Genomic DNA, 495,484 nt, shown 5'->3' on the forward strand with positions numbered 1-495,484 from the left:
TCTGTTATAACCATATTCAGCAATATAAATGGGCATTTCTATTTAATTATATTTTCTTTGAAGTTTTAAGTTCTATTCATTCATTTTCATTCTCTAGCAAACTTACATATATATAAGAAACAGTGCTATCTACCCAATAACAATTGAAACAGAGACAGAGAAAAATTAGACGCTACCATGGATTTTCTCCCATCCACTTCCCATATGTGCAAGTAGAGAAAGAGAGAGATCGATCCAGGGAAGAATTAGACATCTATTTAATCATCTTGATTTTCTTCAACTCCTACATAAGAAATACCACAGTTGCACATTTGATTGCATCAATATGTTTCCCCCTTTATTCAATCAAGAGATACTTGTCTGATTTTTGAGTGGCAGGTGATGTTGATGTGCCACGCTCTATTTTTAGCTGCATTTAAATTATTTATTGACTAAACTTTGTCAAGGAAAACTTGAGGGAGCTGAAAAAGCACAAGGCATATGATTTGTGTAGGTCTTTTTATGTATATAAAATATTCATAATATAGCGGTAATTCAATACCTGTCATTCTTTTGGAACACAGCAGCCATTGATTGATTATAATTACCAATGATTGGTTATAGATGCAATAAAACAAATATTCTTATATAAGCGCTACTGAATAATTTTTTTAAATTTTGTAAATAATAGACCTCTTTCATATGCCCCAGAGTTGAAGAAGTTTTATAGACTCATGAACATGGATGGTGCATCCGTTTCTTCTGATGGATCCAATTAAAAAATATCCCTTGCCATAAAATAATTTCTCCCCAATGGAAGAGTAAAATTTTCAAAACATATTCTTAACTGAAAGCCATAGGAACACAGTGACTCACATGGTTGGGACACTGGGTTGACAAGCAACAAGCTCACATTCGAGACCAGAATGCTGCCATGGGACAGGGTGAGCTTCCATCCTTCGCTGCAGCTCCTGCTGGGTACTTGAAAGGAGCTAGTGGTGGGATTCAAATTCTTTTACTACCAGTTCTGTGGCCATGGCAGGGGAAGGATACTGTAAAACCTCCAGTCAGAGGTGGTATTTGCCGGTTCTCCAAACTACTCAAAATTTCTGTTACCGTTTTTCCAAAACTGGTCAGAACCTGCTGAGCACCATCTCTGAAAGGAGCTCCCACAAGTTTCCCACAAGAGAGGACTTATACATCAAGAATGCTCCCTTCCTCTGTTGGGCAAGTTCTGGGTCTGTCTCTCCAAAATACTCAGTATCTACCTATGTTAAGTCAAACTCTTTAGTCATGGGAGCTGTGTCAAGTAACTTGCTACTCATTGGCTCACCAGTTTCAGGCCAGAAATCTACTAGAGTCTGCTTTCTTCCTTCCGAGTCTGCAGATTCCATTACCAGTTGCATCCATAAGAGGGGAGAAAGGATACAGTCACTGTTCCAAACTTCCAGCACCAAGAAACAGCAAGCAAACAATGAGTTACAAGCATTTAATCTGGGAAGGCCTGGAAACTTGGCACATAACAACCAAAACAAAGGCAGCATTAACCATTGCTGCTTTCCCGCCAATTTAACTCTCCCACACACTTGCGCCTGCCTCACCCACGCGGCTTCCTGATATCTCGAAAGGCCTAGAAGCTTCTGTCGTGCCTACACCATCCTTCTGCTGCCAGCCTGCTTCTCCAGCCGTGTACTCTACCCTCCAGCTGATCGTTGGAATGCCAACTCGTCATGGTAGTTTTGGAACATTATCGCGGCCTCTGACTGCCACACCCTTCCCCAGCTGATTATTGGACGTTTCCTTCATTGCTGTCAGCCTCCCATGCTGTGAGTTTATGTCTTGGCAATGTCCCTGCAAGCCCGAGTGCTGAGTTTTTGCTGGCAGAGGCACCGTGGGCCGGTCCTTTGTTGTTTCCAGATTAGTCCCATGGGCCAGATCTAAGCACCCTAGTAGCCGGATGCAGCCTGGGGGCCTTGAGTTTGACACCCCTGAGTTAAGTCATATTTATAATAGCTCCCTAACCCAAACTTCATTATAAATAAAGAATGTAATACAAATTACAATGTAACATTGAAAAAGTTCTGTAGTCATGCAGTCTACTTTTCTATCAAATAAAATATCTATATTGAATATTTTCTTTTATTCAATTGGGATACCACCTAATTCCAACCAACTCTTATTTTGCAGCAAATTTATAATCAATACACACTGCATAAGCTTAATAAATAATTTGAATGTTATGTTAATTGTTAAAAGTTCACTGGAGAAGGGCTGGAGAATAAATTCAAATAAAATAATTCAATCATGCCCACACTCTGTAATTAAATAACAATCTGGACCAGCAACAAAGAGATATAGGAGATGATTTATCTCACTGTATTATTAACATTTCAATAGGGAATGTCCAGGAGTAATTATATTAGGGTATACGTATTTCTCAAATAAAAGATAAAATAGGTTACATTACTGCAGCTGTATGAAAAATGAAAATTATGGTCAAATGCTCATCATTCTATTTTATATCTGTATAAACAGAGTTATTCAATAGGAGGAAAAAAGGGATGGTTCTTACCCATGGAGAAGTGAATAAGGTGGTCTACTTCCTGAAACCATATTTTGTCTATATATTAATTATCTGAGGATGCATAACATGTACAAATAATACACACAAATCTAGTCACTGTAGTTAGAGTGTACTCAGCACTTCAAACTTAGTATTTTTCTGCTGTGACTATTCAGATGTTCAGCTGTGAGTCATCAGGAAATAAATCATCGCATACAGAATATATAATCTATTTACCTCACTAATATAAACCAACATTTTGTCTTAAATAGCTTTCAGGCTATTGGTATTTGTCATACTTATAACCCAATACTGTAGTGCTTATTATTAAGTTTAACAAAGACGAAAGTCGTGTTAAAAGTGGAACATCTTGAATGAAGTTGAAACAATACTCATGCTATATTATATACTCCTAAACCAGGGCTGTCAAACTCCCGGCTGGCAGGCTGGATACATCACGCGCCGGCCATGCCCATGCCCATGCCCAGTTTAGCAAAGGAGAAAAATGTCACAATACATCACGTGACACCGCCATGATTACATGAGTTTGACACCTCTGTCCTAAACAATAGTAAAATGGCTGTGATTTACATCCACAATATTTAAAGCCTTAAAAATAAAATGAGAGAAACAAAAGAAGAAAGTTCCTGATCCCAAGGTCAGGGATGAGTGCGGGCCAGGAAGCCAAAAATATTTTTCAACCCAAATGCTAAAACAGATGTTAGGACAAGATTCGGGGTAGAATTTTAAAACATTTTAAAAACATGTTTAAATGCTGTTTTCAAAAATGCTGTTTTCCTCCCAGGCATTGAATCAGGAGGCTTTCTGATCCTGGCCAGTACAGGTTATAACCAGGGGTGGAATTCAACCGGTGTAACAACGGGTTCAGTGAGTGTGTGCTTCATGCGCGTGCAGCATTTGCAACTCACCTTCTGCTGAAAGCCCTGTGTATAAAACAGCTGATGTGTGGCAATCTGCTGTGCCGCGCGAAGCAGCTAAGCTGGAAAACCCGGAAATAAATCACAGACTAGAGCCGGGGCGAGTGGGTGGGCCCAACAGCTGATCATTGGAGCGAACCAGTTTCCTCACAGCTGATCTTCTGAGCTATCAGTTTGCCTGAACCGGATCAAACCAGTAGAATCCCACCCCTGGTTATAACAGTTCATGTAGTGATCATTCAAAGTTACAATGGCACAGAAAAAGTGACTTTATGACCATTTCACACTTACAACTGTTGTAGTATCTCCATGGTCACGTGATTTACATTCAGATCTTTGACAACTGACTCACATTTATGACAGTTGCAGTGTCCTGGGGTCATATGATCCCATTTTCTGGCCTTCTGATAAGTAAAGTCAGTTGGGAAATCAGATTCACTTAAAAACCATATTACTAATTTAACAACTGCAGTGATTCACTTAAATGTAGCCAGGAAAGTCGTAAAATGGGAAAAAATTAATAAATTTCTTACTTAACAACATGAATTTTGGGTTCAATTGTGGTCATAAGTTGAGGACTATCTGTAGGATCTTTTTATTTCTGGATTGCCTTTAAATTTTGTTCAGAATTTTATTATTTTAATTATAGACAACTTAGAATCATTTTTGAGAGGGCAACACTCTAAATAGACCAAAGAAATGTACTTTCTGGTTTCTGCTGAATGACAAACATTTCATCCAACTCTCAATATATCTGAAGACATTAAATCCTTCCCATTATATCAATTTCTGATTATCCTATTTATCCTCCATGCCACTAATTGTAATTTCTCTTGCTCAAGTTACCTATTGACTAAAATTCATGCTGTAGCCTCTCTTCTGCTTCCTATCTGATCAATCAAGAAATGGAACAAAAAGAGAAATCTGTAAAGGATTAAATATATTTCTAAAACATTGTGCATATAGCTTCTTGAAGCATAAAATAATATTTTCTTGGGTAATTCATATCCCCAGAGTATGACTAAATAGCTAATTTTTCTCCCACATAGAAAGGCACAAAATGTGTGGGACTAACTCCCAATTCTAGTCTCTGAGTAGAATTAATTGATGAGAGCAATTTCTGAAGTTTTACTGTTTTTATTCGACTGACAAGTTCTTGGCAAGCTAATCAGCCATATTCTACTTTCCAGCCATTTTCCAATCTTCCCTGAAGATTGTGGGTGCCTCAGTTTAGTGTTTCTTCTGAAAAGTTGTTCTTGTGTAATTTAATTTGAATGTTAATTTTTGGATGCAGAAATATTTACAAATCATTGTACCCAATCTGCTCCCACTGCAGCAAACTGCCTGCCCTTACAAATAATCTTTACTGTTTACCTAAAGTATGCAACTATTGCTTACATTCATTGTTTAAACAGACATTGTAAGAATGAAGTTAATTCAATTTTCTTCTCTGTTTTAATCAAGTTTTGTATAATTATGCTTTAACAAGACAATATTTGAAGAATTTGATTTGAAGTAATATCTATAGCGTTTTCTTGTATAATTGCTTACAATGTTATATTGATTTGATTTTTGTTTCTGAGAGATATAATTTGCTATTCAGGGCATTTTAAGGGAAAGATAGATATAAATGTAAAATTACAATTGGAATGGTCTAAGAAGGAAATAAAAATGTATAGACAAAGAAGAACACCATAGCACTGCAATGCCCTCTTTCCAGGCTTAAATTGTGTTTTCTGTTTTATTAGCAGAAAACAGAAGACACTTTGCTGTCTTCCTCTAGCCCAGTGTTTTTCAAACTTAACAATTTTAAGATGGCTGGGGGATTCTGAGAGTTGAAATCCACACATCTTAAAGTTGCCAAGTTTGAAAATGTTGTAGTAGCCTGTTCTGACCCACACCCTTTTCCAACAAATCAAACACAATCCAAAAGGAACAGAAACCTTGTAATGCTTTTGCAAAATAATTAGCTGTGATAAGCACATGCCTTGCCAAACTGTGTAAGACTTGCCAAAAAATAACAGACAAGAAATAATTTGCAATACAAGAATCTTCAAATACAAACTCAGGATACTGGAACATCCATGCGGCTGGAGTTTCAAAACGTCTTTGCCTTCTGCAAAGTCTGTTCGTTTCACAGCTGGCTTTTATCTTCTTGAAGGAGGGCCATTACATTGCAGCCTTATTCCCGAGTCACCCATGCTGTTGTAGCTGCTCTTTCCTCCGAGCAATCCTGCATGCACGCGTACTTGGCACAGGCTCCTCTGTAACCTCCTCATCGCTGCTGCCAGCCCCCACAATCTCTGAAGGCAGCAGTCTGGCCCCTCATCGGAGTCCTCGCTTTCCTCAGCCATCTGCACCTGCTGCCGGTTAACCACAACATAGCCTATCTACCTGGTTGTAGATGGGAGGGATAAAAATGGGGTGAAGCAGGAAGAATCTGCTACATTCACAAACTCTTTTTGGCTCTTATTTTTAAGCTATTACTTACTGGTGCTGGTACATTCTTTCAAGTGTGTATTTCCACAGCTTCTGCTAAAACTCAGCTGTCATTCTGAGTGAATGAACACAATTGTTTTGTATAAACAAAGCTGTTTAGAATGTCTGCTATCTATAAAACAAACACAGGGATCTCTTATTAGCCTCTCCCTGTTCAATACAATTGAATTAGATTTTTATTTGATAAAATATAGAAAATCTTTGGCTGAAATAAAGGCATTGCTACTAATTCATTTGCTATACAAAGTTGTTTTTATTCTTTTGGGCTTCTTCTTGAGATTTTTTTTTCTTCCCAGACAGTAGATATCAAGCCTCAAAGGTCTGTTCAAAGATCACTTCAATATAGGTGATTGATCTCCAGCAACATCATGCATTGCTGTATTTACTGACCACTCTCACACAATATGCTGGGTTAATTTCAACATTAGCCCATTGTTGGAATTGACAAATATTGGAAGACGTCATGAGTGTAAGTTTGGAATTAGCCCTATGATCACTGTGTAAGTACATTTTTTCAATCATTGTGGAAGCTGTGGATGCCTGTGATTTCATTCCACCAAGAACTATCAGAAGGACAACTTGAGTTGCCTGCCTTGATTGAAGTTGAAGTACCCAACTGGTAGCTTTTCTTCTTGGTGAGTTGCCAGCAATGTCTAAGCGGCTGGCCATAGATCTATGACAATTCACCACCAACTCGCCACAGGATAACTCACTGCAGGACAAGAGTTTATGCTAATATCAAAGAAATGGTGGAATAGTATCATTAAAGAAAGGAGGCAAAAGGAGGTACAGAATGAAATGTGAATGACAAAAAAATTTTAAAAAATTATTTGAAATAATTAAATTGAATTATTAAATTGTCCCACGGTGAGATGTTCTGCAGCAAATTGGCCTTGGTGAGTTGTCACATTCAAATTAGTCACTGTCTTTTTTCTACTGGTGGGTAGAGAATACTTTGGAAAAGCCCACTGAAATTAAAAGAGAATATTATTTAGCCCTTGGAGTGAATTAGGAACATCTTTCTTAAATAAGCAGACCACGAATGTTCTCTGTCTCCTGGGTTACTGCATAGCGGGCTACCTAAAAGCAGGGTAATTTGTTTCAAGTGATATTATTGATTTAACATTTTTGTACCACAAACACTTACCTGAATGAGTTTACGTACAGAACATTACATGCTCTTTTTTCCCTCTAAAAACATCTAAGCATACAATACCAAAGCAGTCAGAATCAACATAAATTACACTTAATATTTCTTTCCAAACTTATAGTTATTCACAAAAAAATCAATATACTGTATTTTCCCTGCAGTAAATTACAGCCATGTAAACAATCAATTCAGCAGCAATTAAACCACTTGCTTATTTATTCAACAGGGCTGTCCCTAATTGAACTATATGCAGCACAAGTGAAATAGAGAAGAAGCTGCCTCGTGGCAAATGGAACAGTTCAACTGAGTAGAAATATCATGTTCATAGAAAGCAATATCAAAGACAGTCCAGGAGTCAAAATATAATAACTACCATGCATAGGCTGCCAAAATCCAGACAAACATTAAATGATAGCATAGCAAGAGAGTTTTCTCTGTTTGTTGTCTAACATCAAAGAGAAGAAAATGGCTAAAGTATTTTAGGAAGATGCTTATTCTAATGCTTATCAACCTCCATCTTCTGATGGAGCAAGACCAGCACAGCTAGTCTCCTCAAACTGAAACGATAAAGCCTGAGCTACAGAGCTTCTGTATATCGTAAGAGTTCTACTTCATTATTTATATATAAGCTTTTACTGCTGCAAAGTTGGTAATACGGACATTGTTTTCTGCAACTTCTGCTGCTTGGTGGTGGCTAAAGCTATCTACTGAGTCAGAGAAGCAGCTCTCTAGATTTCAAGAAGTGTGCCTGAAAGCAATTTCTTATGACAGACGAAAAGCTGCCAAATCAACCTCTGAATCTTTTACTAATCATTTCCAGCTGATATGCTTGCATACCACCAACTGTTATTTGACCATCTCCTTGCTGCTGAGGACACCTTTAAGGACTCCATTCTGAAAGTGTGTTTTCTCCCTTACACTGCCTATGTCCTGCCTATAGGCAATGTGCAGTGCCTTGGTGAAAGTGGGGGAAGCAAACAACCTGAAATGATGTTTTTTTGTTTCACAAACTTCTGGTTCAAAAAGGTTCTCCTGGTTCCTATTCCATTTGCTCTGTACTCCTGCTCCTCAATTTTCTTTTGGCTGTGAAGAAGACCGAAATCCCCGCTTCTCTGGCTACCTTTTCTTTTGTAAATGGGTTGGTGGACCAGTTGACTGGTCAACCTAGAAATGAATTAATTTGCTTGCATATGATTTAACTCACACTAAACCTAACTGAAGGGTTGACATAAGTGGAGAGGCAGCTTGGTCTAATGGTTAAGGCACCAGGCTAGAAAACAATTCGCTCGGTACTGGTGACAATGAATTATGTGTCTCAGAGTTGGCTGGCTGTCAGGATTCCAGCAGTCACCCCATTTAAATCATGAGTCTCGAGCCAAACTTCCAAAACTTCAAAGGATTCATTAGGAGTTAACGTGCCAGCACTGCCTGGGTGTAGCTGACTCTGAGACACATAATTCATTGTCACCCTTGACCTTGGTTTTCTCCCCACCCCCTGAGTATATCGTAATTCATATTCTCCAATGGGACACATCCATAGCCAAGAGTCATCAATCATGCTCTCCAGTTAGAATTTTGCATAGCAAAAACTTCAGTCACTTAGTTGCTATCTTTGAAAACATTTATGGAATGCAGTTTCGGTTTTGCAAGTTGTTGCACTGCTCCCCCCTCTCTTTCTGTTGGCAACTCTAAAAAGACCATAGAAATATTTTATGAGTTGACACCCAGGAAGTAGGACAACTCGCCATGGCCAGCTTGCCACTGCCAAGTTGCCTCTGTCGACTCACAGCCACCACCATTGTAGGACAACTCAGCATGGCCAATTCGCCATAGGGACAACTTGCTGCAGGAAGCCAGAGGGAGAGCCAGGCAGGCAAGTGAGCAGGTGGACAGAATGCAGAATGGCGGTGATGTCTGGGATCTTCCCATTTTCCCTCCATTTGCTGTCACTGCTGACACTGGAGTTCCACACCGTTCAGAATTCAGGCCATTCAGGGGTGACACCAGTGTTTGGGCCGTTTGAGGGTGACAGTGGTGTGTGTGAAAATGGGATATGTCTGGCCTCTGCCACTCCCCACCACCCATCCCACCCCAGCCCCCACCTCTGCCCCCGAACAGACTCCCCTACAGAGTCTCCCACACTTCACAGCAACACTTTCTTACAGTCTCCTGCACTTGCCAATGATTTTCAAACTGCTCACATCTGGGAGGACTCTGTATTCTACTTGAGTAGGTGCCCTTTCTTCTAGCAAAAAGCAGGACTTGGTTCAGGGATTAGGTGGTGATTGCCCTGGGGTGAGTCTCTTTCCTTCCACCTTCCCCTCAAATATTGCCCCTTTCCTTCTTACAGAAGTCTCCAGTCAACCCCCGCTTGCTTCCCAGACTCTCTTAGTTATAACATTTTAGGGCTTGCAAAAGTTTGGGTGTGGCTAGGAATAGCACGGAGGGAAGCCATCAATGAGCGATTCAGGAGAGGTAGCAGAATTTTTTTTTTGTTCTTACAAAGGATTTCTTCTCATTCTTGGGGGACTTTTGTTTCTAATGGAGGGGTCACATTTTTAAACTTTAGAAGAGGGTGGTTGCTTCTGCAACACTGCACACATACACATTTCTGTTTGCATTGTCTTTGAATGATGGAATTAAACACTGGCAGTAGTGTTTGGCAATATCCCAGTTATCTCTGATAGAGTTTTCATTTGGTACGGTTCATCTGTGAAATATTTTCCTTCTCTAAAACATGCTTGGGTAAGTATACTGAAAAGAGATCAGCTATATTAAGGCTTTTCATCTTAAAGGATAACCATTCACAACCAGTTGACTCCACTGATAGATAAGAACCTGATGTTTGATGCAATTACAAGGAACCATAGCCCAAAGCCATAGTTGCTGGTGGCAGTGCCTTCATCTCCAATAATTTTATCATAAAGAAAGGATGGAAGGCAAGGATGCATGTCAATGCAGATTAACATCTGCATGATTCTCTCATCCATACAAAGCTATCATCATCAACTGTTAACAGCTCTTGAAATCTGATAATACTGTATTTACTGTAAAGGATGCTTGGTAGTAAACTATGCTTCACTTTAAGGTTTGCTTTTTGTAGTAAAAGAAACCTGCATACTACTGCCACATAAAAAAGACATATCAAACAATAGCTCTAAGATTGAATGATAACAGACAAAATTTAAGATTAAAGTCTCTCTTTCTTTTCTCTCTCTATTACTAAAGTTATTCAAATGGATAATCTTTGATGTAGGATTTAGCTATTGCAATGCTCATTTCCCAACTAATGAACTTTGGCTTCTTTCCTGGTCCTCAAACTACTGTGCCAAAATAATAATAATGAGGGCAGGTATACCATTTCAGTGATAACTGAGTAGTATTACTGAAAGTCACTAGTGTATAAAAGGTTATTAACCATGAACGTATCAAATTATCATTCTCATTTTTAATGGAATAAATTCTTATGTAAATAGCCCTTGCATAAAGAAAATCTGCTTCTTTATAAAGTCATGATTTCATCTTTTAGACGACTTATTCCTCTCATTCTCCAATTCTCCAAGAAAAAAAAGTTCCAGAAACCAAGCAACTGAAAATCAAAATCCAATCTTGATTATGGCCATATGGCCAAGAGTCAAGCTATTCTGGTTTTCGTTCTCTGAGGAGTAAAACATTAGGCATATTTTATTTTTTGTAATATTTGTTGGATTATAAATATGCATATAGAACACAAGCCTCATTTAAATCAAAAGGCAGATTGCCTGTTTTGTGGACCTGATAAGAGGGCTATCCCGACCCTTATAACCAGTGGTGGGATTCAAATTTTTTTACTACAGGTTCTGTGGGTGTGGCTTGGTGGGTGTGGCTTGGTGGGCTTGGTAGGGGAAGGCTACTGTAAAAGCTCCAGTCAGAGATGATATTTGCCGGTTCTCCAAACTACTCAAAATTTCCACTACTGATTCTCCAGAACTGGTCAGAACCTGCTGAATACCACCACTGCTTATAAACCTTTCATAAAGATAATCTGCATTCCATGATAGGAATACTCCAGTGCACCAGTGCCTCTGCCCATGAAGAAGAGCTCAATAGAGTCTTTTAATCAATAAATCTGCTTCAAAAGATTGTAAGAGAGATTTTTTAGTAGGAAACTATACCCTATATTGACATTGGACTATACCGTCCGTCTGCATTGTGTAAGATTCTTGTATGCCATTCTCTTTCCCTTAGCAAAATCCCAGACTGCAATAACGGTGTAAGAACGATTTCACAATTATTGGCAACCATCTTTATCTGTCTCTTATCCTCTCACACAGAATATTGACATTGAATAGATTCTTGGTGGTGGGGAACTTTGGCTTCTTAATGACTTGTAGACTTCAACTCCCAGAATTCCCAAACCAGCCATGGAATTCTGGGAGTTGAAGTCCACAAACCCTAAAGGGGCCATCGTTCGCCATCCTTGCCTGCAGTAAAGCAATGCTTATGAACCACAAAAGCAGGCTGGCTAGGGAATTCTGGGCTTTGAAGTTCACACAACTTAAAAGTTGTTGAAGCGAAGAAATACTAGCTTAGAGCTTTCTTAAGTCATTTTCACAGGGTCCCGACTAGATCGGACTGCTACTAACATTCTTAGGAATAAGTTAACCCACCCCTAAAAAATTGCTTCTAACTTTTTTGTCTCAATTCTATTTTCTCTCAGCTTTCCCGAGTATTTTAAGTAACAGCTTAAAGCAAAGCTGGCTGGGGAATTCTGGGAGTTGAAGTCCTCCAGGCTTAAAGTGGCCAAGGCTGGAGGCCCCTGGTTTAAAGCGACAAGCAGAGTCTCTAAATCTCTGCAGTTATTTACGTCTATCGGGGCGGGGGAAGGGCGGAGGGGGGGGGGAAACGTTCGCTTGGGAAGGAATTCTGACTTCTCAAGGATCCCGTAGGGAAGCGAGCAGGCTGAATGAATCACTTAGGAAGCGACGCGTTGCTAAGAGACCGAGAGACGCGGCGGCGCGCGGCGCTGGAAGTTGCGCCCGGCGTAGCGGAGAGCCCGTCCCGGAGCGCCTCGGAAGCGAAGTCGGGGCAGGTCCGCTTATAGTACCGGCACAGGAACGAGTGCAGACGGTGCTGAACTGGCCGTCGGGGGCTGGTAGGACTGAAGAAGACGCCGAGGAGAGCGGCAGCAGAGCTGATGAGTAATCCCAGCAGGTAACCTCTGTGCGTCTGTAGGGATGGGTGCACGTGCACACACGCACGCACGCAGATCTAACTGCTCAAATAAGCTCCAAGCAACAAACCTGAATGCTTGATGGTATGAGTCGTACTTTGCAAAATGTTGTTATAGATAAATCATCATATAAATATAAATCATAAAAATATAATATAATAATATAATATAATATAATTAATATAATATAATTAATATAATACACACACACACACACACATATATATACATACATATCTAGATAGATATCTAGATAGATAGATATCTAGATAGATAGATAGATAGATAGATAGATAGATAGATAGATAGATAGATAGTAAAACTTTAATTTTAGACAGTCTATTATTGACTTCACCCCTTTCCTAAGAGGTCTGTAGGGGGCATGCATAAGCGCAACAACGTGCCTACCGTCCCTGTTCTGTTGTTTCTTTTCTTACATGTATCCATTGCATGTATTCATAACTATATACTTATACCTGTTATCTTATAATCACTTGACTAAATAAATAAATAAATAAATAAATAGATTTGCCACTGGATGGCATACTTCTCATCCTGCTAACATCGTTAGCAGCCAACCATAGGCAGACCTAAACCAGATTTTAGACAGCATTCAAAGTAGATAATAAAAAAAAAAGCTAAGGAGAAAACAAAAAGACCAGAGCACCTTCTCACTAGAAGTCAATACCCAATAAGTAGAGATTAACATCAGGCAAACAATTAAGCAGAAGAGACTATGCTAATTAAGGAACAAATACTGAGGATTGAGGAACTACCAAGGAGATAACTCACGAGTTGAACTGTGGAGTTGTTGGTGCTCTCTGAGCTTAGTTGTTTTCCTTGCAGGTGTTTCATTATCCAACTAAGTAACATCCTCAGTACAAGTGAGTGTGTAACACTGATTGTATATAGGCAGAGAGAAAACCCCACACTCACTGTGGATGTTACTTCATTGGGTAATGAAACATCTGCAAGAAAGAAAATAAGCTCAGAGAGCCCCAACAACTCCACAGTTCAACCCTGAGTTACACATATATATTCTCTTGTATTGGAACTATATATAATTACTCGAAAATACAGCCAGATCTCAGTTAGTGCAGATCAAAATCCCAAATAGTCTTGCAAAATGGCTGGTAAAAGAACCTAAAGTATTGTTTTGCTTTTCATCCTGGATTGTTGTTGTTTTTCTTCCAGCAGGTTCTGAACAAAGTCTGAAAAAAATAGCTGAAAAGACATGGAGATATTGATTAGGCAGCAACTGTCAGATGCTGAGAAACAACAAAGTAATTTTTTTTAGTATTTATTGTGTAGTAGACTGTTAAAGTTTTCTTCCAGACATTAAAAAAGGGGGTATTTTCCTATAATCAGAAGCATGTTTACAGAGAAGTAAGATCCAGAGAAGTAAGATTCGGGTACTTATTTATTCTTAGTTGAGGTAGACTTTCATTACATAAACTCTTTTGTCCAAGTTCATAATGTTTTGCACCATATAAATTTATGATATATGGGGAGGTGGAAGGTAAGGATAATATTTGACAAGTTAAGATGCGGATCGCTTGTCATAGACAATTGAATATCTATTTACATAATGAATATACAAATTATTTTTTAGTTTCGTTGCATGCAAAGCATTGTTTCCAACTGTCAACATTCTTGGAAAACTCATTTAATCGCATTTCTACTTGACAGAAAAGGTTAGATTTGTTTCCAGTAATTATTTTCAATCTATGCAAAGGTCATACAAATTCTCCTTTGCGCTAGATCGATGTCTATAGCAGTCTTTTTTAATTAGGCAAGACTAATGAAGCATAATGCTATATGTCTCTGTTTGCATGATACAATTTAACCAGTTGCTTGCCAACCACATCTTAGTTCAGTATAGTTTGTAGGCCCAGATGATAGTTTTAGTTTATGCTTCAATGTGTGGTACAAATCTTGAAAATCAGTTGAATTGAGTAAACGGATTAAGGCTATGCAAACGCTTCAAAGAGTGCTTTTCTTTGATGATGCTTCAAATAAGCATCTCTTCAAAGTTGCTTGGCAACAGTTAAAGAGCAAATGTTCTTGTTACTGTGTTTTGTGTGGCGTTTGGATATCCTCTGGCTTGCCTAGAAGGCTACTAGAAGAAATCTTTGAAATAAAGGTTAATGAAGAAAAACTCATTGGTGTTTTTTTTTTTTATAAAAAAACATAATATTGCTTCTGGGGCTCAAGCACGATATTAACTCTCTCTCAGGCTCATTCCTCAAGCTTCTAATTAGCCTTCCTCAAAATTATTTTCATTATCAATATGACTAAATGTTAAAAAATACTTTTCATCTAATTTTTTTTTTAAAAGATGTTGATGCTTTGAAAAGTACTTACAAGTTGATCAAATCAGCACATGATGGAAAATCTGCCCTTGATTCCTTGGAGAGTTTCTCTTTTGACTTATATGTCTTATGTGCAGAACAAGCATATCAGGTAACAGCGCGTTCATTTTCCTGGGGATAGCATGCCGTTTATTAATATTGACTAGATCTTCTTTTTTAAAAAATGAAATACGTTTACTTTTAGATGGGTCTTCCTGAAATAAGCCATGACTGTCTACAAATGTACTTTAAAGGAAAAGCTCCTGTTAACCAATTCTTGGGTAGAGCATATTTGTGCCAGAGCCAGTTATATACTCCTGTATCTACTGACAATTTGGTGAGTATAAGACTGATTTTTATATTGTTAATCTAAAGCAGGGGTGTCAAACTTGCAATGTCACATGACATATTATGACTATTTTCCCCTTTGGTAAACTGGGCGTGGGTGTGGCCAATGTGTAACGCTGATCTAGAGGCTTTTCTTTTGAAAGGGAAATTAAAGGCAATGGCAATTGTAATGCTGGCTGGAGAATTCTGGGAATTGAAGTCCACGCATCTTAAAGCGGTTACTGTTGAGAAACACTGGGTGTAATGATTATGATACACACAATAGTTTGGTTCTTAAATTAAATCAAGGACATTTATGAAAGCATTTTATTTATGCTTTTTGTTCTGCAGCTTTTTATATCCCTGACAAATGTCTTGCATCATTTATATGATAATGTCTGGAAGCAACGTTTGTTTTGAAATCATTATGCCCATGGTTCTGCATTATTAGATTGTTGAAAACTTGGGCTATGCAAAGCATTTGAAAAGAACCAGTGGTGGTATTCAAATAAAGTTGCCACCGGTTGGGTGGGCATGGCTTGGTGGCCGTGCTTTGCATGCATGTACACACTTTGCGTGCACACACGGCCAAACGCACCTTGCACAAGCGCAGAGGTGTTCTAACTTGCTTCCTGCAAGCCTGCATGCTGGTAGTTGCTGCAGCAGCTGCTGCGCGGCGCTATTCTGCACCGTGCAAAGCAGCTGCGCTTTGAATTTTGGCCATAAAAGTGAGTATGGGAGTCCGGGTGGGCAGGCCAACCACAGAGCAGCGAAGAGAACCGGTTCGGTCTCCACTGCTCATCGCCGCTACCGGCTCTCCAGAACCGGTCGAATACCACCACTGAAAAGAACCATTTTCAAAGTGTGTTAGGGCTGACCTCATGGCCATAAGGCAAAGTGTGTGTGCATGCATGGACAACAGACACAGATGTCTGTGGACAGCCTTTGGAGGAGCCACAAAAGTCTGGGAGAACAAACTTGCTTTAGTGCTTGGATTGTCATAGTTTGCAAAGTGTCCCTTTCAAATACTTCACAAATCCCTACTCTGAATGGGATTGTGTTAGTTTAAGTGTGTTAAATAGCATTTGTTATAATAGCATTGTTAATATAATTAATAATATTTATTAATATAGAATTGTCAGGTTCTGCACATGTATAAAATCATATTTATTATTTACACACATATAAAGTAATCGAAGAGACATCCAAAGGTTGTATTGAGACGTAATGGGCATTCTGCTGTAATCTATACATTGTCCCCATTTAATTTATTAAATAGTTTATTACCTACCAACTGATACAATATAAACCAAAGATCCATATATATATATATATATATATATATATATATATATATATATATATATATATATGTGTGTGTGTGTGTGTGTGTGTGTGTGTGTGTGTGTGTGTGTGTGTGTGGCATTCAGCTTTGTTCGGGTATTTTCCCACGTCATTATAGTTGTGCTTTTAAAGTTGTAGCAACGTTTCGGCAGAATCTCATCTGCCATCATCAGGCTTATGTATAGTGTACACACACACACACACACACACACACACACACACATATATGTATGTATATAAATTTTTTTTATTAATTTTCCAAATTTTAAAAAACATAAAACAAAACTTTATACATTGTTATCAACATCAAGACATCTTTTGCATTTCCTCACATTTTTCAGTATATATATTTACTTATTCCTGTACCATTACATCTTACTCTTACTATAAATCAATATCTTTTATCCTTACATCTCATGGTATATTTACATCTTTACATATGCCCTCATTCTTTTCCTAATTGCCATTTTATTTTCTTTTTATTTCTAAACCACTCATACCAGGCATCCCAGGCCCTATAATAAATTGAATCTTCTCTTTTATTTTCATCGTTAGCCTGTCCATCTCTATACAATCTATTAAAGATTGGATCAACCTGGAAAATAGAAGAGCATTGTTGATAGAGGGTCACGACTTGCAGAGAGGGTGGCATATGGGATGGGAAATGTAAACAGCATGCATATTTTCAGAGACACATGATTAAAGATTCATTAATTCGGACATGGAACAAGATTAAAAAGAATCATTATACTAAAATACCGAACTGGTTGTCAACTATGGAAGCACAAATATACCCAAACGCAATGGATCTGGGAAAAAAGAGGAGTTACAAAGACCTATTAGACCCACAAGGAAGATTAAAAACGAGACAAGAATTACAGCAACGAAATATAAAGATAGATTGGTGGCCATACATGCAAATCCAGGGGAGATATCAGAAGGACAAAGAACAATTTGGTTTCTGCATGGAAAAGCATCAATTAGAGAAAATTCTACAAGATATGGAAAAGAAAATGATTTCAAGAATATATAACTTTCTACTAGATTTTAAAATAGAAGAGGAGGTAGTCAAAGAGACGATGGTGGTTGGCCGTAATATAGACCTGAAAAATTGGGAGAGAATGTGGGGATCAAATTACAAACTAATTACATCCACAGCATACAAGGAAAATCAATACAAAATGTTCTACAGATGGCATCTTCCTCCCGCTAGATTGGCAAAAATGTTTAATTCAGGCCCAAATTGTTGAAAATGTGGAAAAGAAAAAGGCACTTATTTTCATACCTGGTGGACATGCCAGAAAATGAAAAATATTGGAATACAATTAGACAATGGATAGAAGAAATCACGAATCAGAAAATTGAATTTAATCCGGAAACTTTTTTATTAGGTATAATAACACAAATATGCAATAAAACAGATAGATATATTACGTTACATATATTAACAACTGGAAGGATTTCGTACTCACAACTTGAAGGAAAAAAGGGTTCCACCAGAAGGCATGGTGATTAAAAAAATAATACATATACATCATATTATAAATAGAAAAGGAATTATACGTATATTTGAAGTATGTAGAAGTTGTGAATTCTGAATAGTTTGGGGTTTGTTGGTACTAGAAGAGTGATATATGAGAGGTTTTATTTTTTTTCAAATACTTACATTTCTTTTTAGGAACAATTTGAAAAATTCAATATAAACTTGCTGAAAGCAATTGATTTTGCATTAAGTGATTCAAGGTAAGATCTTTTTCATTCCTTTCTTTTTGAAGATCATCTTCCTGACTTCATTCAATAATGTGCTGAAAACAATTGTTGTGCTTGGCTAAATAAATAAGACTTACTTTATAGCATGAAAAGCATTGTCCTTTTGTTGGCTTCTTGGCAACTTCTGAGCATGGTTGTTCTGTTGCAGATGTTTCACTACTTCCCTAATGATGATAGCACATCAGTAACAGAAAGAGTAGTCACTTAACTGTGCTTTGCCATAATGTGGTTATCTATTTTATATGCTAAGGCATGGAGCAATAACGAGAATAGTTTAGAAGACCTGAATGCTTGATTTTTAATCACATTCCCATGATAAGCTACTGCTTATATTAGTTAGTTATATTCATTAGCTAGGCTTCAGGTTTTATTTATTTAAAGCATGGCATCTACAGAGGCCATGCAATCATTGATATACAAAGCTTCAGAAAATGTATGTATGTATGTATGTATGTATGTATGTATGTGTGTGGATAGATAGATAGATAGATAGATAGATAGATAGATAGATAGATAGATAGATAGATGAATATTTAATATTTTATCTCTTAGATTGTATTCTCCACATATCTATCTATCTGTCTATCTATCTATCGATCGATCGATAGATAGATAGATAGATAGATAGATAGATAGATAGATAGACAGACAGACATATGGAGAATACAATCTAAGAGATAAAGTATTAAATTAAGATAAAACCATAATAAATTCACCATAATAAGGGGCCATAGAATTGCAGTGGGATATATGTTATAATTTGATATCTAAGGAAGCTAACCATCTAACTGCTTCTGGTGCAGCTGCGTTGAGACATCCCAGCTGCCTTGACATTTCCTGAGGAAACATTCTTGACCTATATGTGTTACAGTTTTTTCCGGAGCACCACATCGTGGGCTCTTGGCTATTCCCCACCTAAAGAACTTTGCCTTAGTTCTGGCATGGCCTGTCCTGATTCAATTCAAGGGGCTCCATATTTTTTGGAACAACTCAATTCCTGGAAATGGTTTTGTTGGATCTGCATGATCTGTTTGGTTGTAGCTATTAAAATTCTCCCGTCTTTCATTGCCATTTTTCATCAGATCATAAGACTGTTATGTTATCCCAAATTGGTTTCCAAAATTTAAGCCTGATGAGAGGTAAAGAACCTAATACTTTATGTATTGGAAGATCTTTAGGAGTCAATGGCATGTTTATCTTACTCCCCTTTTGGACTGTCTGTTGTTGTCGCCTGAGATCAGGAGGGTCAATATTAAAAAGAACATGGAACCAATTGAGTGGTGTGGACTTAACGATTCCAGATACTATTCTCATTGTGGTAATTAGGTGTACATTAATCTTGTTGTGTGACAATTTATTCCCTGTACAGGTGCACAGTATTCAGCAACAGAGTGTACTAGTGATTGTGCCACTATATGCAGTGTTTCTGCTTGTGCTTCCCAGCCTGTTCCCATTATATTTCTAAACAAGTTATTCCTAGTTTTCAATTTTTGTCCAATTACTCCAAGGTTTTCTCCCAATGTAAGGCATTGTATATCAAAAGAAAGTCCTGCGAGCAAGTTGTGGCCCTCACTTTATTAATTGAAGTTGGTTTCCAAAAAGGACTAAAAGTTCCATGGCTTTTATTGATTTGACTGCAGCTTATGTAGTGGTGAGATTCAACCAGTTCTCACCACTTCAGCCGAACCTGTTGTTTCATTGCTAGCTGGCCCCGCCTCACCCTGCCCCTTCCAGTAGTCCCCCCGCACTTCATTTTGGCTCCCAGGTAAATGCAGGGAGGCCTGCTAGGCCCAAAACGGGTTGTAGGAGGGTGCGGCACAGCTCCCCTGTGGCCCCTTTTTGCTCCCAGGAAGCTGCAGGGAGGCCCACTAGGCCCAAAATGGGCCACCAGGAGGGGGTCCCCCCCACGGCCCATTTTTGCTTCCAGGGGGTGCAGGAGGCCAAGTGCTGCCTGTCACAACCCCTGGACATGCCCACCATGGCCACGCTCACCCAGCCAGTCATTAGGGCAGAGAAGCAGTTGGTAAATTATTTGAATCCCACCACTGAGTTTATGACATGGTGTGCTTGATGGTTTGATGCTCAAGCTGAAGAAAACTATTTCATATCTAAAAGTAACAAGCCTTCTGGGGAACATGCTAAAAAAAATGATACTTCACGGTTGCTGTAAGAGGCACCACTAGTAAATCCTTTTCCATTAAGAGTGGCTTGCCACAGGAATCAGTTCTAGCCCCACTCGTATTTAATTTGCATACAAGTGATTTACCAAAAACCAACTTTGAAAAATTGGCTGTGCCAATGATACGGCAATAGCTACCCAAATTAAGAGGTCACTAAGCCAATATTATGAGAAATGGGGGCTATGTCCTAACCCAGCAGTCCTCAATCTTTCTGGCTTTGCAGACTAGTGGTGGTGTGCCAGCTGTGGAGGGGAGAGGGAATGGTTCTGCACAAGCAGCAGGCAAACACACTTGCACGTGCAGCTCCATTTGCACAAGCAGCAAATGCACGTACCTGCTGTTCACATAAATGGAGCTTCGTGCACCAGCACGCACACATGCCGCTCAGACAAGTGGAGTGGCACACGTTAGTGTGCTCACCCACTGCTTACATGGCCCAGTTCCAAAGAGCCACAGCCTTGTACCGGGCCATGGCCCAGGAGTTGGGGACATGAAGGGTTTGCAACTGGACCATGGAAATGGTTGGTGAGCGTGCATGAGCAGCGGGCAAGTGCATGTTCTTGCAAATGGAGCTGCATGCGCATGTGCACGCTTGCTGATCGTTTGCACAAACATTCCCCCCCCCACACTGGTCCACAAAGCTGGAAACATTGGTGAACTGTGCCCTAACCCAAATAAAACCAAAGTATGCACCTTCCACCAAAGCAATCATACAACAAAGAAAGAGTTAAACATATATTTTTGTGGAAAGAGGATAAAACACAACTTTCATCCAAAATATCTCGGAATAATCCTTGATTTACCCCTTACATTTAGCTACAGGTTATCCATGAATAAAAACCCCAATATAATAACCTGATGGTAGAAAATCTTGATAGGAAAATGTCCTAGATCCATTTTTTTGTGTGTATTTCCGTTTGGAGCCAACTAATCTTACATAATAATGAATAATGTATTTTTTATTCCAGATATTATTTTTTGATATATAATGCATCAGTTATTTATTGGAAAAATATAAGACCATTTTTAAAGCCCGGGTCCCTCTACTTTCTTATACCAAGTCTCTCTCAGATTGTGTCTGCACTGAATCATCCAGATGAGGAAGACAAAGATTGGACAGCAAAACTTATGATGTAAGCTGAGTTCCTATTTGGGAAAAGAATGATTCCGTGTCAGTAAAATCAATATGACATATTTTTTTTGTCATTGCACCAATGCTGGCTTTTCCTAGATTATCAATGTCTCCATAGGAAGAAAAGAAGCTGTCCAAGAATTTCTAGTCAATGAGATGCTGGTTTAAATGTAGATTTTATGTCCTATTGTTAACATTCAGCAAAGAGTTGTTAAGTTACAGCTTAACATTGATTATTATTATTGTACATGAAATGCTGTATAATGTCAAGTTTTTGAATCAGAAATCAAGTTAGTTTGATTTGGCAATAGGATGGGTTAAAACTGCCTGCTATAGTTCCAGATTTTTTTTAATACCAATCATTAAGTTATTGGTTTGAATATAACCTAGGTTCAGAGGTGGCATTCTGACCAGTTCTGGAGAACTGGTAGTGGAAATTTTGAGTACTTCGGAGAACCAGAAAATGCCACCTCTGACTGGCCCTGCCCCCATCTATTCTCTGCCTCCCAAGTCCTAGCTGATTGGCTGGGTCTTCTTTTGTTGCCCTACACAGGAGAACGGAGCTGGAAAGCCGGTTAGTGAGATCTTGATGGAGATTTTGCAGTAACCTTCCCCCAGGAGTGGGGAGGGAATGGAGATTTTACAGTATCCTTCCCCTGCCTCGCCCACCAAGCCACACCCACAGAACCAGTGGTGAAAAGTTTTGAATCCCACCACTACCTAAGATACTGTAGGACAGTGATGGCTAACGTTTTCATCGTCATGTGATGTCATAATGCAATGCTCACATGACCACCCCATGCACACTGCACACCTCTGTGCATGTGCACGTGACCAGCACCCCATGCCACATGCCTCTGCGCATGTGTGCGAAAACCCCCGCACGTGTGCCCTGAAGACAGATACCTGAAAATCAGTTGGCAGGGGGCGTGCGCACTTGTGCAGTGGATCTGTTCCAGGTGACGACTTGTGTGCCAGCAGAAATGGCTCTGTGTGCTATTTCCAACATGCGGGCCATAGGTTCACCATCACAGGTGTTGGAGATGACCAGGATGAGCCCCAGAGAGGGTCAAGCATGTCATAAGTCATGAGTCTCTGCATGTCCACAAGAGATTTAAGTCCAGCCCACCTTGAATTCCTCTCTTATCTCCTGCTCATTTCCCTTAATGGCCAGTTGGTCAGATTCTTGTTGAGCGCTTAAGCTTGCAATCAATCATTTGAACTGCCTGGATCTCCTAATTTCCCTGGCACTTGATTTAAAACTAATTTGGTAAGAGATTTAAGGATCTTCCCTTTTTGTTATGATAATTTTTTTCTCATGGGACATGGTTTTTAGTTCAAACTCTATGACCTAAAGCAGAGGTCTCCAAACTTGGCAACTTTAAGACTTGTGGACTTCAACTCCCTGAATTCTTCAGCCAGCTATGGGGGACCCCTGTCCTAAAGTTTGGGTAAATATAATATGTGGACAGAGAGGTCATCCTTTTTGTTCTAACAAAAATGCAGACTAATTAGTCAGATTTCTCAGTAAGAGGAAATGAAAGAAAAGCATGTTTAATTTTATTCTGCTACACTGGACAGATTAACAGTTTTTAAAAACATTATCTGTGAAATAACTCAAATTATTTTTAAAACATGTTTGATAGGATTGCATTTTTTCTTATTTGTTTCTTTTTTACTATTGTGCTTCTGATAAATTAAGTAATGCTTTTTCTGTTTTCTTATCTTCAAAATGAGTCATCACATAAAATATACATGATGTAAAATATACAAAGCAAACATAGCAACTGCATTCTTTAGGCTTTGTAGTTAAGACTATTTTACTTGAATGTTGTATTAAAAAGTCTGGAATAAAAGCTAAAGATTTTATATCCAGTAAATAAGGCAGAAGATCATACATGAATTTCACCTATGCTTTTTCTAAAATAATGGGCTTTAAATAGCTTTCAAATAAGACATATGATTAGTTGGCAATATTTTTATTTGTACAGAAACTAAACTATTGTTACAATAATTTCAAAATAGTATCTTCATTTTCAGTATCTCAAGATTATAAAGTAAAAAACTTTCAAGTTGTCAACGGGCTTTTGTAAAAAAAAAAATAATAAATCACATAAAAGTTGTTTACCTACCAGTATTTTTGAAAATGATATTTAATGGAAACATTTTTTCATCCCAGAGAATTGCTTGAGTGTTTCCTGGATGCTTCCAGAATGGAAGAAGCCATAACCTTTTCATCCACTGCAGCCACATTCATTGAAGAAAATGCGCCAAGTAGATATAAGGATTTATTTTCAATAATGGTAATTTTTGAAAATGTAACAAACAACTTAAATTTTCCCCTTGATGCTAACAGAATCCTAGAAAAGTTGCAGGTATGAAAGGTGGTGTTTCATGAGTAATGAGTAATGAATGCATCTTGCTTTATATCCTTCTAATGGGTAGTTTATGACACATAATAAAAACATGAGAAGTAGGAAACAAAAAAATGAAATAAAAATATAAGAAGAAAAAGGCAAACTGTTAGAAAACAAAACAAATAAGACATTAAAAAGAAGAAGGTGTTGTGTTGTGGTCCGCAGGTGGCCTGCGGAGCTGGCAGCAGAGTCGGGACAGTGAGGAAGAACAGGGGCCAGTTCTGGAGTCTGGGGAGGCTCGGAGGAGGGATTTATGTTTGACACAGGGATGGGGCCAGGGCCATCTGAGAGTTATGTACGGACTCCGGAGCCTCCAGAAGCTGACATCAGTGAGGCAGCGGAACAGGTGGAGACTGTTCCCAGTGCGCGCTTGCGCACAGCTGCCAGAAGGCAAGAACAGTTAAGACAAAAGGGGCGACTCAGGAGTAAGGCTTGGAGATGATTGTCCCTTCCCATAAGACATAAAGGAGGAGCAAAGGGACATGAGCCTTTGCAGGAAGCAACTTTGTTCATTCTGGTCGATTTAAAATCTGAAGCTTCATGTTGACTTTGTGCTGCATTTGGTCTTGTACAGCTAATTGGCAATTTAGTCATTGGTAGCATTTCAAGGGAGACAAAGTTGGGTGATTATCAGCCTTATCCCGAAAGACTGACAGACTTCTGTTTGACTATTCATAAACTGTTCGGGATTCATTACAGGATGTGAATGCATATAATTCACAGCCGTTGAAATAATAAAAAAAGTTTTTGAGAACAGCATGTGGTTGTTACTGTCTCAGGAAGCCTTGGTCAGAACACGTTAAAAAAAACTAATACATATACACATATTATCCCCACAATTGAATGCTGATTATGTTACTATAATATTAGTTTCCCACCCTTATGAAACAGGCCGAAAGAATTTTAAACTACTGAAGAACTAAATTTATTTGCAAGTTGTTAACCTGTCATCTATATTTATAACAAAATAGTTAACAGGAAGAACAATAATAATAAAAAAATAGGATTAAAATTCCAAAAGCCTCTTATAACACATTGTTATTGTAATCAACTTGTAGAAAATTTACCACTACTTCTTAATTATCCCACATCGTCCCATGACTTAACACTGATCATTTTCCTGTTTTCTATAATGATGATATAGTTACTGTAACTGTTTATAGGTGCGTAACAAACTAGTGGACATTGCAGAAATAGAAGACAAGCTTGAAAGCTGTCTTAGTTTGAATATTATATATAAAATTCAAACAATCAAAGGGTAAGTACTAGCTTTTACTCATGTAATTCTTTGGTATTTATATATCTAAAGATAGACTGGTATCTTGGAAATCATAATGAAAAGAAAATGCACAAATGGAATTTATTGATCTGTTAGAATTACATCCTGTTTTAAGTTCAGTAACTCAAGGCAGCATAGGTGGCATTTTTTTGCTCCTATTTTTTTTAAACCTCTTATCTATCCTAAACTGAATTTGTAATGTTTTATTTAAAAAAATAAATCCTCCTGCTTAAAGTATAGTTGACTATTTCAGTCTAATGACTGAGCAAAGTACAAAAATATCTCAACATAAGCAAACTCCATATATGCATAAATCATTAATAGTACAACAATAAAAAATAAGAATACAACGGCCATCTTCTTTCCTTGCTAATAATCAAAGTTATTGTATATCCATATTTCAATGATGGGACCGTTACTGAGGAAGCCTATCTTCTGACCCAAACCCCTGTCATTTCCTGTGGGAGCAAGAACTTATGTAGATCTGCTCCTGATTATTTGACAAGATGGATTTGATTAAGGCATAGAAGTCCCTAGGATGGATGGATGGATGGATGGATGGATGGATGGATGGATGGATGGATGCATATACATAGATAGAAATATTAATCATCTACTAATAAAATATTTTCAGGCAATTAGATAAAAATCAGATTCCAGAAGATGCTTCTACAGATTTGAATAACATATTTGAACTTTTGAAAGGATCTAAAAAGCAAGTAAACCATAATGAAAGGTGAGTTTCATATTTAGCAACATTCTGAAAACTTTAAAAATATCAGTATTTATTATTGATATTGTATCCAGATCCAAAATATAAAATTGATATATATACTTTGTTCAGATATAATTTTAAAACAGTATTTATTTTAATGATTGGTGAGTAATTAGTTATTTGGCCAAGTTCTGGTTTGTTTTCCATCTGTTAGTATACCTATGGTATTCCAAACTTCCTAATAGCAATAAAGAAATTTTCTTTGATTGTGACACATTCTGTGTGTGTGTGTGTGTTTGTGTGTGTGTAAAAGAATATAAGGAAATTGTGTGTATGTGTCTGAATATGAATAAGAGGGGAGATATATATTTGTAGAAATATTTTGTTGATGTACTTGTTTTATTTTTCTTCTTGTAGGAAACCTGTAACTATGGCATTTTTTGCCTTTTTAAATGTAAAATTTGTATTTGCAGGTTTGTAGTATATAATGCTTATATTGTTTTGGATGTATATATTTTTGGTATGTATTTTTGGTGTTCTAAAGAATTTATTTGAGGTGGATGAGTGTTCATGGAACTATTTTTTAAATTCAAGATTTATGCTTTGTTGCACGGTTGAGCATTTCCACTTCCCGGTGCAAGATTTTTGTTTTTTTTTTGTTTTACTGTTTTATGATTGTTTTATACTTTACAGTGAACCACCCAGACTTGATTAAGAATGGCAGCCATGCATTTTTTAAAAATAGATCAACTTACCTAGCAAAAAGTTTTAAACAAGCTTGTTTAAAAAACAAATAGTTTTTTAAGCAAGCAACAACCGTTCAAATTCAAGGACACCAAGGACTGTGCAAAAGATCCATTCCTTCCTGAGAAAGTGGGGAAAACTACAATTTGAATAACTGTGGGTATAAGATACTTTCACCTTTAACACTGGCAGTGGGCTATTAGCTGTTTAATTAGGATTCATTTATCACTGCCCTAAAGTTTCTTATCTAAATGTCTGTGAAATTTCTGTCAAGGTTGTAACCCAGGAAATGAATTTAACCATATAAAGTCAAAAGGTCTTTACTGCCAAGTCTTGATAAAAGGAGCCTGACAATTTGATTGCCTTTTCCTGCTTCAGCTACTCTAGGAAAAGAGTCATTACCTAGGTCAATGTTTCTCACCCTCAGTAACTTTAAAATGTGTGGATTTCAACACACACACACACACACACACAGAAGAATTCTGGCTGGAGAATTCTGGGAGTCAAAGTCCACACTTCTTAAATGTCTATGAAGATTCTCAGTCATCCAAGTCATGGTTGTCATAGAGATGCTTTTTCAAGAGGCAACTGGACTTTCTGGGTTTTTTTTGAGGACGTTTCACTTCTCATTCAAGAAGCTTCTTCAGTAAATTGGGAGAACAAAACAACCACTTTATAAACTCATGGCACAACATAGGAGAACAAACCCATCAGGACTAAATTCAGCAATCCATCTGCATTTAAAGAAAAAGGCCACTTTTTTGAAGACAGCAAACTCCACATTTTGGACAGAGAAGACCTCTGGTTTGAAAGAGGGGTCAAAGAGGACATCTATGTCAAAATTGAATAGCCCTTTCGCAACAGAGGGGGCGGGTTACAACATCATCTATCACCAGCCCACAACATAGTCCTTTAAGCCGTTCCAAGAAGGCTCCACACCCATTTACACCAGTCAGGTGATCCTGATGACACATAAACCTCCAGGTGGCCTTAACAATTCCCTAAAAGAATGTAAATGACCAGTTGTCTGCAAGGAGTATAAACCCTTCCATTCCTACCATCCAGTCAGAGCTGAAGAAGCTTTTTGGGAAAAGAAGTGAAACATCTTCAAAGAAAAACCAGAAAGTCCAGTTGCCTCTTGAAAAAGCACACACGGCATGTCTTAAAGCTACTGAGGGTGAGAAACACTGACCTGTACAATAATGATTTACTCAATGCCTACTGGCTGTCTGGCTCTTTCACTGATTGTCAAAATTACTGTCCAGTGCTTCACTCCAAAATACCAAAACTACCGTGGAACCTCAGATCACAAACGCTCCTGCTTGCGACCAAATCGGGTGGCAAACAAAAAATCCACTCGAGTCTCAGTAGGACACAGACTGACCTAGCCACCACTTGTGATTCAACTGCACACAAGGACCATCGTGCATTGAATATTCTCTTCCCTGCCTAACAAATACCCAAGTAAATTTAATGCCTTCTGTTCTCAGTGTGAACTATTTATCTCCCTGATACCAAATGACTTCTCCACAGAATAAATGATAATTCTCTGTATATTTATCACATAAATCGACTCCTTGTTATGGTTCTGATTTACTCCCTTTCCTGACAGAGTCTTCCAAACATTCTGAAATACGTTCATGATTGAATGAGATTTGCCTCTTTCAAATAATGAGCACCATAGAGAGAAATACCCACAAAATACAGTTGCTGCTTCATGCCACAAATATTAAGAAAAGCCTGATGGAAGGACAAGGCTTTATTTCCCCCTGTGATGTGTCCCATATCTGGGCTGCTAAGCCTTCTCTTGTGTGAAGGGAGATGTTTAATCCAGTTACTTATAACAAGATTATAGTTGCCAGCTTGAAACATAGAACTATTTATTTAAAACTAATATAGTGGGAGAAGAAGAATATAGGATTCTTTTCTTTCCTTTTCTCTCAATTTTGTCACACCTGTCTTAGTTGCTGTGGCTTGGCATGCTATTTAGCAAGAGAAATAAGGTAGATAGATGATTGTTCCAACTTTCTAACTAAATTTAATGTATGTATGTATGTATGTATGTATATCAGATTTTATTTATATTACTGTTCCCTGTACTTCTGTCTTAAGGTAAAGGTAAAGATTCCCCTTGCACATATGTGCTAGTCGTTTCCGGCTCTAGGGGGTGGTATTCATCTCCATTACAAAGCCGAAGAACCAGCGCTGTCTGAAGACGTCTCTGTGGTCATGTGACCAGCATGACTAAACACCGAAGGCACGCAGAACGCTGTTACCTTCCCACCAAAGTGGTTTCTATTTTTCTACTTGCATTTTTACATGCTTTCAAACTGCTAGGTTGGCAGAAGCTGGGACAAGTAATGGGAGCTCATTCCGTTAAACAGTGCTAGGGATTTGAACCACCGAACTGCCAACCTTTCTGATTGACAAGCTCAGCATCTTAGCCACTGAGCCACCACTTCCCTTCTATCTTACAATAAACCAATTGGGGTACTAAATTTGCAGCCACTTTCCTATTTTTCTGTTCATAACTCAACTGAAATCACTTCTGAGTGAGCACTATGTAAAAGTCACTGTTACTTGCTAGTTTTATTCTGATTCTGGTTTGTTTGTTTTTACTTTTGCAGAATTTCTTTGCTGCTAGAATTGGCACGACTTTCTTTGAGATTAAACTGTATAACTATTGCAATGTTATGTTTAAAAGAGTTGAAGAATTATAAAATTCATGTGAGTGTCAAAAAATCCTACCTTGAGTTATATTGCCATGAAGCATCCTCATCACAAAAGATTGCTGGTTGTTTTATTTTACTTGTATATTAATATATTTTTGACAGGTGCCATATAAACAAAAGAAACAAATTAAAAAATCTTTCCAAAGATACTTAGTTGAAACATAACAATGATCAAAGACCAGGAGATACATTTTCCCCTACAAGCACAGTTGTTCTTTTAAAAACAATAATTAGAAATAGAATGTAAAGGAATGTATTTATTGAAAACATAAAGAAATCACATTACATATAATAGGAAATTATATTACAGTTTATCTGGCTGTGTGTGTTACCTTCAGATGGGTGAATAAGATTTTTTAAATTTTATTGGGATATGCAAAAATCTTTTTAAAGAATGGTTTGGAATTTGCATAATTACAAGTAATTTTTTTTGATAAATCTTAAAATAATTAAAGCTGCAATTTTCCCCCAAGTGTTTTTTAAAAATACTTTTAAAAACCTAGTGCCCCCCCTGCACAGTCCTTTTTTAAAGGATATGGATTATCTAATAAATGTTGTTAGGTTTGTGCCAGTGCTTTGGAATCACTCTAATATTATATTTGTAATAGTCACATTATAAATAAAGTGACACGTTTTCAAGTAATGAAATATTTGGAAGGCTTCCCTGGATAAGTACATTCGTTTGGGGGGAGGGCAGGGTGGGCGATATTTTCAGAAGTTGTTTGCCCTTGCTTTTTTCTAGGGCAGAGAAAGAGTGGCTGACTGGAAGAGGCCTAATGATATTAACTTCTAATAGGCTTGCATGAAATTTCCCATGAATAAAGTAATTTTCTAGAATTTGCATGATGATGATGACCAATTAATATCTCATCATAGATCACTCTAAGTCAATAAATTTTAGTTATACTTTGTTTAAAAAAAACATCGCAGTATAGATTGATGGATCAATCCAGAGATTTCTTTTTTTCTTGGTTTTGATTTTATTATTGTTGTGAGCCATCCAGCATTGTGTTTTACCAGATGGGCAGTCATATAAGTCAAATAAATAAATAAATAATTCACATATCGTATACAAAAAAAACACACCCAACCAAAACAAGAAACCAAACTCCAAAACCACAACCAAAGCATATTACAGCTCAATGGTATATGTTAATTAGGCCTAGACAGTATCTACAAAGAGAAAATCTGAACATTTTAATAAAATAATTGAAAGCAACAAAGATTGTTCCTGATTATTTGTATTCTTTAATTATGCTTATATTAATAGGAACCAGGAAGAGAAATTGAATTAGATTGCTTGGAATGTGACTGCGAAGTCCAAGCCCTTGGGCCTAAAATTGAAACTTATACTAAAAGTGTTGTTGAGGTATGTTTATTCCTTAATTGATACTATTCTGTAAGGGCAGACACACTCTCCGCATTAGATGTATAATTTCAGTGTCTGTCTCTGTTGAAATTTAGAAAGCATGAGAATGATCTCTTAATTCAGGGATCCGTTGTTTGTGTAAATCATAAATTGTGCTTCCAAGTTGTGGCTACCAATAAAAAGGCACAAACTATAAAAGTGAAAAAAAAAATAGTGTTAACAGATCAGTCGGTGTGCTATCCCAATTCTGAGGGGGCTTTCGGATTGGGTTCATTAAAGCATTGCTTCCATAATAATTGCAAACCGTATTTTGTTCCTACAGGCTCAGTTAAATGTTATACAGAAACTTGATTTAATTTTGAACCGTGCAATTCGGCTGAGAGATCCTAATATTATTCAAGCAGTATGTACTACCCAATGGAATATCTGCTTACCATTGTTGCAACACAATTTGCAACATCATGTACGAAAACCTCTGTTAGCAATTGCTGAAGTGCTAGAGAAGATTGACAGGTAAATTGGTCTTGGTCTACCTTCCATTTTGTTTTAGATAGCATGATGTCTTTTAGCTTAGTAGATTTAATGATATATCTGATGTCAGCCTGATGTCAGCCAATTTTGAAAAAAATATTAGGAATGGTACATTACGGTTACAAGCCATAGTAATAGAATTGTGAATCTGCCTGTTCCTTTTTATACCAAAAGAATCAAGGTGGGGCTGTTTTGAGACTTTGTTCTTAACCCCACCCCTTTTACAAAACTAAGTTGTCATTTATTTTCTATAATTGCTATAATTACTATATAGGCCAACACCAGCTAATGAACAGGAGGCTGTGATTTCACATTGTTGTGTGTCATAATAGTCAATCTAATTATAATACATATGTTTTGCATAAGGAGGAAAATTTACAGAATATCTTAATGTGTATAATTGAAAATAGTTATGGTTGCTTTCTAGCATGTTGATTTTATTGCGTTGTCAAGTTCATATGGAAATTGCTCGTATTGAAGAAAAAGCAGACAGAGTAGAGACTGCAATGAAACATCTAGAGAAGGCCATCAACCTTGATAACAATGGACAGTACCATGAATACCTCAAAATGGCTTTCCATCGGCTTAGCTTAAATACCATGCTGTATAAATCATTGGAGCGCCTAGAAGACCAAGCAAGTTTGATGATTGAACAGGTATATTTATATTGGATACATTAGAGCAGGATATGTTATTAGAGCATCAATAGAATTGGAAAAAGCAGGACTGCACATGTCTTGAAAAAAAGTTTTCATTTCAAGCTGTTGGAGTGCTCCCACCACCACCACACATTACAATGTTAAACATTGTAATCAGTATGATAAGAGAGAAAGGGTTGAGGTCGATACACATATATTGCTGGGAATCCAATAAATGCCACCTTTCTTCCCCTTGTTTGCCACTGAAATGCCATGTAAGGAAAAGAGGATAGGAAGTGGCTGTTTCCTCCTCATTTTGTTGCTTTCCAGCAGCCAACAGTGACATGCTGCAGCAAAAGATCAAAGCTTGTTGTCATGTGGAAAGAAAAAAGATGAAGGGGGAAAATACTGTATCTTGAAGGGGACATAGCTAATTGGGGTGAGGTCCTGAACAGAAGGAGTCTTTTTCATTGATCATGTTTTGTTGAAGTTTTACCAGTATAATTAGTCCTTCTTCTCTCTAGGCTAAAAAAGGAACCGCAAATGATAGTGTGAGGAAAAAACGCTCTCTGTTGGTGAATGCTGGTCTTGCACTAGCACCGGAGGCTTTTCAGGTTGTTCTTGATAGTGAAAACGAGGCTAAAGGTAATTTAAGTTTTTAGTCTTGGCAAAACTAAGATTTGGATTCAATGAGCCCTTGTTGCAATTGGCAAAATTAAATAACTTCCATGCCAAGTGATTAATTTTTGAGACAGCTCCATTAACAGTGACCTCTCCTTCCCTTAATAATCCATGGCAGCTTCTCACATCTGAATTTGAACTGCACAACATGATAATTACGAGAACAGGAACTCATTTTCCTGCCTCTGGTCTTCACTTCTGGTGGAGTTATTTCACCACTGAACAGACCAGTTATAATTAAAAGTAAACATCGAAGTAATAAATCACATTTTCATGAGGTTTTTTTCCCCTTCACAATCATGAAATTAATTTGAGACTTAATTTAAGATCCTTATGGGCAAAAAGTATTTTCAAAATATTCCACATAAATTGTTTATGGTAGTTCAATGCTATAGGAAAACTGTTCCCTCAAGCCATAAGAAATCCACAGCTTTTCTGCAAACTTTCTGTATAAATTAGAGATGTTTTGATTAAAGAAAGCTGGTAAAAATGTAGATTTGGAAGACTTGAAAAGATGCTGCTTTAAATATTTGTACCATTTAGCAGAGGAATGCTTGACTTCTGAAACACATCCATGTTTTTGTGCATGCATGCGTATATTAACTTTAAAGTGTTTTGTGGTTACAAAAACATCTTTTCCTTTTAATTGTTTGTTATTTACTTATTTAATTTTATTTATTTGGATGACACTCTTACCAAAGTGATTCTGGGTAGTGTACAAAATTGAGGGATTAAAGCCATATAAATAACTCTAAAATCTCAGCCTAATCTAAACAGAAAATAAATGGCATTTTTGTTACAACAAACAAAAACCTGGGCCTCTCTAACTTCTCAGCTCTCATCCCTGGGCAAGCAGCCAGGTTTTAAGTGCTTTCTAAAAGCCAAGAACGTTTTAAGAATTATTCTCAGAGAATATAGCAGCAGACAGTGGGGAAATGGTGAAAATCAGTTCCTGTCACCTTAGTTTCCTTGTGCAAATTGTTTAAGGAAAAATGAAGCACATATCGGATGGCCTAGTTATTGTTTTGTTCTTGTGTTTCCCTATCTTTGAATATTTCCCGTTTTCTAAACTGTTGAAGGGAAACAGAAAAGTAGAAAGTAACATGCTGTAATGTAGCATTCCATTACTAATACTTTAGGTTTCCTAAAACATTTGCATATATCTGATTTTTTAAAAAGAGGTTAAGGAATGAACTTTCTGCAATATAAGGATTCAGGGGAATAACGGCAGACCAGGTTCATTGTACATATTTTTAGTTGGGGTTTTCCAGAATTGGGGAGATCAGTATCAAAGTAGAGATTGTGATTTTAGCAGACAGAATTCAAAACCAGATTTCAATCAGATTATGAACATTGGAAGGGAATCTCCATTTCTGAACTCTTGCACTGAGAAGCTTTGCTGGAACTCTTGGCAACCTGTCTGCAAAAAACATGCTCTCTACTTTGGCACTGATTTCCCTCAGGCCCTGGGTGTGTAGTTGTCTAACAGCCTCCTCTCTGTATATTAACATATATGGAATGTAGGAATAAACATGTAACACTGATAGTTCCAACAGCAGCTACAGGTAGTCCTCAACTTACAACCACAATTGAGCCCAAAATGTATGTTGCTAAGTGAGACAGTTATTAAGTGAGCTTTGCCCCCTTTTATGACCTTTTTTGCCATAAGTTGTTAAGTGAATCACTGTGCTTATTAATTTAGTAACACCCTTATAAAGTGAATCTGGCTTCCCCATTGACTTTGCTTGTCAGAAGGTCACAAAATATGATCACATGACCCCAGGACATTGCAATTGTCATAAATATGAGTCAGTTGCCACACATCAGAATTTTGATTACATAACCATAGAGATGTTTTAACAGTTGTAAGTGTGAAAAACTGTCATAAGTCACTTTTTAAGGACTGTACTGTGTTGGACTGTACTGTAGTTTCTATAGAACTTTTATTTACCAATCCTAGTCCAATACTTCAACTAATTATTGTGAAATAATTGTAATAACAATTCCATGAATCTAACCCAAACTATGTTAAATTTTCTTCCTATTTAGTTCCCCCAAGTAAACATAAAGATCAAGTTAGCTATCTCTGTGCAAAAGCAGAGCACCACACTAAAAATATAGAGAAAGCAGATGGACATATGAAGAGACTAGGACATGAAAATGAAAAAGAAAGGTAATTATGGTTGTAGACAAACATTTAAAAATAAGCTATTTGTGTTTCTTTGTGTTTCTATTTGTATTTGTTGTGTTTCTTAAAAGCTATTTTATCTTGATAAAACTATACCCTGGTGTCCACAATTTTCCTTAGCTTAAAAACCACTGGAGTGTTAGTTAATAAGTATTGTTCCTGGTTTTTTTATATTTTGGAAAGTTGTAATGTTGGAAAGAAATTGTGTACAGGGACTGGGAATGCTGGGCAGAGGTATTAGAAAGGGTATAGAAATTGGATCCAACCTGTTGTTTGAGTCCTCTGAGGAAAATGTAGAGCTGAGTATTGGTCGGGATTGGGGCTCAGAGAATGCCAGCCTGATTGGCTGGGTCAATTGGATGAGTGACAGGCTGAGGCAGGAGAGCCGCAGTCACAGCAAGTCACAGCAAGTGGCCAGAAGGTTCCATGCTAGGACCGGGAACAGATGCCAACTGTTAGCAATGAGAAGGAGGTGGAGTCCATACTTCCTCCTGATCCAAGAAGAGGTAGAGCAGAGAGGAGACAGGCACAATGCCGATCAGCTAGACCAGAGATTGCCAACCTTTTGGACCTCAGGGACCACCAAACTCATAATTTTGAATTCTGGGGACCACTAATATGAATTTTGACTGACAGTGGCTTGCTGACGTTGGTGGGAGAGAGAGGGAGAGAGAGGGAGAGAGAGAGAGATCTGATCTAACCTCCCTCTCTCCCTCCCTCCCTCTCCCTCTCCCCCCCCCTCTCACACACACACAGAAATAGAGGCAGAGGTGGGATTCAAATTTCTTAACAACTGGTTCTGTGGGCATGGCTTAATTTGTGGGTGTGTTTTGATGGTCATGTGACTAGCTGGGCATGGCTTGTATGTAAATATTATAAATATTTATATAAATATTGATTTGTTTTATTGAAAATGGCAACTTTTACCCTAAATTGTCCTCTTAAAAGAAAATGAATTTTTATTTTAAATCATTACTACAGAATCCGCCTATGGTCAGAAATAGCAAAAACAGCACGGAAGCAAAGTGTTTGGGATGTTTGTCGGGCTGCATGTAGGTTTTGTCTCTTGTATGATGATAATCAAGTGATAAAGGTATCAAAACGCAAAAAATGTAAGTCTTGGTACTTGCGTATAGCATAATTTCATAATCAATCAAATAATCTCTTTTTCTGTACAGACGCAAGGGTAGAACCTTTTTATTCACAGGAAGTGCATTCAAATGCCTAGTTGCTTGGACCATTAAGATCTGCAAATTAGTTTATTAGTTGCCATGTGGACGAATGCTTTCTCTCCAATATTCCAAACAATTTACAGATATTCCAAGGACATTCAACTGATATCCTCAAGCTTGTCCATTTACCTTAACTATCATCTTCCATTCTACTTTATTCAGTCTTGCCAATAGTAATAGTCCATCATCTTCTTATATCACATGTCCAAAATATGTGAGTTTTTGTTTGCTAACTATCTCCTCAACTGAAGAGTTTGACTTGGAGGAGTGTGGATACCGGAAATATCATTTTATTTTTTATATATTTGAAAGACATTAAAACATGATATCTGTGAGAATAGGCTTCCTTGCCATAGTTAAGCATTCCTACAGATTTTTAAAAACCTTATTTAAGAAGTGTTAAGGACAAACAATTGAAATGAGTTTAGCAATTTTCTCATGCTGAAAAGTGATGCCTCTCCTTAGAACAAATTTAAAAAACAATAGGTTGTACGGGTGTGGACAGAAGAAAACTACATCAGATATAGTTGCATATCTCAATTCTAATTCCTGAACTAGTATTACTTACATCTGAAATAGACAAACCATTAGTGGTTGCCTTTATTACCACTACCATCATATGACATACAGGTTCTGATTTAGGGGGATGAACATTATCCCATTCTCATAGAAAGTTACCACAGTTCCTGCCTCATCAACTGGCATCTAAATTTATCTAAATATTTCAGTCATGTTTTTTTGGCACCAATATAGAATTGGTTTGCCAATGCCTTGATCTTGTGTATTTTTTTTCCTAAGCGAGTTAGGAAATGAGAGTTAGTTCTCTCATGTCTTTGGAGCCACACCTACCTTCACTCCTGTTGTGAATTACTTTTAGCTTCATTCTTCCCCTTGCCCTTCTCTGTCAGTCTTTCCAGGACTGATGATCCAATTGAGAGCTCATCTTCTTCTAGCATCAAACTCAGGGTCATTGGAGATACCGAGCCCTTTTATCAAATCAAAGTGCTCAACCTCTGGGAAAATATAGGTAGTCCTCAACTTACATTTGGTGATGGTTCAAAGTTACAACAGGGCTGAAAAAAAGTGACTTATGTCCATTTTTCACACTTACGACATTGCAGCATATCCACGGTCACATGATCCAAAGTCAGACACTTCGCAACTGACTCATATTTATGATGGTCGCAGTGTCCCGGGGGTCATGTGATTCCCCTTTTGTGACCTTCTGACAAGCAAAGTCAACGGGGAAGCCAGATTCACTTAACAACCGGGTTACTAACTTATCAACTGCAGTGATTCACTTAACCACTGTGGCAAGAAAAGTTGTAAAATGAAGCAAAACTCACTTAACAAATGTCTCACTTAACAACATAAATGTTGGGCTCAGCTGTGGTCATAAGTCAAGGACTGCCTTGTAGTTTCCAATCAAAGCAATAAAAGAGTATTTGGAATATACATCCTAGTGTTTGTCTTTACTGTTTCAAATATGTAGATGCTCCTAAAGACGTTATCAGGTTTCCTCACTATTAGCAAGAGTTCTGGTGTACTTACCTAACTCTCCTGGCAGATGTTTTATGTTAAGATTATGAAGATTTAAGCAGGAGTTAGATACAAAAAGATCTGGGGTTATTTATTTGTTTGTTGAGGTTATTCATTTACTAGATGTACATGCACGTATGTCTTGCCCTGACTGTTTTTTGAAATCATCACTTGAAAATGTTGGTTTCGTGCTGTTAATCACCATCATTAGTTTATTCTTGTCACAAGGGAAGATGAAAATTTTAGTACCACTGCTAAAAGTGCTTCTTCTTTTAGTCAATGGGATGTGGAAATTTAATAATTTAGTTTGGATGTCAGCAATTTAGATTGCCTTAGAATAGCATTGCTAATATGATCTGGGCTACAGAATTCCACATGAATATTAGATTGCAGCAGAGATACAATGTAAGAAACTCTCTGTGCCCATCTAATTGTTATTGGATTTGCTTTTGCCCTCTTATGCAGGCAGTCCTCAATTTCTGACCATATTTGAACCTAAAAATTTATGTTGCTAAGTGAGACATTTGTTAAGTTAGTTTTACAACCTTTCCTGCACAATTGTTAAGTGAATCACTGCAGTTGTTAATAGCAATAGCAATAGCACTTAGATTTATATACCGCTTTATAGTGTTTTACAGCCCTCTCAAAGCAGTTTACGGAGTCAGCCTATTGCTCCCAACAATCTGGGTCCTCATTTTACCCACCTCGGAAGGATGGAAGGCTGAGTCAGCCTTGAGCCTGGTGGGATTCGATCTGCCAAATTGCAGTAGGAGTAGCTTGCAGTACTGCACTCTAACCACTGCGCTACTGAGGCTCCTTAAGTTAGTAACATGGTTATAAAGTGAATCTGGGTTCCTCCTTGATTTTGCTTGTGACCTCACAAGGTCACAAAAGGGGATCACATGACTTTGGGACACTGCAACCGTCATAAATATGAGTCAGTTGCCAAACGTCTGAATTCTGATCACATGGACATGGCAATGCTGCAACAGTCATAAGTGTGAAAAATGAGAATAATAAGTCACTTTTTCCAGTCCCGTTGTAACTTCAAAGGGTCACTAAATGAACTGTTGTAAGTCAAGGACTACCTGCATAACCTACCACTTCTAACCCACAGAACAGTGTTTTTTTCAAATTTTAAGTTAGCCAATCTTTCACAGAGAATTTCTAAATTGTAAGTTTCACTAAATGATCACACAAAAAGTTATTAAACTAATGCATTTTATGTGTCTTTTAGTAATGAAGAAGAAAGCTAGTATAAGTACAACAGCTGATGAGCCTGAAGGAAATGTATTAGGAGAGTCACCAGTGCCTATGAAAGTATTTTCTTTAGAAAGAGATCTACTTAGAACCTTAGCAGAAGTAAGATGTATTAATGCAGAGGTTAGTAAATTATGCAACTATGAGATACCGTAGTTTTAAGATCCTTTTGTGCATTTGGTACAGGATGCTGATCTTCCTTATTCTAGCTTCTTTACATATGGCAGCTTTTTATGGGGGAAGGGCCTCTGAGAAACTCTGGCCAATAGTAAAAAAAAATGTTCATAACCTTTATGCATGTAGTTTTGAAATAAAGGAATTTTTTTTTTTAATTCTCTTAAGTACTGTTTCATGGGGACCGTGTTTTTCAGACTGACTGTTTTGGGACACAGGAAAATGAAAACTTTAATATCATCATAAGATTTTACATGTTATGCATATAAGGAAAAATCTTTTCTGGTATAAAAAACAGAAGTATCAGAATACTTCTGATTTTGCTACACCAGCTCCTAGAAGTCCCATTCAGTGTGACCAGCAACAGACAAATTATCCATTTATTTTTATTCCGCCGTTATTATTTTTACAAAGAAGTCAAGGTGACCAATATATCCAACACACCTTCCTCCTCCTATTTTCTTCACAACAACCCTGTGAGGTGAGTTGGACTGAGTGTATTACTGGGCCAAGGTCACCTAGCTAGCTTCCATGGCCATGGTGAGACTTGAACTCATGGCCTCTTGCTTTCTAGCCCTATGCCTTAACCACTAGTCCAAACTGGAGTTACATACCAATATGTGTAGAATGCAAATTCCATTGCTATACAGTCTGCATAAGAGCTTTTATAACTGAGTAATTTTTTTCCTAGCATTGGACTACTCATAAATAATGCATCTGAGAATACAACTGAAATTAAGCTTCTATTGCACTTTATATTAAGAAACAAAGACTAAAATTCTTGTTTTGTCATAATATAGGCTTCATTCAAATATAATAGATTAATAATAAATCTTTCTTTTAAAAAATCCCTTTCACTTACATTTTTTTCAACCAATTTGGTTTCCTGTGATATGTGAATATGAAGAACTGATTTGTTGAAACTCACCTTTAGGATAAAGTGATGGATTTATATCCTGAAATATCCACCAAATGAAAGAAAATAAACCCCAAACCTCCAGGATCAGAATGAATATGCTGGAAGCCAATTTAAAATTAATAATGGAAGGGTTTTTTTTCTACTGGTCTAAGCAATGAAATTGAGAAGTGAAAATCCAGCTTTAGCTTTGCTATGGCACCTGTGCATAATAAGAAAACATAAGAATAAGAATAGTCAGTGTCTATCACTAAGAAATGTATGCAGTTTTGATCTTTTTATATTCGTACCTTGATAGTTGTTTTTTATTCTCCTGGTGTCTGTATTTAGGCTACAATTCAATTATTAAGAACAGAAGGTGTCAAGCTCAATGATTATCCTGTCCTCCCTGTAGAAGCAAATACACATGTTTCAGGATACTCTCAACTTTCAACAAGAAATGGAAAAGAATCCGACTGGAATATATACAGGTTGTTTTGAAGCACTGTTATCTGCTTTGATTTTTTAAAAATGCTTTCAAAGACGTAAATAAAGTTAAAGTTAGATATAAATAGATATAGATATATATTTGTTTTCTTATGTTTTTGTGGGTATTAAATGTATGGTATTCAGCTTGCTTCGAGTATTTTCCCGAACAATCAACACAGAAAAATGCTACAAAACTGACAGAAGGTATTAGAAAGCAGAACACAGAACTCCAAGACCAAGACTCAACCAATCAGGATGAAGAAAAAAACCATTCAAAAAAAGTATGAGGCTAGCACCAAAATTTAAAACAGAAATGGCTGCCAAAGCCTGTCACACACGATGAAGATGAACCCAATACACGAGCCTGATGATGGCGGATGAGATTCTGCCAAAACGGCGCTACAACTTTAAAAGCGCAATTATAAAGACGTGGGAAAATACCTAAACCAAGCTGAATACCATGTGTGTGTTTGTGTGTGTGTGTGTGTGTGTGTGTGTGTGTGTGTGTTTGTTTGTTTAGTGACTGTTCAAAATTACAATGGCACTGAAAAAAGTAACTTATGACCATTTTTGACATGACTGTTGCAGTGTCCCAAGGGTCACATCATCAACAGTCGGATACTTAGCAATTGGTTCATACTTGTGACTGTTGCTGTGTCCCAGGGTCATGTAATCACCTTTTGTAACTTTCTGACAAGCAAAGTCAATGGGAAAGCCAGATTCACTTAACAACAAGATTACTAACTTAACCACTGCAGTGATTCACTTAACAACTATGGCAAGAAAAGTCATAAAATGGGGCAAAACTCCCTTAACATATGTCTCATTTAGCAACATAAATTTTGGGCTCAGTCACGGTCATAAGTCGAGACTACTTGTAATTGGTGTTTTGAATTTTGAACAAGTACATATTTCTTTCAAAATCTGGATATGTAGCAGTGGTAGTCCTCGACTTACAACAGTTTATTTAGTGACTGTTCAAAGTTACAATGGCACTGAAAAAAGTGACTTATAACCATTTTTCACACTTATGCCCGTTGCGGTGAGTTACATACATACAGACCTTGGAGATCTTCCTGTCCAATCTTCCTCCCACCCAAGCAGGAAACCCCACGGTCTCCCCTTAGTCTCCCCTCCCCTGGTGCCTGGAAGTTGAAGTAAATTTTGTAAGATTACACTTACTGTTCTAAGAACCTTAGAACAGGAAGTAGCAAATTTATTTTAACAATACTATAGCACCACTATCAAAGACTTTCGCAGTTTACAGGTAATATAAAAACATTTAAAACATTGATTGTACAGACTTCCATGAAAGCAATTTTATAAGGATCACCCAAACATTATTGCACAACAATAAAAATAGAATAAAAATAAAAGCTAAATATGCTACAATAAAATGATAAATTGTGGTTCTGTAACAACTCCATCTTTAACAACTTCTATAATATCAGCAAAGGGGGGGATAGCCTGATCTCTACTGTGAAGCTGCCCTACAACTTTGGCCTTGCAACTGAAAAGCAATGATTTCTTGCTTCCTCTCTTCAAACTCCTGAAAATGTCATATCAGTAAAAGTTTTGCCCTGTTAGAACCGCAGTAATCAAGATGTTACTGCAGTGATGGGATTCAACATTTTTTACTACCGGTTCTGTAGGTGTGGCTTCGTGGGCGTGCTGTGGCTTGGTGGGTGTGGCAGGGGAAGGATATTGCAAAATCCCCATTCCCACCCCACCCACTAACCTGCTTTCCAGGTCCGTTCTCCTGTGCAGGGCAACAAAAGAAGACCCAGCCAATCAGCTGGGACTCGGGGGGCAGAGAATAGATGAGGGTGGGGCCAGTCAGAGGTGGTATTTGCTGGTTCTCCAAACTACTCAAAATTTCTGCTATCTGTTCTCCAGAACTGCTCAGTTCCTGCTGAATACCACCTCTGACTGACTGACCTCTTTATTTGCATGATTTTTAATGAGATGAACTATTAATAATACTCGGTATGAAAGTTAGGGTAATTACGTATATATACATGTATGCAAGTTTATATTGTGTAAATGTAGGAGAAGATAATGTTACGTTTTTAAGATATCCAAAAGACATCCGAGGAAAGAGAAATTTTAAGGCTAGTCTGTAGAAGAACTTTATGATGGTACATTATTTGAAAATAGTTACATTTCATAGATTGAAAAAAAATAATTATTTTCCTGATATACACAATATACACAATGGGTTGTTTTCTGGTTTCCTTTTCTTTTTGGCAATTTAATAATTCAAATTTCTACTTGTTAAGCAACTGGATAAAACGGTTATCTCAGTACGCTATGGAAAACTTTCTGCGAGCTGTCAGAATTGGAGAGGAATTAAATGAAGCCTGGATTGTTCACAACACTGTGGTGTATGTGTTAAATCACAATAAGCATCTGATTATTTCGAAACGGCAAAGAGAACTTGTCGAACCCTTTCAAATTCTTTTCAATGCTGTAAAGAATATTGGAAACTTTGGGTAAGTTCTACAAGAGTTTAGTTGGATGTTTGACGTTTTTAAGGTTCATAATAGGAAAGTGCAACCTTTAATGGGCTTTTGATGTAAGAACATTGTTGGTTTTCGATTCGTAACAATGATGTTAACAGGTGAATCTTTTTTACTAAGGCAAGCCTTTATAGTTCTCCATTTATAGTTTTCCATTTTGAAAAATTTGAAGCTAGTATAGGTATTCCATTTGTTATTATTGCTGGCTGAAGATACTCTGGGTGTTTTTTCACAATGTAGATCCTTAACTGGTCAGATCTCTCATGCTATGTATTATTTTGTCTGATTGTGATACAAACATTTTTAATACATATATTTGCATGAATAATTTTAGTTCCCCCCTTTTCATTACTGTATATTGCATTGTTTCATTTATGATAAGTATATATATTTATATATATATAAGATTATTAGCATTCAGTTATTTAAATAGCTAAGAGTATTGAGAAGAGAGGAGAGAAAGAAAAATGTTCTATTCTAATTGGTTACAATTTAGGAATTGAGTTTAGAACTTGAGCATAAAAAGGTTTTTGTTGCATTATAGAGGTTTTGATCTTAAGCTGATTACTTAATATTAAAATCTTATTTTAATTGAAATATTAAAATTCGACAATTTTGAAATCCTGTGTGTTTGTGTTGAAAAAAAATAGATAAATGAGCAAAAGTAAAAAGGACTATTGGATGTCTGACTCCCCCTTAATAAACACCTGCTAATTTGCAATATTTGTAGGCCTCCTTAGAAGCCAAGGGAATATGTCTTTCTTGCAGCATAATACCTGGTTATAATTTTTTCATCTCGTCCCTCCTTTCTTTTCAATCTGAAACTGTTTATATTCCAGCTGATTACTGTAAGTACCATGCCAATATGTAGACAAAATTTTTTTTCCCACTTTTTACATCTTATGTTGTACTAGGCTGAATAAGCAACAGAAACATAAATAGAAAATATTTAAATAATGAATATGGATCTAAACTAAACATAATTGAACATAAAACAAAAATTATATAAAAGTAAGTATCCAACTACCAATATCCTAGTACTGCTAGTATACTAACATTAAACAGGAAATGAAGGAAGGGAAGGAAGGAAGGAAGGAAGGAAGGAAGGAAGGAAGGAAGGAAGGAAGGAAGGAAGGAAGGAAGGAAGGAAGATCTCTACTTATAAGTCCAGTTTGGTTTAAGTTACTTCTCCATATTTGGAAATAAAATAAAAAAATAAGTTCTATACTCCTACAGCAACAACTGTTAAAAGAAAAAGAAAAATAGGAAGTTCGTTATTTATCTGATAAGCACAGATTTTTTGAGAACCACAAAAGAAGAATTTTCATCCCCAAATTAAAAGATAGAACATTGTTGGATACAATCCTATTTCTTGCTGAAATATATTCCAAATCAAAATATTTTCTTAAATTTAGTTCATTGAAAGGCAGATCTGGGTAAATTGTTATTTTTATCTCCAGGATATTTCAAGCTGGTAGTTTGTCATGAAAGTTGTAAAAGGTGGTGTCTGATGCTGAATTTCAAAAACTATTAACTGTCTATGAGACATTACCATTTTGATGTTAATCTGTAAGCACTCAGTATCTCAAATCTAACATTGGCTGACAGTGAGCCAATATCCTGAATACATAATGCTATGTAAATTAACAACAGCTTCTGCTCCAGTAAATTGCTTCATAAGTGGTTTCTGCTAAGCTACTTATCTGATAGTTTAATTTGCAGCTTTTAAATTATTTATTGTGAAATTGTTCTTTTACAAAAGGTTAAATTCTGAGTTCCTCAGAAATGCTAGTAATTCTTTTCCTTGCTTCCATATGTTTAACAAATTAAAAGGCTTGTGTTTATATATTTTGCAAGGTATCCAAGATATGCCAACATCCAGATTTGCCTCATTAATTCAAGAGAGATTACTTCTTCCTACTAACATGGCTAGTCTAGTGAAGAGAAGGACCAGGGGAAACATGATAGCGGTCTTCCAATATTTAAGGAGCTGCCATAGAGAGGAAGGGGTCAAGCTATTTTCTAAAGCGCCTGTAGGCCAGACAAAGCATAATGGATGGAAACTGAACAAGGAGAGATTTAACCTGGAAATAAGGAAAAACTTTCTGACAGTGAGAACAATCAACCAGCTTGCCCTCAGAGGTTGTGGGAGCATCATTACTTGAGACTTTCAAGAAGAGATTGGACTGCCATTTGTCCGAAATGGTGTAGGGCAGGGGTGTCCAACCTTTCACCTTCCCTGGGCCACATTAGAAGATGAAAATTTGGTTTGGGCCGCACATAAAATAAAATAACAGTAACGATACCTGATCATCCAAAAAAACCCATAGAAAACATAGTTAACATATTAAATTTATTTGGAAATGAAGTTAGTGAGATGTTTTTATTATTAATTATTTATTAAAAATTATTTATTTTTTATCATGGTTTTTTTATCACGTTTTTTTATCATGGTTTATTTTCCGGCCAAATTTTGTGGGGGGGGGAGAAAGCTCACCTGCCTCGCGCCTACCTCTCCTCCTGCAAATGGCCCAGCTGGATGAGGCAGGACTGGAAGGCAGAAGCAGCAGCGGCGGCGGGGGTCGCGGTGGGGGCAGAAGCAGCAGCAGTGGTGGGGGCAGAAGTGGCAGTGGCGGTGGGGGCAGAAGTGGCGGGGGGGCAGTGGCGGTGGGGGCAGAAGCAGCAGCGACGGCAGGGGCAGAAGCGGCAGCGACGGCGGGGGCAGAAGTGGCAGCGGGGGCAGAAGCGGCGGCGGGGGCAGAAGCGGCGACGGTAGCGGCGGCGGCAACAGCAGGAGGTGGCGCTCTGACAGCACTCGCCTTTTCTGTTGCTGCTTGGCCTGGCGCTCGCCTCGCCCCGCCTCGCGCCTGCCTCTCCTCCTCCTCCTCGCTGGCTCTGGCACAAAGGTTGGGGTGGGCACTGGGCCACATTACGAGGCGACCTGGGCCGCATGAGGCCCGTGGGCCACGGGTTGGACAAGCCTGGTGTAGGGTCTCCTGCTTGGGTGGGGGGTTGGACTAGATGACCTATAAGGTCCTTTCCAACTCTGATTATCTATTATCTATTATCAACTGAGATAATAAGCATCAGGGCTCAGTATAGTTCTATATAATCTGGCAGAAAACCATTGCCCCCTCTTCCCTGTCCAGAATTTTAGTTTGATGCATAAGAATAGAGCTGGAATAGAGTTCTTGGCTCAAGATGACTGAGGAGAACTATCTTCATTATTTTACATAGCATACCATTAAAATAATGCTATATCCCAGTTAAAGCAAACTGAGAGTTTGGACATAAATCACTCACTGTTTTCCTATCTATATGAGCAGATTCACCTATAGAGTCAGAGCAAGGTTAAGGTGAAGTCCAAGCATTTTTTAACTCACTATTTTATTTATGAGCAGTGTTTTAAAATATTGGATAGGTCTAATGTCTTTCTATTTCTAGACTCTTAAGTCTGGAAAAGAAAGATGAGCTTTCCTGTTTTTTCAATCCCCAAATTATTTCCCAGGTTCTAATTAATTACTCAAGAGGAAGAAAATACTTTGTGTTCATCCAAAATGCTACTGCTCTTTAATTGCTGTTTAAAAGTTGAATTACATCTGCATCCAAACATTTAAGTGACTTACACCAGCATATAGATTTTATTTGATATCGATAAAGGAGGGTTCCTAGATATTTTATTATAGCCAGCTCTCCCTCTTCACCCATTTTTTGGCTAAAAAATGAATTGGACTTAGTATTTGCTACATTCATTTCTTTAGGGCTATAGTTTATTTATTTGTTCAGCTTATATCCCACAGGTGATAAACGATTATTGTTACAATGATTATCATACTATTTTTTTTCTTTTTCCTCACTTTTTGGTTAAAGCACTTTCTAAGTGTGTTTTTTCCTCTTTCACTATTGATGAAGTACTCTGAAAGAAGGAGCAGTTTTTTGGAATAATAAGCTAAACAATTTCCTCCTCAGTTGTAATATACTACTTTTTATTGTAAAATTGTCTATACTGGTTTCTACATGATGGAGTTTCTTTTTTTCTTTTTGTACCTATGGGCAGTATATTAGGTCTGTTGAGTGTACATGATGGGGATGGAACACTAAGATATAACTGGAAATAGAAATGCTAATTATGGAAGGCTGTACAAATAGGCAGTATTCAGAGACTTGTAATCTGAGGATCGATCTACTTAAACCAAATAAATACATAACTAACGTAACAGATATGTTAGCATATCTGTTACATGTTTGGTATTAATGAATGTGTATCTTAATTTGGCACAGTAAAGCACTTATGTATAATATTAACTTTAAACAATTTCTCTTTTGTTTTGTTTCAGGAATACTACTGTTTTAGTAACATTATGCAATGCTCTGGCAAGAGGGCTGATTCTTCCTTGGATTCCCAAAATTGTTTCCAAAACGGATGAAAAGAAACTTAATGAGGAAGGGCCCGCCAAGCGTAAAAAGACTGCCTTAAAAGGACATGATAAATCATTCACTGCTTTAATTACACCTGTGGATCCAGCTGGAATCCATGATATTAAAGCAGCCGTAGAGGTATATTTCTTATCATAGTGATTTTCTATGAGACAATAAACTATTCATGATTAAATGTCTGTTTCAACCTATGTGAGCAGATTGAAGATGTATGGTTGACTGTTCATCAGAGGTTGATTGAATAAAGTAGCTACAGTTTTGATGTGTGTTCTTTCTTTCATGGAATATGTAAGCATTTTTGTTGGAAGCAGGAGAAAGGGCCGAATGAGGAAATGTATCTACAAATCTTAAAAATTGGAACTTTTATTTAAATCAAGCAAGACTTGAGTGGCTTTGGGTGTTTGGACATTCTTGTGCTGAGAACCTTCCATGAGTGGCACTGCTTCAGATAGACCTGGTGGGTAATCTGGGAGTCCTGAACTCAAAGAGCAGGTGGCAACCAGAAATTTCAACTTGGGCAGAATGCAGCAACACATGCCTTCAATGGCATTAGTTATTTGTTCACATGTAACAACACTATCCATGAGCTGCATTGGCTGCCAGTATGCTTTCGTATGCCATTCAAGATGCTGGTTAAAGCACCATTAAAGCCTTTCATGGCTTAGGACCAGGTTATTTGAGGGCCCATGTCTTTTCTCAGTTGTTTCTATCATTTAGTCTGATCAAGCCCAGTGGCTTGCTTAGAGTCCTGTTGGCTAAAGAATGCCTCTTGGTGGACCAAGGAGACATGCCTTTCCTGCCATAGCACCTATCTTATGGAAAATTCACCCTCCAGAGATCAGGAAAGCTCCAACCTTGCTGGACATTCATAAGGTCCTAAAGACCTGGTTCTGTGCCCGAGCCTGAGGCCCCAAGTGTGTGCAAAGACCCACTTCTTGGTTGTATAAGGGATTTGGGTGGATGTTTCTTGGATGCTTTGTATTTCAGTAATGTTTGTCATAGTTGTTGTTTTATTTTAATTCTGTTTGCTGCTTGGAGTCACTTATTGACATTGGCTGCCATATAAAATGGATGGATGGATAAACAAACAAACAAATGTAGTTATTTATTGGCAAACCAACAATTCTAGTTTATTTGATGGAAGAGCTTTTTAACAGTAAAAAAGATGTTTATTTCTCCATCTCATGCTCCCCAAAATTTGTTCATATGCTTCTGCTTTAGTTTTTTTTTTTTTAAGATAGCATTTATAACATAATTTCTTTAAGGTCTGTGAATTTGCTATGCGTTTACCTAATGGAAGTGCACCTGATGAGCCTGTGCCTATTGCTGTACGTCAACAAGTTATTGCAACTTGGGTAAAAGCCAAACAATTACTTCAGCAACAGATTGTGAGGTGGCATGGATCTGAGGAGGAGGTATCAGTGCTTTCTAACACAGAATATGGGGAAGGGCGGGGTGTTCTTGTATTATAAATTACCTAAAGCCAGGGTGGATAAAAATTGGTGATTTTTTAATTTAAATCAGTTTTTTTAATTTTGATCAAATTTATTTTAATAAAATGCTGTTGGAGTAAAAATCTAAAGATAGTTTTCCATTTAATATACATTAATAATTTAGTTTATTCAGCATGAAATGGAGCTTAGTTATGTAGCATGAGGCTATATATCAGGGATGGGATCCGACCGGTATAACTACCGGTTCTGTCTCTCTGCATCGTGCGAGTGCAATTTATGACCTTCTGTGCTGCCCGGACAGCTGAGCAGCGCTGCGTGCAAGTGCTCAGCGGTTGGAAAAGCCCTTTTTCCTGCTTTTTTAACCACAGCTGTTGCACACAAAGCAGCTGCGGTTGAAAAAGCAGGAAATAAAGGTCAGATAAGAGTCCAGGCGGGCGGGTGGGCCAAAACAGCAGCAGACATAGAACTGGTTCTATATATGTTCTCTGTCTGCTGCTCTTCAGAACTACTGGTTCTACAGAGGTGGACAAAACTGGTAGAATCCCACCCCTGCTATATATTCTGCAATATTGGAACTGTCAGTGAGTCAACAGCGGGTCAGAGGAGGAGCTGCTACAAGTCAGAGGTGACAGTTGTTCTTTAAAAATTACGATTTAAATTGAGTTGATTTAAATCAACTCTACCCTGCCTTAAGCCTAATATAAGTGCATACGCCATGCTTTAGCGTTTCTCTCTTCAGAACCGAAGGAAAGTATGACGAGGTGGCTGCCACAAAGGGGATTTCAGAGATTGAATGCTGCTTGTGAGCATCAAATTGTTTAGCCTCTAACACCAGGGAGAACTAGTTTGAAGAACAGAACTCCAGTCTGGGAATTTCATTGTATATAGATAGATAGTAGATCTTGGGCATGGCTCTATTCTCACAGGGTCTATGATAATTCACCATGGCCAACTTGCCATAGCCAAATGGCCACAGCCAACTCACAGCCAACTTGCCATGGCCAATTCTCTGCAGGACAGCTCACTGTGGGACAAGACTTATGCTAATATCAAAGAATTGATGGAATAGAATCATTAAAGAAAGGATGCAAAGGAAGGGACAGAATGAAATGTGAATGGCAGAAATTAAATTAATCTTTATTTATTGTAAATAATTAAATAGAATTTTTAAATTGTCCCTTAGCAAGTTATCCCTTAGCAAGTTGTCCATGGTGAGTTGTCCACGGTGAGTTGGTTGCAGTGAGTTGGCTATGGTAAGTTGGTTATAGTGAGGTGGCCGCAGTAAGTTGGCTGCAGCAAGTTGTCCTATTCTCATTCTTTCACACATACAGTATAAAAAAAGGTAAATGTTTCCCCGTTCAGTCATTTCGCATGATAGATTGTTCTATGAAACATATTAGAGAAGTTAGGTTGAGCCTGTGTTTGTCGTTAACCTGCAAACTTCTAGAAAAATGTATATTTGTACCTATTTAATATGATGCCTTGTTCTTTGTTGAATCAGTGTTTCTTTCTCTGCAGAGTAATGATGATGGGACAAGTCCCATGACAAAAGTTTTTATTGGCCTGGAAATGTATTCCTGCAATGGTTTGAGCCTTATGGACTTTTTACTTCCCAATTTGTCTCAGGTATATATATGTACTTCTTCATCCTCTTCCTCCTTTTGTCATAAGAGCAGTAGCAGTCGTAGCTTTTTATAAATTGGTTAGAAAGCCACGTCAAACTCAAAACACAGTGGCACATCCAAAACATTAATTATTCTTCTACGTATGTAGTGTGCCCACGAACAGAATGTGCTTAACAAACATTCACGTTAAATATATGAAGGAGAATTAAACTTCAGTTTCTGAGACTGCTACTTTACTGTGGTTCAGGTTAATCAAAGCTTTTTTGGAATACAAAGAATAGGTGTGAAGGATAAGGAAATAAAAGATCTGGGTGAAAAGAGCAAAAGATTCCAGTCAGATGAGTAGTATAAACAGTACAATCAGACCAAGGTTCTAATAAATGTTAGTATCATCAGAACCATGGTCTGATTGTAATCACACTCTCATACAGATGGGGTAGTAGAAAAGGGATATTTCCCCTTTCTTTTTTCTTTTCTCTTCCATAAAGGAATTAAACATCCCTCGAGTTTCCATGACTCAGATAATCAGGAGAGTGGTTTTACATGTTATCAATATTTTGAACCTCTTAAAAAATACGGATTTTTTAAAAAATCTGAAAACATTTTATCCTTTTTAAAACTGGAATAAAATTCAAAGGAGATACATTCCAAGTACTTCTTACTTGGCTCATCTCTCTAATTTGTTTGATTTATGGTAATTATAAACACCTATATGAGATTGTTAATGATCTGCAATGCAGATTCCCAAGCACTTACTGCATCAGTACCATTTCTTTCCCCCTAAGCCATTCTTTACAAAAATGTACAAGTCATTATTCTGAAACATGGTAGACTGGATGTGCTAAAAATTAGTGTTATCAATTCATGACCACATATTTATCCACTTACTTGTAGTTGGTAAAAATGGCTCTGGAATGCAGTTGGTCAGACTCGCTTGTGCAGCTTCAGACCCTGACCAGACTTATGCATTTTGCACATAATCTCCATGACCATGAACTGGTGATAACTTGTTTTCAGAAGATTTTGGAATTAGATAAAATGCCATTTATCACAGATCCAAAGAAAAAAGGAATGTAAGTAGACAAGTCATCTTTACATACTGATTTATTTAAAAAAAAACTTGCATAATTCTTGCCTAGAGAGAAGTACCGATATAAAAAAAGCTGATCTCTTAGCTACAGGTTTCCATCCAGCCCTTTAAAAAAAAAACTCTTCACAATGATCCCTATTTCGTTTTAAACAAATATTGTGTCCCTACCAGCACTGCCTTGGATTAAGGTCGTTAGGTTTCAAGGAATCACGATCAGAATTTGAAGCTAGTATAAGAACTTGAGTAAGTATGGGATCTGGTTTGCCTTCCCTACCATGTTTGTAGTGATTGTCATTTAAACCAAGCTCCTGAAATGGGGATCTTATTGGAAAGAGTGGGACCATTCTTCACATGATTTGAGGGTAATGGAGCAATCTGCATGACATAACCTTTGTCTTAAAAATGCCTTCTTTTCAAAAGAAGGAAGAATTGTGATGTTCCGCACAGTCATTTTGCCACCATATTTAGGTGATGTGAATTCAGGCTTCTTTTAGAGTTCTAGATAGGATTGTAGATGTCCAAATGGCCCTCCTAGTTTGCTAACCAGAGGTAAAAAAGGAGGAATTAATTTATTCAGGTGATGGTATGAGATGCAGAAACAAACTCTGATATCTTATGTCCCACTACCAAGCACCTTACTATTAGTTAGAACCCACCTCATACCAGCTGTAACAGTTGATTTCTCTGAACTCCACAGTGTTATTTTCATATTTTGGTCTTTAATATTATTTTGTGTGAAATGCTTTGAAGCTTTCAGTTAAATTTTTAGATGGAAAGTATCTCCAGATTTCTATAACTTTTAAAATTCATCTTAAACCCAAGAGGGTTTTTCATTTTATCATCTTAATACATCATGAATCTTTCCATTAAAATATCAGTAATTGGAGGAAAACTAGTTTCAGACATTTTTTAAAAAGAAAGGAATTACAGTAAATAGAGCAATACTGACCTCTAATGGATACAGTTATTATACCATTATATTGATGTACAATAATGCCAATTTTTGCCAATTCCACATGGTGTATAGTAGTGCAATATTGCACTGGCGATATCTTAAAATGAAAGCAAGATTCAGACTAAAAGTCCAAGTTAGAAGGGACCATATAAGATGTCAAGTCTGCTTTTCTGCTCAGTGCAGGAATCAGTAAACCCTTCCTGACAACTGGCCATCCAGACTCTGAAAATCTTCATCAACTAGAGGTTCATTGTTCTAGGCAGACTGTTCCATTGTTTAATATATTAAATATATTAATATATTTAATGTTCAATTGATGTTTTCAGCCTATTGGTTCTTATCCGTTTTTTTGTTTGTTTCAACAGAGAACAAATACACATTTGTCTGTTTTTTTTAAAAAAAATCCTCTCAGTCTTTTGCAAGCTAACTATGCTTATCTTCTTTAACTAATCTTCATAGATTTTAGTTTCAGATTCCATATCATCCTTTAATTGTCCTTCAAACCTGCTACAGCTTCTTCAGACTCCTTTAGTTGTCCTCTAAAACCTGTCACAGTTTCTCCATGCTTTTTTTAAGGTGCATAAACATGAAACATGGTAGTAAGTCACTTTTTTCAGCTCTGTTGTAATAACAGTAACTAAACAAACCATTGTATAGTGAGGACGATCTAGTTCATCTGAGATTCTTTGTACAAAGAATTAAACAAAACAATACACATTATGACATTAGCTGATAAAATGATAAGTGGTTTTTTAAATAAAAAATTATCCCCTCCTAATCCAGCCCAAATGGGAGAATGGAAAGTTTTGATTGTCTGTTTCTCAATTCCTGCAGAGTGGCAGATTGCTCTGTTCTGGCAGGGTCTTGAAATCGGAGTTATTAGTCTAAAGTTAGCTTTTGACTTCTTTATGCAGAAGTGATTACAGTGCCAGACAAGAAATGCTGAGTATTGCTTCTTGTACTCAAGGGAAGAGTATAATGGAAAACCTGGCTGGCAAAAAACATTTGCGGGTTACAGCATCAAAATCATTTGTTGAAAGTGCAAGGTATGTTGTATTTCTTTTAAAAAATATCTTTATTTATTTTAATGAAATCTGAATATGAACACCAGCAAATGTATAAATCCCAGGCAAATAGCAACTGTGTATTGAAAGCACTGAAATAAACTAATAAAATCAGAAACTTCATTAACATTGAGCATTATCGTACAGGTGTCACTCATAAAGAATAGAGTGCACCTCCTCATTTAACCATTTAACAATGAAGTAATATAAGTTGTATCAAACTATTTCAGGAGTAGAAACCTTGGTTCTTATTTTTTTCCCCTTAATTTCCCTTTCTGTCTCTCAACCATTAGCAAGTTGCAGGAAAGATCTCATATTGAATTTTAAAAAATAAACCGGGATGAAATTTTGTCTTGTGACTTTTGATAACTTTAGATAAAATTAAAACTTTTAACTTTCAATGAAATATAAAAATAGGTCAAAAGATTAAATATAAAAATATTAAAAATTGAATCAAAATATATATTTAGGACATGGATAAAGTTTAGGAGCTACTAGCTTTTAAAAATTTGCATTTTCAGTATAGAATATTGAAAAGTAATTGGCTTAGTCAATACAAAATTTCTAAAATTGTACATAATGCCTCCGTTTCTTCTTCTTTTTCCACAACAACCCTGTGAGGTGGGTTGGATTGAGACCAAATGGCCAGCTGAAAATCATCCAGTCAGCTTTCATGCCTAAAGGAAGACTAGAACTCACAATGCCCTGGTTTCTAATCCAGCACCTTAAACATTGCCCCAAATGTTTTTATTTCAGAAACAAACGCAAACTTAATAACGTTTATTGACAGGAAACAGTTTCAGAAATCTTTGAAGTGTTGTTAAAATAAAACTGCACTTCATAAATGGAGTGCAAGAGACAGGTCACCCCATAAATTTTGACACAAGGAAAAATATTTGCTAATGTAACTTTTTTTTACATTAGATTCACCAAAGGGAAACTGATGAAATTAAGAACAGATGGCATAATAAGCATAACAAACTAATCTGTAAGAATGTAGAATCTCCTGAGAATAGAAAATAATAATGGGAGTTGATTGTAATTATGGACTACTTGATTCTTTGGGAAGAGAAACATCACCTAATATTATTAAACATTTATCACGGTACTGAAAAAGAAAGAGAGAATGAAAGCTTTACTATTTGTATTGACATTGAGATGTACATGTAAAACCTATAAATAATCTTGATAATTGTTGTCAGCATCCAACAAACAGCAAGTTCTGGAGGGAACTAAGAAATTGGCTTAAATAAATATATTATACTTGTTTACTTTGCTAATCAGGATAATTAAATAATAATTGCTAACTTGTTACAACAACAGAAACGTAAACCATTAACTTTATATGAAATTCATTGGAGAATTTTGGGATTTTATTATGTATAGGAAATATTACAAGGGTGTATTCATAACTGTATATATACTCTTGGGTTTTTTTTAATGAGTCAGTAGAAAATTATTTTAGAAGACAAAATCTCAGGGATGATTAATTACTAAAAATTATCTCTGTTGTATGATTTTGATAAATGGATGGATGATGGATGGATGGATGGATGGATGGATAGAGAGAGAGAGAGAGAGAGAGAGATTGAGAGATAGATGAAAAGAAAAATTAAAACATAAACCTAATTTTTATTAATGGATAAGCCGTTTAATTTAAAAAAATCCAGTGCCTTAATGTTGAAATATATCTAAGAAGGTGGTTAATCAGAATCATTGCAATTGCATTACCTACTGCTTACAACCTGCTACAGCAGGCATGTGGTTTTATTATATTTTTCCATTTATATTTTTTTTAGATATGCAGGAGAAGCAGGAAATCTTAACCTTGCCATGGTAGCAGCTCGAAATTTCTGGAATGCATGTTTACCTTTCATTGGTTCTTCAGCAGACAGGCAGCATCTCAAAGCACCTACTGAAGTCATTCTCAAGAGCATCATTAAAGCATTAGAGGCGAAAAATAAGCAGGTAAGAAATAGCACTTTCCTGCTGGATTCATAGCTAATTTGATTTCCAATACTCAAAACAAAACTGAAACCAGACCAGGAAAATAATAATGTAACATTGTAATCAGAGGTGGTATTCAGCAGGTTGTGACCAGTTCTGAGAACCCATAGTAGAAATTTTGAGTAGTTCAGAGAACCAGCAAATACCACCTCTGACTGGCCCCGCCCCATCTATTCTCTGCCTCCCAAGTCCCAGCTGATCAGCTGAGTCTTTTTTTGTTGTCCTGCACAGGAGAATGGAGCTGGAAAGCAGGTTAGTGGGATGAAGAGGGAATGGGATTTTGCAGTAACCTTCCCCCAGGAGTAGGGAGGGAATGGAGTTTTTACAGTATCCTTTCCTTGCCACGTCCACCAAGCCACGCCCAAAGAACCAGTAGTAAAAAAATTTGAATCCCACCACTGATTGTAGTGTAAAAAGGTAAATAAATAAATTATAATAAATAATTATTAATAACTAATTGTTTTACATAATAAAATAATGACTGACTACCTTTAGACAACCTGACTTTCCCAGTACAATGGGCAATTTTGAAAAGGATTTCAAACCTCTTCTTGATAGTTTCCTATTTTCTGCCATCAGATAATAGATTCTACTATCTCAGGGGTTTCCCCCCTTTTTTATTTTAGAAGTTTATTTTGTTATATTCACAAAATTAACAGTTCAAATGTCAGTGACATCTCTTCCACTACAATCAGCACCTCATATGTTTTTTTAGGAAGCAGACCATATGTTACACTTGCATCAATGGCCTACAGTAGATTTTCATAGCATCAGCCCATCAGATGGGCATTTTTTTCCAGGTAAGTTCTTTTCCACTTCATCTTTTAAACATTCTCTTTATATTTGCTGATGATCTACCTGAATAGATTTTGTAATATTTGAGATATTGTGTTCATGTATTTCAAAGGTGCTGAAGAAGATTTGACCTTAAGAACGTTCTTGTATGTGTTACTGTTCCAAGCACACGCTGACAAAAATGACTGGGAGACAGGCCTTAAAGTTTTAGATGAAGCTATTCAGATTCTTCCTCGCACAAAGCACAGACTGTAAGTTATCTTGGATAGTTTGCAAAATATTCCACTCAATATGCATTGCTATGGCTATGGTTATCTTAAGTAACACAATACCACAGTACCAGGCAGCATGTCAGTGGTGGTATGGTACCGGTTCAGCCGAACTGGTAGCAAAAATTGCTATCAGTTGGGCTGATCCGATAGTAAAAAAAAAGCCTCCCACGATCAACTGAGAGGAGAAAAAAGAGAAAAGTGCAGGATCGGCCCTCACTTCCTCCCCTGCGCTTTTCTCTTCTTTATCCTCTCAGCTGATTGGCGCTGCAGGCCTCAGCTGGTGTGCGGAAAGCTGCGCGTGCGCGCGATCATCAAACCAGTAGTGGAACAGGTAGGATCCCACTGCTGCAGCATATATCATTAAAAGCATTTAAAACTATATATATAGTTTGGGCTATAGGCCTGGGCGCATAATTCATAGCTTTACAAAAGGCCAGTAGGGTCACGCTTATCCTAATATCTGAAGAGAGAATCTTCTAGAAGGCAGGGGCTTTGATGCAGAATTGACAGACACGTTTCTTGTCTTAAGAACTTGTAATATGCCCAATCTATTATCCCCCCCCCCAATTTTGCTTTTTTTCCCTCCAGTTTTCTTTACACATAATGAAATATACAATCTATAGATGTTCTAATAATCCACGAACCGAAGGAATTCCAATGTCATTTTCTTAAGAGCTTCTAATTAATCCTATTCCTTAGGGACAACTTCCAAACACCTGGGTTTAAATGAAAGGGACAGTCCTTTGAAACAGGGATGTTTCCAGGACACTATTAATATCCATTCACTGCACACGTCATCTTCCTGGAATTCATTTATGCCATTTTTATGGTGCAGAGAAGGTTTCTCTTTAACAAAAGTCTATGTTATTAAGAAGTTTCCTCCAAGTTAGTCTTCTTTTGACAATTAAATTAGGCAGTGGATATCCACAAATAGCAGACAATCTGTGACTGAGTTTGTTTATTCAACAAGTAAAAATAATTTCTCCTTCATGTCAAAGCACCATACAGATAGTCCTCAACTTACAACAGTTCACTTAGTGATCATTCAAAGTTACAATGGCATTGAAAAAAAGTAACTTATGAACTTTTTTCACACTTATGACTGTTGCGGCATCCCATGGTCATGTGATTTACATTCAGTTGCTTGCCAACTGATGCATATTGATGATGGTTTCAGTGTCCTGGTGTCATGTGATCATTATTTGCGACCTTCTGACAAGCAAAGTCAATGGAGAAGCCACATTCACTTAACAACTGCAGTGACTGACTTACCAACTGAGGCAAGAAAAATCATAACATGGGCCAAAATTCACTTAACAACATAAATGTTGGACTCAATTATGGTCATAAGTTGAGGACTACCTATATTTCTCAGTAACATTTCCTGCCTTGAACAAAAGCTGAATGTATACAGTACAGTCACAGTATTTAATAGTCACACATACATATTCCTACATACACATTCTCAATTTATTTCCTTTTCATTCCAATGTCTTGAAGTAAAAATGATTTCTCATTGCATTTCAGCAAGCATTTGTAGCTCGACTGTTGCCTAAAACATTCCACGTTGCAATTTTTTTACTGGATTTGTTGTCACAGCTATATTTTCCTCAATGTGGCTATTACTTAGTGCTAAAACTAAATCTACAAATGAGTGCACTTGGAGGTAGCCTCTGTTAACCTGTAGTAACCTCTTTTGAATACTAAATTAGTTTGTATTTATCCCATTGTCGGAATTCTGCTCTGTATAATCCTGAAATTGATATATTAAATTTCTTACACACTACGTCATGCTAAAATTTGGATATGAATGAACTTCATTCCTTCATGGAGCTAAATGTCCCTGCAATTCAAATAGTGACTTCTGATTTTAAAATCTATATGTATAAAAGCGAAATACCTTTCACGCATCCTCACAAAATCTCCAGAACGGTAAAGCCTACAAACTTGAAATTTGACATGTATACTCCTCTTGGCTTCTAGGTGCTCACTAAGAAAGGATTTTTCGAAATGACCCATCAGAGCATTACTATTTCATATATTATTATTAACATTCTCTGATGCTAAGGAGTTCTACTCCCCCTCCCCATCTGAAAAGAAATCTGTTCCAAATGCAAAACACAAGCAGAGCAGAGGTGTTTCAGTTTCAGTTTCACAGCACCAAGCAGCTTTAATACAGAACAGCTAAGCTAAGCCATGTCCAGGCTCCTTGCTGTCTCCTCACTCACCTAGCAAATACTGTTTCAGTTTCCAAACAGCCCTCAGCTCTCACACACTGACAGGATGCTAGCCAGATGAATATCGATGAATGCTGTTAGGCAGAGGCACAATTTTTCCCCCTTATTTTCCTCACCCAAAACTAAGCCCAACCACATAGCTTCGTAGTGAAGCACAGGTACAGAACTAGTACTTTATTAAAAAAAAGTTTTGAAGTACCACTTTGTCAACTTATTAAATCGTTCATAAATACTGACTAAATAACATTTTCCTTCATAGCCCAATTTTTAAGCATATGGTCATGGTAAAGGCAAGACTAGGACGTAATTATATAATGGAAATCCAGAAATTCCGTGATGAAACTGAGGACTACATGTCATATATGTGGCATCGTTTGGCATCTGTTTCCTTTGATATTGTGGGACAATTATCCTGCTACCAAAATGCAATTGAAGTTTTACAGGTTCGTACATATCTTCTTTTTAAAAGATGCTATTAGTTTGCAGTTCTTGATGAAAAATCAATATCTGACAGTGGTAGAAAGAATATAAGCTTTATATAATTCCTAATTCTTGTTTTGGGTACAGTAAACTAATAGGTCTTTCTCCAGAGACTTCCTATCTTCCCTTGGAGAAGATTAGTAGCCTTCTGTGATTCCCCACGTAAACATCCAGGGAGGCCTAAGAATTAATATGGTTAAGGATTTTCATGGCCTTAAGTAGCTGTCCTTGAGACATCTTTGGAGTACCGCGTATTAGAGGCATCTGAAATAGAAAGTCCAAGTCAATGATGTAAACTTTATTTTTGAAAGGTTTCTTTCATGCCATTCCTAAATAGTTTTCCCTTCCTCTAAATTCCTAGTTGTTGTTGTTAGGTGCGAAGTCATGTCCCACCCATCGTGACCCCATGGACAATATTCCTCCAGGGCTTCCTGTCCTCTACCATCTTCTGGAGTCCATTTAAGCTCAACTGACTGCTTCAGTGACTGCATCCAACCACCTCATTATCTGTCGTCCCCTTCTTCTGTTGCCCTCAATCTTTCCCAGCATTAGGCTCTTTTCCAATGAGTCCTTCTGATTAGGTGGCCAAAGTATTTGAGTTTCATCTTCAGGATCCGGCCTTCTAAAGAGCAGTCAGGGTTGATCTCCTCTAGGATTGACTGATTTGATCACCTTGCAGTTCAAATTCCTAGTACTATCTCTAAATTGAAAAAACTGTATGTATCTTAGAGATATATCAAGAATTAGGCTTATACCCCTGTTGCTACATAACGTAATCGAGGCTTTTGGTCCTGACAGACGTTAAAAAAAATACTTCCCTTTTCCCCAGTACTTGGTTACAGCAACCAATAATCTGCAAAGTATTCAGCTAGATTAATTTTGTGATCTCTTCCAAATCTATAATTCCATGATTCTCTGATATGACGTTGCAGTTTGCCTAAAAGCAATGGGGGCTTTTGTATATAGTTAGTCTTTGAGTTACGACCACAACTCTCTATGTTGCTTAAGTGAAACATTTCTTAAGAGAGTTTTGCCTGACTTTAGGACCTTTCTTGCTACACTTTTAAATAAATCATTGCAATTGTTAAGTTAGTAAGATGGTTGTTAAGTGAATCTGGCTTCCCCATTGACTTTGCTTGTCAGAAGGTCACAGGTTGATCACATGACTTTGGGATACAGCAATGGTCATACATATGAATCAGTTGCCAAGAATCTGAATTATGATCACATGGACATGGGGATACTGCAAAAGTCATAACTGTGAAAAATGGTCATAAGTCTTTTTTTTTCCGTGCCATTGTATGTTTGTACAGTCACTTCATGAACTGTTGTAAGTCAAGGACTGTCTGAATTTACATTATTTCGTTTTCTGAAAGGGAATGTGCATCAAGAATTACTCTAAATGTCTGCTCACTGTTTTCATGTAGAAAAAGGAATCTGAATTAAAGAAAGTGGATAATATCTTAGGATTTGCAGAATGGCTGTATTGCAAGCAGTTTCCTCTTAGTGAGGCTATTAAACACCTGGAATGGGCAATAAATATATTATTGTATATCAGACCTCTCCAAAAAAGCCCTGATGAAGAAGGTACATTTTTCTAGCCATCTTCCGGAAATAGCTGTATTTATTCTAGCATTGGGGGTGTACTGTGATATATTTTTTCCCTTTGATATTACAAAACATTTGCATGTTTTTCTCTGTGGCTTTCTACAGGTGACATTTTTCCCCTTTTTCATTTAAACAAAATATTGTTTTAGGCCTGATGATTTCTGCTTTTTAAATTAAGGGGTGAGGGAAATAAAATGAATGCTTGAGATTTTTGGGACTACCTGGAACAGTTGCAGGTGGAGCTTACGAGTTATGCAATACATGTCTGTTACATAAAACATACCAACAACGTGTTTATATTGTTATATCGTTATATAAAATGATACTGACTGATTCTTCATATTTTTTTTATAGAATTAAGAAACCAAATCAGTATTGGAGAATTAAGGAGCATAAAACAGTTAGAAGCCTTATTTAGAGCTTATACAATAATGGCAGTCATTTCTGGCCACGGTTCAACTTTTTACGAGCAATACTGTTTGATGGCGTATGCTTTTGTGATTCGCATGTGGCAGGTGAGATAAGAAAATGTGACTAGAAGACTGCTGAATACATTATGTAAATCTATTAGGGTTTTTTAAAGAACAGTAACTTGAATTCAAAGCACTTACCTCAATCACATTGATCTTCCATAAAGAATTATTGTAGCTTTTAATGAAGATAAGTTATATGCAAGTGTTTTCTTGACATACTTGAATGTCAAGTCTGTTCCAAAAACTTGTTCAAAAGAAATTCCCACTTGTGTAGAATTACAGAATTTGTAATGCTATTAATCTGAACAAAAATGTATCTCATTTTCTGCTGGGTGCTGACATTATAACAAGATTTAATTGGAAACAAAATTACTCTACTTCTTTGATATTTTTATAAGTGCAATTATATTAGCCACACAAAACTATTTAAACTGAATCAGCAAACTTGTCAGCATTAAGACAACAAAGGGCAATGAAGCTTTCAAAATTTCAGTCTTCTAGAGAAAAATGTAACCTAAATTGGAATATATCAAAATGAGTAAATCAGAACACAAATATAACAATGTATGTTAGCAGGAAAATGGTAGATCACTTACTATTTTACAACCTATTGGCTCATCCCAACCAAGGAAGAAAAACAGTCATAGTAAACACTAAACAGGCTTTTAGCCAGAGAGAATGTAGTTTTTGTGGTTCTGCTCTTCATAGAAACCAATGTTCCCCTGCCATTTTAAGAAACGATTTTTTTAATTGCCCCTTAAAAATAGTAAAAATTTAGGGATTCAAAGTAGATCATACTGTACTCATTGGCTCAATTAAGTTTTTGAAAAAGAAATATGAAAGATCCTTTTACTTTTCTAGGAATTTTCTTAAACTAGCTTCTATTATGATACATGGCATTAAAATTTATATATAGAAACTTTTTTGTATGGAAAGTAAAGGCAATCTATAAATGTGTTTTAAAAGGGGGCTTTATTCTCAATAATATTATGTTTTATTTTCCATAACTAATTCAGCATTTAATTGGTTTTTTTTAAAAAAATCCTTGCATTTTTTTTCTTCCCCAAAGTAAATGTAATTATTTTTCAGATATCATTCACAACAGTAGGATTGTTTTTAAAGGCACAGACCAAAGTTTCACCAGCTCAATCAGCAACTCCAAAATCAAAAGACAAAAAAGATGCAAAACAGGTAATGCACCTCTCCCTCAAAAGCTGACATTGTCTTCATATCAAAACATTTCCTCCCATTGTGAGAGTTTGTGGAGGGGGCAGAAAACAATCATATGCTATAGTGTCATCATGCCAATGACATAGCTAACAGACCTGGCACAATTTCATAATTGTGTTTACAGCTATGATGACATCATGAAGCATATGGCTTGTTGCAAATACTGCCAGGTTCCATAAATGTTATTTTATTAAGTAAGAGTACTGTTAGTATTTATAACCCATGGGTAGAGAACATCTGGATTTCTAGGCTTGTTGGTTTACCAGGATTTATCAACATAAATTAGCAGAGTTAGTGCTCAGGATCATAAGGGTGATAATGCAGTAATATCTAGAGAGGTTAAACTTTGACACTTCCATTATTACATTTATATCTGAGAACATATCAGCAGTGAAATGAATGCTTTTTACTTGGAAACAAATGTATACATCAAATGAATGCTGCCACAGAACTTTACATTGTCAAAAACATTCACGAGCATAATCATCACAAATTTGGTAGTGACCATTTATTAGACAAAGTGAGATGGATGCATTCACAGATTCTTATTTATATAGACTCATCTGTCTAAAATTAAACTGAGGCTTGATTGTCACTTTTTTTTGCTGTTTTTGAGCATCTTTTAATTTGTGGAGCATATAACAATTGTTTTATAATTCCTGTAATTGTTTTGTTGTTATTTATAGTATTTTAAGCCACCCAAAGTCATTTGGCAGAAAGATGGATGGCATACAAATTTAATAAATAAATAGCGAGTCTTTTCTTCCTCATTAGACTGAAGGATAAAACATTATCTCCATACTGTTCCCAAATTTGGAGTTTCTATCCATTGAAGAAAGAAAGACAGTAAAGAAAGTCATTTTCACATAGCTAACAGTACTTTTTATTATTATTTCTGCTTGGAAATCCAAGACGAGAAGAGTTGAGATTTATTTTAAGAAAAAAAGCATTAGTAGGACTGAATGCATTATTACAAAAAAATCTATCACTGATTCTTTTTTTTCTCTCCAAAGCCTGATGCTGCTCAGGGTTCAAGCCCTACAAGCCCTTCTAAGAAAGATAAAGATAAATCCCCAAAAGATGTAAAAAAGGTACATTTCCTTTAATGCAGTATTTTGATTTTGTTTATGTTAACAAAGAAAGAAAGAAACTTCCTTAAACATAAGAGTCCAATTTTCAGGAACGCTCAGGCAGTAAAGAGAAGGTGAAAAGGAAGGGGCCAATTGATGTCTTGCCTGGAAATGTGGAGGAGTGGGCTAACTATGAGTGCCCTGATGAGATGAGAGAAGCCTTTAAACAGGACTCAAGTGGCTGTGCTATAAACAGAGAAACCATTTTAGCACCTGTGAGTAATATCTTGCAATAGAACATAATTGAAATTATCTATTCCTCGCTCTTTTGTACTTCCAGATGTGACTTATTTCTGGCTTCTTTTGTTCATTATTATTATATATTGAAGTTATAGTAGTCCTTGTACAGTTCTGAACAAGTTTACTTAAGATTAATAACTACACCACTAAGTGAAGCATTCATTAAGTGGGAAATCACATGATTATGACTCCTTTAAGATTGAACAGAGGTAAGACTAGTCACTTTCACACTTTCAGCTTTTGCTTGGCTCCTAACTATTCCCATGCTCTTTGGAAAGCTTGAATGCCTGAATGCTGTTTTGTACACATTGAAAACAATGCTACTGTGCTGGTAGCCAAGGGACTGGAAGCCAGACATTCTTTATAAACCGCTAACAATGCTCTCTTGAAATCTCTTCCTTTCCAATCTCTCCACTCTGGGGAAAGGGGGAAGCAATTTCTATAGGCAATGTCTCCTTTACTTGACTCCTCCATGCTCCTCCTCATAGAGCAGAGAGATTGAAGAGAAAGAGATTTCAAAAGAGTGCTGTAAGCTGTTTGCACAGAGTACCCAGCTGTCAGCCACAGCCAACTAGTGTGATTGCATTGCTATTGATGTGTAGAAGAGCAAACAGTTTGCTTTCTTGCAATCCCTTTTTCTCCAATCAATCTGCTCAGCAAGGGGAGAAAAAAAGAATAAAAACATAGGCACAAGACAACAGCTACTGTCCATATTAGCGATCACATGATTGACGGATGCTGCAACGGTCATAAAAGGGTGTAAAGTTATTTTTTCAGCACTGTTGTAACTTCAAATGGTCTCTGACTGAACGGTGTATTTTTTTTGTTGTAATATCTGCAAGTTAGTCCAAAGTGTTACATGTGCATGTAAGTAGCAAAGATAGTTTATTTAGTAGTTCAAAATACGAAATATTATTATCCTCACATTTGTGTAAGTACATGTTTACCCATTTGCAAACATTTACATTCTTAGTAGTACTGCCTTTGTGGGATTTATTTCAGGAGCCTTTTTTCTGAAGAAGAAGAATTGAAAATGTACACTTGAGAGACAAATATTGCCATCATAGTGAACTTGTCATTTATTCTTTTAATTTTAGACACGCACTTTATATTATTTAGACCTTTTACTTAAGGAACTACAGTCAATGTCGTGTACTCACATGACTCTTCCATTACTTCACTTGGCTGAAATCATTGCTCACGATGTTGTTGAAAGCAAAAGTCTGTCAGATCTCTACCATCTCAGGTCTGTATTCATTACTTTTTAGTAAATGTGAAGCATTTCAATGTCCTTTCTGGCCACTGATAAATTTTTGTTTGTTTCTTTGTTTGTTTGTTCTTATGGTGGAACATCTCAGCTCATGTTTTTCATTGCTTCAAAGCCCCTTAGATTGTATTGCATGCCAGTAGAATAGTTCTGCAAGTTTAAAGAGACTGGAATTGGAATATTTGCCCCAAGAAGTATTTGTTTAGAAACTTTTATGCTGAATGTTTACTCAACGTATATATTTATTTTGTTTATAACAGTTATCACTCTGTAGGATAAGAAGCTGTTTCAAAATAGCAATAGCACTTAGACTTATAAACTGCTTCCTAGTGCTTTGCAGCCCTCTTTAAGTGATTTACAGAGTCAGCATATTGCCCCCAATAATCTGGGTCCTGATTTTACTGACCTCAGAAGGATGGAAGGCTGAGTAAACCTTGAGCCAGTGAGAACTGAACTGCTGGCAGTCGGCAGAATTAACCTGCAATACTGCATTCTAACCACTGCGCCACAGGTTGTCTTTTATGCATCTAAGACAATCTTCTAGAACTTTCTTGATTCATGGTGTCCTAGCAGTTCAAACTGTGGCTTGCAGTGACTGATTAACTGTTCCCTTTTTAAGTAGTATGTTCCCTGCAGCTATAGAATATTAACTAAAAATAAACCACCTTGAAAATAGTGGGAAAAAACATATGCTGTATGGGGTTGTTCTGTAAGCCATCTGAATAAGAAATGAAGCATAAAAACTAAATTTATGGAATATCTATGTGAAATGAAATATGCTCTTTTTTTTCTTTATAATTTTAATGTGAAATTTTTGAAGAGACTCCAAGGTGCATGAAACATACATACATTTACAGAAAGCAAATACTGAGACAGTTGTGCATAGAGTACAATGCAATGCAGGTAGTCCTCATCTTATGACAATTGGAACCAGAACTTCTATTGCTAAATGATGCAGTCATTTAAGTGTTGCAACTGATTTTATTACCTTTCTGCTGCAGTCATTAAGGAAATCATGCAATCATTAAGCAAGTTGTTAAATCACATGGTTGTTAAATAGGTCAGGTTCCCTATTGGCTTTGCTTGTTTGAAGCCCCCTGGGAAAATCACAATGGTGATCACATGACTCCAGAATGCTGCAATTATCATAAATACTTGCTGGTCACCGTGCTTGAATTTTGATCATATGACCACGGCTACTGCAACAGTTGTAATTGTGACAACCAGTCATGTCAGCTTTTTCAGTGCTTTGAACAATCATTAAATGAATGGTCATAATTTGAGGACTAACTGTAGATAAAACAAAATTCAAACTTTGTTATTTTTCCTTATATCTCTAGTGAATAGATTGGCATTAAATTTATCCCTATACCAATTTTCTCCCTGGAAAATTATTCTTTCAGGTACTGTATCAGCAAATACTTACTGAACCAATTGCAGCTTAGAATTAAAAGTTGCGAAATCATCTTGGCTCTCTTTCTCTTTCACATCACACCTTGTTCCTTTTCTCCTAGTGTCTTAATTCAGATTTTTAAAAGGCAAAGCCTGAAAAACACAGCAGCTGAGGGAATCTCTTCCTGCTGATATGAGCAGTGGCTTATCTCCTCCTAGAAGAATGTTGGGGTATTTGTGTATGCCCTGTCTTTCGTGCTGGGGAAGCAAATGTGAATTCACAACATATCTTGATTTTAAAAGAAATTTAAAATATCGTTCTGGATTAATCTTTGACTGATTAACTGTTCCCTTTTTAAGTAGTATGAGATTAATCTTTGTTTCTTCCAGTACAAGAGAACTGAAAAGTAGCCTCAGCATATTTAAAACATTTAACTTGCTCTAGATCAGGGGTGTGAAATTGGCAGCTTGCAGGCCAGATGCATGATGTGCTGGCCACGCCCACCACAACTCCACAAAGACAAAAAGTGCTGTGATACGTCATGTGACAGCAATGTGACGTGGTGAGTTTGACACCCGTGCTCTAGATATTGATATTTGTTGGCCATTATTTTACCTGTGTCCAGCTATCATCTTGATTTTTTTCATTAGAAATAATAATCAACAGGTTATAGAGAAGAGTGTTAAATTCTTCCAGAGCTTGTCACTAGGAATCAAATCAAGCCTTGATTTAAGATCTACAATCAAGCACCAAGTTTCCTAAAGGGATGAAGAGCTACTAATTTAATTCACTTTAATATGTTGGTCGAAAACTGATCTATTTGAACCCTACTTGCTCCTCTGACAGAATATTTTCCTGCATTAATTCATCTAACAGTTTCTAATGCAAACAATGTAATTGTAATTTGCTGGTCATACTTTATAAATGGATTGAATGATAATTGATTGGATTAAATCCATCCTGGTTTTTTTTTTAAAAAATAGTTGCAATAATAGATCAGCCAAGTCCTCAGGGATCTGAAAGAAGCAGTCTAGAAAAGTGAATAAGGTCACCAAAGTTGGAGCTTACCAATCAATGTTCATTTTCAGTAGTTCAGTGTAATCATATATCCCCTAGGTGGCTTTTCCATTTTTCAATTGCGAGATTAATTTAGAAATGTCAAAGGAGGAAATTAGTGGCTGGCCATGAATACATTCTTGACTTAATTCAAAGATCAATATATTAGCTGAGTCATCACCAAAAATAGTTCAATAAATGCTTTTCCCAGACAGATAGTGGGAGTGTTTCCTCTATAATAGGTAGCTTTTAGGGGTTAGCCATAGGGTAGGCCTCAGAGGACTTAGCTCTAAATTGCCAGAAAGCCACAGAGCTTTGGTTTTTTTAATGATTTAAATTAATCACTGCCAACTATATAATTGTGTTTCCTACTTTGTTTTATACACACACCAATACATAGATATATTTCTCAGGCCTTAATACAATTAGATTGGCTTTGATCCTGACATAATCAGAATTTGACACAATGAAATCATAAGCTAGATTTTATAAGAGCCCTACTGCTACTGCTTTTGAAAATGATACACTGTCATATGCTGGATATTAGCAATTGGTTTTTCATATATGTGTATACCTTCTCATGACTTTCTTATCTACATTCATTTAATGAATACTCATTCAATGACCACTCAAAGTTGTAATAGCACTGAATGAGTGGTATTTATGATGGTCCTCAAAGTTCCAGCCATACCACCATCACCACAGTCCTATGATTGTGATCCTGATGCTTAGCAACCAGATTACACACCTTCCCCCACCCAGTAGCAGCCATCCCTGTTTCCGATGCACTCATTCTTCACCAGCCTGTTAATGAGCCTCCTGGAACTTGTGATTTCCTGCTGGCTTCCCCATTGACTTTGCTTGTTGGAAACAGCTGGAAATTGCAAGGTGATCTCCAACAACCCATGACCCTCACTTAGCAAAGCAACAGAACCGGTGAAGATTACCATCACTAAGTGATGTTGTTATGTGACATCACGCTTTATGACTACAATGCTAGTGACAGAAATTCAGGATCCCAATTACTGTCGTTAAGCAAGGACTACCTGTATTGGGGACAAGCCACTAGAATTGGGCATAAAATTAATTCTTATAACATAACAAAACTCTTGCATTGCCCTTGCAATGCAGAAGAAAACGTTACGATACAATAACTATTCTGTGGTGGAAAAACATGCTGTCAAAACAATGTGATCACTAAGAAAAGCCACCTCACTTATCACATTGTTTGAGACCACAGTATGACCAATACTTTAGTTTAGTTTATTGTCACTGCACCTCGTACAACGAAATCAAACACCATCTTCAGTGCATATCATGACCATAACCATGAAAATAAACACACACATCCCTCGGCCTTCACACATTGAATCGAAAACCCCCGACACCACACCAACACTGCGCTGTACAGTAGAATTCAAAAGAGCTCCTGCCCTGGGATAGAAGCTGTTTTTCAGCCTATTTGTGCTTGTTTTTAATATTCTGTACCATCTGCCAGATGGTAATAGCTCAAAAAAAGGGTTCCCAGGATGAGATGGATCTTTGAGAATGTTTTGAGCTTTCTTAAGGCAGCGGGAGCTATAAAGCTCTTCCAAAGAGGGGAAAGGGCAACCAATGATCTTCTGGGCAATGACATTAACCCTCTGGAGTACTTTCCTATCTGCCACTGTGCAATTGGCAAACCATGCGGAGGTGCAGTATGTTAAAATGCTCTCTGTGGTACAGCAGTAGAAGGTCACCAGCAGTTTTCCATTCAATTATTTTCTGAGAAGTCTCAGGTAGTATAATCTCTGCTGGGCCCTTTTGACCAGGGCTGCAATGTGAGCACCCCAGATCAGGTCCTCTTTTAGGGTAACACCCAGAAACTTAAAACTGGCCACTTGCTCCATTTGGTCTCCATTGATAAGCAAGGGCTTATCAAGGGCTTACTATTTATTCTGGATCCTTAGTCCCCATTCTGATCCATATCAACCACTTCATTTGTAGAATTTGATCAAGCCTTTTGGAAAGATGAGTTAATTACTATCTGTGAAAACTGATACCCTTAGACCAACTATGGCAGTGAGGGCTAATATTTTTGTCATCGCATGCCAAAAGTGTGTGTGTGTGTGCGCACATGTGCCTGCACCCATAATGCAATGCACATGCGGTCCCACCCCCTGCGCATGTGCATGCCCCTCGCACTGTGCACTGCGTGCCTCTGTACATGCATGCGCAACCTCCCATGCTGCGTGCCTCTGCGCATGCTCGACCCACCCCCCTACACATGCGTGCGTCACATGCACCTCCCCCACGTGCGTCTCTCCTCATGCATACACAGCAGATACCCAACAATGAGCTGGTTGGTGGGGGCATGCACGCATACGCAGTGGATCTGTTCCAGGTGACAGTTCACGTGCCGGCAGAAAAGGCTCTGCCTGCTACTTCCAGCATGCATATCACAGGTGCACCATCACGGAACTATGGCAATGTAATCTGTATAGCAGTGGCTATTGAAGTGATTAATTGAAACATTCTAGAGTTGAAATTACCCAGTAATATGGTTACAGTCCTAGGATGTTTCAGTCTATGATTGCACTATATTGCACTCTGTTCACCTGAATATGACTATATTCAAGTGAACAGAGTCATATTCTTGCTATTTTGCTTGAAATAACAATACCTGTAGAGGAAAGTAAGCATTTCTGGCCAAGTAGCTTCATTCTAGCTACAAACTTTGGGCCATCTCAAGTAAGTTGCATAAGGTAAACTTACTTCTTAATCCCCTAAGTTTATTTGAGAGGAGAACAGCAAGACCTTTCCACCCATGTCTACTGGTATGCAGCCTCAGAAGAGTCAACTGCATTGCCTCTCAAATCAAAATTTCCTTGAGCCCATGTCTTTGCTAAAATAATAGCATAAAATTTAACTTTAAATGAATGTTTTGTCACTTTTAGAAGATTTGGGCAACATTCCAAAACTATTGTTGAGCTCCCTGCCATCATTTGGTGAACTTTGGAAAGAGTTCCCCAGTGAGAGCTATTTATTCATATATATGAGGGTTTCTACCTTCAAAACGATCTGAGAATAAACATTTCCAAATGAGCTGATAGTCAGCCCCTTACCTATTCAACAGAGCAGGGGTCGCCAACCTTTTGGACCTCAGGGACCACCAAACTCATAATTTTAAATCCCAGGGACCACTAACCGGTTCTGTGGGCATGGCCTAATTTGTGGGTGTGGCTTGGTGGTCATGTGACTGGCGGGGCATGGCTTGTATGTAAATATTATAAATATTTATATAAATATTGGATTTTCTATAAAAAAGAGCAACTTTTACCCAAAATCAGGCAAAGCAGGCAGGCAGATTGAGTTGCTCACAGAATCACAGATTCATTCAGAGATCTATCTGCCATCAGCTAGCTCAGTCTGTCACATAAAATCTGCTTGCAAGCAAACTCACAAAATTAACTCACAACACACCATGTATGTAAATATTGAATTTTTTATAAAAAAGAGCAACTTTTATCCAAAATCAGTCAAAGCAGACAGATTGAGTTGCTCACAGAATCATTCAATAATCTATCATCGGCCATCGGCTAGCTCAGTCTCTCAAATTTGCTTGCCATGAGTCTGCACTGAATTTGCTTGCAAGCAAACCTTCAGTCCTAAGGGAGGTTCGGCTGTGCTTAAAAGCAGAGCCGAAGATCTAAAGACTATCTAGAAAGCAAGAAATCCAACCATTTTCTGCTTCCTAGCTAATCTAAATCTCCCAGCACAGCAGAACAGGTGATGGTCGGAAGAAGGAAAAATAGAAATTTAGCAGGCAAATTTGCCAGGTAAGGAGTGAGTGGGCGGGGAGGGTTCCCGTGGGCCATGTGGGCGGCGCAACCTTGTGTTTCTGCACAGCCTGGATTAATTGCTTTGGAGGGGTGCTCTGGGGGTGATATTTCTCTGCGGCCCACCAAAATTTTCTCACAGCCCACCGGTCGGCGACAGCTGCAATAGAGAGTGACCAGCACATTTGGCAGTAAATTTTGTCTCTAAGTCAGTAAGTTGGAAATCCCATAGACAACAATACCCATAAGCCACTCATCGGTGTGGGGGGAAGGACTCCTCTTTTCTTTTGGGGATCTTCTGGCTGCCTCTCTACTAGGGGAAGAATTTCTATTTGCTCAGTTTCATCTTTCCATAAGCATTTATTTATTTTCAAGTTCTCATGGATATGCTCATCTAAATATCTAGAAGATGCTAGATTGGGAAGACGACCTAGAAATGTATTGCATACATTTAGTGGGAGTCATTCATGAAGATAGGATGTAATGCTTAGTTTAGAATCTTTATTGTAGAATAAATAATGTTTGAAATTAGGGTCTCCCAAAAATACATTGGTTTATGCCAAGCATATTCCTTTGTAAACTTTAGGTATCAAATAAATATTACCCTTTTGAGAAGTGATAAGAGGGTGGTGGATATGTTGCAATAGAAACCAGTACTTGGAAGCTGCTTCTTCCATATTTCATTGCTTTTTATGTGACCAAGGCATATACAGAAACTCAACTGTCAATGGGTATGGAGTCCTTTGCTGGGAGATGTAACAGGTAAAAGCATTAAACTTTTAAAAGCAGCTTTTCCCAGCCGCTTTTCCACTTCAGTTGTAATCACAGACATCATTGGCTACTTTGGGTAAGTTTCATCTGAGTTTCCCAGACAGGCAGAGATCTCTGTTTGATTCTGACTGTGAGAACTAATTTTGATATTGTTGAAAGTTTTGTGCTGAATAATTTTCCAATTTATTGAAGGTCAAATTATATCGCTTCCTTTAAGCAATGGTTAATAACTCAGCCTATTACATTGCTGCTTTAAAACGTGAAGTCTAAGTTAAATACGATTCTAAATGGATCTAGGAATAATCCATTTTTTTTCAATTAGGCTTCACAATTGAAGTTCTCTCTGCATCTCCTCCTCCTGCTCTTTAAAAGCACTGTTGGCTGATTTGTTCTTATTGGAAACATCACTTGCTCTTTTATGTGGATTTGAATCAATTTTTTTCTTTGTGAGTATATAGTGTATGAGATGTCTCGTTTGCTTTCACAGGCTTGCCAAAATCTGTTTAGATTTAAAAATGTATCAAGCAGCATCTTTCCATGAAAAGGCAGTGGGTGACATCTTTATTAATGAAAAGGAACAAGGAAGGTATGTAACAAATGGCATAATTAAGTGACAGGTTTGTAGTCATAACAAATTGGTATATGTTCCAGTCTAAAGTAGCCTATATGGAGTACTCAGATCATTCGTAAGTACTTTTCCAAAATTTGTTAAAATCCCATCTCATCTCTTTCATACAGTTCCACAATTGATTGCATTAATAAGTTTTATAAATATATAGGTTATTATGCTGGCATGACAAAGTTGAAGAGGATACCATACCTGATAGTAGGCTAATATAATAGAGTTTTGTGTCTATACACCACTTACATTAATATTTTCTTTCCCTGTTTCAGATTTAGACAAGAGATTGCATTTAAAAATGAGAATGCCATACAGGATAATCAAATGGAAAATAAAAATTTTGATTGGACAGAACTAGATATAGAGCAAAGAAAGAAGCTATTTACTGCAAAAGATAAGGTAACCAATATTCCTCTTCTACATACGCATGAAAGTTGCAAGGCAACTCAACCCATTTTTCTGCCTATATATATTTTTATTGCTCTTCTAATAAAAAAGGCAAACTATAAAATTAACTATATACTGTGCTATATACCCTGATTGAGCTTTTAAGTACATATCATTTTAACATAATTAATGTTAACTTATAATTAATGATTTAAAATGTAGATATTTTAAAAAGAATAATTTCTATAATAAATCATTTGCAGTTTTTGGAACTCAATGCAGTTACTGAAAAAGAATTAAATGGGCTTTCTCTCCCCTACTTGTGGATAGAAAAGGCTGAGGTATTACTCCAACTATGTTTATATCAGCCAGCAAGATTACTACTCTCAGAAGCTCATCAAGCAACTCAGGTAACTTAATTATTATTATTTTTGTTGTTAAAAATGCATGTCACCAATTGTTTCTTTTGATTTGTCATTTCCAGGAAATATTTATCCTATAACTATCAATAAGAGGAAAACCTGTGACTAGTCTTACAATAGTAGGTGCACAACTTTTGATCAGAAGTAGCATACCGTAATTGTCAGAAATTCAAGTGACTTGGCCTTGTTTCAGTTTGTCAAATTTCAGAGCTTTTTAAACTTAAAAATAATAATAATAAAGCTGTATCTACAGAATATCCACTGTTTCCCATACAAGGATTAAAGGAATAAGCCTATTTGGAAGACATAGAGATAATGGGTGAAAAATTAATTGAAAGAGGGATTCTGCAAGGATACACAAGATAGTATTGTTATATTAGAACTAGAAATAAACTTAGAAAATGTGAAACAAGTGTGATTAAAATGATAGATAAAATACTCATTGTAATGTAATGGAATGTTTGTTAATAAATAAATGAAATAAAGAGAATGAGAGAATGAAATTAGGAAAAGATGGGAACATTTTAATTATTATTAATGAGTTATAAAAATTTAAGTGAAGAGGAATATTAAAGAAATATGAAAAAAAATGGAAATATAAGTGTTCCTAAGGAAGTATGATATCCCCTTGAAAATAAATGTTAAAGATGTTAAAGATTATAACTAACATTAATAATAGAGAATAGCATAAGTATTTTATTTATTATTGTTATATATCTACTGTCTCTTTAAGAACTTAGTGTGTATTTTAAGAATATACCAAGCAGAATTCGACTGGAAGTTATGTGTTATATTGAATGTTATAATCGTAAAGGCATAAATTGAAGTTTAAATGAGAGTTGAATGGACAAAAATTAAAAGATACAAAGGTGTCATACTCCAATCAGTAACTACAGGGGAAAATTTTGTTTAATGAGAAAAGAAAATATGAAATTGAAACAGGACAGAGAAAAGTATAAATATAATGATTAGAAAGATATTGAAACTTAGAAAATGATACATATAATTGAATTTAGAAAGGGATGAGATAATTAAAAGCAAGGTTGAGAAAACTAAGAGAAGGGAAAATTATTGAGAAAATGTTAAAATAGTAATAAGATATGGAATAGAACACAAAAATGAATATGAAATTGAGTTTGTGTCTGTATGGAGAAGTGATAACCCGGGACCATTCTCAAGGTAGCTGTATAGAAAATTGCAGCTTAAGAAGTCTGCTTTTTTATGATTCGAGTTTCGGAAAGAGTGAATTCTGTGATAAATTGTCTTAGCTTAAGTAAGCTATTCTTCGTTTCCTGATTCAGTTTAATTGAATTTATTCTAAAAAAGTTTTTCATGCCATAAATGACAGAAACTTGGAGATAGGTTCTGAAATCTGTTTTTTGCAATATATAAAGACCTAGAACAAAATGGAATGGAATGGAATGGAACTGCATGTATCAAGCAGACTAAGCACCAAGCATCAGTCCAAAGGGGGCACCATAAAGTTGAGAAAGAAAGAAAAAAATCAGTGAAGATTTATAAAAAAATCTTGTATGTACAAAGGAGGGGAGCACCAAGATTTGTCACTACTTAGGGCACCAGTGAGCCTTAATCCTCCACTGACTGAATGGGATGGAGTGCTCTGGCATGTTATTGATAATAATGTTCCAACTTATGTTTGAAAGCATATTTGAAATCTCTTCTTTTTAGGAAATGAATGATCCATGTGGTATATCACGATGCCTTTATCTTCTAGCTGTACTAGCTAATTTAGAAAAAAACCATGGCCAAGCAAAAGCACTGCTTGAAAAGGCCCGCTTGATAGGTGGAAATGAACAGTTTTGGTACAATAGCACTTTTGCTCTCACCGATGCAATTTTAGGAGACGACCAGGAAATAAATGAAAAAATGGTAAGTAAACAATTCATTTATTTAGGTAATTCAAATATCCAGTAGTGCATTCAGTATGTATCTTACAGTTGAACAGATTACTCTTTTCATACTAACAATCAATACAGGCAATCCTCTTTTAGTAACCACAATTGGTCTGGAGTAAAATGGTCACTAAGTAAAAACCATGTGACCACAACTGTGTTTATGGTTTTACTCCAGCTTTCTGTTGCTTTACAGAATCAGAGGGATATACAGTTTATCTTGAAATATATTGTCAGTATTTTTGACAACCAGTTTTCTCATAGATGCAGGCTTGCCATTTTCTGCAAAAAAACATAAACGTCTTGAGGCCGTTATTGAAGGAAAGACCCAACCGAGAATCTGAAGTGGGTTTTATAATTGCATGCTTTGAAGCCAGGTAATGATTACAAGTTAAGACAGTATTGTAGTTTGGCTTTACTTTTATGATCAAGTAATAATGCAATCCTCCACACGCCTCTTCGGAAATAACATTGCACCCTCCTCAATCTATTAACCTAGTTTAATAAAGTCATACCTGCTTTGAAAATGATGTAGGTGTTTTTTTTAGGTCTTGTGTGTGAGTAGATGTGCTCTTTGCTTTAAAGCAATCCAACTTTTTTTCCCCAGAATTCCACACGGGCCTAGAAAAAAATATTCTTCTGCTTTAAGGAGATAATGCGATGTGACTGTGAAAACAGGAGGCTCTGGATTGAATAACATCTTTGTAGATCCTCCTAAATTATCCTCCTTGTCGATCCTCCTAAATTATCATTAGCAAGGAGGCTTGCCTCAAGTGCAATCACCAGCATCTAAGTCAGGGCTATCAAACTCGTGGCCCACGTGCTGGGTGCGTCACACGCTGGCACGCCCATGCCCGGTTTAGCAATGGGGGAAAAAGTCCTGATACATGACGTCGCCATGACAACGTGAATTTGACACCCCTGATCTGAGTGAAGGAAAAGGTTTTTAAAAAATTAAGATGGCACTTGCAGCTGTGTGAGTGAAGGTTTGCCCCTTTTGTATATTGAACTTTTTTTTGTGTTGCCATAGAAATAATTTCCTGTCACTAGTCTTAAATAAACTGTCACTTGCCTGGATTAGTTCTTGCAGGAATTTTTGGCCAGGTTTTTCAGAAAAGGTTTGCCATTGCCTCTTTCCTAGGCCTGAGAGAAAGTGATTGACCCAAGGTCGTCCAGCTGGCTTTGTGGCTAAGGTGGAACTAGAACTCAGAGTCGCCCAGTTTCTAGCCTGATGTTTTTTTAATCCCTACACCAAGCTGGTTGTCAGCATTGCAGATACAATATGCATAGGGGAATCCTGGACTTTGACTGCACTGCCATGCCAGGCCACTGTCTTATCACTTTTGATCTCACCCGCAAGGGATGCTGTTGAGTGCAGTAACAATATTTTTTTTGTTACACAGGCCATTATATAGAGATATTATTTCTATACAGGTAGTCCTTGATTTATGACCACAATTGAGCCCAGAATTTATGTTGCTAAGTGAGAAATTTGTTAAATGAGTTCTGCCCCATTTTACAACTTTTCTTGCCACATTTGTTAAGTGAATTACTGCAATTGTTAAATTAATACCATGATTGTTATGTGAATCTGGCTTCCCGATTGACTTTGCTCATCAGAAGGTTGCAAAAGATGATTACATGATCCTGGGACATTGTAAGTGTCATAAATATGAACCAGTTGTCAAGCATCCAAATGTAAATCATGTGACCATGGGGAGGCTACAGTGGTCATAAGTGTCAGGCTCCAGACATGCCGCAACATGCGCCGGAGCCCAAGAATGATGTCGGGCGCCTGAGGAACTGCTATTTACCTCGACAACGCCCCAGCCACCACTATGGAGAGACTAGGATGATGTCATCAGGAGGCGACAGGGAGATTGCAGCAGGCTGGGAATGGGTGGCAGCTACTGAATCCAGGACTGAAGGAGAGATGAGCGGTGGCTGACATTCGGAGGAGAATGGCCATGGTGTTGGGCAATGTGGGCACAATCGCAGGATAATAAGGAAGGATAGCAAGCACACAGGTGAAGGGAGCTGCAGATAGGCGGATGTTAGTATAATGAAGGACCAGATGTTAGGCAGATTAGATGAGTGGGAGGTGCAGAACTAGGGTATTTAAAGCAGTGAGAGGCAGTGGCTCTCAGCATTGGCTTTATTTGGAAAAGTTCTTACTTGCTGTTGCATTGTTTGGGTTGCTGGAATAAAGCGTAGATTACTCCAAACTGTGAGTCCTGGCTGCTTTTACCAGGTGGGAGACCAAGTGTGAAAAAAGGGTCATAAGTCACTTTTTCAGTGAAGTTGTATGTAACTTTGAACAGTCAGTAAATGAACTGTTGTAAGTTGAGGGCTACCTGCATAAAGAAATTATAAATAAAAGGTCTGCCTAACTTTCACTTTTGGTCATAGATTTATTTGATATTTATTGATTCATTCAATTTTTTTTCAAACAAGCTGAAATTTATTTTTTGCCACTGAGTATAATATGAGATTTTTCTGCTTTTCTGCTTTTCTGTACTAATTAATTAATTAATTAATTAAAAGTTAGTCGAGCTATTTTTATAGCAATAAGAAGAGTTGCTTAAATATATGTGCTACTATGGAGGAACCCTCTGACCTTATGTTGTTCATATACTCTTCTGTGCAGGAAAGCATATATACAGATAGATTTGGTTAAATATCTCATTAATACTAGTGGTTTTTCTGATGAGTTGGCAACAATATTGCTGGAATCCTACGATAAGTTAATTCACATAAAGAAGATCTTCCTGTCTTATGGATATAAAGATCGTAGTGCTGATGCATTGATGGCATGTGCAAATATTCATGGGTAAGTCCTCAGATAGAATTTTTCATAAATACATGCATATATACCACGATATTATTCATTTTTTAAAGCAGCATTTTTTAAGTAACATTTCACAGAATGCCGAAAGGAACAGAAAAGAGTCAAAGAAATTAAAAGCATGAGGTAAGAAAAAGAAAGGGAATCACCATTCATTTCTTCAAGCTTTTCTATCCTTGTAGGCCAGGCCTGTCAAACTGGCAGCCTGCAAGCTGGATGCATCGTACACAGGCCATGCCCACCCTAGCTCCACAAAGGCGAAAACACAATACGTCATGATACACAATCAAGTTTGACACCCGTGTTGTAGGCTATTTTTGCCTGTTTATATACTTCACACATTTCCTTTTGTTCTTTAAAATTCTCATTTCTCTCTTTTTGAGGATCTTATCAGTTCTATACAAACACGATTCACGTGGTCTTTCCCTTCGTTTCAACCCATTCACTCATCCTTCATGTATTTGTCCTGCAATTCTGTTATTCTTTTTTTGTTTTAACACACATATTTTTAAGCATCCTATTCTTACTGCATTGTTTTGAATACTCCTGAATAGGTAAATCCACACTATAGGCAAAAATCATTTTTTACACACAGCCATTTTCACTTATTTTGAGTAGTATTCATTCTTTCATTTCTTTCATATACCAGTGAATTTCTGGTGGTATTTATGGGTCCTAAAAATTGACATGGTTACGTCTTTATTTTTTTAATATCTTTATTTTTTACATCTTTAGTAAATATTCTACCAAGATACACAAGTTAATTTACTTTTTCATTTATGTACAGTATGACATTAAGTTATTCATTCCATTTCTCCTGTCAAACACAACTGCTTTGGGTTTTAATAAATTAATTTTATAGAAAATGATTCTTATATCTACAATACAATGCAGCATGGCAAATATAACTACAGACTGTCTTCTAAAGGTCATGTACGTATATTCTGGCCATCTCACCCATAAGGCAACTGTATGCTTAAACTACAACATGTGTAAAAAAGAAAACATCGGAAACTCAAAAACTCTTTTTCAATATCCTTTTTCATCTCTTTTTTAAAGCTATTTTAAGTAATTTGATTTTGGTAAGTTAGTATTGCTTATTTGTTTTCTTTTTCCATTCTATTTTATTTAGAAAGGTACTAAATATTCTTTCTGTTTAAAATGTATTTTTTACAGGATACTTGGTAAATATACAGAACTTGCTGCAGACAAGCAGAGCCATTTCATAGATGCATATAGTTTAGCACAATGTGCAGTATCACAAATGGAAGAGCTTTTTCAACATATTAATAATATACTTCCAATTAATGAGGTATGATGTTTATGTATCAGCATCCACAACACAGAGACCATTGCTAAATGGAAATATTAAAGTATCTCAGAAATACAGGATTGTGTAGATATAAACTGAAAGTATGACAGGTCTTCAGTCCCAAATCCAGTTGAAGCAGTCCCCAATTCAATGTGTGATCCAAATGTTAATTTTGATTGTAAATCCAACTTTTCCATTGATAAGAATTGGAAATCAACAAACAGAACTTCTTTTTTTTCTGTTTAATATAACTTTATCAAAATATTGCAGAATCGTCATGTTTTGGAGATCAGTGTGAAATTTCAGACAAAATTACAACATTTTAACAGGTGGATTATTGGCAATTGCCTTACCTGGAAACACCAAACTCACTACTTTTCAGTTTAATTTAAGGTTTTTGGTTTTTGCTAGTTGAAGAGCCCTTGATAACAGAAGTATATGTATATAAAGGACATCCCAAACATTTTAATTCACATATAGGCTATCAATCAGACAATCTGCCTTTTCTCCCTCTCCTCCCTGGGGTTTCTTTTTCTGGAAGAGTACAAAGAAAATGTATCAGTTTTTACAGGCATACTAAACATGCTCACACAATCTACAATGCCAAAATATGGTTTCTGTTGTTCCATGTGGTATAAACATGGAAGCTGTTGTTTAACTTAAGCAGAGCATATTGTAATTAGCAATCCAAAGCCTCTTTTTCTGCACATCACCATATTTAGGATTGTGTATCAGTTCATATTTCGTTTAGTTTACTTCAGTTTAACTCCTGAATCTATCCAAATATGTCTAATTCAGTTTAGGATTGAGCTAAATCTGAAGTACATTCAGGTTCTAAATAGTGAACATGTATAACCACCGGTGATCTTTATCAATATTCAGTACAGGACTTCTTTAAGTTTGGAATTTTCATGCCAATCTTCTTGTGAAAAGTTTGTGTGTGTGTGTGTGTGTGTGTAAGTAAAATGTTATATAATCTATATAATATAGTTTCACTCAGGGGTGGGATTCTACCTAGTCGGTCTGGTTCTATAGAACCGGTTGTTAGGATTCTGTCCAGTTCAGAGAACCGGCAAATCGCACCACTGGCTGGACCCACCCCATCCCACCCACTCACTTCTTACCTGGCATGCACACCATCCAACTTGGTTGCATTAGCCTAATTTTTGGTAAGTTGCTATTTTTCCTTTTATTTTCCGGCCATCAGCTGTTCCTACTATCAACTGTGCCGGGATATTTAGATTAGCTAGAAAGCAGGAAATCGTTAGATTTCTTGCTGTCTAGCTAATCTAAAAGCAGAGCTGAACCTTCCTTAGGACTGAAGCTTCTATTTTTCAGTGCAGACTCAGGTAGCAGATTGCAGAATGGTAGTGTCAGCATTCCAGGAAACCTCCATTCCTATCAGTAACTCCGAGACAAGCATAATCTCAAAAGTACCTTTATTAGAATAGCACCTGGCACATCTGTGGAATTTTGAAACTAAAAGTTTCCCGGACTTCCCACAATGTCCCAACCTACAAACCATCCCCTTTTCTCTCGTTATCACGTCACATGAACCAATCCCAAAGTAAGTTCCTTTTTGTTTCTGCACCACACTCTATGACCTTGAATTAACAAAAGAATTCTATTTTGTCTACTTAGAGCTACTTAATAAAAATTACTCCCTCCCACTTTCTCAAACTATGTGGCAGCAATGAATAAGGATTCCAAAGCTGACAGATAGATCTCTGAGTGAATCTGTGATTCTGTGAGCAACTCAATCTGCCTGCCTGCTTTACCTGATTTTGGGTAAAAGTTGCTCTTTTTTAAAAATAAAAAATCAATATTTACATACACAGTGTGTTGTGAGTTAATTTTGCAAGTTTGCTTGCAAGCAAATTTTATGAGACAGACTCAGGTAGCCGATTGCAGAATGGTAGATCTCTAAATGAATCTGTAATTCTGGGAGCAACTCGATCTGCCTGCCTGCTTTGCCTGATTTTGGGTAAAAATTGTTCTTTTTTAATAAAAAATAATCAATATTTATATCAATATTTACATAAATATTTACATACAAGCCATGCCCACCCAGCCACATGACCACAAAGCCATGCCCACCCAGTCACGTGACCACAAAACCACACCCACAAATTAGGCCACACCCAAAGAACCAGTTGTTAAGAAATTTGAATCCCATCCCTGGTTTCACTGTATAGCTTCTCTTACAGTGAGAAGCACAAGCTTACTAAATACTGTATAAAAAGAGAAAACAACTGCAAAATGGAATACAGAGGAGAAGAAGGTATGTATGCTTTTAGATATATATTAAGATATATACAGTAATATACTGTATACTGTTTTCTCTTTTTATACAGTATTTAGTAGGCCTTTGCTTCTCACTGTGTGAGGACAGCCAAATTGTCAAAAAAACAGAATAGCAGAAAAGTCAGTGGCTGAAAGGAGGCACGGTGATCATGGTTTTCTTTCCTCCATACTTGTGTCCTATGTTTATCTTGATCTTTTCTGAAATTGAGGTTGGTTTTAAAGGGTTTTTTTCCCATGTTTGGTATATTTATTTATTTATTTCAGACTAGAAATATAAATACACCTTTAATGAGAAGACTTGCAAACATGAAGGTGAACTTTGTAGAGATCATTTTGGATATTGTTGTTGTTATCAACATTGAAACAAAGAACAAAGAAGCTAGGGCACATCAAATTGAGCAAATTATTGAGGATTTTGTAAGGTTTACACCTGATTCTGCTTCACGTGAACAGGTATGCCCTTGTGCAATGCGTTCATAATTAATCTCTTCCACATACAATCTGTGGCATATAGAAATCATCATTATCATGGAAGTCTCGCTGAAAACATGAGCAAAACACTGGTAGATTTTTTTTAACGTTGGATCCAGATACAAGTAAGTACCTCAAAGCAGATAGAAGCAGATCTTTCCATTCTTGCTTACCACAGTAGTCCCTCCACCCTTGAAAAATATACATAGCGAATTCTGAAGACTAAGGAATGAGAAAAGGTAAAAACATAGGTAGTCCTCAACTTACAATTATTCATTTAGTGACCATTTAAAGTTACGACACTGAAAAAAGTAACTCATGGTCATTTTTTCACACTGACTGTTGCATCATCCCCATGGCCACATGATCAAAATGGAGGTGCTTGACAGCTGTTTCGTATTGATGATGGTTGCAGTTTCCTGGGGTCATGTGATCATTTTTTGCGACCTTCTGACAAGCAAAGTCAATGGGAAAGCCAGATTCACTTAACATCTGTGCTACTAACTTAGTAACTGCATTCACTTAACAGCCGAGGCAAGAAAGGTCATAAAATGGGGGCAAAACTCGCTTAACAACTATCTCACTTAGCAACAGAAACATTGGGCTCATTTGTAGTTACAAGTCAAGGAATAACTGTAGACAAGGTTGCTATTCAAGCGGGCAACATTATCTGTGAGTCATCTAATGTACTTAATACAAAGGTATAATATATTACATTCAATTTATTGCCATAAATTAAGTATCATCAGATTGAAAAATTGTGGCCATCTCTTGGAAAAGTCTCATAATATTTGGGGAAACCAACCCTGTGTATCACAGGATATCTTCAACTTTTAGGCAACAAACAAAACTACTCACAGAGTACAAATCTATTATTTCCGAAAGAGCAGAAACTTCTGAATGTTCTCAGTGATTTTAGGTTGATGTTATTTTTAAAATCTTATGTGAAACTTACTAGTATAATTGCTGATAGAGTACAGCAGCATTCTCTAGTCACTATCCACAATAAGTAGCTATTTGGGGTACAAAATTCCCAGTTCCATCCTGAGTAGCTAGAAACATGCATGTTGACAATATCAAACTCTGCTAGAGGTACCAGAAAACTGAACTTACTTTTCCATTCTTTCTCCCAATGCTGGTCACCGTCAAAGTACTAAAGCAGTTTATAAGCCATGCGGAAGTTCACAAGTATTTGATCTCATTTAACCAGTGTAAAATATCCTAGTTCAAACTCCTTGCTAAAAAACAAGTATATGGCAAGTACTAAATATTAGGTTTTCCAAAGGTTTTCAGGAATGTCTCTCGTGTGTAATTTTTGTAGCAATACTTTAGGGCTATAGCACTAATTTATTTCTATGTTTGGTAAAAAATTTTGAATGCAAGTGTATTTTAAGCCCTTTTCAACACTCAGATTTTAATCTTTGGATCTCCTTAACAGTTTGTTTATTTTATTTTATATTTTCTGGATTCTTAACAGGCTTGGATCACCCTTGGGCAAACAGCGTGTCATAATGCCCATGCTCAACTTACAAGCCTACCGAGTCTTTGTGTTGGTTGTCCTGACATCAGAGCCAAGTACCTCTATCTCACTGGAAGGAGTCTACATTTCTTAGCTAACCATATTGGGCCTTTTAGTTTGGACATTCAGTGGTGTGAAAATGCAATCGTAAGGCACAGATTACTCAATATAATTAAAGTTCTTTAAATCTCTTTTGTTGGATTATGTGGTTGTGTTGTTTCCAAATAGATTTCATTAGCCATTTTTAGTGCAAGTTTATGATATGTTATATAAGACCCACAACAAAATCTAGTCTCTCCACCAATCAGTATCCGCTGTCTTCTAAGCAGAGGGGCAAGGGTTTGATCACATGATTACAGTCACTATCTTGAATTTTTGAAACCACCGACTCCACACAAGTGCCTCTAGCCACACTCAGTCCATACCAGGCAGTTTTTTAGGGGTTGATTTTTCTTCTGTTTTTTCCCTGACATAATTTGTGGTTTTTCAGCAAGTCTCAAAGTTTTTTTTAGCAATAGACTTCTATAGCGCTTCATAGAGCTTTACAGCCCTCTTTAAGTGATTTACAGAGTCAGCATATTGCCCCCAATGATCTTGGTCCTCATTTTACCAACCTTAGAAGGATGGAAGGCTGAGTCAACTTTGAGCCTGGTGAGATTCAAACTGCCAAATTGCAGTCAGCAGAAGTAGCCTAAAGTACTTCATTCTAAGCACTGTGCCACCCTGACTCCGATGAATCCACTAATACTGCTACCTTCTCTGAGCAATAAGCAAGAAAATTTCATTCCTGAATATTATTTTTGTTGAATAAAATGAGGTTTCTTCAGAAATTACTCTTCCATCTGCTTAGCTATGTGATTGATGAAAAAAAATTCAATGTTGACTTTTACAATTTGAATCTTAACTTTCCAAGAGTTACGAAGCAATTTGCACTGTTCCGAGAAGAATTTGGAGTAATAATATTGAGATGCAGCAAATTATTACTTTCAGCAGTATTTTGATTTCTTGTGCTGAAAGATAAGGAAATGCTTTAAATCTCCTTTTTAAGTGTATCATTTCTGAAAAATGAGTAGAAAGAAAAAGCTATAAAATAACATCATTGGCCACATAAGTCAATGTAACATAGAGATAACTCATTAATTATTGTTGAATTCATTTGTCAAGGGTACTGTGGATTGGTGTTCTGTTTAAACAATCAATTTATTCATTTTCTATTGTTGAATTTATTCAGGATTTAATATGAGCTAAAGCAAATGTAAAAAAATATTCTATCACTGTATACATATTTGCTGTTTATACAAGTAGTTCTGAGTTTGTATCACCTGCTTCTTCTCTTTCTAAAGCACATGATCCATATGTATATTTTTTGAGAATAATTGGTGTGAACTGAAAGCAATATCACTCATATTTAAATGCTCGTAGAAGATTGTATTTATAGCATTCTGCTACACATTCAAGGGAAGGGCCTTCAAGTGTTTTTAAACTTTGCATTGGGCTGCATCCTTTTCTAAAACATGTACATTTCTGTTTGACTATGATTCTTTTATATAATTGTCATATACAGGAGGTGCCTAAAGTTAATTCTGAGAAATCTCCACCACCAGAAGCAGAAACAATAGATGAACAAAATGAAGCCCCAAGTCCTCTGTTGCAACTTACTAAAAAACAGCTCGATGACCACAGGAAAATAGCCAATGAATTAAGGGTATGTTTCATTTAAATTAAGACATATCCTGACACGAATCAATTGTGCTGGATTTACATCTCCCAGTATTTCTTCAGCGATGCTGGTTTACAATTCTGGGAGCTGCAGCTCACAGTACTGAAAGTGTGACAGATTCAAGAACAGAGACTTGTTGAATATACTATAGTAACAATTATAAGCAAAGATATTAATTAATTAATTAATTTAAAAGAAAGAAAGTTGAACAATCAGAAAGGTGACCTATTAAAAATGGCAATTTTTTCTTGCACTGTTTTATGCTTTTCCTGCTCTTTTCCCTGTGTATTAAATCCATTCTTTCCCAAAATAATTTCTGAAAAATGGTTCTCAAATGAGATGAAAACTTAGTGGCTTCTATTTTTCTTCCATAAATAGAGCAAAAAATGACTCAATAGTAACAGCCTGCAAGTGGGAGTGGTGAGGGTAGAACTTAGGTGGAACTATTCATTTCTTCTCAAAGTTATTCAGATGGATTTAGATCTGTAAAGGATGCAATGTAAGGAAAGATGATTTGGCCTGAACATATTGGTGATAACCATGCTACCAAATATTTGTCTAGGATTCAGGAGAGATGTAGTGGAACGTGAAGTAATCCACTAGAGATGTTCTCAAAAGGTTGCCAACCTTTTGGACCTTAGGGACCACCAAACTCATAATTTTAGATCCCAGACACCACTAACTGGTTCTGTGGGTGTGGCCTAATTTGTGGGTGTGGCTTGGTGGTCATGTGACTGGCTGGGCATGGCTTGTATGTAAATATTATAAATATTTATATAAATATTGAATTTTTTTATAAAAAAGAGAAACTTTTACCCAAAATCAGGCAAAGCAGGCAGGCAGATTGAGTTGCTCACAGAATCATAGATTCATTCAGAAATCTATCTATCTGTCATTGTCTAGCTCAGTCTGTCACATAAAATTTGTTTGCAAGCAAATTCATAAAATTTGCTAGCAAGCAAACTCACAAAATTAATTCACAACACACCATGCATTTAAATATTGAATTTTTTTATTAAAAAAAGAGCAACTTTTACCCAAAATCAGGCAAAGCAGGCAGGCAGATTGAGTTGCTCACAAAATCACAGATTCATTCAGAGATCTATCGATCTGCCATCGGCTAGCTCAGTCTGTCCCATAAAATTTGCTTGCAAGCAAACTCACAAAATTAATTCACAACACACCATGTATGAAAATATTGAATTTTTTTATAAAAAAAGAGCAACTTTTACTAAAAATCAGTCAAAGCAGGCAGATTGAGTAGCTCACAGAATCATTCAGTGATCTATCTATCTGCCATCAGCTAGCTCAGTCTCTCAAATTTGCTTGCCGTGAGTCTGCACTGAATTTGCTTGCAAGCAAACCTTCAGTCCTAAAGGAGGTTCGGCTGTACTTAAAAGCAGAGCCGAAGATCTAAAGACTAGCTAGAAAGCAAGAAATCCAACCATTTCCTGTTTCCTAGCTAATCTAAATCTCCCCAGACAGCAGAACAGATGATGGTCGGAAAAAAGGAAAATATCAATTTAGCAGGCAAGTTTGCCGGGTAAGGAGTGAGTGGGCGGGGAGGGTTCCCATGGGCCATGTGGGCGGTGCAACCTTGTGTTTCTGCACAGCCTGGATTAATTGCTTTGGCGGGGTGCTCTGGGGGTGAGATTTCTCTGCGGCCCACAACCGCTGCTCTAAATTGAACTATGATCTTCATTTTTGGGCCAAACCTCATGGGAGTCTAATCCTAACCTTAGATCAAGGGTCCTCAACCCAATTACCAGGCTAAACAAGAGGCTGACCAGAGCACACGCAACTCAACTTTCGTGAGTGGCGGCCTGCCAGCCCACCACTCACACAAATCAAGCAGTGTTCATGCCCACCAGATCATCACTTGCATGCCAGCCTGCCGCTCATGCAGCCCAGTTTCCTTCTTCCCCCCAGCCAGACCCCCAAGCCGCAAAGTTTGGGGACCACTGCCCTAGATGACTTTTTCATTGAAATGGGGTTTCCTCATGAAATTTGGCGAGGATTTCTAGTGAGATGGAATGGAAAGCAAACGTGTCTACTAGGCATAAAGAACCTATAAATTGAACCATGATGTTCAGTTTTGGGACAGGCCTCATGAGGGCCTAACCCTAACCATAGATTACTTTTTCATTTCAAATGGGGTTTTACATGCAATTTACCTAGTATTTCTACAGAGAGTTGAATGGAATGGAAACAGGCCTATTAAGCATAATTTCTAAAAGTAAACAGTGAAGCCTGTTTGGGGACCAGATCACTTGCAGGGGTTAACCCTAACCCTAGATAACCTTTCCATTTCCAATAGGGTTTTCGTATACAATTCACCTACAATTTTTAGAGAGACAGAATGCAGAGCAAAGAGGTCCACTATTCATAAAAAATCTCTCTAAATTGAATCACAGTGTTCTTTTTTGGGAAAGCAGTTTGATGCAAATTCAAACCCTGATAGCAACAATATTTCATATAAAAATCAATATCTTATTTGGAAACATTAAAAGGAGGGTCTTTAAGGATAGATAATCCTTTAACAATCTGGGGAAAATGTGAAAGTGAAGCATGACTGCCCTTTTTATTTAGAATTTACCAGTCTTTAGAGGTCAAACTTACGCCTAGGGCTTCTGCAGAGGCACAGGACCTCCTTGCAGAGGTGGTATTCAGCAGGTTCTGACCAGTTCTGGAGAACCGGTAGCGGAAATTTTGAGTAGCTTGGAGAACCAGCAAATACCACTTCTGACTGGAGATTTTACAGTATCCTTCCCCTGCCACGCCCACCAGCCATGGAACTGGTAGTAAAAAAAAAATTGAATCCCACCACTGCCTCCTTGGTTGGCTATAGATGGAAAAGAGAAACTTTGTGGAAAGCACTGCTTACCACAGATATTAGTTGTTCTTGAAATGAGAAATAGATGGGGAAATGTGGGTTGAGAATTGGTAACTAAGGAAATCCGTTATGCAACCTTGACTTGAATTTTTGTGCAAAAATGAATCAAAGCTATCACTGTAGAACAGGGGTGTCAAACTCAATTTTATTGAGGGCCACATCAGAATTGTATTTGACCTTGGGGGGGCGGCCAGGGGGGGTATGGCCACTCATGTTGAGGGCTACCTGTGCTAGCCCGAGTGCTCTTCTAACAAAAGTGGGCTCCTGAGCTCTGTTTTTGGCTGCGACTGCCTCCTGACGCCCTCTGCCAGTGATAACAGAGTTCAGGAGGGCTTCATGCTGTTTCCAAGGTAGCCTTGCCCCTCTGGGCCAGATCTAAGCACTCCATTGGCTGGATCCAGCCCATGGATCTTGGGTTTGACATCCCTGCTATAGAGAAAGGCTAACCATTCAAATTGCCCAGTTGATTTTTGAAGTGAGCAATATATCTTCCATAAAGGAATGTGTTTCATTCTCATCTCTGAGAGTAACTCCAGCAATATTGAATGTTGTTCTTTTTTTAACCGTATAGAAGAGACAGACGTGGACTTATGAATACATATTTCAGTCAACTGAGGTTTTGCTGCAGTGCATTAATGTTGCAATTAATAACAACCTGGTCGATACCTTGGCAGCTGCTAGTTTGGAAATGGTGGAGTGCTTTGGACAATTTGATCCAGTTTCAGCAAGTCAGTTTTTAGCCCTTTATCAGGTAAGACAAGAACTGTAAATCAAAATAATAACCACAATGTCTGCTACCAATTAAGCTACAATAGTAATTGTAGTTGTGTGCTAAACACAGGAAAAGCTTTGTTCCAACCTCAGAATAAAACAATTCACCTCAGAATGTTCCATCATAATGCTCTAAAAATACTCTATTTTAGTGGGAAAAACCTTGAAATGACCCAGGAATTACACCATAGGGAACAATAGGAAGTTGAAATAAGTTCCTTGCTTTCTCATTTTTTATCCTCTGGTAACAAAAATAAGTTGGATGGCTGTAGATGAGATCGTCTCCTTGGGGTAGTGTTAAAATTGTTTCAAGATTAAAAAAGAAGCACAAATGTATAATATATCGCTATCCCTTTCTATAGTAAAGAATTTAAGAATATCTGTATCGTGTGTCTGTTTTTGTCACTGACCCCAGTTGCTTTTTCTTTGTTAGCTCCAACCAATGACAGCCTGAAAGAAACCTATGCTTCCTGGGTTTTTAGCTAATGCATAATTCAATTCTTGATCACTTAGATTTGGATTGAAATACTTTTATTCCAAACTTGGTAGTAATGTTAAAATGTCCATTCTGGAATCAGAATATTTTTCACAACCCAAACAATAATCAGTTAAATTCATATTAAAATATAAAGGAGCTATGAGTGCATACCATTATATTATGGAATGAAATTACCAGTCTTGCTTGCTTCAACTATAATTGTGTTAAATGTTTATTATTTTGAATATGATGTAAATGTAGTTGAGATCTCTTGATCAATGCAAATCATCTCTCTTGGTTAGCATCTAGAGATCTAGAGATTTAAGGCACATTGTAAGGAACTCTCCAGAAGAGTTAAGTTGCTTTCAATGCAAAGCAAACAATTTAAAATGCTCTTCTGGGAAAATTATCAATGCTTTTCTTCTGAAATTTTCTTGAAACGGAATGAAGGAAGATCTTTAATAATCAGTGTTTACATAAAAGTTACATAATCCTTTTTTTTAAGGTAAGAAAACGGCTAAGAATTATGTATAGGCTGTTCCCTAGAAGAAAGTAAATGGTTGGAAATGTTCTTTATATTTACTGTCAATCTGGTTGAAAATGGTTTTACAATATTTTAATGTATCCATAAATAGCTTGCTTGGGTTTTAAGTAGAAATCTGCTTTTAGAAACATTTGCTTACCTGTTATTAAATCTAATATTACAATCTTCCAGAGTTGTACGGCATCATTGATTATGAAAGAAATCCTGTTAGCAGCTACCTTGAACAGCAGTAGTTCACAGATGGCAGCCATGTTGCACCTACAGCACCACTTACAACAAAGAGGAGAAACAAGTGGCCTCCTCAAAACTACAGAACACAGGTTGACTGCTATATCAAAGGTAACTCGGTCAGTTAAATGAAATTGAGATTCCCACTCAGTTACAGAGAGACAGGTCATCAAAACACTTGTCAGGATGCATAGATGATATCTCATTCTCTTTTCTTACAAATTATTCTGAAAGAGTTCCTTCTAAAAAGTGCAGTTATATTACAATTATTTTACATAAGTAATTGACTGCCTAATTCTATTACTGTGCAGATGTTTTACTGCGTCATTGAACAAGTGGTAAGTGAACTAATATAGTCATTTCATTTTCCAATATTGAAAGGTTTATGCGTTTATACATATTCTTAGTACCCCAAATAGTTTGTCATAATTTTGTAATGAAGTATCTTTATAGATTAGCATATAACTTATAAGTAGTTTTTCTATACGTTTAAGATATTATGCTTATGAGTAGTCCTTGACATATCACCACGATTGAGCCTAAAATTTCTCTGGTTAAGTGAGACATTTATTAAGTGAGTTTTGCCCCATTTTATTACCTTTCTTGCCACAATTGTTAAATGAATCACTACAGTTAATAAGTTAGTAACACCGTTGTTAGGTGAATATGGCTTCCCCATTGATTTTGCTTGTCAGGAGGTTGAAAAAGTTGATTACATGACCTTGGCACACAGCAACAGTCCGATGAACCAGTTGCCAAGCATCCAAATTTTGATCACATAATCATGGGGTTGCTTCAAAAGTCATAAGTGTGAAAAATGATCATAAGTCACCTTTCTTTAGTGCTGTTATAACTTTGGTCACTAAATGAACTGTTGTAAGTCAAGGACTACTGTACATGTTAATCACTGACATATAAATATTTACAAATAAAAATATTTATATCCAATCAAAGAGAATGCTGTTCTAACATTTATGAATGGCATTCTGAACTTTTTTGAAAAATAATTATTCTGTTTTTTGGTAGGCATGGGGAAGCCTCGCTATTTCTTCACATCATTTTAATATCATGAATGAACTGCCAGCAAATTTTCATATAGTTATTCTCCAGCATTCAGGAGACAGGTATGAATATAACAATGCTCATGAATAACTGGTTCAAGCATAAGATTTAAACATGATTACCGCTGAACATCACTACTTTTTCAACATAGTTTCTGCAATTCATGTATTTACAGTTGGGACAATTAATCAATAGAACAACTTGCCTGCAGAAGTTGTGGGTTCTCCAACATAGGAAGTTTTTGAAGAGATAGGAAGAGATTGGATAATCTTTTGTCTGAAATGGTATAGGGTTTCCTGCCTAAGCAGCGGGTTGGACTACAAGACCTCCCAGGTCCCTTCCAACTCTGTTATTCGAATTCTACATACTGATGATGTGAAAAGTTCTGTTAAAAAGCTTCTAGTATTTAGAGGTTTTTATTAGGAATCCTTTCCCATAATGTGAAATACATGCCCTAGGTATGACACTTGCCATACTCCCATTTCAGCTGATACAGCTGTAATATATTGGATAGACTTGTGAAATTCATTCAGGAATACATAGTGTGATGATTAACCACCGAACTTTGTATATATTTGAAGGTCCATTTTACAATTACCAATACTATGGGAATAAACTCCTCCCCATATGAAAGAAACAAGTTTTCCTCCCCATATGAAGAAAGTTTTTGTTTTATTTATGGAATCAGTATAATATAATCATACTGAAGATGAGGGCATATAAGTTGCCAGAAGATGGACAGTGTATAAGTTGAATAAATAAAAAATAAGTAATTTAAGGGTAAGTAGGGCCTTGTAGATCATCCAAAAGGCTTGCTCGATGTTATGCTCACATTAAACTCTGTTAAATAAGCAGAATTGGCTTTCAGTGAGACATATGCCTTCGTGTCATAGGTCTCACACCATTTCTCACAGGCCAATAACATCAGAGAGAATGGACATTATCCAGTGAATAGTTAAAACAATGTTATCTGATGGGCATAGACCATAGATCACATAGTATTTTCACATTGCCATAATTCTGCCATTTAAAGATCTCCCCAGGTACTGAGTTAGGAGAATTCCCTTTCATTTTATTGCCTGTAATTAATTAATTAAATCTATGTATTACTCAGCTCCCAGTGACATGATTTTATTAAGCTACTGGGTTTTTTTAAATTCCTGGTTATTCTTTTTCTATATAATGTATTGGATTTGTTTTTAATTATATATTGCCCTGAGTTGTTCTTGAATTTAGTGGCATTTAAATATAGGAAATATATTCGGATTGGAAGATTATAAGTAATTATAAGTAATTATTATTATTGTGCAGCAACAGGTCCAGACAGTGACTATTCACAAGTACAATGATAATAAATGGTAATAAAAAATAATTTTCTGACCAATCTGTACAATTACCACAACTAAAGCCTTCAGTATGAAACTGATCAAGTTCTGGTCAGTTTTGGTCAGGAGCTGTAAGGTGGCCAGAGAGTTTTTAATCAACTAATTAGGGTTACAGAGTTGAGTTTGTGAACTTGAGTAGCATGTAGCATGTTTGGAAGGGCACTCCAAGCTGCAAAGAAAAGCAGCTCGGGAAGAGATTCTTGGTTTAAGTCATCCCCCCATCCCGTGGGGACAAAAATTGGGGAAAAAAGCAGTTCAGGCACAAGACACTGTATGAAAGAACTTTTATCTCAATGAAATGGCAGCAATCGGCAGTCTTTGTAGGGTGTTTCTTTCCCCCTCAGTCATGTGGTTTACTTAGCAACCATTTCACCAGAGCCATCCATTTCACCACGACCAGTTGCAGCCACCAAACAAGAACTATTCGTGTTCAGGAAAATAAAGTTACCATTTTTGTTTCTTTTGATAGGTCTTTATTGTATGGCGCTGTGCTTGAGAAAGTAAGGTCAGCCAACCCTAAAGAGCAAAAGGAACACCAGAAGGAAAAAGGTGGGAAGGAAAAGGGTGGGCAACAGAAAGGAAAATCTGCTCAACCAACTTGTAAGTATTTCTAAGTAACGCAAACACAATTGCATTTTTCTGCTGCACAGTTGCACTGAGTTAAGTCACACATGAGTATTTGGGTGATGAAAGTACAGTTTCTTAGCAAGCAAAGTATATCCTGGTGTTTACGTCTTCCTTTCATGCCCCCACTGATTGACAAGAATCTCAGTATGATTTTTTTTTCTGTAAACATTGGTACACAGCCCCATCAGATTTGTTTGTATAACCACATAATAAAGTTAACTCAAACTTTGAAAATTAATTTTGCCTGGATGAATTATTTTCTCCCTTGCCTTCCCTGTTCATTTCTGAACCAGGGAAATAATTTTCATGGCAGCCCAAAGTAGCCTTTGATTTATTCCCACCTTCATTTTAATTATGGAACTTATAGCTTAAAGCCTGAGTTTAATGGATTCGTTTGGACAAGAAGGCATCCATTAAAGGTGTGTATTGGGTAAATCCAGCTTGCATTGTATGCATGTTCAAAACTGAGAAAGTGGAAGAAGCTTCAGAATGAAGATGTGGGCTTAGGCAGGGGTGACTTCAGAGTTGTTAATAGGCAAGATACATACCTTTTGTTGGAAGGACAAGGAGCTCTGTTAAACTGAGATTTTACTGAATTTTAGATCATTTCAATTCCTTGTATCTCTGTTATTTTACACCTAGAAGAACTGAGAGGGTGATACTTCAGTGCTCATATATCCTTCATGATTGTCTATCTAGAAATATAGCTGCTGTGTAATAATAACTAAACACACTTTTATTATTTATCTCTACTACTCATTCATTTCTATGTCTGTATGCTACATAAATGAGGACATGCAAAAGAAAAAATGCATTGTTTTTTTTTAAGACGTTTGAATACATTTTTTTGGTTTGAATTTTTATTAACTGCAGTGCAGGCTAAAGTTGTCCGGAGCCCTGTGAATCCTGAAACATTCTTAAACATTTTGGAAAGAGCTGAGGTTTATAAAGAGGAGACGATGGTGGGTCTTTTGAGAGAAATAGAAGAAAATGAGTTTCAAAGAAAACAAGTGTCATCTGCCAAACTAGAGAGTGTAAGATTTTTTTTTTTAATGGAATACGTAAATATTTCGGCAATTTAGAAGGTGGATTCATGTTGATTTTTTTTTTACAAATAGTATAACATGTTTGAAAAATAATCATGTATTTTACTTTTATTGATGTAATAATATATAACAGTTGCTTATACTGTGTAAGTTTCTGTCCCCAACAGGGATGTGAATAAAGTAGGGAATGGGTTATTCTGTTTTAACTGCATTCTGGTGCGATAAAACACCAAAGTTGGAAACAAAATTTATGCTTGAGTGTTCTGGCCACAAAAACAATAGACATTCAGAAGAAGCACCTCGTTCCCTTGTTTTTTACCCAGAGTCACAAGATTAGGTTTGGTAGTAATTATTATAATTGCTACCTGTCTGCCAACCTATAGAAGAAGCCACTACATTAATGATTTTTAAAAAATATTCTGAAATACGTATTAAAAAGACCTGTAAGGATTAACTAGGGAACATCAACAATTGAAGAAAGGGAAAAAGAACCCTTACAATCTATTATTAGAAAATTAGAGGTTTCGCCATATACAAGTGTAGGTAAAAGTAGAGGCTAACTTTGAAAGTCATCAATTGTAGAGCAAGTTCTAAGAGAATTTTATGAGAATTGCAATTATAATTCTATTTATAATTCTATTTATTTGGAATCATGGTTATTAAATGCCATGCATACATATTTTATTTTTACTGAACAAAAAAGTAGCAAGAGGAAAGCTAACAACACAGAATTATTCTGTTTGTATTTTATACAAACTTTTGGTTTTTTTTTTTTTTTTACTCTTGGGCCTTTTAAATTGTACATGTATTCTTTTAAAATATGTTGATATTATGTTCTAGAATATAGAAGATGAAGAGGGACTAGATTTGGAATCCCTGTTTGAAACGATATTGTCAGATATGGAAGAATATTTGAAGCCTGTACTGTCACAACTTAATCTTTCTGAATTGAGGTAATTAGTGTATATGTTTATACATTTATTGTTTTTTACAATATCCAAACACCGTGAAATTCATATAGAGCACATTGCTGTAATCTGTCCTTGAGGTGCAGTGGCAAGAATGACCTCCCCCAGAAATTTTATATACATATTTAAAAGCGGGGGGGGTGTTTTGCATGGTGTGTGTGTGTGTGTGTGTAAGAGAGAGAGAGAGAGAGGGAGAGAGAGACCTTGAGACATTTACCATGGGAGCCAATTTCTCTCCTTTCAATTCCATTGATTGAAGCCTCCCACTCAGAAGCGTGTGGTGCATTCACACAGCCTGCCACTCCTAGCTTTCTCAGGTGAGCCAAACCATACTCAAGGTTACTGAAAGCCATCAAGGGATATAAGAAAATCAAGGGGTTCCCTTATCCAGGACCTGATGAAGATCTTTCAATAGAGCAACTAGTGTGATTTTGTCTCATGCCCAAATGTGAATCCTGATGAAAGGGAGCTTTATTTATTTAGTGTATGGCACCTGTTAACCAGGGATCACCTCTGTGAAAGGAATTTTTTCGGGTGGTGTTATCTTTATTCAAAGGACACCTGAATGCCAGTAGGCATTAGGGGGAGGCTCCTTTCTTGTCCCTGCGGTTTAATCCTTTCTTGTCCCTGCGGTTTAATCCTTTCTTGTCCCTGCGGTTTCTTTCTCACGGGAATCGAACTGCCGAGTTGCCGACCTCAGTGGTGCGCAAGCCCAGCGTCTTACCACGTGAGCCACCGCCATCCCTGAGAGGGAGCTAATTAACCCACTATGCAATTGAAGTTCCAGCATCTTCTCAATGACTTTCCTTAAAAGGAAAAAGCTACTGGGTCATAGCTATCAAAACCAGTAAGATCTATTTGTTTTTGGTATGCTATAAAGTCCTGAACCTTCAGAGCTCTGAACAGAGGTTCCTCAAGGTTGATAGCTGAGGGGATTCCAACATCAGCTCTGCAGTGAGACCCAGGGCTCAAAAAGGAATCTTGCCAGATAATAAAAGTGGGTGATACATTAACAACCCAAGTTTATGTACAGGCCTTCACAGCCCACCATTGGCAAGGCTCATTCAATTTCATTGTACGCATGTTGTGCATTGACAATAAAGGTTTGAACTTGAACTTGAATTAGGCATCACCCAGGTCTCTCAAATTATCATTACTGTTTGGTGTATGCTGATTGTGGCCCCTACCGTCAATGAGGGAAAAGGAAGGGGAGGAAAATATGTGTACAATTAATGATAGAGGGGCAGAAGCTGCTTGTCTGAGATACAAGTGGAAAATTTCTGGAATAAAGGGAGCACTGATGAAGTAAGAGTTAGAAACACTCCCACCCCCACCCCACCCCCACACACAATTTATGATTTTGATATCAAGAAAAAATGGAGTAGGAGAGAAAACCTACTGAAGAAGAAATAGGAATTCCCAACGCAGGAGGGAATGGTAGGAGGGTTTCAGGGGGAGGATATTTTGTCACCCTCCGCCCAATAAATAGAAATAGAAGGAGAAGCGTAATGCCATTCCTTCCTAAAGTAACAGATAACAGGTTATCAGAGTTGGAAAGGACCTTGTAGGTCATGTAGTCCAACCCGCTGCCCAAGCAGGAGACCCTACACCATTTCTGCCCAATTAAAAGATGTACCTTGTGCCCCCAGGTCCAAATAGAGAGGGAATCGAAAAAATAAACAGGAAGATGGCACAAGGCTGAAGCTTGCATGATGGGAAATAATAAGACTCTACCCAGTTAAAATTGTTTTATAAACATGTAATACTTCAAGTTTCAAAGTCAGAGGAAATGAATGGTTAAATTTCTATTGATTTGAAGAGATGTGAGAAAAGAGCCTAGGGTTTAATTTCTGGGGTGGTGGATGGATGGATGGATGGATGGATGGATATCATTAGTGCTCCTTAAAATTTATATCCTGTGTAATATTGTAAAGATGCGTCCTGCTGTTTTGATCTCCTCAGACGCCAGAGTCCAGCAGTATCTCCAGCTGACTCAGGAAAAACCAGAAAAGGGAGTCCAGGGAAAACTAAGACAGATGATTCAGGGAAAACTAAAACTAAAATAGCAAGTCATGGTATGTGTTATATTTCAAAGCATATTTGGGCACTTAAATAAAAATGATTATTTTTTTAATTTGCATGTTATTTACAGTTTGCGCCTGGGTTGGTTCTTTTGGAACCATTCAGTGACTGAAATTTGGTTTCAAAGAGCAGTCACAGGCCCACTATGCTTACCCTCCAGTTGTACTCATCTGACAAGAAATGAGATTGGAAGCATTATTCTTACTTTTTCTCCTAGCCAAAATTCTGATTCATAGAAATTAACTATCCCACAAGGGTGTTTTGATTCCAGTTTTCCAATTACAAATTTGAACAAAACAATACCCTATAAGGTTGCCTTAATTTAAGGTTGTGTGCTCCTAATAACATTTATTAATATGAAGGCAGAAGAGACTGGAGGTCAAGTTATATGTTCAAATCTGATAATGCATATTAAAATAAAACAAAATGTTGTTATATTTAAGTGGGAAAAGAAATGTTGCCACATAGTTAATTAAATATTTTTTATTGATCCTGTCCAAACAAAGGGGTTTGTAGCTCATAGCATATACTATATTCCCAGAGCTTATCAGACAGGGTCAAAAATTTAAGGTTGAAAACAAAATTAGTTCATTTGAACAGAAAGGAAAATGTCAAAAGAGATTTTATTTTTAATTTTTTTGTGTATGACAAGTGGTTGACCTAATTTTTCCGGTTATCATCAGGTGCTGAAGACATAGGAGAGTGTGTGATTCTATTGGCAGATAAAGATATTCTGGAATTACCTTTGGAAGCTCTAACTATTTTCCAAGATGATGCAATAAGTTCTCTGTCTAGAGATTTCTCTCTCCAAATGGTCTACAATCGGATACGTAAAGACGAAGGAGGTGCAGCTATGTTAACAAACATTTGAAAATATAATCAAAACTTCCTGTACTTTAATTAGTCATCCAGAAATCCTATTTAAGTCTTCCTCCACAACCAGTGGTGTTCATTTGTGTAATTAGATTTGAACATCCTGACGTAAGTGTCTCAGGTTAGCCTTCCCACTTCCCAGCAGTGCTGGATTGAGCAGAAAGGTCTGAAAAGATATTCACTTTTATGTAAATAGAACTTGCAGCATGAGGAAACGGTCCTTTCAGTTCTCTGCTCAGCCTAAAGAACTAAGAGATCAGATCATATGCAGAGATCTCTTTCATGTCTCATACACTTTTCAGATGTTTGCATCCTCTGTAGAAATAGACTACCTCACTAAGGCTAGCATTTCAGATCTTGGTTTCTTCTGATGCTGCTAGAGAATTTAGTCAGTCTATGAGGCAGTGTTGAAATGGTATGTGCTAAATCTTAAAAAGGAGGGTGAGGCAGCAATGCAAGCTTTATATTTATCTGAATGATTTTCCAAACTTTTTAGATTTCTTGGTCAAGAGATCCAACCTGAAATAAAGAAAAATTTGTATCTAGGCTTTAAAAAAACCCCAAGAAGTATGATTGTCAAGTTAAATGGATAAACAAGTCAATAACTTACACGTTTATTGCTTTATTAATATTACCTAACAGTGCTATTGAAATACCAGAATAAAGAGCATGCATGGTCTACAGAGAAAAACATTTTATTTACATGGTGTTTTTTTATGATTATAGATAGTGAAGGAAAAAAGAGTGCAAAACCAAAAAGTGAACAAAGAAGAAGTACAAAAATAGTAAGTATATATTCTGTAGAGTTTCCCTGAAATGTTTAACTAATATCTTCATGCCATTGTCAATATTACATTTATTTTAATAGTTTTCTTTGTTTATTTTAAGCATACCTAATACGGTTAAAGTTACATGTTTTCTTAGCTCCTTGGTTTTGTCTCATTAGGTATATCGTAGCAAATATAGCAAATAAACTTTCATAAGACTGTGAAAATCTCTGTATTGATCAAAACTGCATATGGGAACTGGGTGAAAAGTACAAGCTAGTAGTAAACTATTTTGCTAAACTGGCTAGCAGATTTCAACTCATCCGAAAACATTGCCTATTACAGCAGTAGCAATCTAGGAGTTTCTGTGTAATCTATACATTCCAGAAAAAAAGAGAAAAACTATTCTTCCCTCTACCCAAGACCGCTCAACAGTGGTCGCTGAGATAACGGGCAGCTCATTTTTCCCAATTAGCACATGTATGCACAAACACATTTGCATTTTTTCCAATCAAATATTTGTATAAAGCTATACAAGTGAAATAAATGGTGTAGTATATGTGTCATCTGTTGCAAATATAAGTAATCCTTGCTTGCTGGACTACATCGTAGGAGATAACCAGGCTGAGCCTGAGGGCAGGGTCAAACATATCATTAGTTTGGAGTTGCTATGCTCCCACAAGAGTCCTAAGTCCTGTAACAAACCAAAGAAGGAAACCTGATTTTCATTTGAAATTTCATGTTCAGGAAAAAAATTACATTTTAAACATTTTTGTGAGGGTTTTTTCTTTCCTATTTAGATAATTAATTAGACATTTTCAGTATATGTATGTTTAATAGAGAGCACAAAAAAAGAAAATTGAGAATCATTTGAGGGAAACATAATTTTGCTCACTCAGTTCAGTTCCTCATGAGGTTTGCCCATCTTCAGCCTTTTCTCCTCACTCCTGCCAGTGGTATAACTCTAGGTAAAAATGTGAAAATTCATCAAGAAAATGGAGAAAATCCATCAAGGAAAAAAACACTGGGTTCTTTATCACATATTGAAATACCTGCGGAGAAGCATACAATTATGTTTACTTAGATTAATAAAATAGCTTGGTGCTATTTACTTTCTTTGAATTTCAAATTAGGCTTTTGTTTAGAGAAGTTGTTTTGTTTTTCAGTGGTGGGGCTGTTGCATGCAAATTAAACTGTTTTTTTTTTATTATAAAACAGCCAAGTCTTAACCGTATTCTGCCACCTAATTGTATTTCCATTGATGTCCACAATGTGAAATGTATCCTTTAAAAATAGCTGTTTGTCAAATAAATATCCAAAGAATGACTTTTCATAACAACTTTCATAAATAAGGTTCCCACAGCAGAGAACAATGGATATGTTACTTGGAGTTCCTAAAATGAATGAATGAATGAATGAAATTAAATCAAATTTGAGAGCTAAAAAAATACACCCTTAATAGAGCAAAATGTCTGACTTACTAATGGCTAAATGCAAGGATGTTCCTCATACTATATGTTTATTTGTTATTTTATACTATTTCTGTATACACCAATCATATGGCTAGTTTGCAATAAATAAAAACAAAACTATAAACATATGGCTGTGGTAAACACAACCAACTGTAAAATATAATAGCAGCACCCGCAGTAGATTAAGATCCAGAAATCTGGCAAAAGAAGATCATTTTAAGCTTCCTTCTTGAATCTTAGCAGGGATAAAATTAGAATTAAGATGAAGATACAAAGGTCAAGTGAATGTTAGCTAGCATTTCCAGCTAAGGAAGCATAAATGTGAGGAGTTATTGAGTGTGACCTTTGAATAATAAAAAAGAATTGCTGTTAGGATGTGAAAGGAGGCCATTTCACGATGGGAGAACAGGCACCACAAGCTGGAGTAAGTATGTGGAATGGGAATCTGCTGATCCATACGACTAGAAAGCAGGAAGGAACAAAGAGGATTGCGGGGGCACAGAAGGGGAGAAGAGGATCAGAAGTATGATGGTACTGATGAAATTACATTCACATACATTCAGATAAGTTGGGGTGCCATTAATATTTCTTCGAAAGAGATACATACTCATTGTTGGCCTGTTCTTCAAACCCAGTGGGGCTATTTTTCTGCAATATTATGATTGAGGGTATCTTATAGGTAGGCAGTATGAAAGAATACCCCAGTTCAGACTAGCCCATTTCCCACCTTGGTTATAGATTCTTAATTGTTTGTCTCAGATATTGTGGATCCATATAATGATGGCAGAGAAGACGGTAAGGCTGGTAAAAATTATTTCTTAACCATGAAAAATAAGCCTGTGTTATGCTTTATGCTGTCTTTTTGCAATATCACAGAAATCAATTTTATAGCTAGCAAAGCTAAGACTTAACGTTAAAAATTAATAGTCATTCTTATGCCCCACCCCAGTATAATAAGTAGCGTATTACAAGCTTATATTAAGTTGCCTGATTTCTTGTAGGTGACTAGCAATTCTCTTTATCAAGTTCCCCCTGTAATGGAAAGTGTTTCATGACCTTGGGGGATGAGGGAAAAGATGCGGCTTAGGAAAAAAATCAGACAAGGGTGGGCTAGGGTTGGGGTTCGGGGGGAACACAGGCTTAATGGGTCAGAGAAAGAAATCTGATTGGTCAGATAGTTTAAAGTGATAGTAGGAAATTTGTACCTTCAGACTTGCAAGGTTTTGTTAATAAAGTCTTACAATAAAATAGATTTAGCTTGTCTGGTTATATTTCCTGACTGGTTTTCCTCATTGTAATGTGGGCAAGTGATGCTCACGCCTTCTGTGTATTGCTATCCAGTATGAAATCAAGCATTACAAATCTTCGTGCAGGGATCTAATTTTTGTGTGCTTATTTATAAGCCTGCTTTTATTATATTTTTAATTAACAATTATTTATATTTAAACTTGGAAAGTCTAACTAATGCTAATATCTTTTTTTGTTAATTATATAGAAGTGGAAAATCCTGCAAACAATTTTAGAGGGATCCTAGAAAAATTTGAGCCATTTACCATTCGTTGGGAAGGCATAATGGGCGATATACACTTTCCAAGGTACGTACATTCATCAGGAATAGGTGAATTCATTTCTGTTTATTCCCATTTTTTTTTCATTTTTTGCGAATCTGTTTAGTATCATTTGCTGAAAACCTGAGGGGTGTTTTAAAGGTTTACATTAAAATATATATTTTGGGGGCAAATTTTTACAGTCATGTATTTTTGTTTGCAGTTTATCCTAACAGACATATTTAGGAAGAATTTTCCATGATGATACGCCTCATATTATTTTTGTGAAGACAGACTGCTCTTGCTATCTGTAGTTCTATTTCTCACTCTTTTATGGAACCACAGTTAAAAAAATACAGAGCAATACATTAGTAAATTCCCCAAATAGTGTACAGACCAGGCTTTTGCCCATGTATAAAGTGCCTTTTTCCTAGTCTCATTATTTGTAATTCCACCTCCAGGAGTTATTACGCTAGAACACAATTCCAATTTTTTCCACTTTCAACCAATCCTTTTCCTTTCATCCATTTTTAATTGGTGAACCCCACTGCAATATTTGAAAAAGGATAAATTCAGTATGATACCAACATTTTCATTTGTCCATTGATTTTAGAATTAAAGACGTTTGCATTCATATGTGAACCCCTAAGAGATTTCTAAAAAAAAAAATAGTCTTAAAATAACACAGTGCATTTTTAACGGAAAGAATCACAATACTTGTTATCAATTTTAGTTTAAAAATTTTCAAAACTCATGTTGAAATTAATAGGATTCAGGATACCTTAGGATACAGAGTGTTGCAGTCTTTTATGACAAAAGCACTGAAGTGGACCTTAAGAAACCCAATTGAAATAATATGCTATAGAAATATCCAAATAATGTTTAAAGCATATCCATCTCTAATGCTGATATTCTATGACATCTCTAAAAATTTAAGTATAAATTGCTTTTCATCCCGTATTAACTGTAGCAGTATTCTAGACTGGCTGGAGTAAACAATTTGGCATAGCCAGGTGAACGAAACCTCCTGGGTCGCCTTGGGCCAGCCACTCTTTCTTAACTCTAGGAAGAACACAATGGCAGACCATTTTGAAATCTTCCCAAGAAAGGTGCAATGGAGGGAGGGAAAGGGAGAGGGAGGGAGGGGAGAGAGAAGGTTGCAATGAAGGTTGCATTTGTTACAGTACTACCACACTTTGTTGTGGTTTTCCCTAAATAGAAAATCATGTTAAAATTTGATATTTTCCTCCCCCTGCAGTTACACAGAGTGGGAATACATATTGAATAACTGCAGTATGCTTTTTTTCTCTGCAATGGCAAGATTCCTCGCCCATGTAGCACTTGACAAGCTAGTTGCTATGAACATCCCAGGTGATTCACTTAAGCCTAAAAAGGCTCTTTTCTTTCTCTTTGCAGAATGTATTTTTTTTTAATTGATTCAGATGTATTATTGTCAGTGTTTCTATTCCATGCAGTCTTCAACTAATGATTACCTGTTTAACAAGAGTCCAAAAGTACAGCGGCCTTGGAAAGGGTGTAAAGCACTTCCAGTCATCTTAAAACATTCTGCCGCCGTGCCCCCCCCACCCACCCCCCATGGTCACATGATCACAATCTGGATGCTTGGCAATCTATTAGCACTTAGGGCCTGTTGCCAAACACCCTGCAATCACGTGGTCGTCATCTGCAATCTTCTCTACCAGCTTCTCTAGAAAGTCAGTAGGGAAGTCGGGGAAGATTGCAAGCTGATGCCTCCTGTCACAGACTTGAAATTTCTCCCTCCCCCCCCCCACCCACCCCAGAAGGCACTAAGGAATTACTGCAAGAAGGGCTGCAAGAACAGAGATCCAATCCTGGAGATCTGAGCCCTGTTTCTACAGCCTCTCAAAAGAGTTACCCCTCCACGCACGAAGGGGAGGAGAAATCCTTCAAAGGGCTGCAAAATCATGTCCCAAAGATTTGAGCCCTGTTTCTGCAGCCCTTTGGAGGCCTTGTACACAGAGGAGAAGGGGGCTCCTTTAAAGACCGTCAGAAACAGAAGTCCGATCCCAAAGAGCTGGCCCTGATTCTGCAGCCCCTTGAAGGAATTTTCCTCCATGCATGGAGGAGAGTGAGACTCTTCCAAAGGGCTGCAGAAACATAGGTCAGATCCCCAAGATGGCGGTCCTAATTATGGTCATAAGCCAAGGATTATCTGTATCATCTGTGTGGTGGTTTTGCTGAAGCAGCTTAACGTTAGCTTTGTCCATTTTCTGCCTCTTCTCTCCTTCTCTCTCACTTCAGCTGACTTCCCTCTTTCTTTCTCCAAAAGGAAGAAGGAATCCCTGTTTGCAGAAATACAGAACAAGGAAGAGAAAAGGAGATAAAGGCAGAAGTTTTTACATGGGTTGGGGGAATGGAGGATACTTTGAGATGAGAGCGTGCAGAGCTAAATCCAAGTAAAATGGACATTGTGCTTCCTTTTGTGATTCCTGGAAGCTCTGACCGAGTTTAACTGTTGTGAAATGTTGCTCCCAAATTATGTTGCTTCCCATAGGTTCCTTAATTTTGACAATTGTTTCAGGTCCTTTTTCCTAGGCTCTGTTCTGTTTCTTTCTTCCCAGTCTCTTAATAGTTTTCTATTTGCCCAAGGTCACCTCTGTTACTTTCTGCCAAAAGATGTCCTCCCTTTTTTTTGATGTCCCAGGCATACCACAAAATTCTTGAGATTCCTTGATCTTTAAGAAAGGCTCAGGAAGAGTCTGCCCTCAGGTCTTGAGATGCTCCTGAACTGACCTCAGCTTTGCTGTTTCTTTCTTCCTCAGAATGCCAATTGATTATACTTTCAGGACGTGTGCATTCCAAACCAAGTCTTATACGATTAAGAAACCAAGATGAAGGAAGAAGGTAAAATCAATGTTACAACATATATCTTGCAAGAGAAAGGAATGCAAGATTAAAGTTACATTAAGCCTTACATTTTACATTAGATGTAATTTAATATCCATCAACATACTTTTACAACATGTCTGTTAGCAATAGCAATAGCACTTAGACTTATATACTGCTTCATAAGCGGTTTACAGGGTCAGCATATTGCCCCCAACAATCTGGGTCTTCATTTTACCTACCTCGGAAGGATGGAAGGGTGAGTCAACCTTGACCCTGGTGAGATTTGATCTGCCAAATTAACAGATAACAGATAATCAGAGTTGGAAGGGACCTTGTAGATCATCTAGTCCAAGCAGGAGACCCTACACCGTTTCTGACAAATGGCAGTCCAATCTCTTCTTGAAGGTCTCAAGTGATGGCGCTCCCACAACTTCCGAGGGCAAGCTGTTCCTTTGGTTGATTGTTCTCACTGTTAGAAAGTTTCTCCTTATTTCCAGGTTAAATCTCTCCTTGTTCAGTTTCCATCCATTATTCCTTGTCTGGCCTACAGAAGCTTTAGAAAATAGACCCTTCCTCCCTGTGGCAGCCCCTCAAATATTGGAAGACCGCTATCATGTCTCCCCTGGTCCTTCTCTTTACTAGGCTAGCCAAGCCCAGTTCCTGCAACTGTTCGTTGTATGTTTTAGCCTCCAGTCCCCTAATCATCCTGATTGCTCTTCTCTGTACTTTTTCTAGAGTCTCAACATCTTTTTTATAATGTGGTGACCAAAACTGGATGCAGTACTCTAGGTGTGCTCTTACTAAGGCTTTATAGAGTGGTATTAGTACTTCCCTTGATCTTGATTGTATCCGTCTGTTAAGACAATTTAGGATTGCATTAGTTTTTTGGCGGCTGCTGCACACTGCTGGCTCATATTTAGCTGGTTGTCCACTAAGACTCCAAGATCCCTCTCACAGTTACTGCTATTGAGCCTGGTTTCACCCAGTCTATAAATTACCAGTCTATAAATTGGAGGCAGCCTGCAGTCAGTAGAAGTAGCCGGCAGTACTTCACTCTAACCACTGCGCCACTGCGTCTCATTTTAGGTTTGCTTCTATTGACAGTTAAATTTCTCACTCCTTTTTTTCAAAATTGAAATTTCAGGGCTGATATACTACATTACACAAATAAGCTACTACATATGCATCCTTAAATTTACCCCAGAAGATCTGCTATCATCCAGAGTAGAATTGAAGCATTATAGAAACATGTACCTGAATACATTGTGTCATGGATACCAAATTGCTATTTGTTTATACTTACTAAAATATTGTTTTCATCTGTGACTTAAACACATCTAGATATTCTATGAACAATTTCTCATAATGATCTTCTATTACACCTCGGGAATAAACTACATGGAATAAATAAAATGCTTTTACCTTGGAATTTCAGTTTTGAACACTACAAACCCAGACAAAATATATGTGTTCTGATTGTTTTGAGGATTGGAACAAAACTTAATTTAATTCACTGTTTTAATTCCAACAGCAGAGCTTCAAATTCATCATGCTGGTTTTCAGTGTTACATTCTCAAAACAAAAAGTGTGTTCTGAGAATGTTGTTTTAATTTTTTTTAAAGCACTTGAACTGTCCAGCTTTTGTTCTGATACAGTATTTGTCAACTCAGAACGTCTTATTGGAACATTAAGTGTCCAAGTGAGACACTTTTATTCTGAACAAAACTACAGTACATGTTTCACGCATCTCCTGAACATCTATATGACATGTTACAGCCTTTCATATCTTGCACATCCCATATTTAATCCCCAGTGTACTGATGAGGGTTGGGGTTAGGGTTAAGAAAATTACAATTATGTCTTGGCAGTCTGGCTGTAATGACAAATTTTGAATGCCCTTGTGTTTGCCTTTTTATTAAAGTTATTCAAGAATACTTGTAATTTAATATCTTTTTTTTTTTAGCTCTTTACGCTTATCTCTGGAGAAGACAACTAAAACTGCAATCATTCTAAGCCTTATTGGAGTGCGTTCTGTCATAATCAACCAGTGGTTTACTACCCTGGAAGAAAATACAATGCGACTAGACAGTTTATGTGAAAGTATGTAAAAGCAATCTCAGTGAAAAGCATGATTCTATTACATGTCATTTTGTTTTGATTAATATCTCTAATTTTAGAAAATGAATCATCTGGACTCCTAAAGGTTTTCTGGAACAGGTGATCTTTTTCTTAAAAAAAAACAACCTATGTGTTCGTCATGTATGCTATCAAGAATTCTGGAAACCCTGATATTCTCTAAATCCATGCAGGGCACTCACTGAACAAGTAGAACTGTCATTTACGACCAAAATCACATAATCGCTCTTTCCTGTAACTGTCAATAGTATATAATCTGTAACATTTCCAGAAATGTTTGAACCATGTAAAATAAAATCCAGTGGGAACTTAGGGCTTAGGAAAAATTAAAGGGTTTTATGACGCTTTACACATTTGCTTCACTTTTAGTTGACTGTCAAATTATGGTTTGTATAATAATTGTGGTGAATCCAGGCAAACAGCATGTATAGATTTGAATTCACTATAACCAATGTTCCTGTCCTGTAGCTCTTGTTCAGCTCTTGTTCATGCAGTAGATAATTTTGTTAAATGTTCGTTTAATAAAAATTCACCTTTTAATTTACATAGAATAGAATAGAATAGAATAGAATAGAATAGAATAGAATAGAATAGAATAGAATAGAATTCTTTATTGGCCAAGTGTGATTGTTGGACACACAGGGAATTTGTCTTGGTGCAAATGCTCTCAGTGTACATAAAAGAAAAGATATAGTCGTCAAGAATCCAGAATCATAAGGTACAACACAATAATAGTCATAGGGTACATTAAACAATCAAATCATACTAGGAACCAGTCAATAAAAATTATTAGGATACAAGCAACAAGGTTGCAGTCATAAGTGGGAGGAGATGGATGAAAGGAAGGATGGGAGGATAAATAGTAATAGTAATAATAATGCAGACTTAGTAAATACTTTGACAGTGTTGAGGGAATTATTTGTTTAGCAGAGTGATGGCATTCAGGAAAAATCTGTTCTTGTGTCTAGTCTAATTTATATAGCTTATGAAAAGATAGTAAAATACTTTTACTGAAGACAGTTGCATTATTTATATGCAGCTTTCTTCTTTGGTGGATTCCAAGAACAAGATCTAGGAGAGGTGTACAACTTTTGTGAAGCTTTGATCTCTGGAATAAGTTGGGATTTAAACATCTTGTTTCCCACTTATCTTCCTAGAAGAATAAATGACTGGTTCCTTTTTCTAGTGTACTTAAAGCCTGCCAAGGCAAGATCCATTGTCAGCAGATCTTGCAAATGACCAGTGCAATGGCCATTACTCTTGCCTCTGTCATTTTCAAATGCTAGTTTTCCAAGGAAAGAAATGCTGAGACAAGCATGTACTTGTCTATTGCTACCAGCAATTGATAACAAATCTTTAAGGGCAGATCCCTAACATAGTTGCAATATGTAGGGAGGCTCCCCTGTTAACAGCTCAAGCCAGAATCTTACTTTGTTTTCTCTGAATGTAGGCTGCAAACTTAAAGTGTGCTTGTTAGGAAATTAGCATTGCTACATAAAATTAAATCCAGAAATCAATGTATTTTCTTTCACTAGTTCAGGATGAATGCAGCCTGTTAACTCAGATAAAGCATTACGTTTGAATAAATCGCTGTTTATGCTTTTGCAACAGAGTCAACTGCCACGAATGTGGGGCCATGCCAGCCAAAGTGTAGCCATTTGGAATTTAAGATCCATGACCTTAGAGAATAGATAATGAACAGGCAGCACGAATTTAGGGTTTGGCTCATTTCTAATAAATGTCAAGTGGTTCCTGTATGTCCAGCAATTCCTTGATTATGTCCAAACTCTGGACAGCCATTTCTCAAATCAAGTTTGTACTTTCAAAAATTCTTGAATCAAGTATTTATTTTGCGTTTAAAATCAAAGGCAGAGAATAGTCACAATCCAGGTCAGAGCTCTAAGCTAGATTTGAAGGAAACTCAAACCATTGCCTGCAACTGCTATTTACCCTAGTAAGGTTGTAATACAGGTAGTCCACACCTGTAGTGATTACCTTGTACAGGCAATGTTCATAACTATAACATGATGAAAAAATAACCTTGCAACTATTCCTTATATTTACAACCTTTGCAAGTTGGTTAAGCAAAATAAAGCTGTGAAGTGAGATCATAAGCCCAGTTGTGGTTTCAGTTAGCAATCACTTCACTTACTGAATTGTTATCCCAATTGTGCTCACTAAATGAGGGCTATCTATAAATTGATGCTAGAAAATATTTGTTTACAGGGATGGGAGGTGGGATATTTTATATATAGTAAATGCCTAAAGCCAATGTATTACATGTATAACACTATCTGTTGAATCTGCATATGTTTTATTATGTATGTATGCGAGTCTTAATTTAGCAACTGCTCTTCTTTTATAGATTTCATAAAAGTAGGCAAAACAACTGGACAAGCTGTTCGTATCCTTCAGAGGAAAAAGACGATCTGGGATAAGCCAGAAAGTAAATTGTTTATTTTTATATATATATTTTATTTTTATAATATAAAAGCATTTTCCTGAATTGTACTGTTTGTCCTATGAAATAAAATATACAGTTTCATCCATGTAGAAAGTAGCAACTTGGAGATAGGGACTGAGGAAGCTAATTTCAAAGTACTTTGAACAAAAAATACTCCATCTGTCTTTACACAAAAGTAAAAAAAAAAAAAAACACAAGTCCAGCCTACCAAAAAACAAATACTGTAAAATGAAGATTAGGAATTGTAAGCCAAAATAAGCAAGAAAATGATTAGAGAACACCTATCCATTCTGGATGAGTTCAAATTACCAGGATCCGATGGATTACACCCTCAAGGTTCTGAAGGAATTGGCAAAGAAGCTCACAGAACCACTGAACTATACCTTCTAAAGATCCTGGAACACTAGAGAACTATCAAAGCTGATGGGACTGGGAAAGCGCTGGTATAGTTCCCATCTTTAAAAAAAAGGGAGGGGGGAATAGATCCAGGAAACTAGAGACCTATTAGCCTGACATCAATACCTGGAAAGATTCTGGAAAAAATAAGTACGCAACAAATCTGCAAACACTTAGAGGCAAACATGGGTTTGTCAAAAACAGATCATGCCAGACAAATCTTATCACATTCTTTGACAAAGTGACAAAATTAGTGGACTAACGAAATGCTATGGATATAATTTACTTGGACTTCAGTAAGGTATTTGATAAAGTTCACCACAACCTACTACTTGATAAGAAAGCCATGGTGGTGCAGTGGTTAGAATGCAGTATTACTGGCTAACTCTGCCGACTGCCAGCAGTTTAATCCTAACTGGCTCAAGGTTGACTCAGCCTTCCATCCTTCTGAGGTTCGTAAAATGAGGACCCAGATTATTGAGGACAATATGCTGCCTCTGTAAATGGCTTAGAGAGTTGTAAAGCACTATGATGGAGTGTATAAGTATATAGGTACTATATAAGTGCTACTGCTATTAATAAGATAGAAAAATGTGGGGTTAGACAGCATCACCAGGAGATGGATTTGTAACTTACATTACCAACGTAGTACTTGAAATGCATTATTCAGTCCCATAAATGTTATTTGGTTTCTGTTCATCAGAGATTTCTGTACATTCCGAATAGGTTTTGGTGGTTAGAACAATTTCTGGCAATCAGCTAGAAGGCAGAATTTCCTGACAGATAGCCTTACCGTTAAGCTGGCCTTTGATATTTTCTAGCTTTTAGTTTTGAATTTAGACACTACTTTAACCTTTGCAATAGCACAGTTTCAGGTCACAGGTTATTCTCTGAGCTGATTTTGGAGCTTAACACATGCCATTATTTTGTGATTTCAATAATCTTTAAAACACCAGTGAAAAGCCAAAATGAAAAGCTAATCCTGAATGAAGAAACAATGACCTATCAGAAGAGGCTCAGTGCCTTTATACACCTGACACTGAAATGTAGAAAAAGAATGTAATACATGTGCTCACAACTGTCTGCTGATAAACTTCTCAGAGATCCCTTTTTGGCCACCAATCCCTACTAATACAGCAAAAACAAGTGTCTTTTCCAAGGAAACAGGCACTGCCTTATTTTCTAACATAACAATAATTCTTTAGTTACTAATAATAGTTCTTTAAATCATATCTCTTTCCTAGGTAGATGAATTTTATTAATTATTGTCTGAAGAGGAAGTGGGACTGGGGCTTTATATATAATGCTTGAATGGGTCTGAACATTTATTTATTTATTTAATATCTATCCTGCCTTTCCTTCAGGAGCTCAGGGAAACATACACGGCACAACTTCCTCTTATATGGATATACATTGCACAATCTCACAACAACCCATAAGGTATATTAGATTGAGAGAACCACTGGCCCAAACATCCTTCTGCGGCTGAAGGGAGACTCCTAGCTGCCAGTCCAACATCTTAACCAGGGCTGGGCTGCTGGAGGCTCACAGGGGCCCAGGAGACCCCTAGCTAAGACTCTGAGGGGCTCAGAGAGGCCCCAATAATCTCAGAAAGACCTCAGAAATAACCTCAGAAAGACAAGCAGCGTGAAAGTTCTTAATAGGCTTAGCATTTCACACCTCATAAAAGTGTTGCAAGCTAGATAAACAATCCACTCAGCGCTTGTGAGGGAGAACTATTGAGAAAATCAGATAACATAGTCACTAGCTTCCGAGGGGATTGATTCCCAAATAATAAGAATCATGTAACTCACCAGAAATTCCACTAAGACACCAAGATCCCTCTCACAATCACAACTATTAAGCCTGGTTTCACCCAGTCTTTTATTTAAGTATTAAATGCATGAAATAATAAACAACTTTTTGGTATATATCTTTTTAGGTAATTAGGGCAAAGAAGCGATGCTGAGTTGACCACACCCATTCAGTCACATGCCCACCCAGCCAGTTTTTAGGACAGAGCCCCTTGCTAAAAAAAATTTGAAGCCCACCACTGTATCACTGTATCTTAACCACTGTATCACACACTGGCTGGCTGTTGAAGCAAGCAAAAGTAAACATTCTGAACTCAATTCCACCAAATGCTAATAGAAAAATCTCAATCTAATTCTTCAAAAGATTTGCCTGGGCTCTTGAAATCTCGCTGTCTTAGGATGTAACTCAAATTTTGCTCTGTTCTGGCAGGATCACCTGAATCCCCCGGAGTTGAGAAAGAAGACCAAAGCAAAAGTCCCAGTCAGCCAAACCAGACTCCAATTCATCCTTCGGTTATTGATTCTATTCTATATGGCTTGCCCAACACCATGTTTACGTGATTTGCAATATGTTTCTTTAAGTGCGCTTGGAGTGCGAAGGGAACAAGTTTTCATGGCATTTGATGTTGTTTTTAAGAAGCCAAGAAGCCACTTGGTTATTTTAAAGCAGGGGTCCCCAAACTTGGCAACTTTAAGACTTGTGGACTTCAACTCCCAGAAGTCCACAAGCCTTAAAGTTGCCAAGTTGCGAGACCTCTGTTTTAAAGTTTAAGACTGACAATTAGTTAAACTCTTTTGATTTTTAACTTGATGTTTTTGTTATTCTAATTTCCATCAGATGTTTCAGTTATAGGATGAAACCTTTTTAAAATTGGGTTGCGGTATATGGAAGCCTGTTGTTGTTTTTTTACATTGGGTGTTTGAGGCAAGGTTGTTATAGAAATAAAATTAATTGCTTGAATGGCATATAAGTGATAAAATAGTGATTCATAGAAACACAGAGTTAGTATATTTTAAAAAAATACAAGCCTATTAATTAACCAAGATCATTTGATATGCCTGATGAAACCATATCTATTACACTCTTAAAATTACAGTTCTCAAAATTCCATCTACTTTCTAATTGATCAGACCAAACTTTCAGTCGGTTAACAATCCATCCACAATCACTTCATATAAGTCAGCTGTAACTATCATCGCTATCACTTTTTCCTGTTCTTCAAGGACTCGAAAATTTGCAAAAAAAGAAAGAAAGAAAGAAAAAAGAACTGAATCCACCAGCGATACTGTTCAACTGTCACCACTTTTCTGCTTTTATTTCTAATAGGATACATTGCTGAGGTGATTCAAAACTATGAATTGGTGTGTTCTTCTAGTTCTTTTTTTACTGTATATTGTTATGTTGGTGTGATGTTATTGTTCTGTATTTTGTATTTTGATATGGCCTCACGGCTAATCAATAAAGTGTTATTACTATGGATGGCCGCATACTTACCCAATGTTTGGACTGGATTTGCCATTTTTATCCACCTGTCGAGTCCTTCCAAAAAGATTGGCCGATTTTGCTTGATGGTATTAAAGGTATCATTTGCAGGATGTAAGTTGTAAGATCCAGGAGATGATCTGGACTCCTTTCAGTTGGGTTTCCTGCTGGCTTACAGTACAGAGGCAGATTGATTACATTTGATCACCTGCAGCAGAAATTGGATGGGAATAATGCATCCTTCCTTGTGCTTCTTGATCTCTCAGAAGTTTTCATTACTGTCAATCATGGTATTCTTCTGAACCAGCTCAAGGTTTGGGATGAAGGGACACTGTTCTGTGGTTGTTCTTTCTTTGTGGCCAGTTTCTCTTGGTGTTAAGGAGAGGTTAAAGAACAAAAGTCTGCAGCCCATCACCTATAGGATGCTGAACGTTTTTCAACACTGTCACTCCTTCTGTTTAACATCTACATGGAACCATCAGATGAAGACATCCATCAGTCTGAGGTCAGATATCATCTATAAATTGACTGTACTCAATTATATATCTTGATCCTGGGATAGCCAAACAATAATATTGAAGTCTCAATATCTGGCAGTATGGATGCTTAGGAAAAATATTCAGGCTCCGTCATGGCAAGACTGAGTAGCTGTGGATACCTGGGCCCCCGACTGGAGAATTTTCATGTTTGGTCTTGGATGGGGTTGGACTTCCTTAATCAAGGGTGGGGGCACAATATTTTGAGGGGAGGGTTATCTTGGACTCAAGGCTTCTACTTAAAGAACAGGTGGCAACTATGACCAAGAGGACTTTCACACAGGTAAGTCTAGCGTGCCATTGGCTCCCATTCAGACAGTTCCCTTCAGATAATGGCTCATGACTTTATCATTCTACCAGTGGATTACTGTAATGCACTCTATATTCCTTTAAAGACTCCTGGAAGCTTCAGTGGGTCCAAAATGTAGTGTCATGGTCAGTGATGAGCATACCTAGTTTTGCAATGTAACTCCACAAACTACATTGGTTGTCAGTTGGCTTTCAGTGCAAGTCAAAGTACTGGTTACAAACTGATTTATAACAAAGGGCCTGATTATTTGACTGGCTACATGACTTTAGTTGTTTCTTCCCATATGGTGAGACTGGGCAGATTGGCCATGTTTAGGTCCCATCAATCAAGCAGTGTCATCCAGCGGAGCTCAGAAAGTGTGCCTTCTTTATCATGGTGCCTGCCTCCAATATGCTATTTCCTCATTGGTCCAGATGATTCCCACCCTGATGATATTCAGGAAACTATTAATGATCTGATTATTCTCTTGGACCTTGTGATGGAGTGAAGATTGACCCGCTGCTCCATGGGGTTGGATTGTTTAATATGTTTGCCTTTGGGTTATTCAATATGTCCCTTGGGGGAGGTTGTCCTTTTTAACTTTTTAATTGTAACCCACCCAACATTGTTGATAGTCATATTGCCAATAAATTGCATGCATGTACATATGAATGAATTCATGCTGTTGGAGTTGACTCCCTGTTTTAATTCATATGTAATTTTTTAAAATGTAAATCTATCACATTTTTAATACCTGGTACTTGGTACAATGGTACAACATTTGGTACTTGGTACCATGCCTCAAAGGTGCTTTTTCAAGAGGCAACTGGACTTTCTGTTTTTTCTTTGGAGACATTTCACTTCTCATCCAAGAAGCTTCTTTAACTCTGAGCTTCTTGGATGAAAAGCGAAATGTCTCCAAAGAAAAAACAGAAAGTCCAGTTACCTCTAAAAAGCACCTTTGGAACAACCATGACCTGAATGACTGAGAATCTAGTCTTAGAAAGTATGTATGATTGTGTATGAATAAGATCCCAGTTTGCCAATGGAGTTATCAACTTGGCAATGATTTCTATGGCCACATAACATCCCAGCTATCTGCAGTGAGCTAAATCAAACACTTAGGTATATTCTGCTGGTTCGGATTGGTTTGGGCGAACCCCTTGCTCCAAAGATCAGCTATCTCCAAACCAGTTCACTGCAACAATCATATGGGCCCACCTGCCTGCCCCTGCGCAATACTAATCTTTATCCTCCCAGCTGATCAGCGTGGAAGAGCGGATTGCCACTCCTCAGCTGTGTTACTCCCTCAAAGTAACAGAGCAGGTAAGGACTTTGGCATTGTGTTGACGCATGCGCAGCACGCATTAGGCACGAAGTGCGCAATCACCAAACCAGTTGTTATACTGGCAGCATCCCACCCCTGGTTATGCTCATACATTATATAATTATATTGCATGTTATCATCTTACTTCTGGCTAATAGAAAAAGTAATATCAAATAAAATTCCCAAAACCAATTATGCCCACGTCCTCTCAAAAGTTTTAGAATATTTCTTTCTCAGGAAGTTAGACATGTCTGTTTGCTACGATAAATTGTTTGTGTTTCTTTTAAGACATGAATGTGTCACTGGAAAATGCTACTGGAGGCTCCCCTGCTAGGCTAAAGTTAATTACAACACGATAGATAGAAATAAAAGAGGTCTGTTTCACAGGAGTATAAATATCACAACATCTGTAATATTTTGATGTTTTGAGAGTTTATCTATGGATAGAAATAAATGGAGTTTCCCCTTTCTGCCTGCCCAGCCTGATCAGATAACTATGTCAACCATGTTTCTCTCATCAAATTACCTACTTGAAAGCATCCATGGTTCCTTTCATATTTGCTCTATTTCATTCTTAGATATTCTTAAGCTGTAAAGTTAATTGAATTTTAGGGCAGTTGAAGTTTTGCCAACCTCTGGCAATTTGAGGGAAAGGGGGGCTTACATGAGGAACAAAAAGAATGTTGTAATTATTATGACTCTTGTCCCAAAAGCCACCACGATGCATAATGTCTGCCTCCATCCAACTTTAAGCTCTTGGATGCTGTGGTTTCAATCCATAGGACAAGTTTTAAGTTCATTTAAGCTGGAGACCAAAACGCCTTTACTTGAATTGGTCTATAGATTTTATCATGCCCTTGGTAGAATCAGACTCTGAGGGAGAGGAGGAACAGCCAACAGGGAGTGGAAATGTGGCTCCGGAGGTTTGGAGGAGGCTGGGGAAGGACAGAGGCCAGCTGGGTAGTCAGAGGAAGAACCAGGCCCATCCCCTCTGCATCCTAGGACACGCAGGGAGGAACGGAGAAGGCAACAACTTGGCTTACGAGGGAGGAAGCGGCCATGATCCTCCTCATTGGTTGCAGCTGGGGAGACTAGTTTATAAAAGAGATGATTACAATACAGCGTTGCCAGAAGCAAAGCGTGTTTTATTTTGGGTTGAAGTTATCTTGGTTGGCGTCCTTCCAACAGACTGTGCCTTGTTATCTCCTTGAATTTGGTAATTACTTATCCTGGTCCATTGTGGAAATTTCATCATTGTAGTTTGTTTGGTTTTCTTTTTTCACCTCTATCTGCTCATTAAGTTCAGACTGTATTGCTTTCTTTTGAAGACTATTTATGAGTACTTTTTATCTCCAACTGAGAATTATTGAACAGTGGGGCATTAAAGGACATTTATGTATGTTTTGGATTTTGTTGCATTTGTGTTACATTCCGGGTCATCACAGATTTGGACAGGAGACAGAGACAAACTAAAAGGGGTTTACAGCTTCTCTTTCTGGACATGTGTGCATTACGATATTCATTCAGTTAGCTTTTGATTCATCGATTGTGTTACAACATACAGGATGTGTGTTAACATGTGTGAGGGTATGTGGGAGTGAACTTGGGAGACGGCAGGAAGAGCCGCAACCTCAACAACTGTCTGTTAAATGAAATCTTAAGTCCAAAGAAGGGCTAGGGGAAGAAAGCATTTCAGTCATCCAAGTCATGGTTGTCCCAAAGGTGCTTTTTCAAGAGGCAACTGAACTTTCTTTCTTTTTCCTTTAAGATGTTTCACCTCTCATCCAAGAAGCTTTTTCGGTTCTGACTGAATGATGGGGAATGGAAGGATTTGTATTCCTAGCAGTCATCTGGTCATTAGCATTCTTTCTTGGAGTCATTGCGGCGACTAGGAGCTTCATCTGTGCCCTCAGGATCACCTGAAGAGTGCAAAGAGGTGTGGAACCTCTTTGGAGCTGCTGAAAAGACTATGTTGTCTCATCTTAAAGTTGCAAGGGTGAGAAACACTGATTTATAATCTGGATGATCATGCTGATAACTAGAAAACAGATTAAGATTAAGCAACATTTATGGATAGAAATTAATTTTCAGTCTTAAGAAAATAGTTTCTTGGTGCAGAAGAAGTTTCCAGAAATGTCTGATAATTTAGATAAGACATTTATTACCTAGATTTTTTTCTTTAATCTACTAGCTTCGGTTGCATTTTCCACGTAGATCTCCCATTTCAACCTGCTCCATTTTTAATAGCTTTTCATTTTGTACAATTTTAAATCAGGCTGAAGTTGTCTTCAGCATAATTGTTAACAGATTAAAAATAAAGGCATGTGGTTATTCTTTAACTCAAAATGGGAGATATGTTTGCCTATTTCTTACAACAATCAGCAATGGTCTTTTAAAATGTGGCTCAACCCTGGAATTTTTTTTTTCTGCTGCTCCAATACAGCATGAAGTTTAGCAATAATTGTTTTAGTAAATGACATGAGAAAGTTCAAACATTTATTTTTAGCAACAGGTGACAGGCAAAAATTTATCATTTGCAGCTATTAATGTTGTTTCTTTAAAAAGATTGTGTCAATGCTAAAGCCAATTGGCATTGGGCAACCAAGATGAAGAATGATTATCCATCTATGTCCGGCATCAAGGTATTAGGAGCTAATTTGATAGTCTACAAAAGTTCGTTTTCTTGATGCAGCTGATGCAAAATGTTTAATCTTCCAGAGTGTTTCCCCCCAAAATGTTGCCATGTTTAATAGATGTTTTAGCATTGGCAACTACCCCACTGTCTTCTGTCAGAAAGATGGATGAGGAAAACCAAGAATTTCTTTACAGCCTGACAGCCCTACTTTATCATAAAGCATTGATAAAGAATTATGCTGAGATCCAGGAAACAACCAACTTGGAATCTTGACTTTTGGAGCCTAGATTCCAGGAAATATTTATCAATAATACTGTGGACTTAGGAACATTTGGAAATAGATACCATTTGCATTTATTCTACTGTATACCCTTTAGTATTGTTGTTAGAGGTGGAAAATCTTGGAATATAAGCAGACTTACATAAAGAAAATAACTAAATTGAGCAAATCCGTGTCTCAAGAACAGGTGTGTCGAACTTGATTGCATTGAGGACCGCATAAGGGTGGTGGTTGACCTTGGCGGGCTCTGGGTGGGTGTGGCCAGGGTGGGTGTGGCCACCTCACTCTTGTTGGAGGTACCTGTGGTGGCCCAAGCACTCTGCCAGCGAAAATGGGCTCCTGTGCTCCATTTTCAGCTGTGACGACCTCCTGCAACCCTCTGCCAGTGAAAACGGAGATCCGGCCCATGGCCCTTGAGATCCGGCCCATGGCCCATGGCTACTTCTGCTCTAGGAAGTGAACATTTCTTCCAGCTTTTGCCTCAATAAATTGCTTTTGAGACCCAACCTTCAGAGGATCACTATTAATGTATAGAATCAGAAGGAATACTACCATTTGGGATAGAATAGTTCTCAAAGCTATTAGTATAGTACTATCAAAATAGTATAGATGTCAGGGCTAAAATTCCTGCCACAATTGCAAAATTGCAAATTTTTCTCTGATATAGAAACAACACAATAACAGCAAGAGCAATGCCAACAACATCTCTGTCATCATCATTATTCTATGCTAGACAGCCTTGTGACCTTGGGCTTCCTTTGGTCATATCAGTGGTGCACCAAGGATGGGTTGGCAGGAGTTGCCTACACTGGGTAAAGCAATCCAGAGCTGCTACATGCCTGAAGAGGCTATTTGGAGGGTCTGAAGATCTTGTGAAGATGAAGATCTTATGTCTATGCAAACTCTCATGAATATGTACATGCAAACATGTCAGTTTGCCTGCAGACACGTATGCTTATGCACTCTGGCTTTGCTCTTCAAAGAAATAGCTTTTCTAAAACTTTAGTTTGGGGAGAAAATAACAAACTTGCCTTCTGAATTCAGAAACATAGGAAATAGTAATTCAGTAAACACTTGAAGTAATAAACAATTGAGAAGTATAGTTTACACAAATAAGTGTACACAGATTCAAATAAAAAGGCAATGGGGAAAATCACTTATCTTAGCAGAGAAAGGCAACAGTATTTACAAATGGATTAGGAATAGGGAATGCTAGGAAAGTTATGTAGTTATCACTGCAAAGATTAATGAAGCTCAGTGGACAGCATAACGTTCTCCTCAAATTATCTTTCATCTCTGGCTGCCCAAAGTATTTTAAAGCTGCAGAAATGATAACTAGAAGTGCTCCAAAGCATTAAAATGTCTGACTTTTCACTTAAAATGAACACAATAGCTATTTGCTAATAACACCTTTTTAAAAAAATACCTTTAATATGCATTTTAAAAATCTAGTGCTTTATACAGAACAAAATATATCTCCCAATATATTTAATTAACAAATTTTACTTGGGCTTTAAACTACTTTTGATTTACTAGTGAAACTATTTTTTTTTCTAAAATTTATATAATCCTTGTTCTTTCTTAATAAAAACATACATGCACATATTAAAGAAATACGTTCTGGTCAAAATTACTTAGAAAATAATGACCTTTCCATTAGAAAACCATTGGCAAAATCCCAAAACAAGAATAAAAGCTTCCAGAAATATTTCATTTACACAGCTCTGTTTTTTTAAACCTGATGCTTTCTTTGTTAACACAATAAATATTAAACAATACTGTTTGTGTATTAAAGCCTTTAAAAAAGCTCTCTGAATTATGTATTAGCAACACAACAAATCACATTATCAATTAGCTTTTATGACAGGAATGGCATTTGCCTAATATATTTCAATAAAAAGAAAAAAATTGCCCTGCTTAAACGTATGTAACCTTTTTTAAAAAAAAGTGAACAAAGGGACTCGTGATTGAATTTTATTAATAATATTAAGGGAGAAGACCATTATTTGTCATTTGTGTGAGAAGTGGTCTTCCCAGAATCGTTTGCAAAATGCCAAAGCTTGAACCGTGTGCAGGCTAGAAGAGCAAATAAGATTTGAAGAATGTAATGTTGAGTATTTCCATGCTGCGTTGGTGCAAATGTCCATATTCTGACAAAAGGGTCATTTACCCAAGATTTTTTTTTTCAGATATAAATTAATAGAATCTCTATGGAGATTCTGTCATGGATGTCCCAAAGGTGCTTATTCAAGAGGCAACTGCAGCAGAGGTGGGATTCAAATTTTTTTACTACTGGTTCTGTGGCTGTGGCTTGGTGGGCGTGGCTTGGTGCGCGTGGCAAGGGAAGGTTACTGCAAAATCTCCATTCTCTCCCCATCCCACTAACCTGCTTTCCAGCTCCGTTCTCCTGTGCAGGGCAACAAAAGAAGACCCAGCCGATCAGCTGGGACCCGGGGGGGCAGAGAATAGATGGGGCAGGGCCAGTCAGGTATTTGCCAGTTCTCCAGACTACTCAAAATTTCCACTACCGGTTCTCCAGAACTGGTCAGAACCTGCTGAATGCCACTTCTGAAATGGGCTTTCTGTTTTTTCCTTTGAAGACGTTTCGCTTCTCATCCAAAAAGCTACTTACTTGCAGAAGCTTTATATTCCTTGCAGACAGCTAGTCATTTGCATTCTTCTAGCAAGTTGTTAAGGTGACCTGGAGGTTTATCTGTGTTGTCAGGGTCACCTGAGTAGAGCAAATGGGTGTGGAGCCTTCTTGGAACCGTTGAAAGGGCTGTGTTCTCTGCAAGGACTATAAACCCTTCCATTCCCCACCATCCAGTCAGAGCTGAAGAAGCTTCTTGGATAAGAAGTGAAACGTCTTCAAAGAAAAAAACAAGACAGTCTAGTTGCCTCTTGAAAAAGCAATCTTTGGGATGCTTTTAGGAAGTAGGCTCTGCCACAAATAAGTACATCCAGGTAGTCCTCGATTTACAACAGTTCATTTGCTGACTGTTCAAACTTAAAGTGGCACTGAAAAAAAGTGACATGATCATTTTTCACACTTACGACTGTTGCAGCATCCCCTTGGTCATGTAATACAAATCCAGACTCTTGGTAACTGACGCATATTTAGGACATACTATATGTCCTGGGATCATGCGATCCCCTTTTGCGACCTTTTGACAAGCAAACTTGAGGGAGAGAAGCCAGATTCACTTAATGTCCGTATTACTAATTTAACAATTGCAGTGATTCACTTAACAACTGTGGGAACAAAGGTCGTAAAATGGGGCAAAACTCACTGTGTTATTTAGCAACAGAAATTTTGGGCTCAATCGTGGTCGTAAATTGAGGACTATCTGTACTGTATTATTTCCAATGCTAGTGATTCATTGCAACACTAAGCCTGAGAATTTGTTTTGGTTATCGGAGCAGTCCCATTGCACAGATGAGTTCTTGGTCTGTGCTAGAGGAAAATCACGGACAATGGGCATGCCGCAATCATGGATTATCATATCATCACCTTCATTTAACAAACCCATAATCCCTTGCGGGGTGGAGACTAGGCAACTGAGTGGAGCTCGCAGAGTGTTTTAATGGCCAGATGTCCTTCCTGTCACCAACGTGGAGTTTTGTTCAGCAGATATATTCTCAATATGCGTAGAGAGAGAAATGTCTACCCATAAAACATTCCTATGCCTGTGTTAGTAGTTGCCTTGGAAGGGGGGGAGGGAGGAAGGAAATCTGGAAGAGCAGTGCAACAGTTGAAAGTAAAAGTACATTCCAACTCTTATCTTTAAAAGATTGTAACTAAAATACCAGAGTTTTTGCCTGCTAATATATTTAATTGGAGAACGTGAATGATGACACCCAGCCCATGAATGTGCTCAATTGGAGAATCTGGTTTATGAGTCACCCGGGGGGAGGGTGGAAACAGAGTCACAGGTGACTGTAAGTTACGTAGGCCAGAGTTGGCTTCATACAGGGCAGTGCCAGTATATCGCCTCTAATGAATCCTTTGAAGTTTTTTTGAAGTTTGGCTTGAGAATCATGATTTCATTAGGGCAATTGCTGGAATCCTGACACTAGGATCGAACTCACAGTCTCCTGATTGTGATCAGTGGTCAGGAGTGATCAGGAGTGGTGCAGTGGCCTTACAATAAGGGATTATCATGTGATTCTTGCAACTGCTTCAGTTCAGATTTTATCAGCAAATTTATGTATCACATAAAGGCAATGAGAGGCTCATCACCGGGACTTGTTCTTCACTGGGTTCATCCAGCGGTGGGAGATGAAAGGGAGGTTTCTGCTTGTCACTTTTCTGAGACAGCTAAAAATGCAGCTAGTCCTCAACTTACAACCCTTCATTTAGTGACCATTCAAAGTTACAATGGCAGTGGAAAAAAAGGAACTTACAACCATTTTTTTGCACTTATGACCATTGCAGTGAGTTACATTTGGATGCCTGATAACTGACTCACATTTGTGATGGTTGCAGTATCCCAAAGTCATGTAATCCCCTTTTGAGACCTTCTGACAAGCAAAGTCAACGGGGAAACCGGATTTACTTAACAACCATATTACAAATGGAAGAACTGCAGTGATTCACTTAACAAACGTGTGGAGAAAAGTCTTACAATGGCACAAAGCTCACTTAACAAATTTCTCAGCAACATAAATTTGGGCTCAGTTGTGGTCCTAAGTTGAAGGCTGCTCTAGCCAGCATCTGAAAACTAGGACAATCAAATGTAAAGGCTGCCATAGTTTTGAGATAGAGTTAGTGCAAAGTACATTCACAACTTGTTTGCATGGAATAAGATTTGTATTTTTTCTTATAAACCATCCTCAGCGTGATGGATTGCCCCTGGTATGTTATTTAAAGACAAACACAAGTAATTATCTTCCAATGTCATGGAAGATTTATAAGAGGTCAGTCGGTTTGCCTAAGCTGCATCATTAAAATTAAATAACTGACTGAGAAATTGAAAGAAAGGCTGTGGCTTTAATTTAGCAAATTGTAGATGGCAGCCCCTGGCCAACTTTGTCTCGATTAGAAAACTAAATCAGGTTGGGTCTGGTTAATACAGGATACACCAAAAGAATGGAGACATTAAAAAAAATTGGAACAACTGTAAACTAACTGATTTGGATATGATATTAACGACTGGCTTTAAAGAAAATATCCATAATACAAAATGATTTTTGGAATTTATTTGCATGTAATAGAAATGGATAAGCCAACCTCCAAAATTGCAGCCTAAATACCAGGAAAAATGGAATCTGTTTTAGAAAATAAGGTTTATTAGGTTTTTTCTCCCATGTACTTTCTCTGGCAGCAATGGAATTGTTCATCTCATCCACTCAGCTAGTAACTTTTAGCTTAAAGGCTGCATCATCTGATACCTGTTAGCAATTTTCAGATATGCAAACTTTTATAGTATCATTTAAAGACTTTTTCTTTAAAAGGCTGAGTTTTGGTCTTGTGGATAAGCCAAACACAATTTGGGGGGTATATTTTCAAGAAAACAAATTTGGGCGTTTACACAAGTATATATGGAATTTATTTCCAGACTTGCCTGTACAATTTCCTGAATTTTCTTGGTAAGATTTTTCAGAAGTCATTTACCATTTCCTCTTTCCTAAGGTTAAGAGAAAGTAACTGGCCCCAAAAAACTCAGTTGACTTTGTGCCTAAGATGCTAAAAATCCAGCTTCCCAAATAGTCTAAAACATGTCCTCAACCTGGGAGCAATTAAGGCAACTAGAGATTTTTGTTATCATACATTGTAGCTCGATTCCTATAATGGCTGATTTATTAAGCTGGTAAAGCAGTGAGTCACATAATAAATATTACATAATGTATTATGTACACAAATACATGATAAAGTGGTCACAAGAGGACTTCTGTTTTAATTCTAGTAATTTTTTTCATCGTCATTCTTTGCATGATTTTGAAGAAGAATACAATAAAGTATAACGGTGAGAAAAGCTTTGTGGTGGCGTCTTGGTTCTTTGTAAACGGGAGTTGAATGAGTCTGTGTAGAAGCCGTAAATTAAATTTGGGAGGTGTTGCAAATTCCTCAACTCAAATATCATTGGACAGCTGATCCAAACTATAACAAGTCCAAGAAGATTCCACAATCAAACAAACCCTGATTCAAGTGACCTTGAAGGCACAGATAAACCCCAAGTGGCCTCAAAAGCTCTCTGAGAGGGCTAACAATGACTGCAAAGAAATATAATCCTTCTATTTTCTTCCATGACCATCCTATCAGAACCTATCTTTCCTTTCCCCACCACTATCACCACCACCAGAACTGTTGACATTTCTTGAGTGAGAAGGGAAATGTTTTGTTCTTCTTCCTCGAGGAAAAAACAGTCCAGCTATCTTTTGAAAAAAGCACCTTTGAGACAACTATGACTTGGATGACCAAGAATTTCCGCAGGCTTTATAAGCCAGTTTGTATTAGTGAGTGCTAGTAACAGAAGGCATTTCTGTTACCATCCAGGACCACAGTGAGTAACTTCTCCTTGATCAAGGGTGAGATAGCTGCAAATCCTTTAGTCATACTGGTTACAATTCACCAATTTGTGGCCCTGAGGAGAAAATTCAAAATTCTATCCAACTAGGGGGCTCAAATATGCTCCTCTTGCTTATGTACATGTTGTCAACTCATAAAACATTTTGTATAATCATTTTATAGTTGACAACAGAAAGAAGGGGGGAGTTTCAAAGAGCAGGCAGCAGTGTGGAATCGAAAGTACATTACATTCATATTTTTTTCAAACAGTGATTAGATGACTGAAGCTTCTGATGTGCAAAAATCTAATTGGAGAGCATGATTGATGACTCTTGGCTGTGGATAGGTGGGAGGGGGAAGCAGAATCAAGGGTGACAGTGAATTACATATCTCAGAGTTGGCTACGCCCAGGTAAATGCCGGACGTAGAATGTTACCTTCAAATAAATCTTCTTTAGTTTTGGGAGTGTGGCTCGAGGCTCATGATTTAATTGGAGTAACTGCCAGAATCCTGACACATGTATTACATACAAATAATTGTGCCCCTTTTTTGTATTCTCAAGCCTTGTAAAGAAAGTAATACAGCTGGAAGACACAAGATGCATTTTATTCACGAATGTATTATTTACATTTGTCCCATCATCATCAATCCAGATCTGATGGTTTACATGATATGAAAAATAATTTTAAAACATTCACTTTAAGCAGAAAAGTAAAAACAAAAGGCAAACACATCCATAAATCTAAATGAAAATAATAAAAAAGCAAGAAAATAAAAATGTTTGATTAAACATCTTTTTGGAAAAGCCAATTTTCAGCATCTTCTTGAAGTTGAGCTGGGGCAGAGAGTTGTATCCGCTACAAGGAGGCTACCAAAAAGCAATTCCTTCAGGCCTCAGCTCCTCGTACTTCCCAAAATTGGAGAATTAAGAATAATCTCTCCCTAGATTAGTGTTTTTCAACCTCAGCAACTTTAAAATATGTGTACTTCAACTCCCAGAATGCTTCAGCCAGCTTGAAATTCTGGAAGTTGAAGTCCACGTAACTTAAAGTTGGTAAGATTGAAAATTGCTGTTCTAGATCAGGGCTGTCAAACTCCTGGCCTGCAGGCCAGATGTGTCACACGCTGGCCACGCCCGGTTTAGCAAAGGGGGAAAAGTCCCAGCAGTCATGTGAAACTGCCGTGATGTGAGTTTGACACCTCTGTTCTAGAGGATCTAATACAGGTAGTCCTTTTAGTTAAGCTTGGAATTATGTTCATATTACCAATCATTAAGTCACCATGCCCAAGGGTTTATAGGTCAAATCCAGCACTTGAAATTACATTCCAAAGTCAACTGGTAGTCAATGCCAGGTCCAAAGCCATAAGTTGTCTCCAGCAGCGGGAACCAATTAACACTCAAGCTACTGGATTCTGGGCTAGTTGCAGCTTTTGAGTGGTCCTTAAAGGCAGCTTCATGTAAAGAGTTTCTGGGGTAACTAGGATGTGAATGATGGTTATGAAATATTTGCCACATAATAATTTAATAACAACAATAATAATATAACTAAAACTTCCTCCTCTATTTTATTTTTCGGGGGACAATTGCACATAATGTTAGCTAAAGGGTTAACAAGCAATTTTATGGACATCTAATAGGAAAGGTATCTTACATGATTGAAACTCTTAGCACTGGTATCAGTTCCTCCACTTTTCTTCCTATTCTGTTTTGCATTTTCTAAATTAAAGCTACAATCACATAGGAAAAAAGAAACAGAAACAAGAAAAGTGAACGGCTATATTGCAATTTACATTTGCAATGTTGGATTTCAATCAACTTTATGGCTGAACTTTCCAGAAATTATTTCAAGTTTATAAATACAGAGTGTGCATATGGTCAAAGCCACAAAAGCTATTGATCACAAACATAAATGTGTACCGTGGATAGATGCACAAATACATTCCTGAAAGCACAGTAATTTATAGCCGGTAGATATCACACTTTCAAAAATTAATAAGGGTAATCAACTGGAAAATAATGTGACTATAGACTATAGTGCCTGATTTGATGAAATAATTACTTTGAATTAGAATAAAGAATAGAGAATGGAGGGAGATGAAAAGAGAAACCCAAATGGCTGGGGGGAAAAGTTGTTTGAGAACATCTGATCTATCTTCCTTGAATAATTATTAAGAAATATCTTTCATATATATATAAATTTTAACTTTTCTCCAGTAGAATCTTTTGGAGTTTTCTGCTTTGAAATGACTGAAGACCCTCTGGTTAGACTCGGTCTGACTAGCTTTGCTTAACAAGGTCAGTGCATACGGACTATTTCATTCTACTAATTCAGCTTCAGCCAGACAAGGACAGAAGCATCTGAGAAATGTTGTCAAGTCCTCCAACCCAGGAAACATTTTCTAAATGCCAAAGACGGGTTAAACTATTACAAGAACAAGCACATTATGCCACCTTGAGAAATGGCAATTGTCCAACCCTGTGGATTTGCAGTCTTTTCCAATCACTACACTTTGGACACAGAGGACTTTCTTCTGGGTGCTGAAGTTCAGTATTTATTTACTTATTAGATTTTTATCCTAACTTTGTTACTTAAAAGTAACTCAAGGCAGTGGACATACATAATACTCCTCCCTCCTATTTTTCCCACTACAACCACCCTTTGAGGTGAGTTGGGCTGAGAGACTGTCTGTCAGGAGCACAAAGTCATACCTTAAAAGAGGCTAGAACTCATACTCTCCTAGCTTCCAGATCAGCATCTGAACCACCACAGAAAGCTGGCTCTGAATAGCTGGAGTTAGTCTGTTTGTAACAAGCTGGGAATAGGTAAGAGCTCAAATGGATGTCAATTAAATGCGGTAATAAATCCTGTTAGAAAGTTATTTCTTATCTGTTTTTGTCTTGCCTGCCATTTTGGAATGGAAAGGATAAAGGAAGGCAGAGTTCTGACTCCATCCTCTCAGAAAGTGAGATAGCCACATTGGACAGATCTTGCTTTCCGAAATGGAAAGCCAAGTAAAAGATTATCAGTTACTTCTCTCCTCTTCATTTCTCTGGTTGAAGACAGTCACACCGGCTGTAACTGTGGAGACCTTGCCAAACGCTTTGGTACGTGTTAGCACTCTTCTCTTTGAAATCTGATTCATGTTGGTGTCTTCTGTTTCTTGTCCACTGCACCGGAACAGCCGGATTAGACATTTCTGGAACTTAAAATGAAATAACAAATGGTTACAATCGATATTTCATCAATAAATCAACGTTTATGAGAATGTTCAAGAGGGAAATTATGAGAGGGCAAAGAATGGTAAAGTTCCAGGCACAAATCATGTAATTCAGGGGAGGGGAACTATGGCCCCTTTATGACTTGTGGACTTCAACTCCCGAATTCTGGTATTGTAATTGGATGATTGCAATCCCTTGGACTGCAAGGCGATCAAACCGGTCAGTCCTAGAGGAAATCAACCCTGACTGCTCTTTAGAAGGGCAGATCCTGAAGATGAAACTCAAATACTTTGGCCACCTAATGAGAAGGAAGGACTCACTGGAGAAGAGCCTAATGCTGGGAACGATTGAGGGCCACAGAAGAAGGGGACGGCAGAGAATGAGGTGGCTGAATGGAGTCACTGAAGCAGTTGGTGTGGGCTTAAATGGACTCCGGGGGACGGGAGAGGACAGGAAGGCCTGGAGGAACGTTATCCATTGGGTTGTGATGGGTTGGACATGACTTTGCAAATAGCAACAACAATTGGATTATGTTAAAATTTGGATGTATTTGCTTATGGAATGGCTGTGCAATTTATTGAAAGCGTGTATAAGGAGAGAGTGAATACAAAAGTGAATGCAAAACTATTGGAGGGTTAGTTTGTGAAGTATGACTAGAAAAGCGTTTGGCACAATGAAAGGCTACAGTAGATAATGGGGACCAACATTTGGAAAGTTCAGTGTGACTTTATGCTGGGCAGGAGGTATAAAGGGCAAAAGGGTATAATTGAAAAGGATATGCTTACGGATTTAACAAAACTGCATGATGAATTGAATAGGCTTCAATCATGGAAGACTCTGCATGGGAGTGGTGGAGTGGCCTAGAGGTAGAGATCTTGCCTCACAATCAGGAGGCTGTGAGTTCGATCCCAGGTAGAGGCAGATATTTCTCTCTCTGAGCACACTGAAAATATATCTGCTTGGGAAAAAAACTCCACATTGGTGACAGGAAGGGCATCTGGCCAGTAAACACTCAGTTCCATTCAGTTGCCCAGACTTTACACCTCAAGGGATGATGGGGTCATTAAAAGAGGATGGATGATGGAAGACTTTGCATGAGTTAATTGTACATTAGTTGTTTGAAGATTAATAAAATAATACACATGTCCCAGGATAAGTTGCAGGATCTGATCTGGGTTGGTCACCAGGACCAGAGGTTTGGTCTTGTGTGCTTTTGGACTCGTATTGGAGCTGACCCAGATTGGATCCTGCAGAAGTAAGCAAAGATGAGAAATAAATGAACTGAGAGACAACTTGGTTTGATGATTAAGGCACCAGGCTAGAAAGCAGGAGAGTGTGAAATCCAATCCCTCCTTAAGACCTGAAAGCCAGTTGGGTGACTCAACCTAATCCATCTGACAGGATGGGTGTTGTGGGAAAAAATAGGAGGAGGAAGATGTGTTGGATATGTTTGCCGCATTGGGTTATTTGTAAAAAAATAATAATAATAAAGGTGGGAAACAAATTAAATAAATACATAAAAATAAAACTGGAGGATGCATATAATTTAACTAATGATGATTTTACAATGACAGGAAGGTATGAATAATGTAGTAAATGATGTTAAGATGAATTAGAATAGATTTAGCTATATTTTCTTTTCAGATCACATGGCTTTAATCTCTTTGGCTTATTGCTGCTTGCTCCTTTTCTGTGCTTTGCATTACATTGCTTGCTTCAAAAGGCAATAACAGCAAAATAGATGTATGTATCAAAATTGCACCAGATTAGGGAGCACTGCAACAGTTTCAGCCATGGGTGGCTCAAAGATGTTCAGAATATAAATTAAATGCAACTAAATGTGCTAAAGAACAACAATCACCAACCGGTGGTCTGTGGACCACTGGTGGTCCATGAGAAAATTTCGGTGATCCACAGAAAAATTATTTGCATTTTTTTATATTGCACTAAATACTATTTATCTTTTTTAAAAAATCATATTAGTGATCCGCAGAATTTAAAATTATAAATTTAGGGGTCCCTGAGGTACGAAAGGTTGGTGACCCCTGCTACAGAAAATAAATGGGAGAAACTAAACGAGGCCCAGTGTTTGAAATCTACCTTACCAATACTGGGGTGACTATTCCCTGGTCCCTTTGAATGACAGTTGTTTCCCTTAGAGCCCAGAGTTAATATGCTGTTAGTCAGATTCATCAATTTAAAGAATACGTAGTAAAACCAAGTAGGAACTTTCTTCATGGATTCATAAGAGTTTGTGTTTTTAACTACCAGTACCTGGTTGTTCATAAAGACATAGATGATTGGATTATAAACTGTGGCTGTTTTTGAAAAAAAGGCTGGGATTGCAGCAAGGCGAGGATCCAGCTCAATCGAGGGATGGCTGGTGACCAAGATGGAAAAGGCTGCATATGGAGTCCAGCAGATTAAAAAAGCAAGGATCATAATCACCACCATTCTGGCAACTTGTCTTTCTGGCTTCTGTACGGACCCTAATCTGCCCTGAGCGTCTGAAACCTAGAAAGAAAAGAGAAACATCTAGAAACATCCTGCGGGATGCTTAGATCTGGCCCACGGAGCCACCCTGGAAACAGCAAAGGACCGGCCCACGGTGCCTCTGCCAACGAAAATGGAGCCCAGGAAAGCATGCTGCCCTCCCGGGATCCATTTTCGGCTGCAACGGCCTCCTCCAGCCCTCTGCCAATGAAAATAAAGCTCCATTTTCGCAGGCAGAGGGCTGCAGGAGGCCATCTCGGCTGAAAACGGAGCTCACAAGAGCTGCACACAGTCCTCCTGAACTCCATTTTTACTGGCAGGAGGCCGCCGCAGACAAAAGTGGAGCTTGGGAGCCCATTTTCACTGTCAGAGTGTTCGGGCCCCACAGGCAGCCCCGACACGAGAGATATCGAGGTGACCATGCCCACCCTGGCCACACCCACCCCGGCCCCTTGAGGTCCAATACCACCTTGATGCAGCCTGCAATGAAATTGAGCTTGACACCCCTGATGGGTCAGCAAAGTTAGGGCTTTTGCCCAGCATTCTGATGCAAGTGTGGATTAAACAGCACAAATGAAAATTAGACCCTCTTTACGTGCAAAACCTAAATCAGTCTGTGGCTTACATGTCAAAATTTAGAATAGATCAAGCTAAGGATATTACAGATGCTTATCATCAACCCAGGCAAAACAACAACGCACTAAATGCAAAACAATGAATAATTCAGTGCATATATAGCTTCAATTCTAATGCAATTAAAAATAATAAATGATTGAAATTTGCAAGGCCTCATGTTACTTTTCATAAAACTGCCAGAATGCATAAAGACAAATCAGGGCTAGTTCTTAATAAGCCTATGAGAAGCTTATGTAGGGCTGAGATTTCTTTAAGCAAGACTAGGGATTTCCAGGGTCCTTTTTAAATATAAGATAATAAACTGAAGAATCCTTAACGTGTGATCTTAGACTTCGCAAGAGCTTTGAAGAAATGCATCAGAGTTTGTAATACTTCGTGCTTAAAACATCAAGCAAAAGTTATGAAGGCCCAGGTTCAAATTCTCACTAAACCATTGTTTTGTTTTAGGCATCGATCCATCAGATAGAGTCAGGCTTTTGTAAAATGAAAAAAGGGAGGGAATAGGAAGGGAGGGAAGGGGAGAGAAAAGAAGGAACAGAGAGAGGGAGAAAGGGAGGGGATGGAGGGGGAGAGAAAGGGAGTGAGGGATGGAGGGAAGGAAGGATGGAGGGAGGGAGGAAGGGATGAGGAGAGAGGAGAGAGAAAGGAAAGGAGGAAGGGAAGGAAGGAAGGAGGGAGGGAGAAAGGGTGGGAAGGGAGGGAGAAAAGGAAGGAGAGAACGAAGGAAGGAACGAGGGAGGAAAGGAAAGGAGGGAGAGGGGAGAGAAAAGACAGGAGGATAGGGAGAGGGAGGGGGGAGAAAGGGAGGGAGGGAAGGAAGGAACGGAGAGAGAAAGGAAGGAACGGAGGGAATGAAAAAGGGAGGGAGGAGGGAGGGAGGGAGGGGAGGAAGGAGGGAGGGAGGAAGGGAGGGAAGGAAAAGGGAGGGGGAGGGAGGGAGAGAGAAAGGAAAGGAAAGGCCTTTTCCTTGGTGTTTGCATCAAAATGCATCCAAAAATAAACCATATCCATCTTCTGCCCTTCCATTTCACCAGCAATTAAGGATGCCGTTGGTCCCAGCTTTGCTGAACTGCAACACCCAGGTACCTTAAGCAGCTTGGCCAATGGTAAGGCATGCTAGGGGCTGCAATTCAGCAAGATTTGGAGGGTAACTGATTTCTTATTTGTTAAGCATATTAATAGGATATTCATATGGCTAATAAAAGGCACTTAAATCCATGGAGGTAAAATATATGCACAGCAGTGGTGGGATTCACATTTTTTTACTACCAGTTCTGTGGGTGTGGCTTAGTAGGCGTGGCAAGGGAAGGATACTGTAAAATCTCCAGTCAGAGGTGGCATTTGATGGTTCTTTGAATTAGTCAAAATTTCCGCTACCGGTTCTCCAGAACTGGGCAGAACCTGTTGAATACCATCTGTGGTGCACATGAAGTTCATTTAGCAACCATTCAAAGTTACAATACCACTGAAATAAATGACATGATCATTTTGAACATTTATGTCTGCTGCAGCATCTCTGTGGCCACATGATCAAAATTTCGAAGCTTGGCAACCAACTCATATTTATGATGGTTTCAGTGTCCCAGGTCACCTGATCACCTTTTGGGACCCTCTGACAAGCACAGTGAATGAGGAAGCCAGATTCTCATAACATCCATGTTATGAACTTAACTGTAGTGATTCACTTAGCAACTGTGGCCAGAAAGGTTGTAAAATGGAGCAAAATTCACTTCTCTATCTCGCTTAGCAACAGAAATTTGGGGCTCAGTTGTTATCGTAAGTTGAAGGCTATCTGTCCAGAGGTGATATTCAGCCAGTTCTGACAGGTTCTGGAGAACCGGTAGCGGAAATTTGGAGTAGTTTGGAGAACAAGCAAATACCACCTCTGACTGGCCCCACCCCCATCTATTCTCTGCCCCCCGAGTCCCAGCTGATTGGCTGGGTCTTCTTTTGTTGCCCTGCACAGGAGAACGGAGCTGGAAAGCAGGTTAGTGGGGTGGGGAGGGAATGGGATTTTGCAGGAAACTTCCCCTGGAGTAGGGTGGAAATGGCAATTTTGCAGTATCCTTCAGTGAAGTCACTGTAATTGTCCACTGATTTGGTACTTGCCTAAGATTTCATTCATAAAATAAAATAAACTTTATATTTAACTTTGGGGGCCAGTTAATATTATTCAGGGCATCGTAGATGTCCTGGTTTCTAAGGATGGCATATTAAAGATTACATATTTACCATTGCTAAAATATTTCCCCTTAACACAAAATGCCATGCCTTGAAATTCGTCTTTATTTTGTGAGCTGCCCAGAGTCGATTCAATAGTGAGATGGATGGCATGTAAATTTAATATAAATAAAATAAATTATATTACAGCGTATATTTCTACGGTAAAAAACATTTGCACCTACCTTTCTAAGTTTCCGCATCAGTTTTCCATAGGATCCCAAAATAACCAATAAGGGCATTATGAAACAAGTGGTGAACAAGGTAATAATGAAAGTATGATCGTTATATTTTCCAGAATACCTACGAAAGAGGTGCAAGTAAACCTGTTAGATTCTGTTAGATGAAAAGTGGTCAAGCAAACGCTGCTTCTCTGAACTGCCTTACCAGTTGGGTTCACAAGTGGTCCCAATCTTGCTGGGAGTGTAGCTGCTCCACCCCATTGTTGGAGGGATTGTCCATATCAAGGAGAAAACCCACACAAAGGCTATTCCTAGAGCAGCATGCTTCCCCTTGAAGTGCCAGTTTCCCAGGGGACGGCAAATGACAACATAGCGCTCAAACGCAAGCAAAGCAAGTGACCAAAGGGCAACGATGCCTGTAATGAGAATAAGAGACATTACAGAGCAAGAGAATAGTTTACCCCAGTTTACTCAATTAAGGCCAGCTTTCCAGCAAGGAAACCTAAGTCCAGAATTCCATTTATAGGACCATCTACTCCAGGGGTGTCAAACTCAAGGCCTGTGAGCCAGATCCAGCCTGCAGGGTTGCCCTGGAAACAGTGAAGGACAGGCCCACAGTGCCTCCGCCAGCAAAAACGAAGCTCCACTTTCACTGGCAGAGGGGGGCAGGAGGCCATTGCAGCCAAAAACAAAGCTTGGGAGCCCATTTTTGCTGTCGGAGCACTTGAGTCACCACAGATGCCCCTGACATGTGTGACACCAAGCTGGCCATGCCCACTCTGGCCATGCCAACCGCTGAGGTCAAACACAACCTTGATGTAGACCTCAATGAAATCAAGTTTGATATCCCTGCTCTACACTAAAGCTCTCTTCCGGATGTAACAATACATTGTCTAGACCAGGGTCACCAAACTTTGGGACCCCAGGGACCACCAAACTCATAATTTTAAATCCCGTGGACCAGAGGCCCTGGTAGAATCCCAAAAAAAATCTGCAGGAAAATTCCCCCCACCCCATTTTCCTACCAATCGATCATTCTTTATTTGGAATTGCAGGATACTGTCACCAGCTCCGTTCCCGGGGGGCGGGGAGAGGGGGGGAGAGAGAGACTTTTGGCTTCTTGCAAGGAAAGCAGCAGAAATCTTTCTTTCTCTCCTCTAAATTCCGCCAGAAGTGAGTCTTTGTGAGACTTGTTGCACCGGCACAGCCTCTGGAAGCAGGATGCTTTGCAGGGTCCCAAAGACACATTTCTGGCAGAGTTTGGGGGAGAGAAAGAAAGACTTTTGCTGCTTTCCTTGTGTACAGCCAAAAGCAGAAGAAGAAAGAAGTGGAAAGAAGCAGCCCGGTGGCCAGCAGGCATATGGGGCGAGTGGAGCAAGTTCCCCTCCTCCACCCTTTCCCCCGTCCCCTCACTACCTCGTGTTGTTCACAATGCTAGCAACAGAAACCTTGTGTTCCCGTGGGCCATGTGGGCAGCGCAGCCTTGTGTTCCTATGCAGCCTCGATCAATTGCTTTGGGGGATGCTTTGGGGGTGACATTTCTCTGCGGACCACCCAAATTTTCTTGTGGACCACCAGTGGTCCCCAGCCCACTAGTTGATGACCACCGGTCTAGACTGGTGGCTTATTTTCCAGAATACCAGACAGTAATTTTTCTCAAGCCTGGTTGAATACATCAACAGTAATACTGTAACTTTGGCCACCCAAAGCATGTTCTTTTAGTCCCGAGCCTTGGCTTTTTCCTCAAAACTGATACAAGAAGCTGCCTGGACACTGATCCAGGGTTTCTTGGCCACAAAGCTCTCTGGATAATTTAGGGAGAAATTTGTCCTAGGATCATTACAATCAATTAGAAGGAAATGGAACCCACCTTGATTTTCATCACAGAAAGTTGTGATACAAATCAGTTTACAATATCAAAAGTTTGAAAGCAAATATCAGAGCATTCAAATAGTCTTGTTGCTTCAGTCCAAAACAGTGTGGCTGTTTGGAATGTGAACTGTTTGAAGGTATACAGCATAACCTATGTGCCTGGTTCTGCATGATTCCCAGACTACAACACTGATATACGGTAGAGATGATGTTCAGGCACTGAGGCTTTACGTCAAGGATTGAAGATAGTAATACAGTAATGACTGTAAGGACTGACACTTAAAATGGAATCTTTATTTTGAATTTTCTTTCTCTACCTCCCTCCATAATATTTAGACACATTTCCATGTCTACCGACATCATTGTTCTGATCAACTTTCCTGTCTGATGATATCTAATGATGTTGGTGGAACTGAGCATGTTATTGACAACAGAACATGGAGAAGATCACAGGCATCCCTAACTGTGATGACTCCAAAGTGATAGAACACGCATTGTGACATCACCCACAAAAACTCCATTCTTTTGCGCTTATATTGTGATCAATATCATCTTTTACTGACTCCATAATCCCTTGTGGTGTGGAGTCTGACCACCTGAATGGAGCTGAGTGTTTACTGTCTGGATGCCCTTCCTGTCACCAATGAGGAGTTATATTCAGCAGATATATTCTCAACGTGCCTAGAGAGAGAAATATCTCCCTCTACCTAGGATCGAACTCACAGCCTCCTGGTTGTGAGGATGCTTATGCTTATATTGTGATGACACATATAAATTCACAAGGGGACACAATTGACACCAAAATAATGCAATGTTTCATCACTGCCTAGTCCTATTCCAATGGATACCAACAGGAGAAACCGGGTGCCCTTCTTCCCAATGTTGACATGACACTTCTAGAGCTTCTTCCTCCCTCAATTGTTGACAACATCAGGTCTCAGGATTAGATGGTGAAGCATCTTTCATAGAAATTGAATGTGCTGAATTCAGTAGGTTTCCCTCACCATACGTAAGGTTATAGATTTCTTTTAAAAAAATCTCAACACTTAAATTTACAAAAAAACAACTCCTGTACATTATACATTATTACTGAGTAGGAAAGTTCTACAATGGGATTATCCCTGGACAGTATTTGCAGGGAGGTCTTCTGGGTAAAACTGGATTGAAAAAGAGACCAAGAAGAAACTGTGGCAAATCACTTCTATATCTTTACCAAAAAATCTACAAGAATGTATCCCATAAAGTCACAAAGAATCCAGCTTCACTCCAAGAAGACGTAATTTACAACACAGGATAACCCAATGCTTAATCTTAATCCAATATAATTTTATTAAAACAGTACTATGGACAGTGAAGTAGAACAGCTTACTAAATTTAACCTAGGGAGTAACTGTAGTTGCTAGAAAAGATACTAAGATGATTGGAAAATATGTAGGATCCAGCTTTTTTTTATGTGTATCTTAGATGCAAACTAACTGACCGGTACTTAATCAACTGAGAACATCATAGTTACCTTGGGATGCAATATAATTTGACAAGGAGACACACTTCATAATGATTGCTTCAAATTATATTACAAAAGTAGGCATTATTCCCACCTCTTTTAAAAAACATTTTTTCTTCAATCTTTTAAGAGAGACATCTCTATAAATAAATGCACATATTAAAAAGGGCTGCCTTGCACTATGTACTTTTCTCTGGCTTCAGAAATGAAAACAGTTACTAAGAAATCATTTTGTGTCTGATTCAATAATCAACATCAGCATTAGCAAATGCCAGCTTGGCAGTATTAGCCGGTGTCAACTGTGTACACACTACGAAGTTTGCAGATTGTGCGCACACATGCCTTTTACCTGGTCCATAACCACACAAACTACAGAAGTTAAAAGTGCAAATGTCACTTGTTCTAAAAGGTTGTGAAAAAAACCCCAAACTTTCCACTTACCAAAGAAGGTGACTGCAAAGCCTTCCAGGACGCACGCCCAATGGCCCATATAAAAATAACCCTTCAGATTAGTGAGGAAGCTGATTGTTCCTCCAACCAGAGATACAAGGAAGTCAGCTACGGAGAGGTTCACAATGACATAGTTGAGAGGTTGCCTCAACTGTTTGAATTTAACAGTGATGAAAATGACAATAAAATTTTCAAACAGGGACAAGGAAGTCACCAAGAACATCAGAGCAGAGAGTAGATGGAAATTCCAGGATTCAATGAAGTGCAATGGTTGTGAGAAGGGATCCACCAGTGGGAAATGTGAGGAGGCATCTATCAGCAAAGACCCATTTTCAGATTCTTTCCTGGCTCCATCCATGTCTGTCTTTTACCACAGAAGAGCAAACAATATTAGGAAACTAGTAGTCCATTCAGATTTTATTCCTAAAATAAATAATTTCTCTAGGAGCTTTCTTCTTCTTCTTCTTCTTCTTCTTCTTCTTCTTCTTCTTCTTCTTCTTCTTCTTCTTCTTCTTCTTCTTCTTCTTCTTCTTCTTCTTCTTCTTCTTCTTCTTCTTCTTCTTCTTCTTCTTCTTCCTCCTCCTCCTCCTCCTCCTCCTCCTCCTCCTCCTCCTCCTTCTTTTAAAATCACATCCAGTACATTAGCAAAACGAGATTCCACATGAAAAGATGCTTAGCATTCCAGGGGGTTCAACTCAAAACAAAGAAGCAGAAGAAAACAGCCGGATCTCCTTCGTTTTCTCTCTTTCAACTGTGCTGCCTCCGGACCAGTGAAGACTGAAAGATCAGTAGGGTTTCTGCATCTGACTCTTTCATGCCAGGCATAGCAATGCAGGGATGGCCCCACCAGCATCTAATCCAGTGGAGACAAACCAACCACAGACAAGAAGGGGGCAAAGATCCTTCCCGGGGTCTCTCATCCTGCTTCTCCTCCAAATCTCAGAGACTCGTTGGCTTTTATAGTTTCCAACCCTGGCACTGTTAACACATGAACACCAAATGCTCCCAGCTGAACAGCAGCTGTAGTTTTTAATGGAGCATTATAGCGGAAATTGCTGTGTATCCCATTTTTTCTGTCCTCTTTTTCCTCCGGTCCTGCAAGCCAGTATTTCTAACTAATAAAATTATTCTGGAAGGATACACATGCTTGGAAAAATCAGTCATATCAATGATTACACTACAGCTAACTTTGCAATTTTTAAATTCAATTACTGCAGCATAGCTGCATGGTTAATGAGAGGAAAGAAGAAGATGGTACTCCTCTAACATGTCTGTAAAAAGGTTAAACTATTCCTAGTTGCAATACTACTGTCTTTCAAACCTATTTCAAATGTGTGCATTTTAGATTCCTGCACACCTTCCTGCGATGCTCGATAATACTAGAAAAATTGTCCACATGGCCAAAAGGGAAGATGCTGCTCATTCCCACATTAACCAAGCACTTGCCAGTAAATACACTCCATGCGGTCCATTTCCTCTGAAGGGACAGTTAGTGTGAATGGGTCTTCAATAAGTCAAGACCTTCTCGCTTGAAATTTTTCTGGCACAGGTATGTGGCCTTGTAGCAGCAACGATGGCTCTTAATATTATTTGAGTCGTCTCTCAGAAACCAAGGAAGCAACCTGCCAAGGGAATGTTTGGCTCACTTGGGAGGGCATGGAAATGACAAGCTCAGAAGGATATTAAGGGAAGCATCTTCCAAGGGCTCTGTGCCAAAAATGACAGGTGATACCTTGGATTGCACCATCACAGGGAGAATTGCCGTTTCCATTTCAACCATCTTGGGTAAGAGCCAGTGGTGGGATTCAAAAACTTTTACTCCCGGTTCTGTGGGCGTGGCTTGGTGGGCGTGGCCATGTGATTGGGTGGGCGTGGCTTTTTTTGCAGCCCCCACCCATTTTGGGGAGCTTCCTCGCCACGGTGGAGCCTCGGGGGTGGGGGGGGGTTGGTTTTGCTCCCCTAAAGCTCCTCTAAGCCTCTGGAAGAAAAGGAACAGAGCATGGGAAAGGCTCACAGCACCCCTCCAAGCTCTGTTTTGGGAGCTTCCTAGCCTCAGAAGAGCCTCGGGGGGGAGGGGCGGCGTTTTTGCTCCCCTAAGGCTCCTCTGAGGCTCTGGGAGGCAAAAAATAAAGGGGGGGGCTGAGCTCCTCCCTCCATTTTTTGCCTTCCTGGGCCTCAGCAAGGGGAATCCTGGCACAGCTGATCTTTTCTACAGCTGATTGTCGGGAGGGAAATGTCAGGCAGGTGGGCGGGGTGAGCAAGCATTGGGCGGGAGGGCCACCGGGTGGGGGGGGCGTGGCCAGCCAGAACGTACTACTGATTCGGCGACCCATGGCAAATTCTTGCTACGGGTTCACCCGATCCGGTGCGAACCGGCTGAATACCACCCCTGGTAAGGGCATATTGAGTTGCAGCTAAATCCACCCAACTTCAAGTCCATTTAAGAGTTTCAAGCATCCATCGGTCATAATTAGTATGTCTTTACAATGTTATATTTTAGCTGGAACCAACCCAAACTTTTTAAAAAGGCAATAATATAATCTGAAGGAGTTTATTGATCATCTACAGCTAATGAGCCGAACAGGGAAGTCCTAGTTCAGATCGTAAAGGGTTGTAGGAAAATACAGAGGGGATTCCTTTTGTAAACTTACTCAACATAGCATAAGCATTATAAAAGGAAGCTGGCAGGCAGGGAAATGCTCTATCAGTAAACAACTGAATGAAAAGATTAGCAAAAAAAACTGCAGCTGAGATGCGACAGGGAAGGTCAAAGAGTATTAGGAAGGGAATGCCTGTCAGTATTAATAGAAACCTTCAGGATTCACAGCAAGCAAAGAAGCCAATCTAGACTAGCAGGATGTTGTACTGATCATAGTTCTGAGTTCATGTGCAGACTGCTATCTCATCACCTTCCTTAATATTCTCCACTTAAGGCTGCTGAATCTCATCAGCCTGAGGATAAAGCTAGCTCTTTTCTTTAATTTCGAGATAATTTCATGTAGTGGCAGCAGTAAATAGAACATTCTGGTGGAGTTTTTAGTTCCTCCTTATCTTTTATTCTTAGGTTTCACCAAAAAAAAAAAAAACACCTACATTTTATCCTCACTTGGATGATCTCTGGATGGATGCATGATGGAATTACATGACATGATAGTATGTCCTCACTTCTCTAGTAAAATCCAGGACATACATACTCTTTGTGGAACAAAGGCTACAAGTTTTGGGAATGAATAATTCCTGATTGCCTACCCTCCAGCAATGTCCTCAATAATAAGAATCTATAAGATCCTTATTTGTGGGTCAACAGATATATAGTTTAGTATACCCTATTTTTAAGAGCCAACTTCGCACATGTGTCCATTGATTCTGGAGGTCTGTTTAAAGATCATCTGAATAGGACAGCAAATATATGTTCAAGATCAGTTAGTGAACAGATTATAGATAATAGTAATATCTACAATTGAAAAGAGTAGTAATCTAATGTTCTTGCTTATTACAGCTATAAGATAAAACCTAACAAAGAAAAGCTAAATGTCAGAGGAAGATGCCTATAATAAGATAGGACATAAAGTTTTTATTTGCAGATGGTTCTCTAAAGTTCTAATTTATTATGAAATCCTTATTTTGAAGAGATTTATTTTTTAAAGTGAAATTTTTATTTCCCCACACTTTGATTCATTTTGATCCATTAATTTGGTTTAAGTCCCATTAATTTCAAAAGAACTGATTTCTGATCAGAAACATGTAAGGATTAATTACATTATTAAATCTTTGTATTAAAGGAATGATATGCATTAGAAGTGTTTCACTCTAAGCAGTAAATGCAAAAAGTGATTATTCACTACTCATTGGGGCCAGAAAGATCATTTTTTTTCTCCATTGGCTACACACAGTGAAGATATTAAAATCTTAGCTTTGTGCAATAAGGAGAGTTCCAGCATTGATTTACCAGGTATCCTGCCTTGCTTTCTTTTTCTGGCACTCAGCTGAACTTCCATGGTGAACTCACAGCCATTCACCTCTTCATCTTAACAGAAGAACAAATATAGAGGAATAAAAATGAGTTTTCTGGGGGAAAATGTGAAAAATCCTGAGTGATTGAAAAGGTTTAGGAATGAAGAATAAAGAGAAATTAGTCATAAGATTTGAGAGGGTGACAAATGATACAAATAAATAAGACCAAATATAAACTGGTTGGAATTAAGTGATAAACTTTTCATCAATTCACGTAAGTTACTGAGTCCTGTTTGATTAAGTCGATGGTTGGCAAAAGAAAGTATGGCATCTGACTTTTTAAAAATTTCATTCTCAACAAGTTTCATTGCAATACTGGCTATATTGATGTCTCTTGATTGTGTCAGAGACCCCTCTAGTGGACAATTACAGAATTAGAGAATTAAATTATAGACTATCAAAAGCAATTCTTTATTTTTATATATTTTTTTATTTGTCAATTGCTTACAAGATAATAGGTATAAGTAAAAACAGTTATGAATACATGGATACATATAAGATACATACATACATACATACATACATAAAAGAAACAATAGGACAGGGACTGTAGGCACATTGGTGTGCTTATGCAAGCCCCCTAATTCTGTAGGAACCTCACATCTAATTCTTTTCTAATCTGCTTTTCAAAATTCACAAATCTCTAAAGCAGGGGTGTCAAACTCGATTTCATTGAAGGCCACATCAGGATTGTATTTTACCTCGGAGGGTCAGAGTGGGCATGGCCAGAGTGGGTGTGGTCAGCTCGACATCACTCATGTCAGAGGTGCCTGTGGTGGCCCAAGCCTTCTGCCAGAGAAAATAGGCTCCTGAGCTCTGTTTTCGGCTGCAACGGCCTCCTGTAAGTAACCCTCTGCTGATGAAAACAGAGCTCAAGAGGGCCGTGTGCAGCCTACCCAAGTTCTGTTTTTGCTGGCAGAGGCACCACAGGCCAGTCTTTCACCGTTTCCAGGGTGGCCCTGCGGGCCAGATCTAATCACCCCGCAGGCCGGATCTGGCCCCTGGGCCTTGAGTTTGACACCTCTGCTCTAAAGCAAAACAAAATGAACAGCATTGCTTGTTTGGACAGTTTCCAAATTGCTGCAGCATGTTTCCCATGTATGTTTGTGTGTTATTTTAAAAAATTGAAATATTGACTTGATGGAACACTGTAAAACAAAAACATCCTATTCCTGTTTGTGTTTCCTGAATGCTTATAACTTTAAGGTGCTCTCTAGGATCACATAGAAACCACCTCTCCACCAGATTGTCATACGGCTGTTCGAAAGAGAAGCAGGATCTTTCTATCCTAGTTTATGTGGGGATATAATGGTTCTAAACCAAAGATAGTTTAGCTCAGGGGTCTTCAAACTTGACAGCTTTAAGACTTGTGGACTTCAACTCCCAGAATTCCTCCTCTAGTCATGTTAGCTCAGGAATTCTGGGAGTTGAAGTCTACAAGTCTTAAACTTGCCAAGTTTGAAGACCCCTGCCTTAGCTGTAGAATTCTTGTAACCCCATTCTATTCACCTTAACAAATCTTGCTAAAATTTCTGAGAATCATTCTTAGAAAAGGGTATTTTTGGTTTAGGCAATTGCTAAAAGTTTGACCTGATTATCTAGATTTTTGCAAACCAGAATTGGGCAAAATTAATTGATTGATAGGAATAGGAAACAGAAGCATTTTCCACGGCAATATTTTGCCATACAGTAACTTACTTGAATTAGTTATTTTTGTCTTTCACACTTCAGCATGAAGACCTCCAAGATCAAATGGTGTAGGTATTTAAAAATAAACAAATGGCTAACCAACACACTAAAAGATATATAAAGGCTGGAAAACAATAAATTGTTTTAGGTTAACAACAGCAAACATTTTCTTTAACAAAAAGGACATATTGTTAATTTAATTATCAAGAAACCTATCCCTACTTAATTTCTCCCTTCTAGACATTAACATTGTAGGATTCTTTTGAAGGAAAAGGGAGCAGACCTGTTTTCTTTTTATCCATAAAAATAATCGACTGTATAAAAGGAACAGAACATAAGCAACTCTTTTGTTCTCCTTTAATTTAGTGGAAATAAACCACTTACTAAAAGCTTCAAAACAGTAATGAGACAAGCAAATGCCGTTACATGGGAGGTTTTAGATAGCTGATGTATATGATATGACACAGAGCAAGCAATCCCACAAAACCTCTGTAGGAAGGTTGTTAAATTATCAGTTTTTTGTGAGGTTTCTGCAATTCAGGATGATAATCAGCAGGTGGCACTACCTGCCTCTTATATTGATTCCACTTTTTCCCCAAAATTCAATGATCAGAATCTCTTAACTGGAAGTTCTCCAGTTCCAGAAGCTTGTGGGTAATCAAGAGAGTTGCAAATGATGGCAATCTGGAATAAAATCATTAACCAAAAGGACAGATTACGGGATCCAACTACAAATTACTACAAATTAAATCCATCACATGCAGCAAAATATTTGTTTATTTTTTAATATTTAGTGCAGAGTTAGTCTTCATTGGACTACAGGATGCAGGGAAAGAAGCTTCACATTCTCCCTTCTCTGCCAAAATCCCAATAAAATGTTATTAACAACAAGTTTGTAAAAAGGATAACTACAACCATGGTGCATCTTCTCATTGCCGTGCGCAAAAAAGTGAAAAGTAATCCAACAGTGAATAATCCAGAAGTAATTTAAAACATTTGACTTCATTCAAGCTTTGCATTTGTTTTACATAATTGTATTTCACATGTATAAGTTATTTTTAAAGGCTTTTTAAAACCATCCAATTAAAGATTATGCTGTATATATCAAGCATTCTCAGTGCAACATGCGTTGCAAAGCATACTTGAGAATCTACTAAATATTTAGCCAACTTACCATTTCTCATGCAAAAAAGCATCGGGAGGGGATCCTCTCCTTCAGCATTTTCACTGAGTAAAAACTTTGAATCCCCTACCAGCTGAGCCACACCTGCCCCAACGGATTAGGAACAGTACACCAGATGCTACTCTTCCATATCTTGTGTAGATACTAGGAATAATTAGAATAGTCATATGCTATTAAATATAATACATTATAACTACAATGTATATGTCAATCTTAGAAGTTGAAAGATTATTATGTATACCTAAATAATATTATTATTGTTATTAGTACTTTGTACAAAGTAAACTGACCCAGACAATGTACTGTTCACGAAGTATTTATACATGTTGAAGGGGGGAAAAGCATAAATAAAATTATAATAACACAGGGAAAAGAAAAAAAAGAATAGTTATGCTGCTCTCACATCAATATCCGTGAGGAATGAATAATTATTAAGCAAACCTCCTTCTTTCAGATATGAAACTATCCATAATCGATGTGGTGGCTACTGTAAATCTTACATTAACACAATGAAAACAAGACAACAAGTGAGGCAAGCCAGCTACTTCTTTGTCCAATTGGAAGGAGGTAATGAAGCTCTGCTAGTATTCTTTTGCTAAAAAGAATCGTGGTACCTTACCGAGTTCCTGGGAAAATGTAGGAAGGCCCTCAGTGAATCAGAATAGTGCTTTCTAACCTGGTTAATGATGCTGTGTGCAGCCAATAAAGATTGGATTGGATTAGTAGCTGACCTGAATTTAGCTGTGCTAAACAAGGTGCGCTCTACTTGAATATTTACTTACTTCCAGGGCATATAAAGCTCTCCCATCAGACCAATGCTGAGTGTCACACAATTCCACAAATCGATATAATTTGGGTTAAAAAATAAACAAGGTAAGTGCAATATGTAAAGCAAAGCCACAAATACAATCCATAAATTGAAACACACACAAAGATGCAAACAGAAGCAAAATCATCATGCAAATGAGTCGTATACCAAGGCTTGATGGAATAACTAAATCTTTAGACTTTCGGAATATCAGGAGAAGGGATATTGGAGGACCAACAACTCAAAAGTAAGCTTTCCTGGTTGCTTTTAGAAAATCTCTGAGAAAATATGGAGAGAGCCCACCTGACTGGATCAGGCAAGCAGTGGGAATAGGAGAAGACGATGGGAAAAGTCAGCCCCGAGCATGAAGCAAATAGCATCTTGAATTGTACCAGGAGCCAATTGTCTATCAATGGAGCTCTCCAAGCATTGAGCTTCAAGTAGCACTTGACTCACAACTACAATTGGGACCAGAATTTCCATTGCTTAGCAAGATGGCTGTTAAGTGAATCTGCCTGATTGTACACCCTTTTTTTTTTTTTGGCCACGTTTGAAAAGCAAAATGCAGCTGTTAGATGAAACATGTGGACATTAAGTGACTTTGGCTTTCCCGGTTGACTTTGCTTGCTGGAATGCCAGCTGGGAGTCAAAGTTCTGACAGCCGAAAGCCCCCTGTGGTCAGATCAAATCATGATCACATTTAAGGGCACTTGGCAACTGACATAGCCAATGGCCATAAATATGAACCAATTGCCAAGCATCTGAATTTTGATCATAAGATCGTGGGGATGCTACAAAGGTCATAAGTATGGAAAACGGTCACTGGCAAAGGTGGTATTCAGCAGGTTCTGACCAGTTCTGGAGAACCAGTAGCAGAAATTTTGAGTAGTTCAGAGAACCAGCAAATCCCACCTCTGACTGGCCCCACCCCCATCTATTCTCTGCCTCCCACGTCCCAGCTGATCGGTTGGATCTTCTTTGGTTGCCCTGCACAGGAGAATGGAGCTGGAAAGCAGGTTAGTGGGGTGGGGAGGGAATGGGGATTTTACAGTATCTTTCCCCTGCCACGCCCACCAAGCCACACCACACCCAGCAAGCCACACCCACAGAACCAGTAGTAAAAAAAATTTAATCCCACGACTGGTCACCCATCACATTTTTCAGTGCTAAATGAATAGTCACTAAATGAACAGTTGTTAAGTCGAGGACCCATACACCCAACACGGGTGTCAAACTCACCGCATCCCATTGCCATCTCATGACATTTCATGACATTGTTCCCCTTTGCGGAGCTGGGGTGAGCGTGGCCTATGTGTGATGCATCCGGCCGGCAGGCTACCAGTTTGACACCCCTGCTTTAGAACATAGAATAATAGGGTTAAAAGGACTTTGGAAGTTTTCTAGTCCAATCCCCTCCTGAAGCAGGAGACCCTATATCAGGGGTCCCCAAACTTGGCAACTCCCAGAATTCCTCAGCCAGCTATGCTGGCTGGAGAATTCTGGGAGTTGAAGTCCAGTCTTAAAGTTGTCAAGTTTGAAGACCTCTGCCCTAAACCATTCCAGACAAATGGCTATCTAGACTCTTCTTTAAAACCTCCAGAACCTCTACAACATCCAGACATAAGCATTCCACTGATTAATTGTTCTCAGTCAAGATATTTTTCCTTAGTTCTAGATTGGATTTCTCTTTCTCTTCCACCTGTTACTTCTTCTCCTGTCCTTAAGTGCTTTGAAGAATAGGCCAATCCCTTCTTCTCTGTGACTGTAGACCAGGGGTCCCCAAACTTGGCAACTTTAAGAATTGTAGACTTCAACTCCCAGAATTCCTCAGCCAGCTAGGGAAGAGGAATTCTGGGAATTGAAGTCCCCAAGTCTTAAATTTGCCAAGTTTGGAGACCTCTGCTATACACTGTGGAACCTGATAAAAACCTGGCTTTCCCAGAAGGCCTTGGGGACTGACTCCAAATCAGATTCATTTTTTTTAAAAGAGACTAATTTTCCCACATAATACAAAACCAAAATGAAGAAGATTTTTTTCATTACAGCGTTGAAGATCGACTGGATGAGAGACAACAGTAGGAATACTTTCCAAGGAAATATTGACATACAGTTAGGAGCAAGTTTCAATCCTGCAGACTTAGCGTTCATGGCTGCTTGCTGGACAAGCAAAATCCCGTGATGGAAAATGAGGCTAAAGCACTTCCTCCAACCATGTTCTCAATGCTGTGCTGTTGAACTGGCACAGTTCCAAGGACAGACAAGGCTGGCCTCCATTACTGCACAATGAAGCCCATTTGGGTGAAAGGCCTCTAGGTCACAGAATACAATTCGTAGACAGCTTTAAGCCTCCATATTCCTTCTTTAGGAAAAGAATAGTGAATTCCTGCCTTCTGTACAAATTGCCATAGTTTATCGGTTCTGCAATCAGAAGGTGCAAGATGAACAAGAAGGAAAAGTCTCTGGAATGTATACGCAGGTTTTATACCAGCGGGACAGGAGCTTGCCGATAAAATATGGCATGTTTTATGAAAGCAGAAACTATTAAGACACATCTCTGGAAGAACTAGAGAGAAATTCACAGAAATTAATGCACGTATAGAGGAAGCACCATGATCTTCAATAGGCCTTGTATTTCTAGGGAGGAGAACTAATGTGATGACCTATATTGCAAGGTTTTTTTTACAACAGAAAATAACTCCACCACCTCCACCTCTCCAACACCTTCCAAAAGCTACCTTCAATAGGTTGGTATGGCAACTCTATTTATTTAAATGTCAGTGATTAATTAATCAACTGAAGGTCAACCTGTTAAAAATCTTAAAGTGGATGCTGGATCTACAAAAATTATTATATGCATGTCTTTTTAATTGATGTTATTAAGAAAGAATTAGAGGATAACATCACAGATATAATTACAGTACATAACATATGGCATTTGATACTGTATCCTTAAAAAGACTTTGTAACTGAGTGAAATTGAAACTCACATGAAACTGAATTTATATTTTAACTTCTCGTTGTCATCTGTGGCCCATCCAGAAGTATCTTCCTCTCTGAAGGTGCCCTGGATATGTCTGTGTTTTCACAAGTTTTACCTGGGTGGATCTTAGGTATAATAATCACAGCATTCCCTAAAGTAGATTTTTGTTTATTATCAACATTTGTTTTTATTAACTGCAGGTCTTTTATTGGTGTATTATGTTTTGAATACATAAACTATTCAGGTGGCGAGCAGCTAAAAGTACTTTTACAAAGAACAAATTAAATATTTGAATGTTAAAATATTTTTTTAATAATTTTTTATCTTTCCCAGACAAAAATCTTTCTCCTGAGCCTGAACCACTTGCTCTTAATGCCTTAATGCACTCTGGCTTATTTATCAATACAGCATATTTAAGAAACGTTGCGGGGTCTGGAGATCTTGAGGTAGCAACTCTATAAATTTGCCAACAAATCCCTATGATTTGGTGTTAAATAGTGAAGAAAGTTCCTGCTTGAAAAAAGCCATTCTTGCAGGAAAGAAAGCCTAGGACGCATGACTTCAAAGTGCTTTGGTTATAGAGATGACTGGGAAAATTGTATTCAAAATGACCTGATAAAAAAGAATTGTGTGATGACCCAGAGTGTAACACAAATGTAACAAAATCCAAAATGTAAATAAGCATCCTTTAATGCCTCCAACTTGGCCCCACAGTTCAATAATTCTCAGTTGGAGATAAAACTTATGCAAAAATAGTCTTCAAAAGAAAGCAATATAGTCTGAACTCAATGAACAGATAGAGGTGAAATAAAAAACCAAAACAAACTATAATGAAGGAATTTCCACAATGGACCAGGATAAGTAATTACCAACTTCAAAGAGATAACAAGGTACAGTCTGTTGGAAAGATGCCAACCAAGATAACTTCAGCCCAAAATAAAACACGCTTTGCTTCTGTTTTGACCGTCTCTCTTATATACTATTCTCCTCAGCTGCAACCAATGAGGGGGGTCATGGCCACTTCCTCTCTCTTAAGCCAAGTTGTTTCCTTCTCCATTCCTCCCTGTGTGTCCTAGGATGAAGAGGGGATGGGCCTGGTTCTTCCTCTGACTACCCAGCCGGCCTCTGCCCTTCCCCAGCCTCCTCCACAATGTCCAGAGCCACACCTCCATTCCTTGTCTGCTGTTCCTCCTCTCCCTCAGAGTCTGACTCTAACAAGGGCATGACAAATTGTGTTACCTGGGAATGGGCCATCACGATGAAAACTGGAGAGAAAGAGAAAGCAAGAGAGAAACACAAAGAAAGAGATGGATAGAGTACATCAAGGTTCTCATAGCCAAAGACCTTGGCCAAGATTCGGTAAAGATAAAGGTAAAGGTTCCCCCACACATGCGTGCTAGTCGTGGAAATATTTTTCTTTGTGCTGCTTTTTTTCTTATTTCTTGACCTTTAGAGAAATTGAATTACCAGGTAAGTAATATCCTGAAGAACATAGAATTGTGGAATTTATGAGGGAGAAGGGAATGCTGATTGTGTTAGATGCTTTGTTTGCAGGTAATACACAAGGCCATTTGAACAAGGGATTCCATTAAATTTACTTAGCCGTACTATTGCTAACAGTTAAACCTCAATTTTACTCCAGCAAAGCAGGACCAACGTTTTCTAACAAACATTAGAGAGATGTTTAGAGAAGGAAGAAAATAATGATCTTGGAGACTTTATAAATATATAATAAAACTCAGTATTTGAAGTGCCTGAAAAGTTCTGCAAACCTTTTTGGGACACCGTTTGAGCTTTAAATTCCAGAATGACTTCTCAGGAATTGGCTACCTGTCCATGGCTGTGGATTAGACAGCTTTCTAGCCACTTCACCTTTGGGAAACTATCTTGTGGCCTGATGTTCCCTCATCTTCTCTCACAATAAAAAGTGGCTATGTTCCCCTCTAGGCCCTGCTCTCCAACACTCCTTGGAGAAAGGAAGAAGACGACACCATCTTTTCCTGCGTCAACAAATGAGGATACCTTTGTCTTTTCCACTAAGCAATCTCCGCATGGGTTGAACTACATCAAAGGGTCTTCAAACTTGGCAAGTTTAAGACTTGTGGACTTCAACTCCCAGAATTCCTGAGCTAACATGAGCAGAGGAGGAATTCTGGGAGTTGAAATCCACAAATCTTAAAGCTGTCAAGTTTGAAGACCCCTGAGCTACATCCTCCATCATTCTCAGCTCTGCTTGAGGATTAGGTACCCCTGCAAAGGGATATAAGTGATGTCTTCCTTCTTCAAACTTCTGGGACAGTAAGGATTCCCCAGAGGCTTCAGGCTACATAATAGGGGTTCAATTTTACCTCCACTCCCACCGCTGGTCAGCTGAGAAGCACGCATGGATCCCCCAAACGTTGAATCATTGCTTGGTTGCCTCTCCCAGTCCTGACCAGTCGAAGAAGTTGGAATTAAATTGGATTCTCCAGCATTCTTCTTCCACCACCGTCTCTTTTCTCTTCGGGGGACGCACCAGCCTCCCTCTTCCTTTGGGTCTCTTCGGAGCAATCACGGGTGTGTGTGTGGGGGGGAAACGACAGTCTGGGTGGGGTGGGGGGCGTGGCTGGAGGCATGACGCAGCCTTCGGAAGCGGAGGGAGCCCCTCTGTATCTACTGCAGCTAAAAGCAGCACATTGAAAGCCAGGAGCGGCTCTTCCCGTCTGGGGGCACCTTAAAAAAAACAATGGAGAGCTAGGAGTGTCTCCCATCTCTTTGCTCTCGGAGTAGGATAAATGGGGCAAATGAATTCCCGGAGAAGATGCGGAGCAACAGGGGTCCCCAAACTTGAAGACTTGTGGACTTCAACTCCCAGAATTCTCCAGCTAGACTGTATAAACATATAATAGTACAGTATCTGCAAAAGACCTTCTTGGCAATTTTAAGATTTACTTCATAAAGAAATCTAGTCATCTCTTCTGTTTCTGTCTGCCTTTTGCGTGCCTCTGAGAACTTCGCGCGCGTGTGTATTTTTCTTATTCTTACTCTTTCTTTCCCATCTTATTATGAATAACAGAGGGGATTGTTCGCTGCCGTCACCTGGTTCTGTAAAAGGAGGAACTCGGGAAAGAATAGGAAAAGCGGGGTGGGAGGAGGAAACCAGGATCCTTTTTAAAAAAAAAAGAGAGAGAGAGAGAGAGAGAGAGAGAACTACTCGTGTCCAAGCAAGCTTTGGCTTAAAAATGCCAAAGTGGATTGTCGCAACAATCTGTTCCACACGCGTAAATAAGCATCACACTGCAACTGTGAGTCTGCCATTGGAAAGGCATCAGACTAATAGGAAAACGTACAGCAGCGTTTCCTTTGAACTTTTCCTGACAAGAGACCCGTCGATTTTGTCGGTTGGAAATCCCACGGAATCGATCCGGTGTCCTCTTTCGACATTTCCCCAGAACTGATCACCTCGGACGGCCCCAGATCAGAGCGCTGAGTAGCTGCAGTCGCGGTACTTCCTCTGACTCTGGCCAGAGCTCATAAAATCCGCCAGCCCAAATTCCGCTACAAGATCCCAGCTAAATGAAGCATTCATTGGCTGGCAGAAAATCGGCTCCGCTCAAGTCTATCTCAAGGCACCTGTCAATTGCATTTCATTGGAAGCGTGAACGTGCGTTGGAAGAGGGTGAAATTAAGAGGGAAACGGGGAATCTCTAGAACAGAAGTTTCTCTTCTTTCTTTCTTTCTTTCTTTCTTTCTTTCTTTCTTTCTTTCTTTCTTTCTTTCTTTTCTTTCTTTCTTTCATTCTCTCTTTCTTTCTTTCTTTCTCTTTCTTTCTCTTTCTTTTCTTTCTTTCTTTCTGTCTTTCTTTTCTTTCATTCTCTCTTTCTTTCTCTTTCTGTCTCTTTCTTTTCTTTCTTTCTTTCATTCTTTCTTTCTCTCTCTCTTTCTGTCTTTCTGTCTCTTTCTTTTCTTTTTCTTTCTTTCTCTCTCTGTCTCTCTCTCTCTTTCTTTCTGTCTCTTTCTTTTTTTCTCTTCCTTTCTTGCTCTTCCTTTCTTTTGTTCCTTCCTTCTTTCTTTTACGAGAGGGCTTTGTTTCCTCTTTTTCTCTCTCCCCTCATTCTCCCCTCCCCCCAGGATTTAAACTCCCCCCCAAAAAAGGGGGGGGGTTATAACCTAATGCCACAAGGACACTGGCTTCCGGGGCTTCCGGGGACGCACCAGCCTCCCTCTTCATTGCTTCTGGCGAGCACCCACTCGATGCAGGCAGCTGCGTTTGAGGAGGGGCGGTGGTGGAAACTGCAGTTTTTGGAGACGATAGGAAGGATACAAACGCAACTTTCTGAGTTGAATAGTTAGGATGCCGTGGGAGAAACGGAGAGAAAAAGAACCAACTAAAATATCGGTCCAAAAGTACTATAGTCACCCACTGGTTTGATCGAAAGAAAATATGAGGAGAAGGAGATGTTAGAATCCAGCGAGTTTAATGGCACTTAGAGCCAATAACTGCGGAAGAGTAGTTCTCTATTATGTGAGACACGTGTCTAGAAAATGCTCTTTTCCGTGCAAGGGAGAAAAAACAAAACCTTTGCGCTTATTCACTATCCCAAATTTGGTGGCAACTGGATGTTCCCTTCACAGGTACAATATTGCTTGCGAGATTGGTTCGTGGAAGGCAACAGGTTTAATGTTCCCACTGGCGCACAGTCATTGGATATAGCTATGGCCGGGGCCGCTTTTCCTCTCCACTGAAGACCACCAGCAAATCCAAATAGGTCTTATATAAAGAAGATCTCTGAGGATGGGCTCCTGCACGAATCCAAAAGCTCGGAAGACCGAACTCTGGTCCCGGTGAGCGACCCAGATTAGATCCTCAAATAGGTCTGGTTTTACGTCTGGGTTGCCTTTGCACAATCTTTCTTCTTTTAATTGCTGCAGCTTTTGTTTTCTTTAAACTTCTCCTTCGTCTTGGTCTTCCCTTCTCAAGTCCTTTCCTAGCATTCACAAGTATTAAATATCCAGCAAGGGTCAAGAGAAGCTGCCGGGTTGACACGGAAATGTTCCACTTTAAAAAGCAAGGCGTGTGGATCCTCCACTGTAATTCAGAGGTTTTTGTCTTCAACGCTGAGAAGTCAAGGTCTGTTTCCCCAAGGGTTTGGGGGAAGAACGCCTCTTGGGCCTAGATAGGATTCAGATTCCAATCGGTTCATTTTAAATAAGTGTCGTTATTATTGCTGGTTATGCCATCCTGGACGGTTTAAGTATTATTAGGCCGATTCCGGATCCAGCTTCTAAATAGGAGCGCCAGACGACTGCAGATGGTTACAAAACTCTGCCAGAAAATCTCCAAGAACCCAGCAAGGTTTATTTCTGAGTACTTAGTTAGTTTCAGAAGTGGCCTAAGAAACTATCCCTTGCCTAGGAAGAACGAAAACACAATGTCTTTAAAAAGTCAAAATATCACAAACACCGGGCGTCGTGGGCTGAAGGAATTCGAGGTGTTCTTAAAGCCGGATAGGAAAATGCGCTCAACTTTACGCATTTTGGGGGACCTTATATTTTTCAAATAAAAAAAAAAGTAACGGGCAAGCAGAAACACGTACCTAAGCTGCAAAATAAACTCTTGACTGAAAGGATGGACCAAGAGAAATTTCAGAAAAGATCTCCTCCTCACCCCCTCGTCCTCCCTTTGCTTGTTATTTGGAAAATCAGGCTAAAAATCGAGCACGGGAGGCGGCAGCCCTAAGGTAATCAATAGAGACACGGAATGTGCTATAAAAGGTATTTTTCAGGAAAATTAAAAAAAAAGCATGAACCATCCTCGGAAGCGAGGGGGAAAAAAATCAAGAATGTGTGCGTGTGTGTGATATATTCCATATATAGATATTCCTTATATTCCATACACATACACACACACACACACACATATGGAAACGGTAAATCCACAGATTCCGTTTTATTTCTCTCGGTTTCTTCTGAAAACCGCGAGCTGCCGTGGGAAAAGCCGCGTTTAATGTTTTTAGCGGTCTCAGAAAATCAGAAACGCGGAATGAGCCGGATTGCGGGGGTGGGGGAGGGGGCTTTCATTTGTAAAAGTGGCTTTGAGTAATGGTGCGAAAGGTCTGGAGGACTTTAGTGACATCAACGCCGTACTTATTAATTTTTTTTTAATTTATTGCTTCAACCCAGAAGGGGTAAAAAAAAAAAAAAGCAGCAGCAGCAGCAGCTTACGCCTAACTAAACTCCCATTCCGCGGGATTTATTTAATCGTCGGAAAGATAAATCAGCTGGTAAATTTACAGCCATTTAAAAGTATCCCGACCGACTTTTATCACGGAAGCTTCAAGCAAGCCTCGCTCCCCCCGCCCTCCCGCGGCTCCTTTGCCCCGCCTCCGCCCGGCCCGAAAAGACACGCCGGCGGGGCGGCGGATGCAAAAGCGGGAGAGGAGCCTGCCGAGCCATTGGCTGAGAGCCGCGGCCTCGGCAGAGATCCCGGCCAATCGGAGGAGCGCGGCGGGCAGGTGGCTGCGAGGTTATCAGCGCATCTTGTCCCGAGCGGAGAGTCCTTCGCCGAGGCTCTTTTCGCAGGCAGGGGAAGCTCCGCGGAAGCCGGGAAGGAAAAGGGGGACCGCGCGGCAAAAGCCGCTGGAGGGAAGGGATTCCCCTTTCCCCTTGCAGGATTTCCACTCGGGCCTTTTTCGTCTTCTTTCTCTCTTTCCAAAGCCGCCAGGAAACTGGAGCGGGCCGGGGGGGGACTTTCTCCCGCGCCTTCTTTCCCGGGCGACCGCCACGCCCTGGCCTGAAAACGTCCCGCGCCGGGCGATCGCGGCTGGGCTGGCCCTCCTCGTCAAAAACAAGCGGGACTCGGGACCATCGCGGCCTCTACCGTCCACGTGGGGCCAAACTTGGTGATCCGCCTCGGTTCTCGCTCCTTTCTCTGCGCCGGCTGGGAGGCCGAGGGTTCCGCCTTCGCTTGCTCCGAGTTGGAGGACGGGAAACAGCGGCGGCGGCTCCCTTTTCTCCCCTCATCTCCCTCCCCGTTCCCACCCCCCCGTGCCTTTCCTCTTCTTCCCACCTCCCCCCACCCACCCACCCACCGCCGCCGCCGCCCCCCCCTTGATGCTCCCCAATGTTAGCCGTGGGGCAGATGGAGGCTAACCGCCAGGGCGCCTTCGTGCTGAGCGGTACGCCGCTGGCTGCGCTGCACAACATGGCCGAGATGAAGACCTCCCTCTTCCCTTACGCCTTGCAGAGCCCGGCCGGCTTCAAAGCGCCCGCCCTGGGCGGCCTCAATGCGCAGATCCCGCTGGGCACGCCGCACGGCATCAGCGACATCCTGGGCAGACCCGTGGCCGCCGCTGCCGCCGCCGGTAACCTGCTCTCCGGCCTGCCCCGCCTGAACGGACTCACCGCCGCGGGGATGTATTTCAACCCGGCCGCCGTCTCCAGATACCCCAAGCCCTTGGCTGAGCTGCCCGGCCGGCCTCCCATTTTCTGGCCCGGAGTTATGCAGGGATCGCCCTGGAGGGACCCCCGGCTCGCCTGTCCCGGTAAGGCGGGGTTTTTTTTTGGGGGGGGGGAGAGGAGGCGCTGAGGGGAGGGGGAAGGGGAGGCCGCAAAGGAGCGGAGGCGGCAGGTGGAGATCCGAGCGAGGGGATCGTTTGGGTCTCTCTCAAGTTTTTCCCGCCTATGAATTCGGGCTCCCCGCCAGGCTAGAGACTCGCTTTTACCAACGCCAGCTCTCTGCTCAGCCAGGGCCCCGGGAGGGCTCCCCACCCTGCTCGGATCCCGCCGCCTTGGAAGAGACGCGCCTGGCGCTGTAGCCGTTTCTAGGACGCTTGAACCAAAGGCGGCTCTCGGACGGGAAGTCGCCGAGCTTGCCAGGCAGCGGACTCCGCCGAGGGGGGCTCCCGTCCCGAGGCCCTCCGTTTGGGCTCCTCTTGCTGTCGCCTCCGTTGTCCGTTGAGCCGGGCGGGGAGAGCGAAGCGCTGAGGGGGGCGGGGAAGCGGGCGAGGCGGCCTTTCCCGAAGGCTGCGCGGGGCGGGCGAAAGGCTTCTTTCGCTTGGCGCCACCGAGCCGCTCGGCCTTCGTCCGCCCTTGGAGACGGCAGTTCCGTTTCCTTGGCTTTCCCCGCCGTGGCTGCGGAAGGGGGGCCTGTCGGATCAGCGCGGACCCCCGAGTCGCCCGTTTAGGATTCCGGTGGGGAGACTGAAAGGTAAATTTTCCTGCCGGTTCTCCTAAGACGCAGCTCCCCTTGCGGAGCTGCTCGCTGAGGCGCTCTCTCGGTCTTCCTCGTTTTCAGCCCAGGCTGGGATGGTTTTGGACAAGGATGGCAAGAAAAAACACTCCCGGCCGACCTTCTCGGGCCAGCAGATTTTTGCGCTGGAGAAGACCTTCGAGCAGACGAAATACTTGGCCGGTCCGGAGAGAGCCCGCCTCGCCTACTCGCTGGGGATGACGGAAAGTCAAGTCAAGGTAGGGCGCTCCCGGCCAGGGTGGTGCCGAGCTCGGCTTTGAGGAGTAGCAACTCCAGCGCGGATTCAGAAGCGAGGAGGGAAAGCTAAACGGCACTTACACCTTGCAAAATCCTAAAATCTCCGGGGTCTCAGCCCCAGTGAACTAAAGGGATGGTCTCCCAGGAAGCCAGCAGACTATTAAGTTAAAATGTTCCCAAAGTCGCACTAGCTAGGATTTCACAGCTTGCCTGAATCCAGGTTGTGCCACTTTTGCTGCTGCACTTAAATGAATGTGAACACAAACTACTGGTTTCTTAGATCAAAATTAGGTTTATTGTCAAAACCTTAGGTTTCCTATCAGATACTTCATATTAATGTGCACAGTTCATTCCTGAATGTCCAAAACAAAACAAAAGCAAATCTTGAACTTTGGGAAACTTTGATATTTATCATACATCACATTCTTCATAGCAAAATTTACTAAAACAAAGCAAACGTCCATTGCTACTATTAAATAAGAAGCGTTATGAGGAGGTTAAATGCAAAGGCTGCCTTTTCAGCTTCTCCCCCTGGCTCTAAACTTTCTCTGCTGCTCTCCCCTCCGTGCCCATTTCACCTTTCCACTCATTTTAAGTTCTAGCAATGAGATAAACTGAAATATTTAAAGTCTGGGGGAAAAAAACAACAGACCTTACATAACAACCTGTTGAACTGAAAATAAAATACCTATATGCCAAACCTAAAATATGGATTGGAACCAGATGCTTTACAAATTCAAAGATTATTTCTTCCCGAATATAGAAAACCTCTTTTTAGGCAAAGTTAGTGCCTATGTGTTTTAGTCTTTCTAGAAGGCTGGAATTTCTCTCACAATTTCTATACTATGGTCATTCTGTGAATTAATTGTCCTGAAAACAAAAGAAACAATCATCTTAAACGTTGCCTTATTTTCTAGTATTACAGAAGGCCAAAAAGGGATATTAATACAAACATGACTTATGCCTTTAAGAGGCCATGGGACTTGCTTACTGTGTAGCTAACAGCCTGATGCGCATTGATTCTAGGTGGACCTCACTGTACAGAGATTTAATTCTGAGCAAGTTTTTTTTTCTTATTTAATTTAGAAGAAAGAAAAGCTAACTTTAAATAAAGTTAAGATATTTAGATGATATTCATGAGTGGATTGCTGCTAATACTAAGATATCCAAAGAATTTCAAAGCCCTCCCCCCTGCAAAGTTAGCAATTAATTCCAAAGGGGCTTCTTAGAAAGTAAGCTCTATTGAATTCAGCTGGGTTTTGTTTCTGGGGAAAGTGGTTCATCTGTATTTCAAAGAGGCTTGCTGGGAGTCCTCCTTAAATCAAAGGGGACTTTACTTTGGAGTAAATCTGCTTACAGCACAATTGAAAACCCTCCTATTTGAAAGCAGGGTTCTTAGAAATTTCCTTCCTACAAATTACTAATTTTGGAATTGGTGATGGAATGAGGGAATGGTGTGACCTGGTTTAGAGGCCTGTGCACCTGCACACAGACAAATTGTTCTGCAGGTGTCTTCTGCAGAAGGATTGCAAGGCAGTCAGTTGAAGAATAATTATACCAAGTTCCAGATTCCAAGGGCATAATGTGATTTTTTTAATATATATGATGAGTTTCCACCTAACCGTAGGACCCTAAAACCAAATTTTCTTGGAATTGTACAGGAACTCAGGGGGAAAAAAGATATAGTTGCACAAAAGTGATATTGACACTGTGGGCACCCACATATGATCTTCAAGTCCAGATTACTACACTATTTTAGCAGAATCCTGAATGTCAGGGCGCTGAAAAGTTGGATATAGGGAACCCATTGTAGATGGATCTCCAGGACAATACCTTCTGGTGTTTGTATATTTGCATGGAAATGTCTATTTTTGTGGCTCTGGGGTAGAGCTGGTCATACTGGTAGGGGATTCAAATAGCATATTATCTTTAGCATTAGCAGTCAGGATATTATTAAGCAGCATTTTTTTGCCTTGTGCTCATTTTAAATATCTGATACCTATTTAGGAATAAAACATACAGTTCAAATTTATTTCTTCAAAACAAGCCCTGTTGCTCCTCTATCTAAATCCCACTCGGATTCTGGTATCCTAATTGTGCCCTATTTACAGTTTTGGAGAACCGTCATTTTACAGACCGAAAATCCAAATTCCAAACTAAGGCAATGCTAGCTCAAATTAGAGTGTTTAAAACAGCATGCATTCTTTAAAACAAACAAAAGCACAATTGATAAAATGGCAAAAAATAAATAAAAATCCAGAGGGAATGGAGTATATGCAGTTCTACTTGGAGGATGAACACCCTACGCTGCCTTCCTTCTCTTTCTCCCTGATTCTTGGCTGAGTGAAGAACTTTTCTTTTTTAAAAAATCTAAAAAACACTTTAAAAACTTTTGATAAACGATTAGTAAAATTCATGCCTTGAGTTTTTCTCCATCCTCCCTCCCCTCCCTCCCTCCCTCCCTGAAATTTAAAATAATTTCTTTCACATTTTTAGAAGTTCGTTTATTTCTAGCTATTTGTAGCTTATTCCATTGGCCGGGCTTTCCACCAAGGATGTGTGTTGCAGTTGCGGGCACTGAAAAATCCGGGGAAACCCGAACATCCCAATTGGAGGAGTTTCCTCCAATTATTCGGCGGATGATTCCCAATTCGCAGGATCCCCGTTGCAAACCCCAGCAGGGGACGGCCGACACAGGATGGCTAGCGAAGAACGACGCCTCTAAGCATCGGCCCTTCCTTTAGGGACCCCCTCCCCCACTCCCACTTTGGCTGCAAACTGAGTTCGAGGCTTAAAAAATCTCCCCGAAGGACGCTCGGTGCTGCAACCGTTCCTCTAGCGCGGCTCCTCCTCTCAGCTGTCCCGGCCCCCTTTGCCATTTCAAAGGTTGGAGGGGGGAGTCGCCCCCTGTCACCCCGAGGGGGAATTCTGGGTCGTTTCTTAAGTGCCGTCCGGCTTGGTGCGAGATAAAGAGGGGGGCCCGGAGGGGGAGATGCCACAACCGACGGCTCGTCAGCATTGCCATAAAATGCGGGCCGGGGGAAGCGGGGCCTCGCCTGGGTTTGGATGAAGCCTGGGAAGCGGAGGGGTGGGCAAAGCAGCTCTGCGGGTCGTCCTCGGGCGGCAACAGGCGCCTGACTTTGACCGGCTTTCTCCCTCTCTCTCTGGCCGGCCCAGGTCTGGTTCCAGAACCGGCGGACCAAATGGCGGAAGCGGCACGCCGCCGAAATGGCCTCGGCCAAGAAGAAGCACGACTCGGAGACGGAGAAGCTGAAGGAGAGCTCGGAGAACGAGGACGACGACGACGAGTACAACAAGCCGCTGGACCCCAATTCGGACGACGAGAAGATCACGCGGCTCCTCAAGAAGCACAAAGCGGCCGCGGCCGCCGCCCCGCTGGCCCTGCTCAGCCCCTGCAGCAACGCCTCGGAGCCCTCGTGACTGCGGCCCGGCCCTGACCCTCCCGCCCCGTCCTCTCCGCCGGCCAAGCAGGGTAGTAGTCTACGACAGCCTCGGGACTGGCCGCCGCCACCGCCGCCGCCACGTGGTGTACAGCCCGCGCGTCGGGAAAGTCCTTTCTGTACATATATATATATATTTACTGAATAAGTTATGGCAAGGAATGGCCGCCCTTTTCTCTTCCACCGCTGTCCGTTGCGCAGGGAGGAAAGAAGAAGAAAAGTTATTCCGGCCTTCGCGGGGTAACGCCTGGCTTTCTTTGCCTTCCTGTCTTTAGACATCCTTCCCCCTTCCCACGCCCCCCAGTTCCCTCGTCCCCTGCTGCCGGTGGGCCTCGAAAGAAAGCAACGCTCAAAGCAAGCCGGCTTCGGCTGCAGCCGGGCCGCGGGGACCTTTAAGCTGGCTTCGCGAGGGCCCGGCAGCGTGGCTAGCCAGAGGCTAGGCCCAGGCGTAGCTGCTAGGCGGAGGGCAGCCCCTCGTAGCCGGTATTTGCGCTTGAGACTCTGCTCTCCAGAGCAGCGACCCTCCCCCCCCCACACACACACAAAAAAACCCCTTTTGGCCCGCAGGGACCCGGTTCCATGGAGAAAGGACCGGAGGGGGCAGCATTTTGTGTGCTGCTTCCGATGGGGTTTGGCTTGTTTGCGCGGCCCGGGTTGCTGGCATGTTGCGACCCCTGCGCCAGGGGGTTGGGGACCGCTGCTCTAGAGTGTCATCGTAGGCCCCCTAACTAAGGAGCAACCCCATCTCCCTTGAAGGGGACATGTCTCCTGTCCAACAGGAAGGTAGGATTGCAGGTGATGAACAGATAATTGATTTGGGCCAAACTGGATTGCAGCTGGGTTTATGCATTGGGGCCTTCATCAGGGCTGAGTAAATAGGAGGCGGTTGAGTCTCTTCTGTCCCAGGAGAGTCCAGGCTGCATAACCTTGGTCTACTCTGAGGGGCCCATCTGCACTTAGGTGAAGCCTCTTTTAATTCCTGGGGTGTCCCCTGCAAACTAACAGCTTTAAATGTCACCTGTAGCCTAGAACTTTCATCCCATTGGATTCTAGTCACTGAAAAAGGGGTTGTCCGTAAATGCTGCTGGGATATGTCAGTGGGCTGAGGATGGAGTAGCTGCTGCCTTTGAAATTGTGATTTCCACCCCTCCATTTTCCCCACCCCACCCCACCCCTTTCCTGCTCCTAACAATCAAGCTGTTGTTACTGTTTTGTATATGAGTGGAGGATACCAGCTCAGCTGTGTATATAGAAAATTACAGATTTTTGTCATGTATATTTCTAGTGTAAAGAAGAAAAGGTTTCTTTTTCCCTTTTTTTAAAAAAATGTTGGGTTTGGATGGCTTGGCTTCCTTTGATTTTTTTCTTTTCTTTTCTAAGAGAATGTAAAGGGAGAGAGAACTGCTTCACTTGATTTTCAGCTGCTTTCTGACTCATACAAGTTGGAAAGACTTTGTATGAATCAATAAATTATTTAACAAGCTTTTTTTCTTTGGAAAATATCTGCCTTTGGAGTGTGATGGAATGATGGCTGTCTTGGGCTTATTTCACTGGAGTTTTGTGGGACAGCCCTTTCTTGTGTAGAAACACCACTTCTTTGTAAAATTTGTTGTTTTAGTGGAAATACTTTTGACTTGGATTATTTTCTGTAGAACAAGAAGCATAGAACTGGTCTTTTAATGGGCAGAACACTTTCTATTTTAGAAATAGAAATGAAGAATACAGTACCAGATCGTTTCAAAGCCTTAACTTCCATTTCAGTGGATAGTTCCAGATAAAGCTACAAACTTGATTTAATAGGCATCAAATATTTTATTTGTTAAATATTCAGTCTTGGGAGCATGTTTGCTGTGAAAGGAAACTTTTCTGGGCAATTTTCTCCTGATTAGATGCTAGTTTTTAAAAAGCTTCATACTAGAAAAACTCTTTACTTATGGAGAATAAGTAATTTGGGTATTATATTTCTCAGATCAAAGCCACATAGAAGAAGGAAACCTTTAGATGCAATACAAACATTTCTTCCCAATGACAATATAATATCGCCATTGCCATCATCCTTAGTGAATTTGTAAATTGTTGTCCCAAAGTATTGCCAAAGGAAACATTTTTTTTTCAGGGTTCAGAATGGCTAAATAGGACTATTCTAAGGAGTGATGCCATTTCCATTATAATATCCAACTATTAGAAAACATTTATCCTACTGAATCTCTCACTTATTCTATAATTATTAGGACAGACACAACTATTTGTAGCCAGACAGAACTATTTTTGGACTGATAGTATGATCTGGTATTTGTCTAGCCTTTTTACATAAAATCAGGGGACCAGTGAGTGAGCAGAATCAAAATAAAAATTGAAATTTGATGAACTCAAATTAATTTTACTTTAAAACTGTACATTTAATATGATTGCTTCTCATATGTTTAAAAAGTTCCCCTTCTATCATATTAATTAAACTGTGATCATAACTTTTGAATGGATGCACCTGGAGACGCATACAGAACACATGAAATCAGTGTAAATAACTTGGTGTAACTCAGGCTAACTACCATCCTCATTTTGGTTTGATGTCCATTAAGAGTTGAAATATTTTAATGGGATCAAGTAGAAGAACAAGTCAAACAAAGCATGTTTCAAAGAGACAGACACCGCTGTATGATCCAGTCACCTTAGATTGCAATATTGGTGTATGTAATATGAACCTTACTATACTTGAACAGGCTGCATTGGCTTCTGTGAGAAACATGACCTTTCACGCACTTAGTTCCAAAACAATATAGCCCTTTAGTCATAATGCAGAACTATTAATGCTATTTGGTTAGACAACAAAGCATAAATTGAAATGTGAATACATTTCTGACTTAAAGCTACTTTAGAGCTATATAGTTTCAAACATGTTGCTACAGGATTTTATGTCTGCCATACAAATAATGTGAGAGAAATAATATTGAGGCTTTGGGTTTTGGTGCTGTGCATGCTTATTTGGGAATATGTCCCCTTAAAATGTGAGAGACTAACTTCTGAAATAAGTTATGTGTAGGCTGCATAGTCAGTTTTTTGGTGGAAAGTGCATAGACTTTTTTAAAAAGTCAGAAATTGCAAACAAAATAAAAAAGGGTTAAGGCCTGTCAGAATGAGTGAAGCTATTTTCTGAATTGGCATGTTAGCAGAAAGGCCACATTAGGTTTCAGCAGGAGCTGAGTTGGTTTATTTGAGCATTTGATAAAGTGTGCCTTCTATAATTTGTGACTTTAGGCAGGTTATGTCAATGAATTTTTAAAAGTCAAAATGTAAATACAATACAGAACCAATATAACACGTGGCCAACACAGCTGTTGAACACAGCTTGATGTTGGAGGCAGAAGATCCAAGTGGCAATTCCAATAAGAGTGGTGAAACCGATAATAGAACTATTTGTCCCAAGAACAACTGCTTAAGTTAGCCCATTTCATTTTTCTTGGTGGAAAAGTGGGGCAAAATAGGAGCATTTTTGCTCAATTCAGGTCTGGTTTTAGTTAAAGATCAATGTGCAAAAGGACAATTTACATTAATATTTCTTGTGATTTCATTTTTAATCTCATAATTTCTAATAATTCTATCAACAATGGAAATGTTTACTTTCCTTGTTTTTACAAAAGCACTCATATTTATGCATTTCTAACACAGAGGGCTATTTAAACTGAACCTATTCATGCTTATTCAAAAGAAAGATCAACAGGCTTAAATGAAACTCTGAGGTAAGTGTACATGGATTGTAGTTTTAATTATTTACTTCACAAGGTTTCAAATATATACCACTAAGCTGAACAGATATGTTTCTGAAGAATGCAGTTTGTCTGCTTGAAGTATTTTTATAGCAGTAATGAAACATATTCCCTGAACAATTTAGAAATCATTGAAATATAATTCAACAAATTAAAGGAATACAAAAATATCACAAAGTCTATGTGAAATGAGGTGGAAGAATAAAATGTTATTTTTAAAAGTCAGTGAAAATGAAAACTCATCATACACAAATATGGTATATTTTTATTTATATAAAAATGTCTGTCTGACTGAATGATACATACATATTATAAAAGCAGAATATCATTTTTATCTGAATAAATAGGAATACAATGAACTTTCTTCTAATTGTGAGAATTTTGTTTAAAGAAAAAATACCCAGCCATCTGCAATAGGAGAATGCTTACATTAAGCTTCCTCATGTGTTGTAAAATATGCAGGCTTCCTAGATATACTGATATCTTCATCAAGCTAAATTTTAAAAGCAAGTTGGAAAGGGAACAAGGAAGGATGCTGCAATGAATGACGAAGTTTTCCATAGCTGGATTGTCACTACTGGGACAGTCACTTTACATGGTGGTTCCACTTTTCAAGGCAGACATGGATATGACACTAAATCCATCAAAGCAAGAATATTATCCTATAGTAAGATGAGCAGCCAATATGTTAGATAGACAGAGAGAGAGAGAGAGAGAGAGTCACTTGTGTGATTCTTCATCTTATTGTGACACACTTAAAATTTTCAGAACCACTTATTGCTAACTAAGCCCTTCCTTCCTTCCTTCCTCCCTCCCTCCCACCTACCTACCTACCTACCTACCTACCTTACTGCATCACCAACATTTAGCAACTGCTAAAAACAGGCAAAGCAAGTAATGTGAGCTGCAACTGTTATAGAAACCTGCAAAAAGCTGTGCCAGGAACCTTTCTAGTCCCCCACCTATATGCATGGCCCAATTTCAGCCAATTGCTGCCACCTGCCTCCTAAAAAAAATAAGTGTGGCTTCATGGACTCAGAAATGGTGCCTTAGGCTGAGCTGTATCATGTGACAAGGGCTAAAACATTGGGATTAAAACATTTTCCTATCCAGCCAGTCTTTTGGGATTGTCTCATCCTGGAAAATACTATATTTTTCAGGCAAAAAAGAAAGGAAGGAAAGAAAAAGAAAAGAAAAAAGGAAGGACAGAAAAAGAAAGGAAAGAAAGGTTGCAGTGGCTCAGGAATAGTGCCAAATTAGTTCATGCTGAAAGTGTTTCTTGATGAGAAAGCTACATTTTAAGCATCTGCTGGATGTCAAATATGTTAAAAATTTCTCATTTCTAATGAGGCTCTCTCTAAGCTTCATAATTGCCTTATGATATTGAAGCATTTAGTTTTCTCTTGTTTCTTTTGTGCTGTATTTCAAGTAATGAATGCAAATACGGCCCTTGGGAGGGGTAATTATTTTAGATGAAAGGGCAAAGATGTAATACTGCCTGCACTGTGTACAAGCATTGAATTAAAGAGGAGAGAGAGCCCACGTTTTCATTATTTCTGCACAAAATGAAAATATTTTCACATCCAGTAACTTTTTAGGCCTAGAGAGAGAAAAGATCCCATTTCAGAGGAAGGTTGTATGTAGTACTCATTGGAACTGTGCGTGCTATTTTCCTTCCAGGAACTCTTCATGGTGTTTTCTCTATGAAAAAACACATCATCAATAAACCTATGAATCTGATTGGGTATAAATACCCTGGCATTGCCCCATAGGCTTTATGCCTGAGTATTTGGATCTCCCCAATTGCACCCCAATACTCAGCACTACACCATATATTTTAAAAAGCCTCTCCCTCTCTTTGAAGGAGAAAATTTATTTTGCAAGAAATAAATTCTTAGATTGAACATTAGGGTGGTATCAGTGTCTGTATGTGTCAAGTCTCTAATAAAGATGTAGAAGATTTCTTTTGCTTCTCCAATTCACAGAGCCACAGTTCAGGCCACATATAAATTATTTTGGAGTTAGATCCCATTGGGACTGATTGGCAGCTTAGTAGTGTGACATAGCACTGGCAGGTAGAAATCCCCATTTTCTGAAAATAAGGATCTTTTCCAGCCCTATCTAAAAGCAAGGCAGAACCTCTTCCAATTAATACAATATATTCTGCACTAGGTGAATCAACAGCCTGATATACCTTCATTGTTCTATATAGGTTGGGATGTTTTTCAAGGTATCTGTGCAAATAGATTGCATGTAAATGGCTCTTTAACACTAGGGCTCAAAAATACCCAGAATTGCTTCTATAATGTGTAGCACTGGGACTTACAGTAATATTACTCAGATTTGAACCAACAGCATATTACGCTAATGAGTAATGGAAGCTAAACTTAGGCTACCTTCTCTTTAATGTACAAATTTGAGCTTATCTTTTCTTACATTTTGAAGTTAAAACCTGGAAATAAATTGGAGTTTAGCTCCCCAGCCATTAAGGATACCTTGGAAGATCTAAAAACAATACAGCCCCTGTTCTGCAGGAAAGTCCAATTTTATAAGTTGTCCTAAAGCTAGGATTTGCTCCTGTGACGTGACTATGTTTCAGTTATTCAACTCTGATTATGCATTGCTTGGTTTTGTAGCTCAACATCCCAGTCCGGAGGATTGCAGCAATTACAGGAAACACCACTGTTGGTTTTAAGCAATGTAAAATTGTTTTTAGATCAAACTTTAGACCTGAGCTGGCCTGGATAGGCAAAACTCCTTGGCCAAGCCCATGCTTATCTTCCTAATCTAAAATACAGTTTTGCAATGATAACCACTCCTTTTCCCAAAGTCAACTAGGTCTGAGCCAAGCCTCAAGTGTTACTCTCAACATTAGTTAACCTACATTCGGTGAACTTTAGGCTCACACACTGGTTTGTTAAACAGACCAAACTAGTTTCAGCCTCTCTGGCCCTTTCCAAAAACTGAGAGCCCCTCCACCCTTCTGGAAAACCTGACACTGATGCACTCACTACAGTGAGTGATAGATTGCGCCACTTTTAGGGACATGCTGGTATACAGGTAGTCTTTGAGTTATGACCACAATTGAGCCTAAATTTATGTTGTTAAGTGAGACAAGTAAGTAAACTTTGCCCCATTTTAGGACCTTTCTTGCCATAGTTATTAAATGAATCACTGCAGTTGATAAGTTAGTAACCCAGTTGTTAAATAAATCTGGCTTCCCCATTGACTTTGCTCATCAGAAGGTTGCAAAAGTTGATCACATGTCCTTGAGACACAGCAACGGTCACAAATAAGAACCAGTGGCCAAGCATCTGAATTTTGATCACACCATCATGGGGGAAGCTGCCAAATTTGTAACTGAAAAAAACCGATCATGACACTTTTTTCAAATTTGTAACTTTGAATGGTCACTAAATAAATTGTTGCAAATCAAGGACTACTTTGCTAGTAGTTGGCCTGTTCTGGGTGAGGGGAAGGTGCTGCTTGAGTGGAGTGAGATTGTGACTTAAGGCAGGGGAGAGGGGAAGGAGAAAATAGGCATCTCTGGGGCAAACTCTTTTTTGGAGACCTGCTGATCTGGTGAACTGGAGCGACCTTGGAGGAGAAGGAAACCCACTTCCGCCACAAGGTTGCCTCTTTGGTCAGAGTCTTCTTGACCAGACCCCCTAACTTGGATTATGGCCATTGCAGGGGAAGATGGAGGGGTCCCCTGGCTCATGTAAAGGGCACTGGTTTAGGCAGTGTAGAACAGCCTATCACAACCTTTGAGTCTTTCAGGTGTTAGAGTCCAGGGGTCTCCAACCGTGGCAACTTTAAGACTTGTGGACATCAACTCCCAGAGTTCCTCAGCCAGAAGTTCACAAGTCTTAAAGTTGCCAAGGTTGGAGAGCCCTGTGTTAGACTACAGCTCCTAGAACTGTCACTTCAACCATCTCGGGAGATGAAATCCAACACACCTGGGAGTGTGCTGTCGGGACAGTTTAGAGTTAATGGAATTTGGGATAGTTACTTAGGAATTGTGAGCTGTACCCTTAAGGTACATGGTAAATGTAGTGAAAGGTATCCTGGGTAATGTAGTCCATGTCACTTGACCACATCTGTAATCCTGATTGGTCACTATATTGACCCTTGTTGGGTTGGGGGAGGCTCCCTCACTCTTGCCTGTGACCACCATACTATACCATGCTTCAATCATCATGGGGCGGAGACCTTTTTATCTTTCTACACTACAAGACAGATATGTAAAGGATTGGACATTAAGAACTTCATCACAAATGTGAGTTATGAGGATACCTGATATTATCAATTAAAAAAGACTTTGTTCTGGATGTTTTGTGGAGTGGCTCCGTCTGCTTTACACCATTAAGAGAATAATAAGCAGAAAGGTAGAAAGATAAAAAGGTCTCAGCCCCACGAGGATCGAAGCGCGGTATAGTCTGGTGGTTTCAGGCAAGAGTGAGGCAGCAACGGGCAGACCAAGAGGTTATGCAAAGGGAAAGGAGCAGCGATTCTTCCTGCCGCCGTTTAGCTGTTCTAATGCGCGCCTCTCCTCGCGATTGAGAAAGGCTGGCCGGGCAGCCTTAAAGGGCCAGCGGGGCTATGAACACTTTCTACTCCAGAAAGAGCCTCCCCTACTCCTGCGTGGGCTTAGGCGGGAGGGGTGGGGATGGGGATCAGAGATGCGTTGGGACCGGCTGCCGCCTCCTCTCGCCCAAAATCTTCAAAGCCACCCAATCGCAGGACGGCCATTCTCCCCCGGTATCTTACAGGGCTGGGCGGGCAGGGGAGAGCGAACAGCGACCTGGGCGCCTTCATTTGGGCCGAGCCCCCTTTCGAAGCCCCGGGGCAGGCTGAAGGCCTCCTTGCAGAAGAAGTCGGGCAGGCCTGGAACGCAAACCTGGTTGCGCGGAGTCTCTATGGAGATTCTCAGTCACGGCGGTCCCGAAGGTGCTTGTTCAAGAGGCAAACTGGCCTTCCTGGTTCTTCTTGGAAGGCGTTTCGCTTCTCATGCAAGGAAGCTTTCCTCTTGCCTCTCGCAAAAGCGCCGCTGGGACTTAGTGGCGCCGAGGATCAGCCGCGCTCCTCCTTGGCGGCTGTCATTCCCCGGGGACGCAGGGTCGAAGGGCCTGGCCCGGGTTCGCGTCCAGCAGCGGTGCCCATTGCATGCTCCCCACCCCCCCGCGTCCGTCAGGGCTGCTGGACTACAGCTCCCCTCTTTCCCGACCCACCTTGATGTCGACGATGGGAGTTGCACCGGCTCGCCTCTGCATCGTCTCTCAAGGTTGGCCAAGATTGATGAGACTTTGGATTTTGCAACATTGGTTGCATCGTTGGTTGGAGAAGAGCGATGCTCACGCCCTCCCCCCCCCCCCACCCCCGCCTGCCAGCCTGGGGCCGCTTTCCTCGCACTCAGGTTCATTCCTCCCAAGGGAGAGCTACCAGCAATGCCCGCGGAGGTTATTCCTCCTTCCTTTAAAAACGGAGCGCTGCGAACCTCGGGTGCAATGTGTGTGTGTGTGTTTTTAAGGTAGGCGGGTAGGCAGGAGTTTGCTTCCTTGCAATACGGCAATCCGCTCCAGGGTTCAAAGGCCCTGTTAAACCCCTTGGTTGCTTTTAAGCCAAGAACTTGTGTCATAGGCCGTAATGGCCTGACTCGCACATAACGACGATCCAGACCTCAACGGGGGGGTTTCGCAAGGTATAGTATGGTTTTTAAAAAAAGTTGACGGTCCTGACGGTGCGAAACAGCGGGATTCAATTGCACCGACAATCTTAATTGTTTTGACCTTAACTCTGAACACCGCTGTAAGAGAGAGAGAGAGAGAGAGAGAGAGACACACACACACACACACACTCTCTCTCTCTCTCTCTCTAAAATTAAACGCCACGTCCAGTTGCTGGGTCAATTATTCTGATGATCAGTAAACCAGAGACGGGCCGGGCAAATCCAGACTCTGCACGTTCTGAAACCCGGACAGATGCGGCCTTCAGCCCTTGGCCTCGTTTGCGTTGGTAAACGGCAAGTTAGTGGTCCTCATTAAGTCGTCGTTCTCCGTCCGCATCTTAACATTAGCCTTGCCTTTATTTTCCCCGTTTCCAAAGGGGTGGGAGTCAAATTCGTTTATTCCTGACGAAAATCAGAGAGCGAGAGAGAGAGAGAGAGGGATATATAGATATAGATATATAGATATAGATATATTTTTAGGGCTCTCCCTTCCACAACGATGGCTGTGCGTAATCGCTTCCCCTTTGGCCAAAAAAGAAAAAAAGTGGAATCGTTTCTTCGCCATCCAAAAACCGACTTGGAAGGAAAATCCTTTTCACGTTCAACGATTTGGGCTCGCCAAGACATCGATCCACACGCGTGATGGCTAATTTCGGGATCTAGAGCGGCTGGGCGGAAAAAGCATTTTGGCTTCCGCCTTTTCGCTCCTACTTGGTAGCTGAACGGGCTGTCAATTCCAGGACCCTCAGGGCGCAGCTTCCTCAGTTCGCCTCTTCTGAAAGAGAGAAACCGCAGTTCCCTCCAGACCAACCTAGTGTGACAAACGCGTCAATTTTATATCGGCGCGATTAAGGTGAGCGTCAAGCTTTAGGCTTCCTTTGGGTGCAATATCTGCTAGCGCAGGGGTCTCCAACCCTGGCCACTTTAAGCCTGGCGGACTTCAACTCCCAGAATTCCCCAGCCAGCTTTGCTAAAGTGGCCAAGGTTGGAGACCCCTGCCCTAGACCTGTCCTTTCAATCCAATGCAAACTTTCTCTGGGAGCTGCATGGCACGGGGGTTATATATTACAATAAAACATATACTACGCACGTATTATAAGACGCGTTTTGCTATTGCTTTCACTTCCTTCCCCGGGATGTATTCGAATTCCAGCCAATAGCACCCACGTGCAAACCAAGGGGAAGCGGGCTGGACGCTGGGTTAATTTTCCGAGTTCGCATAAGGCGCTGAAGTATGAACCGAGCTCCCAGGTTTGCCTGACATTCTTCAACTCTACGGTTCGGTATTCTCCTGTGAGCAAGATATTGAGTCCCATCAAAGGAATGCTTAATAGACTCCAGGAACAAAATTTCCAAGATCATCGTGCACAATTAACTGAATCTGGTGTAACGGTCGAAGGGTCAGATTAACAGGGAGGACATTAGGGTGATGTGTAGGAGGTCTATCCTCTTCCCCATTTTCTCTGGTTTTGACTCCCAGAAACCGTTTGTAGAGAAGGGAGGGAAGGAGGAAGGGAAGGGAAAGAAAGGGATTTTAAAAAAGGGAAGAAGGAAATGAGATAGAGTGCAAGTCAAAAAGTAAAACATTTTGTATCAATTGAAGCGGCAACTTCTTGGCCTCGAATGAAGACTGCAACTGTGTATTTGTCCCTTTGATTTCATCGCAGCTTCCTTCCTCAACAGGTCTGCGCTGGGTCGCATTCGTTGTTGATTAATTGAACAGGCTGGTGACCAATTCAATCGATATAAACCGATTTAAACAGGACTCGGGCAGGTCCTTAAGGCAGAGGAAACCAGGGACAAAAGAAGCAGCGCATCTTGATCCTTCAAGTTGTGTGGAAAAGAGCGTTTCGGGTTTGGCTAACATTTTTGGCGGGGGGCAGCCTGTTCTTCAGACGGGGACCTGACCTGATTTTTTTTTTTTAAATATCCCCCGAGTGCTGTTTGACTTCAGCACGTTTCCTTCTAGCGCAGGCGGCAAGTGGCCTCGTTGGCTTCGTTGTTGTTCACAACGGCTGCTTTAATCTACCACAGCAGAATATATATGCAGAATGAGATTTACTCGCATTGAAAGTTTTGCACTGCTTGAGTTGAGATTTGACAAAAATGTCGTTAAAAGACCAGCACGGAATTCACACAATACGCACACAAGTCTGCCAAACTTGGGCTAATCGGCACATTGTGTGAGGATAGCCACTGTTAATCCATAAAGGGGAGTTAGTATGATTGGCAGCCTTTCTTAAATTTTCTGTAGCTTTAATGGGAAATCCGCATTTAGGCTGTAGCCCTTCTCTCCCGGTGGACAATCTTGAGATAAATCCCTCAAAATTTGAGCGCTGCTTTCGATCAGAGATCCAGGGGCTTAAGATCGGGAGAAGTCTAACGCAAACTCCGCTGAAAGCGAGGCTCTGCTAGGGCTGCCTGGCAGGAAGAACCCGGGACCACCCGGCAACTTTTTAGCCATGGGATTAGGAAGACGCGGGTGCATTGTTTCATCCCAGCCAGACAACCGGATAACGTCGGTCAGCTTGTGTTTAAAAAAAAAAAAAGCACGCATCGCCTTAACAACCATCCACGCGATCTTACGGGAAGCCGGTTTCCTTAGGCTGACGCTCGTGTCCCCCCCCACACGTCCCCCCAGCAAGCTGAGTTTGGCTCTTAACTCTCGCAACCTTCCTCCTATAGGTGCGTGGGGACGAGGAGCTCGCACAAGGGAGGAAGCACCGGGCCAGGCAGGGTGCTTTAAAACGAAGCCTTCTACACGCCCCCCACTTTTAAAAAAACAACAACCAATTTTTCACCCCAAAAGAAGACAAGGGAGGCGCAGAAAGAAAAAGAGCCAGACACCTATTGAAACCATGATCATCTTTTTTTTTATTGCTTGAGAACCAGAATGCTCGTTTCTTTCGCAGTGAGCCCGCCACGCACAAAAAACCCACCCCCAAACCCACCCCTCCAAGCCTTAGGCGGCCGCGTGTCGTTCCACCCGCGTCCAATGGCTCCCACTCCTGTAGGGATTCATCAGGGACCCAGGAGGAGTTTCCCCCCTCCTCGTTCTTCTCTCGTCCTCCTCCCTCTTCCCAGCCGCAAAGCTTGATTTGTTCTCCAAAGGCGTCTTCCGACTCCCCCGCCCCGCCCCCGCCCCCGCCCGTTCCCTGAGCTCGGTAGTGTTCCCAATAAATTCGATAGCGCTCCCCGCGTGTTTCTTCAACAGACTCCCTTAATCACCTTTTAATGCTGTACTACGGAGAGCGGGGCTGGGGAGAGAGCTCTCAACGAAGCTTTCCCGACTCTCCTCTAGTCCAGGGGTCTCCAACCTTGGCAACTTTAAGACTTGTGGACTTCAACTCCCAGAGTTCCTCAGCCCGCTGTCTCCAACCTTGGCAACTTTAAGACTTGTGGACTTCAACTCCCAGAGTTCCTCAGCCCGCTGTCTCCAACCTTGGCAACTTTAAGACTTGTGGACTTCAACTCCCAGAGTTCCTCAGCCAGCAAAGCTGGCTGAGGAACTCTGGGAGTTGAAGTCCACAAGTCTTAAAGTGCCAAGGTTGGAGACCCCTGCATCTTAGTCCGAGTCAACAAGCGCTCCCCGACGAGGGGCTGGTCCCTTTCCCTCCCTCCCCGCCCCCCACAAATCCCCGATTCTCGTGTCTGCTCTTCACGAACGTGCTTCGTTTGGCCCCCCGAGCTGCGGGGGGTGGGGGTGGGGGGTCGTAGCCCTGGCCTAGTGGAAGGGCCCACGCCGCATCTTCCCACGGTAAAATCTAACCGGCGCTATGGAGTCGGCTCACGCTCGCCTCCTGAAACGCGCCTCCACACCTGGTCAGCGCTGAGGCCGGGCGGGCTTGCTCCGAAATGAGGGGCAGGCAGGAACTGGGGACGAGACACCCCCGCGCCCCCGGGGGGGGGGAATGTCTCCGTGAAAAGCCGGCCCTTTCTACCGTGGAGGAAACGCATTTCGGGGTGTGTGTGTGTGTGTGTGTGTGTGAAGCGTCCAACAGCCTCCCCTTCCCACGGCGGACCCTGCCTCCCTTTTCCCTCGGGTTGCAAGTTAATCCCGAGGTGAATAACCAGGTGGCAGAATTTCCTGCCGGACAACAGGGATCTTATTGTTGGAAAAAGTCTTATTTGTATCAGGAAAGACAAGACCGTTTGTAATTATAAATTATTTCTATATCTGTGTATATATATATATATCTCTATACACACTCACATACAATATATATATAAATATATACACGTATAGAAAGCAGCTGCTGTTGTGTGATTCAGAAACCATGGAACATGGCAGTATAGTAAATAACATGAGAAAACAAGTTATAAAAAGGACAACAAAACAAAACCTAAACAAAACAAACTTGGATCCTTTTTCCCACCCCCAAATATCACAGGATCAAACAACAACAATAATAACACAGCAGGACTTCTATACAAGGCAATATATAAAATCCCAACCTGGCTTTAAGCTAGGGAAGGGTGCTGAAAACCGGTCTTAACACGGAAAGTGTGTCTACATACATACATGTATACACACACTCATTCCACATTGACCAACTAAAAACACAAACCTCACAGTGAAATCCAAGACGCAAGACGCACTGTGGGGAAAAAAAAAACCCTAATATGAGGATTTTTTTGTAGGTGTGTTTTGGCAACCAGACTGTAGTATAACATAGGCATTGCCATATAAAAATAAAAAGTCCACTTTTGATGACACAAGAATATACAAGACAGTGAGGTATAAGAGATTTTTTGGGGGTGGTGGGGACTTGTGTCCACGCCAGAAATAAGCTAGTGGAGCATAAACAGCCTAAAATAACAAGAACAGTAATAATAATAAAAGAAGAACAGGGCACGCAGGACTGGATGGATGGATGGCTAGAGCTGTCACGATTTAAGCGATGGGCGGGAGTTTGAAGCTTCCTCCTCCTCTTCCTCCTCGCTATAATGAACTTTCCCGAAGTATCTTCTCATGTCGGAGGCATCTTTTTCCTGTTGTAGAATTGATGAACAGCTGTTGCTCTCTTTTCAAAACCAAGAAGACTTTAAAAAAAAAAAAAAAACGAAAGCAAAGAAGAAAAGCAAACAATGCCCCCCAAAAGAGGAGTGGGTGAGAAAGGGGAAAAGGACGCAAAACTAGACCTTCAAAGGGAGGGAAGGGGGAGGAAAGAGCAGATAAGAAAAAAATCTAACGTGATATTTACCACCACGTCACTGCACGACACAACACTTGTGCATATTGGCAATAGGTTTACCTGCCCCAGCGGCTATTCGAAAGGACAGGAACACGGGCTGCGGAGGAAAAAAGAAGGCAGTTAAAAGGTAAAGCTGCCATAGGCTGCACACCTAAATGCTTCTAGGGCTTTAAGTCTTGTGGACTTCAACTCCCAGAATTCTCCAGCCAGAATTCTGGGAGTTGAAGTCCACAAGTCTTAAAGTTGCCAAGTTTGGAGACCTCTGTTCTAGGGGGTGGCCCTTCCCGAGGCGAGGTGCTAAATGGCTTCTCCCAAGCTGGATCCCAGGAGGCAGTGGGGGGCCTGTAGCTGTGCTACTGGGTCAGGGGAAGGGGGTTAAGCTCAGGTCCTCTGAAATCAAGGACTATAGTGGGTCCACTGTAGACATTACTGAGCCTGGATCAAGTTCTGATTTGGCCTCCACCCTTTGAGGTGAAGGAAAGAAATTCCCAAACCGTTTAACCTCACCAGAAGAGAGATCATTCTGTTATTAGTTTAAACCAGAATTTTCCAATAATGAAGTCTGCCTTTGAATTAAGGACCACTATTCGTGACTTCACGGAAGGTTCAAGGAGTTTCCTTGGCAAATATATGGAAGGGGTTTCCCCCGCTGCCTTCTTTGGGGATTCTGTTCCCTGCCCTCCAAACTAGCCTTACCTCCCCTCTTTCAAATACCTGTAAATCTTATCAAAATATGTCTTTTGAAGCACACAAGGCTGCTTTCTGTACCAATGCAGTTTTAGGCAAAAAGTGCCAACTCATTCAAGGATGCGGGCAGCTCTGTTTTTTACTGCTTTCCGAGATGCTTCAGAAAAACCAATGCTTTTCAGATTTGGGGAGAACAGCTTCCAGTAGGCTGTTTTTTAATCATGTTCCTTCACCCTCTTTTTTCTCCCTTTCCAACTTTATCTCTCTATTCTATTAACTGTCCCATAAAACACTCTGAAAAGCGAAGTCTTTTGGCCTCACCCCTCTTCTTTCACCCTACAGGTTTCCTCAAGTCTTCTCCTATCCAGATCGTATTGAAATATGCCCTCAAATAAGACCTAATCCGTTCCCTGGGTTTTATACGAGGGCACTCTTTACGATAGCCCTAGACTACTTCTAGAGTGACAGTTCTGATCAAATGGCAGCCTAGAACTTGTATTTTACACGAATGAATGCTTACGAGGGAGGAAGCGATCCTTGGGTCTCCTATAAAATTTTCACTGTCTGTAAAATTCCATGAGCTAGTTTCTAATACTGTATTAACAACAATAACAAAAAAGCCATAGCATAGCTATACTGTGTCCCCCACCCCCCATGGTTTATTTTCTGTTTTGAAAAAATAAAAAGTTATTTGCATAATTAGGACAATATTACCTGGATTTTTTTTCATAAAAGCTATGTGAATAGTTAATGCAGATTAATTATCATGAAAATAAACATGTCTGCAGGTAACTTATGAATAAGGCTGGGCAACTGCACAAATGCCTGCCAAGAATCCTGCTCAGCCTTCCTTGTTGCACTAGGTCCATATTCTGCCAGAATAACCAGTATTCTGGTTACTGTCAGAGGTCGGTGTCTTTCCAGATCCAATTTACCTGCAGCTGCCCACCCCACCCGATCTGCCCCAAATGAACTGGGGTGTCCATAATAGAAGTAAATAAGATTACCTTGTGGTCCCCCATGCAGACATTTGGTCCTATATGGTCATATACCACTTGCCGTTCATCATTTTCAGACTGAGTGAAAACATAAAAGAAGCTTCTAGTCAGTATTGATATTTTGTGGAAAGCATTTGCCCGGGTGCAGAAACATAGTTATGTAGATCGGTAAACCAAATTAACTGAAAAATATTTTTTTTAATTATTTACCATACATACATGTTTGAAAATAAGGGTTATTAAAATTAACAGCATCATGAGAATGCAGTACTCTGATACGATAGTTTGACTTAAATATTACTTTAGCTATAGATGGAGAAAGCAGTTTGCTTTCAAGGTCTGGGTCTGGATATTAATTTACAACCATATAAGCAACTTAACAGGGTGGGTCATATTTTAACTAGAATTCTGGAAATTTGACTATAGAACTAAATGATCTCTACTTTTAAAGAGGTAAACGTAACTTTGGATTGCTAATGTTAAAAACGATACATTCTCACATTTCAAAACGAAACCAAGCAACTTGCTTCATTCAAGGAAGTTTCTCAATGCACCCATTATTTTTCCAAAGTCTACAGAGCACAGAGTTAAACACCTTCAATTCTGTTACTGCACTGCAAACAATTTCTACTTACTTGTATTTGACTTAAGTCAGCAAATACAAACAGTGAGAAGGTGTAGAACTGGGGATTTCAACAACTCTTCCTGCATTCCGTACTTTCTCCAAAGTTAGCAAAGATTATTGGAGCATCCAGTCAGAAGCTCATGTCAATGTTATTTCACTGAGTGAGTTTTAAAAATTACAGGACTTAAAACTGTTAAAATTAGCTAAAATGAAAGCTTAATTGGAAATGATCAGGTCTCTGAAGATGCAGTCATTAATACATCTTCTATAAAACGCTGTCAACAGATCAAAGCTATTAATCAATTATCTTATGAGATTTTTACTAGTCAATTAATTAACTAAAATAAATAAGGCTGTATCTTAATCCAAGTGACTCTGTTTAGCATGTGAATTAAGGATGAAACTTCATACACAATAAATTGAATTTATTTTAGTATCAAGGCATCCACTTCCATTGTAACCATGTTGGTATAGTAGAAAAACTTGAGTTCAATTGGTTTGAATGGGTTAATTTTAACATAATGTTTGAATTGATAAGGTCATCTAGAGCTGGTTCATGGCTCAGTGCCAGGCCATGGCCCATAGGAATTGGCCCATGCAAGCAGCATGCGCGTGCACGAAGCTGCATTTGTGCAAGTGGCGCATGCACGAAACCATCCCCTCTCCCCCCTCCATTCAGTCTGTAGAACTGGAAAAGTTGGGGACCGCTCATCTAAAGTGTTTTCAGTCCTGTTGTCTTTATCTGAAACACTTGTCAATCTTAGATTTTTAAGCTCCCAATTATTCATTCAGTATTAAAATAGTCATTTAGATGAGATAGGAGCAGCGTTCAAGACATGAGAGCTGCCATGCGGCAAGGTCCTTTCATGTCTTCCAGCTCATGCCGAGGGCATGAAAGGAGTCCCCAACTGGGGATCCCCAGGGCAACAGTAATGTCACCATCTAATCCTTTTAACCAGGAAGCGCCTCAGTGCTTCTGACATGAATGCAGCAACTTAGGTGAAATGGGTGGTGTAGAAATTTCATCAAACAAACAAACAAACAAAGTGTCTTAATTGATTAGGACACTCATAAAACTGATTTATGCATCCAATTTAAACTTTTTACCAGAATAGATATGAACCTTGGTTAAATTTAAATGTAACCTTAGTTAAATCTCTTGATAAAAAATGGAAATAACATAGAAATGGGAAAAAGAGCGATATCACACACACACACACACACACACACACACACACACACACACAAACAAACACACACGCATGTCAGATTTCTTCACCAAGACCCATTTTTAAATAAAGTTATTTGGAATTAAGTTTTGATTTCTCTGGTTCTGGCTTTCAATTAGATGTTGACACAACTACAAGCTTCAAAGAGTGAAAACAGTAACATCAAGGACACTTGTGCCATTGACTTTAGTAGCAGCAGCCGAACATTATTAAAATTATTACTACCCAGTTTTATTTCATTTGGCACTGGCATTTATTCCCGTCTTCCCTTCAAACAGATAATTACATTGCCACAGCTTTTGCTATTGCATCGACCACTCCAACATCTGCTTTGTTTATCCAGCATAATGACCTTGCTAAAGCAATGACTTAAGAGAGAGAGACTGCCTCGCAATTTCTCAGGCTGGTTAAACTGGGAGATAATTAAATCTGGAACCCATAGTCTCTCCCCAGATCTCTCATACATACGTACATGCGCAGCTGTGCTTGCAATTGGTTTACCACCCTAATTTATTTCAAATGATAAACGGTCAAGCTTTCCCTCATCTATAATCAAGTCAAGGTTGACTGGGTAAGAATTTTATATAAAAACAGCCACATTTTGGACTATAAAGTTAAAACTAAATTACTTTTAATGCAGTAGGGAAGCTTAGGGTCACATTTGCTTCCTAGCATGCTTGCCTAGAAATCTGTATCTTTATCTAGCTACACGCGTGTGCGCGCACACATATACAACCGTAACCTTCTGCATTGCATGCATGAACACTTTCTAATATTTCAAGCTCATAATGCCACTGCTATCGGAAGTGGAGATACATTCATCAAAAACGACTTGATAATTTACAAAGGCAGCATCAAATTGTAGATTTTCAAGTGCATAATCTTTAGACAGATAAACAAATTACACTAGCGCATGAACACGCTCCACTCAGCTGAGCATTCATTACACTATGCTCTCAGGCAGTTCTGTGACTCCCAAACAGCGGGCAACCTTTGGTGTGTTAGGGCTCAGCAAGCATAAAATAACATGCTAGGGAGGTAACGGACCATGGCATGATAAATGAGGCTGTGCAAAAGCTGTTTACAACCCATGTCTGTACAATCTGTAAAGCCCACTGTGTGGAGCTGATGGTTATGGCTGTCTACTAATTTGGGCATAGATAAAAACTCTCTCCCTCAACAAACAAATATCAAACAAAACTGCAGGGGCTCACAATGCAGTTGTGAAATCTTATTCTCACTACTTCCCATGTAGCATCTCAAAGCGAGCAAAGTGCTTTAAAGCTTGTTTGTTCACGTATCTCAATTTAAAAATGGGAAATTCAGATTGAGAACAATGACTTTCCCCATTACGTTTTAGAGTCAGCATTCGTATGGTAAGGTTTTAATAGTAAATTTCTCCACATACAAGAAATTTAGCAAGGGAAACTTTTGATCAGTACAGGCAGTCCTCTATTTACAATAGTTCATTTAGTGACTGCTAAAAGTTACAACAGCACTGAAAAAAGTGACTTATGACTGTTTTTCATACTTATAACCATTGCAGCAAACCCCATGGTCATGTGACCAAAATTCAGATGCTTAGCAACTATATCATATTTATGAAGGTTGCAGAGGTCACACAATCACCTTTTGTGAGCTTCTGATAAGCAAAGTCAATGGTGAAGCCAGGTTCACTTAACAATTGTGTTACTAACAACTATAGAGATTCCCTTAACAATCGTGGAAAGAAAGGTGGCAAAATGGGACAAAATTCACTTAACAACTGTCTCGCTTAGTAACAGAAATCTACAGCTCAACTGTAGTCATAAGCTGAGGATTATCTGTCCAGGTCTGGAAAAATTCTCTATGATAATTTTTTATCTGGCCCCGAGGGTTCCAGAAAAAGAAATCCATTCTATGCATTAGTTCCCAGAAAAGAAGAACTTCAGATATGCAAACAGATCTGCCCTGAACTAAATTAGCAGCTCTAGCTACATCCTGAACCATTCCAGCATCTGAACCATATATTGCTGCCATATTAAATACTATTGCAAGAAGAAATTAAAAGCAGAAAGTTATTTCATTAAAAAAGGGAGCAGTTAAATGTTGAGCTTCAAAATGAAGGGTACAAATATCAATGAATTAGAAATCCAGCTGGTACAGAGAACAGCTACATATTGGTGAAGTAAGGTGGCTGTACTCTCTGATAATGTTACCAGCTGCAGTGTCTATGGAAATTCTCAGTCATCCAGGTGATGGTTGTCCCATCCAAAGGTAACTGGATTTTCTTTGCTTTTCCTTGAGGACGTTTCGCTTCTCAAGAGAAATATGTTCAAGGAAAGACAAAGAAAAGGATGAGCATATCCTCCTGAGGAAAGCGATCAAGAAGATATTTAGGTGTCCACCTGTAATGGTGCCTTAAAGGTAAAAACCAACACTTTGAATTGCACTCAGAAGCTTACTAAAAGTCACTGCACAGTCTGCAACACAAATATAGCTGTAGCAGCTTTCCCTAATCAGCATGCAGGCCATTGTTTTCTCATCCATAGGAACTTCTAAGTGGTCTTCAGAGGCAGACCCATTGTACTGCAAGAGTTCATAAATTTTGTGATAAGGGAACAAGTCAAATGTTAGTTATTTGTTAGTTATCCTGAGAATTCAGTTGGTGAAAAAGTAGGATGTGAATTTCAAGAGGGGTCCAGAACTGTTTTTCCTTGGTCACAGCATTCATTATATGAAACATTGTTCTGTTTGAGGTTCATGTTTTGGAAGGCTTTAAAAAATATTGTGTTGACATACTTTTGATGTGGATGATGGAGCTAGGTTGCCTTGGTACATGTTTTTTTTTTTAATTATCCATTTCTATTGTTTATAAACTACCTTGGGTCCATGGAAGTGGATAGAACACAACTAATTGTACAAGAACATATCCAACTGTTTCAAATAAATTTTTACCTTCAAAACAACTTCTTTGGCAGAATGTGACATAAGGATTCTGTCACACCAAGCTGGACATCTAGTGTTCATATATTGCATTCCCTGGCAACAATCTTCACTATATGGATAGCTGGGAAAGTGGGAGAAAACAAATGGAATATCTGTTAGCAATTTACATCCTTTTAATTGCAAGACATCTTTATCAGTCTTCCATTCTATTAAACTATAAAAGCCAAGCAAATATGCAAATGTTTCCCAATGTATTTACTATTCAGTCTCCAACCTTAAACTCTTTTAATGTTCAACACTATTTGGGGTTATTTAAATAAACGAAAGGTCTGCTACTATGGAAATACAACATACCAATATAACTATGCAAGATAGAAAGGGGTATGTATCTTAACATGCCAGACAGGATGTAGTGTTGAGTCTGGGCCATTGGGTACCATGCATTTTCCTTTCTTTCTGGCAGCACTGCTTACCTCTCTATAGGAAAGTTCACACAAGCATGTTACTCAGAGGTGGCATTCAGCAGGTTTTGACTGGTTCTGGAGAACCGGTAGCAGAAATTTTGAGTAGTTTGGAGAACCAGCCAATACCACCTCTGACTGTCCCCGCCCCCATCTATTCTCTGCCTCTCGAGTCCCAGCTGATTGGCTGGGTCTTCTTTTGTTGCCCTGCACAGGAGAACGGAGCTGGAAAGCAGGTTAGTGGGGTGGGGAGGGAATGGGGATTTGGCAGTATCCTTCCTCTGCCACGCCCACTAAGCCACACCCACCAAGCCACACCACGCCCACAGAACCGGTAGTAAAAATTTTTGAATCCCACCACTGACGTTACTGGATGGAGGTTGTTATCTTGAATTTAAGACTAGGGACTTGAAACTGGTGCTTAAAATCAGAAAGCAATTTTAAGAATGTGAACATTTGCTAAATCTTGGCAATTTTTAATCCCTCAAAGTTTGACAAAGAGGACCTTCTACAAGTTCTTTCACTCATTATCTGCAGCAGTGCTAATTGTTTTATTTATTTTTATGTAAGGAGGGGACAATCTTGGGTAACTGACGGCTGCATTTAAACATTTTTGGAAAATGCTGTGGAGTGCAGGAAACATTGCAATCATGTAAAGTTGCTCACATGGGCATAATAGAGATTCTGGTTTTTGCCTTGAAACTGAGAGGGATGGTTGGGTAGTTGTTTTTAAAAAAACAATGGTAAAGAATACTGCTGAGTTTTTAGCAGTTGGGTCACAAAGATTATGTGTGCATGTGTGGGGGATGCACACAAAGCAGGCTGTTTTGTGGCTGCAGGTCGGTCTATGATCTCAGGTAGCATCATTCAAAATTCACATCCACAGCAACCGTGACCTATTATATTTCTTTTAAATTTTTGCTCATCTTTTATTTTCAGAATATATAATCAAATGCACATTTTTTGAAATCCTTTGGAGAAAAGTTAAGGTAAAGGTTTAACAATGTCACAGAAATAGTTTCCAACATATTTAATCAAATTTCACATTTTACTTTATCTGCTTTTAACTTTATGAGAACTTAAATTGAAGTAGACATAGAAAACATGACACACTTTTAAGTTATTATATTAATGCTAAAATTTATTTAAAAGGAAAAAAGGCTGGAAACTGCATTGCAGAAAGACCAAATAAAAAGCATTTAAAATCTAAAATGACATCTTCCTGATTCTTGGAGAATAACAGATCATATACAGTTTAATCAAACCATGATTTTGTTTTACTTGAATTTTATTTTGTATTGAAAAATGAATTCCTTAGGAAGAACATATTAAATTTGAAAATTTGAAACACTTTAACATTTAGTTTTATTCTGGAATCCCTTTCCATAACTTGGGAGTTCATAGAGTTCATGGCAAAGAGACTCGTATTATCAAAATGTTAGTCTCTTTCACATTTTTCAGTTTTGGATCAAGATCTTTATTATATTATTTTGTCTTTACTAATTTAAATCAAGTTGTATTGTAAGTGTTTCTTGACTTACAACCAATTGCTTTGTTCAATCTTACGACGGATCACCCCCCAAAAATACAGTACTTATGATCTGGATGCAAAGTTCCGATGGTTGCCTTTCCCCTGTAGTCACATGACTGCATTTTGGGCATTTGGCTACTGGCTTATATTTATAGCCATTTGCAGCATCCAAAGTCACAGGACTGCAATTTATCTTGTTTTTGTCAGAAATCAGCATTAACTTCCAGTTTCCGGCAAAAAGAAAAGCCCCATAGCAAACAATGGGTTTTTTAATGAAACAAATGGGGTTGTTTTGTATATTCACTCCCAGCTCCACCAGAACCTATCCTGAAAGATAATTTGCATGGGGTTAAGGCTCTGATAGTTGGAATTTATGCCCTAAACAAGGAGAAAGTAACATTAAAAAAATTATGGATAGACTAATGGACATTTTAATGAAATTTGGTGTTGGAATCGAGGGGTTGGAATAGAGTGTTTTCCTACGAGAAGAGAGAACTTCTGAGTGAAATACTAACATTACACAGGATAAATTACAGAAAGTTTTCTGTGACTTGACTTAATTCAGAGCTTATTAATATATGGAGGCACAAATTGGCAATTCAGGAGAGTATATTAATTTTTCTGAAAACACAGATTTTTTTTTCAAAAATAGAAATGATGTGAATTTTAAAGAATTCGACTACTAATGTTCATAAAGTATCTATGTATCACCTATCTCCCCCCATCTTTGCCCTTTTGGACTCCTGCCTCTCTGTTCTCTGGTGCCCCAGTTGACACTTGTTGTCTTGTTGTTCCCGTGCTGACAAGGCATGCTCAGTTTGGCTACTGGGCGGGGCTAAAGCAGGCCTTCAGCTATTTGAAAAAGAGTCAAAGCAGCGCCCGAGCTGCAGCATGCCAAAATCTGATTTCATTATTAAATATTAAGATTCTGGTAGGTACCATATTGCCCCATCCCTATAAACTCCAACCATTAGAAATACAGACAAAAGCTCTAGTTTAATATGGACAATTATCTACATAATAATAGTTAATGTAACCATAATACAAATTTTTCTTGATGACATTGGATGGCAAGAGTTTTGCCTTCAGGCAATAACTCTATATTGTTCCCAAGGTCAAAGTAGATATTATATAAAAAGTGTATTAAGAAACCAGATGCCTCCTTTGCTGCTTGAGAAGCTGTTTCAGTAAGTTATTAGCAAAGAGGGGGTGTATTTTGCTGCTATGCTCCTGGTATTTCTCTAAATGAAACCCTATGATAAAGTGGGATTGTTATTGAGATAAGGAACTAAAAACTGGAATCTACATTCTTCTCTGTCAATTTCTCCAGTTTTCAGGATTCTTGACAAATCACCTTTGAATTTCTTTTGGTGATTGTTCTGAACTTCACTGTTGGAAATGGCTGCGGGTGTAATCATTGGTGTTGTTTTCTCTTGTTCCTTTTTCCATAATGCTGGAACCTCCATGGTGTCGATGCCACCTAATTTTGAAAAGGGTATTGCGAGGTAGTCCCTCATAATGACTTTTCCTGGCATTTAACTGAAGTGTAGACTACTGGAAAGATGGATGTACAGAGGAAGACTAGATAGTCACAAACATCTGTTGATCATCTTGTCAGTAAGATTGTGCAAGAACATCACATTCACATTCTGCCCCTGAGAATATCACTGAATGCTTCTTCTATTTTAAAATAATTGTTGCAGTAAGATCTCTTTCAACAGGCTGAATGAGATGCAATAGGAAAAAAAATGCATGGCATTGCTTATCAGGTAAAAATGTAGTGGGTTTCATCCAGAGGGCCAGTTATCCTTAGGGTAATTCAAGTTTACACTATCTTCAATTAACCACAGAAAGAAAAAATGTATTTGTGAATGGTTTCAAGCTGAGTTATATGCTGTTATATTTTAAACTCTGCTGTTATTAGATTTTACAATGGAATTGCTTTATTTAAAGTGTCACAATTTTAATTATAACTCCTTAGAAGGATTTAAATTTTTAAATAAAATAATTAAATATTTCAAATAAATAAAAATTAAATCAGGGTTTACACTAAGGAATGCTAAGGAATGCTTATTTATATTAGCAAGTGTTTACATAGCAAATTTATATGAAAACTAAGGATAATCAGGAGAGGCACGTTTTTGAAAAACAGAACAATAAAAGTATAAGGATTAAATACATGTGGAAAAGTATTCTAGTTGTTGATAGATTCGAAAAGAAATCAAGGCTTTCAAGGTGAACGTTTTAAAAAAAGATTTGTGGGATTGAAACAGCAAATGCTTTCATGCTTGAACAGAAACTTATTTACCACCCTACTTGGTGTGATATTCTAAAACTGAAATGCATAGCTCTCTACCAAATGGGTTTACAAGCTACACTGCCATTAAAAAGATTAGTTGTGGCAAACAGCCAACTAAAGTATACTGAACGTATTGGAACAAACCAGTGAACTCAATACCTTTTCCACCTCATCAAACCTAACAAGGCTCATTTTCAAAACATATTATGAGAATTCAATTTGCTGCTTCACTGCCATACAGAAGTACAGCTTATTTTCTGAATCTTCGTGGGAGGCTTTGATGATGTAATATTCTTGCTAGCAGAAGCTCTTTGTCTGCAATTTAAGGCTTGACTTTTGCAGAGAGCCTATTAATATAGTTCTGCTTTTAAGTTGTGCATGAACCTGACATAACAAGACTATTCTTTTATGGGAAATTATTCAAATCCATCATATTTGATATTGCTCATCCTTTTCATAGCACTAACTTTCTGAGCTTGCTAGCATTATGCTCCAAGTATAGTTCATAGGTCTGCCAAGAACTGTGAATAAATTAATATAAAGTCTGCAAACTTGTATTCTGAAGTTTCTTTTAATGTTCATATAGTTTGTACAATTGCTATTAATGCATCCTAAGGTCTTCTAGTTACAATGGCCATATGCAGAATTATTGACAACTGATATAACAAATAGAATGAATGTTATCAGTTGAACAGGATCGTGACTTCTGTGGCAACCATGGACCTGTCCCAAATAATAGAGGGCCTCTGCCCACTGGGGACTGAATTTTAGATGAATGGTGTATCTCAGGGCAGCTGTGATGTGATCTGATTTTGGAGGATATTACCATTGCTGAAGACAGATTACTATCTGCTTGTTCTCTTGTTTGCTGGTGCTATGGGAAGTTGGGTCCTGTTCAGTTGGACAGTCTCAGGTGAACAATGTATCCTGTCGGGTTTCTAAAGGGAGCTTAAAGGTATTTCCCAAGGACCTGATGGAAAGCCCAACCAAGGTCTTGGTTACAACCTGGAATAGGAGGATTACCAAGGCCTTGGTCTGGACTGTTTTTATGTAGTCTGTTTCGGTGCACTGATCCCAGGGTGTACCTTCAGAACATGAAACATTAGAAACAACAACTGGAATGCCACCAAAGGAAGACAAAGAATGAATCCAAATGAAGAGCCCGTATTTGGTTCTACATCATGGAGATAAAGCTGGCAAAACATTATTTTTTCCACCATTGTTGCTTTCTCTGAGAATTACACCACAGCCCTGTTTAGAGTGGCTGTTTTCTGCTGAAAGGACAGATCAAAGATGCACCTACAGGTCATTGAGGGGTTGAACTTTTCTCAAGGGTATCTTTAGCTTTTTTTTCTTAGTCAAATCAGCTTTGATTTTGCATTATTTGACTTCCTTGAAAAAAAAAGATACTGGACTACTCTGCAAGGTTATCCAGTGTCATTCTTTCTTCCTATAGATATAAATAAGGTAACATTGCAAGACCTGAATAATTTACAATCTCTTAGCTGCTTTCTTGCTTTTCTTGCTTTCTTGCATATACACATCAATGATAGCATTGAACTTCCGGGACACTTAAGCAAAACATATTTTAAAAAAAGTTAAGTTATGAATTTAAAATGCCTCTCTTTTCTCCTATGTTTTTGTTTTAGCTGTATCTTGCCAATTCACAACGATAACACCCAAATTTCTGAGTTGATTTTTATGAGGCAGAAATCACTTCTCACTAGGGAAGATTCTCCTGACAGAGAGTAGATTAATCACTATTTAAACTATTCCACCATTGGTTAAAAACACTGAAAAGCAGCCTTTTAAAAAATATTAAAATGTTTTGAGGATCCTTGACAGCCACATTTAGGTCAGAGCACAAAACTATGTATCTCTAATTTTTGGCAGCTGTTAGGGTAGCCTGCATACTTAAGAATACATATTCTGAACATCTCAAGAAGGAAGTATTAAAAATCCATGTAAGAAAAAGCACAGAAGAGTAATTGTAATAGAGGTCTATTAAATATTATCCATGGAATAAATAGATAAGTTCTAAGACAGGGGTGTCAAACTTAAGGTCTATGGGCCAGATTTGGTCCACGGGCCAGCAGGGCTGTTGCCCTGGAAACAACGAAGGGCCAGCCCACAGTGCCTCTGCCAGCCAAAACAGACCTCAGGAGGGCCAGGCTGCAATGGCCTCCTGCAACCCTTTCTCTGCCAGTGAAAACAGAGCTCAGGAGGGCCGTGTGCAGCCCTTACAAGCTCAGTTTTTGCTGGGAGAGCGCTCGGGCTGCCACAGGCACCCTTGACACAAGTGATGTTGAACGGCCATGCCCACCCGTCCCCCTGAGGTCAAACAAAACCCTAATGAGGCTGTCAATGAAATTGAGTTTGCCACTCCTGTTCTAAGATATATACACACTATACTTCATAAAATTCCTGGTGCTTTAAAGCATCAAAATAAAAATATCCATAAGCCAAATATAGGTACCTGATAAATATTATAAACCCATCAATAATCCACCCTGGTACCCTGAGTCCAAATGAATCTACAGATAGACCTTTCTGAACACCGAGAAAACTCCATCCAGATGTCTGGGCAAGCAATTCCAAACAGCTGGAGTATAAAAATATCCTCCATAGGAAAAGACACACAATCCATATATTTGTCTATTCAGTGCACCTGATAGTTGAGATTCACCTACAAGCAGAGTTGTCAAACTCCCAGCCCGCAGGCTGGATGTGTCACATGGCTGGACACACCCACACCCAGTTTAGTGAAGGGAAAAAAGTCCCAATATGTCACATGACTCCTTGATGACATGAGTTTTTTACCCCTGACCTACAGGATACCAAGCAAGTAGAATTCAATTGGTTAGTTTGCATTTAGAAAACCATAATAGCCCTTTCTAATGCTCTGTTAGCCAACTGGCCAAGATGTGTATCTCATTTAGTCAAAATCAGGAGGGTAAACATGGCTTGCAAACATGGAAGTTAAGGTACAACGTCTTAAACAGCTGCTGCTTGCATAATACAGATCACCATGGTGACTAAACTAACAAAGTCAAAGGTCGTAAAAAAGAGGTGTGTGCATATATAAACCACACAATTCAGTAGCAAAGGGAAACGAGGGTAAACACAGTCAAAGTTTAATGTAGTACTTAATGCAAAAACGGAGAAAAGATATGAGTCTTTCCTGTTTGGTTTACGACCGTATACTGTATTTCAATAAACTCTCTCACAGACATTGAAAGTAATTCTTTTGAGTAGATCTGTGTAGACCTGGAAGTTCAATTTGACTGAAGTGGCATAGGTGATACCGTAAATATTTTTCTACCATTACAAGTTATTTGACTTCTACTGTGTTGCAATAACCCCAAGCCAGCTGTCCCTTACATAGTTAGCTGCTTTAGCATCATGAGTGAAATGATAATGTTTCTATTTGCCTAACAGGCCAAAACTAGTTTTATTTTCATTATCAGGTAACAAGTTATTTGCTCCAAAATAAAATATCCAGATTAAAAAATATATCTATCACTAAAGCATAGAATTTTGGGAGTGTTAATGCAATACATTGACATATCATATATTTTCCTGAGTCAATTTAGTTGCAATGGCTATTGTAGAAAAGGCAAGAAATGCTGACTATATTATATTTAGAAAATAAGATTCTGTATTCAACAGTATCCAAATAGTATCCAATCTGATCTATACAAATAGTATAGTTCCAGTAACTATATTCCAAGATTTACAATTCAATTACTCATGGGGAAGCCAATCTATGGACAAGCCAACCCTGAGTTTTCGGGTGTATTTTGGCACTAAAATTCCTGGCTTATATTTGAATATACAGTATATGGTAAGACAAGTAATTAAGATATCATTAGATACACCAGTACAATACTACCTCTTATAGAAGAAATAAAAAGTTTTCTAATCTAATATTGTTGTAAAAATCAACACAGCCAATCGACAAAACAAACACTGGACAATTTGTAATATTCATTTTTTCCATCTCTAGTTTCTTATGGGAAAGAGCTGATTACAGATAGTCCTTGACTTACAACCACTTGTTTAGTCACCATTCAAAGTTATGACGACATTGGAAAAAAGTGACTTATGGCCACCATGGTCACATGATTAAAATTCAGATGCATGGAAATTAATGATGCTTATGGCGATTGCAGTATCTTGGAATCATGTGATCACCTTTTGCGACCTTCTGACAAGCAAAGTCAATGGGGAAGCCAGATTCATTGAACAACCGCTTTACTAACTTATTAACTGCTGTGATTCACTTAACAACCTGGGAAGAAAGGTTGTAAAAATGACGCAAAACTTACTTAGCAACTGTCTTTAGTAATGGTAATTTTGGGCTCAATTCTTGTTGTAAGTTGAAGACTACCTGTAGTTCAAGATACAGGATAAATCTTGATAACTCAGATCCTGACGCAGATGGGAGTCAGTTTTATAACATTTAAAATTAAACTTAACTAATTGGTATTTCTTAACTATCAAGGGTTGTAATGGAAGCAGTGGAAATCTAAAGTAACAAAAGGAGTGCCTTCTAAGAAGGAGAGAACAAATTGCTGTATTTCAGAGTAACCTTGCATGATGCTGTTCAACATGACACACAGCAAAAAGAACTGTGATATTCTGTAATTAGAGACATCTGGGGGAGAAATCAGAATAAGTTAAGATGGCAGCTGCAACCATGTGAACACAGCAGGTATATAGTTACAGCAGCTATCTAGACTTTTTTGGATTCTTCTTCAGATGCCCTGTGTTTAGTTGAATAAAATGAAAATACGTTATAGAAGTAAGATTGACAGAGAATGTCTAACAATTCAAAAGTATGTATAGGTTAGAATAAACCAAAGAAATCAAATGTGAGAAGAAAATCCCTAGCATAGATGAGATTTGACCTATTATTTTTTTTATTCTAAGTGTCAGGGCAAAGAAATTGTCAGCTCAGAAGGGGTCTGTTGAAAGAGAGGTGAAAAAAATTACAGAGGAGAGAAGATATCTAAGACATGAACATATGTCCAAGCAGTAAATTACATGACAGCCTAATGCAATGACAAACAAGAACAGGTCACTTTAAGAGAATGATTAATACATGAGATTACTGTGCATGCACACTTATCTTAAAGCAAACCTTGTAGGTGGGTGTGAACCCCTGGTAAGTCAGCTCCTATCTCCTCCATACAACAGCTACAAGAATAATTATAATTAATGGAGAGAGGTGATAACGTTAACAATTGCCCACCTGTATCGTGGCTAACCACAATGTCCTTATTTTGTTTTTCACACCTACTGCCTTTCCATAGTGATTATAGTCTACCAAATACCCATTTCTAGCTCACCCTGAGCTTCCTGTTTACCGAATGTCAAGGTATCAGGCAGCTGATAGAACCTACAGTGCTCAAAAGAATGACAGTGTGTTATAACTAGCGTAGTACAAAATAAGAATACATTAGAAACAAACAAGGCTTGAATTTTGCGGCAGACAAGATTCCTGAAAAACAGGACTTCTCAGGTGTCAGGCAAGTTGGTTCTGACTCCAACAAGCCACAAATAGACTGTGCCAATTGACTGGCTGGCAAAAATGCAAATATAATGAAATCAAGGTATGCTCAGCAAGCACATTGTTAGTTGAGCGCCAACTTTCAGCAGAATAGAGAAGTTCTTAGTTCACATATGGGAAAAAGTTGAACAATTGCATCATTTGCCTCTTTTATGCATACTGGTATAAAAGCAGAAAGCTCTTCGTAAATAATCAATAATTATGACTTATACCTTTGGAAAAATGGGGACATAACTTGACATTAATTAGATATCTTATCTCTGCTCTGAAGCGATTAACCATAATGTTACTCTATAGTCAAGACTATACTATATTTAGCTGAAGCTTCATTGTTTATTTTCCAGCTGCCATAAATTACTGCATGTTCAGAAATTATGACTTCATTGCACAGAAATTATGTACAGAAATTATGACTTCATTGCACAAATTAGGAGTATCATGTCATTTGTATAATTCATGTCATATACACGATGATGTCAATAATGCACCATAAGTCACTTGTTCTTCCGTGAACACCCATATAGATAAACTGTTTTAGCACTGAACTTTTGAAAATGTTCACTATTAGGTCATATGAAATAAGCTAAGATATATTTTAACTGCAGGTACACAACTTAAAAATAGATCATTTAGTCATGATGCTTGCAGCATCCCCCTGGTCATGTGATCAAACCCTTGAAACCTGACTAATATTTATGATACCCTTTGCTAGCTTCTGACAGGCAAAGTCAATGGGGAAGCCAGATTCACTTAACAATTGTGGCAAGAAGGGTCATAAAATCAGACAAAAGTCACTAGCTTCTGACAGGCAAAGTCAATGGGGAAGCCAGATTCACTTAACAATTGTGGCAAGAAGGGTCATAAAATCAGTCAAAAGTCACTTAACAACTTTTTGCTTAGCAACAGAAATTTTAGGTTCAATTGTGGTCCTAAGTTGAAGACTACCTACAATGATGTTCATTATTGCTTTATTCTAGATTAATATAAACCATTATATCCCACTTGTGCAATGAAGCCAGAGAGTTTCCTACAAATAAGACCACTTGTCTAAGTCACTGCAGACACCTTTCTTTATTTTAAGGCCACCTGTTGCATTAGTGCCATCTCTGGGAGTTTTGGGGCCATGACTAGTGAATCATGACATCACTTGAGTGGGTAGCGCTGAGAGGGATTCTGTCTCGCTCTGTCTTTGCATTTTGGGAAGGGTTGTTTTAGTGATAAAATGGGATAAAGCTGAGACAGAAAATGACAAAATTGTCTCAAACTTCCCAAACGTAAACAAAAATGGACCAAGTGGTTTTGTTAATTTATGAGGTTATTTCTAATTCTTTATTTCATGAGAGTTAAACTCACAGCATCTGACATTTTGCCATGTTTTTTCCCTTCACATGGTGGGCATGGGCCTATGCGTGATGCATCCAGTCCGTGGTCCACTGGTTTGACGCCCCTGGTTTATTTTCTTCGTTAACATAACTAGCTGTGAAAAAACTCAATAAAGGTAAAAAAAAAAGTTTAATCCCATCCCTGGAAACTACAAATGGGATGATGGCAGATGCAAAGAGTGTGGTAACTGACTCTTTTTTAAGAATGGAAATAGCACTTTTTACATGATGTTTATTTAGCTATGCATTTCTCTTTTCTTTCATATGGAATACTAGGACTTGAACAATTGTTTTAAAAGTTACAAATTCATGTGGTGATGGATGTCAATTGGGAAATGCCAGGATAATAATTTGGGGAAAAACTTATGAACAATAAAGGATTTTGTATAAGTGAGTTTATTTCTTACAAATGTAATTCTAAACCTGACTGGAACAACTGGAATTTTAAAATACATCATTTTAAACTGTAAATACATTGACTAATATTTAAAACCATTTCTAAAAAAATGCATTAGAATTATTCTTAGTGATATTTATGAAAATGCTGCTAATTTCTGCTTCAATTTTTGGAAGAATCTGAAGTTCACATAGATTGATGTACAAGTAATTGGTTGTGAATTGTTATTCATATATATGAACCAATGTCCTAGATAATCAAATAGTTGTTACATCTAAAAATAAATCACTGCATATCTATTACTGTTATGTTTTACAATCAAAAAGAGAAATAAACAAGTATATGCCATTTGGACTAGTATATTGGAAAATTGATTTTTTTTTCTGGACACAACATTGGATGCTAATGACCATAAGTTTAGGGCTCACTACATATGTTAATTACTTGATTGCCTTATATTGCCTTAAGAACTGTCGACAAGACAGCTACAAATTACATGTAGTTTCCAAATTACTTTATTAAGTGAAATAGAAGATTATCATCATTAATATGAAAAGAGGGTTCCTTGATAGCAGACATTAAACCCTTAAAATTCTTTTTTATACTTCATAATCTTCATAGGAAAAAAAGTAATTTCAGAATATGATAAGAGAGTAGTTTTTATCATATTTGCTATGACAACAAAGGTAATTTTGGAAAATAACTGAACAATACAGCAATTCTTTTCAAAAACAATAATACAAACTTCTGGGTGGAGAATTACCACAAACTGAAAGCATTTAAACAACATAATTTTAAAATGCATCCTTATATTTGTCAAAGGATTAATTTTGGGGTAATATAATCACTTTATGAAGGCAGGCATTCTAAACCCCAAGAGTGATCCATTTCTGGGACTTCTGTTCCACTTTGCTCTGTTCATTTTGTTCACTGAGCTACTTTTGGGAAATAATCTATGTAATTGAGGGTATTTAATACATAGCAATATATTATTCAGAAATTTGAACATTTTAAATCAACATTTCTTAACCTTCAACAACTTTAAGGTCTTTGACTTCAACACATGCTGTAAATCCACAGATCTTAAAGTGGCTGAGTTGAGAAATGCTGGTTTAAATGCAGGTAAAGACATACACAGCAATCCAGGCATATTTGAACATTTTGAAGGATTTATCTTTCATTTTATATTCCATGGATCTTCAAAGGTAATTGGCTGCATGATGCTTATGACAGATTTGTTAGATGAAACAATTTTCAATTCTTTTGAAAAAGTTATTAAAAACTTCCAACTATTTCAACTATACTTTCTTTCTTCCTCCATCTTGAGAAAGAGACTGCCTAGAACTAAATTGCCATTTTCAAACTAGTCGGAAACAAATAAACAAACTGTACAGGTTTGTTTGAATGAATCACAATAGAAACCTGAAATTATTTCATTTTCATTCCCATTTTTGTCAACCTTCTACAGTATATACGAGTGATAGGATATATATCATATATACTTCATATTACTCATGTATTAACCTTAAATTGTGATGCATTGCTATATTGGTGAACTTATAATGTACCTGAGCTTAAGAAGAACACTTGAAATTTTGAGTATCTCAAAAATTCCGATTTCACAGAAAGGCAAACTGATGAGATTTTAGTGGAGATACTCTCTCCCAGTCACCCAAACTCCTCTCACTTTCACACATACATGTTAGGAAATCATAAATCCTGCTAGAACAGCAATCTTGCAGTTACAGAAAGCAAGATCTTGGGAAACTATCTGACAAGGTCTTCTGGCATTGACTGTTTTGTTATTTTGCATTCTAAATGTGTGTGTGTGTGTGTGTGTGTGTGTGTGTGTGTGTGTGTGTTTCTTATGTAGATTATTTTTGGTTTATCATGAGGTATACAACATAGCCAATACAATTTGTGCAAAACAGGTCATTTTCACTTATTCAACGTATCAGAATTTTAAAACCTTGGTATTATTTTTTAATATAGACAATGTGTTAGTGTTTGTTTACAATTTGGGACTTTTGATTTTTCATAAATTAATTTTTGCATATGGAAATGTCTTTGTGTAACATGCAAGACAAATCTATTTCCTATAGAAAACCCCATTCATCCTTTCTTTAACCCACTTACTTAACAAAATAAAAAGTGACTGCAATGTATTAACATATAAATGATTATTGTCACAATGCATTAAAATATAACTGAATCATTTCAACTAAGCATAACTAAATCATTTTAAAGGCAAATTTCCTATGACCTTATTTGTCTTTTTTTAAAAATATTGTGTGTCTGGTATTTGGATAGCATTTGGATTTACAAGAACCCAAATTATTCTGCATAACATCATACCAGAAGACAGGTTATCCACTCATTAATTTCTTATAAATCAGGCTCTGTAATTCATAATCCAGATAATAGTGTGAATCTGTTATATGCCACATATATTGTACAGTATATATTATAACATACTATGATATATGTAGTCAGCTAATATTTATAAAGATAAAATTAGTAGTTCCAGATAATATAACAATTTTTATGTATTGCCAAAAGACCAGAATATACTAGTACTAAATGTGTCAAGTAACAATCAAGACACAGAAAGGCAGATTGGCAATGCTCTTTTCCAGTCATGTCACCTTGTAATTCTTTGTTTCTACTATTAAATATTCATTTATTTGTTTAGATATCTATTTAAATTGGATTTCAAAGACTGCCTAATCTTCCCATTGCCACTCAGGGAATGTAGAGAGAAAAGATGACCTTGAAAAAGATATGCAGATATACAGATTAAACAATGGAGGCTAAAGCATTTTTTAAGAGTGAGATAACTTTAGGAAGCAGTTCAGGCAAATGTCCTCCAAATTCACTGGAGTATAAAGAGGAAGAAGTACAATACAACATTATCAATCTAAATAAAAGTATTTGGCTTTTCTGGGGAATTGATTCTCTGTCCTGATCTATCCAGTGGGTTAACAGGAAGGTCTAGGACAACTTTGTACGGCCAGTTCACCGCCGCCAGCTTGCCACTGTCAGCTCATCTCAGCCAACTCACCACCACCAATACAACCAATTTGCTGTGGGGCGCAACAAATTGACTGTGAGGACAACTCACCATAGGCAGTTGTAGGGAAAGCCGGGCAAGCAAGTGAGCAAGCAGAGTGCAGAGCGGTAGCAGCAGCCGGGGGTTTCCTAACAATGGGAGAGCCAGCTGGCCGAGCAAGTAGACAGAGTGCAGCAGCTGGAGGCTTCCCATTTTCACAACTCTTTTCACCACTGTCCTGAGCTCCGGATTGTTCAGAGTTCCAGTGGTTTAGCAGCAGCCGTGGGCAAGGATGTAGCGGAGGCTGAGTGTGTTTCATTTTCAATCCTAGTGTGAAAATGAGTGTGTCATGGCCTCCGCTGCCTGTTCCACCACTGCTGCCACTCCAAAATGGCCCAAACTCTGAGATTGGTGGCAGTTGTGGTATGTGAAAATGGGAAACTCCCAGGCCCCAGCCAATACTGCTCCGCACTCTGCCCATCTCCTTGCTCGTTCACCACCCAAATCTGCTCTGGCTGTGAGCTGTCCCTTCGGTGAATTGAGCATGTTGAGTTGTAATGTGTTAATCATTGAGTTGCAATGATTTGGCACTGGTGAGTTGGCAGAGGCAACTTGGCACTGGTGAGCTGGTGGCAGCTGCGCTGACCACACCGAGTTGCTTCATTCCATATCAGGGAGGCCTATAAACACAGTATAACAATATAGAACCACCTAGAGAATAAACAAAAGTAATATTTAAAAACTCAGATTATACTTGCAAGTTCACATATTACCCTCAGTCTTAAAAGGCTCTCTTGAAGGACAGCAGATTAGGGACCATGGAGGAAATGCCAATATCAAACATACCATGGGTATATAGAACATTTATTTTAAAATGCAAAATCTAAAAAGTTAAATGGGCTTAACAACCAAGAGCATTTTACCACCAATTTCAGTGGTTAAAAATTAAGCTCTGCACACTCCATGAAATTCAGATACTACAACAAAGATCCTTGTTAATAGCAAATATAGATTAGTACTAAATTGATGCTGATGTGATTTTGCCTAAAATTAAAATTCCCAGAGAAAAAGTAGGATTTCTGATCAAAGCACAAATATCAGATAGGAAAATTCTTGTTACCACTACTTTTTACAAGGCAATGGTGATCTTTTTCAGGTGAATATATGAATGGAGATTGTGAATTATTAGCACCTATGTGTCGGGCACATTGCAGATGCAACCATATAAACTATCCAGTATCACTCCTTATGAATGTTAATAACTATATTATTGTGAGCACATACTTTATTATCCTTTGAATTCTGTTTAGAATCTCTCTCTCTCACACATGCACAACTTTTGCCTAAAGAATCATTTAAAAACATAAATGGAGATGTCTGAAAAATCCAATTCATGCTTTGCATTGCTTTAATAAATTGATTTCCGAAAGAATAGTTGTTATAAGGAACTCAAGCAGTCTTGAGAACTATTTTATTAATTTGAGGCCATTTGATTTTCTCAATGGAAAAACAACTAACTGATTTGTGGGAATGTTTCAGTGTCTACAATAACTTCATATCGTAAAAGTAAATCCAACGGACTTCAGTTTTTAAACTGAAAATTAGATTTGCACAATGTTAAAAACTGAGATTGATGTATACATTCTATACATCAATTTTATTTGATATCTAAATCAGAATACACTACTGGTAATATGGATTGAATTTTTCATATTTTATACTTGGGTGACTTACACTGTGCTGACCACAAGTTTTGTTATTCATGCTTAGCTTGAGTTTAATAATAACTTTTAGTCTTTTAAAGCAATACAATATGTCCAGCTACTCATAATTAATCTTGTTACATTGGAAAATTATCACCTGCATATTATTTTTAAATCCCTTATCTATTACCTTGTATTTCATGCTTTTATCCCTTGTTCCTTTTAATGTATCATTTTAAAAAACAGTTTATAAATCTCTTTCTCCCCTGAAAAAACTATTAGTATAATTTGGAAGGAGAGAAACTAGTAAGTTGATAATACAAATTATGTATTATAGAAAATGTTTAAGCTATTAATCTGATGAATTTTAAGCTATTCATACTTAGTGTTACAACTTGTCTATGAAATTATTTTTGAATTTAGGGACATAATTATACTAATCATCTATTTATACTATCATTTATTTATCTATCAGCAATTTACATTTTCAAGATGATCAATATTAACATTTCAAACAATAAAAATAACAACTGAAAACCACAGGGAGAAAGGAAGATAAAATAAACTACTTGAAAAATAAAGCTAAATAAAAGCTTAATAATAAAACTTGGTGACTTGATGGGTGACTTCCACTCTACAAGTGAAATATTATTACTATAAAAACTGTATATTCACAATGTGTTTTCAGAATGTACTCTTCAACCTTGGATACAAAATAGGTTCTTTTTATTCTTTTCTATATGTTCCTAAAGATGAAAGCAGCCATTTGTATCAGTTTAGTTCCTTATTCAATCAAGCGGCTGTTCCACTCCTTCATGAAGACTTACAGTTGAGCCTACAAGTTTTAATTTGATAATTGGTTTCGCTGTTAAGAAGTTTCACTTAATGTCAGACTGGAATTTGTTCTCCAATAATTCAAGAGCATTATTTCAGTCTTGATTTTGAAACAAGAGAGACCAATTTCTGTGATCCCGTTCAGAAACTTCAAGAGTGCTTTCATTTCTTTCCGCTGTCTTCTTCCTAATTCCAAATTTCATTAATATAATTTGGACTTTTTTCCAGTCCCTTCTATTGAATAGTTTGCATGAATTCATCTTAAAGTATGATGCCTTGAATTAGACAGGTTATACGCAGGGCAGAACATGATTGACTCAGAACAGAACAGAACCTTGTTTCTTGTGATTTGGAAATTATTTCTTTTTTCTCTCAATAACAAGCACTGGAGGGACTAATCCAGGCAGTTGTCAGGAATCAACACTGACTTGAAGGCACAGAAGCAAACAAGTAAACCAACGATCCTATTCTCATACTATTCTAAGAATATGATAGCAGACAAAAGCAAACAACGAAAATGTACAATAAACAAACCAGAAAAGAAAACCATAAGAATATTAAGGGGTCGTCTGTAATTTATATTCAGCAAAACATCCCATACAACTTACTCCTAGTTATATTTGCATAATAAATAGCATTTACAAATATAGATATGTAAAAGTACATTCTGGTTTTGATTAAAAAATGTTGAAATTCTGAGATGGAATCGTATCCTTTCACAGACCCAGTAACAAAAATCCTATAATGATCAGGAATTAAGTTTACTATATTTCAAGGCTATTTTAGGATCAGGATGTTAAGAAATAAACAATTTCTGTATCTCTTTCTTACCTGGGAGGAAATGAAATGTCCAGTTCATATAATTTGTCTTTAAAGACTGACAGCTCTTTGTCAAATTCCAAAAGCTAGTGGAAGAAAAACAGAAGATAACATTAAAATAAATACAAGTTCTGTTCTGCTTAAAAATAAAAATAGTTGAGAACATATGACTTTGAGATTTTGCTAGTGCCATAGTTCATTATTTCATGGCACATAAAAAGGCATTTTAAAATATTATCTAAAAGCAAAACATAGAAAGAAATAATGAAGTTTGCTGGAAATTCTGTAAAGTTTTCTAATATGCTGAGAAAAAAACAACCTCAGCATTAAAAATTACCCTGTTAAATGTTTTTAAGAATGCACAACTTCAGTGATAATAAAGATTAGATCAGATTTTTAAAAGTAAGGTATAAAAGTAAAGTGTGTCAGAAAAATTACACTTTCTGATAAAACAAACTTCCATTCATTTTGTTATTTAGTAATAAAAGGAAAGGTTAAGGGGAAGAAGATGTGAAAATTGAATTTTTTGTTCACAATTGCACCCCCAGGAAATATTTCTATTCAGCTACTTTGAGACAGTTAACCAGTTTTCTCCCGGTTAAGAGAACAAAACATTACACTCATATGGAGACTGTAGAAATCTCAGGAAGGTACCAAAATAGAACCAGTGGAATTATATATTGTAAGCCATTTTTAATATTTATACATAGAATAGTTTGTCCACTATGAAAACTGGTGCATAGTCTAAGCTTGCATTCAAAATTAGTGGACATTTCAATCCAAGAAATATCCTGATGGACAATAATAAATCCCCTCCCTCCCCATTATTCCATACCTAACAACTGGTGGTGAATCTGACATGCAAATGAACGTGTAACATAATTGGCCCTTTGCTGTCTAAGCCACTTTCAGTTTTGGCATGCATGCCATTGAAAACAACACTCCTTATAATACTGGTGTGTTTACTCCCTGTTCATTAATCATGTCCCAACTCACAGCTGTGCTGATACCATTGTATCAATGGCAGAGGTTCCGAATGAAATTAGATTATGTTCTTCTTTCCCCTCTGCTCCCTCATAAATCATTCCTGAAATGTGCAATTAGCAGCTACTTGTACACATTAATTATCTGTGTGAAAAGCAGATACCTGAACCACCTGCACAACTGATTAGCTCCCTCCCTTGTGTCCCACCTATGTTGCTTTCAGTCTCCAACTGCATTGTTCCTGGCCACCAATCTAGGTGGATGTTTGCCAACAGTGGCTATGCACAGATGCCAACATTAAAACCTATTCCTCCTTTTCTTGAATTACTTCTTGTCACAGTGAGCAAAACTATGGTTCTCTAAATGGGAATATCAAAAGTTCAAAAAAAACCAGAAGTTTACAGTGAGATACCAATATCCATAATGAAATTCCCAATCAAATGTCTCAAAGGACACAATAAAATAGTGCAAGTTGTATGCTTCATAAGTGCCTTTAAATCTATTCTTGAGAATCAAAATTGAGGACATCTAAGCACTATTTAATTTTAAGAGTTCAAGATCCCCTGTGACCTTATAATTTAATTGACATCCCACCTTTCTACAATGATAGCTTATGCAAAAATAACATCAGCTTCCCTGAGAAGAAGAGAAGGAAGGAAAAAACCCAAGCTGAATTTAACTAAAACTAACAGAAACCTATAACAGTTTATAAACAAGATGCTACAGACTGCTTAGTAGATGAATACAAATATTTGTATTGTTTCCTTCCCCTCATATCATACAGCTCAGAGTCGATATATCATGGGCAGCATAGACATTTAATATATAAGTAAATAAGTAAGTAAATATCTGATTCAAATCAATTTGACCTGCTTTAATTAAAAAAGTATCACACTGAAGTGATATGTAAATTGTATTAATAAATAAAATTATTCTCTCTTAACTATGATGTGAAAAATAGATTTGGGTTGCTTTCTGTATTAAGACATTTCTAACTCACATTAACAGTGGTTCAAATTAAAGCGGATAATGAAAGATGAAGCTATATTAAAGTCAGAAAGAGCAAAACTATTTGGAACAAGAGAACTAAATCAGGTCAGAATTATGTTACATAGATAAGCATCTTTCCCTTTAATTTCATGCCTAGTTCATTTTCGTAATAGTCACTGTACATTGGTATATGCTGTGTATTTAACTACTAGTATTATCATAGCATAATATGTGATCAGGGTTTATTATACAGTCATGTATGCATGAGGGAAAAATAAAAAGGTACATGCATATGATACATACATGCATCATATAAAGACACATACGTGTCTTGCTTTTCTTCCTGAAAATGGATGGGAAGGAACTTCTCTGACCCTTCTGTTTTTGCTGAAATCCAGCTGCTAAGGCATTTTCCCTCACTGGCCTCACATGTATGAAATGATTTTTTATCTCCCAAATTTTAGAGAAAATATTATTATTAATATCCAAAATATTAAAATCTTCTACAGGATATCTGGAAAACTGCTATACATTTCTCCTTTTTGTAGGCCAGGGAAGTACCCACTTATATAACTATCCCTAAACTCTAGAGAATGCTAACCTTAACATATTTTAATGTCCTCCTTAAGGCAATTCTTATGGAAAAAGTCCATGTGCGGTAAGACTCTTGAGGAGTAGGTGTATTAAATCCACAGTCCATATCTTGATATACTGCATTTTTATATATTTTATATATTTAACCAAGGCAATTCTGATTTTTTCCTCTGTGCAGCTGTTATTATCACAACAAATATAATTCAGTTTTCACGAAAGCGGACAAATTTGGCTATATTATAAAACCATGTAGATATTGATTGTATTAATGGGGTACCTAAAAACAATATCATTACACTGTGTTTTATCCTGTTGTTAATTTGAATTCTAGTCAGTCTAGACCCATGGTGGCGAACCTATGGCATGTGTGTCAGAAGTGGCATGCAGAACCATTACTGCCGGCACGCGAGCCCTTGCCCAGAAAAGGTCTACTGCGCATGTGTGCGCACCACCGCCTGACAGCTGATTGTCGGGTATCTGGCACACATGTACGATGATACACAGGAGACACTCGCGCATGCACAGAAGCGTGCAGCATGGGTCGCATGGCATGGGGGGCTTGTGTGCATTGCCTTCTAGGTGATGGCACGTGAGCACGAGCAGATAAGTGCGCACGCAATTATCGGCACGGGAGCCCAAAAAGGTTAGCCACCATTGGTCTAGACCATAATATAATACTATTACTGTTGCTAATATAAACTTATATATTTGTGTTTATATGCATATGACAATCTTCACCAAATCTTTGCTTAGTGAATATCAAATGTAATTAGCACAGCACTGAATAGCATCAGAATAATTATATTAGAGAAAATTGTATCTTAGCACACATTTCAAATAAGTAGCTTTTGAAGCATATTTTTAAAAATGGACAGGAAAAAAAAGACATTTAGATGAAGGAAGATTGCTTGTAAAATGTAAAAAAAATACAAACAGAATAAACAATGTTCCATAGAACACAATGGTAAAACATACTCATTAAGAATTCCAGTGAACATGGAAAGTTAAATAGAAGCATTGTCTTCCTGGATGAATTCAAAATATCTACAGTGTATGCATCCAGTTTCTTGGTATGCACTTTTTGTTTTGTTCTCTTGATGACAATATTCAAAAGTTGACAGAACTAAGGCTGATAGTATTGAAAATGTAAACTAATAGAGCTTTCAGCTAGTTTCAACATTTTTAATATACTATGGGTAGCTGCTTGTACAAATGTGTTGTATGTTGTATATAAGCTACTGATATTGTTGCAATACAGATGACAGATAACTGGAATACAAATATACTGGCAGCTGTTGGAGCCTACCAAATTTTCAAGTAGTAGCAGGATTTTTTGGGGGGGTGGGGGTGGGGGGGCAGATGCTGGAAGCAAAATTGTTTAAAGATATTTAGTGTCAGCTGCAGGAGAAGTGTTATTAACAATTTCTGCTTTTATTGTTATGTTGTAGTTTTAATTACTAGCTCAGGCAAAAGCATCTGATTTCTAAAGAAAAAGGAAAGAAAACACTTTGAAGTTCGGTTCAATAGATGCCATGACTTAGTTGGAGTCTAAAAACGTTAAAAGCTTTTCTCTAGAAATGTTGCTTCCATGTAATCCCTGTGTGGTCTTTTAATTTTGCAGCTTTAACCCTGTTTAGAGGAGGGTGGTCTATTAGGGACCTATGATGCATGGATACTATCTTTCAGGAAGGTTATTTGAATAGCTATGTCAATGAAGTTCTGAACTAGCTAAATTAAAAATTGAGCAATTACTTGGATCAGGCAAGAGTTGTAATGGTAGTTCAATGTGAAAGTTTTGATCTGTTAACAAAACAATGTGCTTTGTAATAAAACAGTAAGTCTAAAAACAGTAAGCGCAATAGGTTTTTAAAAAGGATTTCCAGCTTTTTAAAAAGGGAATACAGAAATTAAAATTTTATTGGCAAAACTCTTCTAGGATCTAGTGATTAGGCAACATAGAGTTAGTTGTAAACAAACAAACAAACATAAGGAAATCACACACTCACAAAGAATTGTTGAGTAAGAATTAAAAGAAGTCCTGCATCACTACTGATTTCACTTAGCTACTAGACCAGGGGTGTCAAACTCATGTCATCATGTGACGTATCAGGACTCCCCCCACTTTGCTAAACTAGGCGTGGGTGTGGCCAGCGCATGATGCATCCGGCCCATGGGCTTGGAGTTTGACAGCTCTGCACTAGATGAACAGGGTGATTCAGCTGAAGTTATATTCTTAATCCCATTTTTTTGTGTTTTACCATTCTTGCTTCTTAGTGGCTCCATCACTACTGCATTCCATTTTTTATATATATTTTTAATGCACCCAACTCCAAGTGGAATGAATAGCAAATAAGATAGTGAAGAACATTGAAAATAACATCTCCCAAAGCAACTTAATAGACAATAAAATGGCAACTGAGATTTACAAAGGATGTAGAAATCACGATGGAAAGCTTAAAGTGTTAAGAATTCAATGTCAGGAAAATTTAATATAACTGTTAAGAAAGGCTTTTAACATAAATGATCCATATTATATTTCTATGTTGATGCTGCCATATTTACAACTTTTTCTTTCTGAAAAACAAGTGGAAAAGATGCAAGGAAAAAGAATGTAATGAATAACTAGAGCACATTTCTATACAGAAAGTCACTTTATATATTTTAGCTCTCTTATTTAATTAAAAACTCGTATATGCTTTAGTAGGAAATACACTACTTCTTGAAAACTTATATTGTCTTTTCCTCTATTGTGCATCATGAAGATTAATCATAGTATAGAGAAAGTGAAAATTATCTTCATAAAACATCATGTTCCCTGGTTACGTGACTACATTTTGGTCACTTGGAAACCAGTTTGCATTTGCAACTGGTTACAGCTTCCTACGGTCACTGGTTTGCAATTATTTTTTGCTGTTTTCCAGCAGAAAACAGCCAAAAAAATATCAATTTGATATGCTGGATTTCCTTAATGACCATGTGATTTGCTTAATGGCTGTGGTAACTTGCTTTATGACCATCATAAAAACAGTTGTAAAATTGAGTCAGTTCACACGGTGACTCACTTAATGGCTGTCCTGACTTAGGACCAAAATTCCAAGTCTAATTATAGTTATAAATTGTAGACTATCTATATAGCCTATTTAAAGTATACAAGATCTATTGTAGTTAATTGATTCACCAGATAATTTGCAATAATAATAGAGTCACCTTTAAGTGAGATGGATGACATATAAGTTTAATAATAATAAAAACAAATAACAGGAGCTCAACTCTAGCTGCTTTTATAACAGCTTTTGACTGATTGATAGGAGAAAAATCAATATTTTCAATATTAAATTAAATACGAGAAGATAGAAGGGACATTTAACAATTTCCTAAAGGCATGATGACAGATGAGTAAATAATCCCATTTGAGGTAACCCTGGCCAAGGACTGGAACTCCCCATTTCAATTCATTTAATAAAGAAAAGATGGAAATCTGTTATTTGGCTAAAATTTGCTCCAAAATTATCCATTTCACTATATCAAAGGCCTTTTCCATATCCAACAAAGCTATCTTTGCTGATTCCAGTTTTTCCTAAATGCGTATTTCAAATACCAATAAGTAAATTAACAATCTGATGTTTGCCTCCCTTTAAAAAAACTTAGATTGCTCTGGATAAAGAACTGATGGTAATATTGTCTGTAGTCTAAATGCTAGGATCACCATCAACATTTTGGGATCAACGTTTATCAAGGAAATTGGGCTGTAACTTCCACATTGGGCAGAATCTTTATTAATTTTCAAGATCAGAGTTATATAACCCTCATTAAAAGGGGTTAGAAAAGTTTATTAAAAAAGATGATTATAACCCTCTAACAGCTTAGGAGCAAAAAAAGGTCAGCTTTTGTTTTCATATAGTATATTATTTCCTTATGTGTTACTTCCTATACAGATAGAGTAAAAACATAATAATACTTGATATTTGGAAGAGCTATATAATTTTAAAGTGACTAATGCTTTTTGTAATTGACAGTATTTTTAAGTCAAACACACACAAAAAAGGCTGATTTATTAGTTCATAAAATTATTATATATTTTTGCCTTGGACCTCTTTACTTTTCTTGTTACAATTTCAGGTGAGAGGCCAATAGTGTTCAGATCCCATCCCCTAAGGAGGTGCATCGGGCAGGACCTAGGAGAAGGGCCTTCTTTGGTTTCCTCCCTTTGGAACCTCATCCCTGCAGAGATTAGACTGCCCCCTACTTTGACACTCTTTTACAAGGTTCTTAAAGTCCTGGAACCCAGAGTGGAAGCGAGCCCATCAAGCGGCTTATTTGATTGCTTGTTGTTGCCAGAGGGCTGGCGAGTTATGATTTTTATATGTTTTTGAGTCACTGAAAGTGAATGGGCAGCCATATACATTTTATAAATAGATAGATAGATAGATGATAGATAGATAGATAGATAGATAGATAGATAGATAGATAGATAGATAGATAAATATTCTTTCCCTGGAGTTGAGCTAGAATTCCCTTCCAAGTATGTTTCCATGACCTTTCTTTTATGTGATTCAATAAATATCTGTACCCAACATATAAAGGAAATTAAGTTTTAATTTAGGAAACATATACTTCCTTAATTTTTTTTCCCAAATGTTTTTTTTTAAGAATTTTTATTCTTTTTTCATTATTCTTTATTTTATTCTTTGTTCTTTTCCATTAAACATGCAATACTTACAAACATTCTTAACAGCATTTCAAAAAATACATTCACCAAATTCGTAAAAATTCTTCACAATCATATTTCATTTATTTAAAAAAAGTGAATTCTCTTCTTATAATAACTGTTAGTGTTACTGGAACATGATCAGATATTGCAGGAGAACTCACACTGCATTTTTATTTGTCAAATCAATTAAAGATTAAGATATTAGAAATTAATTGCATTGGAAATAAGTCCAATATAGAGTTAAAAATAAGAAACTTAATTTAGTGAATATATGTGGGCCCATCATGAAAGGACACCTCAGATTAATAGACACAATAAGAATAACTAAGTTAAATAATTGGGATTCTTGGTGGCATGCAGGTCCATTAGTTATTCTTTTCTCCATCACTTTGTACACTTGAACCATGTAGTGTAAAAAATTAAGAAAGTGCAAAATATTATTTGCTCAAAGCAAAATTGGTATGTTGAAAAAGAGAGAGGAAAACTGTCTGTTAGATTACTATTATAAACTGATTGGCTAAACTCATGAAAGTATGAACCCTGTACTAGAGAACAACTTAATTCAGTCATTGGAGTAGAACAACAGCAATTATTCATCAAGACCTACAGACCAAAGTCAGAGCACTGTTAGATCACAAGGTGATATTAGCAGCATTTATCAAATCTATCTACAGCAACCACAAGAGAATTCACAGCTGTGGTTGGGAAATTAAGGTTTAAACCTTTCAAAATATTCAAGAAATCTTACAAAAAGTATTCATACACAGCTGAAATAATGGGACCTGAATAATTCACAGATATTGTTTGCAAAAACAATAGGGAAAATATCTAGCGACCAGTTTTGCAGCCTTCGTATCAGCTTGATGATGCTGATAATACACTGAATATAAAACAGAAAAATAACTATGCTTTCTATTATAAGTGATGAACAACATGATGTTATTTCCATCTTTTCCATGCATGGTAAGACTGGTGTATAATGAATGCTCAACTTGGAAAATTCGACACATACAGAAGGAATAAGAAATATTTTAAAGTTTAAAGTTTGACTGTTTCTTATTCACTTTTCTAGAGTTTTAATATGCGCAATCGGAAAAGATACTGCAGCCAGAGACCAGTATTTCGTCATCAAGTTCAATTCCTTTCCTAACTGGCTGGCATTTCATAGTTTCTAGATCATTAGGGAAATGTTGGGAACTAAACCTGGAACTTTTTGAATGAATTTACATACAGAATCAACTTATATTGAGTTATGTCTTTTTTCTTGGATTGTATTCCTCCATCTACCACTCTCCATGGGATCTGAATCTAAAATCTTGTTCTTTGACTACTCAAGGTAGTCACTTAATTTTAAAAAAATCGGTTATTTATTTTATTTTTCTGTTGCCACTATTAAAGCTCTGTTGCCCTTACTAATGTTACTGTATTATAGGATTTTATGTAATGTAAGACAGGTGTACAAAGTTAAGTATCTGTCAGAAGTCTATAATTCTTATAATCTCATTGCCATAGCTTGCATTGAGGTCCAGAAATACTGGAATGCATCTTAATTGCTCAGACCTAGAATTTCATCAAAACATCTTCGCTGGATTTGCTAAAGAAAAGAAAAAGGTAATTTCTATAAAAGAAATTAAAAAAGTAGTTAAGATATGATACAATTTTCTCATGGAACAATTGTGAGTTCAGGAGACTAATATATACGACTATATATACTCTCAAGGTTTTGTTTGTTTGTTTTCCATTCTGTCCCAATCACCCATAATTAGTCAACTAGATGCTAAGCTATAAGTTTTCTTTTAATGTTTATCCTAATTTACTACTTATACATCAATTTAAATATTTTACTTGGCTGGAGACTGGATACTTATCCCTGCTTTTCACCTCTGGGATCAGGGTTCAAGTCAAACTCTGATGAAATGTATTTAATTGTCTTAATCTAGTTCTTAGTGGACAGTATTCCCATTATCTTTAAAAGGGTCAGAGCTAAGGCCATTGGGAAGGGTGCAGCATGCTATATCTTATCTATTGATTAATACGTTTTCAGTGATGCCAGTTCTTTAACCTTCATATGCACCTATTCATATACCTATCTATCAAAGCTTCAAAAATATTTTTGGTTAGAAATCTTTATCTGAACCTCATATCTCATTTGTTCTCCTGTTTTATTTTGATGTACAGTGATATTTTAAAATTTAAAATCTGCTTGCTTCGTTTTTCTTTAAAACAAATGTTTTGATATTTTAAAAATAAAGGTTAATATTTATAAATATTAAATTGTTTTAAGCTCTGGCACGTCATATGCAAAATACAAATTCTATAAACTAAATCACTTTGAAATACTTATATATTCAAAATCTTGCTTTTAATCTATTTTAGAAAAGATATTTTGCCCTCATTTTTTTTCCGGCCTCAAAATGGCAACATTGTATTTTTCCTTTATTTGTACCTATTTCAATTCCATAAGAAAACAGGAATGGCACAAATAAAATATTATGAATTTAAGTCTTCTGTTTTCCCATATTCAAATTCTACAAAAGGGCAGATTTCTCCCACTGATACTAGCCATCAGAATATATGAATGTATTTAAACAAGATAGATAATTTTGTTCTTGTATGATTAATATTATTTTCTATACAACCTAGGTCAACTTTTCACAGAGAATTCTGTGACTTCATATTACTCCAACCATAGGGGTACTGTGCCCCATTTTTTAAATCCCACTCATCTACTACTGTGTACTATAGTATATACAGTATATAATCCAGAAACCGCAATCTAGCACAGAAAAGGTATCTAATGAATTGAACCAGAAGATTGAAAGAAAAAACATCCCTTAAGTAAAACAGATGATGCCAACAGAATCAATCTTAAATGATCATCAAGCTCATCAAGTACAGTATCCATGTATTGTTCAAAATGCATCGAATAAAATATGGAAATTATATATGCCAATACAAAAAATAGTTATATTATTGATATTAAATAGAAAAAGTAATGTTTTTTTAAAAAAACAGGAATGTAATATATATAAAATTCAGGAAGAATTTTATCTCTCAAGCAGCCAGAATTTACTTCTATCTGTTGCAAAAATAGAAAAATCATTTTATAAAATTTATTTGCTGTTGTACATGTAAAGTTAAATTAGAATCAAATTGGCTGCAGAATTTTAAATCCCTTCTTTTCATTATTGTCCCTACATGTCTATATGACCTTTTAAAACTTTTAATGTGAATGAGTAAGTGAGTGAGTGAATGTATGAATGTATGAATGAGTGATCTAAATGTTATTCCAACCAGTTATACCTGGTTAATAGAACTAATCCAGGTCTCAACCATATGCTGATATTTTATCACTCAAAAATTCAACAGCAGGCAAATTCTATGTGTGAAATGGAACTCATACACCAAAAGCACAGAAAATATTCTAATATAAACTCAACCAAAATGCCTCCATAACATACTAATGTTCTTTAACAAGTGATAAATAAAAAATGGTATGAATCAGATTGTTGGTGAATCAATGCAAGGGATCAAACCAATATATCTATGTGACATATTTTGAGGAAGGATAAAACATAGGCCTTTCACCACATTTTGGGGGAAACAAAATATGTTTTAATTGACTTTTAAATGTGAAGTGCAAATACACTCTACTTCCTGCTCTCTACTTAATATAGTTCCCAGCCATACTATAAAGTGTTCTATGGCTTTCAAACCTTTAAATTTGTAAATACTTATAAACTTTTGTATATCAGCAATGTTATTATTAAATTAATCAATTTATTACTAATCTTCATGGTGAACTTCTATTATTTCCTGAAGTTATACCTTAAATGTTTCAGCTATCGCTATCTTGAAAGTCCTTAAATGCATTTACTTAAAATCGACTTTTATATATGTGGAGTTTAAACTGAAGCTCTTGGCTTCATGACAAAGGGTTTTTGAAAAAGATGAAGTGTCCTGGCGATTGGAGTGACTACCTGGCACATATTATAGTAAGACTAAAATGGAAAAAAAGCCCTTAGGAAAATACAGCTCTAAAGAAATTGTACAGTATTTTTACTGAATCAATCATTTGCATGTTTTAGATTTCTCAATAGGTGGCTTGCAATTTCTATATCTTTTCTTTTGAATTAAGAGATAAAAAAGAAGAGGAGGTAACAGTATATGGACAATGATAAAAGAGCCTGTTGATAATAAATATTTGTCAGATGTTGTCACATCTGCACAAATTCTGCTGTTGCCAAAGAGACATCACACTGATAAAAAAGGTGGCTCTGAAGAAAATCAATGGATTTTGAACTGCACTGCTATACACATAAGAACACATCTCTATCCAACAACCATGCTGCTGTGAAAATTCCCAAGCCTTGCATGGTATAGCTAAGGAAAATTTAATCTTCCCAAATACTCATCAGAGCACTCCATCCTGCAGACCTGACAGCCCCACTTATAATTAATTATACAATTTCGATGGGAATATCGACTAAACAAAGCTATAAATCATAGAAAAAGTCAATAGGCATGGACACATTCAATCATGTCCTGACCAATGATTACTACTCTTAAAATACAATAATTATTTTCAGGAGCCAGCTTGAATTAAATTTCTGTCAGCATGGTACAAGCCTGGTGGGTGATGAAGGATGCGATGGATTTTTTGGGGTTGAATTTGGCCAGGGACATTTATCCTTTTAGATAGGTAGTTTGTTTTTAGTGATCATGGTGCTGTGTGTTTAACTAGACCATGAAGATTAGATTATCTCCAATGGCTCATTATATCATTTATCTTTTTCTTCCGTACTTGATCTGGAAGATTTCCTGCTTCCTGGTGTGTGAATGAAATGGCTACAGATTTTAAAATATAATGTTCTGAAGTGGCCCATCCATATAAAAATCTTTGCAGGAAAACATGTGAAGAAGCATGCACGGAAAATTAACTTAATGCTTAAAAATGCTACTGGCATGCCAAGAACTGCTACGGGCAGAAATGATAATCTTTTAACATTAAAAAAAGAAGAAACTGAAATATTGCACAACTATAAATCAAACTGTTTTAAAAATAAAATTATATGCTATATCAAAAAGGAAAGGTTGACTTTCATATTTATTTATGGATGTTCATAATTCTACTGAGTTAGGATATTCTACATAATGCTCATGAATTCTCCATTTACTTCATGCAGCTGGAATTATCTACATGAGCAATAGGCTAACATCAACTACTTTTTATTCTATTTAGGAGACACTACAAACCCTAGAGATACGAACTCCTAATTCTAATAACAATGAATAAGAACTATATTTTTACATATGTACTCTCCATTAATAGGAGTGTCAACAGATTTCTCATTTCCAAATATCAGCCCCTGACAGGTAGAACTTTGGTTAACCCTTTGCTTAACCGCTTTAGCAAAGGGAATATTTTTTCTTGTGGACAATAATGTTCTGGCTCTCTATTGCTTGTGTTGTCTGAATGGTTGACCCAGTATGTCAAAAGAATTTGACATCTCTAAAGCCAAACTGCTACAGTACTTTAAAAGAAAAACATGATGTAAGTTGTCATATAATGCCCTATAGTGTTTCCACAGTCGTGAAGTGGGCATGGTTGTTAGTCAAGATACCAAATTATTCATTAAGGGTATACCAGTTACACGTTTAATCAGAAACATCCTTCTTGCTATCTTGTCAATTGTTCTTGTTTTCATCATGCATAGACTTTCTATACAAACTGTCCACCACTCTTTCCATCTGATGACAAAACAATACAGCCAGCCCCTTGCCCCCATCTGTCTTTCTTCCTTGCTGTAGTTCTTTTCATCACGAGGGGGGGAAAAGCTGCCCCTCTGTTAAGTAAAATAGTAGCAAAGGACCATGTTGCTTCAACTTCTACTTCAGCAATTCCAGTGAAATTCTCAAGAAACAGTTTCCGGGCAGAGATGAAGAGCAAAATATGTATGCACTGTAGCTTGCATTCGTTTTTTGGGGAAAAATTGATGACAAGACTAATGTCAGCGTAGAAAGTACCCTCTGATTTAAAAAGTTTTCCTCTGATTATTGAGATCTGAAGAAATTCCAACATTACTGAATGGTGGAAGGAAGTTCTTTTTGCTAAAATGCAAGTTGAACCCGGGGACCAATTAAACCCTGTATAGAGCTCTTAAATGTGACCCACAATGATTTTACACACGTTTATGTAGCAAAGGATAAAAAGACGCACTCTGGGATGGTTATTATACCCTTTATAAAGACATTAGAGGCGACAAAGAGAATTTTATGCTGCTATAGTAACATGTGACCTTTCACCATAAGTTGATATAAATATAATATATAGACAGACCTAGCAATATATTAAATTCTAAGAAACATTCTGTGTATGGACATTTCTCATAAAATTATTTGGAAAAAGGGCTTCAAACTTCATTCACTCTTTTTTTTAATTAAAGAGCAAGATTTTTTTAAGTTGCTGAAGTTTCAAGGACTCAGTGAAATTAAGATGATTTTAAGGCAACTATAACTTTAAAAAATAAAGTTCAAACTGTAATCTTTAATAGTTGTAAGTGCAGCATAGTATATCAATACTATGGAGGTTTGTGGCTTATCGTATGAACTGCTAATGTTTAGCACCTGAAGTTGTGGGAGAATTAAATGACCCTCACCCTTCAAAATAAATTTGCCAATGTGGAAATCTATATCAAAATATAACTGTTCTCTTCCTGTAGTTTCTAATAATATTTTTTTCATAAGGAAATGGATGTGAATCTACTTACACTTTCTTAATTTAAACATTCTGTGAATAATGTTAACAAGCTGTGACTTTGGTGGAAAATACTAAATTGTTGTAAAAACTATATTCTGTCAAACAGTTACTAAGTTAATAGTTGATCTTACAAGTGCAAAACTGCACCTAGAAGTTTGTTCAACTGTTAAACTTTCCATAAAATTATATGTAATACCCACAACCTTCTTTTACACTATATATAATACTGTATACTATATAATACTACGACAGCAGTGTTCCAATATTTAAGCGACTACTACAAAGAAGAAGGGACCAACTTATTCTCCAAGGCACCTGAAAGCAGGACAAGAAGCAATGGATGGAAATCAATAATGGAGAGAACCTACCTCGAACTAAGGAGAGATTTTCTGACAGTTAGAACAATTAATTAGTGGAATGACTTACCTCCAAAAGTCATGGGTGCTCCCACACCAGACTTTTTAAAGAATAGATTGGGTATCTATTTGTCTGAAATAGTATAGAATTTCCTGCTTGAGCAGGGTGTTGAATCAGAAGACTTACAAGTCCCTTCCAACTCAGTTAGAATGTTCTGGTCTAATACAATTTCAAATTGTATTAGAATGTTAAAAGATTTGTGAGGCAAAAGATCAAGCAGAAAAGAATGCAACTGTGAACTATGTATTCATTTTAGTTATAATTTATGGATTGAAAATTAATAATCAGCACCATGAGTTCATGTATAAATATATTGGTAACCAGTGTAATCTTCTCCCTCCAAATAGAAAGATTATTTCTGGCTGTGCACTGTTAAAACAGTCAAACACTTCCTAAAAGTAGCTCTGCAGAAATGTAACTAGATTAAGAATAACATTCGCATCAGTTTTCCTAAAGCTTTGTAGTGGCTGTATCAGTAGATACAAATAGAATCACAATCCTCTGTTTCCATAAACAGTACCACATGATGGACTAACACATCCTTCAATCTCAGTTTAGCTACACAATCTAGTAGAATATATTAAAAAGGCATGATAAACAACAACTTCAGCCTTTTCTAAGTGCCCTTCAGAGCTTTGGCTCAAGATCACTGGCCTTCAATACAGGTAGTCTTTGACTGAAGAAACAATTGACGCCAAAATTTCTATTGCTAAGTGAAACATTTGTTAAGTGAGTTTTGCCCCATTTTACGACTTTGCTTGCCAGCGTTGTTAAGTGAATCATTGCAATTGTTAAGTTAGTAATACAGCTATTAAGTGAATCTGGCTTCCCCCACTGACTCTGCTTGTCAGAAGGTCACAAAAGCTGATCACATGACCCCAGAATTCGGCAACCATCATAAATGTGAACCAGTTGCCAAGCATTAGAATTCTGAGTTTGTGACCATGGGGATGCTATAATAGTCATAAGTGTGATAAATGGTCATAATAAGTCATTTTCTTTCAGCGCCGCTATAACTTCGAATGGTCACTAAATGGACTGTTGTAAGTCTGTATATTTAAATTTTTAGAACATAATGTGGGCACAATTGCAAAAGAACGGATGAGTCAAAAATGCCAGTCTATCAGAAATCAAAGTGGAAATGTTGCTTCTTATCCCATTCTATGAGTCTCCAGGATCCTCTTTACTTCTCTTGAGCTTACTAGCTCCAGCTTTCCTTTTTCTGGGCAACAGGACCCATTTTCAGTGGTTGGATATAGCCACTATTTTTTTAAAGAACACTTTGGAAACTAAGTGGGAAGTGCAAATTATGCTGGAGACTGGAATTTTGCTTCCTACTTACCAGTTTGCAAGCTACTGATTCATTTTTTTATTTATTTAAGAGAACCTAGATATTATTATTTCAAAGCCAAGTGAACCAAAGAGCCTAGTGGTTTCAGCTGAGATGTTGGAAGAAGTCTGTGGATTCAATTTTAGTAGAAATAAGCATGGTAAAAACAACAAGGATCTTCCATCAGGGAAGTTCAGACAGTTCTGACATTAAAACCAGAAATATTTTAAGTCTCAGGAAAAAAGAAAGAATTAAGCAGCTCTGCCTTTAAACTACTCAAAAGTGACCTGGGAAAGGAAAGATCATATTTTAAGGAACATATACAGTTTTAAAGATAGAAATGTTTCAAGTATGACAAAAGGCTTATGCGTTTTGCACTTTTTACCTAGGCCCAAAAATCCTGAAACATCTACAACTCAGACTATTACTATACTATCTATGTATTATATGTACTTGTCCCTGAAATCAGGATCTTTAGAACTTAAAACAGCTAAGCAGTGAGACCGTTGAAAAAATTGTCAACACAGTTATATAATCCAATTATTTAAAATACTTTAGTTTGCCTTTTAACATATTGTGATTTGCATTTTAATATATTGCAAGGTGTATTGCCTTGATGTCATTTTTCATAAAGAGAAGCATAGATATGTAAAAATTAAACTACACTAATAAAAGATGTTCTCATTAAATAAAAGATTATTATGTGAAGGATAAACAGGATATGAACATTTTTCAATTGCATTTCTTGGAGTACCAGGTTTCTTAAGAGCAAAGGTTATATCTACAAAATGTAATTTTACAACTGGAAACTCACCGCAGTGCCATTGTTATCTCTAAAAACATCTTGATTAAAATAGTCAAAGAGTTTCTTTTCTAACTGTAGCATAACCTAGAGAAAAAAAATGAAGCAAAGCTTAAAAACTAAAACAACTATCTCCAATTAAATTCCGTATAATCATTATAAGTAAACCTTTGCAATTTTATTTTTAAACTTTTATTACCTTCCCCATTAAATTATATCCTTTTCTGACTTAAAGAAAAATAAATGCACAGAATCTTAAATAGGCTGCATATATTGCTTTAAAAGATTTGAGGTTATTATTCACATCCTATTACCTGTAAGTAAGAGAAACATTGATGTATAGAATACCAAGATTACTGTAAGAATTAACTGACTGATTGACTGATTATGTCCCATCAAGCAAGTGTCAACTCTTAGTGACCACAGAGATAGATTTTTCTCCAGTTTCTAACTGGTCTTTTAGATTTTCCAGCAGTGTACTCATTTCTACTGTAACCATCTATCTTGCTGCTGGTCATCTTTTTCTTCAATTCCCTTCCACATTTCTCAGCTCTTCTCCAGAGAGCTAGGTCTTCACCTAAAATGTCTGGAAGACTACAATTTGAGCTTGATCATTGTGTTTCAAGTGATAAACTTGGGTTAATTTGTGATCCATTAGCTGTTTTCTTGGCTGTCCACTGAATTCTCAAGAGTTTTTATCAGCTACTTTTCTAGAAGAAAGGAAAGCCTTTATGGACTTTTTGCTGAAAATAGATAAAAATGAACTGTTTATTTTGAAATTTATTGATTAAAAAGGTTTATCTTGGGAAGAATGGAACCATGACAGGCAACATGGGAGGGTGGAGAAAGTAATTTCTATGCTTGTAACTGCTGCAAAGAAGAGCAGAAAGTTGCTTCTTTAGATACAATATCATTCTTTTTTCCCCGTTTTTATCTATCAGCCAAATTTTAAGTCTTCTTCAATATCAACATTCAAAAGCATACATATTTTTCTTATTCTGCTTTTTCGAAATCCAACATTTGCTTCCTGAGAGTAAGGAATATCATAGCTTGCATTATACTTATTTGACTTTATAGACAATACCTAAATATATTTTCCAGTGCCTTCATAGTTTCTGCAACCTATGGCCTATTTCTTGACACTAGTTCAGTGACAAGAATTGCATTTGGTTACATACCTTTCGGTCATTATCAGATTCACGGAATATTAGTTTGACTACTTCATTAGTGTCAGCAGCCCGGATAGTCTGCATTGTAGCCTTTGCACAAAGTGTCTGTTTTTAAAAAAAGCAAATGGGATAGGGGAGAAATAAATACGTTTGTCAAAAATACATTACAAAGATTCTTAAAGAGATTAAAAACTTTGGTCAAAAAATAAAACATAAATATACAAGCATATACTTTTAATTAATCCTCAATTATTAATATGAAGAATACAATTCTTTAGTTTACTTTGTTCTTCCTCAAAATTGGACAGCAATTTGAAAATTTAAGGATTTGTTATAGATAGTACTGTAGAAAATTTTTAAGCCCCATGATTAAATTCATTTATTATTATTTTTTTACATTAAATTAAAATGTTGTGAAGTTTGTATGAGGACTATTTTTCTACTTTTGTATTTTTTTATTTTCCAATGGTTTTTGTTTCCAAAAAGATAAACAGATCCATAGGGCAGAAGCCTACTACTCTTTTTGTACTACAAGCAGAATCCTCAAGTGAGAAGCAGTATATTATGCCATGTTAATTCAATAGCAGGACCCTATTGGCACAGCTTTTCAACTTGTAGCTCCATGCAAAAACCCCTAATGCCCTAGAAATTTAGACTTTTAAAAATTACATAGTGTTTGAGGTTTATTGGATTCTTGTTGGATTTGGACAGTGGAGATGCTAAGTACTTGTTAATTTGACTTTAAGAAACACTTTGAGATAATGCTTAATACACTTTGTTCTGATTAGGAGTAAATTGCTTATTTTATTCTTTTATCCAAATAATGCTAAGAGAAACTGCTTGAGTACTCAAAGTATTTAGCTCAATGCTTTCTCTTCTGCCTGGGTATGGTTCTCTTAATTTCCCATTCATGTATTCCTGGAGTTAACTAAAATTCATCTCTGGGATTTTCTATGTATAATCCATCTAATTTTGAATCTTTCTTTTTGGCCTAGATGATATCCTTTAAAACCTATTTCTATGACTAGAAGTGTGGAGAGAGCAATGGAGTTTCTCATTTTGATAATACATACAGAATCTGAGACAAAGAAAGACATTTCATTTCTGTTATTATTTTTATTTTGCTGTATGGACCATCAATATGACAATCTGGCTAAAAGTCTTCCTTCTTTCAAAACTCCATTCAGAATTTTTCTAAATTCTGGCCATTCAGAATTATGGTTAGAAACTATAACATTGTTAGAATAGGTACTGAGAACACCGGAAGTTGTTCCAACTCCAAGTATTCCTTGTCTGGCAGAGAAGCAAAAGAAAAGGTGGCACACTAAGATTTTGGGAGCAACCACTGCTTTAAAAAAAAAACTTTGTTTCATTTAGCCCACAACTAATCACTTTTTCCACTCATCTTCACAATTTGATTTGGGTCCCATTCTGTCTCTTTTGACAAGTAATTAACATTTTGCCATCTGTGTCTGTATGCCGTTAACTGTGAGGTCATCCACCAACAAGCCATTCCCAAAGTGCCTCTCCTTCAGATACCAACCATTGAAATTCAAAGCACAAATTAGCTAATCAGGTCAAGCCCCCCAAAATACCCTTTTGGACTCATGTGTCACAAATCAGTCTGGTCGCCTTTAAACAGTGCACCAGATTAGAACAAGCAACCAAACAAACCAAAGCGGAAAACCCACCTCTCTCTAAAGCTGGTTTTCTAAAGCCCTAACAAATCGCTCCATCTTTCACTCATTTAAACCTTCCAAATGAGGGTCAATATGGTCCCCAAGCATCCAAATGCTAATGCGCTTAAGTGCGCTTAAGCAGCTTTCTGGAATGAATGGGCCGAAGAGCGGCTCGAAAGGACAAGGCAGAATTACTGTCACTGTCAAAAAGACATTGTAGCCACCCCTAGAGTGGCTGCAATTCAAGAAATTCATGATTTCTGTCTTTTAAAGGCATCTGCTTGGGAACATTCCCCCCTCTGCACTTCGCCTAAAGCCCCACCAATCTGCTTCATAGCTCTTACAAGTTCAGGTCTGTTCCTAAGGAACCATAATCATAATAATATGGAAGTGTAAAAATCTGGTACTCTCTTGACCACTAAAGAGAAGGCGCTACAATTGCATGGAGACAAACACTTATCTTATTCACAAGCAAAAAGTGATTATGCAAAGGTTCATTTCTTATACAATCTGGAACATTCCTCCTTCCCAGCCTACCTCTTTTCAATTTCTACAAAGTCGTAGTCACCCAAGCAGAAACTTTCAGAAATATGTGTGTGTGTGTGTGTGTGTGTGTGTGCGCGTGTGTGAATTTTAAAGGAAAGCCTGCTTGCTTATGAAGGTTTTTTTTTTTTTTAGTGGTGATGGTGGTAGTATTTAAGAATGGGAGAAAATTGAAAACACACAGCCCTTTTCATTCTTATAAAAGTTACATTTATGAAGGATGCTTAAAATAATGAGACAAAATCAGAATAAAATTCTGGGGTTTTCTTGCATGATTGAAGAAAATCGCCTTACCTAGAGATTATTTTCTAACATTTCTTTATAAAGAAAAAACAAAAACAAAAACCCCTTTGTATAAAATCTGAGGCACATGCTATAAATAATATGGGAAAAATATACATACGACCAGAGAATTACAATCTGGGAGAAGACTTGTTGATGATGATGATAATAACAACAACAACAATAATAATATTACTGCAATAACCCACATACTCTGTTTGTTAGGAACATACAGTTAGAAACACACAGTCAAAAGTGTATTGCTGAAAGGTGCACTAGTCTGGTCTTAAAAATACCAAGTACAGGTTAAAAAAAGAGAAAATGGAAAATAACTATAGGGAAACAAGACTTAAAACATTCATATTTAGTCAAATATGCTTAAATGATATAGGCAAACAGTATGTGAAATATGTTCTATGTTGTACTTGAGAGGTAGAAATGAAGAAGTGGCTGAAACACTGAACAAAATTATTGGGAATGGGAATAAGCATTAATTTTAAAAGGTAATAACAAGGTAATTATGTTTTATCCAAATTACCATAGATTACAGCATACATATAGTTCGAACATACATACGAATAGTTTAAAGCGTTCACTTTTAAAGTCTAAAGACATTTAATAGTTACATTTCATTAAAGAACAAGCCCTTTAATCCTATTTGGAATGGGAAATAAAAGAAATTGTTTTCCAAAATATTCAATAGTAAACCATCAGCATAAAAAGCTTTTTATCAAGAAAGATGTATTTGAACCTTTTAAGTGGGGAGAACACCCCCCCCCCCAATCCAGCATGGCAAGAAAATAGCACAGAATCTGAGATTAAAAGACTTAACCTGGAGATGATCCAAGAGCTATCCATATTGTATCATTCTTGAAGCTGAACAGTTGTGAACATGAAAAGTGCCTGAAAGAGACTCTGGAATATGGCTAACTGCTCGGAGATTTTTAAGGCAGAATTAGTTCTGTGTAATGCACATCGATGGACATTGCACTTCACAGAGTACAAGACTGATCCTTATCCAGAGCAGTTTATAAATGCTAATTCTTCATAAGGAAAATTCAAAGAAGTGAAGGAAGCTAAAAACAAAAAAATATGTACAGAACTGCTTTATTTTAGGAACTTATACTTAGATGTCGTTAGAGAATAGAAGGGAGCAGATGATTGTTCCAAATCTTCGTGTGGATACTAAATAAATGAAAATAGTTGCCTTTCCGTTTTGAGAAATTTTTACCACTGGTTTATATTTATATGTTTTTTATTATATGTAAATATTATTCTTAATTTTATATACCTAAATAAAGGTGGAAAAACATTAAAAAGTTTACTAAATGTTAGTGCTAATACTAGCAACTGAATGTGCTAGAACAAAACAAATTTTGCTGCTTCTAGACTAAAAATTAGAAGAATCAGAACAGTGTTATTTCAATACAAGAAACATACACTTTTCCTTAAAATGATGCCATACATTATTCGTCTCTTACATTTTAGTATAATGTTTTCCACAAGTTAATGAGTAATATAATCTTCCATTAGTGTTGATTGTGGAAATAAATTATTCAGACTTACCTAACAAACCTTATTTTTAATTCAAAGAGATGAAATGAAAAAAGGTACAAGTTTAGATAAATATACGACCATCCTTTCAAAGTCGTGTCTTGTTTCTTGCATTCAGAATTGATAAAGATTCTCCAGGCAACTGAAAAAGTTTCATTCTTCCAGCTGTTATTGATATAGTTGCATCTGTGTTAAGGGAGTCTAGTGTGAAACAGATTTAAGTATCCTTATGTCTAATTACAATATTTTATGCAACATCACAGAAAAAACAGAGATCTAAATGACTAATTGAAAAGCTAAAAAAACAATTTGTCATTTAGATAGAGATGATGGATAGTGCTAAGGGTATTTATTTAATAACATGTTAGATCTGTTGGCTTAGAGTAAAATAAATGATAATGTGTTTTTCTGGAATGAAATTAGGGATGTGTAAAGCCAGGATCTTTTTGATATTGAAAATTATATGAATGCAAATTGTGTGGGAATATGTACTGCTGGAACAAGCTTTATCTCAGGTTATCACAAATGACTTCAAGCTTTTGAGACATCAAGAATCTCTTATTGGAATTTGGACACAATAAGAGATTTAATAAGCAAACACTTGATTGGGAAGATTTCAACCCTTCACTGGAGACAATTCTATGAGTATGTATAAATACTGTAAGCTATACAAAAACCAGGCCTATAAAGAAAAGACTTCTGTGAAAGTTTTATGAGTGTCATATACTTCTTTGTTTTACCTGAGTCAAATGGCTGAGTCAAGCAAATGTTTTGTCATGTTTGAAATGAACTTTTATCAGAATTTAACTGAGGAACGGCACTACAGTGTACACTTGTTTTTATCAATAGTGGTTTCAATATAATAGTTAACATATTTAAGTGACAATTTTGATAACCTGAACATTCTTACTGCAAGGTGACAATAATATTCTGCAACATAGTGACAAATTAAAAGCATTTATCAAGAAAGCTGGACATTAGAAGAATAAAATGGAAAATACAAATTGAGATGAGACTTCTACTTTAAAACAGCTTATGAACAGTAGTAATAATGAATGAATATCTGGATCTTAAGTCACCTTCCTACTCTGAAATTACATTATTTTCTGAGTTGGAGACAGAAAAAAAAATAGCCAGTCATTTTCTTAGAGTCCCTTTATGCTGAACTGACAGCTGGCACACTTGCTATGACCTACAAGAAGCAATGTGTTGATGTTTCTTCTGCACTTCTTTGAAAATAAATTTTCTAGCAATGTATTTCCCTGCATTCTGGAGGAGTATCAGTGTGAAGTGAAAAAATTATGAGCATTTTTATTCAATTTATAAGATCCTATTTGTATAGGATAAAGGGCTGCAATAATACAAAACTAAATAAATTGATCCTTCACATGTTAAAGGTGATGATTTTATATTTTTATTTCCAATGAAAAGGTTTTTCTTTTATACAATTGTACTCCCACTGTTTTATTTTACATTAGGAAAAACTAGGGGTATGAGTATTTATTTCTTGCCCAGCTCTAAAAGTCAATAATGTCATTTGTTTTATTCATGAGGGTGAAAGGATGCCATATAAAACAATAAGCAACAAAGGAAGACATATTCACAGAGTAGGGTTAAAAAAAAGTCAAGAGGGTGGCCATTGTGCCTGGCTTGTCATGATGTACAAACATGCTTGAAAACTTCACCTAGTTTTGTATAAAAACTCTACTCAAAACTCTACATTAAGACTAAATCAAAGGACTTGTTGAAGGATATGCTGATGGAGTTGTAGGCAATAGTAAAACCTGCTATTATTCTGTAGGATAACATTACATGCATCAAAACATACATCCTTCTCTTTCTAATACAGGTAGTCCTCAACTTACAACCATTCATTTAGTGACTATTCAAAATTACACCACCGTGACTTATGACTCTTTTTCACACTTACAACCATTGCAGCATCCCAGTGATCAGGTGATAAAAATTCAGATACTTGGTAACTGGTTCATATTTATGACGGTTGTGGTGTCCTGGGGTCATGTGATCCCCTTTTACGATCTTCTGACAAGCAAAGTCAGGTAGTAGCCACATTCACTTAACAATCATGTTACTGATTTAATCACTGCAGTGATTCTGTGGCAAGAAAGATCTTAAAATGGGCCAATACTCACTTAACAACTGTCTCACTTAGCAACAGAAATTTGGGCTCAACTGTGGTTGTAAATCGAGGAATATCTTTATTCTGTAGTTCAGTTCTTATTTGTAAATCCCAAGTTTTACCTTCTTGCAGTTATTCTTTACTCCCAAATTCAGATAAATGATTACTGTGAAAAGTAGTTGCGGAAAACAACTTCAAAATTTGGTTTACCATCCTGACTTCTTTCTATAAAGCCTAGGTAACACAAACACTATTTTTGGACAAGCTAAAATTTGAAATAAATGTTTCCAATCTCCTTTTGATAATGCCAGATAAAAAATGATAAGCACTCAGTTCAGAGGTTAACAGATTTTTACCCCAGTTACGATTTATCATTGTGTCTGAATGTACACAGTACACTGATATTTGTGGAAAGGTAAACTTGAATTTGGTTTGTTTTACTTTAAACTGCTGAGTAACTAACATTCATGTCCCCCTACACGGCCAAATTATTTGCAAAGAAAAAGTGTTAGGAAAGAGAAATCTAATCTAATGTTCTCCTCTACATGCCATCTGTGAATGTTTTGTTACACAAGGTTTCAATTGTATCTGAGGTATTACAGCCCAGACACCATTTTATCACCTCTATGAGAATGATATCAGACTCAAATTAATTATTCTAACTCAGCTTATTCATAGATAAACAGATAGAATGAGCTCCCTGCCTGAATTATTCAGTGGGTTAGGCCGTTAGGGTCTCTATAAAATAAATAATGGAATGTTATATGTCAATCATGAAACATACGTTGCAAATTTTCCAGAAGAATATTACAACTTTTTCCAAATACTGTAGGGGACAAAGCACTGAATGTTATTAGAGAGAATGACCAATTACGACTAAAAATGCATGATTGAAGAAATGCGGTACATGGGCTGAACTGTGGTACATGGGCTGAACTATGGTCAGCTTGGTAATCAATGTCCAAATGTATTGTCTAATAATTTTTTTAGAATGATCTTTAGATCTTTAGAAACTAGAAAGAAAAAGTTTGGGAGAAAGCTGGAAAGCATAAAATCTCTATGACATTTTAAAACCAGCTAGATGTAGAAGAATTTAGACAAATCATTGGGACAAGGTCCGGGGAAATTGGCTTATAATAGAGCATGCCACCAGGCCCTAACCTCTAATAACTTTAGTCCCACCCACCTTCAGGAAAAAACTGCATCTCTAAGATGGCTGGAAGTAGCCAAGAGACACTTTGATAATTTAGCTTTCAGCACAGTAAGTTTCCAGAAGGTATATACTGTAGAACAAGTGAGAAATCACTTTAGCTTTAAACAATTTACAAGTTGTTAGTACAAAATAGCCTCTCTCTATCCAGAATATTTTAAGGATCACATTCTTACTCTTAAGAGCACAACTGCCAAAATACTTAAAGTTCATGACAAAGAGGCTTATAAACAAATGCCAAGATACTTAGAAACACATACTTGTTTCTATTCTCTTGCTAGATGTGATTTTTTTGAGCTTAGATCAATAGTTTGACTTTCTGATAGTTTACACCCAGGTTTTCAACTTTGCAAAGGGCAGCTGAAGATGTCAATACTGTGCTTATCTCCTCAGTATATTTGGAATACGAAAATGAAGCAATATAAAGGCAGATAATGTTCAAGAATAACTTTGAGTTAATTAAATGCAATTAATTTTGTAATCACATTTAGCTGTGTGATTACAAATGTGATGCTACTCCCTCCCAAAACCAGGGCAGTATTTTGGACAAACAAAATAGAGGCCCATTCTTAATCAGTTCAGGTAAAACAAGGGAATATTACCTCAACAGAGAGGTACTGTATTAAAAACATGCTATATTTGAATATAGAAGCAACTTCTCCAACTTCCATGCCTCCTTCTGCTATTTAAAATAATAAGAGAAGAACTCTAGCAATTCCTTCTTTAAAATACTAGAAAAGATATGAAGAGAGAAGGAGAAAGAGCACTACTACTGCAGTTATTTCTTTTTAGTATGAAGAATTTTCATATGAAAATAAGGCTTGGGTTCCTGGAATATTCTAAAGGCAGCATTATATTCAATAGCAAATGCTGTAACAGTAAAAGTGATCACACTCTTGGATGGTAGTGGTGCTGAGGAAGATATGAAGCAAATTGATTATTTATGTGATCCAGCCAAAAAGGGGTTGGACAGCCTAACTTGATGCTTGGTTTGCCAGGTACTGTAGGTCAGTAGCTGTGAGCCATCTCACAAGTCTGCTGCCCCTGTTCTTTTTCCTCTGATGACTTCAACAATGGAAGTAGTTAGTTGGCGGGAGCCAACTTGCTTTTGTTTCTTTCTTTGTGGTCTCAGTAATTGGAATTATGAAAGTTCATATGCACTTACAGGACATTTTATTTAAAGTAACATGCAAAATAGATCCTACACTGATAATTTATAGCTGGCTGTTTATCTTGGAGACAGTTCGGCAAAACAACCAAATTAAAGATGCAATTTTAAATGTAGCTAAAGATTATGCTTATAGTTTGCCTCTATTATCTACATATTCCCTGTAATTCCTAGATAACTTCTATACTATGATCTATATGACTCTTATCTACATTTATATTCCAACAAGGCTTAAGTCTATTACACTCATTTCTGATCCACCAGATAACTGTTATAAAGAAAACCTGGGATAAATGTAATATTAGTATGAGGCTTTAGTTCCAGAATGATTTTCTAAATGTTTGAAACACAGAACAGAAGCATACTTTAATTAAAGTATATTATTTTTATATTGACAATAAGATAAAATCATTTCAGCAATGAGAGGAGGAAAGGAAAAGAAATTCAAACACTCTTAGCATGAACTGAACAGAACTAAAAACAATCACTTCAACATATCCGTGTCACTGTACTATCTTTTAATAATAGGAATTGCTATTCTTTTCTTTTAGTATAGTATATTTTCAAGAACTATTATATGCATTTGTCACTTGCTCAGATGCCAAGGAGTCACAGATCCGAGGGCATCTCTAATAGTCTGCACTGACAGAAGCATTCTGTTCCACTGTAAAAGTACACTGGTGTGCTCCTCTGTTTAAAGTTATACATGCAGTTTTAACTCATCTGCTTCCCCATTCTCTCTGGGCCAGGAGGACAAATTGCCCACAGTGGCTCCTTTTCAGAAGAAGCACAGCGCGCAAAGAATCATGACTGAGCAGAAACACAAGGAACAGGCACATAAAAATTCATCACTTTGGCCTCTTGACCTTATACCACTGGGCTTGGCACACCCAGTATCAAAAAGTAGCATCAGGGGAGGACTAAGCAGACCAGCTGAGTGAAATTACTGACCACCACCACCCCCTGAAAAAAAACCACAAAACAAAACACAAACCACCCTACTTTGGACACAGGAAAAGCCCACCAGATGCTTCATTGTCTTTGTGGAGAAGTGGTGCTGAAAAAAAGGGGTGATCTACCACATGACATATTGGGTGGAATAAGTAGTGTCATTGTTTCAGGCCAGCTCTGTCACTTTACTGACTGCAATACAAAGGGGTATAAAGCAAGATTTAATCCTGACTTTTTAGCTAGCAGATTAAAACCAATCATGCCAGATGTCCACAAGACTGTTTAACATACAGAAAGCTTTACCCCCACCCAACAATTTGTGACGAGTCAAAACTTCTTTTCTGCATTTACTTTCTGCAAAGGATAAAAGGTACTGTAGTGGGCTTTAAGATGGGCTTTAATTTCTCCTCCTAAAGCATTTAATTATCAAAACAAAGCATTAATGTATAACATCCGAATTTAGTTAATAACACCATTGCTAAAATAAAGATAGCCATGAAACAAAAGAGAATTAAGAGAGATTGGGTTAGTCAGCTTCCAACCATTTCTTTTCCTTATAAGAACAGGTTTATATTTTTCATGGTAAAATTTTATACTGTCCATTAGTGTTATTCTAGTATTTCACTGCAGCAAGCAAAGGGATGATGTTCATACACCTACATATTCCTTTAAACACATACACTCGCTTATCTGGACTCTGTATGTCCAGCTACGTTTTCCAGATATGTGCATATATAGATATATTCCATATTAGAACAATGCCTTTTAATATGGCATCAAAAAAGTCAACAAATAGCATACAACATTCTAATTTATTTAAAATTGCTTATCAATCAATAGTAAATAAAGCCCAAAATATGAAAGGCAGAGAAGAAAAATAAATAATATGGTTGATATGAAGACATTAATTCTATATTCAGTTACAGCTGTCAGATGATTTGGGGGATATGTTTTCAGACATTCAAATTAAACTCATACAGATGCTCTGATAAGTTTTCTTTATTTTATCAGGTGCTGGCATAAAAAAAACCAAATCGTCATTACATGGCTCACTCTCTCCAGCCTAAAGTAAAGCACCTTCTTAATAGATGAAAGTACAAATATAAAATATATGGAGATTCTCAATCCCTGATGAAGAGCTTTGTATCGGTAGAGATTTCCCTGCAGTAATTTCTATGAAAGCATAGCTAAAATTGACAAGCATGATACAATGTTTACTCTTTGTGTGGCTCTTCTGTGAGGGGCATACAGACAGGTAAGTCTTCCCTTAATGATTGCCTTGTTTTTTGACTGTTATGGTCTAAAATAATAGCTTTGTGATAAATCATCACATTTATGACATACGGTATTTATAACCATCACTATATCCTGCAGTCATATGATTTCCATTCAGGTGCTCTGCAACTGGCTTGCCATAAGCAAAGTTAATAGAGAAAGCCAAAGTAAAATTTTACTTCTGTCATATTAACTTTGCTTATTGGGATGCTGTGATGGTCATGGTATCTTTTGCTTAATGACCAAGTTGCCAGCCACAATTATAGTTGCTAAGTGAGGACTATGTAGTCAGCAGACTGTATCAGCAAAAGTGTTTGGCATAACACATCTCAACAAAATGTTTGGAATAGAATATCCCACAAGGAAGGAATGGGTTTTATTAGATGTTAGGGACTAGTGAAAAAGAGAGGCTAAGAAGATAAAAAACACCTTGGCTTATGCTGACTTTGCTTTTCCATTAAACATGAAAGAGAATAAACAGTACATGCTACAGGTCTGGCACTAATCAAGTGAAAATTGATTTAGAGAGAAAATAAAATGAAAGAAAACAATTATTAGAGAAAGGAAAGAGATTCCCAGAATATATTAGGTCAGTTGTTGGAAAAGGAGGTGAATGCTAGGAACAAAAAGAAAATACTGAGAGAGAACAGATTGTACTAACATTGCGACATCCATAAGGACAACGAACTTTGGAAATTGACAGTGGTCCGCCATCATCCTGAGGAATATGATAAAGGAAAGTATACTTAGTGAGACAGCTATAAGATGGGAAAGCAGCCCCTACCTTACTTGTCTGATTAAAAAGTCACCTATTTTTCTTGTGTGATACAATATTCTCTCAAATAGGATGTAGAGCCAAAAGGAATAGAGTTTACAATAATAATCTGGCTTATCAAGAGATATGTATTGTAAAATGAAGGAAAAATTGCTTATTAGGTATTTGCCCATTTCCAACATTCCTACTTTCTGTCTCTACTTCCAATGGTACTTCTGTATCAGTAACTAAGAAACACATTCCTACATTACCCAATCTTATTTGTTTCTTTGTTTTCTTGCTCAAAATAGAATATTTATGAAACTTTTTTAATTCTATTGCTACCTGCACCATCCTTATCCCTATGTTGAATACACAGTCCACAGTAAAAAAAAATGAACACAAAGTTTTTCCCCACCCCGGGTGAAAAGATAGCAACAGCAATAGCTCTTAGACTTCCATACTGCTTCACAGCCCTCTCTAAGCAGTTTTCAGAGTCAGCATACTGCCCCCAACAATCTGGGTCCTCATTTTACCCACCTCGGAAGGATGGAAGGCTGAGTCAATCTCAAGCTCCAGGCTGTGGGTAGAGTTTGTACTGCAATTAGTATTGCATTCTAAACACTGGACTGGGCACCAAATATTTGTTTTAAAGAAAAGAGGATGATTTTTTTCCAGGAATATTGAAGCATGAGGAGGCAATTTAGAGCCTATATAATTTACTTCAGGACTATACAGTAATCCTTGCCTTATGACCACTTGCTTAACAACCATTCAAAGTTGCAACTTTGTACTCCCCAGAACTAATTATAATCCAGATTCAAATAGTAGTCCTATTGTATTTCTAGCCTTAAATGAACGAATTCATCAATGAATGTACGACACAAACAGGATTGTAGGACAGGCTCTGTTACCTGCAACATGCAGATGTTGCCCTCCACCACAACAGGCCTTTTCAGTTAACAAGTTCTTGGGGAAGAATAGCAGCAGTGGCAGCTTAACATGATCTTTTGGGTGTGGTATGGTTCCAGTAGTTTGCATCAATAACAAGATTACCAAAACCGGTTGACAACTAGATGGCAATAAAGAGTTTAAAACAGGTGTTGTTTTGTGAGGGAGATGGGTTGTCTTTGATAAATAATAAAACACATGTCTCTTTGTTGCCATCTAGTGGCTATCTTAGTAAGTACCTGGCTGCATGGCTCACTGCCGTGCAAACACTAGCCTACTATCACCAAATTTATTTTATTTTTTAATTTTTTAATTTTGATTTGTCAATCGCTTACAAGATAATAGGTATAAGTATATGCATAGTTATGAATACATGAAATGGGTACATATAAGAAAAATAAAAGAAACAATAGGACAGAGATGGTAGGCACGTTGGCGCACTTATGCACGCCCCCTACAGACCTCTTAGGAAAGGGGTGAGGTCAATAGTAGACAGTCTAAGGTTAAAGTTTTTGGGGTTTGGGGAAGAAACCACAGAGTCAGGTAGAGTATTCCAGACATTGACCACTCTGTTGCTGAAGTCGTATTTCCTGCAATCAAGTTTGGTGCGGTTAACCTTGAGTTTGTATCTATTGTGTGCTCTTGTGTTGTTATGGTTAAAGCTGAAGTATTCATTGACAGGTAAGTCGTTGCAATGTATGATTTTATATACCCTACTAAGATCAGACTGAAGACAGCGTAATTCAAGGTTTTCTAAGTCTAGAATTTCAAGTCTGGTGGCATAAGGTATTCTACAACGAGTCGATGCCCTGTCCCTATTCACTGTATCTCTCTAGTCTAGTCTAGTCTAGTCTAGTCTAGTCTAATCTAATCTAATCTAGGCAAATGCCTGGGATTCACTATATTGCAAGTTTAATTCAGCCCAGCTGGTATCATGGCTGGTATTACACTTACACACACACACACACACACACACTACACACCCAAAGATAAACACCTAGTAACACATATACAAAATTGTCTGCCACTGTCTTCTTTCTAGGACTAAGATAAATTGACTGACCCCAAATCACCAGCTGACTTCGGTACATAAAGTAGAAGTAAAACTAGTGGTCTCCTCACCATCTAGTCCAGTACTTTTAACTGCTATGCACTTTCTATCATGAAACATATAATAATTTCTAGAAATCTTGGTTATTATGCTATGTAATTTTATGATACTGAAATGACTAATTTAAGATTTATAAATGTTGCAGCAACTATTGCGCACAATTTCTTTCTTTTTTTCTTTCTTCCCAGTGGAAAGTTCCCTAAAAGGAATAGCTCTATTCAGCTTAGGCTTTCTTAAGGTTCAACACAGTTGTGACTTCAGAGATACATTAAGAGAACATTTGCTTGCTTGCTTACAGTTTTTGGACATAGCTATACACAGCTTTTCATAAAATCAGAATGAAATACAGTATAATAGCTTTTATCAAGTTTATCAAACTAACTGAAATTTCAACTTCAATTTGGTGGTTGAGTAGGATTGATTTATTGCACTACCCAATTGCAATTAAAAAAATTGGCTCTTGATGGCTTACATAGAATAAATAACAAATAATACAGCTAAACATTTATGGTACAATTTAAAACCCAATAATCATAATCATAACATAAATCATAACCATAAATAAGAATAGTATCAATAAGAAACATTAAGTGAAAGATACAGTAATACAATAAAGAAGAAGACAAAATAAAGATAGTAACACTAAACCAAGGAAGATGTCTGAAACAACTTAGTTTTCAGGAGTATTTTTTTAAATCAAGAAAAAGGCCAGCCTCCAGAAGGCATTTTTCCATATTGTTGCCTCCTTCCTTCAACCTACTAAATCTCATTTAAGTGAAGGATTTGTAGGGAATATAGGGTTGTAAAAAGGGAGATTTTTAAAAAAACTGTATTTGTATCTCTATGGTAGATCTAATATTGCACCAACACTGCTGGAATAAATGATCTGTGGATATCCAGGGGCCAAACTTTGAAGCCAGTTAAACAGGACTCAGAAACCAATTCGTGCAAGACCTGTAAAACCAGTGTTATATTGTGAGGGCCAAAAATGTGTGAGCCACTGCATTTTGAAATAATGATGATTTCCAATACTCTTTAAAGGTTGCCTCAAATACAGGGTTTTACAGTGGTCTAACCAAGCAGATCTCCCCTAACTTTATCCTTAATTTTTTAAAAAAGCCCTGGGAAATACGTTGGGCTGAGATATAGTTTTTAGGCCAAAGTCATCCAGTTCATGTTCAAGTAAAGAAAAAACAAAACAGTTTGGGTCGTATCAGTTTCATCTGAGTACCTCAGTCATTTCATTATGCTGGTTCTCAGTAACAGATTTTAGCTTGATTTATTTTAATTGAATTTGCTATTCAAACAAAACGCCACATTATTTTTATTTTGGGGGGAAAAATTCCCAGTAGCTTGAAATGTAAAGCGCAGTGCCAGCTTTCCTGGCTGCACTGCTCTTTTCTTACACAACAGACTATGATTTTCCTGTTAGAGACCTTTCTGTTATAGATGCAACATAATTAAGCTTCGCTTGACTCAGCAGTATAGTCATAAAGATATCTCAGAAAGTTTCTAAGTGCTAGAGACTCGGCCAAGAAGTCAAGGAATCTATCCTTGTTAGAAACTTTGTAAATTCACTAATTTCACTAATTCACTATAATACATGCAGCATATAACGCAATCATTCTCTATATATGTATTTCTCCAAGCAATGTTCTGGTGGTGGGTGGGCTCCAAGATACTTTTTACCAATTTTTCATGCCCATCCCTCTAAATCTGACCCTGCGCCTAGGCTTTTATCTTTCTGACAATTTCACGCAAGCAAACATGCAGCTCCTCTGATAGCATGAAATTGGAAACAATGGTCTAAGGAAACAAAAGCAGAATTGGAGAGCAAAGAAACAGCCCCGAACCTGATTTTTAGACACAGATGTTCGTAGGGCCCAATCGTGAACTGGATGAAAGGGGGAAAATGGGGGAGGGTTGAATTAAAAGTGTATAGTATTAAAAAAAAAACCTAAGTGAAGCTAGGTAGGTTTTCAATGGCTGAATCTTTCAAATAAAGTAAGTTGCCATTGTGAACTTCAATCACATTTCCTCATTTCAAAATTACCATAAAAACCAAGCAAGGCAACAAGAAGAAACATATATGCACAATGAATTCCAAGACAGGGATTCCATCACTATCTCCATGCGTTTCCCAGGCTCGATGTCCGCTATCTGATATATACAGTATTATGAAATCACTGGCTAACAGTCGCATCCAGTTTCACAAGCATTGTCATTTACTGAAACTTCTGTGTTTAGTCCTGAAACAGGAACCAAAGTTATTCTGAAAAGAGGCTTAGAGCACCAGCAGAAAATGTCACGCTCAGAGAATTTTGATTGAAAAAAAGATTTAAGATTGGGTTGGAATTATGGTTTCTTTGGCTTCTCATTCCCATTATTTTGGGCTGAACAAAAAAAGGGGGCTATGTGAAGACTCTACGATATGCACCATTATGAATTGAGCAGGGGTTTTTGTTTCACAAAAGGCGATATGCACCATTTACAAATGAAGCAAAGTGGAGAATTGCTTTGCCATGTAAAGTTTCTTCCTTTGTGATTAAACTTCTCTTCCTTTTTTTCTGTATAGCCCGTTATCCAAAAGGCCGAGCACCATGCTTCAGTGCACAAAATTCATGTATTCATTAAAGAAGGGGAAAATCCTTGAAAAATTAGTACAAAGGCAGATGCATAATTTAAACTCTGGTAAGAGTAGCCCATATTGGAACTCTTTCACATTTACATAGTTTAAAAAAGCATTTATGGAGCTTGCATGCTTAATAACAATAACAACAAACTTTTCTCTCTCAAGACCAGAATTAATAGCTATTTTGTTTATGGAGCAATTCTGAAGAAAAACTTATTTTTTGGGAGGAGGGGGAAAGAAATATCTGCTACTATATAGAAAATGGAAATCTCCCTCTCAACCTCTTTTTAATCAAATCTTGAAAAAGCTTTCCTATCTGCCACTTACATACTAATTTTAATTAGTCTGATCAGTGACAAATCTTGGCGTACTTCTATAATCCTTAAAGCCATTATTTGAATTGGTTTCACAACTGATTCCTTAAATGTATATTTTCAGACATACTGTGTTTTCCTGTATTTTCCTGTATTGAAAATATTGAATAACATCATACATAACAGCAAGGAATCTGGTAACCTATAGACACATTTTTATGACTGTAAGCTGCCAAGGATTACCCTATGGTAAGATAGGAAGTCAATAAATTTTATAGATGAATGAATGAATAAATAAATAAATAATAAATAGCTATTGGGTGGATTTGTTTCACCAAACAGATTTATGAACATCTTTTGTTTTGTCTTCTTCCTTTGAAGAAAACTTTATGGATTTTTTTATTTGATTCTTTAAGTTTAAAATATATATGTTATGTACAGAAATAATATCTATAGCTTACTTTACATTTGCATTTGCATTTGCCTAAATATTATATTAGTTATTCATCATTTAAAAAAACCACCTTCAAACTGCAGCAAAATCTCAGAAAGTTCAATTCATTCGCTTAGGAATTTCTAATTTGGGGATGTGAAAAATACAGGCTTTACACCTGAACCAGTAACTAGATAATTAAAATAAAAAAAGATCTGAATAGCTGCCAGACAGAATTCCTGTGAGCTCCAAACCACCTGGCCAATGGAAGATATGGGAGTTTCAGATTAAAAACATAAGAAAAGTGGAAATTAAAGTAAAAATTAATTTAAAAAATAAGAAAGACATATAAAATAAGATATTGTTAATCATGTATCAGATATTTGTGAATAACTATTTGTTACTTGATATTTGTGAACTACTGTAGAACAAAATATGGCAGTACTGTATATGACAGAGGTTTCATCAGACTAACATGGAACACATACAAACAGGAGAGGAACAAGGTTTTTCTCCCCACCATCTAAGTAATAGTAATATTAATTGGCCCCCAATGAGTCACTATCTTGATGTGGTTGTGGGGCTTGTGTGCTCTGCTGAAGATGAGAGCTGTGCCAGTGGTTCAACCATACTGGACAGGTTTCATCAGAGGAGTTAGTGTCTGTCCCATAAAAAATATAGTGAGACATCAATTTCAGAAACCCATATTGGCTCAGTTGTTACCAGGGAAAACAAGGACTGTGCCAGCTGTTGGAATTCCTGGACATCTGGTGAAAAATGAGTTCTGCCTCCTTCCACAAAGCTTTCTTACTACAGTTGTTAAGTTAGGCTGTTGGTTTGCACTCCAAGCTCGGCAATTTGGTTGCAAATGTTTCATCACCATTTGAGGAGACATCATTGATGATGTCTCCTTGAATGCTGACAAAATGTTTGCAACCAAATTGCCAAGCCTGGAGCTCGAACCGCCGAACTACCTGAGCTACTAATATTCAAATACATTTCATAGTTGTTAAGTGAATCACTGCATTGTTATGTTAGTAACACATTCCTTAAGTGAATCTGGCTTCCCCATTGACTTAGCTTGTCAGAAAGTTGCAAAAAGTGATCACATGACCGCGGGACACTGCAATTGTCATAAATATGAATCCATTACTAAGAATATAGATTTTGATCATGTGACCATGGAGATGCTGCAACGGTTGTAAGTATGAAAAATGATCAAAAGTTATTTTTTTCAGTTCTGTTGTAATTTCAAACATTGAAAAACAAATGGTTGTAAGTTGAGGACTACCTGTACCTGATCAAGAAATATAACCCCGAAGCAAGGAAGATTGAGGAAGCACTGGGAATAATAAAGCAGAAAATAATAGCTATAGCTATTATAGCTATATTATATTATATTATTCAGCTCAGATTGCAAATTATATCTTCAATCTTATCAAAAATGTTTCTACCATTTCATCAAAAGAGGGACTGCAGTGAATCAGTCAATATTTGGCAAGTCAAAAACAGTGCAGTTCTGGATGCAGATATGGGATAACCCAAATAAACACAACAGAAATGCAGCGTGGTTAAAGGAAGTGGATAAGAATTTTTTAAAAGCTGAAATAAATGAACTTGCAATAATGGCAGAAATGATGGACAAAAAAGGACAAGAAAGATCAAAAATTGGTCAGGACCAGGTGAAGATGAACTGCATGGTTTCTGTTGAAATATCTGACTAGTCTATACCTACTCGTTGCCAAGCAATTTAACAACATAATGCATGGAGGTGAAATTGAAGAGTGGCTAACACCTGGGAAAATCTACCTTACAATAAAAGATCCAGTAAAAGGGGCAGCAGGCCAATCAAATTGCTAACTGGTGTGGCAGCTGATGTCTGACAGCATCTAGTTCAAAACAAGCTCTTTCCATCTGAACAGAGAGGAAACCACCCAAACAGCAGAGGAACAAAGATCAATTCCTAATTGACAAGATGATTCTGGAAAACTACAAGAGAAGGGAAAAACTACAAGAGAACCTGAGTGTAGCATGGATTGATTACAAGAAAGCATTTGACTCCAAGCCACATATTTGATATTAAATGCCTAGAAGTAACAGGAGTCAGTAGAAACATCAGAAGCAAAGATTGATGGCACAATGGAAGACATTGTGGTCATCTTAATAGGTTGGAAAGATTAATTTAAGAGAGGACTCTTCAATGAGACTCAGTATCACCATTATTGTTTGTCATTGCACTGATTCCTCTATTAACAACACTGAATGGCTATCAAACATAAAAAATATATGCCAGGCTATCCCACCTCCTTTACACAGATTGTTTGAAGCTGTATAAAAATACCATTGGAAACAGACTCGCTGCTCCAAACTGTCCACGTATACAGATATTATAATGGAGTTTGGACTGGACAAATGTGCCACACTCACCATTAAATGAGGAAAAATAGTAAAAACTGAAGGAATCAACATGCCCTATGGAAATAACATCAAGAATCTATATGAAGATGATCACTACAAATACCTGGGCATCCTTCAAGTTGACAAAATCAAGCATAGTGAAGTCAGGAAAAAGATTAAGAGGATACATGCAAAGAGTGAAGAAGATCTTAAAGTCCAAACTCAGTAGAAGTAATACCATCAAGGCAATTAAGACCTGTGCAATTCCTGTCACATCTGTAATAGAAGACTTAACTCAAGCAGAACTAAAAGTCCTGGAAAGGAAGACCAGAAAAATAATGACAATGAATCATGCCCTTCATCTACTCAGCGATGTTGACAAACTCTACTTACCAAGGAAAATAGGTGTCTGTGGAATGTTGCAAGTACACTAGATGGTTGAAGAAAAAAGGGCCTGAAGGTTAGTGAAGAAGATGCATTGAAGCTGGTATACTAGGAAGGCATACTGAGTACTGGAGAGACAAAACTGGCCTCAGCCTGCTCTGCTCAGTCAAGTCCAAGACAGAGCAAATCTGAGCAGCTTTATCCACCACGTAGCCTGAATAATCTGAATAATGGCCTAACAGATAGGATGCTTGCTCTACTGAATAGGAACAAGCCACCCTAAATAGGGCTGCTGAATAACTATCCCTAGATGCAATAAGGGTGGGAAAATATTGATGTTTTGCCGCCCTTATCATCACTAATATGGGCTCTTACCCATATCCAGTCTCATTTACTTCAAGTCTCCTCCTGGTTTCTCCATGCACCCTAGGTGGCTCTTCATCTTCCAAAGTTGCTCAGTAAACCAAGGTGCATCCCAGGATCAGCATAGTGGGAGAGGTCACATAGGAACAATTCAACCCAAGGCTCCAACTATTTGCCCACTCCAGATTGTGACTGGTCAAGCCACTCAGGAAAATCCCCAGTTCTTCTTGGAACACTGCTAGGCCTATCAATTGCCCAAGGTGGGCCAATCAAATAAGCCCTATCTCCCTGCAGGGAGAGTAACATCAATAAGCTGAAAGGCAACCAGGAGTGATCTGACCATGATAAAGGACTGATGTTATTATCCTCCACTGCCAGATCATGTTAACCACTCTGGAACAAAACTCAGACCTAACATGCAACCTCTGGTATGCACTGAGCCATCAATGACTTGGGATAGTTTCATAAATAGCCAACTCTTAAGCTGGCACAGACTCAACATCCTTAGATGGCAAATTGAAATCCCCAAGTCTTGATCTTCTACTGCCATCCCAATAATGGAATCCAGCAGTTCAGGTAGGGAGGCTATTATGCAAAAGACCATTCACAACAACACTCCCAGTTGTTTTCTTGAGTCCAAATTCAGCCAAAGCACCTCACATCCCATCATAGGTAGACAAGAGTCCCTGCAAGCCTGTAATGATTCTTGGATGACAATAGCTACGTCTCTTCCCTCCCCTGATTTCAGCTTGTGCAAAGCCAGAAACCCATGTTTTAATCATTGACAGGGTGAGCCTTTCAAACATAAAAGATTAATAATTAAGATGGTCAAAGTATAGGAGACAATTAAAATATATTCTATATACAGTACGTACTATGCACTGTATCCACATGCATAATTTGTATGCTGCATTTTGGGAAATTTATCGAGTATAACTAGAGACAGATGGACAATAAGTATGGGATGTATGTGGGCCACTAATTTGTAACATTCTACATGTGGACAAAGGAGCACAAAAGAAGAACCCGAGGCTCTTTTTGTCAGAGTCAACATGGACTAGAAAACAGTTCCATGACCTGAACACAATTGGTTTAGAACTTTAGAGAAAAGGGGAAGACTAAATCTCCTGTGGTTCTATTTTTGTCAAGCTACAGATTCATTTGCCAAAGGAAGCCAATGGAAATCAATAAGGACCAGTACAAAACAAACAGTGAACGATAAAGAGGAGAAATTCTATTAGTATGTCTATGAAGCTTGAGAGTTTTGTACTGCCTTCATGGTATCCCCCAGAAGTGTTGGCATATAAATTCCTACCCTTACTCAACATAAGGCCTGGATGATGATGTAGTACAACAAATCTCTGTATTGAGTTGGAGAAACCTACCCTAAAAGAAGTGATCATAAGTTCAAATGCCAATTTTCAAGAATTGTTTTAATTTTCTCTCTGGACTGTTGCAAAAGCACACGCCCAGCATCTATTACTAATTAAGAATAACACCAGACTTTATAGGTCAAAAATTGACTGACATCACTTTGTACAAGCAGTATTGAGATACACAAAGAATCTGTTGTGCTTTAGAGCTTATGTTACATTGTAATGCAGTAAATGAAAAGCCACTATTATGAGGAGATGTTTATGTCAGTATCTGGAACAAATCTCCTTTTTCCTGGAATAGTATTGTCCTAAATAGTAATGTTGCCCTGATAAACAACATGTGATGAAAATCCTATAATCTCAGCTCATAAGATCCACTTATTCACAGCTTCAGTTTATTGTGCTCATTCCTTCCTAGTTTATCTCTAAAAGTAATTTCGCTTAGTTGTGAAATTACCTCTTGTATTGTTTACTTGTAATATTCTTATTTTATTCCTGTAGTTTATTTTTAGAAAGTATAAAATAGAACCAACTTAAGAGAAGAAATTGACACACTTATCCTTAACATAGCAAATGGAACTGGGAAGTAGATATGCTACTCTTTCCATCACATTCTGCTGCATACTCTTTCTGCTATTGCTGCTTATCAGTTGGTCAACTGATTGCAATCAATCAAAATAATTCTTTGTAAGGTGGAGTTTGCATTTTCCTATACAGGAATCATTTTTGACACTCTATGCGGCCTAGTGAGGAAGAGGAAACAGTCAGCTTACTATGCATTTCCTTGATACTACTGTTATAATGATGCAGGTAGATAGGGATAGAAAGTTTTTCAGGAAAATAGCCTTAACTTAGTTTTCTTAACACCTATTCATCCAAGTTCACCTTTTTGGATTTCTGTGCCACTGTATTTTTTATCATACAGCCTAGTTACTCCTTTGGCTTCTGTTTCTTCCTAACAAGTTTTATTCTTCAATTGCTATAGTACAGTTATGAGAAAGTATCACGACATTAGGCCTCCATTATACATGTTAAGTCACATTGGCCTTCCTGAAAAGTAAAGTTCATTTCATCCTGTTTGTATCTTTGAACATCTTTATATCACTATCAGTATAAACTTCAAAAGAGTAAATGTTCTTTCTTATTTTTCATTGAATGATTTTAATAGGTCTCAGTACTACTCTTCACTCAGTACTACTCTTTCAGTGTATTAGTTCTTGTTGAACACTGATAACAACACAAACATATTTATTTATTAAACAAATTCATATGGTCACCTAACTTACACATTGTAACTCTGTGTATCTTGACTGAGTGGCTCATCTTGAAAATTAATTGCTTATGTTTTAACCAATTCACCTTTTTCAAAGGAACAGAGAAACAACTCAAATCTGAATATAACTATTTTGAATTCTGTAAAGTTTTATATTTCAAATCTCGGGCTAGGAAGAATAGTGGCCTTGTAACAAGGTGTGTTTGTGAATGGAAACACCTCATTATACAGCTGAGTACAGAATATACCAAGTGAACTTGAATTTTTTTTAAAAAAAAATCACATCCTTAAACGACGTAAACTGAAAGTTTAAGTTTTGAATTATAATGTTATATAACAGCATGATCTTTTATCTCTATTTTGTTGATAAAGGCTGACAAAATCCATAATTTTTCTTCATGAGAAAGGACCATTTGATAACTGAATAATGGAAATATGTAATTTTTTTTAAGGCAGTTATGTAACATTCATGGTAGATGTGGAATCACAGAATTTAGAATCAATGATGCATAGGGGTAATTTTGTACTTTCTGCACTGATTCAAAAATTCCAAACATATCTGAAATTCAAATCTGGATTGGCTTATATTAAAAATAATTTCAGTATATCTTAATGAGCATCAGCAATACGATTCTGAATAATATACTCCAAAATAAAACTTTTTATCTCTAAATTAAATAACAAACATAGTCAGTCTTCAATAATTTTAAGATTGGTCATTTTTCAATTTACAGAACTTTTCTTGAATCTAAGAAAAAAAAATCGGTACCACAGAGATTTTATAGAGATGTCATAATTTTCTTACATGCTATAACTAGCAGAACTACATTCAGATTAACATGATATGAAAGTGGTAATGTGCAGACATTCCATTTTTTTCTTGAGATTTGGATGTTACCTCCAGTAACTTTAGGGAAGTGGTAATAACACTGAATGCTCTGCAAAAGCAACTTTATGATATTAGCTTTGCAAATTTAAATGTATTCTCACTTGGCATATTACATATGGGAGTTAAACGTATATATAATATCTACAGTTAAAACCCAATGCCTAAAATTAAGCATAAATTTGGTGAAATATCAATACTGTACTATACAATGTTTTAATGGAGAAATGGCTTCATAACAAATGCAACATTCTGCTTCCATAAATCTTTTGAAGAAATTTTCATTACATCTGCAATATAATAGAGATGTCCATATATAGACAAGGCCTCTGAAAAAATAATTTTATGCACTGGAGCTCATTCTTCTCATGATGAAACCAGTCCTTTTGCTTTCTGTTTTTAGAAAGGATATCTAGACATATCTATCAATATATTTTGAATATTTGTTAGTTTTTATGCTTTTATATTTTATCTATGTTGTTACATTTTTAAGAATAAATTTGTTGTCATGCATGTACTTTTTCTGCTAACTTTCTTGAGCAATTTTTGGGAAGTTAAAAGTTAAGCTATAAATACTGAAAGTTTTGCAATGAGAACAGTACAGAAATTATTTAAATACATGAAGGAAATAAATAAATCTTACATGTCAGATATAAACACTTTGAGATTCTAGTCAGAAGCAGCTTATTTTCAGGAGAATATCATAAATATAAGCAGATTTAAAATGCATTGGTTCTTAATCCCAAATTATGATATTCAGTAGTTTGGAATATGCTTTACATATTTTGTTAAAGACGAAAATATGTCTGGTTTTAATAAATTCAACCTCTCAGTCATTCTTGGACAAGGCCAGAAGTGCATTTAAGATCTAAATTTGAAAACTCTATTTTCTTCCAGAGGATTACATTTTTAACAGTAAATGGTAACGAGTGCTAAAATAAAATCCAGGAGAAAGAGCTTCACTGCCATCTAGGTGATGAATGGCAGGTGTAGCAGCAGCCAGCCAGTTCTACTCTGGACTCAGCCGCGACAAGCGTTGCTGGTACAGCTTTCACTCTTTGTCACCCAGTGCCAGCTGAGTCCCCCAGCTGCCAGTTGCTGCCACACAAGGCATAAAACATACACTTGGAACAATTGCAGTGGCACACAACACATAAGACTGCAATATTAATTAGCTTAATGATGCTCATCTCTATTAGAAAGCATGAAGTAATTGTGTTAAATTTGTGTACGCTTTTAATTATTGCTACAAATGATGCCAAGAGTTTATTAAGAGTATCATTTAATTCTGTTTGGCTGTGTAAATAGGGTTTGTATTCATTTGCATCTGAAATGCAGCAAGGGCTACAAGTTACTTCCTGATGGGAAAAATATTCCTTTTTATTTTCTAAATGCTGTCATCTTTCACACGATGATGCCAAGCAAAACCCACATGCCTCCTGAGAAGTGTGTCATCTTTTCCTGTCGCCACAAATTAAAAAGCAAGTTTATAGCCACCTTGCTACCAGGCCATTCTAGCTGAACAACAGACCAGCCAGTCCATCCTCCTTCCCATGATAGAAACAATTGCATCAATTACTGTAATTTACTATTGCAAAGAGTGTATGGCTCATTGGCCTGTCATTATTTTGAAGATGGATTTAATTAACCTCCCTTGAATCTTGCCAGGAAGTGTGAGAGTATTAGTATGGAACACTGGAAGTGTCAAAAAACAGCTGAAGAGATGGGTAATCGGTGTACTGAAATCCAGCTTTACCTAACTACAAACCCTGCTCATTTTAATAATGAGGGAGCAACAATAACAAACTACAAAAGAAAGTATAATCTCACTTCCAATACAATTCAGGGTTTTAAGCAATGTCTGTATTGTTTTTTAAGCATGCAAGCACTTTGCCACCCACAACAAATAAATACATTGCTAAATAGATATTCAGTCCTCTGGAAAAGAAATCTGGACTAGAAGCTTGGCAATGACTTGACATTTATTACAACATTGACTACAAAATTTATGCTGCATATTTATAGGTGCTTCAGCTGGACAGATTTACTTTGCTTTCATTAAGACAATCATTTTTACTAGAAGTTACATCTGATAATCATTTATTACATATTCATTAGGCACACGGTCATCTTGAAAAGTTAATTTACTTCACAAAAAGTGATTAAATCCAAAGAATGAATAAAATACTTTAACATAACCTGAAAAGGCTTGTGATGAAAGCTTATATGCTACTAAACATACTGAAAACATTCTGAAATAATGGGATGTCTTTTGTCTTTAAGTAAGAGGATGTCCTTTGTCTTTTACTAATTGTATGTTTGGGATCATTACTCAGAAAAGTAGCTACTGTGCTTAGTTCCACTAGAAGTGGACTTAGTTACTTGTGTTTTCACATAATTGGTAAATATAGGGCTGGACTTGTGCACTGTTTGTATTTGCAATATTTTTGGTATGATGTTCTGAACAGCCAGAAGTACTCAACCAGCATCCAGCATCCATTTCTCAGCAATTCCAACACCTCCAAATTCTTAGCAGCATTTTCCAGAGTTCCTTTATATTTCTGATGATTTTGTTGTTGTTGTTGATTTTTAGTTATTGTCCAGGGTTTTGGGAGCTGATCTGTCAATTCTGGGCTTTTGCCCGTCCTGGCCATTGTAAATTTCTCATATGGGAGAGGGAAATACTGGCGTTCTTGAAGAAGCTATTGGTATACCATCTCTTTAAAAGACCAACCATGACCTAATTAAAGAGGATTATTACACAGTCTTCAACCTTCCGTTCGGAAAAGGTTATTGTGAAGATGGAGAGCCAATCAAGAGATTGAACCACCTACCCAGTGAGATCAATAGACAAATTAATGGAACCATATCAATTCCCAGAGAGAACCTATTAACTTCTGTAAGTGACATGGGCAGTATCTAAATTTGACAAACAAATAAAGCAAATGACAAGTGTCATGAAATAGCCTCTGAGAATGAATGAAGAGGATTCTTTTTCACAGAATATACTATTTTAATAGGTAGCTTCAATTTCAGTTTCTCGAAGATAGATAGGACATTTTATTTAATATGTTATGTACACACACACAAACACACACAATCTGTGCTCCTTTGAGTCATCATTTCAGAGACATTTCCAAGGGTGGGCAGAAAAGCAAAAGGAGTGGAAGTTTGCCAGCTTTCCCAATAAGTTTCTTTGTGGGAATCTGGCAGGGAGCATTGGAAATCTTCCTCTCACCAACCCTCTCCATTCCTTCAGACAGGTAGTGATTGCTGCCAGATGGGGGAGAAAGTGAGGGATTCCGAGACTGGCTGGGAAACTGACACAGAATATTGAAAATGAAGATCAGCAGCAGCAGCCCAGCACTACAGCAGCCAGTAATACTAAAGAAGGACAACTTCCCCAAATCTCATTCCCTTGGGGTCACGGATCCTGGATTTTGAACATTCTGTAAATTAGTTCTCTTTTTCACACATACACACATACACACGCAACAACACACACACATGCCTATGTGTCTGGATATGTATTTATAGTATTATATATAATAAAAATGTAGAGGAAATAAGTTATTTGATTTGACTGAATATAAGTACTGGTTAGGCCTCAATTAATTTAGCATCTCTGCTGGAAAAGAGACCATCGCAAGAGAACTTACTGCATTAGTCTTCATGTGGCTATGTCTTTTGTTGCATATGAAAGCTTCTTTCTATATGGGGCACTCAAAATAAGTTCTCTTTTTTTACTACAATTATTGTGTCATGACAGCTAAAAACCTCTTCATGGACCACTGCTTTGTTGTGATTAAGGGGCTCACGTAGCTCAATGAAGCTATGAGATATGCCATGCAGGGCCGTCCAAGATAGACAGGCCATGGTGGAGAGTTTTGACAAAATGTGGCCCGCTGGAGAAGGAAATGGCAACTCACTCCAGTATCAAAAGGCTAAAAGAAATGATGGCAGAAGATGAGCCCCCTCAGACTGGAAGGTGTCCAATATGCTACTGGAAAAGAGCAGAGGGCAATTACAAGTAGCTCCAAAAAGAGTAAGGCAGGCTGGACCAGAGCATGCAAAGTGAGTAGATTAGTAAGTACCACTTTGATGGGAACGTAACAGCATAACACGTGCCTTTAACATACAACCATACTGGCTACATAAGCATGGAAAACATCTTCAAATAATGCGGATTCCCTTGGCCAAGAAATAGAGATGAGCACCGCACCCTAGAATTTGGACACGACTGGACAGGGAAATCTTTACCTTTTACACACGTACATACACACACACACACACACACACACACACACATGCCAACTGCTAAAATCCAATTATAAATAAGGAGAGCGGGGCAGGATAGGGTGAAGGTGGGACCTGTTGTTAATTTGATCAACCATCTCCACTGTAATGCTCCCCCATTGGGGTCCCATGCTAACTGGCAGAGCCAGGTCTTTAGGCCCTTATGAAAGATCAGAAGGTTAGGCTGACCTCACATTGTGGGGCATGATGTTGCAGTGGGCAGGTGCAACAGCAGAGAAGGCCCTTCTCCTGGATCCTGCAGGGTGAAATAATCAAGCCAATGGGGCCTGCAGCATGCCTCCTCTTTCGGCACAGATGGGACAGGCCAAGCCTAGTGGGATGAGACAGTCCCTCAAATAGCCTGGACCCATGCCATGAAGGGTTTTAAAGGCGATTACCAACACCTTGAATTGCATCCGGATGCAGACTGGCAACCGATGCAGCTCGCAGAGCAGTGGTATTACATGGGCCATTCTTTGGGCACCAAGAGCTGCCTGTGTCCCTGCACTCTGGACCAGCTGTACCTTCCAAATGTTCCTCAAGGACAGTCCCATGTAGAGTGCATTACACTAGTCCATTCATAAGATGACTAGGGCCTGAATGACTGAACGCAGGGATTCCTGATTGAGGAGAGGCCACAACTGGGCACTATCCAAAGTTGTGCAAAGGCTTCCCTAGTCACAACTGCCACCTTTTTGGAGGGTCCATCATAACTTCAAGCAACTAGTCATTAAGCAAAAAGTATCTGTAAGCAATCAGAGCACTGATGGATAAGACTGGATTGTCAGTCACATGAAAATCTTCAAAAGTTTGGATATGATCTACCATAAACACCTTTTTATTTTTATTTTTCCTACTAACTTATCATTGTTGCTGCTATTGCTCCCACTATTAATTTTCTACAAGCCATAAGAACTAGAACCATATATTATGATATTTTTTTCTAACATATCCTTGCTCTAGTTTGCCACACTATAATCAAAGATATTACAGTAATGATATTCAGAAAGGGATTAGATCACTTAATCTTTTCTACAAAGCAAGACTGAATAATGCTTCCATTTGTAGATTAATGTAAAACATTTCACTGTGAGGCCTAACAAATTATTTTATCGAATTACCTCTGAAATAAATTAGCATATTTATATAATAGTTTATTATGCTACTATGCATGGAAAAGACATCATAGTGACATTAATCTGTCAAACTGCTGAAGGATAAATAGTATTGAATTGTTGACTATATGAAGCATGATCTGATCAGATTTAATCTAAAACTGTGGGAAATAGACCTTAGCTACCTATTTATCTTTTCTTTAGAAATAATTTGTGCTGGCTCATCCATAACTTAGATGGTACCTTATTATGTTCAGAGTAATATAATCTAAGCAGTTAGTTATGCAGTACAGAAGGTAACAACAACAACAATGAAGTATACAAATGAGAATGTCATCAAATATTCTCTAATATAAACTACAATTCTTAAAATCCACAACTGCAAGATATGGAGTAAAGAATTAAGTTTTCTTTGTTGAATTTATTTATTTTAATATTGTTGATTAGTAATTTTTACAACATAAACAAGAACATGTGTATATAAAATCAAAGCACTATAAGATATACCTAAAATTTACATAGAAAAGAACAATAATATTGCAACAATATTTTTGAATATGAAACTCAAGCGACACAAAGAGATGATGAAAAATAATGTTGCTATCAAGGTCAGGTTGATGAAAGAATTAGAATTGTAATTTCCAGAATTATCTTAAATGAGTAACTTATACAATGTGTCCAAAATCTGGGACTCATGACTCCCATGGAATTGAAATTTGGCACATTTTATAAAACGTTTTGATGTAATATAAAATGTCATAAAACATTCCCTGTGAGCAACTCTTGAGGTGCTGCAATGCCTACTTTCAAGGCAGATACATCTCTAAATATCTCCCTAAATTTTAAGAACTTTTCATGTACATTAGAAGCTTTCCAATTTGATGAAGGCATTGAAGAATCTGGTAAGGAAATATCTCAGAAATGATGACCCAAGGACTCATGGGTTGACTAGTTTATTTATCACAGTATCTTCTGATAGAAATTGGCATTACTTTGTGCTTTTCATAGTTGAATAAAACTCAAACTTAAACACCAAGTTAAAAGCATGCCTCTGTCTCCAACTGTAAAACAAAGCATTAAACTGACTTATAGTTTCCATTGAATGATGACATAGAAGTTCTGATTAGCAATTCCTTGAGTGAGAAGATCTCTCTAATTTATAGAAAACTCTCTGTTTCCTACTTTATTGCATGAAGAACTATAGAAAGCAGACAATTCTTTGTAAGTCAATTCCCTCTCCCCACAGCTAATCAATCAAAGACATCTACTCTAACAAACACAGGGGAAGGGGAACCTCTGCATGCTAAAAAGACAAAATAACAGTCAGCCTTGCACACCAATGGAAGGCACTTTACAAATTTAAACATAAGTTGTGACCTTTTTACTAACACCTTATGTGAATTACGGGGTAAAAATGGAATTATAGGATTAATTTTGCCACCAATTTTACTATAGTTGAAAATAAACTGTAGGGTTTGATTTACAAATATAGCAAGACAAGATATGATTAAAATAGCAAGATATAGTCAAAAGCAAGTCTGTTCAATAATAAAGCCTCAAGAGCAAGCATGAAAGACAAGTGGAAACAAGCTATATTCTCTTTTTCTTCAGTTATAAAATTTTAATTTGCTGAAAAAATCTTGACCCAAAGGTGAGTTTTCAAAAGGCAACTGAATTTTGTTTTTCCTTGAGGATGTTTCATTTCTCATCCAAGAAGCTTCTTTATTTCCAACTAAATCAGAATGGAAGATGTTTCTTGGATGAGAAGTGAAATGTCTTCAAGGAAAAACAAAGTCTAGTTGCCTTTTGAAAGAGCACCTTTGAGAGAACCGTGACTTGGATAATTGAGAATTTCCGTACACACTGAAAAAGGTATTGTGATTACTCTTTGAATTGGTTTTCCACAAAAATTTGATAATCTAATCTAAATTTGAGTATACTATAAATGAAACAAGCTTTCTCAATTTACATTTACAGATTATTTCCAAAAATACCATACAGCTAAAATTTATTCAGAGTAAAGTTATGTTTCAAAGACAAAATTAGGCAGAAAAATATATATTAAAAATCAAACCCTGTTGATTCAGGCCAAAGACCATCCTAGTCAAGTGTTTTGCTTTTAAAAATGCCCAAACAGATGCATCTGGAATTTTTACATGTAGCAGATGGAGATTTGTACCTTTTCTATCATGATTCCCCTACAATTAGTGTCTGAAGACAAACCGCCATCAACCTGGAGATCTCCTTGAGTCTTCATGTTCAATGAACACGAAGCCCTTAATCAATCTATCCTCCATCAATTAGTGTTAATTTTGTCTTCTAGTTATGAAGTCCATTGGTTAATTGTGGACTATATGAAGAAACACTTCCTTTGGTCTCTTTTAAATCTCCTTCCACTCAACTTCAGTGGATGGTTCCTTGTCCAAAGGGGGAGAAATTGTCCTTGTCCACTTTCTCCACACCATTCATAGAATAGAATAGAATAGAATAAAATAGAATAGAATACTTTATTGGCCAAGTGTGATTGGACACACAAGGAATTTGTCTTGGTGTAAATACTCTCAGTATACACAAAGAAAAGATACATTCGTCAAGAGTTCAGAATCATAACGTACAACACTTAATCATAGTCACAGGGTACAATCAAATCATACTAGGAAACAGTCAAGTGGGTTGGGATGGGTGATAAGGAGTGGTGAGAAGATTAGCAGTAATAGTAGTGTACACTTTGTAAATAGTTGAACAGTGTTGAGGGAATTATTTGTTTAGCAGAGTGATGGCTTTTGGGAAAAAACTGTTCTTGTGTCTAGTTGTTCTGGTGTGCAGTGCTCTAAAGTGTCGTTTTGAGGGAAGGAGATGAAACAGTTTATGTCCAGGATGTGAGGGGTCTGTAAATATTTTCACAGCCCTCTTTTTGACTCGTGCAGTATATAGGTCGTCAATTGAAGGCAGGTGGGTAGTAATTGGTTTTTTTGCAGTCCTAATTATCCTCTGAAGTCTGTGTCTTTCCTGTTGGGTTGCAGAACCAAACCAGACAGTTATAGAGGTGCAGATGATAGACTCAATAATTCCTCTGTAGAACTGTATCAGCAGTTCAACTGTATCCTTGGGCAGTTTGAGCTTTCTGAGTTGGCGCAGAAAGAACATTCTTTGTTATGCTTTTTTGATGTTAGGTGTCCATTTAAGGTCTTGTGATATGACAGAACCTAGAAATTTGAAGGTCTCTACTGTTGATACTGTGTTGTCTAGTATTGTAAGAGGTGGTAGAATAGGAGGGTTTCTTCTAAAGTCTACCACCATTTCTACGGTTTTGAGTGTGTTCAGTTCCAGATTGTTCCAGTTACACAAGGCAAGTTGCATAACCTCCTGTCTGTATGCAGATTCATCGTTGTCTCGAATGAGACCAATCACTGTTGTGTCATCAGAAACTTCAGTATTTTAACAGATGGATCATTTGAGATGCAGTCATTGGTATATAGGGAGAAGAGACTGGAGATAGCACACAGCCTTGGGGGCCCCCTGTGCTGATTGTACAGGTATCGGATGTGATTCCGCCTAGCTTCACCTGCTGCTTCCTGTCTGTTAGGAAGCTTATGATCCACTTACAAGTGTCTTCAGGTACTGCTAGTTGGTTTAATTTACTTAGAAAAGTGTCTGGAATGATGGTATTGAATGCTGAACTGAAGTCTACAAAGAGGACCCATGCGTAGGTATTTGGAGATTCAAGGTGTTGTAGGATGTAATGCAGAGCCATGTTATCTGTCGACCTATTTGCTCGATATGCAAACTGCATGGGATCTAATAGTGGATCCGTGATGGTTTTCAGGTGGGACAGCATAAGCCTTTCAAAGATTTTCATAACTACAGATGTTAGATCAACTGGTCTGTAGTCATTCAGTTCCTTGATGGAGGGCTTCTTTGGCCCTGAGATGATGGTAGAATGTTTGAAGCAGGAAGGAACATAGCATATCTCTAGTGATCTATTGAAGATTTGGGTGAAATTGGGGGCCAATTAGTCAGCACAGACTTTTAAGCAAGAAGGAATTATTTTGTCTGGCCCTGGTGCTTTTCCTGGCTTCTGTCTGTGTAATAGATCTCGCACTTCTTTTTCTGTGATCACCAGAGATTGTGAGCCCAATGGATTGGGGCCAGTTGTAGGAGGCTTGGCTGTTGTTGGTGTGTTTGAGATGTGGGTTGTGGAGATAGGTGGCTGTAGTTTCTTTTCAAACCTGCAGTAAAACACATTCAGGTCATCTACTAGTTGTTGATTTCATTCTGTCTGGGAAGGAGGTTTGCTGAAGCCAGTGATGTTTTTAAGAGTTTTCCACATGTTTACTGGTTGATTTGTTGAGAATTGATCTTTAACTTTTCAGAGTAGCTTCTTTTTGCTGCTCTGATCTCTCTTGTTAATATGTTTCTGGCCTGGTTGTATAGTATTCTGTATCATTAGAGAGCATTTCACCGAGGCAGCCGTCGTTGGCGCCATCTTGGCTGAAAGATTTTATGCACCTTAATTATTAATTTTATACACCTTAATTATGCTCCTCCCAGTTGCTTATTTTATGCACTTTCCCCACTTCTATTATATATATTTTCAAATCCATTGACCAGATCTGTACACAGAACTTCAGAAGATAATACTCTGGATTACAATAAGGACATTATAATGTTGGGATTTTTTTTATTTTCAATCCCTTTTCTAATGATTCCTAGCATAGAATCTGCTTTTATCACAGTTGCTACACATTGACTTGGCAATTTGATTGAGCTACCCAACCAGATCTTTTCTTAGTTACTTTCAGAAAGCTTGAATCTCATCAGTATATTTAGAGGGGTTTCTTTGTTCCAATGAGAATCACTTTACACTTACTCAGTGGTGGGATTCAACTGGTGTAACAACCAGTTTGGTGAGCATGTGCTTTGCACACCTGGGGTGCATTTGAAAACAGCTCTAAAACTTACCTTCTACAGCAGCTCCAGTGAGTAAAACAGCTGAGGTGCAGCAATCCGCTCTGACGTGTCTATCAGCTGGGCTTCAAACAAAGAAACTATAGGGAGGACTAGGGCAAGGGCAGATGGTAGGGGCCAACTGATCATTAGAACTACCGGTTCGCCCGAACTGGTCTGTAGAATTGTGTTTGTGATTTGAATGGTTAGCTCATATAGGGAAAAGCTACTCACAGTCTCTTTGGAATGATGAGGAGGACAGAAGCTAGATGCCATTCTTTCTGACAATAGCAATGTTTTAGAATGGATTCCACATAAAGTTCAGGCAGGGCTCTCTGTTGCTTTTCCAGAAATATTAAAAAACACAACTAATTGGGAGAGTATGCAATGTATCACCTTTTACTTTTCAAATTCTTTAATTTTATTTTAATTGTTGTTCCAGTTTAGTTAAGTTATATTGTATACTTATTTCTGGGATTTTATGAGTGTTAATTGTCAATTTAATCATTTCATGAGTATGTTAAGTGTTTTCTGTACTATATACTATATGAAGTGAGCTGCTAAAAGTTGCAAGATGGCAGTGGAATATGAAATGCAACGACAGATAACTAGGCCATCGTCCAGTTTAAGAAGCCCCTCCTGCAATTCTTTATACTCACTTTTGAATTTTATTCCCTTTCTGAATATTTTAGTACACCATATAGTTAAAGTCAAAATCACTGTCAACACATAAAGAACCACTGCCATTAATAGAAATCTTTTTGGGACTCATTTCTTATTTCCTTTTATTTAGAAAATTGCCCCTTTATTCCTACTTTTTGCTTTCTGTTTTTTAACCAGTTAGCAACCCATAAAAAACATACCCCCTCACCCACAACTACTACATTAGCTCAAAAACCTTTGATGAAGAACAGGCTTATGAAAATCTAAACAAAAAATGTACATGAGATTACGTCTATCCTCATGTCTGTTGACATCTACAAAAATCCACTCTAATAAAACTGAGGCAGGATTTCCCCTTGGAAAATCTATGCTGAATGCAAGATTTGTTCCTCTAGCTTCCTAATTAATTTTCTTTGCTTTTAATTTCTAATAAATTGCTTGGAATAGACATTAAGCTAACAAGCCTTTAATTTCCCAGATCTCCTTTTAAAAAATGGATTCATGTTGACTATTTTCCACTTCTCTGGCAATGAGCCTGATCTGAGTGATAAATTACATATTTTTGTAGGAGGTTACACTGTGGTGTTTCAAGATACTGAAGCATTATTTTCTCATGTAAAATAATTTACTATTTTGATTACCTAAGTAGACTGATGAAGACTCAAGTAGCTGTCTAATAGCTTTTCTAATAAATACAGATGTAAAGAATTTACTTAATCTCTCTGCTTTATCTCTTATCATAGCTTGTCAGGATTGTTTCCTGCAGCACATACAATCTAAATATTTTTTTTATTCCAACAATAAGGGAGGATCTATTTTGGAGAGATCTGAATATGTCAAACCAAACCAAGACAAACTTTTATTCCCAGACCTATCATAGCTAAGCAATATGTATTGTGGATAACAGTTATTTACACACACACAATCTCTCTCAAAAAGATAAAGGTTTCTCATGTTATGGTCCAATTCTAGGTGGTGGTGTTCATCTCTGTTTCCTAGCAAAGAGAGCCAGCTCCAATGGTAAGGGGGCTGCTGGACTTCTAACCTAAAACATCCAATGGCTACCACATGGTGTACATGTTTCCTAGAACATCTCTTAAATGCAACCAGAAAATGAAGTTTCCTACTTAATTTCCCCTCACATTTGTAAAATTGTAGGCAATGCTGTGAATTGTTTGGTCATGCTTTCAGAGAGTTTTTTAAACAGATTCCTCACTGCCTTCAACAATGTCAGAACTTCTAATGTACTGTCTTCATTGGAAACTTGGGATACATTCATAGATATATCTGCCTTGAAAATATATTACACATATAGCACAGTCAAACATCAACATGTTTTATGACATTTTGTATTATGTCATAAACTGCTGGGTACAACGGACCCAGAGCAACATGAGGAGTTACTTCAAAGTAGTTCCTTTATTGTTGTCCACTATAGAAGGAATTCTGCCAGAAAAAAATCTGCATAACTATTAGATATCCTGTGAAAGCCTCTGGCTTTCTTCCTGAATACCGAAGATTCCATGCTAAGCTGTCTCTTTGATCCTTGGGAAAGACCCTGCCCTTCTGCCACATATTCCACCACATAAACTGTTTCATGATCATTTTATGTCATAAAATGTTTTGTAAAATTTGCCAAATTTTCAGTTCCATGAGAGTTATGGGTCACAGATTATGGACACTTTCTGTAAATTAGCCCATTGTAGGGATCTAGGTTCAAAAACTGTTACCCTATAATGCATGATTTCGCCCAGTTAAAGGTTACAGAAACAAAAGTTTTACTAATAAATAGTTACTTATTTCTATATTTTAAAAAAGTTTGATGACTTCTAACTTTCAAAATCACTAGCTGGTAGGTACTATGTTGGAGAACCTGGGCTATATGTAATCCATTCCTTTCCCCAAATTACAGCACTTATCTTTACATTCCTTAAATTTACAGGTAACCTGTTATTTATTGTGCAAAACTACCTAGACAGTTTCCATTATATAAGGATGGACTGCCTTAATATTAATGCTACTATATTACAAAATGTTTTAATAAACTAGACTCTTCTTGCAAAAGTTCCAGACATTTTTGCATAGGAAAACTTCTATATTTATTAATTAGAAACTACAGGGCTTTTAAAAGGATATTGAAAACAAAAGGAACTGTAACTTTCAGGTTCAGCAGCCTCTAAGAGATCTGTGATATCTGTCTTTAAAAAATTAAACAGGAATTGAACATCAATCTACCAATTACTTTTGTTATTCAAAACATGTTTAAACTTTCAGACTGTACAACAGCAGTGCAAATGGAATAAGTACAAAACAACAACAACTTGCTATAGCCCACTACAACAAACACAACTGGAACAGACTTGCCTTTTTAATTAGCTAATCAAGAGCTAAAACTTCAATGAACTTTATACGAACAATGACAGAGTAGGTACAAATTGATGATGGATTAGTGGATCCAGCCACTGATTAAGTATGCAAGAAAACAAAACGAAGTTATGGGATTATTTTTAATCTGTTAATAGGGTTAGGATAAATTAGCAATTTACCAAGAAGCTTACAACTCCAAGTAAACTTTGATGGCTTATTGCTACAATAATTTAATAGTTAGCTACTGGGTTGACAGATATAAAATGATTTTAAAAGTTTGTGAACCCTTCTGATTTTTTGAAATATCTCTGACTCATTTGTATAATAAGGTTCTCCCTGCCTAGTTTTAGAACTTGTGTGCAGAAGTGATCACATTTTAAGTTATATTTTTGTAGAAGTATTGAATATTCAAAAAGTTCACTTCTTAAGCACCACTATATTAAAGAGAATATTTTTCCTACTCCTGCAAGAAAATGATTCTCATATTATTTTACAATATAGTAATTCTTCATCATGAAAATTTTGTGAAAAAACAAGAGATGTATTGCTTTAATTATCACTCAGCATTTTTCAAACTTCGGTCCACAATTTTAGAAATGTTAAAATGAATGAATGGATGGATGGATGGATGCTGTTCCCAGCAACTATTTTTTGGCAAACATTTGAATCCTTCCAAAATGGCACAGATCTTTGTAGCATCTTTGTAGGCCTTTGACCTACAATGGTTTTCAGTGTTTCATTCACGGGATATGTGAATGAAATCTGAAATGTTGGAGAATTTAGCTTGTATTCCTAAGGACTGAAATGAACCAAATCAACAGCTACCAGATAAATATAATAACAAAAGCAATATATTGTTTGCTAGCAAGCAACCAAGTTCAGAAATACTCCATAGATTGTTCATTTCTGTCTACGGCATCAGAGAAGGAACATTTCTCAACCATTCAAGCATAAATCCCCTATTGGTGTAACCTTTGACTCCTTGTATTGGAATAGTGGGCTTACTGTATATTCAATATATTATGGTTTGATAGCTATTTTCAAGTTTTATAAAATTTACTTTTTTGGCAAATTTAGTATTAATTTAAATTGCTTACTAATTGTTTTTTTTTTAATTGAAGAATTTTGAATGGAATGTAGAAGTAAACAAAGAAGAATGTCCTACCTCTACCACTGACTTTGAATCCAGTCGAAAATTGAAATCACCAAAGATAAAATATGAAACTCGTTCAAACCGCTGATCTATAATTCTGAAAAGACAAACAAACACAAACATTAAATGTTTAATTTAATGTAAACATTTAAATTAAATGCACATCATCAAAGAATTTGGATCAAACAGTTTTCTGGAGGAAGATGGGGAATCAGAAGCCTTGAATGATCTCAAAAAATATGAATGGATTAGAATAAACGGAGAAGAAGACCTGTACTTTAAATTTAACTATAAATCTCTATAGCTTTTCAGATATTTGCAAGATCTCTCCCTTCTCAAATAAAAGTTTTGTAAGTTGCATGTAATTGTGCACTATATTTTCTTTTGAACATGCCATGAATCACATTTCCTATAAAAATTGTGATTACTCACTCAGAGGAGTGATAAATTTCAATAGAATAAGAAAGAATGTAGCCAAGTTATGTCACCAGAATTAATTTTATGTTTCTCAGTGGGAGGATCTACTGCTATTTCAGTTATTGTCTGATGCTTGTAACATATTATCAAATGTATTGTAATGAATCTGCAAGACTTACAACTCAGTTTTACAGTGCTGCCAAATATATGATCAGATTAAATTATTTTAGCAGTAGTATGAGTATAGACCTCATAGCCTTCAGCATATACAAGCACATTCACTCACACTCATAAAAGATGATTTGTGCTTATCATAGAGGTGCTATCTATCAATACACATGAAATTTAATCTAAGCTAATTATATGTAATCCATCAATCCATCACACAAATATGGGATTTAGATTCAATTACTTGCTATCTCTTGGTATTATAAAAGACATTAGTACCAATAACTAGATATTCCTGCCTAAAATTTATGCACAACAGACAATAATACAAAGCCATTTATAAAGTTGTTTGGGACAGAAAAACAATATTGTATAGTACTGCCATATTCACTACATCTTCTACCAGTATATAATCACATGTCCTGATAAAATTTAAGTAGCAAGTAATATTTCTGTTTGTCAGAAGATTGATACATACAAGGCAAAAATGGTATTATCTCAAACAATTGCTTTTTGTGTGTGTTCTAGAAACTGATTTTACATTGACAGGCTACAGTTTTACCAATCTTATGTTTATCTTTGGACTATCACTTCCTTCCTGATAATGTCAAAGAGTCTATTTCTACAAATTTTCTTGTTTGGCTGAATCAAACATAGAAACTGAATGATTAATCTCAGTTCTAGATGTTTGCCCTACACAACATTAGTACTGCAAATATTTATCTTCCATTTATTTCTTGAAGATACACACCACTTTTTGGCAGTATTGAGCAATGAGACTTATATTGTCCTCCTGAACAGAATAATTCATTTCTAATGATTCATATTTATAAACTGCTATCAGGAAAAAAAAAGTTTAAAAGGCAAACACTGAACTTCTGAAGTTCTCTACCTACTTTAATTCAACTGTATAGGGGAGGCCATGTCATCCCTTCCAGGTAGAGCTAGAATAAATGTTATGAATGCTAATATTACTTTTATTGTAAGGTTATAGTACAGAAACAGAAGCTCACAAATTTTAATACTGCATGCTTCTCCCTCCCACCTTTTATCATGATGAGAATTAAGGAAGGTCCTATTTGAGTTGCTTTCTCAAATTATATTTCTGTCCCTAGACTCAGATTTCTTTTGTCTTGGCCACAGCTCTTTCTCCTGTTCTTCAAGGTTATTCTTACTGTCCATTGCAAGTAGTGGTTTTAGCAAGTTCATCTTCTGTATAGTTGCTTTTTAATTTATGAAAGAGGATTTCTAATTTTGATTCCTTAAAGCATCCAACTACTCCAATAATCATTCTCAGAAAACTAAATACCCAGCTCAGACATACCAAATTAAATCTGACTGAAAACAATCAAGATGAGACCTCAAGGAAACTGAAGTTTCCTTCCAAGAACTCAAGAAAAACACACATTTTGAGAAAAAAAGCAACCATCAATTTTCTTTGACATTTTGGATTCACACTTATACAGCAAACCCAGGTAATCTATAATATTGGGTTAATACAAGCAGTAGTAGAGGTTACCCTTAATTACTCTGACCCCGAAAACACGCTGTTCAGACCTCAAAGAAATGTTGTGATTTAAAAGCGGGCCTTTTGAGGTGTTTCAATCACAAAACATTTTCCGCACTTTTGGCAACTAGGACTTGTCTGTTTTTTTCTATATAGCTATCCAGTTCAAAACAACTTGGGGAGAGATGGGGGAAATACAGCCAGTTTAAAAATCATGAACAAAACTAGCCTCCAAAACACCCATCAAGAAAACATTTCTTAAAACATTGCTCAGTTTATTTCTATCAATCCCCTGGCCCAATTCTTGTGTGAACAGCCAGGTCTTTGTTGCTTTTCAAAAGGACTGGGGACTGCCTGGGTTTCAATGGATAGATATTCCACTGGTCAGTGATGGATAAGGCGAGTTTCCTCCAATCCCATCAGATTGCATTATTTAATAGAAAGTATCAGAAGCATGCCAGTTCTGTCAGATCTGTTGGGATGGACAAGAGGTAATAGGAAACAAATAAGCTGCTAATAATCCAGTAAGACAAACAGGAAGTGATTAAGGTATGAATGATAGTAAGCAGGATGCTTGCTCCAGGAATGGGTGCAACTGGTGTACAAGGCCTCCTGCCCACAAGTGGTATCTCTCCCTCAAGAAGAAGCCAACAATTAGGATAATCCTCAAAATGTGCATCCAGTTCTGCCTTGGGGAGTGCCATCCCAATCATAACTGAACATTGAAAGTCTCCAATAAAGGCCATCCCTAAAATCTATGCCACTGAGTCTTTCTAGAGTTAAGTATAAACCAAATGCTCACAGCACTCAGACACTGATAAAGAATCTTAAAGGTGTCACTTGGTTGGTTAGAGATAGAGGTGCACAACTGAATATCATCAGCATACCATGAGGTCTCATCCTATTCTAACAGATGATTTTAGTGAGCAAGTTTGATCAATGACATTTCAATAGGAAACCCAGACCAAAAGCCTGGAATGAGGCAAAGTGGGCCCTATAAAACTGCAACTTAATATATTCTCCATAAACTTTCATCAAAAGAGGAAGTTGAAAACTGGATGAAAATTATCCAGTATTGTTGAGTCCAGGAATGGTTTCTTGAACATGAGTATATATCGTTGTATCTTTAAGTAAAAACAGACTACCCTCTCTATTGTGGATAAATTAACCACTGCCTAGACTCAATCACACACTACCTCCTCAGGCAGCCTAAACCTACCATGAAAGATACAGATCTAATGTACAATTCCAAGAGCTCTGTCCACTTCTTCAGGACTAGAGGTATCATTTCTACACCAAAACATAATGTGCCTCAATTAACCTCGTAGAATCTGCATTTCCTGAGTTCAACTCCAAGTTTATCCATCAGATGATTTGAATACTCCTCAGAAGAGCCTTACAGATTGTTCTGTAGGTTTTCCCCCAAAATTTGTTAAAATCTTTTGTGAAAGATTTTAAAGGTTTCTGCATCTCTTGGCATGCAGTAATCCTCTGGAATGGTAGCAACAGCTTCCAAGCCCCTAGTTTAGGCAATGACTCCAATTTATGGCCTCCCAACTAGCCTTGTAGCTAAGATGTTGCATATGAAACACTGAGAGTGGAGCCTTTCCTTGGCCTGGGTTGCAGTGGGCATGGGGCAGGCAGATAAGACTGAGGGCAAGCAGGAACTCAGGGAGGGCTAAGTGTTGCATGGGGAGGGGAAGTCCTGCTTAGGGGCCCACAGTTTCTGCAACTTTTTCAAGCTGCCCTCACAATGGTTCATGTGTACTTTTGCATTAAAGATATTTATGAACAGAAATGTGTGTTTGGAAAAAAGCATAAATATAATTCATTTTTTTGTCTTGGGTAATGTATAAATAGCATCAGTACTTGCTCTGTAAATCACAATAAAAAAAAAATAGAAAGATTAGGCATGTTAAGAGACCATTTAAAGAAACTACAGCCTCCCCAAAATCTACTTCAAAGTTACAATGGCTGCATGCTCTCATGGTCACATAATCACATTTTGGGCTCTTGGCAACCATCTCACCATTTATTGATTTATTTGTTTGTTTGTTTGACTGTCTTATCTGTTTGTTTATTTGACTTGTCTGCCACCCATCTTGTCTAATGATATTATGGGATTTGCAATGTTCTGTAGTTACATGATCATGATTTTCCTCCTTGTTTCCAACATTTACTTCCAGTTTCTGGCACCCCCCCCCCATGAAAACCTATCAATAGCTGGAAAAAGGGCCATAAAATCAGTCTGGTCATGTGATGGCTCGATTTATGACAGCAACAAGTAACTGACAATCATAATTTCATGCTCAATTATGGTTGAAAATCAAAGAAGGACTACCTGTATAGGCTATTGTTTCCAACATTTATCAATTGTTCAAGGTTGATTTTAACAGAAAAATTTCCGTTAAATTAAATATTAGGTTTGATGACAGCCTTCTTTAAAATCCATGAAAGTATATGAAAAGGTTTGCTTATTTAATAGGAAAAATATCATGTATATATGTTTACAAATGCTCAGTAATATATTTGGGCAAACATGTTACAGTAAATTATGTCTATTTTGAAATAAATACACTATATCCAAATAATATTTTTTTCTAGGCAATGTATTTAGCATCTCAGCTCTGAACTATCAATTCACTGAACTATGAAGGCACTTTGGGGGTATTTCTTCCTATTTAAAGTGAAAAATTAAAACATATTCAAGATGATGAATATGACAAGAGCTATATAACTGAATTTTACTATTTATTCTCATATTTATTTCTAATAAGATGGCCCAGAGATGAGGATGTAGTGAAGAAGAAAAAACAGTTACATATCAGTGATTTTGTGAGCCTGGGTTTGTGTGCATGTTGGGAGCTGGTGAACATGATTCAATGTGACAAGAGGAACATGATCTAGCTAAACCATTTCTCAGGGCACTTTGTAAGAAGGATCAGCTGCATTATTCCTTTAATAGCCATGTCTAATGCAATAGGCCAGTGCTTTTTGTCCCAAGTCAAGGTATCAGCTGCAGGTCAGAAGGTAACATTCTGTTTACAAGATTATTTCCTAAAGCACTTATCTTGCCTTCGGTGTGAAAAGTTGACTTTTCTGTTTGTAAGGGGGCCAAAAGAATTGAAGGAATGGGAAAAATTAGCTACACTGAGCTGGAGCTGAATAGAATTAAGTGGGAGGTCTGAGAAAGGCCCGCTGTGGTGCTCAGCGGGATACCTTATTAGCCACGTCATCACAGTTCATTCAGGCAAACAGTAACAGTGTCACCAACATTCCCACACAAAGACAAAGTTCTTTACACAGTCTATAAACATGCTTCCCTTGGCCGATTCATCCTGGTTTGACACCACTGAAAGGATGGTGCTTCACGCACTTTCTCTCCCTCCCTCTCTCTTTTCTGAACAAGAAAACAAAATCTCAACCATGGTCCAACAAGATGAATAAAGGAAACAAGGAAGAACATTTTAATATTTCTAGGGAAGAAGTAATTTAGATGACAAAATATTTTTATATATAAAAAGTTTTTGGGTGCTTTCAAAAATTAATGTTAGCCATAATCTTATTTATTTTTGTGTATTTATCAACACAAGCGTGTATGTGCCTTGAATGCTAATGAAAGGAGACCATTTGACCCCACAATGAAAGAAATTACTAAGAGCACAGGACAAATTAATAAGAGCAAAATGAAATGTAAAGTTTGAACAGTGTTAAGACAGAGTGCTATGTTCAGCAGTGGCTTGGACAGATTTTGAAAAATCTCTTCAAAACAGAGTTAAATGCATATTTTAAGTATTTTGAAGATCACTTTTTTGCTTTTTAACTACGTATGCAGAATTTAGTAAAGCAGCTTACTAAGTTTATTAAGGTAGTTGATATAAAACAAACTTGAGGTCTGTATGGTTGTCAGTGCAGTATGGTTTGACGATATAGAATATATTTTATTTTTTAAAAAGAAAACAATAAAAATAACCTTAAAAGGCTAAATACTGTTGCAACCAAGCATCAGCATAAACTGACTGCAATGATAAGGTGTTCATTTTTGTGTGGAAGGACTTGGTCTGCTCAAAAGAATCCCTCTTTGAGGAAGATGGTCTAGAAATGCAACATATAAATAAATTTTTTAAAAAAGATACTCTAAACATCAAATAAACTCTATAAATACGAATATCCTAAAAACAATGTTGTTGCATGCAAGAACTGCCATATCATATCATATATCTATATAAGGCTATTTAGAAGTAATTTTACTAAACAAACAGTAGAGGTATTTTCATTTGTGTACAATGTTGAATGTCCTCTGGCCAAGAAAGGGGCCCAGAGAAGTTTTGAAACAAGGTCATAGAAAGGTGACTCTATAGAAGATTTCACATCTTTTATTTCATTTACACACAGTTGTTCATTGAAGCATATTGGCTATAAAGGACAGCTGACAAATAATTAAAGGAGTAATAGAATATTAGATTAGACTTTTCAATGGTTATATGAATTGCTTGAGAAGTTCCACCATTTTTTAAAGTTTTAGGTACTACAAAGCTGTACTGCTATGATGGAACTACTATGACACTTGTTCCTTCTAGCCCAAGCTTTTCTTTGCTTGCTCAAAGGCAAAGGAAGTTTTCATATTTTATGTCAGACTGCTCTGAAGCAAAAGGAATCTGTAAAATCAGTATGGTATGTAGTCTAACCACTCAAATCAGAAAAAAAGCACTGAAATCTCAGCACACTCATGCTGATTTTTTAAAGTTGTATTACAAAATATGAATTTTATTTTATTTGACTCCAGTGGACTAGAGTTGGTCTCTTGTGTGAACTCAAACACCACTTTGGATATTGGTTACTAAAAACTGGGGGGGAAACTCCATAATCATAGACACATAAATATTAATATAAAATCTTCCTTCACTTATCAGTACAGGGGTTAACAACAGAGGAGAATGAATTAGCATTAGCTCCTAAATTAATAGTTAAAATAAAAGCTGCTGATATTACAAGCAGTCTTCATTAAGTGACCATAATTGGGACTGGCAACTATGTTGTTAAATGAAACAATCACTAAGAGGGAAATCCTGTGCTTTCTTTTTTAAGAGTAAGTCATGACAATGTGTATTGTCTGAAATAGTAATCATGTAACCAAGGGTTGCTGCAGTGGTCATAAATGTGGGCATTAGTCATAAGGCTATATTTTTTGGCACCATCATAATTTCAATCACTAATCAAGTCAGTTGCTAAGTGAAGACTATCTATATAAAAGCATTAATGTGGTCAAATTTATAAAACAGTAATGTTAGACTATTCATTTACCAACAAATGAATTTGTCTTGTTGCTTAGCACACTATGCACTCCATAACTTATCTTGGGACAGTTTTTAAACATTTTTTTTTTGCTTTATTCCCCCACCCCCCAAATTTATACAGCCACCATCGAAACAAATGGTTCTGGGTTGTGGGCAATCATAAAATCAATTAAAATCAAATTACACACATAATACAAGGAAAATTAAATATATTCAACAGACAAGAAAATTATAATCTGTAAATTATATACTATGCCAATAAATCCAGGAAATGGGAGCCTTTGGGAAAAAATGAAATAGTGTCAGTGTAGAGTAACAAAAAAAGATCTAAAGTAAGTGTTTTCACCAGCATGTTGTAATGCTGACATTAAAAAGCTGAACTTTATCATATTTTTGAACCTTTTTGCTTTTCGATATAATAGCCAAACCTATTAATAATATAAAAACATTTCAAAATGTCAGGCAGCAAACAACAAGATAAAAGGTGTTGTCAAGAGTCTTAGGTAATCATCTTATTACTTAGGGCATTTGCCAGGATCATTTAACTAATATGTGAGTTCACTTTTAATTTCATTATCGAGTCCCATGAACAACACCAAAATAGCAATATTTTTTAAATCAATTATCACGTCAGCAGATATTAACATGGCAAGAAAGACCACATCAATAATATATATTTAATTTAAGGAAAGGATTACAAGAGCTATGAAAATCAATTTTTAGAGCTGGAAAAATGGCTCTGTTTAGTTAGAATGGTTTTCCCCTCTATTGACAAAACCATGATCTTATCTGACATTGACATTTAAACTAATGCAATGTTAGGTACACATAGTGATATAAGTACTTGTCAATTCTGCTACAATAAAGCACGACTACTATTGTAATGGGCAAAGCTGTTATAAATGTGAATTGTTTCCTAGTAATAGAATTCTTATAGTACAGCACCCTGGCTTCAGATCAAAATCTACAGTTCATAGGCATGTAAGAAGCATTAGATTTAAAAAAGAACAGACAAGCAATTATATTCAGTAACTGGACAGGCCAGATATGCAATATTTGGATTGTATAGTTTTTTATTAATCATAATTATAATAATGTGCAATGTGGTAAAATCAATGCTGAATCTCCAGTTCATAGTAAACTAAAAAAAAAAACTCAAATAATCTTTAATTTTATAAACTATGCAAAATGGTTTTCTAATTTAAAGACATAATTCAGTTAGGTGGAAAGTGAAGCAAATGACCTTGGACTGGTCATCAGAGGTGGTATTTAGCCAGCTCTGACAGGTTCTGGAGAACCGGTAGCAGAAATTTTGAGTAGTTCGGAGGACCGGTAAATACCACCTCTGACTGGCCCCACCCCCATCTATTCATTGCTGATCAGCTGGGTCTTCTTTTGGTGCCCTGCACAGGAGTAGAAAGCAGGTTAGTGGGGTGGGGAGGGAATGTGGATTTTACAGTATCCTTCCCCTGCCACGTCCAAGCCACGCCACACTCACCAAGCCATGCCGTGCCCACAAAGCCACACCCACAGAACTGGTAGTAAAAATTTTTGAATACCATCACTGCTGGTCCTTCCATCTCAGCCTTAGGAAGTAGGCAATGGCAAACTAACTCTGAACACTGCAGGAAAACATTGCTAGGAGTCAAAAATAACTCAAAGGAATTATTTTTATATTTTCTAGTTTCTATATTTTAAGAAACATTGTAAACATTTGACATGTCAGTATTACATGCATTTGCAATTTACGTGTATACAAATTTGTACCTAGTTTGGGAAAAGCTGCAGAAGACAGTATTTTCCACACAAGGGATGTCAGGAATTAGAGGGAGTCTGGGATAATCAATCTCCCCACACAGCACAGATGTAAATGTAACCATACTCACATACAATTTTAGTATAAGATCACTCCTTTTTTCCATAAAGAAAAGAGTTGATACAGCAATATCTATCTATCTATCTATCTATCTATCTATCTATCTATCTATCTATCTATCTATCTATTTTAACGTTCACAATAGTTGCAGATTCAGTTGGTTTAAAATTAAAACATAGTTATTTTTTATAATCCCTGTCAAAAGCAACAGTGTCCTATTATTGGAAAAATATATTTTTTAAATAACAACAGTAAACTAGTATTTACAAATATGCCAAGTGCTCAGATTTTTTCCAGTGACCTGGATCATTCACACGAGGTTTGCCTCTGCCTAGAAACAAAGTGGCTTTTTTTTCAGCTCATTTACTTGCTAGTTCTGGGAAAAGCCCAAAAAGAAACCTTTAGAGTAGAGGGGTCTTTGAGAAGATTTGACAGTTGACTGATGAGCATCTATAAAATGACAAAGCATTGCTCTGTGCAGGCTGTGCATCACATTGCCTCACCCTGGGAAAACTAATTGCTTTGAATTGTTAATAGTAACATTATTTTTCTGGCAATCATTTCTTTTGAATACTCAAAATGAGCATGAAACAGCTCCTTTGACTAAACATAAAAGTTAAATGTCCCAATGTTGATCAAATTAACTTCAGCTATGTGACAATGGACTATATTTGTGAGAAAATAATGAGGATCACAAAAAGGGGCTTTATGGCAAGATTTCACAGTTGTAATGTAAAAAAAATGTTTTTGTTCAACTAGGCCAAATTATGTTTTGAAGAGACAACAGAAGATCTATGTCAGGTTTGAGGGGATGGGAGTTAAAGAGAATATCAGGGTAAATTTTGATTTTAGAATTGGCATATCAAGCACAGCTGTGTGTGATTACTCCTCTTCCATACTATTACTGTCATTACTGTCCATACTATTACTGTATGGTAATACTATTACCTACTATTTTCATTGAAGACCTGCTTATTCAATTCCTTATATTTAACATTTCTTGTGTTTTGTTCCTCTCTATGAAGATGATCTGCGTAGTAAGCAGTACTTGCATAGTAAGCAACTAATTAGAGAATAGTTGTTCTATTTCAAAAGGCACAAGATTTATCAATTAAATATTTATTAGGAACTTAAATACAAGTTTTGTAAGACAAAGATTTTCATAGGAAACTACTGGCCTCAAAGCAATTCTTGTTATAAGTTACTACAATGACTCTAAATGTGACAAAAGTTCATAAGGTTACTCTTAAAAAATCTGCATGCCACTAATGAAAAGCCAAGAAAACAATTTCAAACAATGTTAATGAAAATCAAAGCATGCTATAGATTTGGTTCATTTTTCTTGTGATAATTTTTATTCTTTTCAATACTGTTTTACTTAACTACAATATTCCAGGACTATATTTTATTTTTGGATATATATATTTTAAATATTTAAACTCATTTTCAAAAAATAAGAACCCTCAATTTTCTTTTCTTCGAAATAATTAAGACAAACCACAGTCTATGATGCTCAGTTCAATCTTGCATAAGCAGACATAATTAATTGGGATTCACACTTGCATCCAGCTTATGGAACTGTTTTACTTACTCCCACAAATCAAATGTGAAAAGATGTTTCAGTTTCATTCAGTGAAGGTTTAGCTCATTAAATTCTTTTCCTTTTTAGCTTTGTTCCTGAAACTTGAACTGCATTTGCTCTTAAATGCTCTTTAGCAGTTTAAAGACTATAGAGGAAAAGACTTATCAGCTCCTGGTTTTAACAGCACTAAATCTGCATCATTAGAGGATGCAGATAAGGGGATTTCAAGGCCCAGCTTGAAATTTCTTTCTTCTGTCTTTATCTGATACTGCATAACTCCTGTAGCTCAGCTGGAAATGTAGATCTATGAATCCTTAAAGGGAGATTAAAAGGCAAGAAAAGAACTACTTTCTTTCCTATAGATGCTCTTACTTTCCCCTTTTCTACTGTCTGAAGGAGTGATGACAGACAATAGTCCAAGATGGTTCCCAAAACCGTCTGAATGGGGGCACTGTTGGTGGTAGCATTCATTCAAAGTGAGCTTCAGTGTATTGTCCTCCCTCATCAGCAGATCAGAATAGAGTTTGCTGGTGGCTGCCAAAAGGTTAGCAGCCCTGATGAAAGGGGTTTCCCATTATTCACTGCTCTTACAGAAGTCCCTTTTGTGCCGAGAAGCCCACCGTTTCACTACGGAGGTCCGGATCTGCGGCTGGCTGCTTTCTCAAAATGAGCAATCTATGTGAATGCAAACCCTCTGTGATAGTGCCACCTAAAACTGAAGATTTTCTTTTCTGAAAGGCAGGAGAGTCGAGTCTGGTTTTGGCAATGTCACATCGTAATGATATACTGCCATGACATATTTGACCTACAATTAGTGCTATTGCAACTGAGCAGTTTCCTTACTTTCGCCAAGATGTTTGTGGAAGCATTCCAAAGCCTGACAACATTAAAAGAAAACAAACAGCAAATCACAGTAATATACAAATGTTTCCTTGGAACACTATCATAATCAAAAGAGATGGAAATAAATTCCAAATCAAAAATTAATTCGTTCCCCTTGAAGTTTATGCACATAACTGCATGCTATTTTATAGAGTGGGATAATGGGTCAATTATTTTCGTTAGACCACCTACTATCTGCTAGTTGCTAGGATCAGCTGCAAAGAATGCTGGCCCAGGTAGAGCTTAATCTTATCCACCAAAGGATATCCACAAGAAAAGTAGACTCACAATCATGTTACCCAGATTAGTTATGCCCGAATTCTAAAAGGGACACCAAATATTTTTCTCGGTACATTGGCTCACCTTGGCATACTACAGAGACCAGGGGCCCACACAGATAATAAGAATGAAGTCAAAATAGTTTTATCTTAGAATAATTAAAATAAAGCAAGAATCAAAACAAAAACTTTACAATACTCCATTTTTAAGATGGGGAGTTTGGGGAAAAGAAAATTCATGAATTTCGAATAACCGGGTAGTTGAAGCATACCAATTAATACATTATACAAGAATCCTTTGCCAGGTGAGGAGTAACCAAATCAAATGACAGTCCAATATTCTAACATCCACATTTCTTTTTCCCAAATGTTCTTCATTCTGAATATACAACAGTAGGCATGAGAAAGTATGAAAAGTTGGTTAGAAATAAAATATTAAATTTGTATTTAGCATTATGTTACCCAAAAAGTGAGGATTAGAATACAGTATTGGACATTTTTATCCTATATTATTTTGTAAGCTCTTAAATATTGTCCAACTATGTACAATGAACAAATTTACCCTATCATTAATACCTTTAGAAAGTAAAAAAATCCAAATTCATTTTTACTGTATAAAATGGGAATATTCAAGGACAGAATGGTAGTGTTATTAAACTATGGAACAAAAATGTTGAATCTATTAGAATTGAAGCCTACTATGTTTTAATATTATTATGTTATATTATTTCAAAAAAAAAACCTTGCACAAGATGAATTCCTTTTCTGGTAACTGCATGGACAAGTTCATATAATTCATTGTATCAACATGGAACTGATTCACCATTCTTTCTTCCAAGACATTTCTTTGATTTTTCAATTTATCTTCCAACTTTGGTATTTCCTGGTGATACCCAAGTATTACAGTAACAATGTTTACTTCTATTTAGCTTATTTGAGTTTGGCTAAAGTTTGTTAATGAAACTCAAATACTTTGGCCACCTAATAAGAAGGAAGGATTCACTGGAGAAGAGCATAATGCTGTGAAAGATTGAGGGCAAAAGAAGAAGGGGATGACAGAGAATGAGGAGGCTGGATAGAGTCACTGACTCTAAATGGACTCCGGAGGATAGTAGAGGACCGGAAGGCCTGGAGGAATGTTGTCCATTGGGTTGCGATGGATTGGACACGACTTCACGACTAACAACAACAACAACAAAGGGTTCATTGGGGAGCTTTCTGATTGTAAACATATCTGAATTTTACAATCATCAAAACCCTGATGAGTTCTATAAAAATAAAAGGATATCCATATAAACTGGGGTTTATGAATATTACAATTCCAACTCATTTGGAGGGCACGATCTGGAGAAAGCTGCTGAACTTGTAATTAGAACATGCCTTTTATACCTGGCACATCCCTCATTTACTTTCAAAACATACTTGCAAGATTTCATAAGTCTAGTACAGGGATGTCAAACTCAAGGCCCATGGGCTGGATCCGGCCCGCGGACTGATTAGATCTGGCCCACAGAGCTGCCCTTGGAAAAAGCTAAGGACTGGCCTGTGGTGCCTCAGCCTGGCCTGACCAACCGGATTCTGATCATGGCAGCCATCCAGGCCAGAACACGGTCAGCCTTAGATCCACGGAGCTGCCCTAGACCCAGCGAAGGGCTGCCCCCTCCTTTCCCCATGGGCACGCACAGAGGAGGTGGTGAGTGCATGCGAGGCTTGGCATCCTCAGGGACCATCTTACCCCGCAGGCTGACTGCGTTCAGAGTACTTCCCTTTCTGGCAGGACATGCAGGGGTGAGGCCAAGGTGACAAGGCAATTTGTCACTGGCTCCAGGGGGCCACGTAGGTTGGATCTAAGGCTGACCATGTGCTGGCCTGAATGGCTGCTCTTCCTCCTCCTCTCCTTCTCCAAGTTCTTTCCAAGTTCTGGCACGTGCGTGCATGTGTGTAAGTTTTTAATTACTAGATCTTTGAACAGTGGGTGCTAGGGATTCATGGCTAGCAATGAGCACAGGCTGGTTGCTGCTGGAATTTGGCAAAGAAAAGGGAAGAATGCCTGAATATGATTTTATTTTTCTGGGGAGTCGGGGAAGAAAGCCATGCAGGCCTCTCAAGGAGGGCGGGGGGCACAGAGATTGGAAATATGCAGAGAATGGGGAAGCTCCCATTCATTTGCGGTTCATGGGGGGAAGCAAATGAACAGGGAATTTTGTTTTTTTCCTGGTTCTTCTTTTACAGCTTCTTCTGGGCCTCTGACAACTTTTAATGTCCTTTGTCCCAAGTTCATTCATGGGGGGGCTGGGGGAGAAAATTGACATCAGGGAAGAGAAAGGAAATCTCAGTGGAAGGGGGTATCTGTATACCAGTACATTTGGGGAGAAAATTGGAATACGCAACTGGGGGAGAGGAATCAGCGGCTAATGAAATGCAAAGCGGTATTTTTTTAAAAAAAGAAAGTGCCCGGGAGAGCAGGTTCTAAGATTTCAGATTCTTCAACTGTGAAGTGATGATTTCTCCCCCTTACTTCTTCCTCATCCCTTCCCACGCACAAAGACTTTCTTTCCAAAGAACCGAGGAGTTTGCTCGGCTCCTGGAGAAGCTGAAACTCGCTTGTTGTTGAAAAGTTTCTAACTCCAAGTTCAGGTCAGCTCCAGACTGTTGCTATGGATGGGTATGAATCGAGTGCTGAATTTTATTTTATTTTATTTTTTTTTAAATGTTCGGCTTGCCTTTTTTGAGTTTTATGGACACTTTGTTTGGCTGTCTGTTTCTTGTTAAAGCTGGTAGGAAATATAGGCTCAAGATTTTGGAGCAGAAGAATGTGGTTTTAAGTCGCTCAGAAATCGAACGGCAGGGAGAGACGCCCAAGTCCAAAGCAGTGGCACTTCGACCCTTAAATGCAGTGGGCGCTCCGGTTGATTCTACTGGGATTCCTTCCCATGCAGAGCAGTTTTGTGATAGGAAAATTAAGAGGTTTTGTTCCTGCTCCCCCCCCCCGCCCACTCCCAACTTCTATTTAACACGCTCTCCCTTCGTCTGCGCTCCTCCTTTCAGCTGCCTTTTCCAAGAACAGAGCATTTCTTTGCAAAATGCTTAATTTTTCTTGGCTGGCTGGAGGTGGAGTTGATCATTCTGCCGAGGTTTTGGTAATTGCACCTCCTCACACACCCCTCCCCTTAAGATAGGAAAGAGGCGAGTTTTCTCATTGCCAGTGTCAGCCTCCTTTTGTTGGGGTGATTCTTGTTAACACTTCCCGTGCAACGTTCTTCCGGTTCTTGTTCAAGATAATTGCAAGCAGCAGCTTTTTGATCAGTCCTCCCACCCAGACTGAGCCTCAGTCTTTGCTTTCTCACTTGCTCTGCATAGTTTTCTAATTCTCCAGCTATTTACAAGTGAAGCAGTAGCTTTGCACAGCTGATTTGATCCACGGGAAAGAATAAAAGTTTATTTGTTTCTGCAGTAACATCCAAATTTAAAAGCTTACTCTCCCTTTCACCATTCACTTAAATAAGGAATGGATAAAACTTATCATGATTCTTTCTTCCCCCCCCTCCCTCATTTAATTCTTTTCTTCCTTCCCTGCTTTAAATTCCTTCCTTCCTTCCCTGATTCTAATTCCTGTGTCCTTCCTTCCTCCACACTCAGGAAGGGGTGAAGGGAGAGGCAGAAATTGGCAGCGCCCAAAGCCTGGCATTCTGGATGAAAGTGAAGTGCTCAGAATACAGTCAGCTTGCAGGGCAAGACGATTCTCAGAAATGCCAGGCTCTGCACGCTCACCATATCCTGTGCACATGCCCAGTGCTGCCAATCTCTCCCCTTCCCCTCATCCCTTCCTGAGTATAGAGAAAAGAAGGAAGAAAGGAAGGAGATTATAAGAGAAAGTGGGAGTCTGAGGGAAATCCTGCTTTAGCACTTGGCCACTAGCAGCCCAGCTTCCTTTTGCCATCCCTTTGTCCCCTCCTCCTAATCTCTCTTGGTGGTTTCCCATCCTATCCCTGAGGATGCCATGGTTACAAACCCAGGTCTCCTCACAAGGAGAGGGAGTGGGCCTCCCTCTGATCCATACACTTTGCCCTCCCGCACACACAATGAACAACCTGGCCAAGGAGAGCAAGCACATCAGCAGTGGGAATTGGCCACACCTACCCCAGCCACGCTCATCCTGCCCCCCAGCCACGTCCCCCCAAGGTCAACCACAACCCTTATGCGACCCTCAATGAAATTGAGTTTGATACCCCTGGTCTAATATCATATTTGGAAATTACATATTTTACAAAAGGCACAAGCTTTTTATACCTTTTAAAAATTTGCACTTTTAAATAAAACATGTTAATTATAAAAAGTGTTATTAGACTCCTGATTTTTATTACATGGACTAACACAGCTTTCACAATGTCAGAAAAAAAAAGCAGAACATTCCAGTAATTTATTTTTATAAAGGACTGGATCAGTACATTGACCATAATTTTCAACATTAAACTTTTTTTCTTTTTAAAATGCTTTTTGTTAATTTATGCTTTGAGCTCTTCAGGGATATGGACATTTTTTTTAAAAAAAGTCTCAATAACCACCACCACTACAATAACTTTTCATATTGGAAATATAACATAGATATAATACAAGGAGCCAATAAAGTCTATTACTTACCTGTCAAGTACATAACCAAGGGCCTTATGCCTTATTCCTGAGTAAACAGATGGGCTTGTTTCCCAAGCAACTAAATTGGAAGCATCATGGAAAAGATGAATGTTTACCAAGTCAAAGGCACTGTGACAAAAGGAAAAAAAAGATTATCTCAGAATACAAATAAGAATGTAAAAAATGTGAAATGCACAATGACAATCTTTAAAATATCAATATACTACATATATTGTAAAAGCAGTAAATAAAATAAAACAGCATGGCACAGTAAAAATAGCCAAATACAAACCAGAACAAATCAGTGTTTAAGGATTCACAAAGCAGAACCTAGGACCTTAGAAGATAATTCCCAAAAAAGTACACAGAAAAGACCCTGTTGTACTCATCATTCAGTTCTTACTTGTGAATTTGAAAGCAAAATTTAGAAACTGGTTTTAAAGTTCATCAGGTTTGTGCAAGGGCTGATCCATGGCATGGCAAGCCAGAAATTGGGCTGCACAAACAAGTGAGGCCCCATCTGTGGGATTTAGGCAACATGCAAAATCATGCCTCCTCCAGCTCATGGAAAAACCTTTCCTCATGGAATCAGTCTCTGATGCCCAAAAGGTTGGGAGCTGTTGTTCTATAGACTTGAATCTAGATCAACTTTAAATTCCCTCTCTCCCTAAACTGTAAAGATTAAGCTTCTACTTGTCTTCTTGCCCCCAAATACCCTTTTGATAGGATTATCATATAGCTGTTCATTTAATATATATTTCATATTACAACTTCTTAAATGTGATCAAATATTAAATTCCACCTAGGCATAAATCAAAGAAGGATTTATTCATCTATTGAGAAAGAATAATTTTTTTTGAGGATTTCTAGTGAAAATACATGGCAAACTAGATGTCCCTGAAGGAGGGGGCAGCTTTGCAACTTAGATCAATAGCCAGGCAGTGAAATCTGTCTGACAAAATCTCTTTTGAAAAAGGAGAGATTTTTTAACTTGGAATATAAATGGAGGCAATTTCCCCCACACCAAGAAAAAAAGTATTCTATTACCTAAAATAACTAAAACAGCATATAATTTACCTTCAGGAAATACTTATTGGGAATAAAGTTGTAAAATATTTAATTTGCAAAAATTACAAGAAGAATTTATTTTAGTAGGATCAAACAAAACCAATGACCAATAGGTTGATACACATCAACCCCTGACTGAAACCACAATTAATGACCAGGATGGTAGAGATAGCGATATATAGGAGTAGAAACAGAATTAGATGGATAAAAAACTTGTACGAACTTTAAAAATTGGACACTAGAGGGAAGCAGAAAGAACTAAAGTTTACAATTAAAAGAATATATTTTTATTAAAGTTTACAATTAAAAGAATATATTTTTATTAAATTTTTTCACCCTAGTCCCTTTCTTTTCTCTCTGCAATTTTAATTTTTTTTAAATTTTCTTAATTTATATATTACAATTATACGAGAAGAACATTTTTTACTTACTAATACAGAATGGAGCAAAATACTTTTAACACTGGAAGTCTTGAAGGATATTTGTGAATAATGGACCAGAAATTTATTTTAAAACATGTCTGCCATTGTAGATAAACTGTTTAAAAGATTGTATGGTGGAAGAACAAGTTTTATTGGACAAGACTTAGTGATTTAAAAATGACAGGGTATAGGAATGATATAAGAGAGACTATTTGGTCTAGTAGTTAAGACATGAGGCTAGGAAGTGGAAACCATGAATTCAAGTCCCGCCTTAGCCATGAAAGCCAGTTGGGTGACTTTGGGCCAGTCATTCTTTCTCAGCCCAACCTACCTCACAGAGCTGTTGTGGGGAAAACAAGAGGAGGAAGGTATGTTGGATATATTCGCTGCCTTGAGTTACTTGTAAAAATAATAAAGGTGGGATACAAACAAATAAAATATGGAAAAAGATGCTACAATGGACCTAAAAGGAACTGACTAATATCATAATAATGAAAAGGAATATACAAATAACAACCTAAGAGAATGATCTGAACAACTTTCTTATATTGGATTTATAAAAGAATCTTATCAAAGTTTTGAAGAATTTTGAGAAGCAACAAAGAAAAAATGAAAAGAAATCAAGATCTAGAATATTATTTAAAGGGAATAAATATCATATTAAAAAGAAAAGAATATAAAGTTGGATTATTTGATAAAGTTAAAATAGGTGTATTGTTATCTCTGGTACCACTTAAGAGATTTTGCTGGCCAGGACTGCATGATGAAGCTTTAAAGATTTATTTATAGACAAGGGATGGGATATGGGAAGAAGACATCAGTTGTTGTATTTTAAGAGAAGGTGATAAGTTACTAAAATTAATTATGCTTGTGATGAAGGAGGAAGGAATTTCTTTATAAATTTCCTTTAGTTTTTTTTTACTATATTCCATTATTATTTCCAAAAATATTCTATTTTTTCTTTTCTCTTTCTTTTCCCCCATTACTGCACTATTTTGTTCTATTTTTTTTAAAGTTTATATTTTATGAGGCATACAGTAATTGTAATCCTTAATAAAATTTCAATAAAAAGTAAAAGCCAAAAATGATTTTCCTTGGTTATTATTTTTTAAATGTAGCTAAATATCAGTTGCAGGGAACTGGTATTAATGTAAGATAACTTAGAAACATGGCAGGGGACTTAATTATTGTCTACATATTTTCTCTTTAAGATAATATAGTATCTTGGGGGTCTAATTCAAATGCCAACTATATACTTTTGCTTCAACTTTTCCCAGAAAGTAAATGTTTCCAATATCTTAAAAATTAAGAAAATAAAATACTAGTTTATATCTAGAAAATAATGTGACAATATTTAAGGCCTAATGTTTTTCATGTGACTACTAGCCTGAATAAATTAACCATGTCATAATAGTATAGTCTAACATAAAATATGATAACATGAAGTAATAAAGTGTTAGATACAAAAAAGTCAAAATGAGATCAAGTCAATTAAAAAATTATTTCAGAATTTGAATAATGGAAAGAGAGGTGGCATATTATAATGGTTAAGGCAGGCTAGAAATCAGAAAAATGTAAATTCCAACCCCACCTTAAGCACATAGCCAACTGATTGCTTTGGGAATTCACCTACCAGCAATAATTTGCCCCTAATCTCATTGCAAACAGAACAGTGCAGAACACAGAGAATAATGTCTTCTTCTTGGTTGGCACCACAGAGACAGAGATGCTTTCAATAAACTTTCTCTTCAAGATATGCCACTAAGTCTGTAAGCAAACGTGTAGTTTTAGGCCTAATTCTAATATTTTCTCTATTCTAAGAGTTAAGTTCCTTTTGATAGGCAACAAAGGTTTTATATATGCCTAAAAATGCCTAAAGATTGGTTCAGTATTTAGATGGAATATGCACCAGCTGTTCCAAACCTTATGTCTTCCTTAATAACTAGGCGTTCACGCAAAACTTGATGCTCAATTCTCCTTCATATTACGTACCAGTCAGTAATACACCATCTTGTTCGTATGAATCCTTTTCTGGACCACTTGCACTAAAAAGTAATAAAGCACAGCAGCAATATATTAAAATATAGAAAACAGTAAGAAATGAATCTTCTGGTAAGTTTTACAAAAATTGTGTTAAATATTTTCATGGAGAACGCTATAGAAAACATGAGTCTTAATAATACAATAATGCCAGGATTATAAGCAGTCTCTGGAGAAGGTTCTAATGCTGGGACAGGAAGAAGGAAAGAGGAGAGGACAACCAGCAGGAAGATGAATGGATTCACTTACAGGAATGATGATTGCATTGTTGGAAGAACTGAAGAATAAATAGATCATCAAAGAGAAAGTCTATCACTAAAAGTTGGTCACTAAAAGTTGATAAGAATGTGATGATACATAGTTAATCTAATGATATGGTCTTCAAATTTTTCCCTGTTTCACCTCCCTCCACTTTCCCATATCCCCATATATCAGAATCACAGCCTGGAAAATAAAAGTATACAAAACTTAGCCTTTATCCAAATGGAAAGGAATATATTCAACATTATGTTCCATTAGGAACATAATAATATATTAACTTGCCAAAAGTTTTCATTTACAGAGATAAAGGGTTAAATAGCTACTGATGAATTGTAAATATTTCCAGTAAAGTCATTTTTCCCAGGCAGATATATTTCTTGCCTCAGAGCCTATCTGAATAAGAATGTAGGAGTATAAACATGTCTTTCCTTATAATTTTTCCTAAATTATAAAATAGTATAGGTATTTGGAAAATAGAAATTGGCCAAGCCAATCACTTTCCATAGAGCTGAAGTAGCAAAGATTCCATATATCAAAATGAGCAATTTTCCATCCCATGAACAAATCAACTTATTACAAGCTATGCTTGAGTGGCATAGAGTAAAGATCTCCAAGTTTATGAAAAGCAGTTATGAATTTATTGGAATAACCTCGTAACAAAAATGCCAATTGTAGCAAGTTTTATTTTTTATTGGCTTCAACCTAACTAAAATGACAATATGTTAAAACATATATAAAACAATTAATAACTAAGGCCTATATCTAGAACAATGCTATCTGAATTCTGTTTTCACAGTGAAGTCTGACTGCTTCTTCCTTCCAGGTAGATTCTCATACCCTTGTAAACCATTTTCTAGACCAGTGATGGCTCACCTTTTTGGGCTCCTGTGCTAAAAATTGTGCGTGTGCTTGTACGCTCATGCTCGTGTGCCAGCACTCAGAAGGCAATGTGCGCCCCCACCCTCTACACATGCACACGCACTCCCATCCCACTCCCACCCCCGCCACCCCCCTACCTACACTGTGCCTCACAGCTGATTTTCAGCCTGTTTGAGGCCTTTTTCGGCCTCCCAAAGGCTTGAGAAAGACTTCTTCAGGTTTCTACAAACTTTGTAGGCTGAAATCTAGCCCCGTTTTGTCACTTTCCATTTTTTTCAGAAAAAAACCCGGAAGGCCAAAAATCAGCTGTGAGGCGTGCGCATGCCCAGTGAACTAAGTTTGCCTGCAGCTCGTGTGCCAGCACAAATGGCTCTGCGTGCTACCTGTGGCACGTGTGTCATAGGTTTGCCATCATAGTGCTAGACTATCAAGATGTCTGGTAGCATAGTTGTTAGCCCTGGGTTCTCCAGAGGGAATGCTTCTTTAGAAAGGTTTGAAAATAATATTTTGTTGATGATTAAAAACCTGTATAGTTCTAAATGTACATTTGCAGCAATATAAGACAGCCTGCATTTGTGATAAAAGTTTTGAGGATGAATTGTCTTCTTTCTTTTGCTGTTACTAGTTATGGTCATTTTATAATCTTTAGCTACTCTGACTTGCACTACGCTAAAAGTACATTAAAAATGGACCAGCTAAATATATGATATGTTTGTTTTCAAGACAAAGTTCTTTCTTTTTTATTGTCAGTCAGCATTTTAATGTGCATCTCCAAGAATGGGTCTGCTCTCTAATGAATTATCAAGCATAGCTGAAGTCCAAGAACCTGGGTTGGCTATATTTCGTGTATCAACATAGTGTTTTCCAGTTCTATTCATTGAAAGCAGGGACAGTTTTAGAATTTTCCATCCCTTTGATCACTCTCAGTCCAGAGTGGTCCCATGTGTCATAATACTGGATGGCGCAAAAAACCCCATGAATGCCTGTACATGCCTCTTTATGCTTTTCAAACATCTTTGACTAATGATCTTTTACAATGTTGCTATTAATGTGAGTGAATAAACCGAGAGCTTCTATTATTTTTTTAAAAAGCAAAATAGATCACAAAATTATTTAGATGTAAACTGAGTCATACCTACATAACATTTAATTAATATAGCATTAATGTTGAATTCTTTTCACTAGGAAGCCTTTGCCTTACTTGATATTTTTACAAATATTAAAAATGAAATACAATGTTGCTGTTCTTGTCTCCAGTGCCAACAACAGGAAATGAGGATGTAACTGATTCTCTGTTTCAATTTTGAAGTGGATTATACCTAACATTAATTCTGCATGTCATCTAACTGATTAAATTAGAGTAGAAATGCTAGTCTTTTAAAAAGCCAAATATGAAGAAGAATATCAAGAATATCAAGAAGCAATAATTATCTTTGCCCCTTTCTCAAAGACAGGTTAACTTTTTTTTAGAAGGTCAAATCCCAGCAAACCATTAGTTCAAAATGATATTAATATGGAGTATTTTCAGCAGCACTGAAAATAAGTTGCAAGCAACTAATCAACAGCAGGTAAATTTGTGTCCACAGAAGGAACCCCATCCTACATGACCACTGTAGAAGACAGAAGTAGCCTTAATTTGGCAGTTCCTACAGAACTTAGTTACAGAACACATGATTAGTCAGAAGCAGAAACAATACTAACTGACCAAATTTTAATTTGCTCTAGAGAGGCATTTCTCTATTTATGCCATATTGCTTTGAATTCTATTGGCTGCCCTGAAAAAAATATGATATAGTTTTTAAGGTGGTTCTATTAAAATGATAATGAATAATCTGCAAAAATAGCAAAGCAAAATGAGTTCAAATTAATTTTAAAAAATTACAGTTTTGACATGTAAAACTAAAAACCTCACTCTGAAGACTTAGAATATATAACCTAAACTAAATATTTGGTTTATAACTTTCATAAAATTCAGCCAGTTCATGGACAAATATTAACAAATTATAGGAGACGATCTAAAACATTGCAGCTAATTCTGTCTTAAAACATTTTGCTGGCCTTGGCATTTTTTAAAAGCAAGATATATTCTACTGTACCATGTTATGGATGCATATATACAATAATTTTTCAGAGAAGGCTGAAATTTCACAAAATTGCTAAATCTGGAGACTCAGCATTCTGACACCAAAAATATTGTAACATTTCTTAAATCTTTCTTACAATGAAAATCTCATGTAATCTTGAGAGATTTTTGACATTTTAGAAGTATTTCTTTGAGAACAAATGTGTCTACGGTAGAAGCAGAAATATCTAGATTCTAATCTCCCCTCAGCCATGGAAGTTTACAGGATTATTACAGGCCCAACCTTTCTCACAGAACTGTTGTGAGGAGAAATAGTTATGTATGCTGCTTGGGAGCTTCTGAAGGAAAGTGGGGGGCTTGGAGCTTTTGAAGGGTGGGGATGGAAGTCTTTGATATGAGAAATTATATGACCACTCCAGGTGCTCACTGTTGATCTCTGTACTATGTTTTCCCTTTCTGGATATGGTACTCATTTACTATTTTATTTTCAAGGACAAAAAAACTCTTTGGGGGACAGAAAGGCAGGCAACGGAGTCTAATAGGAAAAGAAGCTTTTGATTCAGGCATAGAATGAAAGCTAACAAGAGAGTCCCAATTTAAATTAATACTTGAAATTAGATAATTCCTTCCTTACTCAAAAAATACCTCTAGCAAACACATCAAAACAGTCCTCACACATTACTATCACTAGACACTTCCTAATAGTGATTTTCCTCAGGAAAACAGAGCCTTCTTGCAAGTAAGCATTAAATATCAAAATACTGAAAGATTATCCGTTACCATCAATAATGTGCTATCTAGATTTTAGAATATGGCTTCTTTTCTGCCACAAGAAATGAGTTCAGCATCCTTCACCTTATACAATATTAAGTCACTCTCCAGTTTTCCTGTTAATAAGATTCCTTTAGTCAGGAGACAGATTGTGAATATAGGCAGTTTCATCTACTAAAAGACAACATAAATCATCATTGAGAAAGAAGAGACTGCAGTAAGGTTATCACCATACAGCCTTTACCATGAAAGGTTTGCATTAAAGCATTAGTGAAATTAATTCATCTTTCACAAGAGCTTTGAGCAGTATCCGTGATCTATGATAACAACCAATTTCTCACTATGGAAGGGAGGAAAATTACTCAATCCTGATAGACTACACAAATCTGCTTTCTTAAAAATGACCTAACATTATCTGGAGTGTTACTCCCAGAGGCATCATTTGAGACTCATGCACAGCCAAGAAAAGCAATAAATCAGCAGAGAAAGTTTTGTTACTTTTACATGCAGTGGACTGTAATTATTTTGAATTGCATTATGGCTCAATCATTGTAATTAATTTTAGATCACTCTTAAGCAGCACTAATAAAAAGAAATCTGTTTTAAACTAAGGGCAATGCACCCCCTAAAAGAACATAAATGGTACATTAAAAGATGGTGCCAACAGTGTAGTAATGCAAAGTTGAAAATCATTTTGCTTTCAGGTAAGAATGTAAAATGGGCAGTTTGCATAAATGTTTTAGTGTAACAGTCTTATACACAATGAAATTTAGTCCCTATTGAAAGCTGTATTGATTAGCCACAAATATGTTTATTGATTTCTTATGTATATATTTGTATTTGCATTAATCTAAATAAAGTGTTTGATAATGAAAAAAACAAACATTGCACCTGGATCGAAAAGCCAAATCAGTCACCATCATGCCAAATATCCTTCCCAATTGATTAACCATATTTGGCTGGCTTGGCTGAATTGTAATTCAGTGACACATATTATTATAGCTAGATTAGGTTATTGTAATATGTTTTGAAGTGACAGAATCAGAAATACCTGGGTTCAGAATGTGTTAGCCAAAAGGTCTGAGCATATGACATAATTGCTTATTTTGAAATAGTTTTAAAGTTTAAAATTCTGTTTAAAATGATGGTTTGACCTTCAAAGATTCTAGACATTTTGAAAATAGGTTATTTGGAATTCATACTCAATATGACCTGGCCAAGTTTTCAAAACAACTCCAGTACCTTTGCATTTTGACTCAGTGATAACACCCAGAGTTGCTCTGTGAGGAAGATGGGTGATTTCTAATAGAAAGATATAAGATATATAATAGATAAAATATATAAAATAAGAAATTCTTCCTGAAGAGGCTCAAAAGGCTTTTAGTAAACAAAAGAAAAGGAAAATAGTTGATAAGATTATAGTTTAGTTTAGATCAGGATTCAAAAATGATTCCAATTAAATGAATAAAGCAATCACATCCACACGCTTCATTTTCAAATATTACTATTTTGTCTATATTTACCTCAGGGAAATAATCCTGTGGGAACTTTTCTTTTTCCAGCATAGGTGTACTTTCTAATGTATCTGAATAGATCTCTTTCCCCGTAACTTTTTTGTATTTCTTAGCTGGGAAGAAATAAGATAATTTAGAATATTAGTTTTAATATGCCCAGTATGAGGAAAACAAATATAGTAATTTAAGAAACAGGTAAGTAATAAACATCCAAGGAAACAAATTAAGATGCCTCCATAAAAATTCAGTTGAAATGTGTTCTTAAAAAGTAATCAAAATGAAATAATTCTTTTTTTTGCATTTCATGTTGATATAGTGATAAATGTTGGTATATTTATAACGTATTTCTACAATACTACAAAGAAGATGCACTAATTCCTCAATGGATAATATTCTGTTCCTTTTTGCTAGACTAATATTCTCATTAATCTATCTGCTGTTTTCATTTAAACCCATCATGCAGGAATGTCCATAGAATTAGTGGATACAAATGAGGATTTAAATGTCTTCTTTAATATGGAAGTGTGCATGTATAAACTCTCACATTCTACAGAAACTCCATATTTCAAACTGTCAGACTTCACAAGATGCTCACTATCCTTGAAAACTTGTGTATTATATTTTTGAAAGAATTAACTTAGTGACACTACTTCTCTAGGTGCTGTCCTTTGTACTCTCCAAGTTTAGCTACCAGTGTATAAAATTTTGGCCATCACACTCTGATGGCTGATCTGTTGGCATAAGGTGAGAATGAATAAGGAAGAATTGGTGATGAGGAACCTAAACTAAAAGGTATCTTAAAATGCATGATTCCAGCAAAAAGATGTTTTACAGTTTTGAAAAATGAAATATATTCAACCATTTATATTCAGAGCTCATTCTTTGCAAAAGGCCAAAGTATGCTATGAAGGCATGAGATACATTAACAGTGAAATTATTATTTAAATAGGTCAAACTAGTTTAAGTTACAGGCAAGAATGGCAGAATTGACTGATTTAATTTGCATGATTTGTAGGCTATCCATTTTGTGGATCTCTGGATGATACACAATAGTAAAATAGCAAAAGCTCAGATCCTATCATTACAATCATAAAAAATATTCATAAAGTCATAAAAATCACAAACACTATAATTACAAAAAACGCAAATAAAATTCAGTGCTGATCTCTGAAAGCCAAATTTGTACAAAAGATCTATCCATTAATCTCAAGAACTCCATATTTCATAAAATTAGTGGGACCTAACTAAATCTTATTAGGTTGTACTAACATGCTTTAACTTTCAAAGTTAAGCAGAAAAATCTTGCACTGCTCCTGAAAATTTCCCGAGTAACATACAGGGTAAAATAGACCCTTGGTGAGTGAGGACAAGAAGAAAGGATTTAACTCAAAAGATATTGTTGTCAAATGATGGTTGAAATTGGTGACAGAAGAAACAAAAAATAAAAAAAAAATCCAGAATGAAGCTAAACTTGAATGTATTTATCATATGAGTCCAAAATACTTTATTAAAAATAATCTGTATTATTGATTAACAACCATTAAATTGTTACATTTGAAAAAAAATGAATAGACAGATTAATCTCTCATTAAGAGGCACCCATATCATACCTGCAATTTATTTTATTTCAGAAACAAAATATATTTTGATGTGTTACTTGATTATCATTAAAAAAAAGGTAAATGGGAGGCTATATAACAGTTATGCTTTGAATGCAACATTTATAGAACTACTATTCTTTAATAACCCCAAAACAAGAAGGGTATCATTTCGCATAAGAACAAGAATAATGAAACTGAACAATTGTGAAAATTATTTCACCTACAGTTTTAATGAGGTAATGTGGTACAAAGGTATAGAATGAATGTGACTTGTTACAACAAGCTAAAAGAAATTTAAGATATTTTTATACTGAAATTAGAGCAGTCATTTATCAAATCCCAAATAGTTTTTGAACAATCAAAGTTGTTCCAAATATTGGAAAAAGCATTATTTAAGCTGTTATACTAATATACCAAAGATGTTATTATTCAGTGTACAAGTAAAGAAAAATGAAATGCAAGTTTTGTTAACATTTATCTCTTTGATTTCAAGAGCTGGTGTGCTGTCACAGTCAGAATTGGATAGCAGCAAGTACCAGGGAGATGTCATTCAGCCTTGAAACACATTGGCAACACACTTACAGCCTGTAAGCTTTAATGTCTAAATGATACCAGGAAAAAGCTTCTATTGCCTACTCCCGGATCTATTTGATGCAGATATCAAAGATGAAATGCACAAATTTCTGCATGACAAATGAGTAATAGTTCTTCCAAGCATGATCTTCTTTGGTTAATTTTATATCAACTTCATAAGAATACAATTATTGAAGAAAGCAAAAAAAGTAAAGGTGTCCCTGCAGATTTTACTCTGCTAATCATTGCAGACTATAGGGGGCAGTGTTCATTTTTGTTTCAAGGACATTGAGCCAGTGCTATCTGACATTTCTGACAGTCATGTGGCCAGCATAACACCATGGAATCCTGTTACCTTCCCACTTGCATTTGTATGCTTTCGAAATGCTAGGTTGATAGGAGCTGGGGCTTCACCCTATTGAGTGATGTTCGGATCTTGAACCTGGGCTGCTGGCTTTGCAGCAGACAAGTCCAGTGTCTTAATTCCTGAGCCATTGCATCGCCATTAAAGAAGGAGAAACCATGAATACTACTTGGATGAAGGAGAAACCATGAATACTACTTGGATGTTTTCGGAAAGACGACATGATAAATTAGAATGAAAAAATAATGTGACCAAGTGCAAATGTTTCCGCCAGAATTCTTCATTCTATGTTAGATAGCAATAGCAATAGCAGTAGCACCTAGACTTACATACTGCCACAAAGTCCTTTACAGCATTCTCTGGGTGATTTACAATAGCAATAGCACTTAGACTTATATACCACTTCACAGTGCTTTACAGTCCTCTCTAAGCAGATTACAGAGTCAGCATATTGCCACCAACAATCTGAGACCTCATTTTACCGACCTCAGAAGGATGGAAGGCTGAGTCAACCTTCAGTCCGTCAGGATTGAACTTCAGACTGTGGCCAGAGTTAGCCTGCAAGACTGCATTCTAAGCAGGGAGCCACCAGGGCTCTAGATCAAATGTACAGTTAATTGTCCTTTAATAATATTGTCACTGCCACTTCTAATCCTTTTTCTGGTGACTAAGGTAAGTCAGTGAACATTAAGCAGCAGTCATAAAAAGAAATGTGTCTAAGGGCAATACAGCCCCTAAAAGAACATAAATCATCCAATAAACTTCCATGGCTGATAACTAACATAAATTTTCAATGCTGTATCATATTGGCCTACGAAATGATCTGAACACTCCAAATATCCTGAGCAGAACACTGATTGGCGAAAGTAAACAAGTGGCAGACTGTTGTGCCAAATCCCAGAGATGACATATTAAAACCCAACTGAGTCCAATCCTTGATTTGCTTATCCTTAGTGGACAGAATCTTGGTCAGGTAAAGCTATAACTTTCGAGCTTATGAGATAAATCCTGAGAGATTCTAGGATATGGTTATCCTGAACCTCTTCCCTACCTCCCCCTTCCAGTTCAGCTCTACACAACTCTTAATCCAACTCAGTGTTGCCAAAACTCTGTCCCTTAGTTCCTGCAGGGGCACATTTCATCACACAAACTCACATTTGCTGTAAAAGCTCTTAAAACTCTAAGGAGACTGTTTCTTCTAACGTGAAAAATGAATAATATAACCCTCCAAATATTTTTAGTCAAGAGCATCACTCAAGTCAATGGAAATCACTTCTCTATTGAATATGTATAGTATTGAAACACTGTTTGTGTTCCTTACCTTTAAAGTCAAATTGGTAAATATTTTTCAAGGATTCATGTAGAAAGTAAAAGCTGCCCAGTGCCTGTGAAAAACAAAAATAAAATCAGCAAAGCACACAAATAAATAAAATCCATACACCAATAAAGGATTAGAATAAATCAACACTTTCTTGAAGTATAGTGAATTGAAGGGGCTTTCAGAAGATGGTATGGTAAACTGAAGTTGGGTTGTTGTGAGAAAGCAGAGCTGATGACTGTGGCAAAGACCAGGCATCTGGTGAATATACCAATTGTTTCGAACCTCTCCAGATAAGGAGAGAACAGGAGACTATCCATATGTGCTCTGGATGATTTCTCCTTGCAAGGATCAAGGACATTCATTTTCTTTTAATTTTAGCACAAGGAGTTGATGGCATTAGCAAGCGCAGAGGAGACTTTTAAGGGACGCTGAGTTCAAAAATCTCACTTTCTAATCACTTTTAGAAATGGCTTATTAACCATTTTAACAAGTCTGAAAAGCCTTTATCAGGTGAGTTTTATCTCCAACTCTGAAGAAAAAAAATTAATTACTGTATAACCTTAAAGAATTTGAAATAAACAAAAAGCTAAATATGATTTTGATCTAAGAAAGTTATAACTGGGTTAAGGGTCCACAAAAATTTGGAATAGGTGTGCCTTAACTTCAACTGGTTGTTCATAAGTCAAGATCTACTTGTACATGTAATAAATTTGAAATCTGAAGAGACTTTTCTATATATATTTCTTTTATTATATTCTCCTTTTTATTTTCTTTTTCTTGCAGTTCTTATTATTTCTTTTCATTCTTTTTTCTTTCTTTTAGTTTTGTTAGGTTTTACTATTGTAGTCAAAGTTCCTAATAAAATTGTGTATGAGTGTGGTATGTTTCAAGAATAGATCAAATTTTATAGCAATTAGTGTCTAGTACATATTATATTTCAAAATCTATTTCTTAATATAAACATGTATCTGCTTAAGGTTTGGGGCACCTTAAATGCTGAGCCTTAGCAAACTTGTATAGTTGCAGAATACAAAAGCATGAATACACGATTTTTTAATGTAAATGTGAGATAGGGTTAAATAGATTTATGTCTACAAGAATATGTCCTTCCAGGATATTGCTATTTACAGAATTATTATGATTCTTAAAATGATGCATGTATCTTTGAGATATTACCAGATGTTAGCTCTCATTTTTTATTAATTGCAAATAAAAATTATATTAGATTTCCTTATTTTTACTTTATTTATTTCTTTTTAAAAAACTCCCTTATCTTTCCTTCCAAAAAATAGCTGTTCTTGGAGTTCTGTTTTTAGGAATGACTGCTAATTGCTTATACTTTTCTCCTGAGTGAATAAATGCTTAATAACAATATAACACAATAAAACAATAATAGTTACCAAAGAAAGCTGCCTGATTCATAAGAAAGTGTACTCATTAATTAAAAATGTGTGACAGTGTTTTCTGTTGGATGAACTGATATGTCAAGAAGACGAGCAGGTGCTGATGTTTGTGTTTTTGACAAATCAGCAAATGTTCCATCCTGAGATATGCAATTTCTCATACATAATGCAGCAATCAGTCAGCCACAACTTAGCTTTGCCAGAAGGGTGCCCCTGTCTTTTCATTATTGAGTTGTTTTTTAGTTGAAGAGTCAGAAAATAAACGATTCCTTTAATTAAAAGTATAATCTGTTTTTCTGTTATCACCTATACCCTGTGAAAAAACTTGAGATGTGCGCCTAACATATTTACAGATACAGTTTTTACATTCCCATCCCTCACCTTCGAGTAATTTATAAATCATAAATAGGTTCAATGTTCAGTTTCTAGCTCTACTTTGTCAATTGAAGACATTTTTAATCTACTGAAAAATACAAAAGTCGCCTTTCTTTGTGTGCAAAATCACCCAAGAATTTTTCTTGAAACTGAAATCAGCCGTTTTAAAAATACACAGAGCAGGATCATTAATACATAAGGTCTGTTTTTAAGACTGCTTCTGCATTTGGGAATTCATTGCCAAATGCATAATGGTAGAGCTGATTCTAGCTGGAGACTTGCTGATCTTCAATGAAGTATACACTAAAATCACTTTATTGCCTAAGCTCCCTCATCCCAGCACATACATACATACATACATACATACATACATACATACATACATACATACAACATATTTTCTTCTCATTTGATGCTTCCTGAAGCAAGTTGCTTTTCCCAATGCACGGGAAAGCCTAATCTGCTTCTACTTAATAAAATACTGAGTTAAAAAAAATAAAAATAAACCGAGGTAGATAAACTATTTCCCTCTGTTTGTGAACAGTTCTTATTTTTTAACCAGGAAAAACAACTGTTAGATAGACTGAACAATTAATATAGATTTAAATGCCTGTTTATATAAAAATACCTCAGGTGAACACAAAAAGATTGTAAAGTGGGAAATAAATTGTAAAGTGTAAGTTTTGAGTATTAAAGGTGCCAGATTACCAGCCTCTTCTTTTTAAATTAGATAATCTTTTAATAAGAAAACTGTCTGAATTTTTTTGAAGAATTACTAAGAGTGGTGTTAATATCCCCAATTGTCATGCTTCTGTTGCCACACTGTAACAGCTATCCCAATATAATTGCTTGTGGTATTGAGTCAAATTTGATTCCAGGTGACCTTTAAGATAAATGCATACATTTTTGATTTTTGGTATTAAGTGGCCTTTCAAGAACATTCTACTTCCTAGCTTCTTTGAACTAATACAACCACCGCTGTCTTCTGCTTCTTGTATTTCCTTGGTCTAGTCCAGGGCTGTCAAACTCCCGGTCTGCATGCCAGATGTGTCACGCCCACTTCTGGTTTAGTGAATGGGGAGAAAGTCACAATACATCATGTGACGCCACCATGATGATGTGAGTTTGACATCCTTGGTCTAGTCAAATATAATCATCTCTTTATATCACATACTTAAGTGTTGTGACTCGGAGGTTTGAGCCTGCTCAGTTAGAAGACACAGACTTGAGCAATGAGGAAGAGGAGGATTTGGCCTTGAGGTTTGAGCCTGCTTTGCTGGAGGACATAGACTTGAGCCATGAGGAAGAGGAGGATTTGGCTCTGAGGTTTGAGCCTGCTTTGCTGGAGGACTTGGAATTGCCTTCCTCCCCAGGACCTTCCTCCCTGGTTGTGCCTCAGGTGTCAGCAGATAATCAGGAGAACGTAGTGGAGCCTCTGGCTGAGGATCAAACTGAGGAATGTTGGTTTGATGCGGGGCAAAGACGCGGGCATAGGCGTGAGATGCAACATAGAAGGAAAGGACAAATCAGGGACTGAGATGAGAGACTGACACGGCCCTCAGGGAATAAAAGTGGGTGTGTTAGATCTGGATTCTCGTTCGGGACAATTTGTTAATTTGGGATAGAAGCTTCGACAAATTCTGTGTGTGGCGTTTGCCTGTGATTTATGTTCTTGCTTTATTATCGGACTTGGCAGGCAGCTTGTGGGAGACTGCCAAGGACTTCTCCAGCCAAAGGAATTTAACCCTGTCGTTTCTGGTCTTGTCTGCTTGTTTATATTCCTTTGGAAACTTGGACTCTCACCTCGTGGGCACAGGTGAGACATAACACTTAAGTATACAAGATTCTGCTTGCTGATATTATCTCACAGAAATTGTCAGCTTATTCTTGATCAGGAGTGATTCTTCTAATGATCGCTGATACTTGGGGCAACCATCTCCAAAAATGTTATTTGAGGGTATCTATTTTCTTCCTTTTAATTTTTACTATTCAGAATTCCTCACAATCCAAAACACAAAATCATGATGATTAATTACATCATAATAGAAATAAAAATCAAGATCCTTTCAGTCAAAATGCACCCTCATTGCAAGGAATTATGATATATCAGAAATGCTAAGGAAAAGGTAAGGTAGAAAGAGTTATGGTTGTCAGATGTTTTCACAGGCTGCTGATGCCAGGGAATTCATTTTCAAATTAGGGATTTTACATGAAACATTGGCTCTCCTGAGATTAGGTTAATTGAGCCTTGGAGGATTTTAGAATTTAAAGTTATCTGTGAATGGGTGGTTACTTCCATTAAAATGAAGCAGGCAACTATACTGTACATGCATTACATGAGGATTGATTACAGGGACAAATATACAGAAGAACACAAAGTATTTAAGAAAGAATACATTATATACTAGATGTTTTTGTAAACCATTCTGGGTTGATTATCATTTATCAGAAACAATATCTAGAATATTTTGGTTGTTCCAAGTTTTAGATGAAGCAACATCACAAAATCCAAATAAATTTGGATTTATTTTACACAATTAGTCAGGCACAGCTAATGTGCAAGAAATCCTTCCTTACTCTTTCTTCTCAAGAGATTCCACTAGAGCACACCATAACAATTCCTTCAATGTTTCAAAGGTTTTTCCTTCTTTCTCTGCAGCTTCATTGATATCCCAGAATGGCATATCTCACTGGCTCAGTGGCTATCTGATCTTTTCAAATCATTTCTTTCCCTCCCACCACTCAGCTGCAACTACGGCTGATGTACTGGCCTATGTTACTGTGACTGACTCAGTAGCAAGGAATAGTTCCTTCAAATATGAACTCTCTAATTTTGAGGCTAAAGAGGAGAACTAGGCAGACTCTCAAACCTGGGGTTTCAGAGTCAGCAACTGTCAGCTGCCTAAGAATGACTTAAATCCAGCACTTAGAACTGCCAATTTAGAGAACAAATTGTTTGATCCTGAATTTGGGAGATTGCCAGTCCCTGAAATACCCCTTAGCTAAGGAGGGCTGAACAATGAAGATCAGCAAGTTTCCTTAAGAAAAAAAAAAAGGATACAAATTCCTCTAATCAAGCAAGGTTTCAAACTTTAAGAACAACCACCCCCAGAAGATCCCATCTATTTTTGTTTTCCTGGCCTCTCATTTTTGATTTCAATATTCCTAGCTTCTTACAATGCAAACAGATCCTGCCTTACCATGCCTGGAGTGGATACTGCAGATTGCAACAGTTCAAAGTCTATAGAACAAGATCTACTCACAGCTACGAGTCCAGGCAAACAATACTTTCGCTAATTTCTCTATAGCTATAGCATTATTTGTTAATCGATGAACAAACTTACAAAACTTGTGAAGATGGTGTCTCCTACTTGTTGCAGCTCAGGTGAAGTCAGATCTCAAGGTGACATATCCCACAGGCTCACTCATCTTATTTTTGCACTGCCCTTCCTTCCCTCAGAGATCATTGTTGATGTCCTTGGCTTTTCCCTATTCCATCCAAGATAACCTAGCTGATTTAATGCCTAAGGCTGGATTATAACTATGGTCTCCTGGTTTTTAGATTGGTATTTTAATTGCTATGTCAAACTGGCTGTCTTGTCTACATACTCACAATAAAATTAATATATACATCTCATGAACAAGTGGGATATTTCTATGCCAAATATATATGTCAAATAAAATGCCTATGTTGTGATGTACACATATTGTACATCAATTGACAAACCACTGAGAAGCAATAAAATGCTTTGTAAATGCAAAGCACCTTTGTCAGATATACTACTATCATTCAATTTATTGTTCTATTCAACTCAAAATCCACTTTCAATCAATAGTCTTATTCAATGAAATATGAGAAATGAAAAAATATATACAAATCCCAATTAATAATTTTTATATTGCTAAATAAAAAATTACTCTCTTAAAAATAGATATATAAACTGTAATGTATATCTAATTGTTATTAGATACTGTTAAGTATGGCATTTTACTTGTGCAAACTTAACTACTACAAAGAAGTATTTAAAATAAAATGTTTAAATAATTATCACACAGAATAAACATACACCCCTTTAATCACTGAATGTATTAGAGCTAATAATGTAATTATGAAAAATGCTTTAAATATATGTAAAATAAATGGCCAATGACAACTTGGAAAATGCAATTCATGAAGTCATAAAATCCATAATTAGCTCTAATGAATATTTAAAGTCAAAGTTCAACCTAACTTTTTCAATGATAAATCCACTGCATCAATATAACTCAAGCAATACATTTATCACTGCAAATGACAGCAACTGAATATTAATTAGAATAACTCTCTGCTGACAGCAAGTCCTTATCTCTTGCTAGTCCTTTTGACTGTAGTGCATGTCACCAGTATGTTTGTCACGTCTGATATTATTGATTATCTGCCTGTATGGCCAAAAACAATTAAAAAGATTTCTTTTTTAAATATTTATAAACCTGACTGTCGAGAGCACTTATTTTTCTATTAGAAAAATATAGTGAATTAGCTGCCATATTTCAGTTCAAAGAGCAGCAGCAAATAAGGAGTTGCTATCACTCTAGACAGCATGACATTTTTATATAAAAGCACTCTTCATTGTAAGCACTCTTTTGTTGTTTAATTTTTAAAAAATAGTTCATTGTGCTCTCTTGTACTGAAATGTAATTTATTGCTATTGGACATAACCTATTTAAAAAAACATAGACTGAATCTTTTGTATTCTTAACGGCCTAATGCAGATGTAAATAAAACAAATTTAGTTTTCGCTTATACCTAGAGCTATATGAAGACATATTTCAATTCAACCAGTTCTGGTCAAATGGTCTTACATAAATGGTAGTTATTTTTGAAATATAGACTATAAGACCATCTCCTATCAACTGATCAATATGATATTGAAGTAAGTCCAAGTACTAGAGATCAAGATCAGATAAAAGATTTAAAATAAAGTCAAAAAAGCAATTATGGTTTTTAATAATCTTATGTTATTAATTAAAGTGTCTTTGGTTCTCTGAATAGTAGTGAATGTCTATTCTAAATGGAAAAGCTGGGTATACAAATCAACTCATTAAAAAATAATCTATCACTTTTATCTGCAGACAAATTAGTTGTCCATCAATTTATCATGCTTTGCATTAGCTTTATCAGACAAAGTACATAGTATTAAAATGCTGTTGCTTTTTGTTTTCACCTCAGGCCTTGTCTATCTAACATGCAGACTTCTGGGAAGTTAACAAAAAGAATATAATTATTTGTATTATTAACTCTTTAATAACATATTTTATTTATTTATTATTTGTAAAATTTATTGGCCACCTATCTTACCTCAGGGTAACTCTGGGTGGCTTATAGTCCTAAAATCATCAATGTGATCCCAAGGCCTGGCATTGAACTAAATTATTGTCAACATATAAGTTCTAAGCAATGTAAAAGCTAAATCTGTCATACAGATATTAAGGCAACAATGAGGACCAGGATAGGAGACCAAAGTCCATTTAACTTTACTGTTGTCTTTTGGAAATACAGAATTCATTACAAGTTTTCTGAAGTTGCTGTTTTCTAAGTATCTATGCCTTCCAGAAACTGCAAATTTTAAGAGATCAATATAAATTCCACTCTCCACACAAATCATGACTTAAGCTCCTGAGCCTGGCAACTGCAACAAGGCAATCAGTTAGCTGGTTTCTCACTGGTCTCCTTCTATTCCACAAAATGTATTTTTTAGAAACGTGTACTTTAAAATTGGGAAACAGAATTATTTATGTCTGATGATTTGTGCCATCCTTGTCGACTGCATTTTTACACAATTGCATATGTGTTTTTTTACATCTGAGCAAGTAATCGAAAAAGTTATTATCAATATTGTAGTGCATTCTTATTTATTCTTCTGAGCACATTTAATATCAAAATATGGTGTCAATGATTTTAACCGATAATGTAGAAATACAAATCAAATCATAAGTTAGCCATGCACTTTGATTCTGTTCCCACAGTATACAAACAACAGGATTTTTCACTAATTGAAATGATAAGAGTTTATAGAGAAGAGTTATCTCATTCAATACCTCTCTTTGCAAAATAGAATTGAAAGCCTGATTACCTTTAAAAGAAATGTAAGAGCCTGACATACTGTCAGGTAGTTGTGGGTTGACATTTATGCCACGTACAGCATAATCTTGTACATTTTACGCAGAAGCAAGTCTGAATAAGTTCAATGAGGCTTTCTCTTAAATAAATGAGTTTCCATAGAATTAAAATCTTGCTGTTTATTTTGTCCACGTGTAACATATTTTGCCAGTTTTTAAAAAATTAAATTGACTTTTAATTGAAGTAGCCAAGATGTTAATAGCTTAGAGGTCTATTCTATAAATGATTCTGCTGAGGATAAAAAAAAATCTAGATTTTGAAGCAAGTTTTCAAAAAGCTTAAGCAGTTCTATAACTCTTCCCCATTAAAGAAATTGAAATGTTGCTTCACTTTCTAATTATATTTCATAAAAATGAAAACAATTAAGATAGATATCTCAAAAGTTTTTTTTTTAAACTGATCCTTTGGCTTTGGTCCAAGATATAATAAAAATAGATGTCATAACAAACATAAAAAAATGGATGGCTTCTGGTTAATTTCTGAATTTAAAAACAAATGTTTATTTATTCCTAATACATAATTTAATGTCATACTTTTTTAAAAAATACCTGGGGTGAAGAGGTGAAAGTCTGTTCTGCCATTTGCTATAGAACAGACTTTTAACAGGTATGAAATACCATAACCTTTAATATTCTTCCATTAAACTGTGCCTGAAGCTAAACCACACCTCTTTTGCTTCCTTGTCTTTAAACACTAATTAAACTGCAGCTCAGCTTTGGATCAATTTAATATTTCATAGATCTCTTCTTCTCTAATAGACTCAGTGAGAGAAAATTCAATCTGTTGGAAAGCATTATTGCCCATTTAGTTTAGTATCATTCTGATCAGCTGTCAATCCGAAGGGTAGCATGTGGCAAAGATGGGTATTTAGCATGTCAGAGTCATTGGATGTTGTTCTGTATTTCTAGATATTTGGTAAACTGCCTTGGAATAAGGGGTGATTGATTTACAAAGTAACAAATTTCAAATTTCATATTCTAAGACTAAACACAAAATAATTGGACAGAGCTATTCCCTTGCCTGACCCAGTACAATCAAGCTTGTTTCAAGGTTGACTGCCTGCATGAGAAATATGTGCATTATTTCATTTTGTCTCCGATCCAATGTTCAATGTTAGAAGTTAATTAAATTGCTTGTCCATTGTATTCATCCTCTTACAAAGTTAATGATATTCTGTCCTGAATTAAGGAGAATTTTATAAAGCTTGCACTATGGAACCTGGCATGCTGTACATGGAGGAGCTGAACTCTGTCATAGCTTTGGGTTGCAATTCTTCTAATTAGGAAATAAAATGAATGTTTCTGTGTCTGCCAAAGCAGACGACAATTCATTCCGGCAGTGAGGCAAAAAGGTTTGACAATAGCAACTTAATTATATCTTGTGTTTGACTACAATAAATTCTTCAGAATTAATAAACTTGTTAAAGTTTTTAGATCACCATAGGAAAGACAAACAGGAGTATAACAAGACAGTTTTTTAAGAGAGCACAAAGATTTGTACCCAAAATGGAATTATTTCAAGGACTTAAGCCCTAAAGGTTTTGCAAATTATCAAAATGCTCTCTCTAAGTCAGTTGTTAAGTGAATCACTGCAGTTATTAAGTTAGTAACACAGTTGTTAATTGACTCTGGACTTCCCCAAATGACTTTGCAAATCAGAAGATTGTACAAGGTGATCATATGCAACGGTCATAAATAAGAACTAATTGTCAAGCATCCTAATTTTGATCTTGTCATCCTGGGGGCACTGTAAATATTTTAAGCGTGAAAACAACCATAAGTAACTTTGTCAGTGTTATTGTAATTTCAAATGTCCACTAAATGAATGGTTGTTAAGTCAAGGTCTACCTGTGTTTCAAAAACACTCTCACAACATAGACTTATGATATGATTTGAAAATTGATCTAAGAAATTAATGAGTTAAAATTGCTGTGATTATTGTGTCAGCACCAAGATGGAATCATACTATTGAACTGATTTTTAATAATTTTAACATTAATATAATAAACTACTATGAAAATGTTTTTGGCATGACATCTTGAAACCTTCTTTCTTCCTAAGAACTATGAATAACTTATTGAATTGTTGTTCAATTCGTTTCTCAGCTATACTATGAGATACATTACCCTGAAAAATAGTGACTGATTTGAGGTTAACCAGTAACCTTAGGGTTTGAGTAGCTACTTACATTCTTGAGTAGAGGACTTAAATTCTTAATTTCCTAAACTAACTACTGCACTATATAATAGGCTTCTTTGATTCTCTTCATGTGTCTGTATAATCCAAAACAACTAAGTTGGCAAATGTCAAACTGGACTACTAGAATTCACTGGCTATTTATGCATTTTGATGTTTGTAAGGACTAGTACCCAACAGCATGCAGACAGTTGATGTATATAGATCATTACTTTTATAGCAATTGCATAGTCATCAAGATGAAGTAAATAAGCTATACAGGTTCATGTAGCCTCAATGACTGATGGTCCTTGGAGACAAATTTACTTGTAGTTCAGCTTTCTGATTAAATTGATGGTCATTTATTACACAATTTTGGAAATGCTGGCTGCATTTGAGTTCTGTCCTTCCTCTCCCACTCATATTATTGAACATTGGGCTCTTTCTGTCTCCAGCCCAGTTGTCTGTTGTTGAGGCAGCTGTGAATATTGATGCATCACCATTTGTGTCACAATTACTTTGCAAGTTTGAAACTGATGGATGATCTACACTGAAGCTCTCCCTACAGTACTCATTATGCTGAACCAGAACTTCTACAGCAACACAATATTTTAAAATATTTTGCTGCTTATTTGCTGCTTATTTTGTATAGTGAGGAGATAAAGAATGATCAGAAAATTTTGGTTACTATTTTCCCATTGCAGAAAAAAATTGTATGTGAGTAATTACATTAAACCTCCTCCAAAATAACATCCTACTGCCTAAGTACTAATTTACTAAATGTAGGCAATATATTTACATATGTAAGGATTTAGAAACATATCTTCCCACCAGCTGTCAATCATCTTTGTTTCAGTTGCAGATCAATGTAAGAAATTCCAGGACTTAGAAATTAAGATGTAGAATAATACATTAATAACAAAAATTATAGAGATTGCTACAGAAAACTGTGTAAGGGGTAGCTTTTAGAATTCTATCTACTATTTATATTAAAACTAAAAAGAATAAGATATGGCAAAACAATATAAATATGAAACAGAAGCATAAAGTAAATAAATAAAATATATTAAAATACCATATCAAATAATCTAGGCTGCAGAACCACTTTCATAGATTTTATGCCATAACAACTTCACTAGCATCATAAGCAGACTTATGATTAAATTACAGTAATTAGAATTTAAAGTATAAAATAAGAGATTATGGATTAGGTAATAAGGATTACCTAAAAACTTTAAAAATCTAATTATAGATTTATTATTGATATTAAGACTATAGAGACTCTGATAGGGCAAATTAATGTAGATGATAAAACATTGGAAACATGAACACAACAAAGCATAGAAAGTAAAGGTCAGATCAACAATCAGATCAACAATCCAATATTATAAGCAGTAACAAAGGTATATATCATTAGCATTAAACTGTAAAAGATTCAGTTAACCTAATGTATCTAAGATCAATACTATCAATATACTGAAAATAAAACCGAAACGTTTTAGCTACTGAGCATAATTTTAATTTTCAAAAGCCTAGAAAAAAACTGCTGTACAAGTGCTGATTTATCTCTGCTTATATTTTAGTGAAAATGACAAGCAATATGCTTGCAGTTAAAAGTACATTTTGAAACAAGGTTGTATTTTATAAACGATCACTTGGATAAACATCCCACTAATAAAAATTAATTTAGCAAAGTGCTTCCAATCAGACTTTCAATTATGAAAAATGAAACTATATTATGCATTGCATAAATACAAATCAATAATATCTCATGTTCATTAGATCATGAAGTAAATTTGCATCATCATTAAAAGTGCATTAATATTTTCTTTTTAATCTTTTCTGAACATTTAGCTCGCACTTTGTGTTATTATTCCATTTACTCAGAAACACATCCAATATTTCATGCATACTAGTCAATCTAAGATGCATTTGAAAAGAGGAAAAACCTTTATTGCTGTTATAGAATTCAGCAAATTTAAACTCTCTAAATCAATAGGCAAAATGACCTATCTCATGTTGTGGGTATCGAAGTATTTAACATAGCACCAAAACCATTAACAGTACTACTTGACTTACTCATAATACAGTTTCACCATGATTGAAGACTAATCAGTGCTAATAAATAAAAACCAAAGCCAAATCTGATACACATTATTAAATTATTAGCTCCATGAATGAAATTAAAAACAATATCTTAATATGAAGTATTTTAACATAAATCTGAATTATTACTATTTCTTCAACAGGTGTAATTTCACACATACAGATTCTTTGCTGTATGCTAAACTATCAGGTATGTTTCAAATTTTAGAAAGTTGAACTGGCATAATATACTGAGTTCTGAATCCTGAGACAGTCCATAGATTCAAGACACCAAAATTCACATATAATTAGTAGAAGAAACATAATTACAGATAAGTAACCAATCTACATAAGGACTTACTCCAATGATTAGCAGTAGAGTTCCTGGAAGTAGGACAGAAAAATAGAGAACATTGTTACACCAAGCCACATCTTTTATTGACTATAGTCCTGTAGGAAGGTATGATCTCAAGGAGTGATGGGCTAATGATGCCATCATCCTATGTGAAAGCTCTCTAACAGGAGCCAGACATAGACTATGTGTCAATTCACAACACCGTTAATGCTCCTTACGATGCACATGGGAAAGCACTTGTGTGACACCAGGTACTTTGAGAGATGTTGTTAGCATATAAAAATCTTGAGGGGCACTCTGAAATAATGAAATATTTCAGAATAGGGACCAATTAACATCATATGAGTGCAGTGCCATAGGAATCCATAGTAAGTCATGATGGTGCCAACATGTATATCATAATTTCATTGCACAAATTACATAATGTAATGGGTGTATATACATGATGGAAGTGAACAATTCATGTCACTTACATCATTTGGCTCCCTCCTGACCCTTGGACCAAAACTCGTATCTAGTGTGTGATCCAGCAAGGATGCAGAATTCAAACTGCATACAATCCACCATAAAGCTCAGATGATAAAATTATAGTATGAAAGTGGACCTTTCAGTCTACATATGCAAACTAGAGATTCTGCAGACTTGAGGGAATCATATAGGCTAATGACATTATTCAAGACCATGTTATAAGAAGGTAAATAAATGTTGCATGGCCATAGAACAAAGGGTATCATATTTGGGGGGAACAGAAAAATTCAGCATATAAAAAAACAGTCTCAACATCAAGGGTAAAACAACCACAACCACAACCCCTGAATAGTCTTCTTTTGAATCGGGCTATATATCTCATACACTAAGTTTGTTTTTGTGGACCAAGATAAAATACCTCATCGAATCATAAGGTTGGAAAGGGCCTTGGAGGTCCAACTCTGCTGAAGATAGAGTCAATTACAGGGTTAGATCTCATTCAGGTAGTAAACTTCCATCAGTAAACGGTTGATGAAAACTGTGAGATATATCTGTGATAACTATCTGACAATACAATACAGTAAATATAAGAGAAGCAAATCAGACCTTGAAATGAGCAGGGTGTTAACACTCAAGAGTGAAATAAGTCGTGTATTCTGTTGCATTGCTTTTATTGTATAGAGAAGCTGTACCCTGAAGCCCATTGGGAAGTACAGTAATCAGGTATCTCTGGAGGAAAATACCAGTTAAAGAATGGTACCAATCTGTCTAAGGAAAGTGTGATGGGACAGATTGAGACCTAGCTAATTTCACTGTAAGCTTTTGGGAGGTTTGAAAACCTTTGATTTTTTTTGAGACATTTATTAAGATGTCTCAACCAAAGTTTTTTGGCCAGTGGCATTTTCTCATTGGTAGGACCTTCAACAACCCTTCATTCTGTGGATTCCTATGACTAGCTGCTTGTAAACCTTGCTCAATCCCATAACTAGGAACTTGGAGTCAGACCAATTTGTAGTGTGATCTTGCTCTTCTTCTGACTCAGCAGAAGAGCACTTGAACTTTTGATAGAGCCTGTCTCTAGTTTACTTCCCAGCTATTTGTTGTTACCTAAGACACAAGTTCTCAAATATTGTGGTGCCATGACCCTTAAAATAATAAATAAATTTGTCTGATACAACCCATGAATAAAAAAATGAGAGCGAGAAAAGGACAAGAGAGAGAACATAAGTTCATTCTTAAGTCACCACTATACATATTGTTCATAAAGTACCATACAAAAATCCTTTTCTCTCCCCAACTCCCTTTATATTGTACATTTTCAACTGTAATCTGTTCGGGACTGGGACTTGGCCTTTGATACTCTGCAAAGATCAAGCACAAAAACAGTACTATAAATAAACCACAGTCAAGACAATAAAGAGCAAATAATCTGGAGAAGCAAAAGGTGATGATTCATTCCCATGCCAGGATGCCCTTCTTTTCAACCTTATTGTTTTCCCTGTTCAATCTAATTGTGCATGGGAACTCTGAAGGCCCAGTGGAGCTTGTTTTGCTACCCTAACTCCTAACATTCTTTGCTGCACTAAATACGACACTTGATGATCAAAGCGATACTGTATGTTTCAGCACCCAGCCTCTAAATGTCAACTATTGGCCAGCATTGCCTCAGATTGACCTGTGAAAAAGGTCTCAAACTTAGTTTCCATATTATTGAGGGAAAAAAAACCCCAAACATGGAGAATTAAATCAAATTCTAGCTACACAATTCAATCTTATTCTTTGCCAAGAAAATTATCAATACTTACTTTTAGGGTATCTGTATACATAATTCTTTATACTGCTGCCAATTTCACTTGTGACTATATATCAGGTGTGTCAAACTCAAGGGCCTTGGACCAGATCCGGCCGATGGGGTTCTTAGATCTGGCTTGTGGGGCTGCCCTGGAAACAGTGAAGGACTGGCCCACAGTGTCTCTGCTAGCAAAAACGGAGCTCAGGAGGGTGTGCGTGGCCCTCCCAGGCCCCACTTTTGACTGGATGGCCTCCTACAGCCCTCTGCCAGAGAAAATTGAGGTAATTGGCTATTGCTTTAATATTTTATGTTTAATAGTGGCTTTTGCCCATCTACAATTTTCTATTACTCAGTTCAACTGGATGAATCAGGATTTCATATTATGAAAGGGTTTTTCCCCCCTATATTGTTAATAATGACCATGTGGACTGGTATTATCACACCTCTCAAGAGCACTCAGTTGGAGAAAAGTAATAAAGAACTCAATTAGTCATATATTTATAAATATTGAACAAAATAGGTGAAGTATCATGTAATCTGCATGCCAATCACAACCCAGCTGACTGTGTACCTATTGGATGAAAATAGAGCCATAAAGTCACCTCAAAAACCATATTCTTAATCTAGGATGATATTGAGTTTATATGCCAAAGAACAGGTGGTATTCTCCTTCCTCAGAATTTTCATGAAAGCAGAATCTTGGAGTAGGACACTGTTATCACATTCCTAAAGTTTATATACATTATCCATTTGTCAGGAACACATTACTCTGAATGCACATCCAGAAATTGGATCCAGGAGGCAAATAATAAGTGATAATTAACAGTGATTCTGGGTGATTTTTACAAATTGTTAGAAACACTTAAAATCAAATACCAATACAAGAAAATATAAAATATATATTTGAGTAATACCAGTTTGTTGTCCCCACTTCCTCATCTGTGAATGGCTGCGCACCTGTAATGAAGAATCTTTGTTCACATTTTCGTTCGATTGGTTGCAGCTGGAGGATCTTGAATAACAATCACTTAAGTTTTAAAACAACCTTGGCCCTGTTTGTCAATCCTTTCCTTCCAGCCCTCTAAAATAAAACTGCTTTCCAGCTATTCCTTCAATAAAGACAACATTATGTATCATTACAGATAAACAAACGAAGCATTGACAATAACTTGGGTCACAGTAGCTTAAAAACGAACAGATAGAATCTACAGAGACTGAATTTATCAGAAACTGAATCGATGAGATTTTAGTTTAAAGTACACATACGAATAGGGGAAGTAAATTAGCTTAAAACCAAGATTTGTTCCTGGCTTTGAAATATTATATATTTAAGTACAATAAGCCATGAACCCAAGTTTGGATTTAACACTAAATGCATTCTTCGTTGATGTTTTCTCAGTTTGCATTCACAAATAAAATAATGAAGCACATACCACAAGCACACTACTTAGGTCACATTGTGATTTAAGAAATCTGAATTTTATACTTGTTAAAATTTTATAGCAATACAGTAATACCAGAAAGGGGGGGAGGGGAAGGCACAATGACATTTCATACACTGAATGACATAGAAGATCATGAATGGCAGCTAACCGAGAACATATGATTACAGATGCTATTTAATTTTATTTTTGACTAGTTTAGTTAAACGACTTATGCACCATTCATTTGATGAGACAAAATGGATTAAATCACATCAAATAATATAATCATATAATTATAATTAATACAAATTAATTTAGCCCTCTAGACTTGCACTTAATTTTGAAATTCAAGAATAATAATATTAGATTTCTGAAAGACAGTATTAAATTGAATGTGTATACTAATATAATTTATATAGATTTCCCAGAAAAAAATTAACAAAAAAATTAGTTTCTAAAACTTGCATACTTGTGAAAGAAATATTTTATAAAATTAAGGAAAAAAGGAAGTTAAAACATATGTCCAAAATGATCCAGCAAAATAGTAAAGGCTTTTAATAAGTCTGTACATGGAAATGAAACATTTAACAAATCAGAAAGGAAGGATGCCGCTCAGTTTAATTTAGTTATTTGAGCCTGACATAAGAGATTAATCAAGTGGACAAAACTATTAATCAAAAACAATGACTATAATAAATCTTCTGTTATATTGCAAATGAGAAAAGAAACAATCCTAGAGGATTGTTCTAATACATTTAACTAACACAACCTGACCGGATGCTTTGTCTTTTTGTGACAAATAGAAATTATTGTTATATTTATATATTTACATGTGCACACAGATATGCTAGAGAAAATATGCTGCTTCTTTATCAAGGAAAATATTTGACATTCACATTAAAGTTGCTGATTTACTTCATACAAAAAAATAGCTACATTTATTAGCCATAAGTAACACATTAAGAAATTCAATAGACAACATTTCTTGCTATTTACAAATAAAGTACAGAAATCCTTTTATTTCCACAACGATTCTGATTTTTTTTGCAAGGATTATTCATTTTCATTGAATTCTATGGTAAACATTAAAATCACTAAGGATCACTATTATCATTTTTTCCAAAATGATTTTGGACTTGCAGTTCCAAATGCTACGCAGAAATTATTTGAAACTAGTGATACTTAAAATGGCCAACCATTTAAAGTGCAACAATCTAGATTATATGACTAAATTTTTGACAAGGGTGGAGAACTCATAGCCATCCAGATGTTTTGAAACTCCAACTTCCAGTATCCTTCACCATTAGTCCTGCTTCCGGAAATGAAGGTAGCTATAGCAGGATGTTTGGGAAGGGGGTGGGGAGAAGGCAGTATCAAAATGACAGATGCAGTCAGGCAATTGAAGCCCTGCCTTTCGTTATGCAGGTTATATGCATATAAAAAGTGGGTGGGGCTTTGACCCAGAATCATTCCTGGCATCTTAATATTTTTACCCCCCCCCCCGCCCACTTAAGACTCCCATGAATCTTTAGCAATATCTAAAGATTGTAGGCTACAGAATTTTGACTATGGCCCTTAGGCCTATTACATAGAAGTTTCACTGTTGGTGAATACTGTAAAATAGTGTAGGTAGGTAACTACTATAAAAATAAATGTTGACTCTTAAATACTTGTTTACAGGAAGGGCAATGCATAGGGATGGTTCCTGAAAATTCAGTTAAATTTGCAATGTCATTCTGTCAGCAAATTTGTGAGGTTCTCAATTCACAAGCAAAGCATGAGAATGGCACTTGAAGAAAAAGCAAAGGGTGTAGACTTCTGGGGGAGATAATGGCAAACTGTAGATGGCTCCATCAAAAGCAGAAATGTTGACTTATAAAATGAAAACTGGCAAATAGATCCGTCTTCATAATTCCTCTCTGGACAAGGATAGTATTTGAGATTGTTCACAGATGTTTCAGTCAGTTGCTCCTTATGAGGAGACCACAATACAGCTATTTCTAGTGATTTAGAGCTCTGTGAGAAAAGAGAATAGCCCTTTTGTTCAGACTTTGGCTAGTACCTTTGAAAAGACAAACTTCCTTTTCTTAAAAAAAGGACTTTTTTTAAAAAAAAATCTGGAATATAGAGCAAAAGTCTGGATACTAAAGGGAACTAGAAAGAACTAAATATTATAATTAAAGGAGAACAACACTCTAACTCAACTTACTAATATAGAATGTAGCAAATTTTCTTAACACTGGAATTCTGAAGAATATTTTTGAGCAATGGACCCAGAAGTTAATTTTAAAAGTATCTGCCTCTATAGATGTTTAAAAGATGCTATGGAAGAGGATCAAATATTACCTGTCATGACTGAGACTGATAAATCCACTTTCAAATGACAGGCTATAAGAATGACATGGAAAAAGATGTTACACTGGACATATAAAAGAGACCAGCTGATCACTTAATAATTAAATCACAAACCAAAATAGTGACCTGGATAATTTTCTTATAATTCTACATTGTAATTGGATTTACAAAAGAGGCTTGTTAAAGCTCTGAAGAATTTTGTGATCAAAGAAAAAAATGAAAAGAAATCAAGTTATTGGTCCTTATTTGAAGGGACCAAATATTAAGATTGTTAGAAGTAAAAGGAAGAAAGTAAAAAGGAAGGTTTTTTTTAAATCAAGGTTAAACAGATACGTTGATATTTTTGGTAATTTTAATGAATTTTTGCTGACATCAAGAAATAAATTATGAGGTTTTATGGATTTGTTCATAGATAAAAGATATAGAAGAAGATATTATTCATTGTATTTTAAGAGAAGGTGATCAGTTAATAAAATTATTGATATTTAGGATGAAGGGGGATATCACTTTATATACTGTGTGTGTATAAACACACACACACTGTGTATCTTTTTTCTTTACTTTATTCTTATCATTTCTTTCTATTCTACTGTCTTTCTATTTTTCTCTTCTGCACCTATTCTTTCTTTTTCTTTTAGTTTTAGTTATATTAATTTCTATTGTTGTAAATTGTGGATTTTAGTAAAAATATGTGCTATTAAAAAAGAAAAAGCAAATGTCTGAAGTAATATGAGCAATAAACTTTCAGTAAAATAAAAGAATTAAGCAAGTGATTAGCTGAATCATCTTATTACGCATTACAACAGGATTAGCTACAACACTTTCTGTCAGATTAACATGTACAAATGTACAAATACAGCACAGGCTTGATCTTTATGGTGGCAAAATGACTTTAATGTTCATAACTGTTTAGGCATTTTTCTAAATTATTTAGGAACACTGTAAATTCAGCAGGTTGGACGTACATTAAATCATATTTAACACTATGCAGAAACAAGAATGATAATATTTTAACAAGTTACACCAGAGAGATTTCATTCGGCCTGATATTAAATGCTCTTAGCAAAAGGTCATAACTCTTAAATTTGCTAGATAAATAAATGTTGGTGAATTGGATGAATCACTGGAGAATTGGTTCATGGCAGCGAATGAATAACCTGCAAATGCTTCCCAAACCCCATTATTTCCCGTTTTCCAGTAGGCCAAAGATTCATGTCCCCGCATACTGCCAGTTCATTACGGAAAAATATCATTCCTCTTCTGGCACACTCTAGATGGCCCTCTCAGCCCCTTGAGGACCCTTTAATGTTTAATTCCCATCATCTGCTCCAGTGAACAGCTTAATCTCTGCTTGTATGATCAATACTATATCAGTGTAAATTAAAATGACAATTTTAAAGTAATTAAGCCTGTTAATGCTCGATTCAAATGTCATTATTTGCACAAGGGATTGAGGAGAAATTACATCGTGTCCAGGGTGACAGGAAAATGTTTGAGTGTTCTCGAGCCTGTTGCCACTCTGCCACTGGAGGCTTTAGCAAAGCAGATTAACTTCTAGCTTCTACTGCCAGGATACCTATCCAATTTCAAAAGAGAATAACGCAATTTGATAAATTTAATTCCAACTACAAACTCAATTATTGTGATAATGGATGAAAACTGGGAGGAGACACTAAACAAGACCCATATAAAAATACACTTAACTTCAGAATAAGATACAACAGTAATTCTTTTATTTGATTTGTTCTTTTCCTTTTGAAAACCCTTTAAATAATTGTGATTGTTGGCAAAATAACCAACATTTATTAAATAGCATCCATTCATGGCTCAAACAGCCTGCCATTTGAAATAAATTGGCAACAGTAAATATGTTCACTGTCCTTTACTGGGTAGCAACATTTATTAAACTAGTAGCATTATACTACTAAATTATTAAATCTCATAAATAGATTTTTAAAGCTCAACTAAGTTCAGATGAAATCTCAATTTCTTCTGCATACTTGTCTTTCTAGACTACAGGTAGACTATATACATTTCTTATTTCAAGGTTGAGTTAAATCATAAAAAACTCTTTACACATTATGTTTGTGGTCAGTGTATATCTCAAACCTGAGTCTAGTTTAAAAGTCACAACTACAGTAGAAAAACTCCAAACATTTCCATGTCATAGAAATATTATTTCCCAGAGACATATTTTTGCTGAATAAATGTTTAAATGCCGGAAGTCAAATTAAGTCAATAAAATAAGAAATACAAATATAAGTAACTGTAAACTTATGCTTGTGTACCTAGGTATCTTTAAAAGCCTGATTTCTGAACCTAACATTTCAATAAGCAATGAGGTATTTATTTTATTTTCCTTTCTAGTTATTTCTTCTTTCCTGAAATCCTATATAGTTTTCTATTAAGAGTATATGTTTATGATTTATGTATGTGTAAACACACTTTATACTCTCCAGTATCTTGTAGAGGCATTGGTGGAAAGATGATGGATAAAGATTTTGAACAATGTTAATACTACCATTTAATAAAATCATTAATTTATATATATGAGAAGAATTCTCAGGCAGACACTGCCATTTGTCACAAGCCAACAGTGTAAAATTGTATATTCCAAAATCTTGTAGGCCAAGTGTTGGCAATTGTATCCCCCCTTGGTCAAATCTGTGCTGGCGCAAATCTCAGCTCAGAGTTGGCAGTTACATGAAAAATGAAAAATACCAAGTCCTCAGTGTACAGAATCTATTAATTTGAGAGAAAGGCAGGAAGAAAATGATAGGTTTTGAATCATTATGTGTCTAAGTGGCACTTATCCTCCCCTTACTTTGATTCTTATTTGCAGTAAAAATTCTTATCTAGCCAAATTGTTTTTTGTAAAGTGTCTAGGAAATGTGTCCTGGTCAGAAGAGAATTGTATCCATCTAGTAACAATACTATTCAGTTACCTGGCTCTTCTGACCAGGACACATTTCCGAGAGTAGGATTCAGCATATAATAATATTTCAAAGCCTTGCAGATTATATTGTTACTAATTATTAATTAGTTTCCTATGCAAGGCTTTGAAATCTTAAATATCAGTTTAGTAAACAGAATCTTTGATTTGTGAAGAAGTATTTCTACCAATCAATATATTGTCATTTCTACCAGAGAAAAGTTGTTGTGATCTCTCTCTATATATGTATCTATATTTATATACTAATTTGTTAAAAATGTATTCTGTTTAACTCCTGAAATGTTTTTCACATTAAAATTTAATAAACATTTGCAACCAATATTAATCTAATTACAAATAATCATCTTTTTTATAATGAAATAAATGAGTGAATACGGGAGGGGTATCCACAATAATTAAAAATTATTGATTTGGTTTACCTGTGGATGGGGTTAGCCATAAGAATATATAAAAATACTTTTTAAAGTACCCACATTTCCCATATATATTAGTGCATAAATGTATTCTTTACTGCTGGATCACTAGCTTGCCCAAATTTCCTTGTCTCTCCTTGCAATTAATTCTACTTACTTTTATGAAACTGTGTGGTGCATGTTTTCTAAATAAATAAAATGTCAAAAGTTCTGTTGATATGGCTATATGGAGTTTCCAGCTTTTCTTGCTATTTACTGGTTGTGCTGCTGGCTGAAGATATGAGGAATTAAACTGTAGTTCAGCAGCACATGCAAAGCCACAAGATCCCTGCTTTTAATTTAGTTAATATTAAAACAAATCAAAAAGACAGTTTTCACATGTTGCAACTTGCCAAATGTCTTACAAATCAGCTTCAAGCTAGAATAGGATCATCATGACTAAAATTATCCAAGCCCTGGAATAAGGTCAACTACACCATGTTCCACTGCTTAATTTCCTTGTCTCCTTTTTTGTTACAGTTATGGAAGAGCAATATTGACCAGAAATCCATTTTCTTAGAAAACAAGAATGAACAAATTAGCAAATGGCATCAACAGCAAGAGCTGAAAACCAAAGCACAACCAATTTTACTGTAAAACAAGAAATAATTATTATTGTGACTAATCAGGTAGTTAAAAATAACTTTCATATGACACCAAGGTTGAAATCTAGCTCCCTGTTGCTTTGAGTTAGATCAAGTTTTCTGTTAAAATATACAGTATTCAACCAAGCAGGAAATGCAAGTTTCAAAGAATGAAATATCAAGAGGAAGGGGACCAGGCAACAAGTTGAAAATTAATGTTTAAAGAATAAAGGGAAGAAATGCTTTCCTAAGGAAGCTTGGTTCAAATTCAAAATGCATTACTTTACATACTATGCTGCTATGGCTTTCTAACAGAAATGCTAACAAATCTTAAATAAATGCATTTGTTCTGGTTATATACCAATGCATTTTTCACAGAATATTTGCTTCTACTGACCAGAGTTATGACAAGCATTTAGTCATTCTTGTCTGTTTTCTGATATATGAAGTAGCTCACACACAGCTTACTCAGGCCTTTCACCAAAGTGTCACATATTTTTTACTATTTGTGAAATGGCTTGTGACAAGTGATTGACAAAACCAAAACATTTCAAATCTGTCACTCCCTACTTAAAAAAAAGTGTTACTCTAATTCAATGCATTGACAAAAGCATGATTCTGCTGTTATTTACTTTTTGCTTCTCCTGGTTAGCTGGCTTTTGTTTTTTTAGAGAAATAGGGAAAAGAAAAGAAGAATGTAATTAAAAAAACAGAGAAAGAAAGAAAAAAAATGCAAAAAGTCTAAGTTTTCTTGTCTCTCTCATGACCCCAGCTGTAGCTGAACATCAGCACATTAACACACAGAAGAAAACCACTCACTTTGCACGTTGCCATTCTCTGATACAGAAATGCTCCATCCAATCTACTGTCACCCTAAGCATCTATAAGTAATTCTAACATGGATTGGGATACTCTGGGTTGTAATTCATATTTATCACTTAAACTGATTTAAGATTATATTTGCTATCAGGGCGACATAGACAAAAAATGTTCAGATGTTTTTAATAAGTTGGCCAATTCACAACAGAGTGAGACAAAATGATATGTGCATTGTCATCATCATGGTAATATAACCATTACATAATCTGTAAGAATGAAGACATTCTTACATGTCTTTCTTTGTCCCAAGGATACAACACAGATGCCCATGTGGTTAAGATCACTGTTGGAAAAGGACACCTAGTAATTTTTATGATAGCATATTGTTCTTATCTGGTTGTTATACATTCATTCTTTTCTTATATTGTAAACTAAGATGTGTCTTTAGAGAGGCTAGCAATTTATAAGTCCAGTAAATAACAATAAATATTCCACCATGATTTTTAAAACAACACAACTATTATGATTTTACTACAAGCACAATTTATTAATGTAACATTTGCAGTGTTAAGAAAGGTGCAGCTGTGCTGCAAAAATGTAAACACTGAGTCTTGTTATTCAGTACATGCCATAATGACATCACATCTATCACAATGCAAATGTGCGAATGATGTGTCATGACACATATGACATCACACCTTTCTCCCAGATATTCTATAAAAAATTGATAACTTGATAGTGATTAGTTTGGGAGATATTGGGAAGAAAAGGGAGCATCTTCATTATTTTTGCTGAGTTAAACAGGTATTGTGTCCCAAGGAGATAGAAACATATGGTATTTAAAGACACAGTTCTCAGCAGTATAAGTTCAGCAAAGAGCTGGATGATCACAGTGTAAGTTAGGCAACTTCTGTAATCTGCAGGATGATAAAATGATACAATTTATCCAAATTATATCATTTTCATCTATTGTGTGGTGACGTAAGTGACATATGTAACATCCCCTACTTCCTCTTGAGTAAGTTGAGATCAGCCTTACACTAAGCTCATGGCATAATTCTAAGTATATTCCTGGGCATGTTAATTGTAAATACAGGTAGTCCTTGACTTATAGCAGTTCATTTAGTGACCATTCAAAGTTACAATGGCACTGAAAAAAGTGTCTCATGACCATTTTTCACACTTACAACTATTGCAGTATCCCCTTGGTTGTGTGATTAAAATTCAGGTGCTTGGCAATTGTCTCATATTTATGACAATTGCAGTATCCTGAGGTTATGTGATCACTTTTTGTGACCTTTTGACAAGCAAAGTCAATGGGGAAGCCAGGTTCACTTAACAACTGCAGTGATTCACTTAACAACTGTGTCCAGAAAGGTCATGAAATGGGGCAAAACTCCCTTAACAAATGTCTCAGCAACAAAAATTTTGGGCTCAATTATGGTCAAAAGCATCAAGACAAATTCCTTGTGGGTCCAATCACATTTGGCCAATAAAGAATTCTATTCTGTTGGGTCTAACTATTAGTTGATGAACTGAGCTTTTCAATAAGGTTCAAAAGATGGAAAAACAACTGACATAAACAGCAAAAAAGCTAGCTGTATGCTTTGCTGGTCAAAAAGACAATAAATTGCAACCTGCTTTTTTTCAGGAAGTGAAAAAGAAAGAATGATACACTTTATTTAAGTAGAACATAATGTATACATACTTCTGGTACAGTTTTTTTAATGGAATAATCTCTATAGCATCTTGGACTTCAGAAACTTATGGTACCAAGCAATTTATGATGTAATCACTATGAAGTTAGCCTTCATCTAACGATAGTTCTTAACTGATCATTATACAGGGCTATGCAATATAATTCTGCCTCATCATTTCAGTGCAGGTTAGTCTCCTTTAGCAAACTAGCTTTAATATGCTCCAGTCCCATTAAATGTTTCCTCAGTGACCTCTTATTTATGGTCACCTATTTCCTCAATAGATTACACAACATATTATTCAGCTTCAACTCTTGAGTCATAAACCATCTTGCAGTAATTCAAAAGCCAGAAAATCTGTTCAGTATAATAAGGGGTGCGGGGGTTTCATACATTAATTTTTTGAACTACTTGTAAATTACATATTTATGTTCCTAAAACACAAGAAACCGATGGGAATTGCCAAATCATTATTCCTGTGTGTATTGTATAAGAACATATTTTCTTTGCCACTATCCATTTCACTGCCAAAATGGGAAGAAAAAGTGATTCTTTAGGTTTTTCTGTAGATTAAAAGTAATGGCATTTGTATTTATTGTCTTTCTGGAATGGACATAATTAAGCCACCTTTTAAAATACTAAATAGGCTTCCAATAGAAAGCAGATAAATTCAAAGAATGCGAAAATTACAGTGGACATTAAGCGTAAAAGGGAATTCAAAATTCTGCTTAACTAGACCCAAGAGAACCTGGAATTGTATTTTCTGAACAGCAACCCCCCCCCCTCACGTTTAAAATATGCTTCATAGCAAGGAGCTTTGAAATGAAAGGGAGATTTAAAAAAAATACAGCATTTGGAGAGGATTTTATTTCTTTCTCAATTCCTAATGGGTATAATTGAATTACATTCCGTTTTTGATAGCTTGTGGAATCTTTTTCTCAGAGTCTATTTTGATGGAATCACCTGAGAGTTCTTTAATGTAGGCACTTGTTAAACAAATAACATGAGACCAACCTAATCTTTATAAACTTATCCATTATGGAAAGTGCTGCTGCCTACCTTGTTCAGCAGCTTCTTTTCCAGTACTACTGGTTCACTTGCAGTTTGTGACTGTCTATATTTGGAGAGTGGTTTTGAGGTACATAGGGGTTAACACTGATTAAGTATTGTTAGTGTATCGTTTTATCTCCTGTAGCGGATGAGGTATATGCTGCTTTGCAATTGAAGTAGCTCTATGTCTATCAAACAAATAAATAAATGGTACTCAATATAGAAGAAGGCGGCCCTATGTGGTTGACAGAATTACAATGCCACCAATCCCACATTTCAAAATGCATCAGTTACCCATAAAAAATTAATGGCATTTATTTCCATTACAAATTCTTCCAAAATTTTAAAATTTTGAATGGACACAAAATATTAAGGTAATATTTAATGTATCTGCAGAAACATGAAAATCTTTGAAAATGTAACATTAAGATATGCAGCTTAGTGCTGAAAAATAAGGAAATTCAATGCAGCTTCAGGTCCTAAGACTCCTCCCTTACAACATACTAATAGCTAGGTATAGATATCTTTTCCTAGGCACATATCTTTTCTGGATATAACATAAACAGATGGCATAACAATTTGAGGAAAGCCTGCAGAGAAGGAAAAGGAAGCAAAACAACTTGAAGATCACTGCAATAGATACTAGCAACATCATCAAATATTAGTCCTAAAAACACTGGACATTACAACTAAGTTTTTGCTTCCTGAACACTTTTGCGTGTCTTGTAGATTTTTGGCTGCTAATCATGAAAATAACATATAATTTCATCTATCACATATCGCAGAGGTCTCCAAACTTTGCAACTTGTGGACTTCAACTCCCACAATTCTCCAGCCAGCTATGCTATGCTGGTTGGAGAATTGTGGAAGTTGAAGTCCACAAGTCTTAAAGTCGCAAAGTTTGGGATCTCCTGACATATTGTTTTATATCCGTCTTCTATTTTGTGGGTGTGTAAGTGTGTCTATAATGTGTGTGTGTGTCTCTGTGTGTATAAACAAATAAAATTTTACTTAGGTTATAAGATGCTAGAATGGCATGTCTTTACTGATTCATCAGTGTTACGTCTCATGGCTGTCTTGTTATACAGTGGCAATATATACCCTTCAGTATCGGTTGGCTATGTTGCACACATGAAAGAAACATACGAAAACATGGAACTGTTGTTGAAGCACATCCGGTATACCAAGTACAATTGGAATATTTGTAGAGATCTAATGGCTCTGGTGCTTGGAATGCAACTTGGATACATATGTGAATGGGGCAGCCATGTAAGAATCACATTACATTAAAAAAAGGCCACTCTGAAATAATTTGGTTCAAAAACAGGAAAATGTGGCACATGAATCACTTGTTGATCTGACAAGGATAGAATGAATGAAGGAAGGAAGGAAGGAAGGAAGGAAGGAAGGAAGGAAGGAAGGAAGGAAGGAAGGAAGGAAGGAAGGAAGGAAGGAAGGAAGGAAAGAAGGGTAATTTTTTTGCCTCTTTTCACATAAAACTTGGATTGATGAAAAATTCTGTGAAAGCGATGAACAAGGAAAGAGAAGATTTGCATTATTTGAAACAAATGTTCCAAGAATATCTGATGACAAGTTTAAGGAAGGCATTTTTGTTGGGTCACAGATCAGATACATCATCAATGACAAGCAGTTTGAAAATGTGTTTGTGGGGCCAGGAAATGCTTGGAAAGCATTCAAAGATATTGTTGAGAATTTTCTTGCCAATTAGAGAGCAACAAACTACATTCAGCTGGTGACAAACATCTTACAACATGCAATTATGTCACTTAAGATTCATTTTCTGCATTCATATTTGGATTTCTTTCCCCAAAATCTAGATGCAATGAACGAAGAACATAGTGAGAGTTTTCACCAGGACATTGCCCCATTGAACAATGGTTATCAGGATTACTAGAATACATCAATGCTGGCTGACTATTGTTGGACATTACAGCAAGATGCATCAGATACTGAATACAAACAAAAATAAGTAGCAAAACACTTTTAGCCCTGTTGAACTCATATAGTTTGTTGGAAACATGTGATTACATTAGTCATTAAAAGGTAATTTTACATGTCTCATTCTGAATTATTTGTGTTAAGTTTGAGGGGCTCTATAATAATCACCAAAAGTTGTTCAGGAAGAAACATTTTTGGAAAAAAAAAGTTGTCCTGGGTAATTACTGCCACTTCTTGTTCTTGGGTCCACATAATTCATCCTTTAGGGTCCGGATAAGGAACCATTGATAACATACTTTCACTAAAATTATTTTGTGTGAATTTATTAGGAAAATATATGAAATGTTTTTATTTCAAGAAATATTTGCTGAGAGAAATGAACCAACAGCGTGATTGTTTACCTAGAATAAAATACTTAGGAAACCAAATTGCAGAATTCTATCCCATGCTCTATTAGGAACAGGCAACCATTTCACTCACTTTACTGCATGAATAACATTACAATAAGTGTTTTATTACTGAAAGCTTGTTCTTTCCTTGAACATTTAAATAATATAAATATATTACTGAAATAAAATGTTCTGTCCCCTCCTGTTTGCTCTGCAATACATTTATATAAGTGGATTTTTGTTGTAGTTACTGTGCTCCCATTCATTTTTAAGCTTTAGTGGTTCATCAGCAATTTATCAGTCGGGAGTGGAAAATACCTAACACCTACTTAAAATGCATGGAACTGGCAATAAAATTAACCCTGTGGCAATTGTTTTCCCACATGTTTGATAGTTCAATGTCAGCTCATCTGTTAGAGGGAAATAAAAAAGTCAAGCCTAAATGTACAAAAAATTATGATGGAAGTCTTAAATAAAGCAAGGGTAATGCAAGTTTATTGAGTCAAAAATCAATCAATCAATGAGTGAGTGGATTAGGAGCACCTCAGAAGCTCCAAAGAAATAATTTGCCCGAACACTGGGATTTAGCAGTGGAGGACCAAATTCCAACACTTTTAGGAAGTAAATAATGAAAAATCAATTCAAAAGGAAAAACAGATCAAGAACCCTGGATTCTGACACGCCGACACATTTACTGCTGAATACCATTTCTCGGCTGACCTGAAAACTTCGGAAGGTGTTTATTTACTTTCAACACCATCCAGAGATCAATATTTTTAATTTGGATCCAAGTTATTATTTTTCACATCACAGCATCAGGGAGCAGAGTAAAGTGGCTCATATTTTAGAGCTAAAAAGATCGATATGACAGCTTCACCTTCAGTGTGGGCCCCTGCAGTTGCCTAGGTGCACATCATAATGTCCCATGGGGGGTGCAGGTGCCATGGTGCAGGGAGCAGGTCATTACCCAGCCAGGGAGTGAGACAGCCTGTGATTTAGCTGATCATGAAGGGCCTAGTGCCCTTAGAAAACCAATCTTGTTTCCTCTCACTTTATCAGACCTGTCTTCTGCCCAACATAAAGGGAAGCGGGGAAGGATGGGAAAGGATAGAAAAGGAAAAAAAGAGACAATCTATTTTATAAAGCAGATGTCCTAATCATGAATGCTTTTGTTCTTTCTTTTTACTAGGCAATATCTGAAATGCTATCATTTTTTCATACATTTCCCAAAATATTAAAAAAGCAACATAGGGCGTGGGAATGGAAAATGGGAACTTCAGCAGTAAAGAACCATCACCCATTGATTCCAGCGGTTCTATCAATCGCAACAATTAAGGAGGAAGGAGGAAGAGTCAGGAACAAAGTCAGCAGATCACCTGACCTGACATCTTTGCACCAAGATGTGCTGCTTCCTTTTCATCAGAAAATTAGATGCTTTTCTGGCAGCTAAGTAACACTTATCAGAATTCAGGGAGTATAGTCAAGGACAATGTAGACATTAACAAATAAAGACTACAACAAGCACAAAGAAAAATCTTGTGGTACTGATTCATTTTGTTAATGTTCACATTTTATGTAATAAGTGCTCAGTATCTAAATACAACTGCTCACACAATATGAAATTAGAATGTTGGGGAAATGCGGCACTTAGAAACATGCTTTGATATGTTAATTCCAATCCCTCAACTTCAGTTTAAATGTCACACAAAGGAGGAGCAAAATAAATTAATTTCTGTGTTGTAATATATCATATATCAATGCATCTTTCCACCATGAAGGGATGCAGAGTTATGGCCAATAGAAAGAATTACAGCTGTGTGTTTTTGTATAATCTGCAGCAATGAATGGTATACACTAGCTTTTCAATCAGCTTGTTCCTAAAGAAAACATGTAGGTCAGTAGGGAAACTATGCTAATAATGCTCAGGTACAGAGGTGGTATTCAGCAGGTTCTGACCAGTTCTGGAGAACCAGTAACAGAAATTTTGAGTAGTTCAGAGAACCGGCGAATACCACCTCTGACTGGAGATATTACAGTATCCTTCCCCTCCCCTCCTACCAAGCCATGCCCACAGAATTGGTAGTAAAAAAAAATTGAATCCCACCACTACTCAGGTACCTTTGATTATTACAATGATAGATATATGGAGTGAATAGCCATTTTTAATGAATAGCAAAATCTTCAAATGACTACCTCCAGATGCTAACCCCCCAAAAATATGGTGGTACAAATATAACAGACCAAGGTTCCCCAATTGGATGGCTTGCAAATTAATATGCCTAAAACCCTCATCATCCTTCAATGAATTCTAGACTAAATTATCTGACAAATGGAAAATTTGTAATGCACCTGGCGATACAATTTTCTGCATGCACCAAGTTGTTTTAACATTTGGGGTCACTCAACCAGAAAAATCTAAAAATCTATGACAAAAACCTCTGTCATAGAAAACAAGGCTAGATATCTTAATTTCAAATTATGTTAAGTTTCAATTTTTTCACCAATATCAAGGGACTACTAGACATTATTTTATTACCTCCTGTTAATGCCCCATTGTCCTTTCGGCCCTCCTTTCAATGCCACAATGAAACACATGGAAGAATCTGCATAGAGACTCACTGAAATTCAACTGCCTATTTCAACTATCCTAAAATGTCTGAATTGCTAGCATTTTATTTTATTCTTCTAATACAGATTGATGTTTAAGACAGGCAGAAGGTGACAGGACATAGTCCCCCACCCCAAAACTGGATACCAACAAGAACTAGGGAAACCGGATAAAGAGACGTATAAAGACTACAAAAGCTTTCATCCTAGCCTCATTCTAGTGTTACTCCTTTTTCTTTCTTTCTTTCTTTCTTTCTTTCTTTCTTTCTTTCTTTCTTTCTTTCTTTCTTTCTTTCTTTTTTTCTTTCTTTCCTTCCTTCCTTCCTTCCTTTCTCTGGCTTGCTTGCTGAGAAATAATCCACTTATAATACATTGTTTTTTCAAGTTAAGACCATCACAAAGGAAATGTTTGTAAAATATAATGAAGTAACAAAGAACAGTTATGCAGAAGAAATAATCTATAATGGGGACAAGAGATACTGTATTAAATACTCAGTTGTTTCGTAAATCAACTTGAAGATCTCTGTTGTATAGATATTCTTTATTTTACTAAATGGAAGGTGACACCAAGTAGCATATAAGACTCTATATACATAATAATACTAATATTTATGATGGTGGTGGTGGTGGAGGATAAAAATGCCAATCTAAACATCTGGATGACTGCAACAAACCACAATAATGTCACACAGCAGTGATACATTAGAGTTGACATACAACACTTTAAAATAAAGGCAACATCACCTAAATAGAAATTTCATTTGGAAAGATGATAATTCTGAGCTGGTATCAGCAATATGAAAAATTTGAAGGAAAAAAATAAGATCAAGAAAAAGTTACAGAAAATCTAATTCTGGGGCTAAGATGATTAAAGATGTATCAGAAAAAAAATCAGCTTTTTCAAAGAAAATTGAATGATATTGAGGTAAATAAATCAAACCAGCATTTGTTCTATAAAGTACTGCTGGGAAATACTATAAACATGTTTGCCCTGCTAAACATGAAACATTAAAATTTTGAGATGAGATCTGGCATAATCCAAAAGAACATAATAAAGATGAAACATGAATAACTGAAAGTAGAAAAATCAAAATGGATGATACAATCTTAACATCAGAAATGATTAAAAAACAAGCAAAAACGTTGAAAACAACAGAATAAAAAGAGTGGTTGAAATATCTGAGGAATCTCTATAAAAGACAAATTGAAAAAGTTGAAGAATAGATGACAATTAGAATTTTTTTCGAATAAAAGAGGCAAGGATGCGGTTTCAAACAGCTACAGATCATTTACTTGTCAGCAGTGTTTAAGCTGCTAACTGATATATTAGTAACCTCAATTTCAAGTTACATATCAAAAACTAATTGTACCAATGCAAACAGAAAAATAACTGCAGAAATTTACATAAAAGAAAATGATTTATTGCTAAAACTTCAAGTGAAGACAAACCAAGTTACAAATGGTTTATATTGATTATAGAAAGATTTGATTCTCTTACACTTCAACAGCTGGATAAGAGAAATGCTTGCATTACGCCAAACATTCAGAATTTTGCAACAGAAGCTATGAAAAACAGAAAACAACTCTGAAGATAACTAGTGAAGAAAATGGAAATGTAAACATATGAGAGGATTTTTTCAATAGATTTCCATTGCTTTATATCACTGATACCCTCACTCATATACTGAATGAAACAAAATTTTGATATGAACTATTAAAACAAAGTGGAAAGATATCCCGTCTATTAGGCAAGATGTTTTAAAGCAAAGATAACAGAAAATCAAAACTGAAATGTTTAAATCTTAATCTTATAAGAATATAAGGTAATAATGGAATTTTGATTTGATAAATGTGCGTTGCTCAGCATAAGGAAAGAAAAAAGGGAACAAAATGGAAATATATAATACAAAAATGTGAATCTCATTAAAGCTTTGCCCATAGGGAAAAGCTACAAACACCAAGGAATACTTGAATGGTGTAACATGATGAAATTAAAGTTTAGTCCATTTAAAAACAAAAAAGTTAAGTTAAACAGTGGAAATACAATCAAAGCTATAAATAAATGGGCAGAATCAATAACTATATATACTACTGGTAATGTAAACTGGACTCAGTTTGAACTGTACAAATTACAACACATCATGCATTGCATCCACAAAGTGGTATTAACTAATTATTCTTAGTATGAAAAGTGAGAGGCTGTGGTTTATTTCAAACAAAATATTCAAGCAGAGAGCAAATGCTGATTGCAGTTTACAAATGAAACACCCTGAAAGTAGCAGAAAGAAAAACGTGATTATAAAAATAAATGGTTAAAAACCGTTTGGAAAATTGGAGAAATAAAATATTACATGGCCAATACATGAAAAACCTTGAAAATAAAGTGAAAAATATCAGGAATTGTCAATGGCTACAAGTTGTTACTAACAAGAAGGAAAAAGAAGGTACTAATTTTTACAGCTTAAGAATGAACATTACAAACAAAAATGATGAAATCAAAGATTTAATATGTATTAACCAACAACAACAAATGCAGATTTTTTTTAAAGAAAAGATGAAACCATGAATTACATAATTATTGGGTGCAACAAAATTTCTCAGGCTGACTATAAACAATATCACATAAAAATAGCCGCTATGACCCATTGAGATCTGTGCAAAAAAAAAAAAAAAAGATTTTCCCTGAATGTGATATAAACCCCAAACTGGAAAAGTTGAAGAAAATTATAAAATTACAATTTTATGGGATTTTTGCATTTAAACTGACCACTATCTATGATACAACACACCAGATATAATTGTAATTGAGGGGGGGGAAAAGAGTAATTATCCTGGGAAATGCTCCAAGAAAGATTTGGTTTGATGCAGTTGTTGAGGCAACAGTGAAAAACTTGGAGACGGTAAGTTCTACTTCTGCATTAGGCATGAAGCCAGCTGGGTGGCCCTGGGTAGTCAATCTCTCAGCCCTAGGAAGGACAAAATGGCAAACCACTTCTGAAAGGTTGCCAAGAAAACTACAGAATTAATCTAGGCAGATGCCAGGAGTTAACACTCATTCACAGGTGCACATATAAGTAAATGAAAACTCAGGCTAGAAGAATGAAGGAAAAAATTGAAAAAAATGTTCTCTCATTCAGAACAGACAGATTATAGAAATGACCTTTCAGTGTCTTCCCTATAGCAATTTGTGCATTAGGTACAGCAACAAACTAAATGTTTTTTTAAGAAGAACAAAATATTTTGGTTACATCAAATATGGATTTATATCCCCTCTTTTACTTTTTGGATGGAATTCAAATTCTCAAAGAATATCAAATATGTGATTCTTTTTGTTTGTTCTTTGTACAATGGTATTCCCTGATGAGTAAAATGTAATGGTAATGATGATGATGATGATGATAGTAATAATAATAATAATAATAATAATAATAATAATAATAATAATAATAATAATATTTAGTAGGGTTAGTCTTTGACTTACAATAGTTCCTTTAGTGACTGTTTGACATTACGAAGCCACTGGAAAAATGACCTGTGACTATTTTTCATACTTAACAACCATTACACCATCCCCATAGTCACATGATCAAAATTAAGACACTTTGCAACTGGTTCATATTTTTGACAGTTGCCGTGTCCTGAGGTCATTCAATCACCTTCTTCAAAGTCAATGGGAAAGCCAGATGGCAAGAAAGGTCGTAAAATGGGCAAAACTCACTTAACAAATAGCAACATAAATTTTGGGGTCAATTGTGGTCATAAATTGAAGAGTACCTATTTGCTATCATTTACTTAGTTGCCAAAGGTAATTTGATCATGAACATTTTAATTAACAATGCACATATTTTAAAACACATTGGAAGTATATTTTGTTAGGAAAGTATATTAAATCTATTTTGCACTATTTAAATAGGCTAATGCAAAGACTGAGACAACCCAGTTCACTAATTTCTATTAATCCTAAGACAAATAATAGTTTTTCATATTTCCTGTTTTTATAAAGAAGAATTTTCAAAATGCTTATATAAGACTAACAGAATAAAATCATAATACTATATAAATCTCATTATCTCCAAGCTTTGTTACTTTCAGACTTTAGAAATACGCATATCTAAAAGCCATCAGTGTATCATCTGTTTTCATGCACCATATTGGCTAAGGGATTAGACTGGAGCTCACTTGGAAAAGTGAAGTGTCAAAAGAAGACATTCACATCACCTTACAGCCTCAGCCTCCGTGCATGTGTATGCCACTTTCGGATTTAAGTGTGTAAAACTGCCATTATAAAAAGTAACAAAATCTCGGTGGATATCACAAAGAAATTCAAGGTTAACATGAAGTAGAATTACTCTCTCTTTCTGAAATTAGAAAAGTGTTCTTTTCTTTTAGACATTCAAAAAAACTATCTGAATCGATTCCTTTTATTTGCTTACATTTTAATAATAAATCAAACAGCAGAATAATTGCATTTTTAAAAAAATTGCAACTCCTTTGTTAGAAATTTGTTGGACTGACCCTTTATATTGAAAGTTGCCAAGAAAATCAATATCCAACATTACATATTGTTAATATAAAAGAACAATTAATAAGTAGAACAACTTGCCTCCAGAAGTTGTAAATGCTCCAACACTGGAAGTTTTTAAGAAGAGATTGGATAACCATTTGTGTAAAGTGGTGTAGGGTTTCGTGCCTAACCAGGGGATTGGACTAGAAGACCTCCAAGGTCCCTTCCAATCTGTTATTCTATTCTAATATACTAAGAATAAGCTTTTATATAAAACTGCCTGGAGCTTAAGAACAGCACCACGTAACTTCATTTATTTTTAATTGGCTTTTTAAAAATTATAATTTGCAATATTCAATGTAATACAAACATTCTAATCTAAAAGTACATTAGATCTATCCTTATTTAATAGTCCAAGAACAGTGATTCCTGTCTTGGAATTTAGCAGTGACAATGTAGTTGTAGACTTCCAACTGTAAAGTTCAAAGTGTAATAGATTCCTCCTATTTACGTATCTGGATCACATTTTTTTTCAAAAGGCATTTAAAAGATATAACTGTGCTTGCTCCTTGTTTTATATGACACCCCCCCCCCCGGTTTGAATGCTACCATATGCATTTCATATTTCTTCCTCCTTATGTGATTTCTATAAAACAGTACTGCAATAACCTTATTCTATGCATGCTCCAGATATGTATGACAAAAACTTTTCAAGGAAACCAGACAATTTTCTAGATAGGAACAATCTAGAGCAGGAGTGTCAAACTCAAGGCCAGTGGGCCAAATCCGGCCCAAGGGGTACTTAAATCTGACCCATGGGCTAGCCTGGAAATACCAAAGGATCCGCCTGTGTGCCTCTGCCGGCCAGAATGGCCACGGGAGTCCCTGTTTTTGGCCTCCCCAGCCTCCAGCAGCACTCTGCTGGCCAAAAACAGGCCACGCGGCAGCCTCGCGGGGCCTCCACATGGCCCATTTTAGGCCAGCAGACTGCTGCTGGAGGATGTCAAGGATGAAAACAGGGCACAGGGGACCACGCTAAAATCTGATCCAGCCTTTGAAGAAATCCAATTTAACACCCCGATCTACAGGACAGAAAGGAAACGCTTTCCTCTATTGAATGCTCATAAAAGTAGTTGGACTCCCAAGTTGATTGACAAATACCTATGTACCTATACTTATGAAATATAAATATAAAAAGAGTATATATTTTATAATGAAATCTCATATAATATTTCATTTTTAATTCAAAGATACTACTTTTCTTGGTCATTTTCAATATTAAGGATCAGTCCAACAAATGTCTAATAAAGGAGTTGCAATTTAAAAATGTAATTATGTTGATACTTGATTTATTTTTAAAATGTTTTGCAACTGTCCAATTTTATTGTATTTCTATCTTACCCAGTACATGTATGTATTGGTTAAAATGGCATGGCTCTATAAACCTAATGATTATCCTACTTTGTTTGAAATGGTCTTGGAAATAATGACAAATGTAATTTTATAAGAAGGCTAAATCCTATTACCAATTTAGACCGTAATAATATTAAGCAGACACACCCTATAATAAAGATGGAATTTTTTTCTGTTCCAAAGCTAATGTTATGGAATAGTTAGACTGATTTAGACTGACTGGTGAGATCCATGTACAAATCTCAACTCAACCATGAAGCTTGATCACTATCTTTAAGTTTAACAAATTTAACCTCCCAGGATTATTGTGAAAATAAAATTCCATGTTGCTTTGTACACCTGGGCAGAATTTAAGATTTAAATGCAGTATATAAATAATCCTTGTGTAACTCTATCCCATTTCTTTAAGCAATTCGTTCTTATCCTTGTGCAGAAACAGAATCCAGGTACCTCCTCCCCACTTGCTTTCAGTTTTCCACCCCCTTTATTACCTACATTTTGTAAGAGAGAACATTATGTAATCATGTCGTGTATATCCTATATGCCTCTCCCTAAAAGCAGGAAATGCAGAAGAGAAAGTGAAAAATACTCAATATTATAACGTCCATGTGTTTTTTTACATTGAAGGACATTTTATATAAAAACCATGATCTGCTTTCCTGTCGCTTCCACCAGCACACATTATGTTTGCCCAGTGTTCTATTATATGTACTCTAGCAGCTGATCAGGGGGAAAACGTGTCAGGAAGTTGCAAAGCTGTGATTCCAATAATTGTAAATTAAGTTCCATAGTACTCACCTAGGAGAGCCCATGGCTTGGCTCTGGAGTGAACAATCTTTCCCCCTTGCATTGTGAAGGGAGGGGGCAGGGAAAGGAAAGCTGCATAGTTTGCATGTCGGACAAATTGTTAGGAAAGAAGTCTTAGTGTGACATTTCACTCTTAATGCCTTAGCGTTGCAGTAAAACAAGACAACTGGTAAAATTATAGGAAAACAAATGCATAATTTCTTCCCCATTTAGCCATTTTTGAGGTTGCAGTATAGGAAAGTCATTAATGTTATGTCCTCCTATTGATATTCTAAGCCTTTCAGGGGATAACTAATGCTTTTCCTATACTCCTCCATGTGGCCAGTTAAATTAGACACATTATTTCTATGCTGTTGGAGAACACTGATCAATAGACACTTGGAAAGCCCTCTACATCTAAGTAAAAACATTTTCTTAGTGTCAGAGAGTGTCTAGTTTGAGTTGTACATTGCAACTATTGTTAAATTTAACAAAAGAACAAATAAGTATTTTTGGCATTTGAATACTCAAGGCAAAGAACAAATAGCTAAAAAAAAGTTAGGAATTAGTTACCTTTTGTTTTTAATAAAGTAATAAAACTTGCTGCAAAACCTCATACACATTAAATTCATAATGCAAAACAGGACTTTTTTCTGCTTGTAAATTGCAGAAAGTATTGATGCAAAGTTTTTCTTTTTTTAAAAGATTTTTCATCCATAGGCTACGTTTAATTTATGATAAATAGACACACATACACCCAAGTACAAGATCTGATCAAGACATGTTTGTGTACAAACAGAAATCTTTTTTCCAATTGGTGCTGCAACACTTCTATGTAATTAACGAAACACCCACATCTGTGATTCACCAAACTCCATGCATACTGTTACCCGATCATTCCCTTGTATTGAGCTCTAGAGCGAATTTACAGATACTGAACCTGTGTTCAATTTATTTAATTCATTCATATATGATATACAGTTGGTTATTAGGTATGATTAGTATTTTTGTTTTATGTTATTTATTACTGTGTTTTTATAATTTTTTATCTTTTTTATCTTTTACACTGACTGTTTTGTTTATTGTTGTGCACCAGCCAGTCATTTTAGGGAGATGTGAAGCTGTATAAATGTGATAAACAAACAGACTACATAATTTTATATTGCCATATTATTTGAAAACAGCTAAGATTCGTTAATATTTACAGCAGCACTTTGCAATAATACCTCAGTAGTTCCTATATCATTGTCATAACGACTAAAGGTTGTTAAGAAACACGGCTAAGAAACTTTTGTAACACTGTCTCATTTAGCCTCCATCTATAAGTTTTGCCTTCTCCTTATATATTTAAGATATAGGGTTATGCTCCAAGAAAGCTTTTGGTAATATTTCTATTTTGTTAGTACATATAGTTAGTTCCTTAAAAATACAAAACGTATCAATTTCTTGGAATTCATCTCTGGATAAAGGATAGGACTTGGGATCACCCATAAGTGCTCCAGATAGTGGCTCCCTATGAAACAACTGTAAGACATTAGTCTCCGGTGAGTTTAGAGCTCTTGGAGCCTTGGTATTGCCATCTTTGCCCAAGCTCAAGGACATGGGTTCACATTGTATTTCTTAATCACTTCTGGAAATTGCTTATTTTTGGATAATAACAATCTTCAGAATGGCAAATTTCATTACACTGTGTGAATCTCCCTCAATTTTAGGATACCAATTTATACTGTCTGAGATTTTTTTAGGACGGCTTTCAGCATACTATATCTTCCCACAACACTAGGTGTTTTATTCAGGAGTCCCCGATTGGTTCCCTCTATACCCTACAAATTCTCCTTCAATAAATTACTCTTTGGAGCTCAAGTGGCAATCTCACAGCTTTCCTTTATCTGGTGAAGCCCTGTTAGTTTGGGCATTATACCTGACTATTGATATTTTGCGTTGGTGCCAGTGCCAGTTCTGTAAAGACATGTCAAGTCCACCATGTTTTCCAGCTGAAAATTGCAAAAGATAGCTGAGAAACAACTTGAATATCATACAGTTGATGCCAAGTAGAACCAACTTGAATCTGCCCATCAGATTATTTTCTTCTCTTGAATTTTGCATACATATGCAACAGTGTTTAATTTGTTCTATTTCTGCACAGTATTATTTTAGTAACAATTTATACATAGCTCTAATAGATCATCTTGATTTTGTATAAGCATTACAAATGCTAACATATTCCTCAATATCCTTCATTCTTTTTAAATATCTTTTTTACTTTTCCAGTTATTTGCAGACACAATAACCATGGTAGATCCTTTGTTGAACAGTTTCTGTTACGTCTTTCATCTATTTTCTGGATCTGTATTTTTTAACAATCTAAATTAAGCATAAAATTTGTTTAGCATTTGTCACAGGTAGGATTAGTTTCAGTGTATTAGTACAATATAATCCCATTCAGATATATCAGATATAAATTGCACTGTATCCAATGGGGCTTAACTCTATGAAATGGTTACATCAACAAGTTACAGTATATCAACAAGTTATCAAGTTAGAATATGTTTCACAAATACTGTGTAACGTTCAACATTACTGCCTTTATGAAACAGAAATATAAATCCACAAATAAATATTATGAATTAATGCTTCTAGTGTGAAATTCTAAATAGATAATACACAATATATTAGGAAATAGGTTCATTATTTAAAATATTAGCCTATCCATTAAATTCATTTGGTACATATTACTGAAGTTTCTATTTGGAAAATTATACAAGAGAACATGTGACTTTGGACTGGGCTTTCTTATGATTTTAATATAAAAAGAGCATATAGCATGAAGTGCTGCTTTGTTTTCTGCCATCAATACTTCATTATGGTAAATGCAATAGTTCTAAAGCTCTAATATACCCAAGAGTTCATAACACTAATAGCATTCATGCTATTTATCCAACAAGTCACAGTGTTCTTATTTATGAATTAGCTGAATGTCTACTGGCACATGCATTAGCAATTTTTTTTCACATAGCACTTCATTATTTTGTAAGCAATTATGTCCCATTTTATCATTGGAGACACAGTTCTATTCCAAGAAGATAACTTTATCTAGCCTAATATTTGCCTTTCAAAAGGTTCGTTTTCTACTTCCATCACTGCTACATTACACTGAAACTTTTAAAATACCATTAGTTTGTACTTAAATTTCACAGAAATGAGGACACGATGTGTGCTCACAGATCAAGACAAGCTGTTAAACAAACTGTTTTCTCCTACTATATTTTCCTTGAAGACCACAGCAAAAATTTTGTTTTTCTTTTTATAAAACTTATTTTTTAAACAACAGCATGTAAAATCTGAATGTTTAGTTTAATAGGACTTACTTCACAGTAAATATGTATACAATGACAACCTAATTAAGTCTCTTTCTGATAGACTTTAATGCTAATCTTGTCACTAACCCCATACAGACTTAATGATTGTCCTATTTAGTGACTGTTTGAAATTGCCATGGTGCCGAAAAAAGTTAACTTTATGACCAGTTATCAAATTTATGACTATCACAGCCTCCTCATGGTCACATGATCAAGATTTGGATGCTTTGCAATTGGTGTGCGTTTATGACCATCACAGGATCCTGCAGTCATATGATTGTCATTTGGAAGCATCACAGCTGACTTCTGACAAAATCAATAGAGAAGCCGGCGGTAAAGTCACAAGTCGGAGCCCCTTGATGCCTCACTTAATGATCATGGGTGATTTGCTTAATGGAACACCGTTAGTCAAGTGTGGTCACATGATGTTTCCATTAATGATATGTTGCCTAGGAATGGGATTCCCAATCCCAGTTATAGTCATTTATATAAGGACTATCTGTAACTTGATGGCTATGTCAAAATTGCCTAAGTTTGGGCAACAATAAGGCTTCAGTCACAGAGTACAAACTAAAATGGCTGAATCCGCCTATGCCAAAATAAGACTAAGAGTATTATCATTTAGCCTGATATCTGAATCTTGCCACATGTTGTTCCTATTTTGCTTCATTCTCTCCCATTTATTCCAATGTACAGCTTAGCAAAGGAAACACCCTCCAGTTGCTTTCAACAAAGGGTTTCTACAAAGGGATCTTATTGGGAAAGCAAGTCAACTAATGCATAAATACAATCATAGGCAAATGCATTTGTTGTGATATTAATTCATAGGCTTCTGGCAGTGGTGGGATTCAAATAATTTAACAACTGGTTCTCCACCCTAATGATTTCTTCCAACAACCAGTTCACCAAACTGCACAGAAAGTTAACAACCCGTTCTCCCAAACTGGTGCAAACTGGCTGAATCCCACCACTGTTCTGGGCTTAACTTGATATCTCATGAAAAATATCAAGCCGATAGGGAAAATATTCAGAATGGTTTCTAGAATTCTTTGAAACCCTTTTCAATATTGGCTAGAAGAGCCATTAATATGCATATTTTCCCTTCAGTGTACGTTATGTGTGGCTCTGGGAAGAATGGCATGGCTACATATATTCTGGTCACATGTCCCAACTGTTTACAAAGTCTACATTACTATTAATCTTCTCATCACCCATCCCCTCCCACTTGTGACTGTATGACTGTAACTTTGTCACATGCATCCTTACTTTTTATATTGACTGTTTCCTAGTATGATTTGATTGCTTATTGTACCCTATGACTATTATTAAGTGTTGTAACTTATGATTCTTGACCCTTGACAAATCTTTTCTTTTATGTACATTGAGAGCATATGCACCAAGACAAATTCTTTGTGTGTCCAATCACACTTGGCCAATAATAATTCTATTCTATTCTATTCTATTCTATTCTATTCTATTCTATTCTATTCTATTCTATTCTATTCTATTCTATTCTATTCTATTCTATTCTATTCTATTCTATTCTATTCCATTCCATGACTGAGAGAGAGTGACCATTCTAGCAGAACACAACAGTTGGCAATATTCTAATCCGCTGCCCAATTGCCTCTTCCACAGGCATGCAATGGAGGAATTTTTACTTGCAGTTCCTATTAGAATATTTTCAGACTTAATTTTTCTTTTATTGTTCCCACATCAAATCTGATCCTACTCATTTCTGTTTTTAGAATTCTACTGCGGATAAAGTCTTCAGTCTCTTTTCACAATATCTTTCCAACATTCCCTTGAGTTGGAAAGAATAAAATGAGTAAATGTATAAGGAGATAAGTTTTCCAGACAAATACCAATTGAAATCAATTCCCCACAGAAATATTGAGCACAGAGCCAAATATGCTCCTGTGATTTATTAGAAATAAAAGAAATATGTAATCAATACTTACCCAAAGCAATCAATATAACATATATACTTACAAATAATTATGCAGTAAAATCTTTTAACTTTTACTTTGAAGAAAATAGGCAAACATTTTAATATCCAAGGATAAAGTTTATGACAAAAATGGGTTGGAATTAATATGATCAGTTTTAACCATTTTCACTAAAATCAAAGTAATAAAAAAGACTAATTTTACAGTGGCTACTTCAAAGTGGCTGTATGTACACTGATAAGCATTTTACAAGTAGAGAGTTTGTAGGCTGTACCTTTTTTCCCCAATGTGAATAAATTATTTATTTTTTGAATGACATGACTTTTTCCTACAATTTAAAAAACCATAGCCATAGCTAAAAACTGTCTCAGAGGAAGAGGAGTTTTATATATGTAATTATTACTACATATTGACAAAACATTTTTACTACATACAATAATGCACTTTTTTTTTAAAAAAAAGCTTAAGATCTATAAAAAACCCCGTTTGTTTTGAAAGCTAACCCAAAGCACTTACTTCTAAATGAGCACATATAACATTGTAGTGTTGAACTGTCCTTTTCCTATATGTGAACCATAGGTTATGTTGGAGGACGTATTATTTTATTTTATTTTAGGAATCAACTGTTCCTTGAATAGTACTGAAAATAAGTATTAAAAATTACTCCAAAGGTTACATTTGAGAATAATTAATCAATTAACAGTGTAATGTTACTAAAAGCAAATTAACTAAATATTGTTTTTTCCCATGTTTCAGGTCCAAAATCTTTGGTTGGGCTCATGGTGTTTTCTGAGCTTGGCTGTTTAATTGAATATGTTTTGTTACCAATAGTTCAATTTATGAGTTTTATATATACTGTATTCTACATATATTCTCTATAATTGAACCATAATATTCTTTCATCTTTTACTTTTCAAGCTGCATCATTGATTAAAACAACATTTGTAAGTCTGTATTATTATTTGGGGGAGGATCTATAATAAAAAGATCAAAGTATTATGTAGTTTTTGCCTTTCTTCTAAACAATTCAAACTATTTTTAAATAATCAGTGTAATACCAATCAACAAAGAAAGATCAGGAAGGGATCTTTTTCACGTTAACCATATGTGAAGTTTTGTATGCATCTTTTGAGTAGCATCTCCATTTATACCTTATTGAATAGCATCTCCATTTATACCTTATTAAATTAACACTTATTATATTTCCTCCATAAGTGTGTGCGTATTTATGTTAATCTGCATGCACATAGATTATGCAGTTACTATTGCCAGTGCTCTGTTATACGCAGAAAGATCAAAAGAACTTTGCAATTAGTTCTGCAAACACAGCAGCTTTATATGTACCTTTAACAATAAACTCTCAGCTGACATGCCGGTGCCATTGATTATTAATATGGAGGTGAAACATTTGCACTTTAAAAAAGAGGCTGTAGTTTCATAAGGTTACTTGATGATAAAGACTATGCCAAACACGATTTGTTTTAAACCTGGCTTGAAGAAAACATTGTTATTTGTTTCATACAAAATGCTAACTATAAATAGTTTACAAACCATGCCTGGTTTAGCATATCATTTCAAAATCAAACGGAAGTGGTAAATGAACACAGCCAATAAGGATTAGTAGACCATTTATTAATATCAGAAAAATTGTCAACAGGTTTCACAATGGAAAAGCTATTAAAAAGGCTTCTGTTGAAATGTCACATTTTTTTAAGCATCAGAGTTGTTTTTAAAGAATTAATGTGTTTTACTGATAAAATATATGATATCTGGAAAAAAGATAGAACATATAAGGAAAAATTGTATTTATATTTGAAATTTGTATTCAATACATTCATGGTTAATATCACTATTTTTAGCTGAAAAAAAATCAATTAAATATTTGAGGTATGTTTACGTGTGTGTGTATGTAAATTAAAATAATAATTTATAGTCACTAAAATGAAAGGAAGTAGGGGGAAAGTCACTTCCAACAATGATTTACCACATGAATTTTTGAAAACTTCAAAATCATTTTGCATGCCTAACTGATGGCAAATAGTTAAACCTCTTTTAAAATAATAAAAGGTTAGATATTCAAGTAAGAAGCTTCAAGAAAGGATAACAAAGAGAGATAATAAAGAAATTAGTGGCTTCTTCCAATCCAACATGCATAGGCCTAGAACTAGCATACTTGAAAACCAATTTGTGTGAAATAAAACCAATTCTTAGTAAAGCATATCCAACTAAGATTATGCATCCAAATGGGAAGCACTGTGGATAAAAACATAAAGCACAATTTCTATGCCCATTCAAATAAAATTTTAATCTAAACTGGCCTAATATGTTTTTGACTTAGAGATAATAGTCAATTATTCCTTGTGAGTAAGAACTAAAAAGAGAATCACCTCTATTGAAAAAGAATGGCACAGAAGAAAAATGCAACTAAACAGAACATCAACTAGATTTTCAAATTACAAAGTTTAATTACAAATTACAAATCTCAATCCCATATTTATAAATAAATATACAAAATTACTACATGTATTGATTAAATGGTTTGTATTTTTGTTTGTTCATTTTAGAAAGAGAAATATTATTTTAAACAGAAATAATAATATGGTCATCTATTAGACATTTAGTTAAGGTGATGAACAGAAAGGAGGCAGAAGACTGTCCTTTCAATTTTTCCACTCTCTATAGTAAATGGGTGCAGAAAATGAGATTTGGAGTGAAGAGAAATCTACTCAATTGCTTGATCACAGCCACCATTGGAAACCAAATGTGGCACAGGAAACCAGATCCAGTTCTATAATACACTCTTCTGAATTTCTCAAACTTTGCAAAAAGAATACTGTATTCAGCAACCAAATCCTTTAACTGATTGCTATAATTTGCACACAAGTGTGTAAAAGTAATGCCCTGGCTCCACCTTGTGGTGAAAGTGTGCTTAGCATGAGAGACTGTGGGGATACAAGGAGTCAAGAAAGTGTAGTCTTCCCCCCCCCCACCCCGACTCCCCAGAGCTAAAATGAACTAATCAAATATTTGAATTCTCCTTGTACTAAATTAAATTATATCAGTCTTCCTGAATCATTTTATTATATTTAGAAAAGTTCCTTCTGACAGATAATATGCTCATCAAGATCAAGCATGCATTTTCCAATTCTGGGAACACACTGACTTTTCTGAAAGCCATTAATAACACAGGATTTATATACAAGATAAATTCAATTTCTTTTTTCAGTTAATGGCCAATTAATTGAGGCAGGCCTGACTGAAAATATTGCTCAAATGTCATTAATCTAACAAAAATTAACTTTACAATTTTTTGCAATCAGGAGAACATGATTTTAAGGTAATGTTATTCAATACTGCAGCATAGTCCCTATCTTATTTAAAGGTCACGTTAGCTTAAAGTACTGAAATTCATCACTGTAGAGACATTTATATTGAAAGTGAAACATCTTCAGCATTCATTACATATGCATTTCTGTTAGCTCACTGTTTGTTATTTGGTTGATGTACTCTTCCCTTGTTACTTTCAGTGTTTAGGTTTTCAAATAAATTGATTCCAAAAAGTCACAATTTTGTTCATTATATACTTCTTATCTGTTACGACAATATCACAGATATTGTCGTATATAAACCAAGTACTCTCTACCACAAACCAAGTATTCATTCATTTCCTTTTTATCATGACTTATCCCTGAAAATTCAGCAAGGAATACTTGGGAAGGGTCTCCTCATTTCATCCCCAAAGCAGTAGTGGATAGACTAGGAAGTAACAGAATTGAGAGTGGCCTGAAGTTACCCAGTACTTTATGATTGAGTTGGCACTTGAACGTAGTCCAAAATCAACATCTGAATAACTACAGTATATTCTCCTATCCTGGCAACAAATAGAATGAGATCTGAGAAAAATGAAAATGGCATTAAGAAGATAAGCCATTTTTAACAAAGATTCTTAATAAGCCAGGGGACAGGTTGAATACAGAGGTGGTATTCAGCTGGTTCTGACCGGTTCTGGAAAACCAGTAGCAGAAATTTTTGCTGGTTCAGAGAACCATCAAATACCACCTCTGACTGGAGATTTTACAGTATCCTTCCCCTGCCATGTCCACCAAGCCACGCCCACAGAACCGATAGTAAAAAAATTTGAATCCCACCACTGGTTGAATACATGCAGTAGTTTATATAGTCAGGGTTTGCTGTGGATTTATGGTAAAGTATGATGGTTTCTGATTCTTAAACTGTGTCCACATGTTAACAATTTTTTAATTCGGTTTCTTTTTAATTTGCGTGACTAATAAGGAGTTTTGTGGGGTTATTTTTCTTAGCTTGTATTTGTAAGAATGTGTCTGTGAGACAGTTGCTCTATTGAGGACATATGGATGCAAATTATATAATGCAAATTATAGTAATCTATAATTAAGCAACCCACAATTCTGACCTCAAAACCATGACTTCAAAATCTTGGGGAGTAGCGGTGGTGGTGGTAACATTTCAGACAGCATCCAATTCTGGTTTAGAATTATGTACTTGTAAACTATGTACCATGTAAACTTGTACTTTATGATCATTTTATGATAATATGCATAATATATTACTAACATCTTACAATCTTGTGATGATTTTTATCTTAGAAAGCAATTAAAATAAGTAATTACTTTTTTGCAGGATTCAATCTGGGTTGGTCACCGGGACCAAAGGTTTAATCCAGAGGTGGTATTCAGCAGATTTTGACCAGTTCTAGAGAACGAGTAGCGGAAATTTTGAGTAGTTCAGAGAACCGGCAAATACCACCTCTGACTGGAGATTTTACAGTATCCTTCCCCTGCCACACCCACCAAACCACGCCCACAGAACCGGTAGTAAAAAAAATTGAATTCTACCACTGCTTAAATTTTCTAAGCTTTCAGACCTGTGCTGAAGCCCATCCTCAGATAACTTCTCTCCACAGGAAGGTGTGCTTTGGGCTACTCTATGAGTGGTATTTATATGGCGCCTGGTTGGGTATGCTTTCTTATTGGGTGTTGGCCTATTTTTTGTTATCATAGCTGAAATTTTTGTTACTATATGGATTTGTAAAGTAATCTATTTTATGTGGTGAATTATCTCCAGCCATTATCACACTGCTGCCAACAGATTTTATTAATGCCTGTTCTGTCTCTTTAAAAATGAAGCTAACATCTAGAGTGCTCTTATTAAATACATTTGTGGTTGCAAATTAAATGCACTATACTTCTGAGTTTCATTAAGTTTCCAAGAAAAGCCTTCCTCAACCCGATTCCTCTATATATGCCAATAATGCAACTCCTGGAATTTATTTGACCAAAGTTATTGGGAATTGTATCTAAAGGATAACAAAAGCCACTTTTTGTAAAGATGAGTAAGTGAAGTCATCTATAATATACAAAAAAATGTCAGGAAATGTACCGTAAAGTGTTCCTGTGACTTGAAATTTTCATCCAGATAAACCCGGGCTCTGTTGTAGTCTTTCATTGCATCACTAGATAGCAATTCTCTGGGAGGAAAAAATTGAAAAGAAAATATGCAGAGTAAATTTCTTTTGAAATATTAAGGAACTGTTTGAGAAAAATCAAAGCATATTAACAGCTCCTTACTTTTTGGGAGGTTACTAGAGAAATCGGTTACAAATGAACAATGGAAATAAATTGCTGCATTCAATTAATTGCTATTCTATTGTTTATTTGTTGAGTTCGCCTTCACAAGTCAAGCCATATATCTTTGCAGGCACCTTTCAAGTATGTTCCACTAAAAGGAATCTTAGTATAATAAAAATCAGAGGGCACTTTTTTCTTGTGCTCAGGAGAGGGCACTGTTTCTCTTTTTTCAGCAAAGGAAAAAAACACATTTCTTTTTATATTCACTTATGTGCTAAAAATATGTCTAAAAAAATTATACTCCAAGAATAAATTATTACTAAATCACATCAGACAGAAGACCTGTGGGGACTAATTTTCTTTGAAGTGGAATACAATTACTGTTCTGTAGAGGTAAAATAATCAGAAAAAAAAACAATCAAAATGGAAAGTACTATAGCATCCTCCTCCTCCTCCTCCTCCTCCTCCTCCTCTAAACAAATTGTCTAGTCCAACACATGAAAGCCACTGGTCATAGCATCAATTTCAATCGCACCAAAACCCTAGCCAATATAGAAAACCCCAGCTACAGAATTATCAGAGAAGCCATAGATTTTTAAAAAGACCTGAAAGCATGAATAGAAGAGATGACTCCACCAGACTCAATTATCTGGAAGCCTGTACCCACAAACAAAAAAAATCTCCACACCACAAGCCAAGCAAACACCTGGGCACAAACAGACCCCCCCCCCTCGATACCTCCAGCTCAAACAAACCCCAGCCAGGCACCCAGATGAAACCTAGCTTCCTAATAAATGATAGCCGTCTGTTTACCTGAAGCCAAGCCGCACTAAAAGCCTCCAATACAGGAAACACAATGTTGCCAGCCAATCGAGACAAAAAAAAGCTACAAAACAGGCGGAAGATATTAGAAACACCAATCAAGCAGAACACGGTAAACTCCAAGACCAATAAACACAGGCCAAGACTCCCAACCAATCAGGATGAAGAAAGATGAGATTCTGCCGAAACATCGCTACAACTTTAAAAGCACAACTATAATGATTTGGGAAAATACCCGAACAAAGCAATACCATACATATAAATTCCCGTGAAAACTTAAGAAAACATTAATTTCATGTCCTGTGGCTTTAAGGTGCTGGAAAAGGGAGAAAAGAAGAAAATACTTCATCCCTTTTCCAGCACCTTAAAGCCACAGGACATGAAATTAATTTTGAGGGAACCAAATTAATCTCCAATACTGAACACTTCAACAAGAGAATAATCAGGGAAGCCATCGAAATAGAGAAACAACCCCATAACATGAATAAACGGGACGATGCCTCCCGCCTACCAGACATCTGGAAACTAGCCCTTATCAACAAACGAGTCTCAGCCACGAAAACCAACACCAGACCCAAAACAATACACGACACCACCACCATTCTCCCTCACCAGACTCAAAACCAAACCCATCCCATAGACGAAAGACAACCACCGTCCAGAAACCAGACCATGGCTGCATCGCCAGCTGCCACACACCCCGACTCCCAAACCAAGCAAATGGACACACGCCATGAGCACATATCCAGGCCTTAAACTTGGAGCCAAACCAAAACCTGGAATGTCACATCACAACCACCCGCTCAGGATATCACATCCAGGAACTCAGGAGGTTACACCACAAAACCTCAGGATGTTGCAACATAGCCAACGACCCAGGGGATTACAGCACAAGACCCAGGTCATTACGACCCAGGAGATTACAGTACAAGACTCAGGTTGTTACAACACAGGAGGCTGATAGACACACAGCCAATTCCTCAGCCACACATGTTCTTAGGAAAAAGCCAATCTGCAAACATCAACTCCATCAACCAATCAAGAAATGACAACACAGCCAACCTCCCCATCAGTATATATAGGGCTCCGATCATGCTTTACTCGCACAAGCACGAAGGCGAAAGCACCAGCCTGAAGATCTAAACGTTGCCAAGATACTCTCAATCTTACACGGGAAAAGACCCAAACACGCCAAGACCTGCATACATACATACATATGACCTCTATATTCCTCTTATCATAATCTCTTATATATCTTTTGCCAATCTCTACCGAGCTACACACTTGTCTTGACAGAGTTCAAGCTGTCTTTTCTTTTAGTTAATCTTTTCTATTTCTGTTCTGTCAATGTTATTACATTTCTTCATATTTCCTTTTTACTTGTTCATAGCTGGGCTTTTTTCATTCTCCTCCTATTCTTCCAAATCTTTGTTCCATCTGAGGGAAATGTTTAAAGAACTTTTACCTCACACCAGTTCTGCTGAGGGAAGGCAATAAAATGCCTCTTTCCCCCTAGTGCAGGGGTCAGGGAACTTTTTTACCTCTTACCCCCCAAAAAATGTATAAACGCAGACGTTACCCCTCCCGGCCTCTCCCCCTCCCCGGCCACCTCAGGCTGCTGACACATAATTTGGAGGTCGAGGAGGGAGGAGGTGCCCCCGCGGCTGGGAAGAAGGCGGGATAGCTCGCTCCAGGGAATGAAATGTCACCAGGCTCCCGAGGGCTTCTGGGAATTTTCTCGGGGCCAAGGCGGCAGTTGCAGGTGCCTCTTCGCTTCCTGTGTGCCTGGCAGTGATGAGAGGCTTCAGGGAGGGAGCCGGGCTGGCTGGCTAGTTGGCAGGCAGGCAGGGCCTGGGGGCGAGGAAGCGGGAAGGGAGGATGATATTTGGGAGCCACGGTGACACAAACTGCGCGCGAGCGTGCGGTCATCGCAGCGCGGGGAAAGCGTCCCTTTTCCCAAAATGCTCTGCCCTATGCCAGAAGCTCGCCTTCCCCTAAAAAACGGGCGGCGCGGCTCTTGCAGAATCTAGCCTGGAGTCATTTCCGACCCAGGAAACAAGGGTGGGGTGGAGGGGATAAATTTGCCTCAAGGGTGTTTTAATAACTGCTGCTATGCCGATAGTTCCGCCATTGGCCAGCGCAACCTCCTCATTACCCCCAGATTTTCACTTTTACCCCATTTGGGGTAATTTACCCCTGTTCCCTGACCACTGCCCTAGTGGTTGCCTTCTTTCCAGTTGCCTCATCATGGCTTTTATTTTGTTTGCTTGTTTATTAAATTTGTTTGACACCCATCTGTTTGGCTGAGCTTTCCCTCTGCTAAATCAGCCTATTCTTCATAAGGCCTATGTCTGCAGAGTTCCCGGGAGCCATCTTGTCTTCCCTCCTGCCTAACACAGTCTGGTTGGTAGCTGGGTGGTCCTAGTGATGGGGGAGGGCATGTTTACCTACAAAAAATTAAGCTGCACTGAAAATCCGTAGAGCCTGTGCAGAGTCCAAGGGCATTCTTAGAAATAATAACATAGAGGCTGGGCTTCGCTCTATGCTTGTTCCTTTTTATTTTAGAATAATATTTTAATGTATCAAAATAATAGAGCAAAACAGGGCCTGGCAGGCACTGAAAGAGGAGTCTAGGCTGCAAAGGTCTATGGCTTCCTCTTAGTGTTAGATAAACAAACAGTAAGAATCTTATTTTCCAAAATGGTTGAAGTAATAGCGAGACAAGTCAAACAAGTAGTGCAAACAATTCTCCTTCTATAAGTAATAAAATAATGTACTCATTGTAGCGGCGAATAGAGTAGTAATTTGAAAAGGATATCAAACTATTTGCATTTATTTTCTTTTCAAAAATAATCAAAGTTGACTAAGCAAAAGTATTTATCTAGCTTTGATCTGCCTTTTTTTGTTACTTACTTAACAAACTTGTCCACATGAGACATAGATGCTTCATAGTTTTTCCCTCCAAACTCTTGACAATGTAATGCCATGAAGTGTGGCTTATGTGCATGTACAATCTGCAAAATAAAATAAATGTATGAATATCGCATCCCAAAAAGACATTAGACGAAGCCAGCTAAAAATCAACGTTCAACAAATCAAAGTTCAACAATCACAGTAATGACTCACTTCAAATAAAAAATTATCAAATCCCATTTACTGTACATGCTTTTCTAAATACTATGTTAAGGTTTCTGAGTCTTTAAAGTTTCAGAATGCATATTTTACGATATCATTTTTGTTCAGCTTTTTAAAAAAAGGAGATAAAGACAGGAAGAGACATGTAAAATATTGATCAATCAATCCTTGGGTACAGATGTATGAGTAAATAAATCTAATTTACTGCTCATTTTCATGATACTTTCTCAGTTAAACATGACACACCTGCAAAGCAAATTAGATGAAACAACCCAAAGTTTTATGGAAGTTTTATGGAACTGGAATACCTACACTTTGTATACTTGGAAGCCACTGTAACTATTCTTCTCCAACTTAAGTAGTATTTAAGTTAGCATGAACAACTTCAGAAGTTTTGACAAATAAAATACAAGAAGTGGGGATGCATCTTATGTACACATAAACCAAACTAAAATATTGTGAAATAGGCAAATAAATCAGCAGCTTTCATTCCTATGCAGATTAAGAAATTGACAACAAACTTGTCCTTGGGGCAATATTAATTTATAGTTTTCCTGTTGCTTAAGTGTCAGAAACCTATGCCTGTTGAAATTACGCTGCCCTAGTAGCTGAATTCTATTCTGCCAGAGAGAGTAATGAGTCTTCCAAGTGAGGCTTAATTTCCCCTCCCAGTGAATATCCCTGCTGATGATAAAAACAATCACCAATCTCTGTTCCTTATGCATGGTAAAGTAAGACTGGGCCAAGATAGATAGCGGCTTAGATCATACCTTTCAAGATTTCAAGCTGCTGATAGGCCACTTGTCAAAGCCAGTGACTTGTTAATTGAACTTCTTGTAACATTTTGTAGAAATATGTATCCAGGAATAAAACTGATACTAGAGACACAAAATGGATGGAGGGTGGGAGGGCATCATGCCCCACAAACTGAGATCTGCGTACAGGTAGTCCTCAACTTACAACACTTCATTTAGTGACCATTCAAAATTACAATGGAACTGAATAAAGTGAGCTATGACTATTTTTCACAATTACGACCTTTGTAGCATCCCCATGACCATGTGATCAAAATTTGGATGCTTGGCAACTGGTTCATACTTATGATCATTGTTGTGTTCCAAGGTCATGTGAACACCTTTTGTGACCTTCTGACAAGCCCTAATGGATCAAACAATTGAAAGTGGCAGCCAGGAAGTTTTGTACCTTCAGACTTGCAAGGTTCTGTTAATGTAGCCTCACAATAAAATAGATTTACCTCATCTAATCATGTTTCCTGTCTGGTTTACCAGGGAGGTCTGACATGACAACAGAATGAATCACTGTAACAAGGTCCCCCACCCCCAGATGTAGCTTCCATCTGCTGTTCTAATAATCTTCTTTTAAATATTTTATTTAAAAATTCACTGTGGAGTTATTAATGCTGGATTTGTTTGAATCCTGTTATGATGCATGTTTTATTGTTTTGCTGTAAAGCACCATGAATCAACAAATTGAACTCAGTGATAAGCAACTTAAATAAAAAATATACATTAATCAATGGGAATTATCCTTATGTATATTTAAAATAATTCCATAAAAGGCCAAAGTAACATAGTCTCAGTATAGTTAAGATTATTAGTATGCATGTGTGTGTGTGTGTGTGTGTGTGTGAGAGAGAGAGAGAGAGGGGATGGGAAAGAGATGGAGGGAGGGACGGGGGGGGGGGGAGATAGAGGCAGGGGAGAGAGGAAGGGAGGGACGGAGAGAAAGAGAGAAGACATATGTGGGTATGTGGAGAGACAAGAGACAGAAAGAATACTTATAAATTATGGAGGTACACAACAGATGCAGAATTAAACCAAAATAGCAATTGAGAGTAAAGTGGAGACAGCACACACGCAGATAGAAGGCTAACTGTATTCGCTCCAAATATAATTTTAAAAGAAGAAGTAGGAAATATACAAGGCTAAATTATACGACTGAGAACACCTTGGCTCTTCTACCACCACATAAAAGGGGGTGGGGTGAAGAGTAAGATTACTGGTTTTGGTCATCTAAAATTATCTGTCTGAATGAAGAATGAAGTGGGACAAAATGGAATTCTTCTAGTTTTTAAAACTCAAGTGGGAGAGCCACAAAACTGCTAACCACACAAGTTAGCTTCTCATTTTTGGCCCAGTATGTAATAATGGAAAAGGTGGAGCTGTAAGATTATTTCTAGGAAACAGAAGTATCAGAGACAGCCATTGATCCCCCAATCACCTCACAACTGGATTACAGTGATGAGCTCAGCACTGGGTTCTCCTTGAAGACCAATTGGCAAATACAGCTGGTCCAGAAGGCAGCAATGCAGGCACTGATGGGGGCAACCTGTTATGCACATGTGACTGATGTTTTGTGACCTGAACTGGTTCCCAGTTGGCTTCTGCTGCAATTTAAGGGTCTGGTAGAGACTTTCATATCATAAGAGGGCCTGGCTAGCTGAAGGATCACTTATCACCTATTGTCTCTGCCTATGCACTTCAGTCCAGTAGAGTGAGTGAACTACAGATCCTATCAATTAAAGAATACCATCTTGCAGACCTAGGGAGCACTTCTGCTCTACTGCAATTCCAGCCTTTTGGAATGATCTCATCCCTGTAATTTTGTGTGGCTATCATCTTTATGTTCTTCAGGAAACTACTGAAGACCTGGTTGTTCTCCAGTGGTGGGTTTCCAAATGGTTTCCTACCAGTTCTATGCGCACGCATGGAGGACTCAAGGGGACTCTGTCAACGCTGGTAAGCTGAGCTGCTTTTTAGCACAGCTGAGGTATGCAAATCAGCTGAGCTAAAAAAAACAAGGGAATATAGTAATGGCGGGGCGGGTGGGTGGGACCAACCAGAGGTGGTATTTGCCGGTTCTCCAAACTGGTCAAAATTTCTGCTACCGGTCTGAACCGGCTGAATACCACCTCTGTCATTCTCCCAGGCCTTGGAAACAGGATGAGTGTGGAAGGCCCTTTTTATTTTGCTATATTTTAATCTGATTTATTTTGGACTTTTTGTATTTTGCTATTCTGCTTGGTTGCATTTCTTTTAATATGTTGGACATAACTATCCAGTCATTCAGGAGTTGGGCAATCTATAAATAAATTAGCTAACTTAAACAAGGGGACATTAGGTTCAGATCTGACTTTTTTCTGAGTTTATGTATTATTCTGTTTTTTCATAATAGTGTGTCACTTGAATGAACTTTTAAAAATCCCTTTATTTTGTTGTTTTGTAGAAATGGTGAATCCTCTGGATTCCAGCTATAAACTGCAAAGCAATAAGCAAACATATCCAAAGAAATCAACATTCTGAGCACAAACATCCACAGGCTATCCCTCAGTTATATGGGAAGTTCCTTATAGGCCTTTTGCTGGCAAATCATATGACCAAAAGAAAAACTGTAATTAAATTGATATTTTGAGAAAGTTAAATATCTAGTTCTTTTTTTAAAAAAAAATATTTATAAAGTGAGCTGTTTTTTAAATATAGAATGTTCTTATGTGCTATTTTTCAATTTCCACTTTTCTGTAACCATAAATCTGCTTCTTCTTCCAACTGTGTTTCTCTGGAAGGCCTCTTTTGGATATAGATATATAAAAAACTGGGGAAACACAGTAGCTACCATATAAGAAATGAAAGCACTACATTCAGTCTGAAAATGTAATAATAGTGCCATCTACTAAAATACTCTATACTCTAACTTATAAATGCAAAGTATAAAGTGCTGGTTGCAGCCAGACACGTTTCAATTTATATCTGCATGAACTGCATGGTTTCTATCTAATGTTCAACTATTTTTATAATATAGGTAATCTTCAACTTACAACCATTCATTTATGAAATGTTTGAAGTTACAATGGCACTGAAAATAGCTATTTATGACTGGTCCTGACATCTAGGACCATCAATCCTCACGGTCACATGATCAAAATTTTGAGTGCTTGGCAACTGACATATAATTACCATGGTTGCAGCATCCTAGTTGTCATGTTATCACTATTTGCGACTTTCCCAACTGGCTTCCAACGAGCAAATTCAACGTGGGAAGCCAAATTTACTTAATGACCGCATGGTTCACTTAACTGAAGTGATTTACTTAACAATCATGGCAAAAAAAAGTTATAAAATCGGGCCTGACTCACTTAACAATGGAAATTCTGATTCCAATTGTGATCGTAAGTTGGGGACTACCTGTAGAGGAGAATAGGCTTATGCCGATCATTCTCTGGACTGAGTTCTGAGCTCCATTGGGCTAAAGCAGTGGTTCCCAAACTTTTTCAGTCCATCGCCCCCTTGGTACTACAAACTCATCCTCAATGCCCCCCACTCAGGGGAGGGATTCAAATGTCTGTGGGCATGGCCTAATTTGAGGGTGTGGCTTGCTGGTCACATGACTGGGTAGGCATGGTTTGCTGGTCACGTGACAGGTGGTGTGGCTTGCTGGTCACGTGACTGGGTGAGTGTGGTTTGGTGACTGGCAAACCAAATGCAAATGGTCCTCACTTAATGGCCGGTTGCTTAGCAAGTGTTCTAATTTATGACTGGCCTCCCCAGAATTACTTGACCTGTTTTTGGAGTTTTGACAGCCATGCACACACATATACACATATTCCCTTCCAACCCTGCTGGAGCTGGTCATTGGACTAGAATCAGCAAAGCATCTCTGATTAGATTCTAGTAGTGAATCAAATCTAATCAGAGATGCTTTGCCAATTCTTATTGATTTGTTTTATTTGTATTTCTTTATTTTATGTTGCTGAATTGCATTGACATGTGTGTCCCTTCTTGTGCACGGCCCAGAAGCTTTTGTGATTCTTTGCAGCAAAAATTACCAACCTCTGGCTTTGCTCTACTTTTCAAATGTGCCAGCACTGCCGCGTTCTAGGTGCCGGCCCCGCAGGTCCACCCCATTGAGCCCGCTGCACTGGAGGGACCTGCCCAAGCAAGTCCAAGTGGAGCAGTGCACCAAATCAATGGGGTGAGCCTGGAAGAGGGAAAGAGAGAGAGAGAAAAGAGAGAAGGAAAAGAAAGAGAAAAGGGAAAGAAAGAAAAAGGGACAAAGAAGGGGGGGCATGGAGGGTTGGAGGGGGGAGAAGGAGAGGGAGAGAGCGAGAGAAAGCGCTGATGCATCAGATTGAAATGAGGCCTAGTTTAGAGGCCCTTTTCCACATTGAAACATCTTTGCCAGCATCTTTGCCAGCATATTGAAACTTCTTTGGCTTCTATTAATTAAGGGTTTTTGTGGATGAAACATGGCCAAAACTATCAGGAAGCTCTCACATTTTGTTGAGGCTTTAAACAGGATCCATTGGACCAGATCTCCACCCTAAAAAATTACTTTTCCCCAATGTATTACAGGGCCAATTCTGAAGAAGGCAAAACCAAAATGTACTGGTAAATTACACAGACAACACACACGCACATACTCCCTTCTAACCCTGCTGGAGCAGGTGACTGGACTAGAATAGATATCTCATTATCTTTCTCCTCCCTCCTTATTTCTTTTTCTTTCTGTCCCTTCCTTCCATCCTCCCTTTCTTTGTCCCTTTTTCTTTCTTTCCCTTCTCTCTCTCTCTCTGTCTCCTCTCTCTTTCCCTCTCTCAGGCTCATCCTTCATGCACAGCTCCATTCAGACTTGCTTGGGCAGGTGCCTCCGGTGCAAGGGGCTCAATGGGGTGGAACACAGCAGCGGGAGGATGTTTGAAAAGGAGAGCAAAGCCATCGGGGCGCCACCCCACCGCCCTGAACATGGCAGTGGGATATTTGAAAAGGGGAGCAAAGCGACTCTGGCTTTTCTCTCCTTTCCCAACACTGCATTCGTGGGTGGAGCTCCTTGCACCAGAGCATGCAAGCCAATGGAATGATCCTGCGGGGCCTTGCCTCGAACGCGGCGGTGGCGGCATTTTTTCTCACTCGTGAATTGTGCCCTGCCTGCTCACATCCAGCGCCCCCCTGCCGCCTCTTAGCGCCCCCCTGCCACCCCCCTTGCCTCTCAGCGCCCCCCTAAGGCATCCCACCACCCCCCAGGGGCAGTACCGCCCACTTTGGGAACCACTGAACTAGGGTGTGGAGCAGCTGCTTTAAGACTTGGTGCAAACATTCCCAGCCTTTTCAGAGACGTTCTGGCATGTTTGTTGTGGTTGTGTCTTTGTATATCCAGAAGGCACTCTGCCAGGGTAGTTGACAAAATGAAGCCGGTCTGTGAGCAAATCATCTCAGTTAAATCAATTGATGCTCAGCCTAACAAGGATACCTCACGGATAAAAAGTATGGGAAAATAAACTCATTCTTCACCTCAGGGTGTTTGCAAGATGAATGATATAAAAAGGTAGTACTTAACGCAAACAATGAATAATGCAAATAGTGTAATAGATAACTTAAATATTGGCACAAGCTGACCAGGAATAACCTACATCCACTAAATTAAAATAAGAAAACACAAGAACATGGCATCCATAAGGTTATAAGGCTTAAATATGCGTATAGCATGGTATAAGTCTGCTATAAAATGTCCATTAGCTCGACAAGTTTGAAACTTTGATTAGGGCAGTCTTGCCATGATGAAGGTAGGTCTCTAACTTGGGTAGAGTTCATTTCATACTGTTAATTTACTTCCAAACTTTCTAGAACAGCATCTACCTAAATCTGGTTATTACTGACAATAGGAAGGGAACCATTGGATAAACACATTAGCAACCAGTCATGTAATGATGGCTTAAAATCATCAGGTGTTTTATGGCCTGTAAAGCACATTCAACCATTGTAAATGTTCCACGTATATATGAATGTAACTGCATTTTGGGTACTTGGCAACCAGCTCAAATGTTGCAGTGTCTGGTCCTAATTTGTGATTCTGTTCCAGAAGAAAATGTCCAAAAAGCCTATTAAATATGGTGGGTTTGCTTAACAGCCATATGATTCAATTAACAACCATGGTGATTTGCTCTACAACCACAATAAAAACAGATATAAAATTGAGTCAGGCCATGTGGTGACCTGCTTAACGACTGCCCAACTTCACAACCAAAATTGTGGTCATTAAGCGAGGCTTACCTGTAATCCATGCTGATTCAATTATTATATGGGTCTCTGAAAATGAGAAAGATCCTTTTTTTTTCTCAAAAGACTGATCATATAACTCTAACAGTATAGTCATCAAGTTTTTTTCCCATATTTTTACAGTATTCTACAGCAGCTCTGAGCTTTTTTGAATTTCATAAATCAAATATTTCCTGCAATAAATCAATGTGACTAAATCATTTGAATGAGTTTGAGAAATCCTTGGAAACTTTATTGTTTTAAAAACAATCTGTTCAACAAACATCTCCACAAATATCTCCACTATAGTGAATTCTACGCAGCTTATTAAAATATAATAATGTTGGAAACTAAAAACATACAAACAAAATGAAAAAAGGTATACCTGGCTAAAAACAACAATTGAAACAAACCACAATAGCCACTTGTCCCCCCAAACCCATTAATTCCAGACCTGAGACCAAAGGCAGGGTTTAGGGGCTTTTTGGAACCCCAAGAGAGAGGGAGCATTATCACTTGTCTGAAATGATAAAGGGTTTCCTGCCTGAGATGGGGGTTGGACTAGAAGACCTCCCAGATCCCTTTCAACTCTGTTATTCTGTTATTCTAATTTGGGAGGGGAAAATAGTGTTTCAGAGGGTGAAGCCCTCAACAAATTTGGTTCTCTATCAGATTACTATGGATCAAGACAATGCAAAGTAATCAAACATTGCACCATGATGAATTAAAAAAATATTCCTAAATTATATTTAATTATTTTCATGCCAACAAAATAAAATCCTTTGTATAAATATTAAGAATGTTCCAGCTTTATGGTTTAGTTTTCTTAGAAACTTGTTCCAATTTAGTCCCATACTAAATTAAAATCCCCTGTCTGCATTATATGGTCTTCCTGTAAACAGAAAGCTTAGCAAAACCTCTATGTAAAATAATTAGTTTATCTGTGATTGGCCCATAAAAATCAATTACAGTGTTCTGACTCTCACTATTTAACTAAAATGATATAATAACATCCAAGGTTTGAAGTGTATTGTTCAGTTATAAAATGAGAAGCCTTAATTAATGTAAAACTCCTGTAACCAATTTTGAGTTGCCACAATTACAAATCTTGCTAATCCCATTTTTTTGCATGGAAATATTTTTCATCAGAAACAAAACTTTCAACTTTCAGCATACTCAGTTTATAAAAAAGTGCCTTCTCTTGAATATACATCTCAATCATCTAACACTCCATGATGCACAACCAATCAAACAGAAAAATTAAACTGTTATAAACTATGTATAGAGAAAACTTAACATGACTCTTGATTAAGGTCAAACAAAATAAAAAAATCTATCAGAGCAATTGAAACTTACTCTTAAAATAAAAATGAAAAGATATGCAGTAAAAGTTAAAAATGAAAAATGAACATATAAAAACCCCTAGTCACGAAAAAGAGAAATTAAGGGAAAAATGGAAAAAGAAAAGGCAATGCTTTAAGAAAAAAAAGCTGAAAAGGAAAACAGAAAGAAAAAAAGGAAGAAAATCCCTATTTCTGAAAGGACTCCTGATGAGACATATCTAAATTGCAGACTTAACCACTCTATCCCTCTAACCTAAAAACATTTCCAACTGCAAAATTAAATCTAAAATATATGATCTACTACAAACCTAAATGTAAAAGAAAAAAAAATCCTTTCGACATTTACATAATTATGAGGATTGCCTTTGTAGGCCCAACTTCAGTTCATGTTTTTCATTTTCATATGTGCGTGTGTGTGTCCCTCAACTTACAATAGTCCATTTAGTGACCATTCAAAGTTACAACTGTACTAAAAAAGCGATTTATGATTATTTTTCACACCTATGACCACTGTAATATCCCCATGATCACATGATCAAAATTCAGATGCTTGGCAACTGACTTATTTATGACAGTTGCAGTGTCGCAGGGTCATGGGGTCCCCTTTTGCGATTTTCTGTCAATGGGGAATCCAGATTCATTTAACAACCATGTTACTAATTTAATAACTGCAGTGATTCACTTAACAACTGTGGCAAAAAAAGATCGTAAATTGGGGCAAAACTCACTTAACTAATTTCTCACAATGTAAATTTTGGGCTCAACTGTTTGGGCTTCAAAAGTTGAAGACTACCTGTAATCATAGCATGTTCATTTCAAAAATTGCAGGGCAGAAAAAAATAAGTCTTTATTTCTATCTATAACTAAATATTATTTAATTTACCACGGTTTGTACTATCTTGGAAGGCAATTCAGGAAAGAACTTTAATTTCCCCACAAGTTCCAAAGAGATTGCTTGTCTGGAAAGTTTACAATATTTTTAACATATGGGACTTCAAGAAATTTCACTACTGCTGGATTCAGTCTACGTCAAGATTGGAACCTTGATGGAACATTATGTGTTGTATTTCATTTCAACACAATCTTTCACATTAAATAGCTCCCTAAAACATTTCCACACCGAAGCAAGGGATTTACAGGATTGTAAAAAACAAAGCAAGAAAGCTCCCTAAAACATTTACCCTTCAGAGCCACTAGAGGATGCTCATTCTTTATGTATGGAAAGTTCAAAACTAGTTTTTTTTTCCTGCAGCTGTTATCTTGAATCTGTGCCAGTTTCTCTTGACATACTGGCAGCCCCTTTAAAATTAAGTCTTTTTTCTTTTCATTTTTTCAGGAGATATGTGCATTCTTTTCCTAAAAGTCTTTAGTTTTCCTCTACACAAAGTTCAACTTTAACTAACTTTTTAAAAATATTATGAGCCTTCTACTTATGGAGTGTACATGAACCAAAATTAGTTCCATTCTCTTGACTTGATTTCATATTGCAATCAAGAATTGCACAACACACACCTCCGATGTTATATACAATTAGGCTAACAACGAAATCCACTGTATTTTCTATTGTAGCTGGGTTCTTAGAAACAGAAATGTATGGTCCTTTGCTGCAGCTGTTATGGATTTTTCCATTTCCAGTTGAGATGGTGCCATTGTACCAGGAAATGAATGGGGAAAAGCAAGAGAAGGGAAATAAGCAGTCCAATTATAGTTTTCAACAGCTTAAGAAGGGAGACATCACCAAAGTGATGCTCAATTCTTCTCCACCTTGGCTGGAGCTCCTAAGTTCATTAATTTTTTATTAAGATATTTTGCTTTCTATTTAACATAAAAAGGGTCTGTTAGACGTCATCAGGTAGAATTTAATTCATGGTGACCGCAGAGAGAAAAGCTTACCATCTCAACCTGTGTCCAGAAATAACCTCTTCCAAGGACATCACAGTAATCTCTTTGATTTCATTTTACGCATCGTCTTCCCCTTCTTCTATTTCCTTTAACTTCGCCAAGCATAATAATTTCTTTGACTACATCATCCACTGGCATCATATGCCCGAAGTATGTGAGAATTTCCACAAGGGTGATATCAGCTTTTATATGTAGTTCATGACCAAATGATTATTTTTTTTTGCACTCTTTTGGTACTTTTAGAAAAATATCTACTTCCATAAGATCTCCTTGACCTTTCTAAGTATTGCACTGGCATACAGTACCTGTGGAAAAACCACTGTATTTATTCTGAATTTTGTTGTCACTAAAACATCTATCACTCTTGCCCACAAATCTTAAAGTTGCCAAGGTTGGAGACCCCTGCCCTAAATTATAAATGTATTACCCATGCAAGCTAACATTGTATTTTTGGCATTTAACGTTAACTGGATTCTCCATTTTCTGTTTTACTCCCATAATGAACTTTTCTTCTTTAGCTAAGTAGTCTACACATATTTCAAAGAGTAAGTGCTCAAGCTGATTCTGATTCTAGCTGTCATTTCTTCTATCCTGCCTTTCTTATAATCTATACATTGTATATCAGGACAATATTTATACTTGTTTCACTTGCTTCCCACTATGAGCTACATTATTTCTCTATTATTTTCTTACAGTATGTTCTTGTTCATTCTATAGATTCCCAAAAGAACAATCAACTCCTAATATAGCACATCTCCTCTGGACTCCCAAACTTGGGAATGGCCACCAGATAGCAGTAAAGAGACTAAATATTTTTTCTCCTCTTACCGTCTCCACTATACATCTTATGGCAATATCTGATTTTATATCGATCTGGCTTTCTGAAACCTGTATGGATTTCTCTGTCCATAAGAACTTAAATAACACTTGCTTTTGTGAGAAGTTAATCCAATGGTAATCTGCATATTCTCTTGCCTCTTCTTTTAAATATAAGGAAATGCACTGATTTTACAATCTCTAGCAGTTTTGTTCCATGCTTGTTGACATATAATCATTATCACTTAAACTACCTCTTCTCCTGAACCTTTAAGCAGGCCAAAGGTATCAGATCAGCATCCAATGCTTTTTCTATTTGACAGCTGGTCTATTTGTTTGTGCACCTCACTTCCACATAGAGTTAGTTGAGGAATATACAGGTATATTCTGCTGTTCTATCATCCAATTTGCAAAAAATGTCAGTCATTCCATTCTTCATTCCATTTTTCGTCAACTATATCTGCCTCTTTCAGCTATGTTTGATTGCTGTTTTGTATTCTTTATTCCTTGTACCTTATCTGGCTTTTAAAAGTTTAGAGAATTGCTAAAGAATTGTATAATGGTCATTGATATTTTGGCAGCCCGATATGCCTACCATTCCTACTTTTGACCTAATTACTTTGATTATCTTTAAAAGGATTCCCCTTTTTCCTTGTCTCATCATATTTCTGCTTGAGTTATAATTCATTTTCCTTTCTTGCTTGACACCGAAAGTCTGCATTTCATTGTTGCATGTCCTTCTTGCTGACCAAAGCTTTCATCTTCCATCTTTCCTCAGCTCTTGTGAAAGCTTGTTCTGAAACCCATTTAATTTGCCCCTTTGCTCTTCTTCTCTTAAATATTTTTTCCACTTCAGTTTTCCCAGACGTGTTTATAATTATTTTCTCTGCATTTGATGTTGAGTTCCTTTTCAATGGCCAGTTGGCTTCTTTCACAGCTGCAAAGCTCCCCCTCATCTCACTCCCCTGGCACATGCACTTAGTCTCTTTCCTCTTCTGAACCTCACCAAATGTGACCCTCCTAGGAGCACCTGCTGGTGCCAATTTTGGGGTCGCCCTCCAGGAAGGACAGAAAATGGGATCCAAATAATAATCTTTATATAAAGCTATGGAAATGGATTCATCACTCGGTTCCTAAAATATTATAATCAGTACCAGGACAATATTTTCGCTACGCCAAGTCATAAAAATGTATAACATTTGAATTGATGTAATTAATATGCTTACCCAATATGAATGTTGAATGTTATTATGGCCAACCTGGTTGTGTTTATTTTTTCTGAGTCGGTTTACTTATTTATAGGAATCACACATTTTTCAGCCAACAAACTAACCTTTATGTGCTTAAAATAACTTTTTCTATCATTAATCCCTGAAGCAAAAAAATATCCAGAGGTCCGGTTAAGCAGACTAGTACTATAAACCAGATTTAAAGGATATGATGTAACCCTAAAATCAGTTCCAAAAGTTATTATATGTATACAAAATGGTTAATTAAATAAACACTCAAAAGAGGAAAGCTCTCACTAATGACATAATCACTACTCTTCCTTTAAAAAACAAAACTGTTGATGTTCCATATTGTTTTTTTCCTGTACCGTCTAGCTAATGTACTAAAAGCAAGGATCCAACACATATTTTGCTATCCAGTTCATGCTGGATAGAGGGGACTGAAAACAAGGTAGGTCATTATAAAATACTGCATGGAATAAAAGCTTTTAATGTACAAAACATGGAACGGTAGTTTCATTAGCAAATAACACAAAGCATTAATGCTGAGACTATTTCTTTATTCATACAGCTGAACCTCTGTAGCAAAAGTCAGCATCCTTTTAAAGCACATCACAACTTCGCAATGTACAATGGGACAGGGGCTAAAATAAAAAATACATTTAAAGTGACCAAAAGTCTACATTCTCTATCAGTATATTGATAGGGGACTTCACTTGGCAGTTACGTGTAGAGGTTAGAGAGAAATAGTGAGAAACATATTCTAGGGGACCCACAATTCAGGAGCCTCTCCCATACCATAATGATTGGAACTAGCCCCAGAAGACAATGGAGAACCACTGCAAAATAATGCCCCTGTTCCAACCAGTAAACCTGGCTGAGAATAATACCAAAGACAATAGCACTGAAAGCCACTGAGGAATTAGATAGGATGGGGACACTACCCTATTCCATGTTTACCAGAAACGCAATCGGTGCTGCCTTGATTCTACAACCCAGCCTAAAACTTAAATGAAAAGGGTCTAGATTAGGGATTCTTAACCTGGATCTACAGATATATTTCAGGCTGTCTGTAAATGTGGATGGGAAAGAATATAACTTTATTCTCATTAATCTCTTAACTGAATTATAGTTTTCATTTAATAGTGAATGTAGACCACAAAAAGGTAATTTATGATCTCTAGATTCTAAAAATATTAACTTTTGCAGGTCTCACTATAATTGAATATTATAAAGAGTATTGTGTTGCTAATGATTTAATGGATTAATAAAGATGCCCATCTATTATTTTTTAAATATTTCTATAACTGAATTTGAGCATAATGGGTCCCCTTTGTAATACAATCTATACTTTTTCTACTTTATGCATTTAAATTCATTTTTCTGAGAAGGGGTTCATAGGTTTTAGCAAACTCTCTAAGGAATCCGAGACACCAAAAGTTTAAGGATGTCTGTCTAGATCATGCTGCCTAGAGAATTCTAGGAGTTGAAGTCCACAAATCTTAAAGTTGCCAAGATTGGATACACCTCTGGTCAACATTACCCAATCCAATTGGACCCAGTGATGATGCTTAAAGAGAGCGCGAACCAATGTTTCTTTCAAAGAAGAAAGAACCATACCCTCCCTTAAAAAAAAAATTCACTACCACATGGATCAACCACAGGAGGTCCTGACCAGATAGATGGGACATGGAGCACCTCACAGCCCCAAGGACCTTGTCCACTTCCAAAGACACTCTTCGGAGATAATTAAGCAGTATAATGTCTCAGTCACCTCCATGGGACTTCACAGCCAAAACCGAGTAACTTCATCCAATAAAAGTCTAGGAAAAAAATCTTTTAAAGAGCTAATCCACTTAGAAAAGAGGAAGCATCCTGAATTGCATTTATTATTGTTGTCTTTTTAGGCTGCCCAGACTCTGTTGCTGAGAAGCTAATAAATTCAAATCTGTTAATAAATAATAAATAACTTGGCTGCAGATACAATGAGTGGAAAAATAAGCGTGTTTTGCCGCTCTTATCACTGTGAGTAGTTAATAAAATATTGTACCTGTACTCAGGTGAGCTCACAATTATCTTCCTCCAGTGGTTTTCCAGGTGTCACTGATGGTATTTTATTTTCCAGATATTTGTGGAGATTCTCAACCATCCAGTCATGGTTGTCCCAAGGGTGTTTTTTTCCAAAATATAACTGAACTTTCTTTTTTTTCTTTGAAAATGTTTCACTTCTCATCCAAGAGCTTCTGCAGTTCTGAATACTAGAACAATTCAGCAATGGCCCTCAACCTCCCCCGCCTTTATAATTGCTCAAAGGTAAATTCCAAACTTTTGGAGTATAATTCAGTATCAAATTAACATCTTTACCATTTAGAAATTTCCACATAAATCTATGTATACTGAAATGTTTTTCTAAAAAGGTATCAACAACTGACAAGACAGATCACAAATTTCAGTGATTCCTCAATTTTTATTTTCTATCTCCAACCAAGGAAATGACATCCTTAAATAACATTCTTTGGGGAGTCTAGTAGTTATAAAATGCATTTTTAGATGAATCAGTTTTGCCTGTCAATTCCAGTGTAACATTTTAAAGGACCATTGAAGTGGCATTAGTGATTATTCCAATTGTTTATTAAATTCCAAATCTAACAACAAATAAATTCAATCACTGTTTTATTGAGCTTCTGCAGATCCTGTAATAATAAAAATACCTTCAGCTCAAATCTATTCATGCAAATGAGAAAGAAAATCAACTGTTCTCTCTCACACATACACATATACAGCACGCACACACAACAAAAATCGTAGTGCTTCTTAAGAGCAAGTACTGAAAATTGTCTTGAATGAGCAGAAGCTGAAAATCATGGTGAAGATTTTGCAATAGAGTAATCAAACTGCCTATGAATCTTACAGAGCTCCAGCATTTTTATTTTTATTTTAACTGACATTTCAAATAAACCGTACAGTACAATAGATATTTATCAGCTCAATTTTTGAACACAGCTGATGCCATGGGATCAGAGAGGTCCCGAATGTCTTTAAAAATAGCAGAACCCTCTCGAATATTATTTCACTTCTGTGCTTTCTATCCAGATCACAAAACAAGGATGCTGAGGATGGCATTAATGCCAACGTAAACCAATTGCCTTATGCAATTAGTTTTCACAAGAAAACTGCATCACAATTTTTATCTCCCCTTTTTTTGTCCTCCTAGCATTCTCTTCACCCATCCCTTTTCTTTTCTTTTCTTTTTCTCTTTCCTTTAACTCAGTTGCCTGCCAACCTTTTGGGCACCAGGGACCGGCTCCATGGAAAGAAGTTTTTCCATGGACAGGAGGGGACGTGGTTTGGTGTGCTGCCTGCAACCCTTGGGTGAGGCTTTGCTTGTTTGCACGGCCCGGTTTCTGGCATGCTGCCGCAGCCTGGAGCCGATCCACAGACCAGGGGTTGGGGACCCCTGCTTTAACTTTTAAACAGTCAGATTTTTTTTAATTCCAGCACTGAGTGGGTTTGGATTTAATGACCTGTAAGAGAGGATATAACAAAAAATCTTTTTTTGCGGTAGTACTCCTTCCGTAGATAACATAGATTGGACCTTGGAGGACAGAACAAAGAGCCACTACCAAGGCAATGATGAGCTAAGTTTGACTTAAGCCCGTTCCAAGAAACTAACTTGAGAAAATACATCAGACAAGCCACAATTCACACCAAGATAAAGAGGAGGAGGGGGAAGCCCATTCAGACTTGCCCATTCTGTTATTACAGGTAGTCCTCAACTTACAACAGTTCACTGATTGACCGTTCAAAGTTACAATGGCAATGAAAACACGGACTTATGACCCTTTTTTACACTTACAACCATTGCAGCATCCCCATGGTCACATGATCAGAATTCAGATGTTTGGCAACTGGTTCATATTTATGACAGATGCAGTGTCCCGGGGTCATGTGATCATCTTTTGAGAAATTCCCACAAGCAAAGCCAACGGGGAAGCCAGATTAATTTAACAACTGGTTTATTAACTTAACAATTGTGGCAACAAAGATTGCAATATGGGGCAAAATTCTCTTTTAACTGTTTCACTTAGGAATAATAATTTTGGGCACAATTGGGGTAAGTCGAGGAGTACCTGTATAGCTGATCTAATGGAATTAGTTCTAGACCTATATGGCATTTTTATTCTTTTCTTCCCTAAAACCCATTAAAGGACAAGGTACCCCCGAACAAATGGCAAACCCTGAAAGCAAAATCCAATTTACAGTTGCTTTGCTGTAATATTGATAGAAAGGGAATACAGACTGTACATAAAAAGAGAGAGGTTTACAGTTCTCTGTCAGAACTAATACCTAAGCAAGTAATTGATTGCCTTAATGCTACTTTCTGCAAGAGAAACATAAAATAGCTTAAATATGTTTAAACATTCAAAGATTTTACCTTGCAAGATTGCAAGGAGAAAAAGATTAAGCAGATTTATTTGAAATCTGGATGAGGGTGATAGAGGAGTGTGCAGCTATTTAATTAAGGCTCTGGACTTAATGCTCTTACCAGGAGACGGGAGTGGCTTTAGACAGCCTTCTGTATTATTTCAGTTTGGATGCATATATAATTTTTCTTTTCATTCTCTGCTACATTCCTGATATAATTAGAGAAAAACAAACAAACAAAAAACTCACAATATTCTGAGCATTTGCAATTTCCTCTTTTTAACTCACTTAAATCATGGTGGTTACGATAGATAGATAGATAGATAGATAGATAGATAGATAGATAGATAGATAGATAGATAGATAGATAGATAGAATTTGTGTTTGCATAGCAAATGGTTTTGCTATGCAGGTGCTCTTGTACCTGCTCTGGTGGGTTTGATTTGTATAAGAAGCTGTTCTTTCAGTGACCATGTGGGGCACCAGAGTTGCTCCAAACCTAGCTACCTGCACATACTGGTTTGCTTTCAAATGTTGTTCTCATCTACTCAGAAAGAAATTGGCAAAGGACATCTTTTTCCTCCTCCTACACCCCAGCTCTTCCCCGTATCCACATCAGAAGAGGCAAGTTCGTATGAAGAAGGAAACAGTTCCTGTACATGGATTGGCCCTCCCTGGATTTGAATGCCCGTAGCTTAGCATATTTGGCTGACCTAAACTCCCTGTAAATAGTTTAGAGAAAAGAATGGAACGGAAGTATAATGCAACTGTGTTTTTGAATCTTTGAAGTGCCAAGTTAGCTTATTGCTTTAAAAATAGCAATTAAGCACAGCTTAAGATATCATTCTGATTGAGTTCTCTAAAAGCTTAACATCTATTCAGAAAACAGGGCTGTGTGAGCAAAGTATGCATTTCTTGCTGCTATAGCACAGGATACCACAAGTTTCCATGATGTCACAGGCATTGTCACACACACGGCTTGGCTGCAGTCCCAAGCGTGATAAATTCTGAGTTCTTCTGTCCTTCCCTTCTGCACACTGCCCGTGATTCAACAGTAACTTTATGCTCTAGTTTTTCCATTAGAATTGAAGTAGTACCCATGTGTGAATTTTGTAGCACAAAAAAGCAAACTAATCAGAATACAGGGACTCTAAAAGAAATTCTACTGATCTGTTTGATTACAGCAAAGACCAATATTTATGTTTACGGCTGTAAACCCCTTGTGTACTTTTTGCATAAAAATAGAAGAAAATGAATCTATGGTGCTGATGATTAAGATAGATTAGATTATAGAAAGAAGAGAGTTATAAGAATCACAAGAAGAGAGTAACTTTAGAGAAACAGGAAAATACAATTGTACTTTTAACTGCTCTCAAGAAACTGGAAGCCATTGTTAACTTTTTTCCTATTTTTCTTCGCCCTATTTTTTTTTCTTTTTGTACTTATTTCTATTTCTTCCTTTTTCTTTTTAGTTTGTACAGGCAGTCCTCAATTAATGGCCACGATTGGGCTTGGCAACTTGGTCATTAAGCAGTGGTTGCTAAGTGTATTTATGATCTTCAGCTTTCATTTGTCTTATAGACCTGCAAAAGTTATCAATGCAAGGATTGGAAGCAAAGGTACTTATTCATCACCATTATACCTGAAAATGATCACTAAATGATGCAGTCGCTAAGGAAGGACACCTGGAATTAATTTTTACTTTTGTTTTTCAAACCGTTAATAAAATGTAATTCAGTGTCATATTATAAATGTTTCTTTCATCTTGGGTTTGGCACTTTGGAGTAAAGGAAGATTTTAAAAGATTTAAATTTCACAGTGCTCTTTATTGCAGGCTGTTTTCAGATTAGATAAATTGGTGTTATGAGGATTTCCAGATGGAAGAATAAGTCTATTATTTTAAAAAAATGAAATTATTTAGTATTTAGCAAAGAACAGAGTTCTTTCCTGCTCACTTAATTGACCTTCGATCTCTAACATAAACTCAAAGCCTTCAAGTGCAGCAAACCAAGACTCACATAAGAAATGAGGAATTTTGGTAAGAGAGAAGGGAAGAAGAAAAGAGGTTGTATATCAACTTTCATCATTTTTGGCAATTAACTCAGGTTCAGTGTTGGCTGTTAGCTCCAATCTAAAAATTCAATTAGATTAGGATCTTGTGGATTGGGTTTTCATTGAGAGGAATGGAGTACTAATGTTTTTCCATTCCATCCTGGAAAGCAGGGTAGAAATTCCTAGAGGGAGAAAAATACTGAATACTGAGCTCCAGTTGTAGCTTTGAATCCCCCAAAACTGCACAACTGCACTATATAATGAGCATTGCAATGTCTATCCGTAATTTCTTTTTTGTGTGTGTGTATTTCTTCTTGTTGTGACATATCTGTCATCGGATGTTGGCAATCATGTTGGCAATCCAAGTACACACAGATTAAATAGAAAGTAAATCCCACTACAGCCTATGAAAGCCTAGTTTGGTGCTGGCTGAGAAATCAGGAGATTATGAGTTCTAGTCTCCCTTAGGGGTGAAAGCCAGTTGGGTGACATTGGGACAGTTACTGTCCCAATGTCACCCAGCCAATGCAACCTATCTCATAAGATCACTGTGGGGAAAATAGGAAGGAGGAATACTAAGTATGTTCGCCCCTTTGAGCTATACATTTAAAAAGCAGGGTTATAATGGCTTTTTAGCATGCCCAAGCCTCAAGCCTAGGGACAGTTAAAAATGCCTACCACAAATACTGAGTCAGGGAAAAAAAAGGAAACCTTCAATCTTGCTCTATCTAGGGACTTAATGTTAGCAATCAAAACAAATATCGTATAACACCAACAGCTACACACTATGTGATTCTAAAGCCTATCCTATATCTGATGGTATATGTTCCAAGTGAAATAACATCCACAGGGAAAACTGCCAGCCAGCTTTTTCCATAACATGGATAATCTGCAGAACCTCCCTGTTATTCTCTTCTTTATACAGTGATTAAGTCTACCACTCTTGACCTTATGATAACATGCAGAGCAACCGTTGTTTTATTATGTCTTCCATTCACTTCAATTTTATCTTTTCCTTGTTGCCTTCTTCTATTTCTATATTTTATCTCAGTATTTCCTCTCTGTAATTAACTTCAACCTTATGACTGCTTTTTCTCTCCTACTGAACCAATGTCCATCTCCTTCTTCCAATCAAAACAGCTAATATGGTGTAGTTCCACTTAAAGCATACAGATATGGCCAGAAACATATGACGGGAATGTCCAAAACACTAACAGTAAATGATAGAGAAGCCATTTTTAAAAAAACAATTGGCCAGTACAATGCCTTCAATGAGTTAGCTTGAGAGTTGACTGATTGATCATTGGCAACAATTTGTCTGCATGGTAAAAGCTTTCCTAAAAAACTCCCATGATCAAAGCTGATGACAGCTTTGGGTCATTAACAAGGACAACTGGGGCCCCATATCAATATTTCTCAGATCCTATTCCATGATAGCAATAGCATTTAGACTTATATCCACTTCACAGTGCTTTACAGTCCTCTCTAAGCAGTTTACAGCGTCAGCATCTTGCCCCCAACAATCTGGGTCCTCATTTTACCAACCTCAGAAGGATGGAAGGCTGAGTTAACCTTGAGCTTGGTGAGATTTGAACTTCCAAATTGCAGGCAGCTGGCAGGCAGCAGAAGTAGCCTGCAGTATTGCTTCTAACCACTGCGCCATCGGGGCTCTTGATATCTCTGATCACTACCTTCTCGTTACTTTTAGCCAGAGAGCCTCTGTAAAGAGGCGGCTGCAGCAACAACAATATTGGCTAAAAAAAGGTACACTGGTGCTTGAGGCCAACTGGAGTTAGCCACCATTTTCGGGTCATAGGAGGCAATGCCTCCCAATGCCTCACATTAAGGCTAGGAAAATTGGAAAGTGCTTGGTTCCTCTTGTCTATGCTGTCATAACATTAACCCATTTCAAAAGGAATGTAAGATTAATTCATGGTTGCATGAATTAAACCACTACACAATATTGACATAGATATCTGATACGTTTGTTTTTAATATTGTAAATTTTTCAACCAGCCTATCGAAAATGGCCCGTACTTAATCATCCTTGGAATGATTGTTCACCAAATATTTGGACAAAGACTATACGAGCTTTCTGTGGTTGACTACTTAAAACTGTGAATGCATTGACACAATTTGGAAGAAGTTGTTCTGATTCTTTATTGGTTAAGGTTGATACCTTGCCGTAGTTACCTGGTAAATTTAACACATGAATCACTGGAGTTAACAGGTACAAGATACCTGTCACTTCCCCATCTGGATGATCTTAGCAAACTATAGGTAGTTCTTGAATTATGACCACAATTGAGCCCAAAATTTATGTTGCAAAGTGAGACATTTGTTTGTCCTATTTTTTGACTAGTTCTTGCCATAGTTATTAGGTGAAGCACTACAGCTGTTAAGTTAGTAACACGGTTAAGTGACTCTGGCTTCCCCATTGACTTTGCTTGTCAGAAGTTTGTAAAAATTTATCACGTGACCCCGGGACACTGCAACCATCATAAATATGAACCAATTACCAAGCATCCAAATTTTGATCACATGACCATGGGAATGCTGCCAATCATAAGTGTGAAAAATGGTCATAAGTCACTTTTCTCAGTACCGTTGCAACTTTGAATGAACACTAAATGAACTGTTGAAAGTCGAGGACTATCCTGTTTTTCAAGTTGTTGTCCCGCAAGATGTCCCCTCCCCCATTAATTTCCTTTTGAATCTTAGCATGTGGATTCTATTTAATTGGATATAAAATTTAGATTATTGCCATGTAGCTCTTCTTTTTTATCTTACACTATCGTACGAAGAATCCTAAATTTGTAAAACTGCTTGATATATTTTTTGTGATGCATACCAAATCTTTGTTTCTACTAGAAGTGTGTTAAGATTTTTTTCCTGCCAGCATAAATAAAAATCCTTCCAGATTGCTCATTATCATGACCCATCTACTCATGACTCCGGTCAAGATGCTTTGCCCTGTTATTGCTAACAGCTTATACAAACATATATGATCATTTTATACAAAGATATATGGCCTTTCTTCAAATGACCTGGTCTGGATAACTTTCCCAAATGTGTCAGTTGGCAACTTTTCTTAAGTTACTCCTAAGTTAAGGCCAACTTTTCTAAAACTGAGAGGATTCCAAAACTAAATTGTCAGAGAAAAACAAGCCAGACTTCTTATTCTTAATCTAAGTCAGGGGTGTCAAACTCAAGTCCGCAGGCTGAATCCAGCCTGCAGTGTGCTTAGATCTGGCCTGTGGGGACGCCCTGGAAACAATGAAGGACCGGCCCGTGGTGCTTCTGCCAGTGAAAACAGAGCTTGGGGAGGCCATGTGCAGCCCACCAGGGCTCCATTTTTGGCTTCAATGACCTCCTGAAGCTCTCTGCCAGTAAAAATGGACCCGAGCTCCATTTTCACTAGCAGAGGGCTGCAGGAGGCCGTTGCAGTTGAAAACAGAGCCTCGACTAGTGATGTCGAATTGGCCACACACACCCAGCCATGCTCCCCAAGGTCAAACACAACCCTGATGCGGCTCTCAATCAAATTGAGTTTGAAACCCCTGTTCTAGGCTAAACAAACTGTGGAAACAGTTTCGACAGATTTAGCAAACTCCTTTTGGTAGGAGGAGCCAAAGAAGAGAATGAAAATTCATTTCACAATATGCCAAATTTCTTCAGAATTTTTGCTTAGCATGTGCAAATATACTGTCTCTTTCACTGTTTCCTGCCTCATAGTATAAGGTAATTAACAAACCTAACACAGCTTCATGAAAGCTAGAAAACTGATAAGTAACAAGTTGGCATCACAATAATACAATGACAGTGATCGTTTTTATGATTTCAAAACACAGGATCTGATAACACACAAACACACATATGAAAAATCGTTATTACCTCTTCCATTATTGAATAGGAACATAATGAATCAATTTAACTGAACTATTTTTTAAAAAAATATGTTATAGCTACTCAATAAACCTTAAATTTACCAATCTTCCCCAAACAGCAAAATACAACCAGTACTTTTAATCAAAACTTCAGTTGAAACAGTTAAAATAACCAAGAAAACATGACAACAGTGTTTTTCCAAAAATTACAAAAAGGGATTTGGGTCATAAATTGTATTTTCTAGAAATTCATGAGAGTGTCACCAAGAATATTCTTCCTCATTTTAAAATACTTTACTCAAAGAAAGTTGTACAGTTGTTGGTTGACACAATGACATATGTAAATTCATAGCCCAGAAGAGAATAAAAGGAAATGTGGTTTGCGGTTTATCTTAGTTTTTAACTTCCCAAAACAAACCATCTAAACTTTAGCTCTAATTCTTCTGCCGCATAGGTGATATATTTCTGATTGCAGTGATTTCCTCATTAATAATAGAACGTTTTAACCTTTATTTTTACAGGATCTAAGGTGATGATGACCATTTTTGGGAACTTGGTGTAAAGGAACTGTCTTGCACAATGATTAATGGGACTTGAAGGAGGAGAGCAGGAAAAGATTTGTGTGAGTCACAATGGCCAGCTTAATATATTGTGTGATGGAAGAAATGGAGAAATGGAACAAATTAAGGAACAGGTTATAAAAAAACAAACTCCCAATACAGTGATGTCTTGACATACAGGTAGTCCTCAACTTACAACCACAATTGAGCCCAGGATTTATGTTGCTAAGTAAGAAATTTGTTAAGTGAGTTTTGTCCCATTTTATGACTTTATTTGCCACAGTTCTTAAGTGAATCACTTCAGTTGCTAAATTAGTAACACTGTTGTTAAATCTGGCTTCCCCATGGACTTTGCTTCTCAGGAAGTTGCAAAAGAGGATCACATAACTCCAGGACACTGCAACCGTCATAAATATGAACCAGATGTCAAGCATCCAAATGTAAATCACGTGACCAAGGTGATGCTGCAATAGTAATAAGTATGAAAAGTGGTCATAAGTCACTTTTTTTCAGTGAGCAAGGTGATGCTGCAATAGTAATAAATATGAAAAGTGGTCATAAGTCACTTTTTTTCAGTGACCAAGGTGATGCTGCAATAGTAATAAGTATGAAAAGTGGTCATAAGTCACTTTTTTTCAGTGCTGTTGTAAGTTCGGTCACTAAATGAACTGTTGTTAAGTCAAGGACTTATACTTGTAAAATCCTGATACTTGACAGCATTTGGAATCCATACAGCTCTAGTTTATGGACTGGAAAAGAGAGATTTCAGAGTCGAAAAATGTGCTGAAAAGAATAAGCAAAATATTTAGAGGACTAGACCATTTTCAGAGACAGGGGCATCCCCAGACTGGTTAAAAAAAATGGCAGTTGCAATTGCATTTTTTTTTAACCTATTCCCTCTAGACACTCCAACTCTGGGGATGGACTGGGAAAACAGCATTTGAAGGTTGCAACTTGAAGAGGAGGATGACAAAAGGCAGTGTGACAGAGAGGCACAAAAACAAGCTTGACTTGGAAAATGTGGAGATAAATCATATTATTTGTTTCTTTGTTCAATTTTTATAGTCACTCCACTCAGCCAAGTGACAGTTCTAAAACTATTTTAAAAAAAATTAAAAATAGTTAAATAAAAACCTCCAGAAAGAATTAATGATAATTCAGGATCAAAACAATGAAGTATATCACAATGAAGTATATCATAAATGGTAATTAAAATGTAGGATTCACTGCCCTCAAATTTCATGATCGCCATCAATTTCAATAGTTTTTTTTTTTATTAAATAGTAATAAGTAACATGATGTAGAAGCCATATCTGATTGTTGGAGATTACATCCAGCACCCAAGCAATAAATACAAGTTTCTAGAAATCCTACAAGTGCTTATTCAAAAGGCAACTGGACTTCCTTTGTTTTTTCTTGAAGACATTTCATTTCTCATACAAGAAGCTTCTTCAGTTCTTCTCGGAAGCTTCTCAGATTAAAAGTGAAATGTCTTCAAGGAAAAATAAAGGAAGTCCAGTTGCCTCTTGAAAAAGCACTTTTGGGACAACCATGACCTGGATGACTAAGAGTCTCCATAGACATTAAGCTCCTAGAAAGTCATAGAGAAAGAGACTTTCAGTTCTTGGAGTCATCCAGTTGGCCACAGATTGATATAGACAGTCAGCTTTGGTATCTCTTGCGAGAGGATTGTTGCATGGAATAAAGATGAGGGGAAACTTCTTATGGTTTCAGTTCTTTGGGTGAGGAGTGGGAGGGGTGGAGAAAGGTAAGATGTAATGAACTACAGGTAGTCCTCGACTTACAACAGTTCATTTAGTGATCGAAGTTGCAACATCGTCGGGGGAAAAGGACTTATGATCATTTTTCACAGTTACGACCATTGCAGCATCCCCATAGTCACATGATTTACATTCAGACTGTGACTCACATTTATGATGGTTGCAGTGCCCTGGGGCCACATGGTCTCCTTTTGTGACCTTCCAACAAGCAAAGACAATGGGGAAGCCAGATTATTCACTTAACATCCATGTTACTAATGTAACAACTTAACAAATGTGGCAAGAAACATCGTACAATGGGCCAAAACTCACTTAACAAATTTCTCACTTAGGAACATACATTTTGGGTTCAATTGTGATAGTAAGTGGAAGATTACCTGTACTTAAAGAACAAAACAAAAACTGAATGAAAACATAAACAGGTACCTGATAGAATTCCCGAAGCCAGTTCTTCTGCAGGTTTTCTGGCTGGAAAATAAATAATTAAAGTGAGTACATAATTAAACTATGTGACTATCAATAAATATTAAAACGAGTCGTACACAGAGTGTCTATACTTGACTATAAAGACCAATGAAATAATCATTCATGTCAGTACACACAGGGACATACACAAATAGACACAGATAAAAATGTGAAGATTGTAAAAAAACAACCATGCATTAAACTTCAAAATCACAGAATTTGGAAGCAACTGTTTATTAACCAGGGTGGATTTGATTTAAATCAAGTTGATTTAAATCATGATTTAAATCACTAGTAAAAAGGCTTAAGTCAACTCGATTTAAATCATAATTTTTAAAGAGCAATTGTCATCTTTGTCCCGCAGTGGCACTTAAAAAAAAAAAGTACTAAAAAGAAATACTCAGCACTCTTCCAAGAATTTTAGAAATCAAATTTGAAATGAAATATTCATTCATTCATTCATTCATTCATTCAATTTCTATGCCACCCATCTCCCCCATAAGATGACTCTGGGTAATTCTTCTTATGAGGCATCATTTCAAAACATTTTAAAAAAATCACAAATTATTAAGATACACGTTCATCTCTTTGAGAACAACCTTTGCACATTCTATGAAATCAGACTGGGAGCTTAAACTTGGAGAATATGAAATAAAGGCAAAATTAACAGCATATATTCACAACAAAAGTTAACCAAATTTAAACTTTCCTGAATACTATATATAACACAGTGAGGCAAATGTAAATATTTAGAGAATGGTTGTTAAGAGGGAAAAGAACCGAGTAAACCACTGAAATCAGAAATACATAAAAATTTAAAATGTTTAAAAATACAGTGCATCAGTCAGAGTCCAATAAGGGAAAGTTATATACTATTTTTTATTGTTTATTCATTACATTTATATGCCTCACCATCTCACTGTCAAGCAACTCTGGACAGCTTACAACATTATAAAAGCAGAATATAACACAATCCAAACATGAGCAACATTAAAAGCATTCAAGCATTAAAACTAAAATGTTAAAAATGAACAACAACAAAAAGATAAAAGAGAATATATATGTAAATTGGATGGAGATGAGATCTTCTCCTAATCTATTAACCACCCCCAAAGTGGGATGCTCCATTGGAACCCCACTCATTTGAGTTGACAGGTTTTCAGAACATTTTAGAAGGCCAAGAAGGTGGAATAGATTTCACTTCAAGGGGCATAATGCTCCAAAGGGTGGTAGCCATGCCAGAAAATTCTCTTATCTCTCTCTTTCCCTCTCTCTCATCCAACATATTGGCAATTGCAACAGAGCCTTTTAAAGGACATAGAGTTTGATAACTTCACTTTGTAATCATTTTCAGAAATTGCTTATTTATAATTATCCTAAAGCTACTGGAGATCTTTGGAATAAAAAATTTGAAAAACCACCTGGTGAGTTTACTTTCTTGAACAAGAAAAAACCCCACAATTTTAAGAATGGAAATAAACAGCAAAAGGCTAAATAAAATTTTAATCCAAGAGTTATAAAATTAATTAAAATCCAGACAAATTTAAAATATTGAAACTTTTATTATAAGATTTTAAAAATAATTAAATAAAATACACATCTTTCTGTGAGAGCCAAATTGTTAACTCATAACAGACATGTTAGACTTTAGGATTTCAGAAATTGGACACTAGAGAGGACTAAAGATTATAGGTAGAAAAGAAAAAGAGAAAAAAGTGTAAAGTTTCCTTTGGTTTTCATTTAGTAGAGGAATTTACAAAACGACACTACACATTGGAAATATTTTAGATATCCAAAGAATGGGGTCAGAAATTAGCAGCTATGATGTCAGCAATGTTATCTGCTTTCATGAATAGTATGTCCAAAACATAGGACTGGCAAGAATAAATTTTACCTGATGCCAAAACAGCACAACAAGAAATACTGAATAATAATAATAATAATAATAATAATAATAATAATAATAATAGCAGCAGCAGCAGCAGCAGCAGCAGCAGCAGCAGCAATAGATAGAGAAGGTAGCTAAAGTGGAACTACAAATGACAAGCTATGAAAATGACCTGATGAGGACTTTTTATTGGATATATAAATGTTGGTTAAAGTTTTGAAAATCAAAGTGGAAATACAAAGGATAAACCAAGGGAATAATCTGGATAATACTTTTTATTGGTTTTACGAAAGATGTTTGCTAAAGCCTCAAACAAACCTTTAGGGTGGAAAAAGAGAAACTAAAGAGAGAACAAACTCCATGATAACATTTTAAAGATCATCAGAAGGAATATAAATCTGTTTTGTTTGATCAAGGTTAAAATAAGATGTCTCTATAAAGCTCTGATCATCTTTACAGATGTTTGCTGCTACCAAGACTGAAAAGGCGAACAATTATTGACTTGCATATTGATAAAGGATAGAGTACAGGAAGAGATATATTTGTTTATAATCTCATAGGGGGTGAAGAATTATCAAATTTGCTTATATTTGTTGTGATGAACATTGGAAGTCACTTCTTCGTGTATTTATTTTCTTTTATCTTACTTTCTTCTTTTTCTTTCCTTGCACTTTTTCTTTATTTCTCCTTTCTCTGAGTTTAATTTATATTTGCTTCTACTATTGTAATTAAAATCTTCATTAAAAATTATTGTAAAAAGAATCAGTTTACCATCAACTTTTAACAGCAGCAGTTACATGTAACAGAAGCAGCTGAAATGTAGAGCTGAGTGGGCTCCCCATTTACAGATAGTCCTTGACTTACAGCCACAATTCAGCTCAAAATGTCTGTTGCTAAGCAAGTCAGTTGTTAAGTGAGTCACTGTACTTGTTAAGTTAGTAACTCAATTGTTAAATGAATCTGACTTCCCCACTGACTTTGCTTTTCAGAAAGTAGCAAAAGCTGATCATGTGATCAGAGGACATTGCAATTGTCATAAATATGAACCAGTTGCCAAGCATCCAACGTTTGATCACATGACCATGGGGATGCTGCAATGATTGTTAAGTATAAAAAATGGTCATAAGTCACTTTTTTAGTGTAGCTTCAAATGGTCACTATATAAATGGTTGTAAGTCAAGAACTGCCTTTACTGCATGTTAGTGTGTTTTAGAGGTTTGGAATTTCATTAAGAGGACAAAGTTTCAAAATCTCAGCTTAACAAAAAGAGGAAGGAAGGAAGGAAGGAAGGAGGGAGGGAAGGAAGGAAGGAGGGAAGGCAGGAAGGCACTGAGCCTCTGTTCTATTTATTTGTGAAGTTTTTCATATTTAAATATAGATTGTTTCACAAAATTAATTAACATTAAAACCAAAGTTGTAATTAACACTTTTTGAGATTATTATCCCTAGGGAACACATATAATTAAGTGCAGAGTTCTTCACATATTCTAATATTAGTGTGTCAACATTCTTCAGTGCCTGCCTTTTTTCTTTTATCCTTCCAAACCCTTGGAAGGGATGTTGTGGGCAGTGCAAGATTTATCTGGAAAATGTGTAAAACTGTTAGTAATTTTGATTTACTCCTCAACAATTATGCAATGAAGATTAATAAAGGAGAAATGTGAAGGAGAGGCAGGGCTTGAGGCCAGTGGATTTAAATTTAAAAGACTCCTTCAAGGTTGATGATGGACCCCTGTTGATTATACAGACATGAATAGGAAAGAAAGAAGAATTCAAAAACAAAGAAATCCCACATAAAGTGTTCTATTCACCATGTTCTAAGTGCTAAAAGTCTTTTAAAAATGAATATGCCAGACTCAATTTGTTATATAAACTGGACATTAGCTTTTCACGGTTGGAATTCAGATCAATAAATCTCTGATGGGCAATGAAGAGCTGACTCACTCATAGCAATACTGAAAGACTGAAGAACAACGTTGTACCCAGAAAAGGAATTTGTGGAAAAAGCAGTTAGTCAACAGTGTTATGAAAAAGAAAAATGCTCTATAAAATACTTTATGAGAGCTGTTTTATAGATGTCAAATAATTCCAGTATTACATAAGGTTTGAAAGAGAAAGGAGTATGGAAGAATTCAGTCCATGTACTAAACAGTTTGGTAACTCTTCATTACTGTTTACAGTTACGATTATTATTGTTCATTTCTTTGTTCTTTGTTCCAGAAAATTTCAAAGAAAGTGCACCTGAACTACAAGTTCCTCAACACCTAGAAATATATGTGCCAGGTACTATTTGAAATTATATAAACATATTATATATCATGACAGTATACCAGATTTCTCTGAAAACAATAAAGCTGAGGAACTAGGTGATAGTTTTGGAGTTCCTTTCAGGAGGAACAGCAAGCAATGAAGAAGGAATATTCCAAAATCTTTCCTTTTTACCAAGCCTTTGCTTCATGTTATCTCCAAAGTTTCTGTTACAGTTAGGCCTCAACTTAACAACTGGTCATTTAGTGGCCCTTCAAAGTTAGCAATGGACATCCAGAAAGAATCGGGATTATCACCCTGTTTTAAAGTTCTGGTGTTGGGTCACATCATGTGACTACATTTTGGATGTTTAGCCATTTTTCCTTATGGACTTGCCCTTCCAAATGGAAGGATCAGATATCATTCTGTTGTTGGTAGGATTTTGTGGGTGCCTTCAAGTCAGTTTTTGACTCTTGGTGACTATTTGCAAATTCTTTTGAAAATGGTTTGCCATTGCCTTCTCTTTAGGGTTGAAGGAGTGTGACTGGCCTAAAGTCACCCAGCTGGCTTTGTGTTTAAGGCGGAACTAGAATTCATAGTTTTCCAGTTTCTAGCCTGATGCTTTACTCCAGGGGTATCAAACTCAAGGCCCGGGGGCCAGATCCAGCCTGCTGGGTGCTTAGATCTGGCCCATGGGGCCGCCCTAGAAACAACAAAGGACCAGCCCACAGTGCCTCTGCCAGTGAAAATGGAGCTTGGGAGAGCTGTGGATGGCCAGGCCCACCCTGGCCCCACAAAGTCAAACGCAACCCTGATGCGGCGGCCCTCAATGAAATCAAATTTGACACCCCTGCTTTACTCATCACATCAAACTGGCTCTTAAAACGACATCTTATCATCTTCTATTAAATAATTGTGTGCTAGACAGCAGTGTATACTAACAAAATGCATAAGACGAAATGAGTAAAACAGGAACTACCTACAAATAACAAATATGATTTCAATTCCAAGTTGAGATGGAGGCTGAGAAATAATTTCCAAGGCACACTATTTTTGGACAGAATTGGCTCGGTCAATGTTTTGGCCATCTTGCATCCAACACTATGCTTAAGAGAGAAATTCAAAATATCACAGTTTGTATCAAAATTAAGATGCAGTCATTGGTCAGCACAATATTAGTGCAACTATAGAAAGTAATTACATAATTTAAAATACAAAATTAACTAAAAACAAACTCTTCAAATTGTGAATTGCCCTAGCTAAAAAATCTAGGACAGAGTATGACAGAGATACCTGAAGGAAATAAATTCACATCAAATCATTTGATCTAAATCTTTGCCCCTTGGCTAATGCTGAGAGGTTATGATTTTAACATTTTGTAGTATTAACATTTGAATAAAAATAATCAATCATGTGAATATCGTATAATATTTGGATATTTGGGTTTTATCATTATTTTAACATTCTTTTTCTCAAGGTTCTCCATGCACAACCTATTGTCTTTAGAGCAGTATTATTTGACATAAGCAACTTTAAGATGTGTGAGCTTCAATTGCTAGAATTGCTAGCTGATGCTGGGGAAATGTTGCTCTAGACATAAACCTGTAACAAATGTCAGATTCTAGAAAACTGAGGAGAATTGAACAAAAGGTTTGAATATACCTTCACTGAATTTATTTGTAAGGTTTATTTACTGAACTTTGAGGCGAGCCAACTCAAGAACAATTCTGGTGGCAACCAGCAGCTTTAATTTAAGAAAATAACCAAATGAAGTGGGATACACATTTCTTCTAAGTAAAAAGATTTCTGATAATCCAAGCTGCTTCTCACTTCATCTCTGGAAAGAAATAAAACTGGCAGAGGTAATAATGGAAAAATGCCAGCCAATTCCTAAAAAGCCAAAGTTCTGTTCCTGGACAAACAAGCTGGAATTTCATTGTTATTTAGTCAGTTGTCTGAATCTGGTTGAATGTCCATTAATAAACTGTGATCAGCTCAAATGTTGATCAAACATGACATAAAAATTGGGACTGTCACTTCCCACAGCAGATATAATTCCTTGTATTTCTTCATAATTCCTTGTATTTCTAATTTGTTTTTTAGGACAAATATAATATAGGATGTCAGCAGGAAAAACTACTTTCCATTTCGTGTCTTATTTGTATACAGTTTTGATTTGTTCTAAAACTAGAGATGAAGATGATAGGTTGCAAAACCTCTGTGGAGATTTGATCATATTCTAAAAGCAAGGCTCAAGGAGGACTACAAGGATGCAGAAATTCAGCTTTCAAAGACATTAAATACAGAGCTGATATCAGATGTGATATAAATAAAATATAGCCAGCGATGACATCCCAAATAGACAAGTTAAAATGGAACAGTAACATGTAGATAAGAAGCCTTGGCAAACTTTCTACAAGTTGAATACAATAATAAATCGTTAACAGAGGGGTTTGGAATTTTAATTTTGCTTTTTTGTTGTTCTTCCGGTTAACCATTTTGTTTTTAATATAATAGCTAGATAACAGGTCAATAACTTGCAAATATCTAGAAATTTTTTAAAAAATGATCTGCTTTGCAACAAGTGGGAAATTAATATTGTTGCAATATATTTATCAATATTCAACTAGGGGGATAATATATGTATATATGTTTATGTCTTTTTTTAATGCACTTTTTTCAAAGTCTTGTTTATTTTTCTTGCATTTTTGTAAAATATTTTTTTTCCTTTTTTGGTTTGTATTTTAACTTTTTGAATTAAAACAAATAAAAATTTTAAAAAAACCACTGAACAATAACATGATCTGAGGTATCAGATTCCCACATCGGGCTAATTCATGGTCTGTTTAACTGTAGTGTGTTGAAACAACCAGACATCTTAATGGATACAAATATAAAAACAGTTTACAGACCATATATGCTAATCCAAAAACAAACAACTCTATTATGATTTAGTGCAATAAGTAAATCCTATCCATAAGCAATTACTTTCTAAGTTTGCTGTTGCACAGTTTTATTTCAGAAAACATTTTTTATATTACATTTCTCCCAAGGAACTCCTAATTTTTGTATTCCTAGCATTGTACCAGATGCAACAATATGCCCTCTGGCATCTTCCTAGGATTCTGCCAAGCTTCCTGCATTGATTACTTTTATTTTTGTAATGTTCTTTTTCAAAATAAATTGAAAACTAGAATACTGCAAAGCACACCAGCCTCAAATATAAAATATATTTTCAACTATTTCAGTGAGTCCCATATGGACTGCACAGGGATTCATAGACAATAAAATTGTGAGTGACGTCCCTTAAAGTATAGCTTTCTGCCACATGGAGGTACTGACCCTGATTCTACCTATCATGTTGGTTTTGTGGGAATACCTATAATATACACTCAATATTCAAAATGTCCTGACTGTCCAAAATGCTTATTATGGACTTGTTCCCCAGACGTGATACATGTTCTACTGGAGGAATCCTATTCAAAATCCTGATTCAGATTTTATCACAATAATATGTGAACAGAAACATTGGCCTAGAACTTGGATGTTAAATGACACTGCAAGCTGCTTTTGAAGCAAAACATCTGCAGAGGTGAAAAAAAAGAATTTTAGGACAACTTGAACTGAACACTTAAAACTGTATTTTTGGTTAGTAGGAAGAATGATTCCTTTACTCAACTCTTCTGACTTACAGAATTTGAATGGACTTCCTCTTTAGTTAGTCCTTATTGCTTCTGCTAGATTTTTTTTCTTTAACATTCAGAAAGCATCTGGAATCTTTTAAAATGGAAGCCTTGTGCACAGTTCATCACAGTTCCCTTTAATTAGGCACTATTTTGACCTTTCCCTGGAATGTTGGGTCCCTGAAGTTGAGTTACTTATACACAGTTTTGTGTGGTCTTTGTTCATTTTAAATGCTAAAAAATGGAAATTTCCCTCAGCCACATTGCTTACAGACCTACAGCAGTACATTTACAAGCACGTGAAAACCAAATGACTTGCTCAGTTATTGAAACAAAGAACATTCCACAGCACAGTTAATTTGTTTCCCTAACATTCGAACTATTTTTAAAGATTTAACTGTAATAATATCAGCTACCAAATAAAGGTTGCAAATGAGAAAAAGTACACAGCAAGTTTTTGGAATTATTTTTAATTGCTTCGTAACAAATGTTACTTGTAAATAGAAATATGTTTGCAGGAGTAACACAGTGAATGAAATTGATTTGGAGAAAAGAACCAACAGCCTTAATTAGGTGAAACAGTGATAGTGGAAATTATTTTTCAATGAACTCTGCTATAACATCCAGTTGGCACTGGAGACATCTAAATTGACAGTCTTAACTGCAGTATCTGCCTTTCTAACTTTTTCTGTCATAGCACCTGAACACCATCTCTCCTGAGATTTACCTGGCCATCACTCTGACTGTTTAAAAGGGCCTTGAAAACTTGGCTATTTCCCCTAGCCTTGGATTCAGCAAGTGGTGTGACCTCCATATTTCTTTTGACTAGAATGGCTGTTTTTCAAGATGTTTAGGGATCCTTTTTATCTGCTTTTCATTACTGCTTCTCACTGTATGCTGCTCAGAATCCTTACAGACTTGTACATTTAATTTAATGCAATTAATTGATTAGAGCTCTCCTGTAGTCCAACAAGTTCCACTTGTTGTTTCAGGTTCCTGCCTATGAAATTGGAGTGTTGCGAATGGGACCTATGTAAGTAGCTGGATGAGACATCCATGAGGATTTTAAAAGGGTAGCGCTATGCCTGTCCCACATTTTGAACAGAGTAAACAAAATGCTCAGTATAGATATCTACTTGCAACAGTTCATTTAGTGATCATTCAAAGTTACAACGACACTCAAAAATGTGACTTATGACCATTTTTCACATTTATGACCTTTGCAGCACCCCCATGGTCACATGATTACAATTCAGATGCTTGCCAACTGGTTCATATTTATGACTTTTGCTGTGCCCTGGGGTCATGTGATCATCTTTTGTGACCTTCTGACAAGCAAAGTCAATGGGGAAGCCAGATTTCACTTAACAACTCTGTTACTAATTTACCAACTGCAGTGGTTCACTTAACAACTGTGGCAAGAAAGGTCGTAAAATGAGGCAACACTCACTTAACAAATGTCTCACTTAGCAACAGAAATTTTGGGCTCAATTGTGGTCATAAGTCGAATATACCTGTACTATATTCAGGTGAAACCAAGCTCTAAATATATAATTAAAGCAATATAATCCTGAGTGCAATTTTTAAATTATTATATTTTTTTCCAAGAACGCCACCTGCATTCCTGCCTGAATTTTATTAGCAGAGAAGGTATCACGTCAAGAACATCAGCCAAACGGAAAAATACCAACTACTCAAACCATTAATTAGCAGTGGAAAATTGCAATGCTTTGCAAGCTTACAAAAGCAACACGATTCAGAAACAATTTCAAACAAAAGAAAAACCTGACCATCATGTTAAAAGGTAGCATAATGGAAATGTATACATACATACATACATACATACATACATAAATGTATACACACACACACACACACACACACACACATACAGTATATGGAAACACATACACACACAGAGGAATTATGCAACAATAGCATAGCATGAAATATTTTAAAACAACTCCATTAACTAGTGACAGAGAAGGATAAGAACCAGAGAAAAAGTAGCGCAAAACTCAGTCAGTAGTAACACCTGTTGAATCCCATCACTGGGCTGGTTTATCTGCACATGAGTGTGTGTGTGTGTGTGTGTGTGTGTGTGTGTGTGTGTAAACAAACAGTTTCTTAAAATACTTATATTTCCCATATACACCATCGAATAAGCCCATCTACAAATAAACAGACCTTCAAATTTTTAACTAAAATACCATGAAAAAAACAAGTCAGTTAATCCACAATTGTTACTTTTTTATAGTATCTTGGATAAAAATTCAAGGGTTGGCTTATTCAAACTTGGACTTATATAAGAATATATGTTCTCTCTCTTTCTCTCTGAGGGTACTATTTATACTAAACCCTAGATCTGAATCTGCTGTCTTTCATCAAAACCTTAAAATATGTAATGATAGTTTGTTTAAAAAAGAAAAACAAGCAGAGGATGGGGGAGAAAGGATACTTCTAAAATCATGCCAGGAAAAGACATCTCAGAATATATATTTGTTCCCTGAACAACAGAGATTCCATCTGGATGTGCTAAAATTTTGGGCTGATACTATAAAATTTTATTCTAGTACGAAAAACACCTTTAGAATGCATGGTAAAAATGGCCAACGCAACAGGGGAGATCCACTGGTTGGCTTGTTAGATTAAATCAAGATCCATAAAACAACTTGTTAGAAAAAAGGCAGATAGGATTGCCAAAATTGAATTTATTTAAAAGGCCAATTTTATGCATTTGTATAAAACACAATGCTTTTATTGTTCGTCACAAATTGGCTGATAGAATACATTTAAAAAAGAGAAAGCTTGGGGATGCTTTCCAACACTAGCCCATTAGAGTAAAATTTGTACAAAAGACATTGTAAAAAATAACTATCAAATATTTTTTGGGTTGATACAAAAGGGAGAGGGGGTGGAGAAAGAGGGAGGGGGAAAGGGAGAAGGGGAGGGAGAACCCCTGATAAGAAAATAATGACTGCTGCATAGGGACTGCAGATACTGGGAAGCCAGGAAATAAAATAATGGAACAAAGTATCTCAGAAAAGTGACTAACCAGATGAACTAGTAAGGCTCAATACAAAGGACATGCACATGATTAAAGAGTAAAATGAGACAAAAGGAATAGATTCTTGAAGGAATCAGTAGGGCTGGTCATGGGATTGTATGTGTATGCCCTCTTTCATTCTCTTTTCCAAGTCATAGCTAACTCAGCAGACAAGACAAGTATCTGTACTGTACCCAAAAATTACTCCATCCTTAAGAGAGATGTTCTTTTGCTAGAGAGCACTGAGGAATATCAAAATCCCTGCCCCAAGAAGGGCTGTTTTGGGATTAAGCACAAGATCTTTGATCTTGCATAAACTTTTCAACTCCAAAGAAGACGAGAATGAGGGCAGAATTAAGAGAAATCACAGACTAGGAGGAGAAAAATAGTACAGCTTACTTGTTTTAACAGAACATTGAATGAAGAAGGAAAACCTAAAGGCATCCTATTAGCTGCACAGCAAAAAAAATGAAAAAAGACAGCAAAGAACCAAGTTCTAACTTAGAAAAAAAAAGCAGCCACACCTAAGGCACAGAAAAACTAAATGGAAGATTAAGTAGAGAAGGCACACCTCTGATAATCTGAAGAATATAACTAAGAATTTATTAGCAAAACTGATGCAAGATATGGGAAACTGAACTCCTTTCTTTAAAAAAAAAACATTTATGAAGCTGCCCAGAGTCTATACAGAGTTCACAGTTATTTACAAGTGGCTCAAGGGTGTATTGGAGTGGGTGGTCATAACAAATTTAAGTAAATAAATACTTTTCCAAAAGTAGCAGAGTGAATGAATGTAAATCTGCCATTTGGGGCTGAGCCTAAACCAAGTCCAGTTTATTATGCATTTTTAAAAGGTCATTTTCTAGTTTAACAAGTTAGCTAGCAGGTGTGCTTCTCAATATGCAAATCATTAAAAAACAGAACACTTGAATTCAAGCCATTTTAAGTCTCCAACCAAACACACATTTATTTAAAGGAAGGAGACAAAATTCACTTCCAAGTAAGTAAACAAGGGGATAACAGACTTGTCGCCTGAAATGATTGTTCGGTTTGTCCCAAAGGTAATTTTTTTTCCAAAACGCAACTAGACTTTCTTGTTTTGTTTTTTTCCTTTGAAAACATTTAGCTTCTTGTCCAAAAAGTTTCTTTAGTTCGAACTGATTGGTGGGGAGAAGTTTTCAAAGAAAAAAACCCCAAGAAAATGGTTTTGGAAAAATCACCTTTGGGACAACCATGACCTGGATGATTGATTTCCATGGACATATTGTTCAATTTAGTTGCCTGCAACTATTTCTTCTGCCCTCTACATTTATTGGCTTTGCAACACTGGCGACTTCCAGCTGTGATTTATACCTCCCAGAATCTCCACCCATACCTGGAACATCAGGCTAAAAGCTAATATTTAAAAAGTCCTCAAAATAAAACAAGTACTTATGGAAGATCACTTCTCCTGCCTGTTAGAAAATCAGAACTCTCTTTCTATTGCCTTCTGGATGCAACCTTATGGGGGCTGTTCTTGAGTCTTTTAAGAAACATCAAGCATGCCTCTAAAGGCAGCTCTGGCTCTTATCACCCTCCATCTGCGTTTCCCAAAAACACCTTACATGGAATTGCTCTTGCTGCTGTGCTATGGTTGCTTCTGCCAAAAAAAGAAAGAAAAAAAATCATGCTTGCTTTGGGGACAGCAACAAGCAAATCAGACATTTCGAATTTGAATTGTATTTGGGAGAACCTCTTTCCCAACAATATTTTGCTCCTATATAAAGAAGCCAGCTAGACTAGAATATCTATCACAACCAGAAGAGGCTGGGAAATCTTGATTAAGAAGCAACTTAGTTTGCATTAACTTTTGTTAACAGCCCAGATACTATCCTCAAATAAGGAATCCTGGTTATCCAATTCAATAGGGCATCATCTACAGTAAAAGTTATCGGCCTATGGCCATGATGGCTGGTGCCCTCTGAGTCCTATTTGCAAACTTTCCATTGATCAGAATGCCATCTGACTCCCACCCCTTTCTCAGTGTCTTGACAGTTTGGGGGGTTCTCTTTCCAATAAATAATAGTCCCATATTATTATTTAGATCAGCAGCCCCCAATCTTTCGGGCACCAGGGACTGGTTCTGTGGAGAGAGATTTTCTGCAGACCAGAAGAGGCAGGGTTCTGTGTGCTGCCTGCATTCCGCGGATGGGACTTCTCATGTTTGTGCAGCCCAGTTTCTGGCATGCCATGGACAATGAGGGTCCATGGTGGATGGACCGGGGCTGGGGACCCCGGATTTAGATGGCAGGGAAAATGGAAAGACCAACTGGTATGAAAAAACAAGAATGTAATCTTGAAAAATTACAGATAGCTCTCAACTTATGGCCATAATTGAGCCCAAAATTTCTGTTGCTAAGTGAGACAGCTGTTAAGTGAATTTTGTCCAATTTTACAACCTTTCTTGCCACAGTTGTTCCTTACTGCACTTGTTAAATTAGTAACACAGTCGTTAAGTGAATCTGGCTTCCCCATTGACTTTGCTTGGCAGAAGGTCACAAAATGTGATAACATGACCTTGGAACACTGCAACTATCATAAATATGATTCAGTTGCCAAGTGTCTGAATTTTGATCATGTGAACATGGGGAGGCTGCCTTGGTCCTAACTATAAAAAAATGGCAATAAGTCACCTTTTTCAGTGCTGTTGTAATTTTGAACGGTCACTAAACAATCTGATTTGAATAGGCTAAAAACATGTCTCATTCATTTTAATATTCAAATTTAAGTGTAGAAATCTATATAAAACTGGGGGATTCCAGGTTATTTATGAATGTACTTACCCAAGAATTTTGACAATAACTAGTTATAGCTAATGGAACCAACCAATGACACTTTAATCCTATAGAGCATGGATGGGAAACTTTGGCCAGTTTATGACTTGTGGACTTCAACTCCCAAAATTCCTGAGCCGTGCTTACAAATTACTAAGCCTGGATCAAGTACAGACTTAAAGAGAACTACCCTTATTCTAAAAAAGTAATATTGTTGTGCAGTACTATAGCTAGATAAAAGTCCTCACTGAAATATTCCCTTCTCCTATCAAAGGAGAATTGAAATCAAAATACCTGTATGATGGAACGAGTGCAAAATAAATGAAGGAAAATAATTACAGTCATTGTTTTTAAAGTGTATTTCTATGGCTCAATAGAACAACAAGGACCAACAAAATGATAAACACATACTGTTCCACTTGCAAACACATTAACAGACAAACTACTGGACAAACAAGTTGTTTTCATTCCATCAGTGCCACTTATGGAGAAATATTGGGTCCTCCCAAACAGCTCAAAAATCTTGTTATAGGCCTAAAGAGACCAAGGCTGTTTAAAGTTAGGAAGGAGCAAATGTGCACGTGGGCTGTGCTAAGAATACCGTTTCTCTTACATGGGCCGCCATACCTGTTTGTATGATATATGTATTTTACAAAGAGAGATCAATTTGACACACTATGGTAATCCAGCTCTAGGAAGCTGAGCATTCAGATCCAAAATTCATGGCTTGATCTCACATTTTTAAATGCGGAAAGATCATATCAAAATACTATCACCTTAGACAGTCATCTAGTTCCACTCTTCTCAAAATATATTACTGCAGTAGAAAGGATTGCACTAATGGATAAAGAACATTCATTTGGGCATCTCTTATTTGTGCGTCTGTTAAGGAAAAAATAATTATTGCTAAGAGTTCAAAGCAAATGTCTGGTTATAGGGAGTATCAGTTTCTCCAGGAAATCTTATTCCACATTCACTCTTATCCTTGCAGAAAGATGTTTCCGTCCAGTAGAAAAGATCACACTGTTTACTTCCATGCAACAGCAAGTAGATTTGAGAGCTAATAATAGATCAACAAGGAAGGAAGTATTAGAGACAGTCCAGAAAAGTTTAAAAATTATTGTGTTCCATATGGGATGGTATGTGCTTTGGTGAAAACTACACTGTATGTCAAATCCCACATGATCTTGTTGGAATAATGCCAAAATAAAAAGATGTATTAATTTCAACAGAGACTTTTGAATTTTGATACTGTATTATTACACAAGTATTTGTTTACTTTTCTTTTGTCCCCTTTCCAATTTATCTGGCCTCCCAACTACTGGTATTTTACAATAGTTTCATAAAATACTTGTTGATTCAATATGTTTTCTCTATGTTAAAGGGCCTTAGAAGATGAGTGCCCTGCAAATATATCCTCATGTTTCAGTCTCAATGCTTTACCAGCTGTTCATATTTGTGATACACGGTTTTTGAGAGAAAGAGACTTCAAGTCAGTTTTGATTCCGTCAGGTACTTCATGGAGAAGTTTCTTGGCAATATCTTTTGGAAAACATTTGGTCTTCCCTTTTCTCTAGGGCAGTGAGAGAGTAACCGACCCAAGGTCACTCAGCCTGCTTTTTGTTTAAGATTGGGCTAGAACTCACAGTCTCCTGGTTTCCAACCAGGTGCCTTAACCGCTATATCAAATTGGCTTTCTTGCAATTAACATTATCCTTCATTATTGTAGTAGTGATTTATCTCTAATGAAGACAAGCTGTGTACTGCCAAAGCAATGTATGTTATCAATTTCTAGTGTGGAAAATGTAAAAAAACAACCTTATTTTCCTTCTAAAGTTTTTATTGGCAGTTTAACAAGCCATTATTGCTGTTTAACAAGTCCAGTTTACAAAACATTTCTCTCAGACCACATATTAAAGAATTATTTTCCACACTCCTACTTATTACTAACACAGCCTATTAATTCAGTTGCTCCAAGAAGTACTCTTCTCACAATCAAGCGTAACATTAACAAGCCTGGTGCTGGAACCCCGATTACAGATTCTTATAAACAGCCTGTATGGGATTCACTTTTAAACTCCCACACTGCATAAAAAATAAATGCATGACACAGCCATCAATTACTCCTATACATCACTCATTTGTTGAGATTTCAGTTTAAAAAGGGAAGGAGGGCAACGTTCTCATCCATATAAGGTAAAAATTAGGACTACAGAATTCTGGATGTAAAGATAAAAGGAACCTTCAGAGTGTAGAGGTCTTTGTGTAACATCTATCTCCAGTTCCTTAAATCAACTGACTTTTCCTGGGGTGACACTGCAAATAAAAAGGGCAGCTTTGGATATGAGGAAAAATGGTAGTGGTTTTAATGAGTTGTAGACAGTGCTACATGAACATTCCCATTCCATAACATCTTTTTGCTTTCGAATCCAAAGCATTGCATAATTCTAGTATAGGTGAAGGTTCATGCTCCAAGCATGTGAGTTGGTTAGTTATCAGGCTAAGTAACATCTTCAGCAAAGTTTAGGGCAGCTTGTGGTCAGTGGGCCGGATGCATCACTCACTGGTCACACCCAGGCCCAATTTAGCAAAAAAAGTTGTGACATTTCATGTGACAACGCAAGTTTGACACCCCTGGTTTAGAGGATGTCAGTGTCAGTGTTCTTCTGTTTATAATGGCTTCAGGTGTGGGTGTGTCAAGCGAGGTTCTTGTGATGAGATTACACCAGGTCAGGGTGACTGGGATGAACTGCAGGTGGGGGGGCTGAATGGTTTGGTTGAGGGTCGGTGCTGTCTCTGGTTCGCTGCGTGGTTGATTTGGATTCTAAGAAGTTGTTTGAAGACCACAGGCAGAAATTAGTAGCTATAATACCAACTAGTTTCAGTAATGATGTCTGATTCTATGGACAGATTACTCCAAAAATATGTCAGGGGATGACAGATGTGGAGCAGATTTTGTCTCCACTGAAATTGGAACTGCATATGACAGGCCAAGGGAATAATTTGGAAAAGGATGCTTTACTGGATATATAAAGTTTAAAAATTAAAGAGGAACTACAAATGACAAACCATGAAAGTATTTTATTGTTGGATCTACAAAAGGGCTTTTTTAAAATCTTGAAGATGACTCTGCAATTGGATCAAGAGAAATCAAAACCTTTGACAATATTTGAGTGAACTAAATATTAAGAAGTAATACTACTGTTAGAAGTAAAAGGAAGAAATATGAAGTTGATTTATTTCAGCAATGTAAGTAAGGCACCTGTATGGACTTTTTGTTTTTGTTTTTTTGTTCACATCAAATTTTAAAAATTGATGTTTTATGAATTTGCTTATAGGTAAGCGATGGGGTATGGGATGAAGGCAGAACAGTTTCCTTATTGTTACTAAATTTGTCTCTACTTGTTGCAATGAAAGGTTAAGGTAACTCACTTAATTCACACCCACACCTTCTATTTTTTTCTTTTTCTTACACTTCATATTTTTCTTATTTTTTTAATATTAGTTTTATTATTGTATTGTCAAATATCTTTGTACCTCTTTAGTCCTAGTCGTGTATCCCTCCAGTATCCCTCCACATGGTAGTGACCCCCAGGGGTGGGATTCAAATTTTTAACAACCGGTTCTGTGGGCGTGGCTTAGGTGGTGGGCATGGCTTGGTGGTCATGTGACTGGGTGTACATGGCTTGGTGGTCATGTTATTGGTTGCGTATGGCCAACTCAATATCACCCACATCGAGTCACGCATCTCCTTGCCTGGCCTCTCATGACTGTGGAGATGCTACAGCAGTCGTAAGTGGGGGAAAATGGTCAGAAGTCACTTTTTTCAGTGCCATTTAACTTTGAATGGTCACTCCCCACAAGCAAAGTACCAGCAAAGGAGGGGAAAAGAAACTGCAGAGAAGTTCCTGAGACAGGAAGTCTAGTCCTGCCAAGAATGTAATAAGAATTAACGGAGAGGCAGTTTCTGTAAGCAACACCAGAATGTTTCCTTCCTTACAGGATTAGGCCAGTAATTTCTTCTAACAACTGGTTCTCCGAACTGCTTAGAATGTTAACAACCAGTTCTAGCGAATAGGTGCGAACTGGTAAAATCCCACCCCTGGTTACCTCTTTGCCTAACATCAAGCCTTCATGTAGGTTCAGAGAACCACAAAACCTCAGTTATGCTGAACCCCGTTAAGGAATTACAGTTAAGGCAAACCTAGTGTTTTCTGCAAATTTTAATAGCTGACTCAGATCTTCTTGGACCAAACCCAGCACTATTTATTTAGACAGCTCTGAAGTATCTCTCACAGTTCTTGAGATGGTTACAATAACATAAAGGAACAAACAAAGAGAACTGCCTGATAGCAACTTGTACACTCTCTAATGTTTGATTACCACACTGTAGTTTCAGGGAGGGCGGCCTTTTTTGGAGGGAGGAGGGCTTTAGGGTCTTTTATTACTGCCACTTTCATTGTGTTACTTTCTTGGCCTGCTTGTGTGCTTGGTTATAATTTTGAATTTTATGGCTTTTGCATGTGAGGCAGCTTAAACATTTACAGAAAAATAATTGAACTAATCTCAACAGAATCTTGTTGGTTTATTTATTTGACTGTTAAAAGTTTTCTCCTTGGGGTAGTCATGCACAACTGAGGCCTAACTTTTTAGAAGACTTTTCTTACTGTTATAGATTTTGTATTAATCAATATAAAGTAAAGGTTCCCCTCGCACATACATTTAACAGATTTAACAGATAATCAGAGTTGGAAGGGACCTTGTAGGTCATCTAATCCAACCCCCGCCCAAGCGGGAGACCCTACACCATTTCTGACAAATGGCAATCCAATCTCTTCTTGAGAGTCTCAAGTGATGGCGTTCCCACAACTTCCGAGGGCAAGCTGTTCCATTGGTTGATTGTTCTGTTAGAAAGTTTCTCCTTATTTCCAGGTTAAATCTCTCCTTGTTCAGTTTCCATCCATTATTCCTTGTCTGGCCTACAGGCGCTTTAGAACATAGCTTGACCCTCCCTGTGACAGCCCCTCAAATATTGGAAGACCGCTATCATGTCTCCCCTGGTCCTTCTCTTTACTAGACTAGCCAAGCCCAGTTCCTGCAACCGTTTGTTGTATGTTTTAGCCTCCAGTCCCCCAATCATCCTGGTTGCTCTTCTCTGTACTTTTTCTAGAGTCTCAACATCTTTTTTATAATGTGGCGAATAAAACTGGTTGCAGTACTTTCTCCCCTTCACCTCCCCAAAAACATCCTCTTTGGCTCTCACAAATACAGAGAATCTGCAACAAGAATATTTTCCTGGATTCACTTACTTCAGCTTAAGTCAGCATTTCACTAATGGCAGCTGTGCTCCTTGGCTTGGATATCCCCCTTTGTAAACTCGGATTCATTCTCCATCAGGAACAAAGCTGTTGTTGATATTGAGATCCAGGAGAGTCACCTGCCTTCCCTAGGTGTTTCATCGATCAAGTCAAAGTGGCAACCACCATCTTGCCTTTCTTTCCACTTCCAGCTCCTCTAATCAGTGAAATAAAGGAAATTCTTGCCTTTCTCTCCAGATCTCATATCCCTTGGGTTTTTATTGAGTATTTGTTCCAAAATAAAAATACTGACACAACATTAGGCCTGTCTTGGAGAAGCTCTCTTGTGCATTCTACGTAATAGCCAAGGGACAGTATGGTTAAATATGGAACACCGGATGCTACCTAATGTTAATTAGAGCTTGGGCTCAATTACAAGGATCTCCCTTCAGGATAAGCCACAATTTGTTGGAAGGTAACTCCCATAAGCAACAGGCTAATAGGCCTTATGGAAACTGTACTCCAAAATATCTAGGCAGCAGAAGATTGCTTTTCCCTAATCTAATTTGAATGGCAGCAGATCTACAGAACCTCAGGCAGAAGTTCTTAGAGTTTTAATTGAAAATGCCAGGGGTCTGAGATTTACTACACATTGAATTTGTATTTTACCTCTGTGATGCTTTGCATTTTGTCAGAGTGGAATTTTAATCTCATTTTTAATTGATTTAAAAAACTACTTATAACCCAGATCTATCCAGAGAATATCATGGTGGAGTTCAAGCCACAAAATACAGAAGCTAAAATCCAGTAAAGGAAATCATAATTTAAAATGTACTATTTTGATGCTAATAACAGTGACAAGAAGAGAAACAAGTGATATGAGAAAAATCCTAAGATTCAGGATTGTTCATATAGCATAGAGACTGTATTTGTCAGTAACTATGATGCAGATTGACATGTGTGTATCACACATACCAAAAGCTAACACATATTCCTGTTTCAACTACTACCGTATTCATATTTCAGACAATGTAGTGGTCCAATTCATGCATTTAATTATCTCATTCCAGTTTCTGAAATCAATACAACTTAATCACTCAATTTCACTGAATCACACTCTAAGTCTATAACTGTGTGCTACATTTATTTATTTGTTATCTTTCCTTATTTATACAAGAAAGAATAAATACTAGTTTCTAAGAAGTATTCAGGTTTTGATGGGATAGTCTACATTTATCTTTTCTGGTTGAAAATGCATTTCATAATATTAACATTTAAAATGGCATTGGAATTACTTTTTTCCTGTAAAGGAAGCCAAATTTCCAAACTACATTCAAATATTCTGCACCTGTTTCCATATATTTTATGACCTCCAAGCTTACAAGAGCCCCACTGAAGTCACCCTGACTTACATATGATATTTATGCACTGAAATCCTAGGCTACTTGACACCTGTGTATAAACCACCTAGAAATGAAACGCCTTAAGAAATCCCTTTCCATATTTCAACCTCTTTTTTTTTTTGCTTTAGCCATGGGAATGTCCAGTGTTCTATCTCAACAGCACTGACCACTATCTGATACCTCTCACCGCTTCTTTTCTCATTGCTCCCCATCAGCAAGCATGGACCAATCATTTGCCTTTCCATGAAGTGGCCTTGCTGAACAAGTGGCTTTCTTTCTTATCCCAAGCAATAAACAAAGAAAACCCCATAGCTGTATGATTATCCCTGTCACTTGATTTAATAGGGAAATTAGCAGAATCTGATCCAGCCCAGAATGAAATAGCCCATGAGGACAGCAACAGAGACTGGAAATGTGGGGGCACTCCTGCATTTGCCAGGTGACTGAATGGATGGGGTTGCTTATCACAAAATAAAGCATCAAAGAGCACTACTTGAGCCAGCATATTAGAAAACTACTTTTGACTTGTGGCAGGAAAAGAAGCTGGAGGAGGCCATCCAGGTGAATACAGGTAGCCTTTGACTTACGACCACAACTGATCCCAAAATTTATGTAGTTAAGTGAGACATTTGTTAAATGAGACATTTGTTAAGTGAGTGTTGCCCCATTTTACGACTTTTCTCGCCACAGTTAAGTGAATCACTGCAGTTGATAAGTTAATAATCTAGTTGTTAAGTGAATCTGGCATCCCCATTGACTCGGCTTGTCAAAAGGTCGTAAAAGGGGATTACATGACCCTGGGACACAGAAAAGGCCATAAATATGAACCAGTTCCCAAGCATCTGAACTTTGGTCACATGATCATGGGGATGCTGCAAAGGTTGTAAGTATGAAAAATGCTCATAAGTCACATTTTTCAATGCTTATAACTTTGAACAGCCACTAAACAAACTGTTGTCAAGTCAAGGACTGCCTGTAAAAGATATTGCACATATGGAAAAACCAGCCCTTAAACATGTAAGATTGTGCTGCAAATTAGTGCCTCAATTTGCAGCTTCTAAAGTTCAAGGATAAAAGTTTAATACTACAACGGGACAAAAGTAACCAAAGCAGCAATGTGCAATTCTATGTTGTATTGTGTTAGTTCTGTGTTTCCATATTTAACTAGATCTGAACAGTATCTACCAAGTCATTACTTAAGCACATTCCTTTGTTGTACCTTCACCTTAAACAAAGATGCCCCAGCAAAAGCACATGTTTGTATATTGCACACTTTTTACAGCTAGCTCATTATTTGATTTGACTTTAGACCAAGCCAAATAATTTTGAGAGGCCCAACACTTGACATTTCATAAATACACCCACAGCAAAAATAACTTATGAAGGCTCAGTGCAACAACTGTTAGGTTGCCAATTGTTCCACAGCACAACATGAGAACAGCTGTACTTTTTTTTAAAGATAGGGCTGATCCAGGCTAGAATGTAATCTGACAGCATAAACTCTGGTCGCCATCACATTTTGGACACACATGGCAATCCTCCTGTTGTATTTCGGGGTAGTCAACTAGTACAATCTGTGGGTATCAAGACGCCATGTACCACTCTCTCATGCCTTCCAATCTAACTTTTTTGTTTTGTTTTTATGCTTGTATTTAAAATAACAAAATTTGGTATCTTCTATAGAGCAAATCATCAACGTTTACTTCCCAAATACAAGACAACCTTGGCAAAGAATAATGGATTGGGTTTAGAGAGAGACAAGTGTTTTGTCACTCTAACATCTCTGGAAGCAGTGTCACCGGTCCAGAAAAGTTAAATAGTGGATTAAAGAAGAGTGAGTGGTAGGGGTAGAAAGAAGAGGTAGGAGAACACCTTCATCAGCTCCCTTCTAAGATATTGGTCCTTTGTATCTGGTCTCACTTCAGCAGCCATTCTGTGATCAAAAGACCCCCTCCCATGGCAACCAATCTGCGAAGGCATCTACATTTCAAATCTAGACCCAAAAGAAACTAATCAAGTTTAGATGATCTTCACTGCAAACAACTCACCAAGGATAAAGTGCTTTTTAAAATGGTGAATGTTTCATTCAGATTTCCAATACTTTACAAAAAGTCTTCAACTTGTATACTTATAGAGTTCATCAAACCATCAAACAAAAGTTAAAAAGTAAATAACCCCTGTATTATTATGTTGTTTCTATTCTAAGATCTTTATATCCTTGGGAATGAAGTTGACATTTCCCTATCTATTTTCATTTAACTCATCAATCCTCCTGCAAGAGGCCCATGAAAAAGCTTTCTTAAATACAAAAGCATATAGATTTAGCCTTGGGAAAGAAGCAATAAACTATTGAAAAAGAAGAGTACTCAGTGCTAGGAAGGTGGGAAGCATGAAAAAAAAAAATTAACCCCAACTTGATTTTGCTTGATAGAAGAAAGATGGGGCAGAAGGAAATTCTGAAAGGGTTTCAAGTTTCTATTATCCTATCCGACAATAAATTATTCTATCCTACAATAAACGTTTCTGGATTCTCTGCTACTTCTGTTTCTTGCCCTTACCTAGTTTGAAGAGCTGAAATCAAGCCTTTCATTTCTCACTAAAATCACACAAAATTCTTTTATCATTTTAAGCAACTTCAATCCAGCAAATCTGGTCTACATTAAATTTGGCTTCAATTAGATTTAAACATAGTTAAAAATTCATAGCTCACAATTTGCCATGAAAAGCCGTGGTGGCGCAGTGGTTAGAATGCAGTATTGCAGGCTAATTATGCTGACTGACAGAGTTCGATTCCCATTGGCTCAAGGCTGAGTCAGCCTTCCATCCTTCTGAGGTCAGTAAAATGAGGAGCCGGATTGTTCAGAGGAATATGCTGACTTTGGAAATTGCTTAGACAGGTCTGTAAAGCATTGTGAAGCAGCATGTAAGTTTAAATGCTATTGCTATATCAAATATATTGCCTAAGGCAACCACCTTGTTCTGTCAAATTCAATCCTATCTATGACATTCCTATCGATTCAACATTCTTCTTGTTACAGAATCAACATATCGGATCTCATCATTCTCTCTATACCAGGGGTGTCAAATTCACATCGTCATGGCGGCATCAGGTGATGTATTAGGACTCTTTTCCCCTTCGCTAAACTGAGCATCTGGTCCACGGGCTGCAAGTTTGACAGCTCTGCTCTCTATACAGTGCAGTTTCCAAATTCACCCTAGAATGGAAAAAGCTATACATCAAACTCATAAGGCTACAATTTCCCCTTAAAAAGCTGCCCTTCATTGTGTTGTTTATATGGTGCTGGAATGGATTTTGAGACCAAAATAACAGTGTAACTATGCCAAATCCTAGTGCCAAGAGAGACCTGAAAGATATTTATAAACAAACTCCCAATCCTGAAAATGGTTTCCAGAACATTATGGCTACATAGGGAACCAAAGTGAACAGGCTGCATCCAACGCAGCAGTGCAGGAGCCAATTCAAACAAAGGCTCTGAAACGTGCAGGTGCAAAAATTAACACACTAAGAAAAAATGTCCAAGTGAGAATCTGGCCAAGAGAAAAGTCTGAAAAACGTATTTTGAAACAGTGACTTGTTTATCAGCCTTGGGAAGAAAGGTTGTAAAATCCAGTGCAGTCACATGATGCTTCATTGCTTAACAATGAATTTTCTGATCCCTATTGTAGTTATAAGCTGAGGGGTACTTATATAGCCTTTGCTTACTATTGGAAGAGCTGAAAGACCAGGTTAACCACAGATCATCATGGAGAAAATCTATTGATGTAGTTGCTGAGAGTCAGATGATCCCATCTGCTCAGTTAATCAATCAAGCCCTCTCTTGTAATTTTCTTCTTTTCTGGAGCTCCAATGGGATTACAACTAATGGAATTCAGCCCTCTCTCTCTAGATTATTACTGCCAATACCAGCAACAAATAATATTGCTGAAATAGCAAATGCCAGAATTGTGATTTGGTATCCACAGAGGAGCAATCGTTAAAGCACAATGAGGAGAAGATAGGGCGAAAGAGTTGCTTTTCTGGCAACTCTTTGCAGAAGCACCAATAAATCTGCACTTGGAATGAATAATTGGTCATATTCCTTCCATGTGGCTTTATGATAATAAAGGCAAACACAGCTTGCCTTCAGAAGTTGTGGGAGCTTCATCACTGGAGGCTTTCAAGAAGACACTGAACTGCCATTTGTCAGAAATGATGTAGGGTCTCCTGCTTGTGTGTGGGGGGTGGTGGACTAGATGACCTCCAAGGTCCCTTCCAACTCTGTTAATCTGTAAAATCTGACTTTGAAAATTTGAAGGAAAAAAAAACCATGTCTGCCCCTAAATCTCATTACAAGCTTTTACCTATATGGAGCTGTTTCAGGAACTGAATAGAATTTCTATATATGAATATATAGAATATATCAATATATCAATATAAATATATAAATAATAATTTAGAACCCTAACCCTTAAATGACTGACTACATTATGGAATTCTTTCATTTCAAGTAGCATTGTGCTGAATGAGATTACTATTATTTATTTAATTTGTTGAGATTCAGAAGTGAGGGCTTAATTAAATGAGTAAGTGGAAATAGAAAATGAGAATTCTTTTTTTAAATTCCTGGTAAGGAGGGAGTTGACTGAGACAACCTTGCTTTGGATTTGATTTTTAAAGCTTTTTTTAAAAAGCAGCCAAATTCCCAGAAGTGTCATGCATTCTCTATCACAAGAGGTTAAGCTGATCACGTAACAGAGAAGATTGTACTGCATGAAACTACAAAACGAGAAGCTCTTTGTTCTATAAATTAAAGAAACATAAATCATCCATTTTCAAGGTAAATGATTTCCACCATTACTACCCATCATTTTTTTTTTACCTTCTTAAAAAATAGTCAGCGGTGGAAAATCTCACCTACACATTCATTCCAGTATGTATTCCTATACTGTGTAGAGTCCCTATGGAAAATACAATTTGAAATGTAAACCTTTGTATCTCCCCTTTCCCTCTCACTCCCCCTACAAATCCCTCCATCTAAGCCTAAATTTGTGACCAAGAAAACAATGGCAATTGCTACCTTTGATATATATCAGCTCAACACGTGAAATTGTGTTGACAGCATAGCTGCAGCAGTTAATGAGGACTTGGGTACTTTGTTTCTCCAAATACGAAGCCAAAATCTATTGCTCCCTGCCCACTTTCCTGTTTGCTTGGTGACATTTCCACAGGAAAAGGGTTAAGAACAAAGAACAAACATTGGCAGAGCTTAGAGAAAAACCACAGCCACAGCATCCATCCATCCAACTGGCCTGGAGCCTTGAATCCATTAGTATCCCATCTTCTCCAGGTGGAATTCAGTTTCTTCCCACCAATTCATTTTATTTTCTCTTAATAAACTTTTATTAGACTCTGAGAAGCAGTTCAGGATAATTCGTTGAACTTAGCACTAGGAATAGCACTTAGACTTCTATATCGCTCATAGAGCTTTACAGCCCTCTCTAAGCAGTTTACAGAGTCAGCATATTGCCCCCATCAACCTGGCTCCTCATTTTACCAACCTCAGAAGGATGGATAGCTGAGTCAACCTTGAGTGGGTCAGAACGGGCGTTGGTAGAAGTTACCCTGAACGCCCTTTCTGTCTATGCTACGAGAGAGCCCAGGATGGGTTGACTCCTTCCTATGACATCATTTAGCTGAGTCTGTACTAAGATATAAAAGCCAGCCCCCGGAAGAGACCTCAGCTTTGGCGAAAATACTTGACAGACTGAAAGATGTCTCTGAAAGCACAAATGAATACAGAAATATGACTTACCCTCTCCGGACGAATCAAGGCTGGGCTCTCTTGCAGCATAGATAGAAAGGGCATTCAGGGTAACTTTTACTAACACCCATTCTCCTCCATGCTGCATCGAGAGCCCAGGATGGGACATACCAAAGCTTGCATGTCCACAGGTGGGTCCTCGTCCGGCTCATCACACCGACTGTTGAACCACTAGTTGAAGCACCCGTCTGCCAAAGGCTGCAGCTGCCGAGGTAAAGACATCCAGAAGTAGTATCTGATGAAAGGAGACGGAGATGTCCACGTGGCCGCACGACAGATCTCCTCCAAGGGTGCTTGGGTCGCCCAGGCAGCCAAAGTGGCCACGGTTCTGGTAGTGCGCCGTCAGACCTCGAGGAACCAGAAGGGCTGAAGCTTTGTAGGCCTGCTCAATGTAAGATCTGACCCACCTGCTAATAGAAGAGGCCTTGTGCCCCAAGTGAGAAGGGAAAAGGAAACAAAATGGCTTCAGACTTCCTGAAGGAGGAAGTGCGCTTAATGTATATTCTAAGAGCCCTACCTACATCTAGCAAGTGCCACTGCTGCTCTAAGTCATGGTGCGGGAGGAGGCAGAAGCCAGGCAACATAATGTCCTGGGACCTGTGAAACAGGTGTTAACCTTTGGAATAAATGAGGGGTCCAGACTGAGGACAACCCTATCATCGTGAAAGGAACAAAGGTCCTGTCTGATGGAAAGAGCAGTGAGCTCGGATACCTGCCTGGCTGAAGTGATGGAAACGGGGAACACTACCTTCAGAGTCAGGAAACCGAGAGACAATGTCCTAAGGGTTTCAAAAGGAGGCTTTGTAAGGGCATAAAGGACCACATGAAGATCCCAGGAAGGATACCTGTGAACCACCGGAAGGTACAGGTTGGAAGCCCCTTTCGAAAATCTCCTGACTGAAGGGTGATGGGATAAGGAAGGAAGCGAACCCCATGAAAGAACCGAGGAGAGGGCCTCAACCTGCCTGCGTAAGGTGTTGGGGGCCAAACCTTTCTCCAGATCATGCTGAAGGAATTTAAGAACCTCTGCCAACAGGGCTAAAGCAGGAGAGAGAGACCCTCTCTATGGCACCATCGGGAAGGGCCTTCAAGGTGGCATCATAGATGCGCTTTGTGGGAAGTTTGCAAGATGCCAGGATAGTGATGATGACCCTTTTCAGGAAGATCAGCCACCTCTAGCCGCTGCCGCTCAAGTGCCACATGGGCAGCTTGAGCCACTGGGGCTCTGGGTGGAGCAGAATCCCCTGATGAAGGAAGATTAGATGGGCTGGGATCCTCCAAGGAGGAGCCACTGACAGGTTGACCAAGTCCGCAAACCAGGGCGTCCTTGGCCAATAGGGTGCTAGGAGGAGGAGCTCCGCTTGTTCCTCCAACATCTTCCGAATTACTGCCGGAATGATGGGAGTGGGGGAAAGGCATAGAGGAGGCTTTTGGGCCATCTGCACCGAAGGGCATTGGTCCCCACTGCTCCCTGGCAAGGAAACCTGGTGAAGAATCTGGTGACCAGGGCAATTTGAGGAGTGGAGAAGATCCACCTCCGGCACTCCGAATCTGAGGGAAAGGTCCCTGAACAGAGAAGGAGGAACAGACCATTCTGCCTGGTCGACTAGGCTTCTGCTGAGCCAGTCGGCCTGGGAGTTGCTGATCCTGGAGAAGTGGTCTGCTGAGATCGACAACAGATGTTGCTCTGCCCATAACCCAACCCTCTCATGAGGGCTCTGGACCTCATCCCCCACCCACTGGTTGATATGAGCCATGGCATGGGAGCCGGTCACTGAGTGCCTGAAATGCTTGAGAGCTAGAAAAATGGCTCTGAGCTCTAGCCAATTTATGGGAAGGGCCTGCTCTGACCTGGACCAAGGTCCTGAGCCAATAGGGCCCTGCATATGGGAACCCTAACCCAGGAGGCTGGCATCAGTGGTTATCACTAGCCTGTCTGGGGCCCTAAAAAGGAGCCCCTTCCAGATTAACGGGGAACACCACCAATTGAGAGATCTCCGGATTTGTGGTGGAAGCGGGACCTTGATGGATGAGTGGCTGGTTCCTGCTCGTTGGTAGGGAAGCAGGAACCATTAGAATGGACAGGAGTGGAAAAATCCGTGGCTCTGGAGATATGACAGGGTAATTTGCAGATCCCGATTGGCTGCATGGATGAAGAATGACAGAATCAAAATGTTGTCCAAGTAGCATTGGATCCTCACTGGAACAGAAAGCATAGATGCCATCAATGCTGCCAGAACCTTCATGAAGACCCTTGAAGCCGATGAGAGGCCAAAGGGAAGTGCTCAATACTGGTAATAGGTATTCTGATAACAGAAACAGAAAAACTGGCGATGATGAGGCCAAATGGGGATGTGGAGGTAAGCCTCCATGAGATCAGTGGAAGAGAGGAGATCGCCCTCCCGAACGCTCTCTAAAATAGAATGCAGAATCTGCATTTTAAATAGCCTGTATTTTACAAATTGGTTGAGAAATTTTAGATCCAGGATGGTTCGCTGCCCCCCCTGAGGCTTTGGGAATTATGAAAGGCGAGAATAAAGCCCACGTCCCCATTGAGAGGGGGAAACAGGTTTGAATAGCTCGGATTTCAAGAAGGAGTTGAATGGCCTGATTCATGAGGTCTTGCCTTGAAATGTCCCGAGACAGGACAGATCAAATTTGGTGGGGTGTGTGTGTGTGTGTGCATTAGGAAGTCCAGTTGTAATCCTGACCTAATAGTGCTGAGCATGCAGGCATCTGCCGTTGACTCCTCCCATTTGGAGGCAAAGAAGGCTAGGCGACCTCCGATGGGTGGGGAGAACGAGGGATTACTTAGAGCGATGGCAGGAATGACCCCCACCCTCCCGAAAGGGCTGTTTTCCAGTATAAGGAGCTGGGCAATAGTCGGCTCTCTTCCCAGAAGAAGAGAGAATTTTACGTTTATCTCTGGTTTCGATGAGATAAGGTTCCAAAGCATTGCCAAAAAGCTTATCACCCGCGAAAGGAACTGAAACCAGCTTCCATGACTTTGCCTGCCAATTTCTGAGCCATAACAGTCTTCTTGCTACTACTGAAGATGCCATGGCCCTAGATGCAAATTTGGCAGAATTGAGAGTGGCATCTGCAGTGAATTCCTCTGCGATAATCTTATTAAGGCCTTGGTGAGACCGAAGGTCAGATGTAGGCAATCTAATCTGGAGTTGGTGCAGCCACTATATGGATGCCCACGTGAGTGCCAGAAAATGCGAACGAGGCCAGAACCGGAATGTCAACAGAAGGCACTGCCAGGGAATTGTCCAGGGCTGCGCTGACGTTGTAGAAACGCTTATCCAGAGAAGATGGGCGAGGACCTGCCGAAGGGGAAGCGCACTGTTCCTTGACCATGTCCAGGAACAAAGTGGGAGAAGGCAAAACGTCTGCATGCACTACAGGCTTGAAGAAGAGCGAGTCTCCCTGGCTATAGGGATTTCCTCGTGGCTCAGGAGCCACTTCCTCCGGTGACAGCTTGGCAGTGACCAAGGCCTTGCTGAGCAATGGCCTGAAGAGAGAAGGATTGAAGACCAATGCAGAGGATGTCTGCTCTGGGCGAGAGTCCTCTTCCTCTGAAAGATTTTGGTCAAAGGTCTCGCCCTCTTCACGTTCTGAATGAGAGGAGTAACTGTTCAGATGGTGAAGCCCTTCTCTCCTCATCAACCTCCTCCCATTCTGGTAGAGAAGAATGGACCCTGAGGTCCTAGGGCCTGTGTAAATCAGGGTGATGAGGCAATTTATAGATTGAGAAGGGCCTGAACCCTTTCCGAGGTCGAAGGATTTGCTTGAAGCCTTCAGCCAATCCCTGCCTAATGGCCAAAGAGACAACATCTTGGATATCCCCTGGTCTATGCTCAAAGGTAGGGGCAGAAGGCTGAAGGCCCGCTGCTGAGGGAGTGAAGGTGGCTTCAGGCCTAGATTGAGAAGAGGTTCGAGGCCTGGAGGAAGGGGGAGGAGCATAGGGCCCAGAAGCCTGTTGGAAATAAGGCCCAGATCTGCTTAGATCCTGAGGATCATTGTACTACAAAAGCCTCAGGAGACAGGCTCATAAATAGCTTCCCCTCCCCTGGGAGGGCTTGGCTGGGGCCCACAGGTATCACCCGAAACATGCTGTAGTTGCACTCCCTTCTGCTGAATAGTTCTGTTGAACTGCTTCTCTAGGGCTGCATGTCTGAACTTTTCTGCCCTCAACTCAGCCTAAGTTGCCTTTTTAGGGGCTAGAGCCTTAGCTCTGATTTTAGCAGCCACCTCCCTCTGGACTGATTGGGTGCGTTGCCTACAACTTTTTCTCTTATTGGCTTAAGAGACTGTTCCATTGGGGGGGGGGGACTCTGCCTGACCCTTATCTTGCTCCATTTGAAGAATAAAGGCTCTTACGATGGAAAGAAACTGTTTGTAATTTTTTTGTATTAAGCCCTTTAGGGTATAAATTGGCCCCTGGGCTTACAAAATGGCCGCTCACCTCGTGGTGGAAGGCTTCAATCCAAGATGGCCACTGACTAGGGGAAACAGGCTCCAAGATCGAAGAATTTCTCCTTAGGCTATAAAGAACCCCGAGTGAAGTCAGCAAAGGAAAGGGCAGCCTCTGGCCACACGATCAGCTGGCTGACGCTGGTATCGGTTTGCCGATCGCTTTTTCTGACCGCTCAAACCGCAGGCGTGGGGGAGGTCTACAGACGCTGCCCAACTTGCCTGAACAGCACTCTGGCAATGCTGCTCCCAATGCTGCAGGAGAGAGAGAGCCCTGCTCTCCTGGAAGAGCAGCTGCCCAGATCCTGGGAGCTGCTGAAATGAGGAAAAAGGTACTGAAGATCGCTGGTGAGTGCTACCTACAGAACCTCGGCTGGCTGAAGCTGTTATTGGTTTGCCAATCGCTTTTTACAACCGCTCAAACTACAGGCGTGAGGGAGGTCTACAGACGCTGCCCAACTTGCCTGAACAGCGCTCTGGCAACGCTGCTCCCAATGCTGCAGGAGAGAGAGAGAGCCCTGCTCTCCTGGAAGAGCAGCTGCCCAGATCCTGGGGGCTGCTTGAAACAAGGAAAAACGGAAGCTTTCAGAGACACAGCTACTGACTGAAAGGAGCTGAGTCAAAAGCTGGGGTCTCTTCCGGGGGCTGGCTTTTATATCTTAGTACAGACTCAGCTAAATGACATCATAGGAAGGAGTCAACCCATCCTGGGCTCTCGATTCAGCATGGAGGAGAATCAAACTCCTGGAGCAAGCTGTGAGTTAGCACTGCATTCTAACCACTGCACCACCACAGCTCTTATGGTAAACTTACGGTAAACAGAATCACAGAGTTGGGAGAAACCTTAAATATCCCTGAGTCCAACATTTGCTCAGTGAGAGATCTATTATTTCATCTCTGACCGATGACCACCAAGCCTTTATCTAACAATGTAGACATCCTCTATTCAAGGGGAACTTACCACTTCAAGTGGTAGCCTGTTCTATTAGCTACTACAAGGCATTCCTCATGATTCTTACATTCCTACTACAGCCACATAAAAATGTCCTGGCCATAATAGAAAGAGGGCAGTTTTCCTCCATTTACTGCCTCCTGGGAATGTATATGATGTGCATTTTCCATAAATTATTATTCTGTGACAGTGCAATGCATTCAACAGGAACATGTTTTTACCTAGTCAAGGACAAATCTCATTTATCAAGGGACTCAATCCACATGTTGTCTAAATTATATCAGAAGATCATTATGAAGTTTCTCTACTCCAGTTTGTCCAGTAAGTCTGAAGTATGTGACTTGAGTGCTCATGGCCACATCTAAGGCTTTAGATTTATTATAAAAGATTTAATGTGGTAGGAGAAAATGATTACTACGTATAAGGAGAATCAGTTAAATGAAAATGAAATGAAAACGAATTAAGTTTGCTTTAGTCCTCTCTCACTTCTAAGAGTGCAAGCCATTCTGTGCCAGTCTAAGATCTAGCCTGTAAAAAAAAATGCACCTATTTTATAAATGAAAAAGGATTTTTAAAAAGATTTTCTAAAAATCTGATTAGTATAAGTGTAGTAATTATTGCTTGAATTACATAATTTGATTCCTGGTTTATATGTACTTGTAATATTATTACAACGTGGATAAAACTGGACTAATCCATAATGTAGTAGCTAGAATTATACACTGATATTTTCTTGGCTGCAAGGCACTGGGAAATGCATGGAGCTTTTATGCTTTAGCTCAAGGGTCTTCAAACTTGGCAAGTTTAAGATTTGTGGACTTCAACTCCCAGAAGTCCTGATCTAACATGTCTGGAGAAAGAATTCTGGGAGTTGAAGTCCACAACTCTTAAAGCTGTTAAGTTTGAAGAGCCCTGCTTTAGGTGAAGGATGGGAAACCATGGTTCTCCAGATGTTGTTGAGTTACAATTTCTAGAAGTTCTAGTTGGTATGACCAATGATTAAGACTGTTAGAAAATGCTGAAGACCCACAAATTCCCTTCTTCATTTTAGATAAACAAAACACTTATTTATTATGAATCTGAATACCAATTTCATTCCACTCACCAATAGGATTTTTAGAGGCTGCTAGCACAATTCTTTCGTTTTTCTAAAATTGGTAAATCTAAACCTGATTAATAACTTGAAAACAGCTAAGATCATTATGAATTCATTCCTCTGATAACCAGGAATCCTTAAGAACAGTCAAGCATGGTTTCAAAGTTCAGGAATCGGTGAAGAAAAAAAAAATCCCAACTTTCAAAATATAGTATTAATTCATTGAGCATTGTGTTCAAAAGAGAATTGTGTTATGAAGGCATGGCTTTCAAATGTATCATGATTGCTTCGTGTCTCCCTTTTTCAAATATCCAAGCCACTGGCAGTACAGCAGCATAGAAATGTTAGTAATAAATAAGCCTAAATATTTAGAATCTGCAGCATCAATATTTTGGGACATAAGATAGATAAGCATAGAAATGCATGGCACAGGACTTTCACAGGAACTATAACTGATGCAGAATATAAAACTGCCCAGGGCATGGATTACAGTCCTGACCTTCATTCATTTTCCAGGACAATTTAAATGGGTTGTTGTGAGATAGAGCATTATGTGGCGCATTGCAGGCGTTGCAACTGCTAAAAACCATGGCCTTGAAGGCAAATGGTGTGAAGGCTTTCAGCACCTTCAAGCAAGGTTCATTTGGAATCATTAAAATACGTCATGTCTTCCATTAGGAAGAATTCACTTCCACATGAAAACACAAACACAAATGAATCAAGCTGTACAATGCTTCAACAGCTTGTAAAACATTACCACAATGTTTGCTTCACTGTTAATCCCCAGACAGTTTTAGTTTAGGCTTTTGCCTCAAGAATACCAAATACCATTTTAATGCATAACAAATACATGCAGTTTAAGTTGTTGTAGGCGGCAGACCACTTCAATAAAGGTGTGAGATTTGTGCCTTATATGTATATGTATAAATAAATGTTTGTATGTTTGTACAAGAACACAAACATTTATTTATAGATATGTATATTCAAACAAAGTTGGGGGAGGAAAATAAAGGAGTAATTAGGAAAAAAATCACACGTAGAAGATAAAGTCAAAAGATTTAATTCTGATTATTCATCAAACAGATTTCGGATACTTGGAATTTAATATGAAATTGGACAGTAAAAAATAGTCTTAAACATCATTTGTCATAGATTACTCATATTTATGACGGTTGCCCTATGCTTTGATCCCAGCACAGGGCAACCGTCATAAAAATGAGTCAATTGCTGGCTGTTGAAGTCCCTGCATCTTAAAGTTGCCAAGGTTGAGAAATATTGCTCTAGATGCTTGTATGAAGCTATCATCCAATAGTGGTCTTCAAACTTTGACAGCTTTAAGACTTGTGGACTTCAACTCCCAGAATTCCTCCGTCAGTCATGTTAGCTCAGGAATTCTGGGAGTTGAAGTCCACAAGTCTTAAACTTGTCAAGTTTGAAGTCCCTTGATCTATACTAAGAATAGCGGTCCAACAAGTCATACTGATAGACAACAATGTTTCAGAGGTTTATATAGAATTCTTTTCTAGTCCCATCAAACTCTTGTTCATGGCCACAGCTCCTTCTCACTCTCTGTTTCCATCCTGATTTTATCATGTTACCTACACTGAAGATATAAAATTATTAATTATGCAAGAAGAAGGATTTTTTTTTTAAAAAAAGAACTTATACATTGGAATGAAGCATTTTTTCAAAGGACAACTAAAATCCCAATATCAGTTTTCTTTTCCCATGTGAGAAAAAAAGAGAACTGTGAAATCAGTTTCTAAGACATTATGTCAAACTCAACGAATGAAAGGTATGAGATTGTGGCCATCATGTTTGACTTCAGCCTTATCCATGGAATTCCCAGAAATCTTCTCACCAGACAGTTCAGTACTCAGTCTGGAGGACGGGGAAATCTTGAACTGCTAAAGTCCATGTCATGTTAATTTTATTAATGGTCCAATAAAAGCAGTATTCGGGGATCCAATCAACAGGATCCTATTTTATGTAGGATATATAATATTACAGTAGCATCACATTGCTGTCCTCAGTTTCTTAGGGTCAAGAAAATAAGCTGGTGACATAGTTCCAAACAGAGTTTCTGCACCCATCACTTAATAAATATAACAGAGATCCCTAATCTGATACCCTCTATGTGTTTTGGATTATATACAACACAATCCACTGCTGAATGGTGCTGATGGGATGTGAAGATCTAATATCTGGAAGGCACCAGGTTGCCTACTGATGGCCTTCAAATATTCAAGTGTGCATCCCCTTGTAATTCTCAAAAAAAACGTGGCAGCTGCTCTAAACCCAAACAGTGAATTGGAAAATGAGTTTCCCATCTAACAAGAGATATTGCGAGTACATATCAATTTCTCACACTTTCTCTTGCACACATCCTTTGACGTAGAAAGAACTATTCCATATAGTCCCAGGGTTCCAGAAATAGGTTACTTAAAAAAGATTGTTTAATATTTGTTGGGACAGGATAGAAAGATGACTGCCATCTGCCATACTCTCCCAACAGACCCATTCAGGATCTTCTGAGATGAGGATTTCTCAACTTAAGAAAAAGTTAGAAGAAGCCGGCTGGGAGATCAGAGAAAGAACCAATGGCCAGTTTATTTTCCTCCTGTCACTCCCCAATTAATGTTATCTTTAATACATATTACAAAGAAACGCAGTTTAACAAATGGTCAATGCTGAAAGCATAGTTTTCCAATGTATCACAATACCTAAATGTGCTCTGTAAAATATCACTTGCACTTCACTCTTTCCCAGTTGAAGTACGCCAGTTCTACCAAGAAAAATCATCACTGAAGTTCATTTAAACTTGACACATGTTTTCTGTTAGTGAGTTCTTTGTCCTCTATGTAAGTAATCTGCATGCGTTATCCCCATAAACACTGTCACCTAACGTTAAACTTTATAAACATTTGGAAGCTAACCACTGGAACAAAGTCTGTATTTATGACTCCATCTTTCCAAACACTAACTGTTCTTTATGAAAATAATTAACCCTTCAGGGTCCCATGGTTAATCTGTTCTTTCCAATGCTCCAAACAAGGATTAATTTATATTAAAAAAAAAAACCACAGCAAATATTTTGGCATTGTCAAATTACACATATGACTACAATTGGAGCCAGAATTTCTGTTGCTAAGCAAGGCAGCTTTTAAGTGAGTTGTACACAATTTCATGAGCCTTTTTTTGCTATGACTTTGAAGTGAATCACTACAACTCTGAAGTGATTTTTGTAGTTGTTAAGTGAATCTGACTTTGCTTCTTGGAAGCTGTGGTGATTGCCAAGCACTTGAATTTTGATCACATGACCATGGGGAAATGCGGCAACGATTGGGTGCGCACCATTTGTAAGTCATTTCCCCACCCCCTCGGTGCCTTTGTAACTGTGAACAGTTGACAAAAGAATAATCATAAATACAGACTACCTGTACATCCTCAAAAAAATTAGCCTTATTAGGATATATAGACTGCCGCAGTCAACATGCCGCGTGACATGTTTTAAAAAGGACAGCCCAGCTAGCTGTCCTACATATGTCTCTTAATATTACTCTCATGCCTATCAAAATAGCTGCTTTCTCCTCCACCTCTAGGTTGAGCATTGTAGTTTACTTATTCAGCATTGCTGTGAATGGCCTGGTATTCAACTTTTTTTTTTTTAATAAGGGGCCACTCGTATGAAGTCATCTAAATGCTGGCTCTCTTCCACACTCACAGCTAACCATTCTGTTTAGAGTTACTGTTTTGGCCTAGAACTGTGATGGCAAACCTTTGGCACACATGCCACAGGTGGCACGCAGAGCCATTTGTGCGGGCACGCAATACCCAGCCAAATTTACCTGCACTGCACACGTGCGTGCCTCCCAGCTGATTTTTGGCCTGCTTTTGGCCCCCCAGAGGCTCAAGGGAAGCCTCTGCAGCCTCAGGAGGCTGAAAAACAGGCCTTCTGGAAATACCGGAAGTGTCAAAACAGACCTGTTTTCAGCTTCCCGAGGCTCCTGAGGCTTCTTTCCGGCCCCCCTGGGCTGGAAATCAGCCGGGAGGCGTGCGCATGCGTAGTGCAGGTTACTGGGTGGAGGTATTGCACACGCATGCATGGGGGGCAGTGCATTGCACTGTGTGCTAGCACATGAACATGTGCGCTATCGTGTGTGCGCACGTTTTCGGCACACCTCAACAAAAAGGTTCACCATCACTGGACTAGAAAGTAGGGTATTGCCACTTTGCCCTCTCAGGCCACTATGCTTGATCCGGGTCCCAGAGATTCACTGCTGTTGATGCCAGCTGCTGCCTTACCCCAGAGAGGTAAGGTTTAGCAAACTTCGGTCCTGTCACTCTGCAGCTGTCCTTCACTTCTCACTCCCTGTGTTGCATTTGAACCCCCTGGGCATTGCTGACTGGCCAAGCAGACTGCTTCATAATGTAGCTTTGTGTCCTGGAGTAGGGCTGGAGGAAAGCAGCCTCTACTCTTGTAAATTTGCCTGCCTGGATTCTAAGTGCAATTGCAGCATCAGCAGAACTTGGATTTCCTCTACAATGGTACACTTCTCCTAGGCTTTTTTCAATTAGGTAATGAAAAGAATTACACGAATTACCTATCTTAATGGTTTGGTTTGTGTATTTTAAAATTTTGGAGGCCAGATATGAATAAGCTGCTTAGAGTAGCACTATGGAAAGAGGTGGCAAATAAATAAATACATACATACATATACATAAATACATAAATTTAGCTGCATACTCACAGCAACTCTAGGTGGCTTACAACCATTAAATATATGACATAGAATTAAAAAATAAAAAATGACATCCCCACCCAATCGTGACAGCACACAATTAAAATGCAATGCAATGCAATACAGTATAAAAATGACTCAACAGATAGACAAAAATGCCAAATCCAGTCTGAACATCTGGCTGACTGCACGATGAACCATAATAATGGTTCTCTAGTTTTGCTTTACGCTTCCACAAAAGTAGTATAGTAATACTAAGCTATAAACTATTATTCACAATTCAGAGAAATAACCATAGATACCTGCTGACTGCTTTAGAAAGAAAATGATGGGTTCAACTAATAATTGGAGTTATGTAAGTTTTAGAAGTGCCTAGGCAATGTTTCTCAACCTCTGGGATTTTAAGGTATATAGATTTCAATTCCCACAATACCCCAGTCAGCCATGTCATGCCAGCATGGTGGCTAGTCAATTCTGGGAGTAGAAGTCCCCACATCTTAAAAGTTATTATGGTTGAGAAACACTGGACAAAAAAAGACTACGTTTTCCCTATCTCTATATTTTTGTTCCACAAATTTTGTAACCTGAGGTTTATAACCTGTTATAAACCTGCTAAGAAACTCTCCCCTCTGCATGTTGAAAATGCATTTATTATAATCTAGAAATACATCTGGGGCTTTTGGTTGTGTGCTTACTTTCTCTAATTTTATATTTAGTTTAATAACTTCCCTAATCTGTCCAACATTGGAAGAACTGGGAGAATAACTTTTGCAGGGCAATAGTGTAGTTTGGAGAAGAGAATAATTGCCCAAGGCAAATAAATTCTAATGTCTGGAGAAACTAAAATTGTTCCACATCACAGATTAAGTAGGATTATTATTGCACTACAGTGATCTTTCTAAGCTTAGGTTGTCAAAAAAATGCTAATAACTGAAGCACTGGTAAGATTTTTTTTCTATGATGCTTCAAAAGCTAAAAGCTGCACATAAATAATAGAAATATGTGAGCTGAGTATATCAGTTGTTCACCCTAAGTCTTAAATGAATCTGGACACTTCCTCTTACTCATTTCAGAAACATATTAGAAGCTATTTGTCATTAAGGAAATACAGTACAAGAAATATGAAAAGTTGCTTTATCTGCAGGGCAACTGGTCAAATAAGCTTTAGTAACATTTCCTGTTGAAATGAAAATGCAACCGGGATGATGGGGGCATTCGCATGCCTCATTGGGGGTGGGGGAATTATGTTGTTTTTTTTACTTTATGATATGCGGCAAAGAAAAAAAGTAAACATAACAGAAAGAGATAAAGAGAAAAGTTCACAAAATAATCATCAAGCTCTGCATGGCTAATGCAAGAAATAAGAAGAACCTCTTGGACTTTTGAAGATGTCTTTATTGCCAATATAATATAACAGAATCAGAAAGTCTTTCAAAGCAATACTGCAGATCGATGTATTCCTGCAGTAATTTGAGTGGAGTCATTCTTGAACTTATTTCTCACCTTTCCCTCTTTCCCTGAAGCAAGGAATCTTTTCTGTGATGGTTCAAATCTCTCCTGTGATTGTTTTGTTCCATCCTCTCTTTTCACAAGGACTGTTAGACCAGTATTTCCCAACCTTAGGCATTTAAAAATGTGTGGATTTATTTCTGCTGGCTGGGGTATTCTGGGAGTTGAACTCCACACATCTTAAAATAGCTAAGATCTAACATTCCACTGAGTAATAAATATCCTTACCTAGCAAAACAGCCTTATGTAGCTTCGTGTCATGCTACATCATACAATTATTGTTTGAATCAGTTCACTTAGGAATAGGAAAGTGTGAGTCAGTTGCCAAATCAACATATCAGCATCTGCAATCCAGATTCCTTAGGATTTCTAAGATTTCTAAAAAGTCCGATAAAATTCTTCTTTAAGTATCAAAAGAAAACTAAATGTTTCAGGCCACAGTACACAGGAAGTCCTCAACTTGGTTCAGTGACCGTTCGAAGTCACAAGGGCCCTGAAAAAAGTGGCCTAGGACCATTTTTCAGATTTAGGACCACATGATCCAAAATTAGGATGCTTGGCAATTGGTTCATATTTAAGAGTGCTGAGTGTCCCAGGGCCATGTGATCAGCTTTTAAAACCTTATGACCGGCAAAGTCAATGGGGAAGCCAGGTTCACTTAACACCTGTGTTATAAACTTAACAGCTGCAGTGATTCACTTAACAACTGTGGCAAGAAAAGTCATAAAATGGGGCGAGTTAACAACAGAAATTTTGGGCTCAGTTGTGGTTGTAAGTCGAAGACTACCTGTCTAATGTTAAAGGGTGGGCTAGGAATAAGGAAACCTGAGTTCTAGTCTTGCCTTAGGCCACGGGCATGAAACTCGATTGCATCATGTGACATATCGTGACTTCTTTGCTTTTGCAAACCTGAGATGGGCATGGCCTTCATGTGACGCATCCGGCCCGTAGGCCGCCAGTTTGACACCCCTGCCTTAGGCCAATGTTTCTCATTCTAAGGAACTAAGATGTGTGGACTTCAAGTTCCAGAATTTCCCAGCCAACATGCTGGGATGACATGACTGGCGAGAGTCTTCTGGGAATTGAAGCCCACACATCTTAAAGTTTCCAAAGTTAAGGAACACCACTCTTGGTGGTCAAATAAATATTCAGAGATTCCTAAAAAGCAGGGTCAGCCTCTTCTAACAGAACTGTTTATATTCACAGCCGTCTAACCATATTCTTTGTCCCTCCTTTCCCAGTCTAAACCTCCATCCACATTCCATGGCTGCCAAGCCTGCTTAGTTCTTATCAGGCTGCTTTTTCTTCATATCTATTTCTTCTCCTTTCGTGTTGTTTATGTTTTGCAGGACACACTTCTGTAAGGTTTGGGGTGCTCTGGCTTTGTCAACACGTCCCCAACTGGATTTATGATACCAGAATTCTCCACCAATAAGAGAAAACACAAACCACAGAGGTGCATTCTCTACTGAAAGCTTAATTAATTTATCAAAAGGGCGCAACTTCCATATGGCTGCAGCCTTTAGAGTTGCTCCAAACATTGCTGCTATTTTTCTTGTTTTTAGTAAGCCAGAAGGGAATACATCCATGATTCTTCCAAACCCAGCCACATTTTGAATGGCGGCTCTTAATGTGTCATTCAAATGCCTGTTATGGCTCCCAATTGTGAAAAAATGATAGGGAAGAAAGCAGTTTCTTCACATTGGCAAATAGCTAAATTCCTGCCCCAGAAGAATCCATGGTAAGGATTGTCTGTTATATGAAGTCTAGACTCTTCTACTTCTCCTTCTCAGAAATTTGGGGCAGATGATATTCGAAGCAATAATTTCTCAGAGAATCAACAAGGTACCCTGGTGAGATTAAAAGCATTAAAGCACCACCAATGCAACTTTGTAGAATTTCCTAATAAACAATCAAGAAGCTTTACGTGCTTTCTCAACCAGTCTTTCACACCAGGCAATCACATCGTGTTTTCTGAAGCATGTAAGATTTCAAAACGAAAAGGAGTCTTGGTTTCATCCCCCCCCCACCACTTTTTAAAGCTAGACTAGCTTTCCCAACAAAAAGAAATCTTAACCTCTGCTCAAGAATAATTTGGGTTTCATTTCTAAAAAGTGTGGGGGGGATGAAACCAAGACTCCTTTCCTATTATTTTAAAGTATACAATGCTATACGTGGCAACACCTACATTACGAAGTACAGGTAATCCTCAACTTATAATAGTTCCTTTAGTGACCATTCAAAGTTACAACAGCACTGGAAAAAAGTGACTTGTGACCATTTTTCAAACGTAGGACCATTGCAGCATCCCACAGTCATGTGAATAAAATTTGGATCCTTGGCAACTGACTCATATTTATGACGGTTGCAGCGTCCCAGGGTGTCCTCCTTTTGACCCTTCTGACAAGCAAAGTCAAACAGAAAGCCAGATCCACTTAACAACTGTGACAAGAAAGGTCGTAAAATGGGGAAAGCTTCACATAAATGTTTTGCTTAGCGACAGAAATTTGGGGCTCATTTGTGGTCATAAGTCGAGGACTACCTTTGTACAAGAACTAGAGATATTGGCCTTCTCTATAATTAAAGCAATTTAATTATCCTATCATATTTACTTGTATATATACATGTATTAAAAATGTAAAATCATCATTAACATTTAACATCACAAATATGCTGTTTGTATCTAACAGCTGTATACAAGATCAAGACTGAAGTGCATTTTCAGTCAGTTCCACCAAGAATAAATTACCAAAAGGAATAAAATCCCAACAGATAAGCAGATTATCCCAGCCTATAAAATCTGTACAATCTTTTAAGGAGACAAATCCTTAAATTTATCAAATCAAATTGTAATACCAGAGACGCGACTAGAAGGAAGAAATGAAAAACTGGGACAGATAACATTTCTAACATCAAATGAAGTTCAGTTTGCCAATGGTTCCTATGGGAAAATGAATTTTGTGGTTCCCGTGGGAATTTTAGGATTCCAATTTTAGGTTACTTGATGCAATAACATAAAGAAAGCAGGTTTGCAAAGTCATGGGAGGGGAAATATTTGTTGCTATCTTGAGTCACAACCCTGATGAAATTGTATGAGACCACACTTTAAAAAGAGTACATAGGACTCCCAAGGGTTCTTGACAGATGCAACAAATGTGAGTCATTTCAAATCTTCACCAGGGACGCATGGAACTGAAACATGAATATTGGGAGAAAAATGAGAAGATGCACCCAATGCTTTTCTTCTCACTAGCCAGAGAAGCTCTGCAAATTGGCAGTTTCTCAATAAACTGGGTAACTCCTATCCTTCACAGCAAGGGTACAAAATACAGAAGTTATTAATCCAAAACATATGGAAGGTGTCAACATGGAGAAAATTGTTTTAGAGATTTCTCCATGACGACATGCTTCAACCTGGGGGTGCTATTCAAACATAGGTGCTTCCATTTGTCTTCTGACAATATTCTGAGATATTTCATAGCTCCCTTTCAGAACGGTGTAGTAAGACTGTCTGCTACTTCATGTTTGATACTTAAATTGTTTGGGGTTAACTGTATTAACCATTAAGCAGACTAAGCACCAGGCTCAAAGGAAACACCACAAAAACTTTTACATAGCCTAAGTTTGGCTTCATTTGTACAGTATGTACAAAGGGGGGGGGGCACCAAGATTTGTCAGTGCTTAGGGCACCAGTGAGCCTTAATCCCCACTGACTGGGAGCTAACTACATGAACTGGCTTACAGTTGCTGTGGTTAGTTTAAATGTTTTTTTTAATGTATTTGTATTTAATTAAAAAGTCAATATGTTTCTATATGATCACATACTAGGTGAGTTATGTGGGAAAGTGGTATTTGCTGTAGGAAGCCCAATGGAGTTACAAGTAACATAATAACCCCACCCATCCCTGGGCAAAAGAAAGGAGTCCTACTCCATCCTATTGATTAACAAGGTGCTATGGACTTCCCTAAACCAGTGAAAAGGGAGGTGCTTAGTGAAACTGGATGGACTGGACCTCATCACTCCACAGGCCTCTGTAATGGGCTCAGGAGATGTCCCACTTTGGTAATATGAAAGGCTGGGTTTTCAGGTCACAGGAAAGGTAATCACATCCTAGGGGTGTGGAATGGAAGCTGCTGGGAAGGGAAAGACCTATGGAAGATAGACGAAAATTGAAAGAAGGAGGGAATGGAAAACTAATTCCAATATTTCAATGATAAGAATGAACTGTAGTTAGCCTGCCTCCCACGCATACAGGAAAGAGCTTAGATATTTTGATTAGCCCCCGTTGACTTTTACATCCCTTATGATTAACTTATTACCACAATAGATAACATTAGCACATACATATGTGCTATTGAATATTAACTGTAGTCAGTGGTGGGATTCAAATTTTTTTACTACCGGTTCTGTGGGCGTGGCTCGGATGGCATGGCAGGGGAAGGATAATGCAAAATCTCCCGTCAGAGGTGGTTTTTCCGGTTCTCCGAACTACTCAAAATTTTCAAAATTTGAGGCCCACAATCTTTAGCCTTCAAGGGGAGCTGTGAAGATCTGGCTCTTAAAGCATAAATTGGGCTAGGATAGAAGGGAGTAAAAAATACAAATGGAAATGTGGGTTTGATGGGATGTTATGGTACTATGATATTTTGAATTTCTTTTGTCCCATCTTTATTGTTTTTATAAATAACTCAAGATGGTAAACTTACATGAACGTTCTTTCCTCCACCTTTCTATTTTTCCCAGAACAACAACCCTGTGAGGTAAGTTGGGCTGAGAGAGAGTAATTGGCCCACGCTCACCCAACCAGTTTTTAGGACTAGAACTCACAGTCTCCCAGTTTCTCGCCTAATGCCTTAATCACTAAATGAATTATAAGTCACCTAGAATATCATGTATAAGGACAGGTAGATAAATCATATACGGTATGTTTTCTAAATAATTGAGTGAATGTGGTTTCAAGGAATGAAAATTGCCAGCATGCTCTGATCTTCAAAGGAACTTGCCAATTTAATATGGCTGCCCGCCCATTCAGACTCAACACTGAGCCTAAATATGTTGGACTAAATATGTTGGTCAATTTCTCTGTATTTGTTTATGACTGGACTGCACATTTTTGATCTGTGAATATAAATTCATGCAGTGGGACTATTTCCAGAAGGAAGAGGCCAGATTTCACCCTAGAAACCATCCCATTTATACTTGATAATGCCTGTGTAACATATTTCTCTGCCACAGTCACAGAACTGTGAAAAAATGATGACCCTGTCAACCAGCTACAGACCCAAACAATTCAGTCAAACAGTTCAGTCATGTATTGTTTCCTTAGTGTGTATCTCCTCAATTTTCTTAGGAGTAAAAGTGTAAGATAAATACTGTATTACTATTTAAATATGAAGCCTGCATATAATACCGCATATACTTCCATGGAGTGTAATCCATAAAAACCCTGCATTTATAGGTTATGTAATTACTTTTCAAACGCCATGATAGCCCTGTCAGCTAAACGCAAAAGCAACAGTGCTTTCTGCCTACCCACTTTTAAAATAAACCTTAAAATGCTACCGAATCTTCCTCACACCAATCAATGTCAATCAATACATCATGAACACCAGACTGACTAGAGATTACAGGATTTTCCATCAGGCGGACACAAAATAAGAAATGACTGATCTTAGAAGTTTCTTAAACATCAGCAGCTGCATTTCTGTTAAAGAAAACTACAATATATGACCAAGCCAAACTTGAAAGAAAATAGCTAGACTGAGCCTCCTGAAATGCAAATCTATAAACTGAGATTCCTTTCATAACATTTGCTGTACCTCATGATAAGTATATTGCTAGATCTGCCCATTAAATGAAGGATACAGCGTGAGAAATAACAAGTGGGAACAGAATATTGGTAAGTATTTAGTTTAGGTGGGTCTCCTTACTATAACATCTGAACTTGTTGCCTGGAAAAATGATTTAATTCCACTTTGATTTTTTCCAAAAGGTATATGGGGTAACCACTACTCCTAAAACTTAAATAATAAAAGAATAAAAACTTTAATTATACTGAATATATTGAAAATGTATTTTTCATTATGATTACAAATATAATTATGTACATGCAAACACATAATAGAACGCTTCTTCTTTTCATATTTACATTAACATTTATTCCTGATGCATTTTCCTGATGCATTTTGAACATAATATAAAACATAGAAACATACATACAGAAACATACACATAAGACACACACACACACTCCCAAGCAATTTCTCTATTTTCATTTCCTTTAGATCTTGGTTTATTGTCTTGATGGTTGGGTTTTTTTTTTACTTTTCTTAAAAAGCAACTAACAACAACAATTCAGATCAAACAGAATTAAGTTAGAGAAAGCAATTACCCTTAAGTACAACATTGTTCAACATTACTGGTGTTAAGTCTTTTGTTCCCACTATGACTAAAATTTAACATTATGGTAACTTGGACACCCAATAGGAAGAGGGGAACATACTTAGCATTCTACAGAAAAACAATGAAGCTGTGACCACAATCCATCATGGGAAAAACAACTTTGAAAGGATTCACACCTCCGCAAAGCTTTTACTTTATGTAATATTAAGTTTTGTGTGGAAATTGAAATCCTGTATCAAATGATAAGTTAAAATATTGTCATATCAAACTGAAATGGGAAAACTAAAGTTTAAATTTTTAAATATTTTACTGATAATCTGGAGCCATCCACAATGGATGATTTTAATCTATCTTTCAGGTCTATGACATGACAATAAATGAAAAATGCCCTTCATTCCATACATTACAAGATCTTTCAAGGCAAAACAGGTTAAATGTGTATGTAAGCAATAAATAGCAGAGAAAGGAGTCCTACAGTTGAAGTTTCAACACTAAACAAACAGTAACTCTCCCTCCTCTTAGTCTGTCCCAAAAAACTAAACAACATTGCTCTAATTATAGTTGGAGCAAAGACTCAAAATAGCTACAAGACAACATAAATTTTGTATAAACCTCTAAACCTTTGATCATTGCCATTTGATTTTCCCCTAGATTCGCTGGTATGATAAAATAAAGAAGCCTTAAATTTTCAAATCCATCTAGAAGAAACTGAAAAAAATGGATGGTAGAGGAATGAACGGTGTATCAGCAATTTCAAAATGCTTATAAAGAGTCCTTGGTGTTCTTTGAGCTTGTTTGCTTTCAGATGTTTCATTTACCCAACGAGGTAACTTCAGTGCTAGTGAATGTGGGATTTGCACTCCGTTTTTATCTGCCAGTTTTTTTGTTTTTTTGGGGGGGCGGGGAGAGTTCCTTGATTGGGGTATTGTTTTCTGCTTGATAATTTATCTGGTGTTAATCCCTGCTTATCTGGGCACTGACTTATGGAAAGGATGTTTTGGGGATGTTTTATTTCCTTTTTAGCTTTTTTATTGTCTTTTAAATGGTGTGTGAATGTTGTTTATCTCTATATGTATACCAGTGGCTGATTTGTTGAATGCCAAGCTTCCAGTAATTCCCTAGCATTTTTGGATTCAGCTTGGTCCAGGATGTTCAGTTTCTCAGTCCACTACTTTTCATCCAACACTGTTCTTCTTTTGTGATTTGACATTTCTTAGTTAGGTCGTTGAAAATTCTCTTAATCAACGTGTCCAATTTCTATATTGGGTTGCTGATTCCTGGGATGTAGGTTTCTTTTTCCAGAGGTAATTATTTGGCTTTTTGTATGTATTGTGTTTGTGTCCGTGATAAATGTGGTTCAGCCTTTTTTATAATCTAATTTTTTAGTCTAATCTCACAATCTTATTTTTCTGTGATATGATACCTTTAAGTATAAAGGAAATCTGAATTCTTATTACTTTTGAGCAATGGATCAAAATAATAAGCAACAGCACAGGTTTATGGCACATTTTATTACTGAAATATTCCAAATACTGTTTTCACTGTACTAATCTATTTTTCAACTGCTAAATCCTTGCAGCTTTTTCTTAGAATAGATGTTTCAGTAAGAGGGACTGTATACAAAGAAAATATTTTTATAACTGGTATTTCTAAATATTTGTGTACTTTCTTTTTCCATTTAACTTGAGAAAACCACAAAAGCAGAAGCCTGGGCAAAAAGAAGAAATGTCAATCCAGAGGTGTGCACTGTTGGTTTGAGTGTCACACAAGGTTTTGTATAGCACATGACAGCCGTACTTCAAAACAAAGCAGGACAGGGCCTATTTTGAGTAAAAAGATGTCTTAAGAATCTTTAAAAGCTGAGAACTTTATTTTACTATAAGTATGGGTGGATTAGAGTCCACTGTATCAGAAAACCGAGGAGTTTTGCTCTTATAAATTTCTTAGCCTTAGCCTTATCACCCTCTCCACCATTCCTCTTCCAAAATTATTTTCCAGGAAAAAACGGTAACAGAATATTGCAAATTAAATGCAAATGAGAAGAAAAGCCATTTATAAAGACTAATACTCATTTAGATTTGTAATAGTTTACAATCATTGTTCAATAAAATCTCTAATACACGTGAGGGGACTAATAAACACTCATAAAAACTCTATCTTTTAAAGAATTTAATACTAGGATTTCAAGAACAATAGAAAAGCAAACCCCTAACTAATTATTTAGCATATTCCCTGAAAGGGAATCTATACTCAATTTAAGGCAGTTTCTCCCCAAAAGAAATATATAAAACACCTGGTTCTCCATTGGACTACGCTAAATATCATTCAAGCCTTACTCTTCACGAGAGGAGAGCAATCAATAGTATCTATCTGAATTCCAAAGCAGTTTAACGTATCTCAAACCAAATCAGTGAATTTTGCACATCGGTAACGCTGCCTGGCAAATGGAACAATCCCCTCACCCCACTTCCATGATATGGAGAGCAAGGAATTTGCTGGCGTTTTTGAAGAAGGTTTTTCTTCCAGGCACTGAGGCCAGATTGCTGCCTAAGAGAGTTCAGTCATGAGTGTATATGAATTTTGCATGATCTGAGATTTTCTTGTGGGACAACTTTGATTTGTGTTGGAGTGATGTTTTTACTCTGTTTGTCTTCCAAATTTTTATTGGCTACACTGGCTAGATAGGTGGCTGTATCATTTAATTAACTGATAATTTAAAAAACATACTTGCCAGAAGCCATAATTCTAATAGAAGGCCAGCAAGAATGAATAAATGGAGTTGAACTAATACATGCTAATTAAAATTGTCCCGATATGGTGTTCCATGTGTAAAATTGAATTTACAACTATCTGCATAGATTACCTTTGCACAAAGAGTTCTGGAGTTCACACAAATATAGGCTTTTCTTTCTTTCCAGGAAAAACAACAAAAGGAGAAGAAAACAGGATGGCAATGGGAGTGAAGGAAAGTGTAAGAAAACAAAAAGGACACAATTAAAGAGATGAGGCGAGAGCCAAAACCAACTGTAAATAATATTGCACAAAATACATAAATGCAAATATCCTACCACTGTCAATTGGGTAACTATTCTATTGTCATCATTATTTTGCCTCCATCCACCATGAGGATAAATCGAAAGAAACTAAAATGTTTATTTGCAATTCAACAACTGATTTGATTCCCAAAATTAGACTGAAGTTAATGAAAACCAAACCAAAATTGGGGAGAGGAGGAGGGGGGGGAGGCCAGTTTGCAAATGTAAACATTAGTTTACTCACACCCATCAAAACATTTAGGTTTTTTTTAAGCCCAAGGGCTTAACTTTGTTTTAATTAATTATTTAATTATATTCATTATACTTAGTTTTTGTATAATGATTTCCCTCCTCAAATAATAAGAAAGGAAATTTATCTGCTAGTTTAGTTTATAAATGTCAAACCTCATTGTTCACCATGTAGAAACTACTCTACTTCTTCATAGGACAACACTTTTAATTATTGTCCCAATTCTTTTTTTTTTTAACTTTTCAGTCTCCAGCCCTATGCAGCCAGCTGGAAAAATAGGTCTTCTCCCCGGCTCCCATTAAATACAACTATTTTAGATGACATAAGCTTCAAGAAGAAATAAACCTCACTGAAGAAGAAATATAGCTCACTGAATAAATATGCATAACATATTCTGTGCACATCTACTCAGGAACTTACTCATGATTATTCCCATTCCTGAGCAATTAATAAATCACACATTCAGTGAAAGTAGCTTTTGATGCAAAAGTCTCTGCAACTACTAGAGAATCACTGAGGAACAGCTCTTAAGTATCACCAGAAGGGAATGTGTATATAGCAGCGTTCATATTGGGTACAAAAATCCAAAAATCATAGTTTTGGGAACAGTATGTTCTTAGGCCACAAAACTTTAAGTCTATTTGCAGGCCCCACTTTAAAAATGCAGCACCCTGCACGCAGCCAGTCATATTTCACTTTTGTTGTCAAGACTACTTCATTCTCAAACATGCACTGTTTACTTAGAATCCCTGGCTTGGCAGTTTGTGAGGTTAAAACAGGCTTACTACTGCAGGAACTGGCCACAGATAAGCCTTAAATCAAATTTAGGCTTCATTACTAGAGCTGTGGCTACAGTTGTTCTCAATCCAATACCCCCTAAATTGGGAAGGGGGAAAATGTTTCATTTCTAAATTCAGTCACATTCCAGTTGTTATTTATTCATTGCAAAGCATTTTATCCCCTCACTATGCTCAATGATGAGTCTCACACTTCTCTGGTTTCCCTAGAATTGTGAAGTCTGTTTTACAAGTGGCAGAAGTGTCTCAGGACAGAATTTTTAAAATGAATTCTATTCTACAAAACTCTTCCCTGAGAGATGTCTGACTACCTGACACTTGTATTACTTACTATGCATGGCATTGTCCCATTCTGAAATAGAACATGGGCTCTTGATCCAACTTGCAATGGTTGTGCCATGTTCGTGTTATCTCCACAATCATTTACTGGAATATTTTTTTAAAATAATTTATAGCTTTTCCTGAACTAATAAAAGTCACACATGTATTCTTTTTCTTAACACTTCTCAGATTTCAACGCTACAATAAAAACTTAAAATTGTGTTAAATTGTGTATTGCTGAGATAAAAGGGAGCATTTTAAAAGAGGGGACGCTATTTGAAAGTGTCATGGAATTCTAATCTCACAGGCGGTAGCACAGATTTTCATTGCAATCTAATTTGCAATCACAGGCAAATTTCTTTGGCCTTGGATAACCACAGCCAAAGTCCAGTCATATCTGCTTCATACTCTAGCGACAACAGAGATGGGAAGTAATTAAATAATTCTGATTTCCCCCCCACAACTCTGTGGATGCCTGCAAGAGCAAAAATGCCATGGACCACTGAGGCTGTTACTTGCAGCTCTGCCAATGTAGATAGAGAAAGAAGAGAAAGTTGCCACAGGCAAGTAGCAAGCGAAATGGACAGCAATGGGTTTGAGAAAACTTGGAAATTTGGGGCCCACCCTGGACAGAAGCAGCTTCTTTGACCACATAAACTATCAGGCAGTGATTCAGACAATGCCTGGAGCAAGTTCTGACAAAATTTCAGCCTTACCTGTTATAGGCTTGATGGCTTTCACGCAGAATTGCCCAGCGCAAAAAGTCCATGCTGTCAGAAACAGTTTTTAAATTCACTGAGCAGACAATAAGTTTTTTAAAAAATAAGTGCAAGTAGTCCTCGACTTATGATCACAATTGAGCCCAAGATTTCTTTTGCTAAGCGAGACATTTGTTAAGCGACTGTTGCCCCATTTTACGACCTTTCTTGCCACAGTTTTTAAGTGAATCACTGCAGTTGTTAAATTAGTAATACAATTGTTAAGCAAATCTGGCTTCCCCATTGACTTTGCTTGTCAGAAGGTCACAAAAGGGACATTACAACCATCATGAATCAGTTGCCAAGTGTCCAATTTTGATCATGTGACCATGGGGATATTGCAAAGATATAAGTGTGAAAAATGGTCATAACTCACTTTTTTTCAGGGCTGTTGTAACTTTGAACAGTCACTAAATGAATTGTTGTAAGTCAAGAACTACCTGTATAAATCATTCATAGGTGGTACACATAAACTCATTTACTATTTTAGGGATCCAAGGCACCAGAGTTGGAAAGTGTTGACCTATAGTAAAATTGACGTGTTCTTTTTAATATTACCGCATCTCAATCTATGAACAATTTCTGTATTTATGGAGATCTTTGTCTGTTCCCGAATGAACATATTGAAATGGAGGTGGAACATAAGAGACAGCAAATATATCATACATTCCTTAACATAATCCAGTTCTGCCTTCTGCTCATGTATACAAATACACACAATAAACTTTCACCAATACCCTTTATGTATCAACACTCCTAAGTAACCAGCCAAAGTGATTTTCTGCCCTATTTTTTTCAAATAGAAGTGCTCAGAATGAACTCATTTCTATCCTGAAACTAGAAAACTTTTTTTCATATTTGCATTTTTTTAAAAACATAGTATAGTCTTCTTTCAAACAAAAGCTGACCTATTTAAGATATGCCAAGTTTTATTATCAGAATACATTTTAAAGACACTATGACATAACAGGCCTAGAAAGACCCATCCCTTTAAAGAGCAAAATCCGTATTTTTAAAGGAACAGGTTATGTTCACAACCCTTCTCACTCCTTACATAGTGAGCCATGCAAAAATCTGTGCAAGCTTTCTTTAACAAAACAACAGAAGGCTTGTACATGGTTATCCCCCATGCTTATTTATTTACATATTTATTTATTTACTGTACACATTATGATTGCAGGTGGGCCATCTCACGTCTAATTCTTAAAATGCAACTTTTTTTCCTAGTCAGGAAATTACGCAGGAAATTCATTGAGGAAATTCACTGAGGAAATTCACCAAGGTTTTCTCTAAAAACTTATCATTAGGACCACATAATACAAGATGTGATTGTGGGAACCAGATCCACTCATGTGAAGGTGAGATGTAAAAACACAAAAAGCTTTCCATGCTTTATACAGGTAGTTCTCGACTTATGGCCACAGTTGAGCCCAAAATTTGTTGCCAAGTGAGACAGTTGTTAAATGAGTTTTTGCTCCATTTTACAACCTTTATCATCACTGTTAAGTGAATCACTGCAGTTGTTAAGTTAGGAATGCAGTTGTTAAGTGAATCAAGCTTCCCCATTGACTTTGCTTGTCCAAGGGTCGCAAATGCTAATTTTATTTATTTATTATTTAATTAATTAATTAATTTGTCAAGCAATTGTAACAGGTATAAGCATAGTTATGAATACATGAAATGGATACATATAAGAAAAATAAAAAGAAACAAAAGGACAGGGATGGTAGGCACGTTGGTGCACTTATTCATGCCCCCTTCATTCATGGCCCCAGGACACTGTATGAGTCAAGTTGCCAAGTGTCCGAAATTTGATCACATGACAAGGATGCTGCCATGGTTTTTAAGTGTGAAAAATGGTCAGAGGTCACTTTTTTCTGTGCCCTCGTAACTTCAGTCACTAAATGTACTGTTGTAAGTCGAGGACTACCTCTATAAGTATGTGAAGCCTCTCTTCTACATATTCTTATAAAAATAATAATAACAAATAAGCCAAATCCAGTCTACCACCCCTGACTGGACGATAAAACTATTTTTTTAAAAAAGTCAGGAAAGATGGGTGTTGAGAGGAAAAGCCCCGGGGCCACCGCAGAGCGCGGTTCCCAAGGAAGACGGAGCTGCCCCTCGGGGGTCAGCCCGGAGGCCTCCGTTTCCCCGACGCCGGCTTCCCGCCGAGAGAGGTAAAAGGGGCGCGAGCCAGGTGGAGAGCGCTCCGCGCGCCTTCCGCCTCCCGGCGCTGGGCGGCCCAAAGGGAATCCCCGTCCTGACGCGCGAGGCGTCGCCGCCGGCGACAATCCCTAGAACTGAGATTACACACCGAGTTTGCTCGCCCAGCCGGAATGCGACCGGGTTGGGGGGCGGGGGGAGATGGGAGCGAAGCTGGGCAGGGCTCCTCGCACGTCGTCCTCCAGGAGCGAGAGAAAGCGCGGGGGGGCGCTAGGACCGGAGGAAACCCACTCAGGCTCGCACCGACTGACCGACCTCCTCCTCCTCCTCCTCCACCACCGCCGCCTCTTCCGAGCCACCAAGGAAGTCGGCTGCTGCGGTCATGATCGCCGAGCGCTCCCGGCAGGGATGCGGACCGGGGATTCCCCCCCCCCCTTTGCAAGCCTCCCCAGGACCTCCCGTAACCCCACATCACCCCCGGATCTCTCTTCCCCACCGGGCGGTGTGTGTGTGGGGGGAGACAGGGCAGGCCCGCCCGCCCGCCCGCCCGCTCCCCGTCCAAGCGCGCTGCTGCTGCTGCTGCTGGCCAAGCTGCCACAAACCTGCCCTTTTTTTTTTACCTTATTTGCAAGGGAGAGAAAAGCAAAAGCCTGGGGAAGGAGGGCAAACGTACCCCGCTCTCCAACCCCAATTACTTACATCATCGAACAAGGATCCGACGTTGGCCGTAACTAACAAGATCCCGGGGTTTGCGACAACTCCTTTCATCGCCATGATATTGGCCAAAAATAGTTCTCTCTGTGTGTGTGCGTGTGTGTTGTGTATATTTTTCAAAGAGCCGATTGCGGCGCCTGGAAAAAAACTGCAATCAGGATAATAATAATAATAAAAAAATAATAATCTCTCGGCCAGGAAGGCTCCGGGGCCAAAGGAGAAGCGCAATCGGGAGTTCAAGGGAAGTTCAGCGGCGGGCTCGGGAGTCTTAGGCGGCCGAAGGGAGTTTTCCTCTCCCCGCTTTTCCCCTCTTCTCCGGGCGCTTCCCGCTTGCAGCTTTCGCGGTCCGCGGTGCCCCACAGGAGGGAAGTGTCCCACCGGGGAGGCGACGGTGCCAGCATCAGTGCTGAGCCCCCGGGCTCATGGTGGCTTGCCCGCCTCTTCTTCCCCTCTGCACGGCTCTCTTCCCGGGGCAGGATGAGGCGGGTGTGGGGAGGGGGGACTTCGCGCTTAGATGTTCACCTTCGCAGCCATTAGGTTCCTGTTTGGGAAGTTCCTCCTGCCGCCGCCGCCGCCGCCGCTGCCGCTAGCGGTGGTTCGATCCTGGTGCATGGCAAAGAGGACAAGCGGAGGAAGGGGTGGGGGTTGAGCGAATTCAAGGAAAACTCTCAGCCGCGGGGAAGGGAGGGCGCTCCGCAGAGGCGGCTTCCAGCGTCCTTGGTTGCGGAGCGGAGCGGCCCAAACAACCCCGAGCCGACGACCCCTCCGGCAGTGGGAAAGCCAGCCGCCTCCTCTCCCGCTTCCCCGCATCTGCCTGAAATAACAGAAAGAGGGGCGAACGGCACTGCCACTAGCTCGCTGCACTCCCCTGACGTCACGAGCTTGACACGCTGCGTCTTAAAAGGGCAACGCCGCCCCGCTCCGAGGTTGTCCCGCTCGCCGAGGACGGGGAGCGGGTGGGGGGGGGGAGGAGGAGGAGGAAGAGGGGAAAGGTTCGCGATCAGCCCGGCCAGCCTTCCAGCCTGCGCTCTTGGAAAGGAGATGGCCGCAGTGTGCGTTGGAAGGGGTGGGGTGAGGGGATGGTGAGGACGGGAAGGGGAGGTGGGGCAGAAGCAGTTCGACCGGCGGAAAAACACAGCTTTTTTGTTTTGTTTTGGTTTTGTTTGGCAAAGGCTGGCTTGGGTCGCGCGCGCGCGCCTGTGGCTGGGACTCGGCGAAATTGCGCAACGGGCGAGGATGTGAAACTGGCAATTTGCGACGGAGTCTGAATCGCGCAACCTAGCTGACAATTAACTGGGAACGACCGGGTGTGTATTCATAGAACGCGCTATATAAGTTAACTTCCGGTCTCCTTGGACAAAGCCAAAAAGGCGTTAAGAGTTGCTAACCTAATCCTAGGTAGCTTCTTCTCTGGTAATATCACACTAGAGCATACAAAACATTGGCTAGACCAATACTCGAATACAGCTCATCAGTCTGGAACCCACACCACATATCTGATATTAACACAGTTGAGAAAGTCCAGAAATATTGCACAAGAAGAGTTCTCCACTCCTTTACTCGTTGTAGAATACCTTATGCCACCAGACTTGAAATTCTAGACCTAGAAAACCTTGAATTATGCCGTCTTCGGTCTGATCTAAGTATGGTATTTAAAATCATACATTGCAATGTCCTACATGTCAATGAATACTTCAGCTTCAACCATAACAACACAAGAGCACACAACAGATACAAACTCAAGGTAAACCGCACCAAACTTGATTGCAGGAAATACAACTTCAGCAACAGAGTGGTCAATGTCTGGAATACTCTACCTGACTCTGTGGTTTCTTCCCCAATTCCCAAAAACTTTAACCTTAGACTATCTACTATTGAACTCACCCCTTTCCTAAGAGGTCTGTAGGGGGCATGCAAAAGCGCACCAGCGTGCCTACTGTCCCTGTCCTATTGTTTCTTTTTTCTTTTTTAATATGTATCCATTTCATGTATTCATAACCTATTGTAAGCAATTGACAAATCAAAATAAATAAAATAAATAAAAATAAATACAGTTTCGTCCGGGGCAGTTTCTTGAATAACCATCGCCTTCAGGCTGCCAGGTTGCTGCTCTGCTGTTAAAGGTCAAGAAATTGCCTCAACATTTATGCTGTTTCCCTGGAACTGTAGCATCTGCTAACTCTTCATGGTAGAAAAATTGACTTTTTCTGTTGCTGGTGGGTAAATAAGACATCATTGCAACTGTCTTGGGAACAGAGGGGTTGATTGTAGCACTAGCACTTAGACTTATATACCGCTTCAACAGTGCTTTTACAGCCCTCTCTAAGCAGTTTACAGAGTCCGCCTATTGCCCCCAATAATCTGGATCCTCATTTTACCCACCTCAGAAGGATGGAAGGTCGAGTCAATCAGAATCAAATTGCTGGCAGCCGGCAGTCAATAGAAGTAGCCTGTGGTACTGCATTCTAACTGTGCCAGGAAGGCTGATTTAATATGTGCCTGTACAAAAAACAAACAAACAAAACAAGCTTCCAAACCCTGACCCCAAGGAAAGGTGGATACACAAGGTTTTCACACTTTATGTTGCATACTGACTTGGGCACAGTTGGGTCCAAGTGAACATGGAAATGATGGCTGTGAACTAAAGTCCTACTTTCCATCTTTCCATGGAAGAACAAGAAATTACACCTAAACCTGTGATCCGTTCTCTGAATTTTAGCCAAATATTTTGAACTTTACAACTCTGTTCAATAAAACTCACAGCTACCAATAATTAATAGTTTCAGTGTATTGTTTATTAACCAACGGACAGTATCAATTGATAATTAGTACTCAAACTTAAGGTAAGTTTCAACTATCCTAAGAAAATATATACAATCTTTGAGAAAGAAAAACAATAACCGGCAAATAATCCCTTTGACATATGCATAAATTTCAGACTGCATGGGAACTATTCTCCTAAAAGAAATCTGTGTTTAAAATACATATAATATTTCATTAGCATCTATATTTTTATTGTTCTATTAAAAAAAAATACTGAGGTCTATCATCTATGCAAAACTCAGATGCAAATAGAGTACAGTGTACAGAATCTGACTAGCTTCTTATTTGCTTTTGCAGATAAAATTCTGCATCTGATTTATAGATAAAAGATTCAATCACTCCACAAATGATCAGTGGTGCTGCACAAAGTCCTCAATCAGTTCATGTTTTAAATTTGAAGAACAGAAAGCCTAACAACAGATAAACAACTGACATGTGGCCAGTCATAGCAGCAATTTGCTTTCACAAGTATTTACAGTGGATAAATCTCTATAATTAGAAACCTGTGTGGATCTATGCAAATCTCATAGACCTCTGCAAACAGTTGGATTGTCTGTGGGTGCTGTATTTTGAAATGGCTTGGATTTATAGGGCAGCTCTCTTAACAGTCGTGGTGTAGGGTCTCCTACTAGGCAGGGGATTGACTAGATGACTTTCAAGGTCCCTTCCAACTCTGTTAAACTGTAATCTGTAGTCTCAGGCCTTCTGATTCACACTTTGAAGCAGTCTGGTCATTTGAAATTTGCCAGCCATGTCTTAAACTATCCACAAGATGGCATCAATACAGATAAACAGATAAGACTAGTCCTCCTTAGCTTTATAGAAATCTGTCCCAAGGTTCACCTGTGATGGACATATCAGGTTGAATGAATTGTCTTAATCTCCAGAAACCAGAAAGTGCCTGGTTGCACCTTTTAAGAACTACAGCTTTATTGTTATACGGGTAGTCCTTGACTTATGACCACCCAACATTTCTGTTGCTGAATGAGACATTTGTTAAGTGAGTTTTGCCCCATTTTACGATCTTCCTTTGCCATAGTTGTTAAGTGAATCACTGCAATTGTTAAGTTAGTCACACGGTTGTTTTGTGAATCTGGCTTCCCCATTGATTTTGCTTCTCAGAAGATCTCAAAAGGTGATTGTGTGACCCTGGGATGCTGCAACCATCATAAATATGAGTCAATTGCAAAGCCTGTGAATTTTAATCACATGACCACGGAGATGGTGCAGCAGTTGCAAGTGTGAGAAATGGTCACTTTTTTCAGTGCTGTTGTAACTTCAAATGTTTTTTAGATGAACTGTTGTAAGTCAAGGACTACCTGTTATAGTGTTTCGGTATAGAAAATGAAGCAGTCCAAATGACCTTGAGATGTTTGTTGAAGGCAAGTTTTTCAGGTATAATTTTGGCCAATGAATTTCACTTTTTGTCAATTTTATTGTTTATGTGGATCTGTTCAGCGGTTAAAGAAACATATAAAGTGTTGCTGTAATTGGGAAATAACAATGCGGGATTTTTAAAACATAGCCTAGGAATATTTTTACAACTAATGTTTCTTCAGCCCATTCCTACTCACTCCCAGACCACATGCACACGGCAGAGCAATAATTAGAAAATTAATAAGGATTTAAAAAATCTAACCTTATCTAAATGTCATTCAATAAAAGCAAAAATGTTTTAAGAGCTTGGTTTTATATGTAGTATATTTTTGCTGTATCACATAGAACTCTGTTTTAAATTCTGTGCCTGACTGTGCTATTAGCGTAGGTACATTTAGATGATGATGAGAGGTGATTATGATACTATGATCTTGCCTCAGAAACTGAGGAGTTCACATATTTCTGCTCCTCCTCTTCTACTTTTTTGTTTTACAAAAGAAAATTATTAAAAAAGATAATATCCTTTTTCATGTTCCAGTTAGATAGATAGATACTATAGCTGGACAAACACACAAACAGATAAACCAAGGTTAGACAGACAGATAGAACATGCAAATATTAAAATTATAGAAAAAAACCCAATCTAGCTGGTTATATTTCCATAAATTAGAATATTGCGCTTTTGATAGATTTTCCCTGAGGTGAAATGAATGCTACAAGCTAGTGAAACTTCAGAAGCAGATAATTTGGGGGAAAGATTGTCACATCATTTCAAGGTATTAATCAACTAATACAAAATCTCCCATAGGTTATATTACCTATTGAATGTATTCACACCGATGTCACCTTTATTATCCTTATTACTTTAATTATTTAATTAGAAGCTGTTTCATACTGACTAAAGTGTTGATTAGTATCAACAGAAATCTTGAATCCTGTGAAATGATTTATGCTAAGATCTTATTTCCTCTTTCTGGTCCACTGAATTTAATAGAGCTTATGCCTCTTGGAAGATATACATAGTAGATATGCCATATACATAGTAGTAGATATTATTGTAATAAAAGCTTTTCAGTTAAAAAAAATGGAGCCAACATAAAATCCCAAAAGGCTTCAAACAATAATTTCTTTTGGAATCAATAATTGTACTCCAAAGAATTTATAGAGTGATTGCTTAAATCAAAATATTCCACATAAATTTTATTTTGTGCTTCTTTTAAATTTGCCTTTCTTATTCCATACTCCATCAGATGGAAAAACATTAGCATCAGTGCCCGTTGATTGGTTCTTCGATCATTCTCTCACTCTGTTTGACTGTGATTAAAAAGAGCTAAGCCTCACACATGTGCTTCTGTTAAGTTTGCTATAATCTATTTTTTTAAAAATCAATTTTCCTCAACGTGATGCCCTTCAGAAGCATGAGTATTAAAATATAGAGACAGACAGAGATGGGGATTTATAAATTTAATTAAGGAATGCCTCTCATTTTCCCATAACTCTCTTTGAAAAATAGGATAAAAATATCATGCTTTAATGTTTTAAAACCTGTAGATCAGGGGCGTTAAACTCGTGGCCCGCGGGGCGGGATGTCTCACACACTGCCCCCCCCACCCCCTGGTTTAGCGAAGGGGTAAAAAGTCACAATATGTCACATGATGACAATGTGATGCCGTGAGTTTGACACTCCTGCTGTAGATGATCAAGACAAGACTAAGTAAGAAGCACAAGTGTGGTTCCTCTGGTTATGGACAGGATGGATTTCCTGCAATTCCCCCCCCCCACCCCATATGTTACTTAGAGAGCTGATCAAATTACAGATAGTCCTCAACAACCACATCCCAAAATTGCTGTTGCTAAATGAAACATTTGTTAAATGAATTTTGCCCCATTTGACACCCTTTCTTGCCATGATTGTTAAGTGAATCATTGCAGTTGTTAGTAACACGGTTGGTAAATGAAGCTGGCTTCCCTATTGACTATGTTTGTCAGAAATTCTCAAAAGAGGATCGCGTGACCCTGGGATACCATAATTGTCATAAATATGAGTCAGTTGTGCCAAGCCTCTGAATTTTGATCACATGACCATGGGGAATGCTGCAATGGTCGTAATGTGAAAAATGGTCATAAGTCACTTTCCCCAGTGCTTTTGTAACTTTAAACAGTCACTCAATGGACTGTGGACTACCTGTATTTCCACAACAATGGTGATGCAGCTAAGAAACAGGTCCTCCTGCAGTGGTGGGATTCAAATATTTTTTATTGCCGGTTCTGTGGGCATGGCTTGTTGGGCGTGGCAGGGGAAGGATACTGTAAAATCTCCAGTCAGAGGTGGTATTTGCCAGTTCTCTGAACTATTCCAATTTCCACTACCAGTTCTCCAGAACTGGTCAGAACCTGCTGAATACTGCCTCTGCTTTGATCCCTCTTACCTCCCATAGTGTTAAGCACAAGAAACCAGAATGACACCATGAGCTGATTAGAATTTATTCTTTATCGTTGCTAACTTTTACACAAGAATCTCACCAGACTGACTGAATTCTCTTGAAAACCGCTTCAGGGAACCGGGGTCATGTCTGCATCATTTCCTGACCTGCAGAGGCCTCTAAGCTCACTGAACTCTTCACTTCTCCTCAATTTAACTGGAGATTCCACCATGCCTTTTGGAGAACTGTGAGTTGCTTCTCTCAGAAAGTTCATGTCCATCATTCTAGTTCCAGTTGGAGAATGCTGTTCTGAAGATGTCCATAGTAGTTGTCAGCTGCCTGTCTCCCTCTTGATGGTAAAAGACTTGTGGCAAAAAGTCTAGCTGGAGTAGTATATTTCCTCATGTGCCCCCAATTTTTTTGTGTGCCTATAATCTATTATAAATTAACCTCCTTACAGGCTCATTTACAGGCTCATATGTTATTTAAGATTTTAGTTAAAATTGGTGTTCAGTTAAAGGCATTGCTATATCCTTGGATCCTTAAAGACAAATTTTCATCATCTAGAAAGAAAGTTACAGAATTAAATCTCAGACACTGTGAACTCTCTGCTCCACTTGGATTTGAGAAAGTCCATTTGCAGCAGAAGCAATGCTTCTTCAACTTTGACCTCTATAAATGATCGAGCCACAATTCCCTATTATTACAATGGTGGCTTGCTTGGAAGACCTTTTACTTCACTAACATTTATGTGCTTTTTACATCAGACAACTTTGCCTTTAAGCAGAGCAAAAGCCCTATTTTGTTTATTTGCTAGCTAACTAAAACTTCTGCTGCTACTATTGTATATTCCTTTGTGGATGATTTTATAATGTATTTTATAGAACAAATTACATAATATGGTACACATTTTGAGTAATTTTGTATTTGTACATCCTACCCCATTTTTTAAAAAATTGTAACATGTACTCAACAATTGGTCTTAGGTTGTAAGTACAGCATACTAACAATGGTGGTGAGTAACTGCCTATTTTCTGCACAAGTTAGACTTTATCCATACACTGTACATGTTAAATGCCTTTTCCCATTTGCTGTAATCAGATTGAACAGAATAATTTTGAGCTCTAAACTCAGTCTGCATATCTTGCATTGAACTTTAGTGCTGAAACTTTGACCTAACACTTTTCAAGTCATGTCCTCTGCCAATACAGTTCTTAAATGAATAAATCCCAGATACTCCCTCCTTTACAGAATAAACCAGTAAGGATTAGTGTAGTGTCTATAGGACTGGTTGGAGTCCCCAACCAGGTCCGTCGTTCAAGCAGGAGCGCCGACCGCTCCCATTGGCTGAAGCCGTCTGACAGCCGGCTATAAAAGGGAGCTGTCAGACGGCATCAGCTGTTGCCGCCAGCTGATCTGCCAAGTTAGCCAGGCAGACGCGGCAACCCTCTATTCAACTGAATAAAGCCCTTAAAATGTTCGCTCTGGCTTCAGTCTCGTGTCTCCGCCGCTCTACAACACTGGCGACGAGGGCGGGATACCAATAAGAGGCTACCAGACGTTCGTTACGAAGAGCTGGTCACTACAAAAAGAGCAAAGTCACGGGCGCTGAAGCCGCAGCCGCCGGCGCTCACCAAGAGCGCAAAGTTTAAAAGCCTCCTCAAGCCGAGGAGACAGACGCCGCCTGACAGGCGCAGCCGCAGAACGCTCTTTTAAGAGCGCGGTTTTCGAAGTCACAGCCACTGAGGTGACAAGCCCTGCCGCCTCAAGATGAATACCAACCCGACATTCCCACCCTTCAAGCCAGCCGAGGAAACGTGGGAGTCATACAGAAACCGATTCATCTACTTCCTTGACGCTATCGGTCTAACAGACGCTGCTGAGCTCAGGAAAAAAGCCTTCTTCCTTAGTTACTGTGGGGCTGCGGTTTTTGACACCGCTACAGCACTAGTTGCCCCTCGCTCTGTCAGGAATCTCCCTTGGGAAGAACTCCAAGAGATTCTTACCAATCACTACTCACCTAAGCCCTCCCAGATAGCTAGAAGACATGCCTTCAGAACTAGGAAGCAGGCTGAGGGGGAGTCAATTAGTGAGTATATGGCAGCTCTGAGATCAGCTGCCTTACAGTGTGGATTCAGAGACTATCTAGAAGACATGCTTTTAGATCAGATTGTCTGTGGAGTTAGGGACCTCAGGCTTCAAAGACGCTTACTAGCCAAAAAGGACTTAACCCTAGCTTTAGCTATAGAGGAAGCTCAAGCTGCTGAGCTCTCTGCCCAATCAGCAGCAGAAATACAAGGGGCTCCTATCAGACCCAGCAGCTCCACTATTCACTCTGAAGAAGTTTCCCTTGAAGAAGATCCCATAGGCACTACAGACATAAACCGCCTCAGGCAACTAAAACCTTCACAAGAAGGAGCAGGGCAAAGAAACAACTTCACCCCCAAACAGCCTCCCTTTTGCCCAGGCTGTGGAGGTTCCCACACTAGAGCATCCTGCAGGTTGCCTAGCAGGGCGAACCTTCCCTCAGAAACCTCAACCTACTGCTAATTTTCAAAGGCAAGTAGAGGACTGTTATACTTGCTACCACGCAGACCACATTTCCAGAACCCCTAATAAAATAAGTATTTTTGTTTTCCTAGAAGGTAAGCCTTGCAGGATGGAGGTGGACACAGGATCTGCACTTTCAATCATCTCCTGGGAGACCCTGAAGAAGATCCACCCAAGGCTGTCAAAAAAGAAGCTACAGAAGTGCCACCTGTCCCTGCGAGACTACCAGGGCAAGAACATTCCTGTCCTCGGGAAAGGCAAGTTTTTAGTTCAGTTCCAAGGTTTTAAAGGCCATTTGCCTTTGGTGGTTGTTAATGGTGCCCTCCCAAGTCTGCTGGGACTAGATTGGTTCCCCTACCTCGGCCTTAGCATAACTGGGATCCATGCTGTCTCAACCTCAGACGTAGACACCCTATTCAAAGACTATCCTGATGTTTTTAGCAGCGAGTTGGGCTGTTATTCTGGCACCCCATCTCCTTCACTGTAGACCCCCAGGCAATTCCCCTTCGCCTCAAGCCACGCAGAGTACCCTTTGCCATCCGCCCAAAGCTAGATCTGGAATTAGATAAGCTACTAAAGCAAGGGGTCTTAGAGCCAACTGATTTTGCAAAATGGGAGACCCCCATAGTCACCCCACTCAAGAAAGATGGCAGCGTGAGAATCTGCGCTGACTACAAGACCACCCTCAATCGTTATCTGCAGGTCAGCGCATACCCTGTCCCTGTGATCCAACACTTATTACACTCTTTCGAACCCGGCACCATCTTTGCAAAATTAGACATGTCCCAGGCATACCAGCAGTTCCCTGTTGATGATCAGACAGCTGAGCTTCAAACCATAGTCACTCATAGGGGGGCGTTTAAATGCAAACGCCTCCAATTTGGTGTTAGTGTAGCCCCAGGTATTTTCCAGTCCCTCATGGAAAGGATTCTCCAAGGTCTCCCAGGGGTTGTCCCTTACTTCGATGACATTTTAGTTTCAGCCCTTAACAGGACTCAGCTCATACAAAGGGTCAGAGCAGTCCTAGACAGGTTTAGGCAGCATGGCCTCAAACTCAAACGTGAGAAGTGCACCATCGCCACTAAGCAAGTGGACTTTCTGGGGTATAGGATTGATGCCTCTGGCATTCACCCAATTGAATCCAAGGTCAGGGCTATCCACGAGGCACCCACACCAACCAACAAGACGGAGCTCCAAGCCTTCCTGGGGCTATTGAACTTTTACGCTTCATTTCTTCCTCATAAAGCATCCATTGCAGAGCCCTTACACAGACTGTTAGACAAAGAATCCCCCTGGCATTGGGGACCAAGGGAAGCCCAAGCTTTCAAGTCAGTCAAATCCTTACTTACATCTGATGCAGTTTTAATCCAATTTAATCAACAACTTCCCCTGGTCCTGGCTGCTGATGCATCCCCTTTTGGTATTGGGGCAGTCCTAAGCCACAGGCTCCCAAATGGTTCTGAGGCACCAATTGCCTTCTTCTCTAGGACTTTCTCTGCTGCAGAAAGAAACTACAGCCAAATAGATAAGGAGGCCTTGGCTGCAGTAGCTGCAGTAAAAAAGTTTCACGAATTCCTATTTGGGCACCATTTTGAACTCATAACTGACCATAAACCACTTCTGGGGCTTTTGTCAGGGGACAAACAAACCCCACAGGTACTATCACCTAGGATGACCAGGTGGACCTTGTTCCTAGCCGCTTACTCGTTTAAATTGGTGCATCGCCCTGGAAAAAACTTAAGTCATGCTGATGCCCTTAGTCGCTGCCCCCTACCTGTTCCAGTCGAAGACCCAGTATCTATCCATTCCATTTTTGAAATAAATGAACTTAAACTGCCTGTTACAGCTGAAGACATTGCAACGCACTCAAAAAAAGACAGGGTAATTGCCCAGGTTCTGGACTGGGTGGGAAGGGGTGGCGGAAACACAATACACTCCTGACTTCACTCCTTACAAGATACGCAAGCAAGAATTGTCAAACCTACAGGGTTGTCTGTTGTGGGGGACAAGGGTGGTCATCCCAGCCACTCTCCGTGTTCCCATTCTAAAGGTCCTTCACGAGGGCCATCTGGGCATCGTAAGGATGAAGGCCCTGGCCCACAGCTACGTTTGGTGGCCAGGCATGGATGCCCAAATCTCCACCTGGGTAAGCTCGTGCCAACCTTGCCAAGCAACCAGACCCGCCCCACCAGCAGCTACTCCTACCAGGTGGGAAAGTGCTGGGGGACCTTGGTCTCGCCTGCACATCGACCTGGCTGGGCCAGTACATGGAAGGACCTTCTTGGTTGTAGTAGACTCATATTCCAAATGGATAGACTTGGCCCTACTACCTTCAACAACCACTCAAGCAATTGTTAAGGCCCTAACTCGTTTGTTTGTTACCCATGGGCTCCCTGACACGCTGGTGTCTGACAATGGCCCCCAGTTCACATCTTGTGAGTTTAGCATGTTCATTGCCAACTTGGGTATCAGACACATCCTCACAGCCCCTTTTCACCCAGCTAGCAACGGGATGGCGGAGAGGGCAGTCAGGTCAGTAAAGGAGGCACTTGCTAGGTTTGGCCAGGAAAACTGGCACTCCAAACTGTCACGATACCTTCTTAGCCAACACACGACCCCATGCACCACCACAAATAAATCTCCTGCAGAACTTTTAATGGGGAGACGCCTTAGGACCACCCTGGACAGGCTGCACCCCATTACTGCCCGGATACCCCTATTGGATCTGACAGCTTGGTCAGGGATTTCGCCCTGCATGACCTGGTCTATGCCAGGAATTATGCAGGGGACCCTCTGTGGGTACCTGGGCAGGTTGTGTCAATTGCAGGGCCAAGATCTTACAGAGTCCTCCTGGAAGATGGACGCCTGTGGCGCAGACATGTGGACCAGCTAAGGAGGCGATGGAGAGGCGCAGCTGATGGGTTCCTTAACCAACCAAGCGACCCGATCTACCCAGCCCAGCCATCCAGCACCGAAGGCTCCCTGCAGGACCCGATCTACCATGCCGACAACGAGACCCCCCTGCAAGGCCCAGCCTACCCAGCCGAGAGTTCCCTGCAGGGCCCGACTCGCCTCGCCGACAACGAAAGCTCCCTGCAGGCCCCGGTCTACCGCCCTGACCAAACGACACGCCAAAGACAGACCAAGCAGGAAGGCTTACCAGACCCGTAGATGGACCACGCCGACCGAGCACGCTCGCCAATGACCTCTGAAACGCTCCCGGGGACTGAGGACTTTGTTCCAGCCAGCAACCTGCCTGAGCTTCGACGGTCCAGCCGCCATCGCAGGCAACCAACATACTTGCGGGACTACGCATGCTCCTGGCTGGGGGAAAGGAGTGTTGTGTCTATAGGACTGGTTGGAGTCCCCAACCAGGTCCGTCGTTCAAGCAGGAGCGCCGACCGCTCCCATTGGCTGAAGCCGTCTGACAGCCGGCTATAAAAGGGAGCTGTCAGTCGGCATCAGCTGTTGCCGCCAGCTGATCTGCCGAGTTAGCCAGGCAGACGCGGCAACCCTTTATTCAACTGAATAAAGCCCTTAAAACGTTCGCTCTGGCTTCAGTCTCGTGTCTCCGCCGCTCTACAACAATTAGTGTTTTAAATCAGGCACAGCATTTTAAGGAAATGAAGTACATCTTTACATGTTAACGCATGTATACATTTGTTCAAACAAGGCAGCACAATCAATACTGTTCTTATAAAGGTGGTCAACTGACCTAACAAAATCGACCCAATACAACAACACAAATAATAGATTACTCTAAAATTCCAAAGAAAAAGATCAGAGGGCAAGGCATATTTAAACAAGTCAACCCATGCGGTATCAGGACTCGGAAATCCAAACAAAATCTTTTGGTACGTAGTATTTATAGGCTTCAAAGGAAATCCTTTAAAACAAATATTTCTCTTGTTCTAAAAATACACCTCTTTTTTTTTGAGTGGAATGCCAGGAAGCTTCACCTACCACAGGTATATGATACACACAGCTGCTATTGCCCTTCAGCATAATTTTCTGGTTCTCGAATATCCAGAATCACAATGACGAATTAGTCATTCTGGCCAAATAATAAAAAAAATTGTGCATGTGATGAACAGTCTCTCATTTTCTCTCTCCATATTTCCAAGACTATCCATCTAAAAATAATAATATTGAAAAAAAATGGTCTTGGTATTGTATTGGTCTGTAGGAAAACTATAACATCCTTGCAAGCTGCCTCATCAAATCTTGGGACATGCTGTCTTTTTATACTCTATCCAAACCATTTACATCTTAACAAAGTAAACAAAGTTCTAGATACAAAAACTGAACTTAGTGTGCTAGAATCTAATAAACAGGATAGGAAATAAATGGGCTAATTCTATTTTGTTGTAAAGCTGTATTGATGGAACCTTGCAAATCTAAAAGAACATCTCTGCCCATCACTTTTACAATCCTAGAAACTAGAGCAGGTTCCTTCTTAGCCTCTTGTCCCAACCACTGCCCATCTGTGGCTATCCTGCCTCTTATCTGACCTGTTCCTTGACTTCATCTCTTGGCCCAGTCTCCCAAAGTTATTCCCACATGCCATCAGGGTGGTATCAGCTGGATTTGTCATTACTTATACCTGAGAAGTTCATTTATATCACCTCTTTGAACTCATTGTCTGCTTTGGACAACGATAAAAGCTCAGAAAGGTGGTTTCGTTTAGCCTGTCATTTTTTTTCTTATATTTGATCATCTATTTTGCTGTATTGATTTAACCTATTCTCAGTATAAACCGACATTTATGTAACAGTTAGATTCTAACCATTCTGGGGAATATGATGTAATTTTACATTATCAGTTCTGCACCTCATGTTCAGTTGGTATAGTAACATCATTCACAGTCCCTGAAACATATTAAACCTCTTAGTAGGGGCAAATTTGCAGGGCAGTTTAAAATTAGACATCTTACTCATGGATCTGGTGTTGAATCTAATCAACACTCTAGCCTCAGTGCATGGTGTGTGAAGTGAAGTGTCATATGGATTTCACAGCTACTATGATGACTTTTTAATTGTTTTTGTTCTGCTTCCTTTTGTGTTGATGCTACCAGCCAGGATTATTTCATTAAGAAGGAAGATGGTAACATTACGCTAATATAGTTCTACTTGTTCTCATATTGTACAGAAAGCAGCACGTACAAAATCTATACATTACCATTCTGTATATAAACCATAATAAGACTAGAATCTTAAATACATTTACTTGATCACATGAACTGTCTTTGGTGAAGCTGTAACTCTGACACTAGATTGCCTCATGTCATTGATAATATTATGTTGCATTGTTTTTCGTGCATTATTGTATAGTAGGATTAACCTTCTGGGGTTTTTTGCTTAATTTTTAAAACATTTTTTCTTGTAAAGGGAAGAACTGGCAAATTCATAATAATTATTTTAGCAAAATGGAACTTCCAGTTTGAAGGGCTTCGGCGACAGACAGAAATCCGTGATTGTGCACGGTTTCTGTCTGGGCTCGCCACTGGAGCACCCCGAGCCAGCTGGTTTCGGGGCTAAGCCACCCCGTAGGGGTGGTGAAGAGGGGGGAGACCGCCAGCAGGGTTGAGGAGAGCCGCATCTCTCCTCCTCAGCTGGCCATTACTCCCTTTCCTGAAGGTGGTTGCAGCGGTGGTCAGAAATGGCCACCACAAAGAAGAACTTGACCTGAAAAGAACGTGCAGGAGGAAGATAAGAAGTGAAAGTTTTGGCTGACCAGGTTAAATTGTAAAAGCAACAACCAAGGAATTTAAACTTACAAAAAATAACATCGCTCCCAAAGAAGAGTTGGAAACAGTGAAGGAAAGTGAAAAGGGAAAGGTTTGGCTTTTTTTTTTTCTTCTCTCTCCTTCCCTATACTGACAACTAAGAGACTTAAATAAGAAATCAGAAAAATCCGCTTTGACATCAATAGGCAATTAAGCTGAAAATAAAACAAAATGCCCAAGGGATAATAAAGATTTCTGGACATTAAAAACTTTCTTTTTCATAAGCAGGAAGGGAGAGAAAAAGAATAAGGGCAGGATCTGGAAGAGGGAGGAGACTGCCTGGAATTAAAAAGAATCTAAAGTAAAACTTCAACAAGACTTCTAAAAGATACATTTTAACTGAAACTTTGCAACTAAATAGTAACCCCAGGAAGAGAAAGTGAAAAAAAAGAGCAAAAAAGAATCAGCTTGCATGTATTTGGATTATTTGGTGATTTTTGGATTTTTGGTTATTATATTTGAATGACTAAAATCAATCGGGTGGTTGTTTAAAAATTTATACAATGGCACCACTTTTGGATGAATTGAAAATGGAACTTAAAAAGTACAAAGAAGATGCACAAGAAGGAAAGGGTTATTTTGGCTTCGTTTTTCAATTTTTAGAAATGGAGATTTGGAACTATGAGAAACAACAAGAAAAGACTGCAAAACAAGAAGGCTCGGACAAAGAAGAAGCCATCTTTAATGAACAAGTAATTCTATGTGGGGAAGAAAAAGGAAAGGGGGGAAAGAGATTGGGGAATTTAAGACTTAAAAAAACAACCAAAGAAAAGAAAAATAATTCAAAAAATAAGTATAATACTGGAAAGCAACAGAAAAGGGGAATACAGAAGAGAGAAATAGAGGTAGAGAGACAAGGGGGTAAAAAGGGGAGAGAGAACAAGAGAGGGAAAGAGGAAAGGAAAAGAAGTTACAAAGGACTGAAGCAAGATATAGAGAAACAGGATATATTTAGAGATAAGGGGTGAAAATCTAACTGAAAAAGGGATTCTGTAAAGGTACATAATATTGTATTGTTATATCAGTAATAGAAATAACTTTAGAAAATTGGAAACAACGTATGATTAAAATGAGGGATAAAATAGTTAGTGTAATTTAGTGAAATGTTTGTGAATAAAATAAGTGAAATAAAATAAATGAGAAAATTGAATTAGGAAGGAACGGGAACATTTTAATTAGTCAATGTTTTATAAAATATAAGTGAAGAGGGGGGAATTAACTACAGAAAGCTTATAATTGTTCCCATAGAAGTATGATATTTAATTGAAAAGTAATGTTAAAGATGTTAAGACTTTAATGAATATTAATATTAATGATAGAATTGAATTGGAATGGAATGTTGTTTTAATTATATACATTTATAATTTTTTTTCTTTTTTTAAGAATACAGTGTGTATTTTAAGAATGTACCAAGCAGAATCCAAATGGAAGTTATGTATTATATTGAATGTTACAACTTGAGGGAAAAGATATAAAGACGTCATACTCCAATCAGTAACTACAGGAGAAATTTTGTTTAATGAGAAAAGATAATAGATAAATGAAACAGGACAGACAAAAAATATAAATAAAATGATTTGAATTGAGATGAGATAATTAAAATAGATAATAGATAATTAAAATAAAATTGAGAAAATTAAAAGAGGGGAGATGCTATGCAGAAAATGTAAAATAGTAATAAGATATGGAATAGAATATAAAAATGAGCATGAACCTGAATTTGTGTCTGTACAAAGAAATATAACCCGGGATTATGCTGCTCTCAAAAAAGATGTTTTATTTATATTTTTTTCTCTTTGTGAAAACTCAAATAAAATTTACAAAAAAATAATAATTATTATTATTTTAGCAAAATATACTTTCCATGAAACAAAAGTGAATCATGCAACTGATGGGACATTCAAGAGATGCTGTGTTTGATCCAATGAAATGTATTGCTCTCATTCTTAACAAAGGGAAATCAGTAATTTTTATAAGCACAGATTGGCAAAATCAGAGTCTTTATCTGCTAATTAGTTAATGCTTACAATGTAGTTAAGCACTGTAGTTCCCTTTCTTTATATATTAGTTTCAAAATGCCTATGTTTATAAATCCTCTACCACAGTATTTCTCAAATCTGGCAATATGTAGACTTCAGTTCCCAGAATTTCCTAGCCAGGGAATTGAAGTCCACAGATCTTTAAAGCTGCCAATTTTAAGAAACACTGTTCTACAATGTTAACCTCTAGCCTTGCTCCAAATAAATCTCTGAGGACAGAATATATTCCTAAATAACAAGTGATCTGTGATATATTTTGAGCAAAGCCACAGATTACAGGTTAGGCTACCAAAACCAGGCTTCCCTCTGGTTGAGCCATAATTATGCAACCTTTCTCAAGCAAAACTCTGTCCTTTAGAACAGTTACCCTTTCCATGCAATTAAGAGGAGGAACCATTGCCCTACTTTCTCTCCAAAGAGAGAAAGAGACAGGAGGGAGACAGTGTTCATCAGGAGGCACATATCCAGGGGTGGGATTCCCGTGGTGTAACAACCGGTTCAGTCATGTCATCCACAGCCTGCCTGGAATGAGCAATCTGCAGCACAAGGGAACATGTGGCCATAACCTAATTACAAAGGGTCTTTGTCTTAATTTAAAAACTCACAGCCTCTTTACCCTGCAAACAGCTTCACCATTATAAGGTAGTCTTGGTCCCTGTTTAGCAACACTTCGCATTTGCAACAGGGATGAAAACGTAATTTTACAGCCAGTCCTTGCATTTACAGCCTTTGCAGGTCTGTAAAGCAAAGTAAAACTGAAGTAAGATCAGAAGCATAGTTGAAGTTTCTCTTAGCCACCAATTTGCTTAAGGGTGGCCAGTCTTAATTGGGTCACTAAATGAGGACTACATGTATAGGTTAAATATTCTGTATCTAGCTATACTGCACAGAGCTGTTGGAAGAAATGTCCATCTGGTTTCAGTTCCAAGTGGGGAAAAAAGACACTGGAATCATGGAAGTTGCTTGGAAAGAAGGTTTATTGATAAACAGGATCACATGCCTTGGAGCTCTTGGGCAAAGAAAAGGGCAGAGATGCTGAGAGTCCGTGGGTTTCATGAACCCCCCTGGCACAGGAAGAGTGTCCTGACTGGTTGCTGTCAGAGGTCATAGATAGCTTTTTAGGTTAACTGTGTGCTAAGTTTGGTTGAAACTTGGTGGATGATGCAATGAAGGGCAATTAAATGGCTCTGCCTGAAGGAGGTAGATCTTTGTTATGTAGAATAGACTGGCCCAGGCATTAATGGCCCATTAACAAAAGAGGAGGGGTGAGTTTCTGCCTCTCTGAGTTTCTACTTCTCTTTTGGTGAAATATTCTGCCTTTTTAATATATCCTAAAATATTTCATTTTTCTAGGAGAAAGGTGGGTTTTAGCTTCCAATAGAGCTACAAAGGAAGCAACCAATTCTGAATTTCTAAAGTGTTCTTGCAGAGCTTTCATCTTTTGAGGTTCATTGGCTGTCTCTATAATTTAAAGCCGCTTCAGGATTACCTCATCCATTTCTGGATCTGACAGGCCAGCTTTCTTCTCCCCTGGCACAGCCTTTGAAGATACTTGTTCTTCTGCCCCAACCTATTTTCTCCGTGCAGATGGCAGAGAGTCAATTATATGGCAGGGAATAACTCTTTGAGTGCTTTCTCTGTTGTACAAATGTGAGGCTGAACAAAGGTGAAATTGTCCAAAGTAGTCTGTTTCAGAGGAATTGTTTTCAAAGTTGAGTTGCTTGGGGGAAAACATTTAATTTAAAAACAATTTTGCATAAATTCACAGCAATAAAAAAAAAACCCATACCAAACAAACTGCTTATTACATAAAGCATACTGTTTTACTGGCACTCAAAAACAAAGAAGAGCAGTGCATTCCCTAATTTTAAAAAATGGCAATATTTTACAACATCTTCCTTTTAGAATAGTTACATGGTCACAGGTCATTTTTGGCAAAATTGACAAGGTCTGAAGCTGAATAATATAAATGGTGATGACTGACATTGTAAGCCATTATAGAAGCTATCAGATTGTGCCAGGGTATGTGACTCACTATAAATACGTCAAAAGATACGATGTGCTTTTTGGTACTTCTTGCCAAATAATCTAAAATAAGTTAAAGCAAATGATTGGTAGCTTCTTCACATTTCTGCATGTCAAAAGAAGTTTTGAAGTTTTGTTTTCTGTTGAGGAGCATGAAAAATCTAGGCTGGGTCAAGAAATTTCACAAATATTTTATGGTGAAGAATAAAATTTCATATGGCTCTTTCAATTCTACATACACAGACAGAACCTGATTGGGTGGAAACTTACTTCTACCACAGTTCAAGGCAATAATAAGGTAAAGGTAAAGGTTTCTGGCTTTAGAGAGCGGTGCTCATCTCCATTCCAAAGCCGAAGACTATTACGCTATCTGAAGACGTCTCCGTGGTCATGTGACCCGCATGACTAAATGCCGAAGGTGCATGGAACACTGATACCTTCCCACCAAGTGGTCCCTATTTTTCTACAGGCTTTCGAACAGCTAGGTTGGCAGAAGCCGGGACAAGTAAAGGGAGCTCATTCCATTACGCGGTGTTATGCCAAATTGCCAACCTTTTTGATCAACCAGCTCAGTGTTTTAGCCACTGAGCCACCACATCCTCAAGGCAATAACAGTTCATCTCAACCCAAATCTGTGGTACATATCCAGTGTTCTGACTAGATCTAAGCACAAGTGCCCTTTCAAAATTCCCCACCAAATCTGGGGTAGTGGTGGAGGATATTGGATAGACGATTCCTTTCAATTTCTCCAGGTAAGGGAAAAGTTCTCCAAATATTTCTCAGGACATGACTCCCTCAAATGACGACAGTAGTGCTGCTTCTGAAAAAGCCCTGGGAGATGTTCTCTCATAATCTCATCCCTTGGAATTTAATTGAAATATGGAAATTCAAGGATGCTGCAGCCTGCTGCAGAAATGACTGGAAAGGTGGGATATTCACACACTTCCCTTGACGATCTTATCAAAAAATACGTCAATTTGAGAGTTACTCTGGAATGTTCTTCCTACATTTTGCAAGCATCTTTTTTCCCCCCCATCAAATTAAGTGAGAAGAAATGCAGGAGAATTTTCTCTTCCTCGGATACGTTCTGACTTTCAGTATTTGAATGTCATTCCATGTCGCTCTTGCTGGCACCTGCCACTTAAAGGCTTGTTTCATTCTGCTTAATGATAGGGGTAGCCATAATGGCTGCTTGTCAGGAAGGAGAGGATTTCTAGGACAATCTCTTTTTTCTCTTCTTACATATGATCCATTTAGAAATAGGATATAAACATTTATTTGGATAAAGGGTCAGCCCCAAAAAACAAATGTGCAGTTACAATAGGGAAAAATTATCTAGAAGAAATATGTTCCTTGCTGGAACTTTTCCCAATAAGTATCTTTGAGATGCTCATCCGGTGAAACAGTGCTGTGATGTGTCAGTGAAAAGATAATATCTTGCCTCATGTTCTTCAGTTTCATTCCTGTTCTTTCATCCCTTATTCAAAGAAACTCAGTGGCATTCTGAAAGTCCTGGTTTCTTGGAGATACGCTGGAAATTTCATCAACAAAAATTACTGTTTCAGTAATCCAGGAGGAAGCTTACAATATTCAGCATATTACTCTGATGGGGTCATCTGTTCTGTATTGATGATACACCATATTTTTCTTGCAATTTAAGTTAGATGTAATGTTTATAATTTTGGTATATTTTTTCAATGGAAACATATGATTGTCCAAGTCTCTGGTTCAGTAGTTTTGGAAAAAATACCTCTCTAAAAATATTACATGTGCCTTTCTAGTTTTCAGTATCAAACACATGCAAATATAATATTCCCTGATTTACCAGATCCCGACAAGTCAACTGCAAATATTCATAGTTTTAATCCCTGTTGTTGTTATCCATTTGGATGAGCTAATTTGAACTCTAATTTTTAGTTTAGAAACTAATTCTGTTAAGCATTATAGCTACGCTAATATTAATAATTATAGTTAGAGCTAAGCCACATATAGTGATCATGGCTATAATACATTTACATATTGTTATGAGCTGAGAGGGGTTGATTTCAGTAGTGGGATTCAACAAATTTTACTACTGGTTCTGTGGGCGTGGCATGCTTAGTGTGCATGGCTTGGTGGGCGTGGCAGGGGAAGGATACTATAAAATCTCCATTCCCACCCTACTCCAGGGGGAAGGTTTTTGCAAAATCGCATTCCCTCCCCACCCCAGTAACCTGCTTTCCAGCTCCGCTCTCCTGTGCAGGGCAACCAAAGAAGATCCATCTGATCAACTGGGACTTGGGAGGCAGAGAATAGATGGGGGCAGGGCCAGTCAGAGGTGGTATTTGCCAGTTCTCCGAACTACTCCAAATTTCTGCTACCGGTTCTCCAGAACTGGTCGGAACCTGCTGAATACCACTTCTGGTTGATTTAAACTCACTGACAAGGTTTAAATCCAAGGTTCCTCAGTAAAAGATGCTCGCTATAGGCAAGCAGTCCAGCAGATCATTATGATGCTTTCAAGTCTGTCCAGCTTGTGAGTTTATATTACTTTTACTGTGGTCATCTTCCCCTTTTAGCACAGCCCAATAGAAATGAAAGGGGTGGAAAATGGATCTCTCTGCCCAAAGCCCAGGAAAAAAAAAAAAAGACAAAATTCAACAGACTTTGTGCCAAACCTACAAGGAAAGGATATAATGAGAAATTTGCTTATTAAACATATGGCCAGATTTGGGGGAAATTAAAAAAAAATTAATTATTTGAGGAAAGGGAAATATAAGGGAAAGGCAATAATCACATAGGGAGAATTCCATCTAAAATCAAGACAGTCATCCAAGCTGAACTAAATTATTTTTTTTAAATAAGCTCTTGGTTATCAGCACTGTTCACAATTCAGATAGACAATGTTGTAGACTGAAAAGGGCAAGGGAGGGTCTGTTCGGCTTGAATTAACGTAAGGGTTTGCCTTACTCCTAACAATAAAAGCAAATAGAGTAAGGACACAACCCCTTTCCATTTCTCTCCCTAGCAGCTCCCAGCACAACATATCCCCACTGTCTGCCTGTCACTCATACCCTCCCTCTCTGTCCCTTTCCTTAATGAATGCCAAGATCAGTGGTGGGATTCAAATTTTTTTACTGCTGGTTCTGTGGGCATGGCTTGATGGGTGTGACTGGGGAAGGATACTGTAAAGTCTCCATTCCCTCCCCACCCCACTAAACTGTTTTCCAGCTCCGTTCTCCTGTGCAGGGCAACAAAAGAAGACCCAGACGATCAGCTGGGACTCGGGGGGATAGAGAATAGATGGAGGCAGGGCCAGTCAGAGGTGGTATTTGCTGGTTCTCTGAACTATTCAAAATTTCCAGTACCGGTTTTCCAGAACTGGTCAGAACCTGCTGAATGCCACTTCTGGACAAGATCCTAGTGCAACATATCCTATAGGCCTACCTATCTCTTCTACCTTCCCTCCATATTCTCAGCCAGCCTCACCAATCCTCACTTCACCATATCCCCATTCATCACATCTGTTAAACTGAGCCATTACGTCAACAATACAATTGGGGGAGAGGGAATATGAGATTTCTGGTTTGCATGTTGATAAGCAGTATTTATTTCCCTAACCATTTTCTATTTGTTCTTCTTCCACTCTTCCATCCCTCCCCTCTTTTTGAGATCTATACTCTGTTTTATATAATTTTTAGGATAATTGAAAGCAAGGTGCCTTTGGGGAGGCTGACTTGATTTGCCCAATCAAGGAAAGTGCTTTATCTCATATATCCTGAATCTAGTAAGTGATAAGAAATTATCTGGTTGCCGAACCCACTTCCCTGTCAGCCCTTGATGGAATTATAAACATGCAATCTAGTTTTTACCAATTATATTATTGTATAAATAATAGCATATGAGAAACATTCTTTGGAGAAACAAAAGTTGAATTTATTAGGGGCTTGAATTTACAGTATTCAAGACTTTCAACATGAGCCCAGTAAAAGATGAAATGAATTGACTGCATATTGGCATCATCTAATTGAAATGTACTGGAAGCCTACTGCTGTGCCAGAATGGTTTTTTCTTCATCCTGATTGGTTGGGAGTCTTGGTCTGTGTTTATTGGTCTTGGAGTTTGCTGTGTTCTGCTTGATTGGTGTTTCTAATATCTTCTGTCTGTTTTGTGACTTTTTTTGTGCCTTGATTGGCTGGCAACATTGTGTTCCTGTATTGGAGGCTTTTAGTGCAGCTTGGCTCTGAGTAAATGGACGGCTACCATCAAATCAGACAGAAAAATAGCAGTCATCCTAAGAAACCCCAAAGATCAAATTGACCTGGAAAAACACACACACACACACACACACACACACACACACATATATATATATATATATATATATATTCTTAAGTTTTCGCGGGTACTTACATGTATGGCATTCGGCTTTGTTCGGGTATTTTCCCACGTCATAGTAGTTGTGCTTTTAAAGTTGTAGCGACGTTTCAGCAGAATCTCATCTGCCATCATCAGGCTTCTGTATAGTGTTCATCTGTGAGTCAGGCTTTTATAGTGGTTTCAGATTTAAATTTGGGGCAGCCTATTGCTGTGCCAGAATGGTTTTTTCTTCACCCTGATTGGTTGGGAGTCTTGGTCTGTGTTTATTGGTCTTGGAGTTCGCTGTGTTCTGCTTGATTGGTGTTTCTAATATCTCCTGTCTGTTTTTTGGCTCTTTTTGTCTCTTGATTGGCTGGCAACATTGTGTTATTTTATTGGAGGCCTTTAGTGCAGCTTGGCTCCGGGTAAATGGACGGCTATCATTAGTTAGGAAGCTAGGTTTCATCTGGGTGCCTGGTTGGGGTGTGTTTGAGCTGGAGGTATCAGGGGGGATCTGTCTGTGCCCAGGTGTTTGCCTGGCTTGTGGTGTGGAGATTTTTTTGTTTGTGAGTGCAGGCTGTCAATCATTTGGACTTCCAAGAGATGAGATTCTGCTGAAACGTCGCTACAACTTTAAAAGCACAACTACTATGACGTGGGAAAATACCCGAACAAAGCCGAATGCCATGTATGTATATATATATATATATATATATATATATATATATATATGTGTGTGTGTGTGTGTGTGTGTGTGTGTGTGTGTGTGTGTGTGTGTGTGTGTGTATGTGTGTGTGTGTGTGTGTGTGTGTGTAGATTTTCATGGGTACAGGTATGCAGGTCTTGGCGTGTTCAGGTCTTTTCCCATGTAAGATTGAGAGTATCTTGGTGACGTTTTGATGAGGTCCCACTTGCCATCTTCAGGCTGGTGCTTTCGGCTTCATGCTTGTGCGAGCCGAGCAAGAAGCCGAAAGCACCAGCCTGAAGATGGCGAGTGGGACCTTGTCAAAACATTACCAAGATATTCTCAATCTTACACGACACACACAAACACATACATATACACCATTTTTAAGCAGACTGTTAAGCAGATCTGAATCTTAGAAATTTGAAGACAGAGGAACTGCAAAAGGAAATCACAGAAGTTGTTAAAGATGGTCTCTCTAGTCCTGAAGAAGATTGCCTTAGCTAGAGAGGCTCCTTTCAGCCTTGAGAAAGATGGCCTTTTGGCCAGAAAGCTAGCAAAGGCCATTTTCCTCAAGACCAGCGAGTGAGACTTTCTTGAGGCTGTTTAACACCACTATCCAGCTGACAATGAGAACCAGAGGTGGTATTCAGCAGGTTCTCACCAGTTCTGGAGAACCGGTAGTGGAAATTTTGAGTAGTTTGGACTTGGAAAACCAGCAAATACCACGTCTGTCTGGCCCCCACCCCATCTATTCTCTGCCTCCCAAGTCCCAGCTGATCGGCTGGGTCTTCTTTTGTTGCCCTGCAAAGGAGAATGGAGCTGGAAAGCAGGTTAGTGGGATGAGGAGGGAATGGGATTTTGCAGTAACCTCCCCCAGGAGTAGGGTGGGAATGGAGATTTTACAGTATCCTTTCCTTGCCACGCCCATCAAGTCATGCCCATCAAGCCATACAGTGGTGGGATTCAAATTTTTTTACTAACGGTTCTGTGGGTGTGGCTTGGTGGGTGTGGCTTGGTGGGCGTGGCAGGAGAAGGATACTGTAAAATCCCTATTCTCTTCCCATTCCACTAACCTGCTTTCCAGCTCCATTCTCCTGTGCAGGGCAACAAAAGAAGACCCAGCCAATCAGCTGGGACTCAGGAGGCAGAGAATAAATGGGGGTGGGGCCAGTCAGAAGTGGTATTCTGAACTACTCAAAATTTCCTCTCCCGGTTTTCCAAACTACTCAAAAATCCTGCTACCGGTTTTCCAGAACTGGTCAGAACCTGCTGAATACCACCTCTGAAGCCATGCCTACAGAACTGGTAGTAAATTTTTTTGAATCCCACTACTGGTGAGAACTGTTTTCAGTCACTTGATTTGCCTGTTTATAAGATATATATTAAGCTTGATAGAATTGACTTGCACAAATATTAATCTAATTTTAATATATGTATACTTGAGAGTGGAATTTAAAGAGTATCTTCTTAAGTGTTTCACATAGCAGTAAATTTTCACACAGCAAAAGTGTGAAGTTTAGAGGAGGGTCCATGGAGATAACAATCAAAAGTTGTCTTGGCAGTAATTTGTCCTTTCCTCTTTAATAGAAAAAGACAGAGAATTCCCTTTACAATAACAACAAAAGGAATGAGGCTGGATATTGATACAGAAACCATCTAGCCTGGAAGGATTCTACTTAAGCATTATTTCTGATCTCATACTATTTTAAAAGTGGTTGATCCTTTCCAGGGGGATAGATGAAGAATTCCTGCTATTGATTTTCAGTACTGGCTGCTATTTTCAGAAGACCAAATCAATTTTGAAATTTCTTAGGAAAGGGAGGTTTTTGTTATTGTTGCTGTGGGTGTGTATCTTAGTTACACAAAGTTATTACAGGTAGTCTTTGACTTACAACCACAATAGAGTTTAAAATTTCTGCTGTGTTTTGTTCCTTTTGGTGACCTTTCTAGCCACAGTTGTTAAATGAATCACTGAGCTGTTAGGTTAGTAACATGGTTGTTAAATGAATCCGGCTTCCCCAGATTGTCAGAAGGTTGCAAAAGGTGGTCACAGGACCCTGGGACACTGCAATCATCATAAATGTGACTTGGTTCCCAAGCATCTGAATTTTGATCATGTGACCCTGGGGATGCTGCAACTGCTATGTGACAACTGGTCATAAATCACTTTTTTTCAATGTGGTTGTAACTTTGAATGGGCACGAAACTAATGGTTATAAGTTGGGGACTATAGGTACACTATGCCTGCCATCTTGCCAATTTTGTGCCCCATGGTACCGTATTCCATGTTTGTTAAAAGAAAAGTTTGCTGCACTTATGTTTCCACAGACTGTTTTCTATGGACCTAATATAGTAAAGTGGGGTCACAAAATCTGCAAGCAAAGTGTTGCAATCAAACCCCCCCCCCGACATACACATGGTTTGGATTGTGTCACTGTGCCTGCCATCTTGTAGCTTTTGAAACCCTCTCCCTAGATACCCTATAAATAATACCTTTTAATCCCCCTTAATAACAGATTAGAAAATTATCACATGACTTTAGAGAGTTAAGGAGATTAAGCAAACAGGTTTGTAAGCACCATTAAGAATTAATGGTTGATCAAATTGTATCACTAACTTCTGTAAATAAAACTGAAGTGATTCCATCATTCACCAATCCAGTGGGAATGGTATTAATAAAATAACATCCAAGAAAGGCTTCGTAGGTCATAAAATGTTTAAAACTAAACGGAAATGTAGGCTCTTGTGTCAAGAAAGAGGTAAAAGAGGGAACATTTTCAGTAGAAGTAGCATTTACCTCAGAGCAATTTGTTTCAACTTGGTATAAAACTATATAGAGCCGTGTTTTCCATTCTTGGCAATTTTAAGGTGTATGAGCTTCAATTCCCAGAATTCCCCAACCAATATAACCATTCCTGACCATTGTAGAAATTGAAGTCTGAACATCTGGAGGACATCTAGGCTAACGGGGCTGTACAACTACAGACAGTCTGGTTCTTCAATAAACAGAAGTTTGGGGGTAAGAAAGATAGTCAAAGCCCAGCCATGGTTTGCTGGCTGGGAACTTCTGGGAATTGAACTCCATACATCTTAAGGTTGCCAAGACTAAAAATTCCTTATGCAGAGAATTGAAATAAACTATATTCAACCCCCAAACCTGCAGCTTCAACAGTCAAAGTAATAATTTCTCTCAAATCTTATGGAAGATGTGAGTGAAGTATAAAACAAGCTGTGTTGAAACCATTTAGAGTTTTTCATCAGTATTTCCAACATTTAAAAGTACTACTTTCAGGCCCTGTTGTGGACATTCTAGATATGCTTCTAGATATTTGATGCAGATTTAGCCTAAATTTATGGCACTCAATTATTTACACAAATTATAACAAACTTTAGTCCATCTAATGTCAATAAGCCAATTCTAAGTATGACTAATTGGATGAATGAATTCAATCCAGACATTTCACTTTGATTTTTCAAGCCCTCTTAACTGAGTGTTTCAAGAAGAAGGCTGCTGGATTAGGCAGAACCTTTATATGACAACATTTTGTATCCTACAATGGCTTGAGCGGAAGTAGGTAAGTGTATACCTGAGTAAAGCTGAGGTCACTTTCCTGGAGCTGGCATTTAAAGGATACTGCTTATGATTTATGAGTTACTATATGACTGTCAAAACTAGAAGCCACTGGGAGACACTATGACACATGAATTTATTTCATCTCCTTTTAAAAGTGTCTGAGTTAGGAGGTCATGCCCCCCCATCTCTTCACGGGGGATTCTATAATTTAATCATCCTTTTATTAGTCACGAATCTGCTTACATTTAGCTTTCATGAATGATCTCATGTTTTAACTCAGCTAGAGAAAGAGAATTATTGTTCATATTATGCATGGTTTTCAGTATCTCTATCATATTCCTCCTTAGCTATCTTTGCTCTTAGCTAAAATATTTGAAATGTTGGAAGCTTTTCATTTATAGGATCTGCATCACTCTGGTAATTGCTTTGATATATTTTTGTGGAGTATAACGAGCAATGGTGAGAAGGTATCCCAGGTACAGATAAATAAAGAAATTTGTTAAGTTCAGAGGGCTTAATAGTTTGTAAAATATGGACTAGTACATTTTTCATCTTGCCAATAAGATTTTTCTTGACAAACCTTGGTTGGAAAATTGGAGCTATGACATCGAGACTGCAAAACATCTTGATAATGACTAGATGACAACATATTTCTTCCATGCTGTCCTCTAATGGCGTTGTGGTTCACCGGCAGCAGATGCAGAAAACTGAGGTCTTGGAGAGCAAGGACTTGGATGAGGAGCCTGCGTGTGAGGCAGGGATGGGGCCAGGACTACCAGAGAGTGGAGTGCTTGCTGCCTTTGGAGCTTGTGGCTGGCAGCAGTGATGCAGAGGACCCCAAGGAGCATGCGCGCAAGGCTGCTCAAAGGAAAGAGCAGCTGCAGCAGCATGGGTGACTCGGGAGTAAGGCTGCAAGGTGATGGCCCCTTCCTTAAGGGATAAAAGCCAGCCCTCAGAGGTGGGATTCTTTGCAGGAAGCAAAGAAGTTCTTTTACTTCAAGTCTTGTGGCAGTTCAGACTATCCTGGTTTGTGTTTGGAGACTTTTGATTTTAATTATTTCCTTGCAATTTAATCTAGTGTTCTTGGCAGCCTTGCACAACCTTGGCAAGGCTTGTTCTTATCTGGGACAATTAGTTTTTACTAGTGTTTTACTGTGAATGAACGAATTCACAGAGAAGTATTAAAAAGGTTTTGCTTTTATCTTATTTTGTTTAGTGTTTGTTTGCTTTGACTGAGGCTTGGGTCAGAACAAATGGCTGTTTAGATTTTTGCAGCCCTAGTATGGTAGCGCTAGCATACACTAAGCCAATGTGTATGACTTCTTCACACAAGCAAAACAGGATTGGCCTGGGATTAAAGCTGTTGAATACATTATATGGCATGGCCCATATATTTTCTATGGAAGTAAAGTTGGCAGATAGCTGGAAAATTGCATGGTACTTCTAATTGCAGGTTACTGTCCTCAATAATTTTTTTTAAGTACTAAAGTTAATAAGCCAGTTCTCTGCTGCTCTCATAATTTGTAAGCTTACTGGGACACCAACGTGATAGAGGAGCTCTGGAAAACATCTTGTCCAGGGCCCCTAAAATTCAAACTATTATTATGGCTATAAGATCAGCAGCAGCATATACAGATAAAAACAAATGGAAACACTAACCCTGAAGGGATAACAGTAAAAGAGATGATGACTCAAGATCTCTTGATGCAGGGGAGTCTTTTGCAATGCCCTAACAGAACCACAAAACTGGCCAAAGTGAAGACCCAACAACATTTCAGGATTATGATAGAGGAGGGTTAAGAGGCTGGCATGTACCCATTTCAGAGACTCCAGTGCTGCAAGTGGGCACCAGACCTTGAAGATCAGCATCCCAAATAAGCTTTTTGAGGATACTTGGATGTTTTCAAAGTCTAATTGATAGAGGTTTTCCGATAAGAATCCTAGAAAGTCAAGATTACCAATAACTTTTTAAAATCAAGTTGACCTAAAACAGTCTGAAAGAACTGGTGGGGTTAATATAGTTTAGCCAAAATTTACAAAGGATAATAGTTCTACAACCATCGAGACCAAGCCCATTTCTAACTGTTCTGTATAAGTAATAAAAATCTAATAAATAAGTAATAGAATCTTGGGATGGCAAGGATAATCTTTGCTTGACTAGCTTCAAGGATATCAAACTTTCTAAAAAAACAAACAAACCTCAGACCTGGAGACTATAGACGAGTGTTTTTGAAACTTGGCAACTTTAATGTGGATAGACTTCAACTTCCAGAGTTCCCCAGACAGCATTCTGACTAGGGAACTTTGGATGTTGAAATCTACCCATTTTAAAGTTGCTAAGTTTCAAAAGCTCTGCTGTAGAAAAGCTGGGAGATGAGCTTGGCTACAAAAATATTTTAAACTATAAGGGTAAAAGCTCCTTTTTTATGGAAAAAAACTAAGTTAATAGCTATGCCAAGCAATACTTGCTGAATACATATACATATATACACACAGTATGTCTGTCTGCATATCCATATATTTATCTATCTATGATAGTGAAGCCCAGAAAGGTACTCTAAGCTTAAGTGCATATCTACCATTAATTTGCCAATTAATAAATCTAACTGCCCAGATAAATTTATAGTAAATTTAAAATTTCCCAAGGTGAAATGCCTAAATGCAATCAGCCTTAATTTGTCTGGGCCATTTGACCATATTTTATAAGCATCTTGTTAAGTTCGGATAATGAGAGGCTCGACCAGGGCATTGGTGCAACAAATACTTTATTTAAAAATAAAGGACTGATTGTGCTCGCCCCGCCTGGAACGGGTTCGCAGCAACCAGCGACTAACCGAACCCCGCAGCCTGCTTATATAGCCGGCTGCTGGGGATGGTCAGCCAATGGGGAAGCAGCAAACACCCCCGCAGCGCGAGCGGACCTGAGTGGGAACTGTAGAGAGTTCCAGGGACATAACACCCCTTCCCCCCAGATGTGAACACGCATAATCGTTCAAATAAGCTGGAGGTCTGTGTGGGCGCCCTGAGCGACGTAATTCTGGTGAGTTGACCACTGGCCCAGAGTCCGAAGTGGATGGTTGAACTGGTGTGGAAACGCGAGCTTGCCCAGCGGTCTGCGTTGGTCTGGGAGTCGAACAGCTGACCGGTAACAGTGCGTCCTCGTCCGTTGGCTCGGGTGACATACCCGTCTGGTGGTCTCTGTCTGTGCCCACGCTTCTCGTCTCTCGTGGTGGTGGTGAGGGATCTCTGGGACTGAAGTTGAAGGAAGTCTGGTGTGGTGTCTGTGTGCTGGACTGTGCCCATGACTCTGCGCTGGTAATAGTGTCTTGGCGCTTACGTAGCTGGTCCAGGTGCCTTTTCCAGATGCGGCCGTCCTCTAGCTGGACTCTGTATGACCTGGGACCGGTGATGGCTACGACCACTCCAGGGATCCATAGGGGGTCTCCCGCATAGTTCCTAGCGAAGACACGTTCCTGCAAAACAAAACCTCTGATCCCCGATGATGAAGCAAGGGGCGAGTCAGGGCAGTAATTTGGGTGAAGCCGATCTAACACAGTTCTTAGGCGTCTACCCATCAGTAGTTCAGCTGGGGATTTATTAGTGACCGTGCACGGGGTTGAGTGCTGACTCAGCAAGAAACGGGACAGCTTATGGTGCCAGTCTTCTTTGCTGAATCTGGCCAATGCTTCCTTCGTGGTTCTAATGGCTCTCTCCGCCAATCCGTTGCTGGCAGGGTGAAAGGGAGCCATGAAGATGTGACGGATGCCAAGGTTTGCGGTGAAACGACTGAATTCAGCTGAGGCAAACTGGGGGACATTATCAGAAACTATAGAGTCAGGAAGCCCGTGTGTCATGAATAGGCAGGTCAACTCCTTGGTGACGGCTTGTGTGGTGGTCGTGGATAGTTGGGCCACGTCAATCCACTTAGAGTATGAGTCTACAACCACCAAGAACATTCTGCCGTGAATTGGACCCGCTAAGTCAATATGTAGTCTGGACCAGGGTGCGTTGGCGCTTTCCCACTTTGTGGGGGTGGTGACTGGAGGGGATGGTCTGGACTCCTGGCAGGGCTGGCAAGAGCTTACCCATTTGATGATGTCGTCGTCGAGACCTGGCCACCACACGTAGCTTCGTGCCAACGCCTTCATCCTGACGATGCCAGGGTGGCCCTCGTGTAGTGCCTCCAAGACTCGGGTGCGCAGTTGGGTCGGGATGACCACTCTCGTGCCCCACAGCAGACAGCCCTGCAAACTAGATAATTCTTGTTGGCGGGTTTTAAAGGGTGTGAATTCGCTATCGATACTAGTGCCCGGCCACCCCCTCCTCACCCAGTCCAGTACCTGGGCGACCGCTTTGTCCGTTTTGGATTTGGTGGCGATGTCGAGAGCAGTGATTGGGAGGTCGAGCTGGGTGACCTCGAAGATAGCATGGACCGGGGCCGGGTCTTCAGCTGGAGCAGGCAGGGGGCAGCGGCTGAGAGCGTCTGCGTGGCTTAAGGTTTTTCCTGGGCGGTGTATGAGTTTATACGAGTAGGCTGCCAGGAATAGGGTCCACCTCGTCATTCTTGGAGACAATACTTGTGGAGTCTGTTTGTCTCCGGCTAGAAGACCCAGGAGAGGCTTATGATCCGTGACTAGCTCGAAGGAGTGGCCAAAAAGGAATTCATGAAATTTCTTTACTGCTGCCATGGCAGCTAAAGCCTCCTTGTCTATCTGGCTATAGTTTCGCTCTGTTGATGAGAGAGTTCTGGAAAAGAAGGCGATTGGTGCTTCGGAGCCATTAGGTAGTCTGTGGCTTAAAACAGCTCCAATCCCAAAAGGAGATGCGTCAGGTGCTAACACTAATGGAAGATGGGGGTCAAACTGAATAAGGACTGCGTCTGAAGTGAGTAACGACTTGACTGCGCGAAAAGCGGTGTCTTCCCTGTGACCCCAGTGCCAAGGAGAGTTTTTATCTAAGAGCCTATGCAGAGGCTCTGCCACTGAAGCCTTGTGGGGCAGGAATGATGCATAAAAGTTCAATAATCCCAGGAAGGCCTGTAACTCTGCTTTGGTGGTTGGTATGGGTACTTCGTGTATTGCCTTAACCTTGGACTCCAGGGGGTGAATGCCTGAGGCATCAATTTTATAACCCAGAAAGTCCACCTGTCTAGTGGCAATGGCACATTTCTCCCTTTTTAATTTGAGCCCATGCTGTCTAAACCTATCCAACACAGCTCTAACTCTCTGGAAGAGTTGGGGTCTGTCCCTGGCCGAGACTAAAATGTCGTCGAAGTAGGGTTCTACGCCAGGGAGGCCCTGAAGTATGTGCTCCATGAGGGATTGGAAAATACCCGGGGCAACACTCACGCCAAATTGGAGACGCTTGCACCGGAAGGCACCCCTGTGGGTGACGATGGTTTGGAGTTCGGCTGTTTGATTGTCAACAGGGAACTGTTGATACGCTTGCGACATGTCCAATTTGGCGAAAATGTTGCCGGGTTCAAAAGTGTGCAATAGATGCTGAATGACAGGGACTGGGTAAGCGCTAACTTGTAAAAATCGGTTAATTGTGGTTTTATAGTCCGAACAAATTCTCAGACTGCCGTCCTTCTTAAGGGGGGTGACGATTGGTGTCTCCCATTTGGCGAAGTCTGTTGGCTCAATGACCCCTTGCTTTAATAACTTGTCCAGCTCCGCATCCAGTTTAGGCCGGATGGCGAATGGGACTCTACGAGGTTTCAGCCTGATTGGAACTGCCTGGGGGTCGACTGAGAATGAGATGGGGGTACCGTTATAACACCCCAGCTCATTGCTGAATACGTCTGAGTAGTCAGCGAATAAGGAGTCAGTGTCAGAAGTTGAGACAGCATGGACTCCTGTTAAACCTAGGCCGAGATGGGGAAACCAATCAAGCCCCAATAGAGAAGGGAGATTGCCGTTAACTACCACTAGAGGCAGGTAACCTTTGAAAGTTTTAAAATTAACATGGAACTTGCCTTTGCCAAGTACCGGAATGTCCTTCCCCTGGTAGTCCCTCAAGGAGAGCTGGCACTTCTGGAGTTGGTATCTGGATAGCTTGGGCTGTAGCTTCTTGAGGGTGTTCCAAGAAATAATTGAGAGCGCTGACCCCGTGTCAACCTCCATATGACAAGGTTTACCTTCTAATAAAACGGAGAGTGAGATTTTACTAATGGCATGGCAGGTATGTTTAGTAAAGTAGCGAGTACGACAGTTTAGTACTTGCCTTTGTGGACCAGATTGTGAAAAGGAGGGGCCCCCATGCGTTGAACTGTGAGCAGCCTGGCAGACCCTGGCGATGTGCCCCTTTTTGTGGCAATTGTTGCAGTTGGCTCCCTTGAACTTGCAGGTGGCCCTCGGATGAGATCCGCCACAGGACAGGCACAGGGTGATGTGCTTAGGTGGGTGGCTGCTTTCTTGCCTGGCTCCTACCTGTGGTTGTCTGGCATGAGCAAGGCGGTGGATGTCAGCCTGATCGCTGGAATCCTCTGCGTTGACCACCTCTTCTGAATGGATGGTGGCAGCGGGTTGTTTGTGCACGGGGCCTTGGATTTCAGTGGCTGATTGCGTAGCCAATTCTGCTGCCAAGGCTTCCTCGATGGCTTGGGCGAGGTTGAGGTCCTTCTTGGCCAGTAGACGTCTTTGGAGATGGAGGTCTTTGACCCCGCAGACGAACTGGTCGAGGAGCATGTCATCTAGGTAGCTCCCAAACCCACAGTGGAGCGCTGCAGTCCTCAAGGCAGCCATGTATTGGTTGATAGTCTCTTTTTCTGTTTGCTTCCTCATGCGGAAGGTGAATCTCCTGGCAATCTGTGAGGGTCTAGGAGAATAATGGTTAGTAAGGATTTCTAACAGTTCAGTCCAGGGAACGTTTTTTAACTCACGTGGAGCTACCAGTGCTGTGGCGGTGTCGAGGACGATGGCCCCGCAATAGCTCAGGAAAAATGATTTTTTCCGGTGCTCCCCTGCATCAGCCAGCCCTATGGCGTCGATATAGTGGTTAAAGCGATTCTTGTATGACTCCCACTTCTCCTCATCCGGCTTGAACGATGGGAAAGCTGGGTTGGAGTTCATGATGAGAATCTCGTTGGATAATCTGTTGAGAAAATCTCTCTGGGGCAGCAACAGGAAGGTTTTTTGTGCCTATGGCAGGCAAGTGACTTCAGCTCTGGAGAGGTTTTCACAACTCTCTCCCTCTCTCTGGGTTAGCACGAGGTTAGGCTGCAACGGCCGTTGGCAGCGTTTTGAATTACGCGCCTGCGTGGGCGTCAGTGACTTCGAAATACAGCACCGCACTGTACTCTTGAGCGGAAATTCAAATGACAGCCGTTTGAATTTCGCGCCTAGAAAAACGAGCGGCTGCGGCTCGCAGCGCTACACTTTCCCTGTAGCTGGCTAACTAGCGGCTACAGACGCTTTCTCACTCTCACTTGTTCGCTGACCGCTCTCTCTGGCTGCGGATCAGCGTTCGCTCTCATTGCCTGCTGACCGTTCTCTCTGGCTGTGGATCAGCGGCTAGTGATTCAGCGGTTGCATTTTGCCTCTGGTAGCCATCCCATCCTCGTCGCCAGTGTTAAGTTCGGATAATGAGAGGCTCGACCAGGGCATTGGTGCAACAAATACTTTATTTAAAAATAAAGGACTGATTATGCTCGCCCCGCCTGGAACGGGTTCGCAGCAACCAGCGACTAACCGAACCCCGCAGCCTGCTTATATAGCCGGCTGCTGGGGATGGTCAGCCAATGGGGAAGCAGCAAACGCCCCCGCAGCGCGAGCGGACCTGAGTGGGAACTGTAGAGAGTTCCAGGGACATAACACATCTGTATCTCCTAGTTCACTTGTCTGCTTTCATCTAATTAATCATTTCAGAATAATTGTGACTCTATTAATATCACTCCATCATTGTTTTGCAGGCTTTGGAAATACAAAATAAGAGAGAAACTATTGGCATCCCATATGTCTAATCTGCCTTCCTTATATAAATTCTTTCTTTCTATTGATTTCTTTTCATTTAATGTTCTCTAATCCTTTGTCAGCAACGTTTCTGGTAGCGATTGCCTGATCTGGTAAGATAGTTTGGATCATTCATTTATTTCATCAGGAAGCAGAGCTAATTCCTGATCTAACTTGAAAGAACTGGGGAAATTGTTAGCTTGGCTGGAATTAAAATGTAATGGGAAATTGGATGGAAAAAGATACCAGCAGGTAGTCAATCAAAAGGATAATTACAAGTAAACAAAGAGAGGGTGAAGACATTGTAGGAGGCAAGCTGTGTTAATCTATGGTGGCAGGAAAAAGAAAACCAAGATATCTGATAGCACCAGGAAGCTAAAGAAGAGCAAAGAGCAGGAATGGATTGAGAGAAATTTGCTGAATAGAATAACTTTATTGTCACTTTCAATGTACACTAATTGGTATACATTAAAATGAAATTTTGTTGCATAGAGCTCTTGAAGGGTCACCACCTCCAATACACACTACGTAACCATGACAGAATAAAATAAATAAATAAATAAATAGATATGCATATACCTAATATGTTATATGAAACAGAAACAACACAGTCTAGTTCGGATTTATACATGTTCATGGCGAGAAAATCAAATCATACCAGATGGATGGCATAGAGAACAAAGCTGTTACAGAATCTGGTAGTCCTGCTATAGATACTTTGAAAACTCCTCCCAGAGGGGAGCAACAGAAACAGACCGTGAAATGGGTGTGTGGGGTCTCTAACAATGCTTTGAGCTCTAATCACATAGTGCTTATAAACAGTATCCTGAATAACGGGAAGTGAGTTTCCTACAGACTGCTCCTGCACTATCAATTGGAGAGTGTTATAGAGTTTTTATTTTTCCTGTTTAAAAAATTACTTTTTTTTAGTTTTCAATTTCTTATCCGAAGAAAAATCTGAAAAGGTGCATGATAAAATTCAAAACCATTGTCAAATGAATGATGATTTTTGCAATGGTATTCCTGTAGAATTTGAAAAAGGAAGCAGGATTATTTTACAGCCAATGCCTCTTCTCGAAGCACCTAGAAACACATGGTGGGGCAAGAGAAAGTCAAAGGGGAGAGAAAGAGAATGAAGTTTGAAGAAAAGGTGAGCCCTCAGAGAGAATTGAAGCAGAGTGGAACAAGCAGCAGGAGAGCTGGAAAAATAATGAAAAGATGATAATGGAGAGGAAGGGAGCAGCCTGAGGAATTGAGGTAGAAGAGTTTGCAGTAGCTTTTTGAAATCAGATTTAAAGAAATCACTCACTTCATTTTCCCTTTTTTCTAATTACTCTCTCTCTCTCTCTTTCTTTTTCTCTCTCTCTCTCTCTCAAACACACACACACACACACACACACACAGAGTTATTTTTGAAATATAAATATGAATACAAACTAATATTAAATGAGAAAAAGAAAAGAACAAAATCAAAGAATAGGTTAAAAGGGCAAGAAAGAAGAAAAAAGGAAAATAAAATAAAGGTGGTATAAAAAATATAATAATAAATACACAAAAAGAATCAAGCTTGATTCCTGGTAATTTCCTGGATTTTCTTGGCCACAATAGAAAAGCAATTTGTCTTTGTCTTTTTCTGAATTCTCTGCTTGCTTGTTTATTTGACAGACCAGTCTAATCTAATATACTGGGGTTTCCTAAGGGCTAAGCTGTATGTACATTCATCCAATTGACCTTGGTAGTAAAAGAAAAATGTAAAAAAAGCCTAGATCCTCAATCAGATGTAACAGCCAAACGTGTTGGCTGGGGAATTCTGGGAGCTGGAGTTCTTAAAAATACTGGTTTATATATTATTCTCCCATGGTGGCACAGTGGTTAGCTACCATCTTGACTTCTCTAACCTGCCTTGAAGAACCCCTGGAAGTTTAACCTGAAGTGAGACAAAGAAGTATAGTAGTGATTGTTCCCAAGATGGAGTCTTTAAAAGGGAATTTTGCATTATCCCAACTGTAGCCCCATTAAAAATGTGGATGAAGGTCTTTCCCGAAGTAGATTTAATAACTCTTTTTGCCAAGTGCAGAAAATAAAAATAATTGGATTATAAAATTACTTTTGAGCAAATTAGAGGCTGCAGTTAAGGTTGGGTCTGTCCCATATCTGTACTTTTTTCCCCTACCACTTTCTAAAAATGTTATAATACTTTCTAAAATGTTATAGAAATGCTAAAATATAATGCTAAAATACCACTTTCTAAAAGTGTTATATAAACACCAAAATATCCTTAAAACATGAGGAACTAAAAAAAAAGGATGTTTGCAGATTTATATCATCTCTAGGAAATGATGCAAATGCTGAGTAAATGGAGTTTATATAAAAGTCATTATTCTTCTTTGCTTGGAAAGAAATCAGGGTAATGTTCTCTGAAATACATATTCTCTTTCTTCCTTCAAAGCACATCAAGGCTATGTTTAAGCATTTGTGTTAACAAGCAGGAGGCTGAAGAGCTGATTTGTTCTCACTTAAATTTACCCAGAGCAAAATAGCAAAGATAGAACTCCTCCTTTTGAACCAAGCAATGGAAAAAATGATGTAAGAGATCTAGTGAACAAATATGTGCCCTGTGACCCTTTGGAAAGAAAGAAAGAAAAAGGAGAAAGTATTGCTCCGAATCAGACCAAAATAGCAAAACTTTGCTTTGCTGAAGATTAAATGCCTTGGTAATAGTTAATACAGTTATTTATATCAAGGGATTGGAAAACAGATCGCAAACATTAATAAAAAAAAAACATTGAACAAGGGATAGAAGTGCTGAAAAAGAATCAAAAGATTGGCTTTCATTTGTTTGTTTCCAGCTTGCATTGAATTGCAGCTGATGCTGTTAAGGATTTATTCAGTCCTAAGGCAAAGCTTCCCTTTCTTTTTCTCCCCAGGTTCAAAGTAACAGCTATGAAAAAATCACATAATGACTTTGGGTTTGTCGTTTCCCCTCCTAGCTCAACTTACCTTGCAGAGTTTTGGTGTGTCGTTCGTAATCTTTGAAAGTTGAAAAGATATGTATAAAGATTTTTAGCTTTCCTAGCTGAGTATGGGTTTTTTTTTCCTGTTTAAAAATTGCACCTCTTGTACTAGCTGTAGAAGTGGAACTGTGTAAAAATCACAAAAACTTTGAGGACCCCAGAGATCCTTCGGCATTGTAATTTAGTTTGGTGTGACCCAGGGATGGGATGCAGCCGGTCTAATAACCATTTCGGTGATCACAGTGCGCCTGACAGACGCTGCGCATGTGTGAACAGTGATACAAAAATCCTTACCTGCTATGTTGCTTCAGGGGAGTAACACAGCTGAGGAGTAGCAATCCACTCTTCTGTGCTGATTGGCTGAGATGATAATGGTCAGTAAAGCGCAGGGGCGTACGTGTGTGTCCACATTATCGTCAGAGCAAACCGGTTCGCTCCCAGCGGATCTTTGGAGCTAGGGGTTCGCCCGAACTGGTCCTAACCAGCAGAATCCCACCCCTGCTGTGACCTTGAGGAAAGAAGAAGTCAGCTAATAAGGTGTAAAAATGTCAGGAAAAGAAGGGTATAAAAGAATCACTTTATAATTCTTTAAATAGTGAAAGAATGTAGATCAAGGGTGAAAGCTGCACCGCAACACCAGCCTCGGATCTGGGTGATCATTGCTGATATATAGTTATGTGGGTTTCCTGCCTAGGCAAATGTAAATAATTATTCATTAAGTATATAGCTATTGTCTTTCATTAGCTATTTATTTATCAAATGGATATGCCACCAATCTCACCTGAGCGGTTTACAAATAAAAGCCAATACAGCCATAGAAAACGAGATGCAGTTAAAAGCAAATTTAAAAACAGGATTAAAACAAAATTAAAAAGGTTAAAAAAAGGTGAGAGGTGGCACCTGGTGTTACCAGCCACACCCATTGATGCAGGCTTCTTGTCATTAATTATATATAATTAATTATGTATCTTTTGCAAAATTGTATTCAGAACTGCAGTACACTGAACATAGCAATCCAGCTAGAGATAGTGAAAGAATGGTGCTGGAGAAAAGCCCAATCAATGCAGAAATAGACACCCACACCCCTAGTAAGACATTTACTACCAAAAGAAAGAGCTCTAATAAAACAATATACAGTAAACATTATTAATGATCACAAAGGGAATTACGCAAATGGACATAATCTGGAACAAGCAGTAATACACAGAATACCACAAAATCCATTGCCAGCTGTGATGGATAAGCCAACCTAGATTTAGAGCACTTAGTCTGATTGGCTGGAAATCCAGTGATCTCAGTTTTAGAGTATTTCAACAAAGAAAAACTGTTTTTTTTTCTTCATTGCTTTGTTCATATAATTCATATAATTTTCCTAAAAAAAAGAGGAAGGAATATTGTGCATATTGCTTTTATGTTCCTGTATCTCAAGCCACGGAATGAGTGAAACTCAAATCTTTTCTATAGTGAGGAAGTGTCTGTAAAAATTCTGCTTCCTAGATAGATAACTCATATGCCATGAAATTGCAATTTTTAGTGATCACGTAGATAGATTTTCTCCAGGATGATCTGGTTCCTTCTTGGTCCTTCAACACTTCCAAATAAAACATCACTACTGCAATTGGGTCTATTTATCTTGCTGCTTCTTTTATGAACTCTTTATAAATCCCTTTTTATCTATAAAAACTTAAAAAAGGAAAGGAAAGAGAAAGAAACATCCTAATGTGCTAATAATCCATCTATCAAAAGTAACAATGGAGAGAGTGGATAAGATTTAAAAGCTAATGTATTACTGTTTGACTGTATGATATCAAAGTAATTTTAAATGCAGTTTATATTGGTGCCACTTTACATACGCATCAAAAACAAAGTATGTGTCAGTTCAAGTTCTTTCTTATATTTTCTGACAGCTTAATTAAAAATTAGAATAAGAAATCAATCATCTGGTGTTTGGGATTTGTAAGAAGCATGCAGAAATTGAGATCTCAAATGAGGATTCACGTAGTTTAAAAATCTACAGCAAATTCTCTTTTTTCTCCTTTTCTTTAGAAAAAGAGGTTCTTTTCTTTCCATAATCGTTTGTTCATAAGTGCATAGGTTGAGCAAGATTCAGATTCGATAATCCATTGAAACCAACAGAACAAGTTCATTCCAATCAGCTTTGGTCACACTTAATTTTCAAAGTTTAATAATCTCTTGGCAATAATTTAGAAATATTGACTGAAAAAGTTGCTAGTGGTATAAAATATTCTTTTGCACCTTCAATTGCCTTCAAAATCTGTTCATGGCTACCTGGGAAGATCTGGTGCCCATACTAAATACGTTTTAATCCATGCATTTATAGCCTCTGATTGAAGTTATTTTCTCCAATTCTGCAATTTCTTGGCGAAGATCAAAGAGCAGGATTTAGGGTTTTGGTATTGTTGTTTTGCTCAGATGCCATCTTTTTTTTTATTGCAACATAAGTAAATGAAGAAGACAGCAAAATATTTTTGTTATCACCTATTCTGCCTGTTGTAAACTGGTATTTTAAAGAATTAGGACATTAGTTGGCTTGATGTATTCCTAAGCAATGTAGCCTTCTGTGTATCTGTTCAGAAGTAGATCATGAAAGATTAATATCCAGAAAAATAGTACAAAATTAGCAGCATGAAACTTCAGGAATATCTTACACCTTTCTAAATCCAAGAAATCAAAAGTCAGTTCAGAATACTAACAGTGGGAGAGCAGTGACTATGCTATTTTAAGTGAAAATGTCGACAGGACACACTTCCTTGGCCCAAAACAGAAATACCAAAACTCTGGGCCTGAACCTCTGCTTAAACTGGGAACCACATTTGGCTCAGCCAGAATATCCTTCTGTCTCACCATGGGTGACGACCTGTTGCGTGTGGGTCGACACTCTGCACACATAACATTAAGCATTTAGTGGAAAAGGCTAAGCAGCAGAAATGGAATCTTACCATGAAGCAAGAAAGCACAAAAATGTGGAATTATACTTAAGGAAACTATGAAAAAAAAAGATGACAAATGATTGAGGGAATTAGGCATGCCTAGTCTAACAACAACAACAACAAAAGACTAAAGACAGTATGATAGCAGCCTTCCAGTATTTGAGAGGCTGTCACAGAGAAGACGGAGTTTATTTATTCTCCAAAGCACTTCAGGACAGGATTAAAAGAAATAGAGATCCAACCTAGAACTAAAGAGAAATTTCCTGACTGTGAGAACAATCAGTCAATGGAATGGCTTGCCTCCAGAAATTGTGGGTGCTCCTCTAGTGGTGGCTTACCTTTTCAGCACCAAGTGCTGAAATGAGAGTGTGCACATGCGTGGGAGTGCCAGATACCAGAAACTTAGCTTCCCGACATGTGCATGCCAGTGGTGGGATTCAAAATTTGTTACTACCAGTTCTGTGGGCATGGCTTGGTAGGCGTGGCAGGGGAAGGACACTGTAAAATCTCCATTCGGAGGTGTTATTTGCCAGTTCTCAAAACTACTCAAAATTTCCGCTACCGGTTCTCCAGAACTGGTCAGAACCTGCTGAATACCACCTCTGGTGCATGCGCCCTGGCCACCTGGTTTTCCACTTTCTAATGCGGTGGGTTGGACTAAAAGACTTGTAAGGTCCCTACCAACCCTATTATTCTATATTTTTTGAATGATGAAGTAAAAGAAGCTATAAAGGAGGAAAAATTATATAAGGAAATGATTGCTGCACAAATGAGAATGAAAGAGAGATATTGTACAATGTATATAATGTACAGAGAAATAGTTGGCAAGAATAGAATCAGGGAGAATAAGGAACCATTATGATTAAAAAATAAAGAAAATGTAGAGCGATTTTGATGGAAATAAAATGTATTGGAAATACATGAAGTAGGATATAGAAGGGACCTCCAACAGGGTGGATTAAGAGTAAAAGTGAACTCCCAAACTCCGTTTTTGCTGGCAGAGGTACCGCGGGCCAATCCTTCGCTGTTTCCAGGGCAGGTCAGATCTAAGTACCCTGCAGGCTCCAGCCCCTGGGCCTTGAGTTTGACACCCCTGCACTAGAGGCAACAACAGATTCTTATCTCTCTGTTGAAACATTTTTTTTCAAGTGCAGTCAATTGATACCAGAAATGTCATGCCTTTTTAATAATGCACGTTCTTGAGTCAGCTCCTGTTATTTTAGAAATATATATTTAAGGAAAATCAAAGCTGTTTGATGATTGTGGTGGACCAGCATAATTGGAAGCCTTGACAAGTATCTAAAGCACCCCATAATCTAAGATCTTATTATTCTTTTTAAAGGCACTGTTTATTCCATATTTATATGTTTTTTTAAAAAATACATGGCTTAATGATAATGCAATGATTCCTCAAAAGTGAAATGAGGTTACAGCTGCTCTTCAGACTTGCCCCATCAATGAGTGGAGGTCTGGGGTGTGGATGGATTATGATCTGCAGCTTCCATTGAGTCATAAGATTACTGAATTCTAACAATGACTCATGATGTGCTATGGCTGGTCTATTGCATCTTCCCAAGCCACAATGAGGTTTGTTTGATTTGGGTTTAGCTTCCTGAGAAAATTAGTAATGTGCAAACTATGGTTGTTTATGATTATATGTTGTGTGTATTTACGTTTTTAAGATGAAATAAATCATGATTTAACAGGTAAACTCAGTCATGGATCTGGTTAGCCACTGGTTTAGTATGATGCCAGCCCTTATGGCTTGTAAATCATGGTTTATAGTTGCTTATTGTATTAAATGTATAATTGTGGGTTAACGTTGAGTCCAGGGGTGGGATTCTACCAGTTCGTACCTATTTGCTAGAACCGGTTGTTAACATTCTAAGCAGTTCAGAGAACTGGTTGTTATGAGAAATTACTGGCCTAATCCTGTAAGGAAGGCAGGAAGGAAACATTCTGGTGTTGCTTACAGAAACTGCCTCTCCGTTAACCCTTATGACATTCTTGGCAGGACTAGACTTCCTGTCTCTGAAATTTCTCTGGAGTATTTTTCCCCTCCTTTGCTTGTGTGGAGTCACCATTCAAAATTACAATGGCACTGAAAAAAATGGCTTATGACCATTTTTCACACTTACGACTGTTGCAGCATCCCCACAGTCATGAGAGGCCAGGTGAGGAGATGCGTGCCTTGATGTGAGTGATATTGTGTTGGCCACAGCCAGCCAATAACATGACCACCAAGCCACGTCCACCCAGTCACATGACCACCAAGCCACGCCACCAACTAAGACATGCCCACAGAACTGGTTGTTAAAAAATTTGAATCCCACCCTTGTTTGAGTCATGTGCTGAGTGGGCAGTTATTTGAACTGAATAAGGAAAAAAACAAAGGAATCAATGTATTGAACCAGTTCCATAACAAAGCAAAGGATGGCTTAGCACAATGTATACACCTCTCTCTGTTTTGTGCCTGCCCTTGATGTGCATTTCACACTCATGAATGGCAGGGCAAGAGGACCACTTGAAAATTGAAACTGCTACACAAATGCACTTATGCACAGATTGGCAGACTCTGTCTGGCAGCCGTGCTGTAGATTCTTCTCAGGGATGTGGCAACAGTGACCAAACACTGTTCTCTTGCCTTTCAAAATATAACACCACAACGAAGGAGCACATGGCAGGAAGTGAAAGCAGGCAAGAGAATCCAAAGTCTCTTTTTCCGCTGACGGAAAAAGTCGTCTTCCAACAGAGGAAGCCTTCCTCCCACAATGGAGGCTCCTTCTGTCAGAGGAAGCTAATGTTTGGCTCCCAGTCAGGATATTCAGCCTTGTCACATTTTGATATAGCATGTAGGATCCATTTTTAGTTCTTTCCCCCAGTTTAGCATTAATTTGGGCAAGAGGTTCGTTCTGGCTGTGTATAATTCTCAGCTGTTCTTTCTTCATCCATCCACTTATTGCTTAAAGAGTATTCAATGGGGCAATAATACTACTTCGAAAGCTCAATTTATTAAGAGAACTAAAAGCATGTTCATGTGAAAGAGAACATTTAGGTGTCCAGGATCACAACCGTTATCCCTCCTCACATATAGTGTGTATATTGAGCTGAGAGTTGAAGCTTACAGTTCATGATTTACGACCACTTGTTCAGAGTTATGACAAACCTCCCCAGGGGCACTTACAACCTGGTTCCAAAGTTCTGATGCCATTCTCCTCTTGTGGTAATGTGACCACATTTTGGGCACTCAGCAACTGGGCTCATTTGTGGCCATTTACAGCATCCTGCAGTTATTGCGATCACGTTTTATAACTGTTTTGCCAAAAACTGGCATTTACTTCTGATTTTCAGCGAAACAAGCCCGTAGCAAACAACTGGTTCTCTTAACAACTTCAGCATCCCTTAACACTACCGTAAAAAAAAAAAAAGGTCATAAAATCAGTTTGGTCATATGGGTGATCTACATTATCACAGTTTATTACTCTAATACAGGGCTGTCAATTTCCTGGCCTATAGGCCGGGTGCATCACATGCTGGCCTGGTTTAGCCAAGGGGGAAAAAGTTCTGATACGTCACGTGACGCCACCATGACAACATGAGTTTGACACCCCTGTACTAATAGGCAGGCTCCAGTCGTAAGGCAAGGACTACCTGCAATTATTGCTGGACTGTCAGATTGCAACCAGAAATATCTATTTTCAGAGCTCCTATTCCAGCTGCCAGGCTGAAATAATAAACTGAATTAAGACTGAACACTCATGTGTTTGTGTGCGCGGGCGCATTTTTAGTGTATAATAAAGTAAATGAAGCTTTGCTTAAGTTCTATGAAAAATATCATTTATCATAATGTTTGTGTGATAGAAAAGGGCTGTATAATGATCTTCGGCAACAACAAAAATCAGATGAGTTTTAAGCTTGATACCTTTATTTAAAATAAACTTACTAAGATTTTGTGAGTGATAATTAAGATGTGGCAGAATAAAACAGACTAACTGCTTCTGTTTGCAGACAGTCTCTCTCTCTCTCTCTCTCTCTCTCTCTCTCACACACACACACACACACACACAGAGCATAGCCATTTCTCATTTATTTATTCAGTCAACGGCACGATCTTTCCATTACATGTGAAATCCCACTGTTTGGACAATGGCTCATGGTGAATCTTTTTCACCTGTGAATGAAAAGCTGCTTGGTCAGAAAGATAACTGCCGTACTTCCTTATCTAGCAACAAATTTCATCTGAGTTGGTTTTGGAGGTCTGCCATAATTGTCCATGCACGGCTTTCTTTCACAGTCCAATAGAGTTGGAAAGTTGAGGTGTGAGATAAAAATGTCATCCCCCAAAGAGCTTCTGTCTGTGTTGGACACAGAGTTGAACCAAAATGTCTCTGCCCAGATTTTCTTCAAAGGACTGTAACCCAATTTTTTAAAACTATTTTTTTCAGACATTAACTCAAGTAAGTCTTGCATAGGTTAATAGAAGACTATTTCCATTGTATCAGCATAATATAAAGCACTTTTGCAGTTTTTATTTTCCCTGATTGGCCTTTAGTCTTTTCTCAGGATTTCTCAACATAATATTTTCTTGATTTGAATTATTTTTCAATCTTGGTGACTTTAGAAAGTCCCAGAAATCCCCTGGGAGCATGTTAGACTAAAGCAGAGGTCTCCAGACTTGGCATCTTTAAGACTTGTGGACTTCAACTCCTAGACTTGAAAAGCTGGCTGAGGAATTTTGGGAGCTAAAGTCCACAAGTCTTAAAGTTGCCAAGTTTGGGGATCGCTGGACTAAAGAATCAAGAGAATAAGGCTAACAAAAGCAAATACGTCACCTTGAATATATCAGACCTGGGGCTGCAATAATAACAAATACTCTGCTGATGAAAGGAAGAGAATCTTTGGATTTCTTGGACAAAATGACAGCAAAACACATCTCTATAATAGGAATCCTGCCTAATTTAATGGGTGGGCTTTTTGTTCCCTCTGTATGCTGGAAATGGGAAATGTTCAACAGACACATCTCTAAAACATCAAACCAAGACTCAAATTCACTACAGTTCAGCTTTTCAGTCTGCTTCAAGCACATAGTTATTCCAAATTTATAATGAGGTTTGCTTAGCTTTGATTTGTTACATTATGTGAAGCTGTGATGGCTTTAAATCTATGGGTTATTATTTAGTGTATGCTGTAAACCCACTGAGTGGCTGAATTCTATATCAGATTAAGCCATTACTTTTAGTTCATTTTAGCCTTAGCATACCCACTGTGTTTCATTTGCGACACAGCCCATTTTGGGAACCCAGTCAAGAAAAGATAACTAAATAGTCCATGTTGTGTGCTATGATCAATTCAATTCTGAGGCACAATGAAAGGCCCCCCACCAGAAGCCTTCTCCATTCCCTCCATGTTATGTCCCTGGAACCCTAGGAGTTCCCACTCAGGTCCGTTCACAGTGCGGGGGCGGTTTTCCCCCTCGCTCATTGGTTGGTTCTCCCCAGCAGCCAGCTATAAAAGCAGGCTGCGGGGTCCAACCAGTTGCTGATCGCTGCGAGCCAGTTCCAGGCTTGGCAAGCACGGTCAGTCCTTTATTGTTATAATAAAGTATTTGTTGCACTCATGCTCTGGTTCAGCCTCTCATTACCCAAACTTAACACTGGCGACGAAGGTGGGATGGCTACCAGAAGCACAATGCAACCGCTGAGTCACTAGCCGCCGATCCGCAGCCAGAGAGAGCGGTCAGCAAGCAACGAGAGCGAACGCTGATCCGCCGCCAGAGAAAGCGGTCAGCAAGCAACGAGAAGCGAACGCTGATCCGCAGCCAGAGAAAGCGGTCAGCCAGCAATGAAAGTGAGAAGCGTCTGTAGCCGCTTGTTAGCCTAGCTACAGGAAAAGTGAAGCGCTGCGAGCCGCAGCCGCTCGTTTCTTTAGGCGCGAAATTCAAACGGCTGTCATTTGAATTTCAAACCTAAAAAGTACAGTGCGGTGCTGTAAGTCAAGTCACTGACGCCCACGCAGGCGCGAATTTCAAAACGCTGCCAACGGCCGGCAGCCTAACCTCGTGTTTAGCCCAGAGAGAGAGAGAGGATTGTAAAAAAGCCTCTCCAGAGCTGAAATCACTTGCCTGCCACAGGCACTAGAAACCTCCTGCTGCTGCCCCAGAGAGATTTTTTTTCCACAGATTGTACAACCGATTTCCTCACTATGGATTCCAATCCAGTCTTCCCAGCGTTCAAACCGGATGAGGAGAAGTGGGAGTCATACAAGAACCGCTTTAACCATTACATCGATGCAATTGGGCTGGCTGATGCAGGGGAGCACAGGAAAAAATCATATTTCCTGATCTACTGTGGAGCCATCGTCTTTGACACTGCCACAGCACTCGTGGCTCCACGTGAGTTAAAAAACGTTCCATGGTCTGAACTGTTAGAAATCCTTACTAACCACTATTCTCCCAGACCTTCACAGATTGCCAGGCGATTCACCTTCCGTATGAGGAAGCAGTCAGACAAAGAGACCATCAACCAGTACATGGCCGCCCTCAGGACTGCAGCACTCCATTGTGGGTTTGGAACTTACCTGGAGGACATGCTCCTCGATCAGCTAGTCTGCGGAGTCAAGGATCTCCACCTCCAAAGGTGCCTACTCGCTAAGAAGGACCTCAACCTCGCACAAGCCGTCGAGGAGGCCCTGGCAGCAGAACTGGCAGCACACTCACCCACCGAAATCTATGGTCCAACTTCCAAGCTAACGACAGTTCCAGTCCACTCTGAGGAGGTGGTATTAGAGGAAGCCCCTAGTGATGAAACCGACATCCACCGCCTCACCAACGCCAGGCATCCGCAGGTAGGAGCCAAGCAAGAAAGCATCAGTCCACCCAAGCACATCACCCTGTGCCTATCCTGTGGTGGATCTCATCCGAGGGCCACCTGCAAATTCAAAGGAGCCACCTGCAACATCTGCCACAAAAAGGGGCACATCGCGAGAGTCTGTCAAGCCTCTCAAAACTCGGCACAAAGGCGCCCTTCCTTCTCACATTCTGGACCTCAGAGGCAAGTATTGAACTGTCGCACTCACCACCATGCCAAGCACACTTGCCATACCATTAGTAAAATCTCTCTCTCCATTTTGTTAGAAGGTAAACCGTGTCGCATGGAGGTTGACACAGGGTCAGCGCTCTCAATTATCTCGTGGAGCACCCTCAAGAGGCTACAGCCCAGTCTATCAACAAGCCGGCTCCAGAAGTGCCAGTTTAGCCTGAAGGACTACCAGGGGAAGGTCATTCCTGTAATCGGCAGAGGCAAGTTCCTTGTCAATTTTAAAGCTTTCAAAGGTCACCTACCTCTAGTGGTAGTTAACGGCAATCTCCCCACACTCTTGGGGCTCGATTGGTTTCCCCATCTCGGCCTAGGGCTAACAGGAGTCCATGCTGTCTCAACCTCTGACACTGACTCCTTATTCGCTGATTACTCAGATGTATTCAGCGATGAGCTGGGGTGTTATAACGGTACCCCTATCTCATTCTCAGTCGACCCCCAGGCAGTCCCAATCAGGCTAAAACCGCGTAGAGTCCCATTCGCTATTCGGCCAAAACTAGATGCAGAATTGGATAAATTATTAAAACAAGGGGTCATTGAGCCAACAGATTTCGCCAAATGGGAGACGCCCATTGTCACACCCCTCAAAAAGACGGTAGCCTGAGAATTTGCTCGGACTACAAGACCACAATTAATAAGTTTTTACAAGTTAGCGCTTACCCAGTGCCCGTCATTCAGCATCTATTACACACTTTTGAACCTGGCAGCATTTTTGCCAAATTGGACATGTCCCAAGCGTATCAACAGTTCCCTGTTGACAGCCAAACAGCGGAACTCCAGACCATTGTCACCCACAGGGGTGCTTTCCGGTGCAAGCGTCTCCAATTTGGCGTAAGTGTTGCTCCAGGCATTTTTCAATCCCTCATGGAGCGGATTTTGCAGGGCCTCCCTGGTGTAGTACCCTACTTCGACGACATCTTAGTCTCGGCCAGGGACAGACCCCAACTCTTCCAGAGAGTTCGAGCAGTGTTAGAGAGGTTCAGACAGCATGGCCTCAAATTAAAAAAAGAAAAATGTGCCATTGCCACTAGACAGGTGGACTTTCTGGGTTATAAAATTGACGCCTCAGGCATTCACCCCCTGGAGTCCAAGGTTAAGGCAATTCACGAGGCACCCACTCCAACCTCCAAAACTGAACTGCAGGCCTTCTTGGGGCTATTGAATTTTTACGCGTCCTTCCTGCCCCATAAAGCATCAGTGGCAGAACCCCTGCACAGACTATTGGATAAAAAATCGCCTTGGCACTGGGGTCACAAAGAAGACTCCGCTTTTCGCGCCGTCAAATCACTACTCACGTCAGAGGCGGTCCTTATTCAGTTCGACCCCAACCTTCCATTAGTGCTAGCAGCAGACGCATCCCCTTTTGGAATTGGGGCAGTATTAAGCCACAGGCTCCCCAATGGCTCCGAGGCTCCCATCGCTTTTTTCTCCAGGACGCTCTCTGCAACAGAGCGCAATTATAGCCAGATCGATAAGGAAGCTCTAGCAGCTGTTGCAGCAGTGAAGAAATTTCACAAATTTCTTTTTGGCCACTTTTTCGAGCTGGTCACGGATCATAAGCCTCTCCTGGGTCTACTAGCTGGGGACAAACAGACCCCTCAAGTCCTCTCTCCTAGAATGACGAGATGGACCCTTTTCCTAGCGGCATACTCGTATAGACTCATACACCGCCCAGGTAAAACATTGTCCCACGCGGACGCTCTCAGCCGCTGCCCCTTGCCGGCTCCAGCTGAAGACCCTGCTCCGGTCCACGCTATCTTTGAGGTCACCCAATTGGACCTCCCCATCACTGCCCTTGACATTGCTGCCAAAACCAAGGCAGACAAAACAATCGCCCAGGTACTGGACTGGGTGAGGAGGGGGTGGCCGGGCGGTGATGTTGAAAACAAATTTACACCTTTCAAGACCCGCCTGCAGGAATTATCCAGTTTGCAGGGCTGTCTGCTGTGGGGCACTCGAGTGGTCATTCCGACCTCACTGCGTACCCGAGTTCTGGAGGCGTTGCACGAGGGCACCCTGGCATCGTCAGAATGAAGGCATTAGCACGCAGCTACGTATGGTGGCCGGGCCTCGACGAGGACATCATCAGATGGGTAAGCTCCTGCAATCCCTGCCAGGAATCCCGTCCAGCTCCTCCTATTGCCACCCCTACTAAGTGGGAAAGCGCCAGTGCTCCGTGGTCCAGAATTCACATCGACCTAGCCGGCCCATTGCACGGGAAAATGTTCCTAGTGGTCGTGGACTCCTACTCTAAATGGATTGACGTGGCACAACTATCCACGACCACCACACTAGCGATTACCAAGGTATTAACTCGCCTGTTTGTAACACACGGGCTGCCTGACTCCATTGTTTCCGACAATGGCCCACAGTTCGCATCAGCCGAGTTCAGCCGTTTCGCTGCCAACCTGGGCATCCGCCACATCTTTACGGCCCCATTTCATCCTGCCAGTAACGGATTGGCTGAAAGAGCCGTGAGGACCACTAAAGAAGCCCTAGCTAGGTTCAGCAAGGATGACTGGCACCACAAACTCTCGCGTTTCCTGATGAGCCAGCACTCAACTCCATGCTCAGTCACCAATAAGTCCCCAGCTGAGCTCCTGATGGGCAGGCGCCTGAGGACTGTATTGGACAGGCTTCACCCACATTACTGCCCTGACTCTCCCCTCGCTTCCACATCGGGGGTTAGACATTTTATCTTACAGGAACCCGTATTCGCGAGGAACTTCGCTGGAGACCCTCTGTGGATTCCGGGCGAGATCGTGGCCATCACCGGACCCAGGTCGTATCGAGTCAGACTGGAGGACGGCCGAATATGGAGAAGGCACCTGGACCAGCTGCGAAGGCATCACAGCACTCTCGTCAGCAGTGACTCAGAATTACAAACCAGGGCAAGGCCTCAGCATCAACCCCACATCAGCACCAATCCCAGTGACCTGCTTACACCAGCAGCCGTTCCAGGGAATCCGAACACGGACAGCGACGTCCAGATGGCTGACCAGTCCGAACCAGTCAACGGGAGCATGTCCCCAGTGACCAGCCCTACGAGTCCCGAGCCAACCCGAACCGAGGGGCGCGTTGGTGACTCCCTACCGATTCTGCCTTCCCCTACAGACTCTGAACTGACTGACAACCCACCAGAGCTGCGCCGTTCTGGGCGCCAGCATAAACCTCCTGCCTACCTCAAAGACTATGCGTGTTCGCATCTGGGGGGAAGGGGTGTTATGTCCCTGGAACCCTAGGAGTTCCCACTCAGGTCCGTTCACAGTGCGGGGGCGGTTTTCCCCCTCGCTCATTGGTTGGTTCTCCCCAGCAGCCAGCTATAAAAGCAGGCTGCGGGGTCCAACCAGTTGCTGATCGCTGCGAGCCAGTTCCAGGCTTGGCAAGCACGGTCAGTCCTTTATTGTTATAATAAAGTATTTGTTGCACTCATGCTCTGGTTCAGCCTCTCATTACCCAAACTTAACACTCCACATGTATTGAAACTTGGTAGGAGTTCTGGAAGTTGTAGTTCCAATATATTTGGAATTTGCCCATTGAGGATAGCTATTGGATATATTATCTTGGCCTATAAACTGTTTCTTTCAGGGCACAGAATATAAGAGAAGATCACTTGGTATTCTAGTTGCATCTATACTCTCCTCCTATACTCTTTCATAAAAGGCTTATATTTGGGGTCCTCCATACTAATTTTTAAAGTTTATTGTGAGGCACCTAGAATTACATAAAAATGAGTCAGTTATATAAAATAAATAAATGAACCTACACACTATTGTTTCCAGGCAGGGTTGAATTTTACTCTGTCTTGTGATATAGTTCTAGAGATAACTAGATCATGTTAATGCCTGCCTATTGTTCGTGTCTCTCTACCTGTTTCTGCCTGTATTTTATCCTGTTTTTGCTGAGTTGGTTGTTTTGATGCTTGCTGGTGTTAATGAACACAGACTATCTTTTGCTAGCTGCGCTGAGTAACATGTGTTTTTGTTCTGATTTGGATAGAGAACTGACTGGCATTGTGCTCAGCACAGCTTAACTGGAAATTACTCCTAATAATTTTCAAATAAAAGTTTCTATTGTGTGTTTGTGTGTACCTTTAAGTCAGGGCTGACTCTTGACAACTGCTGGGACCAGTTTTCTTGGCAAGATTTTGGAAGTGGTTTGCTATTGCCTCCATTCCAGAACTGACAGAGAGTGACTATTCCAAGTTACTTAGGTGACTTTATAACTAAGGTAGGATTAGAACTCAGAGTCTCATGGTTTCTAGCCTGATCCCTACACTAAAGTGGCATTCTAATACACAGTGGCCTTTTCAAATTGCTGTAGAATCAAATTACACCCATATATATCTAATAAGGTCAAAAGGCTTTTAGGCTTTAGTGTGCAATCTTTCAGCTAAAATAGTGTCCTGTTTACATTTTCTGATAATGTGGAAGATAACAAAAAATCAATTAGACAATTGCAAATTCTTTTATTTTTATTCATTTTAAGGTGTACCTTCTGAAACGCTTTTTCAAGAGGATAAGGAGAGGTCTTTTAAGGTCAGCTGCTTGCAATGCCTGTGGCTTCTCCAAGGACCGTCTTTTATATCTTCTGCAAATTGAAACGTGAATTATAGGATTATAATTAGAATGTCATATTTATGATGAAAAAGTGATTCAGTGAATTAACATGCTGCTTTTCCTTTGTCCTCCTAACAGTGATTCACTTTCTTACAAATCAGCAGGTTGATAAGGAAAATGATTTAGGAGGGTGGAGTATGGAGTAAACTACAGTTTATTTCAAGGCTGCCTGCAATCCTATATCCACACCTGGCTTTATAGATGGTGGTTGATGGTGGTATACTAAGAGGATTCACTGGCTAATAGTTGAGTTTAGCAGCAATGTCTCTGTTAGGGATACACCCTAGCAGAATGTGCACGGCAGTCAGGCAGTCAGGCAGGCAAATATGTGAGATAAACGTTTTTGTAGCTTACACTCAGTAAAACAGATACACTGTGCTAGTTAAATAGTTTATCCCAGTAAGAGTTTTAGCATAGTCAAACAGTCCATATATCATTCACTAGTTCAGTCCATCCAGGGATTATTCAGTTGCAAAGTCCAGTGTCGAAAAAGAGGTCAGTAAACTTACAAATATCAGTCCAGTAATATATCTCCTCGCAGTAGAGATATGAATAAGTCAAACCTCCTTTCTTCCTTTGACGTTCAAAAACTCAGCAGCAGGGAACACGCAGTTAGCAAACCATCAATCCAACATAGTCAGCAATCCAGCAGGTTCTCTTGCTCCCTTTTATGGCGGTTTTATAACCGCACCCAAAAATACATGCTTTGCAGTTTAAAGAGACACACACTTAAACTTACTATCATAGTTTATATATATTATTTTACCCAAACTATGTTAGGTAACCTTGTTATTCCTAACAGTCTCAGCATAAGTGTAAATACAATTTATTAAACAGAACAATTCTATCACAAAAGTAAACCCCACTGAACTCAGACACTGTACTAACCATATGTGTTTTTTTAAAATTTTGCTTTAGCATATTTGAACAAAGCCATTACCCTGAGTTCACACATCACATTCATTCATGCATTGTTATAACTATTTTAAAGAAACCATGATTTAGTAGACATAAAATGAAACGTGGTTAAACCCAAAGCAAATTATAACTTCAACTATAACTCCGAGGCTCTCTGAAGGCTATGGTTAAAAAAGAAAATCAAGATGTGCAATTGAATCTTGCCATATTTTCTGATCACACCCTTCAGAAACTTCTGAAACAGAGACATAAACATTTTCAGTTTTGTTCTTCATTCATTCCAGTCAGATGGTTGAGCTCCTAATGCCTCTGGCTTTTAGTTCAATAAAGGCACAAAGCATTTACATTTTATTTCATGTGGGAGAAACCTTTTTCCATAAACATCAATAGTGACACACATCATCATGGTGCGTGCACACAACCCAGTCACAGGGAATAAGGAACAGTTAAAAGATCTATGGATGTTTAAGCTGCAGAAGAGACGGTTGAGAGGGGACATGATAGCTATCATCAAATACCTGAAGGGCTGTCACTATAAGTTTCTTTTAAATTCCTTCCAGCTCTTGATTCAAAAATTAAGAATAGGCGTAGGGTAGCGGGATTGCAACTTTTGCTTGTTAAACTAGCACAAGCACGTTGTTATTCTGCAATACTAAAATGCTTGAATGTGTATCAGAGAGAGAACAAATGCAGGAAATTATTATTTTTTTCAAAGGCCCAGGCCAAGAGTTTCTCACATTCTTAAGAAAAGCACATGCAGGTGAATGAGGGAGAGAAATGAATCCATATTTGTATCCATAGCAGGTTAATGTCATTCTTGCACTTGTTCAGCTGTTACCCTCTCAAATCTTCCTGTTTGTCTTCATCTCCTTCCAAAAGGACGTCTTTGCTGGAAAGAACGGCAGATTTCTTTAAAAGTCAAACTGCATGTTCCGGCACTGTGTGGCATTTGCCTTCTGATGAAAGATAATAAGAAAGTATTATTAGCTGAGATGAAAGTACAGCGAGAAAAGTGGTTCAAGGCTTATTATGGGAACAGGCATTATCGGGAGATAACAAAGATTGCACAGATGTCATTTAAACTAAGAGAGGGACAGGTTGGGAACACGTGATGATGGTGATGTCCTTGAAGAAAGACATCCACAGGAGATCTTACACGGTCTGTATTCTTTATTTCAGCGGATCTACTGAGACCTTTCTTGCATCTGTATTTTAAGCCTCTTTAAACATCAGAATATCTGTCTCTTTAAAAGGACTTTGCAGGTGGCCTGGCTTTGCTTGTCCTTCTTTCCAGCTCATGCAGCTTGAACCTCTCCCCACACACCCCCAATCCCAAGGGAGAAAGCAATTCTATTTCTGGATCATTAGGTTGGGAAAATAAACTTTGGTTAAAGGAACATGCTAGTTATAGCAAATCAGCAATCAACTGCCAAGAATCATGTCTATTTCTGGTCCAGTTTCTCTGTTGTTTGGGGCTAGTGTTCATTTGTTATGTGGCGTGAAGGAGAAAGGTGACATCACCCCAAGGCCCTCTGCTCCAAGCTTGTAGGAGTAGGAGCAGCTGCCATAACAGTCAGGTCAACCAGATGTGACAAGAGTTACAGAAGTACTTCTCCAACACATGGATTGGGAAATAATCATGGGGTCATGATTCCTCTTCCACATCAGAATCAGAGGTAGCATTCAGAAGGTTCTGACCAGTTCTGGAGAACCGGTAGTGGAAATTTTGAGTAGTTTGGAGAACCAGCAAATATTACCTCTGACTGGAGATTTTACAGTATCCTTCCCCTGCCATGCCCACCAGGCCACACCCACAGAACCAGTAGTAAAAAAATTTTGAATCCCACTACTGACCAGAATGTATGCTTTGGAGTGCATAGCTCTTCTTGGATTATGGCTTATGAACTAAATGAGTCTCATGGTTAATGGAAATTACATGGAACAGTGCAGCCTATTGGAGGTTACATCATCATCATTTCTGGTGAGTTGAAAGATGTAGTTATGGGATAGGTGGAGTGATGATGGCAAGTGCAATCAAAGTTCAGGATAGCCATAGAAAAAGAGGTGCCCACTTTTTTTTTTTTTACATATTTCCAGCATGTTATAAATAACAACTACTGTGCAGAGTTACAACAGAGATACCCTGATACTCCAGACAGGCATTATAAGTAGCAAAGAGTTAGACCAGAGTTGACAATACTTGTTTGTATGTGGCCAGATCCTGTATTTCTTCAGCCTCTGTAGGCTGAAGGTATACTTGGCAGGTCTGTAGGCCAACAACTGAGGCAACCGTTGGACAGTACAGGGCCACAGGCCAAAACACCATCAGCCAACCATTGCACTCTGCCTCTCACCCCAGGAGCAATCTGTTGCTCATCCACCCATTCTCAGCTTGCAAAACAAGCAGCAGCCTGGATTGGGTCTGTGGGCTGGTGTTTGTCGACCCTTACATTAGACATTTTTTTTTAATTTGCAGCCATTTAATGTCATCTATATTTTTGCTGACTAGATAGGGTAGCTCTACATTACATGGTGTGCAAAAGTGTGCATTGATCTTTTTTGCACTTTGCACTTACCCCTCCCCCCCCCTTTTTTTTCATCACATTTAGAAATGATGATCCTGTTTCTCTAAAAGTCAGTTTTCTTCTTCTATGGATGCTGCTCTTTCCAGACTCAGAGAGGATAATGAGCTCAGAGCCTGTGTAAATAACAGATGTTTTGCATTTGCCTCCCACATTCTTATCCAGCCCTTCCTCTTGATCAGTTATACTGTACATCTTTCCAGCAAACAGCCATTACCTAACATGTTTGTTTGCAAATACAGGTAGTCCTTGCTTAGTGACCACAATTGGGACCTGGGATTTCATTGCTACACACTGCAATTGCTAAGTGGAAAAGCATGTGACTGTGACGGATTTAAGATATCACTTCTATTCAGTTAAACTGTGGCCATTAAGTGCAATTTTACTTCTGGTTTCTCCATTGATTTCGCTTCTCATAAGCTGGTTGGGAAACATGCAAATGGTGCCCATGAAGTGCCCAAATGGTGTACATGTGAACACTGGATGCTGTGTTGATTATAAATGTGAGAACTGGTTGCAAAGTTGGGTTTTCTTTTATACTGTTGAACTCTGGTTGCTAAACAAGGCAGTTGGTAAGCAAGGATTACCAATAAGGCTTTCTAATATCTCTTAAAATTGTGGATAGGGTTTCCATTATAAAACATTTGTTTGATAAGTTGGTCACTTTGACAATCACTACTAAAATCCAAAAAGCACAATCTTAATAAGAAATGTTTTATTTATATTTTCAAACTCTTTGAAATGTTTTGGAACTCTGTTTTATTTATATTTCCAAACTTCAAGTACTCTAACATGAGTACTATCTGTGAGACTTTTAAAAACTAAAGTAAATATTTGATAAACGTATTTCCAGAGGTCATGTTCTAGAAAAGATCCAAATGAGCAAATTAAAAAAAAAAAAAACTAGCTTTTTGCTGGAATCAGATGGTCATCCATTTTTGTCCCTGTTAATAAAATATCACAATATTCTCCAGTTTTTCTGCTTTCCAGAGTTCTTTTAAAAGTGTCCAAGCAAATTCTTCTTCCCCTTCAGGTGTCCAGGATTTAGTGTTTGATATTCTCTCTAGTGTTTGATAGTGTTTGATAGTGTTTGATATTCATTAACAGACTTAAGAAAATGTGGGGACCTTTTGTGCTTAAATGCATTTTAAGAGGATAGCCATTTTAGTCTATAGTCCATTTTTAATTGACTGCATTATTATGCTGTTTTAAAATTGCTCTAAAGCAGGGCTGTCAAACTCCCAGCCTGCGGGCCGGATGCGTCACATGCTGGCCATGCCCATACCCGGTTTAGTGAAGGGGAAAAAAGTCCTGATACGTCACGTGACGCTGACATGACGACATGAGTTTGATGCTTCTGCTCTAAAGATTTAAATATTAGATCACTAGGGAGGATATTTTCAAGACTGAAAGATGACTCTGAAACAATTTTATAAATTCAAGCAAGCTACATTTTCTTTAATAGGCATATGAGAACTTAATTATATCACAATTTTTGAAATGTTACAATCTAATTGAATAAAACTTAATGCGTATGTGACCTGAAATGCTTAATTGTGGGGACAAGACTTAAACATTGTAGTCAGAAACTTTAAGTAAAAAGGTGCCATTCCCCCCAAGAAATCTGACTCTATGGGCATCCATAGTTTCTTGCTGCTTTCATGAAATGATGGTAGTGTGTTGATGTGATAGAAGCTCTCCTCCTTTTTTATGTGTGGACAATGTCATAACACATCTAAAAGGTGTGGTTTTGTATCATGACAACATAATAATGTATTACTTTTGTCAGATCTGTATAAGGAGGATGATACTGAAGCTCCCTCCTTGGCAAGACTAAGTGATTATACTTACTGGATTCTTTGGGATCTATTTGAGGAATTTTAAGCTTGGTCTAGGATGGGGTTGCATTTTTCCCAGCTAACCCCAATTCCATCTTTAAATGCTCTTTGATCATCCCTCCAGATGCTACTGTTTGTTGCCCTACTCAATGCAGAAATCCAAATTAAACAATTCCCTATAAATATTGGGTAAGGTAAGATAACCTTTATTGTCATCTGTGGGCACTCTGGCACACATTAAAAATGAACTATATGCCTACACCCTAACATATAAATGTTAATCACTGTTTTTTCTTGAATACATAGCAGAAAGAGGAAGCTTGAGAGTTCACAAGGTTGATGCCATATGGAACAAAACTGTGGCTGAAACTGGATGTTCTACTTCGGATACCATGAAGCCTCCTCCCAGAAGGTAACAAGCAAAACAGGTACCTACTTAAATACATTTCACAGAAGGGAGGCCACTAGGAAGGTACAAAACTTACCAATGAATGGCCTGGCTGACAAGTGTGCTTTTTGCCTCTGGACCCTGCTGTTCTTTCAAAAGTTTGATAGTTTCCAGAAGCAAATCCCCCAATCCTTTAGTAGTGAGTGGTATCCAAGCTGGCGAGTTTTGTGCATCTCTATAGCCTATGGTGTTGAATTGCTGTTAACTTTTACAAAGCTTTTGTGAGTATTCAACCAGAGTCCACCTACTTGTTAGATAAGACTATAGCTCATCTTTTGTTCTAGTCCTTTCCTTCCTGCTGCTTCTGTCCTTCATCTGTGTAACCATTTTCAGTTCTTTTCTCACAGGACAATGTTTCCAATCCACTGATCATTTCATTGCCTTCTTTGTTCCTGTCCCAGTTTATCTGGATCTTTTTTTAAAAAAAACACAGGTAAATTATTTCTGAACATTATAGTAGAGTAGATCATTTTATGTGGCCTTCTCAGGTGTCCTCAATCTATATTTGAATTCACAAGAGAGAAAATAGTCAAGTTATTCCATTGCCTTGCCCTGAGATGAAGGCTCTCATTAAATCAATAATACAAGAAATGTAATTGCTTTTCAGTAATATCAGGTCTTCATTAATCTTCTTTTTAAATTTACCTCAGTGGTTCGATATGGTAGCTGAAATCAACTCCAAAATGATACTTCATGTTCTTGTGAGCATATGCTACATGAGCATGGCATTTCTTCTTAAAGCCATTGGCAGGAGACCAATTACAGCTGTGCATTTGCAAGATTCTTCATTTCTTCCCTTTTCAAAGGCTATCTTGTTTCTCCTACTTATCTTGAGTCAGCTGAAATATCATGTATAGAAAGAAATAGATGATTCTGAATCTTCCCACACAATTGATCAGAAATATATACTGTGCATGCACATCCAGTGAGTAATTTGTTCTTGCGTGCTCATATTTTCAGAAAAAAGGTATCAACTTATATGTGTGTACATGTTTGTATCCAGATAATTGAATGGAAATGTTTTCACCAAAATGTAGTGCGTTTAGCAACAGCTGCTGTTGGTAAGATGGCAGAGTGTTATGATAAAAGCTCTACTCCTTTGGTATATTTGTACATGCATTCAAAAGGGGTTTGATTGCATTGCAATTCTTTGTCTACTCTCATGCTGATTTTATCATACAAACATAAATACTGTAAGCATTTAGTGTTGCATTTATTAGTGTGCAAAATATTTGAAAGGAGTGCTTTGCAAAGAATACCAGCTTGACTGAAGCATCCTTCCTTAAAGCATGAAAGCAGCCGCATCTTCCAGAAGAACTGGGCAGCCATTTCAAAAGCTTTCTCTGTTATCTCCACATGCATCTAAAGTAGAATTCTAGCATTTTTGTGATGTGTGTTTCCATAGGCATATTAGTCAGTGAACCTGAATCACTGTAAATGTATAAGCAGACAGGAAAAGCTGGAGGTGGAAGTTCCTAGAGAAGTGTTTCAGTGTATATTGTTGTTATGTTTTGTCAAGTTGTAGGTGACTCTTCGTGGCTTTATGACTAACTGCTGTCTAAGCTGTCCTGTCTCTCACTGCATTAAAAATGCAAATGCTTTTTGTGGCTTTCAGTTTGGTGCCTATCCACCTTATATGCTGTCAGCCTGTTTTCTCTTTCCATTCACATCACATACCATTAATATAGTTTCCATAATCAGTGGTGGGATTCAAATTTTTTTACTATGGTTCTCTAGGCGTGACTTGTGGGCATGGCTTGGTGGGTGTGGCAGGGGAAGGATACTGTAAAATCTCCATTCCTTCCCTACTCCTGGGGAAAGGTTACTGCAAAATCTCCCTTCCCTTCCCACCCCATTAACCTACTTTCCAGCTCCGTTCTCCTGTGCAGGGCAACAAAAGAAGACCCAGCCGATCAGCTGAGACTTGGAAGGCAGAGAATAGATGGGGGCGGGGCCAGTCAGAAGTGGTATTTGCTGGATCTCCAAACTACTCAAAATTTCCGCTACCAGTTCTCCAGAACTGGTAAGAACCTGCTGAATACCACCTGTGCCGTAGAAGCATCAGCCATTGTGATGTATCCTAGCTACAATACATGATACCTCTGACCCAGTTTCTCTAATAGTGAACTGTTTGAGTGAAACCAGCCTTCTTCAGCACCACAAAGAGCCAGCCTCCTTCTTCTTGCTCTTGTGCAGAAACTATGATTCATATCCATGCATTATCAGAGGGAATAATGAGTTCTTTGCTTTTAAATTTTCCTGTCAAGCCTACAACCCTGGATCCCCTGGTCATCTCCCTTCATTAAACAGCTATAAGCAACACGTTTCATCTGAAGATCTTGAGACCAAACATGGGGTTCACTTTTTCATCCACTCAGGACCTAAAGAGGTTCTCATATAGTTGCACTAACATCCAGAACTGGGAACTGATGGGGCATAGGGTACAAACTCAATAGGTAGAAAGAAGGAGTGCCCAAACTCCTTTTGAAAAAGGGTCTGGTTTTGTGTATATATATATTTTTAAATTATTATTTGTAGAAATTCTCCAAAGCAATTCAAGATGGCCTGCAGGAGTTCTTGGGCAGAGAACTAAAAATCAGGTTTCAGAGGTGCAGCATCTGTTCAGTAATCTTTCATTTGTTGACCTACCAAACCACCTGTCTACTTTTTTTTCCTGTCTTCCCATCTCTGAACATTAGTCTTTAGTGTACTTAGTGCAATTTTGTTTTCAGCAGGACAATTCTCACAAATTTCTATTTCTAAATGATATTTGTTCAGGGTTAAGTTTTTAAAAAGCTAGTTCACCTTTCCTTCAATCATTGTGCTTGAAAAGCAGCTGGAAAACTACCTTAATGAGAATGATTAATTTCCTTCTACCCTCTAGTGGATTGCAAAAATAAATGCAGCAAAAGTATAGTGTAACAAGGAGGGCAGCTAATTAGTCCTCTAATTTTCCATTGTTTATCTTCTGCCCTCCTTCCCCAAATTACAGAATTAACTTCTAATTTACTTAGTTTTATTAAACTGGGTGCTAAGTATCAAGGGCTATTTGACTGGAACAATCAGATATAAATAACTTTTCAAGCCAAACATCAGTGAGCAATTCAGCATTTCACACAGTTTGTGATAAACCAAGTGCAGATTTGGAACCCTCCTGTTTTATTAAAGGGCCTCTTGTATGATTGTAGTAGCACAGATCCAGTGCAGATCCAAGGTTTATATGCCTGTGCAGCCAGCCCATGGCTGCTAAGTGGGCACCATTTGTATTTATATACTCATTCTCATAAATAAATGCACTAACCTGTCAGACACGAGAAACCACAAGCCCAGTTAAGGTTAAAAAAAAAAAAAAGCACTGCAAATTAATTTCCTGCAACCTATACACAAAAAAATGGTTAAGGCAAATTGGCACCAGATAAGAGTCAACAGACTTCAAGGGGCAATGGACTTAGGTCTGGCATAGGGATTTCCAGACTGATGATGCATTTGACCCTTCCCTCTGGCTCAGCCTGGTCGTCTCCTACATCACCAAGGCTTCCTATCATTCAAGAGCACCTGTTCAAAGCCACTGGTTTATATAGTGAAAAACTGGTGAATTCCTACCAGAGGTAGAATATCTGATCCGGACATCAAATTTTGCATGCCATTTCTATGTATCTTTGCGACAGTCTACATTTTGTCTAGTCTACGTGACTAGATTAATAGTCAAAGCGGGGCAGGAGCACTACTTTCTTCTTCCACGTAACTCTACTCAAAAGCGGTTGGGGGAGTTTGGTATAAGAAGGAATGGGAATGATAAATGAAAAGGGCAGTCTGGTCTAGTGGTTTAGGCACCAGGCTACAAAGCAGGAGACTATGAGTTCTAGACCCACCTTAAGCATGAAAGCCAGTTCAATAACCTTAGGCCACTCATTATCTCTCAGGCCAACTCACCTCAGGGGTTGTGGGGAAAACAGGTGGAGAAAGGTATGTGGATATGTTTGCCTTCAGTTATTTATAAAAATAATAAAGGTTAGATACAAATGAATATATGGTAAGTGTGGTATAGATTTATGCAATCCCATCCTCTTATATTAATCAACAGAGCCCTCACGTCTGAAAAAAGGTGATCTATCCCTTCTTTAGAGAGGATACAATCCCTTAAAGAATGTAAAAACAGGTTAGTCCTGGGGGAAACAATTTTTTGGGATCTTTTTTGTTTTTACTAGAACTCTAAAATCTATCAAATTGAGGTAGAGGCAAACATGATTCTCTGTGTGGGTTTTTGTGTCTCTCTGCGGGGTGTGGGTGTAGTATATGACCAAACAACAATGTATATTGGAGCTATAACACCAGTTTTACTTCTTAAAATAAGAGTCAACAGACTTCAGTGAGGGGATTCTTGCTTTCCTGATTTGTTGACAGTTCTAATAGATGCGAGTAGATAGGATCTAATAATAAAGTACAGTCTTTATAAAATTAATTAAAATTAATCATTAGCAGGGAAAGGTTTTAACTGACCCAATCAGATTTCAATAGCAGATAAATATTTATTATGAACATTTGCTCAAGAATGTTTGGATTAGATGGAAATTAGGTGTGTTCAACCTTTAGGGCTGGACCACATTTAGAATTCTGAGGTGGACATTTTCATAAAATAACCACAAGAGACACCTGGAGTATTGACAAAATACACAGCCTATCAAAAATACTAATTTAATGGGGGGGGGGAACCCCTCCCCCAATATGCTGTCTATCAGCTAGGTATATCCTATGTGATATCCAAAGGCATTATATTAAATAAATACAGTGCTGAAAGTTGGGACATGCTTTGCATGCCACCCCCTTCTTTCTCGTTTCATTTTTTAAGAAAAAAAAATCAATTGGGACATGTAGCCTGGAAAGTTCCAAGAATATTGGAATATACCATATTTTAATATACCATTAAAAAGTTTTGCTAAATTCTCCTGTTGGAAAGTAGGCAGGAAACTGTCATTTACAAATTGCAACACTAACATTTAACATCTGAAATGCTTTGTTAGCAATGATAACAAGATAGCAGGAACAAAACACTTAATTAATAGATGTTATTTAAATTTTCCTAAAACTTTCCTACCCATTCTAGCCCCCTGGGATTGGATCACCCCCTTGCTTTATTATTTGTTGCAGAGCCATAAATCACTGAATCAGAAGGATGTAGAGAAGTGCTATTTCAGAAAAGCTGACTTTGTGATAGGCATGGTAAATTTAGACGCTATTGCAATATATTTTTTAACAAAGTCTGCAAGGTCTTGATTGGCAAAGCAAAGCAGGAAGGGAATATTAAGCTTGAGCTGATAGCTTCTGAAAAAAGTAACCTATTCACAGAATGAGCTATGTAGCGGATAGGACAGGAAAAGGCATTGTGTTGATATTGTAATGGTCCCAGGGGACTGAAATCCTGTATAGTTTTGAGGGAACCTGAACAATACAGTGCAATATTTTCTTTCAATAAATTTTACAGATTGCAGGAAAAGAATACTCTCTTTCCCAACCTGAAATTACATTGGTCTCAACACGTCAAGAGACACCTGGTTAGAGAAGGATGATCTGGTATATATAGAATAAGGAACACACTCATGTGATCTTTGACAAACTGCACCTGAATCCCAGTTGAAGTTGGCTGAGAGAAGCAGTAGCAACATCTGCTGGTTTTAAATTCTTGTTTTTCAAAAAGATAAAGTTTGGCTGAGATTTGTCTTTTATTGTCTACCAGTGTTTCTTCAGAGTAGCTTTTGATTTTTCATCTATTTCCTGCTCTTGTCAATGTCTTCGCAAGTAAAAAAGTTATCTTTAGCAATAGTTTGTGCTAATCTAATTCTTCCCTTTACTGAAATAGTTCAAGAAATATCCAAAAAGGATGTGCTCCAACCATAAAAAAACCCACGATAAAGCTAGCATGCTTCATATAAAATTATGAGTAAAGTCAATAGGAAGCACTCTAGTTTTAGATGTGTTTGTAAAATATTCATTAAAAATAAAATAATCATTAAAATGTGAAAATAATTTTGGTGTGAAAGCATTAGCTCTCCTATATTCCCACCCTGGATTTACTTATTCCAGATTAGGTTTGTTTATAGATAAAGCATTCTGGTGACAACAGATTACATGCATTTAAAAAATGGCTGAGCAATATAAGACCTAGTGTTTTAATGGAAAAGTTGTTGGCTAGAGTAGGAAGTTAAAAAAAAATTCAAAATCCCAAATGAAAAACACTTTGCATTGTTGCCAACAAAACTACTTTTAATTAAAGTCATCTTGGCAATTACGTTACCTTCTCATGTTGATCACTGCCACCATTCTCACAGTCCTTGGTTACATTGGCTCAAAATAACAGTATCTGAAATCAAAACTTCTGGAGGACATGAGATTAGGATAGGCTATCTTAGATTTCTTTTATATAGTTTCAGTAAGGAAACTCTCCAGCTTGTTACATCAGATGGCATTTCCTTCTGTATTAATTAAAGATGTTTATTATAGACTTTCATAAATACAGTTCCTTTGAATTAACTATATTGGCCTACTTGGGTTTAATCTGATTTTAGTTAAGCCCCATCATTTTTCTGCTTCTCCACAATTTAATTTAAATCAGTTTTAGCTTTCTTCAATTTATAACCCAAATGACAAATTTTAGACCCTTCTTTTTTTAGAAAAGTGAAATCTCTGCCTACCATTGTTGATGTCAGTACGATTCCATCTTGGAGTAAAGACTCCTTGCTTCTCCCTTTCCTGACCCCTTAAAAGCATGAGTTCAGGGTAGTTGCAGGTTGTTTGCTTTCAATTCAAATAATTTTGTTTGGTTTGTGAGCATAAATATCAAGATACGACCTCTTTCTTGACAAAAGCTACCTTGGTCATAAGAAAACTATTGTGGCCACTGTCGGAGAGATATTTTCAAGGGAAAAGTAGGGTGGGCAGGAAATAAACATCTAATTTCCTGCAGAGAGATATTTTTCCCAATCTGTATTTTGTTTTGAAATAGTTAACAAACGATCAGATCTGAAATATCTAGCAATTGTTCCTACACATCATTCCCTTCCTGGAATACTATTGAAATGACAACAAATCCATATTTCAGTGAGTTTACAGGACAATTGCAGGAACATTCCTTGATGAATAACATCATCACCAGTTGTAGTTTTGCTGTCTAAATTCTGATTAGAATTAATAAAACAACTTTATGAACAGATTGATTATGGAGTTAGCATTTCCCAGCGTCAGAGATACGTAAACTGGGGCTTTGCAAAGCAATGTGCTTGGAAAATAAATGAACAAATATGGTGAGAAACACAAAGAAAGGAGCCTTCTTCGGCTGATTAGGCTTTCATTGCTGTGACACATTTCCAAGCGGAGAGATGTAGTGTTGTGTGCCCATTATCTCATAAATCCTCTTTATGGCATGTTATGAAATTCTGGATTAGCTTCTATTCAAGTTGTAGTCAAACTCTCTCCTGTTGCCTGGGTTTATCTTACACATGAAATTCAGAAACAGAAACAGCTGCAAGGGAGGCATCACATTAAGCAACAAGTAAGCTGGAAACACACATCAGAAACATGCAGTTTAGTTTGGAAATAACTGCTCTCCAAGAAGATATTGAAAAATAGAAAGGGAATGTATTTGATAATCCCTCAGAGGCAAGCCCCCCCCCCCTTTGAATTTGCATTCTTCCTAATGTATCAGATTATGATTCCTATCGTATCGCCCTTAGACAACTGAGCTTGGCCAACTGGAAATGATGAAGATTGCAATTTAATCCTTCCAGATGAATGATATTTTATGTTTGATTTGAGGTACAATGTTACATAAATGGTAGAGTTATACACACTTTATTGAATTGAGAGACTAAGTTCTCATTAAAAGTTTCACACAACTAAGGGATTGGAATCAACAACTGTGATCTGATGGTTAATATGGGGTTAGGTGGTCAGGAAAATCCATTCAAGTCAAATTTTGGAGGTTACTGTTCCTGCCCACTTCTATCTTCTCTTTTTCTATAGTTCTTTTGTTTTTCAAACCTTTTTTTCTTGTCTATCTACCTTTTAATCTTTTATTTTTGAAAATCAATACATTTAATAAAAAGAAATTTTCCCATGTTGAAGTTGGAATAATTAAAATCTCCCATCATGATAACTTCATGCTTCTTTGAAAGATAGACATTTTGCTTTTAGGAGACAGCTTCCAGATGTTTTTAGGTGGGTGGTCAAATAGAATAGAATAGAATAGAACAGAATAGAATAGAATTCTTTTTTGGCCAAGTGTGATTGGACACACAAGGAATTTGTCTTTGGGGCATGTGGTATCAGTGTACATAAAAAGAAAAAAAATACCCATCAAGAATCATAAGATACAACACTTAGTGATAGTCACAGGTTACTAAATATGCGGTCAAATCATACTAGGAAACAAATAAAACATTATAAGTCATAGAGATACAAGCAACAAGGCTAGAGTCATAAGTGGGAGGAAATAGGTAATAGGAAGGATGAGAAAAATAATAATAATACAGTCTTAATACATAGTTTGACAGTGTTGTGGGAATTAGTTGTTTAGCAGAGTGATGGCATTCGGGGACGGACGGACTGTCCTTGTGTCTAATTGTTCTGGTGTGCAGTGCCCTATACTGTCATTTTGAAGGTAGAAATTGAAACAATTTCTGTCCAGGATGTGAAGGTTTTTCACATCCCTCTTTTTGGCTCGTGCAGTATACAGGTCTTCAATGGAAGTCAGGTTGGTAGCAAATGTTTTTTCTGCAGTTCTAATTATCCATTGAAGTCTGTGCCTGTCTTGTTTGGTTGCAGAGCCAAACCAGACAGCTATATAGGCGCAGATGACAATGTCACTTATATTTGTTCCCACATTTATATTAGCCCAAATGTTCTCCATAGTCTTTGCTATTTCTGAGCAGGAATGAATATTTTAAGGTAAAATTCAACTTCTCCTTCTTTTCAACTGCTTTATTTTCGAACACCTTGTGCCTTTTAATTGATATTGTCCATTGGATTTATCCAAAAAGTCTCCCATTATACCTATTATATCATATTTGCATTTTTTTTACTAAGATCTGAAGTTCATTTTGTTTTTGTTTTATTTTCTATATGGTCATTGTTAATGTAGAGACTTGGAGAACTTTGGAGAGCCCTTGCTGGGAATAGAAGAGAATGTAACTCAGGATTGAACTGTGGAATCTATGACAATTTGCCACAGTCAACTTACCATGGCCAACTCATTGGAGCCAACTTGCCATGACCAACTTGTCATATTAGAATTATACTAATATCAAAGAAATGATAGAATAGAATCATTAAAATATGCAAAAGGAGGCACAAATGAAATATGGATAGCAGTTTTTAAAAATAAATAAATAATTGATTTGAATTGTTAAATTGTCTCCTGGCGGGTTGTCCCATAGTGAGTTGGCTGTGGTGAGTTGTCCCTTTCCACTCCGAGTCTGGTTGTTGGCTTGTAGACATTTCATTACCTAACTAGGTAACATCATCAGCACATCAAGGACTCCTGTGCAATAGAAAGCACCAAGGATTCCACAGTGTACACCAAATCAAACAAAATAGATCAATAATGTAAAGGTAAATATCTTTGGTTTTTTTTTAACAATGCAAATTCTGTATATGTAGTCAGACATACTAGGATTTATGAGTGTCAGAAAGGCAAAATGCCTTGCTTTTACTGTAGTGGATAAACATTTATGTTCCAGTGGATTTAGTCATAAGAGAAATATTCCATTTATATGAGAGGGTAGCATGAAATATTTTTAATCATGCTTACCCTTTGCTCAGTTAAATTATAAGTTAAATTAATCTTCAAACAATGTGTTGCTAGGTCCAATTCATCCCCTCTCCTCCTTTTTCTTTCAAGTCCTAAAAGTAGAAGTTCTTAGAGTGAACGCATGATATGTGTGCACACATCAACTGATGTTCATTGATGACAATGACATTGAATGATGTTTTGTTAAATGAAATAATTACTGGAGATTACCTGCAATATACACAATATTTGTATCACTCCTAAAATAATCCTTTCAAGCAAAGACAGTCACGTGCTGTGTTTTCACTGTTTTGCAACTGAAACATTAAGGGATGTGTCCCATGAGGGCCAATCAACTCCACACAAGGGTATTTAATGAAAGTAGTTCAGACAGTGAAGTCAGTGGTAACTTTTGGCCAAGAAAATGTGGGTGAGGCCTACAGAGTACCTGTCCATCTTGAATATTATATCAGGGGGACTATATGTATGTCTGAATGGATTTATAGATTTATATACTGCTTCCCATTCTGTTCAGTAGTAAGATATTCAGTGCCAAGCTGGAGACATGAAGAGTGGGTGTTACTTTAGATTAATCTGATCACATTTGAGAAAAATCTGAATTCCAAAATTCCTGACCTGCCAGGACAGGATTAACATTTGCTTTGTTTACTAGATCTTATCCAAGACAGATTTTCTTTATTCTTGTCCATAGTAAATAAACCTGCAGTCCTTAAGCAAACGACTTCTGACAGCAACCCTCAAATAACAATAATACCTTGTCTTAAAATAGATGAGTGACAACTCATCGGTTAAAGCAGAGGGGTGCTATAATGATCCCTCAGCACCCTCTTCCAAGAAAAGAAGGCCATTAGCAATGTCATAGTTTATAACTGTTGAGTGGAAGAAATGCAGGCTGTAGCTCAGAATATGCATAGCTATGTAAACATTGGTTCCTTGCCATTTTACTCAAGTGACTGTTGTTATGATTAATAATCATCCATGTTATAATGAAAATAGATCAAAACAGATCAATAGACCTAAGAAAGTAGAAGAAAAAGGAACAAAATAGAAGATCAAAACATTTAAAAATCAGATTGGTATAGGCAAGGTTCCAATGAATCCTTATCAAGCCACATGTTTTAGCCATACAGGCACTGAAATAATGATCCCATGGAATAAATTATAGATGTTGCCCTTTGCCCCTTTCTTGCTAGATGGGCCCACCATGTTCATTTTCTGATAAATCTTTGGGAAGTATTGCTGGAATTAAACAAGCAAAATGCTCCTCATTTTTAAATGTAAAAAGTTACTTGAGGCAGAGAAATGGCAAGCATATCAGGAGGGCACCATGGGCACAGTGGATTTAGATTATTCCTCTGTTTTAGGAACTTTGATCCCATGGGTGCAATGAGATTAGAATGTCTGATCCCTTACTCCAGTACAGATTCCAGCTCCCCTTCAGAGTCAAGTAAACAGTTAATTTTAAACTCTATCCATTTGTTTAAGTGAAAAGTTATAGGGATAAGGATGTCATAATGTCTCCCTAGTGCCCTGTATCTTGACCTAAAATCTTAATTAATTGTCAGTGTGGTTGTGTAAGGCAATGACTTTAAACTCTAGCAAAAAGGCAGTTGGTAGCTAAAAGTATATTTTGATGGAGGAAGATGATTGTTGATAAATACTGATAATCTAGGGGTGGGCTGCTACAGGTTTGCCTGGGTTCGGGCGAACCCATAGCTAATGTTATGGATGGTTCGGTGAACCACCAAATCCCACCCCTGGCTGGCCCCACCCTCCCCTCCCCTCCCAGGAGTCTCCACACGGCTTATTTGAATGCGAAGTAAGTGCAGGGCCCACATGGAGGCTCGAGGAGGGTGAAAAATAGGCCCCCCAGAAGTTTCAGGAAATCTGAAAACAGGCCCATTTCCGGCCTCTGGAGGGCCTCTGGAGCATTTTCACATTTCCAGAGGCTCAAGGAAAGCCTCCGGAGCCCGGGGAGAGAAAAAAAAAATCCCTTCTAGGGTTCAGGAGGCCGACTTGGCCACGCCCACCATGGCCATGCCCATCCAGCAACCGGGCAGAGAACTGGTTAGTGAAATTTTGGAAGCCCACCCCTCTTATAAATCAATGAGTTTCCAGTGTGCATTGGGATAGGTGGAAGTTATTCATTTTTCTAATCTTCCATTCATCTTTTCTACAGCCAGAAAATTTTGACAGCAAAAATGAATAGTAGTAAATTAAAGATTTGACAATTTGACCCTCTTTCCTGATATCCCAAACCCCCTGCCTGAGGCAGCTTCTTCACTGCATCAAATGCTTGGGCCGTCTTTACAGACATCTTTATTTTAGCAGTGGAGACTGAGAAGAGTATCAGGAACCAAGTATAAGCAAAGTCTATATATTGAATCAAGCCTTTTCTTCTCCAAATTTAAATGGCTCTTTCTTAGCATCCTAATTTTTAGATTTTATTTTCTTTCTTTCTTTATTTTATTTGGTTTGTCAATTGCTTACAAGATAATAGGTATAAGTAAAAACATAGCTGTGAATGGATACATATAAGAAAAATAAAAGAAAAATAATCCTCCTGCTCCACAACAAACCAAAATCTTTCAAAACATTTGTTTATGTCACAGTTCCATTGGGCCTGGGATGTCAGAATCCTTATAAATAGACTTAGAGATGGGAATGGTTTTTGTAAACTTTAAAGAACGAAAATAATGAAACATTCATACAGTTTAAACAGCAATTTAGATTCACTTCATTTGTCTTCCAGCTCTAGATAATATTCAAACCGAGCTGATTTAAGTGGGGAGGGGGAGGGGGCTAAGCCACTTTAAACATAGATGCACTCATGCTTATATTTTTTGTTTGGTGAAGATGCTTTTTGTTGGCTTTAATTAGAAAACTGCCCTAATGCTTTTTAAATATATATATTTAAAATATATATATTGCACCTTTCCTTTCTCTTTCAAATGGATTGCTGTTTGGTTGCTGTAGTGAGTGAAGGAAAACCCCTAAACTGCCTGAGGAGCTGTGGATGTCCATTTTAGGAAGTTCTTGCCTCTCTGCTGTGGTACATGGTGTTATGCTCTATATCGAACGACATTCCTATCTCGTAAATGCAAAGAAAAGCTGTTCCAAATGCCTTGCTAATTTTAAACGGCTCACTTATTTGGCTGGGATTCTCCATGTGAAGTTTTAATTTATTGATGTTCACAGTTAAGACATTTTATTCTTCCAAATGTCCCATTGGGAACCCGGCAGTTGTATTCAAAGTGGATGTGCCTCCCCAGAAAATCCGTCTTGTTAAAAATGGGGCAATTTGATTGATGGGGGTATTTGATGTGGTTTCACATCCTGTCCCAAACCCTGTGCCTTTCAAGAGGCAGGCTAAGGACAGACTTAGATGGTTGGAAGTCTGGAGAAAGCAGGATTCTACCCCCTTTCTACTCTGTGTTGAAAAACAATTAGGAGCAGTATTTCAAAAAGTACTCTGGTGACAGGCAATGGATCTTCATTGCAGCTGAAGGTGGCCAGCCAGCTGATCTAGCACCAATATGTTGTTGGCATCATCTTCCATTGGCCAGTTGACTGATCCCTCATCAGGGGTCCTTAGTGCTTTCTGAACTTGCTTGTTTTCTTGCAGCCATTTCATTACCCAAACTAGGAAGCATCATCAATGCAAGTAAGGAGCATGGTTTGTTGTCTGTTTATATTCTAGTGGCTTGCCCTGTCAGTATTGGTGGGAGTGAGTTGTCTTAGAGATTCTTTGGTTAGGCTGTTTACTGTTGGCTTCTTTGGCAGTTTCTTGATTGTTGGTCTGATATTAATCTTCAAGTTAATCTATGCTGATCTGGGTACTGATTGCTGGTGGAAAGTTGCTTGGGTCTTTTTGTTCCGTTTTTGACCGGTTGATTGTGTCTTTTGCATAGTCTATAGATGTTGTCAATGTCTATGTGTCTATTGATGGCTGATGTGTCAGAGTTCCAGGCTTCTAGAAATTCCCTGACATTTTTGGACTTGGCCTGGTCTAGGATGGTCACATTTTCCCAATTGAAACTATGACCCCTCATCAGTCAGGTTGCATATTTCTAGCACTTCAAGCATACCAAAAGATAATAAGCACTAACAAACCTGAGAAAGGTCCATCTATTTATGTTATTTATTGTACTTTAAAACCATTCCAAGTCAGCTGTCTAGATAATGTGAAAATACGTTTAAATTTATCATATTTTTTAGAAACATTGCATACAAAACAGCACAATTATATAAAAAGCTAAATGGTGACAATAAATACAGCATGTATTGAATAACTGAGCATAAAACAATATCCTGTTCTTACAAGACCTAACTGAATTCCTATGTCAACTCTTTAGGCAGGAATCGATGGCAGGGACTCCTTATAAATATCCACAGAAGAGTAAGTGGGAAGTGGTAATGTTTGACCGGAGGTCACTGCTACTGAACTAGGGAGCAATGTTTTAACCCAAGCAAAAAAGGGTAGAGCTTCTATTGTGACTTGATGATGCACTTTTCATCATTTTGGTTAGAAAAAGATGCCCTTCCTAGTATTGTTCTCTGGCACCGATCATTCAGATTCAGAGTACAGAAGAGGGCAAGCAAAATAATTAGAGAGTTGGAACCTTACATTAAAAGTCTTGAATGTTTGGGAATTCTCAACTTGGAGAAAGGATGGATGCATCATACGAAGCATGGCCCATTATCAAATATGATCCCTCTCTTTTTTCTTTTTCTTTTTGCTAGTTTTTCTCCACCGACACCAAATAATAATTTGGAGGATTATTTTGCTGAAACACAAATAGATTCCCAAACCCCTTTATATAATCTTTTCTAACACTTTGTTCAGTTGGAAAGAATAAAAAGTTGATTGAGCAGGAACATGAACAGAGAATGAATAATCCAATGATGCTGAGGAAAAGGAAATATAGAACAGATAAAAGAACAAAGATTTTCATACCACATCATTAATTCATGCAATTCCTCACCATGAAAAGTAATGGACACTAACTTGGATGACTAAAAGGATCCTACCAAAAGCTATTCACCTTAGGGATTTAAGTCTTTGTTAAGCAACCTGCTTCAGAATACATTTGTTAAAACAAAGTATGTCTCTATCTCTTGTTTGTAAATACCTCAGAATTTTTTGATTGTCAGAAAGAAAAAAAAGAAACAGTGGACTAAGTTGGTTTGAAGAGAGGTAGTTTAGTATAGGAGTTAAGGCATCAGGCTAGAAAATGAGAGACAGTGAGTTTTAATCCCACATTACATACAAAGCCAGCTGGATGCCTTGGGCCAATCACTTCCTCTCAAACCTAGTAAGAAAGCAAGGGTAAATCACTTTTGAAAATGACTGCCAAGAAATTGCAGGCACTTGTCCAGGCAGTCACCAGGGATCAAGACAGACTTGAAGATATTAAGAAAAGAAAAGAAGAAAAGGAGGAAAGAAAGAAAGAAAGAAAGAAAGAAAGAAAGAAAGAAAGAAAGAAAGAAAGAAAGAAAGAAAGAAAGAAAGAAAGAGTTGGCTTTAGGTAGTCATGTATTTATAAAGACTAGTGTAGAAAGTTAGCACCCACCCCTTTCCTAGAAGAATAAAATATTTGGAGGAATATTTTTAAAAGACAGGATAAAATATTTCCCCTAAAAGAGAAATAAAAAATCTTAAGGGAGACAAAAACTCAGAGGCCCATCTCCCTGCCCTGTCCCCCTGGGACAGCTTTAGAAATGCAGTTATGGTAATCCATTACTCCCTGCAGCAAGGTCTGGACAAAGATAGGATTAACCCACTACCATCTAGCATCAGAACTCACTATATTGCACAATATCCTAAGGACATTGCATCACCCTGCCAAACTTCAACCAAACTTAGCTCAGGCAACCAAGAGAGCCAACTATGACCCCTACAACAGTCAATTTAATAAATACATGTTCTTGCACAGGAACAGGAAGCTCAAGTTCAAAGCCAAAGAGAAGGTATAAAAAACCCTCACTCTCAACTCCATGTGGTGAGCTGTACCAGAACCATGTGCTTGGTGGTTCTGCTTCATCACTCTTTCCAATCAGCCTCCATGTTTCCAGTGCCTTTCTCCCAGGTGAGAACTGAACCAGATGGATATTTCTTCCAACACTAGAGAGCTATCCATTCCCCTTGCAGTTTCTGCTAATGGAAGCTAGTGTCAGAGTTCAGGTAGAAAGCAATAAGTCCATGTCTAAAAGAATAAAAAGTAAAACATGTTTAAAGTCTGGACTACAAGTGAATTGCATATAACAGCATTCATTCACGACTGAAAACTGAAAATAATCCAGAAGAAACAACTATACTGTCAGCATCTGGCTCTCTGAAGAGTGTTGCTGAGTAGAAAAGTGAGCATGAAAAAGAAATGCTATGGTACAAGAATATCTCACAGGCATGTATTTATTTATTATGCTTATAGGCAATCCTTGACTGACGACCACAATTAACCCCAAAATTTCTGTTGCCGAGCAAGGTATAGTCAAGTGGATTTTGCCTCACGTTCTAATCTTTTTTGCCACATTTGTTAAGTGGTCATTAAGCAAATCTGAATTCCCCCATTGACTTTGCTTCTCAGAAGCCGACTGGAAAGGTTACAAAGGGTGATCACATGACCCCAGTACAATGAAATGGACATAAATACATGCCAGTTGCCAACTGCCCATAATTTTGATCATGTGATGCTGGTCATGTGAAAAACCGCCATAAGTCACATTTTTTCAGGGCCATTGTAACTTCAAACAATCATTAAACAAGTAATTGTAAGCCAAGGCCTACATGTATATTGTGATTCTTTGCCAAATCTTCAAAAGTATGTACTTTCTACTTAGTCTCTCCAACCCTTCCCCCAACATTTTACTCTCAGAACGAACTTATGAAGGAAATTGGAAGTGAAATACTTAGTCAACATTATCTAACAAGATGCAGGCCTAATTGGGAATTTGAGCTCTGGTTTCTCCAGTACTAACCTGGCACCATATAATGCCATTGGCACCCAAAAGAAGAGGGACTTACATGTCTCTCCATTTTGAGAGAAATGAAATTAATTATAGCTACTGTCTGCTAATAATAGAGCACTGAAAAGCCCTTCCTGCTTTTCAGAACATTTTGCTTTCTTTCAAGTCTTTCCACCCGTAATAAGATAATTTTCAACTCTCAGTCTTCCACGGAGGGGGCTTTTGTATTTTTTTTTATTAATTAGTTTATTTTGAAAGTAGCCTTTGATGGCTGGAGGATTGCTAACAAGCCTTCGATAACTGAATCCAGTTAGATGAGTGCTTCTGAGGCTGAAGGTGCAAACAGCAGACCCGATAGAGGCCTTTTGTGCAAGAAAACTTGTAATAGCCTGTCCCAATTCCGAGTGTCATCCTCTTTTGATGTAAGTAGTAGGAACATAAAGAGTGCCATTGTTTTCTTCAGCTTTGGGCTTCTTTCCTCTTTTTAAAATAATAATATAAAATACCTGATGCAACATCTTCCCAAAACGCTCTTTTATTTTGGGGGTGTGTGGGTGTGGGTGTGAGGCTGGGAATAATATATGTTGTTTATACTTTTTTTTTTACCCATTTCTTTTCTTTTGGACATGCTTGATGTACACCATGCATTGTAAATTCTACTTTTAAAAAATATATGGAACTTTCTTAAAAAAGAAGAAAAAGACCTTGCTTTGTATGTACAACAGAGCGTATATTCAACATTCTTTGACCACATGTCAATGGGCGGACTTTGTTGCTCTGCAACAAAAAGTTTATAAATTAATAGTAATTTGATAATAAGGAGATAGTGTATTGAGGCTGATATGGACGGTTCTTTGATCTAGGGATTAGCTGTTCTCCAGGAGAACATTTTGTCTCTTTTCCCTTTCCCATGCTCTCCTCCTTATAATATTCAGAAACAAGGCACAAAATGTGGCCCAGATATCAGCAGAGTCCTCAAAGCTTTGATAGTCAGAGCCTCTTTTCCTGCAAAACCAACAAATCAAGAAAAGACAGGCCTGACTTTGAAAAGCACCTCTCCCCTGATCGCCTTCCCTATAGAGAGATATAGAAGAAACATGTTAGATCAGCAGCCACCAATCCATTGGGCACCAGGGAACAGTTCCGTGGAGAGAGGTTTCACATGGGTTGGGGACCCCTGTGTTAGATGATATGGGAATCAGAGGTGGTATTCAGCAGGTTCTGACCAGTTCTGGAGAACTGGTAGCAGAAATTTGGAGTAGTTCGGAGAACTGGCAATTACCATCTCTGACTGGCCACGCCCCTAACTATTCTCTGCCTCCCAAGTGTCAGCTGATCGGCTGGGTCTTCTTTTGTTGCCCTGCATAGGAGAACGGACCTGGAAAGCAGGTTAGTGGGGTGGGGTGGGGAGGGAATGGAGATTTTGCAATTACCTTCTCCCAGGAGTGGGGAAGGAATGAAGATTTTATAGTATCCTTCCCCTGCCACCCACTACCAAGGGTGTCAGCCATCCCATTGGTATATGCAGCAAAAGAAACTCCTGGCACATTATTTTACCAAGAGTATAACTTTATGGATAGATCCACACAGGCACAGAAGAAGTGATGCTAGCTCTGAGGTTTTTGTGCAAAACCAACATAGTTAATTTCCCCTTTTACCCATTTGTGTCACCCATTGTCAATTGTTCACCAATGTTGAGGTAATTCCCCGTTAGGAGAATGAGCGCACACAGGGAGACATAGTGAGAGTAGTGAAGAATAACACACAACCAGTACACAGATACACTGTATAGTAAAATGTAGGTTTTTACTTCCAGTAAATGGTTAAGCAAAGTCCAACAAGCAGTCCAAGTCATTCATGGTTAAAGCAGTCAGTTTTCAGTCCAGGGATAATCCAATAACAAAGTCCAGTATCATAAACAGTTCAGTAACAGACTTACATCAAATCCAAGAAGAACTATGATCTGTAACAGTCAATAGGGAAATGCAGGAAGGCAACACTCTCAGCAACAACAGAACAAAACAACCCAGGTTTCTGGCTCCATCTTATGGCCGTTTGAGGAACCACACCCAATTACAATTTTAGCATTCCCTTAAAGAGACAGTATTAAAATGTCTATCCTGGTTTATACTGTATATTTTCCAACCCAACCTAACAACCAATCCAACACGTTCTTTTTATTGTGGGAAAACAGTCTGAGCCTTTGGAAGATTCCCATCTCACAGTCTTGAACTATCAGGATGTTCTCTGGCTGCAAACGGGTCACATAAATTCCTCACCTCCCTCCCAGCTCCCAGTAAATTCCAAGCATTGTCCTCACGCCTCCCTTCGTGTCTGTTATCAAGCTGCGAGGTGCGTTATGAGTCAGCCTTGACAATTCGATTGGAAAATCTTAGAGAAATCCAAGGCCAGAACAAGGCAATGGTGAACCACTACAGTACTATATTATTACCAAGGAAATAATATGGGCCCCAATGGGGAAGCATCACAGTGAAGGTGGGTGATCGATTAAGAACAGGTCCCGCCTCCCCCCATCCTGCCCATGCCCTCCCCATCTGTAATTGGCTCAGAGTGGTTGTTGGTATTAATTTATTGATGAGATAGATAGATAGATAGATAGATAGATAGATAGATAGATAGATAGATAGATAGACATCTTTTATGATTATATGCCACCTAGAGCTACCCTATGATAAAATAAATAAGCAAGCCCTAAACACTGAGTTTTAGCTGAAGGTGACTTTGGCTTTACATTACAGAAGGAGATATTGATAGAAATTATGCAAAAACACCAGATCAAAATGATCACCTCTTTTTAAGCAATTAAAAATGTCCTAATTAGTGATGGCACTCTCACTCATAACCCGGTTAGATTGAGGCCATTGAAACAAATTAATTTTTATCACACTTACTAGAACACTCCCTCCCCCTGAACAT

At 37.9% G+C, this 495,484-nt stretch overlaps 5 protein-coding genes across 12 annotated transcripts; 3 read left to right on the forward strand and 2 right to left on the reverse strand.

The window, feature by feature from the left end:
- Positions 1-12,152: 12,152 nt before the first annotated feature.
- Positions 12,153-113,666, forward strand: CFAP46 (cilia and flagella associated protein 46). Its single transcript, XM_087932479.1, has 61 exons — positions 12,153-12,322; positions 13,536-13,624; positions 14,680-14,804; positions 14,898-15,029; positions 18,042-18,106; positions 21,282-21,446; positions 23,625-23,748; positions 25,026-25,120; positions 25,776-25,877; positions 29,228-29,327; positions 30,603-30,701; positions 31,024-31,214; positions 31,660-31,888; positions 32,395-32,515; positions 34,601-34,724; positions 35,721-35,851; positions 38,748-38,893; positions 40,191-40,330; positions 42,608-42,820; positions 47,185-47,404; positions 48,550-48,699; positions 50,257-50,364; positions 51,258-51,436; positions 53,323-53,454; positions 55,272-55,440; positions 56,195-56,279; positions 56,387-56,525; positions 59,043-59,226; positions 60,691-60,850; positions 61,226-61,386; positions 62,434-62,535; positions 63,588-63,665; positions 63,755-63,919; positions 65,042-65,190; positions 72,737-72,835; positions 73,144-73,270; positions 73,522-73,668; positions 75,370-75,570; positions 75,858-75,970; positions 78,241-78,423; positions 79,615-79,750; positions 82,319-82,507; positions 84,003-84,191; positions 85,609-85,749; positions 89,229-89,408; positions 90,622-90,789; positions 91,705-91,802; positions 93,595-93,725; positions 94,626-94,786; positions 95,639-95,751; positions 97,729-97,841; positions 98,532-98,693; positions 99,448-99,506; positions 100,707-100,767; positions 101,720-101,755; positions 102,456-102,555; positions 103,766-103,878; positions 105,312-105,393; positions 107,342-107,478; positions 109,880-109,960; positions 112,619-113,666. Exons 2-61 carry the CDS (start codon positions 13,576-13,578, stop codon positions 112,747-112,749), a joined length of 7,983 nt encoding a protein of 2,660 aa, XP_087788605.1. The 5' UTR covers positions 12,153-12,322; positions 13,536-13,575; the 3' UTR covers positions 112,750-113,666.
- Positions 113,667-128,123: 14,457 nt separating this feature from the next.
- LOC113442749 (vertebrate ancient opsin-like) lies at positions 128,124-138,181 on the reverse strand. Its single transcript, XM_026710510.2, is given in 5 exon segments — positions 128,124-128,450; positions 130,741-130,980; positions 134,001-134,118; positions 134,203-134,413; positions 137,815-138,181. Coding segments are annotated over 5 exon segments (1,263 nt in total).
- A 17,404-nt stretch (positions 138,182-155,585) lies between these two features.
- On the forward strand, positions 155,586-160,720 carry NKX6-2 (NK6 homeobox 2). Its single transcript, XM_026710590.2, has 3 exons — positions 155,586-156,020; positions 156,773-156,945; positions 160,142-160,720. The coding sequence occupies exons 1-3, from the start codon at positions 155,600-155,602 to the stop codon at positions 160,403-160,405; spliced, it is 858 nt and encodes a 285-aa protein (XP_026566375.1). The 5' UTR covers positions 155,586-155,599; the 3' UTR covers positions 160,406-160,720.
- Positions 160,721-172,767: 12,047 nt separating this feature from the next.
- On the reverse strand, positions 172,768-417,783 carry INPP5A (inositol polyphosphate-5-phosphatase A). Of its 8 annotated transcripts, none has more exons than XM_087932482.1 (17): positions 416,727-417,779; positions 363,282-363,323; positions 337,590-337,690; positions 333,667-333,754; positions 285,137-285,200; positions 281,287-281,390; positions 281,006-281,065; positions 275,722-275,774; positions 272,249-272,368; positions 255,613-255,697; positions 217,393-217,488; positions 216,227-216,301; positions 199,639-199,712; positions 181,589-181,700; positions 176,807-176,875; positions 175,173-175,209; positions 172,768-174,941 (listed from the first exon to the last, which is right to left on the reverse strand). In XM_087932482.1, exons 1-17 carry the CDS (start codon positions 416,799-416,801, stop codon positions 174,805-174,807), a joined length of 1,392 nt encoding a protein of 463 aa, XP_087788608.1. In that variant the 5' UTR covers positions 416,802-417,779; the 3' UTR covers positions 172,768-174,804. The 8 variants fall into 8 exon arrangements, with proteins under 8 accessions (XP_087788608.1, XP_087788610.1, XP_087788611.1 ...); XM_087932484.1 differs by having other exon boundaries at positions 172,768-174,909; positions 416,727-417,778; XM_087932485.1 differs by having other exon boundaries at positions 172,768-174,909; positions 175,122-175,209; positions 416,727-417,776.
- A 7,351-nt stretch (positions 417,784-425,134) lies between these two features.
- Positions 425,135-425,931, forward strand: LOC148125782 (uncharacterized). The gene is made up of 2 exons (XM_087932288.1): positions 425,135-425,840; positions 425,924-425,931. The coding sequence occupies exons 1-2, from the start codon at positions 425,135-425,137 to the stop codon at positions 425,929-425,931; spliced, it is 714 nt and encodes a 237-aa protein (XP_087788414.1).
- The last annotated feature ends 69,553 nt before the right edge of the window (positions 425,932-495,484 follow it).

Source organism: Pseudonaja textilis, chromosome 4 (genome assembly GCF_049901715.1).
Source record: "Pseudonaja textilis isolate UNSWEBS1 chromosome 4, rPseTex1.2, whole genome shotgun sequence".
Classification (NCBI taxonomy): domain Eukaryota; kingdom Metazoa; phylum Chordata; class Lepidosauria; order Squamata; family Elapidae; genus Pseudonaja; species Pseudonaja textilis.

Bases quoted from the DNA above. Each gene is read 5' to 3' on its own strand.
- NKX6-2 (XM_026710590.2), top strand. From the start codon at position 155,600: ATGTTAGCCGTGGGGCAGATGGAGGCTAACCGCCAGGGCGCCTTCGTG. The intron at 156,021-156,772 runs GTAAGGCGGGGT...CCTCGTTTTCAG, and splicing joins CCCCCGGCTCGCCTGTCCCG to CCCAGGCTGGGATGGTTTTG. The intron at 156,946-160,141 runs GTAGGGCGCTCC...TGGCCGGCCCAG, and splicing joins TGACGGAAAGTCAAGTCAAG to GTCTGGTTCCAGAACCGGCG.
- CFAP46 (XM_087932479.1), top strand. From the start codon at position 13,576: ATGGAGATATTGATTAGGCAGCAACTGTCAGATGCTGAGAAACAACAA. The intron at 23,749-25,025 runs GTAATTTTTGAA...AACTGTTTATAG, and splicing joins AGGATTTATTTTCAATAATG to GTGCGTAACAAACTAGTGGA. The intron at 73,271-73,521 runs GTAACCAATATT...AATCATTTGCAG, and splicing joins TATTTACTGCAAAAGATAAG to TTTTTGGAACTCAATGCAGT.
- LOC148125782 (XM_087932288.1), top strand. From the start codon at position 425,135: ATGAATACCAACCCGACATTCCCACCCTTCAAGCCAGCCGAGGAAACG.
- INPP5A (XM_087932482.1), bottom strand. From the start codon at position 416,801: ATGGCGATGAAAGGAGTTGTCGCAAACCCCGGGATCTTGTTAGTTACG. The intron at 363,324-416,726 runs GTAAGTAATTGG...TTTATTTTCCAG, and splicing joins TCGGATCCTTGTTCGATGAT to CCAGAAAACCTGCAGAAGAA. The intron at 175,210-176,806 runs GTAATCTTATTT...TTTCCTCCGCAG, and splicing joins TCTGCATGGGGGACCACAAG to CCCGTGTTCCTGTCCTTTCG.